Raw genomic sequence first — 576,716 nt, 5'->3', positions numbered from 1 at the left:
CTGCTGTTTTCTCAAGTGCATTAGCAGGAAGATGGATCAAAAACAGAGCAGCAAGGACTGAAAATGACGCTACAAAATAGGATGCAAGTATAGCAAATAACAGCTTAAACCACTGCTCCACAATATTTGCCCTCCAAAATTTTAGAACCCATTCACAAATGATATGTGACATTTACTTGGCTTATTTTGCTCAACATAAAGACCTCCCACTTCATCCATGTTGTTGTAATATGTCAGGATTTTACCTTTTTATGGCTAATTTTTTTGTGTATATGTATCACATTTTTTATATACCCACTCAATGGATGGAGACAGACCTACGTTGTTACTATTCTTAGCTGATGCTACAATGAATATGAGAGTAAATATTTATTTTGAACGCACACACACTCCTGGGAGTGGGATTAATGTATTACATGGTAGTTCTTTCATTTTTTAAAGAGATTTTCATACTGTTTTCTACAATAATTGAGTAGTTTACATCCCCATTTAAAGCATCCTTTTTTTTTTTTAACCACATCCTCACCAATACTTGCTGTCTTTATAATAATGACCAAACTCACTGAAATGAGGTGATACATCATTGTGGCTTTGACTTGTATTAGTAGCAGTTTGGAACACTTTCAAATATCACCCTAGGTCTTCAATCCATGTTCAGTTTATTTTTGTATATAACACATGCAAATCCAGTTTTATTCTTCTGCATGTGAATATTCTATTTTTCTAGCATCATATATTAAAAATACAAGCCAGGGAGCCACCTTTGTGTCACACTGCTTAAAAGTACTGCTTGTGTTCCTCCACATTGTTGCAGTAGTGCAGTTGAAATCCAGTCATGTTTCCTTCATTGTGAGCATGTATCGTGCATAGAGTCCAGCATCTTATTGTCCAGATAAATTCAACAGTTTCCTTGGGAGACCATCCCTGATCTGAAAGTAGAGCTGGCAGAATATCATCTCCTCCAATGAAAAGTCACAACAAAACATTGACAACAATTTACAACATTATGGAGTTAATTGACATGGTATTGAGTGATCAATATGTTAGAAAATGCAAGTTCTTAACCACATACTGTGACTACTTTATTGACATTTCAACTTAAGTTTATATACAACCGACTGCTATATACCTTAAAATGGTTATAAAGTACTATTCAGCTGTCTCGGTGGGAGGGCGTGGGAAGGGGTTGGGGGATTCCCAGAGCCTATGAAACTGTGTCATAATATGAAATTAAAAATAAAGTACTGCTTGTGATAATGCATCTCTGAACAGATCAGCAGGTTAAGCCCCGGCTGTTGCTTCTGATCCAGCTTCCAGCTAAAGTGCCTCTGGAAGGCAACAGAGGATGGCCCAGTTACCTGGTCCCTGCCATCCATGATGGGAGAACCAAAGGCAGTTCCAGGACTTTGCCTTTGACCTAGCCCAGCCCTAGCTGTTCTGGCCATTTGAGGAGTGAACTTGAAGACAGAAGATCTCTGTATCTCTCCACTCTCTGCCACTCTGCCTTTCAAATAAATAAAAGAAATATTTTAAAAAGTAATATTCTTTTCCCAATGCGCATTCATAACACTTTTGTCAAGCATGAGTTAGTTGTAAATGCGTGGAATTATTTATAGGATCTCTGTTCTCTTGTATTGGTCTGTTTGCCAGTTTTAAAGATAATACCATGTTGTTACAACCATAAGGCATCCTACTCTGCTTTCTTTTTTTTTGCTCAAGATTGCTTTAGCAATTCAAAATCTTTTATGTTTCCACACAGGTTTTAGTTATGATTTTAATTGTGTAAAAATGTCATTGAAAAATTGATAGATTACAATGAATCCATAAACAGCTTTGAGTTATATGCACATTTTAACAAAATTGATTCCTCCTATTGAGGAACAATAGGATACTTTGATATTTTGTGTCTAATTTCTTTCATCAATAATTTAAAATTTGTAAGATATTTTACCTCTTTGGCTAAATTTATTCCCGTTACTTCCTTCTAGCTACTGGAAATGGAATTGCTTTCTTGATTTCTTTTTCATATGATTAACTATTGATAATATCTGTGCATTCACATGTATCTTGCCACTTAAATAAGATTTTTTGCTACTTCTAATAGATTTCAGGGAGTTTTTGGGATTTTTCTATATAAAAGAACATATCATCTGCAAACAGGGACAATTTGACTTCCTTTTTTTTTCGATTTAGATGCTCTTTCTTTCTATTGCTTAAGTGCTCTAGCTGGGATTTCTAGTACTATATTGAATGAAACAGGTGATAATGTACATCTTTATTTTGTTCCAGCTCATCAGCAGAAAGCCTCTATCTTTTCCTCATTCAATATATTAGCAGTTGTCTTGTGAGATATTGTCTTTATTACATTGAAATATGGTCCTTCTGTACCTAATATAGTTAGAAGGGCTTTTTAATCATAAAGGGCTGATAAATTTTATCAGATACCTTTTCTGCATCTGTGATTTTGTGCATCATTCATTTGATATGGTATGCCATGTTTATTGGTGTACATGTGTAAGCTAGCCTTGCATTCTTGGACTAAATCCCCTTGATCATGGTGACTGAGTGTAATGTGCTGTTTGATTTTCTTTGCCAGTATTTTGTTGAGAATTTTTGCATTTCCATTCATCATAGATGAATATAAACATTTTTTGTGGTTGTTCTTTCTTTGTCCAATGTTGGTATCAAGATAATGCTGGTATCGTAAGGTGAATATGCAAGAATTCTTACCTCTTCTATTTTGCTTTTACTCTAACAAAACATTACTGTTAATCCTTTAAATGTTTTTTTGTGGGTAATACCATTGTTTACACACTATCATCATTTTTTTCCCCGTATCTGGGCTCCGGGGAGAAACAAAGGGAGAAGCCCCACCCAGCCTCCCACCCATCCCAGGTCCCTGATGTGAGGCACGTTCCGAGGGTCCTGCTCAAGTAGTTTTGATAGTTCAACAGGTCTGAATTGCTGCCAATTTCACCATTCCAATCACGATGAAACCTATTCAGAATCCACTGGCTGACACAGTCTCTTCATGGTTGGGGTTCAGAGATCAGCAGTTTGGTTGGAGGGATCTCCAAAGAAACTTCATCTGAAATTATCCCAAACCTGATTCTTGTGTGAGTTTGCCAGTAAAGGGTCTGGCACAGTCCATCGCCCCAATCAGCTTAAGCACATGCTGGTCGTTGCAATTGCTGGGTCTGTTCTGTTTCCAGACCTGTCTTCCACGTGAACCGATGGGTGCTGTAGTCTAGCCCGATCCTGTCCACTTCATACTCGGCCCCTCATGCAAACCAGTGGGAGCTGCAGCCTAGTTGGGGCAACTCCCCATAACACCCACCAGGCCTGCCCCTTACCCTGGTTTCCATGCTTGCCAGTATGTACCGCAGACTTGTTCAGTCTGTCCCACATCCCATTCAGCTCTCATACATGTCATTGGGCATTAAAGCCTAGTTCAACCCAACCAACCTACTATCCAGCCCACACATACTGGCGGGTGCCTTTCTGTCTATCTACCCCTGTCCCTGTCCTGGTTTTTGTGCTCTCCAGTGGGAGTGGTAACCCAAGAGGAATCTCCCTACTAGGCCACTCCAATTTCCGGATTGTGCGCTCTCCAGGTGGTTCTGGAATTGAATTTGATAGATTAAGCTCCCAGTGCCAGCCTTTGCCAGGTGTTCTGCAGCAAAGCCCCACCAACCTTCACCCACTCTAATTTTTGCTTGCACCAGTTGGAACAGTCAGCCCAACCTGGTCATTCCCTGATCTAGCTCACCTGAGGCCTACAGGTGTTGCAGCCCTGCCTGATCTGGTCTGGCCCTGTCCCCACTCACGCTTTCCAGTGGGAGTGGTTGTCCAGCAGGGGATCCCACATTGCCCCTGCCAGTTCTGCCCCTTATCTTGAGTAGTGCCTTGTTGAAAAAATTTTGAGTTACAGAGTTAGCCTTGCTAATTGGCATGTTACTGTATATTCTATTTCCTCATGATTGAAATTTGAAAATGTATGTTTAACCAACAGCTTGTCTGTGTCTTCCATGTTATCATATTTGTTGTCATAGAACTGCTTGTATCAATCTCTAACAATCTTTTGGGTTGTACTATTGTGTTTTAATGTTTCGATTTTTCCCCTGATTCTGTATATTTCAATCTTCTCTCCTTTTTCCTTGCTTGGTCTAGCTAAAGGTTTATCTACACTGTTTATCTTTTCTGAGAATTGGATTTAGTTGATATTTTCCATATTGTTTAAATCGCCTATATCATCTATTTGTGTCACAAGTTATATTGTTTCTTTCCCTCTATCAATTTTGGATCCACTTTTAAAATTTTATTTATTTATTTAAAAGGCAGAAAACAGAGAAAAGATGCATTCCCCAGCCCCTCAAGAACAAAACTGGGAGCTTCTTCTTGAAATCCTACACGGGATCAGGTGCCAAACACTTGAGCCACCTTCTATTGCCTTTCCATGTGCACTAGCAGAAAGATGAATCAAAATCAAAGTCAGACCAGCCAGGACTTGAATATACTGCTATATAGAATGCAATCATCACAAGCTGTGGCTTAACATGTTGCACCTCAGTGCCAGTCCTGATTTGTTCTTACTTTTTTGGTTCCTTGAGGTATAGCAATAAATTGCTTGATATCTTTGGTTTTATTCTGATACAAGAATCGGTTGTTATAAATTTCTCTCAATACATAGTACTGCTTTTCCCTTAGGTTTGTTGTGTTATATTTCCAATTTCACTCTTCAGAAATAATTTTTGTCTCAATTTCATATTTGATACCTTAAATAGTTCAGGAGTCAAGCTTGTTTTTTATTTATATGCATATATGCAAGTTCCATAAGTTTCTGATAATTATTGATTCCTACTTTTACTGAATTATAGTCAGCATAAATAATATACTTTGTGATGCGAAGTTGTTTTTGAGACTTAAGAAGTGACCTATGACCTTTTGAGAATGTGCGGCAGCTACAGGACCAAAAGCTCTGTAAATGACTATTAGGCCAAATTGAGTTAGGGTGATTTTTGAAAGTGGATGTCAACATCATGCCTTATTATTGTATTGGATTTATCTCCCTTTTTAAAACCATTAATTTTTGCTTTGTGTATTTGAGTGTGCCAATATTGGGTACATATATATTGTTAGGTATTATTTTCTCTTACCATGCTGAACTCTTGATCCTTATGTAATGACCACAATGGTCTTTTAATGTTTTTTTTTAAATTTATAACCTATTTATTGTGATGAAATGTGGCCAATCCTGCTTTCTTACAGTTTCAATTTGCATGCAATGTTCCATCAGTTCAGCTTTTGTCTACATGTGTCCTTAGAGGTGAAGTCTATTTTTATAAGCAGAAAATAGTTGGGTTCCGCTTTTATTTTTAATAGTTTAGTCACTCTATGTCTTTTAACTGGTGATTTTAGTCCTTTGATATTTAAAAGAATTATTGATAGGTAAGATTTAATACTGCCATTTCGATAGTTTTTTTTTAGTTTATTTGTAGTTTATTGCAGCTCAGTCCTTTCCCCTCTTAAAATTTTCATTTGTGGCTTAATGTTATTTTCTAGCAGTGTATTTTGCTCTCTTTATTACTATTTTGGTAAGATATTGCACAGGTTTTGCTCTTTGCGGTTACCACAAGGCTTACAAAAAGCAACTATGCAGCTTATAAAACTAACTTGACATGATAACAACTTAACATTAAAACTAGGAAAATGGTGGGTTGAACTACTGACTTATTTGCAGAATGCTATATAGAACCAGTTTGTGTCATGGCTACTACACTTCCAATCTAGCTCCCTGGTAATGTGACTGGTAAAGTAGAATGAGATGGTTCAAGTGCTTTAGTCCCTGCCACCCACATGGCAGATCCGGATGAAGCTCGTGGCTCTTGGCTTCAGTTTGACCCAGCCTTGGCCATTACAGCCATATAGGAAGTGAATTACCAGATGAGAAATATCTCTCTGTAGTTTTCCCTCTCTCTCTGTGTTTTTACCCTGCTCTCTCTGTCTCTCCTTGTCTCTGTGTACTCTGCATTTCAAATAAGTAAATAAAATAAAAACAGAAAAATGAAAAAGGAATCCTAATAAACCAATCTACATTTGTATTTCCATTCTCCACATTTTGAAATTTTGATGTTTCATTCGCCCTCATTCCATAAGTGTCGGTAGCACTTTTTTTTAAACCTTCCAACTACTAGTTACTTTCCAAGTGGCTGTAAATGCCGGAGCCGAACTGATCCAAAGCCAGGATCCTGGAGCTTTTTCCAGTTCTCCCATGTGGATGCAGGGTCCCAAGGCATTGGTCCATCCTCTACTGCTTTCCTAGGCCACAAGCAGGGAGCTGGACAGAAAGTGAAGCAGTCAGGATACTAATATGGGATCCTGGCAGATGTAAGGCAAGAATTTAGCCAGTAGGCTATCATGCTGGGCCCCTCATACCACTTTAGTAAGTATAATTTTCTAGTCCTCACAGAAAAATTAAATGGTTTGCACACCATATTTGCAGTATTAGAGCAATCTAAATTTGTGTCATTGCTCTTGACAATGAGGCTTCTAGATTTTGAAATGTGCTTCTTTTTTTATATTTTATTTTTTTTATTCATTGATTACATTGTATTATGTGATACAGTTTCACTGGAACTGGGAATCACCCCACTCCTCCCCCCGCCTTCCCCCCATGTGGAATATTCCACCCTGTTGCATATCCACTGATCAAGTATAGTTGAGATTCCCTCTTTGCAAGCATAAACTAAACATGGAGTCCAACATCTTATAGTCCAATCTAGTTCCTCAGCTTCCTGCAGAGACCCTGTCCGGCCCGAGGGGCAGAACCATCAGATAATGCTAAGGGAAATGAGCCAATCCCAAAAGGTCAGATACCACATGTTTGCGTTAATTTAAGAGGATATGATGTTATGTAAAACATGTTATTTTATGTATATTATGTTATATGTTGTGTATAAACTAAAACTGAATTGACAATGAGGTGATCACAGAAGATGGTTAAGAAATTGCAATTGTTTTTAACATATTGGTTGCTCAATGCTGTGACTATTAGTTACACAACGAAGTTAATTGTTGCTGAGGGTATGTTGGAGCCTTTAATTGAAATGTGCTTCTTACTTGTTAGAATCTATTTCACTTAGTTTGGAAAACTCCCTTTAGCATTACTTGTAACACAATTCTGATGATGTTAAACCCAGCTTTAGCTTGTCTGGAATGTCTATATCTCCCTCCTATCAGAAGGATACCTTTACTAAATGCACTTTCCTTGGCTGACAGGTTTTTCCTTTAGTCCTGTGAAAATTTCATCACACTCCATGCCAACCTGTAAAGTTTCTGCTAATAAACATGCAATCAGGCACATTTGGATCCCTTCATGTGTTTGTTTCTTTTTTCTTGCAGCTTGAGAATACTAACCTTGGAGAGATTTTTTATAACGTCTTGAATTAGACTTGGTTGGCCTGAATCTGATCAATGACATTTGACCCTCCCAGATCTGGATAGTAGCAGCTTTCTCTAAGTCTAGGAAGATTCTGTTATTATCTCTTTGAATATGCTTTTTACCGCTTCAGCATTAATGATGAAGACTTCTCAGCACTCTCAACAAGTAAACAACAGAATTTATCCAAACAATAGAAAAATTGGAATTGATATCCACAGAACCTTTCATCCTACAGAACAGAATATACTTTTTTTCGTGAGTGCATGGAACCTTCTCCAGGATTGATCACATTCATAGGCCACAAAACCTGCCTTAACAAATTTAAAAAAAAATTCAAAATCATGCCATGCATATTCTCAGAGCACCATGGAATGAAACAGGAGATCAGCACGTCAAAATATTCCCAGAAGATATGCAAATACTTGGAGACTGAACAACATGCTGCTAATTGAACAATGAATTATAGAAGAAATCAAAGAGGAAATCTAAAAACTGCTGGAAATGAATGAAAACACATCTCCAAACTTTGGGACAGTCAAGGCAATGTTAGGAGGAAAGTTCATTACAATTAGTGCCTATGTCAAGAAACTAGATAAGCATAGTAAATGGGCAAAACATACATCTGAGGGAGCTAGAAAATCAACAACAAAATAATCCCAAGTTTAGCAGAGAGAAAGAAATACTAAAAATAAGTGAGAAAAAAAAACACAGACCAAAAGAACCGTAAACAAGATCAACTAATCGAAGAGCTGCTTTTTTTGAGAAAATCAACAAAAGATACTCACCATTAACCTAACTAATCATAAAAAATGAGGAAGAAGATACAAATCAGCAGAATCAGTGAAGAAAAAAGGAAATATAACAACAGATGCCTCAAACTAGAGTAAAGAGGAACTATTACAAGCAACAACAAATTGGAAGAAATAGATTTTGGACACATAAAATTTATCAAAATGAATCATGAGTTATTTAAAAATCTAAATATACCTATAACCAGGATAGAGATAGACTCAAGAATTAAACCTTTCCCAGCTAATAAAATCCTAGGACCAAATGGTTTCACTGCTGAATTCTACCAAACGTTTCAAGAATAATTTACCCCAATCCTCCTCAAGATATTCAAAACAATAGAAAAGGGGGCAATTCTCCAAAACTCCTTCAATGAAGCCAAAATTACCCTAATATCAAAGTCTGATAGAGACATAACTAAAAAAGAAAGCTACAGACTAATGTCCTTAATGAACATAGATGCAAAAATCCTCAATAAAATGTTAGCCAACAGAATCCAACAATGCACTAGGCAGATCATTCACCTAGACCAGGTGGGATTTACCCCTAGCATGCAGGGATGGTTTAATATATGCAAATAAATAAATGTGATACACCACATCAACAAACTGAAGAATAAAAACCATATGATCATCCAATAGATGCAGAGAAGGCATTTAATAAAATCCAACACCACTTGATGTTAGAACTACTAAGCAAGATAAACATAGAAGGAACATTCTATAACATAATCAAAGCAACACACAAAAAAATGCCAGCATCATACTGAATGGGGAAAGACTGGAAGCTTTCCCACTAAAATCCAGAACCAGACAAAGATGTCCACTTTGATCGCTGTTGTTGAAGATAGCATTGCAAGTCCTTGCTATTAAGCAAGAAAAATAAATTAAAAGAACTCAAACTGGAAATGAGGAATTAAAATTATCCGTGTTCACAGACAACATGGTTCTGTGCTTGGAAAAGCCAAAAGATTCAATCAAGGAACTATTGGAATCCACAAGAGAGTTTGGCAGAGTAGCAGTGTGTAAACTTAATGAACATAAATTGATAACCCTATAATACACAAATAATTCCATGGCTGAGAAAGAACTTGTAAGTGAAGTCCACTTCTCAGAGATAATTGTCCTTTTATTTTGCATTTTTAGAAGTTAATTTTCACACAGTTACTGTTGAATAATGAAAGCTGGATTGAATGCATTTAAAATGGGACTGTTAAAATTATCCAGCTAGGTTAGATGCAAAGTATGAGGTTTCATCACCTTTAGATAGTCTTGAACTTCTTATTTGATTACTATATCTATCTTATTTTGCATATCATATAAGTATGGCTTATAAGATAAGTATATGCATATATATATAAGTATAGGTATATAAGTATATTAGATATGTATGTAAGTATGACTCAAACATGATAGATCCTACTGAATAAGGACAATGTTAGATTAAAATTTTCTTGAACAGACAAAATTTCTTAAAGAGACAAAATTAAAAACTAATTTTTATTTTTGTTTTTTCTAATTTGATGTAATATACAACCTGTTTTTCCTTAGCTTAGTATAACTAATGCAAGTAGTGTTAAATAAACGTAGCTGTGTTTTAGCCATACTTTTAGAATAACTAGATTTTGAAATAATTGTATTGGATACCAAACTACAAGAAGTATAAAGGCTAATCCTAGATGTCATACTTATTTGTAATTTAATAAACAAAAAGGCTTAAACATGAATACAATTTTTAAGAGTTTATGCTTTCAAAAGGGAGTTTGACAACTATGTTTTTCAATTTAGTAATATATTGGCAGGGGAGTAAACGAGAACTCACACAGCTAGCAATTGTCTGGCTTCAACTGTGTAATATTCATACTAGAGCAATACATATCAATTGAATATCAAATCCTGCCAAGTAGCATTTTTAGTCTTGTGTTGCAGATGTCTTGCTGTTCCTGATTCTGAAAGCTCCATATATGATTCAAGAGTATATTAGCATAAATTTCATAGGGCAGTTTTATTTGAAGGGGAGGTTTGGAAGAAATAGGTTTACAAAGTGTTGCCCTTTTTGGGTGATACAGTTTCATGAAATCTCAATCCTTCAAATCTTGATCTGCAGAGAGATTTCCAATTGTTCCACACATATTCAAAATTAATTACATTTCAATCATGAAGCCTGAATGAAGATCTTTAGATGCAACAAAATGATATCAAATCTCTACTTCCAATGGAACCCCCTTTGCAAAAAAATTTTCTTGGACATCATGCTCACAGAATAAGGTATAAAAAGAGAAACGATTCAAGCAGTTAGCATAAATGGGGCCCTGCATTGTAGCACAGTGGTTAAAATTAATGCCTACAGTACTAGTATCCCATTGGGTGCCAGCTTGAGCTCCAGCCTTTCTTTTAATCCAGTTTCCTGCTAATCACCTGGGAAAGCAGCACAAGTCAGTCCACATGCTTGGGTACCTGCAGAGACATGTGGAGGAAGATCCTGGCTCCTGGTGACTATTTGGGGAATGATTCTCTGTATCTCTGTAACTTCTTCAAATAAATAAATAAATCATAAGGCTAAGAGAAATGAAAAATTCAGAGTTTCTTGCATACACACACACATACACACACACATACCATGAGACAGTATCATACTATATATAACTAAAAAAGCTGAAATATGAAAGAATTTAGCACACATTAATCATATTCAACAATAAATTATATTTCTGCATGGATAAACTAATCAAATGTGTGGTCAAAAAGCGCTTGCATACACTGAAATAGAAAGCCAAGAGTATTGTAGCAAATTTTGTAGCTGATGTAAATAACGCTTTGTCTTTGATATACTATTAGAACTGTAAGTAGAAAGGAATACTATTTATTAGATATCTCTGCTGTTGACTCACATTAAGTAATATTAATTGAGCATCAGTACAGCATATAACACCCACAAGTGTAAACAAATATTAAGATAAATGCACATCCTGAGTGTTAATAAATTTGCAATCTAAGTAGAAAAAATTATGAAAGTATTTTCTCCAAATATTTTACATCTCCATTACAGATGTATTGTTTTGAATATTCAATCAAATCTGAGAAACCTGTATTTCATTAAGGCGTAACTTCTAAGTGAAGTTGAACGTCTCTTTCATTGTGTCATTGTCTTATAGCCCTTGCCTAATATCCTACTGAACTGTGATCATTTGACTTTTTATTAACCTATTTATTTAGTGGAGTTAGCATTAAGACTTTGATTACCTGGAAATAAAATAAATGGGGGTCAGTCTTGTGACAGGCAGGAGGCCGTGATCTACAATGCTGACACCAGCATTCCATTTAGATACCATTCATGTCACAGCTGCTCGGTTTCTGAACCAACTCCCTGCTAATGGCCTTGAAAAGCAGAGGAATGTGGTCTAAGTGGTTGAGACCTTGCCTACCACATGGAAGACTCAGATGAAGATCCTGACTCCTTGCTTTAGCCCATCCCAGTGCTAGCTGTTGTGGCCATCTGGAGAGTCAATCAGTGGATGAATGCTCTTGCTCGCTCTCTTTATAACTCTGCCTTTCAAATAAACAAGGGAATGATTTAAAAATGAATAAACATTAAGTTAAAATGTGTGTGTTTTATTGTACATTAAAGTATATATCAATGAACTTCAAAAGTCAGGTGTACCTAATTTATATTAAAATTATTTTAACTAAGTAGTTCCTTTGAGTTTCAACTACTCTTGTTTCTTACCATAAAACCCAAACACATGCCACTTAGGACATCTTCTTCCTGTATTGAGCACCTACTTTTAAGTTCCAGCTCTGCTTGCAATTCTAGCTTGCTGCCAACGTGCAGGCTGTGAGGCAGCAAGTGACTTCAAGCATTTGCATCCCTATTATCTGTATGGAAGATCAGGTTGAGTTCCTGACTCCTGGTTTCGACTGTCCCAATTATTTTTCTGCTTATGGCTAAAATTTTGTCTTTTTTCCTCATAACTAAATATTAGTAAATATGTTTTAACCAGATGGGACTATGTGGGTATTCTATTTTTTCCATAAAATAATTAGCTATCGCCTTTTCTAGTTAGTGTGAGTTTAAAGTTCATGCATTCACGCATTCATTTATAGCTGAAAAGCAGACACCTCCACACAAACACTTTTGGCATTTGAATCACTTTACCTTTATTATCTCATTGAATATTCAAAACAGTCCTGCAAAATAGAGCTGGTACGTATTATCATCTTTTCTATAGATGATGGAACTATTATAGAGAGCTAATATTTGACTGCAATCAAATAGCCATATCCATATTTCTGTGCTCTTTATAAGAGACCAGGACATTTTACATGATTTAAGAGTTTGATTTTGCAGATTACATACAGGTTATATGAAAGGGGCTGATGACTAAGATTCAGAAAACTCTAACTTCGTACCATACCCTGCTGAATCAGGGATTTGTGAACAAGAAGCAGCTCTGTGCTTCACTGGTAATTTTAAATCCTCCTTAACAATCCACTACTATTTCAGGGAGATGAAGCAGCTTTCAGCAAACCAGCTCTTCTCCCACTCTAATATCTCGTTAAACATGTATAATTATAATACAACTTGTGATTTGTCATTTTTTCAGATTGAATAACCCTTGATAAATTACATAGAAATCCTATAGACATAGGATAGATATTCCTATGTAGGATAATGACTGGATATGATAGATAATCAGTAAATATTCATTCTTTTCCACTGCATTTATTCACATTATATCCCAGATTATCTAGCTCACTATAAAAGGCAAATGGATACTGAATGGGTGGTTGACTGAGGAAAATAAAAACATGGAATTACTCAATAACCATGATTCAACAGATTCAAATTTTATGAATTCAATAAGTGAAAAAATCAAAGTAAAAAAAAACCCATTTCCCAGACTCTGATCATACGCTTTCAACCTTAAAGTTTTATATTACAACTTAAGGACAATGTGAAAATAGACACAGAATATAGATTAGAAAATAGATTATATGGATAATTTTTACAGGGTTTTACTGAAGCAAATGTTAAAAAAAATAGCACTTGTCTCAAAGTGTCTAGCATATCAAATATATCAGAGATATTGAGGGAATTTTTGTAAATACGTAGCATAATCTATACCTTATACATCCAACATAATAGCACTAGCAAAATGCAACTATTTAGCTATAAATTTAATTAGTTAAGTCAAAATGGGCAAAATAAAGAACTTCAAAATATATTTCCTAGCCTTCCTTACCACATTTCCAGTCCACAGTACCCACACGTGGCTGGAGGGTAACATAACAGTCAGGACAGATTTATAAGAATATTTCCACCACCACAGAAAGTTCTATTTAAAATCAGTAGCCAAGATTTAATCAACATTATACATTTGGGAGAACTATAAGCACTAGAGAGCACTAAAAATCTTTAAGAAACTCAAAGATCGGTGGAATAAATAATCAAGAAGTGTTACATTTTGTTATAAATGACCACTATATTAACTCCAATTAATAGAGTTAGAATCTTCTTGACTAATAATTCTTATTTTTCTGGAACAGATGAAGTGGTTGATCAAAGAAGCTCATTGAGGGCCCTGCATGGTAGCCTAGCAGCTAAAGTCTTAGCCTTGCATACACCAGGATCCCATATGGGCGCCGGTTCATATCCCAGTGGCACAGCTTCCCATCCAGCTCCCTGCTTGTGGCTTGGGAAGGCAGTCAAGGATGGCCCAAAGCTTTGGGACCCTGCACCCGCGTGGGAGACCCAGAAGCTCCTGGCTCCTGGCTTCAGATTGGCTAAGCTCCAACCATCGCAGGTGCTTGGGGAGTGAATCAACAGACAGAATACCTTCCTCTCTGTATATCTGACTTTCAAGTAAAAATGAAATAAATCTTCCAAACAAAAAAAAAAAAACAAAGAAACAAAAGAAGTTCATTGAATCCTTTCAGAAAATTGGTGAAAGCAATCACAATTTCTGTAAAGAAAATGAACATGACTAAATGAACTAGTTGTTTTAAGTAATTTGATTAAGGCAGGTAAAAATGGGTGTAATTCTTTCAAACTTTCAAAAACCTTTGATAAGTTTCCACACCAAAAATCTTTTAAAATTTAGATAAACATGGGGCTGGAGACAGGGTCTTTCATTGAATAGGTGATCTCTGAAATTCTCTGAGACTAACATTTGCTGCTGGACTTTCTCCAAACAAACCGCCACGTTGACAAGGGTAATCTTCATCGAGATCTGCCAAGGCTGAGTGAATGGGTTAGAGCTCACCAGATAAGCTTCAATGAACTAAATGTTATTTATTAGCAAATAGGCTTCAAAGAGTAACCTTGGCATTTCACATACGAGAACACAGAGTTGAAGGATGCTAAAACAAAACAAAATAAAAAACACAGGAGTGCCTTTGATGTTTCAAATACAAAAGAAGCTGAAGAAAATTTAAAATATGGTGTGTTGAAAAGGATACAAATATTATCATAGAAGCTGATCTATTATTTAGTCTGTTCTCCCACCTGAATATATTCCCTCTCGGGATATTTGCAATTTTGTGGTGAGTATCCCTTCACTAAAACTATCTAATTACTGCCTGCTTCAATTGTAAGAAACTAAGTGAAATACATTGAGCTGACATTTGTCTCCTTGTAATTGCCATCATCAGTTTTGGTTCTGCTTGCTACAACTACACAAAACAAAATACATTCTCTTTTGTATTTAGATGTCCCTCTCACACAAACTTAATGTACAGAAGTTACAGAATATTTTCTGTTTTTGTTAAGTAAGGAAGGGTTCAGTAGGAAGACAGACATTAAAATAATAACCAACACAAGTAGATGAAAGGACTAAATTCTTATGTTCTACATTCCAGAAGGCTCACTACAGTTAGCAGTAAACTATTACGCATGTTCTGATGAACTAGCAGAGAGGAGTTTGGAGTTCAAAGAAATGATAATTAGATGGAAATACTAACTACCCTGATTTGATTGGTATTCATTATATATTTGTACTGAAGTATTATACTGTGCATATCCCACAAAAAAAGTTCAATTAAAATTTTTTAAGAAGAGGGGCTAGCATGGTAGCACTTCATGCAAATTCTCCACCTTGTGGTGCTGGAATCACATATGGACTCCGGTTCCTGTTCCAGCTGCTCCACTTCCTATCCAACTCTGTTATGGCCTGGGAAAGCAGCAGAAGTTGGCTCAAGTCCTTGGGTACCTGTATCCATGTGGGTAGGAGACCCCCCCAAAAAAAGCTCCTGGCACCTAGCATCAGATTAACTAAACTCTGGCCATTGTGGCCATTTGGGAACCAGCAGATAGAAAACCTTCTCTCTTTATTTCCCCTTCTCTCTCTGTAAAACCTGCTTTTCAAATAAAAATAAATGTATCTTTTTTAAAAAGTGATATTGTAACTTTAAAAAATAAACACCCATATCTTGGAATGTTCCGAATAATGTTAAAGTAAGTACAGATACCTCTTTGACATAATTTCAATTTCAATTTCTTTGGATATCTACTAAGAAATGGGATTACTAGATCATTGTGATAATTCCATTCTAATTGTTTTCACGGGATTTTAATTCTTTTAAGCTTATTTACCTATTTTGCTTTTACTTGAAAGATTAGTTGAAACAGATTTTCCATCCATTTATTCAGCTCTCATATACTTAAAAGACTCAGAGCTTAGCCAGGTAATAGCTAGGGGCTAAAACTCAATCTGGGCCTCTCGTGTGGGTGGCAGGGACCCACAACTTGAACCAACATCTGCTACCTCCCAGAGTGCACACCAGTGGGAAGCTAGACCAGAAATGAACTGGCCTGAACTTAAATCAGGCACTCCGATACAGAGTGTAGTGTACAAAGCAGCCAGTTCGCTGGTATAACACACATTCACCCTTAATTTCAGTTTTTTAAGGTACCACCATAACAATTTTTAAAATGAATACCTAATTTATATTCTGACCAACAGAGTATAGGAGGGTTTCCTTTTCTACATATCTACACCCACATGAGCTATATTTTGTCTTTTTGTAGCGATCATTTTAACAGACATTCAAAATTATGCACAATAGCCAAGATATGGAAAGAATCAGTGTCCATCAGTGGGTGATTGGTTTTAAAAAAACCAACTCTCCTTTTCTTTCTTTCTTTACACACACAGAGAGAGAGAGAGTGAGAGAGAGAGAGAGAGAGAGAGAGAGAGAGAGAGAGAAATACTATACTTCCTTTTCAAAGAAGGAAAGTCATGGATGAAACTAGAAGCCACTATGATAATTAAAATAAGCCAAATACAGAAAGACAAACATTGTATGATCTCACATACATGAGGAATAAAAAGTGTTGAATAAATAAAATCAGATAGTAGAAATGTAGTTACCAGAGCTTGTTAGGAATGGGAGGGGGATTGGGGAGTGGAGACATGAAAAAAGGGCAAACATTCATCCAAGGGTATAGATTTTAAGACACACTGGAGAAATGACAGTCAGCAATCTATCGTACTGCTTGGTGACCATTAAATAATGTGATGAGTGTTGTAAGGCTGCTAAAATAATTTAAAACAATTAAGAATAATTTTAAACAATTACAAAACAGTGAGATGGAGAATGTGTTGAACATCCTCCTAGAACCTTTCTATAATGTATACATAGATCAAAACACTACATTACATTCCATAAACATACACAATTATTGTTAATTAAAAACAAATTTGAAAGATCAGGAAAAACAATAACCATTCAAGGGAGTATACAGTTGCAGAATGAAATTGTACAAATGGGGAAAACATTTTCCCGCAAACCTGTGTAACAAAGAAGTCTGACCTACACTCAACCATTATTTAATGGAGTTTTATCATTTTCCTTGGTTATCAGAGATAACAATATTTGTCTTCCCACATGCCCCACAAAAGAACTGGGGAGATAGGACATGTGCATCAAATGTTTATTTAAAATTCTTACTTTTTACTTTGAAATTATTTTGGACTTACAGAAAAGTTGCAGAAATAGTGCTATGAATTCCTGACCAGCATAAACACCTTATTTAACCGCAAAAGGCATATGATAAAAACAGGCAAATAGCAAAATATTAAAGATAGAACATGAACTTCACTATTTTTTCTTACTAATGTCATTTTTTTTTCTGCTCCTGAATTGCACGATGCATTTACTTGTTTCTCATTGTTTCTTTTCCAATTTGTTAGCAAATTCTCAGTCCTTTGCTTTTCATGATCTTAACCCTTTTGAGCAACACTTGTCAGTTATTTGTAGATGCCCTTTAACTGAGTTTGTCTGATATCTTCTCATAATTAAAGTTTATTTTTGGCAAGAATCAGAAACGATGATCCCTTCTTAGTATATTCTATGGGGGGGGGACACTAGATGTCAATATATTGTATTCTTAGTAATGCCAACCCTGATCATGTGGTTAAGGTGGTGACTGCAGATTGTTTTAAAATACGATTTCATTTATTGTGGTTTTTAATGAAATAAGCAAAATACTCTTCAAATGTTCTGAATGAATAATTGAAACAGTGAAAATTATTTTCCTAGTATGTTCCCCTAAGTGCATTCAGTGCCCCATTCCTTCTTCTCTAAATAGCAACCACTTTTAAAGTTTCTTATGTAATTCCTTTACGTGAATATATATATACATGCATATATATATACTATTTTATTATTATTATTTTCCATGACACAGTAGGCATAAGGATTCCCCTACACACATCTCCTTCCTCCCTCCCCATTGTCCTCCCTCCACCATTTTCCCTCAAATTTCTACAATAGTATAGGTCCTTAGCAACAGTCACATGTCCAACATTCTGTTACTTAAGCGTATCATTGCATTATAGATATAGACAATGGCAGAAAATATAGTATCATGTTGTCAAGGTATAGTTAGCAGTTTCATTGGGAGTCTTCAGAAGTATAGGTGCATACCGCAATGGATCTTCACTTTTTGGTATGCTAATCTCCATTATGCATTCATCTATGAGAAAATACTGTTTTCTATTCCTTGTTTTCCTAGTGAACATGTCTTGAAAAACTTTTTCTACAAGTACAGAGAGAAGTTTCTTCTTCTTTTGTAAAACTAAATGGCATTCTATTTTATGGATGTACAATAAATTATTTAACCAGGACTTCCTGATAGGTATTTACCTTCTTTCCAATCCTTTCCTATTACAATCAGTGCAGTGATAAAGTTGCAAGTATACTTGCGAGAACATATACAAGTTTGCACGTGTGAGAATGTGTCTGAGAGATGATATTTCTGAGTCAGATGATATATTATGCAGTCGTAATTGACAAACTATTTTACCACTCCTCACTTTCCTCCCAGCCTTGCTAATATAGCAGCTTCCCCTTATGTATGGTATAACTTTCTACAGTTTCAGTTACCACAGGTACACGGTAGTCCAAAAATATCAAGTGGAATATTCCAGAAATAAACAATTCAGATACTTTTAAATTTGCATCTTTATGCGTAGCCAGGTGAAATCTTGTGCTGCCCTGTTGCATCTAGACTCACACCGAAGTCAATCGTCCCTTCACCCAGCATATTCACACTGTATATTCTACCACCCACCCATTAGTCACACAGTAGCTGCTTTGTTATCAGATGAGCTATCATAGCATTGCAATGCTTGTGTTCAAGTGATTCTCATTTTACTTAACAATGATCGCAAACTGCAAAGTGAGGATGCACAGGAAGCCCCTTCAAAAATAAAATATAAAAGGATAGGTTAACTATGATAGTATGTTGTAAGGTATAAAAGATTTCTCATGTTTTCTTGGAGGAGATATATAATTTAAATTTTATATGAAAAAATAGTCCAATCCAAATTCACTTCAGTGTACAGAGTAAGACATGAGCTCTTATAACACCTAGGGGAATTTTTTTTAACACTGTAGGGTACAGCACTCTAGATTTTCCAATACAGTAGGTTTGGAGAAGGGCTTGACAATTTTCATTTCCACTAAGTTACCAGGCTGATGATCATTCTGCTAGTTTGAAAAACACTTTCAAAGCTACTGGTGTAAGACATAGATTGAATGTAACCCTTTTCTAGATGATCTCACTATAGCAACACTAATAACTTCATCTTTATTTAATGTTTGAAATCTTAATGTTTCGTCAGTATCTGAAATCTCCATTTTTCTGTGTTGGAATTTTGTCTATTAGTGCCTCAGTATCACACTTTTTGAAAATTAAGTCTTTATACTACTTTAATATCACATAAAACTAGTATTTTCTCATTAATCTTTTCTTCAGATTTTCATGATCAATTTACTTATTTTTCATATGAAATTAAGGATGTTTATCTGGTTAAAATAAATGTTATGTATCTATTTCACTTTTTTGAAATTGTGCTAATGCTATTGACTAATTGAAATAATTTCTACTATACAATTTTCATTTTTAGCATCCAAGACAATGTTAGATACTTCTAGTTCTTCAGTTCTTTTATGTTCACGGTTTTCAAATATTTTATCCATAATTCTTACATTATATTAAGTATATTATTAATAATTTGGCCCACTTGTGGCTATTATAAGTGAATAAATTCTATTATAATTGCTAAACTAGTTTTTCATAACTTGTAAACTACTTATCCTGCACACAATTTTGTTTGTTTCTCCATACATATGATTATACTACCCATAAATAATTATTGCTTCTGCTTTTTTTCCAGCTTGTTAACTCTAATCTATTTACCTCATTTAATTATATTGGCTGGTACCACAAGTGCTGTAGATAATGACGGTGAAGGAGACATCCTGTCTTGTCGCTTACTTTAGAATGATGATGTCTACGTTTTATAAGACTGGCTTTTCCTTTGTAAGAGACAAATTCTATGTCAAAAATAATTCACTCATTTCTGTTTTAATTTATTTTTAAGTGTTCTTAATTTTGAGAGGCAGAGAGAGCGAGAAAATGAGAGAGCTTTTCTACCTGTTGGTTCAGTCTCCAGATACAGAGAAGTGGGAAACTCAATTAGTCTCCCACAGTTGGTAGGAACCATCATTTACTGCCTTCAAGGTTGCACCTAAATAGGAAGCTGGAAAGGCAGGCAGAGCAGGGACTTGAACACAAGAAGTTTGATATGGGACGTGTGTATCTCTAGTGGCACCTTAACAGCAGCTTTTTTTTTTAGATTTATTTATTTTTATTGCAAAGTCAGATATATACAGAGAGGAGAGACAGAGAGAAATACCCTCCATCCGATGATTCACTCCCCAAGTGACTGCCCCGATCCGAAGCCAGAAGCCAGGAGCTCCTCCAGGTCTCACACATGGGTGAAGAGTCCCAAGGCTTTGGGCCATCCTCGACTGCTTTCCCAGGCCACCAGCAGGGAGCTGGATGGGAAGTGGGGCTGCCGGGATTAGAACTGGCACCCATATGGGATCCTGGCACGTTCAAGGTGGGGACTTTAGCCACTAGGCCACCACGGCACCAGGCCCCAATGCAGCTTTTTAATTGTTGTACCAAATGTCTGCCCCAATTGTTGTTATTACTTAATACGTCTTTTCCAACTCTTAATTTTGATAAACACCTTCTTAATACCCATGGAGACAATCATTTGATTTTCTCTATTTATTACTTTATCAATAAGTGTATAATTACATAGACTTATATTCCTAGAATACTGCTACTTAGTCATCATGAGTTATTTTTTTTATTAATTACATTGCATTATGTGACACAGATGTTTAATGAATAGTCAAATACTGTTTGCTGATACTTGTTCATTATTTTTATACATGTGCTCATTAATTTTGTCTATACTTTTGTCTTTAAATGTAGTATTTTCTTTAAGTTTCAATAGTAATGCCATATTTACCTCACTAAAATTTTGGAATCTCTTTTTTTAATGCCTTAAGACAATTTAAATATCAATGAGGTTCTTCAAACTAGTATGTGTACACACAATTGTGTATGTGGGTACAATTTTCTCTATTATTTATATGGAAATCTGTTTAAATTTGCTATCTTTGTAGGGAATTGTTATATTTTCCTAAAAAAAAAATTGAATTCACTCTTTTAAGTGTATCTCTGTAGAGGTGAACAAAGTTATCTCCTGTGACCTTTTTCCTCTTTTTCTGAATTATCCCCTCATCATTATCTTGCACCTTTAAGGAAAGCAAATAACATTTAATTTGAAATTTTGAAAAACACGAAAACAAGGAAACATTGAAATAAATCTGCAAAAAGCATTTATTCCCAGTTAAAGAAAAATGTGGTTAATATTGACAAATTTATTTCAATCATTTCTATATACTTTAGTAAAAAGGACACTGGTCATCCTTCAGTGTATTTTTTTTCCATATTCTTCACTTGATTGAATTGTGATTTAAAACGCCATTAGTGTGACACAAATTAGTTAAACTTCTATGAAAATCACCATAATTATACTAGTGGAATAGTCTCAAATAATTTGACCCTCCGCAGGTGTGGTGGTCCAATAGGTTGTTAAGCTGCCATGTGGTATTCCTACATTCCACATGGGTACTGATTCAAGCTCCCCTGCTTCTGACTCAGCTTCCTCCTAGTGTGTCCTGGGAGGAAGTAGGTGGTGGCCAACCTGCTTGGGTCCCTACCACTTTTGTCAGAGGCCTAGATGCGGTTCTGGAATCCTGGCTTTGGCCTGGCACTGCCTTAGCTGTTGCAAGTATTTGGGATGAAACAGCAGATAGAAAATCTTATTTTCCAAATTTGCTGCTGTGCAGTTCAGGCAGAAGAAGGGTAAATAAATTAACATTTTAAACAAATAGTTTGACCCTGAGTCAAATTATTTGTCCCTACAGGCATTCTGTTTCAGAATTTCCCCAGAGGTGGCTCTTCAAAACAGATCATAAACAATTATATGAAAGCGAGTCACTGCCATCTACTGGCACATATGGAGAACTTCGCCAAATGACATCCTCATAGGAAGAAAATTTACTGTTTATGAAACAATTTTATTTTCCAAAATGGTAGAAAATTTGAGAATCACCACCTTAACTAACATGGATAGAACAGGGATAAACAGACTGTTATATTATTATGTTATTAGTCAAAATATATTTTTTCTATTTTCAGTAGTATGAAAATAAAAAGTTAAATGATTCTTATTTTTTGAAACTTGTTAATAACTCTGCAACCACCTATTATGCTTATCATTTTCTAAATGCCACAAAGCCTAGGCATAACCATGTAAGTGCTAGTTAAGGTTCCAACTGCACGGGTTTATTAAAAAAATGTGTTGGTGTGTATTTTTTATTTACATAAGATTTGAGTTGAGAGAGTCTGAGTTAGAGAGATGATAAGCAGAAGGTGAGAAGCAACCAGGAGAGACATACTGGGAAGGAAAGCACATTTTATTTTCTGTCCTGTTACCAGCAATGTTTAAACTCTTCTGCCACCACATTTTCCTCCTTCTAAATTCTTCTCAGAATTATCACCTCACATTAATTTTTATGCTTTTCGGTGTACAGCTATCATCTTTTGTTACAAAAATGTTATCTCCGTGACAGGTAGAATTGTTCACTTGAGCAAGATGTCTCATGTTCTAAGTGTTTCACACGAAGTAGACTTCCAATCAATATTTTGAACGAATATTATGTGAATAAACGCAGTGCATACACACACCTTGCATACATACATGCATATATAAATCCTGTTCAGGCAAGTATTTACATGTATACTTCTTTTTCCTTCTATATGACTGAAGGAAAGAAGATAGAAGATAATTTGTTAATTTTTAAAATTTTATTCTTAATGTAATAGTGGAGAATCCAGGACTTTGCAATATCATACCCATCTCTTCAAAAGGAATGTGGGCAGTATCATGTCAGGGCCAAATAACGATGTGTTGAATTTTAGTTCCTTTTAACTTGTCGTAATGGCACTGGAAGTTCTCATCACCATAAGCCACTTTTTGGCCATTGTCTTTAACATCTCTCATCTGGACATTAATACTCACAAACACAGAAGAGAAGAGAAGATTTATCTCTTGAGTATAACATGAAGAAACACCTACACAAGGCTTTGTTTTTCATTTTACAGGCTAGAGAAGTGCTAATGACAGCTCTGATTTGGTAGGTGATTTGTTGCTGTGAATAATTACCCCAAGATGATTGACTTTTGCTTTTTGGAGGTTAGGTAACTTGCCTAAGGTTGCCCAACTCACAAATGTAACACCTGAAACTAGAAAAATACAAGAAGGAAATAAAGGGTAAACATCTCAAGACACTGGTATAGATGATGATTTTTCAGATAAAAAATTCCAAAACACAGACAAGAGAAGCATAACTAGACAAAAGAGATTATATCAAACTAAGATGCTTCTAAACTGCAAAGGAAATAATTAGCAGAGTGAAAGGACAACCAAACTAATGACTGAAAATATTTGAAAACTATTCAACTAACAAAGCATTAACATCTACAATATATAAGAAAGTAACAAAAATGCCTGGCAAGAAAAAACAATCAATCCAGTTAAGAAATGGGTAAATGGTTTAAATAAATATTTCTCAAATAAAAGAAATATAAATTGTCAACAAATACATGACAATATGCTCAATATTACTAACAGAAATGCAAATCAAAACCACAAAGAGATAGCACCTCAAGTCTGCGAAGAATAGCTATTAACCAAATGTAAAAATCAGTTTAGAGGTTCTTCAAAATCTAAAAACAGATCTATCTTGTCACCCTTATATTTCCACCTCTGAGGATTTCTCTGGGTAGTCCAGAGAAAATGCAATCAACACATAGAAGAGGCACTAGCACCAACCACCATGTTCATTGTAGCACTATTCAAGATCGCCAAGATAGGGAGTCAACCAGGTACCTATCACTGATTCCAAAGATAGTGACGTTAAAAAAAAAAAAGAAATTCTGACATTTTCAGCAAAATCAATGGACTAGAGGTCATGATGCTAAATGAAATAAGTTAGACATATAAAGACAAATTCTACTTAATATCTTTGTCTGAACTTAGACTAGCTCTTACTAGAAACTGGGAAGGGATGTGAGGGGGAAGGTGGAAGAGAGGGAGGTTAGGTATGGGTACCAAAACACAGCGAGATGGAAGTAATATGAATAAGTGTTACTGTTTCATAGCACAATGGGGTAAGTATAATTCACAATGTTTTATATATTTTTGAGGAGCTAGAAGGAGTAGGTTCCTTCGAAACACAAACAAATAGTAAGGAAGTAGCAAGGATAATAGTTTATGTTGTGTATATGCTGAAGTATTATGCCATAGAGATGCTGGCATGATGCATAATAACTTAATACTCTATCTGAGGCATCAGTATTCCATACGGGTGTGAGTTCATATCCCAGCTGCTCCACTTCCAATCCAGGTCGTTGTTAACACCCTGGGAAAGCAGTGGAAGACAGCCCAAGGTCTTGTGCCCCTGCATCCAAGTGGAAGACCCAGAAGTATCTGGCTGCTACCTTCAAACTGGCCCAGCTCTGACTGTTGTAGCTATTTGGGGAGTGAACCAGCACATGGAAGATCTCTCTCTGTCTCTCACTCTGTATAACTTTTTAAAGCAAAATAAACAAACCTTTAAAAATAGGAAAAAATGAAAAAAAGAAATATTGTATCATACAACATAAAATGCATAAATATATGCAATCAAAAATTCTAAAAATCAAAAATTCTAAAAATAAAATTTAAACAATGAATTTGTTTAACTTGAGACTTGAACACGAAATTTTAATGCACCCAATAAATTTATGTGTTACCAAATACATTGAATTTTTTTACTAATTCAGACTAAAAGGAAGTATCCATTAAAACACTAAGAAACAGGAAATCAACAGATTGCTTATGGCCAGTATTTTTGAAGGAAAGTTTCTAGAGTGCTGTCTCAGGAGCAAGCCCTCAGTGCCAAATTCAGGTTTTGAAACAGCAAAAAAAAAACAATTAGATTGATTTTGAAGACATATTTAAGGTGGGAAAATATTTAGTTGTCACAGCATGTATTACATTAATAGCACACTTTTATTTTCAAACTTTTTACATCATCAATTCATGTCTGACATTTTTTATGACGACCTTAGACAGAAAGTAATGTCTTTCGAGTGACTCCCTTGAATCAGGAATCCTGAATAATGAGAAAGTTTCTGCATGTGAGAAACACCCTTTTTTCAAAGAATATTTGCAAATCTTTTTTTCATAGGATATTTGCACTCTTGTGTGGGCAAAAAAAAAAATCTGGACTTTCTTATCCTAGTTTGAACTGAAGATTTGGTAGAAGATTTTTCCAAACATGAAACATGAAAATATTCGTTTGCTGTGAATCATAATTGTATGTTCATTACTATATTTCAGTAACATCCTTGAATCAAAGACAACAATAAAGTTTGAGTTAAATAATGCATTGATACTGTTATGAAAATATTCACAGATTACCTTTATGTTCTTTTTGGATGTATTCTTATCATACTAAACAGGCAGTAAAGGGCCTGGATATAACTAACTCACTATTCTACCTTTAAACAGATGTTGGCCTTTTGTCTGATAACTATAGCACAAGAACAGGAACATGCTAACCCTGATTTATGCCAGTTCTCATGTTTGTCTTTCTTGTAATCTGTAGCTTCAGTTTACGGATCTCAACGATGAGTACCTATTATTCTATCAATGTTCCTCAATATCAGCCAGTTCTGTATGATTTTCTTCAATTTTCCTTATTGGTGAGCATCAACATATAATACACATGATAATATAAAATAATTTATACATGTAGCAAAATAAAATCCACTGGAAGTGTTCATTCATTCACATACTCGCTCATGTGCTCAAGAATTTATTTACATTTTGTTCTGTGTCCTGTGCTTGTATAACACAATGCTGACAAAAGAAAGAAAAATACTGAATTCCTAAATGATCCTTGGCCTAGAACTCTATAAGAAAGTCATCTTTTTTTAATGTTAAATGAGGATTACTAATGAAATGCTACTGTTATTTTCAGTTCATTTGCATTTCATGTGCTTCATTTTCACGTTTTGCATTTTACACTAGAATCTAATCTCAGTTACTATTTTTATGTGTAAATTATTGATTTCCCAAGGGTGTGAAATACAGCTTTTATATAAACCAAAATAAATAATTTTCAATGAACGTGAAGACAGCAGTATAATTCATGATTTCACTAATCGATCTTTGCTGCTGTGCATATTAGTGTAAGATCATAATATATTTGCTTTCCATCAGTGCGTAAAAATGCATTCAGTCTCTTGAAGCAAATTAAACTATTGTTTTCTATATTTCATTTTGATTTACAGAAAGAAAAGATAGGGTCTGGAGTTGTGGCACAGTGTGTTAATGACGCCTGGATGCCAATTTGAGATCTGAATGCTCTACTTCTGATCCAACTCCCTGCTAATGCATCTTTGATGGCAACAGAAGATGGCCCAGGTGAGTGGCCATCCCTGTGGGAGACCCAGATGGGGTTCCTGGCTTATGGTTCCTGACTTGAGCCTGGCCCACCCCCAATCATGGTGACCGTTTGGGGAAAGAATCAAAAGATCTCTCCCTGTTTCTCCATAACTCTGCCTTTCAAATATGTAAATAACAAATTAAAAAAAATACAAAGACAAAATGCTGCAGAATAATATACCCTTTTCAGTTACAAAGATTTTCTTAGTCTTGATGAACACTTATATTTTTAATTTTTCTTAAATTTTTATTTTGAATTTTTGAATTTTGTGGTACAGTTTCATAGAAAATGAATTACTGAGCAATCATGGTAAAATGTTTTTTCTATTTTGCCATTTTTTGCATACTTTTCATATCTGGTTGTCTTTTTTTAAATACTTCTCTTATTTGAAGGGTAGAATTACTGAGAAAGAGAAATCTTTCACGTTCTGGTTCTTTTCCTGAAAAAGTTACAACAAGCACGACTGAGCCAGGCTGAAGCCGGGAACCTGGAACTCCATCTGGGTCTGCCATGTGGGTGGCAGGAGCCCAATCGCTTGATCCCTACTCCGCTGCCCTCCCATGTGTATTAGTATGATACAATATAATGTAAGAGGAGCAGTTAAGACTTGAATGAGCCCCCATATGCCATGCTGGTGTTACAGGGGATAGCTTAACCCACTTCACCACAATGCCAGCCGCTATCTGATTACCTTAAAATGTATTTCATGGGTCATCCCAAATAGACTACAGGACCTACCAGTGTGTGCAAGAGCTAGGCCTGGGAGTAAGATAGGCAAGGCTAGGTTAGAGCACTCACCGGTAGGTTTGAAAGCCAGAGATATGGGTGGGAACAGACAGGCAGCTGCTCCATTTGGCTCATACGTTGGTTGTTACAGAGGGCACAGTGAGCCAGACCTTGCACCGGCTGGCACACACAACAGCAAGGTCTGAAGAAACCCCCAAGTGAGGTTTATTAAAGGATCCCCAACTAGGCCACTGCACTCAATTCATGACCTCAAGGAAAATCACATAGACATATGGTCTAGTCCTGGAACGCATTTGCAGGACTGGGCCATGCCACCTCAGTTCAACCCTTAATGGAAAGCAAAAATGGAGAGCATATCCAGATGAGCATGAAAGACAAGATAACTAGTTTGTCTAAACCAACAGAAGACTTTGAGTACCTCAAAAAAAAAAAAAATAAGATGGAAAGAAGGAAAGGGTGAACAACACTCCAGACCAGGCTCTAAAACCTTCATCAGTGGGCACAGTGAGGTAGACAAGGGCAGCCAACAGGTCTAAAAAAGGAGCTGACACATTTTCTCCCTCATCCCACCCTCTCTACTATGGATGCATGAGTGAAAACAAACATTTATCTCACCCACTTTCCCCCAACCCTGGCCTTCTCCATCCTAATCAGAATCACAGGCCCATTTGGGACTGTAAACCTCTCACTTCTGTAATAAATATTAAAAGAAAAGAATAAAGGAGAAAATGCATTAATACAAAAGCTAAAACTTGAAAGTAGTTTACTTCATAAAATGCATTTTATGAAGTAAAATGATATGACAGGAATTCAATTATGTAAATATTCATAGAAGTATGATTTCTCATTTGTTTATAGAGATAATATGCATATATTAAATGACATTACATATTGAGAATGCGGCCATGGGGACCAGCATTTTGACACATTGAGTTAAGCCTCTGCCTGTGACACCAGTATCCCAAATGAATACTGGCTCCAGTCACCACTAATCTATTTCTGATCCAAGTGTTTGGGTCCATATGAGAAATGAAAATAGAATTCTAGGCTCCAGGCTCCTGGCTGCAGCCTGGCCCCTGGAGTGAGCCAGTGGATGGAAGATCTCTCTCTCTCTCCTTCTCTGTAATTCTACCTTTCTGCAAATAAATGTTTGCATAAGTAAAAGTTTTTTTTTTTTTAAAGTATACAATATCACAGTGGTTTGGAGATTCTTGCATTTTGTGCAGTGCTATTTGTGGTAGAGTGCTCAGTAACATTTAAAAATTTGACAATCACATTAGCAATTTCTAATGGGTAATCATTTAAGTTATGCTAGCATTTTGAAGTATTTAAAGACTAATTAATTAGATGTTATTTTCAATTATTACCTAGAATGATTTCCTGGATTTAGTAAATAGATAATTTAAAGCTTAGCTCATAATCTTTTCCTATTTTCAGTGAACTCTACTTAAAACATAATAAACTCAATAATTTGGAAAGTTTGGAATCATCATTGACAAATTTAAAATATGTGATTTTCTATCAAAATATTCTTTGTGGGGATGGTGTTGTTGAAAAGCAGCTTAAGCCACCATTTGTATTATCAACATCCTGTATGGGACTTCCAGTTCAGTTCCTGACTACTCTACTTCCAATTCAACGCCTACTGATGTATCTGGAAGGTACTAGAAGTTGGCCCAAGTACTTGGGACCTTTCCACCCACATGGAATCCCAGATGGCATCCCAAGCTCCTGGGTGTGGCCTAGCCCAGCCACTTCTCTCCATCTTGCCTTTTTTTTTTTTCTCTTTTCAAATAAATCTCAAAAAAATTCTTCCTTTTCAGTGAACACTTCCCCATATATGTTGTTCATGTTAAAGGTTTAATTTTTAAATTCTTTTTAAGTAATACTAGTATTTATGTCTATGCCCTTAAAATTTAAGTCTGTGCACCCTGATACAATTGATGCATATTTTTAATAATTATAGGTCATTCAATTATGTTACATTCTATGGAAATGACTCAACCATGTAAGTTTGACTTTAAAGGCAGATATATTATTTCAAAGTATTTATAAACAACCAAGAATAACCAACAATGGTGAATTATTTTCACTGGGCTAAACTGGGCATCACAATTTCCTACAAAGACTCACAAACTATATTGGGGTTTCAGTTGTTTGCTCAACCTAGAACAGTAACAATCTTAAATTCTATAGCCTTCATGCTTAATGTAAAAGTGGGATAAGAGTGAGGTGAAGAAAAGGTAACATCTAGTTTTATCTCCACACACTGAAATGCAATTTGTAAGTCAACTGGAGATCACTGTTGACAATTCAAGACCAAACTCAAGATCTGTTTACTATTTTCTGGCTCTGTGTATGCGTGAAATAACTGAATAAAATATACTGATGAATATGCATAAAAGCATTATTACTTTGGCAGAAACTTGATCTGACTTTAGCTTATATTTGTTAAATCCATATTTTTTTAGTCTTTTTTTCATAATACAATTCCACAGGCACAGGGATTTCTACTTCCAGCTCCACAATCTCCCCCCTACTGTTTTCCCCTATATTATTACAATAGTATAGTCCTTTTTAGCAACAGACACAACTCCATCATCCTGCTATGTAAATATATCATGACAGTACTTTAAAGGTACATTCAGAACATGGTGCATCTTGACATATCCTAAACAATTAAACTATAATTCGAAAGTCTACTAGTTCTCTACTATCCTGTTAAACTTGAATCCATTTCTCCTCTCTTATTCCCCAGAATTGGGGAAATAATGTAAAAGACTATATATATATAGATTGATAGAGGCATTTGAAGGTTTTTGTAGTTTCCGCAGTAGAGGAAAGTTTAGGAAACGGAAACAGCTTGGAAACAGCAGAAACAGAAGAAACAGTTTCCACATAAGAAGTATTCAGATACATGTAACAAAAAATACAGCTGGCACATAGATACAAAGTTAGAATGTGGAGAGAGTAACATAAATTAAACATAATGTAAATTTAGGTATTACAGTTGGCGTTCCTCATTAATTTTATCCCCAACTAGAACTTTATTGGCAGTAGGTAAAATAGACACACACACAGAGATGAGAAGATATGAAGTTCAACTTGGAGGTTTGAAAACTAAGTGGAGGTTGGGTGCAGAAGTTAACAAGAATAAGTGACACCTTAGAAAAGAACAGGTGACTCCTTCTTTGATTCTCTGGTTTTTGGTATTTATCTACAAATTGACATTACGTTAAGGCAAAAAAAAGTTATAGATTAGTTTAAAATCCTTCATACTGTTATGTAAGTACAATTTTAATTGTTTTGATTTAAGCATCTGATCACTGTCCTTTATTCACCAATCCTCTATCTTAATATTCTTCAGTGTTAAACTGCTTGGATGTTATCAAGAAATCTTACATATACAGAATTATCTGATGTTGAAACTCTTAAATGCCAATATAGGTTTTATTTCCTTAAACTATATATACCATAATTAGGCTTACTCTGGAAACGAATAAGCCATGACAAAAAGTGCTTATATGGTATCTTATTTGTGATTCATTTGATTTAAAGCATTCAAATGATTGCTATTGCTTCTAATACCTGTGATCTAATGTGACAACCAGAGAGTCAGAACTGCTCCCAGAGTGCAGTGAAATTAAGAAATCTCCACAAGTCTTTTGCAAAGGATTTCAGAGAAGAGATTTATGTCCTCTCTGAATTTGTATTTATACGTTTATATAAATACATATAAAATCACATGACCTAATCCCATGTCTACTTCATTTTCTCACCCTCTTTCAGTGATTGCCTTTCCCCTTAATAAATGTCTTAACTTTCTCAAAAACTGCCTTTGATATTTGTTTTAACTTGATTTTACCAGGAAACAAATGATGGGGAACAGAGTTAGAGAGCACTCCTGGTGTGATTGCCCGGGTGCTATCGCCCTAGGTTCAGCCTGTACATTACTGATATTAGAACCTGTCATCAACCATACTATAGTTGTGCAATTTGATCTTTTGATAACACTTCATTTTAGTGTTGCTGACTACTTCCTTAATCTTTCAAGGTTCTTTTTGTTTCTCCAAGACATTTCTCTTTTTGATACCTTCTGTAAACTTAGTTTATTTGACAAGTGAGTTTCAGTGTTTACCTGGCCTTGGTCAAGTTGAGGACTCAGATTATCATCAAAAGCATATGCAGGATTATGCTGAGGATTAAGCTGAGGTCGAAGTCCCAAGGCACTCGCTTGTTCTCTAGCACATTAAAAAGAAACACACACATGCAAACATGTAAAATACAGTTAGAATATAACATTTGTTCAATTGATTATACTTTTTTGTAAACTCTTTTTTGAACAATACAAAGATAGTGTTCTCATGTTGACTATACCCAAAGGAAAGCAACTATAAAGGCCACTATTTGTTGAATGGTTTCCATGTTCAAGATACTTTACTTAAAATTGTCTGACATTATCCAACATCTTATTATAAAAATTTTCAAACATATACAGAAATTTAAAAACCTCTATAGTGAATACTCATGTATGTACTACCTCAAATCTGCCATTAGCACTTTAATATATTTACTTTAATCAATTCGCTTTTTTAATACAATTTAAGTTAGTGAAGTCAGTATAGTTAACAAAAAAATTACATTTTATTTTTTGAATATTTACAAAAGCCTACAGGTAAACGTGAGTATCTTAATATTCATTTTGTGGATAAGAAAACAGAGGCTGAGAGATTTTAAGGAAATCTCCTTAGCCAGTGATTTCATGGGCTAGAGACTTGAGTTCTACTCTGTCTCCGGAGCCCATATTGTTTCATTATGCTGAGAAATTTTCTTCCAGAGCATTCTCAGAGTTCCCTTAACAATTTACAACTCAGAGAATGGCAGAGAGCAATTCGTGTTAATTAACTTTACACACATAACACATGGTACTATAAGGAATATGGAATTATAGGGCAAAAAAAAGGATCAGGATTTTTAAATTGAAAAATGTTGGAGACTTCCAGAGACGAACATCAAAACTGTCCAATTTGTCAATTTTATTAACAAATTTTATTTAGGGATCCATTCTTCAGAATATGAAGGCTCACTCTATAGCCAGCCACCTGCTTTGAAATAATAATTCCATCTACAGTCATATGCATAAAAAGTAATTTTATCTTGCCTTCGGGAAACGATACATTATACGATACTAATTAACTGATGTTATTTTATTCTACTGGTATTTACCGCTTGGATCTCTATCATTCAAAGGAAATACCATATATAAAGGGTACAGTTATCTTGCTTTTAGATTGCTTTTAAACAAAGAAGTGAAAGGAATACATTAGAGTATTCCAACTTGCAAAGCACTGTTTTATCTGATTAGATTCTATTACCATCAAATGAGCGTTAAGAATTTAGGCTTGGTATTCAGACTGCCTGGATACAGATTTAGCTGTATATTTAATCTCTTTGAGCTTCAATAATCTCATCAATATCTTTATCTTTTTCTGTTTCAATAATCTTATCAATTTTGGGGGATTGTTGTGAGGATTAAATGAGCTGACGGGTTTGAAACATTTGTAATTCAACCTGACACACTTATAAGCTCTCAATAAATGAGTGCTTCTAGAAACATTCCCATCATTTTTGTAAGGTAATACTTATTATTACCACCTCTATTTTATTGATAGGTAACTTAAAGTATGATAAAATGAAGAAACTCTCAAAACAAACTTTGCCATCAAGTCTATTGGAATTGTCTTTCCATTTCACCAACATTGTTGCTGGGATTAGAGATGAGGTGGTAAAATGGTACTTCACAGTAGCACTCTCTTTTCTCCCCAACACACTATTAGGACAGTGTATGTGGTACAAGGAGATTGCTTGGGTCAAAAGGAAAGCAGCAAAACAGGATGGTTATTTTGTGAAATGCATTTGGTTTTTTATCTGGGAACAGGACTTTCCAGTTTTTGGTCTATCTAAATCCTGAGAAAAATATGTCTGGTTTAGAAGTATTCATTTGTCTTTTCAAGTTCACTTGTATTAGTGATGAAGATGGAAGAGAATATACCAGCTAAGTGCATAATAAATTATGTTCACTATTTCTTGATTCACTTGCTGATTTCACAAGAAATTTCCCATTATCCTCAGTGATATTTAGAAATTTCTTACCGATAATCAGGTACATTCTTCTTTGATTTTTTTTTACAGTAGTGTATAATCTGGATTGTTACACCAACTATTAAAGCCAATCCTAGTCCAGGCAATACAGCCACTAAAATCAGGTCCAGGGTGCTCCAGAGTTGATCACATTTGGCTCCCATATACCAATAATTTTCCCACTGACCTCTGAAATTTGGACAGCTAAATAAAGATAAAGAAAGTTCACAAATTAGGAGAATACAAATTGTCTCCATTGAATGAATCAAACATATCATTTCACTGAACTATAAGGTTTCTCTTCAAAGCCTTCAAGAAGTTTACATTGTCCCATTTTTTATTTGAGCCAACACTTTAAAACCTACTAGTTTGAACACATTGAGTCAGCGTACAAAAGGCCATCAGAATTTCCCAACCAGGAGCTAGTGATGATTTGGTACACAGAAATGAAAAGAGACTCACCTAGAATAACTATCTCAAAACTGCCTTTGAAACGTCTGCACTTTGCCTAATACTCATACCTATACCCACTTTGACTACTCTTGCTAGTTCTAATGGTGCTATGAAAACAGTTTAAAGAAGCCTGTCCCTTCATTCTGTAACTGAATCCTGTGTGTTCCTCCCCAGCTTCTACTACAATAACAAATACAGGTTAACAGGATGAGTCTGCCACTCCACAGCAAATGCCAGAAGAAACATGAGAAGGCGAGAATGAACTAATTGCCAGCAAGATCTGCCTACCCTCATCTTTCCTATGACTGCATTTTTTCCTCCTCTGTGTTATAGAAATAAATGACTCATATATGAGCTTCTAGTGTTTCTCTAGAGCCTTGAGACGTTGCCAGATAGCATGACTATGATTCTCTGGTGCACAGACTGAAAACTGGTATGGCATATCCCTGAGAGAATGACTTCTCTCAGTCCTCCACGGGAGAGATTAATGGCACGGTTTGTTCACGCGGTGTCTTTAGAGATGGATTCACTGTCTCCTGCAGAAATGCTTTAAGGCAATCCAGTTGAACATTAAATGTCAGATTCTAATTAAACTCTTCCTCATTTATGTTGTTCCAAAATAAGAAGGAGCCCTGCCAAGGCTGAGATAGAGGGATTGATTAGGTGATTGCTGTAATATTTATGTCCTTCATAGTCAAGGGTTCTCCAAGAAGATGCATCCACCAGCTTCAAATACATAGTAACGTATCAAGTAGGACAGAATTTCAATATATGTATAACTGTAAATCATCTAAGGAGGCCAAAGTTTATTTTTCAAACATATATTATCTGTTGTCACAAATTTCTTCTTGGAAAATGACTTTTATAAGGGTATTTCTTGGGCCTGGCACAATGGCTCAATGAATAAATCCTCGCCTTCCAAGTATGGGGATGTCATATGGGCACCAGTTCATGCCCCAGCCTCTGTACTTCCTATCCAGCTCCCTGCCTGTGGCCTGTGAAAGCAGTAGAAGATGACCCAGAACCTTGGGACTCCGCACTCATGTGGGAGACCTGGAGGAAGTTCCTGGTTTCAGATCAGCTAAGCCGCAACCACTGCGGCTATTTGGGGAATGAACCAGAGTGTGCAAGATCTTTCTGTCCTCCTTTTCTGGGTAGGTCTGATCTGCCTTTACAGTTTTTTTTTTTTAAATAGTGTATTTGAGCTTCACAAAAGTATTTGACTGATGTAGAACGATTCCTGTGTGACTCCAAGGACCAGGCCACTGCACTAGTAGTGGAGAGCATACACGGATGCACACAGAGGACATGACTGCCAGCTCATCTAGAACAACAGAGGATGTACCACAGCAGAGCACGGAAAGTAGAACAGGTTTAGAAAATTCCTCTGGCCAAGCTTTGAAGGAAGTAAGTAGTGTGGTGTGTAGATGCACTAAGGTGGACTTAATCAACCAGTAGACCTTAGAAAGTGTTTCTCAACCTCGGAGCAGCAAAACTGACTCAAAACTATCAAAACCACTAAGGTAACACTGTTGGAACATTCTTCCCCACTTCATGATCTCTAAGGCATGATCAAACGACTGTCTCCAGGTGTTGATGTCATTTGACAGCAAGGAGTGAATTCCTCCCCTTTAGCCTCTCCACCCAACAGACATAGACAAAAAAGGAAAAAAAATGAAACATCTTTCCCACCCACTTTCCTCCATAACTTAACCCTCCCCTATCTAATCAGAGGTCCAAATGGGCATGTGCACCTCTCAAGTACATAAATATTAGAAATAAAATAATATTTAAAAGGGAGTTTCTTATTTAGCCTAGGAGTGAATTAAACAGCAAATTCCCATTATGTAATAATATTTAAGTAATTCAATAACATTTATTGAATACCTATTATATACAAAGTACTACCCCAGGCATCTGCAGCATGCCAATGACTAACAGATCCTTGACCTCAGGTGGCTTACAACAAATGAAATACTGATAGATAACTTAAAATAAACATAATAAAAATTACCTAAAATGTTTGTTTAGAAAAACATTTAGTTTTGTCATTTTAAAGGCAAAGTAACAAACAGAAATAAACAGAGATCACACATCTCCTGGTTCACTTCCCAAATGCCCACAACAGCAAGGGCTGAGCCAATAAAAGACAGGTATTAGGAATTCAATCTGGGACCCAGCTATTGTGGCCATAACTCGTGGCCCCAAAAGTTACTCAATAGCAGGAAGCTGGAATCAGAAACCAAGCCAGGACTCAAACCCAGGTACTCTGAATGCATTGCAGGCATCCCACTGCCATCTTAATGACTGAGTCTGCCTCTTAAATGATTAAATTTGGTAATTGCTATGGAATAAATAAAAGATAGAACAAGATAAAGTGATTGGTAATTGGCAGGGCAGGGTAGCAAGGCATATTGAAGTAATGTAACACAGAGTAATGAACAGGCCTCACTAAGAAGGGGCTGGTACAGTGCAATATCAGGTTAATCCTCTGCCTGTGGTGTTGGCAGTTCAAGCCCTGGCTGTTCTTTTTCACAGTTCCCTGTTAGTGGTCTGGGAATCAGCCAAGTCTGGCCCAATTTCTTGGGCCTCTGCACCCATGTTGGAGGCTTCAAAGAAGCTCCAGGCTCCTGGCTTCAGCCTGGCCCAGCCCTGGCTATTATAGCCATTTGAAAAGTGAACCAGCCAATGGAATAGTCTCTCTGTCTCTCTCCTCTCTGCAATTCTGCATTTCAAATAAAAATAAATAAGCATTTTAAGGTAACATTTTAAAAAAATAGAAGGTACCATTTGTGCAAAGACTAATTCCTTTAGTGGCACATTCCTCTCTCCCTATCCCTGGCCCTCCCTGGCAGACACAGGAAAGAAAACTGAAATATTTATCTTTCAAACCTCTTCATCATAATCAGAATCCAAAAGTCACATGGGTCTGTAGCCTCTCACCTTTGTAACAAATATTATAATATATATTTAGAAAGGACTAACTTCTTTGAGTTAGCCATAAAATAACTGGGGAGGGAAAACTGCAAGCAAAGGGAATAACAAAGTCAAAGGCTTTAAAACCAGATGAAGAGTGTCTGCAATTTGGAACATAAGGAATCCAGTTATGATGTATAATAGAAGGGAGTCCAAAGAGGTAGGGAGACAAGATCTCAAAAGATGTTGTGGATCATTGTATAGACTTTGGCTTTTACAATGAATGAAAAAAGGAACAACTACTTTGAGAATAGGAGTAATATGTTCTAGGTTGTTTCAAAAGGGTCTCTGCTTTGATCCATTTTTAGTTTGTTTTAGTAGGTGGTATGAAATAAGAATCCAATTTGTGGGTTCCAGTCTTCACAACACCATTTATTAAAGAGATTGTTCTTTCCCCGTTGTGTTCGTTGAAGCAGAATTGGCCATAAATGCACAGATTTAATTTTGGGCTCCCTATTTTGTTCTGTTGATCTATGTATCTGGTTTTTTTTATGGCAATACTGTACTATTTTGATTTCATAGCTTTATGGGATGTTTTGTCAGATACTGTGAAGTCTCTTGTTCCTTTTTGTTTAATATTGCTTTAGATTTGGACATGTGGAATATTTTGAGGTTCCACAAAAATTTTATAATTGTTTATTTCAGTGAAAAATTTGGTTGGAATTTTGTATTTAAAACAGACAAATGAGCTAAAATTAATCCCTAGAGAAAGCACAGTCTCTTCAACAAATAGTGGTGGGAAAGCTTGGATCTATACACACAGAGGTGTAAAACAAGAGGGTATACCTAAGAAGCCGTTGAACTTGACTGGACAATAAGATGCTGGACTCTATGTTTGGTATACGCTTGCAATGGGGGAATCTCAACTGAACTTGAGCTGTGGTTATGCAACAAGGTGGAGGAACCCACCATGGTGGGAGGGTTTGGGGAGGGGTGGGGAGAACCCAAGTATCTATGTAACTGTGTCACATAATACAATGTAATTAATGAAGTTAAATAATAAATAATTTTAAAAAAAGATAGAAACAGAAGAACAGACACCAGCCAATGTAAGTCACTTGACAAGAAGTGTCTAAACTGAAGCTCTTCTACATTCCAATCACAAATAAAATAATTAAAAATGGGAAAAAAATTAACTAAATGGATCACGGTTTACAATAGCTAACATATGAAATAAACCCAGATGTCCATCAGTAGATTCCTAGATAAAGAAAAGTTGCTATATACACACTATGACATACCACTCATTCATAACAAAGAATAAAATCCTGTCTTTTGCAAGTAAATTGATGTAACTGGAAAGCATTATTCCTATTGAAATAAGCCTGCTCCAAAAAGAGGAATTTCATATGTTCTCCCTTAACACAAACTGAATGTTCAAGGGCAAAAGGACCTAAGGATGACTTTAGAGTTTTGGGTGAAAGCAAATGGAACAATGAATATGCAATGATAAAATGAATAAACAGTAGGTTTACAGAGTCTGTGGTCAGAACACAGGTGTTCAGTTTTATCCATGGTGATTTGGGGTATCAGATACCCTAGCGGTGATAATGAGGAAGCATCCACAAATCTAAGCAGAAATTTTCTGATTTGGAAAATAACCAAGGATGACTATTTTTTCCACCTAAATATAAAAACAATGGCAACAACAGCAAAGTCAGGCAGGCTTTTACCTTTCTTAATTCTTTTTCTGACATGTTATTTCAGTCACCTACAACGTCAGAAAATGCTTGAAGTCTTTGACCAAAAGAGATGTTTTCTGTTCATTTTCCTATCTTTAATCAAAATCAGCATCAGTGAGAAGTGATCAATAGTAACAGTCTGAGGAAACCAAATTATCGATGCAGAATCACAGAAGATAACACATAATCCAAATCTCATCACAAGAAGACAAAAGACAAAGAAGCAAGCAAGCATCAAACAGGCAAACAGAGGAAAGTACCATATTATTCCCATTAACTTCAAAAGATAAGATTATTCGGAGATGAATTTATACCAAGTAAACTGAGCAGATGGTGATCAACTTTATTTAATACTACTGATGGGTAGAATATGAGTCTTTATTGGACTCAACATCAACAATTTGCCTTAGCATAGTGGAGGTAAGGAGAAGAAACGGACTTTCTGAAAGCACCATTCTGAAGGAGCTACAATGCTAGGAATTTTAAATATCTTTTCTTAATTCTCACAGCAATCATAGGAGATATGTAAAAATGGTTTGCTTATTATCAATATGAAATAAGTCATTTCTTTAAAAATACATTTATCTATTTTTCAAATGCAAGAGTTTAAGGTGACAGATAAATTTTTAACTGCTTATTGTGTACAATACAGTGTTTTGAAATATATATATATATAGTGGAATGGTTAATTATAGATGATTATCATATGCATTACTCATATAGTTATTTGTGTACTAAGAACACTTCATATATGCAGTGCTAACATTTTTAAAAAATATAATACACTGGCTTTATGGGCTAATTCACCCATATTAGGAGTAGTTTGTGCCCCAGTTGCTCCACTTCTGATCTAATGCACCTGGGAAGGCAGTGGAAGAAAACCCAAGTGTGTGGGCCCCTGTACCCTACATGGGAGACTGGTGGTGCTCCTGGGTATGACCTGGTTGGCCCAGCCCTAACTGTTGTGGTCATTTAGGAAGTGAATCAATGATTGGAAGATATCTCTGTCTCTCCATCTCTTTCTATGTAACTCTGCCTTTCAAATAAGTAAGTGCTTTAAAAATGCATTGTTATTAGCTTTGTCACCATGCTATACAATAGGTCTTTTGGACTGATACTTCTTATCTCCCCAAGTATGATTTGGCCAACAGCTCTCTGATGTAAGTTCACATTTTTACTCTTAATCAACAGTACGTATGTGAGAAATGTGGCCAATTGTTGAAAGATAGGTATATTAACTGTTCCAACTACATGTAAATATGGGGCTTAAATTCTTGGTTTGGAGTTTTATTATGTCGTCTTTTTCTATACACTGATATTTCCAATTTGGCTTTTGTTCATATATTATTGTGTGTGTGTGTGTGTGTGTGTGTGGCAGAGAGAGAGAGAGAAAGAAAAAGAGAAATGAGAGAAATATCTGTGTGTAGGGCAGTTCTTTCTGATGGTGCTATGTATAGCCTACAGCAATTTCAGCAATGCTTTTAAAATGCTGAAGATCTTTTTTTTTCTTTTTTTTTTAAATCTATTTTATTGTATTGTTGTTGACAATCTTTACATAGTTAATTACAGAAATGCTGAAGATCTTAAAAATAACAATCACTTAGCTTAATACATTCAACACTGATTTTTTGCTTCTATCTCTGATTAACAATGTTAAACTAAGTGACATCAATTGTATTCCAAAATATATTTTAAATACAAAACATCCCTTGTCATCAGGTATGCATCGAAAGAACAAGACAAGTAGATATACACAAGGGACACAAAGCCCAGAGCAATTATGCTCACATTGAAATTTGCCAGTAAAATAATTTGAAGGAGGGTGTTTGAATCAAACTGATGCATAAAAAAACTTCAAAACTGAGCTAATGTAAACATAATGTGGCAATTAAGAACTATAATGACATATAAAAATGAGGCAAAGAGCTGTAATAAGGGTTAGGAACACAGGTAAAGTTTAATTAGCTATTGGCAAAAAAAAAAATGTTGATTAAATGCCTCCAAAATTCCTTCAACTATAAGTTTACAAGTAGTTTTGAAATTTTCAATGACTTATATGTGTTTCTTCATTGTGATGTTGCATGTATTTCTCATTTCTTAGATGTGATTTTGCAGTTTGGCTTTCATCCCCCACATGAGTCATTTTAAAAATATTTTCTTATATATTTATTGAAAGAGTTACACTGAGAAGCAGAGAAACCACAGAAAAAGAGAACCTTCCAGCCACTGCCTCCACTTGTTCACTCTCCAGGTAGCCACAATGCCCAGGGCTAAACAGGCTAAAACCAGGAGCCAGAGCTTCATGCAGAATCAGCCAGGACTTGCACCGGTATCAGTGCCATCTGGGATGCTGGTATTGCAGGCGGCAGCTTAACTCACTGTCACAATGCCAGCGCCAGCCTACATCAATCTTATATTTGGATGGTTAACACCAATACCACTTAAGTGATAAATGCAGTGATTTTTAAATTCACTTTCGATCTTCTTCAATACTCTTCTAATAATCTTGCACTGTTGAGCGGGCAATCTCAGTGAAGGACTGATCCAAACATTCAATAAACTCTTAGAGAACCAATTCTGTCTAACAAGCATCATGTTATCTGCTAGAGATAAATAAGACTAAATTATAATTTTGTGGCACTCTTAAGGCAGAAACATATTTCCTGCAAAGAAATTGCAATACAGTGGTTTAAAGGATAGGTCAACCACATTTTCAAGCTTGTTCTTGAAATTCAATAGGCATTTGCCTCAGGAAAAAGTTATGTTAAGAGGGGGCAAAGGAGAAAGGGGAATAATAGGGATAAGTTGCAATGTAAGCAAACATACTTAAGGTGAGAGAGAAAATAGTGGGAAGGGAAAATAATGTCATTCAGTATTTTCAGGGAGTGGTGTGCAAACTACTTTTGCATTTCTCCAAATAAAAAACTATCTCAAACTTCAGTGCCTTTGACTCTTGTGGTCCTATTGCCTATAACCTGATCATGTTACTATTTTTTAATTGCAATTAGAGTAACATGGACTTTGGAAAATCTCCTTATTGGGCCCCCACCTGACCTCTCTCTTATTTATGCACTATTTCTTACTTTTCTAACATCTTTTTCCTTCAAACTCTTTCTCTCCTTTTTAATACACCCACTCTCACATAAAACAGGAAAGATGCCTGGTTTTTAACGGACAAATAATCTGGCTCAAGAAAAGTACTCTGATAACAGACAAACCTGAAAAGGAAGAGTGGACATCACAGTGCATTTAAAATACATCTTTATTTTTAAAATCCTTCATACATTACATGTCTGGATTGTGGTTATCTTATAACATGAGGCATACCTGATACTTTTCTTCTTCAGAACAATCTATTTATGAACATAACTAACTTGTTTTTAAAACTGTATCTAAGGAAAGCTAATCTCAGAAAGTTAATATAAGTAACCTAATTTAAAAAAAAAATCATACATGGTTTACAAAAAGAGTAAATTAACATATTTTAATAAGAACATAAATTACCATGTGCATAGAAACTATTTAAAATTAAATCATTATTTTAAGTCAACTATTGTATCATTGAATATAGCAAAAGATAGAAGTTAATTACTTAGAACATATTGTGTTTGCACTACTTTTATGACATTATGACCACTTACTTGCAAAAAGGCTTTCCATCTTTGCATGCACAGGGAATACTCTCTGGACAGAAATCTGTTACATTCCCTAGACATTCACCAAAGTCAATCACAGATGTACAGTTGGCTGTAAATAACAAAATCCAAAAATCCCTCAACAACACGGCATGAAAATTTCAAGCTCACATAACATACATGTGAAAAATTCTATATGTTAGAAAAAACTGCTAATTTTATTTTATTTTTAAAAGTTATTTTCATTACTTTTATTTTTCATCTTTTGAAAGTTTAGTATAATTCATAGATATAATTCTAAGAAGATGAAATAGGGGAATATGAGTGTGGTTTATTGATTTTAACAAATATATCACACTAATGTAAGATGTTAATAGTAGAGGAAGCTGAATTTTGAACATAGGGAAACTCGTTGTACTACTTTATAATTTCTATTTTATAAATTAAAAATTTGGAAATAAAAAAGTTTTTTTAAAAAAGCTGATAAATACCAAAATTCAGATAACTTCTTGGTATGCTTGGAGACTTCAAGTATATTATAAACCATGAGGCTTCAAAATGCAAAATAACCACCAAAACATGGAGTTTTTTTCCCCCATGCTTTTGTACCTGATGATTTTCACACCATAAATTTGAAATGTCTATACACAACATGATGACCCAAAGTACATCTAATATATGAAGGAAAGTTCTTTTGGACTAAAGTATCACACTCTGACTAAAAAGAAAAACATTAGACCCAAAGATATACATACTGGTTTGCTAGCACAGTTTCGGTTTACCCCTGCCACCCTGGTATAATTATTAATCATGTTACTTTCATTGCCAAAGTGCCCTTATTTAAGCAGATTAAATAGGCATTCTACAAACAGGCCACTGGGGATAGCAAGCACCAGAGCTCCAACTCTTAATTTTGCTTCCTCCTCCCAGCACCTCTCCTCTCACCTAGGCCACTGTGGATACTCATTCTGTAATGTGGCTGCAGGATGCCATACTATATCCTAACTGAGAAAGAAGTTTTCTGGAGTCTGAAAATCAGTGAGTAGGAAAGTTTCCTAGGGACACAGGACCTACAAACATGCACAGAAAGCGTATTTCCAAGAAAGATTGAACTGTTATGACCCTTTGCCAAGCTAAACACAGAAGAGACATGCACAAAGGGAAATTTTGTGTGGAATCCCAGGCCTCTAGGATCTGTTTTGGGTTGATGGTGGCAGGCCAGAAGGGAACCATCACCGATAAGATTGGGCCAATAAACTCTAAATGAAAGCTGCTTGCCTTTTGCAAAGCTTATTTTTTTTTCCTATTGCAAAGATGTGGCATGCTGAGTTTTCTAAATGCTAACAGGAATAAGAGGGCCATGTCAGAAAATATGATACTTTTAGATGAAAACACAAAATAGTACTTTAAAAGTTTCACTCTCAATCTTGAAAATGAAAACAACTTCAGCTGACCAGAATGTTCCACTGATCAACTGACTACTCAATGTCACAAAAATGTCTTACAAGAATCTGCAGATCACATCTGTTTTAAACAGGCAGCATTGTAAAAAAAAACTGCACTTCTCAGCTTGGCAAAGATTTTAGGCCTTATTTTATATACAAACATGATTTTATCATATATATATATGTCTTTATTTCTTTACTTTTCAGATTCAGATGGTTGTTTATATGTCAAATAATAGTATGTTTGTGCCAAACACATGGTAGATTGACATTCTTCTGAAAAATAAAGTGTATATTTTTCATCTGTGTATATTCCGAGAAACAAAGTGTTAAATAGAAGTGGCTAAAACAACCACTAATACCAACATGAGTCAAAATTTTAATTGCTAGCTAACAGAAGTTTCCATATTTCATGTTTGTTAGAGATCAGAGAGAAAAGTAAACTTCAAAAAAGAGAAAAGTATTTATCCTTTCTAAAAATAAACACCTTTTAAAAATCAGATTTATTCAAGCTTGCACATTTTTAACAATATAAATTTTACTTGTAATATCGTAATATTTGCCTTACCCACTGTCACATTAATTCCCCCTCTAATTAAAAATCCAATGAATTCTTTATATCTCTAAACTATAGAAGTAAAGCAAAGTTTTTCTTACGTTGCTCACAAAGTACAGTCAGAAAACAACAGGAGATGAACAGAATTGGAGTCAGTTTGATCATGCATTCCATCATCATGAGACGAAGGAAGAAATCTAAGCCGTTCTGATAACTGCGCTGAAAGAATACTGCAATTGAGAGACCGTCAGCAGAGACTGTGGGTAGCTTATATAGGAGATAAGTGAGAATGGAATTTGAACTTTTTCCTTTCAGCTTCTCTAAATTACTAGTTAACTTCAGTTGTTCACTTGTTGGTTCCCTTTATCTATACTTGCTATATAGAAAACATACATGACTTATAAATAAGCTAAATATTACTTGAGCTATTTGTTACTTTCCAGAAAGATTGCTCATCTTTGTTCTATATTTCATAACGTTTTATTATTTAGCCATGAAAAGCCACTGCTTAAAACATCCTACTACAAATGCGATTTTCACCTCTTTCTGCTCTTACAGCCATGGAAAACACTAAGCAAGAATCTGAGGATGCCAGTGGATAAACTTTGGTAAGAAAAGGCGACAAAGCAAAGGATTAGAAAAACAAACAGAAGTGGGAGAGGATAGAAGGAGAAACAGAAGAAAAGAGTTGTCAGAGAAAACAAAGAGAAGACCAAGTGTGTCATATAGGGTGACAATGACATGATCTACTGAAGACACAGGGATTTTATTTTAAGATTGATTCATTGTCTTTCTCCCTGACTGCCCTTTCTCCCTCTTTTCCTTTCCCACTCTCTGCCACTCACATCCACATTTGTCTGAATGTAAGTGCATTGTGCAATGACCCTATCTGTCCCATAATTTCCATCCAGGTCATTAAGATGGTGTCATTAAGTATGTACCCTCTGTGTATCTCAAAATCCATTATTTTGCCACCTGTTGGTAAATATATTTACTGCTATATACTGCTCAGAATTTATGTTACTATATATTGGTCTCAACTTCTTCCTAGCCACCAATGAAATGGCAGTTCATGAAGCTTCCAGACTGAACTTCCATGTCATCTGTTAATAGGTAGATCATATCTTTGTTTTATAATACCACTACAGTGAACTATGTACTGTGATGTTATGAAAATTCACCTGCCCATTTTTAAACATACATGGTTTTGTTTCTTCTATTGTGGTGACAGTCAACTTCTTATTTGAGTATTAGATAAGAAATAAGATACAAACGGTTATAAACCACAGATAGACTCTAATTCTCCATCTAATCGCTAGCTAAATTCTGCCAAAATTTGGCCTTTGAGACAAATTTGTTTCTCTTGATGTCATAATTAAAGTGCTCTGCGTAAACATTCTGGTGACAGATAACTCAGACCTTCTGAAAGCTCTGTGTCAGAAATACCCTCTCTTCAATGAAACCAAAATAGACTTTTTTGAAACTTTCAGCACATATGGAACAAATTCATTTTCACCCCCTTAGAAATTCCTGCCATATAATAAGACTTTACAGGACAATAGCACTAGAACTATCCGTCAGACAAGTTGTGAGAAGCAAATATTTTCAGTTCATATGCCTGATTTTCTATAAGTATAGTTAATACTTCTCTTATTGACCTATATATTTCATATTAAATGTAGCTATAAGTTGAAGTTCAGTATGAATTTCTGATGTTGAACTCACCATGATGTTTGACTATCTAACAGCCCAACAAACTCCTTTTTGATTCTGGAAGCACCAGTTTTTGCTCTCAGCTTTCATTGCAACCGGGAGTAGCTGGATGGCACAATCCTAATCAGTGACACAAAGAGGAAGTTTGCGTGGCTTCTCAGAAAGTTTTCTTCCCAGAAAAGAAGTAAAGAGATGCTTTCTTTGTATCCTTTTTTTTTTTTTTCTGGTTTGAATACAACTGTGTCAAGACTGGGTGCTTATAATGGTTGCTGTTAGCTTTTGATGATTCACTGAATAATAAGATAAATATTCTATTTACTAACACATTGAAAAGAATAGCTGCCAACTTGCTAAATTGAGGTATAAAACATGACACAAATCTGAGAAAGTTAACAATGTACCCCCAAATTTTAAAAGATGTCCTTATGTGTTTGAAGGGAAGAACATGAGAGAAAAAAGAGAGAGAGAGACTTTTTATTTGGTGGTTCATTTGTCAAACGGTTGCAAACACCAGGGTTTTCCAGGCTGTGGCCAGTGTCGGGAGCGGCTGACACCACATAGATTAGCGGCTTCAAGATGGCGGCTGGCCGAGTGCCAGGAGGCGGGACTTGTTCCCGCCAGGAGGCAGGCAGGAAGTCACAAGGATAGGCTAATTCTCCCTCGCTGCGATTGCTGGCGTATCAGCGCCCCGTGGACCACGTGCAGAAGTGATTGGTGGAAGAACTATATTTAAGCAGCCCGTTTTCGGCAATAAATCCCCCTTTTTGGTTCAGCAAAGTCTTTTTGGCTCGTGATATTCTGGTGGCTCTTACTTGGGGAATGGGGGAATACAGAAACGGGAAGAATTGGGAAGAAGGGTGGTGGAAAACGGGAGGAAGGGTGGCGAAGAAGCGGGTAGGAAAGCTTAGACAAACAGTGCAGGAGCAGCAAAGAAAGGTTTTAAATGCAGCCGCTTTTGCCAGTTTTTCCTGGACCTCCAAGAATATTCCTTGTCATTTAGTGTCGCTGCAGGGTGGCGACAGGCCAGGAATCAGGAACTCCTGGCATCAGTGGCATGGGATCAAGCATTTTGGCAATCTTCTGCTATGTTCCCTGGTGCACCGTTAGGATGCTCAGTGAGAAGTAGAGCACCAGGAACTGGAACTAGTGCTCTGACGTGGGATGAAGGCATCAAAGGCAACAGCTTAATCTGCTGTGCCAAAATGCCATCTCTGTATTCTAAGTTTTTAATAATTATATAATGAGAAATTCCATGCGGATTGCAATTAAGATATAATAGCATGCAAATAGACGGACAGACATAAAGAATTTAGTAAAATTAATGATAATAAACTGGAATTCATCTGGATGAATTAGGCTATATGAGCCTAAGAAAATGAAAAATAGAATAAAACCTTACAGCAGAAAACTAACAAAATACAAAGAAAAATGGTGAGAAACACAAAGAAACTAAGACTTTCCATGACCTCTTGGCTGTTTCCTTCCATGCTTCTTGCGCTTACCTGCAGGGTCTGTGTCCTGCCAAAAAGTTTCCCAGGCTCCTCCATCAGAACCCCTCCAAGTGCCAGATTTCCTGCATACCAGTGGGTCCATGAGCCAGCACTACTCAGTTCACTCCCTGTCCTAGCAGGAACAGTGGCTTTTCCTGACTGGCCTTCAACCCATTCTGGTTCTTGCTGTTGGATGTTTCAGCCCAGCCACGGCTCGTTCATACACTCATATAGCTCATATATGGCTCAGTAGGGGCTGAGACCTAGCCTAGTCCGTCCCACATCTACCCTGGTCCTCCAGAACACCAGAAGGTGTTGCAGTCTGGCCCGGCCTGGTGCGTCTTGTCCCAGTCCACACTTGTGCTACGGGAGACTACAACTGTATCCTGACCAGAACGCAGCCCCATTCCAGCTCGTGCGCCCCTTGGTGGGAACCTCCATGCAGCTAGGGTGTCCCCTTGGCTCCCCAACTGGGCCTGTTCACAGCCAGTGTTCATCATACCAGTGGTTGCTCTGACTCAGCTTGGCAAAGCCCGTCACTTGTCACGACCCCTGCCTTAGACACTGCAGCTCAGCATCTGTGGCTCACGCAGACCAGTTGGTGCAAAGAACCTAGCTGGGCATGTCCTGTGCTCCAACCTGGTTTCCAATCTTACTTGTGGGCTAAGGTTTGCTCAGTACTGCCCGGTGCACCCATTCCATTGCCTTTTCATACAATTACGAGTCGTTGGTGCTACTTTGCCCAGCCTGTCCGACCCCTAGGTCTGGACCACTTGTTCACCAGTGGGACAGACTGGGCTAGTCTGCCACACATACTGGCAAACCAGGGTAGGGAGCAAGCCTGGTGGGGGTTATTATGGGTCACTCCGACTAGACTGCAACTCCCACTGGTTTATGTGAAGGCCAAGTATGTGCTGGGCAGAACCAGGCTTGACTGCAAACACCCATTGTTTCCAGTGGAAGACAGGGATGGAAACAGAACCAACCCAGCAACTGCAACAACCAGCTGATCCGGGCAATGGACTATGCCAGGCCCTGGGCTTGCTAGTACATACAAGAATCTGGTCTGGGAACACCTCAGACAAAGTTTCTTTGGGGATTCCCCCAATCAAACTTTCAGACTCAGAACCCTAACCATAAAAAGACAGAGGACAGAACAAGTCAATCAACCACCTCAGCTGTATATTGTCAATGAAAATACTGGGCAAACGGAGACTATATGATGGACTATGTCATCCAGCGGATTCTCCAACGACTGCATCGTCGTTGGAGTGGTGAGAGTGGTAGCAATTCAGAACTGTTGAACTATCAAAACCACTTGAGCAGGACCCTCAGAACATGCCCCACATCTGGGACCTGAGGTTGGTGGGAGACTGTGTGGGGCTTCTCCCTTAAAATTCCCTTTTACATCAGATATATTAAAGAAACAATACTGGGCCCGGCGGCATGGCCTAGCAGCTAAAGTCCTCACCTTGAACACGCCGGGATCCCATATGGGCACCGGTTCTAATCCCGGCAGCTCCACTTCCCATCCAGCTCCCTGCTTGTGGCCTGGGAAAGCAGTTGAGGACGGCCCAATGCATTGGGACCCTGCACCCGTGTGGGAGACCTGGAAGAGGTTCCTGGTTCCCGGCATCGGATTGGCGTGCACCGGCCCGTTGCGGCTCACTTGGGAAGTGAAACGTTGGATGGAAGATCTTCCTCTCTGTCTCTCCTCCTCTCTCTGTATATCCGGCTTTTCAATAACAATTAATCTTTAAAAAAAAAAAAAAGAAACAATACGGAACTAATTGTCTTGCCCATCTTCCTGTAGTGCTTGAACCTTTTTACCCTAATTATGTCAAGATTGTCAAAAATAATAAAAAAAAGAAACTAAGACTGTAGAGAACAGTCTGTAAGCAATAAACAATATCATAGGCAATAATTCTTATGTATCAACATTGATCTTGATTGTAAATGAATTAAATTCCTTAGACAAAAGATCAAGGTTGGCCAATGAATGTAAAAAAGGCTCAATCTGGGCCCAATGCAGTAGCCAAGTGGTGAAAGTCCTCTCCTTGAACGCGCCCGGAATCCCATATGGGTGCCGGTTCTAATTCCAGCAGCCCCACTTCCATCCAGCTCCCTGCTTGTGGCCTGGGAAAGCAGTTGAGGACGGCCCAAAGCTTTCGGACCCTGTACCTGCGTGGGAGATCTGCAAGAAGCTTTTGGCTCTTGGCTTCCGATTGGCTCAGATCCAGCCTTTGCAGCCTTTGGGGAATGAATCATCAGACAGAAGATCTTCCTGTGTATTTGACTTTTCAATTATATATACATATTTTTTAATGGCTCAATTCTATGATGCCTACAAGAAACTTACTTCACAAGAAAAAATATAAATAGGCTGAGAATGAAGGGTTGGGAAAAGATACAAACTACAAGTAGAAACCCAAAAAGTACAGGAGTAGCTATACTTAGATCAAACACTTTAATTTTTTTAAAAGACACAAAGAAGGACAGCATATATTAATAATAAGATTTATGTAGCAAAAAGATATAACAATTACAAATATACATGCACTTAACGCAAGACAATCCCAATATAAAAAGAAAATACTATTAGACCTGAAAGGATAGACTCTAGCACGGTAGTAGAGGAGGACCTCAACACTGTACTGTCATCAATAGACAGATCATCCGGAGTGCAATCAGCAAACATACATGAGAGTTGAATATTACCATAGAGCAAATGGGCATAGCACACATTTAGAGAACATTGCACCCAGAGTATGGAATACACATTCCCACATTTCTCTAATTGATATATAAAATATTTTCTAGGCCCTACCATATATCAGGCCATTTTAATAACACATTTTTAACACATTTTAACACATTTTTAATAACTTACATCATTCCATGTATCTTCTCAAAGCACAAAGGAATAAAACTAGAAATCAGGGGTAGGGGGAGGATAGAAAAATAAAAAACACATGGAAATTGATGAACATGCTCTTGAGTAACCATTGGATCCTCAAAGAAATTCAAAAGGAAGTCAAAAATTTATTGAAACAAAATAAAATAATATATTTCATATAAAATTATGTTGGATACAAGCAAAACAGAATTAGATTAATAGTAATAAGTGAAAAAACAGAAAGATTGAGGCCAGCATTGTGATGGAACAAAGTTACTACCTGCAGTCCCACCTCAAATGAGTGCCAGTTCGAGTCTTGGCTACTCTTCTTCTGATCCAGCTCCCCAACTTGTGGTCTGGGAAAGCAGCAGAGAATGCTCGTGTCCTTGGGCTCCTGCACCTACACAGGAGACTTGGAAGAAGTCCCAGGCTCCTGGTATCAGATCAGCTCAGCTCTGACAGTTGCAGCCATTTAGGGAATGAGCCAGCAGATGGAAGATCTCTATCTGTCTCTTCTTTTCTCTGTAACTCTGTCTTTCTAATTAAAAAAAAAATAAACCTAATGAAGAGAAGAAAAATAGAGGTTACAATAATAATGCCTCCCTTATTGGTTTGTTATGAGGGTTTAATATTAACACAGGCAAGAAATAAGTGCTCAATAAGTGTCACTATTATTTATAGCTTTATGACAGAATGTAGCTCAATTAAAATCAAAATAAGAAAAAATAATAGTCATTTGGGTGAATAAGAGTGACATAATTGGGAACAGAGTTGTGGTGCAGCACATTAATCCACCAATTGCCACTTTGGTTTCCCTTATGGGTAGTGGTTAAAGGCCTGGCTGCTCCACTTCTGATACAGCTTCCTGCTAATGTGCCTGGGAAAGCAGCAGAAGATGGCCTGAGTACTTGGGCCCCTGCATTCACATGGAAGATCCAGTTGAAGTTCCTGGCTCCTGGCTTGAGCCTGGCCCAGCTCCAGCTGTTGTGGTCATCAGACAGTAAACCAGTGAATCCATCTCTATTTCTCTTTGCCTGTCTCTCTTTGTGTAACAAAAGTGAAAAGATATAATTTGAACTCCCATCAGTGAATACATCATAAAATATCTACATCAGGCAAGGAATTTTGTAGATCATTAATGAGACTGGAATGAATTGAGAAGTTGGTTGATTTAACTTGGAAAGTATACAATAAATAGGGATTACCTCTTGGAGGGTAGTGACTGAAGGTTGGTAAAAATGAATAATTAAATAAAGTGGTAAAAACAATGAGGTGCTAATAATACTCTAATTGACCATGATACTGGTTACATGGATGTCTTCATTTTGAAATAACCTGAGGAGTGGATGTTTTGTGCAGCAATGTCTACATCCCATATCAGAATACCTGTTTTCTAGTTCTGGCTCCACTTTCCATTTTGGCTCAAGCAGGTGGATCCCTTTCAGCCACACTGGAAACCCAAACTGACTTCTTGGTTCCTGGAGTCAGACTGGCACAGTCCTGGCTGTTGCAAACATTTGGTAAGTGAACAAGCAGATGGGAGATATTTCTCTCTCTCTCTCTCTCTTTCTATTTATACACACACACACACACACACACACACACACATATACCCATCTATCTCTTCTAAATGATTTTTTAAAATATAATGAATAGTTGTATTGGCATGTATATGCAGGAGTCAGGTCTGGGGTCACCCCAGATAAGTTTTCTTTGGGAATTCCCCCAAATGAACCACTGGAGCTCAAACCGTGGGGGAAATTGCAGGTTCTGTGGTCTGACCATGGGATGCATGTGTCAGAGCTGGGCCTCCTAGGTGGCTTAGACGGGGCATTGGACATCATGTCCATGCACATGGAGGATATGGTGATAACTGGAACCTGCAGTGGACACCTGGTACCATGGCAGAGGACGGACGACAGAACAAATCAACCAACTACTTCAGCAAAGACTTGGCAGTAAATGCCTGGGAGAATGGGAACTCTAATGTGGACTATGTCAGCCAGTGGAGTCTGCAGAGATTTCATTGTGATTGGAGAGATAGGCAGCAATACAGAACTGTTGAACTGTCAAAACCAGTTGAGCAGCGGCCTTGGAGCATGCCCCACATTGGGGATCCTGGGATTGTTGGGATACTGGGTGTGGCTTCTTCACTTATCTCTTCCCTCCTCACCAGATACAAGAAGGAATAAGGAAAATGTCAAAACAATGGCTTCAAACACTTTCCTTTGACCCTTGACTCTTTGCACCCTACTTAAATATGTAAAAATTATCTAAATAAAATGTATATAATTTTTAAAATAATAAATAAAAATAACATATAGTGAATAATTTATCTGACAGTGCACTTAAGACTTGTGCACTTTTCTGAATATAAAAATAAAGTATAAGTTGTTTTCAAAATAGGGTAGGAATTGCTCACAGAAAGACTGTAACAACTGCAATGTAAATTAAATTATTTTACCTTGAAAAGCATAACATGTTTTATTTTACTTATTTATAGAAAAGTGAAAGAGAATGAGCTAGAGAGAGAGGAAGAAATGGTGGAAGGATGGAGGAAGGATAGGTGGAATGAAGAACAGATTAAACAAGAATGACATTTATGAAAGTGGTGCTCCGGAGATTTATGGAGCTATGCCAAGATACAGTAATAAGCAACTAAGCTTAGTTAACCTTGAGCCCTTTATCAGGTTCTAAATGAGTTCTTTCCAAGAAGAGTCACAGAGTACTGTAGAGGGATCACGTGTATAAATGTCAGAGTCCAATACTTCATGTTCACATCTTGCTACCCAATCTACTAACTGTGTTTCTGTTTCCTAACCTTCAAAATTGGAATAAGAGTAGCACCTACCTCATTGAGTTGGTGTAATAATGAGATGAGATGATCTATCTATATTGTTTACAATAGTGCTTGATACATAGTAGGTGGTATGGAAGTATCAATCCTTGTCTCCTCTTCTTTTAAGAACTTCTCATATAGTGAAGCGCTCTTATGCCTTGACAGGGCTAAGACACCAGTCTGGGGGTTGGCACAATAGCCTACTAAGTCATTGCCTTACAGGCCCCGGGATTCCATGTGGGTGATGGTTAGTGTTCCCGCTGCTCCACTTTCCATCCAGCTCCCTGCTTGTGGGCTGGGAAAACAGTCCAGGATGGCCCAAGTCCTTAGGACCCTACACCTGTGTGGGAGACCTGGACAGGTCCTTGGCTGCTGGCTTTATTTCAACTAAGCTCAAGGCTATTGCAGCCAGTTGGGGAGTGAAGCAGTGGATATAAGATCTTTTTCTCTGTTTGTCTGCCTTTCAAATAAAAAAAAATAATTCTTTAAAAGATACTCCATTCTGGTCTCCAAACTATTTATCAAAGTGAAAGAGTGGTTGTAATGGTGGTTAGCAAGTCACTGGAAAGTACTATTTGAAACAGAAATAGATTCATGTGAAGCCAGCAAGCCAGAGGGCATCTGAACACTAAAATAAAAAGAATAACAGTGACATGGATAATTATGAAAGGTTTAAATGTTTTACTAATATATAATTGTTCAAATTTTGGGTACACTGAGATATTTTAATATTTGAACAAAGCTAAAGCACAAACTGACCAAACAGGGCCATGACCATTTCCAATTCCTTATCATTTATTTACATTTGCAGACTTTAAGCCCCTCTCTTCTAGCTCCTCATAAAATAGATAATGTGTTGCTGTGAGCCATAATCCTCTATCTCTGCTGTAAAAACCAGAGCTTATTCCTTCTATCCAACTACCTTCTATCTCCCTTCTTTCTGCCTTTCCCAGCTTTGAGTAATCGTTATTCTCCGCACGTATCAGCATTTTTTAGTTTTACATGTGAGAATATGCGGTCTGTCTTTCTGTGACTGACTTATTTCACTTCATCAAGGTATCTTCTAGTTTCACGTATTTTATTGAAAATGACAGGATTTTATTATTCTTATGACAGCATACACAGCCATTTGTTCACTCCCCATATGACCGTAATTACTGAGGCGGAGGCTTTGCCAGGCTGAGCCATGCTGAAGTCAGGAGCCAGGAGTTTCATGCAGGTATCCCTGATGGGTGCAGGGGCTCTAAAACTTGAAGTATCTTTTGTTGTTTCTAGGCCATTAACAAGGAGCTAGATGTAAAGTGGAACAGCTGGGGCACAAACTGGTCCCCACAGGACATGCCACCATTGCAGGCACTACTACTATACAGCACAACACCAGCCCAGTTATTTTTCATTTTTTTAAAAAAGTCTCCATACTTTATTTTACAGTGGCTCTATTATTTTCACCTGAAGATATTTTTAATCTCATATTCTCATGAAGTTTTCGAAGAATTCTCACATAAGAGTTCATCTTTCTCCACATCTCCACCAACATTTGGAAATTCTGGTCTTTTTAAATAACAACCATTCTAATTGGGATGAAGTGATGCTTCATTGTGGCTTTTTCATTTCCCTGATGGTTAGTGATGTAGAGCACTTATTCAAATCTTGTTTCCTGTTTGTATAGCTTTTTTGAGACATACTTATCCATATCATTTCCCCAATTTAAAATCATATTTTTGTTGGTGATTATTCTTTAATTTCTTATATAATCTGGATATTAGTTCCTAGTCATATAAACAGTTCATAAATACTTTTCCCATTATGTTGATTGTCTTCTCACTCTGTTGATTAATTCTTTCACTGGTCAGAGAGGCTTCTTAGAGTAATGTAATTCCATTTGCCTATTTTTACTTTTTTGTCCATGTCTTTGGGGTCTTATAAAAAATATCTTTGCTCATAAAAATATACGGAAATGCTTACCCTATATATTTTTCTGACACTTTCAAAGTTTAAGGTCCCGGGCCCAGCGCCATGGCCTAGTGGCTAAAGTCCTCACCTTGAACGCACTGGGATCCCATATGGACACCAGTTCATGTCCTGGCAGCCCCGCTTCCCATCCAGCTCCCTGCCTGTGGCCTGGGAAAGCAGTCTAAGACAGCCCAAAGCCTTGGGACCCTGCACCCGAGTGGGAGACCTGGAAGAGGCTCCTGGTTCCCGGCTTCGGATGGGTGTAGCACCAGCCGTTGCGCTCACTTGGGGAGTGAATCATCGGACGGAGGATCTTGCTCTCTGTCTCTCCTCCTCTCTGTATATCTGACTTAGAAATAAAAATAAATACATCTTTAAAAAAATAATAAAATAAAATAAATAAAACAAAGTTTAAGGTCTCACATTTAAAAGTTTGATTTAGTTTAAATTGATTTTGGGTATAATGAATTCTAGGGATATAATGTGATTTCTCAACATATACTTATTTATGCAAGCACCTTATTTTTTTAATTTCATTTCCATTATCATAAAACCTATTTGAATACACTTTGAAACAAGAGTACAACAAAATAGAATATACTTCAAATGTTGAATACACAAACTATTATAGTTCAAATCTGAACACTGGTACTTTTGCTCTTAAACATCAACTAAAAAATAAAAGAAGAAAAAGAAAAGTAGAAAAAGAAGGCGAAAAGGAGCAGAAAAGAGAGGGAGGAAGTAAGAAGAGGGAGAGAGAAACAGAGAAAGACAGAGAGAAAAGCTAGCTAGCTCCAGGTTTTAAAGCTACCTGACAAAAATTCATGCTGAGCCTGAACTTCCAAGTGATGCAAGCACCATATTTTTAAGAAAATTTACAGAAGATATACAAATAGCATTTGAAAGAAATGACCAATATAAATAATTATCACAGGTAAAAATCAAACTGCAATGTGACACCATCTCACCTCAAAATGATAGCTTTCAACCCCCCTTCCAAAAAAAAGCCATGAAGGGTACAGAGAAAGAGGAGCTCTTATGTCCTGTTGGTGGGGGATATAACCTAGTGCAGCCACTAGAAAACAGCATGGAATTTTTCAAAAAGCTAAGCAGAACTACCATGTGATCCAGCAGGCCCATTATGGATAAATATCCAAAGAAAGGAAATCAGTGTGTCAAGTTGGCATCTGTATTGCCAGGTTTATTATAGCACTATTCACAATAGCCATGACATAGGATCAACCTATACACTCATCAATGAATGAATGGAAAAAGAAAACATGAGATATATACATAAAAGAAGATTATTCAGCCACAGAAAAAAGTGAGATGCTGTCATTTCTGGCAATAAGGAGAAACCCAGAAGACATGAAAACAAATACTGCATGTTTTCACTCATGTGCTGGAATTTTAAAAAGTGGTTCTCATCGAAGTTCCCAGACACTAGAAGGATAAGTGGGAGGAAGAGATATAAAGAGTTTATTTATTAGTTACAAATTACAGTTGAGCAGGAGAAATGGCTTTTAAAGTTATATAGCACAAGGTGGAGATTATTGTTAAGATTAATCTACTGTATCTTTCAAAATAGCTAGAATTTTGAATGCTCCCAATAAGAAATCATAAATGTTTCAGGTAAGAGATATTATGATTATCTTTACTTAGTCATTACACACGGTAACATGTATTGAAAAATAGTACTGAACCATTAAATAAGTCTGAAACTCAGTCTTTAAGCCTGCTTCCAGTATCATATTGCCACCATGAACAGGGCTCAAATAAAATAATAATGGATGCAACTGAAAAAGATACAAAATACAGTTTATATTTGCAGAGTTTCCAGGGCACTGCATAAAGGAGACAAAACCATGGGCATTAGAGGAAAGTTTATTAACGCAATGACCACGGCAGACAATATACATCTAGCTCCTAGTCAAATACACAAAGCGTCATGCTTTTTACCTGATACATCATATGTCATTTTCAGTAAAAAATTTACAAGATGTTATCAATTGAACAAGACTTGGCTGTCCAAATTCACATGGATGTTTAAATTCCAAAGCCTATGCTAACAGTCAATGGATTTAGTTAAAGTATTTACAGTCTGACTAATACATAAGGCATGTTTAAAATGCAGGAGCAACTGGAGTTTGAAGAGATAAACCAGGAGTCAGAACCAGAATAATATATGGCAGTGATTTTGTAATTGTCAGACCAAGAATCTTTCGTAATCATGATTAATATCTTGGAATTTCCAAAGGAATAAATGGACTACATGCACAAAATGTGGGGAAATATTAGTAGAGAAATGAAAACCCTAACAAAAGAATCAAAGCATCATGATAGAACTAAAATAAAAGCCCTAGCAGGAATTAAGAATGTTTTTGGTAAAGTCATTAACAGACTGAACATGGCTGAGGAATTAATCTAATCTAGAAAATATGTGAACAGAAACTCTTGAAACTGAAATGTAAAGTAAAAACTAATAGGAAAAAATGGAACAGAATGTCCCCAGAACAGTAGGGTAAGTACAAAAGAAATGTCATGCACAAAAGGAATCCCAAAAGGAAACTGAAGAGTGAGAGGAACAGAAGAAATATTGGAAGCAATACTATTTACACTTGTACAAAGTTAATGACAGACATGAAACCACAGATCTAGGAACCTCAGAAAGCACAAATCATGATAAATATCAAATTTTCTATGCTATAAATACATATATAGAGAGAAATTTTATATATGGTATATATGATTATTTTTCAATATATACATACTATAATACTATATAATTTTCAATATATTATATAAAATGTATGGTATATATATTTTTCAATATATTATATATAAATATATACTCATATTTCAATATATAGTATATATACAATATATAGTATATATGGTGTGTGTATATATATAGTACATATGATTATTTTTCAATAATCAGAGAGAGGGAGAGAGGTAAGGATAAATGGTTTGGACTAGTGTAGTGTCAGTGAATAAAAGTGGTTAGATGTGGAGCATACTGTAATATACAAAGTTCACTGAATTTTGGGACAAACAGGAAATACAATGTGATAGTATAAGTGAAGAGCATGTCACCTTCATGGACCAAAACATCAGGATAGCAGGAATCTTTTTTTTTTTTCAGTGTGTGTTTATTTATTTGAAAGTCAGCGATACAGAAAGAAGGAGAAACAGAGAGTTTTGCATCCATTGATTCACTCGCCAAATGGCCACATGGCTAGGTTTCATCCAGGTCCAAGCTAGCGGTCTGGAGCTCCATCCAAGTCTCTCACGTGGGTACAGGGACTCAAACACCTGGGCCATCTGCCACTACCTTTCCCAAGCCAATAGCAAGAAACTGGATGGGTAGTGGAGCACCTTAGACAGTAACTGACATTGGCATGTCTATGGGATGCCAACACCATCAGCAGCAACCCTACCTGTTATGCCACAATACTAAGCTCTCAACAGACCCCACTCAGGCATTTATTCATTAACTTCATTTACTATTTCAAACCTTCACCACACAAAATAAAACTCCTACCAGATAAAATTTCAGTTAATTATGATATGAGAACTCTTTCACTTCCTGGCTATTTAGTGTTGTTTCGTGCTCACCTATCGGTTTCTCTGCACTGGCTTCCTAACTCTTTCATTCCCTTCTCAATGGAAAGATTTTATCCCATGTTAATAAATTCCATCCTTCCATCTGTGTTCCCTATCCCATTCTTTTCTGCTTTCCTATAGCCCATATCCCATCTATTATTCCCTCTCCTGAATATTCATCCTCTTCTTAATTGTTGGCTCTTTCCTTTCAATTTTAAGCATGTTCAAGTTCTTTCAGTATGAAAAAAATTTTTAAAAATCCATTTACCTCACTGCCTCTTCAGTTACCATTATTCCTCTCTTCATAGCATAGTGACATGAAAGAGTAATATTCACTCAATTGCCTCCACTCATTTTTGGTGAAAATAGTTTAATAAATGCTACAGTGAAAGATTACATGTACTAAGACCATGAATACACTTCAGTACACAGCATGAGTTCTGCAAAGGAAGTGAACTCCGGGGCTGCTGAAAAGGAACATCCTCAGATTCCCCTACTTCTCATTCATTCCTCAGCCTAGCACAGTTTGACTTAGTTTCCTTCATTTCACTGAAATTTAAACTATATTCATTAAAGTTATATATAACTTAATAATAGTCAAATCCAGTGGATATTTTTCTGTCTTTCTGTTGTATAAACTCATGTATCATTTGACACTGGTCACCCTTCTGGAAACTGTCTGCTTCTTAGGCTCCTGTGGCGTAACTATCATCCAAACTCTCCCCAGGCCTCTACAGACAACTCTTTTCAGTCTTCTTTGGGTTCTATTTAGCTCACAAACTACGGTACCTTTTTGGACTTTATCCTTGAAATTCTGATTTCATTATTCATAATTTATGCTGAGGAGCCTCACTTTGATTATGTCCTCATCTACCATCTCTCTCAAAGTATGCCTAAATCTGTCTCCAGCCCAGATATCCAATCATTTAATGAACATCCTTGCCTGGAAATTTCATATACCTAAAATAATAAATGAATGAAATGGAACACACAATCTTTCGTCCTTACCTGTTTATTCTCTTACATTCCATGTTTCATTAAATTGCACTCTCAGCTACCTATTCACTAAAGTCCCTAATCTAGAGGTCTTTTTATATCCTGCCAATTCACTCATCCCCAGCAACAGTCACAAGTCCATCATTCCACTATTTAAGTATATCATGGCATTGTGGATGTAGGCAAAGTTAGAAAGTCTAGTATCCTATTGTCAGGCATATTTAACAGTTTCATTGGGAGTCCTGCTTTCATTAGGGAGTAGAGATGGATGTTGCAACATATCTTCACTTCCTGATATGCTAGTCTCCATTATACAGTTTATCTATCAGAAAATATGTATATATATATATATATATATATATATATGTTTACCATTATATTTATTTATCTTGTATTTTGCATGAAGGTTGCCTTATATCAGAAATGACATGATACTTGTCCTTTTGGGATTAGTTTATTTTACTGAGCATAATGATCTCCAGTTGGGATCATTTTGTTGCAAATGGTAGAATTCCATTCTTCCTAATGGTTGAGTAATATTCCAAGGAGTTGATGTACCACAGTTTCTTTATCCATTGCTCTTTGGGTCATATGACAGATTGATTTTCAGTTGTCTTAGCAATCTCCTTACTGACTTCTATAGTGGCTGCACTAGCCTACAATCCAAGCAACAACTCCCCACATGCATGCCAGGAAGTGTTATTAGATTTCTGAATGTAAGTCAATCTCACTGGAATTCAGTGAAACCTCAATGTGGTTTTTCTTTGTTCCTCCTAATAAATGGGAAGCCTAAGCATTTTTTCATATGTCTGTTAACCATTTGAATTGATTCTTTTGAAAAATGCCTGCTCTTTTTCTTTGCACACTTCTAAACAGTGAACAAAAACCATATAATTATCTAAGTAAATGCAGAGAAAGCATTTGAAAAAATGCAACACCACTTCATGCTAAAAACTCTAAGCAAGATAAGCACAGAAGGAAAATCCCACAACACAATCAAAGCAATATATGAAAAACCCAATGCCAATGGGGAAAGAATGGAAGCATTTTCACTAAGATTTGGAACTAGACAACAATGTCCACTTTCACCATTGTTATTGCACATTCTTGCTAGAGCTATTAGACAAGAAAAAGAAAATAAAGGAATTCAAATGGGAAATGAAAAATTAAAGTTATCCCTGTTTACTGATTACATGAGAGAACACAAGACTCAATCAAGAGACTATTGAACCGGGCCTGGTACGATGGCCTAGCGGCTAAAGTCCTCACCTTGAATGCACTGGGATACCATATGAGCTCAGGTTCTAATTCCACAGCCCTGCTTCCCATCCAGCTCCCTGCTTGTGGCCTGGGAAAGCAGTGGAGGACGGCCCAAAGCCTTGGGACCCTGCACTCACGTGGGAGACCTGGAGGAAGTTCCTGGCTCCTGGCTCCAGGCTGGCTCAGCTTGAGCCATTGTGGTCACTTGGGGAGTGAATCACTGGACGGAAGATTTTTGTCTCTGTCTCTCCTCCTCTCTGTGTATCTGCCTTTGCAAGAAAAATAAACTAAGTCTTAAAAACAAAAGGAGACTATTGAACCATTATAAGAAAGTTTGGCAGGGTATAGGCTACGAAATCAATGAACATTAATCAACGGCCCTAGAATACACAAGTAACTGCATGACTGAGAAAAAACTTGTAACCCCATCAAACTAGCAAATAAGCTTAAATAACTTGGAATAAACCTAGCCAAAGATATGGAAGACTTCTATGATGAAAATTGAAAACATTAAAAAAATTGAAAGGTGGAGAAATATCACGTTGCTGGATTTGTAGAATCAACATTATCAAAATGTCCATATTACTAAAAGTAGCATACAGAATCAATGCAATCTCAATGAAAATCCCAACAGCATTCTTCTCAGAAATAGAAAAGATGATACAAAAATTCATGTGGAAACAGAAGAAACCATGAACAACCTAAGCTATCCTGAAGAATAAAAGTAAAGTGGAAGGAAACACATTTCCAGACCTCAAGACATACTACAGGGTAGTAGTCATCACAACAGTCTGGTACTTGTACAGAAACAGAGAAGCTCAATGGAACAGGATATAAACACCAGAAGGGAGCAAACACGTATACGGCCAACTAATCTTTGACAAGAGAACTCAAAATAATCCATATAAAAGAGATGGTCTCTTCAACAAATATTGTTGCAACAATTGGATAGCAGCCAGCAGAATTAAGAAGCAAGGCCCCTTATATAAAAATCTGCTCTAAGTGAACGTAGGGCATAAATCTGAACCCAAAAAACATTAAACTATCAGAGAAAAACATAGGAGGCACTCTACAAGATACAGGCATTGGTAAAGATAGAAAAGTCACCAAAAGCACAGGCAGTCAAAATAAACAAATGGGACTACATCATGCTAAGAAGCTTCTGCACAGCAAAGGAGTTTCTTCAAATTATGCAACAAATCACAACATAATGCCCAGGAATCTGAATCACTGAGTTCAATAACAGAAATGTAATTCACTTCTTTATTTTTATGCTCTCCTTTTTTTAAAAAAATTATTTTTTTATTGCAAAGTCAGATATAGACAGAGACGAGGAGAGACAGAAACATCTTCTGTCCAACGATTCACTCCCCAAGTGACCACAATGGCCGGTGCTGCGCCGATCCAAAGCCAGGAGCTCAGAGCCTCTTCCGGGTCTCCCAGGCAGGTGCAGGGTCCCAAGGCTTTGGGCTGTCCTTGACTGCTTTCCCAGGTCACAAGCAGGGAGCTGGATGGGAAGCTGGGCCGCCGAGATTAGAACCGGCATCCATATGGGATTCCAGTGCGTTCAAGATGAGGATTTTAGCCGCTAGGCCACGCCGCCGGGTCCTATGCTCTCCTTTTTAAAAATTGATTAAAGCACCAGTTGGGAACTGGCAATGTTATACAACATATTAAACCACAGGCTGTGACACTGGCATCCCATATGGATGCTGGTTTGGGTCCCAGTTGCTCCACTTTCAGTCAAGCTCCCTATTAATTTGCTTGAGAAAAGCAGCAGAAGATGGCCCATGTGCTTGGGCCCATGCCAACCATGCGGGTGACTCAGGAAAGCTCCTACCTCCCAGGTTCAGCCTGGCCCAGGGTTGGCTATTGCAGGCATTTAAAGAGTGAATCGGAGATTAAAAGATATTCTCTCTCTCTCTCTCTCTCTCTCTCTCTCTCACTGCCCCATTCTGTAAATTTTACTTCTAATAAAGAGAGAAATATTACAGGAAACAATTTATATGTTGGCACATTTGAGAAAGCTGACTAAGAAAGATAATCTCTGAGTCAGTTGTCCAACATTTCAAGATAACCTTGAACTTTGTTTCATGAGTCATTTTAAATTCAGTAATAAGTTGCTTATGATGTTTTATACCAGTTTATTGAAACAAGAATATGAAAGTAGTGATGGAAGGAATAAAGGCCATCGTTGGATAGTTCAACTCCTTGAGCTTGATTCAAGTCTTAGGCAGTTTATTAAATGCCTAAAGGGTTCTGAAATTAGATAACACAAAATTGCTACTTTTTAAGAATTTCACTTCATCATTGAACTGCCCCAATTTATAGGGTTAAAGCAATAACATACAAAGTACTAAAGTTATGCAGCTTCTAATTCCCAAGAAAGAGGATTATTATGACTAGAGCAGCCATAAGGGTCTCTCATCACATGGAGAATGGTAGCAGCAAGTGGTGATTGAAAGCATAGACTCTGGCACTAGACTGACTACATTTATTTATGCATTTTTTAAAATTTTTATTTATTTGAGGGAAGGGGAAAACAGAGAGCGAGAACCCCCATCTACTGATTCATTCTCTAAATACCCATAGTTGCTGGAGCAGGAGCTAGACCCAAAGGCAGGAGCTAGGAGCACGTGGGTGGCAGGATCCCAGTTACTGGGTCATCCTCCATTGCTTTCCATGGCATTAGCAGAAAACCAGAGTTAGCAGGAAGCAGAAGTCAAGAGCCACACCTGTGCATCAAATTCTGTTTCACCAACATGATACGCAAACATCTTAACTGGACTCTTAACCATGGGTTAAAGATTTGCCCCTTACTTAAATTTCAGTCCTAAATTTTAAAAAGCTTCTTGATCCTGGGCAAAAGAAAAAAAAATCTCTTCTGTTTCTTCAGGTCCTCATCTCCTCGTCTCTAAAATAAGGGAAATAATACAACCTATATCATTAGATTTATTAGTTGGAGTAAATGAACTAATATGTTTATAATGTTTAGAATAAATTGCAGGCACCTGATACTTTATATGTAAGTAAAAATTTCCTGACTGATGGGAAGGGTGTACTAGAGTTGGAAATGTTTGAAAACACTTGAATCTAAGGAAATCCATTGAGGAGCTTTTGTAGAAGGTCAGGTGAGGCAAGATGGAGTGGATGCAACAGATGTAACAGTCGAACCAAGGATGCGCTCCTTTGGTGTTGGATTGTAGATAATTAATGAAACAGAAATCATGCACTCTGTTTGGCTAGGAATTGATTCTGAGATTTATTCTTGAGACTCTGGGTCAGTTCTGGGACTTTTGACCTCATTTAGGATTTGCTTGGTCTATACTGAAACTATTGTTGACCCTGAAAAGACTTTCCAGATCAGGCCTACCAACGCGTTACAATGAGTCAAGGATACTTGAATCCTCAAGTTCCAGTGCTGGGCAGGCAATCCTTCCTTAACCCTGGTAGTTCACAAAGTACCCTGGTTTCAAATATTTAAAAAGAAAAATTAAGACAGTGCTTAGCAATGGACTGTATTTTGGTGAGGCCTTCAAAGAGATGATTCAAGAATAAACTGGTTGTATGCTGAAAAGATAGTTAAGTTTTATGAAATTTACACATTGTAAGAAAACAGATTGCTTATAAAAAGTTTTTTAAAAGATTTCTTTATTTTTGTTTGAAAGACAGATTTTACATTGAAAGAGACACATAGAGAGAGATCTACCACTCAATGGTTCACTCCCCAGATGGCACAAATAGCCAGAGCTAAGCTGATCCAAAGCCAGGTACTTATTCCAGGACTCCCACGTGAGTACAAGGGTCCAAGGACTTGAGCCATCCTCTGCTACTTTCCCAGGCCATACGCAGGATACTGGATGGGATGTGGAGCAACTGGGACATGAACCAACACCCACATGGGATACTGGTGCTTCAGACAAATGATTCACCTGCTACACCACTACACTAGCCCATGATAAAGATATTTTTTAAAGCACTTCAGCATTTAATCAAGGTTTTTGTAATATATACAGGTATTTGTGTGTGTGTGTGTGTGTGTGTGTGTGAGAGAGAGAGAGAGAGAGAGAGAGAGAGAGAAACACAGAGAGAGAGAGCAACAGAGAGAGAGACAAAGATATTTCATCTGAAATCTGCATACTGAATGCTACACAGTAGATGCTTGGCTAAGCAAAATCCTGTAGGTTTAGTTCATTACAGATTAGCTCTGAGATATGCACTTGGTGTGTTCAGAGTTCAGAAGAAATCTCTACCATCTGCATAAGGCCATGGGCAATGTGTCATTCCTTACTCCTTCTCTCCTCCTGAGTTTCTGCCTTCAAGTGGAAGGGAGAAAAGACATGCTTAAGATTAAAACAACACAATGTTCTTTCTGATTTTGCCCTCACATATTGTTCAACCAACAACATTACTTAGTTTAATCAGCTTTTTGGAGGCAGTTTATCCACCTTTTGATGAGAAAGCCGAAACAAATTAGGTATCTCTTTTACACTCTCACATAGCACCCCAATGTTCTTTTTTTTTTTTAAAGATTTATTTTATTTTTATTACAAAGCCAGATATACTGAGAGGAGGAGAGATAGAGAGGAAGTGGAGCTGCCGGGATTAGAACCAGCAGCCATATGGGATCAAGGCGAGGACCTTAGCCACTAGGCCACGCTGCCGAGCCTCCCAATGTTCTTTTACAGGGTACTTACTATATTTCTTTTCACTAGTTGGGTGGATAGTTCTAAGAAGTTGTCTGCTGCCCTCATTGATATTGCTAGCTCCATAATGTCAATCAAAATCCTGTTGCTTTTGTGTGTAAGTGTACCTTCAGTGCATAAAACTATCTGGCACATCCTTGGCTCACATAGCCTCTTCCCCTCTTCCTCCTATCTGTAGTTTTCAAAATAACTATAGAATATAATGGGACTTCTACATCGTGAAACAGCCTTGTTCCTGTCTGTCCCAACACACATAACATTTTGAGTTAAGGCAAAACTAACTAACAAAACCCAGAACAACCTTGATTCTGTTGCTCTCTCTTGGAAGCAAGATGTTTTGTAAATATCTGCCAAGTGTCTCTCATTAATCCTATGGTGTAAAGCCTAGGAGATTGCCTTTAGGGGTACAAGTGGAGCACATGTGTTCAAGATTTCATCCTTCTTGGATAGCCTTCTTGGGTCTTGAGGGATTGACTCAAAATGAAGCCTACACATCTGCACTCCCTTGCTGACTAATTGTGAGCAATAGATACACTTCATTTAGCCTGTTACACATGAGTTTCTTGTGTCATTGAATTCACACAATTGGTAACATTGCAGCCCAACAGAATTAGTAAATGACAGTACCAGATTTAAAATTGAATACTGTTTAGCTTCAATGCTAGTGTTTCTTCGCTCAATTTTTCCCATACAAACTGAACATGACTTGGTTATTGTGATGTGAAGAATATACCCTATAGCTATATTGGAAATTGACAAAAGAAGTAACTAAAGCAAATGCTCAAAGCTAAATAGAAAAAAAAAGCTAAATAGATCCCCATTAATCCCTGATATTGAAATATCACAGAAAAGGTTCGATTGTAAACAGCTATCCAAATGCATTTTTTGTAGACCAGCTAGGTTTGTAAATCATTGAGTCAATAACATAGCCCTTGACTTTTAAAGAATTATTTTTGGCAATTTCAAAAACTTCAAATGTAGACTCTTTCCTAAACTTTTCAAAGGCACATTAGTATACAAGGTCAAAACCGAAATCACTTACCCTCTCCTCACTCCTATTCTCCAGCTATAACAAGAGTTAACAGTTTGGTGCTTTGTGTACATGTCTTTTTTGTTTTTGGAAAAACAATCTATGACTTTGCATGTAAGACTTAGGAAATGAGAGTTTTCAACTGTGTGACAGCCAATTCTAGAGTAGGTAAATACCTTCCATTCAGTGTGAGCGTTCTTAAGGCATGTTACTTCCAAATCATCTGTAAGCAGGGTTCAAAGGCCATGAAGAAAAAATTTTCTATTCTGTTCATTTATACTTTTCATTCATGCATTCCAAGACAAATGAGAGGTAACCATGTGATAAGCACTGGGAATACAATAATGAGCAAGACAGGTGTACAATTTTAAGTCAGGATGATGAGTAGCCTGACAGAATGTGACTTTCTTTATAAAAGAGACGTATGTATTTATTTGAAAAGCAGAGGTGGAGGAAAGCAGAGAGAGAGAGACAGAGAGAGAGAGAGAGAGAGACCTTCTGCTTCCCTCCCCCAGATGACTACAATGACCAAAGTTGGGCCAGATAAAAAATATGAGCTAGGAACTCCATTTAGTCTCCCAGGTTAGGTGGGTCCCAAGTAACTGGATCACCTTCTACTGTTTTGCCATGACATTAGTAGGGAGCTGATTTAAACTGAAGCAGCCTAGATTGGATCCAGCACCCATTCAGGATTCAGGTAACACAGGTGATGGTTTAACCCACTGCACCACGATGCTGGCCACAGAATGTGGTTCTTAAACTTCAGCAAATGCTTCAGAATCATTTGGGATGCTTGTTAAATTTGCACCAAAATTCCTGAACTGGAACACCTACAGGGTGAATCCTGGTAACTTGCGTATTAATAAGCTCTGCAGGTCATTCTGATGTGGCTGTGTTCTTCTGGTAGTGTTCCAAGGAAGAATGGGGTGCAATGAGAAAGATATGAGAAGCAACATTGTTGAAAGTGGATTAAAGAAGATATATGCTGGAACAATGAATAACAATGAATGAGGCACTTGACGCTTGAAGGTTGGAATGTAGATAAGAATCTAACAGGAAGATAGACTCAGGATTGACTGTTTAGCCCAACAATGAAGATGTTCACATCCTGTATCAGAATGCCTGGCTCCTGACTTAGCGTTCTACTAATGCTGACTCTGGAAGGCAGCAATGATAGATCAATGATTTGATTCATGCCCCTCTTGTGGGAGACCCAAGTTAAGCCCCTCGCTGCTGGCTTGGGCCTGGCCCAACCCTTGTCATTGCAGACATTTCTAGAGTGAATCAGTAGCTGGGAGCTCGGTTTGTCACTGTTTTTGTTTTTGCTTTCCCTCTCAAGTAAATAAATAGGTAAATGAATGAGATTTTTTTTTTTTTTTTTTTTTTTTTTTTTTTTTTTGAAGCGAAATAGATCTCTTTATGTCTTTCGAATGATAGGTGAAACATGAGAACTCTCCGCTCCTGCCAGTGAGACACTGAAGAAAGCTCCCAGGGGCTGCAGCCAGTGCAAAACGCTTAATTAATACCCTGGAGTCTTCATATAGAAATCACTACTCTGTTTTCCAGCTTTTAAGGTCAAAATAATTGTTTAGGGGCAAACCAATTTTACAAACAAATTACGTGGAAACAAGAAGGAAGAGGAGAATGTTTGGTAGGGGGAATGAGTACACTGTAGTTATAATAATTTCAACCAGAACTGGAAAAAAAAATCTCTTGAGTACCAGAAGACAGAAAATTTGCAATTCCCCAGTGTAATGGAGCACGTTTATAGACTTCATTTTCGTTTGGGAATGAATTCTTCCGCAATGGAGATACTCTGATTAATTTAAGTTATAATTAAAAACAGCCCTAGCCTATATATTGATTTCATTACATTGTATTTCATTTCTGTTTGTTTCACATTTAATGAGTTAATAAAGGGGTCTTTTAATGTATTCCCTTAGACTTCTTACAAATCCAAACTACTTCTTGAACAGTAATCACATTTGTGCAACACATTTTTTCTCTCACTAAAGTAATGAGATTTTTTTTCAATTTACATTAAGTAATCAAAGAGCAGGCAGGACCCATGTAGGAGGAACTTACGTTTTCTCATTCTTTAGGGAGTATCAACTCTAGCCTCACTTGAAGGACAGAAGTCCTGAAACAGTCCTACTTAGCACTTCATGGATCTTGCTCTCTGTCTTTCCTCCTCTCTGTACATCTGCCTTTCCAATAAAAGTAGATAAATCTTTTTTTTTTTTTTTTTTTTTTTTTTTTTTATAATAAGAGGTAGTTTTATTCCACAGAATTCTAAGTAATATTTATTAATATCTATTAAATCCTTGCATTGATGTTTGGACATAAAAGCACCATAATTCCATATTTACAAAGAAATAATTAAACTAGAGATATAATGGCTTGTTGTGGGTCACTACCCTTGTAAACAGCAGTTCAGAAATATAAACACATCTATCAGTCTTGCAAACCTGTCTGGTTCCTGAAATGAATCTTTGATTTCTCACCAGTTATGAGACAAGCTTTGGTTTTAGAATAAGAGAAAGCATTTGAAAATCAAGTTGAAGTATTTTTTCTCCAATTACTCATGGTTGGTGTAATTTTAAATCCTAAAAAAGAGGAATGTAAGATATTCCATATTTTTAAATAACAACTGGATTTAAGAGGGAAAATTTTTCTGTTTTACTTGAAAGCTTTCAAAGCACTGAATTTCTCCAGTCTCTTATTTCTGGGAGCAATAATGAAGCATATTAAGCATTTTTTTCTATGAGAGGAAGAAGGTCTGTCCTCGGGAAGTAAAAGAAATTCAACACATTTATAGAGCAAGGCAGTTATTTTAAAAATCTATGCAGAGCTTTTTCATAATATTTATTTCCATGAACTTTCGAACATTCTTCATATATTCACAAACCTCAAAATGTTTTGCACCAGAATGAACTTATCTTTTCATTGCATTTTCCACAAATTTTTGAAGCATTGTTAAATGCTTCAATCAACTAACACCTCACACACAATTTTTCTTTTTAGCAATTTTCACATATACTGTATCTTATTATGAGTGATAGGACTGTACTGCATAATAGGGCTAAAAACCTATTCCTCCCACGTTACTTCTGTGTACTTTGTACCCTTTAATCAAACTTTTCCTTATCTCCCACCTCCAACCTATAGAGCTTAAGGTAAGTAGATGACATGCCCAACCCCCGCCATAGAGACTAGCTTGAGATTCTAACCAAAGCTGTTACCAAGGGATCACTAAGATTTAAGGGAGAGAGTGGATATTCAGCTTAGTGGGTAAGTATGTGAATTAAGATGCTGACTCCACATCAGAACATCTGTGTTTAAGATCCAGCACTGGCTTTAAAATATTATATATATATAATATATATATTTATTTCCTATATATATTTTATATGTATTTTATATATATTTATTTCCTATATATATTTTAAATATATATTTTATATATATATATGTGTGTATATATATATATATATGAAAATCAGATATAAAGAGAGAAGAGACAGAGGGGAAGATCCTCCGTCCGTTCACTCACCCCCCAAGTGGCTGCTATGCCCAGAGCTGAGCTAATCCGAAACCAGAAGCCTCTTCTGGGTCTCCCACACAGGTGCAGGGTCTCAAGGCTTTGGGTAGTCCTCAACTTCTTTCTCAGGCCACAAGCAGGGAGCTGAACAGGAAGCAGGGTTAGAACAGGCGCCCATATGGAATCCCGGGGAATGCAAGGTGAGGACTTTAGCCACTAAGCTACCACACCGGCCCGACACCAGCTCTTAATTTCAGATGTCCACTAACACAGGTGATTGAGTTCCTGTCAGCCACATAGATCTAGATTGAGTTTCCAGAAGCTGGCTTCAGCTCCTGGACAGCCCTGGCCACTGACAGCATCTTGGGAGAGTATGACTATACTCCCTCTCTCTCTTTTTGTCTCTCAAATAATTAATTTTGAAAAAATTAAGGGAGGGGCCCGGTGCCGTGGTATAGTGGCTAAAGTCCTCGCCTTGAACGCACCAGGATCCCATATGGGCCTTGGTTCCAATCCCGGCAGCCCCGCTTCCCATCCAGCTCCCTGCTTGTGGCCTGGGAAAGCAGTCGAGGACGGCCCAAAGCCTTGGGACACTGCACCCGCGTGGGAGACCCGGAAGAGGTTCCTGGTTCCCGGCTTCGGATCGGCGCAGCATCGGCCCGTTGCAGCTCACTTGGGGAATGAATCATCGGACGGAAGATCTTCCTCTCTGTCTCTCCTCCTCTCTGTATATCTGTAATAAAAAAATAAAATAAATCTTTTTAAAAAATTAAGGGAGGAGCTCAAGAACATTATGAAGGGCCATCCAATTATCTTCTGTCATATTCTTTGGTCAGTTAATTATTTCCTTTCATATATGTATATAACTGTTTTTCACATGTAACTATTTTGCACATGTAACTATTTCTTGAATTATACCAATAACCCTTTACACTTACACTTTTTTATCTATTTTTGCCAAGTGAGTGGATCCTCAGAATAAATATATGATGTAGGTTGGATAGGTAATATTTCCATGAGATGAAAAAACAGACTCATAAAGCTAAATTTCTTAGGGTCTTAGAATTTATAAGAAGTATATGGTTTGATTTCTTTTATTTATTTTATATTTATTTTCATTAGGAAGGCAGATTTACAGAGGGGGAGAGACAGAGAGAGGAAGATCTTCTGTCCACTTGCTCACTCCCCAAATGACCACAATGGCTTGAACTGAGCTGATATAAAGCCAGGAGCCAGGAACTTCTTCCGGGTCTCCCATGTGGGTGCAGGGTCCCAAGGCTTTGGGCCAACATCCACTGCCTTCCCAGGCCACAAGCAGGGAGCTGGATGGGAAATGGAGCAGCCAGGATACAAACTGGTGGCCATATGGGATGCCTGCACTTGGAGGTGGAGGATTAATTGGTTGAGCCATCACACTGGCCCTGCCCGTAACTGATTTTTTTAAACTAGGGTTTTGATATGTTTATTATCTTCTAGTTTTGGTTTTATGTCCAATTGAATGTTCGTCTAGTATCTCTTCCATCTTAAATTCATAGATTAACCTCCACGATTCCAGCCAACTGAAGGCCATTACAATGTTGAGAGAGTCACCAGAACACTAATGATCCCAGGGCCCTGGGGACAATTAAAGCAGGACCCACCTTTGCTTCCTCTTTGCTATGACAGACCAAATAGTGACATCCAGGCTGCAGGAGGAAAAGCACATTCCTTAGACTGTGTTGCAAAATGACTAGCATCTGGCGAGTACTTATTAACTAGGCATAATCGTCATGATAATAGCCTTTTCTATATTAGTCCAAGACATCACAAAAGATAGCTTATTGCTTTGATTGGTTTTCCAGTGCTAAAGTTCAGGTGAAGCAGAATTGTCTCAACAAATGCTGTTGATATCAATTCAATTTCTGGAAAGGCACTTCCTCTAACTTTACTTCCTCCTCTACTGTGTGTTTCTTTATAATCCCAAAGTGAACTGTATCCTCGATTTCATCAGTCTTATTTAGCTTGCCATCTTCATTCAGCCCCAAATTTTGTTCCTCTATAGAACTGTTATCGTCACTTCTCCCTTTCTCCTAGAAGACGGTTTTTTTGATTGGAGGGAGAGAAAGGCTGGCATTGTTACTCACTGGAGATGGGACTCCTTTAAAACTAAGGACACAGCAAACAAACGGTAAGAGGTGAGATGAGTGGGCACAAAAAGGGAAAGAGAATATGGATCTGTAAAGCCACAGCTGCACAGTCTGTCCCCTGCCCCATCTCAGCCACGTTTCAGAAAGGGCATGTCCCTGAGCAGTACAAGGACAGGGTTATTTGGAGATAGTAGAAAAGCAAGAGTATAGTAAGATTTACTTTGGTTACTGGGTAGCTTCAAAGGAAGACTATTTGAAAGAGGAAGAGCAGGATTTAAAGTATTTCCCTTTTGTAATACTAAGAATCATAGGAGGACAAGTTATTTCTTAAATATCTTCGGATTTATCCTTTTTCAGCAGTTGCATTTTTCCTATTACTTCTGCATGTACTAGATGTAGTGTTTCTCATTAAAAATAAGACATACAGTTATTTTCACTAGAACAAAATAGAGAAAAACTAGAAATGTTAAATATGAATTGCTAATAAAAGTGTCTAAGGCTCCTTTTAAAGATAGCTGTAATGTACCATTTTCTTCTGAATCTTCTGGAAATTATTTGAGGACTTAGAGTAAAACGATAGATAGATAGATAGATAGATAGATAGATAGATAGATAGATAGAAAGATTAATTTTAACATGAAAAGAATGTTGTGCTTGACATTCCCTGGGTACATGCCTAAACTTAGAGACTGACTAAGATGCTTTAGCTAAGCGTCCTAAATTAAATATCAAACACAACGCATTTAATCGTGTTTCCAAAAATGTTCATGTATTGATTTTCATCGATTTGAAATGTTGAGAAGAAAGAGAGGGAGTTTCTGTCTGCTGGTTCATTCCACAAATGCTCACAATTGGACAGGGTTAGCCCAAAGCCAGGAACCCAAAACTTAACTCAAGCACATGTGTAGCATGGGCTCAAGTATTTAAACCATCTTCTGCCATCTTCTGCCACCTCCCAGGATGTACTAGCCAAAGGGAGGCTAGAAGCAAGGCAGCCAGGCCTCAAAGCAACCCCCTGACCTGGGATGCGGGGATCTTCACCACCGGGCCATGACACTTAATCCTTATGCTAGCACTCTCGAGACAGCCTTTGGTTAGGTTTAAAAAACAATTTTTTTCTTCAGTCTCCAAGATCAGTAGGAAATGCTTAAAGAGATATGTATTTTGAAGTCTATTGCATAAATGTGTTCACCAGACTACTGCTTGTGACCACAAAATTGGAAAGAATTAAAGATGTGCTTCAACATGTCAAATATGCGATTGGTTTTCCACACGAAATCACATGCTTCAGCAGCGAAGGGCCTGAGCACCTGCCTCAGGGCAGTGACCTCTGCAGCCGCGCCAGCCTCGCCAGCCTCACCAGCCGCGCCAGCCTCGCCACCTGCGCCAGCTCTGTGGCTTTCTGGCTGTGTGCTTTCCTGCAGCTTCTCTTCGCCGAGCCTCAGTGTCCTTGACTGTGAAAGCCAGATCTTCACATTTATCTCACTATGAGCATGAACAGAGATTTTGTACAGGAAATATTTGTCATAATCCCTGGCGCTTGATCAGTGCTCAGCAGGGCCTAAGCTATTTGGCAGGTACTGAGGTTTAAAACACATGTGCTGTGTATGGTAAATAATGTTATATCTAAAACTTTTAAGATGATGACTAATTGTATGTATTATGTGTACAGACATGCTGTTTTGCTAAATATGTACATTGCTTTTTTTTAAAAGATTTTATTATTGTTATTGGAAAGCCGGATACACAGAGAGGAGGAGAGACAGAGAGGAAGATCCTCCATCCGATGTTTCACTCCCCAAGTGAGCCGCAACGGGCCGGTGCGCGCCCATCCGAAGCCGGGAACCAGGAACCTCTTCTGGGTCTCCCACGCGGGTGCAGTGTCCCAAGGCTTTGGGCCGTCCTTGACTGCTTTCCCAGGCCACAGGCAGGGAGCTGGATGGGAAGTGGAGCTGCCGGGATTAGAACCTGCACCCATATGGGATCCCGCGGCTTTCAAGGTGAGGACTTTAGCCGCTAGGCCACGCCGCCGGGCCCTGTACATTGCTTTTTAAACATATTGATAATTTAGTGACAGAACTTGTATATATTTACCAAACATAGCATGCTGTTTTGAAATATATACATACTATGACATCGGCAAATTAAGCAAATTAACTTACGCACTACCTCCCATATTTATATCTATCATTTTTTTTCCCCAGATGAGAACAGTTAAAATCTACTTAATGATTTTCAGGAACATAATACATTAGGGCTGTTGCGATGCAGCAAGTTAAGGCGCCACCTGTGACACCAGTGTTTTGAATAGAAGCACAGGTTCTAGTCCTGGCTGCTGCACTTCTCATCCAGCTTCCCACTAACACACCTGGAAAAGCAGTGGAAGACGGCCCAAGTGCTGGAGTTCCAGCAAACACATGGAAGAATTGGATGGAGTGTCAGGCTCCCGGCATTGGCCTGGCCTAGCACCAGCTTTTGCAGCCATTTGGGGAGTGATCTTTCCAGCAGATGGACAGATCTCTGTCTGTCTCTCCCTCTATTTCACTCTACCTGTCAAATAAATAAAATTGATATTTAAAAGAAGATGTCATTAATGAAAAACTATGTTGTCAAAGTTATTGAAAAATTTTTAGTATTTTCTTTTTTATTGCAAAGTCACATATACAGAGACGAGGAGATCTTCTGTCTGATGATTCACTACCCAAGCAGCTGCAAAGGCTGAAGCTGAGCCAATCCGAAGCCAGGAGCCAGGAGCTTCTTCCAGGTCTCCCACCTGCGTGCAGGGTCCCAAGGCTTTAGGGCTGTCCTCAACTGCTTCCCCAGGCTACAAGGAGGGACCTGGATGGGAAGCAGACAGAGCAGCTGGAATTAGAACCAGCGGCTATATTGGACCCTGGCACATGCAAGGCGAGGACTTTAGCTGCTAGGCTATCGTGCTGGGCCCAATTTATTGAAAATTTATCTAGCTAGGTTACCTAGCTACCCACTTACCTACCTACCTACTTATCTAGATCATGAAAAATGAAGGGAAAGATAGTCAAATACCATGTATCCCTGCCAGGGTCCGTGCAGTAGGTGTGGATGGCACAAAGGTGTGAAGAGAACAGCTCCCCTGCTTGGCAGGGCCCGGGGGAGCTTCCAGCTGTTTGGCAGGGCCCGGCGGATTTCTCTCTGACCACCTTGAAGCAGTCTCACCACCTTTTTGCATGGAAACTCAAGCACCCCACTAAGAATTCTGTGATCTATTGAGGCATCGTTTGCCCCTGTGGGATGGCTTTTGCCACCAACGTGAGCTTGAGAGTTAATGTCACTGATAATGTCTTGGTGAGTGGGCCTTTGACAATTTACACACGGGAGTACAATTAAGCCCATGCCATTTCTGGACACCTTATTGGGCACTTAACCATTGCCTCAGAATTTGGTCCAGACATGCAGCACTCCTTCTGGGAGGGGCTTGAAAATATCCTAAATATTAATGCGAGTGATGGGAGTGAGAGCTGAAATTGCTGTGGCAATAAATATAGTTACTGTTATCTTATAGGCTAGCCTGTTTTTGCAATTTTTTGGAGCATAGAAAATGTAGCTGTTTTAGCCACTTTTATAATTTTTAGCTAGAAGAATTAAGGATGCTTTTATTAAAGAAAAATGTTTTTGATTATTGTTTTATTTATGGGGTTGCAGGGTCTATAGTTGTAGAGGGATTTAATATTTGTAATTTTTGTTTTTAGAATTATATTTTTTCCCTTGTAAACTATTTTCCCATTAAATAATGGGCAAGATGTAGAAATAGAAATGTGGTAGGAATGTACTACTGATTAGCAGGTAATCGCATGTGCCTTGGCCTTGGAGTCCTGGCTGCCGCTCCATGGCTACTGTTAAAGAATGAATAATGGCTTGCTCTGAAGAATATGAATACAGTGTTTTAAAGAATTATCTCTGGGGACACCTGCTTAGCCCTGAAGTGCAGACAGAATGACCGAATGTCTGTACATGCCCCCTTAGTCATGAAGTAAAAAATAGAACAATTAGTTGCTTGTGCAGAAGCTTGTGAGGTGTCTGAGTAAATAAAAAGGACAGCTTTTTCTTGGGCTGTTGTGAGAACGCACCAAGTGTCAGTGTCTGTGTCTTTCTTTATCGCCGACTCCACGCACCCTTCCCGAGCTCCGAACTCTCGGCTGGAGCTGGACTCCGGCATATCCCCAGATAAGATTCTAAGCAATTTCACAGTTCCAGTTCATGCATTTCTTGAGAAACAAATCCTTCCAATCTTCATGAGCCACTTTACTCCTGCAATAGTGAAATGTCTTGAGTTCCCGTTGCAGGTAACGGCAGAATCCAGTCTCTTTACGCAGCCCTCCAGAGTAGCCTTATTCTTCTGTTGAAGCAGCTCAAGATGTAATTAGTCCTCCCAGTCTCTTGCAGCTCCCGTCCTCTCTTAGCATACCTGCCCCAAATCCCTCTACTTTCAGACCCCCCAAAAGCCACAGACACAAGGCTAGTATGGGGCAAGCACCTTGGAGAGCCTTGTGCTGGGAAGAAGGGGGGCATATTTCCACACAGCACCAAACAGGAAACAATTTGAGACCGAATACTGACATCTTCAAGAGAACCATTCACTGCCTGTTTTGTACCCTAAACCTCAGCATATCACTTTGGTTTTGGTCAGGTTCTGCTGCTCAAATCATGAACTCTTCCTTTCGATTTAACCTCCTTTCTTGGTTCGAGGCGTCCTTGGCCTCTTGTTCTAGACTGTTCACTGAAACAAAATCCAAGTTTTGCTTTTTATATGTGAAGCAAATTTATTCTCTGTCGCCACCTTAGCCTGTACTGCACATCCTTGTGTTTCATGGAAGGCTACCGATGGGGAATTTTTCCAAACAAAATCTGTGCCTGATCTGCAGCCTTCACTAAGCAAGGTGGCGGAATACACAGGGCCATGGATATTTCCTTTACTGGACATGTGTTGCTAATATATAATATCTGGAAAAAAAGAAAATTGAGATTTGGGGATGTGCCACTTTCCCATTGGAGCTAAGATAAAGGGAAGATTTTGTGGCTGCCTGTCCCAGATATTTTCCACACTCAGCATGTATTATGTCATAAAATAAAATATATCAAATATTAGTTTTCAAAGTAAATGCCGTTTATGGATGCATGTCTCCAATGAACTTTAAGTTTTGATTGAAAGAATCAGCCAGGTTGTCCACATTGTCCAGTCTGGGCCTCCGCCTTCAGACTCCTTCCCCTCTGACACTGCTTCCTCCTTCCCTCCCTCCCTTTCCTCTTTGCTTCCTCTTTGTATTTCACAGGTTTTTAGGCCTTTTTTTTTTTTTTTTTTTTACAAACAAACAGACCCTATCAATTTAAAGTGGAAGGGAAAATAGTAAAATACATTTGCTCTTGGCGTGGATTGGCTCATGCCTCGCTGGGTGGGACACAAAGATTAGTTACTCCTCACCATGGTGTTGAGGATTTTCCTGCACACCCCCCCCCAAAAAAAAAATGTTCTGCACCTTAATTGTCCACAAATGTCTTCTTAGATTTACAAGCCAGTCTAGATTACCCTAAAATCTGCCAAGATCAGCAAAATTATACTTCAACACAACAAATGGCTAAATACTAAAATGAAATAGACACGAGACAGCTGAATGGTACCTTATAGCCATTTTAAGGTATATAGCAGCCGGTCCTGTATATAAACTAAAATTGAAATGTCAATGAGCTAATCATAGGTTGTGGTTAAGAACTTGCTTCTTTTTTTTTTTTTTAACATACTGTTTACTCAAAACCATGTCAATTCCATAATATTGCAAATTGCTGTTGATGTTGTATTGGGACTCTTAATTGACTGGCATGATATTCTACCAGCTCTAACTTCAGACCAGAAATGGTCTCCCCAAGAAACTGTTCAACCCATCTGGACAATAAGTAGCTGGACTCTATGCTTGGTATATGTTTGCAAGGAAAGAATCTTGATTGAATTTGAACTGTAATACTGCATTAAGGTGGAGGAATCCACCAGGGGGGAGGGGCGTGGGAACGGGTGGGGGGATTCCCAGAACCTATGAAACTGTCACATAATGCAAAATAATTAATAAAAAAAAAATACATTTGCTCTGAGCTGTAGTGAGATTTCCCAGAAATTCAAGCTCTCCTCTTTATATATGAAAATCATACAAATGCCATTCCTACTTAGAAGCATTCATTTAAGATGAAATCCAAGCTGGAACTGGAATTCATAATACTGTACTGGATTTTTATCGAACATTTTCGAAAAGGTATCTTATCGTAGTTACTACATTTTAGATACATAAACATATAATCAAATTCATATCTACAGAACTATGGTGGTGGATGTATTTGGTATATTGATTCAAAAGAGTTGTCTAGAATGGACAAAATACATATTTTTTGAATATTTAGAAATACAGTTGGACAGATACTGGTTGACAAAACTCACAAGAGTTTTAATAAAATGGGTTGTTAAGACAAAATTAGATTTCATAAATGTTTTGAGAAAATATGTAAAGGAAGAAAATGTCAAATATTAAAAAAGATGTACACTTATGAAATCGAAACTGTGTCAGACTTTTCGATCCCTAAACTGGACAACACTGTCACCTTGTGGCAAAGGTTGAATACAGTGTGGTTTCTTTCTTTTTTTTTTTTTTTTAAGATTTATTATTATCGGAAAGCCGGATATACAGAGAGGAGGAGAGGCAGAGAGGAAGATCGTCCATCCGATGTTTCACTCCCCAAGTGAGCCGCAACGGCCGGTGCGCGCCAATCTGATGCCAGGAACCAGGAACCTCTTCCAGGTCTCCCACATGGGTGCAGGGTCCCAAAGCCTTGGGCCGTCCTCAACTGCCTTCCCAGGCCACAAACAGGGAGCTGGATGGGAGGTGGAGCTGCCAGGATTAGAACCGGAGCCCATATGGGATCCTGGGGCTTTCAAGGCGAGGACCTTAGCTGCTAGGCCACGCCGCCGGGCCCCAGCGTGGTTTCTTTTAAAAACGATTTTACCTAATGGTATTTGTACAGTAGATTTTTGAGTGGCTACAGCCTCCTACATGTGCTAATAAAAAACTGTGAGCAAGAATATATATTTTTGTGTGTGTTCCCTTAGAATAACAACTGCAAATGTTCAAATCCAATATTCGTTAAAATAAAACATGAAACAAAGCAGTCTTCAACTGATGTAAATTTTCATGAATCAAAAATAAAAGAAACTCATTAGCCAGTTGTAGATGGCCAAACTGAATTTTCCAATTTTATCCCTTGCTTAACATATCAACCCTTCCAGTATTAAAGTAAAAAACCGAATCAAACCAAAACAAATACCACCACAATAAAGATGAAAATTTTGGTTCCGGCACCCTAGCCTTGTGGCTAAAGTCCTAACCTCGAACATGCCAGGATCCTACGTGGTCACCGGTTCTAATCTCAGCAGCCCTGCTTCCTATCCAGCACCCTGCTTGTGGCCTGGGAAAGCAGTTGAGGACAGCCGAAAGCTTTGGGACCTGTACCTAAGTGGGAGACCTAGAAGAGGCTCTGGGCTCTTGGCCTCGGATCAGCACAGCTCTGGCCGTTGTGGTCATTTGGGGAGTGAATCATTGGACGGAAGATCTTCTCTGTGTCTCCTCCTCTCTGTGTATCTGATTTTTCAATAAAAAAATCAATAAAATATTTGGAAAAAAATGAAGATTTTATAATTTTTGTAAATCAAATGAAATTATTTCATCTCTTTCCTGATGTTTCAAAAAAAAGAGCAAATAACTGAGTTTTCTTTATTTTATTTGAAAATTCAGCAGTGTGACCTATGTCCAGTTACTTAACCTATCCGAATGTCAGTTTCTTCACCTGTGAAATATACTACTCCAAGAATTCAATGAGTTGATATACTGCTCCTTAGAACAATGTTCAACATGATAGGAAGCATAAATTATTAAAATAAAATTTAGCTCTTATTTTTATTAGAAGGTGGATCGAATCCCAGTACCTATGAAACTGTGTCACATAATACAATGTAATTAATGAATAAATTAAAAAATAATAAAAGAGAAAAAATAAAACAATGAATCTCCCTATAATTATTATTAGGCTTGGTAGAGTTTTTTTTTTTTAATTGGTTACATTGCATTATGTGACACCGTTTAATAGGCAGTGGGATTCCCCCCCCTTCCCAAACCCCCAGTCCCTCCCCATGGTGGACTCCTCCACCCTGTTGGGTTACCACAGTTCAAATTCAGTGGAGATTCTTTCATTGGAAGCATCTACCAGGCATAAAGTCCAGCATCTTATTGTCCAGATAAGTTCATCAGTTCCTTGGGGAGACCATCTCTGGTCTGAAGGTAGAGCTGGTAGAGTGTTTTTGACATTTCAAAGGATCTGGATTGCTGCCATTCTCACCACTCCAAGCACAATGCGATCTCTGGAGAATCCACTGATTGACATAGTCCATCACAGAGTCTCCATTTGCCCAGCACTTACATTGCCAACACACAGCTGAGGTAGTTGATCGACCTGCTCTGTCCTCCGTCAACTGATGGTTAGCGTTCTGAGTCTGAAAGCTCGACTGGGGAAATCCCCATAGAGCCTTTCTCCGAGATGTTCCCAGACCAAACTCCTGTATGTACCAGCAAGAACCGGGCCCGTCACAGCCCATCGCCCGGATCAGCTGGCGGGGCTGGTTCTGTCTTCAGCCCCACCTTCCACTGGAACCAATGGGTATCCGCAGTCCAGACTGGCTCTACCAAGCACATACTCGGCCCTCGCCCAAGCCAGTGGGGGCTGTCCAGTTGGAGCGACCCACAATAACCCCACCAGACCCGCCCCCTGCCCTGGTTTGCCAATATGTGTGTCCAGTCTATCCCACATCCCCTTCTGCTCTCATACATGTCAATGGGCATGAGAACCATGTCCCATCTAACCAGCTCAACTACCCAGCCCTCACGGATGTTGTTGGGTGGCTCTCTGTGTAGCCACCCCAATCCCTGCCCTAGCTTTCGTGCCTTCCCATGGCAGTGGTAACCCAAGAAGAGGAGCTCACTGTTTCCCTCCCAGGCCACTCCCCCTCCCGGATTATGCACTCTCCAGGTGGTTCTGTGGTTTAACTTGACAGAATTAGACCCCAGTGCCAGCTTCTGCCAGCTGATGCTGCGGCCAAGCCCCAACAACCCTCACCCACTCTTATTGTAGATTGCACCAGTAGGAACAATCAGCCCAGCCTGGTTCTTTCCTGATCTGGTCCACATGAGGCGCACAGGTGCAGTAGCCCTGCCTAGTCTGGTTCGCCTCCATCCCTGCTCACGTTCTTCAGTGGGAGTAACTGTCCAGCAAGGGGACCACCCCTAATTCCCCTGCCAGTTCTGCTCCCTCCCTTCCTGGCTCTCACATGTGCTGGTTGGGTGCTGCAGTCACGTCTGGCACAGGCAACCTCACCTTGGCATTCTGCATTGCGAACTGCTTTTGTCGCGACTGGACCTGGCTCAACCCACACTCTGTTCCAGTGTTCAGGTTGGCTTGGTAGAGTTTTGTGATGTGACCTGAGTTGCCTATCCAACTAAGACAATAGGCTCCCTAGGCCCCCTTAATATTTGGCATCAGTGTCATGATGATTGGGCTCTATAGTTTTATTTGAACCCTTTCATTCACGAAATGGGCTTGGAAATTTGTCTTCAGGCCCCGGCGCGATGGCTTAGCAGCTAAAATCCTAACTTTGAACACACCGGGATCCCATATGGGCGCCGGTTCTAATCCCGGCAGCTCCACCTCCCATCCAGCTCCCTGCTTGTGGCCTGGGAAAGCAGTCGAGGACGGCCCAATGCTTTGGAACCCTGCACTCATGTGGGAGACCTGGAAGAGGTTCCTGGTTCCCGGCTTCGGATGGGCGCAGCACCGGCCGTTGCGGTCACTTGGGGAGTGAAACATCGGACGGAAGATCTTCCTCTCTCTATCTCTCCTCCTTTCTGTATATCTGACTTAGTAATAAAAAAATAAATCTTAAAAAAAAAAAGAAACTTGTCTTCATTCCGTCGTTCATTAGACTTGGAAAAATTAGTTAATATTGCTAAGTTCCCATTTGTTGAAAAGATAGAAAATGTCTGTCTTATATAACGAAACCAGCATGGAAAGTGTGACTTCCACGTCGTTACTCAATACCATGTCAATTAATTCCATAATGTTGGAAATTGTCATTGATGTTATCTTGTGGCTTTAAATTGATCGGGATGATATTCTGCCAGCTCTACCTTCAGACCAAAGATGATCTCCCCAAGAAACCGTTGAATTTACCTGGACAGTAAGATGTTGGACTCTATGCTTGGTATACTATTGCAATGAAAGAATATCAACTGATTTTGAACTGTGGTAATGCAGCAAGATGGAGGAATCCACCATGGGGGGAGGGTACGGGGAGGGGTGGGGGAAATCCCAGAGCCTATGAAATTGTGTCACATAAAGCAATGTAATTAATAAAATATATATACATTATTAAAAATTGCAAAAAAATGTAAAAAAAAGAAAGTGTAACTTCAATAATCTAATCCATATTTTTTTGCACATCCCATGTGTTTTGATGTTTTTTATTTATTCCAAATAATTTCTTTTTTCTTGTCGAATTCAGCACTGACTCATGGATTACACGGTGGCATCATTTTTCCCAAGAGACTTTCGTGTTTCCTTTTTGTCACCCATGTGTTGGTTCCTCAGTGGTGCGTTTTTTCATGTAATTTGCTGTTGTTGTTGTGGCTGTTCTAACTCATACCGGTTGTTGACCTTGTTTCATGGCTTATCACTTACGATAATGTATAGTGATGGAGTACTGGGGTCTATCAGATACAGACGTGGGGATATAATGGAACATGCATCCCTGCTTCCAGACGAAAGATGGAATCCCAGTGAAACTGTTGGACATGTGTAGACAATGGGATGCTGGACTGTCTGACATTGTCTGTACCAACAATGTCGGGGTACGCTTAAGAGACTGATAGAATTACGATTCCTTATGAAGGACTGCATTATTGTAACAAAATGGGAAAAATCTGACGGGGGGTGGGAGATTGGGGGGAAATCCCAGTCTATACGAAATTGTACCACATAATCCTAAAAACCAAAATAATATATATATATATAAATAATAAAAATTTTAAAAGTATATAACCTGTTATCATAAGGCTTAGTACAGTCTCAACCAAGTCTTTGGTGAAATAACTTTGTTGCTTGATTTACAAAAATCAATTTTCAGCCTTGTTGTGATGATAGATGGATTTTTTGTGTGTGTGTGTGTTTTATTTTTGTTTTGCTTTGTTGCTGTTTTTTCCCCTTAATGCTGGAAGGGCTTGCTTGACTCCCTTTGTATCCCTCCTAAGAGCTAAGGTGAAGTCAGAACATATTCTTGGCACGCCTCTTAAATGCACCTGCTGTTTTTAATTAACCAATTCAGACACTTACCCTCATGCTCCTCCTTTCCCCCATTCCCCAATCCTTAAATAACTCAAAACTGACGGACTCATGATAGCCAACATATACCAGATCAGGTATATACCATCCCTTTACCCTTCCCCCCACGAAATTCCTTCTTCCATCATTGTATCTGCTGGCTCATTTTCTTCAAACTGTGTATTATGTAACTGGTACTAATGCTGTTGTAGACTGATTGCGGTTTAAAAAAAAAAAAAAAAAACATCAGAATGCAGTCCAGGGAGACCTGTCTTTCCCCTCTCTCACCACACGGGGGAGGGCTATGAAACTTAGACACCACCATTGTGATGTCACTAATGACGCAGTGACTGGGCTGCTGCTGAAAGCTGGGTTACACTGCCCCAGTTTCATTTTACTCCTGCCTCTACTTCCGGCCTGTTGGTAGGGAAGGCTGGGTGATAAGCACCCGGTCAAGCATCTGTGACCACCAGAATGTCACGCTGACACATTGGAGGTGTCAGTAACCTTCCTCTCTTTATCTGATTCCCATCTTGATAGAGAAGTAACTCGAAGTATGATTTAAGTTTAGAAAACCTGGAAACAGCCGGAAGCCTTCCACCACAGTACTGAAGCTAAGAGTTCCTATTACATCAAGACAATCATCAACCTGCCGGTCTTCTGCAAAAATCGGCCAACCAGTTTTTGACCAATCGGTCCCATAAATCAACCAGTCCTTGGCCAAGCCATCCTCAGTCAACCAGGCCCATCTGCATACCGACCAATAACACTGATTCAACATGAACAAACAAGGTACAAGCCGGGATGATAAGAATCAATTAAGCCTGAAACCAGGAAACCCAAGACAACCAGAATCAAACCTCCAAGAGACGAGGCAACTAAATACTAGCCTGTGGGTCCAACGCCACATGGGCTACAGAAATACTGAAAGCTGGCCACTAGCCGCATGCCTGCCAACTACAAGCCAGCCACTGAGACAACCAGCTGCAAGAGAAACAGTCCTGAATGAAGTAAACAAGTGGCCACCAAACACATGCCAAACAATTCCAAGCCAATCAGGCACAAGCCAATCTGAAACAAGCCAATCAAGTACCAGCGAATTAAGCACGAGGCAATCATACTATGCATACTACACATACTATTCATACTATTCATACTACAGTACAAGCGTATCAAGTAGCAGCCGATCAGATACGTTGCAACCAGTAAGGAGCCAATCAGGCTCTAGCCTAACAGTCCTGAGCCCACCAGCTGGCAATCAATTAGGCTTATGGAGATCAGGCTCACCGCAACCATACTGGGCTCAACCGGGCCCACATCAATCATATTGGGCTCGACAAGACCCACGTCAACCATACTGGGGCCAACCAGGCCCACCACAACTCTACTGGGGTCAACCGGGCCCAAATCAACCATTCTGGGGTCAACCAGCCCCAAATCAACCATTCTGGGGTCAACCAGCCCCAAATCAACCATTCTGGGGTCAACCAGGCCCAAATCAACCATTCTGGGGTCAACCAGGCCACAGTCAACCATTCTGGGGCCAACCAGGCCCAAGCCAACCAGTCTGGGGTCAGCCAGGCCCAAGCCAACCATTGCGAGGTCAGTTGGTTCCTAGTCAACCCAACCAGAGTCAACTGGGCCCAAGAGAACCACACTTGAGTCGGGAGCAACTGTTTCAATCTCTGTGGTGCCAAACCTGCCTGAGTCAACTACTCCAGATCAAACCAGGCAAGAGCCAATCAACTCCATGTCTAGCAGGTTCAACTCTAGTAGAACAGAGTCAAACAGAAAGGTTCTACTCAAAGTTGAATCAAGAGAGCATGCGGCCTCTTCAAATAAGACCTGCTGAAGCTCGAGATTGCCCCGAGATCATGCGCTTAATTAAAGTAAGTCTATCTCTCCCTATTGCAAGAATTTTCGTGGTCACTGTAGGGCTGAAAGACATGAAGGGAGGCATAGTCTGATGGCTCTGAATTATGACCTGTGTATGAAACCTTTCGGCAGTTACTTAACTTCTCTATTCTTCATTTTGTTTTCATGCATAGAATCAAGATTATAGTAATTTCTATGTATATATATAAATCAGCATCTTATTGTGCACTCAAAAATCATAGATAGTTAATTCACAGACATTTTTAAATTAAATGTGTTATTTATCCTGGAGAAATTTTAACTTTAAAGGAAAATCTTAGAGAAAAGGAACATGTAGCTCAAACAAATGATCTGCCAGGGACAGAACTTCAGCTCTTAATGGGTAAGATATTGGGAGTATTACATTTTAGAATCTGATGATTGCCAAGAAATAAAAATATCGGCACATATTTTCATTTAATTTGAGACATTTATCTGAAAAACGCATTCTTGGACAGCCCCCAGGAGTTCCAGGAGCTAAACTCACTTAAATGTGTACTTTAATGGCTTTCATAGAAATTATCCCAATGCAGTTAAGGGTCAATTTAATAGTCACGGTTACTCTGAGGAAGTTGTGCGCCACTGAAAGCAACCATTTATACGATGCACAATGTAAACGATGCTATATAGACCTGTACAAAAGCAACAGCTGTTTTTATTAGAGTAAACATACAACTGGAGCAAAGCACAGATGTTAGAGATGGAACCCTTGTAGGAGTTTTAGAATGGAAATGTTTCCATCTGCTTACCAATATAGCTAAATCCTGTCAAAAATCAGCTCAAGATTGTGTTGCATTTAATTGGATGTTATTTTATTGGCTAAAATAAACTACACAGGATGTTCTGGTGAAAGTCTTCTCTTGAAATATGTTGCTTAAGTCATTACAAATCTGTAAGGAATGACTTGTCTTTCTTCCAATATTTCTGTTTGATTATGTAGTCACAAGCACAAGTCACAAACAGCAATCAAAACACTGTACCCAACAGGTTAGTTATTAGAGATCCATTTTTTCCAGGTGTCAGAAAATGATTTAAAGGAGTCTTGTAGCTCTAGTATCTGACAGCTGGCAGACAACGGATACATTACTCATTGAACAACAGTGACTCTTTCTACCTAGAAAACACCTTCCAAATATTGCCTATTGCCTCCATCAGGAGAAAACTAGGAGGAGTATCTAATGCCGTGGAAATTTCATTTCATGGAAAATGTATTAAAAAGCTATGCATGGACTTTTTGTGAGAGAATAAATGTATCCTTCAATTTCATTTTCCATCAACATTTTAAACCAACCTCCTCATATGCCCATTTGATTTAACTCCTGTTAATTCCAAAAGTTGCAAAATAGTCTCTATTTCAAAGGAGTTTATTGGAGTTTGTCATCACAGTATTGTCTTGGCTGGATATATGGCAGGTTTTGTTGTACTGTCCAACTAGCAGGATTCTTTCAAGTATTGCCTGTATATACCTGTTTTAGCCTACTCTTAACCACATCATAGCGTTATCTGATGAGTCATTTCACAGTTGGTCAGCCATAACTTCTTGCTTGCCAGACTTTCTGTTTGTTAGAGATTTAGGTATTTTTATTGGAAAGGCAGATATACAGAGAGGAGGAGAGAGAGAGGGGAAGATCCTCTGTCCATAGGTTCACTTCCCAAACGGCCGCAATGGGCAGAAGCGAGTCAATCCAAAGCCAGGAGCCCGGAGTCTCTTCCAGGTCTCCCATGTGGGTACAGGGTCCCAAGGCTCTGGGTCGTCCTCGACTGCCTTTCCCAGACCACAAGCAGGGAGCTGGGTGGGAAGCAGGGCTACCAGGATCAGAACTGGTGTCCATTTGGGATCCTGGCATGTGCAAGGCTAGGGCTTTAGCTGCTAGGCTACCGCACCGGGCCCTTACCAGATTTTCTGAAGCCATTTATTGAGTTGGTTCTCAAAGTGTGATTTTAAATCTGTGGTGATCCACAGATGATCAATGAGTAGTATAGTTGCTTTAAATTTTAAGTTTTCAGATAACTGAATTAAGTCTGACTCACTTTGACCATTGGCCAAGTCATATGTTCATAAATATTCAGTAGAAACATCATAATGTTTATCATTTTAAGAATCGTCACTCCAATGTAATCTGAAAGCTTGCTCTGCTTTGACAGGAATTGGCTACCTGTGACAATAAACGAAGCGTAACGCACTTGACAATAGCAGGTAACTTTTTTGGGTATTTTTGATCAAGAAAAAGAAACATGTATGCACACACTTCTATCTGTACTTAAGTTGAAGCTGCTGAGCTTGGTAAAGATAATATTAACAACAGCTCTGTATACAGGATTGTTGTTTAGTGTTCCACTATATTATATTTCCCTATTTTTAGTGTGAAATTGATATATAACAGCCCTTACACCTTTACAGATACAATAGAATCAACAAGTTTTCAAACTGTAGAACAACTGCTTTTGGTCAAAAAATATGATTCCTCACACAGTGTTTTTGGTAGTAGCTTCAAAGGTTGGAATGTGCGCAAAGTGATTAAAATATTTTCAAAGTATTTATTATATTTTGATAGCCAGCAATATTAACAGGATTCGTTGGAGATCCATGATGTATTAGAATTTTTAAGGCAGTGAGTAGGAAGTCTAAGAGAAAAGATGATTAACATGTATAAAATTGCAAATGGGAAAGAAACCAGATACAGAGTGATATTTATTAAAACAAAAAGCAGTTTGAGCGTTTGGGTTTCTGATTCCAGTCTTTGGGGATATAGACAAAAAGTGGAATTGGCTGAATCTCATGATGATTTTTGAGAAGCATTCATAGTGGTTCGTGTAACAGTTGCATCATTTCACTTCCCTATGAGTAGCACAAAGATTCCAATTTCTCCACATTCTCACCAACATTTTATTGTTTAATTCCCATCCAGGGGCCAGCCTTAATGCTAGCACCCAATATATCCAGTTCCCTGCTAACCTACCTGGGAAAGCAGTGTAAGGTAGTTCAAGTTCTTGAGTACTTGCCATCCTCATAGGGAACCCAGAAAAAACTCTTGGCTCCTGGCTTATGACCTGGCCCATCCTTGGCTGTTAAAGCCATTTTCGGAGTGAACACGTGAATGTAAGATCTCCGTTTCTCCTAACTCTGGCTTTCAAATGATTTTTTTTTAAATTCCCATCCCTATGAGTATGAAGTGGCATCTAATTTTGACTTTGGTTTCCATTGTCCTAATGATTAGTGATGTTGAATATCGTTTCCTGAGTTCGCTTACCACTTGTCTATCTTCTTTGAGAAATACCTTATGCCCTTTGTTTAGGTGTTGGTTGAGTTACAAGAGCTTTTATATATTGTGGATATTAATATTTTTTAGATATGAGTTCTACATACTTACTCCCACTCCTGGAGAGTGCATTTTTAACTTTCTTAGCAGTGTCCTTTTATGCAAAAATGTTTTTACCTTTTATGAAGTCCAATTTATCTATTTCTTCTGTTGCTTATGTTTTTGGTATAATTGGTAATAAATCTGTCAAAATCAATGTCTTGAAGACTCTCCATATTTTCTTCCTAGTATTATAGAGCTTTAGTGCTTACACTGAGATTTTTGATCCATTTTAAGCTGAATTTTGTACATGGTACGAAGGGTCCAACTTCATTATTTTGCATGTAGATGCCCATTTATTCCAGCATTAATTGCTTAAAAGATAGTTCCCCCCACTCCCCAAGAATGGTGTTGGGACTCTTATCAAAAGTCAACTAACCAGATTTGTGAGTATTTATTTTTTGGATCTTCTGTCTCATCTCATTGGTCTATTACGTCTATTCTTTTGCAGTACCACGTGGTTTAATTCTTGAAGCTTTATAGTAGTATCAAAGTCAAGAAGTTGGAGTCATCCAACTGTATTCTTCATTTCCACGATTTTTTTTTCTTGGCTATTTGGGGTCCCATTGAATTCCACTAGAATTTCTGTGAGATAAGTGCTGGAAGTTGGGTAGAGATTGCATTTGAATTCAACATCACTCAGGGATCAGTCTGAGTTGAAAACTTAGTGTGTTCTCAAACCATTCCCAAGCCTATTTTTTGTTCTGATTACTAGTGGTGGCTTTATAAATCCCTCCATTTTTTTTTTTTTTTTTAGTATGTAAAAGTTTCAAATCCTTTACATCTCTTAGGAGTTACTTAGCTGGTTGGATTTAGGACAATGGCAGCCAGCTAACTGGTAAGCCTTTATCTCAGTGATAACAAGCAGCAACTCATGCTTTTTGTATTTTCAGGATTAGACCCTTACTGTCCACACAGGCTGCAGAAATATGGATTCCTACCCCCACTGCTGTCTGGCATGGAGAACTGTAGGGGTAAGGAATGGGCAGCCACCACTACACTGAGAGCTAAATTTTACCTACATTACCTTCCCATCAAGCTGTCTCCTGAAAATTCCAAGTGTTCAAATAAATTCTGGAGTTTAAAATATTCACTTCAATTTCTGCCAATACAGATGGAGAGGTGACTTCTGGTTACTTTCTTTCCTATACCTTCCCTCTCCCGTAAACTTTCTGACTACTGTATGTGATTTATTTCAGATTTGCTCAGAGACGGCTTTGGGGATAATCCTCTTTTCTACTGTCTGATTGCCGAAGTATATAATTCACGTAAGCCATCAGGTAAAGTTAATCTTCCTTCTCCCATTACATCTGGAATGCACTTTTCAAGTCCTAAGAACAAAATACTGTTGCATAGCATGTAGCCAAGATTTTTAAAGATGTGTTTATTTATTCAAAAGGCAAAGTAATAGAGGGCAAGAGGAAGAGAGAAGAGTGTTCTTCTGCTTCCCTCTCCAAATGGTTGCAGTGCCAGGACTGGACCAAGCCCAGGCCAAGAGCCTGGAATTCTATGGGGGTCTCTCACATGGTTGCAGGGGCTCCAGGGCTTGGGCCATCTTCGGTTGCTTTCTCAGGCCTGTCAGCAAGGAGCTGGATTGGAAGTGAAGAGCAGACCCTTGTTCATATGGGATGCTGGTGTCACAGGGAGTGATTTATCCAGCTATGCTGCAATTCCTGCCCTATATGTATCCTTGCTTTAAGCAGAGAAACCACATATAAGTGGTTTTACTTTGCTTAAAACAGGAAATGTGTAGTATGTATAATGTTTGCACATGAATTAACATAACTGTCCTTAAGGTTTTAGTTATTTATTTGAAGGGCAGAGATAAAGAGAGACAGAGGGATAGATCTTTCTTCTGCTTCACTCCTCAAATGACCTAAGTGATTGGGGCTAGGCCAAGCTGAATCCAGGAGCCAGGAGCTTCCTCTGTCTCTCGTGTGGGAACAGGAACCCAAGCACCAGGGTCATTTTCCACTGATTTCTCAGGCACATTAGCAGGCAGCTGGACCAGAAGTACAGCAATCAGAACACTGTGCCTATATAGCATGCTGGCATTGCAGGCGGTGACTTTACCTTCCCTGCCACATCATGGAGCCCATGTTAGCATACATTTTGGAAGTACACCTCCCTGTGGTTCTGTTGTTGCAGTGCAGCAGGTGAGCACCTGTTTGTCTGCTGAAGCATTTGGGGAAGCAATGGACATGGCCCAGGAGGTTGGGTATGAGAGACCTGGATAGAGTTCCAGGCTCCTTGCCTCAGCTTGGCCCTGCTTTGTCTATTGTGCCCATTTGAAGAGGGCACCAGTGGATGGAAGAACTCTCTCTTTCTGTAACTCCCTTTCAAATAAACAAACCTTTCACTTTCTGTATTATGCATTTCTGTATTGTTTGACATTTTGCAAAATGAGCACTTATCCCTTTAATATCTAAACTAATAAACACCAGATGTCCCATTTGGAGGGAAAGAACTTTCTGATATTCATAAAGTATTAACCTCTTTGTACGTCCCCTCATCCTAGGGAGAACAGCCGTTGGATTTGCCATCTATTACTTCAAGTACACTCTCTGGACTGGCAAGTTACTCTACCTAGAAGATTTTTATGTCATAAAAGCTTACCAAGGTAAAATTTCAAATACCACTTAGAAACTTAACAACTAAAAAATGTATATCAATTTCAGGAGTAAAGACATAGAGTATAAATATGGTGTTTGAGTTAATTTATGTAACTCACTGCTATTTCATGAACCTGGTTACTGTCCTAGTTATCATTGCATGCAGCTAAGTCTTAAGGACAGACTAGGAAAAAAAAACATTTCATTAGATCTTATCAAGGCTTGAATAAACTAACTTATCATAATTGTACTTTTATCTTTAAAAAATATCACTGCCTTCTAGGTTGGTTTGAGTAGAAATAGATAAGAAATGTACCCTGTTGTGAGACAATAGTGATTCATTCATTCTTCATCGATCTATAAAGTAATCCCAAATTCGTTTCCACTACTTTTAATATCACTTTCCAATTAAGAAAGAATGAAAATCCCTCCCAAGTTGCATTTCAACATAAGATATTATACATGTATAATAGGGGACAATGCTGTGGTGTAAAGCCGCTACCTGCAACATTGCCATCCCACATGGGCAATGGCTTATGTCCCACTGCTCCACTTCTGATCTGGGAAGACAGTAGAAGGTAACAAAAATCCTTGGGCTCCTGCGCCCACGTGGGAGACCTGGATGATGCTCTCAGCTTCAGCCTGGCTCAGTCATGGCCACTGTGGCCATTCAGGGAGGGAACCAGTATTTCTGCTTGTTTTTCAATTTAACTCCCACAATAAAAAGGAGATGTGATATTTGACATTTATTTTAAAAAGATATTTTTATTTTACTGCAAAGTCAGATATATATAGCAAAGGAGAGGCAGAGAGAAATATCTTGCATCCAATAATTCACTCCCCAAGTGACTGTAATGGCCGGTGCTGTGCTGATCCGACACCAGGAGCCAGAAATTTCCTCCAGGTCTCCCACGCAGGTGCAGGGTCCCAAGGCTTTGGGCTGTCCTCAACTGCTTTCCCAGGCCACAAGCAGGGAGCTGGATGGGAAGTGGGGCTGCCGGGATTAGATCCCATGTGGGATCCTGGTGCGTTTAAGGTGAAGACTTTAGCCCTAGGCCACGGCTTTGGGCCCGATATTTGATTTTCTGTGTTTGGTTTGTTTCATTCAGTTATATTCTTCAGCTGTGCCCATTTTGCTGCAAATGACAAAATTTCATCCCTCTTTATAGCTGAGTAACATTCCATTGTGTATATATACCAATTTTTTATCCATTCATCTGTGCATATCAGAACTGCTGCAAATATACTTTTGTGAAACTTTTATACTTTTGTCAAACCAGTGGTTAAGAATGCTATATACTGTCATCTTAATGATCTGATTATTTTAAAATTTACTGTATTTGGGTGAAACTGTCATTTTTCCATTCAATTATGGCTCATAGCTGTTGTCTATACTCCCACCAAACTAGGATCTTTTTTTTTGTTTTTACTTGCTAACTTATCTGGTGAAGCATGAAGCCTTTAAACTGTAATGTAAATTTAGAATGCTATCTGAAAAGAAATGGAGGAGGTATTCTGAGTGGGAAGCAGAGGGGAAGGGAGGAAGGAAGGAAATACCATGGTGTTACAATTGTTTCTTCAAATCATATTGAATCTATTAAAAACTAAAAATTAAAAAAAAAGATGTCCCTGCCTCTTTCAAATAAAAAAGTATTTTACAAAAAATATGCAATACCCAGGTACGAGATTTATATATATGTATATGTACAAACACATATGTATACATACGTATATGTAGATTAAAGCAAATATCTTGTTCAATGGAATTTTTCAACTTAGTTTTCAGTTTTCATTATCTGTTTCACAGGTCTAGGTATTGGAGATGAAATGCTCAAACGGTTAAGTCAGGTATGTATCACAATTCGTATTGACATTATATACATTATTGTTTCTTCAGCAAATGTTACTCAGCAGGATATGAAGCAGGTAATTGATCTCATCATTTGAACATAATCTCAAAATGCACTCCAAAATTTTGTACAAGTGAAAGTGGCATTTCAAATGAGATGTCCTCATAGGCTATATTATTAATTTAAAATTGATCCATCCTATATACTTTTTTTCTTTGTTACTACAAAGCAGAAGTTAATATAAGGGAAATTATAAGGCAAGCTTATCCATAAAACAGGTCCATAGTATATGAGAATAATATAAAATATTTTACAAAAATATGTAATACCTTTTGTTTTTTGAAAATATGTACGAGAACATTGTTCTTTTTGAGGATATTTTTCTTTGAAGATTTTACAAATCAGATTTGAGTTTTTAAGGAGACAGGTTTTAAAGTTCCTAGTGGTGGGTTTTTCTTTTTTAAATAGTTATACATTAATCCAAAAGACACTACTCTATCACTGTTTAATAATAGTATTTTGCACTTGGATCTTGCTTAGAGTAGACCTGCACAAAATGTCCTGAAGCTCCATTTCCTTCATTTTTTTTAAACAGATAGCCCTCAGAACCCAGTGTAAAGGCATGCATTTTCTTGTTGTCATCTGGAACCGGGCTTCTGCCGAGTACTACTGTCGTCGAGGAGCTTCCGACATTTCCTCCGAGGAGGGCCGTCATTTGTTCAAGTTTACGCATGCACAACTCACGGAGATTGCAAAGTAGTGATGGAAAAGGCCTTGAAATAAGTAGGTCCACTATGGGCTCCAACATCTGAATATCATCTTAGTCCAATGGCAGTTTGACTTTGAGTACTGTACAATAAAGCGATCATAGCACTTTTGGAGATCTTTTACTATGAAATATATTTTCTAGATTCCATCAACCATATAATCCAAACTACCAGTGCATACTAGCAGTGCTATAAGGAAGAAGTTAATTCCAAAAGCATTTATATGTGGCTTTGGACTATGTTCTTTTCACCTATCATATTGCAAATTTGATTTTTTTTTCACATTTTAACAGATGTGAAGTTGGGAGAAGTGTAAGCATCAATCAGTAGCACTATTTTTCCTTAAAGGATTGTTTTATATTTGGTAAAAAAAAAAAAATAGTGGTGGGAGTATAAGCAGAAGTGAGGCTTCAAAAATATTTATTTCTGGGGCTAGCATTGGGATTCACTGGGTCAAGTTGCCACTTGTGACACTGCAACCCACATGAGAATTGGTTCAAGGCCTGGTTGCTTTGCTTCCAATCCAACTCAGATAATATGCCTGGGAAAGCAGAAAATGATGTTCTGAGCACATGGGATCCTGCCAGACACTGGAAGACCCAGACGGGGTTCTGGTATTCTGGATTTGGCCATGGTCCAGTCCTGGCCACTGAAATCATTTCGGAAGTGAAGCAGTGGATGGAAGATTTCTCTAGCTCTGCCTCTTCAATAAAAATATTTTTTAAAAAATTATTTTTATTGCAAAGTCAGCTCTAAAGAGAGAAGGAGAGACAGAGAGAAGGATTTTCCATCCACTGGTTCACTCCCCAAGTGGTCATAATGGACAGAGCTGCCCTAATCTGAAGCCAGGAGCCAGGAGCCTCCTCCAGGTCTCCCGTGCAGGTGCAGGGTCCCAAAGTTCTGGGTGGTCCTCGACTGCTTTCCCAGGCCACAAGCAGGGAGCTGGATGGGAAGCGGGACCGCCAGGCCACGAACTGGCGCACATACAAGATTCTGGTGCATGCAGAGTGAGGACTTTAGTCACTAGGCTAACATGCTGGGACCTCAAATAAATGTTTTTAAAAATATAAAAGTTCATTTCAAATACTGGAAGTAAACTCTAAAGAGCTCACCTGTGAATAAGTGGCACATCCGGTGCCCCGCTGCCTGAACAGCTTGTCACTGCCTCCTTGACATCTTCCTGGAAGCATATTCCATCTCTGAACATCTACAGCTCTTTGACCGTGCTCAGCTTAGGGATGACACTACACTCACGACACACTGCATTGTATTTGTGTATGTCTCCCTCCTCCCTGTCAGTCTAAAGCCTTTACTGAATTATAATTATTTTAGATTCTCTATTGCAGCAAGCGCGGCAGTTTCCCCTATGTACCAAGAAGCTACAGGTATAAACATCACACTAAAATTCTTAGCTGTGCCCACAGAAGACTTACGCTGAGAAGACAGACAATATAACCAACTGTGTGGAGTGTCAGATCCAGAAACTGCAAGTGCAAGGGAGTGCAGCAAGGTGAGGGACATCTAAATGACACCTGGGAGACGGAGACAGGTGACACTGGAATTGGATTTGAAAAATGAGTAGGAATGTTTAGCATGTGGAGCAAAGTAAGACAGAAGAGAAGTCTAAGAAGAAAAACTGGCACAGGTAAAGGAAAATAAGTATGAAGAGTACAATGTGCTTAAGAAACAGGTCTATTATCGAGTCGGTTTAAGATACATTACATTGGCAGTAGGGTGGCTCTGGGGAGAAGGAAGCCAAATTACAAGGTAAGCTGGGGATAAGATGTGAATGTCCTTGTATGTCATCCTAAGGAGCTTTGATTTGATTCTATAGGCAGCTACAAGCCACAGGTTTCAAAAAGCCAACCAATCATAATAGCTGTCACAAAGACTACCACTCCATAATACTACAGATGCTGGGTTAGAAGAACTGGGTCACAGACACCAGGCGTGACCTCAAAGTCAACACTTGTTCTCAGTCGCTTATCACTCATCTTTCTCAATACAGGGAACAAAAAATATGATTTCCCCATCTTCGCTAAATGTGTGACTATAAGACAAGTTTGAGTTGGCATGCATACAGAAACCATCCAAGAAGATGCTAAGCAAGCACTGTACTTTTATGATAAAAGGCAACTGGAAGCAACTTGTGCACATTCTACCCTGCTCCGTCCAATTTCCAGTGTTTCCCGGGGGTATGGTAGTTATCTCGTGAGCACAAGTGGCAAACCAACAAGCTACAGAGAGCAGTGGAAAGTGAAAAAGTCCAGGTCCTTGATGGCACCAATGAGCCATTCTCCTGTGCTGCCTAATTCCAGGCTTTAAATGGATCCTTATGTTTAAGCCCTATTACCAGGTTTACTGTTATTTGTAAAGAACACTTTCTCAACTGGGAGACAGCAAGAGTAATAGTGTGCAGTGGCCAGGAGGCCACTGTGGTGTTCAGGAAAGTGTGATGCTGAAGGCACAAGAACAACGACAGGGTTAAAGAGGTAGAAGCAGTTTGACAAATAAGGAGAGGCAGACAGAGAGAACTTCAGGTTTCCATTTACTGACCCTGGGATATATAAGACACATTAGATGGACATAATTAATAAGTAATTAGAAGCATGAAGGCACTAAATATGAATCAGGATATAAATGGTAGCTGTAGCAAGCAAAATCTGTTGAACAAGAGAATGTTGGGAATGAGAAAACAAAGAGGCATAGCAGCAGATGAGGAGCCTTACATTTTACGAGCTCCAAAACACCAGAAGAATGAAGAATAACAGGAAAAGCAGGAACAACAGAAAGCAAAGGGAGGAGACAGTTTCAAGGAGGGAGTGGTGAAGATTCAGTAATTGCCTGAAACTTCAGGTAGGTTACAGAGGGCAGGCAGAATGTTGCCGGTTGGGAATGAAAAGTGTGTAAGGAAGAACAAGACATTAACCACTTTTTAGAGAAGAATGCCAATCAGGAAACAACTAAAGGAAAGAGACAGAGTGGGAGAAAAAAGGCTTTAGTGTTTGCTGCCTCTGTTACTGAGAATCTGAAGCAGTTCAGAGTTTAAGGAAAAGCCAGGAGGGAGAAGAGAAACCAAAGACTGAAAATTAAACAAGGTATACTAGGGGTTCTAGTTAAGGTGAAGAGGACGCATTGTTGAAAAGAGTTAAGCCTTGAAGAAGGTGAGCATGGCCATGTCTAATCGTTTGTTTTCTTTTCCTGTCCAAAACAGAAGACCTAGTCAGGTTTGGCAAGTCTGAGAGGCTTGAGAAGACTAGCAAGTTTGCATTAGCTTCTGGGGAACAGAACAGTAAATCATCAAGGAGCCAGCAGAAGGACTGCTAAGTAGCATTGGGGACATACGGTCCTCCAAAACAGATGGCAGTGTTTTCCGACAATTAACAGCAGTTAACATTAATAAAGTAGACAAAGCCAAAGCCCATGTGCCACAAAATATTGCTATTTTATTCCAGTGCTGGGAGATAAAAAACAGAACAGGTGAGAATACATCTCTCCACAAAGCGCTCTAATTTAACTGATACTAACTTAGAAAAGCTAGAGTAGACACACACGTATATAAATGCACGTACGGCTTTTCAGATTTTAGTTTCACTAGTGGTCATCTCTGCATTTGGTTTTGCTTCTTGATAAACACCTTTCAAAGTTATCAACTGTAGCCCAGCATCGTGGCTTGCTCATTGATCAACTGATACTGGGATTACACTCATGGTTTGTGTTTTCATCACTGATGTGACAAGCCAAACTGCATTTGAAGATCTAAGGGAATAACTTGATTTGTTTCTCTGGATGCGTCAGTTACACATGGCATGATTTTCATCATTCTTTGCACCATCACACTTCTGCTCATTCTCTCTGCAGTTTATTTCAGCTTCTAGTGCTGTACAGATCTACGTCTTCTGGATGGGACTGCCCGTGATCCATGAGTTTGGGGTCAGGCACAAACTGCGTAGCACCTGATAAAATATCAAAATGAAAAAAAAAAAAAAGCAGTGATTTAACAAATTTATCTTTGGCACTGGCAATACAGCAGTGAACAAAATAGACAAAAAATTCTCCAGTAACATGAATATAACAAACTGTGCGAGAGAGACAATAACGTAAGTAAAACATACATATTATATTAGGGATAAGTACTATGCAGAAAAATAAAGAAGGGAAGAGCACATAGGGTTCTTGGATGACTAGCAATTTCAAAGATTTATTTTTATTTTTATTGGAAAGTCAGGTCTACAGAGAGAAGGAGAGTCAGAGAGAAAGCTCTTCCACCCGTTGGTTCACTCCTCAAATGGCTGCAACGGTCGGAGCGAGCCAATCCAAAGCCAGGAGCCAGGAGCTTCTTCTGGGTCTCCCACATAGGTGCAGGGTTCCAAGGCTTTGGGCCATCCTTGACTGCTTTCTCAGGCCACAAGCAGGTGTTGGGTGAGAAGTGGAGCAGCCAGGATACCAACTGGCACCCATAAGGGACCCCAGCTGTTACAAGGTGAGGATTTAGCTACTTAGGCTATTGCACCAGGCCCATGAACAACAATTTTAAATAGGGTGACCAAGGAAAGTCTTCCAAAAAGGTGATGTTTGAGCAAAGTGACTGAGGAGACAGTGTGTATCCTGTAGGTATCGTGAGACATGCCTCTCAGCTTGAGTCAACAATGAGTCCAGTGAGCCCAAGGCATGTCTGAGGAGTCAATATAGCTGGAACACAGCATTCAAGATGTGATGCAAGGGCCAGTGTGTGGCATAGAGGGTTACATTTCATGCTGGCGTGCTGGTCTGAATCCTGGCTGCTCCACTGCCTGTCCAGTTGCCTGCTAATGTACCTGCAAAGGCAGTAGAACATGGCCCGTGTGCTTGGACCCTTCCACTCACATGGAAGATTCGAATGGAGTTCCTGACTCCTGGCTTCAGCCTGGTCCTGATCTGGCTATCGCTTGCCATTTGAGGAATAAAAGGAATAAAACAGAAGATCAATATCTCTTTCTCTGCCTCTGTATTACAAATAAATAATCTTTTAAGAAAGATATGGTGCACACATATGTGTGTGAGGGGGATGACGGAGGTCAGCAAGACAGTGAGAGAGATGCGATCAGACACCGGGAGGCAGGCTCACAGGGCCATAAAGACTTCGCCTCTCATCATAAGTGAGATAAAAGCCTACCAGACAATTCTGAGCGCAGTAGTGGCGTGATCTTTTTTTTTGAAAAAGATCACTGTTGGCTTTGGGCAAAAGAGACACTAGGAGAGCAAAGGCAGAAGCCAGGAGACCAATCAGGAAGCGCTTGCATTGCTCCAGGAGAGATGCTAAGGGCTTGGATTCAGTTGGTAGCACTGGAGATGCTGAAAAGGGGTCAGATGCTGAATAATTCTGAAGGCAGAATGAGCAGGCTCTTGGAAGTGGTTTGCGTATGTCCTGGGAGCGAGACTCTTTGAGAAACTGGAAGAACGGTGTTGACATTTACTCTGATGGGTAAATGTAGATAAAGCAGATCTGGGAGAAAGGAGAGGTGGTACTCAACTTTGGGTGTGTTGAACTCAAGCTTCTTTCGTAAATATCTAACTGCAAATAGTAAGGAGGCAGCTCGAACTGTGATGCTGTGGAGTTCGGAGGATGCTTGGGCTGGTTTATACATTGTGCAGTACTAAACCACATACTTCATTTATAGAATGATATGGACTCATCCAGAATCAGAGGAGAAGTCCAAGGAAGGAGTCCTTGGGATTGTTCAAAATTTCGAGGTTAAAAGATCAGAATACATCAAAGATGACTAAGGATGAAAATCAGTTGGTGGGAAAAGGAAGTCAAGAGCAAGTGACATCCCACAGGCCAAGTAAAAAGACTGCTTCAAGAAGGGCAACTAAAAGGGAATTGAGGGGGCCCAGTGCAGGAGCCTAGTGGCTAAAGTCCTCGCCTTGCACGTGCCAGGATCCCATATGGGTGCCAGTTCGAATCCTAGCTGCTCTACTTCCCATCCAGCTCCCTGCCTGTGGCCTGGGAAAGCAGTTGAGAATGGCTCAAAGCCTTGGGACCCTGCACCCGCATGGGAGACCCGGAAGAAGCAACTCTGGCTCCTGGCTTCGGACTGGCTCAGCTCCAGCCATTGTGGCCACTTGGGGAGTGAACCAGGAGATGAAAGATCTTTGTCTCTTCTTCTCTCTGTATATCCTTTCCAATAAAAGTAATAAATAAAGCTTAAAATACATAAGGGAATTGAGGCTTAGGACTGTGTAACACAGAGAGCAGAAATGCACTCCTGGATTGGCAGTGTGCAGCTCAGTGTTGATCCCGACAGCCAGCTTACCGTCTGCCCGGCACAATGCAAACTTATTTTCACACATCATCTTACAATGCCACCATGAGTAGATGCTCTCTTAATATCTTTGTTTCACACATAAGGAAATTTGAATCCAGAGATAACTAACGTCATTCAGTTGATAAGTGGTGCACTCAGGTCTGAACTTAAGCTTGTCCCAGCTTTACTCAGGCTCCCGAGTAAAACAGGGCTTAGTGTAGTCATTTCCTATAACTATTTGTAGTATTAAGTGTAACCCTATACATGCAGAGTTACACACAATGCTTGGAGAAAGGCAAACTAGTAAGAGACAACTATTTTTCCTGAGATTTGTTTTCATTTTAAATGATTTTTAAAATTGCATTTGTTTTGGGCCTGGCACAATGGCTCAACTGGTTAATCCTCCCCCTTCAAACACCAGGATCGCTTAAAGGTACCAATTCATGTCATGGCTGCTCCACTTCCCATCCAGCTCCCTGCTTGTGGCCTGGGAAAGCAGTTGAGGACAGCCCAAAGCCTTGGGACTCTGCACCCACGTGGGCGACCCAGAGGAGGCTCAGGGCTCCTGGCTTCGGATCGCCTCAGCTCTGGCCAGTGTAGCCATTTGGGGAGGAAGCCAATGGATGGAAGATCTTTTTTTCTGTCTCTCCTTCTCTCTGTGAATCTGCCTTTCTAATAAAAATAAATCAATCTTTGAACAAAGCACATTTACTTCAAACTGATGTTGTTATAAGTGGGAGACAATCTTTTCTAAATTTTTCTATGGAAATTAAATTAATTACATTCGTTTTCAACTTTAGAATGAAAAATAAAGAAAAACACATGAATGATTCATGTCTATTCAGAAACATGATATAAAGTGTGACATTGTATAATTATTGCCAAATGTAGCTTAAAAAAACATTAAGCAGATCACAGATATCCACTCCTCATAATAAGTCAGTTCTCCATAAGACAATGGTTTTTAACACGAGATGTTTGAGGAATCCATGTTATAATTCATGTGATTTCTTAACTAGAATGATAGAGATTTGTCTTTATATTTCAAAATATTTACATAAACTACTACATGAACATTATGGTATTTATTATACCTATCGTTAAATATTGTTGCTTAATATATTTAACGAAGCTCACGCATTATTATTTATTTTATTTATGAACATACGTTGATTTATTAAAACATCCTGGGAAGGGATCTTAGACCTGTGAACATGAGCCTGCACACCCGAAGGGAGGGTGGTTAATAATCTTTTAGTGGTTGTGTTATTCCCAGTTTCTTTACTCAAGTGTATCTTTACCGCCACCTGGTGGAAGCCAGTGCTCAATACATCTGAAAAATGTAAGAAATAGCTATTTTTATCAAGTAGACATAGTATCTATCTGACAAATAATTTTATATGCCTTTTTTTAAAAAAAATTTGTTTTAATTGGAAAGTCACATATATAGAGAGGAGGAGAGACAGAGAGGAAGATTTTCCATCTGATGATTCACTTCCCAAGTGACCGCAACGGCTGGAGCTGAGCCAATCTGAAACCAGGAGCCCAGTCTCCCACGCAGGAGCAAGGTCCCAAGGCTTCGGGCCATCCACGACTGCTTTCCCAGGCCACGAGCATGGAGCTAAATGGAACCAGGGCCTCCGGGATTAGAACTGGCAACCATAAGAACCCTGGCATGTGCAAGGTGAGGACTTCAGCCGCTAGGCCTCCATGCCAGGCCCAATTTTATGTCTTAATGTACAAAGCTTTTTTAAAAAAGCTGTTTAAAATATTCATGAACTAAGTCGTCTCTCGCACTTACAGTCCCTTTCTTAATTTATATTCGTGTCTAAAATTGATTAAAAAATTCTATTCACTCAAATTTCCTAGATTAGAAAGGTCTTTTGCCTTCAGATCTCCATTCCTAACACTTCATAAAAGACTACAAGATTTTAATTTGTCTCTACTTAGACCAGAGATCAGTAACTAGAGGAATATGCATTAGAATTGTCTGTGGTTTTTGAAAAATCCATTAGCTTTGGAGGTCTTGCCTCAGGAGATTCAGATTTACAATTATTGAACAGAGACTAAGTATGCAAATTTTGAAAAAAAAAACACAAAAAATTGCCAGTAAGTGAGATCTCTTTGGCTTAGAATCACTTTAGACTGGGTCTGTCTTCGATTTCTGTCCTTTCTTTTAAAAAACACACAAAGCTAGCTTCATTTCATATTCTTCAGAGTCATTAGGGATTATACCACACCTATCATCTTAGAAACTTCTTCACTGCTTGATCTAGGGATCTCCAATCCTCCCCAAAGATGAGCTACTGAGCCAGACACAATAGCCTAGCGGCTAAAGTCCTTGCCTTGAATGCCCTGGGATCCCATATGGGCGCTGGTTCTAATCCCGGCAGCTCCACTTCCCATCCAGCTCCCTGCTTGTGGCCTGGGAGGGCAGTCAAGGACAGGCCAAAGCCTTGGGACTCTGCACCCACGTGGGAGACCTGGAAGAAGCTCCTGGCTCCTGGCTTCAAATAGGCCCAGTTCCAACCATTGCAGCCATTTGAGGAGTGAACCAGTGGATGGAAGATCTTTCTGACTCCTTCTCTCTGTAAATCTTCCTTTTCGATAAAATAAATCAATCTTTAAAAGAAAGCTATGGTTCATCTACTCCATGGAATACTACTCAGCTATTAAAAAAAACAAAATGCAGTTCTTTGTGGCCAAATGGGCCAAACTGGAAACCATAATGCTAAGGGAAATGAGCCAATCCCAAAAGGTTAAATACCACATGTTTGCCTTAATTTAAGATGATATGATGTTATGTATAACATGTTATGTTTTGAATGTTATATGTTGTGTATAAACTAAAATTGAAGTATAGGTGAGGTGGTCACAGAAGGTGGCTGGGAACCCGCATTTACTTTTTTTTTTTTTTTTTTTTTTTTTTTTTATTGTTAATTATTTTGCATTATGTGACAGTTTCATAGGCTCTGGGAATCCCCCCCTCCCTCCCCCTCCCCTCCCCCCGGTGGATTCCTCCACCTTGATGCAGTATTACAGTTCAAATTCAATCAAGATTCTTTCATTGCAAACATATACCAAGCATAGAGTCCAGCTACTTATTGTCCAGATTGGTTGAACAGTTTCTTGGGGAGACCTTTTAACATATTGGTTACTCATTACTATGTCAATTAATTCCATAATGATGTAAATTTTTGCTGATGGTATGTTGGAGCTTTCAATTGACTGGGATGATACTCTGCTGGCTCTGTCATCAGACCAGAGAGGGTATACCTAAGAAGCCGTTGAACTTGACGGGACAATAAGATGCTGGACTCTATGTTTGGTATACGCTTGCAATGGGGAAATCTCAACTGAATTTGAGCTGTGGTTATGCAACAAGGTGGAGGAATCCACCATGGTGGGAGGGTTTGGGGAGGGGTGGGGAGAACCCAAGTATCTATGTAACTGTGTCACATAATACAATGTAATTACTGAAGTTAAATAATAAATAATTAAAAAAAAATTAAAATAAAAATAATTTAAAGATACTAAAAATAAAAAAAAATTTTGAATCTTAACAGCCTAACTATGATGATGGATTTTTCTTTGTACTTTTCATAGTTTTATCATCTCATAAAAATGTATTTTCTGCCTAAACTTCATTGGCAGATTTTCTGAAAAGCTGGTGTTAGAACAAATAGCAAACAAATATAAGAAAACAATAGATTATTGTCTCATCAGCTACTGAGTAGTATCTGTTACTGATACTTAGTTTGTACATCATCCCCCTGGTTTTTCAAGTAAGTCAGACAGAAAAGATGGCACAGATCACTAACGGATTGCTGAGTGAATTCAGGATTATTAGAAATTCTACTTCTGTGTGTTGTATATAAAATTAAGATGATATTTAGCATTTACCTTCAGAGTAATACACATTTAAGTGACATTAGCTATTGCAAAGTATGTTCTCACACTGCTCTACTCCTTCTATTCTTTCTGCACTTCAATTTGGTTACTTCTTTGTTTTTACTGATTTTCTGTGGAGGTCATTAATTCATTCTGTGTTGTCCTTTACACAGTCTGCTGTTAAACTTATCAAATGAGTCCTTAATTTCAGATACTGTGTTTTTCTTCTTTTTTTTTTTAAAGGAGATTTATTTACTTTTATTTGCGAGGCAGATTCACAGAGACAGAAGGAAAAACAGAAGAGGAAAAGAGAAGAGAACAAAGCCAGGGAGGGGAGGAGAGACCCTGTATCTACTGGTTCACTCCCCAAACAGCTGCGACAGCTGGAGCTGAGCGAACGGGAAGCCAGGAGGCAACCTTTCATTTGCTAGTTGACTGCTCAAATGGCCACACAACTAGGTCTGGGCTAGGAAACCAGGCGTCGGGAGCTTCACCCAGGGCTCCCACATGAGTGTAGGGACACAAGCACTCGGGCCACCATTGGCTGCTTTCCCAGGTACATCAGCAGGAAGGTGGAGGAGAAGCAGAGCAGCCAGGTCTTAAACTGGAGCCCATATGGGATGTAGCATCGCAGGCATCAGCTTTACATGCTACGCCACAAGCCTCGTCCCAATAATGGTATCTCCCAATACTGACTGAAAAGTTAGTGTCTACTAGACATTGCACACAGTGCTTTAAATGTATCCATTTAATCACCAAAAAACCACGTGAACTATTATTATCCCCCCTTTTATAGATAAGGAAACTGAGGTTTAAGTATTAGATAACATGCCTCAGGTATCAGTACTAGCAAGTTTTGAGTCTGGGATTAGATTCAAGTCTTCAAAATCCTGTACTTGTAATTAGTATTATTTCACATGTCATAGAAATAAAGACAAGGTGAATCCCAAAGCTAGGATATTAATTCTAGATGATACATGGTTGTAGATTGACTGCTTATGTCCATCAAAATTCCATATATTGAAAACATAGTTTCCAATGTGTTTGGTATTAGGATATAGAATTTTGGAAGATTATCAGCATTAGGAAAAGTGATGATAAAGACCTTGTCTTTTTAGAATGCTTTTGGTCACTCAAGAGAAGTAAGCAAAGGGCTCCATAATGCACATGACTAAAGGCAAGATACAACCTAGGAGGATCACAGTCCAACTCAAGCTGTAGTCCGCTCCATCTTCACAAAGAGAAAGGGGAACTGACATTTCGAAAACTGACCAGATATATTATGATCTTAGAGACCAAAATCTGTGTAACTTATCTTAAAAGAGAAATGATAGAAGAAAACAGTACAACTCTAATTGTTAAGTCAATGATAGTGTTTATAAGATAAAGAGGAAGAGAAGGAAGCTGAGAACAGAGGCCTAATACTAGTTTTAAATTAGATAACTTAGGTACAATTGAAAGAAGTCGAACTTTGGTGTCAAGAAAATCTAGGCTCTTAACACAGCATTGCTATTCACAAGGTACATGATTTGGGGCAAGTTACTTAAGCTCCTAGCATTTCAGTCCCTTCAGTATAAAATGGAAATAATTATCACTACACCACAGCTTGTTTTTTTTCCTCTTTGGATGAGAACTGAGTACCATGATACACTGAGGACAACAGAATAGTCTCTATACAGGGCAGATGGCACCATCACTCCTTAATTCCTAAGTTGGGCATATCTCCTTTGCAATAAGATAAAACAATGAACTGTATCACTCACATCATACAGATGGACGAACTTATGCAAATAAGTGATGTGAGTTTATATAAATATATTGGTGAAATGGTATAATTACTGTTGTGTTCCTTTTGATTGCAGAAACCATGGTAAGTATCTGCTTAGAAACCTTAAATTATCATGATGTGATCCTACAAATTGTTAATTACTAGTTAACTACTAGTTTCAAATATTAGAAAAGTTAATGTTATTACGATTGATGCTACTTGTACTATTTTTTCTAAAGATTTATTTATTTTATATAGGAAAGGCAGATATACAGAAAGGAAGAGATACAGAAAGGAAGAGAGACAGAGAGGAAGATCTTCTGTCCAATGATTCATTCCCCAAGCGGTCATAAAGGCCGGAGCTGAGCCGATCCAAAGCCAGGAGGCAGGAACTTCCTGCAGGTCTCGCATGCAAGGGCAGGGTCTCAAGGCTTTGGGCCGTCTGGGCCATCTTCCACTGCTTTCCCAGGCCTCAAGCAGGGAGCTGGATGGGAAGCGGGATGGCCATAGTTAGAACTGGTGCCTATATGGGATCCCAGCACATTCAAGGCGAGGACTTTAGCCGCCAGGCTACTGTGCTGGGCCCTATTTCTATTATTTGATGCTGAAAGTTCTCTGACAACTAAGCTGACTAAAACTATGGATGATGAAAACCAAGAGTGACAAGCCGAGTGACAGATAAAAAGCTTAAGAAGCGGAGGCTGAGATTCCCTTTGTAGATGTGACTCACACCTGTAAATTGATAGAACTCAGAAAGGCACATTTTCCTCTGCCTAACACAGTAGTTCACATTTATAAAGTGGTATTAAATGCTTCACTCCATCAACCTGTCACTGCTAATCTAAACGCCCACACAGAAAGCCCTGTATTATCAACTATGTGGTAAATTTAAAAATTGTACCTAAGCACTTCATAAACTTAACAGAAATATAAATTACAGATGTGAGAATGAGAAAACATTTATGTAGAAAACACATAAATAAGTTGAAACTACTAATCAGAATACAATCAAAGTACTTAAAAAGTGAATGAAATAGAACTTGAATTATTCCAAACAAACCTGAGGTGAAGTCTGTTTTGGTTTTGGTTTCAGAAGTAAGTTCTCCTGACAAAGGCACTGAGTGTTTCAGGACATGAGTTGTTTTTCCAGGTGCTTCTGTCTCGGCCGACCTTTCCAGCTGTTTCTAAGGGGGGGGGGGGGAAATTGCGTGAATAAGCAACTCATCATACTGAGAGAATAAAATCTCCTTAAAAATACGCAGACTAAACCATTACGATTTCTTCATCTCCTTGCATTCTATTCTTGACCAGTGCCAAGCAGCCCCATCACTAGCCAACCCCCATCCAAATCAAATGCAAAGTCTATCTTTTGGGGTCATTTAAACCCTACCTTAGCTTTTACTTTAGCTTCTGGCAATGACTCTTTTTTATCTGTTTTTGTCCACCATGTTTTAAGTGCTTCATAAAATTGCTGGCTTGTAGCATATGCCTTTTTCCCAGTTACCTATTTAAAGCAAAAAGGGAGTCAAGTAACACATATGTTCAAAAGTTAAGACACATTGAAAAACTAATCACTGCCTAGGAATACTCAAGTCAGAATCCCCAGTGAAGATTTAAATCTCTAAATCATATAACATAAAGCACCACTTTTGAATTTTGTATGATAAAATTAGGTGCCTAAAGAAAACACCTAAATAATTTGGATCACATCATAACATGCAAATTTTAAATTATAACCAGTGTTCTTAAAAGTTATTTTTCAACTGTAATAAGGCAGGATTGAAAATTGCAAAATCTTACAGATCTGAATCATGATGGTGGCTGAGTAAAAGGCTCTCTCTCTGCGGAGACAGAAAGATGAATGGCTGTACACACACCAAACCACCTCGCGAGCTTGATAGGCCCCAATGCTTAGACTTGCTTTAATAGTAAGAAAAGTCCCACTGAAGAAAACAGGAAAGAGTTGCCTGTGGTACCCCTCCCCCAGCTCCAAAGCGTGGGACAGGGAGAGGGAGACTGAAATACATTCCAGTGCCAAGGCTGGTATAGGAAAACACTCAGTTGGACTGAGGCCCCCTACCCTGGCTGCCAGGCCCACACCTATGGAGGGAAGATTTGGAGCTTTCACAGCCAGGTAGTCTCTGCCACCCTTTCATCATTTACAGAAAGCTGAACTCCAGCCCTGTGGAGAGGTCATGAGAGGGACTCTGGATAGTCCTTGCAATTCAGAACTGGGCCCAAAGTGCTGAAACCTAGCATCTGCACAAAGCCCATAGGCCTCCAGCCCCCACCTGATGCTCCTGGACGGAGCCTCAGGAAACCTGAGCTCAGGGTCAAGACTCATTTGGGCACCTGTCACTGCTGCCACCTAGCTAACTTGGTGGACACACCCAGGATGTTGTAAAGGCCCTCTGAATGTGGGAGTCAAGCGTGACCAGGCTGGGTTAGTCTAGGGGGTCACAGTGCCTTTATCACTCTGACATTAGACAGCAAAATGTCACAAAACCATGTCTTGGGATTAGGTACTAGGCTGTTAAAATCCAACCCTGGACTGATTCTAACAGACAGATTCAACCCTGGACAGATTCATTGTTGTGGACAGTCTGTGGCCACAGATAAGTGGCAGAAATGGGGAACCCATCTTCCATCTACTGGTTCACTCCCTAAATAGCTGCAATAGCTGGGGCTAGGCTGGTAGCCAGAAGCTTATTCCAAGTATCCCTCATGGGTGGCAGGGGCTGAATCATTTAGGCCATCCTCCATTACTTGCCCAGGAGCATTAGAAGAGAGCTGGAGTAAAAGTGGAGCAGCCGGGACAGGAGCCAGCACCACCATGGGAATCTAGCATCATAGATGGTATACGTAGTGTTGCAAGGATGAATCAGTATAAACCTAACAACAATGGACCTAGGCTAAATCACAACTTAGGGTGCTATCCAGTGTTGAAATAGTAGACATATCCATAGGTTCAGGGAATATAAACAGATTGCTTAGAATCTGTGCAATAGCCACAAATGAAGTCAAATTATTATAACTCATCCTTCACATTCAGACAATGTTGCACACCAACAATTAACAAATGCTTTCAGGGAAACACAGCCATACCTAAAGAGTTTTGTTTTTCTTAAAACAAAACAGTGCCAGGAAACAATAAGCTAGGGACTAAAATTTCCAAATGATCAAGATTTCAAAATAATCATTGTTAGAACATGCAACAAAAGTCAAGAGAACACAGCAAGCTGCTTATACATTGCAACAGATAAATTGAGAAAAAGATGGAAGTAATAAAATGAAATCAGCAGAAATCCTTCCACTGACTGAGAATACCAAGTGAAATTCAACACACAATAGAAGGCATGGGTAGAACAGATCAAGCAGGACAAAGAACCACTGGGCTTGCAGACAGGCTATTCAAAAATACACAATGGGGGAGAAAAAAGACTCAGGAGGAATGAAGAAGGCTTACAGGAAATACAGTAAACTATGAAAAAAGGAAAACGTTTTAGACATTGGGTTTAAAAATGTAATTGAAAATGCCAAAGGAGTAACAAACATATTCAGAAACATAATGATAGAAAACTTTACAAACATAGAAAATATTACATGTATTCAGGTTCAGGAAGGTCAAGGGTCACAAGTAAGATTCAACTCAACTGTCTATCCCAATATATATTATAATCAAACTTTTGAAGATGATAGAAAAAGACCAGATCCCCACAGCTGCAAAAAAACAAATAATAAAATTTCCTTAACTGCAGATTTTTTTTTAAAAAATTGTAGTCCAAAAGACTTTCACAGTACTTAAGAAGAAAAAGTCAACCGAAAAAACTGCTCCGGTAAACCTATCCTTCAGATAAGGAGAGAAAAAGATGTTTTTAGACTAACAAAAGTAAAGAGAACTTATCATCATCAGATCTGTAATCAAGAAATATGAAAGAAAATGATGTTAACAAGACAGAAGAAAATATAAGGTAGAAACCTTAATGGCAAAAATAACTATGTAAACAATTTCAGAATGCTTCAATATTATAAACATGGCATATAAACCAGTTGTATCTTTCTGTGAAAACAAAAATAATAACATTAAAATGTCAAGAGCAAGGTTATATTGAACTAGGTCAAATGTAAATTCAAAACTTCAAAAGGCAGGAAAGAACGGACCACAAATATAGCTATTATTAGGATTTTTATGCTTTTGTTTTTTTCTCTTTCCCTATCTTTAGTCAGAATTAAGATATGATTTATGGGCCTGGTGCAGTAGCCTAGTGTCTAAAGTCCTCGCCCTGCATGCACTGGAATCCCATATGGACACCAGATTGTATCTTGGATGCTCCACTTCCCTTCCAGCTCCTTGTTTGTGGCCTGGGAAGTCAGTCGAGGACAATCCAAAGCCTTGGGACCCGGTACCCACGTGGGAGACCTGGAGGAAGCTTCTGGCTCCTGGGTTTGGATCAGCTCAGCTCTGGCCGGATACGGCTACTTGGGGGAATGAACCAGCAAGATGGGAGATATTTCTGTCTCTCCTTCTCTCTGACTTTTCAATAAAAATAAATAAATCTTTAAAAATATATTAACATTTAAAATATTTGATTATGGACAAAAGAGGTCTTTTAAAAGTCTCATGGTAACCATAAAGCAATAACTGTGACGTGGCCCAGCCAGCTGTTGGTTAGCACCCTTTGACAGGTTAACTGACAGTGGACAGAGTTTCCAAACCTCACCCTTCTGACCTCCTCTTGTGCCATTCAACTTAATTGACAGCGTGGAAATGGCGCACACCTGCCCTCTCCTGCCTCCTATTGTGCTTGGTTAGCTAGTTAACCACATACAAGAAAACTTTGGGCTCCAGTAGCTCCCTTCCTGCCTCCTCCACTTAGTAATTGAATACATGGAAACTTTGTTCCGTACAGTTCTCAATCTGATTGGAAGATGAAAGCTTAAAAAGCCATGACTTCTGCTGAATGGCACAGTGGCTCCTGGAGTGCAGTGAGAGCTGCTGTCACCAAGTTTGGGAAATAAAGACTCCTCCTAATGTCCTTCAATTGGGTCTGGTGTGATCTCTCTTGCACTCTGCAACATAACCTATAATAGATTTCCCCAAAGTAGAAAGCAAGTAATCAAACCATACCACTAGAGAAAAATCAGAAACCACAAATCAAGAGAGGAAGAAAGGAAAAAGCAAGAACTATAATTAAAAAATGAAGCAGTTATCCAACTGGCAATAGTAAGATTCCACCTATCAATAATTACCTTAAGTGTTACAGTCTAAATTGTTCAGTTAAAAGACAAGGGGTGGTAGACTGGATAAAAAACAGAACTTAACTGCTGCTTATAGGAAGCCCTACTCACCACTCCCTCCAAATCTAAGATATTTGTAAACTTCATTAAACTCTAGATTTCAGAACATATCATTTCAACAGTCTTTTCACCCAGAAATGACATATATAAAATACTCAAATTTCTTTTAAATGCCCCTCATATATAAATGAGGTCAAAAGTATTTGCCTTTCTGTATTTAGTTTATTTCACTGATAACATCCTTCATGTTCATCTTTGACAGAACAGTAGTTTCCTTCTTTTCCTAGCAGAACAACATTCCTTTGTATATAGGCATTCATTTACCCATGATGAATACTTCGGTTGTTTCCCATCTTAGCTAATGTGAACAGTACTACAATGCACATGAGGGTACAACTATCTCAAGATGCTGATTTCCCTGAATAAAAGTGGAGAGTAAAACAGTGGTTACTAGGTGCTGGTGGTGATCAAATGAGGACAACATTAGCATAATAAGGACAAGTTGACTAAAGGGCACAAACGTAACTAACAAATTCTGCAATCTACTGTACAGCACAGGGGGTAGCGGCTGTTATTTGGATTGTGGTAATCTACACAATATATGCACATATCAGATCATCATGTTGTGTATGTTGAACACATCCAGTGTTTGCCAAGTATTTTTTAGTTTAATTTTTTTAAAAAAATTTATCTTATTTGAAAGACAAAGTTACAGAGAGATTGAGACAGGAAATTCTTCCATCTGCCAGTCCACTCCCCAATGGCTGCAATAGCCAGAGCTGCTCTAGTCCAAAGTCAAAAGCCAAGAACTTCATCCAGGTGTCCTGCAAGGGTACAAGGGTACAGCAACTAGGTCCATCTTGCACTGCCTGCCCAGACATATTAGCAGGCAGCTGGATCAGAAGTGGAGGAGCCGGGACTCACACCAGCATTTAAATAAGATGCCAGCGTCACAGGTGGTCCCTTATATGTTATTCGATGAAATTACTTCATTTGCTTATTTGAAAGGTAGAGAGACATCTTCCATCCACTGGTTCACTCCTCATAGACTTGCAACAGGCAATGCTGGGCCAGACCAAAGTCAGGAGCCCGGAACTCAATCTGGTGGTCTCTGGTGGCAAAGACCTGAGTACTTGAGCCATCTCCAATACTTCATAGGATGTGTATAAGCTGGGATTCAGAGCATTTCTGGAGGAGCTGGGACGCAAACCAAGCACTCCAATACGGAATGTGAACACCCCATGTACTATCTTAAGCCACCATAACAAACTTATGCTCCTTCTCAGCAAAGTTTAATAATTTTTTTAGAAACCAAGCCTTTTCAAAAGCAGAATATTTGTTATTCTTTATGTAATTTAATAGCAGAATTCCATGAGGAAAATTATAAAAAGCAAGGAGTATTTCCATTTTGAAGTACATTTTCAAAATCATGACTAACCAGAGTGGGACATTTATTTTTTACCTACAATGTCATGATACACTTAAGCAACAGGATGATGGACTTTTGAGCGTTGCTGAGTGACTACACTATTGTAATACTACGCGGGGGGGGGGAAGCAGTTGCTGGCAGAGGGGATGGTGAGGTGGAAGCGGAAATCCCTGAGCCTATGGAACTACATTATGAAAAATAAGAATTAAAAAAAAAGCTTTTGGACTATATAGAGTCTTAACCTTTCTTTTTGTATCAGATTCCGTGGAGAATTTCTTGAAACCAATGTGCCTTTTCCTTTTGTGTATCTCCCAAATGGGCTGGTATTTTGGGAGAGGAGGTTAAAACTACTGCCTTCAATTCTGGCATCCCCTGTGGACACCAGTTTGTGCAGTGGCTGCTCCACTTCCAATCCAGCTCCCAGCTAATGCACCTGGGCAAGCAGTGGAAGATGGTCCAAATGCTTGGACCCGAATTCTGACATGAGAGACTCAGAAGAATCGTCTGGCTCATGGCCTTGGTCTGGCCTAGTGCTAGCCTCTGCGACTGTTTAGGGAATGAATCAGCACATGGAAGATCTCTCTCTCTCTCTGTAACTCTGCCTTTCAAATAAACAAATGTTTTAAAAAAAAGAACTCCAAGTTTTAGAAAATATATAGACATATAGTACAAAATCTCTTATTTGACATCTATTTAAAAGTTTCCTGATTAAATAAATATTTTTTTAAATTATGATCACTAATGCTCAGAGTGCTCAACATTTATCATAGTAGGTATTCTTGAATACACCAAGGTACTCCTACTTTCACAAGTTAATTTGTCTTCTTACCAAAATAACTGCAAAGCCTCTATATCAGTTTTGCTTGTAATTAAATAATTTAAACATACAATAAAAACTATAATTGCTTCCAGGCAAATTAAATTACATGCCAAGTAAAGACTCAAAAGTCAATGGCTTAAAAAAAATGCTGTGTAATTAGAGGTAACCAAGATAACTGTGAAATATTGGGAGATATTTTAAAAGCTGAAAGGTTTTGTTTCTTATTAAGTGTTCAGGCTATGTTAAAGAAATCTAAATAGGAAATCATTGAAGATATATCACAATTATCCCTCACTGTAAGATATTTTGAGTCTTCCTATCAGAAGACCAATACATAAAAATCATAAAGCTAGAGTTAAGACTACACCTGATAGACTATTTTATTACAAAATACAGGGGACAATGCGGAGGTGGGTGGAAAGAAGGGAATGGGGAGGATGGAGGAAGCCCTATGCCTGCGAAATTGTAAAATGGAAACTAAGAATAAAAACAAAGAAAAGCTAAATACAGGAAGGTCAATAGAAATTTGTTTTAGTTTGGAATAAAATTTTGGACATACATTTTAAAATATGTATTTATATACATTTTTATATCACTTCCTACTTCAATGTTTTCAGTTGATTATTATTACCCTTGACGAGGTCAAATTAGAAGGTATCCACCAAATACACACATTTTTCATATAGTTTTAGATGGCAGAGCGGGTGAACACAGACTTTTCATCATTAATCTTGCGTTAAGAAACCATGTACTCTATATATTCTATTCGGCCAAATATTACACATGATATTCGTATACATAGTTTAAACAAAAGCGATGTTTTTAACATTAGAAACATAACAATTACTGTTTATCCTACAAGATATTTTTGGAATTAATTTTTTCTTAAAGTGCAATAATTCCTTTGTGGGCCTGACAGGATCGCTTAGTAGCTAAATCCTCACCTAGCACATGCCAGGATCCATATGGGTGCCACTTTGTGTCCTGGCAGCTCCACTTCCCATCCAGCTCCATGCTTGTGGCCTGGGAAAGCAGCAGAGGACGGCTCAAAGCCTTGGGACCCCATACTCATGTGGGAGACCTGGAAGAAGCCCCTGACTCCTGGCTTCAGTTCGGCTCAGCTCCAGTCATTGTGGCCACTTTGGGAGTGAACCAGCAGATAGAAGATTTTTCTCTCTGTCTCTCCTTCTCTCTGTAAGTCTGCCTTTCATTAAAAATAAACAAATCTTTTTTTAAAAAAAAAATCTTTGTTTTTCCTTTTGTTAAAGTAAAATCTTTTATTTCGAAAAATAAAATAATACTATGGCCTCATACTCATCTATTTAGTCAACCATTTTTTTTATCTTTACACATGAACAGAAACATGTCTAGAACATTCTAGCAAATATTGACTGATATTGTACAGATGAAGGTATTTTAGGTAGGTAGTTGCTTTTTTTCCCCCTCAACTTTTCTGTAATACTTATTTCAAAATAAGCAGGTATCATCATCTACTAAGAATTCTAACAAAGGGCAGGGAAGCAAGGAGCCAGATACGCCCTGGCAAGACTGTCACTGAAACTTCTCTGGGACACACTGTCCTATTTGCCAAATGAGAAAACATGGATGTGAATTGAAAATGGGCATAAAGTTTTGTTTGGGTACAAACCTCTTGTTAAATGGCTAACTCTTATGCAAATTGTTAAGAAACCATTTTTTAAAATTAGTTTATTATTTTATCTATCAACTCTCTCAATTATAACACGATTTAAAGAGTACTGTTCTCTTCCTTTGTTATAAGGTTCACACCTCCATCACTTAATAACCTACATAGTACACCATATCCTTGACATTCCCAAAATACTGTATAGGCAATTTTAGCTACATCAATAATTAAAGCGATGCAGTGATGACAATACAAGTACAGAAAGCTCTTCTAGCAACACTTTATACGGCTTTGAGTGTGAGAAGAAAATGTTAAATGTTGATAAGAGATTAAGAAAAGAGGGGAAAAGTGCATATCTCACAGTTCTCTTCCATGTTAATACATATGTGTTAAAAATGTTAGCAAAAACTGTTGAAGTCAGGATAATCTTTGGATTTGTAGGTAAGCTCACAAGAAAATAACAAAACAAGTATAACAAACATTTATGGTAGGTGTTTCTTTATTGCAGGTGGTTTCCAAATTGAGTTTGTATATGTGTGTGGATTATTTTATCTTCAAAAAGCTCTGTAATGTATCAACCCGGTGTTTCTTACGTTATGTTAATTTGCTGAACTGAACAGCTGCCAGCAGGTGCAATTCTCTCTTAATTAAAATTTGAATTTTATATAGCTCAACAATGGAGAAGTATTTCTCCCCATAAATTCTAATTCAGTGTCTCTGAACTTAATCCTCAAATCTGCATTTATATTGTTGTATTATATTTAAACAAATCATCCCATTTATTTGTGATGATCATGTAATTAAGAATGCATTTACCAGGCTGAGATGCTAATGTGATTATATCAGCATAAGAAATGATACCACCAACTATATGTCTCTGAAAATTAAATGTTGCAGATGCTGTGTGACATTTAAATATTGTCACACTGAAAGTTAAAACAAATATGGAAAGGTTGTTATAGTACAGAAAGAACTTACCTTTGCAATTATTACTGATTGAACTGGGTAGCAAACAGTTGCTCCTAAAGCGGTCATTCCCAATGGATAAGCAATTTTCTTAAATCTGGAACCTTATAAAATTCAAACAAATTATTAAATTCCAAACAGATGCCATGAAAGACCTGATGGGATTGCATGACAAGGTTTATCTTTGGCCCCAGTCCCACTTAAAGCCAACTCCCCAATTAAATTACTCTTTAGGTAATATTAATCAACATGCTAGCTAAAATACCCTTAAGGATCTTAACTCGATGAATTTCCTTTAGCCACCACATCCAATTTAAGAAAAGCGTTCTTCTTCTACTATTGATAACTACCTACACTGATAATTTTCTTCTTTTTTAAAGCTATATATTTTTTCCATGTCTAGGAAGTCCAAAATTGTAATCACATTTTTTAAAAGTATCTAATAAAGCATGGTGATATAGAGAATTTCTACTATCATGACATAATGTTAAAGTGAAATGGACTATCTCTTATGTGTCCTTTCTTGATTAAGTACTTGAAGGTGAATGACCCAACTAACTAATCAGCTAAAGACTTTTAAAAGTATATAATTCCTTCATGTCACTGATTTAGAATAATAAGGCAACAGTATCTGCCAAGTAAGCTGACATAATTAATACAGTTCTAAGAGTTCCTTAAGTAAGTACCTATGAGTCATTTTCATTTTTTTTTAGACAGCAAAATCTTTTCCAAAGAAAAGTTTTAAAATAGAATCTCACTAAGAACTTCATATTGGGCCCGGCACAGTAGCCTAGCAGCTAAACTCCTCGCCTTGAACACGCTGGGATCACATATTGGTGCCGGTTCTAGTCCTGGCAGCTCCACTTCCCATCCAGCTCCCTGCCTGTGGCCTGGGAAAGCAGTGGAGGACAGCCCAAAGCCTTGGGACCCTGCACCTGTGTGGGAGACCTGGAAGAGCTCCCGGCTCCTGGCTTTGGATTGGCTCAGCTCCAGCTGTTGCAGCCGCTTGGGGAGCAAACCATTGGACTTCAGATTTTCCTCTCTGTCTCTCCTCCTCTCCATGTATCTGCCTTTCCGATAAAAATAAATAAATCTTAAAAAAAAGGAACTTCGATATTATAAAATCAATAAAGTTGCACCTTCTCTGTTTTCTGGCTAGGAAGCTCAGTATTGAAGCCTGTTCATGTGGCTTTCCCTTAAAACCTTCATGGAATGCTACATTCTGAGTTGCAAATTCAGTCCTAGCTCAGATTCACTCAGTTCAAAATAAGAGGTATCCTGAATGCTTGTCTAGGTATCCTGGTCTTTGTGAACACAACCACAATAATTAGAAAGTGTATTTTTTCGAATTGGGGTAAGAATTTTGGTTATGCAAAAGAGCTTTTAAGATGCCTAACTTTGAAAGGAAATAGCCTATCTGGCATAATCTGCAAACAACTTTGTCACTTAGGGAAGGTAAAAATAAGACATATTTGTTTGTTTGCTCTTAGTATTAGTAAGCAGGCTTTCTATAATCATGTCCACTCTGGAGCCAGGTAGAGGGAGTTAAGCAGGCTGGGTCAACCTCAACTTTCCTTTAGATTTACACTCTTGTTTGTGTTCTGAGGGAAAAGAGTCTAGGCTTGTTAAAACATATCCTAAGTTGTTTCTATTTTCTAGTCCTGCTCACTGATAACCTACTGTCTATACTTTGGTTCTTGATTTTTCTAGTCCTAGTATCTCCTAATGTAGATTATTTAACTCCACCAAATTCCTAATTGTGCTGCTCCTAAACGTGGTAGGTGGCAAATTTCCCTTCATGCTATATGTACTCTTTTGCTGATAGGAGAAGCCAATTTGCAAGAAAATAAACTTCATTTGGGTTCATTAGCCCAATAACAATAATTAAGGAAAGATTCTAGACAAAGCCCGTTCCTTAGTAGCTATGTATTCAGTGCTATTAAGCCCGCAAGGGAACACCTTTCTCAAAACCTCCGCGGTATAAGAGGGAAGATGAAACTAAGATCTTTCAAACTTTTTGAACATGACTCGTATTACAGAATAAATTTTATGAAGATCTTTAAAAAGTTAATGGCAAACGTGCAACATCTTTTACATTTCATATTTCCCCCTCAAACTGAAGCCTCCATATACATTAAAATCTATAATACACATTCATCGAAACAAGATTTACAGAACAAGTATATATGTAAATACTTGCATTTTTTAAATAAAATATTTCCTGAGATCTGCTATGTTTATATCCCCACCTTATGGTAGGTTGAAGCCTGCAGTTTGAAAAACACTATGTTACATTATTCTAGTTCTGACATCTGGAACTTGGTGAATTACCTAAGGACCAACATTTTCTCTTACAAGAGGATCATAAGTTTCTTACTGAAAAATTAGGTAATGCATGCTACACATTTTCACTTAAAATTTAATTTTGAGTCTGCTGCACGGTAATCTTTGTTTCCAATTATTTCTTGCTGAACAATTTATAGAAAAAATACTGTTTTTGCTGCATCCTGTATGTTTTGCTGTTTTTGTTTTTATTTTCATTTCTTCCTAATTGTTTCTTTTCTCATGTTCAATTCATCACTGGATTATGGATTGCACAGTGACATCACTTTACCCAAGAGGCTTTTGTGTTTTCTTTCTTTCACCCATGCGTCAGTTATTCAGTGGCATGTTTTTTTGACTCCATGGTGCTGTAAATTTTTTGTTTTAACTTCATATCTGTTGTTGACTTTGTTTCGTGGCTTCTCATTTAAGAGGATGTATAGTGATGGCATAATAGAGACTATCATATTCAGATGTGAAGCTAAAATGCAGTATGCATCCCTACTTGCAAATCAAAAATGAACTCCCAGTGAAACTGTTGGACATATATAGACAACAGGATGCTGGATTATTGGACATTACCTGTACCAGCAATGTCAGGGCACATTAAATGATGGACTTATGGACTTATGATTGCTTATGAAGGACTGTACTATTGTAATGGTATAAGGAAAAACAGTTGGGGGTAGGAATTTGGGAAGGGAGTAGGGAAATCCAGTCCCTATGGAATTGTACCAAAATAAATAAATAAATTAACTATAAACATAAAAAGGCTACTGAAACTTACAATGCCATAAAGTTAAATAAATGCTACTGGATATTATAGTTCTTTTATACAGTTACTGTACATCCCTTAAATGAAGCCACAAAATAAAATCAATTACAGGTAAAAATAAGAAATTAATGCCATGAAGTTAAATAACGTGCTATTGAGTGACTAATGTGTAGCTAAAGAAGTAAAATTTCTATTTTTCTTTCTGTTGTTGATTTTGTATTGTGGCTTTTCATTTAAGGGGATGTATAGTAACTGTGAAATGGAGACTATCATATCCAGATATGAGGATACAATGCAGTATGCATCTCTACTTCTAGACCAAAGATGGACTCCCAATGAAACTGTTTGCTATATCTTGACAATAGGATGCTGGACTCTCTGCCATTGTCCATGCCTGCAATGATACACATATGACTGTGTATGAAGAACTGTACTATAGTAATAATATAAGTAAACTCAGTAAGGGGGGATGGAATTGGGGTGGGGTAAGGGAAATCCCAGTGCCTATGGAACTGTATCATGAAATGATAATAATAATAAGAATAAGAATAAGAAGTAGTATAATTTTTGAAAAGACTATTGGATAAAACAAAACAAATTCAATTAGATGTTGCTTATATTTTAGAATTAGGAATGGGAAACAGAAAGGTATTAATGCAAGTGGACTTTGAGCCATTCATGGGAAATTCACATTATTTTTATATGTGATTTTCCTTTAACTTTCTGAAACACCTAGGGGTAGACAATGGAGAGAGGAAGCATGGTTAGAGTGGGACACTGAAATGTTCTAATTACACAGAGGTTTTGGATCTAATCAAACATACTTGACACAAGGCTGCTTTTAGGACTACATCTGGACAATGTATCACAAAAGTTTCTGACCTCAGATTCTAGACTAGTTCAAAGTATCCTTCTCACCATATGTAATTTAATTTGAAGATAATGGCTAACAACTGGAATATGGACAGAACGAATAGGAGATGACCAGAAAGGCTACCAACTATAGAGCTATACAAACTTGGTAAGGGTTGGTCCAGGAGGGGAATCAGTATGGTCTACTAAGAGGGTTTTCCATTTTCAGAGGTAGGAGATGTCAAATGCAAAATTTACCATGTGCTTGATATACAAATATGAGGGTACTTTAGGAAATAGAGTTAAAACATAAGGTCACATTGGTACAAGAATTGTTGAAATCCATGCCCAGTTTTTTCATAATACACTTTTCCATGAATATTTTGAAAACTTCTGTATGTATATACTTTTTTACACCACAATCAATTTTATTTTTAATTCCATTTTCCAAGAAATTTTTTGAAATACCCTGTGATGTGCTTTTTCTTAAATCCTTGCTTCCATTCTAGAAGTCTGGAACTTTGGTAATGCTATATAGTATCTATGCAAATCAGCTTTCAATAACATCTTGATCACTCAGCTTCTAATGAGCTTGCCTCAATGACAACATCTTACATTAACACAACTCATTACTGCAAGTGTTGAGCACAATTTATACAATTCCACTAGGCAAAATTCTAGGAAGTTTGCATATGGTTTCCTCTAAACTTCACCCTATGTGCCTTCTCCCTTTACTGATTTTACTTAGCATCCATTCAGTGTAATAAACTTCACCCATGAGTATTACTAAACCTCATTGAAGTCTTCCTACCTAATCAATGAAACTGGAAGTATACTGAGTACCAGAAAGAAAGAATGGTAAATTTGACAAAGACAACAGGTACAAAGAGCAAAGAAACAAAAACATATGAAGTCTCTTGCTGAATTAACATAGTAAACTGAGTTTTCTACATTCACAAATTGCATTCCAACTTGGCTAATGACAGTCAACCAAGAGGTCTAGGATATCCTTATCTTTGTCTCAAACTCTCAATGCAGCCCCGGTATATGAGTGATCATGACTAGGAGAAGAATATTAGTGAGTCTTACTACATTTATCCACATTAGTATAAGGCTTTCAAGGCCTTTTGGTAGTTATAGACTATACCAGGTATAGCATCATATAACTACCACTGTAATCAGGATATAGAACAGTTACATCATTCCTAAAAAATAACTCATGGCATCCATTTGTAATTCCATTCCTTATTCCTAAAGCTGAAGCACAACTAACCTTGCTCCCGTTAGTTTTTTCTAGAAGGTTATCTAAAGTAAATCATATACAGACTTTTTTTTCCTGTCAGATTAATCAAGACAGCACATGAAAAGAGCATTATTTCTTTAAATGGATGTGTTAGTCTACTTCGGGGTGATTATCAAGAGCTACTGTAAACATTTGTACACTGGCTTCCCATTTCTCCAGAGTACAATACCCAGAAGTAGAATTACTAGGTTATATGGTACAATGTGTTTGTACAATGTGTAACTCTCAAACTATTTCCCAGACTGCTTGTCCCATTTCTCATTCTTACCTATACTGTGCATGAGAGTAAGCTGCTCTCTATTCCTGACTACAGTTGGTATGGTCAGCCTTCATAATTTTTTTCTTTTTATTTAAAGATTTTATTGTTATTGGAAAGCTGGATATACAGAGAGGAGGAGAGACAGAGAGGAAGATCTTCCATCCGATGTTTCACTCCCCAAGTGAGCTGCAACGGGCCGGTACGCGCCGATCCGATGCTGGGAACCAGGAACCTCTTCCAGGTCTCCCACATGGGTGCAGGGTCCCAAAGCCTTGGGCCGTCCTTGACTGCTTTCCCAGGCCACAAGCAGGGAGCTGGATGGGAAGTGGAGCTGCCGGGATTAGAACTGGCACCCATATGGGATCCCAGGGCTTTCAAGGCGAGGACTTTAGCCGCTAGGCCATGCCACCAGGTCCAGCCTTTATAATTTTAAACATTTCAATAGGTATGTCACTACATCTCACTGTAATTTTCATCTGCAGTTCTCTTATGACTAATAATGCTGAGAGTATAAAGTCTGTATAAAACCAGACCCAGCATACAACTGAATCTAAAACTTTCAGCGACTGCATGGCACAGCGGGTTAGGCTACCACTTTGCAATGTGGTCATTCCATATGGGCACCAGTTGATGTTTCAGCTGCACCACTTCCAAGGCAGCCCAAGTGCCAGAGGCCCTGCCACCCACGTGGGCGATTCAGATGGAGTTCCAGACTCCTGGATTCAGTCTGGCACAGGGCCAACTGCTGTAGCCACTTGGGAGTGACCCACTGGGTAGCAAATCTCACTCCCTCCCCCCTACTTCCCACTGTCTCTCACTGAACTCTTTCACACTTTTCAAATAAATTAACAAATTTTACAAAAGCTAAACAATTTACATGATCACTTATGTTGATAATACACAATGCGATTTTTTTCATGACAGCAAAATTCAAAAATGGCGCAAAAATGCAGAATACAGTTTTTAAAACACTACCTTTTCTTGCTGAAATCACGCCTGCCAATCCTGAAGCTGTAATCACTCCAATTTTTGGAAGAAAATCTCGGGGAGGATTCTTCAGATACACATATGCATCTTAAGAAATCAGTTTAAAATTAATATAAATGACAGATTACAACTGGGCATTCAGTATATCTATATCATAAAAACTTGAAGATATTTATTAAAATCATAGTAGATGACAGTTTAAAAGAGCAATGCAAAATTATCATTTTGAGTAACAAAAAGCTACCCACAATGCTTACTTATTACAAAATAAAATCTTCCTTCTATAGCTGATGTAATAATACTTGTTTTCTTAGTTACGTAGGTGAATAATACTTTTTAACAGAGATATATGATGCCAGAACACACAACTCAGTATGAATGACTACAAAGGTAGATTTCTGACTGTGTCTGTATTATAGCCATATAATGAACATCCCTCCACCCTTATCTGTTCAAACACCGGTAGGATTCAATATTGACATACTTTATTAAAGTTCATTGAACAACAGCTTAGAGATACACACACCTACTAGACCTTGCTTGTCAGTGTTCTCCAATAACCTCACAGCAGCATGGTTCTTGGTGTTAATCGTGATTAGCAGGAGAAGAGAGCCAGGACAAACAGAAGAATGGGCAAAACTCCAGATGCCTTGGCTTTATAAATATTTAAGTTGTTTTTGATTTCAAAAATAACAGTTTTCTATCCTAGGTGACTAGTTGTGGTAATCACATTTAATTCTATTCTTAAAGATTAATGAAGGGTATCATTTTGAAGTAATTCTTAATGCACTAAATAATGATAATTAAAATTCAGGTCATCAACATCAAGGAGACATTTAAAACTTTAGCTGATCTTTCTGTCCCTATTTTGACCTATTTAGAACCAGTACCAGACAAGAATATTAGTTAGCTATATTAGCAAGCGATACCTACTGCAGAAAACAACCAGCAAGCTAATGAGTCAAAAATTGCTTTTAATATTAGCTTAAATATTTTACAGTGATTGATTATATAATATCCTAGCAATTAATAGCGAAGTATATATTTTAACAAGTAATACCCACTTATATTAATAGGAATTGGAGATGATTTTTTGATTTATAAGCATATAATATGGATTTTATAGCCAAAATAGAACTTCTAATGTAGGCACTCGCATTTTCTAGTTATGTGGCCTTGGTAACCTACTTTAATCTTTCCAAACTTAGTTTCTTACCCTGTAAAATAGAAATAACTATAATATTAACACAAAGAATTGTTACAATAATTATTTAAATTATGTTAAGTATTTTGTTCAATGCCTTAGCATATAATAAATGGTCATTTAGCTAAATAAATGGTATATATTATTCCTGTTATCATTATCAATACTATTAATATATTACCAATAAACTACAATATGTAGTATCTTTTAAGTAGGAGAAAGTTTGATAATGGATAATATATCTTTCTCATATTTAAATAGTCCAACTTAAAGACACAACAGGAATTGTGATGATGACAACTAAGCTACCTACTGCAATACCAGCATCTCAAATCCCACTGGAGCTGGTTTGTGTCTCAGCTAATCCAGTCTGGATTCAGTCCCCCGATGATGCACCTGAGAAACCAGTGGAAGATGACCCAAGTGCTTAGGGCCCTGCACCCATGCGGGAACCATGGCAGAAGCTCCTGCTCCTGGCTTCAGCCTTGTCTTACCCTGGCTGTTGTGGACACTTGGAGAGTGAAATAGCAGATGGAAAGTTGATCTCTCTCTCTCTCTCTCTCTCTCTCTGTAGGCATGTGTGTGCGTGTGTGTGTGTGTGTAACTCTTTTAAACAAAACAATAAAAGACACAATATAACATTTCTAATTATGAATAATTTACTCACCTTTTCCAAATTGCACTGTATCTGTTATCCCATTTTTCACAAAGACATAAACACTCTAAGCAAAAGAGGGGGAAAGGAAAAAAAGGACATGTACATTCCTGAAGCAGTTTATAATAAGGTAAAACAGATATAAGTTTATAATAAGTTTATAATAAGTTTATAATAAGGTAAAACAGCCCACATCTGTCTGAGCTGACTTAGCATCAAACTCAAATGTAAATGCAGCTTGCGTATTTATTCACTATGAGGATACTTGTTTAACAGCTTCTGTTCATTTCTTCTTCATTCTGTTTAACATAGACAATGTGTTTACTCTTTTCGTCATATAAGTGGGTAATATCCACAAACTTATTAGAACAGTTCACAGAAAAGACAATAAAGTAATATACAGATTTATCATTTTATAATAGCTTCGAAAAATGAACGGAATTTAAATAAAACATGAAAGAATGAGTATTTCAACTTAGAAGTAATATGATTAATAAAGATGCAATGGCAACAATATACCGAGTTGTGGAGAAAGTAGAGATAAAAACAAAAGTCTAAAGGAAAGAGCTTCATCTTCCAACTTTTTTAGTGTGCATCAGGATGAAAAAAATACCCTAAATATAGCGTTGATCACAGGGTAGAAAGTATGCTACCCACACTAGTGTCCATTCTGCTGTTAAAAAAGTAATTAGAGAAAGACATCATTTTTACAGAATATATTATGGTTTTAGGGGAAAATTATAAAGGAAAACTTGTTTATACTGAAGACCAGATGCATGGGAAAGTGCTTTCTTCAACCTACTTCAGCATGTTAGCAGAATAAAATGTTCTTTCAGTACCCAGTTGTGCCATAGTTACAGCAGCAATTTAAAGCTCTCGCAGGAACAATTTCCTCACTGAAGACAAATGTGAAACTTCTATGGAAGATTAGGTCTCAGGAGACTCAAGTCTGAGTCATCCAGTTATTGATACATAGCCTGCAGGGCATGATTCAGACCATAATTACTTAAGACATTGCCCTCAGAGACCGAACTATTAGAGGTGTCTAGTACAAGCAGCACCATTACAAGTGTATGACAAACACAAATTTCAAAAACACCACCACATATTCATCAGATGTTTGAAATATCACCCAGAATGACGAGAGTTTGTCGATTTGGTATTTAACTTAACGATAAATTATTTCTCATAAGCTCATTGGAATTTTCTTTAACAGATTAGAACTAAAAAATGCAAGAGTTCATGCATGGATAGGTTGTAATTGGGGAAAAGTTACGAGGATAATGATGAAAACACTGGTACCAACATCATCATTGGAATGTCAGCAATGAAGATGCTAACACTTCTGCTTAGGTAATAATAAATTAACACCAGAGTTCTGCCAGCTTATTCCGCCGCTCTACTACTAGGTATTGCTACTTGAAGGCTAAGCATTAGAGTGAGGTGAATTTTACTTTGCCCAGTAGTTGACTACTGTCACAATGGTCTCATGAACTAAACCCAACAAGTGAATAACACTTTGCTCCACCAAAAACCAACAATTCAGCATTAATTTCTGAACTTTCTATGTGAAAGGGAGTGTAATTTTTTAGTGACAAAAATGTTTCCTGAACTGCTTTAATCCATGCAATGGTGATATAGAAGTTTAAATGTGGCTACCGATTCACTGCTGCTACTCTTATTGAAAAACAGAATCCAATTTGCCTCTTTTTAAAACTGAGCTTGTCACATTGATTAATTTAACCAAAAAAAGTTTACTTCTACAGTAAACTTATAGCACACATAAAACTGGTAAGAAGCTCGGCAAATTCTGCGTAGTACTTGTAACATCACTTCTAGGAACCCTAAGTTATTCGTGTAACTATCTGACGACCTCGGCTAGGTGATCTAGTCAACAATCCTAGCGGAGCGCGGCCTTCTGAACACTTTTGACAAGGTGCCAGAGATGAAAATAAACTGTCCTTGAGTTTCTAGATCAGTGCGTTTGGCAGATGAATAGCACCGAATGACCTCTGTCAGCATTACACGTAACAAAAGAATTGGTTGTCTGAACTCTAAGCAGATTTCCCACTCAAAAAAAAAAAAATCATGAGACACAATACAATAGTTGCTATTTTAAGCCACTAACTTTTGGGGTTATTTTCACACATTAACAGTATGATTACTACATGATTAATGAATAATTTTTAAGGAGCCTGGTATTTAATCACTACTAGAAATTGACTTACCTTGCACCAGCCAATGTAACGACCAGCTCTAGCACGGATGGATGCAAAGCCCATTTGTAAATGACCAGGCTGCTCTTCAACATATTTAGATTGGAGAGGTGGTGCAGCATATATAGGGAGCTAGAGGCAAAAGAAAAGTTCATGGAAAAAGAAATAAAATGTATAGACTGACTTTTCTAGTAAAATGGAAGAAATCTTCATTATGCGTCATACTAAAAGCAATTGGGAATTTTTTAAGATTTATTTATTATTTATTTTTATTACAAAGTCAGATATACAGAGAGGAGAAGAGAAAGAGAGGAAGATCTTCCATCCGATGACTCATTCCCCAAGTGAGCGCAACGGCCAGTGCTGTGGCGATCCAAAACCGGGAACCAGGAACCTCCTCCAGGTCTCCCACACGGGTGCAGGGTCCCAAAGCTTTGGGCCATCCTCGACTGCTTTCCCAGGCCACAAGCAGAGAGCTGGATGGGAAATGGAGCTGCCGGGATTAGAACCGGCACCCATATGGGATCCCAGCACGTTCAAGGCGAGGACTTTAGGGCTAGGCCACGCCGCCAGGCCCGCAATTGGGAATTCTAACAAAATAATTTTAAAAACCATCTGCAATGCAGGGATGATACAATAAATTTGTTCTAAGCATCATATAGAGACCAGAAATGAGAAGTAACATCATACAGCATATTATCCATTAATTCTAGTCTTAAATATATTTAGAAAAACAACTACTACTTAGAAATATATATATGTGTGTGTGTGTGTCCACTGGAGTACTTCAATTACAAAAATCTGGAAATAAGTAAAACTCCCATTAACAGTAGCAAAGGCAAGTAAATTGGGGTATAACCATAGGATAACATAAACTAGGGAAGTAAAACTAACAACTACATGAAAAAATTGGATAAACTACAGAAATTCAAGAAGAAAAACAGCATGCAGGACTGTTCACATTAATATATATAGTTCAACTGGGCCTGGCGCTATAGCCTAGTGGCTAATCTTCACCTTGCACGCCGGGATCCCATATAGGCGCTGGTTCTAACCCCGGTGGCCCTGCTTCCCATCCAGCTCCCTGCTTGTGGCCTGGGAAAGCAGTTGAAGACACCTCAAAGCCTTGGGACTCTGCACCCGCATGGGAGACCTGGAAGAGGCTCCAGACTCCTGGCTTGGAATTGGTTCAGCTCCAGCCATTACGGTTACGTGGGGAATGAATCACCAGAGAGATCTTCCTCTCTGTCTCTCCTCCTCTCTGTATATATTACTTTCCAATAAAAATAAATAAATCTTTAAAAAAAAAGAGGCAAGTGCAGGCATTTCAGTTAAGACACTGGCTTCTTGCATCCCATGAAAGAATGTCTAGATTCTGGGCCCAGTGCGGCAGCCTAGAGGCAAAGGCCTTTGCCTTGCACGTGCCAGGATCCTATATGGGTGTCAGTTCTAATCACGGCCCGTCCCCACTTCACATCCAGCTCCCTGCTTGTGGCCTGGGAAAGCAGTCGAGGACGGCCCAAAGCCTTGGGACTCTGCACCCATGTGGGAGACCTGGAGGAGGTTCCTGGCTCCTGCCTTTGGACTGGCTCAGTTCCAGGCGTTGCGGCTGCTTAGGGAGTGAACCATTGGATGGAATATCTTCCTCTCTGTATATCTGACTTTCCAATAAAAATAGACTAAAAAAAAAAAAAAAAAAGAAGAAGAAGAATGTCTGGGTTCAGGCCCAGTGCAATGGCTCGATTGGCTAATTCTCTCCCTTCAAGTGCAGTGATTCCATGCAGGTGCCACTTCATGTTCCAGCTGCTCAAATTTCCATGCAGCCCACTGCATGTGGCCTGGGAAAGAAAGCAACAGAGGGTGACCCAAAGCCTTGGAACCCTGCACCCGTGTAGGAGAGCCAGAAGAGGCTTAAGGCTCCTGGGGGCCACTTGAGCCAGTGTTTTGAAGATCTTTGGATAAGAAAGCTATGGTTCATCTACTCCATGGAATACTACTCAGCTATTAAAAAAAAACAAAATGCAGTTCTTTGTGGCCAAATTGGAAACCATAATGCTAAGGGAAATGAGCCAATCCCAAAAGGTTAAATACCACATGTTTGCCTTAATTTAAGATGATATGATGTTATGTATAACATGTTATGTTATGAATGTTATATGTTGTGTATAAACTAAAATTGAAATGTCAATGAGGTGGTCACAGAAGGTGGTTAAGAACTCGCATTTACTTTTAACATATTGGTTACTCATTACTATGTCAATTAATTCCATAATGATGTAAATTTTTGCTGATGGTATGTTGGAGCTTTTAATTGACTGGGATGATACTCTGCTGGCTCTGTCTTCAGACCAGAGAGGGTATACCTAAGAAGCCGTTGAACTTGACTGGACAATAAGATGCTGGACTCTATGTTTGGTATATGCTTACAATGGGGGAATCTCAACTGAACTTGAGCTGTGGTTATGCAACAAGGTGGAGGAATCCACCATGGTGGGAGGGTTTGGGGAGGGGAGGGGAGAATCCAAGTACCTATGAAACTGTGTCACATAATACAATGTAATTAATGAATTAAAAATAATAATTAAAAAAGGATAAAGTTTAAAAAAAAATCTTTGTGTCTCCCCTCTGTAAATCTGCATTTCAAATCAAAAGGAATAAATCTTTTTTTTTTTTTTTCAGAATGTCTGGGTTCAAATCCCAGCTCCATTCCCAATTCCAGCTTCCTGTTATCTGTGGACCTTTGGAAACCACAGGTAATGGCTAAGCATCCTGGGCTCTGCCAGCCATGGGAGAGACCTTGACAGAATTCCCAGGTCTCAGCTGGAGGCTTTCCCTGGGCCCTCTCTGTTATGGTGTGGATTTGGCAAGTGAACTAGGAGATGGGAGGTTTTTTTTCTCTTTCTCTCAAATAAATATATTTTTTAAAGGAAAGCAATTTTATTTTGCTGTCAGCTTAGTCAGAGGTATACATTTTTATATTAAACGTGCATTTTATACACCTTTGCATATATATATGTGTGTGTGTGTATGTATATATATATATGTGTGTGTGTATATATGTATATGTATATGCATATGTATATACAAAGTAGACTCTGTGCTCGTATGGAAATCTCACCTCTGTCCTAGAAAAGGAACTGTACATGGATACACTGCATTAGAGTAGGCAAAATTACTTACATCGTGTTTATTATGTCCCCATGCTCTTAATTCTTTACAGTCCCAAATTCAAGCTTGGTATTTGAGTGATCTTAGCCTATCCCCTATCCCCACATAAATCTGCTGGCTCTTAATTGATACCCTATTATACATTAGATCTACAGTTTAGAAGAGGTTCTTTATCTGCGGCCTATGAAAAATAAAATTTTGCATATGCAAATTTTAAAAGATTATTTATTTATTTATTTATACTGATAAAAGTCAGATTTACAGAGAGGAGGAGAGACAGAAAGATCTTCTACCCAATGGTTCACTCCCCAAGTGACCACAATGGCTGGAGCTAAGCCAATCCAAAGCCAGGAACCAGGAGCTTCTTCAAGGTCTCCCACCTGGGTACAGGGTTCCAAACCTTTGGGCCGCCCTCGACTGCTGACCCAGGCCACAAACAGGGAGCTGGATGGGAAGTGGAGCTGCCAGGATACCAACTGGCACCTATAAGGGACCCCAGCTGTTACAAGGCGAGGATTTAGCCACTTAGGCTATCGTGCTGGGCTCATGACTAGCAGGAAGCTGGATGGGAAGTGGGGCAGCCAGCACATGAACTGCCACGCATATGGGATCCTGGCGGCTGCAAGGCAAGGAATTTAGCTACTAGGCTATCACACTTGGCCCTTGTATATGCACTTTTTTAGGAAGAGCATAACAAAGTTTTCATCAAACTCTCAAAGGAATCAGAATGGTTAAGATTCAGCACTTTAACAAATTTTCCTTCTAAGTCATGGGTATTCAAGCATAGCTGGAAGGTTTATGATAAAAGGATTTCAACTATACTGTGAGATTTTTAAGCATCAACCAGTAAGACATTACTATAGTCTCCACTGAGAGGAGAGTCTGCTCACTATGGAATACAACTAATGTCCAGGACTCTCATGCATTCTATAATATAGTATAGAACACTGATTTTTTATTTTAAATTAAAAATATGTAAATTCTACTAGGGACAAATTCTGGTTACTTTCATACCTATATTTTGAGCTATCCAAATACAGGTGTATCAAAGAAGGTTTTAAAATATCATAGTTCTAAGACTAGTAAGAAGAAAGAGAAACAATACTAAGAGTTAGAAATTGTACAGGGAAATAAAACTACAGTTCTGAGGAAAACTAATAAAACTTCACTCAGTACTTAGAATAGTACTTTAGGATCCAACACTGTGGTACAGTGAATTAAGCCATCAATTGCAATGGTAGCCTACTGGAGTCTTGGTTTGAGCCTGGATTGTTCCACTTCTGACCCAGCCCCCTGCTACTGAGCCAGGTAAGGGACAGGAGAAATGTCCAAAGTACGTGGGCCCCTGCCATCTATGCAGGACACCAGGATGGAGTTTGTGGCTTGTAGCTTCAGCTTGGCCAGATCTGGCTATTGCAGGCATTTGGGGAGTGAACAGCAGAAGGAAAAACAAAATCCTTTCTCTTTCCTTCCTTCTGCCTTTCAAATAAATACAGAAGCCTTTACAAAAAGGATAGTACCTCACATATAAGAAGAGCGATAATTGAAGTGTTACCTTACCTTTACATATGTTAGCCTGTCAATATGTTAGATTTTTAAAATGCTTTCTGAGCTATAATTATGCTTCTAAAAATGTCTCCTAAGGAAATATAAATTTATATCAAGGTTTAGGTACAGGGTGTTTCAGTAAGCACTGATTGTAATAGCAAAGCAGTAATATGCTTAATTTCTTTTTTTTATTAATTATTTTGCATTATGTGACAGTTTCATAGGCTCTGGGAATCCCCCCACTCCTCTCCCTCCCCTCCCCCTGGTGGATTCCTCCACCTTGATGCAGTATTACAGTTCAAATTCAATCAAGATTCTTTCCTTGCAAACATATACCAAGCATAGAGTCCAGCTACTTATTGTCCAGATGGGTTGAACAGTTTCTTGGGGAGACCATTTCTGGTCCGAAGTTAGAGCTGGTAGAATATCATCACAGTCAATTAAGAGTCTCAATATAACATCAACAGCAGTTTGCAATATTATGGAATTGACATGGTTTTGAGTAAACAGTATGTTAAAAAAAAAAAGCAAGTCCTAACCACAACCTATGATTAGCTCATTGACATTTCAATTTTAGTTTATATGCTTAATTTCTAAAAATTTATAGAAAGCATACAATGGATGGTGGTACACTTACATGACAGAGTACTTACAACTGCATTAAGAATCCTTAACAATATCATACAGCTATTATGTAGAAGAGTCATGATTCAGATTTACACAGTCTGATTCAAAAACATATTATTAACAGATAAATCTTAGGAGGGACCTGAGGCCAGAACAAATAAATAGCACAATGGTGAATAGAATCTGAATCTTCACAACTGTAGCTCAGCAGGTTTACGTGTCAGGCAAGGTCAACAGCACAACATTTAAAAAGGCATAAATACACCTGCAATGGAGTCCAAAACGTCCCTAGTGTTTTTCAAAATTCATGAATTTTAAAGAATCACAAGTTCACTATACCACAGTCAAAGACTGGCTATAAGTATTTTTGATAGTGAGCACTCAAAAGAAAAATAAATACCCACACAGATGTGATCTTAGGCACATTAATAGGTATATAATAGGTAAGAGGTTAGAGTCTGAATCTAACTTCAAGACTCAAAACACTTAAAACTAAAGAAAATAATAACCATGCTGAAGGAAGCTAAAGTTATGACATATGAGGACTGACCAAAGAAATGAATATGCTTATCCAGGAAGTAAAATTACTGAAAGAACAGTTGACATTTTAAAGGTGGCTTCTTTGGAAAAGAGATAAGAATTTTTCTGACAACAGTGATGCACACGGTACAATACCGACGGGCAGAAGTTATGAGACAAACATCTGTTTGCTGTAAGGAAAGACTTCATGTTCAATGAGAAATGAAACACACTCCTTCGGTTCCTTTATCCGGTATTTTATCCATGTAAAAGATGAATGGCCTCGATTTGTGCCAACTGTGAAAGGGATTAGAGTATCACACAGGGGGCTGAATTAGAAAATACCTATGACCATTCCCCAAACTGAGATCTTAATGATCTCCCTGATCTGAGATTATGCAATATTGGTTGTACCTGCATAAAAACTTAAAAATACATATTTTCCTTTATGTATTCATTTTTTAAAGATTTATTTATTTTTATTGCAAAGTCAGATATACAGAGAGGAGGAGAGACAGAGAGGAAGGTCTTCCATCCAATGATTCACTCCCCAAGCAACCGCAACGGCCGGTGCTGCACCAATCCGAAGCCAGGATTCAGGAGCTTCTTCAAGGTCTCCCACACGGGTGTAGGGTCACAAGGCCTGGGCCATCTTCAACTGCTTTCCCAGGCCACAAGCAGGGAGCTGGATGGGAAATGGAGCTGCCGGGATTAGAACAGGTGCCCATATGGGATCCCAGCGTGTTCAAGGCGAGGACTTCAGCTGCTAGGCCACGCCGCAGGGCCCTATTTATTCATTTTTACTTGTTAGTTTTCATGTCATTGTGATATGAATACAAAGAAAACAAATTTAATGTAATTCATAGAAACAATTCTAATATAAAATGATATTCCCTCCCTCCTCTTTTTCTTTATTTTTGAGATAACATAATTCTAATTTACATTACAGCCAAAGGTTTAATGATTCACTAAGAGTTCAATAAGCAAAAAGCAAGAAGACCCTCAGTTCAGCAGGAATATGGGTGAGAGCTATAAACATAATCAAGTGAAAAGATGACCGTTTCACTCCTATTCAGTAAATTTTAAAATAACCATAGATCATTAAAACTACAAAGATAAACAACTACGTTTTTCAGAAATGTTGACACACAGAGACCTTTCTTTTGCTTTCTGCTTTTTTCTTTTTAAATTTTAACTTCCACATAACAAAGATCATATGATATTTGTCTGGCTTATTTTGTTCAATATCAGATGGCTTCCACAATCTAAGGCCCTATGCTATTGATTGATTTTGATAACATTAAGAAATAGCAACGACTATACTTCATTCCCAGTATCTATAAAACTGTGTCACATAATACAACGTAATTACTAAAAAAATTAGAATGAGATGTTTCAAGGGCCAATAATTAATCTAGCACACTGGATTCCAATCCAGGCTGCCTCACTTTCAAGTCAACTTGCAACTACTGTGCCTGGGAAAGGAGCAGAAAATAGCCCAATTACTTGGGCCCCTGCCATCCATGCGGGAGACCCACGTGGGGTTCCAGGTCCGTGGCTTTGGCCTCACACAGACCCAGCTGTTACACTCATGTAGATGGAAGACCCTTCTCTCCTTCTGTCTCTGCCATTCTGTCTTCCAAGCAAACAAATCCTTTTAAAAAAAAAAAAAAGATTTTTTAGATATTTGAATTATATATAACATATATTTTGAAATACCTTATGACTACTTCTCTCAACTTACAGAACGTATCTTATAAAGATCTCAAATGCGAGGTGCTGTGTTATGGCATCGGGAGTTAGACAAGTCACTGCTTGGGACACTTGCATCCCATATGGAGCATCTGGGACCGAGCCTCACTTTCAGATTTTTCAGCTTCTTGTTAATGTGCTTGGGAAGCAGCAGATGATGGCCCAACTACTTGGGTTTCTATCATCCACGTGAGATACCTACATGGAATTTCTGACTTCTGGCTTTAGGCTGGCTTAGCCCTGCCTACTACAGGCATTTGGAGAGTGAACCAGAGGGTAGAAGATATTCTCTCTCTTTCCCTCCCTCCCTCTCTCACTTTGTGTCACAATCTCACTGTCTCTCCTTTGCCACTCTACTTTTCAAGTAAATAAACCTTCAAAAAAGGATTTAAAAATATGTTTTGGGCCCAGTGCAAATAGCATAGTAGCTAAGGTCCTCGCCTTGAATGCGCCGGGATTCCATACAGGCACCGGGTCTAATCCCGGCAGCCCCACTTCCCATCCGGCTCCCTGCTTGTGGCCTGGGAAAGAAATCCAGGATGGCCCAAAGCCTTGGGACCCTGCACCTGCATGGCAGACCCAGAAGAGGATCTAAGCTCCTGGCTTTGGATCGGTGCAGCACCGGCCATTGTGGTCACTTGGGGAGTGAATCACTGGATGCAAGCTATTCCTCTCTGTCTCTCCTCCTCTCCGTATATCTGCCTTTCCAATAATAATAAAACCTTAAAAAAATATATCTGTTCCATCAACACAGGTAACGAAAAACACTTAGCTCTTATATTATGTAAACTTCAAAAACTTTTGTAGGCAAATTACCTGCTCCGGTCTCACTAGATGCTTTTTGGATTCCTCTTCTTTGGCTGCATGCACACTCACAGATGCATATATCAGACCCACAGGAGTAGCTGTAAGTTTTCCCATCTGAGCAAGATGCATAAAAAAAGATATTTTTAGTTAAAAAAGCATTCCATCTCCCATTTCTGATAAATCTCAGAAAACACTGTTATTTCTACTTAAATAAAATACTTAAGCCTCCCAACTACTTCATACATTTTTGAATTAGTTCCTAAAATCCTCTTCTCACACTTAAAGGCAACAAACTACTTTTAATTACTTGTTATCCACTTCATGCAAAAATACAGTAATTATCAGGAATCATATTACTGCATAATAGTAGAAGCACTTCAATAATTACCCAGATTGCAGGGATGAAGGGGGATTGTTCATGGTATTCAACACATAAATACTAACAAAAGCAAGAGCGTCTCAGAACTATCAAAACTATTCAAGCAATACTTTGGGACATTGTTCTCTGCATTGGGGTATCTAAGATGACATCCAGCAGACAGCCCCCATTCCCGGGTACTGATCTGATTTGGCATCCTCCATCCCCCCACCCCAGATACAGGAGAAAGGGTCATATAAAGAAACTTGGAAGCATTTGTCCCTTCCACCTTGACCCTCCCCACCCTAATCAGTGGTCCTCATGTGCGTGCATACTTGTCCACTATGTAAACATCATCAAAAATTAAAAACTAAAAAAATACATAAATACTGCCAGAGCACCTACTATGTACCAGATCCTGGCACATAAATTACTGTCCCAGTGTTAATCAAATACCAGAATAATTTCCACAGATTATCCATTCAACAAGGACGAAGGAAAAGCTTTCTAACGGGCAAGAATTTTGTGTGTGTGTGTGTGTGTGTGTGTGTGTGTGAGCCAAATGTTTATTTGTTCATTTCTTGCATTTGAAGTACTCCTCGATGACATCCTTGGCTCGGGACTCTGCCATAATCCTTAACGACTACACAACTGCAGCCAACCACTTAATGGGGTTTCCCCTGTGGGTCAGTTTTACAGAGGCCTACCCATTCCTCAAGTTTCTTGTTGTTATCAACCTCAATGAGGCTGATCTGGTGTTCGGCACACAGGACCTCCACCAACTTGACACATAGGCTCGTCACAGTTGGATGCAGGCACACAAAGGTAGGCTTGGCACCTGTCAAAGGCTTTGGCGGCTTCAGAGATGCCACACGCAAGGCCGTCGTGGATGAGGGTGGCCCTCGGCACCTCTTGTAGAGCAGTGTTCACGCCCATTACACCTCCAGCAGCGATGCCTTCCTTGGCCTTGGAGGTGGGTTACGAGCGAAGCTGAATCTTGAACGCCCTCGGGCCTTGCCTCCTTGCAGCTTGGCAGCAGCAGGGAAAGCCATGGAGCAATCATTTTAAAAGTCTGACTTTTGGGCCCGGTGCTGAGGCCTAGCAGTAGAGTCCTCGCTTTGAACACACCGGGATCCCATATGAGTACCGATTCTTATCCTGGAGGCTCTGCTTCCCATCCAACTCCCTGCTTGTGGCCTGGGAAAGAAGTCCAGGATGGCCCAAAGCCTTGGGACCCTGCACCTGCGTGGGAAACCTGGAGGAAGCTCCTGAATCCTGGCTTTGGATCGGTGCAGCACCGGCTGTTGTGGTCACTTGGGCAGTGAATCATTGGAAGGAAGATCTTCCTCTCTGTATATCTGGCTTTCCAATACAAATAAATAAATCTTAAAAAAAAATAGTCTGGTTTTTGAGACAGAAACAGGGATGCCAAAATTGTTAAAGGACATCCAATAGGAAGGGGTTTTTTTGGCTCACAAATGAAATTGTGAAAGTCCTGGAAACACATATTAACTATAGAATTCTAAATTTTCTTTGATAAATGGTGGTAATACCTACACTTTATTTCTGACACAATTTATACATTGTCTGGCCAGAGTAAGGAAAAATATACTGGCAGTAGTAAGGCAATTTCCTGTTTAGGCATGACTAGGAGATAGACTGAAGCTCCAGAAATACAGTATGAAATGAAGACTCAACACTATTAAGAGAAATTTTATTTTTCTTTCCTTCATGATTCTACCTAGTTCATGTGATAATGTTATAGAATGATCTTTCCAGGCTTGTATCACTAAAAAGACATCACTTTTTGATTTCTTTTATACCCAGCTGGTATTTACCAAAGAAGTAACAAGATTTTCGCTTCATTCTGCTATCAAATAACAATAAAAAATATTAAAACTGATGCTAGAAAGCATGTTCTTCCATAGATCTGAGAAACTGTTAATAAAAGCTCTTAAATTATTATTTTAAGGATGTCAATTCTTACAATATTTAAAAGCAATTTTTAAAATGTCTAACCAGATCTTACTCCTTCTGTGGCACTACTTCCTAGATACAAAGAAGCACCTTGAAGCATGCTAATATGTGAGAAACAAATTTCAGCATCTTAAATCTCTGAGAAGTCATGCAATTTTATATAATACAATAATAAAATATGTAGAATATGAAAATAACTCACAGGTACTGCTTGATCATTTGATCTAGTGCTTCAAATTGTGGACTGACTGAACTAGTGAACTAAAAAATTAAAATACCTTGAAAAGTGCTCGGGTGTCTTCCTTTGATTTCTGCGCAGCAGAGTAGGGTACACCCAATTTTTCTACTGATGTTCACAGAACTTGAACTTTTATTAATAAAGCAATAGGCAGATTGGAAAAATGATGAGCTGGCTTTGAATTACATTTGTGGAATTTCCTGCATAAGCCTGAATATGCCACTTAAGTTCTAAGAGTTGTGATCAGTGGTAACATATGCTTATTAAAATTGAAATTAAAACAAGTTTAAATTTAAAACTCTAGTAACATTAGCTTCATTTCAAGTGTTGAGCACACAGAATAAAGAGCAGAGATACCAAAAAATGCATTTTCAGAGAAAATTCTAGTCAACAGTATGACCTTAATCCTTAATTCTTAACAGAGAAAGCATCACTTATTGGTTATGATTAATTTTATTTTCATATTCTAAGTAGTGAATAAGGAAGTGACTGTACTTTACTCCCCATTTTTCATCTCACAAATATTATTTGATTTTTATCAGCCTCTAGTAAGAGCCACTGTAACAATAAGAAATATACAGCATACTTATTGTCTACAAACAAAATGGTCAAAATTTTTATCAAAAGAAATCACTACTATACTTCGATCATTATATATCACATACATGTATCAAATTATCAGTCTTCATAAATATGTACCACTAAGTAAAATTTATGAAAGCAGAAATCAGAGGTGGACTAGCATACTCAGGCCTTCTAGGCCCAGATCCTGTCAGTGAGACAGGCATCGCTATCTGAAGGGGGCAGCTGATAGTCTATCCTACCAAAACACTCAGATTATAACCTTACGGTGGTTCTAGCCTGAACCCTTACCTAAAAATGTTCTAAGAAAATTCAGAAAGTTCCTAGGAAGTCAATATTATCCTTTATTTTCGTTTTCATAAACTTTTTGAAGTCTCTCACATTTGCAGGTCTATAAAATGCAAAATGATTGAAAAATAAACAACATTGTTAATACAGACCTTATGTGTCCTGGAAAACCTAAAACATTTAATAAGTGGCCCTTCACAAGAAAAAAGAGAAGCTAACAATCCCTGACTTAGAAAATAAATGTAATATTTACAAAGTACTAGAGTATGAGGGTATCATAAAAACTTGTAGGTTCATAAAGCTGTCAGTAACAAAAAAGGATTAAAATAGAGCAGAGGTGATCTACTTCACACAAGAACGCTTTCACTTAAAATTATCATGTGTTTGCTGTGACCCTGAGAATCTTATGTATTAATAGATTACTTGAAAAAAAATATTTGTAATTTCACAATAATGTCTTGTCAAATTCAAATTAGTAAGATAAAAACCAGCTCCCATGGGGCTGCAGTTGTGGGCACAGCACAATAAGCCACGACCTGCAATGCCACAATCCCAAATGAGCATCAGTTTGAGTCCTGACTGCTCCACTAGTAATGTGTCAAAAAAGCATCAAAAGATGGAACAAATGTTCAGGTCCCTGCACCCAAAACATGGGAAATGTAGATGGAGTTCCAGTCTCCCAGCTTCATCCTGGCCCAACTCCAGCTGTTGTGGCCAATTGGGAAGTGAACCAGCAAGTAGAAGATTTCTCTCTCTCTCTCTCTCTCTCTCTCTCTCTCTCTCGTGCACGCACGCTCACTCTGCCTTTTGATTAAATCAATTTTAGAAATATTTGGCTTCCTGGAAAAAATTATAGGTCCCAGGACAGAATCCTCTCATAGAGAAGCAGACAAAGAGGTGCTGACATGTTGGCTCAACTATCTAACATACTGCCTACAAGAGCTGGCATCCCATATGGGCTGTGATTCATGTCCCGGCTGCCCATTACCCATCCAGCTCTCTGCTTGTGGCTTGAGAAAGCAGCAGAAGATGGCCCAAAGCTTGGGATCCTGCATCCATGTGGGAGACTCAGAGGAGGCTCCTGATTCCTGGCTCCAGATAGGGTCAGCTCTGGCTTCAGATAGGGTCAGCTCTGGCTGTTGTGGCCATGTGGGGAGTGTACCAGCAGATGGAAGATCTTTGTTTCTCCTTCTCTCTGTAAATCTGCCTTTCCAATAAAAATAAACCTAAAAGAAAAGACCCACCCCCCCCCAAAAAAAGGAATCCATCAAAAGCCATAGTAATTTAAGAGCAAGAGACAGGGAGCAGGGGTGACGGAAAACTCGAGCCTCCATTTGCTGGTTCACTCCTCAAATGGCTGGTATGGCTTTGAGCAAATGAGCATCTTGTGTTTCAGATATCATCTGTAACCTCACCTGTCTCACAGGAACTGGCATATAGAAAGGATTACTGCCACCACCATCATCATCACTGTTACTGTCAGTCTTCTCTCCATGGCTACCACTCCAGGCTCTTCTATTTCCAATCAACTGTGATTGCCACTGCCACCCCAAGGTCCTTCTTAATCAGACCACTGCTCTGATCAAGAAAATCAGCTAGGGACAGTGTCTGGCCCCACTGCTTTCCTTTTACTTCCTACTTCCAGTTTCCTACTAATGCTAATGGACAGCAGCAGTACAAGTTCAAGTACTAGAAACACTGCCAGTTTCAGACCCCGGCTCCTAGCTTTGACCAGGCCTAGCCCAGTCCTAGCTGTTATGGACTGCCTTTCAAATGAATTAATTTAAAAAAAAAAACTAGTCCTCTCTTTCCTAACATACTGCTTTAAAATATTTTATCCCCAGACTTTCCATAATCTATCTCCATCTATGTAATCTTGTTTCTCACTCCGTCCCCTACACACACTTATCCTGACATTCTTATTGCTCTAGTATTAGCATTTACTCATCGAGTAGAGTATTAACTCCTTGGGATCACGACATGTAATATATACATTTAAATTCATACAAATTGAATCTTCCAAAATTTCACAGATGGGGCCACTGTTGTGGCACTGTGCCCTAAACCACTGCTTGCAGTACCAGCATTCCATATGAACACTGGTTCAGCTTCCAACTGCTCCACCTGTGATCCAGTTCTCTACTGATGCATCTGGAAAGCAGACAAAAAAATGGCCCAAGTGCTTGGTGCCCTGAATCCACGGGGGAGACTGCAGAAGCTCCTGGCTCTTCACTTTGACCTGACCCAGCTCTAGTTGTTGTGGTTATATGAGGAGTGAACAAGTGGCTGTAAAATCTTTCTGTTTCTCCCTAACTCTGCCTTTCAAATCAATAAGATAAACAAATATTTCATGGAAAGCATGTACTATAAAAATCTTTGCATATTTTTAAATTACATTGAATTAAGTATATTTTAATTGTATTTTCCATGAAGCTTTTGAACTTTCCTCACATTTCTTGCCTGAGCAATTCGTTCTTTGGTATTAGTCAGACCCTTCGCTAGCTAGGGAAGTTCAAATGTCACATATGTGGACCTGAAGAGTCTGTTAGTTTACTGCTATCTGTCTTTTACCTCTGAAACACATTTGCTCATCAAAACACACTAATGGTTTTTTTTAAATTTATGTTTATAGTTATTATTATTTTCTGTGATACAGTTTTATAGACATAATTTTAAGAGATCTGTCTAAATGCGGTGAATGATGAAGAGTGGCGCTGCTGAATAAAACAATGTCTTTCCTCCTCCTAGTTACCAATTTGTTTAGCATTTTATATTGGCTTCTCAGCAGTGAGAGATGCAACATTTGACTTTTCATCAATACAGCTCATAACAACGACTGCGTTTTCCCCAGTGTACTTCAACAATGAGTAAGCCTGTTATGACACATGTACTGACAAACAGCAGCAGATTATGCAGCAAGTATCTCACATAAACATCAAAATGGGCCTTCAAATTTGAGACCTGTGGGCCTGACGCAATGGTTCAGGGGCTAAATCTTCACCTTACAAAGCGCCACGATCCTGTAGGGGCACCAGTTAGGGTCCCAGCTGATCCACTTTCCATCCAGCTCCCTGCTTGTGGCCTGGGAAACCAGTGGTGGATGGACAAAACACCTTGCATCTCTGCACCCACGAAACACCTGAAAGAGCTCCTGGCTCCTGGCTGCAGATTGGCTCAGCTCCAGCCATTGCTGCCACTTGGGGAGTGAATTAGTGGATGGAAGAGCTTTCTGTCTGTCTCCTTCTCTGTAAAGCTGACTTTCCAATAAAAATAAATGAATCTTCTAAAAGTTTTTGAGATCTATAAGAAAATTCAATTGTGCTTTTTAATACTGGAGGTAAAAATCGGTTTTAAATATTTGGTTCAGGATCTTGGTAAAGCTGTTCCTAGCACCTAATGACAAGCTGAAGTTAGTATCAAAATTTAGGCCAGGTACCGGCAGCTAAATAGAACACTAGGCACTGAAGTATCCTTGGACTTAGCTTGCCTGTGAAGCTCAGAGAGGTGACAGTGTTATCAGGGAAAGAACACAAGCCTGTGAAGTGAAAACCAGGGGCTCTAGTCATCTCCAATATGAACTGGGGCAACAGCTCCAACTGCCCACTTACTAAAGGTGGCAGCGCTACAAAGTATCCAGTTTTCTTCTGACGTTGACAATGCAGGAGCCTAAACTTCAGTTATTTTTCACTTATTTTAACACCTTTCCTTAAAAAAAAAAAAAAACTGTACTAGGTCCAGCGCAGTAACCCAGTTATTAAAATCCTTGCATTGCATGTGCCAGGATTCCATATGGGTGCTGGTTCATACCCCAGCTGCTCCATTTCCATACCAGCTCCCTGCTTGTGGTCTGGGAAAGCAGTTGATGATGGCCCAAAGCCTTGGGACCCTGCACCCATGTGGGAGACTCGGAAGAAGCTCCTGGCTCCTGGTTTCAGACTGGCTCAGCTCCGGCCATGGTGGCCACTTGAGAAGTGACCCAGTGGATGGGAGATCTTTCTCTCTGACTCCATAAATCTGCCTTCAAGCAAAAATAAATAAATCCTTTAAAAACTCTTTTTAAAGAAAGAATCAAGATGACAGAATAGGGTAAGAAAATTTTTAAACAGACAGAGAAATACTAGCCAAGGTGAAGTAGAGAGGGCACATTCCAGCAAATAGAGGAAATTGGGGAAGGGGGGGGCAAGGGAAATCTTAGACTATGGAACTGTTTAATAAAATAATTATAATAAATGAAAAGAATATATATATTTGGAAGAAAACCTACTGGTCCTCCTCTCACTCTCATTTCTGATAAAACTCACTCATTTCTGAGCTTCCTTTCTCTCTCACCACTTACTAGGATGCTACGGGAGTCCTTTCCTCTGGCTAACCTCAACTAAATGCTTGTCTGCATGTCACTGCTCCAAGGAATGCTTTCGCCATGAGAACCCTGCTCATTTTTCCAAATGACTACATACAGCATTCTTGAATTATTGTCTAATGAAATTGTCTAATGAAACTGTGTGTTAATTAATGAAATTGTCTAATGAAATTTGCTTTCTCACACTCCTTTGAATTCCAGTCTGCACTTTCATTGAAGTAAATGACTAAATATTAGCAGCTTTAGAATCAACCTTGGGACCCAGTGCATTCCCAAGCATCAGCATTCCGTATGGGTACCAGTTTGTCTCCTGGCTGCTCCACTTCCCATCCAGCTCCCTGCTTATGACCTAGGAAAGCAGTAGAGGACGGCCCAAAGACTTGGACCCTGCACCCGCGTGGGAGGCTGAGAAAAAGCTCCTGGCTCCTGGCTTTAGATCACCTCAGCTATGGCCATTGTGGCCATTTGGGGAATGAACCAGAAGACGGAAGATCTTTCTGTGTTTCTCCTTCTCTCTATAACGCTTTCAAATTAAAAAAAAAAAAACTTTCAAGGAAAACAAAAATAAAAACATATTAAAGTATAAAGCTTGTTACTTTTACTGTAAGCATAAGGTTGTCTGTTATAATTATCATCTGACATTTTCCTAAAATAACATTCATAAAATATTCAAACACAAATGTTATAACTTTTAGTCTAGTAACACTATGGAAACATTGTTAGTACAATCACAATATAAAATAAAGAGGAGGAAAAAAAAACCTTCTACAACAAAAGCTGGGTTTTTTTTTTTTCCTGAAACTGGCACTATGGTGTAGTAGACTAAGCCTCTACCTCTAGGGCTGGCATCCCATATGGGTACCAGCTCATGTTCTGATTGCTCCACTTCCCATCCAGCCCCCTGCTTATGGCCTGGGAAAGCAGCAGAGGATGACTCAAGTCCTTGGGACCCTACATTCACGTGGAAGACCCAGAAGAAGCTCCTAGCTTCAGATCAGATCAGCTTCAGTCACTGCAGCCATTTGGAGAGTAAGAGTAGGGAAGAACTTTCTCTCTGTTTCTCCTTCTTTCTGTAACTCTGCCTTCCAAATAGAAAAGAAATATTTTTCCTACATGACACTATTCTAACCCTGGTTCACTTCCAAAATGCTTGCAACAGGCAGGACCGAGCCAAATTAAACCCAAGATCTAGGAACTCAACCTGTTAGCTCCCACATGGTTAGCAGGACCCAACAGCCTCCAGGTATGCACTAGCAAGAAGCAAGAACAGCAAGTGCAGCTGGGACTAATGTGCAGGCACTTTGGTGTGGGATGTGGGCATCCTTCACACAAAACATTCCCATAAGCTACCATATTTATTTTTAATTTTTTAAAAAATTGATGTGTCAGAGTTTCTAAGATGGCCAACCGTGGAAGTCTGGTGTAGCTGAGAGCGAGCGGAGGGACTGGGATGGGATTCAGCGCAGCAGAGAACAGGAAGAAGAGAATTGCTGGGAAAGGGGTCCAAAGCTCCCGAGAGTCGGCAGGACCAAGGCAGGTGTCACGCAGGGGAAGAAAGCCACAAAGCATGCTCATGACCGTGATCTGTAGCCGGTATTGGTGAAAGCGGATGCCATCCGGGGCAAACAGGGACGTGGTTAAAAACTGGTGAGTCACAAATCGACACAGGGAAAACCTCAACAGAACTTTTTGCCTACCCTTAAGAGACAAAAGGAGGCAGAGGGACCCTTGGGGCAGGACACTGGTGAAAGAAAGCCAATCTGAGAAAGCCACAGACACAGACCCAGGTAGCCTCTGCCGGAGGAAGGGATGATATTGGCGAGAGGGTAAACGGAGAGTGAACCATATAAATCAGAGGCAGGCGGGGCGAAGTTGGAATCCACCAGCACCCAAGGGCTCTGATGCCTGAGTCTCTGAGAGAGACACCCGAATTACCTGAGAGGGTGACATGGAGTCCCTCAGGGGCAGAGGTTTCTGTTGGTCACAGAACAACATGAGTACGAATACCAGGAGTGAACAGGATCAGCATGCAGCCAGCCAGGCAGGAGCCATGGAGGCCACTGACAATGGCAAGTGCCGGGAGTGAACACAGCATTTGCCCATCGGAGGCGAGGTAGGGTGAGGTGCCTCAGAGCCAGGCAGTAAAGAGAGGAGATTGTGCCTACTGATTGCACACTGAAAAGCAGCAGGGATACTCTCATACCAGGTGATCACCCAGCGAGCAGAAGCCATGAAGGCACCGAGCAGCGAGGGTGCTTGCACATAGAGAGGAAGCTGGGAAGCACTTGCCCTGAGTAACAGCTCTGTGCAGAAGTGGCAGAATTATCTCCACCCAGGACTGGGAAAGGAGGGGACATTTAAGCGCCGAAAACAGTGAAAGTTCCGGTTGCCCACAAGGTGGCAGCAGCTGACAAACATTTTGGTTGCTCAGCTGGGATGGGCGCATGACAGTTTTAAAAGTATCCTCACAATCCACCTGCTACCCGAAGAAGGCAGGTCAAAGAGATACCCTCACACCACTCACAAGTGGGGTCACTGCATGTACATTTCTACCTTAGTAATCCACAGGTCATCAGATAGGCACAGTTGTCCCAGAAACCCCAGCAACACATCCACGAAATGGATAGGTTCCTAGACTCCAACCATCTACCAAAACTTAGCCAAGAAGCAATGGAAAACCTAAACAAACCTGTACCAGAGGCAGGGATTGAATCTATAAATAAAGCCCTCCCAACTAAGAAAGGCCCAGGCCCAAATGGTTTCACTGCTGAATTCTACAAAGCATTCCAAGCAGAGCTGACCTCAATTCTGTATAAACTCTTCAAAACAATAAAAGGGGAGGTAATTGTTCCAAACTCGTTCTATGTTCATTGCAGCAAATCAATAATCACAAAAACATAGAAACAACCTAAATGCCCATTAACAGTGCACTGGATAAAGAAACTGTGGTTCATCTACTCTATGGAATAGTACTTAGCTATTAAAAAGAAATGAAATACAATTGTGGCCAAATGGGCCAAGCTGGAGACCATTATGCTAAGGGAAATGAGCCAATCCCAAAAGGTCAGATATCATATGTTTGCTCTAATATAAGATAATATGATCTCAAATCTAAGGATTTTACACGTGAATTTTGCCTTACTGCACCTCTTAGTTATTTGTATCTTTCATAGTAAGATCTTGTGATGTAATGCATTAATCAGTCATCCATAAGAGACTGATTATAATCAACTAAGAGTGTCAATGTCCTTTTTATCATGTTATTGCTACTGCCCATAAGTAACGATGATCTAGTCCTTATTAGTAACAGACGGGACCCAAGCTCACATGTATTCCTACAGGAAGATGTAGGACACTACTATTTACCACCCTAGCGGCATATTAATACCTTTGTTATATGTTCGTCAACTTCATGGGAATGAAGTTTCACCATTTTTCCCCATAGTGGACTATACCTAATGGAAGTGCAGCAGAAATTAATATGTTCAAAGGTAGAAACAGAGAGAAGTAAGTCTTCATGCATTCTGTACAAGAATGGACTCACAGTGAAATGATTATCTCCTATGATGTTGGGAGACACCTAAGTGGCAGCATGATCGACTTGTGAAGATTCACGGAAGACATCTACTGTAAGACTGGAGGGGAGAACAGTGGGAAGGGGGGAGGACTTGGGGGAGAGAAGGAAGACCCAAGTGCCTATCAAACTGTGTCAAAAAGCAATTAAAATGCCCCCAAAATGATGTACCTATTAAGCAAATTGATTAACTTTCTTCAAAGTTTTATGTTATTTATTTGAAACACAGAATGACAAAGAGAGGGGGAGAAACAGATAAGAAAAGAGATCCTCAGTTTACTGGTTCACTTTCCCAAATGGCTGCAATGGCTAAAGCTGTGCCAAACCAAAACCAGGAGCCTGGAATGCCATCTAGGTCTCCTGGGTGGGTGGCAGAAGTGCAAGGATTTGGACCATCATCCATTCCTCCCAGGCACATTACCAGGAATTTGGATTGCAAGTACAGTAGCAGGGATTCAAACAGGCCCTCTGATACAGAATGCAAGGGCACTCCAAATGACTGGTTGTCTTATAGAAAGACAGGTTACAAATACAAACACCAAAAAGTAACAGCAGTAAAGAGGTAAGGCAGAAGCACACCATGGCTGGGAAAGGAACTAACTATACAGTTACCAACGGGAAACAAAACAGCTCTGTGATCTGGTAGTGTTAAGCCAACTGTATCGTTCCTTATCATAATGTCTGAAAATATAAGACATCTTTGAAAACAGTGTGTTCAGTGTTTGAGGAATTTTATTAAGTTCCAGGTGTTCTATATACATCAAGTCTTTTAAAATCTCCATAATATTATATAACAGTATGTATTATGTAGGATGCTGATGGCTGAAGTGTTGGATTGTCCAACTCAAACTAGTTTCAACAATGAAAAAATTTACTCTCCACACAACAGAACTCTAGAAGTAGTCTGAACTTGAGGATTTCTTGATTCAGTGACTTGGGTTCTTGCATCTCTCTGCTCTATTACTCACATTATAAATGAGAGTGTTTCTCACACAGCAGTTAAGATGTGGTTTGGGACACCTATGTTCCATATTAGAGTGCCTGCATTTGAGTTTCAGCTCCTCTACTTCTGATTTCAGCTTTGTGCTAAGGCACACTTCTAGTGGCACCAGATGATGGCTCAGGTACTTCAGTTTCTGGCACCTAAGTGGAAAATTAAGTTGGCATTTTGAACTCCTGGTTTTGGCCTGGGCCAGCCCTGGGTATTGTAGACATCTGGGAAGTGAACCAGGGAGGGGATGAAAGGTATGTGCCTCTGTTTTTCAAATCAGTTTTAAAAATGAATAAAAAATAGTGAATGTCACTTCAAAAGGTACAAAGTGTGAGGTATTAAACATTGAGGCCAGCGTGACAGCTCAACTACCTAATCTTATGTCTATCAGTGCCAGCATCCTACATGGTCATTGGTTTGTGTCCCAGCTGCTCTACTTCCATCCAGCTCCCTGCTTATGGCCTGGGAAAGCAACAGAGGATGGCCCAAAGCTTTGGGACCCTGCACCTACATAGGAGATGCAGAAGCTCCTGGCTTCTAGCTTCAGATCAGCTCAGCTCTGGTCATTGCAGACATTTGTGGAGTGAACCAATGGATGGAAGACCTTCTCACTGTCTCACTTTTTTTCTCTCTGCAAAATGTGGCTTTCAAGTAAAAATAAATGATTAAAAAAGAAAATTACAGATTAAGAAACAATAAGAGAAAGTGGTGACCACCAGAGTATCTTGAAACAAAATAATCTGAAGATGAATGTGTTGATGACATAAGCCTATTTTAATATTAGTAAGAGAGGTATAGGCAATTAACACTCATTGCATGCCTACAATACCTCAGAATGTATTTTAGCAGTGTAGAAGGCAGACAGAATATTCTGAATGGGGTGGGCAACTAAAAGGACACAAGTCATCTGCAGTGACCTTTAGAAGGCAGAAAAACACTTGGAAAAAGGCCGCCTTTGATTTACTAAGCATGTCACACTGCCCACAAAACTCAGAAACTATATTTATTTCATTTCCTGTTTATGGGGGAAAAGAGCAAATGACACCAGAAACCTTTTCAAAATTACCTTCTAAGGCTATTTCTGAGTTCAATATCAATTCAGGTTCAATATCTATATTTACATCTGCATGTTCAGAACAGTCAAAACATCTTACCACTGGCAAAACTAAAGACTTGAACACAATGAAGGATGAAGAAGAGATTTAGCTCTCTGGCTTAAGAACGATGGAAATTCACACTAAATGTAAGATTGGATTTTGTTCAAAATTACAGTTCTAGCATTTAAAAGGTCAATTGCAAGTTAACCAGAACAAATAACTACCCAGTTTTGTGTGACTGTATTATTAAATAATAAAACATTAATGTTGAAGTATTCCAAGTACTGAGTACTTTAATTATGATGCTGTATAAAACAATAAAATTACTTTGGAAGTTTTGAATTCTTATCATTCAATAATTGTGATTTAATTATTGCTAAGTAATACTTAAAGTATTTAAAGTTTATCTTAGGTAAATAAAAATCTGGGAAGCATAAAATGTATACAGGAAATACAGTTATTTTAATAAACATGTTCTTAAACCCTCCAGATTGGGGATGGCATAGTGGGTTAAGATACTATCTACAATGTTAGCATTCCATATGGATACTGATTCAAGTCTCGGCTCTTCTGCTTCTGATCCAGCTTCCTGCTAATGCACCTGGGAAAGCAGCAGAAGACGGCTCCAGTACTTGGTTCCCTGCACCAATGTGGAAAACCTAGAAGAAGCTCCTAACACCCGGCCTCAGGCTGGCCCAGCCCTGGCCACTGTGGCCATTTGGGAATCAACCAGTGAATAGAAGATTATTCTCTTTCCCTACCTCTCACTCTACCTTTCAAATAAATAAATAAATAATTTATTATTATTATTATTATTATTAATTATTTTGCATTATGTTACAGTTTCATAGGCTCTGGGAATCCCCCCCCACGCCCCTCCCCCCTGGTGGCTTCCTCCACCTTGATGCAGTATTACAGTTCAAATTCAATCAAGATTCTTTCCTTGTAAACATATACCAAGTATAAAGTCCAGCTATTTATTGTCCAGATGGGTTGAACAGTCTCTTGGGGAGACCATTTCTGGTCCGTTGTTCGAGCTGGCAGAATATCATCCCATTCAACCAAGAGTCCCGACATAACATCAACAGCAATTTGCAACATTATGGAATTGACATGGTTGTGAGTAACCAGTGTGTTACAAAAAAAAAAAAAAAAAAAAAAAAAAAAACAAGTTCTTTACCACAATCTATGATTAGCCCACTGACATTTCAGTTTTAGTTTTATATACAGAACCGACTGCTATATACCTTAAAATGGCTATAAGGTACCATTCAGCTGTCTCGTGTCTATTTCATTTTAGTGTTTAGCCATTTGTTGTGTTGAAGTATAATTTTGCTGATCTTGGCAGATTTTAGGGTAATCTAGACTGACTTGTAACTCTAACAAGACATTTGTCGACAATTAAGATGCTGAACATTTGTTTGTTTGTTTGTTTGCTTTTTGGGGGGGTGTGCAGGGAAATCCCCAACACCATGGTGAGGAGTGACTAATCTTTGTGTCCCACCCAGCGAGGCATGAGCCAATCCACGCCAGCTCTTTCCTGTCAGATTCCAGGCTCTACTTTTTGTTGTTTGTCTATTTTAAATAAATAATTTTTAAAAGATTCTACCAGAAATCATGCAACAAATTGGCATAATCCAACTTCAGTTTATGCTAATCAAGGCAAACACACTAAATGTCAACAAAATCAATAATTACAGTTTTAAAGAACACCTAACGGCCTATTGTCACACAAAGATACACACACACACACACACACACACACACACACACGTGAATATATGCATGCCATATTTAGGAAAAAATAATCATATATCTACCTTGTGGAGATATGAGAAAGGGATACTCAGAGTATTCTTCTTAAGAGACACTAATATTCTACTTGAACATATTTTCAGACTTGTCAGATTAGAATTAAGATGCTACACATTAGAACTACATATAATTTATCTTTATAAAGCATTTCTTTGTTCTCTCAACTCCACAAGCAATATTATTTCTATGTCCTTTCTTATGTCTTGCGACATAACCAAGTTGTCTTTTCTAGCTCCCAAACACATTAATTACATTCTTCCCTCATGCCCTCATTCATTCATTCCATCGTCCCCACTGCAATGACTTCCCCTTCTCCTAACACCAGCTGCTACACAGCAGGTACCCAGAAAAATCACTGCTGAAATAACACACTTAGATAAGCTCTGTCTTTCCCTGAAGGCCTAGTGCAAAGCTCACCATGCCACTCAACGCCAGGCATTCAAATCAATAGCTTTCATTTTATATGCAAATCCAGTAATAAATAAAGGTACTTTTTAAAAGCTCCTGAAAAATTAAGAGATCAATTTATTTTGGTGCAAAACAAATTTTTGAAATTGTATACATGAGGGGCCTTCAGAATACTCATGGAAATGTATATTTATTATGAAAAAATCTATGCATGTATTCCAGGAAAAAAATAAAGAATTATTTACTTTATTTGAAAAGCAGAGTCATAGAAAGGGGGGAAAAGAGAGTGAAGAGAGAGAAAGCTGATTTTTCATCAACTGCTGCACTATCCAGATGGCAGAAATACCCAGGGCTGTGCCAAACTGAAGGCTGGAGTCTGAAAGTCCATCCAGGTCTCCCACAAGGGTGGCAGGACCCAAGTACTTGGGCCATCCTCCACTGCTTGCCCAGACACATTAGCAGAGAGCTGCATATGAAGCAGAATAGTCAAGACTTGAACTAGCAGCACTCAAATGGGATCTCAGGCGGAGGCTTAATCAACTGTGCTACATGCCAGGCCTTCAAATTGTTTTAACCCAAATAAATTTCTTAATTCTATTTTATGCAAACTTTTTCAAGCACCTGCAGATAATGTTATATTACTGTTTATCTTTTTTTTAAAATATGCAGCCTACTTATCTGTTATCATGCAGATTCCATCTCAATAGTCTTATCATATCCAAAGGAATTACTAAACTACAGAACTCAAAACTAAGTAATAAAATGATCTACAGATTTAAATCAGGCTATATACATACAGAATCTAGTAAATTATTTTATGTAGCATTTATTGAATACCTCTTGTCCATACATAGCAAACAATTAAAGGTCTTAAGTATATCTAAAACTATAAGACTACTTCAGCTTTTTGAAACTCTAATGAAAACAATAAACTATCTTTTCCCAAAATGTACTGACTTTCAAAAATTTCTTGTAGGACCCCAGACTCCCTGAAGCATTAGATGACCTAATTAACCTAGCGCCATCACAAATGAAATTTATCACAAATGATCATATGTCAAATGTAACAAAATTTCTTAGTTAAAATAATGCAATTGTTGCCATTATGTTATATTAAATAAATAATGTAAGACATTAATCTTTGGGTCCAGTGCAGGAGCCCAGTGGTTAAAGTCCTCACTTTGCACATGCTGGGATCCCATCTGGGCACCAGTTAGTGTCCCGGTAGCCCTGCTTCCCATCTAGCTCCCTGTTTGTGGCCTGGGGAAGCAGTGGAGGACAGCCCAAAGACTTAGGACCCTGCACTTGCATGGGAGACCTGGAGGAGGTTCCAGGTTCCTGGCTTCAAATTGGCTCAGCTCAGCCATTGTGACCACTTGGGGAGTGAATCAGCGGACGCAAGACTTTCCTCTTTGTCTCTCCTTCTTTCTGTATATCTGACTTTCCAATAGAAATAAATAAATCTTTAAAAAAAGATATTAACTGATATGCTAGTTTCTCCTAGAGGAAATACTACTTTGTATATCAAATTTTTAAATACTTTTTTAAAGGTCTCATTTTGTGAAAGCCAAGAGATCAAGTAGTAGAGGGGGTTGGAAAGAGATGAATAGAAGTTTCCCTTGCAGAGTGGCATCAGCATTAGAGAAGCTGTTCATGGGAAGATCTCATCACCACAGGGCTATTTATAAACTCTGAGTCACTGCATTTGGGTAGGGAACAAAACGAAATTACAGTCTGCTACCTGTACTAAACAAGAAAGTAGCATGCACACGTCTCCAATTACTTCAATTTGTGTTTTCTTTTCACCTCTTTCCCTACCTTTTCATTATTTTGCCCACAACTATCTGTACCAAATTGTTTTTTCAGTCCTCATTTCCTGTTTTTTCATCTTTCTTCCCAGTAATTCACCTTACAGCCATACAGGGAAGACTGTGACTGACTACATCAGTATCATTCTTTATAGGGGATTTATTTTGTTTATACACCCTATATGCCCAAATGTGCAAATAGGAGAATACTGTTGAAGAAAACAAACACAGATGGCATAGCTATGCATCTCAAACATCAAGCACTAAATGAGAGAAACAGCAATGGGTGTGAAGATCAACTGCTTATTTTTAGTAAGTTAATGGTTATTAAACCTAACTTAAAAGGGTAAAAGTCAGACTGGTTTCAAGTTAAGGGCTGTGTATCAGGCTAGTATCAGAACTCAGCCTCAGGGACCAGAGTCTTGGTGTATGGATAAAGCCGCTGCCTGAGATGTATCAGCCCATATTGGTGGCAGTTTGTGTCCAAGCTGCTCCAATTTTTTTAAGGTCTATTATTTGTATTGGAAAGGCAGATTCAGAGAGGAGAGACAGAAAAATCTTCCATCCCCTGGTTCACTCCCCAAATGGCCTTAACAGCCAGGGCTGGGCCAGGCTGAATCCAAGAGCTTCATCTGGGTCTCGTGGATGGCAGGAGCCCAAACATGTGGACTGTTTTCTGCTGCTTTTACTTATGCCATTAATCAGCAGGGAGCTGAATCAGACATGGAACAGCTGGTGGGGCCCAGCACAATGGCTCAGTTGGCTAATCCTCCCCTTGTAAAGTACCAGGATCCCATCTGGACAATGGTTCATCTTCCAGCCACTCCACTTCTCATCCAGTTCCCTGCTTGTGGCCTGGGAAAGCAGTAGAGGACGGCCCAAAGCCTTGGGACCCTGCACCCGCGTGGGAGACCTGGAAGAGCTCCTGGCTCCTGGCTTTGGATAGGCTAAGTTCCGGCTATTGAGGTCATTTAGGGATCTCTCTCTCTCTCTCGTTCTCTAACTCTGCCTGTAACAATACATATAGGGACAAATGTTTAAAAATAGAATATTTGCCTCAGAAGGTAAAGGGGCCTTAAAGACTTTTACTCCTATGATATTAGAAATATCCTTTAAAACATGCGACCAACCGTCTCCTCACTCCTCCCCCAATTTATACATGGCTGTTTGGGTACCAGAAAAACTCTTCTCAGAGAGGATTCGCTTTTTCTTTACAGTTCTATGATACTGTAAGGAGTAACTTGAATGGTGGCCCCAAGAACTGATGAGACCCCACCATCCTGGTCACAGCATCACCTTAAATACCTGCTTACATGGCACTACCTTAAATCACCCAGGTCTAAATCCTCGTAAAAGTCTCCTAAGTTCTGTGCCATTTAGGCTTAAACTGTGTTTTCAGCTAATTCAATGTACTACCTGACAGCTCCACTCACCAATCCCGATACACTCATCCCTGGGGTCCACTTACAGCAGAACTGCCAATCCACAACCATACTCTGAACCCTCACCTTTAGGCTATAAAAATGCCCTTTGCCCTTCATTCTGGGCTGCCTGCCATCTCCCCTCTCCCTGATTCTGCTCTCCCCTGCTGCAACTCTCTGGAATAAAGACCTCCTATGGCTCCCTCATTGTGCCTGGTATCTTGGCTTAGTGGCGAAAAACTAACAAAGATCTGTAGAGTCAATTGAAATATATGTCTGCATAATTTTCATTGGTCCTGTTTCTACTTCTTTGGGTAATATAGAAAATATTCAAACATTCTCCCACAAAAACACATCTTAATTTCACTTGTCTGTACACTTCTAGATTATTCCCCAAGGATAATAAGGTTTCTGATAATAAATGCCACTAAACCCATTTTGTGCTTTATTGGAGATACTATTGCATTTTTCTTTTTCTTTTTTTTTTTTTTTTTGCTAAGACTGAAAGACTTTTTTTGGCTTCATTCTGGACCTACTGCCTAAGAGCTATTTCTTGATAGCAACATTCAAGTCTTCCACAACAGTACCCAGCTTCAGAGTAACCATCACAGAGGATTTGTATTTATCAGGGTGCTTATTTTATTCAGAAAATAATGAGGGAGTGAATCTATAAGAGAATAAACTATCATTAAATCTACTGAGAACAGCCATCTATCAACCTTGGTGTGATTTATTACACTAGGATATGAACAGCAGATAATTGGCTAAAAGAAGAAAATTTGTAAAACCTGCCTGCATTTTCTTACAAAATTCTTGAAAAACATTGAGGAACTGAAGAACAAATAACCCAACCACCAAAATCAAGCTACAAAAATGTACCATTCTGATTCAAGCTGCCCACGTCAGCACTTCAGTCTACTTCAAGGGATTGCAATGCTGAGATCTAAATGAAAGGACCTGTGGAAAAGCAATAGGTACAAAACAGCTACCAAACTATAAAGTACTAGAGACTGTATCATGCCTTCATTTACACCCTAATCAGTGGGCCTTCCCTAGATCAATGGGAATGCTACTTTCATTCTCATAAATACTAGAATTTTACTCTCTTCAATCTGGATTATTCTTAAAAGAAACCTTCCATAAGCCATGAAAACTATTTCACGCATCACAGCACAGGTTTTAAGTGAACAATCTGAGGATTAACCTCTGCATTCAAATTTCTAGCTCAGGGCTTCAATGATGAAGAAAAGATACCAACTTAATACATAACGGATATGGCAACCAAAGAAACACAGTCTGCTCTACAGTTTTAAAGATTATTTATGTTATGAAAAATATCATGAATAGCTAACCAGGAATCTAAAAAAGAAAGCAGAACAAGTTTAAGAACAAAGTATAAACAACCATTTAACAAAAATTGATGTACAATAGATTGCTATTGTACTTGTTTGAGATGTTCCCTGTCATGAGTAACAGGTTATGTTTACCGGCATGAAGGATGTGAGACTTCAAATGAGGTCTGAAGATGGGGCCCAGTACTCATGGCCTGGTGGTTGAATCCTTGCCTTGCACCTGTTGGGATCCCATGTGGGCACCGGTTCATGACCTGGCTACTCAGTTCTCATCTAGCTCCCTATTTGTGGCCTGGGAGAGCAGTGGAGGATCGTTTGGGGCCTTGGGACGCTGAACCCACACGGGGAGCCCAAAGGAGGCTCCTAGCTCCTGGATTCGGATTGGCTCAGCTCCAGTCGTTGTGGCCACTTTCGGGGATGGACGAGTAGACAGATGATCTTTCTCCCTGTCTCTCTTCTCCGTAAATCTGACTTTCCAATAAAAATAAATAAATCTTAAAGAAAAAATGAGATTTGAAGCATAGAGGAAATATGACATTAGCTGTTGAGAATATAAGGTTTCTTCCAAAACAAAATAACAGCAGCATCTAGCAGTTACTGGACATTTGTAATAGCCCTAGTATACCATTGTTTACATAATAATTCTATCCATATTTTCTAATATTCATACAAAACCCTGGAGAAAAACAGGTACTATTCTTATCTTAATCATTCAGATAAAACTAAGGTTTAGACAGATTAAATGATCTACGGAAAGCAATACAGCAGGAAACCTCTCACATGAGTCTAAGGAGACATGTGTGTGATTATTCATAACAGTACTGTTCATAACAGGAAAAACTACCAGGAGAAATTATAATATCCATTAAAAGACTGGAAAAATATTCTGTCTTCACACAACAAAATATTATACAGCAATGAAAAGGAAATTAACTACAGGTATAATTACAAAGCTGTATAAAAACAAATATCAACAATGGACAAAAACAAGTTGCAAAGAACTATAAACAGCATATTAAATGTACATAAAACTAAAATCTTAAAAAATAGTATATAAAATTTAGGGCTGTATGCATGTATAGTAAAAATCTAAAAACATGCAGAGCCACATTACAGAATAGTCAGGAGAACGGCTGAATGCAGTCAGGGCTGAAAGCGTACAGCAAAGGTTTTGATTGCATTTGAAGTGTTCACTGCATTGTTAATTCCTTTTTGTATGTTTGCACTATTTTGCATTAAGTTTTTAAAATCATAAATCATCTTGAGATTTGTTCCCATTGCCTTCAGAATGAATTCCCAACTTAGCATTCAAACACCACACCAATTTGCTTCGTTTCTAATGCAATCTTTTCTTCAAGCATGCTCAAATTAAAGTTTCTGATTCAGCCTGTCTAACTCCCTTTAGTTCCTGAAATGCAGCACAACAATTTGTTCTACCTAAAACCACTGATGGTAACCCAACTTCTTTGCTTGTTAAAATCTATACATTCTATACTCTAAAGAGTATAAACATTTATGAGAGCACCTACTATATAGATCACTTTTTGAGTTGTGAAGGACTTATATACTTATCATAATATTTAAATACATGCTATCTTATACTGTCATCCATTTCTTTGCCAACAAACCTCTAAGATCCTTTACAGCAGAAACAATATCATAGAATCCTTTCGGTGTTCATGCGTAATAAACATTTTTAAGCTGTTGAACAGAATTTGAGGCATTATATTCACCAAGATTCCTTAAATAATTCAGTATTAATGCAATAAAAAAATCACATAGAGAAGTAACAGAGATAACCAATAGAAGAAACATCACTGCATCCTATCTTAGAGTGATGTTAAAGATATAATCCTAAAGTATTAACTGCATGTCACAATTTGAAGACAGAGAAGCTGCAGAGTGAATATCATGATTAAAATACAGAATAGATCACAAAAGACTATTTCCTTTAACAGTACACGTTGGAGATTTTAGCATTAGGAGTTACTTTTTACTATAACAATAAGGAGTCTTCTAAATAAAAACCTAAAAGAAAAAGGAAGCCTTACTGGTTCAAAAGAAAGTGAGAGGTATAATTTACCAATTCTGTGTCAGAGCTGCCAAAGGTATTCTTTTTCATATACATTTAGCTTTTGTAGCTTCTACATACACTGTGATTCTCACCTCTACTCATCCTTAAACAGCCTTTTCCTGTGAATGTTCTCTAAATTTTTCTCTTGTTTTTCAGGAGTTTGCCAATGACTTGTATAGGAGAGTGGAAAGTGAAGTGTGTAAGGTATATGTGGTTTTTAGCCTAAGTGGTCTTGCTTTACTGGCATTACTGCATCCCCCATCACAGAGAAGCCTGAAATATAAAATGGTCTCATCGGAGGGTTTCCCTCCGTCCCAGGAAAAAGGAAGTACAGTGAGTCTGATCTCTGTTATAAATACCTGAACCTTCATCTCAGGATTCCCAGACTCCTCCAAGGCTTAGTCCAGCTGACCTTGTTGCTAGTGCTTCCCTTACCACCCCTGCCATGTCTGCCTTCACCACAATCTCCAGCGGTTTGCCACTGTGTGTCCTTTTAGTGTGTTATTGAATTCAGTTTAGTATTCTGTATCTATATTTGTCCCATAATGGGACTATTAATCCAGTTGATACTGTGTCATCTTTTTTTTTTCACTTGTAACTGGATGATTTCGAAAGCTTTACCTTCAAGTTCAGATTGGTTTGGTCTACTTGATTGAGTTTGTTGTTAAAGCTTCATAGCACATTTTTCATTCCATTTGCATTCATCACATTGTTTGGTTCTTTTTCTTTCTTTTCTCTCTTTTTTCATGCACTTATTTGAGAGGCAGAAAGACAGAGAGCTCACATCTGCTGGTTCACTCCCCAAAGGGCCACAACCAACAGCCCCTATATGGAAGCCTAAAGCAAGAGATGAGAATTCAATCTGGATCTCCCAAGTGGGTGGCAGAGACTCAAGTACTTGAACCATCACCTGCTGCTGCCTCCCTGGGAACACCTTAGCAGGAAGCTGGAGAAAGAACCAGATACGGGGCTCAAACTCAGGCACTCCTATAAGAGATGATGGAATGCACTTGCCCTCTTAGATAATGTCTCTGCTGACAAGCTCATTTTGTTCATTTATTGTTCTCCTGAGTTCACTGAGTTATCTATGTTCTCTTGTATCTTTCTAAGCTTTCTTAAAATAATTATTTCAAAAGCAAGAGAAACTACATGTTGTCTACAAGAAACTGACTCCATAAAGATATAGAAGGATTAAAGAAACATATATGTGCATTTGACATAATGGCTAAAAACACTGCTTATACTAGAGTGCTAGATTCAAGTCTGATTTCCATTTTCTGCTATTCGCACACAAGGAAGCAGAAAACACTGGCTTAGTTAGGCCCCTGCCACCCATTATGCAGACTCCAACTGAGTTTCTATCCCCTCACTTTGGTCTGACCCATTCCTAGCTATTAGAAGCATTTTGAGAGGTGAGCCAGAAGACATGAGATAACCCTCCATCTCTGCCTTTCAAACACAACAAAACAGGGTTAATAATAATAATTTAAAAGAATAAATGGATCCCAGATTCTATGTAATTACAACACAATGTAATTAATGAATAAATTTAATAAAAAAAGTAAAAATACAAAAAAAAGAATAAATGGCTAAAGAAAAAAATAATCATTTTGAATTGCTTTTCATGTAATCATAAATCTCTATTTCTTCCAAGTTACTCGCTGGATAATTATATTGTTCCTTTGGTGGTATCAAATTTCCTTATTTCTGGGTGCCTGTGCACAGGTTTCTGGTGGCCTTATGTTGATGTGAGTGCATGTGAGGGAGCAGTCATCTTTTATTACCTTCACAAACTCGGTTTAGTAGGAAAAGATGTTCTTTGGGTAGCTGGAGCAGCACAGCTAAATGGGGTATAGTGCCAACAGTCTTGCGAAGAGTACAGTGGCATGGTCTTTGTGCAGCTTTGTAAGCTGAAGCCAATGTTGTCAAAGATCACAGGAGTTGGGCCTGGCAGCGTGGCCTAGTGGCTAAGGTCCTCGCCAGGATCCCATATGGTCGCCGGTTCTAATCCCGGCAGCTCCACTTCCTCTCTGTCTCTCCTCCTCTCAGTATATCTGACTTTGTAATAAAAGTAAAAATGAAAATCTAAAATAAATAAATAAATAAATAAAAAGATTTAACTGTTTAAAAAAAAAAAAAGATCACAGGAGTCCTTGGAAGTCAATTCCATAGTTGTCTGCAGTGGTTATACTGGCCAAGAGCATTTGGAATCTTCGGTTTTGCTAGCTTCTTGGTTACTCTTGTTCTTTCTTTCCCCCCAGGAGTGGATGTTTTAGCAAGGTGACTCTCTCGGCACTCACAAAGTTACAGCAGTGCTGTGATCAACGGACTGCTTGCTAGCACTACGGTTTGAATGATGGCCTAAAATCATAGTGAAGAACCTGGCAGCCAAGATGCTCCTATGAAAATGAGGTGATGTCTTTCAAAAACGTTACTAGGGTATCAGGTCTTTGCTATCATGAATAGAATCTGTGCCTTTCTATCTTGTCCAATTTTTTATTATATTTTTGACAATCTTTACATAGCTAATTAGGGTAAAAAGGTTCAAGGCCTATAGGAAAGTTGGTAAGACTATTATTTCCATATTGTTTCCTTCATGTATCTGAGGTAAAGGGAGATATTAAGAGAGAAGCCCCATACAGTCTCCCACCCCAGGTCCCAAATGTGAGGCATGCTCCGAGATTCTTGCTCAAGTGGTTTGATATTGCTACCATTCTTGCCACTCCAAGCACAATAAGGTCATTGAAGAATCCACTGATTGACATAGTCCATCATAGAGTCTTCATTTGCTCAGTTTTTCACTGGGCAAGCTGAGGTGGTTGATTGACTTGTTCTGTCCCTCTGTCTTTTCATGGTTAGGGTTCTGAGTCCGGCAGTTCGATTGGGAAGATCCCCAAAGAAACTTTGTCTGAGGTGTTCCCAGACCAGATTCTTGTATGAACTAGCAAGTACAGGGGCCAGAACAGTTCATCGCCCCAATCAGCTGGTGGTTGCGCTCGCTGGGTTGGTTCTGTTTTCAGCCCCGACTTCCACTGGAAACCAATGCGTGTTGCAGTCCAGCCTGGTTCTGCCCAGCACATACTCAGCCCTCACATAAACAAGTGGGAGCTGCAGCCTTATCGTAGCGACCACAATAACCCCCACCAGGCCCACCCCTACCCTGGTTTGCCAGTCTGTGTAGCAAACTAGTCCAGTCTGTCCCACACCCCATGCAACTCTCATACACATCAATGGGTATTAAACTTAGTTCCATCTAACCAGCTCCACTATGCAGCCCACACAGATGCTGTTGGGTATCTGTCTAGCCACCCCAGCCCCTGTCCTAGTTTTCCTGCCCTCCAGTGGTAGTGGTAACCCAAGACGGAGGAGCCCACTATTTCCCTCCCAGGCCTCTCCCACTCCCAGATTATGCACTCTCCAGGTGGTTCTGTGGTTTGACTTGACAGAATTAGCCCCCAGTGCCAGCTTCTGCCAGCTGATGCCGCAGCTAACCCAAACAACCCTCACCCACTCTAATTTTGTTTGCACCAGTAGGAATAATCAGCCCAGCCTGGCTTTCCCTGATCTAGTCCACATGAGGCGCACAGGTGGTGTAGCCCTGCCTAGTCTGGTCTGCCCTTATCCCAGCTCATGCTCTCCAGTGGGAGTAGCTGTCCAGCAAGGGAACCACCCCATATTCCTCCGGCCAGCTCTGCCCCCTCCATTCCTGGTTCTCATGTGTGCTGGTTGGGCGCTGCTGTCACATCTGTTGCAGGTAACCTCACTTTGGCATTCTGTACTGTGTACTGGTTTTTGTCGTGACCAAACCTGGCTCGACCCACACTCTGTTCTAGTGCTCGGATTTGCCAGTGGATGACATGAACTGATTCAGCCTGGTCTGCCCCAACCCATGCCAAATGTAAGCCAGTGGGAAACTTTCCATGGCCTATTCTGGGCTGTTTCCTATCATGCTTCTTACACTTACCTGCCGGGTCTGTGTCCTGCCAGAGGAGTTGCCCAGACTCCTCCATCAGAACCTCTTCCAATGCCAGATTTTGCGCATACCAGAGGGTCCATGAGCCAGCCCTACTCAGTTCACCTCCTGTCCTAGCAGGAACAGTGGCTTTTCCTGACTGGCCTTCAACCCAAACTGGTCCTTGCTGTTGGATGTTTCAGCCCAGCCATGGCTCTTCCATATCCACATACGGCTCACACATGGCTCAGTAGGGGCTGAGATCTAACCTAGTCTTTCCACATCTACCCTGGTCCTCCAGAATACCAGAAGGTGTTGGAGTCTAGCCTGGCTTGGTGTGTCCAGTCCCAGTCCACACTTGTGCCAAGGGAGACTACAACTGTATCCTGATCAGAACGCAGCCCCCATTCCAGCCCACGCGCCCCTTGGTGGGAACCTCAACCCAGCTAGGGTGTCCCCTTAGGTCCCCAACCGGGCCTGTTCACAGCTGTAGATCACGCGCATGCCAGTGGTTGCTCTGACTCAGCTTGGCTCAACACCTCACCTGACCTGACCTGACCTCTGCCTTAGACACTGTGGCTTAGCATTCCTGGCTCATGCAGACCAGTAGGTGCAAGAGCCTAGCTCAGCATGACCTGTGCTCCATCCTGGTTTCTAGTTTTGCTTGTGGGCTAAGGTTTGCTCAGTCCTGCCCAGTACATCCCATTCCATTACCAATTCACATTGGCCAGCTGTTGACGCTACTTTGCCCAGTTTGTCCGACCCCCAGGTCTGGACCACTTGTTCACCAGTGGGAGCTATGACTAGCCAGGGGAGTTTCCCAAGTTCTTCTACTTGATCCACTCCCAGACTCAGTTCTCATGCATGCCATTGGGTTTTAGGCCAGGTCCCAGCAAAGTCTGGCCTTCCATTTGGCCTTGTATGAGCTGGTGAACATTACAGTCCGGCCCACCCCACACCCTATTCAGGATGCACATTTGGGTGCTAATGCCTTGACCAGTCCAGACTGATGGGAGGCTCCTTGGTCACAACTAGCTTAGTCCATCACCACCCCAACTCTTGAGCTAACCAGTGGGTCTAGAATTTCCACAGGGTTTGGCCCACATATCCCCCACGGAATCCACCCCCGAATATGGTTCTTTTGAGTGCTAGTTAATGTCATGGCCCTGCCAAATGTGATCCATCTCCTGATCCTTCATCATGTCAGGCAATAGGATATGATCCTGCTAGACAAGCCCCGAGCCTTAGCTTTTACATGGACTGGTGTTCGGTGGTCAGTATTGTTCAGTGATTACAAGTTCCTGAAGGGAGCAGCCCCTGGAGCCCAGGCAGGCCTAGGGACAGCTCACCACGTGCACATGGTGACTAGAGTCAGGGATCCGAGCATGGAGACACCTCGGCCTGGCACCCACCAGCAGCCAGTAGGCTGCTGGAAATTTCAACTGCCTTTCTAAGAGTTAAAAGTAGCATTCACACTACTTCCAAGTGAGGACTTGACAAGAAGACACCATCTTTGCAGAAGAAAGCCTCATCAGATACCTAATCTTTTGGCACCTGATCTTGGACTCCATAGCCTCCATAAACTATAACCAATAAATATAAGTGTTCATAAACTACTCAGCTTATGATAATTTGTTAAAGCTGCCCAAATGGACTAGCAGACGTAGTATTACTGCTTACAGTGCAGGCATTCAGAGCAACAGCAGATCTGGGAATATGTAGTTAGCGGTGCATGCAACTGTCACAGCACCTAGGAACAGAGACACAGACACATTTTCTGTGGCACTAGCCCTAGTGACTAATACTTGAACTTTATCTCATCTCTAGGGCAGGCCTCTGTTATACTGTGTCATTGCTAGATCTGTGCTTATTTTATATCACATACCCAGAAAGCAGAATTATCATATGCACCAGGTATGTGGCCCTACACTCTGTTAACAATCTACACAATTCTGCTTTCTGGGTATGTGATATTAAATCAGCACAGATCTATCAATGACAGAGTCTAACAGAGGCCTGGGCTCTGGAGATGGGATGCAGCTAACAGCACAGCCAACAGGGATAACAACATGCAGCTACAACTGAAAAATAAGAGAATGGAGGACATATCAGTTACAGTGTAATTTTTGCTATGACGTGGGCTGTAAAATACAGGGTCTACAGCAGTGGCAGTGTGATCCCAGTGATGGTAAGTCAAAACCTTGGTTCCAGATCCAGGAGCCAGAGAAGAAAGCTGTGGCAATGCTGATTCAGAACCTGAAGCAGGGTACAAAACAATGATTGGCCTAGCCAATCAAAACACTAACTACTCAGAGAATCAGCTAGATGGTAGAATGTGGTTCTCTTAGCACTAGTTTCCCAGTAGAAATACTAACAACTTCTAACATACCTTCAGAAGAACTAAAGAAATCTAGTAAGAGATCACACAGCCTCAGAATATACCACAGAATTAAGAAGAAATGCATTGAAGAGGGCAGGAAAGAAAATTTTTCTTTACCTGTATTACTCTTCTCCCATCCCCAGACAGCACAACATAGAGAAATATTCTCCACATGGGAAATACAAGAAGGAAGTCATGACCAGATTTTGCCTTGTTTCTAGCACGAGGCCTGCTTCAGTAAAGCTAAATTGTGTGCATGTCCAACTTCCCCAGCTTCCTGGGTCTACCCTAAGCTTCAGGCCTGTGCCCCCAATTCAGTCTCCAGGCAGTTCTATCCCCAAGCTGGCATTAATGGCCTTAAACTCTGGACTTCTCTCAGTGCCAGGTTAGTTCCAGCAGCCACTGGCTTGGGAATAGTCCCAGCATCAGGTTTGGACCCCTCAACAGGTTGCAGGTCTACATCAGCAGTAGGCTAACTGTTACAGTCAGTCATCAAGTTGGCCCCTGTGGATACAGGCTCCAGATACACCCAGCACCAAACTAGTGCCCTTAGCCCCAGACCCCAGATTAACCTGAGAACTGAGCCTCAAACCCAGACTAGCACCAGAAAAGGCCCAACAGACCCAGATTCCAGGTCTTATCTTGTGAACTCAGTCACCAGATCTCTTCCATTGCCCAACTGACATCTTCTGCCCTGGATTTCAAGTCTAGCACATTTCCAAACCATTGCTACAGAATTGGGGGTACAGTTCCACCCTAAGACCAGGCCAGTCTGAGCAGCTCTGGCCTTGACACCACTCCTAATCCCTGGCTGGTATCCATAGCCCAATCTTCTGGTTCTCTTTAGCATCACTCTGACCCCATTGAATCAGATACCAGGCCAGCCCCTGTACATACAGGCTCTAAACCTACCAGCATTGAGCCAATAACTTTAGCTCTGTGTTTCCAATCCACCACCACATCATGTGAGCTGTCCTAGTATATACCACCAGACCTCAGCACTAGAGCTCTCCGCAAGGATCCAGGCGCTAGGACGGCCCCTGGTTCCCAAGCTCCAGTCTAGTACCTAGGCTTCCCAAACCTAAGCCAGCTTTTGAGGGTATAGACTCCAGCAGAGCATCTATATACCAGGATCCAATTAGCACAAGCAGACTCAGGCTCCACATAGTATGCACAATCAAGGATCTAGGCACCAAACCAGGATCCATGTTTCCAGGTTCCAGACCAAATCCATTTAGAAACAAACTCCATGTCAGTCCCAGCAGAAGGACAGCCTCAGGTTTAGGCCGCACCTTAAGGTCCCATGTTACAGAAGACAGAGTCCAGCCCTGCTGTAACATATTTAGGATCCAATTTCACTCCAGAAGACCCCAGTCCCAGGCTATACACTACAGAACTGAGGCTCTGAGACAAAACCAACCCTGAGAACTCAGGCTCCAGAGCCACCCCAACTAGTCTCAAGTATCAGGCACACCCTAATGTCAGGCCAACTCCCATGGACTCATCTCCAGGCCCATCTAAGTAGGTCCAGGTAACAGGTTCCAAATGAGCAATCTAACATTTTACCTCAAGGAATTATAAAATTGAATAAGCAAAAAAACCTCAAAGTTAACAGAATGAAGAATATGAAAAAGACACAAGCAAATATAAATAAAACAAAGACTAGAGAAACAACAGAAAAGATCAGTAAAACTAAGAGTTAGGGGCCAGCATTGTGGTGCAGTGGGTTTCATCACTGCCTTCATCCTGTATGAGCAGAGATTTGAGTTCTCGCTCTTCTAGTTTAAATCAAGCTCCTGATAATGTGCCTGAGAAGGCAGTGGAAGATGGTCAAGTACTTGGGCCCCTGTGGCCACGGTAGGAAACCTGGATAGAGTCCCAATTTTCTGGCTCCTAGCTTCAACAGGGGTTGCAGAGACTTAAGGAGTGAACCAGCAGACTGAAGATCTGTCTGTCTGTCCCTCTCTGTAAAGCCTTCAAATAAATAAATCTTTAAAAGAAAATTTTTTTAAAAAAATGAGTTGGCTTTCTGAAAAGATGAGAAATACAAGTTTTAGCTAAACTAGGTAATAAAAAAGAAGACTCAAAAATGCAATGAGAAATGAGAGAAGAGATATTATAACCAATAACACAGAAACAAAAAGGATTATAAGAAACTACTACGAGAGGCAGGCAGTTGGTGAAGCAGTTAGACCTCCCTTGGGATGCCCAAATCCCAAATCTGAGTCCCTGATTCAAGTCTTGAATCCTCCACTTCAAATTCCAGCTACCAGCTAATGTGTACACTGGAAGGCAGCAGATGATACAAGTTAAGTACTTGAGTTCCTGCAATCCACATGAGAGACTGAGACTGAGTCCCAGGTTCCTCCCTTCAGCTGGTGAGGGTATCTGAGAAGTGAACCAGCACATGGAAGATCAAGTTCCCCTTGCTCTCGTCTTCACCCTCGCCCCTGCCCTCACCCTCTCCCTCTGTGTCTCTTCTCCTGCCTTTCAGAAAATATGAAATAACAAAAAATTTTAAAAGACTACTATGCATAGTAAGAGATAGCCTAGAAGAAATAAATTCCCCTAGATACATAGAACCTATTGCGACTGAATTATTTCACTTATATGTGAAATCTAAAAAAGTTGAATGCATATAAACAGAGAGTAGAATAATAAGTACTAGGAAAAGAAGGATGGGAGAAGGGGGAAAATGCTGGCCAAAGGGTACAATCTCAATTATGACATGAATAATTTCAGGAGGTCTAACATATAGCTTAGTGAAGTTACATGTGTAAACTCAATTTTGGTAGCCATTCACAAAATACAACAAATCATATTTTAACGCCTATATTTTATAGCCTATATTCCTACTGAACTACAATCCTTTTTTTTTTTGCTTTTTTTTATAGATTATTTATTTGAAAGTCAGAGTTATAGATACAGAGAAATCTTCCATTAGCTGATTCACTCCCTAGATGGTCAGAACAAGCAGGGTTGAGTCAGAAGCTCACCATGTGGTTGGTCAGAGGGGCTCCAGCACTTGAGCCACCTTCAGTTGCTTTTCTCAGGTCATTAGCACAGAGTTGGATTGGAAACGGAGCAGCTGAGGCTTAAACCAGCCCTCATATGCATGGAACACAAGCAGCAGTTTTACCTGATATACCACAATGCTGGCCCCAAATTTTATTTACTGAATCCCATTTAGTGAAGCATTAAAGCCGTTCACTATACTGTAAATTAAAAGTGTTAGCTCCAAAATTAAGGAAGAGAAAGGAAGGAAGGGAAGGCGGGGTGGGGGAAGAAGGAGGAAGGTAAGAAAGGCAGTATTACATTCTTAAAATTGTAATTTATAAACAACATGGAATCTATTCTCTTTGCAATAATTATCACATTAACATGAGAACTGTATTGTAGTAATCACCATGCATTTGCTGTGTTCCTGAGAATCTAATGTATTAATCATAAATTAATCAACAAATATCTTTTAAATTTTGCTAGAATACAATGTTGTTTCTCAGTTGGACCTCAATAAATTGGGAGGGGAGAGAGAAAAAAATTCCCAGAGTCACACACCTTCCCCCTCTACATGAAAACCCCAAATTTATCATTTACCCAAAAACTATTAATAGCTACAAATCATAAACTCAAGTGTCCTGCTAGCTTTTCAATACCTAAGCAAATATCTAACATAAGATACGTAGGAAAAAAAAGTTTATTTCAGCTCACAATTTTGGAAGTTCTCAATTTCACACAGGGCAGGGCCCCCTTGGTTCAGCCGCCCGATGAGGCCAAAGGGCAGCAACAGCAGACTATGTGTGGAGGATCTCAAGGCAAGTCAGGAAGCAGAAAGAACAACTAGCTCCAACTCAGGTTTTGGAACAACCCTCAGGAGGGAATTAACTATTGCGACCACACTCCCAGCAATCTCAGGATCTGCCATTACTCCACCTCCTTGATTATAACTGGATTAAGTTCTCCACTTTCTTAGCGAAATTTGCAGTTTGGGGATTTAATCATCTGCATGAGTTGAAGAACTAAAAGATATTTGAACTATAGTACTCAACAACTTCTTTTTCGTACTACCACCTATTATGGCAACGTAGATTCATTACTGATCTACTCCTGTTCTTGAGTTTGTTTGGCAGACCTACAGAGAGCGTTCACTCCCCCAAAGAGCTGCAACAGCTAAGGTTGAGCCTTAGCCAGGAGCCAGGAATTCCATCAGGCTATCCCATGTGGGAGGCAGCAAACTCAGCATTTCAGGTATCACTCACCGTCTTTCAGTGTGTATTAGCAGGAAGCTAGTTGGGAAGGGATGTGATTCAATCTCAGGCACTACACTACGGTATGCAGAATCCCAGGTAGCATCTTAACCTGCAGTGCCACTATAGCAGTCCCTAATCCTGATCATTGAGGGTATAAAATTACCTACATTAGAAGACTTTTTTCTGAGAATTAAATAAAACCCATCAGAAGTCTGACACAGTGCTCAATAAATAGTAGCCACATTTTTATATCAAGAATTGTATTATAAACAAATTTGCTCTCAGCCTGTGATACTAATGAAGAATGGCATTTGTCTGAAACACTCCACTCCTCCCAAACCTTTCAAATGAAGGTCAGTCCTCCCTCCAGCCATTCCACCCAATTCAAGCAGTCAGGAAAAGTGCTCAGTAGACTATATTAACTGTCTTTAGTTACCCAGCAAACTGCCTGACTCTCCTCTATCTTACTTCTCGCTAATACTTTCCGAGGCTTCAAAAATAACACAGAATGCTCTTTTCGTACCTTGGCCTCACAAAAGCCTTCTTACACCCCAAGTTCTCCAATAATCTTACCCACGTCTACCTCTCACCTCCAAGATACTAAAACTCCAAAATTTATCTGACTAAAAATTGAATGGGATTTTTTTTTCCTCTCTTACTTTAAATTTGCTCTTCTTTCTCACTTTCACACTATGCTCCTCAATCTCCAAGCAGGCAAGGCTATAACTTCTATCTTCCATCTCATTTTCCAGTCTGCACAACTATTTGGATAAACTCCCTGGCTCTTCTATCATTCCCACCAAGCACCCTCTAAGCTGTGGGCATTGCTAGAGAAACAATGGTGGATCCAGACCATATGGACCCTCATTTCTCAGCAATTTTTTTATTCAATGTCTATAGACCCTTACTGAATTTCCTACACTCCATTTCCATGCTGAAGTTCTTTTTTTTTTTTTAAGATTTACTTATTTTACCACAAAGTCAGATGTACAGAGAGGAGGAGAGACAGAAAGGAAGATCCTCTGTCCGATGATTCACTCCCCAAGTGAGCTGCAACAGCTGGTGCGCGCTGATCCGATGCCGGGAATCAGGAACCTCTTCCGGGTCTCCCACACAGGTGCAGGGTCCCAATGCATTGGGCCGTCCTCGACTGCTTTCCCAGGCCACAAGCAGGGAGCTGGATGGGAAGTGGAGCTGCCAGGATTAGAACCAGCGCCCATATGGCATCCCGGGGCATTCAAGGTGGACTTTTAGCCGCTAGGCCACGCCGCTGGGCCCATGCTGAAGTTCTTAGAGGCTCATCTACTTTTTTCCTTTTTTGGTAGACAACCTAATACTTAAAAGGCAAAGACATCCAAGTGAGCTCCCTTAATTCCCTTCCTTTGTTCTTCAGAATCTCTCTGTCTCCACCTTTCATCTCCACCAGTTCTGGCCTCGAAAGCTCAGGGCATCTCCTCTCTGCCAAAGATAATCCTCCTATTTTTCCTCTTGATTTTACTACTTCTTTATGAAATATGGTTCAGGGCCCAGCGGCGTGGCCTAGCGGCTAAAGTCCTCGCCTTGAATGCCCTGGGATCCCATATGGGCGCTGGTTCTAATCCCGGCAGCTCCACTTCCCATCCAGCTCCCTGCTTGTGGCCTGGGAAAGCAGTCGAGGACGGCCCAAAGCTTTGGGACCCTGCACCCGCGTGGGAAACCTGGAAGAGGTTCCTGGTTCCCGGCTTCGGATCGGCGTAGCAGTGGCCCGTTGCGGCTCACTTGGGGAGTGAAACATCAGATGGAAGATCTTCCTCTCTGTCTCTCCTCCTCTCTATATATCCAGCTTTCCAATAATAATAATAATAATAATAAAAAGAAATATGGTTCAAAGTCTAGGCTCTAAACTCAGACAATGTGATTTCAGATCTAGCTCTACCACTTGCTATGTGTTATACTATCTTTCTAAGCCTTGGTTTGCTTACTATAAAGATTAATTGCGGGGCTTGGCAGCGTGGCCTAGTGGCTAAGGTCCTCGCCTTGATCCCATGTGGCTGCTGGTTCTAATCCCGGCAGCTCCACTTCCTCTCTGTCTCTCCTCCTCTCAGTATATCTGACTTTGTAATAAAGATAAAATAAATCCTAAAAAAAAGAAAAGAAAAAAGATTAATTGCAATACCTACACATAATACTACTGTGAAACAGACAAAAAGGCAACATAAATCGCTTAGCAAAATGCACAGCACATAGTAAATGCTCAATAACAAAATAGCTATCATTGCTATTACCATCTTTTTAAAATATATATATATTCTTATCTGAAAGGCAGAATTACCAAAAGGAGAGTCAAAGAGAAAAATCTTTCATCAACTGGTGCACTCCCCAAATGACCACAACAGTTGGAGCTGAGCTGACCTGAAGCCACGAGCCAGCAGCATCTTCCAGATCTAACATGTAGGTGCAGGATCCCAAGGACTTCAGTCATCCTCCACTGCTTTTCCAGGCCATAACCAAGGATCTGGATTGGAAGTAGAGTAACCAAGACACAAACTGGTGCCCATATGGAATGCCGGCATTGAAAGGGGGAGATTGATCAACTGAGCAACTGCACTAGTATGAACCAGCAGATGGGAGCTCTCTGCCTGTACCTCTCTTCTCTAAATTAATTTTAAAAGAAACTTTTCTGGAATTTGCTACACATATTCCAAGATTTCTTTCTTTCTTTCTACCATCAAACTTCTCTAAGGAATAACATACATCCTCCTGCCTGAGGAAGCAAGTGGCAGAAAGACCATGGAGTCAAATATGCTTGTGTTTGAAACTGAATTTCTATTTAGCAGCTGCATAATCTAGAGCAAGCAGTTTCTCTGAGCATAACATTTTCCATCAGTGAAATGGGTATACTATCCATCCCTTAAGTTCACCAAGAGGACTAACTGAAAAAAAAAATATATATATATATATATATGTATATGTAAAGCAAATGAACAAAAGCAAGCACTAAACGAATGACAGTTCTCTATGCCTCATCCTCTCCTGAACCCCCTACAATCTGGCTCTCTCTTTATCAGAAAGTATTATATCTCCTTAGCTGTCTTCAGCTCTTACCACAACCAGCATCATTCACAACTTTGAGAAAATTATTTAATTTCTCAAAGCCTTAATTTTTCATCTGCAAAATGGCAGCAATAATATCTATCACATAAAGTCTTTACAAAAATAAATAAAGTGTAGAATTTTTTAGCCTAGTGCCTGACCTCTAGTAAACACTTAATAAATGGTGGTTGATGGCGAATTCATGGTCAAATCAAAGAACTGTTCAAGTTTCTCCTTCTCTAGGCTTCAGGCACAATGCACTATCCTGATCTGCCTTTGAACCCTGACTGTTCCTTCTGTCTTTGCACCTGCTCCATGAACTGCTTATGCTCTTCAAATCACATGTGAGTTCTTTCTCCTTTGAACCATAAGAGCACTTTGTACTTCTCTTGAGATAAGGCACCAGCCTTACTCTGTATCACAGTCCCTTGCATTATAAATTGTGTCTCTACTGCTTAATTTCATTTATTTTCATCTGCCAATTATTTGTTCATGTACGAATGACTGAGTGTCTAATATAAGGCACAGCTACGTGAGGTACTAAGTATACAAAACTTAATAATTATTTTTCCCAAGGCCTCTATGATTTAGGAAAGTAGAACAGGTGAGTAAATAGTTCATTTTTGCAGAATAGGAAATACTAAGGCTAAGGGAGCAATGTTGTGGTGCAGTACATTAAGCAGACTGTGACACGGGCATCCCACAGCCAAGTGCCATTTTGACTTTCGGCTGCTCTGTTTCCCATCCAGCTACCTGTTAATTGTATCTAGGAAGGCAGCAGAATATGGACCAACAATTGAGCCCCTGCTACCCATGTGGAAGACCCAAATGAAGTTCCTGGCTCCTGGCTTTGGCCTATCCCAGCACTCGATAGAACAGTCATTTGGGGAGTGAACTAGCAGATGGAATACATCTTTCTCTTTATTTCTCTCCCTGAAACTCTGCCTTTTAAATTTACAATAAATGAATAAATAAAGCTAAACACAAAAGAAATACTACAGTTAAGAGTAAGCCCAGGTTCTCTAAGAGCACCAAGGACTCCTTGAATTAGACTAGCGAAGAAAAGGCGTTTTGTGCTTACCAAAGGGGAGGCTGTACACAAATATGGCAAATGCATGGATGAACCATAAATAGGAAATAACTGAATAATGGTGGCTAGGAACATTTTAAGCCCAGAGAAGCACCAAGTAAAAAGTCATGGGTGGCGAGGTTATTCAATATTGATGTAAGGAGACTTTCTATCAAGAGATGAACTTGAAGCAATGAAACTGAGAAGCAAAGGGCAGGGCAGGGTGCTCTGAACAAAAATGGGGGTGACCTGGGCTAGGAAGCAGATGTTATAAGTTTTTTTTTTAATTAATCTATTTTTATGGTAAAATCAGACATACACAGCAGAGGAGAGACAGAGAAGAAGATCTTCTCTCCAATGATTCACTCCCCAAGTGGCCGCAATGGCTGGAGCTGAGCCAATCCAAAGCCAGGAGCCGGAGCCTCTTCAGGGTCTCCCATGTGAGTGCAGGGTCCCAAGGCTTTAGGGCTATCGTCTACTGCCTTCCCAGGCCACAAGCAGGGAGCTGGGATTAGAACCGGCGCTCTTATGGTATTCAAGCGCTTGCAAGGCAAGGACTCTAGCCACTAGGCTACCATGCTGGGCAAGATGTTAGAAGGTTTTAAACAGGAGAGACACAAACCAGATTTATATTTTAGTATAAATATTCTGGCAATTCAGGGGAAAATTCATCCTATGGGGAGTATATTACAGGTAGTCAAGTTAGGAGGGTATAACAATAATTCAGATAAATTATGTGAGAATCAAAAATTATGTGAGAATAATGAATCCAGATAGACATTAAGTCGCTATAAAATAAACTTCAACTGGACTTAATTATTGATACTTATATCTCCGGCACCTGGCAGAATATTTTACACTTAAAGTCCGATACGTCAATATTTATAAGACTACAGCTATTAAAGCCGAACATCTGCAAACAGCAGAGTCACTTCCTGTAATCTGATTCCGAAGTAAAGACCTTTTCCCCATTACAGACCTCAAAACAAACTTCGGTTATTCGAACCCAAAGACTATAAACCCTGCCACTGCGGATCTGTTTGACCCGTAAGTAATGTTTGAATAAAGTCCTTCGCAGGGGTCACGAAGCCCCGCCCCGTGCACAGAAACAAACAGTAAGAATTCTTTTCTCTTCCTCCCAGCTCCTGACCCAAACGCCGGCTGTGTGCCCCGCCGCGGTGCCAGGCATTTTCCCTCAGCCGTTCCCCAGTTTCCGGCAGGGGACAGAGGACAGAGAAGTGTCCCTGACCGAGACAGCTGTAATGAGCTTCAAACGTATCACGACTCCAGAATGCTCACTGTTGCTGTCTCTAGCCTGTCCGGTGCTGCAAGACTCCCTTCGGAAGGTAAGAGGATCCCTTCTGCAGATCCTGGGATGCTAGCGGGCACTCTGAGAAACTAAAGTTTGTTTTCACTTACCCTAACGACCGCCATATCTACGACCCTCTCCGTTCAGGTTTTCTTACGGAGAACGAAGAGGGACAAACTAGTTCCGCTCTCTTTCCCTCACCATAGCCCCGCCCTGTTCCGTCCTTCTATCTGCTTCCGCCCTTTGTGAGTCCTCCCAAAGCTGCTCCAGCGGCAGGTACAGTTAGCTGATTTGATGTTTCTAGTGTTTTTTTTTTTTTTTTTTATTGCAACCAACCCTCAAAGTTCACGATGAAAATCTTTCAGAATATTCTCCACCGTCTAGCTGAAAGTTCTCTTGGGTACACAACTTTTCATTACTTTTCTTTGTTTCTGGTATGTACAATTTGTATAGATAACGACGCAAAGCCCAACTTCAGCTGCCTTAGTGAATGACTGCAAGTAGATACAGTCACAGAGGAACAAGTGAGCAACTTCACTCATTATAAAACTCTCACGAAACGTCACAAGTGCAAAGTAAAATTGCTGTGGCTTCCGTTATCAAGCTTATGGTTTTTTTTATTTTGGTTTGTTTTAGTTTGTTTTGGGGTTTTGTTGTTGTTGTTGTTATTGTTTTCAGGAGAAAAGGAGGCATCGATGCTTATCACAGAGGACTCATTACTAGGAAGGAAAAGCAGATGCACTACACAGGGGAGAGGGTGTGAGGTTACTGATTTAAATAGGTAAGGGAAAACCCTGATAAAGTTGAGGAAAATCCGGGAGGAATTTAATGAAGAGTGTTCCACACAAGGACTAGCGTAGGGAAACACCAGAATGGCTGGAGTGGCCAATACAGGAGTAGTGAAATAGTTCACAGTGTAGGAGCTGTGTGTACCACCTCAAGGGATTCGGATTTTATTCTGAATACGATGGGAAGTCATTGGAAGGTTTTGAGCAGAGGCGTGACATCCTCTTAAGTTACATTTTAAGAGAATGATTTTGGCAATCTCGGGGGTGGATGCCATGAGAAGGTGCAACATTCTCCATAGGAGGAAAGTGTCCTTAGACTCCCTGTGAACAACTCTGGGGAAAGGAGAGAGATTCAGAGTGTACCCTCCCCATCCTCAGTATTAATTTACTTATTCACTCAGCAAATATTTAGTAAAGGCAGACTCACCAGGCATGAGTGACACATGAAAATTTTCTAAATCTGAAGTAGACCCTTCTTTTCCAGAATTCTCTATATGACAAAAAAGTGTTTTAAGAAATAACAATGAAATGTAACTAATAATAATGGGCACCAAAAAAGCAGAAGAAATGTTCATTTGTTGAAGTGTATATATGTGCATATATACTATGATGACAAAAGCAAAGCACAAACTAATGAAATAATAATAATGAAAAATAATGAAGCAATGTATTTTAATTGCATTAACACCTTTTTAAGGACAAAAAGTTTACACCCACGTATTGATTTACCACAGGAATAAATAATAATATTGCATTTTTAGTTTTGAGCCTTAACAACTATATGGTTTTCAATTACTTGATCAGAATCTAATGTCTAAAAAGGCTACTGCCTGCCTATTCAATAGATGTATATGTAGATTTATTAGTCTATTTCTGTTCTAGTTGATGAATAAACACTTTTTCTTCAAGTTTTTGTCAATTTTATTCAGTACAATTTCACCTGAAGCAACAGATACACAAATTCGGACTCTAAAATTATGATAAGCTTGGAAAATATTTGTAAAAAATACAATTACAGCTATTTGCTCTACAAACATATTTGGAAATGTAATATGGTCCATAAAGTTTTTATAAGATGCATAGAAATACTATGAAAAATTGCTCCCCAACAAAGGGTAGACTGGAAAATTGGGAACTTTATTGTATCCTTGAAGCTTTTAATTGATCATTTAATTTCATCCCCTCCCCCTTATTTCCTAGCTAATACAAAAACAAGCACTTCTTCCTTTCCTTTTCTGGTGAAAGCCTTAGAGACTACTTAGAGCCTGAACCAGCATACAAAGACTGGTGCCCTAGAGCCACAGGAAGGGGCCTAAGGTTACAGCTGCACCACACTGGCCAGAAGCCCTGAGGTGTGGAACTAGGTATGCACAAAGAATAAGCCTGCCTACTCGAATGAACTAATCAAGACCTCCAACACCTCTTCAAAAGGTAAAAAGGTTAATATAGCCTTTGCTTCTATATATTAAGGCTGTGGCACTTTAAGAAGATTATTTTTTTTTTTAGTTTTATATTTTTTATTGGAAACTCAGATTTACAGAAAAGAAGAGACAAAGATCTGCAACAGTGAGAGCTGAGCTGATCCAAAGCCAGGAGCCAGGAGCCTCTTCCAGGTCTCCCACGTGCATGCAGGGTCCCAAGGCTTTGGGCCGTATTCTACTGTTTTCCCCCTGGCCATAAGCAGGATGCTGGAAGGGACCTAGAGCAGTTGGGATACAAAGCAGCACCATATGGAATCCCAGTGCAGGCAAGGCAAGGATTTAGCCACTAGGCTACCAGGCTGGACCCTAAGCAGATGAGTTTTACCAGACTCTTCTCTTGATCCTCTCACAAAGCTACCATTGGATGTCACTGGAAGCTAGTCTTAAAACAAGAGACTATTACTTTAGGCAGTTTGGCCTACATTAAGGTCAACTTGTATAACAAATCCCTAAGTGTGTAAGCACTCTAAGTAATCATAGGCAACCCGCAGGCCTTAAAATAAATATTTGCCAGTCAGGTGATAGCAGGCAAGGGGCCTGACTCTTTAGTCTTAAGAAGGCCGCATTAGTAGCATGCCACAGCACTGGTCAAAAAGTGGCAGGTCGAGAGTGACAAACCTGGGTTCTAGACGGGGCTGAACTCATGGTGCACAGTCTGGCATGTCTGGGGTGGTAGGCCAGAGGCCTGATTCTGAGATCCTAGGCAGACCAGATCCAAGGTGTGTGTGCCAATGTGATGGTCTGGGAGTGGGTGGTCCAGGGGCCTCATGAGACTATACCCACTGTGCGCAACTGTCCTTGGGTGGGGGTTTGAGGCCAGGGTCCTGGGGATGGGGGACTTCTGAGAGTGGGCAGACCTGATGCTGGGATTCTGGTCAGGCTGCACCCTGGGTACACTAATGTGCTGGCCTGGAAGCCTACCAGCTACCAGGGGATTCTCACTGGGTCCTAGCAGTCCAGATTAACATGTTGGTCTTGAAATAGGCAGGAAAGGGACCTCAAAGGTCTAGGCAGGCTATGCCTGCAGTGCACCGAAGGACTGGTCTGGAAGCGGTAGATCAGGGGCCTGACTCTGGGGTCATATGCAGGCTGTACCAGTGGCACTGAGCTTGGCCAGGGGATTGAGGTCAGGGTCCTGCGGGCACGGGAGGGAGGGATCTAATGGCCTTAGACAGGTCAGGCACCTGACAGGTCCTGGACGGACTACATCCACTGCACAACAGTGCACAAGTCTGGGAAAAACAGGCCAGGTGCCTGAGGATTTGGTCACAACCAAGAGTCCCACTAATGTCCTTTGGTGTAGCTAAGAAACCTGGGCTTTCATGTTCCATTGGTTGTGGATGCAGCAGGATTCCAAGCTCAGGGACCAGAGACCAGGGGAGTGTGCCCTGACATCGAAGCACACAGTGCATGTTGTGTTGCCTCCTATTGCTGGCTCCTGTGCAGGGAAGAGGATCATGCCCAGATAACACAACTAATGAACCAGCCTGCTCCTCAGATGCTGCCTCAAAAGACAAAAAAAAAAAAAAAAAAAAAAAGGCTACAAACTTCTTGGAGTGGCGATGACAATGCAGGGAGCACAGCCATTGACACCAGCTAAACATTCTATGGCTAGTGAGATGGATCCATTAAATGAGGTAAGGAGAGATTTCCAAACCCTGGACATGCAAGCCCTACATGCCTAATCAGCAGGAAAGGGCTACAGAAGATGAGATGAATATACTTCTTTAGTAATCTCTAAGAAAAGGGATTGTAAATTTCAGGAGGGAATGATATGGGTCAGAGGTAGCAAACTTGGAGTCATGAATTGGAAGCCATTCTTCCCCCCACATTATGTCATACAGTTTACTTACTTATCAATCGTTGATCTCTTCCCCAGGTTGTACACCCTCTTACCTGGGACTTGGTGGTGGGATCCGGCTTACTAGAAGCCAGGCACCTGGGACGGGTGTCCTCTCTCTCCCCATGTACATAACAGCAAAGCAGAAACATCTCTCTCTCACCTTTCACTCTCTGTCCATTCTATCCCTGGAGGTGTTTCTGAGATTTCCTGACCTTTTAAAAAAATAAACTTTACACACACAGCTAAAGAACTTTTAGAGCAGAGATACAGTCCTTTAGGCTTTTTTGTTTTGTTTTGTTTTGTTTTTGAGAAACTCCCTTCTTTGGAATTTAATGACTAGGGTGAGAACATCAAATTGTTTTATCACCAAGAACACCAGTTTACTCTAAATCCTATTTTATTTTTTTTTTTCCTGAGGCTTTTTGAAAATGTTTGTTGAATTGTTAGGGACATGATAATGAGGCTATTACCCATTCTATGTTTTGTTTGAATATATATCACCAATTTCTGGCAATCTGTTTTCAGAGAAGAGTTTGGAGATAGTCAGAAAAGAGCTTTATGAACTGTTCCAGTTTCCCTGCACAATTCAAGATCTTTGTTTTGTTTTGTTTTTAAAGATTTGTTGATTTTTATTGAAAAGTCAGATATACAGAGAGGAGAAGAGACAGAGAGGAAGATCTTCCATCTGCTCATTCATTCCCCAAGTGGCCACAACAGCCAGAGCTGAGCCGATCCAAAGCCAGGAGCCAGGAGCTTCTTCCAGGTCTCCCATGCAGGTGCAGGATCCCAAGTCTTTGGTCCATCCTCCACTGCTTTCCCAGGCCTCAGGCAGGGAGCTGGATGGGAAGTGAAGCTGCTCAAATTAGAGCTGGAGCCCATATGGAATCCCAGCCTATGCAAGGTCAGGACTTTAGCCACTAGTCTACTGTGCAGAGCGCTTAAGATCTTTTAAGTTAACCTTAATAGTTTCTTTTTTAAAAAAAGATTTATTTATTTTTATCACAAAGTCAGATATACAGAGAGGAGAGACAGATAGGAAGATCTTCCGTCCGATGATTCACTCTCCAAGTGAGCCTTAATAGTTTCTTATTCTGTATTTTCCATTTAAAATTTTGAACCAAAGACTCAACCCCCCTAATATGTAAACTAATTGATGTTAATCTAGGAGCTCTGGAATACATTTTTGTTAATTACTATAGGTCCTTCTTGGGTTTTAGAGATTTTGTGACAATGGCTGCTAGTTCAAAGTAACGTTGCAACTTGAAATCAAGAGAAGAGCATTTTCTCTGTTCTGATGGTTGTTAAGATTTAGGAGATAATTGAGCTTTGGGAGCTTGGGACTGGTAAAATGAATGGGAAGGGAAGTAGATTGGAAGGAGAAATAAGGGCAAAGAGAAAAGAATAAGGATTGCAGAAGAACAATAACATAAACACCCTTACGTTAAGTAGTGGTTTGTGGGGAAGCTAAAGGAGAGATTGTTTTAAGTTTTCATTTTTTCTTTTGCTTGGTCTAAGGAGTGTTTTAAAGAATCAATTTTTGGATCTGATTTTTTTTAATATTTTTCCCAACCAATAAAAAGTGCAGATCATTGAATGCTCAAAATTCTATTTTCTTTTTTTAAGGCACCTCTGAAATATATCATTTAAATTCACATCCCGTATTTGAATGAATGAGTTTGATTGTGTTATATACTTTCTATGGATTTTGACAATTGTGTAATAACAGCAATCTACCATAAAGTATCACACAGACGAGCTGTAAGTGCCCTAAAAATCTGCTGTGCTCCATCTATTCATACCCCGCCATCCAAACCCCAGGAAAACAATCGTCTCTTTTCTGTTTCCATAGGTTTTGCATTTTCTAGAATGTCATGCAATTGGAATTATACTATATGTAGCCTTTCCAGATTGATTTCTTTCACTCAGTGGTACGCGTTTAAATATCCTCCATATCTCTTCACAGTTTGATATGTCATTTCTTTTTATTTTCTTTATATTATTAACTTCACAGTGTATGACTGAACCATAGTTTATCTTTCCATTCACCTAAAAGGGGACACTTTTGTTATTCCCGAGTTTTGTCAATTATGAATAAAATTACTATGAGCATCTGTCATCAAATTTTGTATATACATAAAATTTCAACACTTTTGAGTAAATATCAAGAGCCCAGTTGATCATATGTTAAAAAAACAAGTTTATTTCTGTAATAAAGTAGCAAATTGCCTTTATGGGTACACACTGTTATATTCCTACCAACAATGAATAAGACTTCTTGTTGTCCTACATTCTTGTCAGCATTTGGTGTCAGTGTTTTAGCTTTTGATATTCTGATTGATGTTAATGGTATCTTTTTGTTTTCATTTGTAGTTTCCTTTTACATATGCTGTTCAAGGTTGTTTCATTTGCATATTTTACATCTGCTTATATTGCTTAATGAGATGCCTGTATCATTTTTTAAACATTTATTTTTGTTTGATAGGCAAATTTACAAAGAGGAGATACAGAGAGAGGGAGACACACACACACACACACACACACACACAGAAAAAGGTCTTCCATCCACTGGTTCACTCCTCAAATAGCCACAAAGGCTAGAGCAGAGTCAATATGAAGCCAGGACCTTTCTCTGTGCCCCCGTCGTGGGTGCAGGGTCCCAACAGCATGATTCACCCTCTGTTGCTTTCTCAGTCCATAAGCAGATTGCTGGAGCCAGAAAATGGAGCTGTCTGAACAAGAACTGACACCCATATGGGATGCCAGTGTGGAGTTGGTTTTGCAAGGCGGAGATTTATTCTTAACAACAGTAGTGTTAAAAGGTTATTAGGGGTAAATAGTATATAACCACTGTACTTGACTTCTGTAATCATTGCTGCATAAAGAACAAGATCGATGCCATGATAGGCCCAAGGTCAGAGAGTAGGCCTAAGTTTAACTTCGCTCCAAAGTTTCATTTTCCTCTGAGTGACAGAATGGAGAGTGGGGAACAGACTTGGGAATTGGGCCAATCATGGGCATCCATACGTCCACAAGTGATGTGACTAAGATAAGAACTGCAAGAGACAAGCGGGGTCCTTGTCAAGACTCCACTGCATTGGATGAGACATGGATGCAGCTCGAACTAGCAATAAATTTCCTTTGCTTTTGCATTGTTGTGTGTGGTACCTGTCTGTCTGTGGTTCAGGGATCTTATGGACCTAACACTAGCACTGGCAAAATTAGCCTATTGAGCAACCACATTGACCCCAGTATGTATCATTTTTTAATCTGGTTGTTCAATTTCTTGTTGTTAAGCTTATTGAGAGGGTTTTTTTTTTTTAAGATTTATTGATTTTGGGCCCGGCGGCATGGCCTAGCGGCTAAAAGTCCTCGCCTTGAAAGCCCCGGGATCCCATATGGGCGCCGGTTCTAGTCCCGGCAGCTCCACTTCCCATCCAGCTCCCTGCTTGTGGCCTGGGAAAGCAGTTGAGGACGGCCCAAAGCTTTGGGACCCTGCACCCACGTGGGGGACCCGGAAGAGTTTCCTGGTTCCCGGCATCGGATCAACACGTACCGGCCCGTTGCGGCTCACTTGGGGAGTGAAACATCGGATGGAAGATCTTCCTCTCTGTCTCTCCTCCTCTCTGTATATCTGGCTGTAATAAAAATGAATAAAATCTTTAAAAAAAAGATTTATTGATTTTTATTGGAAAGTCAGATATGCAGAGAGCAGGAGACAGAGAGGAAGATCTTCTGTCTGATGCTTCACTCCCCAAGCTGCTGCAACAGCCAGAGCTGAGCCAGTCCGAAGCCAGGAGCCAGGAGCTTCTTCTGGGTCACCCATGCGGGTGCAGGGTCCCAAAGCTTTGGTCCATCTTCGACTGCTTTCCCAGGCTTCAAGCAGGGAGCTGGATGGGAAGTGAAGCTGCTCGGATTAGAACCGGTGCCCATATGGGATCCCGGGCGTTCAAGGAGAGGACCTTAACCACTACGTGATAGCGCCAGGCTCGAGAGTTATTTGAAAGGCAATTACAGAGGGAGGAGGTTTAAGAGAGAGGGAGAGAGAGATAGAGACTTCCACCTACTGGTTCCCTCCCCACATCGATTGTAGTGGCTGGAGGTGGCTAGGCTAAAGATATGACCCTAGAACTTCCTCTGGGTCTACTACATGTGTGCAGGGGGGCTAAACACTTGGGCCATCTTCCTCTGCTTTCCCAGGTATATTAGCAGGCAGCTAGATTGAAAGTAGAGCAGCTGAATTTTGAACCTTTGCCTATATGGGATGCCAGTATTCCAGCTAGAGGCTTAATTTACTATGCCACAACACTGGCTCCAGAGATTAGAACATTTTAATCACATGTGTATGCTGACCAGAGTGAACTAGACAAAAAGGAGAATAAAAAAATAAATAAATAAAGGCTGGTAAAAAATGAGAGAGCAACTATATGTAAAAAGAAGAGAACTAAACTGTGTGAGAGGCAGGACATTTTTTCCTTTGAAACTCAAAAGGAGATGAGTACAGGCGCCAATGCAATAAGTTTGTGAGTGGGAGTGTGAAAGATTGAGATAGTAAAAAACTGAAGTTTAATGCTTTCTGTGAAGTTCAGGATTTGTTGGATTTTGTTTGTTTTGTTTGTCTGTTTGTCATGATACCCATGGGTTAAAAGACGTGACGAGTATGATGATGATTCACAGTAGAGGTTTTACATCATGGTGGGCAGAAAACTTAGGGGAGGGCACTGGATGGTAGCGTAGTGGCTAAATCCTCGCTTTGCTCATGCTGGGATCCCATATGGGTGCTGGTTCATGTCCTGGCTGCTCCACTTCCCATCCAGCTCCATTCCTGTTAACGGGAAACAGTGGAGGATGGCCCAGAGCTTTGGGACCTTGTGCCAACGTGCCAACGTGCGAGACTCCAAAGCTCTTGGCTTTGAATCGGCTCAGCTCCAGTCATTGCTGAGCCTTACTTAGGAAGTAAGCCAGTGGATGGGAGATATTTCCTCTCTGTCTCTCCTTCTCTCTGTGAATCTGCCTTTCCTTTAAAAAATAAATGAATCTTTAAAAAAACACTTTACAAAGAAACTTCAGGGGAAAAGTGACGTATTATATCTTATATTTGACTTAAGGATTGATGTAATAAATTGTGAAAAACCAGGGATGTTCCAGGCCTAACAAAAATGCTTTGTTGGGCCCGGCGGCATGGCCTAGCGGCTAAAAAGTCCTCACCTTGAAAGCCCCGGGATCCCATATGGGCGCCGGTTCTAATCCCGGCTACCCCGCTTCCCATCCAGCTCCCTGCTTGTGGCCTGGGAAAGCAGTCAAGGACGGCCCAATGCTTTGGGACTCTGCACCCATGTGGGAGACCTGGAGGAGGTTCCAGGTTCCTGGCTACCGATCAGCGCGCACCGGCCCGTTGCGGCTCACTTGGGGAGTGAATCATCGGACGGAAGATCTTCCTCTCTGTCTCTCCTCCTCTCTGTATATCTGGCTGTAATAAAATGAATAAATCTTAAAAAATAAATAAATAAATAAATAAATAAAATGCTGAAACTTAAATCTTTCACACTAATCACCAACATGATTGTAACTCCTGAAAATTTACACTAGGTGTTCAACTAGAGCAGTTATTAAAAAAAACTGCGGTTATTAAATTTAAAAAAAAATGCTTTGTTTACCCTAATACACAAAATAGGAAATCTTTGCTCATATGTAATATCTGGAGTCCTGTAAATGAAAGGGAGACTAATAAATGTTAAAGAAGGGGTCAGCAATGTGCCTTAGTGGGTTAAGCCACTGCCCGCAACACTAGCATCCGATAAGGGCACTAGTTCTTGTCCCAGTTACTCCATTTCTCATCTAGCTCTCTGCCAATGCACCTAGGATAAGCAACAGAAGATTGTGCTTGGGGTCCTGCATCCATGTGAGAGACCTGGATGAAGTTTCGGGCTCTTGGCTTTGCCCTGGCCTATCCCCAACCATTGTAGCCACTGAAGGAGTGAATCAGTGCATTGGAACATCTGTCTCTTTCTCTCACTTTCTAGCTCTCCCTCTTTCTGTAACTCTGCCTTTCAAATACAGTTTTTAAAAATCTGAAAAGCAGAAATGTTCAAGGAGATTTCTACAATTCTTTAAATACTGTATTTTACTTCTAATTCTTCACAAAGTGAAGTGCAAAATAGTAGAGCCATTAAAGTGCATGAACGCTGGAGTAAGTGAAATATCCACATGCATCATTGGCCGTGGTGTTATACCAGTCCTTGAGAATTCCAACTCTTATGTTGGGCTGTGGATTAGGAAGCAGATCCTGAGATAGAATTACAAGTTTTTATTGTATCTATGGTATCTATTGTAAAATAAAATATAGAGTATTGCCCAGTAGATATCTATTGAATGAAGCTCTTAAGAAAAAAATGAGCACACCAGATTAGTAATGTGATGGACTATATGCATGTCAATTTGCAACTTTATTCTTTTTAAAATTATTTTTACTTTTAGTTTTATGTATCATGATGCAGTTCCTTAGGCTCAGGGATTTTCCCTTCTGCCTTCTCTATTCCGATCTCCCCCATAATTTGTGGGGAATAATATATTGATAATTCATGACTCAAATATATTAATATAAAGTCAAAGTATTGCATTGTGTAGAAAAAAAATAGACAATGAAGTTATCAGTATTTGACCTGAGAATTTCTTTTTTTTTTTTTTTAAAGTTTGTTTATTTTTGTTACAAGCTCAGATATACAGAGAGGAGGAGAGAGAGAGAGAGAGGAAGGTCTTCCATCCGATGATTCACTCCCCAAGTGACCACAACAGTCGGTGCTGAGCCAATCTGAAGCCGGGAACCAGGAACCTGTTCCGGGTTTCCCACGTGGGTGCAGGGTCCCAGAGCTTTGGATCATCCTAGACTGCTTTCCCAGGCCATAAGCAGGGAGCTGGATGGGAAGTGGAGATGCCGGGATTAGAACTGGCGCCCATATGGGATCCCAGTGCGTCCAAGGCGAGGAATTTGGCCGCTAAAGCCACAGCCCAAAGCCCTGCCCTGAGAATTTCTTAGCCCTTCTCTTATAAAATGAAAAAGTATTTTCTGTAAATGTTTCATATAATCTAATAATAAATATTCCAAAATACACATTAGTAAAACCAAAGAATTAGACTTTTGTTAATCAAACTTTTAGATGTTCTGCTCTGTCATTTCTTTCTCTTTTTAAATTGTGTTACCCCATGATACAAGTCCATAGGCTCCAGGATTTCCTTTCTCCCTTCCCAAAACCATGCGCTCCCACTAATTCCCCTCCCCAACTCTTTACAATACTATAGTCCTTCACATTAAGTCATAAGCCCATCATTCTGCAATTTAAGTGTATCCTGATATTGCAGTACAGATAATGGCAGAAAGTCCAGCATCCTATTGTCAAGATGTATTTAACATTTTCTTTGGGAGTCCATCTTTGATGTTGAAGTAGAGATGCATACCTCATTGTATATTCACATCTAGATGTGATAGTCTCTACTACACAGTTACTAAACATCCCCTTTAATAAAAAGCCATAGGGCCCAGCACAGTAGTCTAGTGGCTAAAGTCCTCACCTTGCACATGCCAGGATCCCATATGGGCACCGGTTCTAATCCCGGCAGCCCCACTTCCCATCCAGCTCCCTGCTTGTGGCCTGAGAAAGCAGTCGAGGACAGCCCAAAGCCTTGGGACCCTCAACCCGCATGGGAGACCTGGAGAGAGCTCCTGGCTCCTGGCCTCAGTTCAGCCCAGCTCTGGCCATTGCAGCTGCTTGGGGAGTGAATCAGTGGATGGAAGATCTTCCGCTCCCTCTTCTTTGTATATCTGCCTTTCCAATAAAAATAAATAAATCTTTAAAAAATGAAAGGCCATAAAACAAAATCAGCAGCAGAGAGAAAAATAGAACATTGACAACATTAAGTTAAATAGCATGTTACTGAATGACCAGTGTGTCACTGAAGAAATGAAAATCAAAGACCTTCCTCAAGCAAGCAATACTTTTTTGTGAGGAAATTAGTAAGAAAAAAAAACATTTTCTTAATGAGTGAAAATAAAACAAAAATAACCCCCTGAACTGTAGCAAAAGCAGTATTGAAAGGGTATTGATCTCATATTTTGCATGAAGGTTGCCTTACATCAAAGAGAACGCATGATATTTGTCATTTTGGGATTTACTTGTTTCATTTAGCATAATGGTCTCTAGTTGAGAACATTTTATTGCAAATGGTAGAATTTAATTCTTTTTAATGGCTGAATAATGTTCCATGGAGTCGATACCCCATAGTTTCTTTATCCACTCCTCTTTGGATGGGCATCTGGGATCTTTGCGTGTCTTTTTTTATTGTAGGTTGTGCTGCTGTAAATATAGGATTATAGATTCCTTTCTCATATATAGATTTCATTTCTTTTGGATATTTCCCCAGAAGTGAGATAGCTGAATCATACACCAGATCAATTTTCAGTTGTCTTAGCACCCTCCATACTGACTTCCATAGTGGTTGTACTAGCCTACACTCCCACCACCATATTTTAATACAGATAAAAGCAGAAATGTTCAAGATCATTTTCCTTGAGCAGGGTCTTCCTGATTAGTATTTTTTCAACAGAAATGCTGAGGTTTAAAATAACTGAAAGTTGTTCTATTGCATAAGTAGTGCATATTAACAGTTGAAACTTACTTAGATTGTAAATAAGTAAGGACAACAGAAGAGTTTTGAATTATTAACAACATAGGCAGTGCATATTTCTTATTATATTTTTGCATAAATGCCTTTCTACTGAGCAATAGATAAATTAAATGAAAATTTTAAAATTTTGGGAAAAATTACTGACAAAACCTTGAAAAACCTCACCCTTACTTTGTTAATATCATTCAATGAAATATATAAGACAACTCTGGGTTGTTTCCATGTCTTCACTATTGTGGCTTATGCTGTTATAAATTATAGGATTGCTAATCACTTTCTCATATGCAGATTTTACTTACTTTGTGTGTATGTCTAGGAGCAGGATAGCTGGGTCATATGGTAAATCAAGTTTCAGTTGTCTGAGCACTTTCCATACTGAATTCCATAGTGGCTTACACTAACCTACAGTTCTACCAGCGGTGAAGCAGAGTACCATTCTCCCCACATCCATACCAGCAGGTGTTGTTAGTAGTGGACCCGCACTGTGGTTTGCCTAATAGCTAGGGAGCCTAAGCATTGTTTCTTATGTCTATCAGCCATTTGAATCTGTTATTTTGAAAAATACATTCTTATTCCCTCTGTCCATTTCTTCACAGCATTGTTTGTTTTGCTTTTGTTGAGTTTCTGAAGCTCTTTGTAAATCCTGAATATTACTCCCCAATCTTTTGTGTAGTGTGCAAAGATTTTCTCCTGTTTGCCTCTCTGCTTTGTTGATAGTTTACTTTGCTGTACAGAGCTTCTTGGTTTTATGTAGTCCCATTTGTTTATGTTGGCTTTGGGTGCCTGTGACCTTTCTAAGAAGCCTTTGCCAATGCCTGTATCTTGTAATGTGCTTCCTATGTTTTCCTTTAATAGTTTGATGGTTTCTGGGTACAAATTTAGGTCCTTGATCCATTTAGAGCTGGTTTTTTATAAAGTGACAGGTGGGGGTCTTGCTTTTTACCTCTGCAGACTGCTATCAAAATGTCCCAACAGCATTTGTTGGAAAACAGGCTTTTTTACTTGAGTTATTTTCTGTTCTCTTGCCGAAGATCAGTTGGCTGTAGATATGCGACCTCACTAGTTTTGTCATATGTTACAGTTAGTGGGTCCCTAAATACACTTGTGTTTATCAGCTTGGTTCCAGGAAATTATAGGTGAAGCTCTTATTTGTGACTACTGATAGAAATTCCATTTGAGTTCCTTGAGTGATAGAATAGGGATTATTGTGGGAAAAGTCAAATGGAAACAATTCTGAGATTCTTTTTTTTTTTTTATCAAAATACTAAGCAAAGTCCTTAATACAACTTCTGCATGGTCATGTCAGTTATTACAGTAATCATCAAAGATTTGTGTTAATAATTTTTTTCAGTTCAGCCTTTGGGTAAAACTGATGGGATGCTACAATACAGCGACCTGAATCATGTGATGACTCTGATGATATTTTTCTATGTTGAATAGGGTTTTCTTTTTGAACAAAATAAATATAACTTCTTAAATTTAATATGCAGCTATTAATTTAGGCAATACATTTTTCTCTGCTCTTATTCACTAGGTTATCATATGAAGGAATTCATCTTAAAGTGGTTATATGGATACTCTCTGAAGGCCAGCCCAATTGTCTTGCTGTGACTCAGAAATTATTTTGTCAAGTTATTGACTCACATGAGAGCATTCACCATTATGCTCTCCTCCAAAGTGCCATATCACCTATTGTGCCCATAAAGATGATAGTGTGGTAATTGGTCATGGATAACTGGAAGTTGTAAAAATGCTGAATATCTTGGCATGCTATATGGATGTTGCTGGGAAATGAATGTTGAAAAAGATATTCTGACTTGCTCCATCAGTAAAAGCCTCTTTACTAGAGTGGTACTGTAGTCAAGGGATTTTTGTCCTGCATAACTGAAGACAAACAGCTGTACCTTGAGCTCCCTACTACTAAGAAGAAGATATAACAGCTGACAGATATGTTTAGATTTTGGTGGCAGCATGAACTTCACATGCATGTCTTTCTTCTGTTCAGTTACTGAATATTGTAGAAATGATTTGCTTTATGTGGAGACAGAAAAAAAAAAAAAAAAACAACTCTCAAACCCGCCCAGGGCAAGATACTTCCTTCTCCATGCATTACCTCTCATAATTTCACTGGTTCAATGATATTTGAGTGCCTATTGAAGACTGAGACAAAAGCAAGTTTTAGTTTGTGGTAAACTGAAATAAAAGAGTTTCAAAGGAGTCTAATTACATGCATTCTTTGGTTGATGTAGCAAAATGCCTGAGATTGGGTATCTTAGGAAGAAAAGATATTTATTAAGCTCGCAATTTTAGAGGCGGGAAATCCCATTGGTTTGACTTCTCATGTGAATCTTAGCTGTTTCACAACATAGCACAGAAGTGAGAAGGGACACAGCTACATGCAGAAAACCAACCCTCTGTTCAATGGGTTCCAAGTTATAGACAGGAGTAAGAAGCTCTCATGTTAGATTGCACAGTAGTGTGACTATTGATAATAGTAATTGTCTGTGTGTTTCTCTAAAACACACACCAAAAAAAATTAGGAGACATGAGTTTGAATGTTTTCACAATAAAGGAATGTTCGTTGCTTGAGTAGATGGATGTGTTCACTCTTATTAGACATTATACAGTCTATATGTATGTGTATCAACATTTACAAAGTACCCCCCTTAATGTTATACAATATCATCTTAAATTTTTTCTAAGATTTATTTTTATTTTATTTAAAAGTCAGAGAGAGAGAGAGAAACCTTCAATTTGCTATTTCACTCCCTAAATGACTGTAACAGCAGTGGTTGGGACAGGCTGAAACCAGGAGCCAGGAGATTTATCTGGTTGCAGCAGCTCAGTCACATTGGTCGTCTTCTACTGCATTCCCAGTGTTTTATCAGGGAGTTGGACAGGAAGTGAAATACATCAGCACACAAACCAGCAATTAACTGGAATTGAGGCACTACAGATGGCAGCTTAAACTACTGTGCCACATTGCTGTCCCTAAATTGTTTAAATTATCAAAACAAAACGAAACATCATGCTCTTGTGAAACTATCCAGGTTATAAAAGACCTGCCCTAATCACTTCTGAGGTGGCAATTACTTATCTACCACAAAATTAGAAAATTGGAGGGGCCAGCATGGGGATGTAATCCTCTGCCTGCTGGTACCTATATGGTCACCGGTTCAAGCCTTAGGTGCTACACTTACCAATCCAGCTCTCAGCTTACAACCTGGGAAAGCAACACAGGATGTTCCAAGTGCTTAGGCTCCTGCACCCATGTGTGAGACCTAGACAAAACTCCTGGCTTCCAGATTTGGACCAGCCCAGCTCTGGCTGTTGCAGCCATTTGGGGAGTAAACCAGCAGATGAAAGTTTGATTTTTCTGTCTCTTCCTCTATGTCCATAACTCTCAACTTTCCAAGTAAAATAAATGAATTTTTGAAAAATTTAGAACAGTGGAAATTCACAGCAGGAAATTAAGTAGAATAATATGAAACAGATTTATTCTCCTCGAACAAATATATAGTATTCAACAAAAAGCATGCCAAACAGGTTCTGGTTCATGTCCCAGCTGCTCTATTTCCAGTCCATCTCCTAGCTAATGACTTGGGAAAAGCAGTAGAGGACAGTCCAAGTACTTGTGCGCCTAAACTTATGTGGGAGATTCAGATGGCGTCCCAGTTTCTCTCCCTATAAATATATAGGATCCCCTATACCTACAAGACTGCATCATGATAAACAACAACTACACTTGAATAATTAAAAAAAAAATAAGAAACTTGGAGTGTTGATGTAAATACGTGATTTTAAATATATGTTGATAGATTTAGAAGTATACATGTATAGGTGTTTGTTTCTGTACAGTAAAAGAGACCACACATGTACAGTACTGATCTGCTTAAAACCTAGATCTGGGGTTGTAAATAGCAATATTCCCTAAAACAAATTAAAGTTCCTCGGAGAAATGATTGATTCTAGGTGTGTGGTAGGAGAAATACTGGACAACTCTGGAGCATCTTCGGCCAGCAAGCCATGCAGCACAAAGGAACAGTGAAGCATGTTGAAAGGATATCAGCCCTTTAGGTGGTCACAGGGACTATTATGGGAATAAAAATAAATAATAGTAATGGACTATAAATCAATGGATAAGATCACAAACTCTGCAGATATAAATAATTGATGGAAAAAATTGAATTTTTCATGAGGAACAGAATACTTAAGTGAAACAAATGGAAATTGTGTGTCATATGGTGAAATGCTAGAGGAAGAATACAACATCCTGCAGTATTCCTGAAGACGTGTAAACTAAATCTATGAGAAAACATCAGCAAAGTCCAAATCTAAAAACATTCTAAGAACAACAACAAAAATTGGACAACAATTTTTTGTATTCTTCAAACAGGCTAAGTTTATAAAACCCAAGGGGGAAGGCCAGGCATGGTGGCCTAGCAGCTAAAGTCCCTGCCTTGATCATGCCAGAACCCCAAAGGGGCACCGGTTCTAATCCCAGCAGCTCCACCTCCCATCCAGTTCCCCTCTTGTGGCCTGGGAAAGCAATCCAGGATGGCCCAAAGCCCTGGGACCCTGCACCTGCATGGGAGACCTGGAAGAGGTTCCTGGTTCCCGGCTTCAGATCAGCTCAGCATCTGCCGTTGCAGTCACTTGGGGAGTGAATCATCAGACAGAAGATCTTCCTCTCTGTCTCTCCTCTTCTCTGTATATCTGATTTTGCAATAAAAATAAACAAAATATAAAAAAAGAACATGGAGGAGACTGAGGAACTGCTCCAGGTTGAAAGAAACCAAGGGATCATGATTCTTGTGATACTGAACTGGCTCTTTATGCCATAAAGGCTAGTGTCAGGGCAATTGGCATAAGTTGATAGAGTCCTTCAATTGCCTGATCTTTATCACTGTGTTGTGGTTACATAGATAAGTGTGCTTTTTAATGGTAAATACATAGTAAATTATTTCAGGGCAATGATACATCAGATATGCCATTTATTTATTTAAATGTATACTTATTTTTTATTTGAAAACCAGAGTGACAGAAAGAGATTCTATCTGTCAGTTTGCTCCCCAGATGTCTACAAAGATAAGGCAGGTCCAGTCCAAAGCCCAGAACCTAAAACTCCATCTGCTTCTTCCACACTGGTGGCAGGAGTCCCAATAGTTGCACTATTCTTCACTGCTTTCCCAGGATTACTTGAAGGGAACTGGATCAGAAGTGTAGCATCTGAGACTTGAACTCGCACTCCAGTATGAGAGCTTGGCTTGGCAAATGACCCCACAGCACCAAACTCAGGTAAGCAACTTAGTGTTAAATGGTTCAGAAATAAAAATGTTCTCTCAGATATAGTGGGTTTGAGGGGGAGGAGCAGTATATGATAGTTTCAAAATGAAAATACAAATTCCTCTGTCACAATCCCAGAAATTTGTATTTAGTATTAGAGGTTAGTCTCAGAATTTGTCTTTTCAACTATTTTTTTCAAATTATTTTTTAAAATTACATAAAATCTGAGGGATCGGGGCCCGGCGGCGTGGCCTAGTGGCTAAAGTCCTCGCCTTGAACGCACCGGGATCCCATATGGGCGCCGGTTCTAATCCCGGCAGCTCCACTTCCCATCCAGCTCCCTGCTTGTGGCCTGGGAAAGTAGTTGAGGACGGCCCAAAGCTTTGGGACCCTGCACCCATGTGGGAGACCTGGAAGAGGTTCCGGGTTCCCGGCATCGGATTGGCATGCACCGGCCCATTGCGGCTCACTTGGGGAGTGAAACATCGGATGGAAGATCTTCCTCTCTGTCTCTCCTCCTCTCTGTATATCCGGCTTTCCAATAATAATAAATCTTTGAAAAAAAATCTGAGGTATCAAATTAGAGAAAACTGTCTTACTTTTTGCCATTGTTGAATTATGGTATGGCAGGTTATAGCAGAATTTGTTGTCTAGCATTTTGCTCCTTCATCTAGAGAAAATATTCTTCTAAAATCACTATACTTATGAATACCACTCAATAGCTACTTGATAGTATTTTGCACACAATAAAGAAGGATCTAAGCAGACTTCTTTGACTGCTTTAGTCACTGTTAGTGCTTTCTTACAAGAAAACTTGTCAATGATTGCATTATTGCCAGTGTAGCCTTTCATGACTATCCTAAATATTCAGCCTGTTTCCTGTACTATACTGTAAGCCCTGGGATGTCTGTGCAGATTTATTTTTTTCACTATTGTATCTCCTAATACTCTGCACAACACAGGCTACATAGTTGGTGCTCAGCTGCACACTGCTGAATGAATTTCCAACTCTTTCTGCAGAAAATCTTCAATGAAGTGCTGCTATTTATGATACAGATATTTGTGCATTCACTAGTTGGATTCATTTTGTCTAATATAAGTGTTTACCTATTTAAAACATAACCAGAAATGTTAGCCTAAAATTGGAACACAGCAATAATGAGTAATGGCTAATGTAATTTAACCTTACTAATCATATTTGTCTCATCAACGTATTACAGTGGGTAAAAACTCTAATATGTATTACATATAATACAAAGGGTTGTTATATGTAACAGATTCAGCGATGTTACTTAGAATTTAAAGTCATAGCATCAAACTTGTTTTGATAACTTTTATAATTATTATTTTTTAAAAAGATTTATTTATTCTTAATGGAAAGTTAGTTATACAGAGAGGAGGAGAGACAGAGAGGAAGATCTTTTGTCTGATGATTCACTCCCCAAGTGGCCACAACAGCCAGAGCTGAGCCAATCCTAAGCCAAGAGCCAGAAGCTTCTTCCAGGTCTTCAATGCGGGTGCAGGGTCCCAAGACTTGGGGCCATCCTCTACTGCTTTCCCAGGCCACAGGCAGGGAGCTGGATGGAAAGTGGAGCTGCCGGGATTAGAACTGGTGCCCATATGGGATCCTGGCATGTTCAAGGCAAGGACTTTAGCTGCTACGCTATCACGCTTGGTCCTATGATTATTTTTTTTTTGCATTTCTTACATCTTATTATTATTGCTATCATTTTATGATACAGTTCCATATTCCCTTATCCCCTCCCCAATTCCCTCCCCCCCACCTAGTTCCTCTATATCATTACCGACATATAGTCCTTCATACTCAGTCATATGTCCATCATTGCGGGCATGGACAATGGCAGAGAGTCCAGAATCCTATTGTCAAGATATAGTAAACAGTTTCGTTGTAATTCCATCTTTGTCTGGAAACAGAAATGCATACCACACGGCATCCTCACATCTGAATGCTAGTCTCCATTTCACAGCTACTATACATCCCCTTAAATGAAAAGTCATGATACAAAATCAACAATAGAAAGAAAAATAGAAATTTACAATGCCATGAATTTAAATGACATGTTACTAGATATGACAGTCTCCATTACACAACTACTGTACATCCCCTTAAATGAAAAGTCATGATACAAAATCAACAATAGAAATAAAAATACAAATTTACAATGCCCTGAAGTTAAAACAGTCTCCATTGCACAGCTACTATATATCCCCTTAAATGAAGAGCCACAAAACAAAATCAACATCAGGGAGAAAAAAGAAATTAACAGCACCATGAAGTTAAATAACATGCTACTAAATGACTAATGTGTAGCTGAAGCAATGAAAATAAAGAACCATGTTGCAGAAAATGATGCCACTGCATGATCTATGAGTCATTGAATGACTTAATCAGAAGAAAGTGTTTTGAAGAGATGAAACCAACAGAAAGCAACAAAACGCATGTGATATAGTTTCCGCTGATCTTTGTTGAAATGTGTCTCCTCCAGACAATAAACAGAAGGACTTTGTTTTTCAATCCGGTCTACTAATCTATGACGTTTGATTGAGCTTATGCCATTTACATACAGAGTTTAATATAGATGGGTGGTACTTTGGTCCTGTCATTTTAGGAATGGGTTGTTCATTGATTTAGTCTTCTGTTGTCATTTTACTGGGATGTTCTTCCCATTTGCCTTGGGGTTTGGTGGGTGCTATTCCTCTTCTCTGTCAAGAGAACATCTTGAAGTATCCTTTGCAGGGCAGGTTTTGAAGAGGCAAATTCTTTTAGCTTTTCTTTACTGTGGAAGAATGTTATTTCATTTTCAAAGACAAAAGAAAGCTTTGCTGGATATGTTATCCTGGGCTGACAATTTTTTTCTTTTAGAATCTGGAATATGTCACTCCATTCTTTTCTTGCCTGTAGAGTTTCCTGTGAGAGATCTCCTGTGAGCTTAATTGGCATTCCTTTATATGTCAATTGATTTTTTTCTCGTGCACATTTCAGGATCTTTTCCTTATGTTCAACTGAAGAGAGCTTGATAATCATATGTCGTGGTGAAGATCGCTTTTGATCAAGCCAGTTGGGAGTTCTGTGCCCCTCCTGGATCTTGTTTCCCAATTCTTTCTCCAGGTTAGGGAAATATTCCTTTATTATTTCATTAACTACATTTGCAAACTCAGCTTCTCTTTTTGCACCTCCGGGGACTCCCATAACTCTTAGATTTGGCCTCTTAAGAGTGTCTTTCAATTCTTGAATACTTTTTTGGCCTGATCCAGCTCTGCTTCCAGCTTTTTGTTTGCTTCCCCCTGGTGACAGGAAATATCTTCCAATTCTGAGATTCTTTCTTCTGCTTGCTTCATTCTATTTTGGAGACTCTCCACTATACTTTCAATTTGCTCTACAGTGTTCTTAATTTCTGATATATCAGCCTTGATTTGCTTTACTGCTTCCTTAAATTCTTTGAACTCTTGCATGAGCTTCTCATTGTTGATCAGAATCTTTAAAATGAGTCTTATGGATTCTGTGTGCCCCATTTTCTCGATGTCTTCCTCAGTTAACTGTGAGGTTGGCATAGGGTTTTGCTCCTTTGCAGGGGAGTTTTATATTCATTGTGCTTTTGTCTCATCTTTTGCTCTTGATCATTGTACTTCTGATTAGCAGAGTTTTCTCCTTGGGGCAGGTTTCTAAGCTGTGTCACCCACAGGTCTACAATGCGATTTTACTTATTGCAGTTGGTACACAACTGTTCTTGCAGCCACTTGTGCCACAACCTCCAGTGAGTTCCAGGTCTGGGTTCTTATATTAGATTTCCACCATGATCTCCACAGCCCCAGCTCTTGTCTCACCACTCTCCACCTCCTGTGATACCATACTGAGGCTGCACTGTTGTCTGTACAAGCTTGCTCCCACTTCCGGTTGGAGCAGGTCCCAGGATTAGAGACACCAGGTGTCCTTTATAATTAGGTTGTTGGTGGCTCTGATCTTGTCGGAACCTGTTGACTGTTAGGTCTGGGTGACACATGGACCTATTTTTACCAGTACAATGCCAAAGTCAGTATTATTTTCCTGTGGGACTAGTGCAATTCACGTACCTCAGTGAGTTCTCGCAAGCTCAGCACATGTGCAGTCACCGTTGTCCCCTGCAGTCCCAAAGCTATTGCCGCAGTGCGCAAAATGGCACCTGACATACCACTACTACAGTTCTTGATCTGCTGGCCATCAGATCTGAGGGCTACCCAGACCTGCCCCGGGTGGAACCCATAGAATGCCACGTTGCTACAGTTCACCGAGTCAGAAATGAGCTCACTCCCAGCTCAGCACATGCTCAGTCCTTTCCCTTGCCTTTGCCTTCTTACGCAAAATGGCACCCAATTCAGCTCTTGGGGGCTGACTGGGCTATGAAATCCACCCTGTTCTCGCACTGCCTGTCTGAGATCTGCTGCTCTGTCTCTGCTCCTGGTCAAATCAAACGGACCAGCAGGACGGACAGTTCTTTGTCTGGGTTCACCTCCCAAGCTCCTAGTGAAAGTCCCTTCCCACCTGGTTGCTGGTGGAGTTCTGGCTGCTGGTGGAGTTCAGATCGCTGTTAGCTGAATGCAGCTGGAGTATCAGTCACTGCAACACCACACCGTTGTTTTCGCTGCTTTCCTGTGTCTGTCAGTCTCCAGGTACCCCTCTGCTGTTGTTCTGTCCTCTCCTATTTCCTGGAATATGTCCTCTCTGCTTCATCCTGATTAAATGTTTTTCTGTCTGTTTAAACGTGTCGTTACCCTATTCTGCCATCTTGATTCTCCCCTATGATTATTTTTTAGCATGTTTAATTTTTCCTACTTGGAAAACAGAGTGAGAGGAAATGATTTTATTCATTAGTTCAGTCAAAAACTGGACCTGGATGAACCCTGGGGCCTGAGCTCTACCCATGTCTCTCCTACATGGATGACACTGTAACATTAATGAATCCTTATTCCTTCCTGTTTCACATCCTAGTTAACAAAAAATTTTAGCTATTGGATTGTCTGTTCATTTCAGCAGATAAATAATACTTGCTTGAAAATTCCAGAAACCAGGCCTGGCACAAAGGCTCAACTAACTAGTCCTCCCATTGAAAGTTGTCAGGATCCCATATGGATGCTAGTTCATGTCCCAGCTGCTCCACTTCCCATCCAGCTCCCTGCCTGTGGCCTGGGAAAGCAGTTGAGGATGGCCCCAAGCCTTGGGACCCTGCACCCATGTGGGAGACCCGGAGGAAGCTCCTGGCTCCTGGCTTCAGATCAGCTCAGCTCTGGCCGTTGCGGTCACTTGGGGAGTGAACCAGTAGACAGATTTTTCTCTTTGTCCTTTTCTCTATAAATCAGGCTTTCCAGTAAAAATAAATAAAAAAAGAAAAAGAAAATTCCAAAACCCAGCCTTAAGAAAACTGGCTGAAGCTGCAAAATAATCTGCCCCACAGCCGTCAGCCTGACCAGAGAATTGGGTTTATGGACCATAGAATGAAAGGAACTACTTTGACTCAAATCAACCCCTTAGCGCATGGCTTAAGGCCAACATGCAATTGCCCCATCCATAGTTCCAGTTCCCTTTGTTCCTGAATCTCCCTTTCACTCTCAGCTACTTTGAAAAATTTCTGTTGACTTGAAAATTGGGAAAAACACTTCTGAGATTAAAGGTGTGTGTCCCCTGTCCTCAAAATCTCTAACTTCTTGAATGGGATGGTTTTCCTCGTCGATTCTGTTTCTGGTGAATTGGCTGTCCAGCAAAAAATATCCAGTTCTAATATTAATGGCAGCAGCAGTGACTGAAGTATTGAACCATCACCTGCTGCCTCCCAGAGTGCACATTAACAAGAAGCTGGATCAAAAGTGGAGTGGCTTGGACATGAAAGACACTCTGAAATGAGAGGTGGGCATCCTAAGCAGTGGTTTAAATCACTATGTCACAACATTTGCCTTTGAAATAGGTGTTTTGTCGGGTATGGCTTAACTTTTCAAGCACTCAATTGCTTAACTCTATTAGTTGTTTATATTACAAATAGTGAAATTAAGGATGTTTATAGCATTAAGAAAAATGTTTCTAAAAGAAATAAAAATAGAAAACACAGTATTTGAATGCAGATTACACCATTTATTGAAATATAAACTTACAAACATTTTTAAAGCAAATGAAAAATTTGATTTTAGAAATACGTTACTTTCACGATTGGCCAAATACATATTTTCAGCAGATTGATGCATTAGAAAAAAGATAATTTTAAAACAATTTTGCAGTGCACCTTACACATCATTGTAATGCATTGAAAACTATGCCTAATGAGTACCACAAAGTGATATTTACCATCAATAATTTTATTAGACACAAAATATTAACAAGATAATCCTGCAGAAATATGACAGAACAAAATGTAATCAATTACAGTCAGTATCACAATTTGCTTAAAGAGAAGAAGGCAGAATAATAACTAACACTTGTATGTTATATAACCAAGAGCACAAGTTACAACATTGTACAAATACAAAATTGAAAATATTCAAGAGAAATATCATTATCCAGGTGTTGAAAATTGGTTTTCAAGATGTAAAAGGGAAGTAAATTAATTTTTTTATTTCTGTAGCATCAAACACAATTAGCTTTTTAGTTGATAAGCTTTCTAATCAAATTTGTGTTCTAGAGAAAAATTGACTTTCTGAATTAAAAGCTGAATTTTGATGAGATTTGTAGAGAAAATAAAATAGATGAAGCATAAAGAACAAATCACTATTTCCAATTTGGAATCCTGGAAGCTAGCTGTCCATTTGATTTTTGCTTCTAACTGATTAGGAAACAAAAGTCAATATTTGAATATTTGTTTTACTGCTTATCACCTTAGCAGGGCAAAGGTTAAGAATCACAGATTTATATTGTTAATTGCAGAGGAAGTGATATTGGGAATATTCAATTTGGGGAAAAATTAGTCTTTAGTAAAATATATGCTAGTCTTTTTAGGGTACTTAACAAAATGCAATGTGTTGTAAAAACTTGATGAATAAACTTAAATGGTGATAGTGTACGTATTTCTTTTGAAACCTCCTGTTTTCTGGGTCTCCCATAGAGTGCATGTGCACACGTATATTCACACATACTCACCCAGGAAGACACTAAAATCAAATTGCTTAAATCATGTGACTGCACTTGAACAAAAGCCTTTAGGAAATAGATGTAGCAGTTACATCAATAGTTGTAGAAGTAATTTTATTTTTTCTTTTAAAAACTCACTAAGTGTTGCTACAGAAATAAAATTAACTTAGTAATTTAAATTTAAAATAGTTATAACCCCTCTGTAAGATTATTTATTATAATTTTAAGGTAGCAAGATAGTAAAATTCCTTTTGTAAGCTTTGCAAGATTACATAGATTAAGCACCAGTTCTATATTCTAGTGCTGCGACAATTCAACCTCTGAATAAAGGAAAACATCACATCAATCCACATCACGCTTCATTTAAAGATACAATACACGCTCAGGTACACATATCACAAGTATATTACTATCACCTTAAATGGTACACTGTGTAAACATGGTAGACACTTGTTAAGTGAGACAGATATCTACAATGGCCAGCAACTAGTGGCAATGCATATTTTTTAAAAATCAAACACAGCATCAGTGTAAAATGAAAAATGTTTCACAATACCAGTGTTCTTTACTTACTATCCTTTTCTTCACAAAGCCAAGCTGTATCTCCCCTTTTCAAAAGGTGGAAATTTTAAAATCATGATTAGTACAGTCTTAAGCATCGCATCAACTCTTACTGATTTTTTCAACCAGAAAAGACCTTTTTTTTTTCAAGACAATTTTATTCTCTAGTCACTGGTGATAAATGTAGCAAAAGAGAAATGTAGTATCCCTTACTGGAAAAATTCCGGACATACTCACATAAAATTAAAATATTTGGTTTGAGAGTTTGAGAAGTTATAATGTGTAGAGGTGTGCTTACCAAATTTTTACAGTACTGGGTATTTCCAAATCAATAGTACTTTTAAATGAATTCTTCTTCACTGACTTTGAATCCCTCTAAATACTGCACATATTTAGTATTATATTGGCATTAATTCTAATTATCTAGTAGTGAAATGTTAGATTTATGGAATAAACTTTGTCATTATTATTCTTCAACTTTCCAATTCTAAAATGGTTGTATGTTTATTTTAAATGACTGTATACATTGAAAGAAGAATTATGGAAATATATGAATATCTTCATGGTGACCTTCATTCTGTTGAGGTTCTAGGGACAGATCAACAATATAAAATGTGGATGTTTCTAATATAGTTCAGTATTATGTAACTACTATATATGTCGCTGTGTTTTTAAAATGAGTTTTATTTTGAAGATTATCTTTGATTTTAATATGCTTATAAGAATAGAGAAATTGGCTTATATTGAATACCAGTTACATAAGGTGATGAAATATACTAAAGGTGAGTCAGTTTTAAAAATAAACTCTTGAAATATTCCTTTTTAATAGCAAAAATATGCTCTAAGTAAATTCATAAGGTACATATTTTAATTTTCATTAATATTTTACAATTTAGATGAAATAATTGGATGCATATCTGTTCATGTACTCAGAGTCTAAAATGAGTACTTCTTAAGGTGAGAGGCATTTTATAATATATGAAAGAAGGAAAAATTTGGATTTTTGAAATCAAAAATTAAAATAAAAAGGCTTGAAATCACATTTCATTTCTTTTCATAATTGAAAAACCAGTATTAATCAGCCTATTTTACCTACTAAAAATTTAATTAGGAGGGTCATGGTTTTCAGGTTGTGCCATTTTAACGTAATAATTTTTACTTGGCTCTTTTAATATCATGGTTGTTACAATTTGGGATACTGTGGTATATTCTGAAAAAATACAAATTTGAGTTTGTAATTTTTCTAGACCAATAAAGCATAAAACAGACATCCTTACTCTATTCATGACCTTCACGTTAGTCTTTACTCCAACCTGAGTTCTAGATGTCAAAATATTGGGCAAGTTTCTGATTACTGTTTGGGTGGAATTGAAGAGTTAAACATGTGGTGAGAGTTGAGACAGGAGAAGTAAAGAAGAATGTTGGACTAAGTCTCAGGACTAGGCTGAAAGTGTGGACACTGGGCATGGCATAGAGTGAGTAATGGAGATAGTATGGGATGAGATGGTGAGAGGAATATAGTGACTCATGCGGTCAGAATAAAGGATGGAGAAGATATCTGGAATGGGGTAACAGGTGGGAAAGTATTATGGGTCAAGTAGGTACGAGGTTTGTGGGTATGAAAAGAGGTCAAGCCTTTTATAGGGGGTGGCATTAGGTAAAGAACAGAGTAAAGTAAGGGTTGGGATAAAGGGTTGGAGTTAAGGGATCAAGGATCATGTAAATTTTAATGATATAAATGCAAAATGAAATCATTTTAAGACCTTTTTGTTCAGGTTAATAAATAAGATAGTATCAAAAGAGCAAAAAGTTCTTCAAAATACTAAAGAAAACATCATTGACTTTAAAAGCTATAGTTTTGGGCCCGGCGGCATGGCCTAACGGCTAAAGTCCTCGCCTTGAAAGCCCCGGGATCCCATATGGGCACCGGTTCTAATCCCGGCAGCTCCACTTCCCATCCAGCTCCCTGCTTGTGGCCTGGGAAAGCAGTTGAGGACGGCCCAATGCATTGGGACACTGCACCCACGTGGGAGACCTGGAGGAGGTTCCTGGTTCCCGGCTTCGGATTGGTGCGCACTGGCCCGTTGTGGCTCACTTGGGGAGTGAATCATCGGATGGAGGATCTTCCTCTCTGTCTCTCCTTCTCTGTGTATATCTGGCTGTAATAAAATGAATAAATCTTTAAAAAAAAAAAAAAAAAAAAAAAAAAAAAAAAAGCTATAGTTTTATTCTAATTCGACTTTGCTGTTCTTTTTTCCTCTCATTTTCCACAAGATTGTCACTCATCAGTGAGGCTCTCTGCTTGTAAAATGGTTGCTTAACAAGGCACATGATCTGGTAAAAGCACTTTGCTATGTTTTGAATTTTTGTCAAAAACATATTTAAAGTGTAGTAATTAAATGGAAATGTCACATGCAATTACTAGAGCTTTCTTGTGCGTTAATGGATTTTAGAGTAAATAACCACACTGTTTATACTGTCTCAGTCTTTAAAAAGAAATAGCATTGTACATTCAGTTACTATTAGATTAATGATGAAGAATTCCCTGCCACAGTTTTAAATACTTTTTTCTTTTTTCTGTAGTTGCACATGTTAATTTTATAATGGTTCTTGATACTGTGGTTTTCCACTACATGTATAAACCCTAATTCTTCATTTTACTTTCCAATTGCACACTGACTGTTTCAATTATTTGAAGACTCTTTCACAAACTATTAACTCCCCTTTACCACATAGGTTACGGTTATAACGTGGATTATTTTCCTACTCAGAATGCTTCCAAAATGTCTTGAAGTCAGTGAATGAAACATTTTGAGAACTATTTTTCTGATCTTATGCCTACTGAAATGAAGTGTAAGTGACATGATTAGATATCACAGGCTCTTAGGTGTTCTGTGATTGAATCAATTTTCCTTAGCTTTGAGGAAAACAGATTAGTTGCTTAATTTTTAAGGACATAAATAGAGATAATAAACATTTTTAGTAAGTAAAAAAATTTAAATTCTTCTGATAACAAGCTTATGAATTAGAAATCAATTGGATTTAGCTGGATTCACATTGTACAATTTAATTTAAATATAAAAATCATTTTAGTATAACCAGGGGATTGAATGTAAAATGATTTGTAATCTTAAATTGTATCTCTTAACAATGAGCAGGGCCCATTTTTCTAGAATATTACAAGGAAAGATTCAGGCTTATTACAATAGTTAAGTAGGAACTACTCATTATTTTCTGATCCACTGTTCTTTCTTCAATAGATTATGTGGAAAAATTTCAAAGTCTTTTCTCCTGTCTTATAACATCATAGATTTTAGCAAGTAACTTAAACCTATTTTTATTTGGTAAGAGCAAGAACATTAGAAAGGACCTATAATTTTTCTTCAATACTATCCTTGGACATTTTTAACAAAAACATCAGATTCAATTTATGTGAAATTGTGATGAAGTTTTTTATTCACTATATTCCATGCTACTTATTCTTTCTTCTGTAAAATTATGATGACTATTGAGGGATGCTAGATAATTTCCCTGAAACAAAAACCTTAACAAAACATGACACAGTCTTTGAAGATAATTACCTGTCACTGAATCCTCTGCATTGCTCAGTTTTGACCTGACAAAATTTAGCAGGATAAAACCAATGTTATAAGCAAAAGTTGTTTACGAAATCGAGAATCACCTTAAGCTATCTTCCTATTTGGTTTTTTTAAAAATAATTTCATTTAATTTCTTAAAATCTTACAAACAAAAAGCAGCTGGCCATTTTACATACAGTTTTTATTTTTAAATTTAAAGCCACTAAACACAATTTCCAAATATATACGCATGACAAAGCACGAGGAATTAAACTCACAGAGCAGGGTTTTGTCATTGGTGATGGTGTTGAAGTGACCATCTTCATTTGCACACCAGTATTATGTATAACTGATCCTAATTTTGATTATCATCTTTCTTTTCACTTGTTAGTTCTAAGTAAGTCATCTTTCAGTTTCCACCTTATGTTTGGCTTTTGTGCACACAAGGTGGTTCCTTTTGAAAGTTAGAATGTAATAGATATGTTTCACAAAGTCAGTGTGACAAGAAAGCATATAGTGTTGATTATCTGTTCAGCAAGGTGAACTGTTAGTGTTTTTTTTTTTTTTCCCATCAGGCATTGACAGTAACTGAAGTATATGACAGCTTTTATCCTACAACTTCTGTGGTTTTGTCACCCCATGAAAGATGCAGGTTACTCAAGTTTGAAATGGTGTCCCATCTTCTGGGATGGTAAGAAGTAGGAAACAGAAATCTCACTACCTTTTCTTTTCTTTTGAGGCCAGTGCCCTGGTTCAGCAAGTACACACTGAACCAAGGGGGAGAAAGAGAGTGAACAGAGGGAGACTAGCCAGCCTCAGAACCTCTTTCCTCAAAAATCAAACAGATCCTGTGAGTGGGCAGGACTTTGTCCTCAGACCACAGATTACTACCCCTGGCACAGTGTGACAATGCACATAAGGGGTTAGGTGGTATCCTATAATTTAAATTGCCCTTAGTTTTGTAAAAACAACAACTAACATTATTCAGGAAACTGGAAAATTCAAGTGTACAAATTGACTAGTGGCCCACATGCCCTAAAATTGTGAACAAAAGGTATAGAGTGTATGAATAGGAAGTAATGAGATTGCTTCTCCTATGTAGCCTAAGAATTAATCTCATTATCTTCCACTAAAACTGTAAACGATCTGTTGATAGATATGTGTTGAAAACCAAGTTGTATAGATAACTGTTGCTGTGTAGTTTGAATAATGTGCTGATCATCTGGGCCAATCAAAACTGGTCCTTGTCCCTCTGATAATGGTGTTCTAGTCAGTAATTTACTAAAAATGTGTCAATGATTTTCCCTCTGTCCTGTATCTTTTTATGACAAACTAATTTGGTAGTTGGGAAAATAAAAGTAATTTCAAAATAAAAATATTTTAGCATGCAATATTTTAGGCATCCTGTGGTGCTGTTAGTCTTATCCATATTATTTACATCACAACCACATATGCTATTTACAGTTCTACAGTTGTTTGTCTCCTTGTATTTTTAAGGCTTCCAGTAAATATTTACAATTTTGTCAGATACATGTCAGAAAAATAAATTTAAATAGTTAAATACTCTTGTAAGCAAGCTTTCTTCAATGGCCTTATCTGGATATCTCAGAGAAGCACTATAATCAAGAATCTTCTACCAAATTTCCTGATTCCTTAAATTTCAGTCAATACATTTCATGAGCATTCAGTTGGAATTATGCATATGACTGTTAATAACCAAGAGATTACTTTCATTTTCCCATCAAAATATCCAAGAAGACCTGAAGTTACTAGGAGTATGAGATGTGCAACATGTGGAGTTTAGTTGGTATTTTGTTTAGTGATAGATAAATCGTTCTCAAGTAAAAAGTTGAACTTGATCAAGTAAGCATCTGACTCCACTACAATTCACGCTCAACTCAAATCATATAAACAATTGATAACTACGATTAAGAACAACTAATACCTAAACTCCTATCCTGTACCAAAAAATCTGATTGTCAATACTCGTAAGAAGTGTATGACTAATTTAATTTGTTCATTCTGAAATCATTTGTCTTATTCATTATTCTCAGTTGTCTGATTTGGTGCATTTTCAATTTGATGGTTAAGTGTCATAGCAGGTTTCCTTACTGAGCAGATCTACTTTGTAAGGTGTCATCTTTTATAATTGGTGTTCACCTATCTTTAAGAGTTCAGTAAGTGGAGAGGAGACAATACGTCTGGATGTTCCAACCCTATTTCTGAAAGTTTCCACATTATATCCAGGAAATTCAGTGCCACTCCTCCTAGTAACTCCATCATTACCTCTGAAGACTTGAGAATTACCCAAAGAAACGCCACCATTGCCCCTAGGAACTCCAGGAAAATCTGTGGGGATCCCAACATTATTCACAGAAACTCCAATATTTCCCTTAGGAATTCCGACATTAACCATTGGGACACCAAAAGTATTGCTGGAAATTCCAGTACTGCCACTGTGAAGTCCAACTCTGTCTCCGCTAATTCCAATCTTATTGCACTTTGCAGAATTCTCAAAGCTTGGATTGACAGGAGGATGCTCGCTGGAACCTGACAAAATGCCCTTTTGCCAAGCTTCTTCAATGCTCTTCTTTTGCTTTGCATTTTCTAAAATAAAACAGCAAAAATTAATTTTTAAATGATGGAAGATTGATTTATGTATTGAAAAGAAATTGAATATGAATGATAAAGATGCCCAACTTTGATCCAATCAACCTCGATAATTTAGAATCACATGACAATAGCACCACAGTATGAAACCTTTGGTTTAGCAAACTAGCATCCAAAACTGTTTTAGGTGTAAAAGATGGACAGAGAGAAAATAAAGTTCTGACTGAACAGGTCCACACAGTGCCTAGGATTTGGAGGGAAAGCAAAATAGAGAAGTAGGGAAAAGATAGGGGAATAGAGGTGGAAAAGTTTATGGTGAGAGGAGTGCTGTGTGGGAGGATAGTAGCACATGAGAAATTACAGTGGAAGGTGGTCCAAGGGCTTTGTTAGGAACAAACAAGCTTAGTATTCATTTTTTTTCCTTTTGTGATATGAGAAACCAATGCAGTCAAGAATCCAGTGGAAGCATGAAACCATGAGAATGGGGGCACCCAGGAATTTGCAGAAATCTTGGATGTGAGATTGGGATTGAGCAAACTGTGTGAACATTTTAATGGATGATATGATCTGAGCAAACTGCGTTATGCTCAAATGCCATTCACTAATAAATAACTTCCCAGAACCAGAAATATGCATAGAAAGACAGACAAATCGCAATATGGTGAAATTATGACTTCCAGACAAAGCTGGGGTGAGATTTCACGTTTTTCTCTGAAACTACGTTCAGTTGCCTGATGGGGCTACTTCTCAACAGAGTTCCAGTTGATAATACTGAAAGAATTAGATTTTCAGGTAGTTATTTGGAAAATAAAAGTTACCGAGGAGAGTCAACTTCTCTGGAAAATTATGTCATTTACTGAAGTTGTATAGAATGCTCAAAATTCTTACCTCTTTTGAGCAAATTATGATCACTTGGGAAAAAGAAGCGTGTCTCCTGTGGATTCAGTGTTAACTCAGTTGTATTTCGGTTTCGGCTGCTGGCATCATAGTATCTTGGCAAACTTTGACTTCGCTGCCGCCGGAGCTTGGGCTGCTGGGGCAGCAATGGGAAAGGGCCTTCCAAAGCCCGGGAATGACGACCCCTGGGAGGAGTGGTTGCTTGACTCTTCTCTGCTGCTGGAAGATGAAGTTGACCATTCTCCCTGGCCTCTTCTGTGGAATTGGTTTGGAGAATATGGAGCCCTTCACTGTTCAGTGGTGCTTCTAAAAGCTCTGCCCAGGAACGCCGGAAGATGGATCTTTCTCTGAGAGGATACATGCTTCTTGCTACTTCTAGGTCATCACTTCCTGGGGATTCTGCATTTTCGGGAGATTCCAGCCACAGATTTCTTGGGGTTCCTGGGTTACTGTATTCTGAGGATGGTGAACATTTATTTATTAAAGCCTCCAGGTGTATAAACCCAGTGAAATTCAAAGTTGGAATTTCTGTATCATCTAGCTCCTCCTTGCCAGGCACACCAGCAACAAGCATTGCGGTGCCTTTCCCCCTTTCATCTGGACTGACAATTCCTGTAACGTCTAAGCGAAGAGATTCTAGGACCCCTGGAGATTTAATTGGAATTTTCTCTAGGCGAAGAAGCCCTGAAGTTTTTGGTCTTACAAGGGCAATGCACTCTAACTCCTTAGTGGGTGGGGTGGTGGTAACCATCACCACCTCTCTGATAATCCCCAGGTCCCTTGGAAGGATACCTTCACGAGCTTGTTGACTGGAGGCCTTAGCTGATTTCTGTTGTTTTTGTCTTCTGGCCTCTTCCCGAATGTCCGCATCAATAGGCCGAAAATAGATGAACTCATCAGACATGTTTTGAGCACGTCTGAATGGGAAGTTTGGATTGATAGAAACAATCTGAAAGAAAGTTCCAGTTCAAAGAAATCACATTACCTCAACACACGGAATACTTTAAACTCCAGTCTTCCAGCACACATTTCCAAATGCAAATACACCATCCAGAGTTCCTAACCCCCACCCACCTGCTTAATGAGATCTCACCTCCAGGCCAGAGCCCACCTGACTGAGCCTAAGGCCAGGTATTACACTATAAGAGACAGCCCCTAAATCCTAGAGCTCACTGAAGTTATTCAAACTGTACCAAATGGGTTTCTCCAGTCCAGTTGCCCCTTCCATATGTTGACCTTACCATATTCTTGTACAGAAATATGTAATAATAAAATAATAGACCATAATTAATATACTCAAATACTATAATCACCCTTCTAGACAGTACACTTCAACAGTTTTTCTTTTGTTTTGTTTGTGTATTCACAGTTTGAAAACTATTCCTGCTGTCTAATTCCAGAAAATTGTTATCACCCAGGAAAAAACCGGCAGGACACCAGCAAAAATGTTGGAGAAAGTAACCATGAACATTTTCGTCAGAGTAAAAGCAATGAGAAAACAGAAAACATAAGAAGTGATTTTCTTTTCAGAATTCTGATAATTAACAAAAGGCTTACAGCAATAGAGTCACTTTTTTAAGGAAAAAAAAAGCTGAATTTTGGAAAGAACAATGAGCTTTATTGCATTTTAATTTACTCTCTGCCCATCACCAGATTTCTCGCACACGCACTCAAACACCCAGTTCTATGATAGATTTGAAAACCGGCAGCCTGCAATCATGGCGAAAATAAGGAACCTGGTGGCCGAAGGTGAAGACAGAAGGGACTTTACTCCTTCAACGAATTATATCTGAACAAAGTGTCATCAATTGACCTGTTTGCTTTCCATCTCAATGGTTTTGCTTATTCTGGATACAGCATATAAATTATACAAATTTGTGGCCTTTTGATTCTGGCTTCTTTCACTTAACAGATGTTTCCAAAGTTCATCCACTTTATGGCATTTACCAACACTTCATCGCTTTTATGGACAAATAATATTCCAACACCACATTCTGTTGATTCACGTTATAGTTAGTTGATACACGTTTGGGTGGTTTCTATGTTTTTGCTATTAAGAATGATGCCAATATTCACACTCATGTTTTAAGTCTTTGTATGAATACATTTTCATCTCTTGGCTACATGCTTCAGAGTCTTCAAAGTGGAATTACTGCATTATGCTCTAACCATTTAACTATTTGTAGAACTTTTAGATCATTTCTCAAAGTGGTGACACTGTCTGATATTTCTTAGAAGTCTTTTAAACTTGTGTTTAACTTGGTTTTCTTCCAAATATATTTTAATAATAACAATTTTTAAAAAAAGCTTCATTCTATCCATTTGAAAGGCAGAGTTACAAACAGGGAGGGAAAGATACACAGAGAGAGAACCTCCCTCCACTGATCCTTTTCCTAAATGGTCACAATGGTCGGGTTTGGGCCCTGCTAAAGTCAGGAGTTTCTGCTGGGCCTTCAACGTGGATGCAGGGACCCAAGCACTTGAGTCATCATTTGATGCCTCCCATGGTGTATATTAGCAGAATTGTGGATCAGAAGTAGAACTGGATGTCTGATGGTAAGGTAATCCTCTGCCCTGTGGCACCAGCATCCTATTTGGGCACCCATTTGTGTCCCAGATGCTCTGCTTCTCATTCATCTCTATGCTTGTAGCTTGGGAAAGCAGTGGAGGATGGTCCAAGTCCTTGGAACCTTGCATCTGTATGAGAAACCAGAAACTCCTGGCTTCAGATGAGCTCAGCTGTGGCTGTTGCAACCATTTAAGGAGTGAGCCAGCAGATGGAAGACCTTCTGTATCTTTCCTTCTCTGTAAAATCTCTTTCAATAAATAAATAAATTTTTTTAAAAGGAGAAGTGGAATTGGGTTTCAAACTAGTCACTCAGATATGTGTCGTCGGCATCTCAAGGAGTATTTCAAATCCTATACCAAACACTTGCCCCAATTATACCAGTGTTGATCACCTCAGATACTGCAGCAGTATGAATGGGATATAAACTGTAATCCACATTCTTTTGTTATTTTTCCCTAATCTGTTTCCTGAAAATGATACTCAAATTCCACACTAGGAATGTTTATTTAGACACTGCTTTGTTCATGAATACACTTTTAAAAATTACTAAATGTGCTAGCAAACAATGGAAAATTTGCATAATCCTTTTTTTGGCTATCACGGATCAATGTTGATATGTTGACAATACTTACGGTAGCTGCTTCATAGCAATTGTTACACCAAATTATAGGAAACTCTCTTTTCAGGGCCAAAACACATTTCGCATAAATCATGGCACCAATATGCTGGTACTCTGTAAAACAAAAGAGAGCTCTGCTTTTGAAGAATCTATCCAAAGTTAACTTGCAGACTGGAAAACTCTAGAAGCCTTCAATGTATGTTAGAGCTTGAACAGAAGAAAAATACTTTCAAAAGGAATGTTTTATCCTTTTTTTTTCTTTTCTCCTCCTATCACATAGCATCTTAGCTGGTAATGATAATGGCTGTTATTTTTCAACTACTCTGGAAATTTTGGGTATGTAGGCAGTCCTACTGGTGCACATAGGATTTCATTAAATAATTATAAACTGAGATTACTTTTGGCAATCCAGTAACTATCAGTTTCAAGAACAGTAAAACTGAGTTCATCTATGGAAATAGTGAATATTGTAACATACATAGGCTGCATTTTTCCACTCTGTGTATGTGTGTGTGTTTCTGGGCAAAATAGTTCAGTAAACAGTTGCTAACATGAATATTTTTTAAAAGTAAAATTCTTCCATTTACTTATTCATACTTAGTAATAGGCTCCAATTTTACAAGTAAGTTACAGTGAAACTTGTTGTCAGTAAATATTGGAGTTTCAGAATCCGGTAACGCTTGCTTTTTCATGAATATGCGAATTAGTAAAAATGTGTATGTTTTGCTGCCTAAGCCTCTTTTGAAAGTCTTTTTCCACTACTTTGCAGATCAAATTACTTGCAAGATTTTAAAAAGCCTATTGGCAGCAGTAATGAATGCATGAGAATGTTTTCTACAATAAGAACTTTTGTTTCCTTGGTCTCAAAAATCAAAATCACTTTATAAATGACCCTTCTATCAGTGAAAGTATGAATTCATTAAGGGTACTGAAGAATTCTAGGGACTATATAAATTAAATTAATCCAAATCTGATTTATCATGTAGACAGAATTATATATATATATAATTTATAGGATTTGCAGTGTCTGGAGAATAGGTCAGAAATTTGTGCTTTGACTTATCCCAAGAGGCAGTCAGGAAACCCTAGGTATAGCATATTTAAAACATGCTTCCTATTTTAATAGATCAACTGTCTCCCCCAAAAGATTATATAAGATGTTGTGGGAAGCTAGGAGCCTTCCTTCTACCTGCCAAGTGCGTAGGTGTCCTTGAGGGGCATGGGGACTCAGGCTGGGGGATAGCGGAGCAGAGCCTAGTAACTCCCTTGTGTATTTGGGTCCCAGGCAGATGGCTGGGTGGGGGGGCTGGTTAGGGTCCCAAGCTGTGGTATGCTAGTGGACTGGGCTTGGGAACTCATTAACATGCTTGAGTCCCAACTGGGCAGAAGGTTGGAGTACCTGGTTGGCACATGTGCCAAAGGGCTATAAATGAAGTCCTGGGTGGGCAGAGCTCCAGGCCCGCACGCCACCCCACCAGAACCTCAGGCTATGGTGACCAAAATGCTTACGGTGCAGAGGCTGTGGATTGATCAGGGAAGGGGGTATAGGATGTGTGGGAGGGGACCACTGAGGGAGTATGTTACAGGTGAGGAATGACTTCTTTTGACAAGACCATTGTACTTGCAAGTAAGCAAGGGAGTTGAGGCCAAGCAGTTTGGAGGAGCGAAGCTAGAAGGCCTTTCTGGGTCAGACCAATGCCATTTGCCCACGTGGAAGACCTGAGCTGGACTAGTTAGAATTGACCACCACAGACCACCACCCACCGTTGCACACTAAAGATAGGACTGGGGACCTACCTGGCAGGGCTAGATCACAGTACCCACCAATGGGTGTCAGAACAGGGAATAAGAAACATTAGGACCATGATGTTAACCAGCACATGAGAGAACCAGGTCTGGGGGCATATGCGGTGGGGGATATATAGGATCAACCCTGCAGAACTTCAAAATTCTCTGGTTTGCTCAAGAGCTGGTGGTAATGATGGGTTGAGCTAGGCATGATCATAGAACCCCAAGACACTCATGCATACTGGGGTTAGGAATAGGCCAGACTGGTCCAGACTGTGGTAACTGTAGGCACATCAAGAATTCAGTGTGAGGTGGTCCAGGCTGGGCCACAACATCTACAAGCTCACACAAAGGCCAAGACAGAGGGGTCAAACTATGTCAGGTAAAGACCTAGCACCAACTGGCACAGGTGTGACCTGGGTCTGCAAGTGGGGCTGGTAGAGGAACTTGGGGAAACTCCCCTGTTGGGCCATAGCTCCGCCTAGTGAGCACATGATTCAGGGCCAGTTGTTAGTTGGGCTGGGCAAGGTTGCTCAAAGCTGCTCCACTTGATGGCAAGTGTGTGAGCTGGTTTGGGGGTTTGGTGGGGCGGACTGGGCAAGTCCCAACCAAACCATAGCACACTGGCATGTACAGGAGTCAGGATGGGATGTGGGCAATGCTGGGTTAGGCTATTACACCTACCCGTTTGCATGAAAGTCAGGGATGGGGGCAGACCAGACTGGGCCAGGCTGCAGCATGTGATGGCTAAGGACAAGATGGGAGTTGAGCTGTTGCCAGACTAGGTCAGAGTAAACCACCAACACATCGAGATCTGTGGCTTGGAGCAGGCCTGGTCAGGGAGCTAAGGTGACACCCCGGATGGGTTATGGTTCCCACTGGTGAGCATGAAAACTGGAATGGGGGGGTGTCAAAACAGGCTGGGTATGGCTGCAGTAACCTTGGAAAGAATGTGAACTGTGTCTGGGGTGTGCCAAACTGGGTTAGGCTCCAACACCCACTGGTTATAGCAGAAACCAGGGTGGGTATAGGATGGGCTGGGTAGATCTTGGCACCTGCAGAACCACATGAGAGCTGGGTCAAGGGGTGGGTCAGAAATGGCTGGGCTGTAGCAACCAGTAGTAAGAACTGGAATGGTTGTGGGCCAGTTGGGCAAAGCCACTGTACCTTCCAGGACAGGAGGTGGGCCATGTCGGCCTGGGCCAAAAACCCACCGGTGTGATGAAATCTACCACTGGGAGGAGACCTGATAGAGCAGCTTGGGGAACTCCTCTATCAGGATGCAGTCTCTGCATATAAGCACAAGAACCAAGGCAAGGAGCAGCCCAGACCAGGCCAGATTACAGTACCCACCAACATTCTTGTGGGTCATGTCTGGAGGCAGTCCAGGCTGGGACAGTTTATGACACCCAATGGCAGATATGAAGAGCAGAATGGGGTATAGGAGAGGCTAGGTTGGGCTGCAACACCAGCTGGTTCACATTAGGGCCAGGACTCAGGGCAGCTCAGACTGGGGGTAGGCTGTAGCACTCACCAGCATGAGCCAGGCCAAGCTACAGCATCTGCCAGCAAATGCCAAGGAGAGGCAGGCCATGCCAGACTGGGTCGCAGCACCCATCGGCACTTGTAAGACCCGAGAGGCAGGGAGTGAGCATGATGGAGGGGCAATGAGGATTGCACTGCTGGATCACTGCTCCCGCTGATGAGCATGAGACCTGCCACCAGGGACAGGCCAGGCTGGGTAGGGCTGCAATACCCATTGGCCTGCAAGTGAGCTGGGTTAAGGACAGAGCCAGGCTGGGATAAGCGACCATATCCACTGGTGCATGCATGAGCCAGAGTAAGTGCAGGCTGGTTAGGCTTTGCCACAGCATCAGCTGGCAAGTGCTGGGACTAGAGCAAGTCCTGTCAAGCTAGACTGCAGAACCACCTAGAAATGTGCAAGATCCAGGGCTGGGAATGGGCCTAGTAGGGAAAGTGTGGACATCCATCTGAGGGGCTTCAGCTCTCATCTGTGAGCATGGAAACCAGACCTGGGGATAGGCCTGGCTGGGCAGGAAGTAATACCTGCCAGCAGAAGTGAGAGCTGGATAGTGAGGTCCCTTGGACTGAGCTAGACTGAAGCACCCAATGTGTGTACAAAAACTGAATGGGATGCGGGACAGACCAGACTAGTCTGTTGCACATACTGGCATGTGCAGGAACCAGGGCTGGGGATAGGCCTGGTGGGAGTTATTGGGGTTTCTCTGACAAAGCTGTAGGTCCCACTGCTGTGCATGAGGGGCAAGTGTATGGTGGGCAGGGTTAGGCTGGGCTGTAGCATCCATTGGTTTGCATAATAGATGGGGCTGGAGAGAGAACTCACCCAGCAACTGTAGCCACTAATGTGTGTGTAGGTTGATGTAGGTGACATATTAAGCCCATACTGGCTGGCACTCACAGGAGTCATGTCTGGGGTCACCTCATTCATATTTTCTTTGGTTTCACCCTCCCCCCACCCAATTGAACCACTGAACTGAGAACTCCAACCACAAGGAAAATCACAGGGTCTGTGGTCTGAGCCTGGAGTGCATGTCAGTATTGAGCCTCGTCAGTTGCTGAGAACAGTGCAGTGGATGGTGTGCCCAGATGCACATTGGGGATACCGTAATTCATCGGGACCTACAGAGGACATCTAGTACCATAGCAGAGGATAGAGGGCAGAACAAATTGGACAACTCTCCTGCCAAGTGCTCACAGCAAGTATCTGGGCAAATGGAGACTCTAAGGTGGACTACGAGAGCCAGTGGACCTTGGAAACATTTCTTCATCCTTGGAGCAACAAAATCAACAGCATTTCAGAACTATTGAAACAACTTGAGTAGTACCCTTGGAGCATGCTCCACATTGGGGACTCGGATGAGATGACATCAGGTGGCCGCCCCCATTCCTAAGTACTGATGTGGTTAGGATACTGGGTGTGGCTTCGCCCCTTCTTTTCCCTCTTCCCCCAGATACAGGAAAAAGAAAAAGTAACTTGGAAATAATGGTCTCAGCCACTTTTCCCTATTCTCAATCCTTGTTACCCTAGTCAGTGGTCCACATGGGCCTGCATCCTTTGCAACTATGTAAACATCATCAAAAATACAATTAAAAAACTGTAAGAACTGAAAAAAAGACATTGTGCATTTTGATATCTGTTTGAACTCAATTTTAGAACTATTTCAGTACAATTAAGTAATATTTAACTAAATGCATTATAGTAAATCATCAGACAACCATTAGAATCTGTCATATATGGAAAGATTTGATCATAATGTTATTTATAATGGTCATTTTTTAAAAAATTGCACAGGTGTTTGAGACATTCAGGTCTTTACCTGCATTATCTGCTGAGTCTCCAAAGGAGGAACCATAGGCTAACTGTAACATTTGTCCAACCCAGCTGAAAAAAATCACGGAGAAAGAGTAACCATTAATATCAGACAATAATCACTGAGTGATCTACAAGGCACTTTCTCATTTAATAAATCAAGCATAAGAGGTAGCAGGTATCATGTTATTATTGCTCCCCTTTTAACATCACCTGTTAAAACAGAGGTTCAGGAAAATTAAATAATATGCCCGAGTTCACACATTTAGCAGGTGGCTTTGTTGTTAATCTGGACAGTCTAACCCCAGAGCTCATGATCTTTACCCATTAGAGCACAAGATCATCGTTCAAGATAGCCTTACCCCAGCAACATAACTTATTGTTTAAGATATCTTAAATTACAAAAGAATAAAAGCTAGACAGCAGATGCCAACAAGTTCCAAAAGCATTAATTTTCTTTAGAGATAAATTTATAATTACTGATACAGTTATAGTATACACCAGAATTAAGGCAAATGAAAATTGCATTTAAAGCTGCTACAAATTATACATGAAATTCCTTTAATTGTGAGATCAAATAAGACTACATCATGATGGTCAGACATCTTTGATGCTTTCCACATCACCAACATTAGAAAACTCAGTAGTAATATTTGTCAGTCTTCCTTGTTTATACTTTCAAGATGAATGAGGACTGCCCTGAAAGTATCTAGCAAGGCAAAGCTCAGTCATGATTATTTACTTTTATTAGGCATAGATTGTAGTGTTAGAAAGTATGCTAACTGTACAATGAATGTGTGCAATTTTATACTGGACATGTTCATTCACTTTTTTTTTTTTTGGCCAGGTGAAAGCTTTAGATACCTGGGCTAGAATTTTTTTCTCAAATCAGCTGCTTTATTCTGCTTCTTAAAAATGCTGAAAACAAACAAGACCATCTCTCCTTACCAATTCAAATACAAATTTTAACATTTCACAATTGATGTTGCTGACATTTAGCAAGATGGAAGTGACAAGTTTAAAGAAAAAAAAATCATTAAATGCTCTAACCAGAAATGCTATCACCATCCTGTTATAAACATCTTTCATTATCACAAAACATCCTGCTGAGATGTTATTGTCTAACCTCCAAGTCTTTCCTATTTTGTGGGCTTAAATTTCATTTAGAATCTGTGGTCTTTTGATGGAAGATTCTCTTTGTCTCTCTCTGTTTCTCCCTCTTGCTGTAACTCTATTTTTTTGCTAAATAAGTATTTATTTTTTAAAGAAAATTAATGATACAAAGAGAATAGATTCCATGTATTTCATAGGTACAGTTGAACTATACCTTCTTCTCCATTTGCCCCATATTTCACTGCCAACATATAGCTGAGATGGTTGATTGACCTGTTCTGTCTTCTGTCTTTTCATGGTTAGGGTTCTGAGTCCAGCATTTCGATTGGGGAGATCCCCAAAGAAACTTTGTCTGAGGTGTTCCCAGACCAGATTCTTGTATGTACTAGCAAGTACAGGGCCCGGCACAGTCCATCGCCCCAATCAGCTGGTGGTTGCGCTCGCTGGGTTGGTTCTGTTTTCAGCCCCGACTTCCACTGGAACCAATGCGTGTTGCAGTCCAGCCTGGTTCTGCCCAGCACATACTCAGCCCTCACATAAACAAGTGGGAGCTGCAGCCTAGTTGGAGCGACCACAATAACCCCCACCAGGCCCGCCCCCGACCCTGGTTTGCCAGTCTGTGTAGCAAACTAGTCCAGTCTGTCCCACACCCCATGCAACTCTCATACACATCAATGGGTATTAAACTTAGTTCCATCTAACCAGCTCCACTATGCAGCACACACAGATGCTGTTGGGTATCTGTCTAGTCACCCCAGCCCCTGTCCTAGTTTTCCTGCCCTCCAGTGGAAGCAGTAACCCAAGAGGGAGGAGCCAACTATTTCCCTCCCAGGCCTCTCCCACTCCCAGATTATGCACTCTCCAGGTTGTTTTGTGGTTTGACTTGGCAGGATTAGCCCCCAGTGCCAGCTTCTGCTAGCTGATGCTGTGGCTAAGCCCAAACAACCCTCACCCACTCTAATTTTGTTTGCACCAGTAGGAATAATCAGCCCAGCCTGGGTTTTCCCTGATCTGGTCCATATGAGGCACACAGGTGGTGTAGCCCTGCCTAGCCTGGTCTGCCCTTATCCCAGCTCACACTCTCCAGTGGGAGTAGCTGTCCAGCAAGGGTTCCACCCCATATTCCTCCTGCCGGCTCTGCCCCCTCCATTCCTGGTTCTCACGCGTGTACTGGTTGGGTGCTGCTGTCACATCCGGTACAGGCAACTTCACCTTGGCATTCCGTATTGTGCACTAGTTTTTGTTGCGACCGAACCTGGCTCGACCCACACTCTGTTCTAGTGCTCAGATTTGCCAGTGGATGACATGAACTGATTCAGCCTGGTCTTCCCCCAACCCATGCCAAATGTAAGCCAGTGGGAAACTTTCCATGGCCTGTTCTGGGCTGTTTCCTATCATGTTTCTTGTACTTACCTGCCGGGTCTGTGTCCTGCCAGAGGAGTTGCCCAGACTCCTCCATCAGAACCTCTCCCAATGCCAGATTTCATGCATACCAGAGGGTCCATGAGCCAGCCCTACTCAGTTCACCTCCTGTCCTAGCAGGAACAGTGGCTTTTCCTGACTGGCCTTCAACCCAAACTGGTCCTTGCTGTTGGATGTTTCAGCCCAGCCATGGCTCGTCCATACCCACATATGGTTCACACATGGCTCAGTAGAGGTTTAGACCTTGCCTAGTCCGTCCCACATCTACCCTGGTCCTCCAGGACACCAGAGGGTGTTGGAGTCTGACCCAGCTTGGTGCATCCAGTCCCAGTCCACACTTGTGTCAAGGGAGACTACAACCATTTCCTGATCAGAACGCAGCCCCTATTCCAGCATACGTGCCCCTTGGTGGGAACCTCAACCCAGCTAGGGTTGTCCCCTTAGCTCTCCAACCAGGCCTGTTCACAGCCATAGATCACGCGCATGCCAGTGGTTGCTCTGACTCAGCTTGGCTCAACACCTCACCTGACCTGACCTGACCTCTGCCTTAGACACTGTGGCTTAGCATTCCTGGCTCATGCAGACCAGTAGGTGCAAGAGCCTAGTTCAGCATGACCTGTGCTCCATCCTGGTCTCTAGTTTTGCTTGTGGGCTAAGGTTTGCTCAGTCCTGCCCAGTACATCCCATTCCATTACCAATTCACACATTGGCCAGCTGTTGGAGCTACGATGCCCAGTTTGTCCGACCCCACGTCTGGACCACATGTTCACCAGCAGGAGCTATGACTCGCCAGGGGAGTTTCCCAAGTTCCTCCACTTAATCCACTCCCAGACCCAGTTCTCATACATGCCATTGGGTTTAGACCAGTGGCTGGCGAAGTCTGGCCTTCCATTTGGCCTTGTATGAGTTGGTGAACATTACAGTCCGGCCCACCCCACACCCTATTCAAGATACACATTTTGGTGCTGCTGCCTTGACCAGTCCAGACTGTTGCGGGTTCCTTTACCTGTGATTGATGGCAGGCTTCTTAGTCACACCTCGCTTGTCCATCACCACCCCAACCCTCGAGCTAACCAGTTGGGCTAGAATTTCCACAGGGTATGGCCCACACATCCCTCACAGAATCTACCCCCAGTTATGGTTCTCGAGTGCTAGTTAATGTAATGGCCTTGCTTAATGTGACCCTTATCCTGATCCATCATCATGTCAGGTAACAGGTTATGATTCTGCTTTTCAAGCTGTGAGCCATACCTTTTGCATGGACTGGTATGTGGTTGTTAGTATTGTTCAGTGATTACAAGTTTTTCAAAGGAAGAGTTAGTATCATTGGGAATCTTTGCAATTGATTCACGTCCTAGAAGCTCAGTGGGTTCAACCTGGAGCTACTAAGCAGCGATTCAAAGAACCAAAACCCCAGAGCTGCCCGGCAGTACAGCCAGCAGGCGGAGCCTGGCACCAAATGGCATGCTGGCCGCCCAGGGACAGCTCACCACATGCACGTGGTGGCTGGCGTGTGGCATCCAGGCATGAGACGCCCCATCCTGAGACCCCAACTATACCTTCTTAAAGGTAACCATACTATCTTCTGTTTTCTCCCTCGCCCCTAGTTCCTCTTCTTCCCTCTCATGTTTTCATTAATTTTTAAAAAGACATCATAAGACTTAAAAAAGAGATGTCCTTATGTTGTAATGTTTCAACCTTCTATAAATATTAAGCATATACTTAACATAGCTCTCTCTTAAATCAATAATTCTTTAGTGCAATGACTAAAAAATTTATCCATATTTATGGTTACATCATGATGTAAATATTTCATGAAAATCGCTTGATAGCTTTAAAGCTAAAATATATTTTAAAATATTTGAAGATAAATTGTTCTATTAAAAGCTTTCATTAAAATGTATATAAAAACAGAATTCTCTCTCCCTCTTTCAAGTTCAAGTGTTCTCTGTGCTGCTTTATGTATTGGATTTTGCAGGTAAATACTTGCATCTTTACAAGACATACTAGACAGTCTTGCCCTAATACAGGGTAGTTAAGGATGCTTAGGGCCTAGTAACTTTGACAAAAGTGCTAAAACTTTTCATATATTTACTATTTTAATACATAATTTTTTTCAATTTCAAGAAATTAATGTTTTTAATCTTTACAAAATTATAGTCCTTCAACCTCTCCTTGAAAGAGTAAATTACAGATTAGATACTAAAATTAGCTTCTGTATTTTCAAGAATAAGTTGAAGAAAAAACTTTAGAAACTAGATTTTTAAAACTTAAGTGAGAAATTAGTGTATGTTACAAATTAGTGCATTCAATTAGAAATTAAACATTTTTTCCTGCTGTTCATTACATAGAGAATATCTGAACTTCATCAAAAAATGTAATGTCAATAGCATTGTCAGCATTCCAATAGTTTTTAAATCTGTGAGAACACAAGCAGAAATCAAGCACATGTTTCCCTGCTGCACATGCTGGTATTTTCTTTTTCTTAAAATGTTTAAACAAATGAGTTTAACTTTCTGAAAATTAAAGCTTTAAAATTATCATTAAACTACCAAAGTTAAAAAAGTATAAAATTTTTAAATTGTAAAGATGACAATAATCTGTTTATTACACAGATTAATCACTCCTGAATGTATAAATTCTTTTTTAAAAAATTATTTATTTTTATTGGAAAGGCAGAGAAGGAGAGACAGAGGGAGAGATTTTCCATCTCCTGATTCACTCCCCAAATGGCTGATTTGAAGCCAGGAGCCAGGAGCTTTTCCAGGACACCCATATGGGTGCCGCGTCCCAAGGCATTGGGCCATCTTCCACTGCTTTCCCAGTCCATAAGCAAGGAGCTGGATCATAATCAAGGAGCAAGTGCAGCAGCTGGGACATGAACTGGTGCCCATATGAGATGCAGGCACTTGCAGGCAGAGGGTTAACCAGTTGAGCTATCATGCCAGCCCCTAATGTGTAAGTTTTAATGGAAGAGATAGACTTCTTTATACACACAAGTATTTTCAGTAAGTAATTATTACCTTTATAACCAAATAGAGACACGCAATTAAAATTATTGGGATTTCTTTCTCCATCTTTCTGTACATCCCATGAGAGCATTTATCCTGGATTATTATTTCCAGGAGTTTTCAAGATTTGAAATAATTTAAGGTGTTTTTTTTTACAGATTGTATTTACTAAGCCTTACTTAATGAACCGTCTAATATTGTAAGCACAAAAGTGAAAAACATTATGCTTAATTGTTTGAAATGGTACTATTAAAATTCTTTTCATACTGAAAATATTTTAAAGTATTTCTTTTTTCATTTTCTTTTTCTTTGTCTATTTTTCTTTCTTTTAAAAAAATTTATTCATTTTTATTGGAAATTCAGATTAACAGAGAGAAGGAAAGAGAAAGATCTTCCATCCACTGGTTCACTCCCAAAATGGCCTCAGCAGTTGAAGCTTAGCTGACCAGCAGCCAGGAGCCAGAAGATTCTTCTGGGTCTCCCATGCATGTGCAGGGTCCCAAGGCATTGGGCCATCCTCCACTGCTTTCCCAGACCATAATCAGGGAGCTGGATGGGAAGTGGAGCAGCTGGGACATGAACCCATTAGCCAGTTGAGCCATCATGCCAGACCCAGCATTTATTACTTTATTTGAAAGGATGATAGAGAAAGATAGAGGGAGAGAGAGTGATAGGAAGACGGAAGGAGAGAGACAGAGAGAAAAAAAATGTTTACCACTCTTAAGACTCCTTAAATAACCACAACTCCATCAGGGTGTCCAACATGGGTGGCAGGAGCCCAAGTATTTGGGCCATCATCCATTGCTTTTGCAGCCACATTAGCAGGAAGCTGCATCAGAAGTGGAGCAGCTAAGACTGGAACCAATGCTCTGATATGTCACTCCCCCAGGTGGTGACTTAGATCCCTGTTCCACAACATAAGTCTCTACTTTTTAATTGTTAAAACAGCTTTATTGAGACATGGTTCTATAGCAAGCAGTCTTGGAAGATAAAAGTCCCTTAGGGGCAGACAGTAGATTTTTTTGTATTTCCTGACCAGACTAACAACTAGAGTTTGGGCAGGCTTGCTAGAAACTTTCCTTTAGGGCTGGAGGATTCCTAGGCTTGGGGTTGTGTGCCCATGGAACAGTCAGTGTGTGGCTATGATGCCTACCTGGTCTGCTCACCATCTTCATCTTGGAACTTCGGGGGCAAGGGGAACTGGCAACAGTGAATCTCAGGCTGCCTGTGGTGCCCTGGACATTGGAAAGCATGCAGACTTTCAACTAGTAGACATGTCCTGAGAAGACACATCCAAGCTAAATGATGGCAGACAAGAGTGGGCAAAATGGTGGGAGTTGGCGGGGCTGGAAATGTTGAAAGCTGGGGACAAAATATATTTTATTTGGTTACAATCGCTAACCCATTTCATTTTTGATCAGTTAAGTCCAGATGTCAAAATAGTGTGTATGGGTTAATATAAATTTTGATCAAAAACCAAACTGAGGACGCAGGTTCTTCAGTATAATAAAATAACCCTTAAATTGCTTTATAATCTGCACCCAGGCTTCCCCAACAAAATGTGCAGGGTTCTGCATTAAAATCTTTCCCAATGCTCTGTGGAACTGCTCCCCTCATTGTAAAGCCACGAACGCATTTTTCTTGCTTTGATTTCCAATCTCCAATCAATAAATGCTTTAGTGAACGCCGGATTAAAACTTGTGTTTTTGCCTTAGACTTCATTGTGCCTGTAATCCCTTCCATCCCCCCCCCCCCCCGCCCCAACTTCCACCTCCTCTACACACGCTGCAACTAAAGTTGTACAAAGTGACTAGATGGATGGGGAAACGTCGCCGCATAAAATAATGAAAAGAAAAACAATTGTTTGAATGACCACTTCACTTGCTTTTATTATCAGGTAACAGAAGTTTATTTTGCAATCACATGGCGTATTTCTGTGTCCATTCTCGAGCAATTCGCTCATACTTTCTCCTATCCTTCCGATAGATTTTAGCAATTTCTGGAACCAGAGGATCGTCTGGGTTGGGGTCGCACAGCATTGAGCAGATGGAAAGTAATACTTTAGAAATGGTCAATGCTGGCGACCACTCGGACCTAAGGATGTCCAGACAAATGGTTCCATTCCGGTTGATATTTGGGTGGTAAATTCGAGTAGTAAATGCCACCTTAGGTGGCTTGAAAGGATAATCCGAAGGAAACTGGATCGTCAGGAAGAACACGCCTCCCTGGTAGGGGCTGTCGTCTGGCCCCATGATGGTAGCTTGCCAGTCGAAGATGTCATCAGCCACCGGGCCCGCCGAGCACTGAGCCGGAGGGTCTCGGGTCAAATCAAGCAGCTCCTTCTGGATGCGTTTTAGCGCCATCCTCAGCATCTAAGCGCGGGATCCCCGGCCTGAAAAAAGGCAGAAAGCTGGGATCTGGGATGGGAGGGTCCGCGAGCTATGGGGCAGGCAGGTGTATGGGCTGAGATCCCCAGCAAGGTTCCCTGGGGACGTTCAAAGGAGGTTGACCGGGGTGGGGAGGGCCCCAGGGAAGGGTTAAAGACGGAGGCATCGGGTATTCCACTGCACCTGATGGATTTCGGGACAACTGTGGCTGGTGGCAGCAGCGGCGGCGGCACTAGCCGCCGCCGCGCTGGCCGGAAGCCAAGAGCTGGTCTCCGGATACCAGGCTATCCCGGGAATTCACAGCTGGGGTTCCGCAGCCTCCCGTTGCCTCTGCTCCAGGCCTGGCGAGCTGGTCCCGGCCGCTCACCGGTCTGGCAGCGTGAGCGCAGGGACCGGCAGGGATGTGCTGTGAAGTCATAGAGGCCGCGCTGACTAAGCCGTGCGCACCATCACCCGAGGGCGGGTCGCAGGGGGCGGCGCCGGTGGGGAGCAGGCGCGAGGGGCGGGGCTGAGGGCGCTCCGGCACGGGGAGGGCACCGTCTTGGCCCGCAGTTACCTGAACAGAGCTCGCGTCAATGACGTAGTCATCCTCACGTAGTTAACCCTCACGTAATAACCTCCTGTAAGCATTTTACCCCCATTGAGTTGCCCCCCCCCCGAATCTCTTCTGTGTCCCTCCCCTCATCTTTAGTGATCATTAGTAAAGTTAATACCGGCGCAGTACTTTAAAAGTAACTTTGGTAACGTTTCAGTAAAAGTATTCTCTGTAAAGATTAAAAACCTTAAAACATTCGGTTTAGGATAAACTCGCTTTAATTGAGGAAGAACTCTTGACAGGATATAATAGGACGAATGGGAGGGAGGAAGAGAAGCGAACCAGTTACACACGTGGTGTACACACACACACACACACACACACACACACACACTTTACCTATGGTTCTTTATAAAAGTAGCCCTTTTTGTTTGTAACCAATGCTTCCAACAACACTTGTAGTTGCAGAACAGAATTTCTTTTAATTTGCAGCATTCCAAAATAGATACTAATACCCATTAATCCCTCTTTATTTGCTTGGAAACGTCAAACAAATCAATCTACTTGCTGTATCAGTCCTTTGCACGATTTAGGCAACAACTCAGTGGATTTTGTTAACAAATTATATCATTTATGGTAATTCTCAGTTTATAAGATACCAGATAATCATCAATTCTAAAAAGTTGTTGCTGGATCCAGCACGGTAGCCTAGCGACTAGTGCCTTGAACGCACCGGGATCCCAAAAGGACACTGATTCTTTTTTTTTTTTTTTAAGATGAATAAATTTTTTTTAAAGATTTATTTTATTTTTATTACAAAGTCAGATATACTGAGAGGAGGAGAGATAGAGAGGAAGTGGAGCTGCAGGGATTAGAACCAGTGGTTATATGGGATCAAGGCGAGGACCTTAGTCACTAGGCCAAGCTGCCGAGCCTAGGACATTGATTCTAATCCCAGCAGCTCCACTTCCCATCCAGCTCCCTGCTTGTGGTCTGGGAAAGCAGTTGAGGATGGCCCAAAGCTTTGGGACTCTGCACCTGCGTGGGAGACCTGGAAAAGTTTCCTGGCCTCAGATGGGCTCAGCTCCAGCCATTGTGGCGGCTTGGAGAGTGAGTCATCAGATGGAAAATGTTCCTCTTTGTCTCTCCTCTCTGCATATCTGCCTTTCCAGTAAAAATAAATGCATCTTTTTTTTTTTTTAAAAAAGAAAAACTCTTGCTACAAAACTAGTTATCTAATATTCTTATTCAATTAACTTATGAAGGCAAATTTTTTTGATAGTACTTTAAAAGTAGGGAAATGCAGTTAGTTGTCTGTGGGCCTTCTAGTAAGAAAAAATGTCTAACTCTTTGGAAGGAGCATTTCCATGTTTCTGTATTATGTGGTATTAAAGAAACCCATGAGGTGTATGTGTGTGTGTGCCTATACACAACACGCGTGCTTCTGGACAAATTAAGTTACATATGTGACTGATGAATATCAAATTTAAAAACCTTCATTTACAACAACATTTTGTTAGAAGATTCAAAAGGAAAACCGGGACCAGCTCTTTATGGAGGAAGCATTCATAACACCACAAAAATTTAAGATAAACTTCCAAGTTATCTTGTTTTCCCTCATTTGAAAATTAGTTTTCAAGATCAGACACCATTAACATGAATCTTCTTGACGGGGTAGGCTACCAATAGGATCTAATCTTCTGCAAGTTGCTCATGATCCTCACATCCTCTCTGTGATGAAATTGTGGGGAATATGCCTTTTTCATCTATGTGCATGCCATCCCCAGTTGTAACTAGAATCATTTTAGGATGCAAATTCTTGTCAATAGACGCCAATAATAAGCTTTTACTGAGTGCTGGTGCTGCCATTCTTGCCACTTTCAAATCCATTTTCAGTGTTATCTTGTAGAATGATTTCTGCAGATGACTCAATTCTTGTCACAGCCTGTACTTGTTTTCAGTAGCTCTCCAACACCTGCAGGTTGAATTCTATGTTTCAAGACTGTCCTAGTAAGTTCCCCTAAGGAGATTGAAAATTCACTTTGTTGTACTATACAGAATTTTCTCTGTGCCTCTATAATTGCATGTACCATACTACGTTGTTATTATCTAAAATTCATCCTCTTAGCCAATCTGATAGCTCTTTTATGAGACAATTAGCCTTCATCATTATTGTTCTCTTATTCCCTAGTACATATTGAGTCCCTAATATTTTCTCGATGACTGTATGAATTCATTAAAGGGTGTGTGATATAATTTATATACAGATATAAAACAGGGTTTTGATTCTAATTTTTCAACCTAAGCTAATATTTAAGTCAGAAATATTATGATACAAGATACTAAACCACAAATACTCAGAAAGTAGTATTACAGAAATACATTGTGATAATCTTCATTTGACAAGGCCTAGATGTCAGTTCAAAGCTATTTTAACTTTATCTGATGCAATTTCATGTTTCCCATGCAGTTTAGTAATAAAGGCATGTTATTTTTGTCAGGTATGCTCACTATTACACTTTCATTATTGATAATGAGCTGTCAGACTTTTAGGAGTAAAAATGATACAAGCATATTTTCAATGTAATAGACTAGTGCAACACATATTTAATTTCCAAAAAAGCCTCATTCCAATGAGAAGGGCAAATTCTGTCAAATGCCAAGCTGGCTCCCTTTAATCTCCTTCATAGTTCACTCTAACCAATCACCATTCACAACTTATATTATCCAGGTTATCAATATGAGAGATAAAATAGATTAGTATCTATCAACTGTTCTTAATATTGTATCACTCTGTGTAGCTGAAGTGTTCTGTTTAAGTATCTAAGAAAAAAAATTACATCCCAGCACTTGATTTTTAAGTTTCCCCTGCTGATTTGTCTGTCTCTCCTTGGCAGAAGTCGACAAAAATACTTCTGTTTTTTTGTCAAGAAGTCATAAAAATTCACTATCAATTCAATGACATATTTATATCTAAAGCAGTGTTTCTCAAATTTCAGCTTGTATCACATCTTCTGGAGCGCTTGCTGAAGTTCATATTGCTGCACCCGATCCCCACTGCCAGAGTATAAAACTAAGTCTAGGATGGAGGTACCTTCATCTGTGTTTGTATTAAGTTCAAGGTGATACTGTGCTGCTGGCCTGAGGACCACACTGACAATCACTGATCTAAGCTAAAAATAACTCAAATGGCAGTGCAGATTAGAATTTTCTCTTTCTACAGAGAATCTTGAGTTCAAGGATATTTTATTGTATTGCAAACTGATTTCAAATCTAGCCAAACTCACTTTAAATCTAGCTAAACTCATTAATTATAGCAGATTTCATGTAGATTTTAACAGTGTTTCCAAATAGAGGAGCATAACATCTGCAAATGAAGGAAAATTTTACTTCTTCCTTTTCAATCTGTATCAGTTTTTCTTTCCTGATTGCACAAGATAAAACTCTAAGTCCAATACTGAATGTAAGTGATAAGGATGAACACCCCCACTGCTATCTTGAGCTTAGGGTGAAATAATTCAGTATTTCAAAATTCAGTATGATGTAAAATGTATTTTGTCTATTGGTGCAATTTATCAAATTAGAGAAGTTTTTAAAATTCCTAGTATGTCATTAGCATAAATATTTTTGTTATATTTTCTGCATCTGTTGAGATGTCTATACTTGTTCCTTTCTAAATGTATTAATATGATATGCCTACATTTACATTTATCATATCATTGTGAATTGGCCCATTCATCCTGACATAATGTCCTTTGTCTCTTTTACAAAATCCGTCTTGTCCAACAGAAGTGTGGCTAGTTCTGCTCTTATTTAGTCACCATTTACATGGGATACTTATTTCATTTCTGCTTGTGTGTGTCCTTATATTATAATAAGCTTATTATCGACAGAATATAACTATATCAGGTTTTAAAAATCTATTCAACCAACCTGATTTTAATCCATTTTCATTTACAGCAGTTATTTCTATGGGAACATTTAGTATTGGTATTTTTCAATTGTTTCTTCTATATCTCCTAGCTTCTCTTCTTCTCTGCCTTTCTTCTACTTCCTTCCTTTGTAGTTTTGTGGTTTTGTTGTTGTTGTTGTTGTTGTTGTGATATGACTGCTACTACTCATTTCACTGTGCAAATATTCTGTAGACATTTTCTTCATAACTATCATTGCAATTGCATATAACACCTTAATGGTATGACATTCTATTTTAAATTTATAGCAACTGGGCTTGGCAGCGTGGCCTAGTGGCTAAGGTCCTGGTACTTGCCTTGATCCCATATGGCTGCTGGTTCTAATCCCGGCAGGTCCACTTCCTCTCTATCTCTCCTCCTCTCAGTATATCTGACTTTGTAATAAAAATAAAATAAATCTTAAAAAAAAATTTATAGCAACTTAATTTTCAGCACATACCAAAGCTCTTTTCCTATACAGATTCATGCTAATCTCTTTGTTATGGATGCCATACATGACATCTTCATGTATTACACATTTATGGTTTTAAAATTTTTGTCATTTAAAATCTGTAGAATGCAAAGTGAGCTTTGCCCCCAAACTACGTTAATATCGATTGCTATATTTATCCCTGTATTTACCTTTACCTTTGTTTAACTTTACATTTTTTTAAAGATTTATTTTTATTGGAAAGTCAGATATACAAAGAGGAGGAGAGACAGAGAGGAAGATCTTCTCTCCGATGATTCACTCCCCAAGTGGCTGCAATAGCCGAAGCTGTGCCAATCCAAAACCTGAAGCCTGGAGCCTCTTCTCAGTCTCCCACACAGGTGCAGGGTCCCAAGGCTTTGGGCTTTCCTCAACTGCTTTCCCAGGCCACAAACAGGGAGCTGGATGGGAAGCAGGGCTGATGGGATTAGAACTGGCACCCATATGGAATCCTGGCACACGCAAGGTGAGGACTTTAGCTGCCCGGCTACCGTGCTGGGCCCTAACAATGCATTTTCTTGTGGGCTTATGATAAGTGCCCAATGTCACGTTCTCTCAATTTAAAGGACTACTTTTTAGTATTAATTGTGGGAATAAGCTTTGTCAGCTTTTGTCTATCTGGGCAAAGTGTCCGTTTCTTCTTCAGTTTTGAAGGATAGACTTGTCACATACAGAACTCTCGGTTCATAAGATTTACCAGCACTTTAAAGATATCATTCTACTCCCTTTTGGCCACCATGGTTTCTGCTGAGAAATCCCCTGCCAAAGTTATAGAAGGTTCTTTGTTAGTGAGGAATCACTTCTCTCTTGCTGCATAATTCTTCCGTTGGTTTGCTTCTTGACACTTTGATTGAGTATATTTCTGCATGAATGTCTCTTTTGATTTATCTTTGTTGTAGTTAGTGTGACTTCTTGATTCTATGTCTATTTCTTCCCTTGTTGTAGTTATTAAGACTTCTGAATTCTATATGTCTATTTGCTTCCTATCCCTCATATTTGGAATGTTTTCAGTTGTTACTTTTCCAAATATGCTTTCATCCCCTTTCTTTTTCTAGTTTCCTTTAAGGCTCCAATAATGAATATATTGATCTGATTGATAATTTTTAGATATTCCTTGGACTCCTCGCTTTTCTTCATTATTTTTTCACTTGCTTCTCTGACATTTTCTCTACTAATCCACCTTGAAATTCGCTGATATTTTTTTCTTCCTTGAATCTCTTCTGTTGAACCTTTATATTGAATTTTTCAGTTCACTTTTTGTATGCTTCAATTCCAGAAATTCTGCTTCATCCATTTTCATGCTTTCCAACTCTTTTTGGCATAGTCATTTTGTTAATGCATAATTTTCTTCGTTTTATTTAGTTTTGCATCGTTGGTTATCTCATTTAGTAATATATAAACATTATTTTAAATTATTTGTCAGGCAGACCTTAGATATGTGTTTTGTGGTATCAATTTCTGGTATTTAGTTTTTCTATTTGTGCCATGTTTCCTTATTTATTTGCATGCATTGATTTATGTGTTTCCACTTGGACATGTGAAAAACAAAGTAATCTTCACAGGGTACTAGAGAGTCCAAGCCTTCTCCTACCTTTCCTGTAGATACATCTTCTCTGATATTTCCTGCAGATATATATATATATATATATATATATATATATATATATATATATATACATTCTAACATATTAGTGCTCTCAGAGTCTCTAAGCAACTTGTTAATGATTTTTCTCAGAAGCCCAGAGTCTGTTTTACCACTCCTTCTGCTGCTGTGTAACTGTAACTTTAATGTGCTGTGTATTGTGGGTTTTGTGATGCTTACGTAGCTTGCAAATAAGGGCTGCTAATGTACACCAATGCCCTTGTCAGGCACAACCAATTCCAATCCCTTGGGAGGCTCTAAGAGTAAAAAGTATGCTAAATGCATGATTTACTCTTTTTTTTTTTCAACTGAGAGAGCATTCCATGAGTAAAATGTGTTTTTCTAGTTGTGCCACAATAGGTGGAATAGGGCAGGGACATGAACATACATGCAAAGTTTTGTGATTTCTTTTACCATTTCACTTGAATTGGTTTTCAGTTTTGCATTGATCTGGGTAATGTAATTTCTCAGTTAATCTCTCAGTTTTTGAACAAAGGTTCATGTATTATTAGTAAATCAGGATATTTGTTGCAGAGTAAGACCTTGAAGGTTCCTATTTCACCATCTTGCTGTTACCATTCTCATTGATTTTTTAAATATCCATCCAATATTCTAGTTGATCATGATATATTACTGCTTATATTCATATTCATGAATTAAATTTGGTACAATTTCATTAAGAGCTTTGATTTCTATGATCATAAATGGTAGCAAATTGAAAACCCAGAAATTAATCTACCTATATAATAGGCAACTGCTTTTTTGACAAAGGTGTCAAGAGCATACACTGCTGAAAGCATAGCCTTTTAAATAAATGAATCTTATACATAGCAGAATGAAATTAGTTAAGCCTAACCCCACGCCTCACCACATGCAAAATCAACACAAAATGGATAATGGACTTAAATGAAATACCTGAAACAGTGAAACTGCTAGAATAAAACATAGGGGAACCACTTGAAGATATTGGTATAGGTGATGACTTCTTTGATAATACTCCAAAAGTTAGCAACAGAAGCAACACTAGAAAAATGAGACTATGTCAAGCTCAGAGGCTTTTGCGCAGCAAATTAAAAATAATCAATAGAGTGAAGAGACATCTGATAGAATTGGAAACAATATTTTCCAGCTACTTACATGACAAAAGAATAGTATTCGAAATATATTATCAACTGAAAAAACTCAACAACAACAAAAATCACAAACAATCCAGTTAATAAATGGACCAATTACTTGAATAGGCACGTATCAATGATTGTAAATGGGTAAAAATATATGAAAAAGTACTCAATATCATTAGTCATTGGGGGAATGCAAATCAAGACCACAAATTGATATTACCGCCACTGTCAGATGACAAAGAGTAACAAATGCTGCTATGTATAAAAATGTGAAACTTTACTGCATAGTTGATGGGATTTAAATTAATGCAGTCAATGCGGAAGACAGTATGGAGGATTCTTTTTTTAAGAAAAACTAGAAATGAACCTGCTATAGAATTCAGCAATCCAACTCATGGGTATATATCTAAAAGACAAGAAGTTATTTTATCAAAAAGATCTCTGAACCACCATGTTATAGCAGTGCAGTTCACAATAACCAAAATCAAACAAGAGGCCCATTATCAGATGCATGGAAAAAAGAAAATGTGATGTGTACACATTTTAAAGGCAATGGAATATTACTCAGCTATAAAAAAGACTGATAGCTTGCTATTTGCAGAAAGATGGAAAGATGCAGACAAATGGAAGGCATTAGGTTTGGTGAAATAAGTCAGTCATATACAAATCTCACATGTTCTCTTTTATTTGTTGGAGCTAAAATGACAAAAATCATTATTAACACAAAATGTTGATTATGAAGGACTGGGAAAATAGGGAGATAAAAATATTTTGGATTAAAAAAGGGGGAAGTGAGTATTGTTTATTTGACAAGCATACGAATACAAAGTGTTAACAGAGGAAATAGTATCCACTCATTGTATACTATCTCATAATTGTGTTTTGTAAACTTAAATTAATAATAAAAAAGATTTTTGGCATCTCTGTTCATGTGGCAGAGTGCTCTGTTGTTCAGCTGTAATATCTGGATCTGATTTTGGCATCAAGGCAATGTTAGCCTCATAAATTTTTTGAAAGTTTCTTTAAAATGGATATTAGGTAAATGTTTAGAAGAAGAAACCAGAGAAGCCACTTAAATCTGGAAATTATTGCTGTAATGCTTTTTTTTCTCCCCTGCAAATTCCAGCTGTCTAATAGTTTTAGGGTTATTCAGAATTTCCACTGGTTTTTAAAAGAGCTTTTACAGTTTTTATATTTCAATTAGTCTTTAATTCTGTTATCTTATAGTGTTAAATATATCATAATTATAATTTAAACATTTTTAGAATATGTGGTGGTATTAATTTCTGATGGTGTTAATATGCGCCCTCACTTTTTTTTCACTAGCCACGTTTATTGATCTTTTTTAGAGAACCAAGTTTTAAATTTATTAATTGTTTTTGCTTCTATTTGGGTATATACTTCATTTATTTTTCACCTGCTGCTTATTATTTCCTTTTCGTATTTAATTTTTTACTTCCTCTTTCTGTCTCTCTCTCAATGGTGGAAACTAAGAGTTGATTAGACTTTCCTTCTTTTCTAATAGAAATTCATAGTTTGACCAAAGTACTTCTCTAATGGTATCACATAATTTTTTTCAAGATTTATTTTTTATTTTTATTGGAAAGGCGGATATACAGAGAGGAGAGACAGAGAGGAAGATCTTCTGCCCAAGGATTCACTCCCCAAGCGGCCGCAATGGCCGGAGCTGAGCCAATTCAAAGCCAGGAGCCTCTTCCGGGTCTCCCACGCGGGTGCAGGGTCCCAAAGCTTTGGGCTGTCCTCCACTGCTTTCCCAGACCACAAGCAGGGAGCTGGATGGGAAGCGGGGCTGCCGGGATTAGAACTGGGGCCCATATGGGTTCCTGGTCTGTGCAAGGCGAGGACCTTAACCACTATGCCATTGCGCCAGGCCCATAAATTTTTATATATTTTTATTTCATTCCATTCAAACACTTTCATAATTTTGCTTTTTCTTCTTTGGTCTAAGGGTAACTTATAACTTATTTAGTTTTGAAATATTTGACAATTTTTCCAAATATTTTTCTGCTATTTTTAAAAAATTATTTTCATTGTTTTTACAGAAAACTGTCATATGATTTGATTTTTAAAAATTCTGTGAGATTTGTTTTATTGCATACCATATTGTGATTTTGGTAAAAATTCTGTGTACATATGTAAAGAAATGTGCATATTGTACATTTTGAAATTTTGTTTTTTAAATACTTAAAGGTTTCGGACTATTGTGTCTTGTTGAATTTACTACTTATGACAACTTGATTTTTAAATGTTCCTTTTAATTTGTTTTATCATGATCCAGCCTATCATTTACTTTTAATCTAATCATGCATAAAGAATGTATCAATAACAACAAAGTAATTCATATAACCCAGTGAATAACTGGGCAAAGATTTGAGTAGACATTTCCCTGAAAGTCAAATTCATAATTGCTAGCCATAAGTAAAAAATGACATTATACACAAATAAACAGTAAAATATGATTCTTACTGAAGAGAAAAACGATCAAATCCAACCGAGATCTTTCACATCTTGAAATAAGTGGACCCAAATGTACAATGCCTGGAGGGAACTCTCTCTATATAAATGTGAGAAATCGCCACAAAGATCATGAAAAGTGTATGCTATGAAAGTGATTTAATTAACTGCTAAACAAAATCAAGCAACCAAAGCTATGTCTACATGCACCTATAATTCTATTTTTTAAATTAAACTTAGTATCAGATGGGTCAACAACTAATGTATTAAAGTGGTTTCTTGTGTGATTGATTCTTTTGTAATGATTTTATGTTAATCCATTATCAATTGTGATGTTTAAATAAATCGAACAGTATATTGACAGAGACAAACATAAATATTTCTGATTGCAAGAACTGAGGCAGAGCATCCTAAGCGTCATTCAATTATAAAACATGAATTATTTTATGATTATGAGAGTATGCCTTCATGCTTTTATTTAAAATAACATCGACTCTAATTATTCTGTGGTCTTATTTCTCAAGATGCTGTTTTTCTTTGACTTTGGCAGTTTATTTTATTCTAGATAATAGGTGATATAAGAGCTTTAATTTTTTATCTTATTTTATCATGTCCAGTTTTTCCTTTAGTGCCAGGGTTTTTTTTTATCATGTATTAATAACCAAAAAATCAAAGAAGATTAAGTTTTGATCCATTTTCTTGTTATTGCAAGTCTATAAGGAGAATTTTTAGCTTAGTAGACCCCAGTGATTAAATAAACTTCATTCAAAGGGGACAGCAGCTTGACCCTGAAGCTTCCAACCTACTTTCTGTCTTACTGAGAAGAAAATTATCATTGACTTTTCGAAGAGAAAAAAGCATGCAGACTTTCTATGACGGTTTTGTATAGCCAAATAAATCAATTCTTAAAATCAATTGTGACTGCTACAGTTGTTAAGCCTTTGTTAGTAATGCTACTCAGAAATCAAGTAGTTGTACTGATTTGATAATTTGAAATGATTTAATTCTCTTTTCATCTAATATCCACTTAAATTTGTTATATATATAACTTGTTTCAGATGTCCTACCAAGTAAACATGACTACCTAGTTCTCCACATGTTTGAATCTTTTTTCTATGTAAATAGCAGGATTAAAAATTGTGCACCATTTTACTAAAATTGTATACATGAAACAAAGTTATACAGAGCTTAAGTATTCTAATAGGGATTGCCATATATAGAGTATATGCTAATCTAGTTTCAAATTTCACATCTATTAAAATGAAGAGGAGCATAATAATTAATAGTCATATCTGAATACATATTATATTTTCTTTAGGTGAAAATAATTGATTATGGTTTGATTTTAAAGTTAGACACAGCTTGTTTTATAATCATTTTCTTTTTATTAGTCTAATTGTTAAAAATTTGCATCTTTAGTTCTTAATAGCCTTTTACTATTATTATTTTTATTATATGAGAGCTTAGTCCAAAGCAACTGTATTATTTTGCTGTCAGTTTGGTGATGAACTTTGAAACTCAGTGTAGCTTTGTTCATCAATTACTACTGTTTTCAAATTATTCTATTCCACTTTCAAAATGTAAAATGTAACAAATCAGTTTTTAATTATTTAATTTTCATTTTCCAATTGTGTACATAAAATCAATTATGATATTTCTTTGTAGATGAAGATTTATTTTAATTGAAACAACTCTGTAATGCTCTTCTTTCACTTGCTCAATGAATACTACTAACAGGACTTTTTTTCAGAGAAAAATGATATAGACTTACAGCTACCTATTTTTAACTGAGATGTGATCAACTTTTAAATTATATAAAATTCCTGTAAAAGGGTTAAGAAGAATTTTAGATTCTTGTTTTGTATTTCAAAACTTGAATATTTCAAATTCAATGAATAAAAATTTATCATAATAATTCTAATGTTCCTTCAACTAGAAAAAAATGATTTTTGATTGTGAGAACAAAACATCCATTAAGATTTCTTGAATTGATCATAATTTCACTACTGCCTTGCTGAAGAAAGAATGCATTCTCTTAGCCTGTTTGCCCACTGAAGATTAGATAGAATGAATGGATAATGTCGGCTAAACTGCTTTTACTTGGAACTGCTCATACTACATTATTTATTGCCAATAGCAAATGTCTCAGGATTAGTAGTTCTCTTATTCAAACTGCATGCAGTGACACATTTTAATTTTTATACCTATCATTTTAAAGCCTTTAATATATTTAAGTCTTTGGAGCACCTTGCCTCCTTGCACATGAAGAATATTAAAGAGACCAACGAAAATGCTCACTGTTAGCTCCTACCCCTTCTGCAAACTTGCCTGCATCCTAACATCAATCCACAGTTCTTGCACTCCTTCTAAAAAGCTAATTACTCATATGTGTGCTGATCTCGATCTCTTTACCTTTTGTACCACTTTACTTTTTCAACCGCATCCTTTATCACTGGGTCTTCCTCTTTGCTATTTCCTTCTTGTTAGCTTGTGAACGTATTCATGCCTTTTCCCATATGGAAAACAACACCATTCTACCTTTAATTCTCGTTTTCTCCCAGATGCTAAACAGTCTTTCCACTTTTCTTCTTGATAGAATAGAACACGTTTATTGTTTCCATGTCAGCGTGCCCTTCAATATTTTTTCCAGGAGGTTCATAACTACACTTATCATTATGCCCTTTTCTGGGAATATTCACATAGCCTTTTTGATATTGTCAGAATTTTATTTTCTTTTTCTAACAAGTTATTACTTTGCTGCTGTCAAGAAAGAAATTATTTTTTGCTCTAGACAGTAAGAATGCTGTTGTGCTTTGGTCTCAGAGGCATAAATTATAGACAGTAGCATTGTGACAAGATTAAATTCAACATAATTAAAATTGAGAATAGGCTATATAAACTCACTAAGGGAAGAAAAACCCTTCCTTCTGGCATTTTGAATACAAATGTAAGTAAGCAATTTTCTTTTTGAAATTATAGGTGTTTTAATTTAATTTTAATTTAAATTAAACATGAACATAAAATCCCATTATAGTCAATGGCTCATTTATGATGCTAGTCAACACACTTTAAAATCTGTTCAGTGTGCTGCAAAATATTAAAAAATCTTTTGGTTTCCCTAATTAGAATTAGTGTCTTACAGAGTAAACTCTCTTTTATGCACATATCATGTATTATTAATCATATAGAGTAGTTTTGCTACAAAAGGAAAATGTCTTACTTAACACAAAAACAAATAAAACATGATCTACTCAAAAAATGACAAGCTTTAAACTAGTGGCACACAACTGTAATCAGCTGAGAGCAGAATAATCAAGATAAAAAGAAGCAACTTGTCAATTTTCTTGCATTTGTTTTTAAAATTTGAGTCAATGTATGTAATCTAACCAGATAATACATATTTATTCATCATACAAAGCAATGATAGCCTGTAAAATACAGCCCAATACCTATTTCAATCAAGACAGTTAGTTTCAACAATTCTTTAAAGCTTTTCAGCAACACGAGACACTGGTATTAGAATACCTTCTAAATCATCCTGATGGTTTACTGGTCAACACCAAGTCAGTATGTTGAGTAAGGTGTCCAAAGTTATCATTAGTTTTAAATGGAGAAACTAAGCAAAATGGATATTAGCACTAACTAAAAATGATTCTTAAAATTTTAGACAAGAACACTTTACACTATGATATATGTTTATATAGACTTACATCCACAAATACTTACAAATATTCTGAAACCAGACACAATATCTCATCTGTAAATAAGTTGTAAGTATAAGAACAACTCTTCATTCATGAAGAGTAATGTATTTCTGTCCTTAATTACAAAGTACTGCATGCTGTTTGAACTTCAAAATGTTCATGGAAATATGGAATTAAAATACAAATTTATTTTTATGCAAAAATTCTTAAATCCTTGTATACTCTTCATCACATGTATTCTTACGATTTTTTAAGAAAAGATTTATTTATTTGAAAGATGGAATGCCAGGGGAAGAGACAGGGAGAGGTCTTCCATTTACTAGCTCACTCCCCAAGTAACAGTGAGAGTTGAGTCTGGACCACACTACAACCAAGAGCCAGAAACGCGCCCCCCCCCATCTAAGTCTCATGTGGGTGGCAAGGGCCCAAGTACTTGGACCATCTTCTGCTGCCTTCCTGGGTACATTGGCAGAAAGCTATATTGAAAATGCAGCAGCCAGCTCTTCAATATGCTGGTATTGCAGGAAGCAGGTCAACATGCTGTGCTGTTACACTGACAAATTTATTATGAATTTTTAAAAGATTTGTGAATTTAAAAAATATTTGTAGCATAATAAGTGTATCTTTTCATTACATTTTCTATAGAATTTTAAAAGATTAGCATGAGCATATCTGTACACTTTCATGTATCCAGCACAATATATACATACACAGCATAAACATATCATACCAAGCAATTAGCCCTTTGATTTTCTTATCACCCAGTGTGGTCCACAAATTTTTAAAGATACTGTCATAAATGCTGTGGAATTCTAGGAGCATATCAAATAATCATGCCACAGTATCACTGCAATTCTGCCCACTTCTCTGGATTTTGTTTATGTCTACTTTGCAGAGCCTACTTAGGCATTAAATGTCCTTCAGTGTTCTAATTCCTATGTCCTTTAGCTTGGACTGTGTTTTCAGAATTCTAGACACACTTACATCATCCAACACAATGAAAATCATTTTGCTCTTCAATCCAGAAGTGTAATAATCATCCCTGATACTTAACGTCCCTTAGTTCTTACACACAAGTGTGTTGGTTTTCTGTACAATGATATTTGAAATATGAACACTTATTTTTCACTCTTCCCACTCTAACCATCTTTTCACAACAATCTGATCCAGTTAGAAGCTGTTAGTTGCTTATTTTTGTTCTTAGAATAAACTCAAGTTTTGGCTCATGATTTACAAGGACTTCAAGTTCTGATTGACATTGCCTACATAGCCTAAACTTACAATATGTTATTCCTTTCCACATTCCAGCATACTGCTTACCTTTCAGCTAATTTTTGTCTTTCCAACTACACTAAGGTGCATTGAAACACTGTTTTTTTTAAAAGTCATTATCTTCTTTGGACCTAGTATGTTTCCTGTAAGGGATCATACAGGTAATATAACGAATGCTCAATTACCACATAATTAATGGATGTATGTATAGGAATGACTTACTAATTCATCTCATCTGAGTACTCAGCAGCAAAATAGAAATTCTTGACTTTTGCATGAGTGGCTTGAAATGTGCTAGAGGAAAAAAGAGAAAGCAAAGAATTCAATTTTCTTTTCAACAACCATTGAAACACTTCATAGCAACTATCTAGGACAATCTTTATTTTGTATATAAGTAAACTAAAATCCAGAGAGATTGACTTACTAAATGGAATATGTTAATGACAGGACAGAGATATAAATTAGATCTTGATTTGCAATCCATTTTCTGAGAATATCATGCTTATTTATTGGAAGATTAAGAGGTCTCTTGTTTTAAAATGAAACGTCAGCATGAATGGAATGAAATATGATGTTTAACAATAGCTGAATTTTCAATTGCATTACATTTCTACAGAACAATAAGGCTCATTTTCTTTCAAGTGATGGTATTTTTCAGTTTCAGTTGCCATCTGCACACATGGGTAAAAATGGCTGCTGTCCTTTATAGGCTTTTGTATTATCAAAGGCAAATGGAGTACCTATGCTTATAAAATCTATTCATCTCTCCATCTGTCATGCAGGTATCTATCATCCTTATCATGGAGAGAGAGGAACTGAATAGTATAAATATCATTCACTACAAATATAAGATGTGATCTAGTGGAAAAATCATAGTTTCATTTATTATGTATTTATGAAGATTTTATTTTCCTTAACTCACGCGAGTGAGATCAATAAACAATTGTAGATGAGCACAATCTCAGTGTCTTGCCTTCTACTTGCACACTAGGGATTCACACACTACAACTTCATTAGAATTAACAAATGCTCCATGTGGACCTTCAAATAATCAATGAATAATTTCCATGGGTTCAAATTTTCATAAATAAATAAGTACCAAGATTTTTTTTAAAGTTTTGATAAGAAAGGTACCTCCAAAGGGTTTCTATTTCAATGTAATTCATATACTAGACTTTAGCTTGTAATACTGCAAGTTGTTTTTGAAGATTGCATTTATTTCTGCTCAAAAGCTGAACATATACATAACTCCTTATATAATTTTTAAAAGTAAATACAGGGCCCAATGCAATAGCCCAGCGGCCAAAGTCCTTGGCTTGAATGCGCCGGGATCCCATATGGGCGCTGGTTCTAATCCTGGCAGCCCCGCTTCCCATCCAGCTCCCCGCTTGTGGCCTGGGAAAGCAGTCGAGGATGGCACAAAACCTTGAGACCCTGCACCCGTGTGGGAGACCTGGAAGAGGCTCCTGGCTCCTGGCTTTGGATTGACTCAGCACTGACCGTTGCAGACGCTTGGGGAGTGAACCATTGGACGTAAAATCTTCCTCTCTGTCTCTCCTCCTTTCTGTATATCTGACTTTCCAATAAAAATAAATAAATCTTTTTTAAAAAGTAAATACAGTGTTGCTTTTGATCATCTCCCTAATAGCTAAAGCTCTGAGTGGCTTTCCTGTGGATATTTATAAGCCACTTTCTAGAGTCCTTTTTCCATATAAGAGCAGTGTTTAAAATCTATAACTGCCTTGTTTCCTGTAGTTGCAAGTACTATAGAAAGGAAGGAGGATGCTGACACTGATTTTAAAAAACCAGAACATAATGTGAATTTCCTGTTAATTCAATATTTTCAATTCAATGCAGATTTGTTAAATGGACACTACACACGAGACACCAGGATTCCAACTGCCACCTACATGGGATGTCAGTAATGCAGGCTGTGGTTTTATTTACTATGACACAGTGTCATCCTCGAATACATACATTTTGAAGTCCCTGCGTAATGTGATGTAATAGCTCAAGCCTTGAAATCAATGAAACTGGAACTCAAATTCAGACTCCATCAATTACTAGCTGACTGACTATGAGCAAATTAATCTAGATGCCCAGCAATCCCATCTGTAAAAGTCCGAATATTCCCCACAAGGTTATGAAAGGTATTAAACGAAATAGTATATGAGTAGTGATTAGTACACAGTGGTTAGCATAGAGTCTGTTCTAATTAGGTAATATTAATCACAAAATTTTAGCAATCAGAATCTTCCACTAGTTTTTAAAGACAGAAATGTTGGATAAATGGCTGCGAATTTCAAAAGGTCTTAGAATATAATGCTGTAGAAATTGTCACTTTGGCTTAACATATTTAGTTTCTAGTTTTGATTGCAGTCAAAAAGGATGGATGAGACATTTTCCATAGTATTGCTTTAAGTGGGTAGAAATGTGCAGAAAAGTTTGTAGCTTTCTCTTATTAGTTCAGATATGTAATTCATTAATTCACATTAGTTTTCAAAGTATCAGTTACTGTTTATAATTCTTTGAAATGCTCATTTCAAAGATAACTGCTGTATATTTAAATTAGGTTATTAATTTTCCATTATAGAGGGAAAACTCGTTGAGGAAATACTAATCACTTTCCCTTTTTTATTTACCTAACTCTGTGGGGTTTCCCTCTTCTATTTATTTATTTTTTTAAGATTTATTAATTTTACTTAAGTTACAGAGGAGAGCGAGCGACATTTTCCATCTGCTGGCCAAAACAGCTAGAGCTGGCTGGTGGGAAGCTGGCAGTCAGTAGCTTCAGGAGCTTCTTTGGTTCTCCCTTGTAGGTGCAGGGTCCCAAGGTCTTGGGCCATCCTCCATCGCTTTCCCAGGCCATTAGCAGGTAGCTGGATCAAAAGTGGAGCATCCGGCACTCATATAGTGTTCATACGGCATGTTGGTGCCATAGGCAGAAGCTTAGCCTACCACAACGTGCACCATCCTATTCTATTTCTGAGTTTTCAGGAAATTAGAAGTAATTCTTATAAATGTTTGAATAGGGGTTCAGTACTGTGGCGTAGTTAGTAAAAGTGCAGTATGCAATGCAGGCATCCCATGTGGGTGTTGGTTGCAGTTCCAGTTGGCTCCACCTCAAATCTAGCTCTCTCTGCTAATGGCCTGGGAAAGCAAAAGATGGCCCAGTATTTGGGCTCCTTTCTCCACATGGGAGACCCAAATTGAGTCCTGGCTCCACTACTGGGAGGCTTCAGGAGATGACTCAAGTAATTGAGTTCCTGCCACCTCCATGGATACCTAAACTGAGTTCCTGGATCCTGACCTCAGTCTGGTTCAGCTTTGGTTATTGCAGGCAACAATAAAGAAATGAGGATATTGTTTATATAAATTGCCAATTAAAATAAACTAGAATCTTTGAAGCATATTTTCAATAGATGCATATGGTTTCTATACATTTCTGTCATATATTTTTCGCTAAAAATTACTTCAGACATTCTGGATAAAAATGCCAGTTATTATTTTTTTAAGCTGTTCTGAAACCAGGTACCAGGAACTTCTTCCAGGGCTCCAATGTTGGCAAAGCAGGGAGCAGGATTAAAAGTTGATGCGGAAAAACACGAGCTGGCGCGCATATGGGCTGCCATGCGGCACACGGACTCTTAGCCTGCAAGAGCACAGAGCCAGCCTTTGTCGTTAGCTTTCAAGCTCTACCATCTTGCCTCTCTCTGTTCTGCTGGCTCTTTAATCTCAGCCTCAGTTCCTATTTTTGGAACGAATTAGGATACCTGCTTAGCTTTCTCCAGAAAACCCCTTTATGCAAATAATAAACATTTTAATAGTATCCTGGTTTGCATGAGGGATGTCTTGACATTTAAACCAATTTCATGAGTGAATGGAGATTCATTCCGTCTCCATGAGGTGATCATAGTAAGAAACAATACTTAAAAAGGAAAGGTATAGTTCTAAACAAAATAATGCAGCACAGTACAAAAATTGATTTAATGAGTCCTGTAATGCTTTGATTTTCCCAATCAAAGTAATAGGTAACAAATGCTCTAAAAAAGTAATCTGATGGTATCCACTAGATGGCAGGGACCAACTTTTATTCCTGCACATAGAATGAAATGTTTTCAGGCTATGTATATTAACAATATGAATGGATTTTAAGTTGTTAAGAGATGTGATCCCTATGACAGTGTACTCTTTTCTCCATTTAATGAATCGCTCACAGTAGTCCAGGACCTGGTCCTGAGTAGCATATTTTTCTTCCATATGGAAGTAGGGATGATTGTCTCCCCTCATGTATTGCACTGGTAAATACATCAGTATTCTCCAACACATGCCAGGTGTGGAATAATTCTACTCTCCAAGGGCAACACTTGGCACACAGATAAAGCATTGTCTAGACTCACTTTCAAGTCCACAATAAAAAAATGTTACGCTATCTTACATTTGAAAGCTTCTACTTACTATTTGAATACTGAAGCCACTATGAAGTACTAAATGTTGGAAGTTATATCCTCTTTCTCAATAGTGAAGAACCTAAGTGTTTTCTGCTTTTGTGATTTCTGCCTTACTTGTTTGGCTGGGGGCTGTGTGAACTCCAGGCAGGACACCTGGCAGGACACCTGGCAGGTCACGTAGGCAGAGCACTCCTCAGGAAGGAGGCCCCTGGTGTTAGATAAGACGCATTGCTCTATAGCCCATTAGTCTGTACTTTTTGAAAGTTGCTTGCTTCAAACCCACCAATAGAAGCCTGCCAACTTGCTCTTCTTTAAAAAGTTAAAAGATAAACTGACCAATCATGACTGTGTAATTATATGGAATTGGCCTGAAATGTATAAAAACCCTGTGCTGTTGAACCTCAGTCTCTTTTTTTGGACCTTTGCCGCTGGGGCTACTGCTACTGCTCCTGCTCCCCCCTCCCGTCCTGCTGGGCTGGGAGCCTTAGGTTAGTTTTGAATGAACCGCCTTTATGCGTTGCATTGACTTCAGACTCCTGATGATGATTTTCTGGAGATCGCAAAATCCCGGCACAACAATAGCAAACAGGTCATCTTATAGATAGTTCAAGCTCTCTTGCTTCAACTTAAACACATATTCTTTCAATTTTCTTCTCCAATCCCCAACTATCTTTTCAGACTATTTTAAAAAAATGCTACATGTGAAAATTATATCACTTTGCCTACCACTAAACCACATCATTTTCTTTAAACTTTCTTCATGGAATATTTTTTTTTTTAAAGATTTATTTATTCTATCACAAAGTCAGACATACTGAGAGGAGGAGAGACAGAGAGGAAGCGGAGCCGCCGGGACCAGAACCAGCAGCCACATGGGATCAAGGCGAGGACCCCAGCCACCAGGCCACGCTGCCGAGCCCCATGGAATATATTTTTATATCCACTTGCTTGAGTTTATTTCCCTCATTCAGAACTTTCCAAATATCACTTCACCTGTTATTGTGATAAAAAGTTGCATAGCAGAAAGAACCCGACAAAGAACTGAAGTCCAGCATCTAGTAACTTATAGATACTTATGCTTTTAGTGTCTGTTGTGTATATGACATTTCTCTAATACCTTAGTTTTACGGTCCTGGTACATCCTAATTGTACAACTTTGACTTTTTTTTCTTCTTTCCTCTCTTCCTCTTTCCTTCCTTCCTTCCTTGTTTCTTTCCTTCCTTCCTTCTTTCTTTCCTTTTTGCAATTTCAATGGTGGTGATTTTTTTCCTTAAGATATTGGATAGAATTAATTTCTTAAAATGTTGATAGAATTGATAACCTAATTGCTCTAATTTATTCTAGAATATTAGCCAGAACAGAATCAGAAGCCATGTATTTTATTTCGATTCATTTCATGTTTTTCTGTAAGCCCTCAATTGATTGAACTAAGCTTACGTATGTGGTTTTTAAGTAAAAAAAGGGGGGGCGGGGGAAGAGGAAAGAACAACTTGATGCTGATTGATTCTCCTTCTCTTAAGCTTGCTGATTATTTTATATAGACATTTTTTCATTGTAGAAATCAGGCTACAGGAAGGACAAAGCATTATTTAGAGAGCATTATAAAATAATAGTCACTGTAATATATTTAGGAAGAGAAAGACTTGAAGAAAAATATTTTAATTCCTTGCCCCAAGGGAAAAAAACAGATATATTCAACAATTTATAGATAAAGTAAGGAAATATGAACTATGTGTGTATGTTGATGTGAAAATACTGGAATTATTGTGTCAGTCTTTTGAAATCTATTAGCCATGAACTCCAGACACAGCATATTATATTCTAAAGTACCAGAAATGTGACTATCGTAACAATTAAAAATTATCTGCCTTGAACTAGTTTTCTATTATATAGTGCTAATTTGGATCCTGAACTTAAGAATCTGAAACTACTTACTGGTTTCTTCTGCTATTAGGAGCCAGGTCAATTCGGAACTCAGGTAGATGGATAAAGCCATCTGCCTTGGTATCCTACAAAAGATGGAAAAAGGAAAAAAACGTAAGAGAATGTAAGGAAAAGGTTTAGCAGGTAGTTATTTTCTTGAAATGAAGAACAAGGCGATAATGAACAACATTTTTTCTGTATTGTTTGTTAGAAAATGCAGTTTGCTAACATGCCCTTAGAGTAGCTTTCCACAAAGCAAATGGACTGTGCATTGATTAAATCAGCAAAGATGACGTCAATCTTTTACATTGATGATTATACAGAGTTACTTCAAATAAGCAAGTAGCTTTCAGCATAATTAGGGCATTCAAAGCAGACAAACTATATAGCAACAAAGGCTAGCAAAGATAGCGGGTACAGCAACATTCAAGGCATTTGTAATTGTTAAATTGCCTTGTATAGAATGATGATAATAACAATTATTTTCAATTTCAAATTATCAAATAATGAAATTGCTAAGCATGAAGTTGATTAGCATATGATCATCAGAGAATACCATTTGAAATATGATCTGGTATTTACCAGCCTGTGGCTTTTTTGTCTTATTTCTCTTTCTCTTTCTCTCTCTCTCTCTCTCTCTCTCTCTCTCTCTCTCTCTCTCTCTCCCCCTCACTTTTCTCTCTCATTACATGCAGTCTATCAAATTTCTGAGAAAGTGTCATGATGTGACACAAGATTGAATATCTACGAACTTACTTATAGAGCTCTCTAAGGTCTGCTTATTATCATTCTACCAGTGCTTACCAAGTCACACTTTTTGAGTCACAATTTCTTTGAGGATAAATAAAAAATTGGAAAAGATTATTGATGTACTGTAATGTTTGTAGCATGCATTGTAATTCCCAAATGGATGGATTTTAGAAGTATTCAAGTTACATAAAAATAGAAACCTATCAATGACTAAATTGAACAACCCAAATTTCACACAATTAATAACATAGGACAAAGGGTCACTTGGAAAAACTACTAACAAAAATAAAATAATTAAAAACACCCCTGGAAGGTTTTTTTTCCTATTTGTATCAAGCTAATTCATTTTAAGAATATTGTGGAAAAATATTGTTAATGAAATGAAAACATAGTGACTAGAATTTACTCTTCTTTTGTTTAATTTGGACAGGTATAAATTAGCTGGCATACATATGAAGTTAGTTGATAGTTTTTAATTTCTCCCAGAACTTTCACATTTAAAATAAAACATTTTTTCACATTGGTAGGAAAAGAGGGATGATAAGACTGATAGGAAGCAATGTTTATTAAATACTTATTATGTGACAGGCACTATATAAAGAAACATTACATACTGGCTTATTTAATCATCATATCTGCGCATCAATTCAACCAAGATCTATTGAGCACATACAATATTACAGGTACTGGGGATAAATTGTTGAACTGGTGAAGATGAATACGTATTGATAAGAGTGTGACGGAAAGGGAGAGAGGCATGACAAGGGTTGTAGGGGGGCAGAGTACTTTGTGGAGAAAGATATCAATGTTAGAATCACAAAATAAAATGTAATATCATATGAATACTAAATGTCATGAAGGAGAAGTATATGACACTATGAGAGCTGGTGAGAATTGATAAGTTGGTTGGGGGTGGGGCAGGCAGGAAAGGCTTTACTAAAGCATTGATGTATTCAAGAGAAATCTAAAGGAAAACTAGGAACTAACTTGCTGAGGATGTAATACAGTGTCATAGAAATACGAAAGGGCATAGACAAAAATTTCAGTGGAAAGACAGAGCACAGTACATATGAAAAAGTAAAAGAATGCCAATGCACTTGAAATGTTAAAAATAGAAGAGTACATAACATAAGATGTGTTCACATTAAGGATTCTTTTAATGTAGTGGAGTAGTGGGAAGTTATGTTAGCTTCTAAAATGAAGATGGGAAAATTGCATAAGGTGAATTAGCTGTGATATGAACAAATTTACATTTTAAAGAAGTTCTCCGGAATGAGAATGGTAGAATGTGTGGAGACAGAAGAGATGCCACTGAAACTGTTCAAGCAAAAGATGATGGTAGTTTGGAGTAGAGTGGAGGTGGTGACAATGTAGAAAAAGCAGAAGGAATAATAGCAGCTGGACTTAATATGGATACCTATAGTTATCCTATTAAAGAGTAGAGGGCTTGAGAATAACACTTTATATAAAAGTCACAATAAGGAAACGCCATTTGAGAATAGCAAGATCATGAATTTTATTTTGTAATCATGATATTTCCCCTGTAATGTTAATTATGATGAATTTTATTTTGTACATATTGAATAGAGGAGTGCTATTGAAATGTCACAATGGAGTTATCAATTAAACTGATTGATACGCAATCTTCGAAGAGCTCTTGAATGTACAAATATAAAGATTTGTGCCCTCTATCTAGTAATTGAAACCATGGACACTAGTAAAATAATCTGGGAAAAAAGATGAATTCTAGAACTGATCCCTTAAGAAACCTAAATTTAAAAATCTGGGAGAGTAGGGCAATCCTGAAAAAGTGACAGAGCAGGAGTAGTAGGAGATACAGGAGGAAAACAAGAAGTCAGGCAAAGTAAGGTTTGAAATTTTCAATAGGATTTAGTCACATGGAGGCTTATGGTAAGCTTATAAAGTTATTCTAACGGAGTAGTGGTTATAGAAGAGAGGGTGGAGAGCATTCAAGAGGGAGATGTACAGAACAGTGTTAATTCTTGCTGTAAAAACACTTAAGGCAAAAGCTGGAGATTTCTTCCAAGCTCCAGACTTGCACTTTCCACTGGGGTAATTTGAAAAGAACCTTACATTTAACATGTACAAAACCAACTTCATAGCCTTGTTCCTTCTGCCCCACAAAACATGGAACTTTTCCTCATTCCTCCAACTTTCATTTAAATGGAAATACTTTAGCACATGTAAAAGTCTATGAGATGGAGCTGGCTGAGAAAGAGAGGATCAACACACAAGAAAAAGGGATGGATGAAAATACTTAGCAAGTGTTTTTGCTTGGCTAGAGAAAATGAAGAAAATGAGTTTCAGAGAGTTTAAGTAATTTGCCAATCTTGAGGCTAATAAGTAAAAGAGTCTGGATTACAAACCAATTTCTTTTTGGTTTTAAAATTATTAATTATAATGCCTTTTCTAAAAGTCTTTGGTTATCAAAAAGTAACATCAATGGCCAGTTCCTGAAATTACATATTATTAGAATCCCTTTACTTGTCAGTAATGTACTTAACACAAGGATTAAAGGCTATTCTGTCTCGGTGATGACAGACACTTTTTCCTTCTTGGAGCACTTACACTGAGGTGTGAGTACCAGTAGAGAGTTGATTGTTTCAATATAAACCAGTATCTTTTCCAATTAAAAAAGGAGATTCCTCTAGACTCTCTTTTTTCCAAAGCCATCCCTCGCATATCCCATGGCCCAGTTCAGTACATGCCACTGCACAAAACTGAGTTCTAGACCAAACATACTGGTCTTCCTCAGAGAAAAATGAGATCAAGACCCTTCTGAACATAGAAACTGCAAAAGCAAACATAGGCATAAATGTTAATTTGGATACAACAATGTAGACTTTAAATGATCATAAGATTTTCACAAGTTTACAATAACCCAAAAACCTGTTAAATCTTGAACACAACTTGTTTTCTCACAACAAATGGCAACATCTTTATATTTTGTTTGTAGCCACTTGTATTTCTTATTTTGTTAACTGTCTTCCAATCACTTTTTTTGCTTCATATTTGTTTAGTTTACCAATTTGTATATTAAGGATATTAAACTTTTGCCTGTCATATATATTGTAAATATTTTCTCCATTGTATCTTGCCCTTTAATTTTCTTTGTAGTATTTACATAAACATTTTTTTTGCTATTCAGCCATAGATATAGTTTATGTTTTCTGCTTTGAGTGTTAAAGGTGTTTAGTTATATTTTACACTAAAATAACTAATATGCATGCAATTTTAAAATATTTTATAGTGTGGCATACTTATATATTTTTAAAGTTCTGACAATAGTGTCAAACTGTTTTATTTTTTTCAAATTATGTTTGAATAACTCACATTTCCCCCACTGATTTGAAATCTTATATATTTGACTATTTCACTATTTAGCCTTTTTGTTTCATTAAAATATTCAGTGATTCTATTTCTGCCAATATGATAGTGTGTTATTATGCATTTATAATCTGTTTTGGGTATATTCACACCTAATTAACCGTATAATTTTTCTTGGATTTCTATCATAACCTATTTTTTTCCCCAAATGAAGGATTAGGGTCAATTCCAATCAAATCCTTTTAAAATTGTGTAGTATTTAAATTTAACTTGGAAGGCATTGCAGTTATCATATTCTTGTGAACTAAGCCAGAAACATGGCCATGTGATTTAGCATTTATCTACGATGACCTTCTTCTATAAACTTTTGTATTTTACCCCATGTGTGCCTTACACATTTCACATTAAGCTTATTTTATAGTTTTGTTATTTTATGAAGATTTCTGTCTTCTGTTGATAATTTTATTGTAGCTATATAATGAATGGTGTAGGTGAGTTTAACTGCAACAACTTAGGGATTTTTATTCTAAACAGGCTAAAATCATAAACATCCATCTAAAACATACATATGCTATGGTTAAACAAAAATAGCAAGTACCAGACACAAATCAACACTATTTGTGTCAAGGTGAACAGGATTTAAGAATGTGACTTAGGTAGACCCTGGATCTTCTTTTATCCCTTGAAAACATCTTAATACATAGATATGAGAATTTGCTCTCAAAACATTTATATGTGCTACATTTCTCTCCAATACATCTACTGCTTTTGTTTTAAAACCAAAGACAAATTGACGTAGACATTTTCTTTTAGAAATCAAACCTTATTATATTATATTAATTATACTTTTCTTGCTATCATAAATTTATAGCTGCCCCTGGAAAAACCTATCTTTTGGAGTTCAGCTTATATAATTATATAAATTACCAAATTATTATTGTTTTATTCTAGACTCTCACAGGGTTATACTATTATGAGAAAATTCTCCAGCAAGTTTTAATTAAATAGTTTCTCACATCAGGTTGCTTTTATTTTGGAAAAATTTTGTGCTCAAACTATAGGTCTGTTCACAAAGTCAAGCAAGCCATACATTTTTGCTATGGTCAGCTACCTTTTAATGACATATTAGTAAAGAAAATATTTTAACACAGAATACTTAAGTTCTGAGTGCAGTGAGTACTCTTTCTTTGTGTGGTTCCCTACCTATATAAATACGTGGGGAAAATGGAGCTTCTAAGATTGAGCAAATCCTGTGAAATTGCTGCCAAGTTAATTTCCTTATACAAGCAAAGATTTATTTTATAGATAAATCTATAGCACATTAGAATTATAGAATTTTTAATCCAAAACAGTTTATAAAAAATAATCTAGTTTAATCCTTCGTTTTGCTGACAGAGGAATAAGACTAACAACAGTCAAGTGATATTTGCAATGTCATTGTTAATTGACCATGAATTGTTAACTTATCCATGAAGCCAGATCTCCAATTAAACCAACTGCTTGTGTTTGCCCATTAGTCCCTGGTGAGATTGCTTAGCATCTCTTTAAGAGTTTATATTAGCATCATATTAAGTATGAATTGTCTAATCATTTATTAGAATGTCACTTTTGAAATACAGACCTTTTTCACTGAAGTTTGGTTGGGTAGAATTATCATGACAATAAAATCTGTCCACAATATAGGGAATAATCATAAGGTGAGCTTTTCTACAAGAATTAGTGTATCACGCACATGAAAAAAATAGAAAATAAAACTGGGCCCAGCAGCATGGCCTAGCAGCTAAAGTCCTTGCCTTGAATGCACTGGGATCCCATATGGTCACCGGTTCTAATCCCGGCGGCTCCACTTCCCATCCAGCTCCCTGCTTGTGGCCTGGAGAAGCAGTGGAGGACAGCCCAAAGCCTTGGGACCCTGCACCCACATGGGAGACCCGGAAGAGGTTTCTGGTTCCCGGCTTTGGATCGGTGCAGCACCGGCCATTGCAGTCACTTAGGGAATGAATCATCGGATGGAAGATCTTCCTCTCTGTCTCTCCTCCTCTCTGTATATCTGACTTTGTAATAAAAATAAATAAAAAAATAAAACTAATGTTTGATAAAGACTTCCATCTTAAATGGAGAAGGGAAAACAAAATGCATTCTCTGCTTGTGAATGATTGGTCTGTATTTTCCAGAAGATGCAAATGTAAAGAACTGTGAAAAAATAAGTTGTAGACTAGTAGATAGCATTGTTATGTCTTTGTTCATTGTTGTTTGATGAGTTTTAAAACTTAATTACCATCACATTATTTTACTCACTCTAACTGCTTGACTTAATTTATTTTTCCCACATAATTTACCCAAATTTCTAGTACGATTATCTGGTACACATGAAATATTCCAATGAGATCAAATCAGCTATCTGATGTTATCATTATAGATGTTTCACCCCACTCAGAAAGCATAGTAAAAGATTTAGAGAAATGAATAGTCATAACTAACAGTAATTGTTAATATAATATGGAAGTATTCATCTTCAATTCTAGTAAAATTGCATTATGGAAATGGGGTAGTTTGAAGAGTGACTGACAAAAGAATATACGTACTGAATTAAACTTTGAGTCATGTTCTCGTTTGGAGTGACTGGCTATCAGGAAATTTTCATGTGGCATGCACACATACATAAGTATATCCTCACATGATAATTCTTTTCCAAAAAATTTCTGACACAGGGTCAAGTGACAATGCTATATTTTAGCTCCTCAATAAAAACAACAGTTGAGAGAAAAACATTTATAGGAACATAAGGGAACAAAGCCAATGAATAAAAACTTACAATCGAGCCAGTTTTGGATTTTTGGCTTCATGAAAAAAACTTAAAAAAGCCTACAAAGAAAAGGACATGCAAATCAATCTGTCAGATTGAATGTTTCTAATAATTATGGTTCTATCTCAGATTATGCAAAAACACTTCAGCTTCACTTAAAATTATGGAGGTAATATGTAAAAATGAAAAACTAAAAATGTACATGAGTTGTTTTTATTTATAAAGTAAATGCTATGGGCCCGGTGGCGTGGCCTAGTGGCTAAAGTCCTCGCCTTGAATGCCCCGGGATCCCATATGGGCACCGGTTCTAATCCCGGCAGCTCCACTTCCCATCCAGCTCCCTGCTTGTGGCCTGGGAAAGCAGTCGAGGACGGCCCAGTGCATTGGGACACTGCACCCACGTGGGAGACTGGAAGAGGTTCCTGGTTCCCGGCTTTGGATCGGTGCGCACCGGCCCGTTGCGGCTCACTTGGGGAGTGAAACATCGGATGGAAGATCTTCCTCTCTGTCTCTCCTCCACTCTGTATATCTGGCTTTCCAATAATAATAAAATCTTAAAAAAATAAAAAGTAAATGCTATGAAATGTATTGACTAACTTTTCTACATCCATACAGTTACTAATACATGGATTTTTTTCCTTAACTTTAATATGATGGACTATATTAAAAGGCTTTCTTCCACTAAACTGTACTAGAATTTATAGAATAAATCATGCTTTGGCATGTTATGTTATTAATTTGTAACGACGCTTCTTGATACTTCCTTCTTTTGCTTTGACAGCAACATTATGTTTTTTTTTTCAGAAATGCTTCACATTAGAACAATCTACTGAAGAATTAAGAAGATAATACTAATAAAAACTTCTGTTCTGGCCTCCTTTCTAGGAGGTGATTCTGGGTAAATTTTAAATTAAGATAAGAGATCTATTATTTTTTTAAATATGCATTTTTTCAAAGGGTTTATTTGTTTTTATTGGAAAGGCAAATCAGATTTATCGAAAGAAGGTAAGACAGAGAGACATGTTGTATGTGATGATTTGCTCCCCAAATGGCCACAACGGTCAGAGCTGAGCTGATCTGAAGCCAGGAGCTTCTTCCATGTCTCCCTCGTGGGTGCAGGGTCCCAATGCATGGGGTTATCATCCGCTGCTTTTCCAAGCAGCTGGGACATGAACCAGTGTCCAAGTGGGATCCTGAAACTTGCAATGGGAGGATTTAGCCATTGAGTCATCTGATTTATTAACATTTTCTGATTTTTCTTGAGTCAATTTTGTTCTTTCATTTTTCCAATAAAATATTTCATTGTATCTATAAATTTAATTACAACAGGGATGAAATTATTTTTATTTAGCAAAACCTAAAATTATACTGGCATATACTCATTCCCAGCACCTCCACTTCACGCAAGTTAACACTATTAGTAGTTTCCACTTTTAGTTCTTTTATCTTGCTTTACCTTCTTCTTTTTTTAAAGATTTATTTATTTTTATTGCAAAGTCAGATACACAGAAAGTAAGAGAGACAGAGAGGAAGATCTTCCATCCGATGATTCACTTCCCAAGTGACTACAATGGCTGCAATACCTGGAGCTGAGCCAATCCAAAGCAGGAGCCAGGAGCCTCTTCTGGGTCTCCCACATGGGTGCAGGGTCCCAAGGCTTTGGGCCATCCTCGACTGCTTTTCCAGGTCACAAGCAGGGAGCTGGATGAGAAGCAGGGGCGCAGTGACACGAATCGGCACATTCAAGGTAAGGACATTAGCCGCTAGGCTTTTGCACTGGGCCCTTTCTTACCATGCAACATATTTTGCTTCTGACCTTGATTCATCAACTCCCAACAAGATTTATTGATTTTTTTTCTTGCTTCAAAAAAGGAGCATAGCACATTTTCATCACCTTGCCGCCATTCATTTCTCCTCCCGCAGCTTTTGTTAGCTATGTTACTATTTTAATTCTCCTCCAAAGGTTTTTTCTTTCTAAATACATTGACTGTTATTTCCTAACCTGAATTTCTTCAAAACTTTGATAAACTTGTTTCATGACTCCAACCATCTTAAAGAATAAAAGATTTACCATTAACATGAACATAATACAAATACACTTATAGTTCTAAACATTTGTTATACTAACTATAAATACATAAATCAGCAAGAGGTAGAGTTAACTTGCAACTTTCCACTGAAAACTTCATATATAATTTAATCATTCACAGCCTGAGCCACATGTCAAGTGACACATTCAGTCAACTGAATCAAGTACAGGCTCCGTTTCTAGATGTGACTTTAGATTGACCTGTCATTACAAAAATGAAGAGGATATTTGGCCATATTACTCATGATATTACACAAGCATTTGTTGGTATCAGAGTGAAGTTCTATCATTTTAAAGAACTTTAAGAGCATATCATTTTCTTAAAGAAGTGAAGGCAGCTTTCCGTCTAATGGTATATACTTCCCATTTCTCCAGATTTTTTGACATGCTTATGTCAACAGTGCCAAATTTTTTTTCTTCTTTTTGGAAGGAGACTACATTTAATTCTATGAATTTTTAATTTACCAGCTATTAAGTAATATTACTCACAAAATTTCTAAAGTACATAAAACATTTTCCTATTCATTGTCTTCTCTGATCACCCCAAAAATTTAATGTCATTCACAGATTATTACTGTTGTATGGATGAATCAAGAACACTGCAGTCATTGCTCCAAGATCACAGTTAGCTGTAAAACAGGAAGACCAGCTTGCTTCAGATCAATATTTGTTGACCTCTAGCCCAGGGACTGTTTTGCTTAGTGACTTTTCGATGTTAACATGTTATAGAACATCACATCCACCAATGCATCTTGTAATTAATGTTATTATTATCATTCAATGTTATAGCAGTTAATAATTAAAAGTAAACCAAAATATAGACAAATCACGATGGGAAGCTCAGACATGCATTTTAAATCACTATCAAGTTTTTAAACAACGTACATATATTTCAGTAAACCATTATTTTGGTATTTTTAGAGTTCTCAGACTAAGATGTAGCTCCTCAACTATCACTGATTGTCTTAAAGGAGATGTTTTATGCTGTGGTACTCATCTGTTGAAATTTATGAACCCGTTTTTTGGATAATAGTTTCAAATATGTGAAATAAAATGCAAAGAATAACAAAGGAATTGTATATTTTGAAAAATAGTTCTCCTAATACTGAAAATGTATAATTGAATGGTAAAATCTTGCTGCAGGTCTAATAACTACAGTAAGTGTGACATAGTTATGAAAATAAATTTTATTTTGAGATACTTGCAACAACTGTAGCGTGCTGTAAAAACTAGTGCTAACTACCTCGTGAATAGGTCAAAAGTATTACCAGCAATACTGTTATGATGTATTGTTTCTTTAATTCACAATTGAAAGGAGTACTAAAGTTCAGAGCTAGTACTGGGGGCAGGCCAGTCTGGGCTGGGTTGCCACACCTACTGGCACAAACAAGAGCCAGAATGGGTGAGGGCAAGCTGGGCCAGGCCACAGCACCTGCTGGCAAGTGCCAGACTGGGTGTAAGTCATGTCAGGCTGGACTACAGTACTCCCTGGCAGGCACAAGATCCAGGGCTGGAAACATGACTGGCAGGGAAACTATGGGTACTCTACTGCTAGATGGTATCTATTGCCGATCATCATGAAAAATAGGGCTGGGATGGGCCATGCTGGACAAGGTGGTAACACCTGGCAGCATATGTGATAGCTGGATCTGGCATAGGTTATACTGAGCTAAGCTTTAGCACCCATTAGTATTCCTGAGAGCTGGATGGGATGTGGGCTGGGCTAGGCTAGGCCACAGCAGAGTGTGGCACACACAAAAAACAGGGCTGGGAGTATGCCTGGAGTGGTTATTGGGAGTTGCACCAACTAGGTCATGTCCCCCAGGTACATCTGGGCATGCTGTTGACTGCATCATCTTCAGAAACAGAGGAGGCCCAGTACTGACACATGCTCCATGGTCAGAGCATAGATCCTGCTATTTCCCCCCTGGTTGGAGTTCTGAGTCCACTGGTTCAGTTGTGGGGGGGATCCCCAAGGAAGCCTCGTCTAAGGTGACCCCAAATCTGACTTCTGTGTATGCTAGCCAGTATGGGGTCTAGCTCAGTCTGTTACCTACATCAACCTACACACACATTAGTGGCTACAGTTGCTGGGTGAGTTCTCTCTCCAGCCCCATCTATTATGCAAACCAATGGATGCTATGGCCCAGCCTAACCCTGCCCACCATACACTTGCCCCTCATGCACAGCAGTGGGACCTACAGCTTTGTCAGAGAAACCCCAATAACTCCCACCAGGCCTATCCCCAGCCCTGGTTCCTGCACATGCCAGTATGTGCAACAGACTGGTCTGGTCTGTCCCGCATCCCATTCAGTTTTTGTACACACATTGGGTGCTTCAGTCTAGCTCAGTCCAAGGGACCTCACTATCCAGCTCTCACTTCTGCTGGCAGGTATTACTTCCTGCCCAGCCAGGCCTATCCCCAGGTCTGGTTTCCATGCTCACAGGTGAGAGCTGAAGCCCCTCAGATGGATGTCCACACTTTCCCTACTAGGCCCATTCCCAGCCCTGGATCTTGCACATTTCTAGGTGGTTCTGCAGTCTAGCTTGACAGGACTTGCTCTAGTCCCAGCACTTGCCAGTTGATGCTGTGGCAAAGCCTAACCAGCCTGCACTTACTCTGGCTCATGAATGCACCAGTGGATATGGTCGCTTATCCCAGCCTGGCTCTGCCCTTAACCCAGCTCACTTGCAGGCCAATGGGTATTGCAGCCCTGCCCAGCCTGGCCTGTCCCTGGTTGCAGGTCTCATGCTCATCAGCGGGAGCAGTGATCCAGCAGTGCAATCCTCACTGCCGCTCCATCATGCTCACTCCCTGCCTCTCGGGTCTTACAAGTGCCGATGGGTGCTGCGACCCCAGTCTGGCATGGCCTGCCTCTCCTTGGCATTTGCTGGCAGATGCTGTAGCCTTACCCTAACAGGTCTGTCTCCAGTTCCAGCTCATGCTGGTGAGTGTTACAGCCTATCCCAGCTGGTGTTGCTGCCTTCAGTCCTGACACCAGTATGAACTGGCTGGTGTTGTGACCCAACTCAGCTCTTCTATACCCCATTCTGCTCTTCATATCTGCCATTGGGTGTCATAAACTGTCCCAGCCTGGACTGCCTCCAGACGTGACCCACAGGAATGTTGGTGGGTACTGTAACCTGGCCTGGGCTAGGCTGCTCCCAGTCTTTATTTTTGCTCTCACCAGCAGGGATTTCATCCTGGCAAAGGAGTTCCCTAAGCTCCTTTATCAGGTCTCCTCCCAGTGGCAGATCTCAGACACACCAATGGGTTCCTGGCCCAGTCTGATATGACCCACATCCTGTTCTGGCAGGAACAGCATGTTGTATGGCACACAACCATTCCTGTTATTGTTGGGTGCTACAGACCATGCCTGGTCCACCCTCATACTTTACTCTTGCATAGTTCAGTATGTGCTGAAACATAGTCCAGCCCATCTTATACCCACATTGGATCTTGGGAGCACCAGTGGGTTTTGGAGCCTAGTACAGTCTGGTACACCCCAGACCCAGCCCACACCCATGCTGAGGTATACTGTAGTCATATCCAGCCCAGATCACCACTCCCATTTCGGTTTTCACACTCAACAACCCAGCCAGGGCGTCCTCTTACATCCCCAATCAGGCCTGCTCCCAGCCAAAGATCTCATTTGTGTTGGTGGTTGCTCTGACCCAGCCTGGCATAACCCATCCCTCTTCTTGTCTTTTGCCATCCGATGCTGCAGCTTGGCCTCACCTGTTCAGCCCCCAGTCCCAACTCTTGCTGAAGGGGGCTGCAGCCTCAGCCTGTCAGGTCTGCCCCCATCACTCGCTCATGCAAATTGGTAGGTGGGATAGCCTAGCTTAGCACGACCCGCTCTCCATCCATGTTCCTACAAATTTCAGTATGCTAAGGTTTGGTTTGGTTTGGCCCTGCCTGGTCCGTCCTCCTTTCTCCATCTCCCCTGACCCCAGAACCAGCCCACACACTTGCTGACAAGTGGAGCAGCCATGCCCAGCCTGACCTGCACCCAGCCCTGACTCACATGCTCATCACCAGGAGCTACAGCCCAACAGTGGAGTTCCCCAAGGTCCCCCATGATTTCACTAAAATGAAATCTGAGACAGAAATGTAAGCATAGACAATGTCCAGAAAACAGAGATGTAAAAAGATTTTTAAACCATGTTAAAATTTACATTGCATTCAAAGAATGCATGCTTCATCAATTGAGTAACTAATCAATTAATATTTTTTTCAGATTGACAATATGTACCAACTAGTTTTCTAGATGGTGGAGACACAGCAACAGAAAGCAGAGTCTCCACTGCTATACGCTGAAATTTATATTTTAAACGGAAAAGAGATAACAGGTAAGCAAAAGTGATAACTTTTCTGCCTGTTGCTCTCCTTCCTATGCCTCATAGTCCGGTGCTAACAGTTTTCAAATTGGGCTTTTCCAATGGAAAGCAATCATCTTATCAAAGTTTTCAAGAGCCCTTCACTCCTTTGTGATCAATACTAGAAATTATATTGCACCAGAAACACCATGTCCAGTGACTACCCCAAACTCTGATCTCCAAATTCCTCGCAGAAAAATATGACCAACTAGTTTAACCTCAGGTGTTGATGGTGGATATTGACTGCAGCGAGCCCTCCCAGAATTTTGGACATGTTCAAGTAATGCATTAACCTTATAAATAAAGGTTTGATGTGCTTGCTGTTCTTTTTCCATCCTCATCTTTTCTCTCTGGTTTTATTGGGACACATATTAAATGTAATCTTAAAAACCAGTTAGCCAAAGCCAGTTTGATAAGAATAAAACATGGAGACCTGCTATTTCTGGTTTCTAGTTTTAATTCTTTCAAGAAATAATTATTTGAGAAGCAGAAAGAGAGAGGGAGGGAGACAGACACACACACACACAGAGAAATGAATTTCCATTTGCTGGTTCTTTCCCTAAATGATCACAACAGCCAGAGTTTGGCCAGAGTGAAGCTGGGAGCCAGGAAGTCCATCCATGTTTCCCATATGGGAGACAAGTATCCATCAACTGATGTTTACTAGGGTGAAAATTAGCAGGAAGCTAGAATTGGGAGTGCAGCCGGGATTCAAACCCAGGTATTCTAATAGGCACCTTCCCAAGTAGCATCCTAACAATTGCATCAAATACCTGACTCTATTCTAACTTTTGTTGAATAGCTATGAATACCCATTCTAAGCTAGATGGTAATGAAAAGAAACACAAGCATGCCTGTAAGAATTGCAATACTTTCCTACTCCAAACTTTTACTTAGAAAATAACAGAGCAGTTTGAAATTTGTTTTAACCGATCAAACCGAATACCTCTCCATCTAAAATATTTGAAAAAATTTCTAATATTCTTAGAAGTGGTTTAACTCTCCAGAATTATTTATGAATCCTTAATTGAAACCAGCAGTTCCTGAAGAAACAGCATTAGCACAGTGCACCACACAGGTTCAATTCACAAGAAGAAAATTGATTGTTTGCCCTCAAATGTAAGGATCAATAAACACTTGCTTGGTAGAGCCCTTCTGACTCTCTCGTGAAAGCAGATAAGTGTTCACTTGTTTACTGGCTTCTCCTGAATTCTGGTGAGGGCTCTTTCGACAGTCAGATACTTTGTCTTAAGTGAAACATGATACATTCAAAAGAACACACTGAACTTTGTGTTGTATTCAAAAACAAATACTTTTAGGCAAAAAGGCACTTTCAGAAAGATTCCCAGTTATCAGTTTCTCAAAAGGGTAAAAGCAGGGACTGCTTGCAAATAGCATAATAAAGATATATAGCTCTAATTATTAATAGCATCTCGTAGTTCCTAATACTCCCTCCTTTGAAATTTACCTGGGTTATTCATGTTAATGAGGTATATTAAGAGTCAAAATAGAAAATGCATAAGGCAAACATGATCTTATTTTCCAGGCAGAGCCAGGTCACGTTTATCGAGTACATATACTGACATCAAATAAATTTTCCCCTTGTTTTTGATAACCAGATTTGTCATCATCAGCATTTAGTAGAGCTGTGAACATTTATGGATGGCAAATAATAAAAATAATTTCAATAGATGATTTAGTTTGAGTGTTTTACTGTCTCCCACAATTCACTTCATGCACTAAGTCTACAAATACTCATAATGTGGTGGCATTGTAGATCACTTGGTTAAGCCATGATTAGTGATTCTGGCATGCCAAATAAGCACCAGTTTGACTCTTGGCTGCTCTACTTCCAATCTGGCTCCCTGCTAATGTGCCTGGGAAAACAAATGAAAGATGACACAAGTGTGTGACTCCTGCATCCAAATGGGAGAACTGGATCAGAGTTCCCGGTTCTTGGTCTTGGCCTGGCCCAATCCCAGGCACTGGGACTATTTGGATAATGAATCAGTGTATGGAAGATCTCTCCCTCTCTCTGCCACTATTTATTTATTTAGATAGCTAGGACAGGTAGATTTACAGAGAGAAAGAGATATAGAAATAAAAATCTGTCTGCTGGATCACTCTCCAAGTGGCCATAACAAACAAAGCTGAGCCAATTTGAAGCCAGGATACAGGAGCCTCTTCTGGGTCTCCCATGCAGGTGCAGGGACCCAAGGCTTTGGGCCATCCTCAACTGCTGTCCCAGGTCACAAGCAGGGAGCTGGATTAGGAGTTGATCAGCCGGGAGAGGAACTGGCACCCATCTGGGATCTCAGCATGTGAAAGGTGAGGCTTTAGCCACTGAGCCATCATGCCAGGCCCCACTCTATCGAACAAATAAATGGAAGTTTTAAAAAGGGATTGGTATTACAAACTATTAATACGAGCAACAAGGACTATATCCCAACTGCCAAGGAGGCCACAGGGAATTGGATGCCCTCGGAGGCCGAGTACTCTGAGGTCACCCACCCCCAACCGGAGCTTCCGCAGGGGATGGAAGAAGTCCAAACACTACCGTGCAGAAACCAACGTCATCGGAAAGACAACCAGAAGCCCTGAGCGGTTCGCAGAAACAGAAGAACGATAAACGTCCTTCGGGACCAGGGAGGAGAGCTTTCTCTGGTCCGAGCCTGGCTCCACCTCTGGACCCCCACTCTCCCTCGCAATGACCATCGGGGTCGCTCCGAAAACCCCTCATAGCAAACAAACAATCATACAAACTAAAAAAAAACCTAAAATAAATAGACAAACAACAAAAAGAAGAGCTTGGAATCTGACAGGAAAGAGCTGGCGTGGATTGGCTCATGCCTCGCTGGGTGGGACACGAAGATTAGTCACTCCTCACCATGGTGTTGAGGATTTTCTTGCACACCCCCCCAAAAAAATGTTCTGCACCTTAATTGTCGACAAATGTCTTGTTAGAGTTACAAGCCAGTCTAGATTATCCTAAAATCTGCCAAGATCAGCAAAATTATACTTCAACACAACAAATGGCTAAATACTAAAATGAAATAGACACGAGACAGCTGAATGGTGCCTTATAGCCATTTTAAGGTATATAGCAGACGGTACTGCATATAAACTAAAATTGAAATGTCAATGAGCTAATCATAGGTTGTGGTTAACAACTTGCTTTATTTTTATTTATTTATTTTTTTAACATACTGGTTACTCAAAACCATGTCAATTCCATAACGTTACAAATTGCTGTTGATGGTATATTGGGACTGTTAATTGACTGGGATGATATTCTACCAGCTCTAACTTCGGACCAGAAATGGTCTCCCCAAGAAACTGTTCAACCCATCTGGACAATAAGTAGCTGGACTCTATGCTTGGTATATGTTTGCAAGGAAAGAATCTTGATTGAATTTGAACTGTAATACTGCATCAAGGTGGAGGAATGCACCAGGGGGGAGGGGCGTGGGGATGGGGGGGGGGATTCCCAAAGCCTATGAAACTGTCACATAATGCAAAATAATTAATAAAAAAAAAGGGATAGGTATTGTGGTGCGGTGAGTTAATCTGCTACTTCTCGTGTTGGCGTCTGATGTCGGAACACAGGTTCAAGTCCTGGGTGTTCTACTTCCAATCAGCTTCCTATTAATGAGCCTGGAAGATCATGTTATGGCCATCTGGGAACTGAATTGGCAAATGGAAGATTTCTGTCTTTCTGAAATCTTTGTAACCTTGACTTTCAAAGAAATGAGTAAACTAAAAAAAAAATAAATAAATACTGGCTTTCTAGCACAATGAGTTAAACAACATTCTACAAAGCCAGATCCAGTATCACAGCACTGATTGCAGTCCTGGCTACTCCACTTCAAATCAACTTCTCTGCTAATGTGCCTGGAAAATCAGAGGAAAATGGCTTAAATACTTGGGCCTTTGTACCCAGATGGGAAACCTGGATGGAGTTCTAGGCTACTGGCTGGGCCCTGGCTGGTTATAGCCATTCTGGAAGTAAAGCAGCAGTAGAATACTGACTCTCTCTCTCTGCCTCTCTCTCTCTCTCTCTCTCTCTCTCTCTCTCTCTCTGCCTCTCTCTCTCTCTGCCTCTCTCCCTCTCTCCCTCCCCCCCTACAGTGTGTGTGTGTGTGTGTGTGTGTGTGTGTAATGCTGTGCTTAAAATAAATGCATAGATGTTCTAATTCACAACTAAGGAAAGTTTTGGGGACCATTTCAGGCAAATGAAACAATGTTTTTTCCACCTCAAAAATGGCACCCACTTCCACTAAAATGCAAACAAAAGGATGATTTAGGCCATGTCTGATCATAGGATGTACGTGGTAGAATGAAAGAATAAAGGATAGTGCCTGTTGCACTAGTCATGGCAGAAGTGTAGGTGGTAGGGTATAAAAAAGACACAGCTGAGGAAGGGGCAGTTAAGGAATGGTGGTAATTATGTGAAAGAACAAGAAATTCTAAATGCTTCTTTTTTAAAGATTTATTCATTTTTATTGGAAAGGCAGATATATAGAGAGCAGGAAAGATAGAGAAGAAAATCTTCCATGTGCTGAATCACACCCCAAGTGACCGCAATGGTTGGAGCTGAGCCAATCCGAAACCAGGAGCCAGAAGTCTCTTTCAGGTCTCCCAAATGGATACAGGGTCCCAAGACTCTGGGCTGTCCTCAACTGCTTTTACAGGTCACAGGCAGGGAACTGGATAGGAAGTGGGGCAGCTGGGGTTAGAACTGCACCCATTTGGTATCCCATATCCGTGTAATGTGAGGACTTTAGCCACTAGGTTACCTCGCCAGGCCCTCTAATTGCTTAATGAATGGATATGTATCAGAAAGAAAAAGGGCATCAATTGTGATGAAAGGAAAACACCAAAAGAATGTAGGGAATAGAGCAAAGAAACAATGCATTGCTTTTCAATTTTAAGGCGATAATATTTATAACATCTTAAAACTATGTTTGAGGAGAATCAAGATGGTGAAATAGGGTGAGGAGAAACATTAACCAAGTTGAAGCAGAGACGGCACATTCCTGGAAATAGGAGAGAACAGACTGACAACAGAGGGCCACCTGGAGACTAACAGACATGGGAAAGCAGTGGAGACAACGGTGTGGTATTGCAGTGATCACATACCGCAGTATACAGTGAGTAGCTATCTGAACTGCACCAGCAGCCCAAATTCCATCAGCAACCAGGTGGGAAGGGACATTTATCGGGAGCTCGGGAGGTGAACCCAGACAAAGAACTGCCCGTCCTGCTGGTTTGTTTGATTTGAACAGGAACAGAAACAAAGCAGCAGATACCAAACAGGCGGTGTAGGAACAGGGTATATTTCACAGCTCAAACCCCCAGCAGAGTCCCATCTTGCATAGGGAGGCAAAGACTATGGGACATGCACTAAGCTGGAGTGAACTCATTTTGGGCTCAGTGAATTGCAACGATGTGACATTCTACAGGTTCCATCCAAAAAATAGGTCCATGTAGACCCCAGACCTAATGGCCATCAGATCGAGAATTCTATCAGCAGCACATCAGGCAACATTTTATACAGTATGGCAAAGGCTTTGAGAGTGCAGGGACAATAGTGAACTGCACATGCACTGAGATGGGAGTGAACTCACTGAACTCAGTGCATTGCACTGGTCCCATATTGAAAATGATACTGACTTTGGCATCTTACAACTCAATATAGGTCTATGTGGCCCTCAGGCCTAATGGTCAGCAGGTTCCTGCAAGATCAGCACCGCCAGCAACCCAGCTACTAAGGAACCTGGTGTCATCCTAAGCCTGGGAATTGCTTGAACCAGAAGTGGGAAAAAAGTTGTACAAACATTGGTGCAGCAACAGCATGGGATCACAGAAGGTGGAGACTGGTGAGCCAGGAGCTGGGGCTTTGGAGTTCATGGTGGAAGTCTAACCCAAGAGCCCAGGCCTGAAACTCACTGGAGGGAGTAGCACAAATAACTGTGAACAAAGAACCGTTTGCCAACCACAATAAGTAAAATCAAACTGCAGACCTGTGGGTGATACAGCTTGGAAACCTGCCTTAATGAGAAGAATCTACTAACCAGAAGTATAACAACCAAAAGCAAAAGAAGAGACAAAAGCACCATTAATACTATTGAAGATTGCCCTGCAAAGGAACAAATGCCTTTGCCAACCTTAGAAGTAACTGAGGAATACATTGAGTAAATGGGGACTACAGAATTCAGAAAACTCATTACACAGCTTCTTATCAACAACGAGAAGCACATACAGGAGTTCAAGAAATTTAAGGAGTATGTCACACAGGAAATAGCAACACTGAAACAAATTCAAGTTAAATTATTCGGAATGAAGGATGCAATAGAGCAAATTAAAAATTTAGTGGAAAGTCTCAATGATAGAATGAGTGAGGCAGAAGAAAGAATCTCAGAATTGCAAGATATTTCTTGTCACTATGGGAAAACAATCAAAAAGCTGGAAGTAGAGCCGGGTCAAGCTAAAAGAAGTATTCAATAATTAAGGGGGACTATTAAAAGGGCAAATATAAGATTTATGGAAGTTCCAGAAGGTGCAGAAAGAGAAGCTGGGTTTAAAAATGTATTTTTGAGAAGGTATTCTGAATACTAATTTAGTTCACAGTTTGGGGGATGAAGGTGATTTAAAACAAGCCACAGCATTTCCAGGGAATCTACAAAGTCTGAGGGAGATTTTAGGCCCTAATTTAAATACGTTTCACACTTAAATGCCTATTTATTTTCTCTGAAGACTTAGAAATTGATTTTTAAAGGGTTGTAAAATAGCTTTGTATGTTACAGAAATTTGAATGAATGTTAATTTTGTATTGTAATATGTTAATGAATATATTATGTCTCAGACTTGAATGTTAATTTTCCTGGTTTTTAAATTATACTATTAACTCTCAGTTTACATCAGCTGTTGAATTCCTTTCATTTTTCCTTCTTTTTTAAAGACTGATTTATTTTACTCAAGAGTCAGACTTACAGAAAAAGAGGAGAGACAGAGAAAAATTTTCTATCTACTTACTGCTTCAATCTCCAGTCTGAAGCCAGGAACCAGGAGCCTCTTTCAGTAGCCCCCATGTGGGTGCAGGTACCCCAGAACATAAAGCATCTTTCACTCCCCTCCCAGGCCATTAGCAGGGAGCTGGAGAGGAAGTGCAGCACTTGGGACACAAATCAGCATTTGTACAGGATGCCAACACCATAGGCAGAGGCTTAGCTTGCTCTGTCACTGTGTTGACCCCTTCACATTTATTTTTTTAAATGATTTTTATTAATTTCATTTGAAAAGTGAATTATCAGAAAGTGATACACATGGAGAGTAAGACAGAGATGTTTCATCTGCATGTTCACTCTCAAAATGTATGCAAATGCCAGGAATGTGCCAGACTGAAGCCAGGAACCAGGGTCTCCACTGGTGACAGGAATCCAACTTGGGCCATAGTCTGCTTTCTATATACTGCATTCACAGGAAGCTAAATTAAAAGCATGGTATAGCCCCCATTGAAAGCAAGCACTCTGATCAGGGATGTGGACATCCCAATTGGTGGCTTCATCCACAGTGCTCCAATGTCCATTTCTATTTTTTTTTTTTTTTAGCATTCCCAATGCTACATTGTAATCAGAATATTTGTGGATATTTGTGAGGATTGTTCTCAGATATTGCAAATTATCTGGCTGTTGAGATTTCAATACTCTAAATGCTTTGCAACATAGATTGTCTGTTCTGGTTATTCACTGAACAATAAATGTACTGAATATGCTGAGCTAAGGTTCATGTTCAAAGACATAATTCACTGAGTAAAAAGAAAAGTGTTTACAGTTCTTGAGAATCTTAGGAAGATCACACAGCCAGCTTGCAGGAGAAATACTAATGGTCAGTTGTAAATATAAAAATCTTCAAAAGCTTGCCTGGATGTTTCTTTATAGGTTTACCTCTTTCAAATCATCCGTATGCCTTATTGGAGGTGTAAAGAGTGAAATCCTGCTTGGAAAAGTAAAAGGACTTGTATTATTTTCGCTGGCTGGGAAATATTTGTGGATCTATGCTTGACATTAATATTTTTTTTAAAGATTTATTTTATTTTTATTACAAAGTCAGATATACTGAGAGGAGGAGAGATACAGAGGAAGTGGAGCTGCCAGGACTAGAACCAGCAGCCACATGGGATCAAGGCGAGGACCTTAGCCACCAGGCCACGCTGCCGAGCCTGACATTAATTTTTATTCACACAACAGTGATTTTAACTGAAGTAAGCAGTACTAAACAATCTGTTAGCCTATTCACACATAATCTATCTGAAGTTTTTATTATTAGACTGATGATCTTGACTAAGTTGCTGAGATTCAATTCAAACATAGTATCACCTTTCTCATGTCCAGTTCAATTTCTTGGAAGGGAAGAAACTGAAATAAATCATTCCTGTGGTTTTATTGAATGCTGTCAATCATTGTACACTTACAAAAATTCTTCTAAGAGATCAAAGTTACCAAAGAAAATTAATTCTTCAATTGCAACATGAAGCATATTTGAAATGTTAGGTATTATATTACATTGTCATAAGAAATCAGAGTGGTAAAGTGGTCACTGCTTAGAAGCATATGGTTATTATTATATAATTTACAGGGTAACATGTAGACATTAAATGTGGAGACAGACACAGTGTCACGTGAATGAGCATAGTTCATCAGATAAATGCACTTAAGTAAAGATATTATCAACTATTTTAGTTAAATAACAAAAGATGAAGCTTTGAAAAAGTATATTTTAGAGAGCAATATAGCACTATGTTATTGATGAATGAATTAAGTATTAGGCAAATCAAAAGAGAAAATGATAGTAAAATACAGGTCAAACAATGAAGTTAGTGAGGCAGAAATCAGGCCCAATGACTTTTCCAAATCCTATTACTAAAGAACAAAGTAATATGAAAAAATGTTAAGAGATAAAGTCCCACAGTACTAAGTATGAAAACAAATTCTGAGAAACTCCCAGAACACATACAAGAAGAGCTATAGTAAAATCATATTACATGAATGAGAATGAGATTCCTATCAGATATTCATCTGTGACGCTGGATGAATGATTGACAGTCTTCATACATTTCTGGATTGAATTTTGAATTTTATATCCAGCCAAATTATCATTCATATGACAGCAAAATAAAAAAAATATTCTGATCTAAACAATGTAGAACATTTATTACCCAAGATCTTCCCTAGCAAATTATGTGTGCCCATTAACATAAAAATGAAACAAAGAGGATAAAGGGAAGATTATGATACAAGAAAGCATGCTAAGCAAACAAAAGCAAAGTAAAACAAACCCCAAACCATAGAATCCAAACCAAATACTATGGGCTTGAAGTTTATGATCATTGTTAATCATGTTTTAATGATAATGAAATAATGTACAACCTCTAGTGACAAATTCAGAATAAATGTCCAGTGTTTCAGTGAAATGTGACAAGTAACTAGAGTTAATAGGGAAGAAAGGGCATGTTTGTGGAATGAGAATATTGATTAGAAAACAAACAGGTTAGCTGTGTTTTCACTGTAAGTCAGAAATCATGTGCACACTTTTCAAATCAACAAGGGGAGGAAAAAATCTGATCAATTCAAGGAAAGGAATAAGAAAACACAGATATAAGCAAGCCTATAAATGAATAAATAAAACAAAATACTATGAGTAAACTCAAACATCGGAAATACACGAAATGGATTTTATTCTTGTTTTCATATTTTATCTTGTCAAATTATCAAGTCCTTATGCAACTCTAATTTGTTCACACAGAATTAAAAATATTATTAAAGATAATAAAATGTGATAGTCTGCCTGTTTTGGTGAATATATTCTCTGAAAATATAAAGATGTTTTTCTTAGTATACACATCTGAAGATAGAGATATTACCTAAATTCAATGAATCAGAACATCTCCTAATTCCTTTTCTGTGTTAATGAAGGAGTTGTTCCTAAAATCTGAAAGATCACACAATTCAGTTTCCCTTAGGAGACATTACACAAGAAATTAGCTCTAAAGCAAACCTAAGCTCTTCTTGTTTTGAAAAAAAAAATTTATTGTTCATGATACTGTTCCTTAGGCCCAAGGATTTCCCCTTCCCCTTTATGCCCACTGTTTTCCTCTATATTGTAATAACAGTTCAGTCCCTCAGCAACAGTCAGAAGTTGATCATTTTTTCTATTTAAGTGTATCCTGACATTGTAGGCACAGAGAATGGTATAAAGTCCAGAATTCTATGGTAAAGACATATTGAAGTGTTTCATTGAACCTAAGCTCTTCTCTTTGCCCTCTGGTGCCTGGTGATTTTCCTGTCTACTCAAGTAAGTGAACATTATGATATCTTTCCAGTACTACTCTATTTATACATTCCTTTATATTTTATGAGTCTGTATCTTTGTCACACACTCTCTGTCTTCCTCTTTCCTCCTCTTTCCCTCCACTCTGCTGGATCTATATTTCAAAATGATTTTCTTTTTTAAAGATCTATTTATTTTTATTGGAAAGGCAGATTTACAGAAGGAAGGAGACACAAAGATAAAGATCTTCCACACTCTGGTTCACTCCTCACGTGGCATACAAGGAACAGTCCACAACATAATCAAAGCAATATATGAAAAACCCAAAGCCAGCATCATACTGAATGGAGAAAAATTGGAACCCTTCCCACTGAGACCTGGAATAAGACAAGGATGTCCTCTATCACCACTACTATTCAACATAGTATTAGAAGTACTCGCAGAGGCCATAAGACAAGAAAAAAAAAATCAAAGGGATTCAAATGGGAAATGAAGAAGTCAAGCTATCACTATTCGCAGATGACATGATCCTATACATAGAAGAACCAAGAGACTCAATACAGAGACTGTAGAACTTATAGGAGAGTTTGGTAGAGTGGCAGGGTACAAAATAAATGAACAAAAATCAACAGCCATAGTGTATGCAAACAGCCCCAAGGTGGAAAAAGATCTAAACAGCATGGTACCATTCAAGATAACAGAGAAGAAAATGAAGTATCTAGGACTGAATATAACTAAAAATGTAGCAGACCTCTTTAAAGAAAACTACAAAAAACTTTAAAAAGAAACTGAAGAAGACTTCAAAAAAATGGAGAAACATACCATGTTCCCGGATGGGTAAAATCAATATCATCAAAATGTCCAGACTACCAAAAGCAATACATACATTCAACACAATCCCAATCAAACTACCCAAAACATTCTTCACAGAACTGGAAAAAATGATTCAAGGGTTCATCTGGAAACACAAAAACTCATGAATAGTCAGAACCATCCTGAAGAATAGGAATCTAACAGGGGGGATCACAATTCCAGAACTCTTGACATACTATAGGGCGGTAGTTATTAAAACAGCCTGGTATTGGCACAAAGACAGAAAGGAGGATCAATGGAGTAGAATAGAAGCAGCAGAAGGGAACCCACACAGGTTCAGCCAAATAATCTTTGACAAAAAACAGATGACAAACCAGGGAAATTGGAGGGTCTCTTCAATAAATGCTATTGGGACAACTGGTTGATAGCCTGCAGAAACAAAAAGTTAGACCCACATCTTTCACCATACACTAAGAGCAACTCTAAATGGATAAAAGATCTTAACCTTCATCCCGAAACCTTCAAACTTTTTGAAGAAAATGTTGGAAACACCCGGTAAGATTTAGGTGTAGGCCCTGACTTCCTAAAAAAATCACCAAAAGCAATAGCAATCAAGACCAAAATAAACAAAAGGGACTACATCAAACTAAAAAGCTTCTGTACAGCAAAAGAAATAATCAACAAAGTAAAAAATCAACCCACAGAATGGGAGAAAATCTTTGCACACTACAAAGGAGAAAAGGGGCTAATCTCCAGAATATACAAAGATTTCCAGAAAAACCAAAACAACAAAACAAACCACTCAAGAAATGGGCACGGGAAATGGGCAGACACTTTACAAAGGAACAAATCCAAATGGCAAACAAACATATGAAGAAATGCTCAAGCTACCTGGTAATAAGGGAAATCCAAATTAAGACATCAATGAGTTGCCACCTAACACAAGAAAGAATGTTTCTTCCTGTTGTTGAATTTGTGTTGTGGCTTTTCATTGGAGGGTATGATATTCTGCCAGCTCTGCTTTCAGATCAAGGATGGTTTCCCAATGAAATTGTTGAATTTATCTGGACAATAAGATGCTGGATTCTCTGCATGGTCCATGCCCGAAATGATGGAATTATGACTGGTTATGAGCGGTACTGCTGTAATAATATGGAGGAAATCAATATTGGGCGGGCTAGGGGAGGGGTTGGGGGAATCCCAGAGCCTGTGGAACTGTGTCATAAAATAAAATAAAAATGAAGATTTATTTATTTATTTTTTTATTGGAAAGGCAGATTTACAGAAGGAACGAGACACAAAGATAAAGATCTTCCATACACTTGTTCATTCCCCAAGTGGCCACCATGTCTGGAGCTGAGCCGATCTGAAGGCAGGAGCCAGGAGCCTCTTCCAGGTCTCCTGCAGGGCCCGGTCTCCCAAGGGTTAACTCCACACCTTAGCTTGTTTTTCAAGGGGTAACAGGATGCTCAATCTTGGCCTGATACATTTAGCTCATGCCTTAACCACAGTTCCTGCTTCCCCTTTATCAAGATGCCCGTGGGGGTCTTAGGAGCTGCTTGAACGTTGGAAAAATACTGGGAGGAACCAGAGAGTATAAAAGGCAGGCTAGACTTCAATAAAGCGGCATTCTCCTGACAAGAATGGTCCACTGCGTGTAACCCTAGTCCCTCCGCTCAGCTCGGGGTATGCGGCGACACGGGCATTGCTGACAGTCTCCCACATGTGTGCATGTGGAGAAAGGCCTGGGCCATTCTCTGCCACCTTCCCTGGCCACAAACAGGGGAAGTGGAGCAGCCAGTTCCAGTAATCCCTGGTCCTCCTCCCCACTTCTAAGTGATTTTAACCACTGGTTCTTTGGACACAATCTCCATTTGTATGTTCTCACCAATATAGTTATACCATTTGTTTACAGACTCCCCCAACCTAGCAACTTTAAAAACTTGGGGAATTCATCCTTCCCATCCCTGCTTCTCTCATTCCCTGTATCCAGTTCATCACTGAATGTAGCTATTCCCATCCTTTAAAAAAATCTCTGTAATGTATCCATTATTGTTCATTTCCACCGCTTCTACCTTTAAAGGTGGATTACTCAGTACCATCCTATCACATCAAATTTGGCATCCCTCAACTTCAATTCTTTACTTGAGCCAAAGACATAATTTTAAGTGTTTTAAAATTTTTGAGATAATTGTTGATTCATATGAATGTTTAAGAAGTAATACTGAGAAATACAATGTATACTTTATCCAGTTTCCTCCACTGATATAATCTTTCACTAAAATACCAAAATCATGATGTTGGTATTGATACAATCAGGTAACTATTACTACAAGGAACCCTCTTATTGCATTTTTATAGTTGCACCCATTTCTTTTTCCTGTCTTACCTTTTCTCCACCTTAATCCATTCTTCTTTCCACTTCATAATTTTGCCTTTGTCGTATATGTAGATTGCAAATATGTTACACTACTCTGTGGTTCAGCTTTTCACTCTTTTCATAGAACCAGCTTTTCCATTTTAAGGATGTTTCCTTTATCATATGTTCCTTTTATGTACGGTGCCTTTTGGTCTCAAGTTTAAGAACTCTTTTTACGGCCCCAGAAACCAGTTATTTTTCTCATTTTCTTCTAAAAGTTTCATAATTTACATCTCAATATTTGATGAGATTTGAATTAATTTTTATATGAGGAATGAAATTTGGCTTAAGGTTCTTTGCTTTTGCTTGTGAATGTTTATTGAGAGGTTTTTCTTACACTACTGAATTGCTTTTACTTATGTTTTGCAGGTCTATTTTGAAGTTTTGGTTCTTTTCTAGTGGCCTATGTTACTGACTACTATCTCATGGTTAATATAGCTCTATATGACATGGGCTATGGTAATTGTTTCTATTTGTAATACTTTTTCAAAATTGTTTTAGTTATTCTGGTTCTTCTGTCTCTCCATACAAATTACAGAATGTTATTTATTTTTACAACTTTTTTTTTGCTGGGATTTTCACAGGTGTTAGATTAAACCATGTATTTGGGAAACATTTGGGGAGAATTTGCATAATTAGGTAGAGTCTCTCAGTACATGCACAGAATATGCTTTTCCATTAACTCAGCTTTTGGATTTCTTTCATGAGTGTTTTGTGGCTTTCATCATCTGAGTACTGTACTTTACAGGTTAGATTCACACCAAGCATTTCATATTTGAGCAGTTGTAAAAACTGTTGTATTTGTAAGTTTTGGCGTCCATGTGTTCAATACTAATTTATAGAAATAAAATTTATTTTTAAAATGTAATTTCTTTCCTGTAAACACGTTGAAGTCACTTAACAGCTCTAAGGGTTATTTGATTTTTATTTTTTTTAGCTTTATTGTGTTTGAGAGAATGTCCAGAGCTGTTTAAAACGTCATGAAACAGGCATTCTTCTATTATAGTGGGAAAGCACATGATCCATCGCCAGTAATAATAATGCTTTCTGTATAGATGTCGTTTATATGATTAAATGGATTTCTGGATAACTGCTTGTACGATTTTTAAAAATGTTAGGTACTGGATTTTTTCTTAACCGATTTTCAAGTCTAAAACAGCTTTGAATCCGTGAAATTCCGTCTAGATAATAGTTTTTATTTTAAAAAGATGTGTTGCTGAATTCTATTTGCTAAATTTTGTCCAATATTTTTGCATCTATATTGATTTATAGAAAGAATACTGGTCCTTGCACATCTTTTGGTCTGCATTTGCTATCGGAGTACTGTTTGTTTCATAGAATGAATAGAACTGCTGCTTCCTGTTCTACATTCCAGAAGAGATTGTACAAAGTCTCCTAGTGTTAATTTTCTTTTAAATTTTTGGTAAAGTTTTCCAGTGAAACAATCCAGCATTAAAGATGACTTTTATCATTTTAAATTATAGGTGAAATTTTTTGAAGTTGGTATAGAAGTATCTTATTGTGAGTGGTCTGTGGTATTTTGGATTTTATGAAAGATTTATTCATTTCATGTTGCTTGTTAAATTTATGCATGTTACTTATACTATTTTTTATCGTTTTGATGTCTTCCAGATACATAGTGATAACCCTATTTTATTCCAGAAAATGATTTTTTCTTCATTTTTTGTTAGGCAGTTTTGCTGCAGATTTTTCAATTTCATTGACTTGTAAAAACTCTGTTTTACTTGTTTAATCTGTTATTTTTCTGCTTTGAATTTCAGTTTCACTGATGTCTGCTTCCACCTTTGTTATTTTATTTTATTTTTTGTGGACATCTATTTTGGATTTACATTGCTCATCTTTTTATAGATTCTTGAGCTGAGCTTAGTCATTTAGAACTTTTTTTTCTCTTCCGATTTAGTGGTATAATTTTTCCTCTCAGCACTTGTTTGATCAGTGTACCACTCATTCTGATATGTCATATTTTCACTTACATTCATTTGTGCATTTTTTCATGTCTCTTGAGGTTTTCCTTTTGATCCGCAGGTTATTCAGACTACATACTTCCTATTTTTATAAATTATTTGAATAGAATGCATATTTCATTTTGGGGTAGTATGTTCCATAAAATAAGACAGATCACATTCTGTGCCATAAAACAAACCTTAAATAGTTTATCACAATGGAAAACATTCAGAATGTGTTCTCTAACACAGTGAAATCAAAATAGCAAACCAATGAGAAAATTATTAGAGAAAAATCTCCAAACACTTGAGCAGCATTCTTCTGAACAATAAATTGGCAAGAGACAAGGGAAGGGGCAGCACTTCTGTTTACTGCTGCCTTGACTTACAAGTCCAGACCCCTCCTTATCCTGCTTGACACTTGAAGGGAGGAGGTTCTTTGTTACTGTTGGGATGGGATTGGGAATGTCTGCTTCCATCATGACTGAGAGGGGTACAAGTATTCCCTTAGTGCTTCCTGACACAATGAGCACAAGGTGATCAGACCTAACCCTAGCAGTGAGAGAGTCAGAGGGCTCACTACTGCTGGGTAAGGTGTATGTCCAGGTTCTTTAAATGATCTCCACTGACTTGGAGCAGGGGATCATTACCACTCGGGAGAGCTGAAAGTCATGGTTTCCCTGTCCACCTTCTCTAACAGCAGGCGGACGGAGGTTTAAGGTGCCTCACCATAGCCTGGCCGGAGTGGAAATCTAGGGTCTCAACTTACAGGGCTTTTACTGGTAGAAGAAAATCTGGAATTTCAAACTTGTGCTTGGTTGGATTACTGCAATTATTATCTAAAGCTTCCTGTCATTTCTAGGTGCTTCTCTTTTAATTAGAAAAAGCAGATTTTTCTTGGGGCATATTTATTTATTCATCCATTCATTTATTTATTTTAAAGATTTGTTTATTTGAAGGACAGAGTTACAGAGAAAGAGGAAGTACACACAGATCTTCCATCCTCTGCTTTACTCCTTACAAGGCTGCAAAGACAGTGAAGGGGCCAGGCTTAAGGCAGGAGCCAGGATTTCCTCCGGAGTCACCCATGTGGGTACAGGGTACGAATCACTTGAGTCACTCTTTGCTTTTTTCCCATACATATTAGCAGGGAGGTAGATCTGAAATGGAACATCTGGGATTTGAACAGGTGCCCATACAGGATAGTGCATCACAGGCAGCAGCTTTATATGCTGTATCACAGTGCTGGCCTCTTAGGGGTTTATCTGACCCCACCTGTTGGCATTTCAAATTTCATGTGTCAGCAACATCTAGTCCAGCATGCACAAGGCAAAAGAGAACTCAGGGATCTCCTCAGTGTGTTTTCCTCAGGTCCCCAGATCCCTAATTAGTCTGTTTTATTCTCTGCACTTTTCAATATCTTGATATTATCTTACGTATATATTCTAGGCTGTAATTTGTAGTCAGTGAACAAAATAGGGAAAAAATACTTGAACTCAATCTTCTTGAGAGCAAGAGTGCAAGCAGATACTTTGAAAATGCATATATTGCATGTGAGAAGTTAATTATTTCACATAGCTCTTACAATGAGTATGAAAAGAGTTAAGGGAGACAGATCATTGTACTATTTGGCTATGTCCACTAATAGATTTCAACTTTTTGATTCTATTTCTCTCCATCCCAGTGCTTCTGACTAATTTGCATATCTTTGTCATGCCTGTTGTAGAATATGTGCACATGCCCTTCCCTCCACTGTAGATGTTTCATCCTCTTCTACCTATCCAACCTTTTAACTCTGCTACCTTGTTGGCTTCTGTAAATTCTTCTATTGCTTCCTAGATCATATCTTTCCTGTCATTCTCCCCTCCATTATCACCTCTGAGACATACTCAGAATTCTAGGTCAAGTTTTTCATATAAATGTATGAATGGGGAGAAGGCGGAAGGGGAAATCCCTGTGCCTATGGAACAGTATTATAAAAGATAAGAAATTAATCATATTATATATTTTGTAATATACATACATACATACAGACATGTAGCTTTAAAGAACTCAGCCCAGCTTAGGATTTCACACATTCATAGATATAATTTAAAATATCTATTATACTGCCTAAAATGTACATGATATCAAGGACTATGTTTGTTCTTCAACCTTTGTATCTCTACTTTTGGCAAAATATTTTTCCTTAGTGGCATACAAATGGTGACTCATTACGCTTAATCAACTAAAATAAAATAATTGGAATATAGGTCTCCTAATGCAGAGTCTTCTTGTGGAAAACTTGTAAAGAAGAACATTTCTTTGTCTTTAATGATCTCTGTGATCCATTACTTTTAATGATGAAGTACCCTTATGACATAGGAAATAGCACTTTATGGACCAAAGTTGTCAAAATGTTTAGCTGTCTATGTACCCCTTTCACCTGACATAATTCCACTTCTGTTTTAAAAATTTTCTCCATAAAAACCAATCTGACTTTTTTCCTCATAAAAACCTGTTCCTTCTAGTCTTTAGTCTAGGCTAGAAAAATTCATTTTGAGTTGAATTTGTGGTAATGATCGACTGAAAAATATTGGAACAGATTATTTTCTTCAACACTATTAAGTCATATTTGTAGTGGGAGTTTTTGGTTACAACATTAATGCTGAGTTTTCAGATTAGTGAAATCTGACTTGTGATTAATTATATACTTAATGTCATTCAATGACAAGTTTATATCAGAATGACTTAAGTTTATATCAGAATGTATTTCCATCCTTTAAAAGATTCAATATAATCTTACACATTAGCATTCTGTTAACACTAAGTCTATGTCTATGTAAAATGAATACTTTAAGAAGGAAGGAATTCTACTGTATGCTTCCGAAGGGAGCTCAGCTTATATAACTCACTGCATCAAATTCCTGCCTTCCCTTACCATTAATTTTGGTTTTAGGCCAGAATAAATGAGAGAATTGATATGTTTAGTTTAACTGCACTAAATTAGAAATGCTGAATGGTACAGAGCTATAACAAATAAAAATGGAAATACCCAGGAAAAAAAAACCCAGAAATTCTCATGAGACAATGATACCAAGAAATGCAGTGAAAAGCAGTATTTCTTTAGATTCCGTTGAAAGAGTCTAACATTTCTGAGTAACTTGGTGATGCTATTTTTTTCCTTTCATTCTTTGACAACGATGTATTAATTGTTCGCTCCCTGCTAAGTAATGATTCTAGTTTCACATTTTCTTTTATTTGAACAATTATTCCTGATTTTGTGCAGCTAAGAGGCATCCCCCAGATTCTTCTCTGCTACTAGTGACTCCAAGAAATGATTCAAGTCAACACAGCAAGTCCAGCCATAAGTTTTTTACACAGCCATGCTCTGGGAATTTAGCATTAGAGTATTAACTTCCTTCTTGGAATAATAAGAGAAAATATAATTGATTTGTCCCAATATTAGACTTTATGAAACAGATGTTGGATAATCTCTGTTTCAATGTAGTTACTTTTGCAGGAATTTCAAAATTTTTTACTTTCAAATAATAAATGCAACACAGGAATATAGTAATAGATTTATACAGAAGTACCAAAACAGTATAGTATATAGAATATTAAAATTTCAGTTCAGAAGCAAAAGCTGCGAATAGTGAATATTTTTTGTCTATACTCCTGATATCCTTAATCTAGTGTCTATCCTTCCAAAACTCTGTAAAAATAATTAGTCTTTTATAATTTTAGCATAAATATTGCTAATCAGCTAGAGAGAATAAAGTGATTGTATATGAACTGATGCAGAAGGACAACCTCAGCATCTTAATGGTGATGGCAAAAGTGACTTCCAGAACGGTAGAGAAAACATTTATGTAAAATTTACCTTTAAAATTGAGGATTCATTTTGATTTTCATCTTTACCAGCAGCAGACCTAGGGGATAAAACCAGAAAATAACCTTATGAACAGAATACAAATGTATACATATAAATCTAGTATACTCATTCATTCATAATTTTAAAGAACTCACTCTTCATTTTGCGTGAGCTATTTCGTGATGGCAAGGGAAAAGTTGTTATACATGTGTTTATAAAATAAACACTAGAACCAAACCTAGGAATTCTTCCATATGGTCAATTTCTTAAAATCAAATGAAAATAGAGATGGAGGCATAAAAACACACATTTTTGCCAAATTACTTTAAAAAGTGTGTGTGTGTGTATGTGTTTAATTGTATATCCAGGAAACAATACAGAAATTCTATTTTGTTGGTCATATAAACGTGGAATGAATGTCTTATTCTCAAGTTATAAGAGTACTAAAATTGATACTATAAAAATGAGTATACAATAGTTATTCATGGATATCTATGGTTGAGAGTGTACACCTTTTAAATTGTGTCTAACGTGAATTATAATGAAGTAAATTCTGTGTTTTCAATACAAATCAAGTCTTTCAAGTAGTAAGATAATATAGTCCAAAAAATGAAGGGGGGAAAAAAAACTAGTAATACCCACTGAGTTGTACATCAGTTGCAGGCAAATGTTTTGCTGGTGATTCATGTAATTTTTTTGCCTGTAATTCAAGTAATTATTTTGCCTATAATTAAGCAAGAGTATTTACAAAGTTTTCTTATGCTTACAAAACAGAAAAAAATATAATCACAAAATATTTAAGAATATTATGTGCTGTGATTATAGAGTTGCAATGATACTCAGGTATGACATATTTAAACTGATATACAATTTATCGTTGCAAGAAAATGTAAACATGATGAGAAGTAGAATTTACTAGCATAGTAAATTTTGTGATTCATCAAACGTTCCTTCTCTCTTTTTCAGAACAAGCATACACTTTTCTTCTCTAATAATGCTAGGATTAGCCATTGCAATAGAAAAAGAGTGGATTTTACCCAGCTGTAAGCCAACTGCCTAGGTTGTGTTGTACCTAGGCAAGTGTTACACTGCTGAGAGAAAAGTAGCTTATACCTGGCCAGCATCCTGGGCCTGGTTAATACCAAATTTGTGTTAACTATACCAGTGTGCCAACATAATTGCCTTTTCTTTTTAAAAATACTTTGTTGTTATTATTATTATCATTATCAGTATCATTTTATGATACAGTTTCATAGGCCCTGGGATTTCCCTTATCCCATCCCCATTCCTCCCCCCCCCCCATCGAGCTCCCCTATATCATTACTAAAGTATAGTTCTTCATACACAGTCATATGTCTATTATTGTGGGCATGGACAATGGCAGAGTCCAACATCCTATTGTCATATAGTAAACAGTTTCATTGGGAGTCCATCTTTAGTCTGGAAGTAGAGATGCATACTACATTGTATCCTCACATCTGGATATGATAATCTCCATTTCACAGTTACTGTACATCCCCTCAAATGAAAAGTCACAGTACAAAATCAACAATAGAAAGAAAAATAGAAATTTACAATGCCGTGAAGTTAAATAACATATTACTAGATATGACAGTCTCCATTACACAGCTACTATACATCCCCTTAAATGAAAAGCCACAAAACAAAACAATAACAGGAAGAAAAAAGAAATTAACAACACCATGAAGTTAAATAACATGCTACTGAATGACTAACGTGTAGCTGAAGAAATGAAAACGAAGATTAAGAACCTTCTTGCAGAAAATGATGCTTCTGCATGATCTATCAGTCATTGAAGAATTTGATCAGAAAAAAAGTGTTTTGAAGAGATGAAACTAACATCAACAAAAAATTAAAATCCATGAGATATAGCTTCTGCTGATTTTTGTTGGTGAAATGTGTCTTCTGTAGGCAACAAACAGATGGGTTTTGTTCTTTAATCCAGTCCACTAATCTATGACGTTTGATAGAGCTTAAGTCATTTACATTCAGGGTTAATATGTATGGGTGGTAATTTGATCCTGTCATTTTAGCAATGGGTTGTTCATTGATTTAGTCTTCTGTTGTCATTTTACTGGGATGTTCTTCCCATTTGCCTTTGGTTTTGTTTGGTGCTATTCCTATTCTCTGTGAAGAGAACATCTTGAAGTATCATTTGTAGGGCAGGTTTGGAAAAGGTAAATTAACTTTTCTTTACTGTGGAAGAATTTTATTTCATTTTCAAAGACGAAAGAAAGCTTTGCTGAATATGTTATCCTGGGCCGACATTTTTTTTGCTTTTAGAATCTGAAATATGTCACTACATTCTCTTCTTGCCTGTAGAGTTTCCTGTGAGAGGGCTCCTGTGAGTTTAATTGGCATTCCTTTGTATGTAAGTTGATTTTTTTCACGTACACATTTAAGGATCTATTTTTGTTTAAAAATATGTGGGGAGCAGATGCCTGCACATCAGCAGACAGAGTCCGGGGACCTGTGTGTGACTGTGCATGTGCGCTAGGTAAGCTTGCAGGGCCCTAGGTTGGCATAGCACACCACCAAAGGATCAGGCTTAGGAATCTGAGCACTAGTGGGCGAGGGGGTGTTGTGGATTGCTCAGGAAAGCAAGTCTGTTCATGTGTGAGAGGGAGGACTGCTGAGGAAAAAGTGACAGGTGAGGAGTGACTTCTGGGGGACTTCCAACAACCATATTACTATGCTTGTAGGTGAACAAGTGGGCTGAGACCAGGTAGTTTAGAGGAGGAAAACTGGAGGACCTTTTGAGGCCAAGCCAGTACACTTGCCCACATGGCACACCTGAGCTCAGGATTGTTGACATCAATCACTGCCTCCTGGTGCACATAAAAGTCATGTCTGGGGGCCCTGCCTGGCAGAGCTTGACCACAGTACCTGCCAGTGTCAGGGCAGAGTGTGGACCATGCTAGGCTGGACCATGACACTAACCAGGTCACAAGAGGACAGGGTCTGGCAGCAGATTTTGTGGGGAATTGTGGGCTCACCCCTATGAGGCTGCCATACCAGCTGGTTTGCTCAAGGGCTGGGAGTGGTGAAGGGCTGAGGTAGGCAGCACCATTGAACTCGACAACACTCATGGGCACTGGGGTTGGGAACAGGCTGGACTGGTTTAGGCCTAGGAGTGGGCCTGGTGGGGGAATGTGGGAAACTGCCCTGTTTAGCTGTAGCTCCCATTGGTGAGCATTTGAGTCAGGGTTGGGTGTTGGTGAGGCCAGGCAGGTCTGCTTCACTTGTCAGTATGTGTGTGGGTGGTAATGGAGCAGGCAGGGTCTGGCCAAACTATAGCACACTGGCATACACAGGAAAACCAGGATGGGTTGCGGACCATGCCAGGCTAGTCTAGGATATCACAATTATTGGTTTGCCTGAAAGCCAGAGATGGAGGCAGACTTGGCAGGGCTAAGCTATAGTATCTACCAGTGAGAGTTGGGATGGGATGGGGCAGGTTGCAGCATCACATGGCAAAGGCCAAGACGAAGTGATGGTCTATGCCAGGCTATGTCAGAGCAACCGTAAGCATGCTCAAATCTGTGGCTGGGAGTGAGCCTGGTCATGGAACTAGAGGGTTGACCTGGCTGGGCCACTGTTCCCACTGATGAGTGCAAGAGCCATAATGGGTCATCTCTAGTAAGGTTTCTTTGGGGAGCCCTCCAACTGGATCACTGGACTCAAAACTCCAACCATGGGGGAAATCAGATCATGGAGGGCATGTGTCACAATTGAGTCTCTACAGTTGCTGAGGCCTGTTCAGTGGATGGCATGTGCAGATGCTCATAGAGGACATGACAACCAGTTCATTGAGGCACATACAGGAAATCTAACACTACAGAGGGCAGAACAAATTGGACAGCTCTCCCAGCCAAGCTTTGACAGTGAACAGTTGGGTGAATCAAGACTCTAAGGTGGACTGTGTCAGCCAATGGACCTTGAAAGGATTTCGTCATCCTTGTAGCAATGAAATCAACAGCATTTCAGAACTATCGAAACAACCTAAACAGTATCCTTGGGACATGCTCCACATTGGGGACCCTGGAATAACATTGAGTGGTCTTCCCCCATTCCTGGGTACTGACGCAGTTGGACTACTGGAATCAACCCTCTCCCCACTCTCCCCACTTTCTCAAGATACAGGAAGAAAAAAAGGACCTTGAAGGCAGTTGTCTCATCCACTTTCTCCCATTTCTAGACCCTCCCCACCCTAATAGATGGTCCACATGGGCATGCATCCCTCTCAAGTATGTAAACACCATCAAAACTAAAATGAATCATTATTAAAAATAAACATTAAAAAAGAGTTGATTTTTTTTTCTGTGCTCCTATTGTTTTTTGTATGAATGAATCTATCCCTGCTAAGAGTTAGCTTCTTTTGCCTGGGTCCTGAAATGTGAATACTTACGGAGTAGACCTGACACTTGCAACCCGAATGTTAGCTGATACAATCTTGTGACTGAGAAATAATCATTTTGTTACAATTCACTGAGACTTTGGAATTTTAAATGTAACATTATCATAAGGAAAGTTTACCAGTGGGGTGGGTATTGTGGCACAATTGGTTAAGCCACCACTTAACCACATCCCATATTAAAGTGCTTAGAATTGAATCCCATCTCTGCTTTTGTTGCAGCTTTATGGTTATTTGCCTGGAGAGCAGCAGATAATGGCTTAAGTACTGGATTTCTGTTCCCCATATGAGAGACGTGGATGGCATTCCTGGCTCCTGGATTTCATCTCTCCCATCCCAGGTTATTGCAGGCAGGCATGCATATGGGGAGCGAATCAGAAGATGCAAGATTGACTATTCTCTGTCTGTGTCTGTATCTGCCCCACAGCTCCATCACTCTATCTTTCAAACAAATTAATAAAATTTTAAAATAAAAAGAATAAAATAACTGGATATATTTCCTGAAGCTATTGCACACCTCACTCCTGAAACAAAAGATATTTTTCTGTACTGTTTGTCTTATCACCAATATTAATTAATCACACCCTATTTTAAAAATTAGTTTCAACATTTTATACTAGTCAGCACACATGACTTACATGAACTATAAGAGACTGGCAAACAATGGGTTAATTAGGCTCTCTGTGATCTTATAAATGTCTGAAATACCAGAATTTGCTGATTCATAATGATTAATTACTGAGGTACATGTCTTGCATTTCAGATTAAGTGGGCTATATCAAAAGAAAACTGAAAGAGAACTATGTGTGTCAAACTGAGGAGCAAGAGCTCACATGAAAAGGCCTAAGCCTCAATTATAATTTGTACTTAAGGAATGCAAGTTAATATAGATTTGTAAAAAAGGCATGCATGCTGTACTTCATCTAGATTCAACAAGACAGTATTTCAAATAAACACATAAAAACAAACAAGAAATTCTGCTAGCAATATCCAGTGTATGAGTAAGAATGTCAAGCTATTGAGTCCCTAGCATGTGTCATGAAAAACTGAGGGAAATGGAACTCAAAGTTTCCAAGCTAACTGAGTAGAGCAGTTGTAAATTTAAAAGCTAATCATCTGTTTCAGATTAGAAGGTCAACTAAGGAGGTTAGAAAGTTCACATTGCATAAAATAATTAATTTTTGTAATTATTGTAACATTTGAATGAAAATGACCGAAGTCTTTTTAATACAGAAATTGAAAAAAATGGATACCTCAAAAGTTTGTGAAAATTAAGTTAAAATTCGTTTACTTCATGGTAAAATACTTTGAAATCTGTGCCTAGTTTTACATAATTTGGATTTTCTAGGAATTTTTGAAGATACCTCAATAGGTTACAAAATTAAGACCAGATAATAAGAATTTGTCAATAGTAAAAACTGGTCACTAAATAAGTAATGGTTTATATTTATTACACAGAGCACCATTAGGATAAAACTGAAGAAAGAGAAAAATATCTCACATAAATTACTATCAACACAGAGCATAAAGGAGTTTTATATATATAGGAGTTTATATATATAAAGAGTTTATATATATATAAAGGGTTGAAAGGGAAAAAAGACGGAAAAAAATTTTAAGTAAAATGAAATAGTGAGCTTTATTCTCCATGGTGTTGTCAAACTCGTAACAGGTGTATCAATGTGATGCTAGGGTGGCATAAAAGAGTGTCCAATATCTTTCTGTAGAAATATTGTGTTGATGCATAATTTTGCTGCTAAGTTCAGCAAAGCTATGCGTCAACACAATAAACTGCTAAATACTAAAATGAAAACAGACGCGAGACAGCTGAATAGTACCCTATAACCATTTTAAAGTGTATAGCAGCTGGTTCGGTGTACTAACAACAATTGAAGTGTCAATGAAGTAGTCACAGGATGTGGTTAAGAACTTGCATTATTTTAACATATTGACTACTCAATACCATGTCAATTAATTCCATAATGTTGTAAATTGTTGTTGATGTTGTGCTGGGGCTTCTAATTGATGGGGATGATACTCTGCCAGCTCTACCTTCAGACCAGAGATGGTCTCCTCAAGAAAATGTTGAATTTATCTGGACAATAAGATGCTGGACTCTATGCTTGGTATACTCTTGCAACAAAAGAATCTTGACTTAATTTGAACTGTAATACTGCAACAAGGTGGAGGAATCCACCATGGAGGGAGGGCACGGGGAGGGGTTGGGGGAATCCCAGAGCCTATGAAGCTGTGTCACATAATGCAATGTAATAAAAAAAAAAATAGGTTTGCAAAAAAAAAAAAAAGACATTATGAAAAAAAAGAAATTAATGCTAGCATATGACTGGTGTGGTTCAAATGGGAGTACAGTATTGACTAGGTCATTATTACCCATGGGTAGTAGTAATAACAGTAATAAGAGGGATATTATCAAACTCAGGTGATTATATGCAATCTGTCTCTCATTAATTATTGATTTATAGGTTATACCATAATATCTTATTGCCTGTAGTACTGGATAAGGAAACTATGGTTCATCTACTCTATGGAATACTACTCAGCTATTAAAAAAAATGAAATACATTTCATTGTGGCCAAATGGGCCCGACTGGAAACTATTATGCTAAAGGAAATGAGCCAATCCCAAAAGATCAGATATCATATGTTTGCCTTAATATAAGATAATATGAAGATAAATCTAAAAATAGTAAGTATAAATTATATACTATCTCAACTCCAAGCTGTTTGTATTTGGATTCTTAAAACCGTTACATAGGTAAGTCTCTTTCTTAGAATAATCTGGTGTGGGGCTAACACTGTGGTACAGCGAGCAGGTAATCTGCCTACGATGTTTTATAACAGTAATGATAAATTGAATAACACATAAAATATTAGGTAAAATCTGTCACAACAGATAAAAGAAAAGGTCATTATGTAATAATAAAGAGATCAAGTTTTACTAAGAACATAGCTATATTGTAAATATATATTCACCTGGCATTTGAGAATCTATATATATGAAGGAATTGTTAAAAGAACTAGAGATCAAAAATAGCTAGCAATATAATAGTTTTAGGTGACTTAATCGTATGCTTTTAAGAATAGACATATCATCCAGACAGAAACTCAATAAGACATAATTCAACAACACCGTAGAGCAAGTGGATTCAAAAACATATACTGTTTCAGCTAACAGTAATAGAATACACATCCTTCATAACAGCATGTGGAAAATTCTTCAAGACACATAATGTATTAGGCAACAAAAATGGTCTTAAAAGTTTAAAGAATATTGAAATAGTGTCAAGCATCTTTTCCAATTACAATGGTACAAGATTAGAAATTAATAAGAGGAAATTTCTTGAAAAAAAAATCCACAGATATGGGCCTGGTGCAGTGGCCAGCTGCTAAAGCCCTTGCCTTGAATGTGTCAGGATCCCATATGGGCGCTGGTTCTAATCCTAGTGGCCCTGCTTCCCATCCAGATCCCAGCTCGTAGCCTGAGAAAGCAGTCGAGGATGGCCCAAAGCCTTGAGATCCAGAAGAGGCTCCAGGCTCCTGGCTTCGGATCAGCTCAGGTCTTTCCATTGTGGTTACCTGGGGAATGAGTCAGCAGAAGGAAGATCTTCCTCTGTCTCTCTTCCTGTCTGTATATCTGCCTTTCCAATTAAAATAAATAAATCTTTTAAAAAAGAAAAAATCCACAGATACGTGGGAATGAAACAATATAACTCTGGTAGAACAAAAGAGAAAGAAAATGCAAAAATAAATTCTGGGAGGGGCCTTCTAGTAGGGACCTGAACTCGAAATGTGATGTCTGCGCTGAGCAGAAATTTGGGACACAAGGGATACAAAGTCAAGATAAACCAGTGCAGACTCCATTGATTTTTTTCTGCAGCAACTTACACCAATTTTTTGCAAAGCAAACAGGATGGTAAAAATCACTAGTTAACTAAACAATAGCATACAAGCTGCTCCAAACAATAGCATATAAGCTGCTCTAGCAATAGATCACAAGGATTTGGAAAACAACCGCCAGGTCTCAGGCAATAGAATAAGCAAACATGAGTTACAGGAACCAATACCAGTAAACAAACAGATCTAATTAGAAAAGGAATCTAGTAGAACTTTGTACTCAGATATATTCAGGCTACAATAGGAAGAGGAAGATGATAATGAAGACGCTTAGCACCTATCCAGGCACGCTTTGTCAACCAGGTGACCAGCAATCTCAACAGGAAGTCTGCGATTCTTTTGCGAGAACGTTTGAGATTCGGGGTCCTCGGACATTTAGTGGTCTGCCTTTTTTGGGGAGGTGCCCTTCAACAATAAATATCTTCAGATTAAATAAAGGAAAAAAAAATCCTTGCTTTTTCAAGGATGCATCAAAACTGCTAATGAGGACGTTAAGACCAATGAGCCCACACACAGAAAAAAATCTCAAGCTACATAAACAAACATCTCAAAGAACTACAAAGCTAAGCTCAAAGTTAATCAAAGGAAAAGAATGAGAAGCATCAGGATAGAAATAAAGTACAATAGATTGGCAACTGAGGTTCAGAGGTTTTCCAATTTTTAATTTTTTTATTGCTTACATAGTTAAAAGGGATGCATGCCCCTGCAAACCTCTGATTAAGAGATTTTTAAAAATGAAAATTAAAAATTAATGTATGTTCAAGAAAAAGAGTGAGGACCCAAATACAATTCTAAATAAAATTTGGAAACATTGCAATTGATAGCATAGAAATATGGAAGGGTCATAACAGACTACTTTGAAAAAATTATATGCTTACAAATTGCATAATCTAGTAAAAATGGATTACTTTATAGAAACCAAGACTGAATTATGAAGAAAAAGAAAATGTGAATGGACCGATACTGAGTAAATAAATTTAAACAGAAATATTAAAAGCCTGCCAGGACCATGTGAATTTATGGGTGAATTCTACCAAGCATTTAAAGAGGAGTTAATGTCAATCCTTCTTAAACTCTTTTTTTTTTTTAAAGATTTATTTTATTTTTATTACAAAGTCAGATATATTGAGAGGAGGTGAGACAGAGAGGAAGTGGAGCTGCCGGGATTAGAACCAGCAGCCATATGGGATCAAGGCAAGGACCTTAGCCACTAGGCCACGCTGCTGAGCCCCTTCTTAAACTCTTAAAAAATAAAAATTTTTGTACCGAGATCGGTGGAAGTAGAAATGATAACACAGAGATTGACCATTATCTGCTATTGCATTCACTAAATGCCTACAGCAGCCAGGATTGGACCAGGATGAAGGCAGAAACCAAGAACTCCATGCAGGTATTCCTTGTGGGTGGCAGAGACAACTTAACACAATATCTGCTGCCCTGCGGGGTGTGCATTAAGAGGCAGTTGGGCCAGAGCAGAGGCAGAGTTCAGTCTCAGTCACTCACATAAGGCATGTGGGTATTCCAAACTACAGTTTAACCCAATGTGCCAAAAGCTTGCCTGTGATCAAAATATTTTAAAAAGTTGCACCAGTCCTGCTTACACCCTACCAGGTAAGTGAAAACGAGGGGGAACATGTTTTCACTCATTCTATGAAGTCATCGTTTTCCTGGCATTAAAACTTAGATTTTAAAACTATAGCTCAATGCCATTTATGAATATTAATCCAAAAAATTTTCTGGACAATACTATCAAACAGAACTCAGCAGCACATTAAAAGTCTGTACGACATGATTTAGATTTTCTCAGTAAAAGAATGATTAAAGATATAATATCCATCAATGTAATGAGCTGTGTTGAGCTGAATGGAGGAAAACAGCTACAGAATTGTAACTGATGCAGAAAATCATTTGACAAAGTTCAATATCTTTTCATGAGCAAAACACTCAATCAAACTAGGAAGAAAGGAAATTACCTCAATACAGTAAAAGCCATACATGAGAAATCCACAGCTAACATTACACTCAATAGTGACAGATAGAGCTTTCCCATTATCAGGAACAAGACAAGTGCTCACTTTCACCATTTCTATTTAACATAGTATGGAAAGTTCCAGACAGAAAAATTATACAAGAAAAAGTGATAAAATAAATCTGAATTCAAAAGGAGAAATGAAATGTTTTGCATTTTACTATGGTATGATTTCATGTATAGATATTTCTAAATAATTTGTAAGAACTGTTAGAACTGTTACATTAAATAACGCTGTATGATTCAGAATCAACATCCACAAGTCAACTGTATTCCTCTACAGTAACAATTAGAAGTGACAATTATTGAAATAATTTTGTTTATAATGTCACTAAAGAAAATACATAAGGATAAAGTAAACAAAGGAAATTAAAAGTCTGTATAATGAAGACTACATAATTTTGGAAAAAGAAATTGAAGACATAGGTAAATAAAAAGACTTAATGCATTGTAAGAATTAATGTTGTTCAGCTGTCTTACTGAGACTGGCTTATTTCACCAAATATAATGGTTTTCAGTTGCCTCCATTTTGTTGTAAAACACAAGATTTCATTATTATATGGATGATTAATATTCCATAGTGTATATATATAAATTTAAGAATGTGCCACCTCTTGCCCAGGCTTACTAACAATTCTTAAAGATCTGCAACACAGAGAAACAGAGCATGATATCAATATGAAAGAATGTGAAGGCAGAAAATCTAGTAAAAGTATGAAGCAAATCCAAATTAAGCAATAGAAATTTTCATGGGAAAATGGTAGGATGAAGTTGTACTTATCAATAATAATGTTGAGTATAAATGGTCTAAATTATTCAATTAAGATGCACACCGGTTGAATGGATTAGAAAACAAGGCCAATCTATTTTCTATCTTCAAGTAGCACACTTTATCACCAAAGATACACACAGACTGAAAATGAAAGGATAAACAAAGATATTCCACGCTAATTCAAAGGAAAAACAGGCAGGTGTCACCATGCTAATGTCAGGCAAAGTAAACTTTAAAGCAAAAACCGAAAACACTTAAAGAAGGGCATTATGTAATGATTTTAAGGGTCAATTAAATAGCAAGAATATAGCAAATGTATATGCACCTAACTCACTAAGAGACTGCTGTAGAGACAGAGAATCATAAAGTTAAGTCTGCACCTCCATTAAGGATGACTGCAGAGATCACAGTTGTTTCATAATTGGTGAGTATCAACCCAGTATAACTTACTTGTCACAGCACATTTTAATCGTATGTAGGGTTCCCCCCCAAAAAAGAAACCCTGTACAAGGAGTCTGAAAGCAACCTTTATAAGGAACAAATAGCACTGTTCTGTTATTTGAAGTTGTGTAAATAGGAGAGATGTCATCATTTTTCTGTAAATAAAGAGAATTAGTGAGTTTGGTTCTGGTATATTTTTCAGTCCTTCAGGAAAAAAAGTTTTTCAGAAAGTAATTCAGCATAAATTTTATTCTAAATTGATGGGATTTTTGGTCTATCCTCTAACAGACTCAAAATGCCAATATCAAAAAATGACAGAAAAGTAAATGCTTCTAAGAAATGTTTTAGTGTTAGTTTATATTTTATAAGTCTTCGTTGCGATATCATAAGGAAGTATTAATATGTAATCTTGGGCACTTTGGAACAAGTATTTTCTTTTTTTGTTGTAATAAGTCTATGAATTAAACACCAATTCCAAAGTAGTAAAGCAAATATGTCTTGCAATGTATGTTTTAGTAAAATACTATATATGGAGTATAATCATATCAAGGAAAACTTTAAAGATACCTGGCATTTTTGGTGAATCTGAAATTTTATTGTATTATTTAAGTGAAAATATTATTATATGAATTATTTGGAGGGTGATTAAACATTGTCACTTAAATTGTAGGTACAGTCTTTTTTTTCTACTGTTTTACCATTTTATCAATGGATATTGCTGCTTCTTAAATATTGAAAATGGCAATAAAGTGTGTTGCATCAAATTACGTCTTGTATTACATTTTGAAATGGAGTATTGCAAAGTGTGGCACAGAAGCCTAAGGCAAAAACACAAAATTACACTTATTTAAGTTTTTTTTTTAACTAAGAGGAGATTCTATTAAAATGACAATATATAAGATTTTTTTCTTTAAGTTCTTGAGTAGCTGCATGGTGTTTTTATATTAACACTTGGTGACAAGTGTATGCATATGGCATATGATCTTACTTTAAAGATATGATATACATCAAACCTGTTAGAGGGAAGTGTACATTTAAAAAAAAACCTTACTTCTTAGATTGCTTTGATGATTTAGACACTTCTTCATCGTATCCTTCTGCTGATTTCACTGTAAGCCCCACTGCAGCTCCCAGAATGACTTCTTGCAGGGGAGGTCTCCTTGCCAGTCCCACAACAAATCCCGCATGTCTCCTTGCAGGACTCACAGTCTGGTGCCTCGCTTGTCTTCCTCTTGGAGGGCTCACAGCTCGGGCCCTGATGGGACTCACTGTACTTGCCCTAGCCGACATCTGAGCACGTCCTGTTGCAGGAGTGCTAGCAGGTTTTCCAGCAGGATTCACGCTATGGCCTTGTGAATGATTCTTAGTCACGGCATTTTCTCTTTTACGTCCCCTTGACTGTCTCTCAGCCTGTCCTGCAGGACTCACAGCACGGCCTGGTGAGGGGCTCACAGCAATTCTCCTCAAAGGACTTATGAGACGGCCTCTTGCGTGTCTGTCAGCTTGTCTTCTTTCGGGACTCACAGCTCGGCCCCTTATGGGTCTCACAGGAAGTCCTCCTTCAGGTCTTCGAGTAGGTGGATCTGCTGATCTCCAGACACGTCCCTCAGAAATTCTTCCATTTTTTTCTTCCATGGGTCTTGCCAGAGATTCCCTGTCAGTTCTCAAACCACCACGGTTGTTTTCAAGCGACTGTAGAAAACAAAAACAAGAGAACAAATGAACAAATTCTAAAAGACGCATGTTGAGATCAGTATGGAATCTGAGAAAAAATGGGAATGACACGTTAAACCGTTTACATTACTTTAGAGAATTTTTTAATCATATTTTAACCAAAGGGTAGTACAAAGACAATGAAGACAGATTCACACATGACTTGATTTTTTTGCATGAGGAAACAACATTAAAAACAAAACAAAACAGAAAACAGCTGTTAGGCATTTAGTACAAGTTAAAAATTTTGAAATTGGAAATTTTATATCACGGTCTATTTTGAAACAGCTTTCAAACTGCAGAAATCTTCAAAAAAGAATTTGCATGTTATGTCTTTCCTTATATTCATATAAGAGAAATTGAGGAATCCACAACTAGACATTAAATAACGGATACTTCCAGTAGGTGATGCATGGTAATAAAATGCAGGTAATAAGGATGAAATTGACACACTATGGGTAAATCTCCTTCGTATAATTGTGACTTTGACAACTACACACACAGTTTAAACATTCAAAAATATAATTAAAATATAGCAAAAAAATAAAACCTTAAGGTAGAATACAAACTAGCATAAAGAACCTATTGTCTATCATGTTAAAAACATACAAAATTAATAATTTGAGTGATTTGATTACTTGTACTATAATTACACATTCTAAGTTGGATACATATTATGACATTATAAAGGACTATATCAAGTACAACAGGTGCTTTGGACCAATTTCCACCCCACTGGATAATTTCAGATCCAGCTTTTTGCTAATGTGCACCCTGGGGACAAGTTCATGTATTTAAATTTCTGTTTCTAAATTTCATTCCACAGGAATAGGGGCCTTGGCTGTTAGGGACAATGGCTAATACCGAGTCTGAAATAGAAAAAGAACAAGCCGATCCTAGAACACCTTGTTTTATTAAAAAGAGGAAAGTGGCGATAGGTTAATAAGACATGTAATAATGAAAAAAGAGCTAGTTTGAAGAAGGACCCAGCATCAAGTTTAAAAAAAAAAATTGGAACACTAAAAAAAAAAAAAAAAAAAAGGAAAAAGAAAAAAGAAAAGAAAGAAAAAGGTGTTAATGAACACTGATACATTTGCTAAAATATGAGTCCAAAAGTTTTTAGTCACATTCCAAAAAGGGAAAGGGGGAAAGGGAACTCTTCTTAATAGGTATAGTGCTAGCCAGCACATGAAACTTTGAAAGACACAATTCCCAATGTAATATACATTGTGTTAGGATTGTCAGTGGATGCCAATACCATTGGGTGAAATGTTGAACACTGGCATGAAATACCACCTCATTGATTATTTATTAATGACAAAGAATAAAGTATATTTCTTCCTGCATCTCTTAACTAAAATGATCAAAACAATAACAGAACAAATCAACACGATGCGTTTCCTGCTTTGATACAATAGGGAATACGTAGTATCAAACACATAGCATTCTTGATAAAGATATTTAGCTAAAGCCACTCATGAGGAAACAATAGAGAATCCCAGATTATTGGACAGTTTACAAGGCAAATGATCCAAATCTTTTGAAAAGGTCAATGTCATGAAACACCAAGTCAGAGGTTCCGTATTAGAAAAGACTAATGAGCACAACAAGAAAAATGTTCCACTCTTTGATCAGTTATTTAAGTAAAAACAGTAACAAATGATATTTTTGGGAAGAATTAAAGAAATCAAAGTAATTATATGTTTGAAAATCATCATTGTTATATTCTTTTGTGAATAATAACAGCTTTGTGGGTTATGTGAAAGGATACCCTAGACCTTAGAACGTATGTATGTTCTGAAATATTTAAGAGAATTGTCTAACAATTACTTTTGAAAGAGTCAGAGTAGAAAAGAAATTTGTAGAGGGAGGAACAAATCAAGTGGCAAAGGACAAGAGGATGATTCAATCATTCATGAACAAACAGTAACAGCTTCCTTTCATAGCACTTCTAGCATGAATTATGACTCTCATCCCACATACATCCAACTATCTGAATCAGATTATTCATGATTTGGATAAAGCAATTAGAGGGTAGAGTTTAATTAAATTTAATTTTATGAATTTCTAAAATTGGATACTTTTACATGTTTACATATGCTAAATTCATCAAATCTAGTGATTGCAAATTCTGTTGATTTTTAAAACAAAAAAACAAAAGCATATTGAGTAACAGAATTAGGCAAAGGAGAGCAAATTTTGACACATTTTTTTGTCATCATGCATCTCTTTTTCCTTGCAGCAACTGAAGAAAATATTCATAGCTGAAGAAAAAAAAAAATAGAATGTGCTAGAGAGAAAACTGCTATCTGCCGGGCTACTTTTAATGGATCAATTTATCAAACATAAATTTAAGTATCCACTGTGGAAACATCAACTTGGAAAAACAGTACTTGAGCAGCAGGCATTTATGTGAAATGTTTATCTGTAAAAGTCACTTTAGTCACACAGAGTATGCTTCGCTGTGGTTTTAACTGCCTAATGTGAAAATCTGACTGCTCTTTCTCAGTCACACAGTGACTAACAGATTACTGTTTTACTGTGGGGATAAGGTATTTCCCAACATGTTTCTATATGCTTGAGAACAGCGTAACCATGGATTTAGGAGTTTTACCGTAGCTTCACCTAAGGGTCATTGTGCAAAAGAGCACAGTACGTCAATAACACAATTACTATTTTCCTGGATGTTAGCCTCTATGCAATTAATTGTAGCAAGGAACTCCACTAAAACTTTGGCATAGATTCAATGGAAGAAAACAAAAGCAAAGTTGTGACAGAATGAGACATTAGCACAATTTTGAAGGTGATGAGAATATATGAGCAGACCCTAATGGCATGTTGATGGGAGGGACATGAACAGCTAGGAAACAGCCCAATAAGATTGAATAGCTATTGGGGGGGGGGGGCTTTTGTGGAATGTCTAAACGGAAGAAAGTTGAGTCTTTAAAAAAATATGTTCTATGAAACATGGATGGTTTTCATGCTTTTAGTTATTTAATATGTAACAGAGGAGATCATTTGTTTACCACAGACCTAATGTATTTACCAACTCTTCCTGATGAAGTACATCTTTTGTGTCTGATGAGTTATGATTGTCTTCTAATCTTTTTTATTAGTTTGACTACAATGTACCCAGGTGTTTTTCCTTTGTATTTATCTTGTTTGAGGTTTGCTGGGCTTCCCGCATTTTGTATGTCTATGGTTTTCCTGATTTGAGAATATTTTGCCTATTTAAAAAACCGAGTTTTTTTCTGTCATGGTTTTCTTTTTTGGCATTTAACTCCAATTACATACATTTTGTATTGTGCTACAGGTTTCTGAAACTATTCTCTTTTTTTGAAATATTCCTTTTTCTTCTATTATATAAGTTGAATAGTTTTTTTAAAAATGACATTCATTTAAAAGGGTGAATGACATAGAGAAGGAAGAGAGAGAGAGAATCTTCTGTTTGCTGCTTCACTCCAGACAGATGACCACAACAGCATAATGTCTGGGACTCAAGAGGCTGAAACCAGGAATCGGGAATTCTTTCTGGATCTCCTTCATGAGCTGAATGGAATGGAGTACTTGGCCATCTTCTAGTGCCTTCCTAGATAAAATAGCAAGGAGCTGAGTAAGAAGCAGAGCAGCCAGGATTTAAGTAGTTCTCTTCCCAATAAGTTATTCAATGCTAGTTATTGCGTTTCTCAAATTCTGTAATTTATTTTTAAAAGCTATTTCATATATATATATATATATGTATATATATATATATTGTTTTTAACTGATACAAAAACTTTGTACGTATTTCTGTGGTATGTGTGATGTTTTGGTAGAAGTGTATACATTGTCTAATTTTTATAGTTTTCATTTCTCTGATAGTATTATTATCTGCTCACAGAGTTTCCTTTTTTTTTAAGGAAAAATGTTTATTTGTATTTAAAAGGCAAGGTCACAGAGAGGGAAAGAGAGACACAGAGAGAGAGAGAGAGAGAGAGAGATCTCCACTCCGTTGTTTCATTACCCAAATTTCCATAATGGCCAGTTGTGAGCTGATCTGAAGCTAGGAGCCAGGGGCTTCTTCCAGGTCTCTTACGTGAATTCAGAGTTCCAAAAACTTCGTCTATCCTATGCTGCATTCCCAGTCCATAAGCAGACAGCTGGATGGGAAGTGAAGCAGGCAGGACATGACCCAGCACCCATATCGGATGCCAGAGCCACACAGTCGAAGAATAGTCTGATATGCCATTTGAAAATCTGGCAAAGATTTTCCTTTTTTTAAGAGTTAGTTTTTTAATTGGAAAGTCAGATATACAGAGAGGAGGAGAGACAGAGAGCAAGATCTTCTCTCCGATGATTCACTCCCCAAGTGGCTGCATCGACCGGTGCTGCGCCAATCTAAAGGCCAGGAGCCTGGAGCCTCTTCCAGTTCTCCCACGCAGCTGCAGGATCCCAAGTATTTGGGCCATCCTGGACTGCTTTTCCAGGCCACAAGCAGGGATCTGGATGGGAAGTGGGCTGCCAGGATTAAAACTGTCACCCATATGGGATCCCAGCACATGTAAGGTGAGGACTTTAGCTACTAGTCTACTTCGCTGGGCCCTCACAGATTTTGCTTTAACTTTTGATTCACTTATCACATCTATACTTTAAATTCTTTCCTACTGAATATAGAAAGCCATATTCTACACTTATAATATCCATCTCACAAACAGGAATTTAGGAGAGGCAACTCTACCACCAGTTGCCAAAAGAATCTGGGATTCCCTTTAAGCATTGTTCTCATCTTGTTCCATTAAACTCTAAAATCTGTAAACTCTGATCTCAGATCGTCGTGGCTGCTATGTACTGTACTGCCCATGGCTCACTGTACTCCTGATAGAAAATTGTCCCCAGGCAGAGAGCTGGAAATAATGGGTTTACTCTACAAGTTTCCTCCATCTAAGAATCAGTCATGCATTATCTGATGTTCACTGATCAAACAAAGTTTTTCATTTGTGTCCTTTTGTTGTATAACCCTCTACAGTGGAAGGGTTAGTTTGGTACTATTTACTCCATTATGGGTGGGAGAAGATAAAGTGTGAATAGTTTGTCTAGGATAAACATTGTATAATATCCTAAGTGTAAGATGGATAGACATATTTTCTTCTGAGTTTTCTTGGTATCAAGAGAGAGGACAATTGGAAAGAAAGACTAGATAACATGTAACCTGTAGTAAGTGTTTGATACAGGCCTGTTACTAAGTGCTCTAAACATAGGGACTCATTTGATACTTACTCTTACCCTGTAAACTAGATGTAACTACTATTGTCTTATTGCAGAAAAGGAAAATAGTGAAAGAATAGTGCCTTAGACCACTTGGCCATCCTGACACCATAGTGAAAGAATAGTGAAGTAACTTGTCCAAAGACATGAGTTATTAAGAGCTTGAGCCAGGATTCAAACCCCACCAGATTGATTCCAATATTTCTAGCCAATGTTATAAGCCGAAGTAGTAAAGCAAAAAGTAAAAATAACCACTGTAAGCGGGTTGGCTATCCCATTCTAACTTGCATTGAAGAGCAATGCTGCATGGTTAAGATTACTTTAAGAAGGGGTTCTTAAAAGAGGTAATTTTTATCTATATAATTGTATATAACATTGGTACAAATTTCTAAAACTATTTATTCCTACATATCACTGCCAAGTAAATGCCACATAAGTATTTCCACAGTCTATGCATATTTAACTGCTTTTCCTGTTGCTGTCAAGACTAATTAAATATTTAACATCCTTTTGTGCAGGTCCCATGCAGGAAAATACTAAGATTAAAATGCCCCTAAAATATAATCACTCAGTCAGGATATCAAAAGCATTGTCAGAGCACCCAAGCGGGTGTCAGCTGTGCGTAGCTACCATTCTCACACGTTCTGTCAAGAAGCACTCACCAACGGATCTCAATTAATAGCACTGCTCTTATGATACATTGCTAGAATTTTAATAAGATGACGCAATTTATCACATTTTAAAAATGAAGTGATGCAAAGTGTGGCACAAATGACTAAGCCGAAAACACAAAATTATCAGTTTTCAGAGTATAAGGTCAAAAGTGCAGCAAATTTGAAAATGTAATCAATTACTCTTATTAAAATGTGATTAAGGGAAATGACTCAGGAAGTTTGCATAACTTCTCCTAGTGGTCAAACACCTTGTGTTAATGGAAATCCTCAGCCCTGAAGTCACATTTCATAATGGAATCTATTAATCCCTCCTGGATTTGAAATAGGTTATTGAAACTGAGGAGTAAGCCTGATTAAAATAAAAATAATACAGAGAAAAATTATTATAGTATTCAAATTTTTTGAGAGCTAACTGCTTTCTATTAACTGCTGTGCTGGAGTTAGGTTACAATGATGTGAAACCTGTCCTATTATCATTATTCACTTACTGACATTCCCAGCATTTCATATTTTAATGTACTCCATTTTGTCAGTTCAGTCATAAATTGAACAGCTAATCTTGTAAAGCAAGAGCAATATAATGGCAGTTTTCTATCAGAATAGTGATGAGTTATATAAAACCTCAGCAGATATGTATTACCCTTGGAGGTGATCACATTACTAATAGTTATGTTGCAAAATGATAGCTACAATGTTAAGGAATAGGGTGACTTTGAAAACAGGGCATTACAACCAGCGGATATCAGCCACATCTGACAGTGGGAAAGAGGGGTACATGCTTATACTATCTTTAGTGGTGAAAAATTAAATACCATCATACTTAACTCCAAAAAAATTGGATGTTATGTTTGCATTCTAATCACTTCAGAATGAATAAAGAAAATTCTTTTTCCTATCATTGAAAAGTCAAAATTGAGTCTAGTTTGATCAATAAATATATTTTATTTCATAGAGTACTAAATGGAGCTTTAAAAAGCAAAATTTTATATAGCTCTCATTTTAGGTGAAGGAAAATAAGAAACAAAGAGATAAATTAACTTTTTCAAGGTCTTGATATTTTCTTGACAATGTCAAGACAAACTAAAATTGCTCACAATCTCATGCTCGCTTCATCATAACAACCTATATTGCTTTTATGCATCTAAAACAATGCCATGTAGAGGATATTTGGAAACCAATTCACTGACTCATAAGAAGGAATTTAAATTAGATTTTAAGTCCAATTTTTGTGTTTAAAGTCATATTGTAATTAGCAGTTTCAAATTTGGGAAGTTGCTTTCAAATGGTTTTTCCTCTTGTGGTTGTTTGTTCACCATGAATCTATTTAGAAACAAAAAAATATTGGAATAAAATCAATACAACAGCATTCAATTCAATACATGCTTGATTTATCACGAATTATTAATTGCTTCGATGTGAATTACTGAGGAACATTCATGCAAGAGTTTAAGCCAAACATCACCAAAAATGAATAGGTATCATGGTTTGCATATTGTTGGTTTATAAAAATGCTTGCTGCAACAATTTGTTTGAAAAGGGGTAATCAAACTATGCCAGTTTCTAAAGGTTCTTAGTCTAGATTTTCTCTTTTAAAAACTTACATCAGTCTTAAATTCCATAAACTGGAGCATTTTAAGTCATGTTAGGTGATGACAAATGTATTTGTGGTGGTCCTGTATTTATGAGCAGTTTATTTAGAATTGGAATTCATACAATGCTTAGAGCTGAATGAAATACAAATCATCATACAACACAATATTATGTAAAACAACACAATACATAGTCTGCTCTCTGTTATTGCCTAAATATTTCAAACAGAACATTCATATAAATATTTGTATTTCTTGCAAAGTTTAAGAAGTCTCCAGTTCACTCATAGCTTTTCTATATGATATAGGTATAAACAGATCTTTTGAAGTTTGACACCATCTTGATCAGTTAATTTCCATGCTGCCACTCTCTCTTGATATGAACATTTCCCACATATTTTGTTTTCAACAAGGAGATTTGTTTTTCCACTGCATGTCTAAAGAACCATTCTTCTCAATTACATCTGCTGGCGTGTCAACAGTAGTTTTCAATGATAAGAGAAATAACTAAATCTTCCTTCTGTATAAAGAAAATGTGAACACAGAGCCTTTGAGAATTGCTTTCTGTTAGTAAGGCTGCTTTGTGAATTGCACAGTAGCAAGCATCATGTCCTTGAGTATGATCACAGTGACTGGTTCCAGTTGCAATTCCTGTTTTAAAGGAAAGTCTTGTGAAGTCCTTTTTCTAACGGCTAAAAATAATTATGTCTTAGCCTAAAAAATGTATTTATAAAAGAGAATTATTTTTGCAACCAATTTTGTGTCAAAATGCTAATTCTATAGTATTTGAATGTTTATTTATCCATGTTTTATGTTCTAGAGATAAATTTATCCTTGGCCAAAGGAGTGTTCATATAGTTCAAACAGAATACTCACGTAACTGGAAATAAAGTCATACTGATAAAATTCCTGAAACCTCCTCTCTTGATTTACTATTCACAATGAAGCAGGCAAAAATAAAGGGACTGAAACCTGAGGAACACCAATTCTATGAGTGCAAGATTATTTATTCCTTCTCCTGAAATATCATTGCTAAAAGCCATGTTTAGGGCTATGACATTCATTTACTAATACTGGTATACATACTATCTCCTACATGTCTGTTCTGCTATACATGATTGCCTAAATCAGATGTATTTATAATGTTGCCGAACAAGTTGTTTTTCTCTTCAAAAATTACCAACTAGTATAACCATATACTTTAGAACTAATAATGTCTTGCAATCATCACATGTTTAACAGCTTTGTTTAGTTGTATTATCATGAAACCCATTTTTCATACTTAAGTGCCCAATTCTATTTTTGATTTTTCCATTTGCATAATAGTAACAAAACAATTAAGATAGTGCACACATTTCATCACCAGCAAAATATCTTTTGCTAATGTCACCTTTTTTCCTCTCCTATTGACTCCATCTTCAGAAATACTGATTTGCTTTCTGTTTCAGTAGGTTGTTTATATTTTTTAATGATTTTGTTTAAGCAGAGTATAGCAGTATGTGTTTAGTGCTTTCTTCTTTCACTTAGCATAATTATTTTAAGCTTTCTTCACGCATTCTGTGTACCAAAATTCCATTTCCTTTTGTTGATGGGTAGTATGTCATTCATCGATTTATCTGTGAATACTTGAATTGTCTCCAATTTTTGGCTACTACATCTTTTTGCATGAACACATGCTTTCATTTCTTTCAGGTAAATACTAATGAATAGTATGACTGAATCCTAGGATAGATTGTATGTGTAACTTTTTAAAATGTAAGTCAAAATTTATTCCAAAGTGACTGCATTTTAATCACTAGCGCATGAGACTTGTAGTTTCTCCACATCTTTGTCAGCTCCAAGGTAAAGTCAGTTTAAATCAAAATGTATAGGGAGCGAGTCTATCTTGTCAAAGGTTTAGGATGAGAATATGTATTTATTATGATTTAGGAAGGTTAAATTTTTAGAAGCTTGTCATAAGTTCACACAATTTTAGTCTTGTCAGGAATGTTCTTTTTCCAGATATGTTGTCCATGATTTACTCAATCCTGTTCTATCCTCTACTCAAAAGCCACCACATCAGACAGACTTTCTGTGACCACTCTCAAAAAACATCAGACTCTTTTCCACTATTTTGCTTTAAGTTTGTGGAACTTAGAACTAACATGAGAAGTTATCTTGTTTATTGTTGTTTATCTTGTTTATCCATACAGTTGAAGCATCATCATATCTAAAGTAGATCTGTGAGGGATGTTGTGGTAAATTAAGATGCTGCCTGCAGAGCCAGAATCCCACATTCTGTGACTTTTGCCTAGCCCAGCCTTGGCTGTTGGCAGGTATTTGTAGAATGAACCAGTAAGTAGAAAATCTCTCTGTGTGTGTCTCTCCTGATGGAAAACAAAACAAAGTTGAATATCTGCTCTGTCACAGTTGTTCTATAGGAATGGTATGTTTTCTTCAGTGAAAGGGTAGGGTAGGGCAGGAAGAATGATTCTGACTGTAGACCAAACTGTGGGCCACATGAATCAGACTTAACTAGTGCTTCTTAACACACATATCCTTTGACCTAAAAACCAAGGAATTCAGAATCTTTGAGAAGAGAGGGTGGACATGAAGGATGTCCAGTTTTATAAAGATCCTTAGGACTTGTTCTCCATTAGAGTTTAAGAAACTCTGGTAGAGAAATTATTAGAAGAGGCCTGCAAGTCTCATACAAGCTATACAAGCCTCGTTCAGGGCACAGATGATACAGGAACATGAAAATGGTCCTCTTCTTGGGTGAAGTGCTCTTTCAGTAGACTCAAATCTGCTTCACACCTGCTCCCTGAGCATGTGCAAGTAATTGAGTTCCTTTGAGTCTTTGTTCCCATAGCCGTTAAAGTAGAAAAATTTAGCCAATTTCCAGAATAACCATGAGAATTAAATGAACTATTTGGCATGGAAAACATTTTACGAACTGTAAAACATTTTTTGCAGCTGCAGTTTACAAGAAAAACAAAGGAAGGACCATGTTTCCAGGGAACTTACTGACAAATTTTCAGTGTAGAACCGATGAAGCAGAAATTCTAGGGGACAGTGAGGAAAGAGGACAGATATGTCTGTATTATGCTGTGCTGCACATGCAAATGTCTGCCAGCAGTTACCATCTTCCAAAGCCAAAGTAGGAAGAAGTTGTCAGGTGCCCACCACTGGCAGCTTCAGCTGAGGGGGGAGGGGGAATTCGACAGTACTCCACTGACTTTAACTTCAGCGTGGAAAGATCACCAAATTTTGAGTGACTGTTTGGCTATAAGAAGGGAAGACATGTTGCCTCCCTGTTAAACACATAGTTTCTTCAACAAATCGTGCTGGGAAAATTGCATGCAGAAGTATGAAACCAGATCCCTATCTTACAACGTATACAAAAATCAATTCACAATAGATGAGAGATCTAAATCTAAGACCAGAAACCATCAAACAGGAAATTATAGGGGAAGCACTGCAAAAATATAGTCATAGGCAAAGATATCTTTGATAAGTCCTCAGAAGCACAGGCAATAAAGACAAAAATAGACAAATGGAATTACATCAAGAAAGGAAGTTTCTATGCTACAATGGAATCACTCAACAAAGTAAACAGGCAGCTGATAGGATGGAAGGAAACACTTGCAAATTCTACATCTGATAAAGGATAAAGGATTAATATCCAGAACATCTTAGGGAGCTCAAGAAACCCAACAACAACAAAAAAGTACAAGCCAGTTAAGAAATAGGATAAGTATACAAACAGGCATTTTTCAAAAAATGAAATTCAAACAATCGGCATAACATGAAAAGATGCTCAGAAGTACTAGCCATGAGGGAAATGCAAATACAAATCTCAGCGAGGTTTCAGCTTACTCTGGTAAGAATGGCTATCATCCAAAACTAATAATTAAAAAAAAAAGACAAATTATGGTGAGAATGTGTAGAATAAAGTACCCTAATCCACTGTTGGTGGGAATGCAAATTGGTACACTTATGGACATTTCTCAGAATTCTGAAAATAGATCTCCCCTCTCCTGGGGATTTACTCAAAGGAAATGAAATCAGCATATAAAAGAGTAATCCGTACCTTCATGTTTATAGGAGCTCAACTCACAATAACTGATATGGAATCATCCCATACATCTATGGACTCATACTAGATAATACGATTATGATATATATGGTATACATCTGGTTGTGAAAGCTACACAGCCTTAAAAAGAATGAAATCCTATCTTTGTATCAAAATGGATGTAACTGGAGATCATTATATTTTTTGAAATAGACCAGTCCAAAAAATATATAGTATTTTCCCTGATTTTGGCAACTAATATAGAGTATAAAAAATGTAACATGTAATTGTGTCCTAAAGGCTGTTGCATGAAGCCAAAATATTTCTGAGAAATGCTTTTACTTTGAAACATATATATGACTTGTCTCCAGCATTCCCCACTCATTTTAAAGACAACTCCTGATAGAACTGTTTTATCTCATGAATTGTTTATGTGTAATGCGTAATAATTATTAATGATTAAATATGTAATCTCTTTTTTTGTTCTCCAGTGGGAATACTGCATGGAATTTTAAGTAAGAACATTACATTAATTCAATAATTCTCAAGACAATTTAAATGTTTCCTTAAATTAAACATAAAAACTTACAAAAGAAAACCTGACATGGACAAATCCTTCATTTCTCCACAGTTTTAGATTTAAGAAACTAAATACAGAAAGAAATATGTGGTAGAGACACACAATCAAGAGCGGCCGAGTGTGATGGTCTAGTGGCTAAATCTTTGCCTTGCAAGCACCAGGATCCCATATGGACGCTAGTTTGTGTCCAAGCTGCTCTGCTTCCCATCCAACTCCCAGCTTGTGGCCTGGGAAAGCAGTAGAGGATGGTCCAAAGCAATGGGACTCAGCACCCGCGTGGGAGACCTGGAAGAATGTCCTGGCTGCTGGCTTTGCATCAGCTCATCTCTGGCTGTTGCAGCTATTTGGCTGGTGAATCTATAGATGGAAGATCTTTCTGTCTCTTTCTTTCTGTATAGATGCCTTTCCAATCAAAAGAAATCTTAAAATTCAATCAAGAGACATTTGTGACTAATGTTTTATTAATTAGCTTCCCCTTTGGAGTAGCAGTTCCTATCCTTTTGCATTTTGAACCTAAAATTAAGATGACAATTAACACTGGCTAATTAAGTCAATTAGGAATGTTTGGAGAGCAGGCAGTATTATGCACTTCAGAAGGGTGGACAGGATGAATCAGAATCCTAGGGAGAGTGCGTATGAATGATATTATGTCCCCATGTGATATGCTCCCCACACTGACAGTAACTGCTATGAAGCAATGAATGTTATTATCATTTGATTAAACAGGTGTTATTGAGCCCTATTTCTGAAAAGAATACCAATAACTTAGTTACTTGAATAGCTTTGATGATGGTATAGCTGTAGTTTTCATGAAAACTTTTAGGAAATTTTCAAATGAGGGCTTACCCCACTTGTTAGATTTACATGATCTATGTATCAATCACCTGTTATTATTTTTTGCACTTATAATTTTGTACTTCAATTTTTAGTCAGTACTTTGATTTACAATTTTGGCTCTTTTCTCCAAATGTCAGAGACCCTGTTCCTGTAACACTCGTATGTTATGAGCTATTATGTGCTGGGACTGCATTCTTGAATGACTCTGTGACTCTATACGGTCACCTCAATGGCCTTTAAGTTTCTGGCAATTTGTTCATGGAAAATCCTCTTTAGGAATCAATGTGCATGATTTCTGGGTGACTCTGTCAGTTCATCTGCCAAAAAATAAACTCAGATGGTGATATATGAGAAATCAAATTCTGTTCGGAGTGTTGGGTGTTTCTGTTTCCCAGACAACCCTGTTGATTGTGAGAAGAGCCCAGGGTAATCTTTAAAATCTTTGGTGGGTGTGCAGAGAAATCATCAATACCCCCGAGGAGTAATTAATCTTTGTGTCCCACTGACCGTTTTCTGTTTTTAAGCTTTCCTTGTTGTTCTCTGTCTATTCTAGTTTGTTTGTTATTTGTTTGATTGTTTGGAGGGGTTTCTGGAGCGATCCTGATGGTCATTACGAGAGGGGATGGGGACCCAAAGTTGGAACCAGGCAAGGACCAGAGAAAGTTCCTCTCCCTAGTCCCGAAGGAAGTTTACTGTTCTTCTGTTTCTGCGGACCACTCAGTGCTCCTGGTTGTTGTTCCGATGACCTTGGATCCTGCAAGGCAAGACTTGGGCTTCTTCCATCCCATGTGGTAGATTCAAATGGGGGTGGGTGACCTCAGAGTTCTTGGCCTCCAAAGGTACTCCAATTCCTTATGATCTCCTTGGTAGTGCGCCATTTGGCGCTAGGCTCCACCTGCTGCCTGCCCGGCCGGGGAGCTCTGGGATTTTGGTTCTTTGATTTGCTGCTTAGGTAGCTCCATGCTGAACCCACAGTGCTTTGGGGACATGAATCAATCCTAAAGATTGCAATAGTGGTGCTTTTTATTCTTATTCAATTGAAGTATATTAAATATTAGATTTTATCTTAAGTGAGTTTGGGACACCATTAACTGGTTGTTATTCAGGAATCCATCTCCACCTCAATTTACCACAGACCCACATTATCATCTCCACAAGCATGCTTTTTTCCCTTTTCATTATTCATTTTACTGCATTATTATTATTTACAATATGGCTCCATAGGCTCTGGGGTTTCCCTTCCCCTGTCCCCAAGTCCCCCCCCCCACTTCACTGATTTTCCCCATATTATTGCAGCAATATATTTCTTCATAAACACTCACATGTCCATCGTTCAGCTATTTAAGTGTAAACTGTTCCTCAGTTGACTTTAGTTAATGGCACAGTTTCCATTATCTAAGTCAGAAAGCTGGGAATAATCCTAAACTTATATATATATATATATATATATATATATATATATATATATATATACTTATTTTTCTAAAAAACATAATCACACCACAACAATTACTCTGCTAAAAATGTTTTAAAGATCATTAATCACTTCTGCAATGATATCTAAATTTCCTCCTGTGGCAGGCAAGATTACTGCTGTCCTTTCCTATCTTACTTCCTATCACTGCCCCATCTGCACAGCGTTATTGATGTGTGACAAACTATGATTGGTTCCCCAAATGTGTAAAGATCTCTTTCAGTCCACCTGAAGAACAGAAACTCGAGAATGGAAAGATTAATATTACCTGTAGATGTCTGAGTTTTTAAAAGTTAAATAAGTGTAGGAAGGTACCAGAAAGAACATGGTGCTTATATACACAACTATATCAAGGCATGGACAAAGTGGGAAGATTTACTCAGATGATTTATCAAATTCAAGGGGTGGATAATTGTGTAGGTTTTACAGAAAGGTTTGGCAGGTAATCACGACTTGATTGCTTATGCATCCTATAGTCCTCAAAGTGTTTCTGACAAATATTAGTCATTAAAATGTGCTTTTTAAAGGGCATATGGAATGCTAACTATTGTTCCCAACTGCAAAGAATGGAAATTCAATTTTCCTTTAGTTATTTCACTTCAGTTGTTTTGCCGCGTACTATTAAAACTATTTCATTTATGCCTATAATGTCAGGATACAGTTAAATCTCAGAATGATGGACTTATGACTGATTGTAAACGACTATACAATTTTAATGATATGGTGGAAATTAGTGGGGGAAGGGGGGCTTGGATTGGGGCTAAGGGAAGGGAAATCCAGGAACCTGTGGAGCTGAATCATGGAATAATAAAATACATTTTTTTTTTGAAGAACAAGACTGTCATTTAGAGGCTGGCATGGCTGCATTGTAAGCTATCCCTCTGCCTACTGGCATCCCATAAGGGCACTAGTTTCTGTCCTGGCTGCTTTACTTTTGATCCAGCTCCTGTTTATGCCTGGAAAAGCACTGAAGGATGGTGCAATGACCGGGACCCTGTACCCATGTGGGAGACTCAGAAGCTTCTGGTTTCTGATGGGTCCAGCTCTGGCCGAGACAGACATTTAGGGAATGATCTAATTAATGGAAGATCTCTCTCAGTATCTCTCTTTAAAGAAATCTTAAGAACAAAAGCCAATGGATCCCCACCCTCTCTTGCAATGACCACCAGGGTGGCTCTGGAGTCCCCCCTTCCCCCCCAAAATTAGATTAGATAGACAGAGAAAACAAGGAAAGCTCAGAAACAGACAGGAAATGGTCAGCGTGAATTCAGCTATACCTTACCAGGTAGGACACAAAGATTTTTTATTCCTCACTAAGGTATTGAAGATTTCTCAGCACACTCCTCCTAAAACTGTTCTGTGCCTCAACTGTTGACATATGCCTTGTTAGAGTTATAAGCCCGTTTGGACTATCTTAAATCCATCAAGTTCAGTAAAAATTATGCTTCAACACTATAAACTGCTAAATACTAAAATGAAAATAGACACGAGACAGCTGAATAATACCCCATAACCATTTTAAGGTGTATAGCAGCCGGTTGTATATAAACTAAAATTGAAATGTCAATGAAGTAATCACAGGATTTGGTTAGGAATTTACATTTTCTAACATATTGGTCACTCAATACCATGTCAATTAACTCCATAATCTTGTTAATTGTTGTTGATATTATGTTGTGGCTTTTCAATGATCGGGATGATATTCTGCCAGCTCTGCTTTCAGACCAGAAATGGTCTCCCCAAGAAACTGTTGAATATATCTGGACAATAAGATGCTGGACTGTATGCATGGTACATGCTTGCAATGAAAGAATCTTAACTGAATTTGAACTGTAATACTGCAACAATGTGGAAGAATCCACCATGGGGGAAGGGCATGGGGAGGGGTTAGGGGAATCCCAGAGCCTATGAAATTGTGTCATAAAATGAAATGAAAATTTAAAAAAGCCAAAACAACAACAAATATCTACACTATTTGTTGACTTTAAACCTGGGATTTCCAAAGGTAGTTTCCTTAAACCCATTTATCTATAAAACTTTTTAGTAATGGACATATGCTAGCAGTTCTCACTGGTCAACCAGGCTGAATGAGATAACTAGCAAGTTAAGCACACACTACACCATACTGATGCATCTCATCTGTTTTAATTTTAAATACCATGCCCATAAGACAATAACAAACAGCATTAACAGTCAAATGGTTGCTTATTATGAGTGATTTTAAATCTGTAGTGGCCATCATTAAATTAAATGTATATTTCTGGAGTCCGAGAATTAATGACAAAAATTTCTGACTGAAAAATCTGACTACATTTTGGGTTGTTAATTTCAGATTTTTTTATATGATTGGTAGAAAAGACAACAGTGTGTCTTTTCCTAATTTCAGAGTCTTTTGGTAACAAATCAGATATATGGGGGCAATTTCACATTGTAGCTTGATGAAACATTGGTGGCCTCAACAGACAAGAAAAACACTGTTATCTAATGGGAAGTGGACATGGGGGTTAACACATAATAAACATTGCTCAGGAATCGCTGCCATTTTTGAAGTTATTTTCTCATATCCTCAAAGACTTCTTGGTTGTGCCTTTGTCTTTTCCATTTCAATGTATTCTTTTCATTAATCAAGGGCCAAGGTTTTCTCTGCTACCTGTCTGGAGGTTGAGCTGTAATAGGATAAAAAGAAACTGGGGAGTTAAAAGGGGCAACAAAAGCAAAAATACGTTTTTATTCTTAGAATACTTTGAAATAATTATTTAGCAGAAATATTGGATAAAATGACCATTGAGATTTTTGTAACTCTCACTCAAGAAACTACTATGATTATCTTAAAATTACAGGGATAATGCTACTTCTTAAAATACTAAGATTAAATCACAGTAATGCTCATTTTGTGATATAGGTAACAATAATAATAGATACCGAGGCCTTCAAAAGATTTATAGAAAAACCACATTATCTTTTAATCCCATTTTGAAATACTTATATAATATTTAATATACTTGACCTCTATAGTTATATACTATTTTTAATATATAAATTTTTTTAGATAATTATAAGCTCTGATTCGCTACCACTTTATAGCTGTTTGATCATAAAAGTTTACTTTGTGCAGGCTTCTTGTAAAAAAAATAATAAGGCTAAATTTCCAAAGTCATCATGAAGTAGTAAGTGGTTTGAGAACAGCTTTGTAACTTCCGGAATGGAATATACAGACTGGGTACAAAGAGTGACCTCAGGGTAGGAAAGAGACAAGATACCAAATAACAACACTTATTACTTATGTTTTTGATATTTGTAACTTTGAAAACTCTGCATCTTCAACTGTACACAAGTGTATGTGTGGGGTGGCTGTGTGTGTAAGTGTGAAGTGTTGAGAAAGGAGCAGCTCAAGGAATTGAAAGGATAATGAATAAAAAAAATACATATATTATAAATGGCCTTATATGAGCCAGAATATATTGAGATTCAATGACATGATAAAAATAAACAAACAAACAAACAAAAATAATAGCAGAACAGTGCCGTGGCATAGTGGGCTGAGCTTCTGTCTGTGGCACTAGCATCCCTTGTGGTTTGAGCTCTAGCTGATCCATTTTCTATGAATCTCTCTGCTTGTAGCCTAGGAAAACAGTAGAGGATGACTCAAGTGTTTGGGTCTCTGCAGAGACTCAGGAGGAGCTCCTGGTTCCTGGCTTTGGATTGGGTCAGCTCTGGTCATTGAGGGAATGAAGTAAGGAAGATTTATCTCTGTCTCTCTTTGTGTATGTGTCCCTCTCTTGCTCTGCAACTCTGCCTTTCAAATAAAATAAATATTAAAAAGTAAATATTATAGTAGTCATACTTATTATTCCACAATTTTCTTTCTCCAAATAATATTACTTACATTTTTTCACCTGAAAAGTACTGCTTTATTACTGCTACATTTTTACCTCCACTTTTCATTTGAAAAAAATGTGTTGTGTCAACATTACTTATCCATTAAACATCGCAGTTAACAAATCCAAGTATTTTTAGTAGGATATAGGTTGACATGGCTTATGAGTCAAAAACTTTAATAATATGGTTTTTAATAACTCCACACACACTTTGATACTCAATATATCCAAAGTCTAACTTAATAATTTTGAAAGATATAATCTACTACTTGCCATTGTAAGCATAGAAAATGTTATATTCAGATATAGATGTTTCAGGTTATCAAATCTGACAAATACATATATACATTATGTAGCTACAGAATGCACCATGTCCACATTTGTATCAATACAGCAAGAATTCTGGACTTTATAATTGTAGCGAGTTATTCTCTGATGAAAGAAAATGCCAATTCAGTCAATTATGTAAGATATATGATATTGACTCACAGTACTAAAATTACCCTGATTTAGTCTTGATGAATTTCTGAACTACAGTTGGCATGATCTGCTTTTCTCTACTGACTAGATATATCACTGATCCTTTTGCTAAAATTGTGGTGACTTGGTTGAGGAACCTGCAGCCACCATCGTAAATTTTTCGGAAAAAAATTTTTTGAAGTTCCTACATAAAGAAAGTCAGTGGCACAGATTTTCTGTAACAGGATCAGGAAAAATGATGGCCTTTGAACCTAGGATAACTCTCCTTTGGAGGATTCACTGGGGTCTTTGTAGGTTTGTATTTGGCTCAAAGAAACCAAAGATGGAGTAGATAAAGGAGATGCCTGCATTCAGTCTGAGACATTGATTTTTTTTAAAACCAGATGCACAACTGTTTTCTCTCAAATTAATCTGAGAAGTATAAACAGGTCACATTGTTGAAAGACGAAAATTTCTGAGATGTTCAATATGCATGTAATTCAATGTAAGGTATTTAACTTTTACCGAAAGGAAAATCTAACTTATTAGACTGTATCAACTCAGCACTTGGTAGAATCTATCATATTTGAAAAAGAATCCAGCAATAGAAGAGCATGGAAGAATCTGAGTACCCTGAATATAGTAAACGTGATATAAGAAAGGGATTGTGGGAAGGATTAGTAGGCAGATGGCACCAAAGCAGTTTAAACAATTAACAGACCTTGAGCATGTTGCCTTTATCTTTAGATAGCATGTAGTTTTTTCAGATCTTAGATGAAAAACCCCTACAGAACAGATCTTCCACTGTAAGAAAACACACCGTACTTCTAAAAAGCTAAGAATGGAAAATATTATTTCTATATACGCATAAAATATTTACTCATAAATCTATTTGGCAGGATGTTGCCTTGATTATTTGGAACTATAGTTACCTCTCTAGAGGAAATTCTTAACTGAGATTTGTTTTAATGAACACTGCAGTGAAAGACTGAACTTAATAATGTATTCCCACGATTATATGATCAGGAAGGAAATGCTATACTTTAAAATCAAATTTCAAATTTAAAATCAAATTTCAACAACTTTTAGCCAGTTTAGCCAATACTCTTTTTGAAGATACAGTATTATAATGTTAACCTCTCTTGAACTAAGTTTTACTTACATGATTGCTCAAATATTAAATTAAAAATAAAAGCATGTATTCTGTTTAATATTTGAAGCGATTATTAGAGGTGCTAATTTAAGAGAAATCTGGAGCAGAAATCCGGACACATTTTACTGGTACATGTTAAGATAATTTTCAATTATAATTCCACATTTATAAACTATGGATGTAATAGATTATTTAGGGTAGTATCTTTTTCCTCAGAACGATTACTGAATCATTCTTGTTATCTAAAATATCTACAATAGGGGCCGGCACCATAGTTCAACAGGATAATCCTCTACCTTCAAACACTGACATTCCTTTATGGGCACCGGTTTGTGTCTTGATGGCTTCATTAAAAAAAATTATTTATTTTTATTGGAAAAGCAGATATACAGAGAGAAGGAGAGACATAGAGAAAGATCTTCCATACAATGATTCACTCCCCAAGCGGTCTCCCACGTGGGTGCAGGGACCCAATGCTTTGGGTGGTCCTCAACTGCTTTCCCAGGACACAAACAGGGAACTGGATGGGAAGCAGGGCTGCTGGGATTAGAACTGGCGACCATATGGGATCCCGAGGCATGCAAGGCAAGGACATTAGTCACTAGGCTACCACGCTGGGCCCACGGCTTTTCAATCCAACTCCCTGTTATGGCCTGAGAAAACAGCGGAGGATGGCCCAAAGCCTTAGGATCCTACACTCACTTGGGAGACCAGGAAGAAGGTCCTGGCTCCTTTCTTTGAATTGGCTCAACTCTGGCTATTACATCCATTTGGAGATTGAACCAGGGGATGGAAGATCTTTCCTTCTCTGTCTCTCCTCTCTGTAAATTTGCCTATATATAAAGATACATCATAAATTAGAAATGAGCACTTCTTTAAATGATGCCAATTTTTGTCTAATCTTTTAAGAAATGAAACCAATGATAACACTGAATCATTTTATTTATAAATAAAAGCCTTAGTATTTGTCTCTTGAAGGAATTATACCATTTAACATAAGTCAAATAACTTTTGGATGACTTATTAAATGACACTAGATGCTGAGTAATGTAGTTTTAATACCACCACCCATAAAGGTTAGTATTAACCTTTGCAAAAAGAAAAAATAATTTTCGGAGTTAGAAATGTATTTGGTTATTCCTGACAAGTATAACAGTGATAAACAACATATCTGACACACACACACACACATACGCACACATATTTCCAACTGTTTTAAACACTCTACTAACATGCTGTGATACGAACATCTAAAATGTTTTTCAGTGTCAAGAATATTGCCTAATGGTTAATGCACCAGTTAAAATGCCTATGTCCACATCAGAATTCCTATATTTGATACTTGGCTGTGGCTCCGGAATCTAGTTTCCTATTAAAACTAATTCTGGAATGTAGTGGCGATGGTTCAGGTGCCTGGGCTCCTGTTGCCCTCCTAGAGACCAGAATTGAATATCCAATTATCAAATTCAGTTCCAGCCCAGATCCTATTGCGAGCATTTAGAGAAGAAACTCAGGTGGGAGCGCTCTCTCCTTTCCCTTCTCTCCACTTCTCATTTTTTTTTAAACTTCAATAATGTTTACAAAATACATACATAAATATTTCTAAACATTTTGGAAACTCAGTGAGGTAACATTTCCTTTGTTTTCATATAGCTTTTACCCAAAATAGACATTCATTTTCTTTTAAGTAGCCTATGAATTCTTTAGGGGATGGAAATTGTGTTCTTAACAATTCTAACATGTATCAATAAAATGGTTTAACCTTCTCCATTTTCTATTAAATACTCATGGAAAGAATGATTGAAAACAGAACAAATAGTATGATTATGCATTATGATGCATTATGATGTTAAGTTGATTATTTGGGTCACTTAGTGGTTCGCAGGGATTTTTATTCTCTTTAAAATGAGCTTCTCTTGCTTGTAAAATTTTGTAAATGGATATCACTTCTATTCTCTCCGTCACAGTTACTAGTGATGAATATATACTAAATGAGTAAAATAATGAAATACTAAATTTCTAAAGGAAGGTAATCATCTACGCCTCCATCAAAAGTTTTGTTAGTGAGGAAATACAAAATTCATGTTTTTTCAAGATATTCATGAATTTATTCTCAAGTTCTATCCATTGAAAATGAAACTAATGTGGAGAGTAGTTGAATATATTTCCATTACTTAAGCTCACTATAAAACCTGGAACATATGTATCTAGGGCATGTTGTTTATTTGATCAGATATTCTGTTGAGGTAAATTTTATGGGCTAAAAGCCTTCCATGTGCAATATCTGTATTGCATGTGACAGCAATACAATCAGCATAATGCCTTACACACCCCTGGTTAGAAAACAAAATTCCTGGATGCTTTGATTAGAACTGCAAAATGATATGTACACTTTGTAAAGACTAATATGCTAAAATTTATCATAGCCACATTTTCCTTCAGTAAAAGGCATGAAAGCTGTAAAATAAAGCATATTGAAATTATTTCATACTGCTACAAAGTTTTATTTGTAAGGCACAACCTGGAAATATTTCTTCTTTCTAATATTAAAGCTTTATTTGAGCAGTATTAGTGTTGTTACTTGTCATCGGCCAACATTAACCTTAAGTTTACATAAGGAAACACTGTAAGCTCATATAGGTAGGTACAACTGTTTCCAAAAAGGTGTATTCTCTTGGTTAAAAAAAATGTTCTCTATTAAAGAAAACATTACCGATTTCATTTTTGTACTTTCAGTTTGGTTACAATAATATGTTTCATTCTAAATGAGCAGCTACATTAAATTACACATGCTAGCTGAAGACAAAGTGATTATTTCAAGATTCACACACACAGACACAACAATCCAAATTAACTATCTGTTTATCATGACTAATGAAGTGTAACAAGGCTAAAGTCAATACCTTCCAACTTAATTACACCACAATGACAATACATAGCTAAAATGTCATCAGAAAGAACATTATTTAACTGCTGTCAAAAATAGTTTCTCAAATAATTAGAAATCTTAATTTATGTATGCAATTCAGAGTGCCAGAAGAAAACATTTGATAAAGATTTATTACTCATAAAATATTTTCTGATATTTTGAGAGAAATAATATGAAGAGCACACTTAAATTCCAAAGAAGTTCTTTGCTCTCTCATATCATTCTACCAAAGTAAACTCTGATTCTGTTTTTAAGTGAGAGATTAGAATATCATAACTATTTCAGATTCCTTAATAAAATGTGATTTAAAGAGATTATCATTTAAGATGGTTTGATCCATGGTATTTCAGGTTTATTTGGTTTTATTTTCTTCACACAGAACAAAAAAAAATCAACATTAGGCCATGTATGCAGGAGAAGGTAGGAAAAAATTCGCTAGGTTGTCTGACTAGCACTACCTTTATGATCTATGTAACACTTGACTGAGTGCTAGACCAAACACCCAAAGTACAACCATTCTGCTTTGTTATTATGCAGCTGTATAGGCTTATCTTGCAAATGGAAAATCATACTATTTGATTTAGGGTTCAAATGACAAATGGTAATAGTGGATACTTTATCTTCTGTGTTCCATAGCTTTCCTGTCTAAGTAAGTATGACAATTTTCAGGCTTAATTCAATGATCTAAATACTGAATTATAGGAAATGGAGAAGAAACTGAAAATCTAAATTTATAAAAACTTACCTTAAAAAGATTCACAGCACCTGATGGCATGGCAAACTTCACAACATCTGCTGATTCAGCGTCCACTATAAAGTCAAAACTAGGGAGTCGAAAATTCAGAATGGCATGAATCTTTAAAATGGTAAGATCCTTGATACCAGTGGAATTCTGGATCTCAGAGATATCTGTAAAAATGCCAGATTCCTTGGCATCAAGGACAACTTTGGATCTAGCGGTATGCTTAAAGCTAGCAGAATCCATGGAACCAACTGAGTGTCTCGGTTGAGCACAAAATTTGTGGTCAACAAAAATTGTGTAATTTGATGTATCAGGAAATTGAAAGATTGTGAAAGTATTGGAGGTGGAAGCATAGTTAGTGGTAGTGCAAAAGGTATGAGAGTTTGCCTCAAAAAAAATAGAAATAGAGGAACTACAGTTGATTTCTAAATTGGTTGTATCAGTAAAAGTATAAGCATTATGAGTATTTATATCATTATAATTGTTGATGACAAAGATGAAGAAAATGAAATGAGTGTATTTATGTATATGGTTAGTGTCTATAGCATAAATCGCAGCATCACTATGGATAAAAGCACCACTGTAACTAGTGGTGTTGCTGGTGTTAGCGGCATCAGCATTGACAGCTGTGAAACTCAAATTATTTCTAGAAATATAGATCTGGTTGAAGACATAGCTAGAACCTACTGCTTGTGTAGATTCTGGGACATAGTCAACATCTGAGTTAGAGTCCAGGACAACTGCCCTCTTGTGGCCAACAGCATTGGTGGGTCTTGTGCCATCTTTGAAGTCAGGATTGATGATATAATAAAAGTCAGGATTGATGCTATGGTTAACGACACTACTATTAGCAGCATTATGAAACCAAGCATTATAGTTAGAGTCAAGGTCTTTTTGGGGGCCAGGGCTGTTATTGGAGCCAACGCCAGCGTTGCTGGGATCAAGGCTATTGAGAATAAATCTGAAATTCTGGGACCAAGAGCCAATAATGCAAAAAAATTCACTGGCTGTCAAAGTGCTAGGGCCAGTATTACTGTTGAGATAGGGAGAGCAGTCCTTGTCAGTTCCATTTTGAGGTCCAAAGGAGCACTTTGGATTAGTGCCATCATTACAGTTGGCAGTACCATCATGATCAATTACATTATTTAGGCCACAGTCAAGATCTGAATTGGTGTTTCTGTCCTCTTCAGCATCAGTGCTATATTTGGAGTTACCATTATTATTGCCGGTATTATCAATGTTAGAATCAGATTCGTTATCGGGATCAGTTCCATTGTTAGGGTCACCATCACTGCTGGAATCAGATTCATGTGTAGGGCCAGCATCATCCCTGGAATCAGATCCACCGTTGGTATCATTTCCACCATCCCTATCTTTGGGATCTGAGTTATCAGGATCAGACTTATCTTTGGGATCCTTCTTATTTTCATCATTGTCTTCATTTTCAGGATCTGTTTCTTCTTCCTCCTCTGTCTTATTCTCAGAGTCTGTATCATCATCATGCTCTGTCTGACTTTTGGAAGCAGATTTCCTTTTGGTATTATCCTTATCTTTGAGGTTTTCATCACTGACAAGTTTACTATCATCAGGAATGGACTCATTTGGGGATTTTCCAGCAAGGTTAGACTTGCCCTCATTTTCAAGGCCTATCATACTGCCAGTATTGATGATACTGTCTAGATCAGGAATATTACGGCAGTCCATGGTATCTGGGCGGTTCATGTGAGACAGCTGGATAATGGCAGAGCTCATGAGGTTTTGTGTAGCTGAGACACTTTCAGAATGGAAACGAGAAGTTAAATCCAGAGAATACATATAATCTCCCTCTTGTAGAGAACAGAAAAAGTCCACAGGAAGCTCAGGATCTGGAGGTGGTGATACAGGGCTGTTGCAATGTAAATGACGGTCAGAATTGTCATCATCAGAATCCATAAGGCACTTATGGTAAGAGTCACTGATTTCCATGTAACATCTGAGACATATTTGAGTGCTCATACCCAAAGACTTCATGTTATTTCTTTCAGTTGTGGATTGTAAAACAGACCTAGGGCTTATGGACATTGAATGACATTCAGGCATTGCAATATCAGAAGTATAAGCTTCAGTACTTAAAAGAGGAATAGTATTCAATGAAGAAGCAGAACTCTGAAAAATGTGTGTGTATCTATCGTCCTTACAGTTGCTCTTAAAGACGGAAATTTTGCAGCTGGCATTTCCGTGATGTGTGGTATCCTTCAATGTTAATGGATCTGGATAAGGGATGTGACTTTGCTGAGGGTTTTGTTCTTTTTGTTTGTCATTAACAGTTGGAGAAGTTTCTTTGGCCCTCGTGATTTTTTCACCACTCAGGTAGCTCACAAGTTGACTTCTGGAAACTAATAGAAAAAGAAGAATTAAAAAATGGTGAGCAAGAGTAAACAGATACATAGTAAAGCATGACTTTGATGCTCACAATACATTACAAAAATATAATACAGCTTGGAATTCACTCGAAAAAACTTGCAAGTCATACAATTTTTGAGTTAAAATGAGATCAGTGGTTGAGGAAAATTAGTGCATAATTTCTCATACAATAAAGATGTAATTCTCAAATAAGCAAGTTTACATGTTGGTATTTAGAAAGTGGCTAACATTTAAAAAACTATGTTGTATCAACTGGGTTTGCCCTTCATTTTAGGGGATAGCTTGTAACAGTAGTGACTATTCTTTATTGAGTTACATATGTACAAATTGAAGCTGTAAATTGTGAACACTGGAAAGCATCATTGTGACATAGCGTATGAAGACACAGAAAATGAAACAAGTCATTTATCTCAGATGTTTTCACTTTACAGATTGTTCACTCTTTAGAAAGAACATTTTTATAGGAATTCATTGGAATTATTTGGCTGAAATAAAATTTTGTTCTACACGGCCTGGTTACTACAGACATCTATTATTTTCTGATTTTTAAAAGAAATTTATTCTTTTCTTGAGATACAGTGTCTATGACTTATGAAGTCTCCCTGTTTGAAGATAAAGCTTTCCTGGACTTGATATGACAAAAAAGCAAAATGTTCTTATGTAAAATTTAATATGAAAGATTAATATCTATAGATATGAAGGACTTGTTAATATGTGATTTTATAAATTTTGGTACTTATTAATATGTTAGCTTTACTGTCATTATGAGATAACCTTATATAACATTTTTCAGGAAAAGAGGCAGAATAAAATACAACTGAACATGACTTAATTTTTAAAACGAAAAATTACTTCTGCCACTCTTTTTAACTCCTAAGAATACCTTTTCATGCTGGTATCAAACATAAAATGTATGTGGTGCCAAAGCAGTTGTTTTCATTGGTAGCTAAAAATGGCTTGGGCGCTGAACTTCTCTCTGCATGTGGAGTTCTTAGCGCCTTGAGTGAGAAGCTACATCCTTGTTTGTGTGCTTGATTTCGTTACTGAGGCCTCAATGGGCATAGGACGAGTAGGGACAAAACAGGGTTTCCGGGATAGCTGTTAATAAAGCTGATGGTATGTGAAGTTAATGACCGAAATGGAATAGTTTTGGCACTGGAAGACCTGTGCTGCTCCTTCGGGTCAATGCTATTCACCACAAACTGAGTTCCCTAGGTGTCACACACCCAATTCAGCACTACGTGGTGCCAGAGCAGTTGTTTCAATGGTAGCTGAAAATGGCTTGGGCGCTGAACTTCTCTCTGCACGCGGAATTCTTAACACCTTGAGTGAGAATCTACATCTTCTACATGGTAGAAGAAAGTATAGAGATTTCTTTAAAAACTAGAAGTAATCTTGCATAAAAACTAGCCATCCAACTTTTGGGCACATGCTCAAAATACTTGAAAAATTTGTAGCAGAGATATTTTGCAGCACCATATTTATAACCAATATAACTGTTCACAGTAACCAAAATATGGAACAACCAAAGTGTCTATCACTGGATTAAGGAATAATCAAATACATACACAATAGATTATAATCCAGCTATATAAAGAATGAAATTATTACTATTTTCTTTTTTTTATTTGAAAGACAGATAGAGAGGAGGACAGACAGACAGGAGGATTTTCCAGTCTAACAAGCTGCACCCCAACTGGCTGCAATGGCTGGAGTAGAGTTGATCTGAAGCAAGGTTTCCCATGTGGATGCAGGGTCCCTAGGCTTTGGACCATCCACAAATGCTTTCCCAGGCCACAAGCAGGGAGCTGAATGGGAAATAGGGCTACTGGGATTACAACCGGTGCCAAAATGGGATCCCAGCACATGCAGGGTGAGGGCGTTAGCCACTAGGCTACTGCACCTGATTTGGAAATTTAGTACCATTTTCAACAAGATTGGTGAAACTGCAGCATATCATGTTGACTGAAACAAACTGCACATAGAAAGACAAATACCAAGTGTTTTCCTTCATATATGGCAGGCTAACATTAAAAAAAAATCAGAAACAGAGAAAAAAGAAATGCCTTTATTAACATTGCTTTGAATATGGTTATGTCAATTTCTGCCTTATACTCTGGTAAACCAATGGTTAAGAATGTTGTATTACTATCATTTTAATGATCTGTGATTACTTTAAAATTAGTGTTTATGTTTGAAATGGCCATCTTTCCACTTGATTGTTTATAGCCCTTGCCTATATTCCAATTAAACTACGGTCCTTTTGCTTTTTACTTGTTAAACTTTTTATTTGTTAAAGCATTAAGCTCTTAACTGTAATGTAAATTAATATATACATATACATATATATAGTAGCTAAAATTAAGAAGTGAAGGAAGGGAAAAAGGGAAAGGAGGAAAGAACAAAAGAAAGGAAAGAAGGAAGGAGAAAAGATAGGAAGGAAGAAAGGAACAATGAAAGAATTTAGGATGGCTCAATAAAGGAAAAACATGTTTGAGATTAATGAGCTACTACAAAAACGACCAAACATACATGTCTAAGGAGTTCCTGAATATGTGGAGAGAAGAATACCTATTCAATCAAACAACAGCAGGAAATTTCCCTTATTTGAGGAGCATGGAGTATCCATGTATAGGAAGCATATACAAGTCAAACTAGACATCAAAACAGATCTTCACCACAACACATAATAGCCAGTGTTTAAAATAGCCAAGGTTTAAAAGTAAAACATAAAGAAAAAGTTCTGAAATGTGTATCATAGAAACACCCGATTAATCTTCAAATCACTGCCAAATAGACTGCCATGCGGTTTGTCATAGAAACTCTACTATAGGTTAGGAGAGAATGGAGATGCTCTACGTCCTAAAAGAAAAAAAAATACCATGCCAAGCAAAGCTCTCATTTATGAAGGAAGGTGTAAGCAAAAATAAATACCTTAAAAAAAAAAAAAAAGGAATCGAAAGAATTTGTCACATAATCGAATTTGTCACAATGTCCTGCCTTAAAAATGATACATATGTGCTACAAATAAAAACAGAGAAAGCATAATGAAAGAATTTGAAGGCAGAACATATCTTCATAAAATTTACTTATAAATTATAAGCTTGAATGTAAATGTCCTAAATTTTCCAATTAAAAAAATACAGACTGATTGAATGCATTAGCAAACATTATTGATCTATTTGATCCCTACAAGAAACACACTTTGCTAACAAAAATATACAGACTGAAAGTGAAATGATAGAAAAGATATTCTATGCTCACAGAAAGCTAAATCAAAGCAGGAATACATATCCTAATATCAGGCAAAACAGACTTTAACACAGATACTGTGAAAAGAGACAGAGAAAGGCAGTATGTAAAGATTAAGGATTCAATTCAACAGAAAGTCTGCAGTAAATATATATGTATGCAAGATTAGGGAACTTAACTAATTAAAACAAATGTTAATGTATCCAAAGGGAGACACAAATTTCAATACAATAATAATTGGGAACTTTTACAACCCACTTTTATGAATAGGCAGATCAAGTAAACAAAAAAAAAATCAACAAAGAAACAACAGGGCTAATCCACACTACAGAACAAGCAGATCTAATTGCAATCTAAAGAAAATTTCATTCCACAGCCACATAATTGATGTTCTTTTCATCAGTGCATGGAACTCTCTGGGACAGGCCATAATACAGGGCATAAAGCAAATCTCAACACATTAAAAAACATGAAATAATACCATATATCTTTTCTGAAAACAGTGGGATGAATTTGGAGACTGACAACTTAAAATTCTAGAAAATATGCATGTACAAATACATGGATAATGAATAATATGCATCTAATTAAATAGTGGGTCACAAAACTGATTAAAAGAGAAATAAAACCTTCCTCAAAATGAATAAAGATGACAAATAAAACATGACAAATCAAAATTTGTGATACCACAAATGCAGTGTTAAGAGGAAAGTTCACACAAATTAGTGCCTACATCAAGAAATTAAATAGGCATAAATAATCTAAGAATGCTTCTCAAGGACCTAGAATAACAAGAGTCAACAAAACCCAAAATTAGTAGGAGAAAATACATAATAAAAACTAGAGAAGAAATAATAAAAATTGAAAAAATTATGAAAATCAGGAAAACAAAGAGCTGTTTTATTTAGGAAAACAAGCAAAAAGCAATGTATCAACACCATTGCTCCAACTAACTTAAAAAGTAGCAGGGAATCAAATCAATAAAATCAGAGATGAAAAGGGAGATGTAACCAATACTACAGAAAGAAAAAGAATTATCAGGAATTACCACAAATAGCTAATATGCCAATAAATTGCAAAGTCTAGAAGAAATTGGTAGCTTTTTGGACACATACAATGTACCAAAATTGAATCATGAAGACAGAAAACCTAAATAGACCAATAATCAAGATATAAACCAAATCAGTAATAAGGACCAAGCCATCAAAGAAAAGTCCAGGCCCAACTGCTTTCTTTCCAATTTTTCTCAAACCATTTGAAACAATAGAGGAAAGAGTAATAGAAAAAAGAGAACAGAAAAAAGAGAGGAACATCATTAAAACTTATTCTATGAGGCCACTATCATCTGACTTTCAAAACCAAAAAAAGATACAATGAAGAGAATTACAGATAAATACCACAGATAATATACAAATAAAAAAACCTCAACAAAGTAATAGTTGAACTAATCTATCACTCACCAAGATTGAGTGGAACTTGGATTCCTGATATGTAGAGATAGTTCAACATAGGCAAATGGATGTGATACATCACATTAAAAAATTGAAGAATAAAAACCATATGATTATCTCAGTCAATACAAGAAAGCAGTTGATAAAATAAAACATACTTTTATAATAAAAATCATAAGACAATAGGGTTATATGAGGAACATACCTTACTTGACACAATTCACAAAATATGATAAGCCCACAGCCAGCATCAGACTGAATAAAGAAAAGCTGAAGTATTTCCACTTAGAGCCAGAACCCTAAGTTCTCTACTCTCACCACTACCATTAACCAGAGTCATTAAGATAAGAAAAATAAATGTAAGGGTTACAAATAGAAAAGGAGGAAGTCAAATTATACCTGTTTTCACATTATATGTTTATGTACATTAGGGAACCTAAAGATTCCACTAAGAGACATTTGCAACTCTAAAGAGTTAAGCAAAGTTGCAGGATATAAAATCAACACACACAAATTAATAGCCTTCAGACACATAAACAATGTCATTGCCAAGAAAGACTTGTAAGATGAATCCCATTCAAGGCAGCTACAAAAAAGTCTAAATACATTGGCATGAATGAATACTAAAAAGCATTAAGGATATAAATAGAAAATAATAGAAGTGGAAAACCTTGCATGTTCATGGATGGGAACAATATCATAAAAAGTCTGTACTATTCAAAGCAATTTACAGATTGAAGGCCCTAACAATCAACTATCCAAACTGACGGAGCAGTACAATCAGCCCTACAAGATTCTCACTAGGCCAGGGAACTGGCCTACAGGAAATAGCTTCCTCTTACCCTACCAAGGCAACTGCAGGCAGAACTCCAAATACAATAAATCTGTAGAAGACTAATTTTTGAGCTGATAATTTTGTATGGCTTACAAATGATGATATAAATATCCAAATAGTCCTCCACAGAAGAAGGGTTCTCCACCCTTACGTGATTTCCTGGCAAAGGTCTATGTAATTACAACACAATGTAATTAATGAATAAATTTAATTAAAAAAAAGAATAAATAAGTGGAAAAAAAAGGTCAATAAGTAACTTCCACCTGCATGTAGTCCCCAGACTGATGAACATCCACACTGCTGTCATAGAAACTCCCTGGAGAGCATGCAAGTGCAGACTAGCTAGCAGTTCAAACATAAAGTGAACAGATGACTTAGACCAAACCACTGTTACTCCAATTAGCTCCTCACAGAATAGCTTGAGGCCTGCATTCAGCTGTATGTATGCTTTCTTTATCTTATTCCTGAGTTTCCCAACCTTGTGCCCTCCTTAAATATTCCAAAGGCTCTCATTCAGCAGGGCAATAACTCTTGAGATAGAAGTCTCCCAACTCTTCATCTGTTGATACACTGAGCTTTCTGTTTTCTCCACCCTCAAACTTCATCCTTGCCATTGTGATTTGGCATAAGGAAAAAGGACTGAGGTCTTCTTAACAAGCGTATCACAAGATAACTCCTCCAGCAACTATTTGACAGATCTTATTCTGAAACCCCTCGGGAGAGGTATCACTAGTGTTGATTTGTGTTCTACTCTCCGAATTAGTTACAATTTCCAACAAAGAACTGAAAGCTTGACTTCCTTAACATTTCTCCTGACACTCTCATCTTAACATAGAAATTGGATATAAGTGCAAGCATTAACTTGTTCAAAGATAAATGATCATGGTAAAAAAAAACCAGCAGAACATTATGTAAAATAATGTTAAAATTTTTTATTTGTCCTGCTGAATTCCTGTTTGTCTGGCTAAGTTGAATAAAAATATATGGGTTAATAAAAACCAGTTTTTATCCTTTGTAGATGACCCATCAAGGCAAAGGTCTGGGTGACAGTAGGGAATAACTGAGAATGAAATACAAATATTACAAAACAGCTCACAATATTCTAAAAACAATGAGGAAAAACAAAAATAAATACCAACAACTGTGAGGTATGACTGTCTGGGGAGACCATTAATGATTTTTGTTTTAAAAATGGTCTCTGATTTACATGCACATAAGTTGGGTTATAATTACAAAATAAGGTATTGAATACAATTTTGGCTAATTAAACTTCCAGTTTTACTGCATTGATTTTGAATAAAAAATACATCTACTTTTTTGTAACTTTGAAATGTCAAGAAAGAAATCTAAACATCATTATTCAAGTCATTAGGCTTCTCTCAGGGAAAGGCTATTATTAGATAGAATTCACATTCATTGAAGATGTGATCAATCCACAATAAGTACACATCACAGATTCAGAAAGACCAGAGTCGGCACAAAAAGATAGAAGGATCTGACCATGTGGATGAAGACAGGGAAACATACACAAAGCATGTGTATGTGAATTGGAGTTCACATGCTACTGTGACAACTTAGAAAACTATTACAATTACATAGGGCACCATGGTTATAGAATAGCATCAAAAACAAAGATTCTTCACGTGGGTGCAAATTAGCTGATTTAAAAATTTGAAGCATTTCTTAATTTGATGTGAATTTGAATATATTACGACAGAAAATCAACTCTGACACAGTAATGATACACAATCTATAAGTTTACATTAAAAATGGTTTTTAAATGTTGAGGCTTATTCTTGATGCTTAATAGGCAATACATTTACTAAATATTATATTATTCTTCTAATCAACTGGATTTGAAGTGATTTTCTTTTTTTTTTTTTAATTATTTATTATTTAACTTCAGTAATTACATTGTATTATGTGACACAGTTACATAGATACTTGGGTTCTCCCCACCCCTCCCCAAACCCTCCCACCATGGTGGATTCCTCCACCTTGTTGCATAACCACAGCTCAAGTTCAGTTGAGATTTCCCCATTGCAAGCGTATACCAAACATAGAGTCCAGCATCTTATTGTCCCGTCAAGTTCAACGGCTTCTTAGGTATACCCTCTCTGGTCTGATGACAGAGCCAGCAGAGTATCATCCCAGTCAATTGAAAGCTCCAACATACCATCAGCAAAAATTTACATCATTATGGAATTAATTGACATAGTAATGAGTAACCAATATGTTAAAAGTAAATGCGGGTTCCCAGCCACCTTCTGTGACCACCTCACCTATACTTCAATCATATCATCTTAAATTAAAGCAAACATGTGGTATTTAACCTTTTGGGATTGGCTCATTTCCCTTAGCATTATGGTTTCCAGTTTGGCCCATTTGGCCACAAAGAACTGCATTTTGTTATGCTTTTGCCCCTCAATAAATGTTAAATGATAATGACAAGAAAAAAAAATTTTTTAACTAGAGGAATTAAGGATGCTTTTATTAAAGAAAAATGTTTTTGATTATTGTTTTATTTATGGGGTTGCAGGGTCTATAGTTGTAGAGGGACTTAATATTTGTAATTTTTGTTTTTAGATTTATATTTTTTCCCTTGTAAACTATTTCCCCATTGAATAATGGGCAAGTTGTAGAAATAGAAATGTGGTAGGAATGTACTACTGATTAGCAGGTAATCTCGCATGTGCCTTGGCCTTGGAGTCCTGGCTGCCGCTCCATGGCTACTGTTGAAGAATGAATAATGGCTTGCTTTGAAGAATATGAATACAGTGTTTTAAAGAATTATCTCTGGGGACACCTGCTTAGCCTTGAAGTGCGGACAGAGTGACCAAATGTCTGTACATGCCCCCTTAGTCTTGAAGTAAAAATAGAATAATTAGTTGCTTGTGCAAAAGCTTGTGAGGTTTTGAGTAAATAAAAAGGACAGCTTTTTCTAGGGCTGTTGTGAGAACGCAAAAAAAAAAAAAAAAAAAAATGGTCTCTGAAAGATTTTCCTCTTTCATGAAGGGAACTCCCCATGCTGACTTTCCAAGCTGCTGTGATTTCCTTGGATTCAAATTGTTTTGCTGAAGCTAAAATCACACCTGACAAGACTAATGATGAGACAGCAGGAGGTGGCCCTAGATTTTGTACTTTCCACACAAAAACAATTCCAGTTATCACCTTTTCTACCTTAGGAGGACATTTTGGTGTCACGGACAAGCAAAATCATTTGGAACTGACACCCTTTCAGCAATCATTCTGAAATGAAGAACTGGAGTGAACCAAGAGAAGTAGATTTAAAATCCCTAAGGCGGGGCCCAGCACACTGGCCTAGCAGCTAAAGTCCTTATCTTGTGCGCACCAGGATCTCAAATGGGTGCCGGTTCTAAATCCCAGCATCCCTGTTTCCCATCCAGCTCCCTGCTTGTGGCCTGGGAAAGCAGCTGAGGACAGCCTTTGGGACCCTGCACCTGTGTGGGAGACTGAAAGAAGCTTCGGGTTCCTTGCTTCGAATGAGCGCAGCTCTGGCCATTGTGGCCGTTTGGGGAGTGAATCTTTGGGTGGAAGATCTTCCTCTCTGTCTCTCCTCCTATCTGTATACCCATCTTTCCAATAAAAATAAATAAATCTTTAAAATCCCTAAGGCAGAAGACCTCATGGTACAAGTCCACCCATGGAATTCTGTTAACTCGTATTATCTGAGTTATGTACACCCTGTTTAGGATGTGTTTCCAATATAATCCATGCATCCTTTAGCATTACACTTCTTAATTGTGCACTCTGTTATGTACTATGTCTTCCTGCAAGGCTCCAAGTTTGTCACAACTTAGTAACTATAGATATGCTATGCCTAAACCGATGCCTTGGGCCAGGTTAATAAAAATAATGCAAAAAACCCATGATAGATACTGTCTCAATACATTGACTTTTAAGATAGAACTTTCTGATAAAAAGTTTTGCTTTATTTATTTGTTGTTGTTGTTGTTGTTTAGAAACTGACTGTTAAAGTCTAAAGGGCATACACTTAAAACACATTAACTTAGCTAAAGGTCAGGGAGGGAGGCTGTAGACAGGGGTTAACACAGAACAGCCAGCTTGCAAGGTTGACCTTTGGATGTCTAGCGCCTTAGATTTGGGAAGAATTGGGGGTTCAGTCCTTGAGGTTGGGGGCAACTGCAGCTCCCTGCAGTGTGGTGGCTGTGGGGGGTGCCCCTGCTGGGTCGGACCCAATGCTCGGGTCTCACGCCAAAGACACCACCGAAAGGCAGTGAACGAGTCCTCGGCTTCCCCCAAGACCCCAAGAGAGCTCTTCCATCAGGGTAAATCAGCCATGAGGGAACTTGGGAACTGGGTTAAAATTCCTAGCTCTGCCCTGACGCTAAGATCTTGGGGCTGGGCGAGTTTGGGAGGGGTTCGGACCTTGGGGTTGGGGGCAACTGCAGCTCCCTGCAATGTGGTGGCTGTAGGGGGTACCCCTGCCGGGTCGGACTCAATGCTGGGGACTCACGCCAAAGACACCACTGGAAGGCAGTGAGTAAGTCCTTGGCTTTGGGCGGCCAGTGCACCAAGTGCTACACGGCTTTGACTGCTGGCCACCCGGTGGCAAACTCTGGGGTTTTTAAAATATGTAGTTGCTGCCTGTGGACACCCATGACTAAGGCCAGTTTCAGTGTAGGTGAGAAGTTAATTTTGGGTGATTCCCAGTGACAGGGTCATGAAAGTTTCAGGAATGCGTGGGGACTGAGACCTGGTGGTTTGGAGGGAAGTATCCATAAGATAATCTGGATTAGACAGATTCACCAGCCCAATTAGGAATCCAGAGATAGGCTGTTAGCATAGAACATCACTGATGGCCACACACCAGCCCACACCAAAGCAATGGATGGGGGCCTCTTTGGCAGTGTTAGGCACCATTACCCGACTGGGTGGTGGAGTGGTGGAGTGGTCACATTTGGCAGGGTCAAGACACTATCCAGCACGCGAGAGACTTGGTCTGGGGAAAGACTCTGTGGCGTTGTGTGAGCCCATCCCCATGGAAATACAAATCCCCCTGGTTAGCTTGCAGGCTGGGGTTGCGGTGGACTAGCTAGGTGTGACCATGCACCTGCCATCACTCCCAAGTAAAGGAACCCACAACAGTCAGGGCAGGTCAAGGCAGCAGCACCTGAATGTGCATCCTAAAACAGGATGTGGGGTGGGCCGGGCTGCAACTGGAAGGGGGAAGAATGAGCAGGGCTGAACAAATCTTAACTCACAAGAAACAACAGAAATCAGGTTGGAGCACAGGTCATGCCAAGTAGGTCCTTGTACCTACTGATCGGCGTGAGACAGGGACGCTAAGCCACAGCATCTAAGGGGCCAGGAGAAGTGAGGGGCTGAGCCAAGCTGAGTCAGAGCAACCACTGGCCTGCATGTGATCTAAGGCTGGGAATAGGCCTGGTTGGGGAACTAATGGGACACCCTAGCTGGGTTGAGTTTCCCACCAAGGAGTGCATGGGCTGGAATTGGGGCTGCGTTCTGATCAGGATACGATTGTAATCTCACTTGGCACAAGTGTGGGCTGGGACTGGAAGCACCAAGCCGGGCCAGACTCCAACACCATCTGGTGCTCTGGAGGACCAGGGGAGATGTGTGACAGACTAGGCTAGGTCTTAGCCCTTACTGAACCATGTGTGAGCTGTATGGGGGTATGGAAGAGCAGTGGCTGGGTTGAAACATCCAACAGTAAGATCCAGATTGGGTTGAAGGCCAGTCAGGAAAAGCCACTGTTCCTGCTAGGACAGGAGGTGAACTGAGTAGGGCTGGCTCATGGACCCACTGGTATGTGCGAAATCTGGCACTGGGAGAGTTTCTGATGGAGAGCCTGGGCACTCCTCTGGCAGGACACAGACCTGGCAGGTAAGCACAAGAAGCACAATAGGAAACAGCCCAGAATAGGCAATGGAAATTATCCCACTGGCATACACATGGCATGGGTTGGGGGCAGACCGGGTTGGGGGCAGACCAAGTTGAACCTGTTCACATCACCCGCTGGCGAATCCGAGCACCAGAACAGAGTGTGGGTCAAGTCAGGTTAGGTTGTGACACATACCGGTACACATTAAGGAATGCCAAGGTGAGATGAGCCATATCAGATGTGGTTGCAGCGCCCAAACAGCACACGTGATAATCAGGGGGAGGCAAAGCCAACAGGGGAATGTGGGCTCCCCTGCTGGACATCTACTTCCATTGGAAAGCGTGAGTCGGGATGGAGGCAGATCAGACTAGGCAGGGCTATAACACCTGTGGGCCTCATGTGAGCTAGATAAGAGAAGGGCCACAGTGGGCTGACTGTTCTGACTGGTGCAAGCCAAAATTAGAGTGGGTGAGGGTTGGTTGGGCTTAGCCACTGCATCAGCTGGCAGAGGCTGGCACTGGGAGACCTTCTGTCAAGTCAAATGCCAGAACCACCTGGAGAGTGCATAATCTGGGAGTGGGTGTGGCCTAGAAGGGAAACAGTGGGCACCTCCCTCAGGGTTACCATGCTCACTGGACAGCACGAAAACCAGGAGGGGGCAGGGGTGGCTAGACAGAAAGGCACCTGCCACTAGGTGTATGGGCTGGATAGTAGGTTGGTTGGGTTGAACTAGGCTTCAGTGCCCACTGACATGTGTGAGAGCTAAATGGGAGGTGGGAAAGACTGGACAAGCCTGCGGTACATACTGGCAAGCATGGGAACCAGGGTAGGGGGCAGACCTGGTGGGGGTTATGGGGAGTCGCCCCAACTAGGCTGCAGCTCCAACTGGTTTGTGTGAGGACCAAGTATGAAGTGGGCAGGATCGAGCTGGACTACAACACCCGTTGGTTCACAAGGAAGATAGGGCTGGAAACAGAACGGACCCAGCAATCGCAACGACCAGCATGTGCTTAAGCTGATCGGTGTGATGGACGGTGTTGGAGCCTGTACTAGCAAACTCACGCAAGAATCAGGTCTGGGATCATCTCAGATGAAGTTTCTTTGGAGATCCCTCCAACTGAACTGCTGATCTTAGAACCCCAACCGTGAAGAGACTGTCAGCCAATGGACTCTGAATAGGTTTCATTGCGATTGGAACTGAGAGATTGGCAGCATTCCAGCACTGATGAACTATCAAAACTGTTTGAGCAGAACCCTCGGAGCGCGCCTCCCGTTGGGGATCTGGAATGGGTGGGAGGTTGGGTGCGGCTTTTCCCTTTGTTACTTCCCTAACCTCAGATACAGGGAAAATGATAATATTAGTGTGGAAACAATGGTATTATCCACTTTCACCCTGTAGCCCTTGACCCTTTGTACCTTAATCAACTAAATAAGATTATTAAAAAATAATTTAAAAAAAGATTTGGGAAGAATTCTTCACATTTTCAGAATGCATAAGACGGGCTCATTATATGTAAAGTGTTTATTTTTTTAAAAAAGTCATTTATATGAAGCATAATCTTTTCTTCTTAAGGTCTAGAGTTTTGGTCTATCTTACACAGGGGGAGCCTACATAAACAGCAAATTTTAAAAATGGCACTGGTGGGGCCCGGCGGCATGGCCTAGCAGCTAAAGTCCTCGCCTTGAACGCCCCGGGATCCCCTATGGGCGCCGGTTCTAATGCCAGCAGCTCCACTTCCCATCCAGCTCCCTGCTTGTGGCCTGGGAAAGCAGTCGAGGACCCTGCACCCACGTGGGAGACCCGGAAGAGGCTCCTGGCTTCGGACTGTCTCAGCTACAGCTATTGTGGCCACTTGGGGAGTGAATCATCAGACGGAAGATCTTCCTCTCTGTTTCTCCTCGTCTCTGTATATCTGACTTTGTAATAAAACTAAATAAATCTTTAAAAAAATGGCACTGGGGATACTGAGTTAAGGCATGACACTGTGAGGTGATCCATGGACCCCCCCTCCTCAATGAGATTTGTGAAAAATTACTTTGAAATATCACTATAATATTGTTTTTGAGAATGATCCAAGAGGTATGTAACAGATACAAATCTATTAGTAAAATCTATTAAAATTCAGTAATAAAAGAGTCCATTGTGGTTGAAATAGGACTTGTTCTTCCCTTACACTCCGAATTCAGTATGATGTGAACTTCATTTCAGAAAGACACAGTCAAGAGCACAATGCTCCCTTTATTCCAAACTTTCAGTTGGAAGATTTTCTTCTTTAAAGTAGTAGCGTATCAGTATTTCTCAACCTGTCTTCACCTAACTGTTGCCAAGGCTGTTGCAGGAGAGTGTAACCAAAAAAAAAAAAAAAAAAAAAATTCCTTCTCCTGCTAGTACCTCATTCATTGAATGGGGAATTCAACTTGAGTAAGGGAACACAGACATCCCAATGGGCTTTGTTGAAGCTCATAAGGTAGCAATTCCATGTCAGGAGAGGTAAACCAGAGACCTAAAACCACTCTTATCTCCACAGAGTACTCTGTTCCTAAAGCAGGAATGTCATTACTCAGAGAAAAACTTACCATCGTCCTCATCACTGGTTCTAGGGAGTTTTCTTAGAGATTTTGCCGGGGCATGAATGTGCTACAAAACAGATACTTTCTATTTTTTTAAGACTTACTTATTTTTATTGGAGAAAGGGAGATCAAATTATGGAAAGAAGGAGAGACAGAGAGAAGGATCATGCATCCACTGGCTTATTCCCTAAACTTGGGCTGTAACAGCCAAATCTGAGTCACTGTGAAACCAGGATCCAGATTCTTCCAGGTCTCCCAAATGGGTGCAGGGCCCCAAGGTTTTGGGCATTCTCCACTACTCTCCCAGGCCATAAGCAGGGAGCTAGATCATGAACCAGTGCCAAAATGAGATTCCATGGCTTGCAAGGTGAAGATTTATCCACTGAGCCATCGCACTAGGCCCAGTTTCTAATCTCCTCCCAAAATAATTGACTTTATTTGCAACACAGAACAACGTTTCAATCTAAAGGCACTATTATGTTTTGATTTCATGTGTGTGTGTGTGTGTGTGTGTGTGTCTTTTAAATTTCTTGTTGAAATACAATTACTAATGCAACTGAATTAAGGGATGTGATCTTAAAAAGGTGATCAGGCTGCAACAGCTCTGCCTAGGTGGATGGGATTAACAACATTACAAAGTGTGGGAGAGAAATGACTAGGCTCCTTTTGTTCCTTTCCACCTCCTTTTATATGAAGCCACAGCATTCATGTGTTCTATAGGAAGCAATATTGACATGTCATTTTGGAAAATAGTCACAAGCCTCCAATAGACACTAAACCTGCCAATGCCTTAATTTTAGAATTCTCAAACTTTGTAACTGAGCAATAAATGTCTGTGGGTTATAAATAACCAATTTTAAGCTATCTTTTCCTAGCGGCAGGAATGGACACGGGTACTCTCAAAGAAAGCAATGACTGTGGTAAATAGCAATTGAGAGTAGATTAGTAGAGTTAACGAAAATAAAGGCTAAAGTACAGACAGATAATACGAGAGAATCAATGCTAGAGATTTCTTGGAATTATTAAACATCAAATATTGACCACATGACCAATTCCTCAAAAGCAGGTTAAATTCAAATCTCATGATATGCTTCAGAGCATTGTTGAAGACAGTTGTGCAATCATTAATCAATTAATGGACCTTAACAATGACACAAGCCTGGGAAAGAGATATTGAGAAACCTGAAAAAACTATTGTCATTGCAAGGTGACTACAAGTAAGCCAAAGCTGTGCTCCCTGAGGAGCCACAGCAGAAGCTTGAAACTCTTGAAGAAAAAATGGCTATCGTTAAAACAATGCAACATGCATTCCTGCTTCCAAACAAAAGATGGACATGGACTCCCAATGAAACTGTTGGAAATGTGTAGATAATGGGAAGCCCGACTCTGACAGTGTACCAGCAATGTCGGGGCACACTTAAATAAGAGACTGATGGAATTATGACTCCTTATGAAGGACTATACTACTGTAGCAATGTGGGGAAAATCTGCCAGGAGTGGGAGTTTGGGAGGTAATCCTAAATAAAAATAAAATAAAATAAAAAAATTAAGCCACCCAATCACTAAACAAATTAGCATGCAGATAAAAAGCCTCCAAGGGGGAGACTAGATACATTAATAAATACAATGTAATCTAGAATACCAGAGAAGAAAGAATGGAAAAAAATAAACAAAACTTCAGAGAACTGTGGGACACTGTTAAGTACACCTACACACGCACAATGGAAATGCTAAAAGGAGGGGAGAAATGAAAGTAGACAAAATACTTGAATAACGTTTGAAAACTCTCAAAACTTACTGAAAAACACTGATTTCTCAAGCAAGAAGTTCAGTGAATTCCAAGTAGGATAAACAAAATAAAAGCACAAATGAAGCCAAAATCAAAAAGAATTTCTTTAAAGCAGCAAGAAAAAAATTATCCCTTTCAAGGTAACTCAATGAGATTAACAAATAACGTCTCAGGAGAAAAAGTAAAGGAAAGCAAAAGCTGGAAGGTAGCAGAATGATGTAATCAAAGTTCTCAAAGGAGAAAAGAAAAGTGAGCAAGAATCTGATACAAAGAGAAGCTACCTTTCAAAAAAGACCATGGTAGAGAGATATTCCAATATAAATCTAGATGATTAGTTGCTAGTAAACCCACTTGATAAGAAATAATAAAGGGGGAGTTTTTAGATGGGAAGCTAGTTACTCTAGAAACAAATGCATTAATAAATTAAGTATATAACTATGTAAGGAACATATATATTTTAATCTTATTTGATAAAAGTAATTTTATAGGCTAATACAATTTTTAAAAAAGATTCATTTATTTTTATTGCAAAGTTATATGTACAGAGGAGGAGAGACAGAGAGGAAGATCTATTCAATGATTCACTTCCTAAGTAGTCGCAATGGCCAAAGCTGAGCCACTCCGAAGCCAGGATCCAGGAGCTCTTCCAGGTCTCCCTCGTGGGTGCAGGGTCCCAAAGCTTTGGGCCGTCCTCAACTGTTTTCCCAAGCCACAAGCAGGCAGCTGGATGGGAAGCAGGACTGCCAGGATTAGAACCGGTGTCCATATAGGATCCTGGCGCATTCAAGGCAAGGACTTTAGCTGCTAGGTCACTGCGCTGAGCCAAGATAATATAATTTTAATATATTATGGGATCTATGAAAGATACGGATGTAATGTGATTGTCAATATCAATATAGGAGATAAGTGGGAACAATGTTAAATTGCGCTAAGGGAAATGACGTCAATTGATAAATGTAGAAAAGCAAAATAAGTGTATAATAAATAGTAGGAAAGCTAATATAATAATAGCTATGATCATCCTTGATTTTTTCTTTTGTAAAATCTTCAAATTATTTAAAATTATATAGAGTAATATCTATAGCAATGTGTGGATGGCTTTTACATTAATACACAGTAATTCCATAATGGTAAAAGAACAGAACAATATCAGAGTAATATTTTCATATCTCACATGATTTTAGTAGCACAAATCTGAAGGAGATTTTAACACAGTAAGATGTGTATGGTAAGCCTTAGGTCAATCATTGAGGGAACAGTAAAGACATGTAGAAACAGTCATGATTAAAATTACACACTCATTACAAAATATTGACTTAATGAAAAATAAAGCAATAAAGAAGGAATAAAGAACAAAACAGATTTGAGAAACAGAGAAAATGAAAATCAAAAGCCACACATTAATTTTACTCTAAAAATAATCACACTAAAGATAACAGATTAAACCATAAAGCAGGAATTATCAGGAGTGGGCAACTGCAGAACTTAAGACACTTCTGGGGTTACCCACATGTCATATTGGAGTGCTGGGGTTCAAATGCTGGTTCCATTCCCAATTTCAACTTCTTGCTAATGTGTACTCTGGGTGGGAAAAGGGGATGGTTCAAATAGTTGGGTCCCTGCAACTCATGTGGAAGACCTGGATGTAGTTCCTAGCTTCTAACTCCCACATGGCAGAGCTCTGACTGCTACTGATATTTGGGGGGCACGAACCAGTGGATGGGGGATCTCTCTCTCTCTCTCTGCCCCTCCTTTAAATAAATAAATAAAATCAGACAATTATCAGACTAAATAACAAAATAAGATGCAACACCATATTTCAACACTTTCTATTTCAAGACACAAAAAAGAATTAAAGCTGTGGCTAACATTGTGGTGCAGCAGATTCAGTCATTTCTGAGGAAGTGCACATTTCTATCAGAATGCTAGTCCTGGCTATTTCACTTCTCGTCCAGCTTCCTACTAATGGGTCCTGTAAGGCAGAAGAAGAAGGTTCAAGCACTTGTGCACTTTTCCCCATGTGACAGACTTAGAGTTTCTGGTTCCTGTCTTGGGCTTTTCTCAGTCCTCACCATTGTAGTTATTTGGGGAGTTGAGTAGCGGATGGAATATTTCTCTTTCTCCCTTTTTTCCTTCTCTCTCCCTGTTATTCTGCCTTTCAAATAAATGAATGAATAAAATTTTATAAATATTGAACTGAAAGAATAAAAATGTAATTCTAAGATATAAATCACATGAATAGTAGCAGAAAGCCGAAGTGGCTAAATTAATATCAGGTAAAAGACATCTTAAACAGGGCCCGGCGCAATAGCCAAGTGCCTAAAATCCTCGCCTTGAATGCACTAGGATCCCATATGGGCGCCAGTTCTAATCCCAGCAGCCCTGCTTCCCATCCAGCTCCCTGCTTGTGTCCTGCGAAAGCAGTGGAGGACGGCCCAAACCCTTGGGTCCCTGCACCCGTGTGGGAGACCTGGAAGAGGCTCCAGGTTCCTGGCTTCAGACTGGCTCAGCTCTGGCCATTGCAGCCACCTGGGGAATGAGCCATCAGATGGAAGATCTTCCTCTCTGTTTCTTCTCCTTTCTATATATCTGACTTTCCAATAAAAATAAATAAATCTTAAAAAAACACATCTAAAATAAATTCTACTATTAGGGATAGGGAGGCATATTTTATAAATAAACTGGCAATCCATCCAGCAGATAACACAATTAAATATATATTTACATAAGTAAATATAGATATATATACACATAGATTCACCTAGTAGCACAGTAGCAAAATATATGAGAAAACCTTGAAGAAAAGACTGAAGTAGATAATGCAGTAATAATAGACACTTAAGTGTTCTATATTTTGCAATAGAACTAGGCAAATGATCAGTGAAATAACTAAAAACTTGAACAACCACAAACTAGACTTACAGACATCAATAAAACATTCAAATGAAAAATAAAGCAAAATTCATTATTTTCCAATGCATATGGAAAATTCTTCAGTGTTCCTATGGGTTAAGTGTTGTGGCTTGGATGAGGGTTTAGTGTGTCCCCTACAGATCCATGAGCTGGAAGCTCAGTCTAAATAGGAGACAGTTACCTTTCATGGTTCTCAAAATTTCCTCTCAATGGCGCTGTTTTAAAAATACCCCAGCATCTGGTATACAATTCTCCACATGTGTTATTGCTTATTGTATCTGGATGAATTAAGTGAATCCGTGTGGCTGCACTGGAGTAAGACTTAATCTTATTTCTGGCCTGTTTGATTTTACTCCATATGCTTTTTCTCTCTGCTGATTTTCTCTTTGTAGTGAAATCATGGCTTTGAGTATTATTATATATTGAGTCTAGTGAGTCCTCCGGATATTGTATTGGGTAGCCCTTGAAACAACAGGTTATATAACTGAATTTTTCCAAATATTAACAAAGAATAGTATGAAATTCTTGCACAATTTCTATTCAATTTGCTCACCTTTGCTATCCGTTCGTTGCACAGAGCGATCTTCAGCTTCCTTTCTAGGTCTGCATGAAAGAGGAATGGAAATAGGTCTCCAAAATCCTAGGAAACATATCAATTTGATTCAATTATTTTAATCCCTGATAAAATAATGCTTCTGAAAGGAAAAACTTGCACTCTATGGTTCTGCAGTGAAAACACTTTTCTTATTGTACTATTTTCTTTCACATATACTTGTTGGTAATGGTAATCCTGTTCCAAATTTTCATAATGCTTATAAATAAACAATATTGAAAACTAAATTAAAAAACAATCCAGACATGGTAGGAGTTTAAATTTTGTGGATAGTACCCTGGTTAGCATGTGCACACCCACATCAGAACATCAGATTGCCCAGGTTGAACTCCCAGTCGTGAGCTTTCCTGCTAATACACACCCTGGGAGTCAGCAGTAAGGACTGCAGTGGATGAGTTCTTCCCATTTTGACATGGGTCAAAATTCTGGCTCTCACTTTTGGCTTGGTGCAGTCCCAGCGTCATGGGCACTTGGAGAGTGAGGCAGTGAATGGAAACTCTGTCACTCTCTTACTCTCAATAATGATAATGAATGCAGATAATACGTAAAAATCCAATCTGTGTAGCATAATGCTTAACACAAAAGCAGCAATCAATAGTAGCTGTTATTATTGCTGCTGCATTATAGATTTTGAAAGGTTATAAGGTGCTACCTAAATTTAATGTATTATATTTGTATATATTTATTATGAAATATGTTTAACACATAGCACGTATTCAATCTATATTTTAGAAAACACTGCATTATCAATGCAGTTAGCTTGTAAGAGTCTAGCCCTGAGCCGTAATATCCCATTTTGCTGAATATTTATCAAATAACATTTGAAAATATTTATCAAAACTGAAGTTGGATGAGGAATTTAAATTTTCTACCCTTTCTACTGATTAATGAAACTCTCAAGGGACTGCTAATGTTTTCCTATCAGAACAGATAGACATTAGATTAGGGGAGAATTAACATAGTGTTTCTTAGTTCATATGCAATGAAGCATTGTTTTAAGACATATTCTTTTCCTTATAAAAAGTAAACAACATTTGTCACTACAACACTTAAAGCACTTTGTGGGAGGATCTCACAAATTAATTCACTATGCTACTTGAAGATTCGCAATACAATCACACTTAGAAGTAGAGGTCAAAGAATTTTTCTAAGGGAATTTAAATTCAGGGGAATATTTTCCTGCAACTAGGAAGTCAAAATATATCATGTATAGGGCTGGCACAACGGCTCAACAAGCTAATCCTCCACCTGCAAGTGCTGGTATCCCATACAGGCACCAGTTCATGTGATGGCTGCTCCACTTCCCATCCAGCTCCCTGTTATTGGCCTAGGAGGGCAGTAAAGGATGGCCCAAAGCCTTGAGATCCGGCAACCGCATCCACATAGGAGACCCAGAGTTCATTCCTGGCTCCTGGCTCCTGGCTTCAGATTGGTTGAGCTCTGGCCGTTGCAGCCACTTGGTTTACTAACCAGCAGATAGAAGAACTTTCTGTCTCTCCTTCTCGCTACAAATTTGGCTTTCCAATGAAAATAAGTAAACCTTTAAAATATATTTCATGTGCTCAAATTTATACGTATTACATATCATTACATTCAGTTACTATTTTAAAGCTTATAACAAAATTGAAAAATCATTATTATGACTGATATTCCATATGGTATATACAAAATTGAATTAAAAGGTTATTTTTGATGCAATAAGATGAAATATACACACAGATTTTTTTTACTATGCATTTTTAGGGAATCTGGAAAATCTATTCATCTATTTCTGTGCATTCGAGACAATGAGACAGATGATCTGTCTTTTTTTAAAATTATTATTCTCCAAAGGATACACTGGCTGGAGCTGGACTAAGTTGAAGCCAGAAGCTGGGAATCAGGTCTCACGTGGGTGGCAAGGACCCAACTGAAGACATTACTTGCTGTCCCATAGTGTATGAATTGGGAAAAAACTGGGATGGAGTGGAATCAGGACTCACACCCAGGCACTCTGATGACAGAACATATACCAAGAGATGTCTTGACTGCTAGGCCAAATGACCTCATTCCGTGAATTTTGTGAAATACCTTCCCTTGGTATTTAGGATAAATTCAAGACTCAATATGGCGAAACAGCGGGAAACACTGATCATACATTAAATGCATATTCTTTTACTTTTTTCTTTTTATTTGTTATTGTTATTACTATTATGTTCCAAGATACAGTTTTGTGAGTATGGAGATTCTTCCATTCATCTCCCCTTTGTCCCTCCTGGTTCTCCCCCCATCATTTTTACCCATATTTTCACAGTAATATAGTCCTTTAGTAACAGTTACAAGCTTAACTTGTACTATCTATGTGTTTTAAGGCATTGTAGGTATAGGCAAAGGTAGGGCATTCTAGCTTCATACTGCTGACGTATTTTTAACTGTATCATTGGGAGTCCTTTTATTCAGGAGTAGAGATGCATACTGCAATGTATCTTCACCGCCCAGTATACTAGTTTCCATTATACACTTAATCTATGAGAATACATGCATATACTTGATTGAGTGTATATCTAAGTATGCACAATTCATCTATCATTAGATGAATTGCACTTTGTAAACTTCAAATACCCTGTTTTTGAGAAGACACAGGAATTTATTACAGCATAATTTCAGAGTTCAGAAGGAAAGGTAACACATATTTAAGCTTACCTTCAGGACGATTATCCTTTTTGCGAGCACCAAGACGGTGCGCTTCATTTTCTGAGTCAAGGTGGTCTCTTTCACTGAGAGTTGCAGCAGTGCACTCTTTTTCACTGTCAGATTCTGTGGAAGGGCTTTCTTCCTCTTGAATAGTTTCAAGTCGTGTTCTTTGAAATTGCAGATGCCACGGTTCTTTCTGCACCGCCATCAGGTGTTGTTCACTTTCAGACTTCTTCTGAGGTCCTTTTATTTCAGAATCTGCTCGCTGTTTTTTGGAATGAGAGTCTGCTGGATGGCCTTCAAAGCTATCTAGATGTTTTTGAATGTCATCCTGACATCTTCCAGCGCTATCCTCGGGTCTTGCAGACTTATGCTGTAGTGTTCCGAAGCTGCCACTGTCAACGAGCAGGGGTTCTGTTTCACAGTCCATCCAATATCTTTCAGATTCATATCTGAGGTCCCGGGAGAATTCGTCAAAACCTGAGATCTTCTGGAAATCTTCTTCCTTTATTATGTCCTTCACAATATCAGAGGCTATCTTTTGGCTTCGAGTTTCTAATTCCATTGAACTTCCTTCAGACCCGTTATCGATCCAGAGTCCCTCACTCTCTGTGCTCAATTCATATGTTTTAGTATCCAGGAGACATTTCACAGCTGTTGAGGTTAGACCAAAGTTTTCTGAGCCTGTTCTATGGGGCACAGAGTCAGAGCCCATCATGTATCTATTAGATACAGTCTGTTGATCTTTTTCTTCAGTTGTGCATTGTATTCCAGAATCAGAAGCTGAATCCATTCTTTCTGTGTCTATCACATATCTCTCAGAATCGGGGATATTCCAGATATTAACGGTCTCTACCAATTTGCTTTCAGATTCAATCATGCGTTTTATAGAATCTGAGGCCATTTGGCGTTTTTCTGCCTTTGTTGAGTGTTTCACAAACGCCAAGGCCATGGGATTTTTTTCTGAGTTAGACTCCGTTTCAGGTCTTTCATTATCCGAGTTCATTAGATATCTGTCAGAGTCAGAGTCTTCTAAGCCTTTATCTGAATCTGAGTCTCCCCAATATTTCAGAGAGTCAGAGTCCCCTTGACATTGCTCAACTCTCACAAGGTATTGTTTCAACTCTACAACTTGTTCAGCAGAGCCTGAAGCTGTCTGGGGTTTTTCTCCTTCTGGAAGCTGCTTGACAGAGTCTGAGACACTCAGACATTTTCTAATGCCTTCACTCATTCCCCATATTATTGAGTTCAACTCTTTCGAGTATTGTTCTAAGCCAGAGTCTGAATCAATGCCTCTATCGGAGTCAGAATCAATGAAACATTTTTCAGAGCCAGAGTCCATAGGTGGGGTGTCACTTTCAATAATTGTTAGGTCTTGGAGACTTTTAAATTCAAAGGAACTAGCTGAAATTTTAGAACCTTTTGTATGAGAAACTTCTGTTTCAGATTTATTTTCATCATCATGCTGTAGCTCAAGTTTTCTTTTATTACTTGAAGAAAAGACAAACAGGAATATTTGTTAAAATGTTCACCAAATATTAGCAAATTTCTTCACTATTCTTAGTGCTCTATCTAAAAGTATCATATATTACACACTTTCAGTTGTTAGAACAGAGCAAGCAAGATATCATACTAAGCTTCTTGTGAGAAAATTGGAAAAATTTTGTCCTATGCAGATTTCACATTCATTCCACCTTCCCTCACATTAACCATTTCCAACACACCTGAAAATAATTGCTTGATTAAGTACCTTCCTCAAGATATACCCCCCCTTTTTCCTGGTCTTTATACATCAGTGATCTTTATTTTTGGAACTGAATGTCATAGTTAAACTGTATTGTAAAAATAAATAAAACATGTTCTTCTGTAAGTTAAGATTATATTTATATAGACCTAATTACCAGTGAGGCTCACCTTGGAGTGCTGAGTCTTTCTAAAGAGAGAAACTCAGATCTTTCAGATGCTCTCTCATTTTGAAGGTACATATCTTGAAAGGTAAATGTAAGTTCTCTTGATGAACTAGTTGTAGCTATTACCTGCAAAGAAAAATTTAATACAAAGTTGTAATTTTCAGCTGCATTTAACATGAAACACAGTATATACAAGTTATTAAACAAAGGAAAAAAATTCTGCTTTACTTGTTGCACTTGTGTTTGACCTAATAATGGCAATGAGAATCTCTTTCAAAGTGAAATTTCAAAATTGGTATTTAATATAAAAGCAGGCATGGTGGACAATTGTGTGGTATCTTCCTAGATTATGCATTTCCAAGAGCTAAAAGCCACTCTCAAATTCCACATTGTTGGCACCTAGTCCCTTGGTTGGGCAGGTAAGCAGCATTTAACCTGAATGTGATTTACTCACCCATGTATTAGTGTTGAAACAGTAAGCCATGTAAAGGTTAGACCTGGTTATTCCATGGGAGCTGGACCCTTATAAATGGATTAATGTTGGTCTGGCAGAATCGGTTATCCTAAATGAGTGGGTTATTATGGAAGAATGAGGCCAACCCCTGCTCCCCAGTCACTTGTTTAAATTCCCTTACAAGTGACCTTTGTGCAAGTAGCCAGGTCCGTTTCCTACTTCTATACCACGTTGTAATACCACTAGGGATTTCTTGCCAGGGTGATGGCACCATGTTTTCTGGAATTTCCAACCATATGAACTGTGAGTCAAATACACTACTTTTCTTGGGTATAGTCTGCCAATTATTCAACCAGATCAATGTTTCTTAAACTGAGCTGTACTTACTTACGAAAGCCTGTTGAAAATAGCTGGAATATGTGATTTTTTTCTTTGTTGGTAAATTATAAATAGGCACTATTTGTAATGACACTTTTCTACTTTTCCAAAGCAAACCTTTAAGGAAAGATACAATATACTATCATGGGGATGGCATATAGGAAATTGAATAGTGAAGTTCAGTGAGATATGAGTTTTATTTCCTCTGGAAAGGAAGTCAATTTTAAAAAGCTTAATTTTTCAGTGGACCAAAACCAATTCACCACCTGCTTTTGCATGATTCAAGAGCAAAGGATGCAATTTTCACATTTTCATAAAAGTTAAAAAAATTGTATCAGATCAGCATTGAGAAAAGTTACTTCAAGAAATTAGGACATCTTTACCTAGCATAAAAAGTCCAAAATATATACTGATCCTTTACAGAAATTTGTCAACCTCTCAAATGGACCATCTCTAAGGACTTTCCTAATTATAAGCCAATGAGTCTATGCCTTTATGCAAGACAAAAATACCTATAAGCATCCTGAGATGACTTTTTCTTATAAGAAATGACCAATCTGCTTAAACTGCTGATAATGTGCATGCTTTTTTGTATTTTCAAAAACTATTTCATCAATATGCAAAACTTGGACATTGTTATGAAACCATCAGATATTTTAATTTCTATACTATATGTATATATTATACCCTACATGCATATGCTATATACATAATACTATATGTATATGTTACCCTATGACAGCACAAACTGAAAAAAAAAAAGACTGAACAGTGTCAAATTTAAAAGGTAGTTTCCTTTAGAAATAATCTACAACTTGTATTATGTGGCAAGGGAATTTACAAGTTTTCATAAGAAGTGTTCGCTCAGGATCCTGTCATTTGGACTGAAGAAAATGATCAAATTTACTCATAATGATGGGATCAAGCTTTCAACATAAGTAAATAATATACTATTTCATTAGAAAGAGTGAGAGAGAGAGAGAGAGAGAGAGAGAGAGAGAGAAACACACTTCTATTTGCTGTTTTACTTCCCACATACAGGCAATAAATAGCCTGGGCTTGGCTAGGTCCAAGATGGAGCAGACAGTTTTCTCAGATCTCCCGTGTGTGTCATGGAATCAACTACCCTTATCTGCTGCCTCCCAGTATGTGCATTAGACTAAAGCTGGAATCAGGGTCAGAGCTGGATAGGAATCCTGACACTAAAATCTGAGATGAAGGTTTCTCAGTCATCAAGCCAAATACCTTCCCCTACATCAAACTTTTAAAGAAGAAATATGATCAATTCTGCACATTTCTTTCAGAAAACATTAAGAGTAATACCATGTTTCGAATTGTTTAGCAAGGCTATTATTACTCCAACAAAAACCAGAAAAAGAAGCAAAATTATATACGGACAGAATATTCATGATAAATTCACATATAACAATTATTAATGTTCTCAGTGTTGTGGTGTGGTGGATTAAGCCACCGATTGTCACATTAGTATTTCCTATCAGAGTGATAATTTCATTCTTGACTGCTGTGCTTCTGATCCAGCTTCTTGTGAATCCATCTGGGAAGGCAGAAGAAGATGGTCCAAGTACTTAGGCCTCTGTCAGGGTGGATTTTCAGGCTCTTGGCGTTAGCCTGGCTCAGACCTGGCTATTATGGCCATTTAGAGAGTTAATCAGTGGATGGAAAATGTTTTTGTTTCTTCCCTCACAATTTTCCTCCCTGCCTCCATCTTACAGCCACTTTGGAAGATAGTATGGCAGTTTTTACAAAGCTAAACCTTTTAGTTTTTTACAAAGCTAAACCATATTATTCTAGCAGTCACGATTCTTTAGATTTCCCTAAATGAATTAAAAGCTTATTTACATACAAAAACCTCCTCAGAAATATCTGTATCAGCTGTATTTATAATTTCCACAAGCTGGGAATTTCATTTATATAGGTGGATTCATATAGATGTGACTTAGAAATCAGTCTGTGCATGTCCTCAGGTAGTCATCAGCCGAGAAAGTACTCTAGCATCACAACCTGATATTTAAGAAATAATATTCCTCACAGAGTAAAGTAATTCCACATTAGACTTTTTATATGGTACATGAAGTGACTGTGGATACTCAGGAATTCTCACAATATTCCTTAAATGCTAGGGTTTTCCTGCATCTTTCTGCTTTCACAACATAGACTTCAGTGATTAAGCATTAGCCAATCTGACTTTTAAAAAATTTATTTATTATTTTTAATTCATTAATTACATTGTATTATGTGACACAGTTTCATAGGTACTTGGATTCTCTCCACCCCTCCCCAAACCCTCCCACCATGGTGGATTCCTCCACCTTGTTGCATAACCACAGTTCAAGTTCAGTTGAGATTCCCCCATTGCAAGCATATACCAAACATAGAGTCCAGCATCTTTTTGTCCAGTCAAGTTCAACTAGCCAATCTGACTTTTATAGCTGCCAACATTTTTATTTTGCCTTTTTGAATCTCTGACAAAACCTCCTGTTTTCCATAGTGATTGTAAAACAAAAATTAATATTAACATGTTCAGCACGAACGAGATAAATATTTATTAACTGATATCTCTTGGAATACTGATGATGTTGATGACAAACAGTAATCATAAAAACAGAAATACTGAGCTGAGAAATCAGAGTCACAAAAAATTAGGTTACCATTTCTCCAGTTGTCTGTTCATGCCACATCATATTTTTAATAATCTTCTAGGTTAACAGAATTTAACACAATTATTGGACATAAAAAGCAGGGAACAATCACAAAATATATCATCAGCATTATAATTGTCATTGTGAATTTTATAAGTGCTATTGTGATTTTTTTCTTGGAAGTATACTTTGAGATAAAGTTAACTTCTTCAAAGTTTTAATTAAGGTCAACTATCACTAAAGATATTACTACTTACTCATGGAGAGGAAATTACTATAGGGCTTGGCATGGTAACCTAGTGGCTAAATCCTCGCCTTGCATGCACTAGGATGCCATATAGGAGCCGGTTTGCATCCCAGCTGCTCCATTTCCCATCCAGTTCCCTGCTTTTAGTCTGGGAAAGCAGTGGAGGATGGCCCAAAGCCTGGGGACCCTGCACCTGTGTGGTAGACCTGGAAGAAACTCCTGGCTTTGGATCAGCTCAGCTTGGCCATTGCGGCCACATGGGGAGTAACCCAGGGGATGGAGGATTTTTTTTTTCTGTATATCTACCCAAAAAAATCTTAAAAAAGAAGTCACTATAAATCAAAACTGCGGTTATAAAAAATGACAACATAGAATTCCCCAAAATGAGTTCTCCCTTATATATCTGAATAATGTACTCAAGTTTGTATAATAAAGAAAGCATTCCTTTCAAAAAGGAGCCTAGAGTACAGGTTGAGCATTCCTTATGTAAAATGCATTAGACCAAAACTGCTTCAGATTCCAGATTTTTTTCAAATTTTGGAATTTTTAATATACAATATTGATATCTTAGGGTGGTACTCAAGTCGAAACACTAAATTCATTTGTGTTTTTTATATACATTTGCACATAGTCTGAAGGTGGTTTAATACGTTATTTTTAGTACCTATGTTTTGTGTGCTTCACATGAAACTCAAATATAGAATTTTTTATTTGTGGTATCATGGTGATGATGCTTAAAATATTTTATACGTTAGAGCATTTAGGACTCAAGATTTTCAAAGTAGAATTATTGATCTATATGTTTTTCAATGATTAGAATAGCAAGCATAAATTTTTCATGAGCTATATCTAGGTAGTGCAGGTAAGAAATGACACAGTAAATGTCATACAAAATTTCCATCAATGCAAATATTATTTCTTAGTAAGAAAATAATTCAAACTTGAAATCTTGCATATATGCATTTAGGATGGGATTATAAATAAAATAACTTTTAAGAATGAGAGATTTTGAGAAATGATAGTGATAGTTTTGCTAGAGAATAGATGTTACAATTTAAAACTAACTTGACTGGGTAATTTTATTTTGTGCTATTGCTGACTGGACATGATCTCTGAGTCTCTTTTTTTTGCATAAAGAGTAAAGGCAAATTTGAAATCTATAGTGGGAAATAAAGAATGATAACATATCAAATAATAGTTACATAAGAGGTAAATCAATAAAACATCACATTTAAAAACTATTTTCTATAAATAATTATAATTAACAGCTGCTAATTCTCACTGAAGTTCATTTAGAGCACTATAAAGAAACATGTCAGGAAAATTTTTAGGGGTAGTAGAAATTTTAAGGGAGGTAGAACACAATCGTATTTTTTTTCATTTAAAGGGCAAAGAAAATAGTATTAGCTATAAACAGAAGCACGGTAGCAGAACAAAAGAAAACTTCTGGCAAAAGAGGAACATCATTCATTGATTATTAACCTTAGAAATTATCAAAGAAAAGTTGAATGAAGTCTATGAATTCCTTGGGATTTTCTTTTAAATTCTAACCTGATTTATCAAAAGACTTACATATCAAAAGAGAAATAAAAAGTTTAATAGGAAATTCTCTAGGGATACTTCATATCAGGAAGCACATCTGACAGAAAAAGAAAACTTGTTTTCTGATTTCCTCCCTTTGATTTTCAAGTGAAGACAGAAGTAGAAAATGATCTAAGAAACTAACAGGAGATCTGGGAACTATGGTTAGTCTCAGGCTAGTCTTGGTTAGACCAGGCTTGCCTATGTGCTAAAGATGCCCCTTGAATGGTTTCTTGTCTTCAAAACAGCATCTCATTTATCCTCAGAGAATGCTACTAGCTACCCCCACTATAATTTGGGAAGTGGGGTTGCTTCTCAATTAAGCAACATGGGCAACGATAAGGATAAGAAAAGAAATTATTAAATTTAATTAGTTGGGTTTAAATTATTTTTCATGAATGATAAAACAACTAGTTTGACTTTAGCCATATATTTAAATTTTTAACTGCCTTACAAACAATTCTTCCAAGCCCAACGCAGTGGCTCAAGGGTTAAATCCTCTCCTTGCATGCTCTGGGATCCCATAAAGGTGCCAGTTCATTTCCCAACTGCTCCACTTCCCATCCAGCTCCCTGTCTGTGGCCTGGGAATGCAGTGGAGGATGGCCCAAAGCCTTGGGACTTTACACCCATGTGGGAAACCCGGAGGAGGTTAGTGGCTCCTGGCTTAGTTTCAGCTCAGCTGCGGCCATTGTGGCTGCTCAAGGAATAAACCAGTGGATGGAACATCATTCTGTCTCTCCTCTCTGTGAATCTGCCTTTCCAATAAAAATAAATAAATCTTAACAGACATAACATCTTAAGAAACTGAACAAAGGAGCAACAGTTAAATTGCACCTTAAATCAGAGGCAGTGTTGTATTGTAGCAGGTAGAGCTGCCTCCTACAATGCTGACATTCCATATGGGCACTGATTCTTGTCCCAGATTCTTGCCAAGAGTGACATAGTCATAGCCTGGTACCAGGTGGAAGGTAGGGTCGAGGTGGGATGGTGCTGGTGGAGCTTGCACGTCAAAGCTCTTTTAAAAATTTGCTACAAGACCAGTGCTCTAACCCCTGAGCTATGAAAAAATGCTCAAGTTCCCTGGCAATAAGGGAAATCCAAATTAAAACATCAATGAGGTACCACCTAACGCCAGTAAGACTGGCCCACATGAATAAAAGCACCAACAACACTTGTTGGCGAGGTTGCGGGGAAAAGGGATCCCTATTCCACCTCTGGTGGGGCTGCAGGCTGGTACAGCCTCTATGGAAATCAGTATGGAGAATATTCAAACAACTCAAATTCAACATACCGTATGATCCAGCAATAGCACTCCTAGGAATATATCCAGAACACTTGTTTTATGAGAAATCAACATGCACTCCTATGTTCATAGCAGCACAATCAGTAATTGCAAAAACATGGAAACAACCAAAATGCCCATCAACAGAGGATTGGATAAGAAAGCTATGGTTCATCTACTCCATGGAATACTACTCAGCTATTAAAAAAAGCAAAATGCAGTTCTTTGTGGCCAAATGGGCCAAACTGGAAACCATAATGCTAAGGGAAATGAGCCAATCCCAAAAGGTTAAATACCACATGTTTGCCTTAATTTGAGATGATATGATGTTATGTATAACATGTTATGTTTTGAATGTTATATGATGTGTATAAACTAAAATTGAAGTATAGGTGAGGTGGTCACAGAAGGTGGCTAGGAACTCGCATTTACTTTTAACATATTGGTTACTCATTACTATGTCAATTAATTCCATAATGATGTAAATTTTTGCTGATGGTATGTTGGAGCTTTTAATTGACAGGGATGATACTCTGCTGGCTCTGTCTTCAGACCAGAACGGGTATACCTAAGAAGCCGTTGAACTTGACTGGACAATAAGATGCTGGACTCTATGTTTGGTATATGCTTGCAATGGGGGAATCTCAACTGAACTTGAACTGTGGTTATGCAACAAGGTGGAGGAATCCACCATGGTGGGAGGGTTTGGGGAGGGGTGGGGAGAACCCAAGTACCTATGAAACTGTGTCACATAATACAATGTAATTAATGAATTAAAAATCATAAATAATTAAAAAAAATTTGCTACAGCCATTTTGACCATTTGGGTAAGTAAACCAGTGGATGGAAGTTCTTACTCTGTATCTCCTCTCTGTAAATCTGCCTTTCTATTAAAAATAAGTAAATCTTCTTTCAAAAAACAATTCCTCCTGGGAAAATACCAGCTCTATTTATTTCAAACTGTTTCCTTTTCTTTGCATTTTTTCTTACAGAGTTTCAATTTTATAATCACTGAAATCAATTGAGTGTTATGGTCTTCATTTTCTCCTCTCATACAGATTTGTTTCTCTTTGTATAAAATGACATTGAACTCAAAACTCAAAGTAGGTCTAAAAACAGAAAACCAGTACCAATAAATCTTTCCCTACATTAATGCAGTCAAACTGTTTAACTAAATCATAGTATAGTATATGGTCAGCACTGCGTGTGTGTGTAGTTTTTTTTTCCCAGCAAATATAAACTTGTCTCCTTTATTTTTCTAATATAAACTTTGATGTGTTTTCTGTAAGACCCATATAAGATATCCCCTTTTACTTCCCTCTTCCATTACAGCATTAAAAATTAAGTTAGCAATAAAAAAGTTGTCTGGTAACTTCAATCTGCTATAAAACTTGTAGGAAAGTTTTGTTAACTGATTTCACAAAATGTATAGTTTAATAGCCACTGTATAGAATTAAGTTTTTTGGTTAAAAACCTGCAAATTTCCACAAAATAATTGTCAATTTCAATGATCTGCTCATATGTATCTGAGCTATGAAGTAGACCCAAGTGAAAATATTTAAGAAAATATGCTAAGATATTTCCAAGATTTCAATAATAATAAAAATATACTCAAGTTAATCTATTGATATAAGAAATAAAAAAACCAAGGAAATGAAAGAATGCTGATATTTCAATTTAATTCACATAAAGGTTGCTTAGCAAGATCACTTTCCCAACTCTAGTAAATGATGGATGTTGGATTAAGAGTTCAACTTGCTTATTAAGCAGGATTCAGGCACAAATATCTGGGATTGGAATGAGCTAGTCTGGCAACTGATGTCACTCAACACCACATTTCTCAAAAAAAATGACAATAAAATATGAATACATAATGTAATAAGTGTAATAAAAATGTACCCAATGTTATTAGATGATACACTAGTTTCTTGATAACAGTGGCTCTTACAGATGATGTGGAAAATTATGTCTTCCAATTCTCACATCTCCGACATTTTTTCCACTTATGAGATAGTATACATGTAATTTTGGAAAAGAAATCATATATAAACAACCCATCACAGTTGTAGAGTGCTTTAACAGTATGCTAATCACTGCCACTTAATACATACTTACCTAAATATCGGAAGGGAATATTTAATTGTGTTCACTTATTAACAAATAAGGAAAATTATCCAGTCTAGTTTTTTATGTTTTCTTTATGGGCATGACTAATAAGAATCCATAATTTCTCCATAAATGATGATTTCATATTTCTTTTTTTCTTCATTATGTGAATGTGCTGTGCTTCATTTTTTTGTTTTATAATTTCTTTCTTTTATGGTACAATTCCATAGGCTCAGGGATTTTCCCTCCCCCCTCCCCCAACTGACTTCCCCCATATTATTACAACAGTATAGTTCTTCAAACACAATCACAAGTACATCATTCTGCTGTTCAAGTGTGTCCCGATGCAACTGTTAAATACACATTGACAATAAGATGATGGATTTTCTGAGTTGTCTATGTCTATCCCATATTTCTCAAGACTCTCAGTAATTAGATCACACAATACAGACTAAAGCACTTCTCTCTTTGAAGAGAGCAACATTAAAGCATTCTCAAACAGAAAATATTAGTATGGATAATATGATGTCTTCCTATGTAAACGAGCTTCAAGCAAAACAGAACCTTTACAGGTTGCAACTTTAAAAACAAAGCTCTTTCTTTGATGTCTCGAGTTAATAAATCTGATTAACCATTAGTGGAATGTGAGCTTTGAATGATTTTCAAAAATGAAGATCCATTTACCCTGAGCTATTTTTATTTTTAACTGCTACTTTCTGAAACTAATTAAAAGTACTTGGATGATGTACCATCTATTGTCATAATACAATGTGACAGCAGCTGACCCATTTTTTTAAAAAGGATGTGGGGAATTCACTGTGTTGGAAATTTTCATTTGTTTCATTATAAATTTAAAATAATTTGGAATTGCTAAGATCTGACTCTAGCCAATGAAAAGGTAGGCATTTGCTTTGTGATGCAGAATAAGATGAAAAGAAACAGCAACAACAGAAAAAGAAACAGAGAAGTATTGCTTTAGAAACAATCCAAATGAAAAATCATTCACTGCAATTTCTAGTCACATTTTCATCAAAATCACTAATACTACAATATACTTCACATTTCTGTTAGTGGATTGTTGGAAGAGTTTGAAGTGTGAATAGGTGCACCTGTGAATCAATCTGTCTTTAGATAGCATTGTGCTAACCTCAAAGGACCAGAAGAAGCTACTTAGAATCACCAGTGTTTCTACGGACCGTTCAGGGCTCCTGGCTGTTGTTCTGATGACTTTGGATCCTGCGAGGAAGGATTTGGGCTTCTTCCATCCCATGTGGTAGATCCAAACAGGGGTGGGTGACCTCAGAGTTCTCGGCCTCCCTCCGAAGGCACACAACAGCCAGGAGCCCTGAGCGGTCCTCAGAAACAGAACAGTAAACTTCCTTCAGGACTAGGTAGAGGAGCTTTCTCTGGTCATTACTCAGTTCCAACTTTGGATCCCCACCCTCTCTTGCAATGACCATCAGGGTCACTCTGGAGAATCCCCCACCCCCCAAAAAGCAAACAAAAAAATTAGAATAGATAGACAGAGAACAACAAGGAAAGCTCAGAAATAGACAGGAAATGGTCAGCGTGAATTCATCTATTCCTTACTAGGCAGGACACAAAGATTAGTTACTCCTCACTAAAGTATAAGATTTCTCTGCACATCCCTCCTAAACATGCTCACCTAAACTGTTGACATATACTTTGTTACAGTTATAAGTCAGTTTAGACTATCCTAAACTGCTAAATACTAAAATGAAAATAGACACAAGATAGCTGAATAGTACCCTATAGCCATTTTAAGGTGTATAGCAGCCGGTTCTGTATATAAACTAAAATTGAAATGTCCATGAAGTAGTCACAGGATGTGGTTAAGAACTTGCATTTTTTAACATATTGGTTACTCAATACCATGTCAATTAATTCCATAATGTTGAAAAATTGTCGTTGATGTTATGTTGTGGCTTTTCATTGATCAGGATGATATTCTGCCAACTACTACCTTCTGACCAGAGATGGTCTCCCCAAGAAACCGTTGAATTTATCTGGACAAAAAGATGCTGGACTCTATGCTAGGTACATGTTTGCGAAGAAAGAATCTTGACTGAATTTGAAATGTAATACTGCAATAAGGTGGAGGAATCCACCATGGGGGGAGGTGTTGGGGGAAATCACAGAGCCTATGAAATTGTATCACATAATGCAATGTAATTAATAATAAAAAAGAAAGATGCAAAAAAAAAAAAGAATCACCAGTGTACCCACAAGTCCTTTCTTTCCTGAATCCTTGTCATTCTGAAGCCTTCTAAGAAGGGTGGTTGGTATAAATTTCAAGATTTGATAGCAGTTTTTTGGGGTAGTGTGAATATTTCTACTATGGTTGAAAAGAGGTGCAAACAAACTATCATGAGTAAGTTTTAATTAGCTCCAGTGCAATCCTGAGTCTTCCAGGGTGTGTATAGATCATGTTTTGAAAGCCATACTATATCCTTAAAGATATTTGTTTCAATTACTTTCCAAGCTAAACCAATAATTACCACATAAGAAGATTTTTATTGAGATAGAATTCACTGGCTACAAAATTAAATTAAAATGTAAAGTCCAGTGCTTTTCATATAGTTGTTAGTTACCATATAATTTTATAACACTCAACGTATCATAAAGAAATATAGTAACTCACAGTAGTCATTCTCTTTTCACCCCAACCCTTGCCAACTACTAATATATTCTACATTTAAAATTATTTTTATTTTTCTTATTATTTCCTCACTCCCTCCTTTTTTAAGAATATTTTTATTAGAAAAGCAGATTTACAGAGAGAAGGAAAGAGAGAGATCTGTCTGCTTATTCACTCCCCAAGTGGCCACTATGCCCAAAGCTAATATGATCTGAAGCCAGGAGCCACACTAGCCTCCTCCAGGTCTCCCATGTGGATGCAGGGTTCCAAGGCTTTGGATCATTCTCTACTGCTTTCCCAGGCCACAAGTAGGGAGCTGGATGGGAAGCAGGCTGCAAGGATTTGAACCGGCACCTTTATAGGATCCCAACGCGTGCAAGGTGAGGATTTAGCGGCCGGGCCATTGTGCGATCACTCACTCCCCATTTTTTACAAAGTATTTATTTAAAAGAGTGAGAGAGAGAGAGAGAGACAGAGAGGTAGAGGGAGAGAGACTGATATAGGAAAAGATCTTCTACCTGTCAGTTCACACCTAGATGGTTACAATGGCCTGTGCTGGGCCAGGTCTAATCCAAAAGCCAGGAGCTTCATCTGGATCTCATATTTGGGTGGCATGTTTCCAAACACGTGAACCTTCATCTGGTGCTTTTCCCAGGCCATTAGTAGTGATCTGGATTAGAAGTGGAGCAGTCAGGACACTTAACCAGTACCCATGTGGGATACTGGCATCAGACAGAAGCTTTACTTGCTATACTACAAAGGAAGCCTCTGGGACACTTAGTATAAATTCAGCCTGTTTGTGGATATTTTTTGTGCTGATTGTTTCATTTAACGTAGTATTTTCAAGACCTACCCACATTGTAGCATATACCAACACTTCCAATTACTGACTAAATAGTATCTCATTGCATAAGTATACTGCATATTGTTTATTCATCTGTCAGGTAGTAGATATTTGAGTTCCTTCCCCCGTTTTGGTTATTGTGAATCATGCTGCTATAACCATTAGTGTGCAAGTTACTGTGGAGGGGTCAGACAAAGGTTAAATTTTGCTCTGTAAACTGTCCAAAAATTAGGGAACTGTACACAATGTACTTAGATAGGTTTTAGTTAACACAATTTAAAGAAAAATCTTTATGCCCCCCCCCAAATGTAAGTAGAAATGTATACTGGAATACTCAAATTTACATCAGCTGAGCACTTTCTTTCCTGAAAATTCTGGAGAGACAAGACGTTACAAATTAAGAATTAGTATCTGATTTTGAGGGTTCAATAATCTAGCTGCAAGGATAAGGCACTATATTGAAAGCTGATGAAGTTATACACTATGTATTTAATAATAGTATACTTTAAATTTTTGTATATAGTGTAATTATAGGGAAAAAGCATTAGAAAACTCCATAAACTAAAACCATTGCATTATTTCTTTGATGAAGTCTTTTTTATTCAGGAATTGCGAAGGCTAAATTTTGACTGTAAGGATGTTCAAATGTAGAATTTGTTGCAATACAGAAGTAGAATAAAAAAGTAATCATGGGATTGGTTGTTTAACACATCAGTTAATATGGCATTTAGAATGTCCACTCCCATGTCAGGAAGCAGGTCTCTACTTTGGATCCCAGCTTCTTAACATTGTGTACTCTGAGAGGCAGTAGCAAATGATTCAAATAGTTGGGTCTTTTAAAACCACATGGGAGATGTGGACTGAACTCCCAGCCCCTAGTTTTGACTTCGGTGCAGCCCCACTCATTGCAGGTAATGAACCAGTAGATATGACCCATCTCTGTCTCCTTTTCTCTGCCTCTAAAATGAATGAACAAAAAAGGGAAATCCAGAGACCTCATGAAGCTGTCATTCTTTGTATACTGTGGTTACTTGCCAGTCTGTCATTTTCTCATCATCTTTTAATCTTTCAATACTCATTCTTTATATATATTATAACATCCAGTTTACATTTAGTGGCATTCTGCTTCCCAGTGTACTGTTATATATTGTAAAATGTCTTAAAACAAGTACCAGGATAACATATAGTTGCCAGCTCATGTCTCAGCTGCTCCACAACCCTTCCAACTCCCTGCTCGTGGCCTGAAAAAGCAGCAGAGAATCTACAAGACCTTGGCACCCTGCACCCATGTGGGAGACCCAGAAGAAGCTCCTGGCTCCTGGCTCCTGGCTGCAGATCAGCTAGGTTCTGGCTGCTGCAGTCATTTGGGGAGTGAATCCGTAAATGGAAGACCTTTCTCTCTGTCTCTTCTCTTTGTAAATCTGCCTTTCCAATAAAAATAGATGAATCTTAATAAAAACATAAAATTGAGGAACACAGCAGTTCTTTAATTCAGGGACATAGTTCTTGATGGAACAATGTTTGATATTCCAATAGCTTCAACCTGTCTAATGATTTTTCAGCCAACTGCATGCCAGAAACGTGATCTCATTTTTATATCTGTGTTCTTGATCTCTGACTTGGACATCTTTTTTTTATTATTCATTGATTACATTGTATTATGTGATACAGTTTCGTTGGGACTGGGAATCACCCCACCCCTCCCCCCGCCCTCCCCCCATGTGGAATATTCCACCTTGTTGCATATCCACTGATCAAGTACAGTTGAGATTCCCTCTTTGCAAGCATAAACTAAACATAGAGTCCAACATCTTATAGTGACTTGGACATCTTAACTCTGGATTGTCAGTAGGAAGATCTAGACACCTCCGGAGAATTTATGTAAATACGGAAGACACAGGCAACATGGAGCACTCTCTCTTTGTTTCCTTTGAACTTTCACATGTCATTTCTTAGTTCAAAGATTGGGCAAACAGAAGATAAACATTTCATACAAAGAGAGCTAAGTGTTCTTCGTCTCTGTGTAGGGAACAAATTCCTCTTTGATTCTAAGAAACACAAAATGTATTCATAAGGTAGGAAAAAAAAACCTAATTTGAACCCACAATAAAAATATTTTTGGCAGATGTCAGTGCCTTATTATTTATACACACAAAAATGAATTACTTGGTCTTTTTCAAAAGGAAAATTCAACTCTTACAAATAAGTTGTGTTGGGATTACTCTATTCAAAATAAACAAAATTAATTAAACATCATATCCATAAGTAAAAGAATTTTTGTAAAGTTATTTGTTGCGGGTCCAAATCTTTGACACATCTGAAAACTGGATTTGGAATACATACTACTCATTCTCATGTCATAAAGTAATAAAATATAATGAGTTATTTCCCCACATTTTCCAGGGATCTAGAGTTCAGAAATGTGAAGTTAATTGAAGCTAAATGGTATTCTAAACATTTTCTGTATAAAAGTGAAACTTTAGCCTTGGTTATCTCCAACTTTAAAGATGAACAAATACAGCACAATAGTGTCCCTTTTGTTACTATTGAATCATTTCATACATTTACTTCCTCTTGTATTATAGAGTCTTATGTCATGCTTGTTTACTTTGAGGTGTCTCTCAGGTTTCAGAGTAGCTCACTGGAATATTGACAACCAACCTTTAAATATGCATTTTCACAGGAAATTTCCGTAAGTAATTTATCAAATTCTCAAGGGAGAAATGCCTCAGCACATCCAAACTTAATTTTAAAACCTGAATGACTAAAAAAAATGACTTAAGAGAATCTCAGTCCACCCCAGGCAGTTAATGTTTTGATACAAAAGAATCTGTATCACAAAGTAATTAAGAAACTAAGCATTACATCTGCTCTATGTGACCATGTTGCTGCCCAGTCTCCTGTTTTTGAAATCTAACTCAAGTCAATATTTTTAAACTGAAAACCTGACATTTCCCTAATTAAAATATTTCAATGACAATCCCTCTTAAAAAAAACTACACATTTTAAAACATGAAACAGAAGACTTGATAATCTTGCTCTTTCCAGCCTTCTCCTTAAAATTCACCTATATCCCTACTGAATCCAATGTCATATCAGTTTCTGCCTGGATAATGCTTAGTTACAGATATCATCTTGAACATTATTTCTTCCTCAAGATAGTTTCCTCTAGCCCCACCAAACAAGCTCTCCACGTACACTTTCATATGAACATGCTCTTGTCTGTCACATCACTTATAATTGCAAATGTTTATTGTCAATCACTGTCTATGAAAATAAACTTCCCATTGTGGTAGATTTCATCTTGTTCACAGAAGTACCCCTCTGAAAGTATTCTAGTGCCTACACATAGTAGGTGCTCAAAAAAACATGTGCTGCAGCCCTACTAAAGTACTTTGTTTTCCATAGGAAAAATAGGTAAATAAACATATGAAACATACGAAAAAATGCTCAAGTTCCCTGGCAATAAGGGAAATCCAAATTAAAACATCAATGAGGTACCACCTAACGCCAGTAAGACTGGCCCACATGAATAAAAGCACCAACAACACTTGTTGGCGAGGTTGCGGGGAAAAGGGATCCCTACTCCACTGCTGGTGGGGCTGCAGGCTGGTACAGCCTCTATGGAAATCAGTATGGAGAATATTCAAACAACTCAAAATCAACATACCGTATGATCCAGCAATAGCACTCCTAGGAATATATCCAGAACACTTGTTTTACGAGAAACCAACATGCACTCCTATGTTCATAGCAGCACAATCAGTAATTGCAAAAACATGGAAACAACCAAAATGCCCATCAACAGAGGATTGGATAAGAAAGCTATGGTTCATCTACTCCATGGAATACTACTCAGCTATTAAAAAAAGCAAAATGCAGTTCTTTGTGGCCAAATGGGCCAAACTGGAAACCATAATGCTAAGGGAAATGAGCCAATCCCAAAAGGTTAAATACCACATGTTTGCCTTAACTTGAGATGATATGATGTTATGTATAACATGTTATGTTATGAATGTTATATGTTGCGTATAAACTAAAATTGAAGTATAGGTGAGGTGGTCACAGAAGGTGGCTAGGAACTCGCATTTACTTTTAACATATTGGTTACTCATTACTATGTCAATTAATTCCATAATGATGTAAATTTTTGCTGATGGTATGTTGGAGCTTTTAATTGACAGGGATGATACTCTGCTGGCTCTGTCTTCAGACCAGAACGGGTATACCTAAGAAGCCGTTGAACTTGACTGGACAATAAGATGCTGGACTCTATGTTTGGTATATGCTTGCAATGGGGGAATCTCAACTGAACTTGAACTGTGGTTATGCAACAAGGTGGAGGAATCCACCATGGTGGGAGGGTTTGGGGAGGGGTGGAGAGAATCCAAGTACCTATGAAACTGTGTCACATAATACAATGTAATTAATGAATTAAAAATAATAAAAGAAACATGTGCTGCAGCCCTACTAAAGTACTTTGTTTTCCATAGGATTCTCTCTCCACATACTGTCTGGTTTGTTACTCATTTTTCAATACAGGAATCTGACTATCACCTTTATTTCAGAAACTTCCCATTTCATCATAAATGTCTTTTTCTTTAATAGCTAGCAACTGCAAAAAACCTGAATAGTTATTAAGAATTTTAAATTGAAAAATCACATTGGTGACAATATAAAACTTGTTAAAATGTGCAGTAGTAGCAATAATGATAACCCCATTATTTATACATTAGATTCTGTGAAACAAGATCACATTTTGCAGTATTAATGTGATGAGTGATTAAGAACTTATGCTTTAGAATCTGAATGCCTAAATTAAAACAGATACTGTGTCTGTCATATGTGAATTTAGATATTTTTGTGCTGTTAGTTACATTAAAACAAATACTAAAAGCACTTGTCCTTAGGATTTTCATAATTATTGATTAAATATCTGTAGTGATTAAAACAGTGTCTGAATATAGTAAGCATAGTATTGCTTTGTGCCAAATAAATTACCTTCTTAGAAAGAAATAGGCCAGCTTGAAAGCTATAGGGAAACATTAACAAGATTCTGGAAAAGCCAAAATATATTTTGTAGAAATGGTGGAATGTTATTAGGAACTAGAAAAAAAATCACAAGTTCTTAGCCAAAAATTTGAATTCACCAACCATTGGAACTCATTTTAGAGTCACAATGAAATTCTCCAATTATAAAGCAAATAAAGCTACAGGCATAATGCAAAAAAATGTTAATAAGTATAAATATTATCAGTTTCCCCCTCATATTCCTTTCATAGCTTTCCTGACTCATGTTCTTCTAACTTTAACAAAATCTTGTTCTGGTATCCCCTTTCCCTATTTATACCACAGTCAAATATCCAGAATTGACAGAGTATGCAGTCTTCTTTCATTAACCATAAACAACTGTTTTATGCACTGTTTTCTTGAAGGTATATTTAAATTTGTGAGAATGGTAGATTTATCTGCCTCTTCTCACATTTGATGTAGCTTCTTTAATGAAATGACCAGATCTTTACAAGGTCAAATAATGATGTTTCGAAATTAGAAGCATTAGGGCATTCTGTGAATACATGTGAGCAAGGTGGGAAGTTTCAAATGATATTGTGCAAGTGACTTTTACTGTAAGCCATACTGTTGTGTTATGGGAAGAATATGGATCTGGGAAACAATCAGCCCTTACTGAGTTAGAATCCAACTGCATCTGTCATGACCTATATGATATTAGCTAAGTAATATTCTTTGTGCCTTAGGGCCTGGCTTGATAGCCTAATGGTTAAGGTCCTCGCCTTGAATGCGCCAGGATACCATATGAGCGCCGGTTCTAATCCTGGCAGCTCAACTTTCCATCCAGCTCCCTGCTTATGGCCTGGGAAAAGCAGTTGAGGACGGCCCAATGCCTGGGGACACTGCACCCGCGTGGGAGACCCGGAAAGAAGTTCCTGGCTTCTGGCTTCAGATTGGCACAGCACTGTCCGTTGCGGCCACTTGGGGAGTGAATCATCAGAGGGAAGATCTTTCTCTCTCTTTCCTCCTCTTTGTGCATCTGCCTTTCCAATAAAATAAATAAATATTTAAAACAATATTCTTTGTGCCTTAATCGCTTTGTCTGTAATAATACTTCTATCTCAGAATATTGTAATGAGAATATTATCTGGCTCACATTACACATTTAATAAATTTCAGTTTCTTTTACTTTTAATCTTTTTTATTATTTTATTTATTTTTATTACAAAGTCAGATATACAACTTAGGAACCTGTGATTGTACTTTTATTCAAAAACGTTTTTTTGACTGGCAGAATATTTTTTTCCATTTAGGTATGTCTGTGCTTTCTGTTGCTTTCATTTCCAAATCATTTCTAATTTTTATAATCTGGTCAGCCTCAAGCATTTAAGGTAACTTCCTGGGTCTTGAAGTTGTATGAGCATTATCCATAGGTACAAGTTTTATAATTATTTGTGGAATGTAAGTTTCTAATAAGAAAAAAGCCTATAATATTTATTCTTGACTTTTTAAAAACAATGGTTTTAACAATAAAGAACTCAAAGGAAGTACTTCCATATGTAGCTATTGAATTCTGGGGTGATTACATAAATTAAAACAAAGATAAAATAAATAGGAGAATTTCTACTATTTTCAATTTTATTGATTTCACTCAAAATCCATATGCATAAAAACTCTAAGTGAAAAAATAAAAATGCTTTCTGCAGAACAATTAAATGATGTATATAAACTCAGTATCACTGTTTTGTGAAGCTTACACTGTGATTTTCCCCTGATGTCTTGGTAATTACTGATTACATAAGAAGATACTGAACTGCAACTGGCAAGTGATTTTACTTTGCTAATGGAATTGCCAGCATTATAAGGATAGTATTGATTTATGCCTACTAACAAATTTAGAAGGCAGTAACGAGACAATATTCATGGCTTGTAAATGCAGCAAAATCCTGGATTAAACACCAAATCTTTGTTTTACTCTTTTCTTACTGGTTATAGCTAAAACTTAGTTACAACATTGGAAAAGCATTCTAGAATAGGTACCGAATAGGCTAAAAAAATTCCTATCATTTGTTTTTTAAATGCCCAAGAATGAACACAAATATATGTTATTTTTGCCTTAGATGTCAATTTACTTTCATAAGTTTGAAAATTAATGAATTAAACACGAAACTAGTTCAAAATCTTCCAAATATAAAACTCAGGGGACTCTAAAGTAAGAAGAGTAATACATTGCAATTCAGAGAATGAAAAATTTCCACAGAGAAGCTGAAATGCTTAAGTATCAATTTGGGAAGAACTAGAAATACCAAATAGCTAGCTATGAATATTCTTTAAAAGAGTGTGAAAATGGTTATGTTACACTTTGCACCTGTCTAATATATAATATATGAATGAAAATCACATTTTCCTGTGAAAAGGGAAAGATATTTCTCAAATATTCATAAATAGTCATTGTGATAGGCAGCTTCTAAAATGATTACAGATAATCCTTAATTCCCTGTATTTACATCTGTGGATAATACTCGTACTCTGACTCATGATAAATGAAACATGACAAAAACTAAAGGATTCCACATCCTCAGCTGGTTTCTAAAAAGACTACAATTTCCATCCTGTTTGTCCTAATTTCCTTTCTTGTATGATCACTCTGATGGAAGCTACCTAGCATGTTGTGAAGTAACCCTGAGGAGAAGTTCTCATGGCTAACTGAGAGAGGCCTCCGGCCAGCAATCAGAAAAGAATTGAAACTCTATACTAAATAAACCCAAAGCTCCAAAGTGTCTACAGGAATTGAAAAATTATGGAGCATTATACTTAACAATTTCAGAATGCACACTTTCATCAAGCACATCTGGAAATTTCACTGATATGCCATAATATGCTGGGCCTTATAATGAAGTTCAATCAGTTACAAAATGTTGAACTATCAATCAGTTACAAAATGTTGAACTATCTTGGCAAACAGAATTAACATGGAAAACAAAAACAGCAAAATAGCCAAAAGAATTTCCAAATATTTGCAAACTATGTAACTCATCTAAGTAGTCCATATGTCAGTGAAGAAATCATTTGGCATATTACAAAATATTTTAAGTGAATGACAGATAAAACAGAACATACCAGGAATTTATTATAGTCAAACCAGTAGAGGGGGAAATTTACAGCTTTAAATACTTGGAAAAGAAGAAATTCTAATGCCAATCACTCATTTCTTTTTCTCCCATCCAAGTACTAACCAGGCCCGACCCTGCTTAGCTTCTGAGATCAGACGAGATTGAGCGCATTCAGGGTGGTATGGCTGTAGACTCATTTCTTTTTCTAATATGCTATGAAAAAAGACAGCAATTTTGAACTTAAATGGTAAAAAGGAATAACATAAAAGTTCAATGGATGTGAATGGACATCTCATCAGAGAAAATATAAAATAACAAAAAGCATATGAAAAGATTCTTGGCTTAATATGTCACTAAGGAGCTTCAAATTAAAACAATATACCACTCCACATCTGTTAGAATGGCCAAAAATCCAAACCACTGACAATGCTGAATTATGATGAGCAAATGGGGCAACAGGATTGCTCAATCACAGTCTGTCGAAGTTCATAACAGTAGAGACACACTGGAAGAAACTACACCAGTTTCTTAGAAAACTAAGTAAATGCATATTATAATATGATCCATGAATTATACTACTTGACAAATACCTAAATGATCTGCATACAGAAATTCTCACATAGAGATTTGTAGAGGTTTCAATTGCTTTTACCAAAAGGCAGAAGCAATTAAGACGTCCTTCGCTAAGTTAATGGGTAAATAAACTTGCTACAAACAGACCTACAGAATACTATTCAGGGTTAAAAGGAGATGTGCTCTTGAACTATGGTTATGCAACAAGGTGGAGGAACCCACCATGGGGGGAGGGTGGGAGGGAGAATCCCAGATTCTACGTAATTACAACACAATGTAATTAATGAATAAATTTAATAAAAAAAAAAAAGGAGATGCGCCATCAAGGTCACAAAAAGAAATGGGACAAAAGTTAAATTTCCGTTACTATGTGGAAGAGGTCAACTTCAAAGTACCAACTATATTCTATATGATAAACAATAAAACTGAAAAGAGTAAAAAAATTATACTTGAAATAGGGATTCAAAAGAAATTCACTGTGACCAGTTGAAAACCTTCAAGAATCATTTGAAAATAGACTGGAGTGAGCCTCTGAGCCACCTTATGTTTTCTATGAAGATGTCATTCATATGTGAACTTTCATCAAGCAGAACATTTTACTTCTCATGTTCCATCACTGGTATACATCTCAAGGACATAAACCATCCAGATAATCAAAACATGTCTGCTCATCCAATTCTGGTGTATACTATACTGACAATAGACTAACTTATGAAGAGTTTGAGGTTCAGTGTAACTCAGAGACATTCTAAAATAATTGTCTCTTATTGTACTATGTAGCTAAAGTGAGTATCTATAAAATAACTGGACATTCACAGAGAATACTCTCTGTTGGTTGAAATGCTATTAAGTTTGTTCAATGTTTATCATTCAATATGCTTTACTCTAGGTTCTTCCTAAAATTAAGTTTACTAAGTGTTTTCTAGTCATTTCATTGGATATTGATTTTTTAAAATATACTATGGAATTTCAAAGTAAAATTTCCCCTAATTGAGCTTTAGAAATGAAAACAACACATCAGAATGTTCACCTTCTACTTGCAGTTTATGTAACTTAATAAAGAATTCTGCAAATTGCTATTAATATGTTAATAACTATGACCGTCTCAAGTCATTCAAGACTTAATCAATTTATACTACAAAACATTTAACTGATTAGTTGGATTGTGGGTAAAATGTTGTAGAACTTCATGGAAGTCTAGTATATGGTCATGCCTTTTTTGCTTTCCAATCAATAGTAGGCAAATAAAAAATGTATAATTCCATTTCAGTATTGCCACTCTAAGAAAAGTTTGGCTTATGATGCACAAAACATATGCTAATATTCACAAGCACTTTTTTGCCTACTAAAATATATGATTTTCATCACAGGAATCATACATCCATCTCATTATCTGTGACATTTATATAATATGTTCATTTTTTTCTAATTGTTTTCACATAAGTAAGCACCTGTAATCTTAACTCTGAGACTATGAGACAAATTATTACTATCATCATGTCATGGAAGAGGCATTTGAGGGGGAAATTAATCAAATAATCTTTTTAAAAAAAACATTAAATAGTGTGCTAATTTGTAACTGAATCAGGATCAAGATCCCATTCTCTTAACTCTGAGTAGACCACTTCTTCCACTGTAACACCTGAAACTGTCTTTAAAACACTAGTGAATGAACTGAACAACATTTTTAGCATGTTCCTGAAACTTTTTTTTGTCAAAATATAAGCCAAGTCCTTCTTTTCAGGAAATTAAATGTGGTAACAAAGTAGTATCTCCACATGAAAGTGAAATAGCAATACAGGAGACAAAGTTTTTAAGACAAAGTTTCATGACATTTTATAAGAAATAGAATAGCCAAAAAATAACTTATGGAGAAGCCAGGGATCAGCATTGAATAAAGAGTAGTATTCAGGCTATCAGAAAGAAGAAATATATTGAGCATGGGCAAAAGCTGGGAATTCATATAGTAAACTGTGAAGAGAATATGAAATTGATTGTGGAAGGAGAAACAAAACAAAACAAGCAAAACCAAAGCTATTATCGGGATGTTGAGAGAAGCAGTATTATTAGTTCAGTGAATTTTTTGTTTATTTTCAAGGAAAGGCATTTGGAAGTAATTTTCAGTTCATGGAGAGCTTTGAGGGTTTTTGATTAAGGTAATGACACTGTACCACAAAACAATGTTTGCAGAAAAAAGGTGATGCCTAGAGTGGATCATTAATTTAGAAGTTATACAGAGTTCTACTAAATGATCAATATTGATAAAGAGAAGCATGTTAAAAATCTGTGGAAATGATTTTGAAACTTTAAATTTACAAACTACTTCAGGACATTGCCAGAATATGTATTTTCCAAATAATGTACAAAATCATTTGGAAATGTTGAATGTGTTGTGTAATAGAAAAACAACACTTGGCTTTATAAGAAAACATGATTCACTCAAGGGAAAACATATTTTGGAAACTTAAATTTCAGATGGATTAGCTGAGAAGAGGAAAGAGGATGCACTCCTGGACAATAGTAGAGGGCAGGCGTAAGGCAGAGGGACACCTGGAGAACTGTGGACAAAGGGAAGCAGATATAGCGCTGAGTAGTGCTGCAAGAACAGATACCCCAGTGGTGATTGGAGTTTCACCAGAGATCTGGTGGGAAGCGAAAATCACCAGGAATCCAGGAGGTGAATCCAGTCAGAATTGCAGGTCCTGCTGATTTTTAAAAATCTGATCAGGCATGGAAATAGAGCGGCAGAATCCTATTGGAACGATGTGGAACTGGGGTGGAATTCATGGCTCTGAACCCCACAAGTGCCACGTTAGATGCTATTTTGAGGCACCACAATGAGCTACATACAGGTTGATCCAGGGAAGAACTCACTTCTGGCTCAGTATATTGCACTGGTTCAACTGGGAAAATAATACCTACTTGGCATCCCACAGGTTCCATGCAAAACTGGTCCAAATTCCCCTCAACCTAACTGCCAGCAGTCCCTGCGAACTAGGATAAAGTCACAGCTGGTGTCTCACTAATCCTGAGTTCTGTGCCACAATACGTGATCACATGGGACGGACAGTGGAGACCTGCCAGCAATGGCTGTAGAGGCGGTGACAGAAGAATAACACAAGAGACCAGGATTGAAACTTGCTGGAGGGAGTGCCGCAATTGATGCAAGTGGAGAACCGGGAAATGAATGGGATTAGTAATATAAAACTGTAGATCTGTGGATCACACAGATTAAAAATTGGCCCCCCAAAAAGGATTCCTCTAATCAGAGTTGCAACGGCCAAGATCAAAAGAAGAGGGAGAGGCAAAATGAATGAGGTCACTGAGGTTCTCCAGCAAAGGAGCAAAAGAACTATTTTAATGTCAGAACTAAATGAGGAAGACATCGAAGAACTTTCAGATTAAAAAAAAAAAGTTATAAAGCTCCTTAAAAACAATGAGAAACACGCATAGGAGTACAAAGAATTTAAGGCATACATTACACCGGAAATAGCAAACTGAATTATTAGAAATGAAGAATGTAATATACCAAATTAAAAATTCAATGGAAAGCTTCAATAATAGAATGCGTGAGGCAGAAAAATAGAACCTCAGAAGTGGAAAACACCTCCTGTGAAAATGCTGGAATAGTCAGAAAGCTGGAGGAGGAATTAATAAAGCTAAGAAAAGCATCCAAAAATTCAGGGACACAATCAAAAGGCTGAGCGTAAGAGTTATGGGAGATCCTGAAGGCAAGGAAAGAGAAACTAGGTTAAAAGACAATTCAATGAAATAATAATTGAGAACTCTCTTAACATGAAGAAAATAGTTGGGAATCAAATACATGAAGGGCACAGAACCCCAAATAGGCTCAACCAGAAGTGATCCTTTGCATGACACATCATAATCAGTTCTCTTTGTTTGAGCATAAAGAAGATACTTAATATACATGTGAAAACATTGATTAACTTGTAGAACAAACCCACTCAGAGTCACAGCTGACTTTTCAGAGGAAATCCTACAGGCCAGAAGAGAATGGAGTGACATATTTAAGTCCCTAAAAGAAAAATGGTTAGCCCAGAATAACATATCCAAGAAAGCTTTCATTTGTATTTTAAAATGCAATTAAAAAATACTTCCAAAGCAAACAAAAACTGACTTTGCCTCTACAATACCTGTCATACAAATATTTCTTAAAGTTACACTACAAAGAAAAGCAATAGTACCTACCAAATTCAAAAGCAAATATGGAGAACAATCTTAATAAAACCACAAAAGCAACCTAAATCAAGCAATGAACAAGTCAATGCTACAATGCAAGGACCAAATCACTACCTGTCAATATTAACCCTGAATATAAATGGATTAAGCTCATCAATCAAAAGACATAGATTAACAAATTGGATCAGGTAATCGGACCCACCTATCTGTTTCCTACAGAAAACACACCTCACCAACAAAGATATGTAGAAACTGAAAGAAAAAGGATGAACAAAGATATTCCAGAGTAAGGGAAAGGAAAAACGAGCTTGGGTAGCCATTCTTATATCAGATAATAAAGATGTCAATGTGAAAAGCATTAAAGGAGGAAGAGAAGGACAGCACATGATGATGAAGGGATCCATTCAGCAAGAAGAAATCATGATAATAAATGTATACTCACCAAATACCAGAGCACCTAGCTATGTAAAACAAACCCTAATGTATTTAAAGAGAGAAATAGACCCCAATACAGTAATAATGAGAGACCTTAGCACCCCACTTGTGGGGAGCCATGCAGTTGGGTCGGATGGCATGGGTGTGTGATGAGCACTGCTCCTCGGTTAGCAAGGCTACGAGGAGTTTCTAGCAGCGAGGCAAGGCCCGGCGGAATGTCTCTGGTCACCTCATTGCTGCCTCACCCCGTTGTATGGACACTCAACTACCTCTCTGATGTTTCATAGAATTCTCCTGAGGGTGTTGTTGTTGTTTTTCTGCTAATGGGAAGTGATTCCTGTAACTAGTATGACACCTCAAATTGATCAATCATGTTATAATAAAAACATCTTTAGCGACGTAAGGCTATGACATACAGCTAAAAGTATACAATAGTACAATTGAGCCCACAATGTCTCCAAACATCCTGTTATGTGCCCACTTTTGTCCTGGAATTTGCCCTAGTATAAGTAATGTTTTCCTTAAGAAATGGCTTGATAATATCTTGCAACTGATGGCAATAATGGAGGTACAAAGAGTTTGTTTACCATGCGCCTCAAACTGTTACAACACATGATATGACGTATTCTAGTTTCTCACCACAGAAAGCAAAAGTATATGTGGCATCTTCTAAAGGGAAACAAATGTGAACCCCCTCAAAATGGCTTAAAATCTCAATCTTATATAGGCACTTATGTTTAGGGAAAGAAAACAGTTTATATAGATAAAAGGAAGTTTCTTGTAAAGGCCCTCTGTAGATTGGCTGTGCTGCCTTGCTCCCTTTCACTGCCCTTTAACAAAAGAACAAAAAACAATTGAATCAGCACTAGGTGAAGGTGACAGTAATTAATGCATGACTTGATTATAAGATTTAGCAAAGAACCTATGTTATATGCTTTTATAAGATCCTTTCATTTATAATCTTTTAATTCTGTACTCTTAATATTTTAATCAATCTTAGTTTGTGTTTAGTAGAAATTGATTTTGAGTATAAGACTAATTTTGAGTATAAGTAAACTACTTCTCACTATGTAACTGCATGTGCTGCCAACCGTGGAATTCCTGGCTTTAGCCAGGTCACTGCAGATTTCAATGAGTAATGGTTTGCCAAAAATGTTTTCTTTAAAGTAAATAATATGTTAGGATTGTTTTTTGCATTTTCTTAACCATGATGTAAAAATGAAACAATTGGATATTGTGCAAAAGTTTGTGATGATTTGTGTATAAATAAAGAAGGCAACTTTTCTGAGTTGTCCATTATGAGCATCAAGCCATAGTGGTCCGTGTCTTATCTTTTCCTCTTACAGTCTCGCCGATCCACGCATCCTTTGCAAGCTCTCAGTCAGCTGGAGCTGGTCTCCGGCACCCACTAGCCTCAATGGACATGTTGACAAGATGGACACCCAGCAAGGAACCCAAAGAACTCAGCCAGACAGTGGAACAAATGGATTTCACTGATACCCACAGAATCTTTCACCCTTGAACACAGAATGAACTTGTTTTTCATCAGTACATGGAACCTTCTCCAGGACCACAAAATATGCCTCAGCAAATTAAAAAACAAATTAAAATCATATACATCTTCTCCGACCATCAATGGATTGAAACTGGAGACAAACAAATCAAAATACTCCAGAACATACGCAAATACTTGGAAAGGACACCCACCTGTCACTTCGTACAAAAATTCAGCTCTAAATGTATTAAGTACCTAAATCTGCACCCAGAAACCATCAAGCTATTATGGAAAAACGTAAGAAGCATTCTCTAAGACATAAACATTGTTAAAGCACAGGCAGTCAAAGCCAAAGGAAACAAATGAGACTCCATCAAACTAACAGGCATCCACATAGCAAAGGAAACAATCAACAAAGTGATGAAGCATCCTCCAACAGAATGGGCAAAATCTTTGGATACTACACAACAGACAGGGGACTAACATCCAGAATTTACAATGAGCTTTAGAAATTCAACAACAGCAAAACAAATGATCTTCTGAAGAAATGGGCAAAGGGTTTAAGAAAGCATTTTTCAAAAGAACAAATTAAAATGGTAGATAGATAAAACAATGTTCAGGCTCCCTCTATATTAGAAACATACAAATAAAAAACACATTGAATTTCTGCTGAACTGCAGTGGCACTGGTCTATATTTGGAAGTTTACTAATAACACCAGCCAGGACTGAGTCAGGCTGAAACTAGAAGACAGGAGTTTTCACTATGTCTACCACATGGGTGGCCAGGATGCTTTGATCATTTCTCACTGGTCTTCCCAGTTCATGAACAGGGAACTGGATCAGAATTACAGCATCTGGGACATGAATCAGTGCCCATATGGGATGCCGGCATTGTAGCAGGCAGCTAGCTGTACCTGCCACACCACAAGACCATCCCTGATCTAGGATGCAATTTAACTGTAGTTCCTTTGTTGAATTTGTTTAGATATTATGTCCATTTTTTAAAAAGGTTTATTGTTATTGGAAAAGTAGATTTACAGAGAGGAGAGACAGAAAGTTCTTTCGTCTGCTGGTTCAATTCTCACATGGCTGTAACACCCAGAGCTGAGCCAAGCAAAGTCAAGAGCCAAGACCTTCTTCCTGGTCTCCCATGTGGGTTCAGTCCCAAGGTTCTGGACCATCTTCTACTGCTTTCCCAGGTCACAAGCAGAAGCTGGAAGGGAAGTGGAGCAGCTAGGGTATGAACCGGTGCCCATATGGGATCCAGGCAAATGCAAACAAGGACTTAGCTATTGAGCCATTGTGCCAGGGTCTCCAATTTTTTTTTGAGAGGGGTGGGATAAAACAAATGATCTTGAAGCTTAACAATTTAACACTAATTATAATCAGAAGAAGCCTTTCAGAGCTCTTGAACTTCATTTGTGTATAGTCTGGTGTCTTTGCAGGGAGGTAATCAACAGAACCTCTTACTCATTGTCCCTCTTGGTTTCTTCTTGGATGGTAATATATTCCTTTTGGTCCTGGGCATTCAATTTTAAAAGTGAGTAAGCTACATTTTCCCTTTTTAATGTGGTAGCTTGTTTTTAGCAGCTAATTATTCTAGTTAGCAAATTTAGGATTTCCTTCTACATTTCAAATATTTTCCGACAACACTAATAATTTGTGGTTCCTGTATAATCATAATCAAGAGTTATCAATTAATATCATAAAATTATATAATGAGAAGATTGTTGATATATGTGAACCTTAAAGACTGAGTTGGCTAGACAGCATAATTTATTATTACTTAGTATGTTACCTTCTGGCTCATATTAGTTAACTGGGAATGGAAGTAAGAAGTTTGTAGATATTAACCATATACATTTTCTATAATACAGCTAAAAATTGGATCTGGTATGGTGGCATATCAGGCTAAGGCTCTGCCTGTAGTGCTGGCATCCCATATGGATTTCAGTTATTACACCAGTTGCTCCATTTGCAATCTAATTCCCTGCTTATGGCCCATGAAAGCAGCAGATGATGGTTCAAGTCCTTAGGCTCCTGTACTCACACAGGAGCCCCAGACAAAGCTCCTGGCTCTTGGCTTTGGATTGCCTCAACTTTAGTTATTGTGGCCTCCTCTCTCTGCAACTCTGCCTTTCAAATAAAGATATAGGATCTTGGCAAATGAGTAAGTATGTCATTGTAAGGAATTATTTTTTAGTGTGGGAGGGGACATTGAGGAAATCTAATTACACATTACACATTCTAATATGCTGGAATTAGGAACAGTCTAAGAAACAGTTTCTGTGCATTTTTATCCTAGAAGAGCATATCATTCTTTCTCATTAAACCTGGCCTGTGAGGCCTCCTCCTTTGTGTGCAAACCAGAAATTGCTGAAAAAAGAGAATACATCAGAATCTACTGTGTTTATAAGTACTTGGTTGGAATTTTGTTACCCTGTTCACCAAACCTACTAGATCAAATACTGCCTTGGTTTACCTATAATGTTTCATGATTTTCTGGCCTGGATTACTTTGAAATGTTGGTTTTGCATCCATTCATCCATCCATTCAACAAATATTATATTCCTACCGTGTCCAAGGTGCTATCATATTTGCCAAAATTATGAACATTAAGAAAACAGCACAGATCGGCCATAATACATTGTGATGAGTTGTTTGAGAGTAGTATTTACAAAGTGTCACATTATAATAAGGAGGAAACGTTTATTTTAATTGAGGGTTAAAGGCAATACTTTACAAGAGAAGTGACATTTGGTCTGAATAATGAATAGTAAGTAAAATTATTCATGTAGAGAAAGAAGGGGAATCTAAACACAGCAAAAAGATGAGAGGCACAAAGAGTGAGAATGTGTGTAGTATTTGCAAACTTAGGATTAGCCATAGCTAGTAGAATCTAGCAGTTTTGAAGATGAGGTTGGAAATAAGGAATAAGAACCAGAGGAGCTGGAACAAATGTTACACAAAATGTAGGATGTTTCAAAAAGGGGGCGGCAAATATTGAAGATGGTGGAAGAAAATAAACAGTACAGACAGTTATGGATAGTACTTAAACTATTAAACAAATTATTGAATAATTAATTATTTAATCTTGGGTGATTCTTCGGAGATCTTAACTTTAGTCTATGCTATTATATTTCTGTGTCTACATAACATTGCCTGGAACCAAATTGTACCTAAGTGCTTAAATGAAAGCTGCATGTGGAACATTTCTTTTTTTAAAGATTTATTTATTTACTTGAATGGCAGAGTGGCTGAAAAGGAAAGACAAAGAGAAGAAAGATCTCCCATCCACTGGTTCACTCCCAAAAGGCCAGGTGTAGTCCTTGGTGAAACAAAGATCCAGAACTCAATCTGCATATCCCCCATTGGTGATAAGAGAACAAATTACTTGGGAATTTTGCTGCCTTCCTAGGTGCACTGGTAGGAAGCCAGATTGGAAGTGGAACAGCAAGACTTGAACTAGCATTCTGTAATGGGATTCTGAGTTGCAAGTAGTGGCTTATCACACAGTGCCATAATGTCATCCCCTGTGGAACATTTCTTACTTGGGAAGTTTATGTGTCTCTCCCCCCCTCCCAAATGAACTTCTCAATGCTTACAAATGTGCTAATTCAATTCACTCACCATTGATGAATGCTGAGTTGGTGGCGTATTATCTGGTTCAGGTTGCACTGGAAAACTCATCACTTCAGGTTTAACTGTAACTGGCTGAAAACAGAAATGAAAAAAAAATCCTGTTAAATATTGAGCCTGATGCATTATAAAAGGAAAGTATGATTATTTGTAAAAGGTTTAGGCATTACAATTATCCTGTCAACATTTTCATGCAAAAAATGTCATGAATTGTGCATGTATAGAATAGTGATTTCTTACACAGCATTTATTGAATTCTTCCTAAATGTCAGTCTTTAAGAGTTTGAGCAACCTCCTTTATTCCTGCAATAGCCTTATGAGGTAGGCGCTATTAGTATTCACATGAGAAAACCCAGACATGTAGAAATAAATTAATTGGCCAAGATCACAGGCGTAATGGCATTTGAAGCCAAGGACTCTGGTGCTGGAGGCCACACATTCAGTTACTAACCTAGTCTAACAACTAAGGCAGTCTAAATTTAAACGTGCTATGAAGATTTTCATTTATTTAATAATTAATATCTAGCAATGCTATATTCTAGACTTTTATTTTAGTGTCTTATAGATATTAACTCACAAAATATGGCTTAGTGTTTTGCTAATATTAGTTTACTTTACATAAATTTTTGAAGAATTACATTATAGAAAAATGTACTGAATCATGTTATATCTCCTATTTTTTCCTGAAAAAAAATATAAAGAAGTGATAAAATGGGGGAACCAGGTTTCTTTGCATGCACACATGTGTATACAGACAGATTAGAATACTTTTGTTATCATTTTAAGGCTAAATTTAAGATATGAATATATAGGATTACATGAAAAAATTAACTTTAATGCAATTTGGGTAGATCAGGTCGTATCAGAATTACATTAGGATAAGATTATGATGCAGATAATGTTTGCATCCAGCCCTTTCCAAATACATTTTCTATTTATTTTTTCCAGTATTTCCTATTTCTTGTAACCTTCCTTGACCTTGATTTTCAATACAAGTGTGACTGCTTTCATGTAAAGAAATGTGATCTGTGATCTGATACATTCATAATAATGTTACTATATCTTCTTGGATCATCTTTCACATGTTATGTCTTCTAGGATCATGCTTCACATGTATTTTCTTTTTAATAGGCATAAAGTTGTATATATTTGTGGGACAAAATATGGTAATTTGAAATATGTATACATTTTACCACAATTAGATCAGATTTACATATCCAGCATCTGATACTTTGGCCATTTTTGCAGTGAAAATATTAAAACCAATTAGCACATTTCAAAGATATGATCATTATTAATTGTAATTGCTATATCATACCATACTCTACAATAGATCGCTATAGCATTTTAAAAGGAGGATTTTCTATGCGGAATACTGCACTTTTTTTTTTGAAAATAAATATATGTTAATATTTTACATATTATACAGCATGGAAGGTACTTCAGTTGAGTTATTCATTGCTCTTACAATTAAGGTTAATTTAAGCAGCAGAAGCTGTACCATGCTATACCATGTGAATCACCCTTCTACAGTCTGAACAGCAGTTAGTGTAATATAGTGGTTCAAAGCACAGAATTTAGACCCATTTTGAATCCTGGCTCCATTATTTACATGCTGTGTACTTTTGGGTAGACCAAACTCTGTTACTTTTTTCCAAAACAGAGATGCTATTAAGTACCTTCCTCACATGGCTGTTGCATGAATTGAATATGATAATATGAATAACCTGTTTGAACATAAGTATAACAAACTGATACTTACATGTATTTATTCTGTCTTTAGAAAATGAAAAATACCACCAAGTTGGTTAATTTATATACTAATTATGAAGGACATATTTTTTTTTTTAGAAAAGCCCTTAAAGATTGTGTGGGGTGCCAGGACACAGAGGTTGGTATAGTTCCTATTATGAAAAGTGAAGTGTAAAATTCAGATATGCTTCTGAGCCTTCACTGATCTTATTTAGTGCGAACAGTAAGAGTGTCATTTCGTGAAGACGAACATAGCTTAATACATGCATAAGATATAATTAATAAATTTGTTGATTCTTCCTTATTATGGACATTTGTATTGTGCTGTCTTTCAGCCCAGTTACAAAAGCTACCCTCAACCTTTTAGTACAACGACAGTTAAATTCAATGACTTTTTTTTTACATTCTTAATAGGACTTCTCCCAAATGTTGACTGATTAGATACATTGGCAGTTAAAAATAAGCTTCAGACAGCTGAAATACAATTGATTCATTGAAAAAAATCTCATAAAGAGATTTCAGTGACTTTTATTACATTGTAAAAAAGTGAAGCCACGCATTAATTCACTACAATGTAGTTAAGCAACTGAAAAGACAAATTTGTAATCTTTACTATCTTGAAAGTTGAGAATTTCAAATAGTGCAAGAAAGACTGACCTTTAAAGATGCAGGCAGATGCAAAAAAAAAAAAAAGAATGATAACTTTAAATATTAGAATGGAGTACATTTTATCTTACATCATCTTTGTATAACAGTCTTTTTGCCCTTTCATTCTTTCTAACTTATCCCATATTGAAAGCAATAACATGGTTTGAAGTTAAATGTCAATTCTGTGTATAGCATGGAAAAAAAAAAACAGGAAAGATATCCATTAAATGGTTAATGGTGTTTACCTCAGGAGAAACAGGCTTTTAAATTATTATATTTTTTCACACAAATTTAAAACTGTTGAAGTAAACCGAATCAATAAACCATTTTAAAATTAGCACTAAAGTCAACTCTATTTGATACTGAAAAAATAGTTCATATTCAGTTTAGAAATAAGACATTTTTCAAACTTTCTTATTGTTCCATGTGAAATATGTAATAGTGCATTATAACGCATTTTCTTATATATTTTAAAACATCACATAGCAAATAATAAACTATTATAATGTTGTTTATTTTATATTTTTCTTAAGAACTACATCATGTAATATATAACAGATTTATAATCAGAAAAAATAGGCAGATACTTTTTTTCATTTTATATCTTCAATTTTTATTTTTATTTCTGAAATTTTGCTACATATCATTGTAGGCTGGTGTTTAGCACATTTCTGGCTTTCCTTCTTAAAATGTATAACTATAAAAATAATTTTTCCTATTATACTGTTAAATAATATATTTGCTATCAGACAACAGAATTCAGTCATGTTTTTTCTTACTAGTTTATTAAAAGTTTAGTTTCTTAATCTTTACTGACATGTCTGCTACCAAAACATAGTTACAAAGGATACTTTGAAAATGTATTTATATTTAATATTTATCATAAATTAAGAGACATGTAAATATTTATAAGAGGAAAATGATTTTTTTTCTACACGAAGCATGAGTTTGGTTTCCTCAAATCAACTGTTAAATGGATTGTCAGCACCTCAAGGAAAGACTTCCTAGTGTTTTCCCTTACTCCTTATTCATCACTCGTGACAAGGGTTCCATTAATGTTTGTTGAACCAAATTGAACAATGAAGTCAAAGAATAGAAGAAGCACTGATGTAAAAAAATGTATCATAATTCTAGAAATGTTGCAGGAAACTTTAATAATGAAATATGGGAAAATAATTTTTACCAAGAAAATTGCCATTTGGATTCACATATCGAATGGCCCACAGAAAGTACCAAATGATAACATATATTAATAGGAGCATGCGATCTTAAATTTAAGAGCTGAAAGACACTAAGATGACCAACTGAAACTTTTGGTATATAAGAACGTTAAGACTGAGAAACAGTAAGCAAATCACTCAATGTAACTGTTAAGGATATTCCAGAAATCGAAACTTCATCACATTTCAGGACCAAATAAGACACATGGTTTAACAAAGATCAAATGCACATTGCAAAAACAAAACAAAACAAAACAAAACAAAACAAAACAAAACCGAATATGATGAATATTATGAGGAGAATTGATATGTATGATGGGAATTAAGATCAAAATCAAGATTAGTCCTTTTCAGAAAAGTATTCTGGCATAGCAATTAGGAACAATTATTCTGAGAAAAAACTGCTAATGCCAAATTTCATTCAATTTCTATGTAACCTTGAATCACTTATTCTGTACATCAAGCTTCTCATCTTAAAATGCAACTAATAAAAACACACACTAAGAGTTGAACTAGTTAACATGTGACAAGTGCTTAGAGAAATTCTTTATCTATGTAAAGATAGCCTATTTGCAGCTGGCCTTGTGGTACAGCAGTTTGAACTGCAACTTACGATGCCATCATCCAATATCTGAGTGGCAGCTCTGTTCTTGGTGGTTTCATTTCCAATCCAGCTTCCTGATAATGCACCTGGGAAAGCAGTAGCAAATGATCCAACTGCTTGGGCCCCTGCCACCCACATGAGAGACCAAGATGGAATTCTTGGCTCCTGGCTTGGGACTTGGACCAGCTGTGGGTGCTGTGGCCATTTTGGGAATAAATCAGCACGTGGAATCTCTCTCTTTATCTTGTTCTCTCTCCCTGCTTTCTCTCTCCATCTTATTTTCTCTCTCTCTCTGAATCTCTCCATGTCACTCTTTTTTAAGTAAACAAGTCATTTAAAAAGCCGGTTCTGCAAGGCATTTTTCTTTTTTATAAATTAGCACATGCGAAATGGAAAAGGGGGTATTATTACACCATACTTTGAAGTTGTTGCAAAATTTTGTCTAGTATATTATTGTTGTGAAGTGATCAGCAGTAAGGTTTACCACACTTTAAAAGAAAGCTTTAAACAAATAAATGAAGTGCTAAAATTCACATAAATTTGTTTAGTTCCTTTAAAAGTGCTACCTTATTTAATGCCTGTAGTGGTTTCTGAGCCCAATAAACTTTCCTTTATGTTAAAAGATAATGGAAACAGAAAATGATACTTTCTCTTGTATTATTAGCAACACAAGTTCCTCTTATATAGTATGTTTAATACGAACAAATGCTTATTAAATGTAAACGTCTTCAAAGGTTAACATCCTGAAAGGAGGAAGTGTTCAATATTAGTTGCTGCATATCAGAGAAAATGTAAACTTGTCTTTAGGACTGGCTTTTAAAACTAAACATAATGGTTTCCAGTTGCACTTATTTTGTTGCAGCTAATATGTAATCTAAAAAATGTATAGGACAAAGGCTATTAAAGATGACCTGGCTGGCTATAGATTGTATGTTAGTAAAGATTAATTTATTTATATTGTTGAGATTAAGATTATGAAGTTCCAAAGATTTTACTGGTCTGTCCCAACATTAGGTTTCCTATATTTTTACCATTTTGTGTGAGCTTGTTGTAGAACACAATCTTGTTTTGCTGTTTAAAGCAACACATGTAGGGGCTCAGCACAACAGCCTAGTAGCTAAAGTCCTCGCCTCACACACACCAGGATCTCCCATGGGTACCGGTTCTAATTCCGACAGCCCGCTTCCCATCCAGCTCCCTGTTTGTGGAAACCAGTCGAGGATGGCCCAAAGCCTTGGGACCCTGCACCCGCGAGGGAGACCCCAACAGGTTCCTGAGTCCTGGTTTCAGATTGGCTCAGCTCTGGCCGTTCTGGTGGCTTGGGGAGTGAATCATCAGATGGATCTCCCTGTCTGTCTCTCCTCCTCTCTGTGAATCCAACTTTGCAATAAAAATAAATCGATCTTTAAAGCAACACATGTGGTAGAAAAGCAAAGTACAGATTTTCAATAATGTTAATTTTTTTTGGTAAGGATTGGTTAATAAAGACTTCTTCAAGAATATTATCAACAAATATTAAAAAAATGGTAAGAAATTTGAAGTAGAATTTGCCAAGAAGTATTTCATGGGGACAGAACAGCATGAGGCAGAAATGGCAGTAGTGTATGAAGGATGATGAATTGATTTGAATTGCCTGTTGGGAAACACAATTATGAAACATATTAGAAATGTAAGTCACAGAATATATGATGGAAAATTAAATTAGTTTTGGAGCTCTAAAGAACAAAATGTTCCGAGGTAGGTATTTATTATACTTTAGTTCCAGGCAAGTTGGTTGAACTATTAACTCTAATACTTTTTAATCATATGAAGTCTGTTTGAATTCAAGACTGTAAAAGTCAGGAGCTTCATTCATCCCAAAGCCATGTTTTATCTGGGTCTGCTCTGTGGGTGGTGGGATCCAAGCACTTGGGCCATCTTCTGCTGCTTTTCCTAGACCAAAAGCTTAAAGTGGAAATGAAGATATGCATATGCAGTGTACCTACTTCTGAATAAAAGGAGGACTCTCAATGAAACAGATAAATATACCTTGACAAAACTGTAACATGGAAAATAATGTAAATATGGCTTTAAAGAGTAAAACAGCGGCACCCACATGTGATACCAGTATCTTAAGTGGTGGTGACTTAATTTACTACACCACTACTCTAGCCCCAAGAATAGTTTTTAAAGCAACTATAAAATAAGTCTATAATATACAGTTTTTCTACTTCCATGTAATGATATTTTATGATTCTCTGGAAGTGTGTTATTAAGATTAAAATTATGTAATAGGAGATTCCGGTGTGGAATAGTGAAACTGGAGTCTCTATTACAGACTGTTTTGACTGGATGTAAGGGAATTACAAACGCACCAGTGAAGACCCATCCTCGCGTTAGTAAAAGGAATTTAAGGATTCAGCTTTCCTGTTTGTCTAGGAAGACATATGGACATAATTTTTCATTAAATATAACAAATATACATAAATGAGTAATTAAATTAAAAGCCATTGAGGCCTGTGTGATGGCTCAATTGAGTAATCCTCCATCTTCAATTGCCGGCAATCCATATGGGCACTGGTTTCTGTCCTGGCTGCTCCAATTCCCATGCACCTTGCTGCTAGTGGCCTGGGAAAGTAATGCAAGATGGCCCAATCCCTTGGGCTACTGCTCCACTCCTGAGTCATCTATCTTCTTATGTGACCAGGAAAGCAACTGACGATGGCCTGAGTGCTTGGCTCTGTGTCACCTACACTGGGAGACCCAGATGGAATTCCATGCTCCCAGCTTCTGCCCTGCTCAGTCCTGGTCATTGTATCTCTCTGTCTTTCTCTCACCCAATTCCCTGAAACTCTACCTTTCAAGAAAATAAGTAAATATTTAATACAAAACAAACCAGTACAGTGCCTGATTCACAGTTAATTTCTATGTTAGCTTCTCCCTCCTTCCCTCAAACCTTGATTCAATAAAAAGCCTCATGGGGGCAAATGTTGTGTAACAGAGATTAGTGCCATAGCTTGGTACACCTGCACCCCATATGGGAGTTCTTGGTTTGAGTTCACTTACTTTGCACTTGTGTGCCAGATGTACCTAGGAGGCAGCAGATTAATAATGGCCCAAGTATTAGAGTTCCTGCTCCTCACCTGGAAGATCCTTACATTGTTCCTGGCTCTGGGCTTTGCCCTGGTCTAGTCCTGGTTGCTGTGGGCATTTGGAAAGTGAATTAGTCAATGAAAGCGCTCTCTTTTCCAACCCCTCCCCCCAAATCACTGATCTATTAAAATAAATAATCATTGTTTCCAAAAAGCTTCTGATTTGGTTTCCTATCCCTCAGTCTTTATTATGTGATCCATCTGGTTACATCTTCCTCACTACTTGGGTCATTAATTTCCTTGTACAATAACCTTGTATGATCTAATTGTCTAAAGATACAGATATATCTTATACTAACAAATCCCCTAGCTTCATCAAAATCTACATTTCCACTCTATTTCTAATTATTATCAAATATAAGCTTTTTCCTCTAGGTTGTCACATAAACCAAAACATATTGTTATTGAAAATCCCCAGGGACTTTTCTCCAAATGACTTTTCTTCCATAATGTCAGTTCAAATTTTACTATTTATTCCAGGTCTAAATCCCTACTCAATTGCTTCAAACAAAATGGCCATGAAGCAAAACAAACAAACAAACATGACTTAAAATTCCTGATTCTATTTCCAAGTTTACTTTGATATAGATAGATTAGCATCAGATACTTATTGGTGAATTAGTTTCTTTAAGATCCAAGGACTCTGATTCCTTCATGAGTAATTATTAAGATAAGCAAAATACACTATGTATAAAAAAAATCATATAATTGGGGATAGGGGTTTGGCTGCAGCTGTAGCTTGCTTCTTGGGGTGACTGGATCTCCAATTGGAGTCCAAGTTGCATCTCTACCTGATTCCAGCTTCTGTATACAGACACTCTGGAAGCAAGCAAATTATAGCCTAAGTCTTTGCCATCCACATGGGAGACCTGAACTTGCTTCGTGGCTCCTGGCTTTGACATGACCTGGTCCTGTCTGTGGCAGACAACTGGGAAGCAAACAGCAGATGGGAGAGTTCTCCTGATTCTCCTCCTCCTCTGTCTTTTTCTCTTCTCTCTCCCCAAAATAAATTAAAATTGGAAAAAACATCTAGTTTATATCAAAGCTTTTATTTTTCAAACGTGCCGCTTGTTTTACAAAAATAAACAACCATCCCTGCAAGCAATTTTGTGGTTCTGGTATGTTAAAATCCAACAAACATTTAAAAAAGCATGTCTAACTTAAGAGTAATGTTTTCAACCAGTATTGTTCTTTGACTCTGGGGATATCTGACACGTTTTTGATTATCACAGCAGAGGAAGTAGTACTTGCATCTAGTAGATAGAGGCCACAAGTTCTGATAAACATTCTATGTTTACAGGTCCTTCTCCGAAACAAGTGTTAATTAAAGCAAAAAATGGCATTTTTTTGCATTGAAAAACCCTATTCTAGCATCAGAAAATATATTTTGTATCTTATTTTGTTAGAAAACTTGGAAATGAACATATCTATGTACAAAACCTCCTTTACTTGCTGAATTGTGTTGAATAAAGTTGTCTCAAACTTTTTCATCTGAAAAATGGGAACCAGGATACCTCTGCCACCTTCTTCATTAAGTTGGCACAAAATTAATGACATCAGTTAAAAATGCAGAAATGTGAAAAATATAAAACATTTTGTGAATATAAAAAATATAAAAAAATGTTAAAAAAAAGAAAAACCCACGTGTTAGGAATATCGGAGAGTGAACACTTAAGCTATGCCTGTCCAAAAAATAGCTTGGAGAAGATGAACCTCCAAAGCACAAAGACAGAAAAAGGTTTCTGAACCAGAAGAAGCAATTGACCAAATGGAAGAAAGTGAAAATGAAGGACTGGGTCAGGCTTCCATCAGGTTATAGCTTTATAACAAGGCAAAACTAAGAACAAAAAAACATAAACACTGTTCAGGGAGCCTCTAAAAATCATGTTTTAAGACACCCGAGGATAAAGAAAAGCACTTATTTTAGTGATAAGGAAGGACTTAGTGATTAAAATTACATTTATTATGGAAATATCCTTAAAATAAAAGTATTGGCAAACAGAGTTCAGCTGAAGACTAGGATTACTTAAATTTTAGTGTAAAAACACAGAATATCAAATAGTATTTTTATTTGAAAGTGGTTCATAAGAAATTTAAAAATATACATACAATATTTCTATCTTGCCTTAGCACAGTACAGGTTGAGCATCTCTAATCTGAAACCCAAATTAGCAGAAAATCTAATACATTTTGAATGCCAACACAAAGTTTTTAAGTTCATGGCTGAAGTGTTTCATAACAATATTGTTTTACATACTGTGCAGAATTACCTTCACTCTATGTATGTAAAGTTTATACGAAATGTAAAGGAAACTCTAAGTGCACTCAGTTCCCATTTCCAAGATTCATTATGTATGTTCAACTACTCCAAAATCCAAAAATCTTGGAATCCAGAGTGCTCCTGGGACCAAGTATTCCAGATACATAGCCAGGATTAAAAGTCAGAATTCACTTGTAACAATCTTAAAAAGAGGTAATTTTAATAAAACTAAGAAAATACTGCTGCCATTCCACAAGAAAATGATATTTTTGATGTACAACATAAAACTTTACCGTGTCTCCTTGGTTTACATAAATTTTGAAATTTAAACTTGAAAATAAAAGTTTGTTAAATGTTAAGAAAGCTTTTTAAAAAGCTTTGTCTTAAAAAAAAAAGCTAAAATGAAGCTTTACTTTATCCCACAGGTTCCCCAGTATAGAGTTATTTATTACAAAATTCATACAAGTTCAATATCTATTTTAATAATATATGTAATTCATTGTGCTATTGACATAATCAAGTACTAACAATGTATCTTTTGGTTTTCTGAATATCAAAATATGAAAAATCAGTTTACTTAGCATCCAATACTATTGTAAATGCTCTATGTATTTAATTAAGAAGAAAAAACCCAGTAACTGTATTTTCCATAAGCACCTAGAGAATGTGTTTAGAAAATGAAATAAGCACTAATTATTTTGGGCGAGGGTAAATTCAATAATCCGAAGGGGTTTTCTTAAATTATACAATATGTAGAGGCAATCGCTTATAAGACCAGGAGAACAAAGGGAAAATTCATTCATTCTATGAATAAGCACCTGCATATGACTAAAATGTGGGTTCTAAGGATTTTGGGGACAATGCAAGATGGTCAATAATTTCTAAAAATATTTATTTACCTATTTTGAAGGCAGAGTTACAGAGAGAGGATACAGAGAGAGGTCTTCATTTCCTTGCCTCACTCCCCAAATGGCTACAATGGCTGGCGATCAAAGCCAGAAGCCAGGCATTTCATGCAGGTCTTTATCGTGTATGGGAGCCCAAATATTTGGACAATCTACTGTTGGTTTCCCAGGTATCTGGGAGCTAGATCTGAAGTGGAGTAGTCATAATGTGAACAGGAGGTCCAAATGGAATGCTGGCAGAAGTCAGTTTTTGTTGACTTCTTCATGTGGAACAATTCTTAACAAAATGTGTGTATTTAATTTATGATGAATAAATAATTAATACAGAGAAACACTATAGTCCTTCTAGTTTCACATGGGGAAACATACATCAAAATCACTAGAAGGCAGCATTAACCAAATGCAGATGCAGATGGTTTTCATGAAAATCTAGAACAAGGATTTTTTTTTTTTCTGGCAGCTGCAAAAAGGAAGGAACCAAGTCTGTTCACTAGTAAATACATTAAACAGAAAAGAATTTCAAAAAGTAGTTTCAACAGGAAAATACTCTTTAACTTAGTTAAAAGCAGAGAAAAATCTGATGAGCAATATTATCAAACTTGCACATGTGTATAATCATAAAACTGTATTATTTTTTATACACACGGTTTAATGAAAAATAGCTATATTAAAGGGAATATTCTTTCGTAAACAAAAGTAAACATTCTGAGAGATAGATAAACATTATTTAACTTAGACATTTATGCATTAGATAAAACCTTTCTTGTGATTTTATCTTTGTATCTGAAGAACTCTTACACTCCCAGAAAAGCTTTGGAAAATGATTTTCTTTGTGGCCTTTAAAATTATTCTTACCATTATTGAGCTACAAACATCTGTATTCATTTCAGCAGTAGTTACATATCCAAATGCACTTCACCTTTTTGAATCAGAATTCTTTGCATATTACAAGGGGATTTTTAGGGTGGTATATAAATAATTTCGGATATCAGCTGCTATAGGATTTATCGGGCACCTGCTATGAGCTGGATAATTAATTCAATAATACATTTAATTTTTATTTCTCAGTAAATCTGTTGTCAAGTTAAATGACTTAATTAACCAAAATCTGTGAGCAGTCGATGAGAATAAAGTACTACCAACTTACTAAACTCTGCTTAAAAGGGTAATTCCACTATTAACAAAACATTGGCTATTACTGAATCAAAACACATGCCAAAAAAAAGCACATGCATATTTGTTTTCAGATGGTTCATTCAGTTGAGAAATTTCACTAAATTATTGAACTAGGGATCTCTAAATACTTAAATACAAGAGAGTAAGGTAAAAATTACAGTATTATCAGTGCTAATTAAGTAGCAGTGGATTGTAATATACGGATTGCTAAAAGTTACCATAATAGGGGTTGAGTGGCAATGTGCAGCAAATTTAGCTGCAGTTTGCAACATCAACATCCCATATTGGAAGGCCAGTTCCAGCCACTGTGCTTCTGACCCACTCTGCTAATGCAGAAGGGAAGGCAGTGGATGATGCCCCAGGGCCATGGATGTAGGAGATCTGGATCGAGTTCCTGGCTCCAGGCTTACACATGGCAGTGCTCTGCCTCTTGCAACCACTGGGGGAAAAAACCAATGAGCAGGATAGCATTCGTTCTCTCTTTCTCACTGTCTGCTGTCTTTCCTCTTTCTGCATAGATTTTCACTTCAAAGATATAAGTCATTTAGAAAACTTAAGTGTTGATGCCAGGGTTCTGCATGTGGATATGTATGTGTGTGTATATATATTATAATATATATTATATATTATTATATATAATATATATAATTATATATTAATTATATATATATAATTATTTATATATATATAATAAAATACTACTCAGCTATAAAAAGAATGAAATCCCATCTTTTGCATAAAATAGATGCAACTGAAGAACATAACACTCAGGTAAATAAATCAGACCTAAAAAGGCAAATATTGTGTTTTCTAATTTGCAGTAAATATAGAGTACAAAAATAACATATATGAGTGGATATGACATATTGACATTCGAATATTTTTTTGTAGTCACTGTCTATATACCTAAGGAATAGTGGTCTTTCTGTTTACTAGTTATCAAATTCCTTATTTATTTGGAGAAACCCTGCAATCATAAATTAATCTAATTGAATTTAATTTGGTTATTGTGCTGCAGGAAAATTAAATAAGCAGAGGACTTTCACTAGAGCAGTCAGTATAGATACTTGATTTCTGTGGACTGAGAAGTGAATGAGAGACAAGGGATTTGTAATATTAACTGTCCCTTTGTAAATCTTGACTTAGAAATGAAGAAAAAAGACAAAATGTTTAAAGAAGATGCAGAATCAAGGACTATTTTATTTATGAAGATAGGAGAGAATTGAGCTTATCTATAGTTACACGGGAACAGCCACTGAAAAAGTGTCAAGAGATAAGAAAAAATGAAATAAATAACATGCTGGAGAACATGAAAGTATAAAAATACCATACTTAGAAAAGAGGAGAAACAATCTCTTCTATACCAGGAAAGGAAGAATTAATATCTGTGAGATGAGAATTATTTTGTAATTTTGTAGATGCATAGGTTAGCAAATTTGCCTTTATTTTGAGGTTTTAATTATTCACATACAAGCTTAAACTGTATTATATTTCTGGTAAAGTTAAAATATTATCTTATAAAGCATACCTCTAATTAATTTTCGCCTTAAAATCTAGTTAGTTTTTACCAGCTTTCTTTTAGCAATTACTTTCATATTTTATTTTCAAACATTGCATGTTTATATTTTAAGTGTCTTGTGTAAGTAGCCTCTAGTTGCTTTTGTCATACATAGTATGATTGTTTTAAAATTTTAGCATTTAATTTTTAATGCTGTTGCTAAAATATATGTACTTAAATCACTTTACTATTCCATTTCCACATCTTGCCCATTTGTTTTCATTTTTCTTATTTCTGAACTGTAAAATGATACTTTTACATCATTTCATTATTCTTTTAGTGGCTATCATAAGCACACAAGGATTATAAAAGTAATTTTTCAGTTCTTGGATGATGCAAGGGCTTTAGAACATTTTAACTCCATTTGCATTCTTCTCTCATTTGCCTCCATAGTAATGAGTTTAAGTTCTGTATTGTTTTAATCCCATACCATTTTTATTTCCACTTCTATTTTGCACAGTCAATAATCATTTAGATTTGCATACATATTTACCATTTTGTTGCTCTTCTTTCCTTTCTGTCTTCATCCTCAGGCTTCAATGTGGAATCTTTTTCTTCTGCAGAAAAACTTTAGATGCGCTGGCTGGTCAGATTTTTGCCTTTGTTTTGTCCAGTCTTTATTTCACTTTCATTTTTGAAGAATATTTTTATAGGAAAGAGAATTCCAATTTGACCATTATTTTTCTTCTTTTCATATCACTTTTTTCTTACAGTCCGAGTTTCCTTTTTCCCGACCTTGGCATGATATTTTTTCACCATCTATTAGCTCCGCATAGCTTTTAAAGATTTTTAAAAAATTGGTCAGTCTCTTTTGCTAGCTTTCAGTTGGAAAGTTGGCACAGAACATCAAGTCCAATGGTACTGGAGGTACTCTCAAAAAGTTTGTATAGGATTGGCTCAAGATTTTTTTTTGATGAGAGTGGTAAGGCCATAAATTCAGGTTAAGAGGGGTCTGGAGTTGTATAGGGGGGCGTTTTTGTAGAGCTGAAAGTTTTGCATTAACTTCTGAGAAAAAACAGTTGACCATAGACGATTAAATGAATAAATAAGTGATACTGACAATCCAAATGAACTTGATAGATAGTAGTGACAAACAGGATAAAGGGGGTACAATGTAACTGGATCTCAGTTTCTTAACTTTTAAAACGGCTATGATAATGGCTTTGTGCTGTCACAGTTATTTTAAGGATCAAATTAAATCAAGGTATGCACTTAAAATGATGCATGTGAAAGTGAACTATGAGATGGAACAAGCATTGGTTCTTTACGCTCATGCAGATTTTCAGACCTTGAATGAAGACATGAAATGATCTTCTTTCATTAAAAGCAAAACGTACAAAGTTGTGTTTTCCAAAGCCTACTATAATGGTTCCTGAATATTCCTTAAATTTTCATTCATAGAATCAGAATTCACTGCCACATTCTCACAGCACTACATTTAATACACATGCAAGAAAGGCTGTGTGCAAACAAGTATCTGATTACATTACACTTGGAGTGAATTGGGAGACCATGGAAGGAAGAAGAGAAACTGAGTGGGGGAAAGAATGAGAGCAAAAGAAAATGTCAGGTGCTCTAAGTTCCAAAATTTTACTTCTTTTTAAAAATATAAGTCACTTTAAACCATCTTCTAATGATTACAGGTACTATTTCTCCCAGACTAGCTATACTGTTGACTGTATATCAGTCATTGGATAAAGGGTTACTTCACAAATGAGAACAGGGGAAACCTAGTGTCTAATTGTGGCTCCTGGTTCGTTTCCTGGGTCTTGTAACTTGAATGGAAACAAAATATCAGCAAATAGTTTCTAAGTTTTTCCTTTTGAGTAGAAATGGATCATTGGGGTTTGACAATTTTGTAAAATAATTCATTGTTTTCCACTGCCATATGGAAACAGAATTGAAACCTGGTTTCTAAAAGCAGAAGGACAGCTACTTTTTGGAGTGGAAGCATAGATTTCCAAGTAATGTGCTGTATATATTTTGAGGACAAAGTTCCTTTTAGATGATTCATCTTTACAATGAAAACACTTTATAGCTAACAAACAGTTTGTATTTGTTTCCTAATATTTCTTCTACTACTACTATGGGTTTATTTGAAAATAGAGAATGATAGATTAACCTACTCATTTTTTAAATGTTAAAAACTACTGGGGAAAAACAACAAAACAAAAAAACTACAGAGAGTGGCTTAAGAAGTTTGGGTCCCTGCCACCTACATGATAAACCTTAATTTATGTTTTCATTTCCTGGCACTGGCCACAGCCCAGTTCTTGCACTGTAGACATTTCAGCAGTGAACCAGTGAATAGGAGCTTTCTGTCTATCTTCATAAACTTGTACTAATTAGATAAATAAAATTGTTTAATTTCTCCATTACTAGTTCACTATAGCTGTTTTTTTTTTACCATCCAATCATTTCTTCTATTTGTAGCCCATTTTATCAACAAAACATACTGACTTTTACCCACATGTATTGTTTTGAATGATACATACTAAATTCAAAAGATACCATTAAATTTTGTGTCTTTGAATTTTGTTTGGACTGTTAATGCTGATAACCACGTGTTGGCATAGGCATTTCCTTGGAACATGATAATTTTTATGTCATCATAACCTACTCAGAGCACTACTATTGAAGGACACTGATTTTAAATAATTGACAAAAAATCAAACGAAATGGTGCTAAAAATTTCATAGTGTACAATACAAACCTCAACTGTTCAGCAAATATGGATTATTAAAATTAAAACATAATCACTTCTTTACAACCTTTGATCAAATCAACAGTGATAATAATCCACACATGCAGTACACAAAAAGCACACAGGGCTGCACATCTTAGATGAAAGATGACTATGACAAGATGTTGATGATGTAATTAATTGTGCCAGTGCATTTCCCTGGATATGAAATAATGGTCCCAGATACTAAACTTCTTAGGTTTTCTAACTGTGGATGAGATAAGCTCATATTTGTGCACAGGTGTTTTTATCCATGTAAATGAAAGTACTTCCTACTCTTTCCATCACCACCCCAAAACCTTTCCCTGACAACATGGCTGCAACTTTGTGATCAACATTGAATGAGATACAGCAAGAAAAACTCAGTTACGATGGAGGAAAGCATACTGGCTTAGTATTTTTTTCTGACACAAAAGCCATTTATACGGTATTTACTTTTGGACTTCCAATGCTGTTTTCTTCTTTCATGTTACTTGCATCCATGGGGTTAGAAAACTGTTAAAGAGAAGGAGTGGAGCCAGAGGGAAGAATGCGCAAGAACAAACATGTTTAACATCAGAGATGAATTTACCATGAAGCCAACAAAGCTGAAGTTTAGAGCCTCTCTCTTGTACAAGCCCCTTCCAAGGTCCTCTTAGTAGCTGTTTGTAGTATTTCTCAGCTTTATAACATTTACAAGTTGTTGTCGTTTTTCCCATTGTAGTTATTTAACTTGTATGTCCTTTTATATCCACAATTTCGCAATCTTTCAGAAATATTTTTTTCAGTTATCCTGAACTGCATGATAATCATACTCTTGAAAATCTGGATCCCCTGTTAGTGTGACTGACCTATGATCGAAAAAGTTTGATTTGATAGACTTCTAACTCCTACAATACTTTCTCCTTGCCCCAGTATAGCAGAACCTATAGCTATGGAAGAAACATTTTGAAGAAAAGAAGTAAACTCAATCCATTTACATGTTAGGAATTAACTAACCACTGCTCAAAAGATACGCATTAATCAATCATTCTCTGAGAGACCCCTATGGAAAGAAAGGCAAGCAGATTTGTTAAAGTATTTTAGATTCAGAAAACTGTAAGTGACCTCAGTTGTTACCCAACTACGACATTTTATGTATGAGAAAACTGATGATCAAGGATTACTTGTGAACATTCACATCTAAATAAAGATAAAATAGAGATTTAAAGAAAAATCAGCGTATATATTCTTACATTTTTTTTCTGATTTCTTTGTCTGCATTTGTAAAGTTTACTGCCTAACATGCTTTGGGCTGCTATATTTTGTATAATATGATCAAAATTCAAACCGATTAAAACCCCAAATTATTATTTGGTGTTTTAAATTATTACTTGTGTACCACAGTGTTCACAAAGGCAAATAATGTCATTCTGTTTGCACAGCTTACAGTTTAGCAACAGCCAGATCCAAATGAACAGTAAGAGAGCAATTATTATGTTAAAAGTCTATTATTTTTGCAGACCATGATTTTTTATCACCGAAAACAATGCTATAGTAAAAATGTCTACCCCTTGTCCTACCTTAAGTCATTATGTTAAAGTAAGGGTTCCACAGAACTGTAATACTTGTATTATGCAAATACAGAAAATAACAAAGTAAGATTTCGTGTTAGATTAATATTTTTTCTGAAAATACTAACATGGTATTTGGAAGGTTACTTTGGATTATGGCCCAAAAAATTTACATGAAATCGTGCTTTTTTCTGCAGTAAATATTGACGGTTATTATCTCTGCATTTAGGCAGGTATAAGTTATAATGACATTATTCTAAAGTTGTAGAAACTCATATAAATAGAAAAATTCAATCACATTGTAACTGGATTACAATAGTGCCCTTAAATTCCAGCTCTCTTTACCAAAATTAAATTTTTATTTCTTATCTTTGCCTTTAAAAATATTTTAATTCAAAGTATTGTGAAAAATATTTATAGTAAATTTTGTAAATGTAAGTAATGTAATAATACATACAAATTATGATTAAGGCTACACTGGTTAAAAGAACAAGGGTTATGAACAAGTAATTCAGCCAGAAAGAAATAAAAATACCTAATAAAAATTGAAAAAAACATATCATTAATTATAAGAAAATTATATGATTAGGATAATGATTAGGATTATTTTTCAGTTAATAATGCTATGTCTTTAAATAGTAAAACTATTACCTGTTGGTTTTGTATACACAGTGCTGATAGAAATATTTATTGATAAAACCTTCAAGGAAAACAATTTTTCATTATATTTTAGAAGGTTTGCAAATGTTCATAACCCTTGGATCAATAATTGTATTCCTAAGAGGCTAATCCTGAAAAACAGTTCCTTATTTACGAAAATGTACACGTATGTATATTAAAGCACTATTAACTCTGGTGATACAGCGAAGAATTTAAAATAACTGGTATGCCAACAATAAAGAAACTACTGAATAAATTACACAGTGACAACACAAAAATGTCAAACACACGTAAAATACAAAGAGAAGAATGACTGGAAGAAAACATATAAGTAGCTTTAATAGTTAAAAGCAATTAAAATGCTCATCCATAGCTTTTGCATTTTACATAATGAATAGCTAACACCTTCAAATTATAAAAATTAATTTTTATAATGAAGCTATAAAATTGAAGTATAGAAACATCTATAGTATACAAGAAAAATGACTAGGTAACTAGAACAATTTGAAGTTTACTACAAATGATTCCAAAACAAACAGGAAACTATTCAAATCCTAATGTCAGAAAGAACACAGTTTATGCAATTGTTCTGACAGGTAATTTTGAAGTACAAAGAATTTTAAAATAATTGTACACTTTTCAAAGTAATCGAAGTCTTATGAAAATATTTAAGGAAATTATTCAAATAGTTAAAGTTAAAATCATTATTCAAACATATAAAAATATAACCTTTAATTTTAATACCTGAAAACTTGTATTCATCTGAAAACATTATTATTGTTGAGTTATTAAATAAATTCACTTCCATAAATTCACTGCTGTATCATCCATGCACTTAACATAATGACTACAAGGAAAATGTAGTTATATCACCTTACCCATTATGCACGTTGAAACATATTGGAAGAAAAGAGAAAACAATAAATGATCTCTGTATTAGAGATGATTGAGATATATTTTAGAAATTTATGAATGGTTTACATTATTGATAAATCTCTTGTTAAAACTGCTTACCACTTGCACCTTAGGTGGCCTCTCTTCAGTGGCAGCAAAGTCTCGAAGTTCTGTTTCTGGTCTTGGAATATCAGGCGGCAAAGCAATTATGTATTGACAGATTTTGGTTATACTCTTGCACTGGAAAAGTAAAGAGGAAGATGCATGAAATTGATATTAAAGTCATTAATTCAAGGGTGATACGTAATTTTTATTTTTAAATTTTACAAAATTACTATGTAAGGAGAGTAACAAAATCAAAAACAGGATAAAAAAAATTGGTCAACAAAGAGAAGTTTCTAGAATCAGCCAAGTATATAGTATCAAAAAATAACACTCTGCTTAATTTTGTAAGTCATCTGTGTAACGGCATCGACAAAATTCAGAACAGCAAGAAAAGAAGAAAATGATTTTAAATGTTCACTTGTGTTGTAGTGTGAGTTTTTTATGGAAATTTTTGAAAAACCAGGGCTAAGAACAAATGATCACTACCCGGAGTCCCACCCACAGGCAAATACGGTGAGTATTAAGTGCACTTGGCATGACATATTGATACGTATTGACTGATACGTATTGACTGTAGCTTTATTAATAAAAGGCATTTTGGTAGTGATTTTGTACATTCTTATTATTATGCCTTCAGGGATCATGCTGTCATATCCTTTAAATGCAATAAACTCTTAAACAAATTTGAACTGTGGAAATTTTAAGCTTTTGATGTAATACTTTATGTGGAATTTAAGATATCTGTAATGGTTAAGAAGAGATTTCAAAGCTTTCAGTAAAAGAGTTAACAAATAATGCCCAGGAAGGCACCTACTTGTCTATCAGTAATTATAAGGGTGGAATATACATAACCATGGCTTATAAATAACACTGAATTCCCGTCACTTCGTTAAATTCCCATCGCATAGTCGAAATACATCAATATTTATCACTGATGAATATTTTGGCATAAAACCAATTCTCAAACATTTTCAAGGAATGTGTAGAGAGTAAGTCTTTATTTTCAGGCATCATTAGAAAACACTATGATTTAAATGACTGAAGAGCCATTGTACTACAACTACCTGCCATTACCTGCACTACCACTCAGCCATTAAAATGAAATTTTATCATTTGCAGTGAATTACTCAAAAGTAAAGATTGTTATACTCAGTGAAATAAGCCAATCTCCAGAAGACAAATATCATATGTTCTCTCTGATACAAGGTAAAACTTCGTGCAAAATACAAAAAAAGTATGTCTATAGGTAGACATGTATATACATATATTCTCACAGATGAACTGTGGAATTGAGACCAGCATACAGGGAAGTAAAGATACATTGCTGTATGCATTTTTAATCTCGAATAAAAGGAGGGCTCTCAATGAAGCTGCCAAATGGTCTTGATAATAGGATACAAGACTTTCTATCATAGTTTATACTGACAATGCCATGATTGTTTAAATAGCAGAATGCTGGTCTTCTTACTGATATAAGGACTAGGAGGTAGGCATGGTAGGTGGAATCCCTACACCTAGGGCAGAGTATCATGAAAAAATAAACTAAATTAAAAAAAAAAAAACCCATTGGTATAGTGAGCCACATTTTTGAATGAACAGAGTAAAATCAAGTTACCAGCTGAGCCAAAACTCAGTGTCAGAAGCAGGTTTTCTTTAGCAATGCAATTTCAGTCTTGCTATGCTGACATTTTTGTACATCGCCAATGTCCTAATGGGACTCCCCTCTAAGCAATTTAGCAAAATTTACCTGAAACAAGCCTTCGATAGTATGAAACACATAAATACCTTTTCTCTAGTACCTAAGTGGCTAAAGAGACAAGTGGAGCAGGTAGACAGCACTTAGGACAGGAATCAACCCTCTATGGAAGAGAATAATTTTATTCACAATTAACATTTTTTTGAAGAGCTTAATCTGGGACAATGCAGGGAGTGTTAACACTGTGAAAATGGTCAGGCACTGCAATATGCCTGATTTTTCAGTTCTTAAATTTTTCATATTTGTAGAAGTTGGACACATTTTGTGTATTTCTATGTACCTATTTAGAATAGTGACATTTCTCACCCTACGTTGCCAACCATGCACACTCCCACCTTCCTTCTTCTTACCTTTAAAAAAAGTTTTTCAACATTTTTACAATGGTATAATGTGAGTTTGCTTTATTATTACAGACAAGCCATGCAACAGGTAAAGGATTCTAAAAATAGTAAGTAGAAAAAAAATCACTGCCTGACATTAAGACTTAATGTAGTTCCCCGAGAACATTAATTATGAACCATAAAATGGATAGGATACTGAATCTTCTTTTTTTTTAATGGATTGCATCACAAGGTCTTATTATAAAAGGCATAAATAATTAAGAAGTTCAATAGGTATAATTCATAGTAAAACTCCTTATATTTGACATCATATTGTCTTATATTAGGGCAAACGTATTTTATGTGACTTTTTGGGATTGGCTAATTTCCCTTAGCATAATGGTCTCCAGTTCGGCCCATTTGGTTATAAACAATCATATTTAATTTTTTAACTAGCTGAGTAGTATTCCATACAGTAGATTAACTACAGTTTCTTTATCAGTCCTCTGTTGATATGTATTTATGTTGTTTCCATGTTTTCCTGATTATTGATTGTGCTGCGATTACATTAGAAATGCACGTTGCTTTCTCATGTAACAAGTTTCTTGGATATATTCCTAGAAATGGTACTGCTGGGTCATAAGGTAGATAGATTTTTAGTTAACTGAGTATTCTCCATACTGACTTCCACAGTGGTTGCACCAGCCTCCAATCCCACCTGCAAACCCACCAGGAGTAGGGTTGCTTTTTGCCCAAAACCTAGCCAGCTGGTATTTCTGTATGTGGGCACTCTTTCTGGAGTTAAGTGGAACCTCAGTGTTGTTCTTATTTGAATTTCCTGAATTGCCAGGGAGCTTGAGCAATTTTTCATATGCCTGTTAGCCATTTGGATTTGTTCCTTTGAAAAATGTCTGCCCTTGGGCCCGGCGCCGTGGCCTAGTGGCTAAAGTCCTCGCCTTGAAAGCCCCGGGATCCCATATGGGCGCCAGTTCTAATCCGGGCAGCTCCACTTCCCATCCAGCTCCCTGCTTGTGGCCTGGGAAAAGCAGTTGAGGACGGCCCAATGCACTGGGACACTGCACCCGCGTGGGAGACCTGGAAGAGGTTCCAGGTTCCCAGCTTCGGATCGGCGCGCATTGGTCCGTTGCGGCTCACTTGGGGAGTGAACCATCGGACGGAAGATCTTCCTCTCTGTCTCTCCTCCTCTGTGTATATCTGGCTGTAATAAGAAAATGAATAAATCTAAAAAAAAAAAAAGAAAAAAAAAAAGAAAAATGTCTGCCCATTTCCCCCTGCCCGTTTCTTAACTGGTTTATTTTTGTTGTTATGGTTGTTCTGCAGTTCTTTGCATATTCTGGAAATTAGCCCCTTGTCTCCTGTGTAGTGTGCAAAGATCTTCTCCCATTCTATTGGTTGCTTTTTTACTTTATTGATTGTTTCCTTTGCTGTGCAGAAGCTTCTTAGCTTAACGTAGTCCAATTTCTTTATTTGATCTTGACTTCTTTTGCTTTTGATCCTTTTTCTAGGAAGTCAGTGTCTGCACCTATATCATATTTAGAGTGTCTCCAGCTTTTGTTTCCAAACATTTGATGGTTTCTGGGTGTGAGTTTAAGTCTTTTATCCATTTAGATTTGATTTTTTTGTACGGTGAAAGGTGAGGTTCTTGCTTCTGATTTCTGCGGGTTTCTAATCAGTTGTCCAGCAGCATTTATTGAAGAGACCTTCCTTTTTCCCTGGATCGTATTCTGCAAGTACTCTCTGAACTCACTGGAGTACAATGGTCCCACAGGGAAATAATACCGACTACGGCATTGTACGGGTCAAAATAGGTCTGTGTGGCCCTGAGACCTAACGGCCAACAACAACCTAGCTACATAGGACACCTGGTGCCTCCCGAATCCTGGGACCTGCACCAACCAGAAGTGGGAGAAAGGTTGTACAGACAGTGGTGCAGCCTCACCACGATATCACAGGAGGTGGAGGCTGGTGAGCGAGGAGCTGGGGTACGAAGACCATGGTGCAAATTTAACATAAGAACTTGCTGGAGGAAGTGGCACAAATAACTGCAAACAGAGAGCCATGTACCAACTACAACATGTAAAATCGAACTGCAGACCTGTGGATGACACAGCTTAGAAACCTGCCCCAAGGAGAAGAATCTGATAACCAGAAGTACAATGACCGAGAGCAAAAGAAGAAACAACAGCACAGTGAATATTACTGAAAACTCCCCTGCAAAAGAGCAAAACCCTTTGCCAACCTCAGAGGTAACTGAGGAAGACACTGAAAAAATGGGGGATATAGAATTCAAAGCACTTTTTATAAAACTTATCAACAACGAGAAGCAAGTAAAGCAGGCATTCAAGGAATTTAAAGAATAGGTCACCCTGCAAATGAATCAAATGAAAGCTGCTATATCAGAAATAAAGAATACACTGGAGCAAATTAAAAGTACAGTGGAGAGTCTTCAGAATAGAATGAAGGAGGCAGAAGAAAGAATCTCAAAATTAGAAGATATTTCCTGTCACCAAGGGGAAACAAACAAAATGCTGGAAGCAGAGCTGGAAGAGGCAAAAAAAAAAAAAAGTATTGAAGAATTGAAAGACACTATGAAAAGGCCAAACGTAAGAGTTATGGGAGTCAAAAAAAAAAAAAAAAAAGAGTTATGGGAGTCCCAGTAGGTGTAGAAAAAGAAGCTGGTTTTACAAATGTATTTAATGAAATAATAAGGGAAAATTGCCCTAATCTTAAGAATTGGGGAACAACATCCAGGAGGGGCACAGAACTCCCAACAGGGTTGACCAAAAGCCATCTTCACCACGACACATGATAATCAAGCTCTCTTCAATTGAACATAAGGAAAAAATCCTTCACTGTGCATGTGAAAAAAATCAACTGACATACAAAGGAATGCCAATTAAACTCACAGGAGACCTCTCACAGGAAACCCTACAGGCGAGAAGAGAATGGAGCGACACATTCCAGATTCTAAAAGCAAAATATTGTTGTCCCAGGATAACGTACCCAGGAAAACTTTCCTTTATCTTTGAAAATGAAATAAAATTCTTCCACAGTAAGGAAAAGTGAAAAAAACATGCCTCTTCCAAACCTGCCCCACAAAGAATGCTTGACAGCGAAGAGGAATAGCACCCACCAAAACCAAAGGCAAATGGGAAGAACATCCCAGTAAAGTAACAACAGAAGACCAAATCAACAAACAACCCATTGCTAAAATGACAGGACCAAATTGTCACCCATTCATATTAACCCTGAAAGTAAATGGCTTAAACATATCAATCAAACATCATAGATTAGTAGACTGGTTTAAAAAACAAAACCCATCTATTTATTGCCTACAGGAGATACATTTCATCAACAAAGATCAGCAGCAACTGCATCTCATGGATTTTGATTTGTTCGTTTCACCTCTTCAAAACACTTTCTTCTCATTAACTTCTTCAGTGACTCATAGATAACAGAGTAACATCATTTTCTTCAAGAAGGTCTTGATTTTTTTTTCATTTCTTCAGCAACACATTAGTCATTCAGTAGCATGTTACTTAACTTCATGGTGTTCTAAATTTATTTTTTTTTCTTCTGGTTGTTGATTTTGTTTTGTGGCTTTTTATTTAAGAGGATGTATAGTAGCTGTGTAATGGACACTATCATATCTAGCAGCATATTATTTAACTTCATAGCATTGTAAATTTCTATTTGTTCTTCCTGTTGTTGATTTTCCATTATAGTTTTTCATTTAAGGAGATGTACAGTAACTGTGTAATGGAGACTGTCATATCCAAATGTGAGGATACAATGCAGTATGCATCTCTACTTCCAGACAAAGATGGACTCCCAATGAAACTGTTTACTATATCTTGACAATAGGGTGCTGGACTCTCTGCCATTGTCCATGCCCACAATGATACACATATGACTGTATATGGCAGAACTATACTATAGTAATGCTATAGGTGAACTCGGCGGGGGGGAGGGCCTTAGGGAGGGGATAAGGGAAATCTCAGGGCCTATGGAACTCTATCATAAATGATACGAATAAAAAGAAGTAAAAAAAGTTCCATAACACTATTGTTAATTTATCTCACAAATGTTAGGAAAAAATTAGAAGCCATTAATAAAAGAATCAAAAAGATCACTATAGAAAGCTCACACAATAAAATATTATAAACCAGTAAATACAAAGTAACAAACTACATGAAATATGATATATGAACCTTTAAATATAATGTTGAGAATATAGGAAGTATCAAAACACTTCACATAGTTTAATACCATTTTCTAGCTACAACACAAGCAATACTAAACAATATTTTGTGTAAACATACATACTTGAATGACAAAATTATTTATGAAAAACACATATTTAGGAAGAGGGAAGAATGTGATAAGCAAAACATTCCTGTTTCCCGGTTGTAGGTTGAGGGTTCATGCATATTACTGCTTTGCTATTTATAAACTTTTTTTATGAGAATGAATTATGAAAAGGTTTAGGATATAAAATAAACATACAAAAGGCAGTGGCACTTCCATATGCAAATTATGATCAAAATGAAAAAGAAATTGAGAAAACATTCCATTTATGAAATGTAAAAATATTTTAGAATAAATTTAATTAAGTAGGTAAAATTATCAGTATATTGAAAACTGTAAAATATTGTTGAGAGAAGTAGAATTCAGAAACTAATAGAAAACTATTCCACAGTCAGTGATTAGAAGAATGAGTGTTGTTAAAATACTCATGCTTATACTACTGAGATTAATATGTTGATTCAGTACAATTCCTATCAAAATTCCAATGGTCTTCTTCATAGGAATAAAAGAAAACCAAAATCTCATTATGTGCATAATACCACAAAAACATTCCTAGAAGTAAAAGAAACCTTGAGAAAAAAGTTGGAGGTATAGCATTTCATGATATAGTAGCACATAAACAGATACAGAGATTTGTATAATAAAATAAAGTCCATAAGTGAATCCAAGCATACACAGTCAATTAGTTTTTGACAAGAAAGCAGAAAGACACAATGGGGAAAGGACAGTCTATTCAATAAATGGTGCTTGGAAACTGGACTTCCATATAAACAAATTAAAATGGACCCTTATTTGACACCACACAAAAATCAATTCCAAATGGGAAAATGATCTAACTGTAATACCTGAAACCATAAAATGCATAAAAGAAAACACAGTGAAAAAGTTCCTTGACATTGACAGTGGCAGTGATTTTTTAGATACTACGTGAAAAGTTTAGGCTACAAAAGGAAAAATAAATGCATGTGGTTAAAACAAACTAAAAGATTTCTACAAAGGAAACTAAATGATCAATATAATGAAAAGTTAGCCTACAGAGATTATACAACTGAATTATGACAAAATTTATAACCTTGGTAAATAGCAGGCAGCCCATTTGAGCAAATAGTGGGGAAAAATGATTTTAAGATTCCGAACAAACATTAAAAGGTGCTCAATGTCACAAAGCATCAGAAAAACGCAAACTGAAAGCACTATGGGATGCCACCTGACACTTGTTAGGAAAGACAACAGATATATTTCTACTTCGGAATAAAAGATGGACTCTCAATGAAACTGTTTAATATATCTTGACAAGAGAAAGCTGGACTTTAAACCTTTCTCTATACCTACAATGTCAAGAACACTTAAATAATAGAATCATGGACTTGTGAGTGTTGAAGAGGCACGAAACTATTATTTGATAATAAGAGGGAAAACAGTACAGGGGAAGGTGAGGGAGTGGGCGGGAGGGAAAATACCTGAGCCTAAGAAACTGCACCATGAAAAAGAACTTAGTTTCAAAAGTTACAACTAATGAGTAAAAAAAAAAAAAAACAAAGAAAAACAAAACAAAAAAATGACAAGAGATAACAAATATTGACAAGGATTTGGAACAAAGGGAGCCCTTGTGCACTATGGTGAGAATACTGATTGGTGTAGTCTGTAGGCCAAATAGTATGGATTTTCCTAAATGAATTAAAAATAGAACTATCCTATGACAGTGCAAGCCCACTTCTGGATATATACCCAAAGGAAATCACCACCAAAAAGACATTTAAACGTCTATGTTCGTCATAGCACTTTCCACAAAACACAAACTATGGAAAAAAAAAAAAAAAACCACAGATGTCCTCAATGGAAAATGGATACAGAAACTGATAAATAAAGAGATCCTCAAAAAATTAGTGGAAAATATTCACAGTGGAAGAAAAGCTATGCATGGCTTTCAAAAATGTTTTTTCCAACAAAATAAATGTATCTTTTAGTTCTGGTTTTCATGAATTTGTGATATGCTACATGGAATGTTATTCTACCTTTAAAGAGTAGAGGAGCTGGTATTGCTGCTCCACTTTTGATCCATTTCCCTGTAAACGTAGTTGGGAAAACAGCAGAAGCTGGCCCAAATTTGCATATATGTGGGATACCCAGAAGAAGCTCCTGGTTCCTGGCTCCTAGCTTCTATCTGGACAGCCATCGACACTGTGACCATTTGGAAAATGAACCAGTGAATTAAAGATTTTCTCCTTCTAATCTCTCTCTCTCTCTGTCTCTCTCTCTCTCTGTATGTGTGTGCATGTGTGAGTATGTGTGTATGTCTCTACACAACCTTCATGCAAGACACCAGATAACAGATATGTTACGCAAACATGTATATACATATATTCTCATAGAGGAACTCTATAATGGAGACTAGCATACTTGGAAGTGAAGACATGTTGCAGTATACATCTCTACTCCTTTATAAAAAGAGGAGTTTCAATGAAACTGTTTAACATCTTGAAAATAGGATGCTGGACTTATTACCATTGTCTATATCTACAATGTAATGATACATTTAAATAGAATGATGTGCTTGTGACAGCAGTTCAGTGACTATAATATTGTAACTATATAGAGAAACAGTGGGAAGTGTAAAGGAGAAATTCCTGCACCTGTGGAGCCATATCATGAAAAATAAAATTGAAAAAAAATTAAAAGTGAATAACTAACTGAATAAATAAATAGTGGAGCTTCTTCTACTATGACATAAACTGATTGAGAATATACATGAAATAAGCCAGACAGAAAAAAAATATTGCATGATATCACACACATGTGGAATTTTTAAAAAACAGGTCAAGTATGCAGTTAGGAAGAATAATTATCAGGGTTGGGCTCAGGGTGGGGAGATGAAGAGATGCAGAGCAAAAGGATAAAATATAGGAAATATGTAGGACAAACATTTTGAAAGAGCTAATGTACAACATGAAGACTGCAGTTAATACTGTAGCATATTCAGGATTTTTGATAAAGGAATATACTAAAACTGAATAGACTATAGCTGCACCTACTACAGGTAAGGTAAAATGGGTGATAATGTGAAATTGATACGGGGTAATTAGTTTAGCACTATGAAACTAAGAGTCACAAGCCTCAAACTCCCTCTCCATGTAATTTTATTCTATTTGTCCATCAAATTATCCCTTCCCAGGACACATCTTCTTTACCTGGGCCTAGGAGGAGGGGAAGTTGGAGGGGAGGTACCATGTATACAGTCACTTCCCTGCTGACCTCATAAAAGAGTCCCTCCACTGGAATGGGTTTTCCTCCTCTCTGCTGATGAGGATGGGAGGGGTTGTTGGCATCTCTGCTTCCCTCTTCCACTGTGATTCTCCTCTGGTCCACACCCCACAAATGCCCGTGTATTTGTATGTGTATTCACTCTCACCTTCCAAATAAAATTTATCTTATATATGCCAGCATCAAAAATTTTGTTTATTGCATGTCAAGGACCTGTAATAAAAATCAACCACATTCTTTCCACTTCAAGATGATACATATTTTACTTTATTCCACAATAGTAACCATTTTGCTACATATATAATCTAAAACCATCACCATCACATTGTATAACATACCTATATAAAATAGAGGCTGATGCCTTGGTGTAGCAGGCTAAGCCATTGTCTGTGATGCCAGCATTCCACGTAGTTGCTAATTTAAGGCCCAACAACTTCACTTCCCATCCAGCTACCTGATAATGCTTTGGGGAGGATCCAAGTCCTTGGGCTCCTGTACCCACATGGGAGACCAGAAAGAAGTTCCAGGCCCTTGGTTTTCCACTGGTCCAGCTCAAAACTTTGCTGCCATTTGGGGAGTGAACCAGTGGACAAAAGGTAGCTCTCTTTCTTTGTCTCTTCTCTCTGTACCTCTTTCAAATAGAATGATCTAGCTCTGGCAGATACGGCCATTTGAATATTGAACCAGGGGATAGAAGGTCTCTCTCTCTCTCTCTCTCTCTCTCTCTCTCCGAATCTTTCCCCTCTGTCTAAATAACTGCATTTAAATCAGTGAAATGAATATTAAGAAAGAAATACAGAATAGATGGAATTATTTCCTACTAATGATGAAGAAAAAAGGAAAGAAAGGTCTTATCAACACTTCATATTAAAGGTTCTAGCCAGAGCAATTAGGTAAGAAAAATGAATAAAATGCATTCAGAAAAGAAAGGAAGAACTTAAATTATCTGTTTGAAAATTACGGTAACAGTGGATAAAGCTGCCTCCTTGCAATGTCTGTTTGTGTCCTGTCTGCTCTACTTCTGCTACAACTCCCTGCTAATGACTTGAGAAAAGTAGTATAAGATAGACCAAGTGTTTGCACTACAGCAATACACATGGATGACTTGGAAGAAGCTCTGGGCTCTTGGCTTCAGCCTGATTTAGCCCTGGCTGCTGTGACCATTTGGGGAGTCAGCCAGCAGATGGAAGACTGACTTGTAGATGAATTTTTATCTAGTCATGTTGCAGAAGGGGATAGTATATTCAATCAGAAGGACAGAATTCTAATTTTCTCCAAGAGTAAGACTTTGCAAAATAAATAAATGATGTAAATTCAAAGCAATGAGAGCAGTCAAGAAAGCTCTTTTCTGCAAGTTGTACTGAAACACTTCCGTATTCAGATTCAGGAGCCAACTCAAAATATTTTGTATGTTTAATGAACTCTGAAAGCATACAAAATATTTTGAGTTGGCTCCTGAATATGAATGTAAATACTAAAATTATAAAGTAACTAAATGAAAACATAAAACTGTCACATCCGAGACAAAATTTTGTCAGCCAGTAAGTAATTCTTTTATAGTACTAGCATCTAAATGAAAATACAGACTCTTCACAACTTAGGCTATGTAAAACTTTACCAGGTATTACATAGCAAATTATAATCAATACAAAAAGTGACATATTAAGCTTCATCAAAATTAAAAACTGCTGCATATAAAAAGTTCACTGAGAAGGTGAATAAGTAATCTCTGCATTAGACTAAAATATTCATAGATATATATCTGACAAAGTACTGGTATTCACAATACACAAAAATACATGCAACAAGTTTTTAAATGACTTGAAATTTTGAACACTACATACAGACAAAAAGATGTATGAAAGCGCAAAAGGTACATTTAACAATAACTGAACACCAAAATACAAATTAAAATACCATTACCTTACTGGCAGCACAATTTTAGTGAGGATATGTAGTGAGAGGAATTTCTATACAATTTTGACAATTTCATATAGTGTGCTATTACTGCTTTGGATATTTTTCAGAAAAATAAATATGCATCTTCTTTAACAATGTCATTTTAATCATTTCAAAAGATAAATGAAAGTGCAAATCCACAAAAAGCCATTGCAAATATAATCATAGTAATTATAGTAACTTTAACTTCAAAAAACAGGAATATGAATAAGAATATGGAGAAACTGTGGTATATTCATAAAATTGAATACCACATAATCACATAAACAAAAAGAAGTGTGAAAACTGATGTAAAAAATTATATAAAACATGCATAAAACAATTACTAAGCAACAAATGTAATACAAAAGCTTAAGCAAAAATCTTTAAAACAACTATAATCATCAACGTTTGAACCTATTAAAATTTCTGTCTTCATTTAAAAAGGAAATAATATATTAGATTATTTTTTACTGCTTTGGTTCATTTTAAAATATCAGGTAATATTTAGATCTAGAGAATAAAATCCAACTTATTTTCCTAAACAAAGAGGAAACATAAATATGCAAGTCAAGAGATACAGTCCCGCTTTCTTTTGATGGAACTGAGGAAAACTATTTTCCCAATTATGGTATTTTTAATTATGGCATTTTTATGAAGATGAATTTTTGTGGCAAAATTTGCAGTAAATAATTTCAAGAATTATGACTTACAAAGTGTGATGTTGGCTAGTAAAATCCATAAAAGTTGGATACACTCTCTGCTAAAAGAAAGTTTCATAGAGAAAAATTTTTTCTTAAGTGATGAGAAAAGAAGCAGAAATGTGAGTTAAGAAAATGGTTTTTTTTCACAACATGCTGAGAAAAATGATTATATCATTTGCATACTGAAGTCATGATGTTTTAACTTGATTAATGGATTATTTCTTATATTCAGTAATTAATGCTTTTTCTATAAGAACTATCTAATTTTTCATCCAATTTCATTTCTGTGAAAAAAAGTAAACCAAATGTTTTATGCATTTCACATAATTGTATTTTTATTTTATAGTTAAAAACAATAGATATTATTTTAATATTCAAAATAATTTAGAGCATACATTTTATTTTTATACTCATTTTACTTTATGAAACAAAATCTTAGAATGCCACTTACCACATCTATCATTTCAGATTCCATCTCATTGCTAAGATCAGACTGCAAGAAAAAGGAAAAAATAGTGCCTAATTATTAACAAATTCTGTTATTTTTTACATTATGTCTCAAAATTACTGTTATGTACTAATGTGTTTCAAATAATCAGTTTATTTCTGTGTTATGGAATCTGAAAGCCAACCCGTCTTTGTCTTGTAACAAATAGTTTTTATTCACTTACAATTATGTTATTTTAAAATATCCAAATTTATTTTATCATCTTTATTACTTGTATTGTCTTTGTTTGTCTTTGAAGTCCCTCATTCTTCATTTTTTTATTTCCTCTGGTTATCTTACATTTGCTTTATATACCTTCAACACAAAATTTTCCATGTCTTCTGTGTCTTCTCATTTATTACATTTCTTTATACCATATTTTATTCTTTCTATGGATAATATAAAGTAGGTTTTTAAAAGGTGTTTTGGAAAACAACTCTACTTATTAAATTTTGCTTAGTTTTAGAATACATTTTAACAGGATTTGTGTTAACATACATTGTAATTATTATAGCATCTAAACAAATTAATAAATACTTCTAAAATTTGGATAGTGTAGTATGTGAACTATTAATAGATTTAACTAATATAAAAAGACACTTTCGGTGCAAAATATTTTTAAGAGATTAAACAGCTCCTGAGATTAAAGGGACAATTTATACTAAAGATAATGTATGCACATTAAATTGGTAATTCTACCAATTCTAAGCAATCATTTGCATTTTACAAACAGTTGAGTCTGGGGTTGGTATGGTGGAGCAGAAAGCTAATCCTCTGCCTGCAGTGCCAGCCTCCAATTTGGGCACAAATTCATGTACTGACTGCTCCACTTTCAATACAGATCACTATCACTATGTCAGTTTATATCTTCACTTATGAAATGAAAAAAAAAAGAGGGAGGGATGGAAGGAGGAGGAAAGAAGGAAGGAATGAATTTAAAAGGCTGACTCATGCTAGAACATATTACAAATGTTCTGACTAAATACAATTAGTGGAATTCCAAGTTCACAAAGAACTATGAAGAAATCTTCAATTTAGATTTGTTATTGATAGTGGCATGGATGCTCTAATCCTAAACTATATTAGTACATTGTAAAAGAAAGCAAATAGAGACAGCCATTGTGGTACAGCATGTAAAGTCATAACCTGTGACACAAGCAACCTATGTAGGTGCTGTTTTCTGATTCAGCTGTTTTACTTCCAATCCAGCTTTCTGCTAATAGTCTGGGAAAAGTAGAAGACAGCCTGAAAAAAGCAGCAGAACATGCACCAAATGTTTGTGTGAGACTTGGATGAAGCTCCTGGATCCTGGCTTTAGTCTGGCCCAGCTCTGGATGTTGGGGTCATCTGGAGAATGAATTAATGAATGGAAATTCTTTCTCTCACTATCCCTATCTTTCTCTCTGCAACACTCAATTCCAAATAAATAAATAAATATTTAAAATGAAAAAAGTATTAATGCTACTGGGTATCATATTTTTCACAAAGAGTACAATGATAAAAGTGTAGGATGAAGCAGCATAGTTGCAAGGATCAGTTTGAAGACATGATTTTAAAAATGTCTACAGTCTCCTTCATATAATTCCCCTGTCCTTAGATACATCCAATAAAAATACCTAGAAGCAATGACACACCACTACCAAGGAACAAACCTAATGACAGATTTTTTCTAATGTCAATCCAACTAAAATGAAACTTAAATCTTTAAAAAATGGATTGTTCCATTTATGGAAATGGGGGATGAGCCTGTAAAGTACTTTTGTGGCAGAAACCAAAAAGTTTTAAGAAATTAATATGACCATGCCAAAAAGACAAAAGAGGTGGCTTGCAATGGCATATATTGAAAAAAATTGGGATAATTTGAACATTTAAAATAACAATGTAGCAATGATTTGTAATATATTTAACAGACAAAAGTATCAGGTTCTAGATCCAGATAAAATGGAGTAAGGATTTTGGTCTCTGTCTTGGTCCAACAAATGAAACAATTCATCTGGAAAATAACTAGACCAACTGTTTCAGGACTCTGAAAAATATGTAATATGTGAATTGGAAAATAAGGCAAATCTTATTAAACCAAAGAATTGATGGTGAGTATACATGTTTTTCTTTAGTCATATTACCTACTCTTATATGTTTACTGATTCACAATCCACTTTTAATTTTTAGAACCAAGATTCTCATACATATATAGTAATTAGAAACTCATTTTTATGACTGCTAGGTTTCTGATTTCTTCACTGGCCTTCCAGGTATAGCCCCAGGCAGACAGCAGGCTTCTCCACTTATGGAAAGGGTTTTTCTGGCTCTGATGTCATGGATAGGACTGTTTTTTTTTTTTTTTCTGAAACTTACAAGTGCCTGAGTCCTCAGGTTTCCTTTTACCACATGCATTAAAATCCCATACACCTTTCACCAATTACTATATCAATATCAGTTTCTGTTAACCCTAGGGCCTATTTCCCCTTTTAGCTCCAAGTAATGTTTGTAGATTTGAATTTCTTAATCTTGAGGAATTTGTCTTTTATTTTCAATTTTGGCTACATGTTAAACATATACTTACTACATTTTATTTAGCATTTCTAAATGGTTTGAAAGAGAATCATATTTTAGATGTTAACCTAATTATTCATATTTATCAGAAGTCTTCTGTCCTTTACCTAATAAACATAAAGGTCTAAAAGGTGAAAATAACAGGTTATTATTATAAATAAATTATTATAAGTTTTATAAAGAAGACAATACACATCACAGAGTGATGCTCTTAAATATTCTGACTTCAAACCATACAGCCACATTGATTTTTGTAGCCTAAATATTAATTATATTCAGGTAACAGTAAATCACTACGAATGTACACCTAAATAAATTGTGGCTGTTACTTGTGAGATTTCAGGCTATATGGTTCAAATTAGGTACTAGTTTCAGAACAGTGTCTCTATGTTACAATTAACAGTCATAGATCTTCCCTAATCAAAAAGGTATCTATATGTATATCATCAGTCACATGTCATAACATGTGATAAGTAAAAATATATTTCATTTTCTCTTCATTTAATTGAGGTACAATTAATAAATAAAAATTTTATATATATGGTACACAGAATGTTTTCATATATCTATAGTGTGTTATGAGTACCACAATGAAAGTAGCTAACATCCATCATCACACAGTTACTGCCGTGTGCATGTGTGTTATGGGGAACAGTGAGAGCATTTAAGATTTTCTTAATGAGTAAGTTGCAAGTAAGTATTTAGCCAATCTCAAACAAAGTATCCTTCACTTTAATTACCAAAATGCTTCAAAAAGCCTTTTGGGGACATTAAGTTCAATACTGGGATAAAGTTTAATTTTTCTTTTACTCACATATCAACCCCTCTAGCACACATAATGTAACGTTTCACGGAATTACATAAACACCATTCTTGTACAAAACATAGTTGTCTCCATCTCTGAAACATTATGGAATCCATTTCCTCTGAAGTGCAATAACTGTATCTACTTTTTTCAATATTCACATCCCTTCCTGCCATTAAATATCTATTTAAAACACACATTGTTTCTGAGCTTTTCTGAGCAGATCTTCAGGTCTGCCCCCTTGAGGATTGAATATAAACATTCTTTTTATTGGAAATTCAGAAATAGCAGAGAGGAGAGAGAGGAAGATGTTCTGTCTGCCTATTCACTCCCCAAGTGGCTGCAACGGCTGGAGCTGTGCCACCAAAATTAGAACCGGTGCCCATACGGGATCCCAGAGAGTGCAAAGTGGTGAAAAATAGTTATGGACCTCTATCAGTAGTCCAAAAATACTTTTACAGTATTAGTTGTGATCTAGTGCAAGATTTGCTTCCCTACCAACACACACAGATGTTTTCATTTGTTCCATTTATCTGCTAAGCAGTTTAGCCGCTAGGCTACTGCACCAGGCCCTGAATATATACTTTCATATAATTATACTTAATCATGGTCTTTCAGAAAAAATTTAATCATATGCATTTGTGAATCTGACTCTCCTATTTTAAGTCATCAAGGCAAGGACAAATTCATGCTTCATATTTATTTTACTGAGTACTCAGTATAGTATGGTATGTATTCTGAAGTAGCAAATAATTGTTTAATATAAATTTCAGAAAATAAATCCTGAAAGCTTTTGGTGAATCATCAGTAGATTATTTTCTATCTACCTATATGATAAAGAAGAAGAAGGTAAAATTTACAATTTATTTGCTAGAAAACAAAGAATGAATACCACTTAGATGGAAAGATTTAACATTTTACCGCTTAAATGGTTCCTATGCCTTTTAGCCATTCTATATAATTGTTAATAAAAATGGGCTTCTGGTTAAAACTTGTTTGGCTCATATCCAATTTCAATCAGACTTCCATTACAATGTAAGTAAATTGGGAAATAGAATCCAGTAACATGTAAACACTTCAAGTATTTATTGCTACTCCTTCTGGAAACTTACCACGTTTTATTCTAAAATTCAGTTTCTTACAAACAGAAGAACAATTTTCTATGCTGAAAAGTATTTGTATATATAGATACACAGAAAATGTGTAAATGTTGAAAATTACTTAGATGAGCTACAGAAACATATCTTTGTGTATATAAATAGCTACATTGACATTTTTTCTGTGTGATAAATTATCAGCTTATAAAGAGGTAAATATGAAGAGTGTATCATCTATTAAAAATACAGTCAAACTGAATATTCTGCCCTAACATTTGAAGATGGAATAATTGCAACAGTCTAAAAATCTATATACATATACCAAGTGCTGCTTGAAGATTCTATTAAAGAAAATATTGTGATAAAATTAGTTACTGTTTACAAAGGCTTCAAGATACTCTTATACTTAGATTAATTTAATAATGGTATAGAATGTACAATAACTTTCACTTATCCAGTTTTCAATTACTGTCACATAAAATAATAGCAAAACAAGTTTGGAATGATTCCTCTAAAGATCAGAGCTTCAAGTTTCTTTGCTCTGTGTTGCATATAGAAAGTAATAATCGTGTAATTTGCTTCATGGTTTCAAAAAATAGGTTGTTTTTGCTTCCTTATAGACACATACTAGGAACAATACCTGCAGGTTTTCTAGGACTGCTATTTAGACCCTTTATTGCCTCAATATCACATTGTTCCCAACGATTTCATCTGAGTAGAACTTTGAAAAATTTCAGATGGAGGATATTGTCAGCTAACCAAATCAAAGCTACATCTACTAGCAATATCTAAAAATGTTCTTTTTCATTTTAACGTGATCTTACATCTATTCACTTTATCAATATGATATTCAGAACCATGTTCTTATGTAGTAAGCCATATTGATGGATATAAAATGTGACATCAGAATAAAAACCGCATTAACCACAAAAAGAACAGATAAAATATGAGTAACACTGAGTCATTTAGTGTGGGTCAAAGATTGTATTATCACTCTTGTAGTGTAGCTCAATAACTTGGGTTTCAACTTGATGACGAAATGATAAAGAAAGCAGCTATATTGTGAGGCCTTGTAGAGAAAATCTGTTTATAAGAGATGACTCTGATCAATCTGTAATACTAGAGTATGTAATGATAAAGAACTGACAAAGAAGTAATTATATGCATAAAAGACACCTAGATCTCTGAGAAAGGAATTTTGAAATTAGAACAAAATTTATAAGGCCAACTGCTTAGCAGATAAATGGAACAAATGAAAAACATCAATGTGTGTTGGTAGGGAAGCAAATGTTGCACTAGATCATAACTAATACTGTAAAAGTATTTTTGGACTACTGATAGAGGTCCATAACTATTTTTCAGAAATATATTTGGTATTCACGGTGGGTGAGTGGTTACTAAAAAGAAGTATTTAAAGTAAAATAAGCTCAGTACTATGTTGTAATTGATTTCCATGATAAATATGTTAAAACTGAATTTAGGGTTCAAGATAATTAAAACATTGCTAAAATCTCACTATCACCTCAGAGCACCAAAAATGAATAATTGGCCAAGAGTAACATAATAAATATGGCATTAATATTCATATTTTTCAAAGAATGACACTGAATGGCAGTAAACAACGACGCACAGCATCCCAAGGACAGATTATATTCCTATCTAATTCAGAAAACAATGGTGTCATTGGGAATGTCAAATCTGAGTGATAAAATTGCTGGTATATTTTTTAGATGGTTCAATATAAACATCAAATACTCAAAAACAGCAAGACAAAACCATTTAAAAAGAAGTAAAGGAGCGAATAGACATTTATCTTAAAAATATGAAGAGTGAATAATCATGTGAAAATATGACAAACATTGTTAGTTGTTAGAGCAAGAAAAATTAACACCATTTTAAAATATTATACACCAGATTCACCATGGCAGTTACAATGAAAAAAATGTAAAGCAACAGGTATTGTTGAAATTTCAGAGTAACTGAGAATGTGTGGCAATGAAAACTAGTGCAACTGGAACATTTCCAGTTTTGGATCAAGCATGTAAGTAGCTCTGAAGTCATTTCTACTACTCCATATTAAGAGAAAAGCTGAACAAATGGAAAAGCAAAAATTAGGAGCACATGAAAAATAATTCTCTAAAAATTGGAGAGCTAAATGAACAGAGTGAATCAAAATGTGTCATCACACTTTATTGAGAGCAGAATTGCAGAAGCAGAAGGTCCAGTTATAATCAATATTTGTAAGAATACATTAATTGATGAAGTGTTAGAGACTTAATCTGAGTTAACTTGATCTAAAACTTCCAATGTGTGGTCCTGTAAATACATTATGTTTATCACTAAATTCAATGTTTTTATCATACAGGTTTGGAAGGGAAATGTAAAAATGTTCCCCTTTTTGCAAATGACATGAGAAGCTATGTAGAAAATCCAAAAACATCAACAAAAAAGTTGTGTTAGCAGGACACATGGTTTCTATACCAATTTTGATTTCATATCTACATACCAAGAATGAGCTAGTGGATTTTCAAATTAGAAACACAATGCTACTTATATCAGCACCACTTAAAATAACACTTAGACAGAAATCTAACAAAATACATGCAAACTCTATATAAGAAAAACACATAATTGTGATGAAAGAAATAAAGAATAAATAAATAGAGAAATATCCCAGATTCACAGTTAGGAATACTCAATATTATCAAGAAGTTAGTCATTCTCGATGTGACCTACAGATTCAATACTACAATTAAAACATCAACAAATTATTTTGTTGCTATAAACAAATTGATTCTAAAATTTACTTGGTAAGGTAGAAGACCCAAAAAGTCAATGCAGCATTGAAGGAGAAAAATAGTTATTAGAGGATTGATACACCTAAATTTCAGACTTTAAGCATTTATAAATACACAAATGCATACAGAATGGACTGCTAGTCAGAATTTGAATAAACCTCACAAAATCTGTTCTTTTGGAAACACATGAAAAAGCCTGGAAGAAATGATAATAATTAAAATATGCCAGGCACAAACATATAAAGACTAAATCAGCTCACTTATGTGTGAAATCTGAAACATTGAATTCACAAAAGTAGAGAATAAAACAAATATCAGAGACTAGAAGAGTGGGTGGGCAATAAGGTAATCATGACCAAAGGGTACAGTATTTAAGTCAGATGAGGACAATATCTTTGCTGTATATTGCACATATATGCTTCAAAACTGATAGATTTCTGTTTTGACTACAAAAATGATAAATATGTGAGGTGATGTGAATTGTCTTGGTATAAGCATTAGTCCATATTTACATACATCAAAACATGACATAATACCCCATATAAACATACACATAATTATTTGTCAATTAATGATTAAGATTCTAAAAGTTACTAAGAAGTGTGCTATAGGTAAGGGAATAAACAATCAGGTCAGTGGAATGGAATACAAACTCCACAATAGATACAGAAAAAAAATCAACTTTTCACTGACAAAACAGTAAAGGTAGTCAGGGAGAGTATAGACTTCTCACCAAATGGTGCTGGAAGAAACAAAATCACACAGACAAAAAACACTGAATCTTGACACTGCAGCACAAGCTTTCACAAAAACTGGCTCAAGTAGATCATAATGTCAACTCCAAGTTACAAAACTTATCAGATATTGGGGGCCTAGCGCGGTGACCTCCAGATTAATACTCCACCCTGTGGTGCTGGTTCATGTTCAAGCCCCTCCACTTTTGATCCAGCTCTCTGTTTATGGCCTGGGCAAGCAGAGGAGGATGACCCAAGTCCTTGCGATCCATACCCACATGGAAGACCTGGAAGAAGCTCCTGGATTATGTTGCAGATAAACAGCTTCAGCAGTTGAGGCCATTTGGGGAGTGAACCAGCAGATGGAAGACCTTCCTTATCTCTCCTTCTCTCTGTAAAAACTACCTTTCCAATAAAAACAAATAAATCTTGGAAAAAATATTAGAAGATACCGTCAGAGAAAAAGGGGGATGACTTGGAGTTTGGTCACAAATTTATGCCTAGAAGAACAAATAAATGTTTGTTTTGAAATATATAGGTTTGTATTTCAATAAAATGAAAAACCATGCTACTCAGAAATGGGGCAGGAGAGTAGAGAAACCTTCCAGCTCCTTAGAATGCGTGAGGAAGACGTGAAGTATAACCTATCAGGAATATAACAGGTAACTTATAGACAACAGATTCAAATTAGCAATAGACAGTAGTAAAACTACAAAGACATATAGGGGGAATCAAGAGCGATCCTGACAACCTCTTAACAGGAGGTCATATGCACAGAGGAGCGGGGGGGACTCCAGAGTGGAGCAGGTGGACAGGAGGAGGCTTGTATCCCAACCCTGGAGACTCCTGGATCCTCACCAAGGACTATCAGTATGGGCACCAAGGACTACATCCCAACTGCCAAAGAGACCATGGGGAACTGGAGAGCCTTTGTAGGCCGAGAAATCTGAGGTCATCTACCACACAGGATGGAAGCAGTCCAAATCCTTCCTCACAGGCTCCCAGGTCATCAGAACAACAGCCAGGAACCCTGGGCGGTCCGCAGAAACAGAACAGTCAACTTCTTTCAGGACTAGGGAGAGGAGCTTTCTCAGGTCCTTACTGAGTTCCTAATTTGGATCCCCACCCTCTCTTGCAATGACCATCAGGGTCGCTCTGGAGAATACCCCCCCCCCAACACACACACACACACACACACACACACACACACACACACGGATAGATAGAGAACAACAAGGAAAGCTCAGAAACAGACAGGAAACAGTCAGCATGGACTCACACATACTTGACTAGGTAGGACACAAAGATTAGTTACTCCTCACTAAGCTATTGAAGATTTCTCTGCACATCCCTCCTAAAACCGTTCTGCACCTCAATTGTTGACATATGCCTGGTTAGAGTTATAAGCCAGTTTAGACTATCCTTAAATCTGAAAAGTTCAGCAAAATTATGCTTCAACACTATAAACTGCTAAATACTACAATGAAAATAGACACGAAGCAGATGAATAGTACTCTATAGCCATTTTAAGATGTATAGCAGCTAGTTCTGTGTAGAAATTAAGATTGAAATGTCAAAGAAGTAGTCACAGGATGTGGTTAAGAACTTGCATTTTTTTAACATATTGGTTACTCAATACCATGTCAATTAATTCCATAATGTTTTAAATTGTCATTGATGTTATGTTGGGGCTTTAAATTGATCGGGATGATATTCTGCCAGCTCTGCCTTCAGACCAGAGTTGGTCTCCCCAAGAAACTGTTGAATTTATCTGGACAATAAGATGCTGGACTCTATGCTTGGTATACGCTTGGTATACACTTGCAATGAAAGAAACTTGACTGAATTTGAAATGTAAATACAGCAACAAGGTGGAGGAATCCGCCACGGGGGGGCGGGGTGTACGGGTAGTGGTTGGGGAAATCCCAGAGCCTATGAAACTGTGTCACATAATGCAATGTAATTAATAAAAAAATATATATTATTTAAAAAACCCATATGTTCTGAGAAAGAAACTACTAAGATAACAATAAAGACAAACCATATCATGATACATTTACATACCAGAATGTTAAGCTTGTATCGGTGAAATGAATGACTATGCTTTATAACATCCTGGGTACTAATTATAGTAGGTGATCATATGGTGGAAGCAGGACATAGGGGAGGGAGGAACGTATGCTTATTAGTCTGTTATCACAGAAAAAGGCTAAATAACAAATCCATAACTTGGTAGAAAATATTTACAAAGTACACAAAGGTCAATTAAAAACAGATAAAAGAACTGAGCAGATACCTTATAAAAAACAACCAAGTGGCTGGAGAAGGTCAATATTATGTCATTGGATGACTGCAAATTAGGAAAAAAGTGAGATACTACTGCACATTTTTTGGAATGACTAAAATGAGAAAGTGACACCATCAGTGCTGGTGAAAAGGTTGAGACAGGCATTCATTTATTGCTGGTGGGACTGAAAAATGGTTTGAACAATTTGGAAAACAATTTCAAATTATCTAATCAAATTAAACATTAACTGATTGAGCAATAATAATTTTAGTTATTTACCCAAATGATTGGAAATTTGTAAGGACAATAAACCTGTGTCCTTGGAACAAATTTGCTCATAACCTGAACAATTGGAAACAGCCAAAATGTTCAACAACAGATCAATATATAAACTCTTGTACATCCATACAATGAAAAATTTCTGATCAGTAAATAAAACATTTGAACTATGAACTTAAAATTTGCACATAGCATAGGCTGCTCAAAAAAAAATTTCCATAAGCTATGTCTTAGAACATCACAAATGTGCTGAATTTCAAAATCTGTACCCCTGGAGTCTGGTAAATAATCTTTTATTAACAAAAACATTGGCTCAAAAAATTTAATAATTCCAACTTTGTAGTGCTATTCATAAGATTAGAATTAAGCATAGAAAGTAATCAGCACAGTGTGTGACATATCATTATTATTTAATTTTCTGGTTTATTTGGATAAAGTAACATATCATTTAATGAACTCGAACTCCCAACACATAAATAATATTCAAATTCTGTAAACATGACAAAACATTTTTACAAAACTGAACTCATACATCAATGTATGTGTGTTTATACACTAATTCATAGATGTTTTTGGATACATATACCAGTGGAGCCTACATATAGTAACAACTGGTTCAGTAACTTAAATAATTTTAATCTTTCATAAAATTAACTTTATATACTGGCTGAGGAGAATCTTCTCCAATTGCTACCACTGTAAGGTATATTACTTAAAACTTTAGGGTACTTACGCTCTAATTTTAGTCTGTATCAATTATTCAGAGACCCTGATGGGCTCTATTCCTAGAGTGTCTGATTCATTTGTTCTTAGGCAAAGCCAGGCAACTTTCATTTCTAACAATTTCCCAGTTGATATTAATGAGAAATACTGTCTCAGAGTATCATTGTTGAGATCATAATCACAAGAACAAGCATATCATTCACGGAAAACACATGCTGTGTATGTTTCCACATGTTGTTAAAGCGAAGATTTTATTCACTAATATCGCCAATATATTTATGGAAGATTCCCTTCTAACTACTTTGAAATCAAATAACCAAATTCACTGAAGTTGTTACTTAAAACAGTACTTCTCTCCTAAAGAATTAGTTGAAATTATTTTCCAAGTCAGTCACACTGAACATCATTTTTCCAGTTAACAGCTTTTTGCTAATGACTGAAAATGCAAAACATTGGCTACCTGGATGAATGGTAAAATTTCTTCCAGATACTGCATGACCACTATAATCAAATAAGTTTCATTCTTCAAGCAAAGCAATCAATTGCACTTTTTAAATAATACTACAAATTCTGTGTTCACTTCTGTAAACGTGTGTTAAATTTCTACATTCCAAGTAAATGTTATTTTTTTCAACTGTACATTTCTTATTCCACCTTTTAAGCATCTAGACTTTGTACATTCCTATTCTTATGTGAAAAATATACATTAAAAGAATTTTGATTGTAAATTTTCCTGCAGTAGAACTCAGTGGCACATAGGTTTGAATTGGATCTCCATGGCAGGTTTTCTGTGTATTAAGCATTTTGCGACACTAGATTATACATGATGTTACAATATGATGCGAATTATGCAAAGTAACAAAGAAGTTCAGGTTTTCATAAACAAGTGTATTATACAAGAACTAGACAGGAGAAAATACATGATTATGGTGATATTTATAATCTCCTGATTGATTTCCCAAAAGCAAGAGCTGGCTGCCCCTGGGGGCTAATTCTGTCAAGTTAAACCACAGAACCACCTGGAAAGTGCATGATCTGGAAGTGGGCCCAGTAAGGAAATACTGGTCACAGTCCTCTTAGGTTATCACTCCCACTCGAAAGCATGAAAACCAGGACTGGGGCAGACGTGGTTGGACAGAATGGCACCCACTAGTACCTGTGTGGGCTGGATGGTGGGGCTGGTTGGGTTGAACTAGACTTGAATGCCCACTGATATGTATGAGAGCTAAATGGGATGTGGGACAGACTGGAAAAGTCTACGGTACATATGGGCAAGCACGGGACCCAGTGCAGGGGGTAGAACTGGTGGGGGTTATGACAGGTCGCTCCAACTAGGCTGCAGTTCCCACTGGTGTGTGTGAGGGCCGAGTGTTTGTTGGGCAGAATCACGCTGGACTGCAACAACCATTGGTTCATGTGGAAGACAGGCTGGAAACAGAACTGAACCAGCAATTGCAACCACCAGCTGATTGGGGCGATGGACTCTGCCGGACCCTGTACTGGCAAGAGCACACAAGAATCTGGGGATCACCTAAAAGTTTCTTTGGGAATCTCCCTAGTCGAACTCCTGGACTCAGAACCCCAACCATGAAGAGAAGTGCAGGCTCCAGGGTCTGACCATGGAATGCAAATGTTAAAGCTGAGCCTCCTGAGAGGCTCAGATGGAGCAGTGGACAGCATACCCGAGTGCACATGGAGGCAGTCCATCAGAACCTGCAGAGAACACCTAGTACCTCAACAGAGCACAGAGGACAGAACAAATCAATTAACTACCCCAGGCACATGTTGGCAGTGGAAATCTGGGCAAACGAAGGCTCTAAGCTGGAGTATGTCAACCAGTGGATTCTGCAGCGATTTCATAGTGCGAGATTGGCAGCAATTCATAACTGTTGAATCATCAAAACCACTTGAGCAGGACCCTCAGAGCATACCCCATATCAGGGACCTGAGATAGGTGGGAGACTGGGAGGAGCTTTTCCCTTTATCTCTGCCTTTCCCCCAGATACAGGAAAAAAAAAAAACAATAACGTGGAAACAATAGTCTTACCCACTTTCCAGTAGCCCTTGACCCTTTGTGCTCTAATCAACTATGTAAATATTGTTGAAATAAAGCAATTTCCAAAAACAAAAAATGCAAATTCAGAAAAAAAATAGAATTTCTGATGCCTGACTTTATTTGTGTTTCTTTTCATCATTACGAGAACTAGGAGTTACAGTGAATGATAATTTCATGTTTGAAAGTCACAAATTACAAAGCATTTAGGAATATCTTGATTAGAATAGCAGATTTGTGACATGTTGGAAATACAATTTGCCGAACTTTATATTGCAAAATGTAGTCAATATATGGGACACTTACTTAATTTTTTCTAAATAATTATTGTTGGGAGCACTGACAATGCCCTGCCCTAAGATGGCGCCTGGACCCTACTTCCTCTTGGAGACAGGTTTCAGGAAGTGCCCTGTGATTGGCCCTTCACCTCTTGCCTCAGGCATGTAAGCTGATTGGAGGATTGAGAGATAGCCAGGGACCTTGGGGGAGGGGTGAGGAGGTTCTCTGTGTAATGGAAATAACGGAATTAACTGACTTAACTGAAGGCTTCTGGGTAACGGATTTAACGGATAGGAGGGATATATAAGCCAGGGGCTTCTGCCCCAAAGAAGGAACTGAAGGTTGGAATAAAAGTGCCTCTGAAACGCTCTCCAGTATCGGGTGATTTCTTCCGCAGGACGGGAGACACAGATAATTTATCTCACAGAATAAAGAGAGGGAGTTGGAGAGAAAAAGATCTTTTACTTGCTGGGTCAGTCATTGAATACTTGCAGCAGCTGGAGCTGGGCCAGGCTAAAGGCATAAGGCATAAGCCCAAAAATCCAACCAGGTCTACCTTGAAGGTGGCAATACCCAAATACTTGGGCATGAAACCAGGCAACCCTTATCGGAGGAGGGGACACCTTTGAGGAGAGGGAAACCAGGGCGTGGACCATATGAGACAGAGACATGTGGGGTGGGTCTGAACCCACCTGCAACCAAAAGCTCTGAAGTCTAAGCCTCCAAGAGAGACAGCAGAATCATACAAAAGGAAGACACAGAATCTGGGAGTGAACAAAATGATGGCAACACGCTCTAGCCACCACATATCCATCAGGGAGTGAGGGAAGGCTTGGAGCCTCTGGAGCCAGGCAGTGATGGCAGAGAGTGTACCTGCTGCACCTGAGGTGCTGAGCTGCCAGAATGTGGTTCCCAAAAGTGAACAACAGCAGTGACTGAGGCAAACTCCCGCCACTGCTTACCCATTGGAGGCAAGGGAGGGCAGGGCACCTCTGGAGTCAGGGAGCAAATAACAAAGAGTACACCTACTACTGTATGTGTACAGAGCAGTGGTTGGAACGCACTCACACTGAGTGGCTTCCCTACAGACAGAGGACACAGAATCATTCTTGCTGCCTACCTGCCGGGGACAGGAGCAGCCGAGGGCCTTCAGGCAGTGAGGGAAGTGAACGCACCTGTAGCCCACAAAGTGGCAGCAGCTGGTAATCATTCAGGTTGCTTACCCAAATAGCAAGTGTGGTTTGAACAGCATTCCCACGACCCATCCACTGCCTGAAGGAGGCAGGTCAGAGAAACCCTCACATTCACTCACAAGCAGGGACACAGTGTGTATATCTCTGGCTTGGCAACCCCCAGGTCATCAGACAGGCACAGTTGTCGCAGAAGCCTCCAGCAACAAATCAGAGATTAAAGACTCAGTGTCAAGAAAGTACACAGAGATGGAGAGAGGCACCACAAAATAAATAATTCAGATGAAGCCAGCACATCCCCAAAAATGATCAAATGATCTCCTCAGTCTGAGTTACAAGATGAAGACATTGAGGAACTGCGAGATGAGGAAGACAAAAAATCATCATAAAACTCTTCAGAGACAAGGACAAACGTTGGGAATAACTCAAGGAATTCAAGAATAACATCATCACAGAAATAAAACAGGTTCGAAATGAAATACTAAGGCTAAAGAACACAGTAGAAAGCCTGACCAATAGAATGAATGCTGCAGAAAAAAGAATATCAGAAATAGAAGATAACCATCACAGAAATAAAACAGGTTTGGAATGAAATACTAAGGCTAAAGAACACAGTAGAAAGCCTGACCAATAGAATGAATGCTGCAGAAAATGAGTATCAGAAATAGAAGATAACCAATACAAGCACACACAATTAATTGAACATCTTGAAGAAAATCTGAACAAAGCCAAGAAATCTATCCAAGAAATGAACGACACCATCAAAACGTCGAATATCAGATTTATAGGAATTCAAGGTGTGGAAAAAGAAGCAGGAGTGCAGGAGGTATTCAATGAAATTATAAGGAGATCTTCCCAAAAATAAGGGCAAGTCAAATTCAGGAAGGACTGAGAACTCCAAACAGATTATAGGAAAAAAGTCCAAAACCCAGACATGTCATTATAAAGTTCCCATCAAATAAATATAAAGAAAGAATAAAACCAACCAGAATCACTGATGACTTCTCAGAAGAGACCCTTAAAACAAGAAGAGAATGGAATAACAATATTTCAGATCCTAAAACAGAATAACTGTCCACCAAGGATAATATATTCAGCAAAGCTTTCATTTGTATTTGAAAATTAAGTAAAATACTTTCATAGTACAGAGAAGTTAGAATATGTTAACACTAAGCCAACCTTAGAAATGCTTCTCAGTAATGTGCTGAAGTCAGAAAGAAAGGAAGTAAATCATAATCAAAGATGGCAAAAGGGAAGATCTTCTCATTAATGCCCACACAAGAAAACAAAATTAACAGAGACAGAAACACACACAGATAGACAGACACACACACATGCGCGTGCACGTGACAGGGCCAAATCTCAATACTAACTCTGAACACAAAAGGCCTAAAGACATAAATCAAAAGACATAGACTAATAGATCAAAATGCAGGAACCAACTATCTGTTGCCTACAAGAGACGCATCTGATCAATGAAGATGTAAAGAAGCTGAAAGTGAGAGGCTGGAAAAGGACATTTCATGCCAGTGGAAAGGAAAAAAAGAGCTGGTTTAGCTGTTCTAATCTCAGATGATACAGACTTCACCTGAAAAATATTAAAAGAGATAAAGACGGACACTACATAATGATAAAGGGAGTCATCCACCAAGAACAAATAACAATATAAATATCTACATGCCAAACACAAGAACATCTATATGAAACAATTATTGACAAACTGAAGGGAAGACATGGATGCTAACACAATGATAGTAGGGTTCCTTAACACCCCATTAACACCAATAGATAGATCGATGAGGCAGAATCTCAGCAAAGAAACAACAGAACTCACACATGCAATAGATATGGAATATACATTGTTTTTCAGCTACATGGCACCTTTTCCAGGATTGACTACATGATACGGCACAAAACAAGTCTCACTGACTTAAAAAAAAATGGAAATCATATCACAATCTTATCAGATCACCATGGAGTAACATTAGAGATGAATAAATAAAAATACCATGGGAAATGTGTAAACTCTTGGAAGATGAACAACATGCTCCAGAACAAGCAATGGGTCAGAGAAGAAATTAAAGAAGAAATCAAAAAATTTGTTGAAACCAATGAAAACTCAAACACAACATACCAAAATATGTGGGATACCGCTAAGGCAATGTTAAGAGGGAGATTTATTGCAGCTGGTACTTACATCAACAAACAAGAAAGAAACTAGATAAGCAAGCTAAGTATACACCTGAAGGAACTAGAAAAACAACAGTAAAATAATCCCAAACATCAGAAAACAAGAAATAATCAAAATAAGAAAATAAATAAACCAAATAGAGATCAAAAGAGCAATACACAAAATCAATGAATCAAAAAGTCAGCTCTTTGAAAAAATTACACAAAATAGACACCCCACTGGCACAACTGACATAAGAAAGTGGGAGGAAACAAGAATTAACAGTATCAAAGATGAAGAGGAGAACATAACAAGAGATACCACAACCATAAAGAGAATAAATAGAAATTACTACAAAGAGGTATATGCCAACAAATCAGAAGACCTCCATGAAATGGATAGGTTCCTGGATTCTCACCATCTACCAAAAGTTAGTCACAAGGCAACAGAAAACCTAAAGAAACCTATAATGGCGGCAGAGATCAAATTAGTAATTAAAGCCCTCCCAACGAAGAAAAGCTAGAGGCTCAGATGATTTCACTGCTGAACTTTACAAAGCATTCCAAGCAGAGCTGACCCCAACTCTCCATAAACTTTTTAAAACAATAGAAGGGATGTAAGTGAGGTGGTCACAGGAGGGGGCTAGGAACTAGCATTTACTTTTAACATATTGGTTACTCATTACTATGTCAATTAATTCCATAATGATGTAAATTTTTGCTGATGGTATGTTGGAGCTTTCAATTGACTGGGATGATACTCTGCTGGCTCTGTCTTCAGACCAGAACGGGTATACCTAAGAAGCCGTTGAACTTGACTGGACAATAAGATGCTGGACTCTATGTTTGGTATTACGCTTGCAATGGGGGAATCTCAACTGAACTTGAGCTGTGGTTATGCAACAAGGTGGAGGAATCCACCATGGTGGGAGGGTTTGGGGAGGGGTGGGGAGAACCCAAGTACCTATGAAACTGTGTCACATAATACAATGTAACTAATGAATTAAAAATAATAAATAAAAAAAAAAACAAACAAAAACAATAGAAGGGGAGGCAACTCTTCCAAACTCATTCTATGAGGCCAACATCATCTTAATACCAAAACCAGATAGAGAATCAACAGAGAAAGAAAACTACAGACCAATATCTTTGATGAATATCAATGCTAAGATCTTCAGCAAAATACTAGCCTACAAAATAAAAAAATACATCAGAAATACATCAGACAGACTATTCATCTGGAACAGGTGAGATTCATTCAGGAATGCAGGGATGGTTCAACATTCGCAAACCTATAAGCTTGATACGTAATATAAAAACACTGAAGAACAAGAATTATATGATAGTTTGAAAAGATGCAGAAAAAACTTTTGATAAAATCCAACATCACTTCATGCTAAAAACTCTAAATAAGGTTGGCATAGAAGGGACAATTCACAACATAATCAAAGCAATATATGAAAAGCCCAATATCAGCATCATACTTAATGGAGGAAGATTGGAAACCCTCCTGGTAAAATATGAAACTAGACAAGGATGTCCACTATCACCATTGCTATTTAATATAGTACTGGAAATACCTTTAAATGCTATTAGACAAGAAAAAGAAATCAAAGAAATTCAAATTGGAAACAAGGAAGTCAAGCTATCTCTACGTGCAGATGACATGATTTTATACATAGGAGAACCAAGAGACCCAATAAAGCGACTGCCAGAACTAATATGAGAGTTTGGTAAACTGCCAGGATGCAAACTAAACAAACAGAAATTAACAACCATACCATGTTCCTGGATGGGTAGAGTCAATATCATATCAAAATGTTCATATTTCCAAAAGCAATATATACATTCAATGCAACTCTAATTAAAATACCCAGAGCATTCTTCACAGAGGTGGAAAAAATGATACAAAGGTTCATCTGGAAACATAGAAGAGCACGGATAGCCAGAACCGTCCTCAAGAATAAGAACTTAGCAGAAGGGATCACAATCCCAGACCTCCAAACATATTATAGGGTGGTAGTTATCAAAACAGCCGGGTACTTACAGAGAGACAGAGAAGAAGACCAATGGAGTAGAACAGAAACATCACAAGGGAACCCACACATGTACAGTCATCTAATCTTCTAGAAGAAAACAGAATACAATCCAGGAAAAAGAGAAGGTCTCTTCAATAAATGCTGCTGTGACAATTGGTTAGAAACCCGCAGAAATCAGAAGCAAGAACCTCACCTTTCACCGTACACAAACATCAAATCTAAATGGATAAAAGACTTAAACTTACACCCAGAAACCATCAAATGTTTGGAAACAAAAGCTGGAGACACTCTAAATATGATATAGGTGCAGACACTGACTTCCTAGAAAAAGGATCAAAAGCAAAAGAAGTCAAGATCAAATAAAGAAATTGGACTACGTTAAGCTAAGAAGCTTCTGCACAGCAAAGGAAACAATCAATAAAGTAAAAAAGCAACCAATAGAATGGGAGAAGATCTTTGCACACTACACAGGAGACAAGGGGCTAATTTCCAGAATATGCAAAGAACTGCAGAACAACCATAACAACAAAATAAACCGGTCAAGAAACGGGCAGGGGGAAATGGGCAGACATTTTTCAAAGGAACAAATCCAAATGGCTAACAGGCATATGAAAAAAAGCTCAAGCTTCCTAGCAATAAGGGAAATTCAAATAAGAACAACACTAAGGTTCCACTTAACTCCAGAAAGAATGGCCCACATACAAAAATCTGTCAACACCACCTGCTGGCTAGGTTGTGGGCAAAAAGGAACCCTTCTCCACTGCTGGTGGGATTGCAGGCTGGTGCAGCCACTATGGAATTCAGCATGGAGAATACTCAGTCAACTGAAAATCCACCTGCCATATGGGCCAGCAATTCCACTTCTAGGAATATGCCAAACGACTTGTTACATGAGAAATCAACCTGCACCCCTATGTTGACTGCAGCACAATGAATAATTGCAAAAACATGGAAGCAACATAAATACCCATCAACAGAAGACTGATAAAGAAACTGTAGTTAATCTACTGTATGGAATACTACTCAGCTATTTTAAAAATGAAATATGATTGTTAATAACCAAATGGGCTGAACTGGAGACCATTATGCTAAGGGAAATGAGCCAATCTCAAAAGGTCAGATATCATATGTTTGCTCTAATATAACAGCCATTAAAAATACAAAGCAACAACACAACAACAATGAAGAAGGGGAACAAACACATATAATCCCACAATCAAAGGATGTAACAGAGGGCAGAAATCTAGGAATCAAAGAAAATCAACGGAGTGCACTTCTGCAAAGAATGCCAGGTAGACATATATCTAATATATATAATTGTAAGAGATTGTGCCTTGATGAGGCTCAATGCTAGTATGGCTAGCAGAAGTTTTCACAGCATTTGAGGAAGTGGCTCTTTCTCAATTTACAGTAAAACAATGTTAAATCTAAGGATTTTACCTGTAAATTTTACCTTTTGGTACTTTCTACTTATTTGTTATTTGTACCTGTTGTAATAAGATCTTGTGATGCAATAAAACTGATTGTAATCACTCGAAATGGTTAATGTTCCTTTTATCACTGTTACTGCTTCTGCCTATATGTAATGAAGATCTAATCCTTATTGTACTTTCATTAGTGTCACATGGGATACACGCAGATATCTATTTTTACATGAAGGTTGTTGACACTCTCCACCCTGATACCTTTGTTACATATTTATTAACTTCATGTATACGAAGGTTCACTACTTTTTTTCTCCCCATGGTGAACTGTGTATGCTGGCTCTGTATTTAAAGCAATGCATAATGTAAGTATAGCAGAAATTGATACATTCATAAGGTAGAAACAGAGAGAAGTATGTCTCCATGAATGCAGTACATGGATAGACTCACAGCAAAATGGCTGATAATGACCTATTGGTTGGATGTGGGATTCTCTGATATTGGCCAAGCCTACATTGTTGGGAGACACCTCAGTGGAAGCATAATGGACTTGTGAAAGCTCACAAAAGACACCCATTGTAAAACTGGAGGGAAGATCAGCGGGGAAGGGTGGGAACTTGAGGACTGGGTGGGGAGACCCCAGTGCCTATTAAACTGTGTCATAAAAACGAAATAGTAATAATATAAAAATTTTTGAAAATTTAAAAATGTCTCAAAGACGTAAATTTTACACTATGGACTATGACGTTGCTAGAAGAAAATGTAGGAGAACCATGAAAACTGTGGCACAGGTGATGACTTCTTGTGTGAGATCTGAAGGCTTTGGCAACAAAAGCAAAACTAGCCATAAATAGGTTTATAAAAAAAAAAAATTCAGAAGTTTCTGTACTGCAATGGAAACAATACTTAGAGTTAAACATCCAACAGAATGGCTAAAAAAAAGCTATCTATCTGGCAAGGACTAACATCCAGAATATATCAGCAATACCCCCCCCCTCCCAAAAACCAACTAGTCCGGTTAAAAAACAGGCGAAGAACTCTAATGGTTCTCAAAAAGAATACAAATGGCCAGCCAACATCACTAATCCTCAGAGAAATTTTAAAATCAAAACCACACAGTAATAATACTTAAGGATTGAAATCTAACACTAATGAAACAGAACCTCTAAGGTCAGAAGCAAGCTATAGTAGTACCCTAGGTGATAAATTCACACTACAGTTTCAGGACTACTGCTAACTTTTGTGGGGGGGTATATTTTTTCTATTTATATTATTTTCCATGATATGGTTTTACAGGTACAGGGATTCTCCCCTATGCCTCTCCTTCCTTCCTCCACAATCTCCCCCCACCACCCTATTTTCTCCCATATTATTACAATAGTATAGTCTTTGCCCCTTACTGAAGATTGATATAACCATTTCCTATTTGACTTTTTACAAGCTGCAGAATTTCCTCTGAAGCTGCTATGAGGACTAAGCTTATTAGTATAGGCAGAAAGTTGATTCCGTTGGTATGTCTGAAATGACTATCACCAGATCTCATCAACCTATCTCTTCTTTTTGCTTTGAAAACTGATTTTCATTCTGCAGTTTTTTCCCACCTGGAAGATTCAAGGAATGCTTAACATTTACTTGTTTCTGTGTAACAGCTTTATTTTAAAAAAGATTTTTTTAATTGTAAAGGTAGATTTACAGAGAGAAAGGGATACAGAAAGCTTTTTAAAACCAATTTTTAATTTAACCTTGGAACAATCTGCAATAATAGATTTGTGCCTAGAGAAAAATGGTCTATAGCTATTTCACTGTTTAAATTAAAATTTTATACTGAGGTAGAAGCAAAAAATGAATGGAAATGAAAATGGGAAATTATAGAGTCAACACTTTCTAGTATTGAGCACAAAGTCTTCATCAGGAGCAAGCTCCAGCAAGTTATTTTCTACTATTTATAAAACTTTAATATAAGCTAAAATAACAAGATCTTACAACATACTCCTGTTCTAAATTTTTTTATCTATCTGTTATTTTGGAATCCTAAACTATAGTTGTTTGAAGGCATCACACTAAAACAGATATGTAATGCCACGTGATCTTCAGGTAATTTACCAGATGTTATAGCTTAAATTTAATGTAATGACAGAAGGGTGATAAAAGTGTAAAGTTCATTTTCATAGCTATCATCCTAGTTGGGGGATTATATGAATAAATTGAGAAAGAGGAAAAAAGTGAAGCACATTGACACAGTAAGACTAGCACTTTCTTTCTTTCTTTCTTTTCTTTCTTTCTTTTTCTCTCTCTCTCTTTCTTTCTTTCTTTCTTAATTTTTAAAAATCATCAAGCTGGGGGCCAGCATGATGGCTCAATAGACTAATCTTTCATCTGCTAATGCTAGCATTCCATAGTGGTACCAGTGATAGTCCTGTGCTTTGGATTGGTTGAGCTCTGGCCATTGTGGCCATTTGGAGAGTGAACCAATGGATAGGAGATATCTCTCTCTGTGTCTCTTTCTCTCTGTAAATCTGTCTATCCAAGTAAAAATAAACAAATCTTTGACAAAATAATCAACCCTGGGCAGAGGTAAAATCTTTATAATATAACATCTGTCTCTCTCTCTCTTACTCTCTCTCTTCCCCTCTCCCTCTCACTGTTTTTTATTTCAATGACAATGAAAACAGAAGTTTCCCACAGGGATGAAAAGGATACAGAATGAGAAAATATTAACTTGGCAGATTATCTTCTAGGCTGATATTTTTCCTGCCTATCTTCATCTCTCAAAAACATGTAAGCTTGGAAGAGAAAAGAATACAGAAAGCAAAGTATATCTAAGTTTTGATACTGCTGTATAGTATATGAAGTGGGAGTGGTGAAAATGTAATTAAAGAATCATATCAGAACATTCTGCTATGCATGATAAAGTTGAAGCTAAGACTAAGTAATATAAATCAGGAAGGGTTGTGAGATTAAAATTATTCCTACATATTGAAGAGTATTATGTTACTGTTAAAGAAATCACATTCAGTAGATTTAATAAAGCCTATGAAAAGTCTTTTTCCAAATCAAGGTATTAAATTTTTATTTTTATTTTTTTTAAAGATTTATTCATTTTATTACAGCCAGATATACACAGAGGAGGAGAGACAGAGAGGAAGATCTTCCGTCCGATGATTCACTCCCCAAGTGAGCCGCAACGGGCCGGTGCGCGCCAATCCGAAGCCGGGAACCTGGAACCTCTTGCAGGTCTCCCACGCGGATGCAGTGTCCCAATGCATTGGGCCGTCCTCGACTGCTTTCCCAGGCCACAAGCAGGGAGCCGGATGGGAAGTGGAGCTGCCGGGATTAGAACCGGCGCTCATATGGGATTCCGGGGCTTTCAAGGCGAGGACTTTAGCCGCTAGGCCACGCCGCCGGGCCCAAGGTATTAAATTTTTAAAAAGACACAATATAATTGGAAACATTTAACAAAGAAGACAAATAACATCTAACTGAATATTTGCATGTATATCCAATAATCAAACAGTAATATTTTCGAGTAGTTAGCCATCAAGATCAGAATTTGAAAACACAGATTAACTAATGGCTAAGAGATCAGACATCAGTGACATTACTTTCAGTCACAGAAAATTTTTGTTACACAGTGAAAATCCGGCAGTGTTTGGAGACATTCTGAGTACCGCACAGTGTAAAGATAGTTCATTTGAGGGAAAGAAAAAGTTACTCTTGAAATGTCAGTAGTACCCAGATGAGAAATCCTACCCGAACAGATTTGATACTCATTAAATTTTTTAATTTCACAAGTAAGCAACCATCAAATTTTTAAAAAAAATTTAAAAAGCCAGTGTCTTTATTGTTGTTTTGATTTTTAAAAATTTATTTATGCTAACTTGAAAAGAATTTTTGCAGAGGGGAGAGACAAAGATTCTGCAACGGGTCGGGAGAGCAGAGAAATCTTCCACCTTCTTAGAGTGTGTGAGAAAGATATTAAGTATAACCTATCAAAGTTGTAACAGGTAACTTATAGACAGCAGACTCGAACATGCATTAGTCATTAGCAAAATCTATAAAGACATACAGTGAGATCCAAGAGCAATCCTGACAGCCTCTTATCAGGAGGTCATATGCACAGAGCAGGTAGGGGGGACCACAGAATGGAACAGGAGGACAGGAGGAGGCTTGTTTCCCAACCCTGGAGACTCCCGGATCCTCACCAAGGACTATCAGTATGAGCACAAAGGGCTATATCCCAAGCGCCAAGGAGATCACAGGGAATTGGAGTGCCCTTGTAGGCCGAGAAATCTGAGGTCAACCATTCCTTATCAGATCTCCCACACGGGATGGGAGAAGCCCAGAACCCTCCTCATAGGGTCTGATGACATTGGAACAACAGCCAGGAACCCTGAGCGGTCCGCAGAAACAGAACAGTCAACTTCCTTCAGGACTCAGGAGAGGAGCCTTCTCTGGTCCTTACTTAGCTCCAACGTTGGCTCCCCACCCTCTCTTGCAATCACCATCAGGGTCAATCCGGAGCCCCCAAAATTAGATCAGACAGACACAGAGAGACCAACAAGGAAAGCTTAGAACAGACAAGAAAAAGCTTGGACTCCCATATCCCTTACTAGGTAGGACAGAAAGATCAGTTACTCCTCACTAAGGCATTGACGATTTCTCTGCACACCCCTCCTAAAACTGTTTTGCTCCTCAATCGTTAACCTACGGCTTGTTAGAGTTATGGGCCTATTTGGACTATCCTAAAAATCATGAAGCTCAGTAAAAATCATGCTTGAATACTATAAGTTGCTAAATATAAATATGAAAAAAGAAAAGACACAAGACAGCTGAACAGTACCCTATAACCATTTTAAGGTTTATAGCAGTCAGTTACATATAAACTAAAATTGAGATGTAAATGAAGTAGTTACAGGATGTGGTTAAGAACTTGCATTTTCTAACATATTGGTCACTCAATACCATGTCAATTAACTTCATGATGTTGTAAATTTCCATGTGTCTTCCTATTGCTGAATTTGTGTTGTGGCTTTTCATTGGAGGGTATGATATTCTGCCAGCTCTGCTTTCAGATCAATTTACCAATGAAATTGTTGAGTTTATCTGGACAATAAGATGCTGGATTCCCTGCATGATCCATGCCCGAACTGATGGAATTATGACTGGTTATGAGCTGTACTGCGATAATAATAAGGAGGAAATCAATTTGGTGGGAGGGCTAGGGAATGGGTTGGGGGAATCCCAGAGCCTATGAAATTGTGTCATAAAATGAAATTTTAAAAAAATTAAAAGCTAGTGTCTGTCGTTGTTTTGATTTTTAAAAATTATTTATGGTAACTTGAAGAGAATTTTTGCAAAGAGGAGAGACAAAGATCTTCCATCCACTGGTTCAATCCGCCAATGACCACAATAGCTGGAGCTGAACTGATCGAAGCCAAGAGTCAAGAGCTTCCTCTAGGTCTCCATGCGGGTGCAGGGTCCCAAACCTCGGGCCATCCTCTAATGCCTTCCCAAGCCACAAGCAGGGACCTGGATGGTAAGTGGAGCAGCCAGTATAAGAACTAGTGCCCATATAGGATCCCAGCAGATGCAAGATGAGGATTTAGCCACTGGACCATTTGGGCCAGACCCAATCTTATTTCAGAATTTTAAAAAGTCAAATTAAACTTTGCCACAACTAATCCATAAATCTGCTGTGCCTTAAGAAATATCTGGATATCAGTATTTTTCCTGTAACAAAAATTCATGAAACTAGTTACCATGAAATTCATCATTAATAAAACTCACTGTTTAACACTGCTGGTTCAAAAACATGATAGATTCAACTGCTTTCTGTGGAACACATTATATTTTATATTTTAATAAAATGATTGTACACATAAGTGGGCTACATAATGACATTTCAGTGTATCTATGTGATTATCAAATCATTTGTAATAGTGCCACAAACGTACTGACAGTTTTTAAAATTTACATGCTTGAAAAAAAATTGCATGCTTGAAAGTTTTGTAAATTTGTCTAATCATTTTTCTGTTCATTTTTACCATTATGATTTCTAAAATTCCAGACTCTGTTTCAGATTTACTCAATTAGTATTTTATCAAGTTCTTGAATCTATTCTTGCTTATACTTGCTCTAGCCTGTTCATATCAAATAATTCTTCAGTCACCTCATTCTCATTCTCCCTGAATAAACAACTGTTAAGTTTTTTGCATCTATTAACAGCTCATCAGCAGCCAATCACAAGTACTTGAAACCATTACTCTTATTTTTAAATTTAATATTGACTTTGCTTCCATTGTCCTTAGCTCATTATTCAACTATTCTTGATCAAAGGATAATAGTCTTAAGGTTTTTCTTTTCTTCAGATGCATTGCTTTCAATGCTACAATCAAAAATAAGATAATTAAGATAATTAACTCCACAACCGGTTTCCTTGCCTGGTTAACAAATGAGCTATTTGGAAACTTATCTTGTCATAGTCTTATTTTATTTTTTTTATTTTTTATTTTTTTATTCATTAATTACATTTTATTAGTTTCATAGGTACTGGGATTTCCGCCACCCCTCCCTACACCCTCCCCCCATGGTGGATTGCTCCACTTTGTTACATGACCACAGTTTAAGTTAAGTTGAGATTCCCTCACTGCAAGCATATACCAAACATAGAGTACAGCATCTTACTGTCCAGCCTAGTTCAACGGCTTCTTAGGGAGACCCTTCCAATATACCATCAGCAAAAATTTACATCGTTATGGAATTAATTGACATAGCAATGAGCAACCAATATGTTAAAAATAAATGCGAGTTCTTAACCACATTCTGTGACCACCTCACTGACATTTCAATTTTAGTTTATGCATAACATATAACATAATATTCATAAAATAACATGTTTTACATTACATCATATCCTCTTAAATTAAGGCAAACATGTGGTATCTAACCTTTTGGGATTGGCTCATTTCCCTTAGCATTATGGTTTCCAGTTTGGCCCATTTGGCCACAAAGAACTACTTGGAAACTTATCTTGTCATAGTTTTATTTTAAAAATAATTTTGGGGGAAGAATGTGTTGTTATGAAATGCTCTGATTTAAACTACTGAGTTTTGGCGACTGTTGCGATAACTCAACAGTTAAATCCTCTACCTCCAAGTGCCTGGATCCAGTATGGGCGCTGGTTTGTGTCCCTGCTGCCCACTTACCATCCAGCTCTCTGTGGCCTGGGAAGGCAGCAGAGAATGGTCCAAAGCCTTAGGATCCTGCACCTACATAGGAGACCCAGAGGAAACTCATGGCTCCTGGCTTTGGATCAGTTCAACTCCAGCTGTTGTGGCCATTTGGGGAATGAACCAGCGTAGGGAAGATCTTTGTCTCTCCTCTCTGCAAATCTTCCCTTTAAGTTACAATAAATAAATAAATAAACAATAACAGTAAAAATAATAAAACAGCAACCAAAAAAACTCAGTTCCGGCTGTTGTGCTTCCTTGGGGAATAAACCAGAAATGGAAGAATTTTTTTCTCTCTGTCTCTCCTTCTCTCTGTGTATTGGACTATCCAATATAAAGAAATAAGTATTTTTAAAAAGCACATATAGAAAATGTTATTTTCATGGCCACAGATAAAGAACCTCTTCTAATCTGTGAATCTAATGTATAGTAGCGTGTAAATTAAGAGCCAGCAAGTTTATACGTAAATCTCTCTGTATATCTGCTTGAATTATAATTAAAGTCAGGTTGCTCCATTCATTCTCAGCACTGCCAAAAATTCAAACAAGAAGTGGACTCTTCTTTACCACATAAATTTGTATGCAGTAGATATTTTCTGTACCCAAACTACTGCCCGCATGTTTTACAGACCTTGATGCAAGTGTAAAGAAAATTTAAACGTTTCAAAAATCAAATTAACTATATAATTACTTAATTTCCATTTAAACTTTAATTGAAAGTGGTTAATTTGCAGTTTAATTTTATGTTAAAATGAATTCTGGAGAAAATATAATTGAAATACAGAAATTTCTTTCCAATGATTAATATGCTGATTAAATCATTGACCTTTGGATTAATATCAGTATTTGGTAGCACTTGTCTGTATGAAAACACATTTTCAAAGATGAAATAAGTAAACGCTCATTAAATGTCAGCATTAGCACACATTGTTTGCCATAAATTTTTATAATAAAGATCACTAACTTTATATCCCATTTAGGTGAAATGATATCCCCTTAAAAAGAATTAAATTTTGTTTCGGCACAATATTGTGGCACAACACAATGTGACGTAGGCAATCCATACTGGAAAACCTGTACCAATCCCACATCCAATACAGTTCCTTGCTAATGTGTTTGGGAAGGCAATGGAAGGTGGCCCACTTGATTGGGTCTTGGCCTGACCGACCCTAACTGTTGCGTCAACTTGGATCAGTAGGTGAAACAGTCTTCCTACACTTGTCTGTCTCTCTTTGTGTCACTTCTCATTTAAAATAAACAAAAATAAATCTTTTAAACTTATGTTTTTCTAATAACCTGTAGCACAAAATGCTATACTTAATTTTTCTAATATTATCAATAAAATAATGAGAATTTCTTCTTTTTTACTTAAGTACCTGAATAATAATATAAACATCACCTTTTGGCTCAAAAATCCTAAAGTATTTGTTTGTAATTCACTGCTTACAGGAGAAATTTCCTGATGTTTGCCCTAAGCCGCTTTCAAACTTTGTGTTCATTAGTGTACCATAACTTAGCTATGTCCCAGGTAATAGTAAAAGACATAAGAGGTGAATAGAAGAAGGTTGAAACCATGAGTGCTAATTCCTTTCAAAAATAGTAATCTTAAGGTGCTGTTAGGTCACTCATGTGAAGGACTGTCACACAAACAATAAATCTTGGAGGCATGCTTAATGATAATTTTCTTAATTGCAATTGTTGCCACTAATTACATAAATTAAAGTAACTTGATTTTGAATGAAATAGGCACTTTCAAGGACTTCCAGATGTATAGTTTTAATGTGAATCAGTTTATCTGAATGTAAGTTAGAGAAGCAAAGAATAGAACATTATTTTAGTATAAGGAATACAACAAACTGTATGCACTTCACTTCATTTAAAATTTTGCTTAGATTATTTATATCTAAAATACTATTGGAGAAAAATATCCTTAAAAGAGGAGCCCAATTCTCATATTCCCCATGATCACCTCAGCATGCAGCCAGTGTTTCTTGAAGAGATGAATAAATTAAGGCAACAAATAAGTTTACTTCCCTGAAGTCAAATATAATGAACTTAAAAAATCAGAAATCTTCAAGAAGGGCCTGGTGCAATAGCCTTGCAGCTAAACTCCTCACCATATGTCAGGATCCCATATGGCTACCGGTTCTAATCCCAGCAGCCCACCGTCCATCCAGCTCCCTGCTTGTGGCCTGCGAAAGGCAACTGAGAATGGTCCAAAGCCTTGGGACCCTGCACCTGCGTGACAGACCTGGAAGCTCATGGCTCCTGGCTTTGGATTGGTGCAGCTCTGGTCGTTGCGGCCATAGGAGTGAACCGAAAGATGGAAGTTCTTCCTCTTTGTCTTTCCTCCTCTCTGTATACCTGACTTTGCAATAAAAATAACAAAACTTTAAAAAATCTGCAAACAAGAGTACTTAAGTGGCTGTCTCTTGATTAGATTTTTAACAGAGGAAACAGAGAGAATTTATTTGTGTATTATTTACACTGAGCTGTTCTGACGTTTGCCAAGAACTACATTTAAATAGCCTTTTCACTATTAACCTCAATATAATGGAATGTTATTTGACACAATATATTGTTCAGAAATCATAATGCTGCTTTATGGCAACATTTCTCAGAAAAATGTACATCAAATCTGAGAATTTGATGTTCATATATAATATCTTCAATGATTTCATTACTACCTTATAAAAGAAGCTCTAAGCTTTTTTCATATTAGTGTTCCATTGATAGTGCAACTGCACTTCAGTTACTGTGCTCTGGGAATTTGCTCTGAGAATTTTATCATAATATTATAGTCAGCATGTTAACAAACTGCAAAATATTAAGATCCGATTGAAGATATATGTCACCTGTTCTCTTTTGTTCCATATTTCAGAACGTTACACAAATATGTCACACAAAGACTGGTAGCAAGCCATACAGTAGAGATGATATTTAGAAAAAGCAATTCCTTTCTTGGTATAAACCAGACTGCTGTTTCACTTTCAGAGTTCTCAAAAGGATTATTTCAAATGACAAATTTAGAGAGTATGGGAAACGAAATGGGATATTAGGCACAGAAAAAGACTTTTGAGACTGTAAAAAGTCCTAGTGCCCAAAGTCATACTATTAGCCTCCACCTACCGCTACGAACTACAAAATTGCATTCAGACTCTGATGACATTGGTTACAGCTGAAAGAATTAGATTCTTTCATTCAGAAGCAACAACTGTGATAACCTAGAACCAAAGCCAAATCAACTTAGCAACTGACAGTCCACATTCCATCTGAACAAAAGTGATTTACAACAAAAGCTACTCCATAAAGAAGCAGCAAGTGTTACACCACATGTGCAGATATCAATGTAGAGACACAGAATACAAGAAGCAAAGAAACATGAGATCTCCAAAAAATACAACGTATCTTCAGAAATAGATCCTAGTTTGAATGAAATCTATGAAATATATAAAAGAATTCAAAATGATATTCCTCAGAAAAACTCAATGAGATGCAGGATGATAGATAATTCAAAGAAATTAGTAACACATGGCATTAATGAGAAGTTCAACAGAGATAGAAATTACTCACATTAGTGTCCAGAAAGAAATACAGTCTGTATGTATGTCCAATTGATTTTGAATAGAAGCAAAACAGTTCAACAGATAAAGCAGTCTTTTAAATAAATGGTGTCAAAATAACAGGGCATCTGTGTACAATGAATAATGCTGAAGTCCTACCAAACAACATGAAAATTGAACACAAAATAGATCCTTACCTAAATATAAGAGCAACAGCTACAACAGTTAATAGAGGCACAAGTGACAAAGTAAATTAAATAAATAAAAATTTAACTTCATCAGAATAAAAATGACCGTGCTTCAAACCACACTATCACAAAGTACAAAGAATGATCAGAATTATAGTATAGTGGTTTAAACTGCCGCAATGCCAGAATTTCACACCGGGGTGCTGGAGTTTAAGTCCTGTATGTTTTGCCTCTGATCAAGCTTTCTGCTAATGTACCTGGGAAAGCAGCAGAAGATGGCTTAAATATTTGGATCCTTGCCACCCACGGGGAAGAGTCAGATAAAATTCCAGGCTTCTGGCTTCAACCTTTCTTCAGCCTGTCACAGCCCTAGCATTTGCAGCCATTTGGGGGTGGGAACAGCAGATGGTGAATAATATTTCTCTCTCTCTCTCTCTCTCTCTCTCTCTGTCTCTCCATCTCCCTAACTCTTCCTGATAAATAAATAAATGGATGGATGGATGGATGAACAAATAAATGAGAGAATGAATGAATAAAACTCTTGTTAAAAGGAGGGATGATTCTTTAGGTTTGCATTAAGAAACCCAGTAATCAAATGGAGTGTCTGGATTCAATACCCCACTCTAGCACCTGACTTCAATTTGTTATTAATTCAGGTTCTACACAGGTAATGGTCTAACAAATTGGGTTCCTACCATTAATAAACCAACTTTGAGATCTGGATTAAGTTCCCTGCCCCTGTTTTCAGTCAGTTCCAACCCAGGCGCTTGTGAAAATTTCAGTAGAAAATCAACACATGGAGCTCTCTTTGACTCTTAAATAAATATGTAAAAGGAAAATCTATAAAATGGTAGAAAAGTTTTGCAAATCATCAACTAATTTTAATGAAGTTGTATCTAGAATATATGAAAAGCCCTTGTAACTCTAGTAAAAACACATAATCTAACTAAAATAAACAAAATATGTGATGTGATCAGACATTTCTCCAAGAAATATACAGAAGTTTAAAAATACAATTGTTATTACAAATATGAATTCAATTACAAAAATACCTTAATGAGCTTGCAGTACTTCCAGGGGTGTTAACAATGTTCTGACATTGATTACACTGGTGGATGTTGAATTCTTTGATACTAACAGGCAGTGAACTGTTTTGTTAAAATAGGTGAGTTGCATATTATGTAAATTGTATTTCAATAACACTTTTAAAAATCTCATTTTTAAATAATGAGAATAGTTTAAAATATCATTGGCAAGGGACTCTGATTCTCCATTAAGTGAGAATGATGCCATATGTGATAATATTGACATTAGAAACACTTGAAAATTAGTAAAGTTCTTGCTATATCCTAATATAGTGAAAAGAAAACTCCATCTAATTAAAGAATGAGATGAAAGAAGAGTAAAATAGAGATTCTCAAAATGCGAAAATTAATCTACCATATTACCTAGCCATCTGACTCAGGAATTTATCCAAGGGAAATGAAATCAGAATACAAAAGCATTATTTGTAGCTCAATTCACAATAGCGAAGGCATGGAATCAACTTAGATGCCCACCACCTGATGTCTGGATAAAGAAAATGTGGTGTATAAATATAATAGAATATTACTCATCCATAAAAGAACAAAATTCTGCCTTGAGCACAAAATGGGTGCAATTTGAGGATATCATGTTGTATGAAACTGAAGAAAAAGTCAAATACCACGTTCCCCCTTATAAGTGGAAGCAAAAATTAAAAGAAAATAAAAAAGAAATGCCTGCATCAGCCCTGTTGTAAACAGAAGATTTTTTGTACCTTTTTAAAATTAATGACTATGATGCTATAGTATAGTATTAATGATTTGTGAATATTTTCAACTTTATTGTGTATAATTAAATAGCAATTTTCCATCTGATTATTGGTTATATTCCATTTCAATATTTCCCCTAAGCTAGGCTATTTTGCTTTTTACTTACTGAACTGTTTGTTTTTTTGAGTATTAAGCACTTGACTCTCAAGAGTTAAAGAGAAAGAGAAAAGGACTACAGGAGGAGATGGGAGAAAGGACAAAAATATTCTTACATTCTTAGAATTGTATCCAAGAACTACATAGAACCCGCTAAAAACTAAAAAAAAAAAAAAAAAAAAAAACCCACAAAGAAAAATAGTGAAAATGTGGTCTATATAAATCATGAAATACTACTCAGACACAAAAATAGTGAAATCCTATACATTACAAAAAATTAATGCAACTAGAGACCACTGTATTTAGTGAAATAAACCGGCCCACAAAACATAAGTATCACAAACTTTCTCTGATCTGTGATACTTAATGGAGTACTCAGATGACCCTGAATGTATGACAGTGAAATCGACAGCTTATGTCTTGACAACTATTGATTGCCCTTGCCTGCACTCGCTTGGAACAATGCTCTATGTTTTGCTGGTGGAACTAAGATGAACTTTAAGTCTGTGGTTGTAAAATGAATTAAGAGTACTTTGTCACAAACATTAAAAGAAAAAAAGAAATCAAGAAAAAGGCAGGGAGAGAGATGTTATGTTCTTAGAACTTTATCTGTGGAGCACTTGAAATCTATTCTTTCTGTAGTAACAACAATAATAAAAATTAAATCTCTGAGAATGAAATCACGTAAGGAAATTTCTCTTTCCTCTCTCTCCCTTTCATCCATCAAAGGTAACTTGAAATCCCAACAAACCACAGTGCACAAGTGTCACATAAAGCCAAATGTACTTAATACTTTATTTATTTTTGATTTTTAAAGATGTATTTATTTTTATTGATGGGCAGATTTAAAGAGAGAAGGAGATACAGAGGGATCTTCCAACTGCTGGTTCATTCCCTAAGTGGCTGAAATGGCAGTTGCTGAGCCAATCAGAAGCCAGCAGCCAAGAGTTTCTTCTGGGTCTCCCATGCGAGAGCAGGATCCTAAGGCCTTGGGCCATCCTCCACTGCCCTCCCAGACCACAAGCAAGAAGCTGGATGGAAAGTGGAGCAGTGGGTACTCAAACTGACACCCACATGGGATCCCAGTATGTGCAAGCAAGGATTTAGCTACTAGGCTATCACATTAGCTCGCAAGCTGGGGTGGCTATGGGCTAAGCTAGGAGTGACCATGGCACCTGCCATCACTTACGGGTAAAGGAACCGATGGCAATCTGGGCAAGTCAAGGCAGCACCACACAAAGCTGCATTCTAAAATAGAATGTGGGGTGGGCTGAGCTGCAACTGTAAGGGGGTGGACCGGGCAGGACTAAGCAAACTTCAACTTACAAAAAAAGAATAGAAATCAGGATGGAGCACATGTCATTCCAACCTAGCCTCTTAGCCAATTAGTCTGCATGAGGCAGGGATACTATGCCACAGCACCAAAGGCAAAGGCTGAGACAGGTGAGGGGCTAAGGCAACTGGGTCAGAGCATCCACTGGCACACGCGCAATCTAGGGCTGGGAATAGACTCGGTTGGGGAGCTGTGAGAGTACACCCTTGCTGGGTTGGGATTCCCACGGGAGGGTGTAGGAGCTGCGTTCTGGTCTGGATATGGCTGCAATCTCCCTTGGCACAAGTGTGGAATGGGGCTGGGCACACCAAGCTGGGCTAGACGCCTTCACCATCTGGCGCTCTGGAGAACCTGGGTAGATGCAGGACGGACTAAGCTGGGTCTCAGCCACTACTGAGCCATATGTGAACAGTGTCTGGGTATGGACAAGCTTTGGCTGGGGTGAAACAGCCAACAGCAAGAACACTTTTGAATAAGAGATATAGAAATAAGGTTCCCTAAAACTGTATACACATTTGGGCTAGTAGTTAAGATGCTGCTTCAATATCAAATCCCACATTTCGGAACCTGTGTTCTAGTCCCAGCTCTGCTTCCCCATGGTGGGAAGACTGTTACTCAGATGGAGCCCTTTAGAAAGTTCCAGATTCCTGACTCTTACGTGGCTCAGCCCCACGTAAACTAGCAGATGGGACATATTTGGTATTTCTCTTTCAAATAAATAAGTAGATAAATAAATATGCATCTTTATTTTCACAAAAGAATGAAGAAACAAAGCTTTTTGGTAAATTTCCACTTATCCATTCTCTAAAGCTGTTCCTTTCTCTATGTGCATCTGAGTAGTCATCACACTAGGTAGCTAGAATAGGACTCACTTGGGGATTTTCTTGCACTCAGCTGTATAAAACTAATGAAACCTTGAGCTGACTTTTCATTATCCAGTTTATATAGCTATTCAGCTTCTTGATTACCATAAAGATCTAAAAGATGAAAGCAATGCCAGATGTGAGGTTCACTATTACTAAATTAAAATTCCCTTCCTTAAGGGATACGAGACTCTAAAATCCATCTTGCCTGTCTTTGACTCCCTAAGACATAAGAATTTATTTTATTTTGCTTTTTGTAGATTTTTATTTTCTTAATGGAATGACTGAATCAGTAAGAATATGGAGTAGGGACCTCCGAAACTTAGCTTATCCTCCACCTGCTGCACTAGGATCCCTTATGGATGCTTTGGGCCCCTACATCTACTTGGGAGACCAGAAAGAATTTTCTGGCTTCCATCTTCAGGCACACCCAGCTCTGGACGTTGGCCGTTGGGACAGTGAGCCAGCAGATGGACCATCTCTCTTTGTTTCTCCCTCTCTTTCTCTTTGTAAATCTGTCAAGTAAAATAAATCTTTTTTTTTTTTTTTAAGAATCTGGAGTAAACGTGCTAAAAATAGCAACCTAATTTTGAGGATTTTGATGATACATAAAATTTCCTACGGCCATTTTTGTCAAAGTACAAGAACTGATAGCAATAAAGTTGAGAAGAAGCTCTCCAAAACAATGAACCACATCATACTACATAGAAAATAGACTTTGGCTATGTTTATTGTTCCTGAATTTCCCTTATATTCATCCTCACTAAAACAAAGAAATTTCAGCCAATAAACAAACTGAATGAGGACCTGAAGAATTGAAGGTTAAGAGTTGCTATTATATCCAAGCTTTAACAATGCTTGGCAATTAGTAAATACTAAGTAAGTATTCGCATACATTGAATATCCCCACATGTAACCAAGCTTTGAACTAATATCCAAAAAGTAAATACAGTTCATGTGGGTATGAAATCAGTGACAATGAATGCTGCTTCAAGCTTTTCTGGTATGTTTTGGTAAAACTGAATCTTATTAGATCATTTATGATGTACAAATGTTATGTTGAACAATATTAGTAGAAAATGAAATATATTTAACATAAAAACAAAATTAAAAGCTAAGCATTATTCACTTACATGTCCTTTTATTCCAAATTTTAACTTGCATCTGCTTTATAAAGCCTAATACATGTATGTGCAGAAGGGAGATACCCAGTACAAACCAATGTGGGCTTGTATTATGAAATCAAAACAAACCTACATATGCAAAATTATATGTAATACCAACTAAATACAAAGAGGAGTGACTTCTTTACTGGTGGTGGGTATACATAAGTATGAAATAATGAATTACTCAAATATTTCCTAAAGACAATGTTTAGATAAGGAGACTATTCATGGTTGTACATTGTAAGTCAAGTAAACAGTATTATGAAAAAACAGAAATTGAAATATACATGAAACATTTAAGGATTACTGGAATAAGATCTATTTTTAATGTTTATTCTTATATAATCAACAGGCAGACTGAGAGAAACAGGGAGAGAAGTAGGAATAGGGGGATAGAGAGGGAGAGGAATAAGGAGGGATAGAAAAAAAAACCTTTTTCCACCTAATTGCATCACCAAATGTGCGTCACAGCCAGGGAAGGGGCAGACAGGCAGAAGCCAGGAGTCTGGAACTACATCCATGTATCTCACATACGGGAAGTGGCCCACTGTGTCACAACACTACCCTCCTTACAGTAAGACATCTTAATGGTACTTCAGAGGTAATGTAAAATGGAAGGATGATATAATAGATTATTATAGGTTAGGCAAGACCTTGGATACTAATTTATCAAACATAGACAAATTCATGAGAGATAGTGACCATTTGAAGATTTGTAATCAGTTTGTTACTTCAGAAAAATTCAGGAATGGTGGTCAATTCTAATAAAATAGGAAAGAAATTTGAGATTTTGTGGCTATACCAGTATTCTAACTATGTATTTAAAATGTGGACCTAAGTTTCAGTGTTGGCCCTGGAAAGGCAAGGAAGAGACAGATTACACAGATGCAACTGAAGACAAATTTACAGGACTGGATGAATAAATGCATATGAGGATGGAGAACAGCACAACAAAATGATGTCTTACCTGTTCAGTGAAATGTTTCAATAATTTGTTATGTTTAATGAGATGATTTTTCAGACGTGAAAATTCTGACACACAATCAAATGGAAGCCTGCCAGGGAAGGATGACAAGATTTTTCATCAATCTGAGTTTCAATTAGTAATATATTTTTCATATCTCAGGAAACCTAAAATTACAAGTCATGCTATATAGAGTTTTATATCAAAACTAGAATCAAAGTATCAAAACTAGCAGAAATCTTATGTAGAAAGTGGTAGGTGCTGATGATATTTCTTATGGCCCCAGTAAAAAGGACAGCTAAGAGTACAACTTGTGTTAACTATTTCTGTTTTCAAACTGCTATATAATTTGAAAAGCAGAATAGGTATCTTTCTGTATTGTTCCCTTTTTCTTAACTATCACATAAATGATTATATGAAAATAAGGAAGACGGAAGAATACGAAATATCTACATAATCCACAACGGGTTTATTTATACCTTGATAAAACAGATTGCCTGTATTTGGAAATTCATTGTATTTGTTATTAATGGGAAAAGGTGTTTCATGTAGGATACTATGGCTAATTTCAAATATGGAGTTGTATATTTTTGTATCTAGTATGGATCTTAGACTTCAGTGATTACAAGCAGAAATTTAAATTAGGTGATAGAATTTACACAACTATGCTGGAAACTTATCAGTTAATCTATATTAAGGATATTCTAAACACGGAGAAAATTTCAGAATATCATTGGTAAAGCAAAATTACAAGTGTTGAATCCATATTCTCTCCCAAAAAGGAAACAAAGTTTTATTTTTAAGATTTAGCAGGAGGGCCCAGCGCGATAGCATAGTCGCTAAAGTCCTTGGCTTGAATGCGCCGAGATTCCATATGGGCGCCGGTTCTAATCCCAGCAGCCCCACTTCCCATTCAGCTCCCTGCTTGTGGCCTGGGAAAGCAGTCAGGAACGGCCCAAAGCTTTGGGACCCTGCACCCGCGTGGGAGACCTGGAAGAGTTCCTGGCTCTTGACTCCTGGCTTCGGATTGGCTCAGCTCCAGCCGTTGCGGCCGCTTGGGGAGTGAACCATCGGATGGAAGATCTTCCTCTCTGTCTCTCCTCCTCTCTGTATATCCGCCTTTCCAATAAAAATAAATAAATCTTTTTTTTAAAAAAAGAAAAGATTTAGCAGGAAAAAATAATTGTAAAGTCCCTTCACCAAAACAAATTCAAGAAAGATTACAGCCCTTAGCATCTGCATGAAATTGTCATTTTTTTTCTAGGGATCTATTTATAATGTATATAGCATGCATGAGCAATGATTCAAATTATTTTTTATAATTAAGTTTACAAATTTAGGTGGTAAAATTAGTCTTTATAACTCTAGGAAAATTCCCTGGACAAATTTTCTCTTTCATATATTTAAAAACCAAAAGAAAAATTATGAGCACATAGGTAACAAAGGTATCACTTGCCTTTTAAACACATACACACACACACGCATATGCACATGCGTGCACAAATATGAGAGACAGAATACTAGAGATACTGGAGACAAACAGATAAATCTCCTATCGTAGGTTCACTCTGCAAATGCTAGAGAAGCGGGAACTAAATTAAGGTCTCCCATGTGTCACTCAGAACTCAAGTACTTGAATTATAATCTCTGACTGCCAGAGTGCGTATAAGAAGGAAGCTGGAACCAGAAATGCAGCCAGGACTCAAATCCAGGCATCCTGACACAGGATGTGACCGTCTTAACTGCCTGTATCAAATGCCCATCTCTGTCTTTCACATTTCATTTAAAAAGCAGAATCTATCCACCTCTTCCAAGTCTCTTAATGTTCAACATAATACATGCTCAATTTAGGCTTGCTTTTGAGTATAATCCTGGCTAGTTATGTTTAGATGGCAATGAAATACTTTATTACTCCAGGAAGTTTGTCAGAAATTCTAATTCAAGTTAGTAAACCTCTTAGAATTTTATCTTTTATAATCTCAGGTCTTACACTGTAAACTTTGAAATATGCCATATGTTATTAATAAAACAATGCTAAAATAAAATTTTATCATGCATATGTAAGTGTAAAGTGCACGTGAAGTCAATCTTTTGTATAGTGCAGGCTAGTTTCAAAAAGCTCAACTAATTCAGCATGAAGATTAAAAAAATTAGGAATATTAAAAAAAAGAAAGGAAACTTTTCACAGGAGAAGTTCAGAAACCAAATTCTTCCTTAGTTTGTTATTATGCCCTAAATTAAGCTAGTGAGTAAGGCTCAATTCTCAAAAGCAGTTATTACCTATGTTGTAAAATGTGTACACAATATGCTGTTATTTTTAATTGTTCAATACTTCTCATTTTTGTAGAAACTGCCATGCCTTGATTATACATTCACAAGCTGATGGATATTTGGATTCTTCTGATTTTTATTATTAATAATAAAATTACCACGAATAACTGTAAAAAATTATTACTTTATTATACAGATTACTAGACTTATATACACTTAGGATAAATTTGAAATATATTTTAGGCCTGAAGTTTGATTGGTCAAAAACCAGCTGCTCTGGTTTAAATAATAGCTGGAATTATAATTTGAGAAAAATTTAATAGTAGGATTAATACGGGAAATTTTACTTTAATAGTATCTTTACCATATTTTGTATTAGAAACACAGAGTTGAGGTCATTTTAAAGATAAATTAAGAAAATAAATTTCCTCAGTAAAGTAATAATTCAACTTCAGAAAGAGTGAGGAATTTCTCTGACAGTCTCATCAGATATTTGATAAATGGCAAATTAATTGTTACATAGAAAATTCAGTTTGATTCTTGTTAACCATTCTTAAAATTCGTACTGTCCCTTTCCTACAGATAAGCTGAAAAATTAAGAAAGTTTTTAAAAAATGGATATTCTCAGAAATTCATCTTAAATTCAGAAGTGACTAAAGCTGAGAAATCCAAGTGTACTGATGTGTTTAATATCAAAGCACATCCATCAAGACATAATATTATGATTTTTTATGTGTTTCATTAATTATGCTTTTCGTCGCAAGGTGATATATAGAATGCTCAGTGAGTCTTCAGCTTAATAAAAGTGTTATTCAAGTTAAATAATTTTTTTAACAGTTATTACCTTTTCAGCAAGGACTATGTCAGCATGTAATACTTTAAATAAAAAATTTAAAATCTTCAAAGAGAACACAAGATGCTAATATGGTCATTAAATTTTCTATATTTGAATGTTACTTTATGAGTTCATTTTTGTATAGCTTGTTTAATTTCTGAAAGAGGAATCTGTCTCAAGGACTACTTACTATAAAACACCACAGAAGCAATATTATTTCCCTTTAATTTTACTCGATTCCTCTTATAATAGCAAAGACAGCTGTAAATTGAGGAATTTAGTGAAACTGCGAAATACTTAACATTGATATTCTCGTGAATTTTACAATGAAACTACTTTGATAAAATGAGAAAATCAAATATGAAACTTCAAAAAGTCAATGAAAATGCAACTAAACTTTTATGTGAAATTTATACAAACTGTTTTCATAACATGCATTTCCATGAACTTCTTTCCTTGAAAACTCCTTGTACTGTTAATTAGCAACTGTCATTGAAGTATATACATTTGGGGCACTATATAAACTGTAGTCTTTTTGGCAGTCCTTTTTGTTGTCAATTTTCAGTCCCATGGCAGTCTTTGCTGTGTGTCCTGTATCTCTGTCTTTCTCTTTTAACTTGGTTTATTTCAAAGATCCAAATTATTTACTTTCTGGCTGTGGTCTCTGGCTTTTTTTAAAGCTTGTGCCTGATAGACGTTTGTGATCATTTCAATGATCTCAGAAAGGAGCAGAGAAACTGCTTAATTTGTTAAATTTCCTCTTTTACTAGCAATGTCTTTGGTCAAGTAGTTTAAATCACAATTTCTTTTGTACGTGTAAGCAAATGGATTTGCCAATCAAGTATTAACTTCAATATAAAGGTAACAATGGACCAATACAAAGGAAGTTAGAGCTGCGGGGAAAAGTAACATGACTTCCCTTTCCTGTATTTCTCTTATTGTGCATACTGCACATAAAACAATGTTTCTCTTACTGTCTAACCTCTCATATCTTTGGGATTCAATATTTACACGAGTAAAAAAGCAGGAATATGTATCTATATAATGTTTTGCTTTTGTGGAGAATTACGTGTTTGTTATATTTTTTGATAAACAATTGGTAAATTGAAATTTTAATGTTATTTACAATTCAGTATGAAAGCAAGATTTGAGATCATTAGCCTTTGATTTCTGTAGCGTTCCTTAGTAGTACAGTATCTTAAAATCTGTTAAAATGTTTAAAATTTGTTGGCAGATATTGTGGTACATTGGGTTAATTAAGCTGCCTACTGCGACAACAGTATCCTCTTTTGGAGAATCAGCTTGTGTCCTGGATGCTCTGCTTCTGATCCAGCTCTCCGCAAATGGCCTGGAAAAACAGTGGAAGATGACACAAGTGCTTAGGACTCTGCTACCCACATGGGAGACTAGAAGGAATTCCTTGCTCCTGACTTCGGCCTTACCGAATCCTGGCTGCTGTGGCCAAATGAATAGTGAAGCAGAGAATGAAGATCTCTCTTGTTTTCTCTCTTTCTCTCTCAATTAAAAATTTTTTAGATAGTTTAAAAATAACACATATTTTTTAACTTGAAGCCTTAATCCCAAAGTTAGTTAACATAAAAGAGAAAAAAGGAGACATCCAGAGTCCAGATTTGGTATTTAGAATTTTGGTGAGGCTTTCATGCTTTCCTGAAGGCCTGTAGAAAAACAAGTGCTGTTCAAATGTAACAGTGGATTTTAATCTGTAAATAAAAACCAAAGTGAATCCTTCATAAAACAAACACTAATTTTATAAAATACATTTTTCCATTCAAAACAAATGATAAAATAATGTTTCATTTAAAGAGACTTGTGTAGCTATGTTTCACATTCTAAGGAAAGCTTGGAGCATCAATAAGATCTCTGCAAACATTTTTTCAATTTAAAAAATTGTAATATAAAGAGAATAGATTTCAAGTATTTCATGGACACAATTCTAAGGACTTTAAAGATCAGATATTGGGAATTACCTTTCCAGAATGTTTAGTATCATCTTGACCATATTAATCAGTTCAAGAGTAGCTGTATTAATGCTATGAGCTGGTTGTTCATTAATGCCATGTAGACTACGCGCCCTTCTTCTTTCCGATATCATGACTAGAACACGGTCAATAGCATGCTCAAGATCTTCACTCTGTTTTCTGAATCTGGTAGACATCTTTTTGTTATTCTGAAATTAAAGTGGGAGTTTGGGGGAAATAAATGAGGCAGCGCTTATCTAACACACTATAAATATGGAATAGGTTAAACACTACTACCAGTAACCAAAGTAATGATAGAGGGATGCAAACTTACTATAAAGAAATTTTTTGTTATTATTAATGCATTGTTTCTAATATATCACTCACGGTAATTATTGAAAAAGGGAATGAAAGGAATAATGTTCAACCATGGGAATACTAGTTTGTGTAATTTTAGAATGTGACAATAACCATTTGCCTATAATTGGGATATCTTAAATATGTCATAATAGTACATTTATCTCATTTCTTTTCTAGAATATTTTTTGAGAAAATTCATTTTATTTTGCTTTTTGCACAAGGATGTTTGTAGAACTTAGAGGTATGAAATGAGATTCTTCCTCTACATTTAGCTCAGAGTTCTGGAAGCTAGGTATAGGCCTCTCTGAGAGCTGACAATTAAACAATTCATGAGCTGAAAGATTCTTAATTGGATACTGATAATTAAATACACAATTTAAATGTAATTGGAGATTCTCATTTAGTTGTTTTCCCTTGCCATGAGTGTATGTACAAACACTCTTAATTCTGATATATTTTGTTCCGGGATTCATGAAATGGTTGGCAGAAACAACCACAGAATTGTAATGACTCCACAAGGCCTCTTTAGAAAGTTATTCTAATTTCCCTATGGAGCAATCGAGAAATAAACCGTTTTTCATTAAGTAGTAAGACCATTTGTAAAAAGAACCTGTCCCATTAGCTTCTGAACACCTAGAATAGTGTTATTTTTGTCAAGAAAAAAGAGAATAGAAATCTATGTAAAATTATACTATGGACATTTTACCAATTATCACCTATTTCTAACATAAAGCACATTATGTGATATGCTCAAACTAACTCTAAGCAAGCCACTTTAAATATCACATATTAATCAAACTAAAATTTTTTTTCCACAATTCCACTGTTTTGGCTATATCCACCTCATACAAATGGGAATGCTTGGTGTGATGACTGGTTCAGTAAAATGTATATTTGGGAATATTCCTTTCAAAAGGATCTAAAATATTAAAAAGGCAAGTAATGCAAAATGAAGGAATCTACTTTTTCTGATTTATAGATACCAGAATAAAATTATTAACATCAACATTTAAGATGTAAGTATTCGCATTTATTTCATGCTACCTTTTGCTTCCCCACATTCTCTGTTACAGTCTATGCTTTTATGTATAAAGTATCATAATTAACATTAATACGTTAATTAAGCTTTTAAGTTTTTCGAAATATTATGTTAAATTTATAATTATATAATCATAGATTTTTTTCATAAATTGGATTTTATAGTTTCATTGCTAATTGCCAGTTGTTTTATCCTACAACTGCCCTATTGTTATCTATTTTTATTCAACTCTTGGTCAGCTGAAATATATCTCCATTAATATTAAAGGATAAAATATTTTCTGACCTTTGTACTCCTACTTGCAACTGACATCAATGGTTTCCCTAGGTCACATGACAATGTATTAGTACTTAATATCCTGGGAAAAGCAGCCTCATACTCAGTGCTATTTCTCTCACATGATCAAATATGTTTTTTCCTAGAGGACTAAGAAAAATTTGTACTTTTCATTCTAGGGTATTGAATTTCTGGTGAAAAGATTCTAAATTTGGTGTGAAAATAAGTTTCTTTAAATCAAACACCTCAGAGCCATGGAATTGTTTTAAACTTCTAACATGTATCTACTAATGCACAATTAATCATAAGATTCTTACAGATGTAAAATATTTAACAAATTTGATTTATTATTTTATGCTTATAAAATCCATGTTATAAAGATCACAATATTACAGGAATTCTTACACATCATATTATAAATATTGGACAATGTCTTTATACTGTCAGGTAAATTTCAAAGAAATTAAACATCAGTTCCCTGTGATATGCTAAGTAAATCTGAATTGATTTCTTCAAAGTAGTTTAAAAGTATTATATTACAATTAAACAATTGATAATACTGTTTTAGGATGAAATATTGCAAGATCTTCTTTGAGGAGTTTAAAATCATACACATGTCTCTATTTTTAAAATAACTTTTCAAACAGCAAAACATTTTTTCAGTGAATTTGAAACATTTAGTTCAAGTGACTTTGAATGATGATCAGAATTTGGAAATGAAAGCCCATGAATGGCATAATGGCAATTCATTTCATGAGGTCAACAAGATACACATAATGCCATTTAAATTGTAGAACACAAGATCCTGTTAATATTTTAACAGTCAAATATATTCACATACTAATATGAAGTTAGTATTTATTAGTTATATTTAGGAATAAAGTTGATGAAGATGTCCAACTGAAGTGTTTCTCAAATGGAAGTGCTTGTAGAACTAATCATAAAGTTCCAGGCAGTTTTCAAAATGCAAGTGGGAGTGGTACACTGGAGCAAATGATACGAGGTGAAGAAGGCACTACAGAAAATATTGGTATAATTATGAAAATTATTGAAAATGAGAAGAGATATTAAAATAACACATAGAGGATATATAGAACAAGAGAGAAATCAAGTGGATAAGAATGTTTGCTCAGCCTAGTCTTAACAGAGATATTAGGAAATAGGAACTCACTGCATATTAGAAATCTCTGCAATTAGATATAGAAATGTTTTATTTTAGGAGTGAACTATTAAGATGATAATGTCATTTAATAAATGTCAACTGAAAATGTGTACTTAAAATAAATGTGGCAAGGAAAGGAGCAGAGGTCTAAGCAAAAGAAATGACTTTTCCAACCATCAAGAAAGATGTTTCTGAGAGTCTAGAATTGCTTTAACTTAATAACTTAAAAAAAAATGACATTGGGCCCAGGGACCCTGCACCCGCATGGGAGACCTGCAGGAAGCAGGAAGCTCCTGGCTCCTGGCATTGGATTGGCTCAGCTCCAGCAGTTGCGGTCACTTGGGGAGTGAACCATCGGATGGAAGATCTTCCTCTCTGTCTCTCCTCCTCTCTGTATATCTGCTTTTCCAATAAAAATAAATCTTTTAAAAATGACAGTGATTTTTTAAATTTATTAATATAAAGAGAATACGTTTCACGTGTTATGTAAGTGCAGTTCCAAGAAGACAACCACATTTCTCTTCTACCCTCTCCTACCTCTCTAAATTGTTTTTTGCAAAAAAAAAAAAAAAAAAAAGAAAACCAAATAAGTAACAATCCACTCTATAGTCACAGGCTTTTAATATATCACTAACCGCAATATTCAGTAAGAAAAAACTAGGAAGGCCATCCACAGGAATATTAAAAAAAAGACACTGATTTGGGGGAGACTAAACTTATTTTAAAAGCTGTACCTTAACAGATATTTTTAAAAATGGCTTCTCAGTTCTATTTCAAAAATAATCATTATGTTCTTAGAATTGTATCTATAATCTGCATCAAATCTGTTAAAAGCTAATTAAAATTAAAATTAAAAATTTTTTAAAGGAACATAAAGCAGAAAAATTAATCAATGGAGGATTCCAAAGATTAAATTTTACAGATAATACAGGAAATTAGATTTAATTTTGGTAGTGTTGGGCATTTGGCACAATAGAAAAATGTGGCTTCACACAGCTACATCCCATATCATAGTACCTGAGTTTGAGTTCCAGCTCTACTTCAATTCTAACTTCCTGCTTAGGAGCACTCTGGGAGACAGCTGGTGACTGCTGAAGTACTTGAGTCTCTGCTACCCACTGGTTGGGATCATAGCTATGGTCTGGCCAAACCTCTACTACTGTGGGCATTTGGGGATGAATTAGTGAATGAAAAATCTCAAACTCTCTCTGCCTCTCTCTTATGAAGTTCTACGCCATAGTATGCTTCAAAATGTTTCAGCATTCATACTACTTCTGTGATGTTTGCTAATGGAAACAGATGTAAATAATGAATTGCTGAACTTAAGCAACCCCAGGACTTATGCTATGCAGGGCTTTCCAAAGTGCTAAAATAACGTCTGTTTTCAGAAGTGTGAGACTGAATTACACTGAATAGAGACCAACAGTTTGTAGTAATACTTAGGGGAAAGATAAGGCTCTAATTTAGTATCTAAAAATAAGTGATAAAGATGGGATCAATATTCCATTGCTTCTTTTTTTTTAATAGTAAAGGCTGTGAGTATATTGACTTTTTTTTCTTTTTTTTATTAATTATTTTGCATTATGTGACAGTTTCATAGGCTCTGGGAATCCCCCCACCCCTCCCCCTCCCCTCCCCCCCTGGTGGATTCCTCCACCTTGATGCAGTATTACAGTTCAAATTCAATCAAGATTCTTTCCTTGCAAACATATACCAAACATAGAGTCCAGCTACTTATTGTCCAGATGGGTTGAACAGTTTCTTGGGGAGACCATCTCTGGTCCGAAGTTAGAGCTGGTAGAATATCATCCTAGTCAATTAAGAGTCCCAATATAACATCAACAGCAATTTGCAACATTATGGAATTGACATGCTTTTGAGTAACCAGTATGTTAAAAAAAAAAAAAAAAAGAAGCAAGTTCTTAACCACAACCTATGATTTGCTCATTGACATTTCAATTTTAGTTTATATACAGGACCGGCTGCTATATACCTTAAAATGGCTATAAGGTACCATTCAGCTGTCTCGTGTCTATTTCATTTTAGTATTTAGCCATTTGTTGTGTTGAAGTATAATTTTGCTGATCTTGGCAGATTTTAGGATAATCTAGACTGGCTTGTAACTCTAACAAGACATTTGTCGACAATTAAGGTGCAGAACACATTTTTTTGGGGGGGTGGTGTGCAGGAAAATCCTCAACACCATGGTGACGAGTAACTAATCTTTGTGTCCCACCCAGCGAGGCATGAGCCAATCCACACCAGCTCTTTCCTGTCAGATTCCAAACTCTACTTTTTGTTGTTTGTCTATTTATTTTAGGTTTTTTTTTTTAGTTTGTATGATTGTTTGTTTGCTATGAGGGGTTTTCGGAGCGACCCCGATGGTCATTGCGAGGGAGGGTGGGGGTCCAGAGGTGGAGCCAGGCTCGGACCAGAGAAAGCTCTCCTCCCTGGTCCCAAAGGACATTTATTGTTCTTCTGTTTCTGCGGACCGCTCAGGACTTCTGGTTGTCTTTCCAATGACGTTGGTTTCTGCACGCTATGTTAATCCGTGATGGGGAGGGAGTGCAGGGAAGTCTTTCAGAACCATAAAAAGAGTGAGGAAAAAGTACAATATAGCTTATCAAGATCAAATCTGGTAATTCATAGACAACAGACTCAAAGCGGCACTAAACAATAGTAAAACTACTATACCAATGCATGAGGGGGGAATCGGGTGCGATCCTGACAACCTCTTAACAGGAGGTCATGTGCGTGGAGCAGGGGTGCACTCCAGAGTGGAGCAGGTGGTAAGGAGGAAGCTTGGATCCCAACCATGAAGACTCTCAGACCTTCACCACAAACTATTAATACGAGCAACAAGGACTATATCTCAACTGCCAAGGAGGCCACAGGGAATTGGATGCCCTCGGAGGCCGAGTACTCTGAGGTCACCCACCCCCAACCGGAGCTTCCGCAGGGGATGGAAGAAGTCCATTGCTTCTTAATGTCTATACAATTAATGGTTAAAATCACACAGACATAACAAAGCTAAGATTTATAGAATACACATTTTAACAATTCATGCACACATAATTTTAATATAAATACTGAGATGGTAAATTAGTAGACTATGTTGCATTCACAAACCAACAATACACATGTATGTATATTTATAAATGTACATGTATAAATACAAATTACATGCACATATGGAAATAGGTAAAAATGCATATACTACATACATTACATATATAGTGTATAAAACTACATAGTATACTTAAAATTGCATATACAAAAGTACCTTAAAAAGTTTATATAAAGTCAAAAGATAAGTTCATTTTGGTTTAAATATTTTTAGCAATCCATGTAGTTTTCGTAACATGATTTTTCCACATTTAGAAATCTTATCATGTTGTGTTGACATGTGCAAATATTAGATATAAAATGGAGAAATCACAAAAATGTTTCAAAAATAACTGAATATGTTTGAAATTATTTCAATACTTATTGGGCCAGATGAATTATTTTAAGGTGTTATGATTTAATAATCTATGACCATACCTATCTTTTTCCTGTATCGCAACTTCTGTATTCTTCTATGTTATGCCAAATATTGGGATGAAAATTAAAGGGGAGGTGAACTATAATACATTTAAATGGTAAATACCAACACATACTTCACATAATTTAGCTAGTCTTATGAATTATATTTCTTCACTACTCTATGCATCGGAAATCAGTATGTCTTGTAAAATTAATCAATGGCTTGTGAAATCAAACGATCTATTTTTTCCGAGTCAACAGTTTGACCTGAAGCTATAAAAATTGTTCAAATTTATATACAGCATATTTCATTTAGAAATGACAAGCTCCCATGATATTCAAAGGGATATTATTCTGACCCCAAGCTGCTATCTTTTTAAAAGGGATAGTATTAACTCTGGTGAGTAAAGACAGAGAGACTGGTCTATTACAACTGTATGTCTGATCAATGGAACAGATTAGAAACGTCAGAAGGGAGCCCACACATGTATAGACAGCCAATCTTTGACAAAAAAAAAAAAGGAAACAAAGAAAACAATCCAGGGAAAAAGCCTGGTCTATTCAACAAATGCTGTTGGGACAACTGGATAGCAGCTTGCAGAATGAAGAAGCAGGACCCACACCTGTCACAGTATACAAAACTCAGCTCTGAATGGATCAAGGACCTAAATCCACACACAGAAACCATCAAACTATTAAAGGAAAACATAGGAAGCACTCTGCAAGATACAGGAACAGGGAAAGAATTCTTAGAAAAGACACCAAAAGCAAAGGCAATCAAAGCCTAAATGAACAAATGGGACTACATCAAACTAAAAAGCTTCTGTACAGCAAAGGAAACAATTAACAAAGTGAAGAGGCAAGCAACAGAATGGGAGAAAATTTTTGCACACTACACAAGTGATAAGGGGCTAATATCCAGGGTTTACTAAGACCTTCAGAAACCCAGGGAAAGTAAAAACAAAAACAAAAACAAAAACAAAAACAAAAACCTGGGGTGGGGAACCCTGTGAAAAAATGGGCAATGGAAATGAACAGACTTCTTCAAAAGAACAGATGCAAATGGCTAACAGACATATGAAAAGATGCTCAGGTTCCCTGGACATCAGGGAGATACAAATAAAAATCACATTGAGGTACCACCTAAATCCAGTGGGACTGGCCTACATTCAGAACTCCACTAGCAACACCTGCTGGTGTGAATGTGGGGAGAAAGGTACCCTCCTTCACTGCTGGTGGGAGTGTAGACTAGTACGACCACTATGGAAATCAGTATGGAGAGTGCTTAGAGAATTGCAAATAAACCTGCCATATAATCCAGTTATCCCACTCCTAGGAATATACACAAAAGAAACTAAACATGAGAAGGGGATCTGTAATCCTATATTTACAGCAGCACAATCTACAATAGTACAGACATGGAAACAACCCAGACGCCCATCCAGAGAAGAGTGGCTAAAGAAACTGCTACATCTTCTCCATATATTATTCAGCCATTAAAAGAATGAAATTATGTAATTTGCAACTAGATGGTCCTAACTAGAGACCACCATGCTCAGTGAAATAAGTCAATCACAAAAAGAGAAATACCGTATGTTTTCTCTAATATAAGGAATCTATTATCATGCAACTTGGAATGTATAGTGGTGGAGTAATGAAGACTCCCATATCCAGGAGCGAAGACACAATGCAACATGCATCTCTGCTCCCAAACAAAATATGGACTCCCAACAAAAATGCTGGACATATCTAGACAATGGGATGATGGACTGTCTGACATTGTCTGTACCAGTATTGCCGAAGCACACTTACATAGCAGACTGATGGAATTGTAACTCCTTATGAAAAGTGTGACATTATGGGAAAAAACAATTGGGGGTTGGAAAACGGGGGGTAGGGGAACCCCAGACTATACAGAATTGTATGATAAATTTCAAGAATTTATATATATATATATATATATATATATATGTACAAAAAAAAATAACTATCTGGCCACTCAACAGATTTTGAGGTCCAGCTACTGTTTAATACTGTAATATGCTTGACACAATGACTTCTGACTGATAACATTCTTGACAGAATGGTTTTAGCTTACTTCTAAATAGAGGAAACAGCCACTATAGGAAAAACCAATAATGAAGTATATCATGATAATTAAAAAAAAACAGAACTATATTTATATAGTCTTCTTTCAATAGGTTCCCTTGAATGCTTATCACAAAGCACAATTCTACATTAAAACATTGTCTAATTCTACTTATTTGGAGAAGTACTGTAGAATCAATACACACACTTTCACGTTGACTGCTTTTTTCCCACATCACAGTTGACAGTTAAAAAAAATTTCCCACAGCCTAAAATAACACTAACTTTCCATTCAGAGAAAAGGACTGAGATCAAGGAAATTTTCCTATAAGGCTGTTAGGCACTATTCATAGAGCTGAAGGGATTATGTTTTGCTGAAAGCTATATCTTTATTAAATTATTTTTAATTTGCCAAAATGTGGATGGCTGTGTCCCTCAAATTTTATATGTTGGAATCTTAATGCTCAACATAATAATTTTAAGAGGTCACGAGGGAGGAGTTCTCATTAATGGGACCAGTGCCCTTAAAAAAAAGTTCAGTGGACAGTTTCCTTTCTCTTTCTACATGGTGAAGGCACTGCAAAGGGACGGAGAAAAGGAGGAAGGGAGGGGAAAGGGAGGAAGCAGGAAAGGGAGAAGGGGGAGTGAGAGGAAGGGAAAGGACAGCAAGAAGAAGAGGGAGAAGGAGGAAGAAGAAAAGAAGAAGTAAAAGAAATGCTAATAATTGGATTTCTGAAAATATCCTGAAAATATCCTCAGAGAATATGCTTATTTCATGCTTGCTTAGCCTTCCACTTCAAATGATAATTGCTTAAACAAATCATTCTATTTCAACTCAAATTCTTGGATATATTATATTGTATATCTTGACCTGACTTCCTAGTTTGAAAGGACAAATCTTTGAAAGAAAATAAATTTACTAAATAATGGTAGGTTTCACAAAGTAATTCATCTCAATATAGAAGCCTTTTTCAGAATAATATACTAAAATTATACATGATGGGTTTTTTTTTACATTAAGCTTGGTACCCAACCATGAAGACTCCCAGACCTTCACCACAAACTATTAATACGAGCAACAAGGACTATATCCCAACTGCCAAGGAGGCCACAGGGAATTGGATGCCCTCAGAGGCCGAGTACTCTGAGGTCACCCACCCCCAACCGGAACTTCCGCAGGGGATGGAAGAAGTCCAAACACTACCGTGCAGAAACCAACGTCATTGGAAAGACAACCAGAAGCCCTGAGCGGTCCGCAGAAACAGAAGAACAATAAACGTCCTTCGGGACCAGGGAGGAGAGCTTTCTCTGGTCCGAGCCTGGCTCCACCTCTGGACCCCCACCCTCCCTCGCAATGACCATCGGGGTCGCTCCGAAAACCCCTCATAGCAAACAAACAATCATACAAACTAAAAAAAAACTAAAATAAATAGACAAACAACAAAAAGTAGAGTTTGGAATCTGACAGGAAAGAACTGGCGTGGATTGGCTCATGCCTCGCTGGGTGGGACACAAAGATTAGTTACTCGTCACCATGGTGTTGAGGATTTTCCTGCACACCACCCCCCCAAAAAGAGAAGAAAAAAAATGTTCTGCACCTTAATTGTTGACAAATGTCTTGTTAGAGTTACAAGCCAGTCTAGATTATCCTAAAATCTGCCAAGATCAGCAAAATTATACTTCAACACAACAAATGGCTAAATACTAAAATGAAATAGACACGAGACAGCTGAATGGTACCTTATAGCCATTTTAAGGTATATAGCAGCCGGTCCTGTATATAAACTAAAATTGAAATGTCAATGAGCAAATCATAGGTTGTGGTTAAGAACTTGCTTCTTTTTTTTTTTTTTTAACATACTGGTTACTCAAAAGCATGTCAATTCCATAATGTTGCAAATTGCTGTTGATGTTATATTGGGACTCTTAATTGACTAGGATGATATTCTACCAGCTCTAACTTCGGACCAGAGATGGTCTCCCCAAGAAACTGTTCAACCCATCTGGACAATAAGTAGCTGGACTCTATGTTTGGTATATGTTTGCAAGGAAAGAATCTTGATTGAATTTGAACTGTAATACTGCATCAAGGTGGAGGAATCCACCAGGGGGGAGGGGAGGGGGAGGGATGGGAGGATTTCCAGAGCCTATGAAACTGTCAGATAATGCAAAATAATTAATAAAAAAAAGATCAAATAAACTACCCTAGTAATGATGCTTGTTCATTTAAAAAATTATCTTTTAAAGAATGAACGTATTTTTCTTTGCAAAAGAATACTAAAACTACCAATATTAATGAATTTTATTAAAAATCATAGCAGTGTAGCAAAAACACTAATAATAGCTATATGCATCTGAACAATAACTTTATTACTATTCAACCTTGCAAAGGAACACTAAAACTACTAATATTAATGAATTTTATTAAAAATCACAGCAGTTTAGCAAAAAGACTAAATAGCTACATGCATCTGAAAAATAACTTTATTAATGTTTAACATAGCTAACAGAATGACATATTTTTCAGTACATTTATATATTTATTTCTTAATTCTGTAGTGGAGATGGGGGATATTATATTCAAAAACATAGCACACATAAAAATATATGCAAGGATAACCAATATTGTTTAAAATGTGATAGTTCACATCTGTATTTCTTGAGGTATATTCTACTATATTTTTCTTCCAATGATTTATCATCTATACTGTATCTTTTCTATGCACTATTAAAAATCTCCATTGTTTACAAAAATTGCTAAATTGACTATAAAACTTCTAATTGTCCTTCTAAAGATATGCTATGAAATTGACAAAAACAGAAGATAGAAGGCACTGGAAATATTTGTCTATTGACAATACAGCCTTCACAACTGTCAGAACATTAGTTATCATGGAAATGTTGAGCTGCCAACTACTAAACTATTCTAAATGCAGTGATACATTTCTGTCTTCAAATAATACAGAGCATGAGAAAACTATTTAACAATAAAGTAATATGCGTCTGAATGATACAAAAGCCCCCTTTCCTTCATTATGGGCATAGAGAAAGAAGAGCAATATTTTTTTCCATCCTTACAACTGATAAATTACAGAAAGCAATTAACACTAATGTGAAAACTTCACCGATTTCAACAATCCTTATCACAGCATGTGTAAAATGGTCAGAACATTGGGAGACAACAGTCCTGAAGTATTTGAGGGAGAGAGAAAAAAAACTGACCTGATATAGACAGCAATCTTTGGATGTTAAAAGTCTGCTTATGACTGGGTGTTTTTTGGCAGTTGTTTATGGAAAAAGGTTGACATATGGTCACAAATTGGCTCCCAGTAAAACTTAATAACACAGTTATGATATGGTAAACCAGTAATTTAAGGGATATTTTTCTTTACTTAATAATAACCCATATTATTGGGTAATAAGTTATTGAATATTAGATCGATGGTGTGTGCAGTTCTACATGATTACCTACAGTCTGCTGCCTCCATCTCATGGTCTAACAGACGGAAACATGATTTTGCAAGACTGGTAAATCCATTTGTCTGTTTTAATGCTTGGCCCCTGGCGAGAAATTAATGGAGAAGGCATGAGGTGCCTTAACTAAAAGCCATATAAATGCTTTTTGACAATGGGTTTATGTCACAATAAGCGCAATATAAACTAAAAATCATACATGAAAAATGCATTTAATATACCTAACTTGCTTAACACAGCTTGCCCTAGCCTAAATGTGCTCGGAACACTTACATTAGCTTACAGCTGAACAAAATCATTTAATACAACTATATCTTATAATAAAATATTAATTATCTCATGTAACTTAATGCAGTATGCTGTCAGTATAATGTTAATTGTCTGCCATTACGGCTACTTGGCTGAATGAGAGATAAGGCTTACTACTACTGCCCAGAATTTTGAAAGTATTGTGCTATGTATCACTGCCCAGGAAAAAAAAAAAGGAAAATTGGAAGTTTAAAATGCAGTTTCTACTAAATACATGTAACTTTCAGAACATTATAATGTGCTGTCTGTATTCTTTCTGATAGTCACTGCTAACCTCATATAGGATAGAAACACTGGCAAGGGTAATGAATAAGTAGGGAGATAGGAAAAAATTAAAAATCATCAGCAGTTGGATGGATTTCAACTTAATAAGGAGTCCAAGAACACAAAGGGGAAAAGTGCCTAGAAGAGCTTTTGATGTAAAATTAGCTTTAAATGTTGAAAACAAAATTACCATTACATTAAAATAAAAGTTTTGAGGATACTTGATGACAAGTTAAAAAAATCTAAGATATAGAACAAAAGAGAACACCAGTATTTTCTATAATATGCAAAATGCCATCACTATACAGCAGAAAAAATTTAGCAGATTTATTTATGTAATAAAAATAATCACATACTCCAAAGGTTCAGGAACAAGCCTGAATAAGATATGTAGATCATGTTATCTAATTTTTAAAATGAGGTAACATTAATAGGTCACACCTTCTCATAGTAATTTTTCTATCAAAAGCAACTTACTCTGACTTTATGACAATCTAAACTTGTAATATTACAAAACTCAGTTCCTATAAACTCTGAGCATGGTTCAAGACAAAATTTGCAATCTTATTTGTAAAAAGCCAGTATTCTTTACTTTGTTCTTTAGGATCAGTTAACAACATGACCTCAGCAGCTGCCAAATTTTGAGGATGCCAGAACATTAAAAAAGAACTTTTTAAATGCCAGCAAATTTTTAAAAAGAGAGGAAGACTGGATGGGGCTAATGATAATGATCACTATCATAAAAATTAACACTGTATTATTTTTTAGTCCAGTGACCTGTTTTAAATTAACTCACCTAATCTTCATAACTGTGATAAACCATTATTAACCTCCAGAAAAGGAAATTGAGGCAAAAAAACAAGGAAATTTAAAAATAACTCCTGTAAATTACTTTGTAGTGGGCTTGATATATAGAAGTAACTGAAAAGGGTAGACTAAAATAATTATTACTTCCACGGATCACAAGAAACAAATGATTAGAAGCAGTCAACAACATTTAGCTTATTTTGGGAGGCTGTACATTGAGCATTACACTGCACATTAGAAAAAGACATTATTAGAAATGAAAAATTACACTTCAATTATTTTATCTTTTTTTATTATTAATTATTATGCATTATGTGACAGTTTCATAGGCTCTGGAAATCCCCCCACCCCTCCCCACACCCACCCCCCCCCCGGTGAATTCCTCCACCTTGGTGCAGTATTACAGTTCAAATTCAATCAAGATTCTTTCCTTGCAAACATATACCAAACATAGAGTCCAGCTACTTATTGTCCGGATGGGTTGAACAGTTTCTTGGGGAGACCATTTCTGGTCCGAAGTTAGAGCTGGTAGAATATCATCCCAGTCAATTAAGAGTCCCAATATAACATCAACAGCAATTTGTAACATTATGGAATTGACATGGTTTTGCGTAACCAGTATGTTAAAAGAAAAAAAAAAACAAGTTCTTAACCACAACCTATGATTTGCTCATTGACATTTCAATTTTAGTTTATATACAGGACCGGCTGCTATATACCTTAAAATGGCTATAAGGTACCATTCAGCTGTCTCGTGTCTATTTCATTTTAGTATTTAGCCATTTGTTGTGTTGAAGTATAATTTTGCTGATCTTGGCAGATTTTAGGATAATCTAGACTGGCTTGTAACTCTAACAAGACATTTGTCAACAATTAAGGTGCAGAACATTTTTTTTGGGGGGGTGGTGTGCAGGAAAGTCCCCAACACCACGGTGAAGAGTGACTAATCTTTGTGTCCCACCCAGCGAGGCATCAGCAAATCCATGCCAGCTTTTTCCTGTCAGATTCCAAGCTCTACTTTTTGTTGTTTGTCTATTTATTTTAGGTTTTTTTTAGTTTGTATGATTGTTTGTTTGCTATGAGGGGTTTTCGGAGCGACCCCGATGGTCATTGCGAGGGAGGGTGGGGGTCCAGAGGTGGAGCCAGGCTCGGACCAGAGAAAGCTCTCCTCCCTGGTCCCGAAGGACGTTTATTGTTCTTCTGTTTCTGCGGACCGCTCAGGGCTTCTGGTTGTCTTTCCGATGATGTTGGTTTCTGCACGGTAGTGTTTGGACTTCTTCCATCCCCTGCGGAAGTTCCGGTTGGGGGTGGGTGATCTCAGAGTACTCGGCCTCCGAGGGCATCCAATTCCCTGTGGCCTCCTTGGCAGTTGGGATATAGTCCTTGTTGCTCGTATAAAGGACTGACACAGGGATACACGCGACAGAATGTCCCACAGTAACAAAGTAATGGAGAGAAGTTTCACAGATGTGACTATGTATTATACAAAGAAACGTTACTGTCCCCTTTAAGCCTCCAAATGTTAGTACAAATAAAGCTCAAATGTTAGATTGCTTCTGATAAAGCAATGAGAATTCTTTAAATCTTTAGAACTAAACAATGATATGGATGAATACAAACTTTCATCCCATTTACTTTTCTTACAACTGCTTTTAGTCTAAAAAAAGCTAAAGAAAGAAATGTGGTGAAATTTGTCCTTCTTTCTATATTGTCAAGCAAAATTCAGACACTTTAATGCCTGTTTCTTGCCACTAAAAATATGATCAATCTAACACCATGTTTTTAAAATCACTGTTGATGAACACTACCACTCCTTTTGATAATCGTCTCACTTTCTGGAATTGTCATCTAACTCAAAGGATCTTGCTGTTTCCTAGCCTATCTGATTTTCTTGTTTTCCATCTGTTCTTTAATCATTAACGTCTACAGCCACAACTTGAACTGCATTAATAAAAATGGAAAAGATGGCTTCAAGCAAACCATTAAGGAAAAAAACAATAAGGCTTGGTAATAAGACGAACGGGGAATATACAATTATTAGGCACTTGAACAGCCAAAGGTAATACAAAATTCCACATGGCTAAATAGCTAAACATATCATAATGCAAATATGACTTTGTTCAAAGAAAACCCCTTATTATCTATTACTAACCAATACAAAGCTTTTCATAGCAGCTGCAAAGACATATTAATTTTATCCTTACAATCCTTACAGTCACAGTCTTCCATAAATATGTACAGCATGCCAGAACTTTATTCACACTCCTTTCTGATTGTGAACTTTTCTTCTGCTCCTCACGTAAATAAGTCTTGCTTTTCTGGTCACCTGTACATATTTCTCATCTTTTCATTTCTTGTCATGAAGACAAGAGCCTAGATCCAGCCAATGTCTGCCCCACAATATAAACCTGAATAAGACTTGACCAGCTTTTACTGGCTTTGAAGATGAATGAGGTGATCTGTTAAGGTAAAGGATGTGCTTCAAAGTAGAGCATGACCTTCAGCTGGTGGGTGGCAAGCAAACAGTAACTTGTTCTTACAACTTGAGAAACAAAACAAAACAGAACAGAAAACTTATTTCCTCAAGTAACATTTATGGACAAGGAAATAGTTTTCTCCCTAGAACATGAAGAAAATAATTTTTCCAGATACTTTGAATTTAGCTCACTGATACTCAAGCTTTTCATCTATGTAACTGTAAAACAGTAAATCAGTATAATGAGTCACTAAGTTTGTGGTAGGTTTTAAAGGCACCAACAGCAAACTAACAGAGATACTTACTCCAGTGCTACTGCTGTGAGAAAGATGCCTTTTGCTACTTATCCCCGTGTCCCAATCCCTTTCACTCCAGACTGTATTTCTTTCCATTTATTATCATGCTGACCTTCCCTACTTCTTTAATATTTTACATTGTATTCCTTGCTGAAAAATTTATTGAAAGTTTCACAAAGAAAGATACAATGCCACAACAATCAATATTAAATAAACCATTCAATGTACAGATTTTTGCCTTCAGGCAAGAGAATAAGTAGTAATCATTTTAACTGCTACTTTCCTAAATTGAGTTATTCTGAATGCTTAATTATATTCAATGCCTAATGATGTCATATTCCTAATGAAATCCATGACCACTTTCAGATTCTTAATGAATCAATGAAATTAGTTACTTTCTAGTAGTGTACTAAAGGAAGTTATTGGCTTGTTAGAGGAAGATGTCACAAATTTTGAAATTTATTTGTTAAATAGCTATTTTTTAAACACCCCACACACACGCGCACGCTTATACACACCACATACATGCACACACACACACACACACACACACACACACAAACTGTTAAGGATCCAGTGTAAGGGTCTAGTGGCTAAATCCTTGCCTTGCACCTTCCAGGAACTCATATGAGTGCCGATTCATACCTCAATGTTCCATTTACCATTCAGTTCCCTGCTTGCGGCCTGAGAAAATAGTACAAGATGGCCCAAGCCTTGGGACCCTGCACCCATGTGGGAGATCCAGCAGATGCTCCTAGCTCCTGGCTTCAGATAAGCTCAACTCTGCCCATAGCGGTACTTGGGAAGTGAAGCAGTGACTAGAAGTTCATTATTTCTGTTTTTCCTCTGTATATCTGCCTTTCGAATAAAATTTTTAAAATGTTTAAAAAGAGGCAGTTTGTTTAAAAACTGCAATTACACAAATTATATTAAAACAAATATAACAGTGTTGGGCATCTGACATAGCAGTAAAATCACCAGTTGGAATGATCTCATATCAGTGCCAGTATTTAACTCCCAACTCGGCTACTGATTCCAGTTTCCTGCTAATGAACATCTTGAGAGGCAGCAGGTGATCATTGTAGTTGAGTCCCCTTCACCCACATAGGAGGCCAGGGTTGATTTTTCAGCTCCTGGCTATGTCTACCTCAGCCCTGAATATTGCAGGCATTTGGCATTGGGGTGGGAAGCAAGGGAGAGTTGAACCTGGGGATAGAAGAACTGTATCTCAGACACAGCTTTAAAAATGTTAAAAGAAGTGTACAAAACCTGCTGTGTCCTTATTACTTTATCACATTCAGCTATTAGCTACACCCTTGAGCCATTCATTTCTACTGCATTTGTCTGGTGATTTATTACTCTGTATTTCTTCTCACGTTCATCACCTTGCTAGCATGAATTCAGTTATAATGAGAATATTGAAACCACAGATATTGACAAACACTATAATTAAGTATTAGATTATTTCATTGATTATCTAGATTTACGAAAATAAAGAAATATAATGTTAACTAAACTAGGAAATTTGATTTTGCTCTCTTTTTAGCTATTGTACTGTGAATACCACAAAAAGTCAAAGAAATCTTTTGATTTTTTTGAGAACTATCATCTCATTTAATGAGAAAGTAACTCACTATTGATGAATTAGTGTATTTCAAGCACACATAATCATCTTCCACTTTTGTTTTACTGATTAATGTCAACAAAATACTATTAAACATTCTTGGTTAAAGTATGTTTTGATGTTTATTTACTGCAACCACAGTTAGCAGCAACATGCTTGAAAAAAATTAATGACAGACTTTCAAAAGTATAACTTCTTTCTTCCTTTGCTGCTTTCCCAAAGGCACAGGGTGTTGCAAACCTTAAAAGGTACCTCCAGTAATGGAAGTAGATTAAAGATTAAAAACAAAAAATATTGAGATAATTCCATAGTATTCAATTGCCTATATGAGATTTACAATATAGAATAGTATATATTGCATTATTTATATGTTATGTGATGGATACATAATATCAGTAAAATTTATGAATATTCTCATTCATAAATGTCTACATATGTCATGTATGGTTTTGCAGATACCAATTGTTAAACATTTCCTATCACAACCTCCTTTCATTTCACTCATTTTCATTTATCTTAACTTAAAAAATTAGCAATTACAAAGTTCATATCAACTAACTAAGTAATACCGTCCTAGAGTAGCACCAAACCTCAGGGTTCTGACATGTGACAAAAAGCAAAGATAATGTTTTTCTGTATTTTGGGAGGTGTCACAAAGCTAAAACATATGGAGACAGGAAGTTAGCAAAAAATATGGGCATAACGTTCACAGTAGTCCCTTTGACCTCATGATTCAAAGGCTTAGGACCCTATATTAGAATTCCCTTTCTCTGCAACTTCTACTTAATAAAGTTCCAAAGCATTACATCCACATTAATTTTCCAGCTAATTTTTTCAATACTATAGGAACGACTGTATCTCAAAAACTTGTTTTGTGTATTCCCATCTCTTTCCCTTCGCTCAAACTAATAAACCCCTAATTCACCTATTTAGTACATTTATAAAAATTTGACCATTAGTCCCAAATCCACTAATTGTCTTTTTATAGGAAAATTTCTGAAACTCTCTTATTTCCTGTGCCTGCCTTAACATCTAAAAATGTAAAAGTTACATATGTGTGCTGGCTCACACAGCAAAACTCTTATCCCTTGTGTGGGTGAGAAAAACACCAGATAGGAAATTACCCAAAAGGCATTCTGTAAGCCTGAAATTATATGTATGTGTGTGTGTGCGATGAATTACATTGAAATATGATCTTATGTACTTATATATAAGGGTTCTGTAAATAATAATGTTTTATATACTTGCAAGCTGTTAATATTATTGCTTTTATTATTACTATTGTAAATTCTCAAAATGGTTTTGCTTGCCTCCTTTCCTTTTCATTCCTACCACCTGTTGTTTTTGCCCAGCAATAGCAAGAGGATTTGATTGCTTGAAATGAAGTAGGAAAGACAAGAATGTGAAAAAACAAATTGTAGAGCTAACTAGCATTTGGGATATGTACTAAATTCAGGAAGAGTCTTTAAGCATATCTTTAGCAGTCTGATTTTTCATCTATTGGGACACAAAAGAGTTATTCTAATGGAATATTATTATAAAAATAATTTCAAAGAAATATTATTCTGACAGAAATAGCGTGCTCTGGTGCAAAGAACAAGGAAACAATGAGACACAGCTCTTGAATAATAATTGTAATAATAATAACGAGGAGGAGGAGGACAGGAGGAAGAATTATGATAAGGAAGAGGTAGCAGTTTTGGAAAAAGAAAAAGAAGAGGGAGAGAAATGGATGCTGTAGTTAACATTTAATCACTTTTGTGTGCCACAAAACAACATTAATTTTGTCAGGCAGTATTTACAACAATTTTTAGCATTGTTATTATTTCCACATCGCAGGTAGAGCACCATAAACTCTGACGCACATTTCTACAAAATATCATATAGCTATTATTTCCTCGAGTGTGAACCCAAGCAGCCTAATTCCAAAGGCAATACTCTGAACAATTTCATGGAATAATTTAAAAATGTGATTTCTTTAAAGTTGTCTTACAAAAAAGATATTTCCTACAGCATACTTGAATTAAAAACAAGTAAACAAAGAGTGTACAAAAACCAAACGCATCTGTGGATAAACTGACACGATTTTTTCCAAATGAAGTTAGTTTAATAAAGTACTTCGGTAAAATTTCACTTGGCAAAACTCAATTATTTATAAAGTTGCAATATATTTGTAGTTTGCTACTGAAAATTAATATGGATGCTAATATATATATATGTATATATATAACGTAACAGTAAGTTGAAAGTGATTAAAACCACAAAATAGGTAAAACTCCAAGTGTCAAACTTCAGAAAAGTGTTAATCCTCATAGGTGACTAAACAGAGAAATTCTTCATAATCTGGGCTAGATTGAATATACTGATCTTATTTACTCATACAAATACATCTTTATATTTTATAACTGAGCATTTATATATCCCATAAAAATCCAACATGACATTTTTAAAATTCTTATATTGTGAAACCATAATAGATATAGCAAGTTGAATGCCTACCAGGCAATTAATTGCAAATGAAATCTCTAAGTTAGCTTTCCATATCTACCTTGGCTGAGCATAGTTAATGATGCTTTTCTGTTAACTACTTCACTAAAAATGGATAAATCAATATTCCTTTGATGAAATAAACCCATATTCTAATACTCCCTCTAGATGTTTATTTGCAAAGTGAATTTTTAGTAAAATGGTAACCTAATGGTAAGCCATTTTATGGAAAACAAATATACTTCCTACTGCAAAAATACAATGTCCATTATTTGGAAACTATTTGATCCTGTAGCAAAAAACACAAAATGGGAATAAGTTTATAAATTACATCAAATATACACCCATACACACACATGCATACACAAAGCTTAGACAGTATGTAAGAGAAGGGATGTGACAATGTATCCAACCACCATAACATTCAAAGGCTTGAGGCCAAAAAGAGATCAGGTGCTAGAAAGTTTATAGAAGCAGCATTAAAAGGTCCCCATGCAAAGTGAACCAATTAGTCATCCATATGTCTCCATCTGGATATTTGGCATACTGGAAAGAATCTTTTTGACTCACTTTTCTCCACATAACAGGCAGCTGTTAATAGGAATTACCAATAAATTTAACTATATATTAAACCATAAAAAGTATACTAAAGTTGAGCATACTCATCTCATCATACTTAGGTACTTAGTGTTATTATAATTTTGATTCTCCATAAAAATTTTTGCTGTTGTTTCTGTTGTTTCTTACCTGACCTTCTTCTTGTGTAGTATGTTCTTCAATTTTGTTCTAAAGGGAATAAAAAATATGACTTATGAAGAAAATATAGCCAAGGAAGAAAAGAAATGGAATTTTAAAATAAGAGATGAAAAACAAAGATTATCTGTGCATTTAAGTTCTATACAGTGTATTTCAATACTATTTCTGTGAGAATTAAGTTTCATACATTAATATTATTTTAGTGCATTTATCCAATCATCTACAAATCTGTGTGCTATATTTGCATCCAACCAGTATTTCTATAGCTTATACATTATTTATACTTCAAAAAATTTATAGAGCAGATCCTCCAAGCTTCTGGCATCTTTCCTATTTAAGGCTACTAGTTCTGCTTCTGAAATACTGTGATTTTTAGTTCCCACCCCCATATCTAGAGTCAAAATTCACCTGAGTCTGGAGACTTGAACTGTGGCAATTTCATTTCTCAGAAAAGGAAAAACATGATAAGAAAAAATTCTCTGGTCCAAATTTTGACAATAACTGTTCTGAAGTGATAGAAGCCTTGGCAGAGAGTTACCACGTTATCTTATAGTTAGTAAGTAGTAGTGAAGGGAATGGTAGGCATAGGCAGACACATGTCTTGCTATTAATAGAATGACATTTCCAGCAGCTGTCCAAATAGTTCAAATCCCCCATCACAACTGTAACTTACCTCAGAGTCAATATAAAAATTAAGCAGCTACCAATAATGAAATTTAAATGACTATTAATGAATTTGAGGAACTTCCTGCTCTATAGACTAGGTGAATGATAAATCATCTAGTGAGATAGTAGCATAATTTCTCTAACTCTGCATCTACTATGCCAGCTACCACTGTGGAAGCAGAGAGATAGTCAAGCAGTTGGTCAGGCATTAGTTTTTGGTGTCACGCATCTACAGGCCTTGGATTTAACTTCGATCTTTATTAACAGGACTAGAAAATGAGATTGTTGAAGACAGAGCAAAAGTACAGGGTTAGTTGAATTTCAGGGCATTATAAATTTTAAAGATTTTTTTCTCCTAAAATACTGATCAACAGAAGCATAGGAATATGTACTTAATCTACAAACATATTCAGACAGTAAGAAATAACAAAAATCGTAAAAGTCCACAGATATTGAAAATGTGTTGCTCTTGGTAAGAAAGCTGAAATATACAAGAACTGAGAGGTTAAATCAATTTTAATTAAACGATGTGTAAAGAATAAAGGAACATAGAGAAAGTGATACGGGTAATATTTTAGAATGTGCAGTTAGTCATAACTATGATATAACAGACGACATAGTAAGGCTACATCCAATTTACATTCATAAGCCACATGAAACTATAATGCCCACTTTCCCATTACCATACTGCAGAATATTTGTTTTTATATCTGGCTACTTTTCTTTCCCCATACACTATTTTATTCATTATAATTAGGATTCCTTGCGCCATTAATCAATGCATTCTTCTAGGGAACTAAGTAAATAATAAACTGAGGGCTTTTTCGTGTGGTAATCCCTTTACAGCTGCTAAAACCTAACTCCATTTTACCAAGAAAAAAAGAATGAAAGCCATTTTAATGAAAAAAATCAGCACATGTCAGAAAGATTTCTGTGCCTGTGGTGGGGAAAAAAAAAAAATCCAGAGTTTTTTTTCTTACATAGTGTTCTAAACGTTCAGTGCAGGTAAATTAGTTTGAATCAGTTGAATCTTGAAACCAAGGAATCACTTACTGATATTTTCTTTCAAATGTTGTACAATAAACCATCTGCTTTGCTATCATTTAAATCACATTCCATTCTTGTAGGATAGTTATAACTCAAAACCATTTGTTTTTTTTTAAAAGCTTTTTTTTTAGATTAATTTTATTTTTATTACAAAGTCAGATATACTGAGAGGAGGAGAGATAGAGAGGAAGTGGAGATGCCAGGATTAGAACCAGCAGCCATATGGGATCAAGGCGAGGACCTTAGCCACTAGGCCACGCTGCCAAGCCCCAAAACCATTTGTTAAAAGGAGTTGTATGGTAATCTCTATGTTTCTTTGGGTTGATAGAAGAAACAATAGTCTGTTTATCTGAACATACTCCTTGACTGACTTCACTGGAAATTTTTAGCATGCATTATGAAATAGTTCCACTATCAAAGTAAAGGTAGGAATAGGTAGGCTTTTTTTTTTTTTACAACTGTACACTCATTATTTCAAGAGCAGCAATAAGAGAAAGTGAACTTTCACAATTTCTATTCCAAATTTAAAGTTTAGGAAATATTATACAAAACTGAGAAAAGGTGACAAAATGGAAACAACATAAATTTTGCTTTATTATTTTCTGAATTCCTGCAAGTCAGAAAAGAACCGGTAAAATAAACTATTAACTCATACTTTTATGGTATGTTCTATAAAAAGGTCATTAAACAAGTTTTAAAAATACTTATTTAACTGAAAGAGAGCTACTGAGAGGGGAAGAGACAGAAAGATCTATTCATTGGTTAATTCCCGCAGAATGACCAGAATTGCTGTGGTGGGGTCAAGCAGTCAGGAGCTTATTTCAGGTAACCCACATGGGTGCATTGGCCCAAACACTTGGACCTTCTTCTATTGCTTTTCCAGCCACATTAGCAGGGAGCCAGATTCAAGTGCAGCAGACAGGATAAAAACCAACACTCATTTGGGATGTTGGTGTCTTAGGTAGAAGCTTGATCTACTATGCCACAATACTGGTTGCTGTGCCACACGTTTAAACATGAGTTAGGTTTGGGCGCAAATTCAGAAAAGAGTACAAAAATGATTTCCTCATAATGAAATTTGTATGTACAAGTTTTACTTCTAACATGGATTTTTGAAATAAGATTTTTTTGTTCCTCCTAAACTTCTATTCCTCAAAAAATTTTTTTCTATTATTTGTTTTTCAACTTGTGTTTTTATTACATGATCAGCTCTACATCCTTGCAAAGAGTCCCACACACTCTGCATGGCACTAACAGCAATTGTGGTGATCCGTGATACTAAGGGGAAAATAGTGCAATTAACGTTCAATTAATGCTTATTATTTCATTTCAGAAAAAGAAACTTCCCAAATCCTCTAAGAGAAAATAAGTCCTTGCTGTGCCATAATTGAATTTCTACTTATGATATTAATTTTAGACTTGTGAATAATTATCTTCGCAGAATTTAAGCTTCAATTACATGAAACATATTGACCCCTACAAACATCAATATATGTCTATAATTATGCATAAAGAAATGAATATAATGTGTTCATACGGTTTAAATGCATATGAATACATCTGTATGAAACTGATAAAAAAATAACCTGCTGTTTCATTTAATGTCATTCTTATCTAGTGTTGTTTCTTGTGACTAACTCAAAAAGAACAGAAAAACTAGTAGTAAAAATCATAAATTCACCAAAATCTAAAGTTCATGTTTTGTTAATAAATGCATTTGATATTTCTTTACTGCTGGGGCTATAACGATTTTAATGAGTAATTATAGATCAGTATCTGTCAGTAAATGATTCTCCATTTTTCAAGAAGAAACTTTCTGCAAAGGAAACAATTGTCCTGCTAATATTATTGTTTTCTAAAGATTTGTTTGCTTGTTTATTTATTTGCACAAAGAGAGAGACAAAGAGAGAGAGAAAAAACAGAGACATATCTTCCATCTGCTGGTTCACTTCCCAGATGGCCACGATGGAGCCAAGCCAAAGACAGGAACCATGATCTTTATCCGGTTCTGCTAAATGGGTGGCCTGGGCATAAACGCTCAGGACATCATCCACTGTTTTGCCAGGTATGTTAGCATAGAGCTGGATCAGAAACAGACAGCCGAGACTTGAACCAGTGTTCCTATTTATGGAAGCCTAGTATTGTAACTTGGCAAAACCCACCAGTCGCCCAACTAAGATATTTGTTAGTGTGTGATACTACATTCTTCACCATAAAAGATGAATATGTATCAGAATGCTCAACAATTCATATCCATTGTTTAGCTCATTTGAAACACACATAGTAGTGATAATGCGTAAGTAAATTATGTATTCAAGAAAGAAACAACAAATAGTAAGATAAGTTTTTATAGTTGATTGATATTTCATATTTCTTTTTAAAATTCATACACAATGAGTAGATTTCACATTTTTTAAGATACAGATTTAAAAAGCACAGGGGTTCCCCCTACCTCCTCCTTATAACCATGTCTTACTATATTTCCCAAGTTATACAAAAAAAACGAAGAACCTATGTTCACTTTGATCTGCAAAAACTAATACAAGGAACACATAAAATGCTTCATTTTCAATGCAGCAAATATTTTGTCTCAAAATCTGCAGTCCAAAAGTTTGTGATATAATTTTTCCCACTAAGCCATATTTGATCTTGCTGACAAAACTGACACATCTCTCCTAATTTCTAGTGATTTCCTGGTCTCTCTGATAGCCTCTAGAATCTTCTCATTCATCCTCTCACTTCTCACTCTTTTTCTGTTTTCTGATTTTATTATGCCTTAAGAGGATCAGTGTTCTTGACCCTATGCCATAGCAAACAAAGATTAAGGCAGTTTCTTCATTTATAATTAAATAAAGGTTATAACTTTGGTGCAGATGCCTGGTGTAGTAAGTTAAGCTCCCAGCTTGAGGCCTGGGAAAGTAGCAGAAGACAGCACAAGTGCTTAGCCTCATGAACACACATGATAGACCTACAAGACGTTCTCAGCTCCTAGCTTCATCTTAGCTCTTCCTCACCATTGCACCCATTTGGGGAGTAAACCAGCGGATGGTGAATCTCTCACACATTTCGTAATTATATACATGTTTGTAGGGAACAACTACTTGAGCTGTTGATACAACCAATAGGAAAATTTCCATGTAAAATCAAGTGCTTACACAACCTAGGTGAGTATTGTTATAACTGAGGCATACGTGACTGGCAAAGTCATTTATTCAGGCAATGTGCAAGGATTCTCACGATGCTTGTCATAGTTGAATACCTAACTAAGTAAGAACACCATTAACAAATACACATATTTTTCAGCCTTGTAAAACCCAACAAGAAAATAAAAGGAAATGAGAAGATACATATAAAATTTCTTTTTAAAGGGTGCAACATCCTTCCAGCAAAGGTGGAGGGGTAAAATTAATCCAAAAGAGATATGGCACATTGAAATATTGAAAAATATATGTCATAGAAATTATTTAAAGTCTTCAAGTGAAAATGTGGAGAGTGAAACAACAAGCACAGTTATCCATGGTATTCTGTGAATCACTAAGCAAATTAAAGGTTGCCAATAAATATCTGTAGAATGGATGGATGGATTCTAGCATAGTCACAGTCTTAAAATATGCTTTGCTGGATAGTTTTAGGTAACCATACAGAATTTCTTATTGAGTTCTGCTTTAACTTGGTCATAAATTAAAGTGATAACTTTTATTTTAGCTGCAGAAATACCTGTCTAAAATATTGTCTAACCTTGATATTTCCATTGTCCTTCTTTCACTTTTTCAATCTCAGAAGATAAAGCAGTTCTCTCACCCTCTTTATTTTATATAGGACTTTATAAGTGCATTATGTAGAATATCCAGCCCTGACATTCATTGTTTTTAGAAAAAGTGATTCAGGAAGAGTAGCAATAGGTTTTTCAAAAATTATGGTATATACATTATTGCCAAGGTAGATAAAGAAATGGCAAAGGTCTCACACATAATTAAGATTCAAATATTGCAATGAAAGGAATCCACATATAGCAAGCGGAGACCATATCTGTCACAAATACCTGTAAATTAGAAAGATGAAAAACTGCCATTTGTTTTAAACCATGTTTCATGCAAGGCACACATGCTTATTTTTTATTAATTAAAAAGATGGGGAACACAGAAACACACCCTTTTACTCACCTTTTCACAAAGAGAAGCAACTGCTTCTAATATTATATTCTTGTCGTCAGTCTGGACTATTCCAATTTCATGAAGATTTTTTTCAGTAATGTTGAAAAGTCTCTCCCCATTGATTCTTGCTCTTTCAAACTTTTCTCCGTATTCCTGAAAACTGTGATTCAATCCTGAGAAAGAAATAAAAAAGATGTAGGTGTCAAAGAAAAGAGAGACTATACATTATTATAAAAATAACTACACCGTTCTAACGGCATAGGATTACTTATGACTCTTTTGCCATCATCATTGAACCACTTTGTCTTGAATTCACCTAGAGTGAGGAAGACTAAGCAGGAGAAAATTTTGAACATCACTACAGAAATAATTAAATATGAAATATGAAATGTAAATAACAAAAGAAATTGTTAAATATGCAAGTGCAGATATTACAAATGAATGCAGATTTACAAGATATTATAATAATATCTACAAATTAATCAAACTGAGAAAACATGTCTTCCAATTTGCTAAGAATCCAGATTGTAATTCATCATATACATTACTTCATATTTCTGAAATGTACATATATTTTGCAACATCACTCTGTACATGATAAACACATACAATTTTGTCGATTTTAAATAAATTTCCCAAAATCAACAATATTAAGAAATACATATATAGTATGTATCTTAAGACATACGTATATAGTTAATAATTGCAAATCATCTGGAGAAAGCAGAGTCTCTTAGGTAAACTGCTACAAGATTGTAAGCATACAACACACCAAATTCCTCAGGTACATATTTTAGTGAATTGCTGCTCTGACATTTTAGATTTATTTAGAGTGAAGTAATTAAGTGATCCATTAATAAGAGATTATTATATGATGGACAAAAATTTAACACTGGAAGTGAAATATTGCTAAGGTTTGAGTCAGTGGAAGGATCAGAAAACTAAATAAATCCTGGAATTATACACCCCTAGTTATCCAAATTAATAGGAGTGTTGTGGAGATAGTCCACAATCAGCCTTTAATTCACTTGAAATTTGTTGTAGAGCTGCTCAGCGAAAAGAATATATGAAAAAGTTAATGTAAAATACAGTTATATGTTTATTTTGCTTCAAAAATATTTAAAAAACAATACCAAGTTTTTTCATGGTACACATGTTTCATGAACTTTATGATAACATATACATCTAATATTCTGGGAAGTAACAACATGAACTGATTAATGCAAATTCTATTTTTCTTTTTTAAAAAAGATTTATTGACTGATTTTGAATGTCAAAGTTATATAGAGGGAGAGACAAGAGTTAATTCTTGCACTGGTTCAGCCTCCAGATGATCTCAAAGGCTGGGCCAAGTTCATCTTGGTCTCCAATATGGGTGTCAAGGGCCCAAGTACTTAATCATCTTCCACTGCTTTTTCCAGGCCAAATGAGCTGGATCAGGACTGGAGCATCAGAAAAGCAACTGTCACCCATTTGGAATATGGTGTTGCAGGCAACACGTTGACCCACAGCACTTCAGTGCTTGTCGCCTTTATTTTTATTTTTAGAGTATTTTTAATTTTATTAAAGTATGTCTATTTTAAGGAGTGTAGTGCAACACTGGCAAGGATTGAGAAAAGGGAACACTTAGCAATGGTGAAAATGCAAATCAGTGCATTAATTATGAAGAACATTATGGTAACTTCAAATACAAGAATGGATCTACCATATAATCCAAGTATCCCATTTGTGGATATGTATCTGAAAGAAATGAAATGGGCATATGGGGCCCAGCGGCGTGGCCTAGCGGCTAAAGTCCTTGCGCTGAATGCGCCGGGATCCCACATGGGCGACCGTTCTAATCACAGCAGCCCCACTTCCCACCCAGCTCCCTACTTGTGGCCTGGGAAAGCAGTCGGGGACAGCCCAAAGCCTTGGGACCCTGCACCCGCATGGGAGACCCGGAAGAACTCCTGGCTCCTGGTTTTGGATTGGCGCAGCACTGGTCGTTGCGGTCACTTGGGAAGTGAACCATCGGATGGAAGATCTTCCTCTCTGTCTCTCCTCCTCTATGTATATCTGACTTTGCAATAAAAATAAATAAATCTTTTTAAAAAATTAAATGGGCCTATGAAAGAAACATCTGCATTAATATTTTCATTGCAGTATAACTCAAACTAGCCATGATCTGGAGTCAGTCTGAAGTGTTAACTAACGAATGAATGAAGAAAATTTGGTACATATACAAAATAGATAAAACTGTAGAGCATTATGTCAAATTAAATAAACCAGACATAGAAAAATACTGCATGCCTCTCATATGGAAATGCTATAAAAATGAATTTGCCTTTAAAAAAAATAAGTCAAGCTAATGATTATGCTTACACCATCTGTAAAGATGCTTGTTTTGTTAATTGGAAAGTATGAGTAAAATTTCACGTGAGAAGATTTAAACTCCTTTTTAAATACTATCAACTACAAGTAAGTTTCATTGAACTGATATTGATAATTATGTTCATACTTTTGTATACTTTATCAAGACCTCTTTTTGACCTGTGCTGGCTTCCTTAGTCAGCTGTGTTTGCAGTAAAATGTGTACTTTCAGGTTTTAAAAATGAAGTGGGTACTGTGGAACAACAACTTAATCCCCATGTGGGACTACTACATCCCATATTAAAGTGCAATTCCAGCTTTCTGTTGACACACCCTTGGAGGAAACAGATGATGGCAAAAGCACTTGAGTTCCTCCAACCCACGTGGAAGACCTGGCTGGAGACCTACGGTACAGCCTTCTGCCTGGTCGATCACTGACTGTTGCAGGTATTTTGAAGGTGAACCATTTATCGAAGATTCTCTGTCCCTCTCTGTTTCCCTACTTCCCTCCCTCCCTCTCTCTCTCCTTATCTCTCTATCTTCCCTTCCCCTTCTCGCCTCCTCCTTCCTCTCCTTATCTCTTCCTCTCCCTGTATTACTATTCTAAAAAAATCAAAATTAAATAAACAAAAAGCTTTAACAGATGCATAAAACTATATTTTTATTTATTCTTTTTATAATTCACAATTGGAACATACTTAGACTGGTCCTAGTCTTTATTAGTCTTAAAGTAATAAAGGTTTGCACAATATTTTCAATTACTGAATGATGCTAACAAAAGTAATTCACTTTGCAAAATTTTTTCCTACTAGAGTTCCATTGTGCAAAAAATTCTCTGCTTCATGATAAAAGATGATCAGCAATAATATTCATATAGTTGCAAGAAACCTATCTAGACATGAGAGTTCTTGGCTTATGTTTCCAATTTATTAGATCCTGTCATTAAGGAAAGATAGGTACTTGATTTTGAAGGCTAAGTGTAACATGGATGGTTAAAATCAATCAGGAATAATGAAGAAGAAGCTGTAAAACTAAGTCAAAAGAAGTTTGAAAGCTACATATCTAAAAGTAGTCTTCCTACTGTTTTATAGATGACTTTGTAACACTTCATCTCAAAGACAGGAAAAAATTGTATGGCTCAGTTAGGATATTAGCCATTGGTTAGGGAAAATCATACAACCTATAATTATGTCAAAAAGAATAAAATATACATCATTATGGCTGATGCTCATGTATACTAAATTTTCAATTAATGACTTATCAAACAGGGGTTTTGCTTTGTTTTGCTTTGTTTTGTTTTGCTTTGTTTTATTCTTCATGAACATATAAAGAGAAAATGTCAAAAATAGAGAAGAGATTTGAATTTGAACCTGCTAAATGTTTCAAACTCCCAACATTCTGCATTTTGTTTATGTTTGCAAAAGATTATTATCTGTAGCCTTTGTCTTTACTACTGAGGAATAGTAGGCTGTTTTTCTTTTGGACTTACTATGTATTGGCATCTTAATGGAGTGTTAGGCCTGTGATTGCAAAGTGAAACAAAACTGAATGCCATCGTAAAATGGGGGGGGGATAAGGAAGGAGGAGAGTGGGTGGGGAATGCAGGCAAGAGGGAGGTTAGGGTGGGAAATATCGTTATGCTCCTAAATCCATACCATGAAATATATTAAGTTTGTTCACTGTATACATTTTTTTAGAAAAATAATCCATTCTGATTAGGCTGTGTGCTTTGTGTATAAATAAAAGCAAGTGGAGGTGTTTCTTCAAGAAGTAGCAAATTCTCTGCCACAGTAACTAACACCAGTCCTATTCTAAACACTGTTCATATGTTATCACAGTTGCTGCTTCATGTTATCACAGCTGTGTGATGTAGGGACTACTATCTCTACTTTTCAAATGTAAAAACAAAGTCACTAAGATGTAAATTATTCACTTAAAGACACACTCATTATTAAGTACCCAAGCCAGGATTTAAACAGAAACAATCTGACCTCAGATTTCATATTGTTAAGCACAGTGCTTTTCTACTTAGAGTAACTGAGATGGCCTGAGGCAGGAAAGGTCTTCCATAATGTGCACAAAACAAATTCTAGAAGTGTGTGCTTGAGGTTGAGATAATATTACATTTTACAGGTACTATTTTTCATATTGACATCATTTCATCTTAAATTAATGCAAACATGTGATATCTAACCTTTTGGGATTGGCTCATTTCCCTTAGCATTATGATTTCCAGTTGGGCCCATTTGGCCACAAAGAACTGCATTTTGCCTTTTTTTAATAGCTTAGTTGTATTCCATGGAGTAGATGAACCATAGCTTTCTTATCCAGTCTTCTGCTGATGGGCATTTTGGCTGCTTCCATGTTTTTGCAATTACTGATTGTGCTGCTATGAACATAGGGGTTCATGTTGGTTTCTCGTGCAACAGGTGTTTTGGATATATTCCCAGGAGTGCTATTGCTGGATCATATGGTTTGCAGATTTTCAGTTGTTTGAGTGTTCTCCATACTGATTTCCATAGAGGCTGTACCAACCTGCAGTCCCACCAGCAGTGAAGTAGGGTTCCCTTTTCCCCGCATCCTCGCCAACAAGTGTTGTTGGTGTTGTTTTTTTTATGTGGGCCAATCTTACTGGCGTTAGGTGCTACCTCATTGATGTCTTAATTTGGATTTCCCTTATTGCCAGGGAACTTGAGAATTTTTTCATGTGTTTGTTTACCATTTGTGTTTGTTCCTTTGTGAAATGTCTGCCCATTTCCGGTGCCCATTTCTTGTGGGGCGTACTTGTTTTGGTATTTTGGTTGTTTTGTAGTTCTTTGTATATTCTGGAGATTAGCCCTCTATCACCTAGGTAGTGCACAAAGATCTTCTTCCATTCTGTGGGTTGCTTTTTTACTTTGTTGATTGTTTCCCTTGCTGTACAGAAGCTTCTTAGTTTGATGAGGTCCCATTCGTTTATTCTGGTCTTCATTGCTATTGCTTTTGGTGTCCTTTTTAGGAAGTCAGAGCCTACCCCTAGATCTTGCAGGGTATTTCCAAATGTAATATTATCTCAACCTCAAACAGCCTATATCACATGCATTAAGATATTGTAAAATAACCAATGAACCATCAATCAATGTAAGTCAGAATGCTTATGATCTACATCAAAGAACTGTAAAACCTAATATACTTTTAATACCCTATGTTATTCCATAATGGAGCGGGAGAGCAGAGGAATCTTCCATCTCCCTAGAATGAGTGAGGTAGACGTGAAATACAACCTACCAGGATCATAACTGGTAACTCATAGACAACAGGCTCGAATCAGAATTAGACAATAGTTAAACTACAAAGACATATAGGGGGAATCAAGAGCGATCCTGACAACCTCTTAACAGGAGGTCATATGCAAAGAGCGGGGGGGGGGGGGATCCCAGAGTGGAGCAGGGGGACAGGAGGAGGCTTGTATCCCAACCCTGAAGACTCCCGGATCCTCAACAAGGACTATCAGTATGAGCACCAAGGACTACATCCCAACTACCAAGGACACCTCAGGGATTTGGAGTGCCCTCGGAGGCCAAGAACTCTGCGGTCATCCACTCCCACTTGAATCTACCACATGGGATGGAAGAAGTCCAAATCCTTCCTCACAGGATCTAAGAGCATAAGAACAACAGCCAAGAGCTCTGAGCAGTCCGCAGAAACAGAACAGTAAACCTCCTTTGGGACTAGGGAGGGGAGCTCTCTCTGGTCCTCGCTTGGCTCCAACTTTGGGTCCACCCCCTCTCTGGCAATGACCATCATCATCGCTCCGGAAACCCCTCAAAACAAATAACCAAACAAACAATCTAGAATAGATAGAGAACAACAAGGAAACCCTAGAATCAGACAGGAAATGGTTAGCGTGGACTCACACATACCTTACTAGGTGGGACACAAAGATTAGTTACTCCTCACTAGGGCATTGAAGATTTTTCTGCACACCCCTCCTTAAATCTGTTCTGCACCTAAACTGTTGACATATGTCTTGTTAGAGTTACAAGCCAGTCTAGACTTCCCGAAAAAAAAGCCAGGTTCAGCAAAATTATGCTTCAACACTATAAACTGCTAAATACTAAAATGAAAATAGACACGAGACAGCTGAATTGTAATCTATAGCCATTTTAAGGTGTATAGAACCTGGTTGTATATAAATTAAAATTGAAATGTCAATGAAGAAGTCACAGGATGTGGTTAAGAGCTTGCATTTTTTTTTAAACACTGGTTACTCCATACTATGTCCACTAATTCCATAACATTATAAATTGTGGCTGATATTATGTGAGGGCTTTTAATTGATCAGGATGATACTCTGCCAGCTCTACCTTCAGACCAGAGACGGTCTCCCCAAGAAGCCGTTGAACTTATCTGGACAAAAAGATACTGGATGCTATGCTTGGTATATGCTTGCAATGAAAGAATCTCAACTGAACTTGAACTGTGGCAATGCAGCAAGGTGGAGGAATCCACCATGGGGGGAGGGTTTGGGAAGGGTTGGGGGCGGAATGCCAGTACCTATAAAACTGTGTCACATAATGCAATGTAATTAATAAAAAAAAAAAGAGCGAAGCACAAACCAAAAAAAATAAAATAAAATAAAATAAAATAAAATAAAAAAGAAGAAGAAATGTGTGCTTAAAATCCCAAGACATCAACCACAGTCTCAGAGCAACTATCCACAGCTGAACTTTTGGGACGAGCATATTCTGTTTATACCACTCACTTCAATCACTTATTGCGCAAAGCTTGTCCTTGATGTTTTTACATTTTTCTTTTGCCATTAAAGGCTGTCAGTTGTAGTATTACACACCACCATACAATACTGCAGCCCACACCTGTCCATACACCAACTATTTGAAGGCTTAACATGTATTCAATGTATTTTTCTGTCACCATTTCCCATAAAAACAGATCACTATAAAATATTTGTATAATCCCTTCTACTTAAAAAGAGAAAAAGTAATAAACTAGCAGAGTGAAAATGAACATAAATGGAAGTCTGCCAACCGAATCATTTTACTTACTAAAACAAAGCTTCCTTGCAGACTAATAGTATTTAAACAAAGAAAAATATTTACACCTATTCTGACAATGTAGATGACAAACTTCTAAAGAAGAATCAACAACAGCAAAAAATACTCTTAGAGTTATTATGGTAAAAATAATGTGTGAGGATGCACTATCTGAAAGGATTATGAATTATACAAAATGAGTGAATATCAGAGAAGAAAACCACTTTCTCTTGTTTAGAGATATTCAAAGTGAGGCTTATTTGTTGTCTTTATTATATCTGAAATTAATTTAGTTATACTGAGTTAAACGTTTCTATAGATTTATGCCAAGTAACTGTACATAAATTAAAAACTTCATAATCAATGCCAACTTTTAAAGCATTGCAAAAAAGACAAAAAAAAACCCCACAGGAAAAAATAAAGTTGTATCAGCAGGTTAAACCATCAATTGGGAATCCCATATTCCATACCAGAACGTCTGGGATTGAGTGCCACTTCTATTTCCAAACCAGCTTCCTGCTAATGAATACTCTTGAGGTAGCAAATGATACTTCAGTAACTTAGGTTCCTGTCACCCAGGTGGTAGACCCAAAAGGAGATCTTGGCTCCTGACACTTGTGGGAATTAAATCTGGCCCTTGTGGGCATTTGAGGAGTAACTAGTAAATGGAAGCTCTAGTCTTTAAATTTAACACATATTAAAGAAAATCATGGTTCTTGTATAAACTCTGGAGATATTACTACAGAATGGGATTGTAAGCAGCTTCATTTTTTACTTTATCATTTCAAATATTCAATTGAGTACACTTGGGTTTTGTTTCTTAAGGATATCAAGTAAGATAAACACTTTTTGAAAATAATTAACATGATACTGAAGCTTTTGAGAAGACAGAGACCAAAACTTTGGATCATAATGTAATCCATGCAAAAAAAGGCATACATGCATTTAAGAGTAAGAACACTAAAATCAGTCGATCACAGTTCAAACCCAGGTCAAGACATCTACTAGCTGCAGTATTTAAGTAAAATCACTTCATCTTTCCAAACTCAAACTTCCTAATGCTTTAAAATTTAAAAAAGAAATCAGCACCTTAATTGAATTAAATACAACAAACGTACAATGGTTATTAGCATTATACTGCAAAATTAGCAAGCAATAATGTGAAATAGTAATTCAACAGTACTGATACTACACCATATAGGTGTGAAGAAGATATATGTGGCCTATATTACTCCACAAATAGCTCAAGTGACACATCAATAAATAGAAGGAATAGAATTAAGTATTCATTACTCAATTCATTAATGACTAGTTCTTTCAGTAAAAATTAAGAGATTAGAAGTCAACAATGCTAGAGGTTTGAAAAATAAGGACTCTAAAATCAACAGACCTTGCAATTCATCCTCAATATTCCTTGTTATGTCCTGTTATTTTATTTACATTTGTTATCTGCAACTGCAAGTTTTGTGTGCGTAAGAGGAGACTAAATCATAGGTGCCACGTATTTTTGTGATGATTACTGGGAATCTTTTATTCTAGCATAGGATTTCCTTCAGTATTTAATTTAGGGATGAGTTGATGGTGATGAATTTCTTCAGATTTTATTTGGAAAATGCTTCATTTCTCCTTCACTTTTAAAGGATGCCTTTGCTGTATGTAGTATTCCTGATTGGAAATTTTATTTTTTCTTTCAAGATCTAGAATGTATCTCATTCTTTACCCCTTTTGGATTGCAGAGTTTATACTGACAAGTCTGCTGTTAGTTTTCTTGTTTCTTTCTTTGTTTTAAAATTCATTTATTTATTTGAAAGGCAAAACTACAAAGAAATAAAGAGGTGGAAAAAGATCTTCCTATCTGCCCACTCATTCCCAAATGGCTGCAATGGTCAGGGTGTAGCAGGACAAACTCAGGAGCCTGGAACTTTCTCTGTGTCTTATTTCAGTATTAGAGGCCCCAAAAACTGAAGCATCCTCTGCTGTCCTCCACGGTGCACCAGCAGGAAACCGGACTGAAAGTAGAGCAGCCAAGGCTTGAACCAGATTCCAGCCCAGCTCCCTGTTGGATTTTGATTGGAGCTGTGTTGAATCTGTTTATCAAATTTGGAAAAACTAACATTTTTGCCATAGTGAGTGTTCCTGATTTAATTCACTGTAGTTATTACTTAGTAAAATATTATTTCATTTATTAAAATGTAGCTTAAAATGTGGAAAATCAGATATAGTTAAAACTTTACTGATGTTTCCAAAGCCCAGTATTTTCTTCTGAAGCATTTCCCGAACATAAAAAAAAAAAAAAAAAAAAAAAAAAAACCTTTAGGTACTAGTCTTTATGAATCAGAGTATCTGCCTTATTGCTATGCCATCTAAAAAGTGATAGGCATGATCTTTATCATTTTCATACTTAGTGTAATGCTTAATCAACTTGCATTAACTCATTTCAGGTTCTCCTCACCAAACCGCCAATTCTTCCCACATCTTTAAGATTGTTTCCCTTTTGACTTCACCTAATCCATACTTCTATTCTTCTTTTTTTTTTTTTTTTTTTTTTTAAGATTTATTTTATTTCCATTACAAAGTCAGATATACTGAGAGGAGGAGAGATAGAGAGGAAGTGGAGCTGCCGGGATCAGAACCAGCGGCCATATGGGATCAAGGCGAGAACCTCAGCCACTAGGCCACACCGCCAAGCCCACTTCTATTCTTCTTTAGGTGATTCCTCATTATATTAATTTCTTTAAAATTTTATCTCAACATTACATCAACCACAAATTTTTTAAGTCAAATACATGATCAAAAATATCTTTTTATTTTTTTATTATGAAGATTTTCAAGATGTTTCATGGATGAAACGACCATCATAGCTCTTAGCAAAATAACATGAAAGTTGATGCTGTGTTTTATTTATTTTCTCTATCCTTTTATAGGACCGTATATACTGGAAATCATAGGATTTTTCTTCTTTTATGTATGTCAGACATTCAGAGGAAAAGAGCCTGATTCCAACAAAATGAAGTCATGTATGTTGTACTCCTTTACAGTAAAATTCTTACGTTCTATTAAAAAGAAAATGCTTTATTCCAAAAGACTGAGTAGGATTTAACTTTCAAAATGGAATTCTAGCTGATTGAGTTAAAAACTGCATGTTCCTAAAATATATATCTTCTAGTTCTACAACATTCAATTTTGCATTAGATTTGCCTATTCTGGGTCCTCAGCTCTATTTTCCTGATATAATCAAACTGATTTTAGCAGTCTCAGAGTAATTAAATGCATTTTTAATTAAATGTTTATAGAACTTTTATTTCTGACATTTCAAAACAGGATTATGCAAAAGTGTTCATAATTTTAAGCAAAATACTGATGAATCATATGTAATCCTTGACTTTTCTCCTTATTGTTATAAAATAGGTTCCATGATTCAGAAAGGTATCAGTGTTTCATTTCATATTCTAAACAAAGGACTATCTTACAAAACACAGCCATTCTTAGATCTGAGTATTTTTAATAAAATTTTACAAAATAGCCTTATTTCTACATAACTACAGCATATATCATACTACCTCTTTGTGATAACTATCCTAGCTTTGTCAGAGATATTTGAAGCGAGTGAAAATTCAGTATTATACAACCTACTTGAAATTTGGCGATACCATAAAAAACAAACAAGAAACAAAATAGAAGGTTAACAGAAAATGAATAGGAAAGGATAAACAACAAAACTGTAGAAACTGAAAATGAGAATTAGAACCAAGCAAGGGACAGCACAATGGCTCAATTGTCTAATCCTCTACGTGTAAGCCACAGCCTCCCATAGGGCACCAGTTCATGTTCCGGCTGCTCCAGTTCCCATCCAGCTCCCTACTTACAGCCTGGAAAGCAGCAGAGGATGGCCCAAAGCATTGAGACACTATACCTGTGTGGGACACTTGGGAGGCGCTCCTGGCTGCCAGGACTGGATCATATTAGTTCCAGCCACTGCAGTCATTTGAAGGAATAAACCAGTGGATCTTTCCAAAAAATTTGGCTTTCCAATAAAAATAAACATTTTTTAAAAGAGATCTCACTATAGTAAATTAGTAACTGATACAACTTTGAAATAAGCATACATTGGAAAATCCATGGTGTTGGAAAAACTGCATACCAATGTACAAAATATTGAATTTTACTACCCTTCACATTTAGTTTTATTCAAAAATCAACCTAAAATAGATTAAAATCTAAGCATAAAATCTTAAGCAATGAAAATGACAGAATAAGCATAAATATTTGAAATTACTGAAATAGTAACAATTTATTAAAGACTTCAAAAGCACGGGCAACATAGCAAAATGTGATTATATGAAATTCAAAAGCTCCTACCCAGCAAAAGACGCAATAAAAAGAGTGAAGTCAAGTGACAGAATAGTTAAAACATGTACAAGCTATACAGTACTTAATAAAAAATAATTTTAGAATATATAACGGCATAAGAAACTCAACAAAGACAAAACAAATAATTCAGCCAAGAAATTGATATTGGATCAGAATAAACATGTTTTAGAAGAATCACAAATTGCCATCAAATATATTAAAGGATATTCAATATCAATAGCTACAGGGGAATTAAAATAAAACCCAAAAAACATAAAACATCATCTCACTAGAGTTACAAGTGTGAAATTTGTTCACTTGATGTGAATATAGTAATTTTTAAAAGGTTATTATCAAAAGGAAAATATGGAGTAAATCAAGATGGTTGAGTAGAAAAGAAATTCATTCTTCCAATGCACACACACACACACACACACAGAAGAATAGAAGGACCAGGCCCAGCACAATAGCTTAACTGGCTAATCCTCCCCTTGCAAGCTCTAGGATCCCTTATCTGTGCCAGTTTGTGTCCTGGCTGCTCCAATTCCCATCTAACTCCCTGTTCATCACCTGGGAAACCTGAAGCAGATGGATCAGATTCTTGGGACCCTGCATCCACGTGGGAGACCCAGAGGAGGCTCCTGGCTCTTGGTTTCTCCAGCAGTTGAGACCATTTGGGGAGTGAATCAGCAGATGGAAGATTTCTCTCTCTCTCTCTCTCTGAAATCTGACTTCCCAATTAAAATAAATAAATCCTTTTCTTTTTTTCAAAAAAGATAGAAGGACCACATTTCTAGAAGATTGAGGGAAAACTCCAGTGAAGAAATGACAATTATTTACAAAAATGAACACAGAATGCTAAACTCAACAGCCATCAATGGCGATCACTGAGAAAAACTTATAAGCTCAGTCACATTCACAATAGCTACCAAAACTGTAAATAACTTGGAATAAATATAAACAAGAATATACAACATCTCTACAATAAGGATTACAAAATATTAAAGAAAGGAATAGAAGACACAACAAAACATAAAAAGTTTCCATGTTCACAGACTGGAAAAATCAGTATTGTCAAAACGTGCATACTATTCACGGTAATTTATAGATTCAATGTGGTTCTAATTAAAACACTAACGATGTTCTTCCCGGATCTGGGAACAATGTCTCTAAAATTCATATGGAAAAACAAATATCCTGGATAGCTAAAACAATAATACACACAGAAATGAAGCTGGAGGCATCACGACAATAGACTAAAAATACTGGGCAGCAATAATCAAAACAGCTTGACACTGGCACAAGAACAGATTTGTGGAGAAATGGAAAGGAATAGCAATCCCAGAAACAATCCACACATCTACAACCAACTCATCTTTCACAAACAAGCTAAAATCAAGTCCTAAAGAAAACAGTCTCTTCAACAAATGGTATTAAGTATGAAACAATGGGCCTGGCGCGATAGCGTAGTGGTTAAAGTCCTCACCTTGCATGTGCCAGGATTCCATATGGGCGCAGGTTCTAATCCCAGCAGCCCTGCTTCCCATTTAGCTCCCTGCTTGTGTCCAGCGAAATCAGTGGAGGACGGCCCAAAACCTTGGGTCCCTGCACCCGTGTGGGAGACCCAGAAGAGGCTCCGGGTTCCTGGCTTTAGACTGGCTCAGCTCTGGCCATTGCGGTCACTTGGGGAGTGAACCATCGGATGGAAGATCTTCCTCTCTGTCTCTCCTCTCTGTGTATCTGCCTTTCCAATAAAAATAAATAAATCTTTTTTAAAAAGTCTGAAACAAGACCTGTACCTTACACTCTGCTAAAAAGCAAATAAACAAACAAAAACAAATCCTCAGTGTGTCAGGGATCTAAATCTCAGAACAAAAATCACCAAATTATTAGAGGGAGATAGAAGGCGAATCACAGCACATTAGCACAGGCAGAGGTTATTTCGCTAAGACCCCAGAAGCACAGGCAATAAAATAAAATAAACAAATGAGATTATATCACGCTTAGAAACTTCTGCATGACAAAGGAAATGCTCAACAAAGAGGCAACCCACAGAACAGGAAAATGTATTTGCAAACTATATATCCAATAAAGGATATATAAGAATATATAAGGAGCTCAAGAAACTGAACAAAAACAAAACAAGCAATCCAGTGGTTGAGAATATGAACAAGAATTTTTCAAAAGATGAAATACAAATGATAAAAAACAAAATGTTCAGCATCACTAGTCATCAGGGAACTGAAAATAAAACCACGATGAGGTTTCACCACACTAAAGTTAGAATGGCTATCATCTAAAAACAGTAACAACAATAATAATAGTAGCAAATGCTCGCGTGAAGATGTGGGGTGTAAAAGTACCATAACACAATGTTGGTCAGAATATAAACTAGCGCAATCATTATGAAAGACAGTATAGAGTTACTCAGAAATCTGAAAATAAATCTATCAGTCTCCTGGGAATTCACCTAAATGAAATGAAATCAGTATTAATTGATTGTGATTCATTATTAAGCTGCAATTGGGTAACTCATGTAGAGTACCAGTCTGTATAATGGGATTATGTTCTGCTATTGTATTCTGCCATGTTGCACAATGCGAATCATGTGTTTGGTGCCTTCCACCCAATAGAAGATGCCCAGTTCTGGGTTCCTGGCTTCAGGTTGGCCCATCCTTGGAGGTTATAGGTATTTGGGGAATAACCTAGCACTTAGAAGCATGTTCTCTCTTTCTCTCCCCCTACACCAGTGTGTGTGTGTCTCACTCTGCCAATGAAATGAGTAAATTTAAAATTCAAAATAACCAAAAAACTAGAATTTTAAAATATAGTGCATTATAATACTTAATTTAAATCCCAACAAAATATACACAAATGATTAAGTAAAAAAGAAAACTGTAGCCAATACCACATTATTATATTTTAAGAAAATAAATTATCATTCTTTACACAGTAAGGATTTTTTCACAGACAGAAGATACACTTATGTACCCACATTCTTTTATATAAGTGTACTTCAAACAATTCATGAGAAAATCAAAGATTAGTGCATTTTGGTGAAAAATGTTTCTAAATCCATGGAGCTTTTCCACGAACTTTTTGCAGACTACTTGCATGTGGACTTCAAATATTTTTGGCACCAAAAATTATCTTCTAATCTCATTTTCAATAAAATTTTGACATATACTCATATGTTTGTTATATTAGTACTCACTTCCATAACCCAGACATAATTCAAATAGAGTAAATGAAAATATCTATACCTAGAAATTTAAGAAAAGCCATATTGAGGTTAGTGAAAAGCTTGCTGAGTTAAGCAATAATACTGTCACTTTTCTTCTCCACAATCAGTACATCTGATACGTTCTCTATGGACTCATTTGCCATAATGCAAAATTGATACATCAGCATTATTTTCAACCGGTTAGTATACATAACCCTGCTATCAACATATGAAAAGTAGTTGACCTAAACCATTGCCAGCAAGGGAATCTAATCATAATTCATCTAGATAGTCTGACATCTCTCTGAAAATACCATTTAGAGTATACTTACTCACCAACTTCTGATTGGATTTTAAAAATATCTTACCAAATATCATAAATTTCAACACTATGCAATCATTTTCTAAATATTATTTTTAACACACAAATAAATTTTATGATAGCAATTTTTCTATAATAATTATAACTAGAGTAAAATTCAGCTTCAGTACCTTAGGAAAAACATAAACTCCATAAAACTTATTTTATGTCATTCTTCATCAAATCTTAATATAAAATTATTTTGCTTTGTGAACATATGAAAGAGAACTACATGTTTTTCATTATATTTTCATAAATAGAATTCTTTCTTGAATGTCATTAACCACAATACTCTACGAAACTGAAAAAGAGGACCGACACTGTAACTTATACATTAAGTTGATATGTCTAAAGCCCACATTCCATGTCAGAGTGCAGGTTTAAGTCACAACTAATCTGCTTCAAGTTCAGCTTCCTGCTATGACACCTGGGAGGGTAATGGATGATGGCCTAAGAGTTTGGGTCCCAGCCAAACACAAGAAATCAGACTGAAGTTCTAGCTCCTGGCTTCAGCTTGTTACAGACCTGATTGTTGTGACCATCTGAGAAGTAAAACAGCAGCTGAAAGATTGTGTGTGTGTGTGTGTGTGTGTGTGTGTCCTCTTTTTCTGTCACTTTTACTTTCAAATATTTTAAAAAGTATTACATTAAGTATTTCCCACAACCACATAACTAACAGAGACAATTAACACCTGATATACGATTTGTTCATTTAATTAAGGGCATAGTTAATTGCTTCTTATTTTGCTAAGTTGGAATTGATTCTTGTATTTCCAGTAAGATATTTTCATCATTATGCAGATTGCCTTCCATTTTTCAAACACTTTCCATTATAGAACACCATTACAGCACCACTTTTCACTTTAATTTCAGCCAGCAATAAGAAAAAACATGTTTCATATTAAACACTGTGGTAGCTGAGTATCATTTGGCTGTACTTTATGACAGTGAAAAGCATTAAAATGGTGAATTATGCATTTTCAAGGGTGAAGAGGTAAGGTTTCTACAAATTTAATCAATCAAATACGTACTTAGTGATGACTTCTTGTGTGTACAGTACTGAATAGTCACATAGGGAATACAAAAATATAAATAATACTCTCTTTTCCCAGAGAATTTACAATGAAGTTGTGGAGACTAATGCAACAGATCCCCATCAGCTGAAAATCACTGCAGCAAATATTAGGAATGATGTTCTTGGTGGTTGGTCTGGTGTATGCCTGAACTGAATAATCAAGCAAGAACATTATTAATTTGGAGGGATTTATAGTGTGACAGAGAATCTTTAGCAAAAGTAAATCACTCTGAGGGAAACAGAATGATGTAACCTTATCACCAATGATTTTTTTCTAAGTTATAAGCTTTGATCTCAGTTTTTCCCTCCACTCTCTAAAATATGTCAAATTCACAGATAAACAAGGCTAAAATATTCATGTAATGTTTCATTTTCAATAAATTTAACAATGACTATAGGATAATGATCTGGAGAAAGCTATAGTCTCATACTAAGTTGATCTGTGGATATTGTTTGCTCCTGATACTTATTAAATTATATAGTATACAAATACCATCCCCAAAATATGTCTAAGAATATGTCTATCACTTACTTAAAAGATAGTGACTCACAAACATAATCAATTGATTTTCAGTTTAAATAATGTTTCCCCATTTTAGAAGCCTAGGGGATTTGCGATAGTTTTTTTTTTAACTTGAGGGAATAATAAATTGGGATGTTTAAGATTTATTTCTTCATGTGACAGTCTAACAGACATACACAGAGATATTCCATCTATTAGTTCCTAAATTTCCACAATTGCAAGGACTAGAATTCCAATTAGTGCAGTGTAGAGACCGACACCTCACGTCATGGTTGGGAACGGGAGAGAAAATGTAGATCAGACCTTGAATTTGAAATTGAAAACTGAGATTTCCAAAGTGATAAGCAATGATGTAGGGTGCCCTGTATCCCGTGACCCTAGATTTAAGCTTGAAGACTGAATCTTCGGATGTTCCAAAGCCAAACGGAATGTATCTAACACCCCTCCCCCAAACTCCAGCAGACACTGGCAAGGAAGAAACTTTGCTTTGCATATTATAAGTAATAAATCCAATAAAGCCAAAAACTTCTACCTCCACACCATTACTTGCATACAGAGATTCCAGAGCTGCTCTCATACCAGGCAGAGATCTGCATGTTAGTGGAATATACTGATTTTTGTGTGTATCACTACCAACCTCACTTGGGCATAGCACACATTCTTGAGTGTGCAAGACCTGGCATGTAAGAGACTCAACTGTCCTCTAGCTTAATCACAACCTAAGTAGTGAAGGAGCTGACTTTATCACCCCTCACCCAAACTTGGGCAACCAACAAAGAACTGCAGAGCTCTTCCTTGGTATTCAGTGCCAAGTTGGTAAAAAAAAAAAATGCAGTGCTAGAAAGATACTAATTAACCCTTCCTCAGATCCAGTGATGGCAGACAGAGCCTCTGAACTTGCCATAATACCAAGAGGACTCTTGCAGCCCCTTTTGATCAAAAAACTCACACAGCATGATCTATGTTTGTGTCAAGTGGTTTTAGGCTCTGAGTACAACTCCTCAGCAGAAAGCCCATAGAAGTTTGTGTTTTGAATCTATTTTATTGCGTCATTTGCCTCTGGGTGCATTGAGTTTTGCAGCACCAATAGCCATAGAACAGGGTACCTAAACACACTTCAGCTCTGGGAAGATGGATATAGGAATTGATTACCCCATCTAGAGACTTCCCTGATTCACTCAGAATAAAACATCATATGAGGATTTGGGACAAATCTAAGTTTGAGGGGTTTTCTAGACTAAAACAGAGAAAAGCAACCAACAATGGACTTTAAACAAATCTCAAATTATGATAACACCTAGTGCTGAAATAACAGAAGTATCCCTAGGCTCAGAAAAACAAGGCTACTTAAGAATTTCTGGAAGGACAAACAAATTCTAGTCTAGTGTCTAGTTTCTACACAATAAAGATTAGGGGGAAAATTCTTTATAAGTGCTGTCAAATTACAACTAACGTCAAAAAGTTTCAGGGAGCCATGACAACACCTTAAGAATAAAATAAGCTGGGCTTGGCAGCGTGGCCTAGTGGCTAAGGTCCTCGCCTTGATCCCGTATGGCTGCTGGTTCTAATCCCGGCAGCTCCACTTCCTCTCTATCTCTCCTCCTCTCAGTATATCTGACTTTGTAATAAAAATAAAATAAATCTTAAAAAAAAAAGAATAAAATAAGCTGCAGAAATTAACCAGAAAAAATACACTGCTTTAGCAATCAGATAAATAACTTAGAATCATTGCTTTAAGAAAACTCGGAAAATTTCAAGAGAACACAGAGAAATGATTTAATATTACAATGCAAAGACATGACAGAAAGATCTAAAAAAATCTAAAAAATCAAAATGAAATCATTCAAATGAAAAATACAAGAACTACAGAGTTAAAAACACAACACATGGTACCAACAATAGACTAACAAACAGAAGAAAGAATTAGTGAGCTCAGGAATGAACTCTTCGAAAATATGCAAACAGAGGAGAAAAAAAAGAAAACAAGGGAAATAAAGAACAGTGTACATAAACCTTAGTGCAGCTTAAGAAAAATAAATGTCTCCTGTGCTTAAGAGGGATTGTAGAAGGTAAAAGTGATGGAAAGCACATTTAGAGATAACATTTCAACTCAATGGCAAAACAAATAGAAAAGCAAATAATCAAGTTTAAAAATGAGTGGATGATCCAAACAGGAATTTCAGAAGGAATGATATAAAAATGGCCAATAATTCAAGGGAAAAATATCCAGCACCATTAAGCATTAGGGAAAACTTCCCAAACCATGACAAATATACAAATATCTAGGTACAAGACGACACATCACTATTCAGATTCTACCAACTCAAATCTAACTCAACATATATCATAATGACACCTCCCAAGATTAAAGATAGAGACAACATTCTCAAACCTTCAAAAGAACACCTACATCTTCATCATCTGCAAATACAGAAATTATTTTTTAACTTCCTTTCTGAATCAGTCCCAAATCATTTCTGTTTCAGTACTATCACGCTGAACCACACACATTGGTTGTCATTTTTGATTAAAGAGTGATGTCAGCCCGATCAGCAATTACTACTCAATAAGACAGTGTCTCCATAAGAGCAAACAGAACTATAAATTTAAAATTATCAGTTCCCTAGTCTTATTAATAAGCAGATCTGGTATGTTACTTTCAAATAAGATATCAATTTTCCTTACGTCATACTGCCATTACTCGCCTTTTTTGTCACTTTTAAGTTTTTCAGATTCTATAGCAACCAAGACATGCAGACATACAGGATGGCACTTGCCAACTTCTGTCTGTAATGGTTTTAACAGCTAACAAGAGAAACTGTATTATAGTATTTTGAGTTTTAAGTAACAGTAAAAACATAATACTGCATCATGTTTAACAAAACTGGCCAAATTATTTTTCCCTCTTCTATTTGCATAAAATCACCAAGATACTGTTTCTCTCTACTTAAATCCAATATGTTTTACATTAGCGTATAAACATGATTTTGTTTGAGAATGCACTGCTATTTGAACAAAATTTGGCTCCCAAACCCGTAAAGGTGTCTAAGCCCCAAAGTCATAAATTAATGGTACTAACATGGTGAAAATTTAGTTCAATTATGCTGTTTACAAAGTCTGCCTACTGGGATAAGTGTAGGTAACTGAAGCCCTGCCTTTGGAGGTAATTCTCACAAGGGGGGTTAATTATAAAGTACTCTCTCTGTTTCTTGACTTTCTTGGTGATCCTTTCTCTTTATGTATTGCATCGTTGCCATACGCCACCCTGAGCATAGCCCAAAACGAATGAGGGAGTCTGATCTTGAACTTGAACCTCCAAAATTGTGAGCAAAATAAATCATAAACAAAAATTATAATGGAAAACTAAAGAAAGAAATAGGGAGGTAATTCATATTTTAAAAAAACTTTGAGAGGCATGTCAACCAATGTCAATATACAGATCTTAGTTGGATCCATTTTTAAACAAATCAGCTGCAAAAACTTATAAAAATAATTGGTAAAATGTGAATAATACTGTTTATCTTAAACTAGTAAAATAATCTGCAATTTTATGTATGGCAACTTTTTAATTTTACTATTTACTATAATTACTTTATTATGTTAATATAATTATATTTTGGAGTCTTCATTCTTTAGAAACATAGGTTGAATTTCTCTTATCCAAATATGTGGAACAAATGTTTCAGGTTTCTGAACTACACTGATTTTTGGATCATGTGCATACATTTTATCTGGCTGAGAATGCTAAATCTTTAAGTCTGAAAAACAAAATGGTTCAATATTAACTTGTTTTTTTTTTATTTTGGAGAGTTTTTGATTTTCAGATTAGATATACTTGACCTGTACATTGCAAGAAATTTAGAGCTGAAGTGTTGTGATAACTGGAGTTCCCTCCAAAGAATACAAGATAGGGGAAAAACTTACAGAAGCTCTTGTAAAACAATTTCAGCCATATATTAATAATTATTAAAACTGAATGATGCATGCATCAATGATCATTATGTAAGTTTCTCAACTTTGCATGCATTTGAAATTCTGAATGTTAAAGTCTAGCAACAATTGATTAGGGCTTTAAAATAACTATATAAGTTCAAAGATGCAAAATTTGCCAATTCTGAGCATCCTTCAGAAATAGATTTGTTCTGAAATTATATGTTGAAAGTATTTTTTCAACTGTTAAGTGTTTTTAAAATAACATAACTGTTGAATGCTTTGTAGCATGTAACTTATTAGTTTTTTTAAAGTTTTGATAAATTACCTCAAGTGAAAAAATGTACCAAACTCATACTTTCTACCACCACAAAAATGATCTTCATGAAATTCAGCATGCATGTTCTACTAATATAATCATCATTCATTTATAGAATAAGCAAAAGAAGCCTGTATCTGAAACTCCCCGCATACATATCTTCCCACACATTCTCTTCTCCTCAATTTCTACTTTGAAATGAAAAATAGCACTGTGAGTCAGTCTCCTTTGGAGTTCAAAACTTACCCAGAATCCGTTGTTTATCACTTTGAATGTCAAAAGGAAAATCTATAACTAACTATCTTTGATACAATTTTTCTTATACTTTATGTAAACATTTATGCAGTAAATGATACTATATTGCTTTCTGGTCTGCATCATCAATCCAAACATTCAAAGACTCTAACATCGCCTTGGAAAAGCAATGGTATGATTCCTTACTGAGAACAGTATTTAAAGAAATTCGATTTTTCATCCTGAACTTCTGTATTTTCTCACTGTTACTGCTCTTCTCCTTTACCGAATTCTTTCTCTAACCTTCATAATTTGCTAGATAATTTCCTGTTACCTAAATATTTTCTTTAGCATTACAAATAGAAGACCAGGATAATATTTTCATCCTGTAAACAATTTCAAATGCTTTAAACCACCTGTTACTCTCCTACCCACATTTTATACTGTCCTCATCCGTGTCTGAGTTTCACAGATAGATTGTATAAACCATGAGCAGAATGATATATTCAAATTAATAGACAGTATATCTATGTCTTTCTTTCAATCCCCAAAGCAGAAATTCCTACATGTGACCTTTTTACATTTAACACACATCACTTATACATGAATGTGGTAAGATGAATAATGATTACCAAAATATTTACATCTTAGAACCCACAGAACTTGGAATGAACGGCAAAAAGGGGCTTTGTACATCTATTTAAGTATTCTAAGATGAGGATGATTCTGGAATATTTAGATTAAGCCTAAATACAATAAAGTTTTTGCATAAGATTGGGGCAGAGAGACATGGCTTTGGAAATTTGTAGGAAATGTGACAATTAGAGGTTAGAATGATACATTCCAAGGAAGTTAGGACACCTCTACAAGGTAAAAAAAAAGGTGGTAGACAGTTCTCTAGTACAGTCTCCAGAAAAAAGTAAGTAAATAAAGCCTATTTGGATTAGTGAAACTGACTTCAGATGGCAAGATAATAAAATGTTACTTTTGTCCACCAAGTCTATGTCAATTTTGTTACAACAAATATTGGAAATTAACAAAACAAGTCTATAAAACTATATGTTGAATTATTTCTTAAATGTGTTTATTTTATTATGTTATGAGACAGTTTCTTAGGCTCTGGGATTTTCCTTCCTCCCTCTTCCAAACTCTCACCCCATAAATGATTTCCCCTATATCATTACAATAGTATAGTCCTTCATAAACAGTCAGAAGTCCATCATTCTGCCATTTAAGTGTATCCTGCCATTATAAGTATAGACAATGGCAGAGAGCCCAGCATCCTATTGTTAAGATACATTTAATTGTATCTTTAGTGCAGTGTTAAGCTTGTGGTTCTAAACAAATCAAGCCTGGCTCAATAGCCTGGTAGCTAAATCCTCACTGGGTACGTGCCAGGATTCCATATGGGCACCAGTTTGTGTTCCAGTTGCTAAGCTTCCCATCCAGCTCCCTGCTTGTGGCCTGGGAAAGCAGTAGATGGCCCAAAGCCTTGGGATCCTGCACCAATGCGGGAGACCCAGAAGAAGATCCTGGCTACTAGCTTCAGATCGGCTTAGCTCCAGCTGTAGCGGCTACTTGGGGAATGAACCATTGGACAGAAATCTTTGTCTTTGTCTTTCTCTCTGGAAATCTGTCTTTCCAATAAAAAAAAAAAACTTTAAAAAGAAAGAAAATAAAAATTATAATGTAAAAATTATAAGAAAAATAAGAAAAGGTCAAATAATAACCTGAGCCAGGCACTTGCTACAGCATACGTGTCTGGTGCAAGATATGATGGACCTCTATCCATCTTTCTCAAAATAGAAAGCCACTGTATGCTAAATGTTCTTTTCTGGATAAAGAATTATATAATTTCATTAATTCCAGATGTATTACCAATTATGCCACAAAACGACTAGCCTCCAATCTTTGATAGTTTCACACTGGCTACACGTCTAAGTTCTGATATCATATGCAAATGTGCATATAATGTGTAAGTGTCCCATCTCCTACTTTTCTTATCAGTTGCTACCACTTCTCAGCAATGAAAATAATACTTGAAGGTTACCTTGATACTTATTTAAGTGGATTATTAGCACAGGATAGAGGAAAATGTTTGAAGTTTAAAAAACTATAATATTTCATAAAGTTCATTAAGTATGAGACTTTATAAATTATTTCATAATACCATAGTAAAATCTGAAATGATCAATGATCAGTTTTTTTTTTCTTTAATTGTGATAAGAATTTCGCAGAGGATTAATGTCAAGATCTTTCTGATTTAAATTTCCTTGGTAATTCATCCTTAATACCTGAGTCCATTTTGCTGTCTTGAATAAAATATAATTATTCTAACTGAACACCTATTTGATAACAAAAATAATGTAAGTCTTTTCAGGCATTGTTCTGAAAATATAAAGAAAACATGCATAATAGCTCTCATGGTATGAAATTGAGCTAGATGTGTATCAACTTTAAGACAATCCTGGGGCAGGTAAAGTGGCAACAAGCTAATCCTCTGCCTGTGGTGATGGCATGCTATATGCTTGCCATTTGCATCTTAGCTGCTCTACTTCCTATCCAGCTCTTTGACAATGACCGGCAGAAACAGTGAAGGATGGGCCAAGACCTTGGGTCCCTTCACTCAGATGGGAGAATTAGAAGATACTCCTATCTCCCAGCTGTGAACAAGTCCATCTCTGGCCTTTGGGGCCATTTGGGGAGTGAACCAAAAGACTGAGGATCTTTCAACTAAAATAAATAAATCTTAAAAACAAACAAACCAAAAAACCTTTAGGACAATCCCAAAGGTGGTTTTCTCAATGTAGTTGATGTCCACAAATATGTGTGTATTACTTTCTAATACAAATCACGTACACTAAAATATTGCAAGTTATCGTACCTAGTTAATTGAAATTTTATGACAAAATTATATATGCTTCCAGGGTATCATAACAAAATAGTATAGATTAGGTGGCTTAAACATCAGAAAATTTATTTTCTAACATTTCTAGAAACTAAGTACAAAAACAACAGGCCAGCATGTTCAAGTTCAGTAAGAAATTTCTTCCTGGCTTGCAGTTGGCAATTATCTTGCTGTATCCTCACCTGACAGATATAAAGCACACTATATCCTCTCATTTTAAAATATTTGCCAATTTATTATTCTTTTAAAAATATGAATTTTTATTGGAAATACCAATCAGATTTACAGACAGAAAGATCTTCCAACAGCTGGTATATTCCCCATATGGCCACAATGACTAGAACTGAGCTGATCCAAAACCACCAGCCAGGAACTTCTTCCAAGTCCTGAACGTGAGATCAGGGTCCCAAGGCTTTGGGCCGTCCTCAACTGCTTTCCAAGAAAACAAGCAGGGAGCTGGATGGCAAGTAGAGCAACCGGAACATGAACTGGTGCCCATATGGGATTCCAATGGATCCAAGGTGAAGATTTAGTCATTGAACCACTTCATCAGGCCCCTAATTTATTCTTTACGTGACCAAGGGTCTGGGCCCTGCCACCCATATGAGAGACCCAAATGGTGATTCAGGCTCCTGGATTCAGTCTGACATAGCCACAGACAAATTGTGGCCATTCGAGGAATGAACCAGTAGACTAAAGATATCCTCTCTCTCTTTCTCTCTCTCTCTCACTCTGTGTGTGTATGTGTAATCCTGCCTCTGAAACAAACAAATATTTACAAAGATTGAATTCTTACAGAAGGCAAGGAAAAAACTTCAAAGGATAAAATCCTAAGAGTATGGTGTTGGAAAGTACACTCAGCATCTCATGAGACCATTCACACCCCTGGCATGTGCTATCAAAAGTCAAATGTATCAAGAAAAATAAGTATTATCATAAAATTGAAAATGTTTCACCAAGTATACTGCATTTTGTCTAAATAACTCAGTAATTAAGTAATTATTATTTGTTGGTTTTTATCAGCAAGGAACAGTTGCTGGTCTGTCCTCATTATGTGTGCTATTTAAATTATAGGAAAAATAAAAAGGAATAAAGAAATTTAGAAATAGACTTTAGCTTCTGTCACTGCTTTACCAAGACATAACACATTTATTTTTCTTGAAAATGTTAGTGAATCTACACTCCCAAAGAGAGACACTTTCTTCAGTTTTGTAAAGGCTATATGATGTTCTGAGAGATCAAGGTTTTACATCTTCTTCTCTGTCCCGTCAGCTGACTTTCAGATGACAAAAAACATTTTATTCCAAATGTTTTGTTATGATTAAAATACACTGGTTGCTCACTTGCTTAGGAGAAGCAGACGTTATCATAAATAAGCATAGGTTTTCTTTTTAACTGTTAAGACAAGCTACATGATATCCTATAGTAATCAAGACAAATTAACTTGCAAAGTTGTTTGGAATGTGTAATATCACTCCTTATTTTCTGATATCAGACAGTGGGGTCCATAAGTGTCAGTGTCTGCCTATTTACTGACTTACAAAAGATGGTACTGTTTTTACTTAATGAAGGTGTCCCCACATGTCTTCAGCTATGACAGAAGCTTACGATGAAAAGCTGAAACTCATAGATGAACATGAAGACTTTGTTATTATGTGATGAATAGTGTAACTAATGAATAACAGTGAGGATAGCTCCTCCCCTTTCTAGATAAAAATGTGAGAGCTATTACAAGAAGAAGTGCAGTGTTATGCAGGCAAATTTCATGCCCTTAGGTCCTGATTTTCCAAAAAGAAGTCTCCACATATCCATTATAAAAAAAAAAAAGGAGACCTTGTAACTGGGAATCCATTGGAAGTTCAGGAGATCCAGCAAGACCATATGTCAGAAATTCATGTTAGAGGCAGAAGAGGGATAGGATAATCACCTTGCATTTGCAACAACAACAAAAATTCACATTGGGCCTGTCGCAGTGGCCAAGTGGCTAAAGTCCTCGCCTGGCACGTGCTGGGATCCCACATGGGCACAGGTTTGTGTCCCAGTTGCTCCACTTCCCTTCCAGCTCCGTTTGTGACTGCTAAAGCAGTCGAGGACGGCCCAAAGCCTTGGGACCCTGCACCTGCATGGGAGACCTGGAAGAAGCTCCTGGCTCCAGGCTTCAAATCAGTTCAGCTCCAGCCACTGCAGCCACTTGGGGAGTGACCCAGAAGATGGAAGATTTTTCTGTTTCCTCTTTGTAAATCTGACTTTTCCATTAAAAAAATCTTTTAAAAGAAGTTCACATTACAGGAATTATTCTCATTTATAGACTTACCTGTGGACTTCACCTAGAAGTAATAGCAATTTCTGAACTCTAGTCAGATTTAAATAAAAATGTCATGTCGAACATTTGATTATGAAATTGCAGGTGATTTGAGAAATGGATCAAAGAGAATTTCTAGTTTGTGGAGTTCTATGGGAAAGTTAAGCTTGTTAACTGTGAAGCAAATAAATATACAATTGTGATAATTAGGCCAAAAAAGTGGTAAAGGGGACAAAGGGAGGGAGGAGGAAGTGGAGGTGACAGGGAGCAAACCCTATGTTCCTACATCTGTATCATGAACAATGTGCAATCTACTGCTTTTATGTAAATTTTTAAATTAAATGCAAAGGAAAAAATAGCAAACTAAAATACTTGAAAAAATGTAGCACATAAATTATACAGAGTCTGACTGAAGGTAGAAAGTGTTTTGAAATTCCAATTTGTATGGAAAATAGCTTAATTGTTCAATTTTACACTTTGTAAAATTAAGTACTGAAGTTAAATTTTCAGATAATCACTAAAGGAATGAAGGATGGGGTCAGGCATTGATGTACCAGTCAGTACTCCACCTGGAATATCTGCATCCCAACTCAAAGTGTCCTGGTTTTAGTCCCAGTTTATTTCTGATTCCAGTTTCTTGCTAATAAATACCCTGCGAGTCAGCAAAAGATGGTTCAAGTACTTAGGTTCCTGGTACTTACCAGGAAACACTGAGTTTGAACCTTTTTCACTTTCACCTGGCCCAACTCTGGCTATTGTGTGTATATCAGGAATGAACTAGCAGACAAGGGATCTCTCTCTTTTTCTCTCTCATTTGCCTCGCTTTACCTCTATCCCTCCCCTTCTCTCTTTCTCTCTCTCTCCTTGCATCCCAAATAAGTAAATAAAAATTTTAAAATATTTTGTAAAGTTTAGTCTTTGCTGCATTTCTACAAACCCTTATTTCATAGACTGCAATGTAATGTATGAGAATGATTTTTATCATTGCTTTCCAATTTATCTTTTTCTTGTTTTTAGCAGCTGAGCATTCCAGCTTGACTAACTGCAAAAGTCTTTCTAGTTTATTACCTACATATACAAAAGTCTTTGCTGATTATCACCTAGCACATTCAATGTAGAAGGTAAATACAGCTGAATATTAACCCAAACCATCTCTATGTACTTTTCCCATCCTCTTGTAAGCTGTTATTACAACCAAACTGTGAAGGACATAAATTTCTCCTGTACTATATGATCATTTAGAAACAAGAATGAAATGAACAGCGTATAAGAAACCTCTCATTACAAAGTACAGTACAGGTTAGAACAATGAAAAATAAAACATGAATACGAATACTGTGTCTTTGTATAAACGGTGACTTAGACGGATGGCCAAATAAAAGCTCGTCTGAAATCTTTGTAAGGTGACTTCTTTGTTATTTAATTGTCCTATCAGTCTCCTAGTCCATCACATGCTATAGTGAGCTAGAACTAATGCCTAGGTGTTGTTACAGTCATCACCAAGAGCAGTTAGTTGGCTCCAGAAGTATTATCTCTAATTTTAGTGCCAGTTTCTCCATTTTCTAAATAACATACTTGATACAAAATGTTCAATATTTAACCAAGAAATGAAAGATGACTGTTAGCCCATAAACTAAAACATCTTATTGATGTTTGAATATTTAAAACAGTACTGCTCTAAGAAAACTCTTCCTCATTTGAATTGCCAGATTTAAAATGAGGTGGACAAAACAAGGGTGCATGTTGCCTCAGGCATCCTTGAATTTCCCTTAGTGTCAAGCATCATGCTTTGTATATAGTTCATGCTAGAGAAATGTGTATTTAATGATTTAATTAGCATATAATGGATTGTAACAATATATCTATTTTGTACATACAATTCCCAAAAGGGACTTGGTACCTATTTCATGAGAGAGTTAATGTAAAACATCTCTCTATACACTTCACCCAACTCAAAAAAAAATAACCTTTACTTCTTTACAGTCACTGGTAATACCAAATCACATGCTTATCATTACACATCAATACAATGCCTAAAGTCCTAAAAAGTGCACATTGATCATTCAGTATTGTAAATGGAAAAAAAGTATTTGTTATGCATATGAAACTGTTTAGAGCATGACTTGTATTTGTTTCCAAGACTCCATGTATAGAAAGTTAATCCACACTGTGAAATGCTAAGATGGTCAAAACTCAATTATGTTGTTTAAAGGCTAGGCTTTTTGGAAATAACTATGATTAAAGTCATTGGAGTGGAGTTCCTGATTTAATCCTGGTGGCTTTATAAAACGAGGAGAGGTACACACATATAGATATAATATACCTGCTTGTTATTATGTGATGCTCTATACCACCTCTGGAATCTCGTTGCAACAACTTTATCACAAGATGAGGCCCCTAAAATTCTTACCTATAATGAAACTAAACCCCTTTATAAAATAGCCTATCCCGGGTATTTTCTTTTCTTTTTTTTTTTTTTTAGTTTTTTTTCTTTCTTTTTTTATTTTTCTTTTTTTTTAAAGATTTATTCATTTTATTACAGCCAGATATACACAGAGGAGGAGGGGAGACAGAGAGGAAGATCTTCCGTGCGATGATTCACTCCCCAAGTGAGCCGCAACGGGCTGGTGCGCGCTGATCCGAAGCCGGGAACCTGGAACCTCTTCCGGGTCTCCCACGCGGGTGCAGGGTCCCAAAGCTTTGGGCCGTCCTCGACTGCTTTCCCAGGCCACAAGCAGGGAACTGGATGGGAAGTGGAGCAGACGGGATTAGAACGGGCGCCCATATGGGATCCTGATGCGTTCCAGAGGAGGACTTTAGCCGCTAGGCCATGCCGCCAGGCCCTCAAGTTACTTTTGGTATTGAAGATATTTGTAATTCGGATTCATGTAGGCTCCATCATACATCCAAAGTTCATCTGGAAGCAGTGCTTTCTAAAAATAATCCTTTCAGGATAATTAATTTGGACTAAATTCTGACAGGACACATATATTTGATAAATATCAGTGTATTGAATATGCAGATAATAGAGTGCATAATTAAGAAAATGAGAAAGAAAATATTATGACAGGGTACATCATTTATAGTTTTGTAGTTCAGTTTACCAAAGCTGACTATCCCTGCATATGCTTTGTATTAGCTTTCATTATTATAATGAAATACCCGGGGGCCCGGCGGCTAAAGTCCTCGTCTTGAAAGCCCCGGGATCCCATATGGGTGCCGGTTCTAATCCCGGCAGCTCCACTTCCCATCCAGCTCCCTGCTTGTGGCCTGGGAAAGCAGTCGAGGATGGCCCAAAGCCTTGAGACTCTGCACCCGCCTGGGAGACCTGGAAGAAGTTCCTGGCTCCTGGCTTCAGATTGGCTCCGCTCCAGCTGTTGATGCCGCTTGGGGAGTGAATCATCAGAGGGAAGATCTTTCTCTCTGTCTCTCCTCCTCTCTGTATATTTGACTTTGTAATAAATAAATCTTAAAAAAAAACATAACTTGAAAGGCAATATATTTTGACAAGCATCACTTCCACTGAATTCAAGTTAGTGTTCTATTGTGCTACTGGACTGTCAGCCATATAGCTGCAGAGTGTTTGGTGGGGTCCTGCTTAGAAATATCAGTAGTCAAATTTTCATATGTAGCTTAAGTCTACTCTGATATGCCACCAGGAAAAAACTGAATCTTCTGTTTATTTCTGTCTCTTCCAGAATATTTAATATCTAACATGCTATTTTCCCCTGGTATGAAAGTTACCAAATAAAAAAGACTGCCAAAGGACTAGTATCAACAGTTTAATACATTGGGTGGAATCACAGCTAATGCTAAACAGTCATAAAACAGGTAGAGATCGTATAAAAGCAAAAAGATTCAAAAGGTTTGCAGCAGCTTTTTGACAAGAATACTGAAGTACTCAACTAATGCCAGCAGCCTTTTCCTATCCAGGTCTTGGCCACCTTCCTCCCACTATCCCTCAAGCTTATCTGAGATGAAAGAATTACACAATAAGTAAAACCTTTTGACCTAAAGCTATATTTATTCCAAAATGAGAGCAATAATTCTGAATTATCTCTTAATTTTGCATGTATATTTATCATCTACTAAGGATGAATATTTGTTCTCTCTGCTGAAAGATTCCTTTAGGTACTGAAATCATTCTTTCTACAGCTTATTCTGTAGAATATTCATGTATGTCACTCATAACAGATATAAACCTTCCTTGATGCTTTGCTGAAAATCATGGTTTAGTGGTGGCATGATTCAGAGGTGGCATTCATGATTTAGACATATGTGGATTTTTATCAATTTGCTGTGCTCTGTATACTAACTCAGAGTATAATCACTCAGATAAAATAGAAGTATCAGAATCATAAACATGTCTCACCTGCACAAAATCACCTGGGAAATAAAAAAATGATTTTCAAACATCTTAGGATTTAGTGCTAGATGTTGTCCTTCTCAGAGAATAAGAATAAATGCTATTCCTTCCAATTTCAGGCAACAAAAAAACTATCTGAGTCTTGTATTTCATATTCAAACATTTCATCTGATTATAAGAAAAAAGGAATGTGACCACAAGCTATCCAGCATCCCAAAAGGAATTATAGTATCAGTTCTGTTCATGTGTGACAGCACTTGACTACTTAAAATTGCATTAAGAGCCTGACACAATGGTTCAATGGCTAAATCCTCAACTGACAAGCACCAGAATCCCATATGGGTGCCAGTTCGTGTTCCAGCTGCTCCATTTGTCATCTAGTTCCCTGCTTATTGCCTGGAAAGCGGTAGAGGATGGCCCAAAGCCTTGGGAAAATGCACCTGAATGTAAGACCTGGAACAAGCTCCTGGCTGGTGGTTTTGGATAGGCTCAGCTCCAGCCTTTGTGACCACTCGGGGAGTGAATCAGCAGATGGAAACTCTTTCTTTCTCTCTTTCTCTCTGTAAATCTGATCTGTTTTTCCTAGACAACCAGAAGCCCTGAGCGGTCCGCAGAAACAGAAGAACAATAAATGTCCTTCGGGACCAGGGAGGAGAGCTTTCTCTGGTCCGAGCCTGGCTCCACCTCTAGACCCCCACCCTCCCTCGCAATGACCATCTGGACTGCTTCGAAAACCCCTCACAGCAAACAAACAATCATACAAACTAAAAAAAACCTAAAATAAATAGACAAACAACAGAAAGTAGAGTTTGAAATCTGACAGGAAAGAGCTGGCATGGATTGGCTCATGCCTTGCTGGGTGGGACACAAAGATTAGTTACTCCTCACCATGGTGTTGAGGATTTTCCTGCACACCACCCCCAAAAAATGTGTTCTGCACATTAAATGTCGACAAATATCTTGTTAGAGTTACAAGCCAGTCTAGATTATCCTAAAATCTGCCAAGATCAGCAAAATTATACTTCAACACAACAAATGGCTAAATACTAAAATGAAATAGACACGAGACAGCTGAATGGTACCTTATAGCCAATTTAAGGTATATAGCAGCCGGTCCTGAATATAAACTAAAATTGAAATGTCAATGAGCAAATCATAGGTTGTGGTTAGGACTTGCTTCTTTTTTTTTTTTTTAACATACTGGTTACTCAAAACCATGTCAATTCCATAATGTTGCAAATTGCTGTTGATGTTATATTGGGACTCTTAATTGACTGGGATGATATTCTACCAGCTCTAACTTCGGACCAGAGATGGTCTCCCCAAGAAACTGTTCAACCCATCTGGACAATAAGATGCTGGACTCTATGCTTGGTATACGTTTGCAAGGAAAGAATCTTGATTGAATTTGAACTGTAATACTGCATCAAGGTGGAGGAATGCACCAGGGGGGATGGGCGTGGGGAGGGGTGGGGGGATTCCCAGAGCCTATGAAACTGTCACATAATGCAAAATAATTAATAATAAAAAAAAGAAAATAGAAAAAAATCTGATCTGTTTTTCCAATAAAAGTTAATAAACCTTAAATAAAATAAAAATAAAATTGCACTAAACGTATTCGGCATACTATTGTTGCATTAAATGTAAAAACCCAGATATATGAAGATGTCCAGGTCCCTATCCTCTGTGTGTGTTTAATTTGCAAGTTGCCACTCCAACCTAACAAAAAAGTAAAAAATTGAAAAAAAAAACTGAAAAAAGAAATAGCTGTTCTTAGTTAATCACATAAATGAGGTCACATGGCACAACACTGCCCCCAACATTAAAACTCAGAGAATCACTACTTACTACAGCAAAAATCCATAAACAAAGCTTTAGTAGGAATCAGTGTAAGGAAAGCTACATCCAAAGGGAGCCTACAAAATGTCTGTAATTCTTATCTTCAGGAGCTCTATACCAGACTCCCACAAATAACACGAAAGAAAAATGCTCTCATTTCTCCACAGGAGAAAGAGGAAGCATACATCAGATCATATGAAAGAAAAAAAAACAACAAAACACAGCTCATTCTATTTTTAGCAAATACTGCCCTCACCAAAGGAAAAACAACAACAACAACAAAAAAACACGACTTCACTATAGTCTAACTGTGGTGGTTTGGATACTGCCTCCCCTCAGAAATCCCTGTTGGTGTTTAATTACCGCAGAGATAGCATTAAGAGATGGTACCTTTAACAAATAAGTCAAGAGTGTGTGCCCTGATGAATGGATTAACGCTGTTGTGGGAGTGGCTGAGTTACTGGTGGAGTTTGATTCTGATAAAGGGATCCATTTGGCATCCTTTCTCTCTCAGTCACATCTGCTCCTTTGCCATTCTGTCATCTATCACGGGATGACACAGACCAAAGGATGGTAAAAGATAATAGTATAATATTCTTGGACTCTCGCCCCCAGAATTCTGAACCATATGAACTTCTATTGCTTATAAATTAAACAGTTGCAAATACTCTGGTACAGTAGCAAGCGGAGAACAGACTAAGATGCCAACCTAATGGAGTTTTTTTTTTTTTTTGTAATTTTTATTTACTTTTTATTGGAAAGGCTGATTTACAGAGAGAAGAACAGAAAGATCTTCTATCCACTGACTTATACTTCAAGTGGCCGCAACAGCCAGAGCTGAAACAATCCAAATCCAAGAGCTTCTTCTGGGTCTCCCATGTGAGTGCAGGGTTCCAAGGCTTTGGGCCTTCTTTTACCACTTTCTCGGGTCACAAGCACGGAGGCAGATGGGAAGTTAAGCAACCAGGACAAAAACTGCAGCCCATGTGGGATCCCAGTATTTGCCAGGTGAGGACTTAAGCCTCTTGGCTACTAGAGTGCTGTGGCATAGCATGTTTATCCATTGCCTGTAGTCCCACCATCCCACATGGGTGTCCGTCTGATTCCCAGATGCTCCACTTTTGAACCAGATCCATGCTAAGACACCTGGGAAAGCGGTGGAAGATGGCACAAGTGCTTGGATGCCTGCATCCATGTGGGAGACCCGGCAGAAGCTTCAAGCTCCTGGTTTCAGCCTGCCCCTGCCCCAGCTATTGTGGCCATTTGAGGATTAGCCATCAGATAGAAGATCGCTTTCTCCCACTCTCTCCCCCTCCTTCCCTTTCTTTCAGTTTGCTTTTCAAATAAATTAAGAGATCTTTTGAAAAAGTAATGGAAATATCCAAGTGCAGCATTCAAGGTGGGGGAAGAGAAACACTGAACTTCAGCCCCTTATACTCATACTGCCCTCAGGTAAAAGAATTAAAAGCCAAAAAGAGGTGTAAAGGTCACAGTATATGAGCAAAGGCTCATCAAAATATAATCATAGGTCTATAATGCAGCCCCTTCATTCCAACCTCCCTCCCACATTTCTGCAAGAGATCCATTTGCCAAGAACATCATATTCACTTCTCCAAAAAAAAAAAATTACAGAACAAACTAAAAAAGGAAAATTAACACAATTGGAAGAGGCAGAGCAAGTATCAGAACCTAGATTCAGATTATGTTATAATGTTGGAGTTATCATTCTATAAGTTCACAACAACTGGGGTCATTATTCTAAATATTCTAATGGAAAAAGTAAACAACACGTAAGAACAGATGAGTCAGGAAACTGAATAGATATAAATGTATAAAGAATCAAATTTTACAGGTATAAAACACTGTTACAAATGAAGAATGAATTTGATGGATTCATTAGTAGACAAAAAGGCTGAGGAAAGAATTTGTAATCCTGGGGTTATGTAAATACAGACTTCCAAAACTAAATAAAATCAAATACATATGTACTTTAAAAACATAATGAAATTCCAAGAACAATGGGGTAATTATAAAAGGTACAACTTTTTCATAGTGGAAATATAAGAAAGTGAAACAAAAGCACAAGGAAAGCAGCAATTATTGAAAAATTTTCCACATTAATGCTGGACACTAAACATTTTTAAAAGCTCAGAAATAATCATCAGGACAAATGCCTAAATGAAAATCAAAGTAAACCTGGGTGTAGCATAAACTTCAGAAAACTAAAGGAGATAGAAAAATCTTTAGAGATGCCAAAAGAAAAGATAACAATTAATCCATGTAAAAGAAAACAGAAATTACATCTGTTTTCTCTTCAGAAATGATGCAAGCAGAATGAGAGTGAAGTTAGATATTTAAAGATTTTAGGCAAAATAATAGCATAAACCTGAAGGACTTTTTATCCTGTAAAATCATCTTGCAAAAAAAAAGGGAAATAAAAACTCAATCCTAATTGATAGTATATCTCTGTTTAAACAAATAGGATGTTCTTCAGAAAAAGGAACATCATACAGATCATAAATGTTAATCTATAAAAAGTAAAAGCATTGGAGAAGGAAAAAAGTGATAGTAAATTTTTTCTTAATCTTAATTGATCACAGAGATGATATTTTGCTAAAAATAATCACAGCAAAGATGTACTAAATAGATATACTTATATGTAATAGAAATGAAAGACAGCAATGACATCAGGGTTACATGAGAATCATTAGGAATATTGTGTTTTCATAAGCTATTCCAATCACCTGTGAAGAAAGATTAGAACTCCTGAAATTAGGCTCAATTATTTCTAAATTCATATGCCAAATAACCTGTAGTAATCACTATAATAAACATTATAAAAAGCACAGAAATAAAAAGTAGTGTTATGAATAGGCTAAAATGAAAATTAAAGCTTATAAAAGCTTCAATTAAAACCACAAAATAATATAAACATTGGAAATTGGGGGGGGGGGGAGACAGCAGAGTTAAAAATAAGGTAGATAGGGCCCTGCGGCGTGGCCTAGTAGCTAAGGTCCTCGCCTTGAATGCGCCGGGATCCCATATGGGCGCCGGTTCTAATCCCGGCAGCTCCACTTCCCATCCAGCTCCCTGCTTGTGGCCTGGAAAAGCAGTCAAGGATGGCCCAATGCCTTGGGACCCTGCACCGGAGTGGGAGACCCGGAAAGAAGTTCCTGGTTCCCGGCTTCGGATTGGCGCAGCACCAGCCCGTTGCGGCTCACTTGGGGAGTGAATCATCAGACGGAAGATCTTCCTCTCTGTCTCTCTTCCTCTCTGTATATCTGACTTTGTAACAAAATAAATAAATCTTTAAAAAAAAAATAAGGTAGATATCAGCACAACTGAACCAGTGATGGCTCCATATGTAAATAAAACTAAATACATATAAATATATGTAAATAAAATATACAGATTCTCAAAGTGGCTCAAAAAATAAGACTCAAGTTGTTGCCCGGCGCAATATTGTAGCCGCTAAAGTCCTTGCACTGCATGCGCCAGGTTCCCATATGGGTGTTGGTTCGTGTCCCAGTGACCCTGCTTCTCATCCAGCTCCCTGCTTGTGGCCTGGGAAAGCAGTCGAGGATGGCCCAAAGCCTTGGGCCCCTGCACCCACGTGGGAGACCTGGAAGAGCTCCTGGCTCCTGGTTTCAGAACAGCTCAGCTCCAGCCATTGCGGCCGCTTGGGGAGTGAACCATCGGAGGGAAGATCCTCCTCTCTGTATAACTGCCTTTCCAATAAAAAATAAATCTTTTAAAAAATACATATATATACATATGAAAGTCATACAGAGATTAAAAAAATTTAGATAGATGGGGCAACACGCATTGGGCTCATTGGGTTAAAATACACTTGCAGTGCCAGTATCCTGTATCAGGGTACTGGGTCAAGGCCCAACTGATTTGCTACTGCGTCTGGGAAGACAGTACAAGATGGCTCTAAACACTTGGGCTCCCGCCATCCATATCAAAACCTCAGATGGTGTTCTTGACTCGTGGCTGTATTATGGTCCCACCCTAACCATTGTAGCCATGTGGGGAGAAAGTCAGCAGGTAAAAGATCGCTCTTTCTGTCTTTCTGCTTCCATCACTTTTTCAAATAAAAAAGAAGTCTCTTTCTAAAAAACTAATTCATGGGCCTGGAGCGATAGCATAGCCGCTAAAGTCCTCGCATTGAACGCACCAAGATCCCATATGGGTGCCGGTTCTAATCTCAGTGACCCGGCTTCCCATCCAGCTCCCTGCTTGTGGCCTGAGACAGCAGTCAGGGACGGCCCAAAGCCTGGGGACCCTACACCCGCATGGGAGACCTGTCTCCTGGCTCCGGATCAGCTCAGCTCCAGCCGTTGCAGCCACTTAAGGAGTGAACCATCGGACGGAAGATCTTCCTCTCTGTCTCTCCTCCTCTCTGTATATCTACCTTTCCAATAAACATAAATAAATCTTAAAAAAAAAAACTAATTCATAGGAATAGACAGAGAGTGCTCCAAGCTGCTGGTTTATTCCTCACATATTAAGTGCCTAACACTAGGCTGGGGCCAAAGCCAGGAGCCAGAAATTCAATCCAAGACCTCCGCATTATTGACAGGAAGTTGATCACTTAAGTTGTCTCTCTTGTCTCTGTATTAGCAGGAACCTGAAATGAGTAATCAGAACTAGAAATTTATTCCAGGTATTCCGATATAGAACACAAATGTCTAAACCAGCGTCTTCACTCCTAGCTAAGCTAAACAGATATCCAAAAAAAAAAAAAAACAATTATAAATATAAGGACACATAGATTAAGAAGATGCATAAAGATATACTATGCTACAACAATCAAAATAATATGTACTTAGCTATATTAATTTCCTATGAAGCTCTTTAGATCAGGAAAAATTATCAGACATAATAAATCAATGATAAATGGATCAATTATGCACGAAGACATAGCAATTCTTAATATGCATGTGTTTAAAATAGGGCAGAAAAATATGTGATACAAAACATGATAGATAACAGGACGTAAGAGAATCTTTAATGGGCTGAAATGTCAACAAAAATGTATCCTGTATCAAAAATGAATAGATCACACAGAAAACCAAGTGGCTAAAGTCCTCGCCTTGGATGCACGGGGATCCCGTATGGGTGCCGGTTCGTGTCCCGGTGACCCTGCTTCCCATCCAGCTCCCTGCTTGTGGCCTGGGAAAGCAGAAGAGGACGGCCCAAAGCCTTGGGATCTTGCAGAAGATCCAGAAGAAGCTCCTGGCTCCTGGCTTCAGATCAGCTCAGCTCTTTCTGTTGCAGCTATTTAGAGGATGAACCTGTGGACAGAACATCTTTCTCTCTGTCGCTCCTTCTTTCTGTATATCTGCCTTTCCAATACAAATAAATAAATCTTTAAAAATATGGTAAATAAATCCAATATCTTTAGTTAACATCCATAGACAAGGTTGACCAAGAAAAGAGTATCCATTCTTCTCAAGCTCACAGGAAATATTTGCTAGGATATGGCACATCTGGGGACATAACACACACATTAACTAATTAAAAAAAAACTAAAGTCATAAAATAACTGTAGCCAAACTACAATGGGACTAAATAAAAAATCAAAAATGGAAAAAAAAGATAGAAAATATTTGGAGGCTAAACCATATACTTTCAAATAACACAGAGGTCAAAGAAATGCCAAAGAATAAAAATCTTTTGAGCTAAAGAGTAATTATAATGAAACTGTCAAATTCTAAGGACGTGGTGAAAGTAGGGCCCAATAGAAAACATGTAGCATTAAATATACATTATTAGAAAGAAAAACACCTAAAATCAATCATTTCATTTTTCACCTTAGAAAACCTGAAAAGCGGGAGCAAACTGAGTTCAAAATAAGCAAAAAATAGTGTTAGGAAACTAGTTACAAATATGGAAATGAAGAAAACCAAAAGCACAGGGGATTCCCTGTGCCTATGGAGCCATACCATGATAAATTTAAAAATAATAATAATAAAGAAAACTATAAAGTAAACCAATATTTTTGACCAGAGTCAATAAAATTACAAGCTTCTAAACAGGCTCACAGGAAAATAAAGCTATAACTATCAGAAATAAATGAAATAATTTATATAACTTTATTACTTCTCTCTGTATCTCTCCTCTCTGTAAACTGAGCTTATCGATTAAAAAATAAATCCTCTTCTGCACAGTCTCATTATTAACTGACAACTATTACATATTCTATTAAATAAAACAGTTTTATCAGTATATCTAGTTATAGCATTCAATATATAATCTGAAAATAATTTACTGTGGGGCCCTGCGGCGTGGCCTAGCGGCTGAAGTCCTTGCCTTGAACGGCCCGGGATCCCATATGGGCGCTGGTTCTAATCCCGGCAGCTCCACTTTCCATCCAGCTCCCTGCTTGTGGCCTGGGAAAGCAGTGGAGGACGGCCCAATGCACTGGGACACTGCACCCAAGTGGGAGACCTGGAAGAGGTTCCTGGTTCCCAGCTTTGGTTCGGCGCGCACCAGCCCGTTGCGGCTCACTTGGGGAGTGAATCATCGGACGGAAGATCTTCCTCTCTGTCTCTCCTCCTCTCTGTATATCTGACTTTGTAATAAAATAAATAAATCTTTAAAAAAATAATAATTTACTGTGGCATGTCTGGTTTAGGCTGTCCGTAAGTTGCCAAACATTTAAGACTGGCTTTATTTTACTGTTAAGCAATCAAGCAATAACACTTCAAATAAAAATACAGTGCTATCTACTTAAATAAAAGGGCTGTATCTGGAAAAATAATCTTATTCTTACATTTTGCTTGTATACACTGAACTTCATTATAAAATGTTGCATCATCATAATTATATCTCACAATATTCTTCCTTGCAGAAGGAAAATACATTAGGTATATATGCTTTATAAACTTTGTAAAACAATTATCTATTATTTAAATGCTTACTCATTCATTTTGCTTTATTTGAAGGGCAAAGCAACAGAATGAAAGAGACAGAGAAGAGAGAGACAATCTTATCAAATGATTCACTCTTCAAAAGCCTGAATGCTTCCTCTTAGGATGTGCATTAGCAGGAAGCTGGAACTCAAATCAGGCATTCTGACTTGGGATTAAACTATACTAATTCTAGCTAATATGAGAGTAAGAATTGAGAAAGCAGAAGTGTATATGGCAAAACAATTAAGGGGGTAAAAAGAAAACAAAAGTATCCAGAGAAAGTCATCTGCTTCCTAATATGGATATTAATTTTCATCTGAAAATTTTAACATAAATTTTAACACATCCAAAATCAACACAAATATGAACTGAAATTATATAAATATAAGCTAATACAATTATAAGTACAATATTTTCACATAAAGTACTTTGTGAGTATATGGCATAAGCTAATTAGCTCAGCTGACTTGTCCTACATTCTACAAACATCAAAGGTAAATTTCTAAATTGATTATTACTCTAGCAAGTCTGGGAGAGAGTAAACAAGAGTTTCTTTGAGCTTTAATGGAGCTGTTAACATTTAAATTATAGTGTATGGTATAATGGAAAAAAAGAAACACAATTAATATTAGATATCTCCAGCCTTATGTTTTATTGATTTGCTGAGATATTAGAATTGAGCTAAAATCATGCTGTGGTGAGGACACCAGACAAAGTCAAAAGAACAGTTTGACCCAGCTGTGCCACATACTGTGACCGGAGTTTGGGCTAACTGACCTCACTTACTCTTTGTCATTACATCTAAAATGGGAATAATAATATAAGAATTAGTTGATTTTAAAAATTAGTAAAAAGAACAGACCATTAAATAAGCACCAAGTAAACAATTCAGTATTATTAATTAGAGTCACCATGCCGCATGTTAGATTCCCAGAGCTTACTCATCACTGAAAAATTGGACCCTTTGAACAGCCTTTTTCACTTCACCCCCTCCTATTCTTTTGCTTTGCTTGTGTGATTTCAATTCCTCTTAGATTCTGCAAGTGAGTTCATGCCGTATCTCTCTTTCTGTACCTGGTTTATTTCACTTAGCATGACATTTTCTAGATACACACATAATCATAACAGACAGGATTTCCTTATTTTGTGACTGAATAACATTCCTGTGTGTATCACACTTTCTTTATGCATTAACCTACTGACAAACACATAGCTCATTTACATATCCTGGCTATTATGAATAATGCTTCAGGAATCTTTCTGATATGTTTATCTCCCTTGGATATGCATACACATAAGTGGGTTTGATGGATCACATGGTAGTTCTATTTTTTAATTTTTCACACACACATAACCACAAATGACAAATAAATGTAGTGATTAATGTGTTAATTCATGGTAATCATTTCAGAATTCACACATATGTTAAATCATTATATTGTATATTGTTAATATATATAATTTTGTCCGTTTAATGTAAATCGTGTTAGGATAGATATTAAGGATTATGCTCATTCAGAATAGGCTGTAGCACTGATAAAACTTTGATCTCTTCATGAGAGTACTCACCTTCCGTACTGTTAACATGAACAGTCTAAGTAGAGGGAATTGGTACTAAGCAGTCAGGAATAACTTCAAGGAGGGACAACTTCAATCATGATGACATTATCTTTTCTTCCCAGAGATAATATATCAGATAAAGCTTCATTTAAGTGTATTGTTGCCTCACCCTAACCATTATCTGTGTCTTAAGCATTACAGATTTCTGGTAGTAGATATGCTTGACACTGTTCAATAATATTCACAAAGCCCTTCCTTAATAAGCATATTTAGAAGCTGCTATGGCTTACAAGCCAGATTTTTTAATGTTCTGAGAAAGGCACAGAAGAGTCTAGGTTTGTAGAGAAAACATCTAAGTTGAAAAGGTTTATTAGAATGGGCCCGGCGGCGTGGCCTAGCGGCTAAAGTCCTCGTCTTGAAAGCCCCGGGATCCCATATGGGCGCCGGTTCTAATCCCGGCAGCTCTACTTCCCATCCAGCTCCCTGCTTGTGGCCTGGGAAAGCAGTTGAGGACGGCCCAATGCATTGGGACCCTGCACCCGCGTGGGAGACCTGGAAGAGGTTCCAGGTTCCCGGCTTCGGATCGGCGCGCATCGGCCCGTTGCGGCTCACTTGGGGAGTGAAACATCGGACGGAAGATCTTCCTCTCTGTCTCTCCTCCTCTGTGTATATCTGGCTGTAATAAAATTGAATAAAATCTTTAAAAAAAAAAAAAGAAAAGGTTTATTAGAAAAATGGAAACAAAACTGCCTATTCTAACTGAAAAATGTTGAAAGCCATACATACTTTGTTTTCTGTGTGTGTTTCATTATTTTCCATAATATCATTTTGTAAGTATAAGGATTTCCCCCTACCTCCCTTTTCTCTCTCCCCATTCTCCCCCTGTCACCATTTTCTCCATATTATTGCAACAGCAGAGTCCTTCAGCAACAAGTTACAAGTCCAAGATTCTGCTATTTTAAGTGTGTTGTGGCATTGTAGGTATAGTACACGGTTTTCCATGAACATTTTTAGAAAACGTCCTTATTTGGGCCTTCTTTTACTAGGGAAGGTGTCTTTTTCTTCTTGTAAAAATAGGTGCTAAATATTGTTTCAAAGCACAGATTTTTAAAACAATTTTCATTCTAACCTTTGCATACAGCAGAAACATCAGTGTTTCTTAAATTCTATAATATTAACAAAAGTATAAATCAGATTATAGGCATATTATTTTCATAATTAGAGGGCTTTGGGAGATTTATTCTTTAATAAAGGATTTTGTAGCCAAGTTATACTTAAAAATGAAATATATTAAACTGATTTAAATGAGGTATGTATAAGAACAGTATAAATGTGCCTGAAAAAAACTGCAACTTCAGTTGACATGTTTACTTAATCTTCTAAGTAAATTTCATGAGTTCTATGCTATGTTTATATTAGAGCTCAAACATAACTAAATATGCATAGCATGAAATTAAGTAATGTTAATATATTTGTCTCTACTTTAAAGAGAAGACAGTATTAAATACAGAAACATCCTGTTCTAAGTTCATTTTTCAACAGCTATTTCTTTACCTTAAAGTTCCATGTGAATCTCACATCCCTTATACTTCACCTTCTCACTCGTATCAGTGCTCTACTCTAAATAGCATCTTATACAGCTTTCAAAGCCCTGGAGGATATAATCTGGTATTACATTACTGGGACCAAATACGCGTAAAGCTTGAATGTGGACAGAAAGCAAAATAACAACAAAAAATTAAAGTGGCATTCTTGTGGCAACCATCATAGCTTAGCAGGTAAAACCATCACCTGTAGTTCTAGCATCACATACGGGTTTCAGTTTGAGTTCCATCTACTCCACCTCCAATCCAGTTCCTACTAAGGTACCTGGGAAAGCCAGGTAGAGGATAACACAAGTCCTTGTGTCTCTGCATTCACAGGGGAGACTTGAAAGTACATGGTCCTGTACTCTTTTTGAGAGACCCAGTATAAGTATCTGGCAGGTGCACCCATATATGTACTGCACACTAACTTATTGTGCACCCATACGGGAGACCAAGAAAAAGCTCCTAACTTAGAAACAGCTCAGCTCTGGCAGTTACAAGCATTTGGGGAGTGAACTAGCAAATGCAAGATTTGTCCCTTCCTCCATCTCTCTGTTTCTTTGTAACTCGGCCTGTCAAATAAATAAATATATTTTTCTTTAAGCAACACTTTTTTTCCCCCTTTTTGGGCATGTCTATGTTTGTACTGTTACTCCTTCTTTATATGTATGAAGACAACACACCCAGTCATTATTAAATGTGTCATTTTAAATAGTCCCAATCTCCTTTTAATGCATCAAATTTCAGAACTAGTGGTTTTTTATTAATGTGTCCTAAGATCTTACATTATTTCAAGGAACAGGATATATTGAATGGGGTCACTTTACTATTTTAATATTTACCATTCTTAATTAAATTTTTATATTTACGTTTTTGTTTTAATTTTTATTAATTAACAGTATGATCAAACTAATTTATTTCTTGTTGATACGTGTTTGGCATATGCTTATATTGTGAAGTGATTGAGTCAAAGTAATTAACATGTGTGTCATCTCATGTGTCATTTTTGCAGTCAAAACATTAAAAACCAACTCTAGCAATTTTGAATTGAAAAATACACTGCTATGGACTACAATTAGTATAATGCAAACCGGATCATTATGTCATGAAAAATATGTAAGAATTTCAATTTTTTAATTGAAATCCATGTACTTTTAAATTTGATTTTTCATAAACATTTTCAGGTATACAATACTTAGGCCTATATGAATGTATTAAGTAGAGGTTAAGTGACCATTTTCATTATTCCTAATTCCTAATTTTTAAAATTTGTAAGCTCCCAAAATATTTCTGAAAAGTATCCCGTATTGACCTAAAGATGGGATCCTGCATCTTCATGCAAGACCCAGAAGAAGCTCCTAATTCCTGGCTGCCAGCTTGATATCAGCTCAGCTCCAGCCACTGCAGCCATTTGGGGAGTGAACCAGCAGATCGAAGAGCTTTCTGTTTCCCCTTCTCTCTGTAAACCGTCCTTTCCAATAAAAATAAAGAAATCTTTTTTAAAAAAATAAAAAAGAAATGAAACATATTCCCTAATTAATGTTTTCTCAGCTAAGGGACACATACTGGTTTATATAATAAAAATCCGTATACAAAGTGTTAATAATTTTCCAAATCTGCAAGACCTAAGAAAGTCCATAAAGAATAATATGTTGATGCTAATAGGATAACTTTCCACACCAGACTTTAAACTGCCAACAAAATAATAGTTTAGTTCACAATGCTATAAAAATAAGTAAAATAATAATAGATTGCGTCACGCATTCATTTTGTGCTTTCGTTATTATTGATTTTTAATTAGTCAGTTATTTGAAAGGCGAAGAAAGAGACACCTCTTCTCTATGGCTAATTCCTCAAATGCTTGCAGGACTAGGAACTGCTAAAGCTGGGAGCAAGAAATACAACCCAGTTCTTACACAAAGGTACCAGAAAACCGGCTACTTTAGCATCACTGCTGGCTCCCGGGGTTTGCATTAGCAGAAAACTGGTGTTGGGTGCCAGAGAAAGGTATCAAACAGATAACGCAATGTGGGACCAGGGCATCTTCATTAGGAACTTCACCACGCTGAATGCTGCGCCTGCTCCCCAGCCGTGGTTTTACATGTTTACAAAAATGTAGTTCTCAGAAATATACACCTGTATTGACAATTTGAGAAGTAAATAAGCTTGAATCTGAAATTTAGATTAAGTGAATTGTTTCATGCCGCAATGGGCGTTAGCTGTAATGATCAAGCCCATAACTGAGGTCTCCAAATACTCTGCCTATGTTCTTTCAACAGATTCATGCCATTCTACCTTTAAATCATGGTTTCTATTCTCTTGCAAAATATAAAAAGTCTTCTACTATATAGGAAATCAAAAATGATGACAAGATTTTTATAAACAGCAGTCTCACATTGTAGAGCATTTTTCTAAAACTATTAATCTCAAAATTCTCCCCAAATTCAGCAGACAATACTATAAATGTAATAATCCCAGACTAACTTGCTTTAACATGATAATATTCTGGATATGCTAAAACAACAGATACTTATGAACCTTTAAGCATTTTAATTCTAAATATTGCTAGCCTATTCTGGCTTGTTCTACGTTAATTGTGGTAAAGTATCTTGCATAACTCAAACCTGCTTTTCCTTCAAATTACAGAATCTTCCCAATTTTGTTGTAATTTGATAGCTTACTGTGAACCAAATACTAAATAAATTCTAGGAAAGAAGAAAAGCATCCTTAACCTTAAATATGGTCAGAAAAATTAAAAGCATTTAAATCAGATGCCTGCAATTCATGACCTGCTTTCTACACTTTTGTTCATAATTATTGTTATAAAATATGATCATGTGACCAAATTTAACTAAACAAGATAACTTAAATCTAATCATTTTATAATAAATCCTCGTATATAATGATGTGCTAAATAGCTAAATGTATATATAATTTCACATTAATGTGAGAAAATATTACATTGAAGTTAACTGCGGATTTAAAACTTAAAAATATTATCATTCTATAACAACAAGGTATTATTTCTATGATGCAGTGACTAATCCATTTACTGCACATAGGAGAATATGACAAATTATTTTTGTTATATATTGTTATGTGAAGAAATCACAGCAACAACACAAAACTTTACATTGATTGTTACCTATAAAATAATTTCCATACTAAAAAAAAAAAAAAAAACCTGAAGAACACTCAATCTTTCCCAAAGCACGTTTTGGTTTGATGCTGCCAAAAAAATTCTGATGAAGAAGGCTTCAGATTCTCCTTTATCAAATCAGCAAACATATTATTTAAATGAGCATCTATTAATGAGACAGTAAATGATACAGGGAGTCACAGTCTTTGTTCTTAAAAATCAGTATGAAACATAATAAGCTTTAATCAGTAAAAATTAAGTTTATTATACTTAATTTCTCCTTTCATTGCAGCTAATGCTCTATATGGTTCACTCTCCTCAGTTGGTACTGGAATTTCAGTAGAATGCAAATTATGCTTTAGTGGGTTTCAATGTTCTACTATAACTACTGCAGAATATTTGGTTGTGTCCAATAACCATATATTAACTCTATTTAGATTAAGTCCAAACACAACATGCTACTTATGTTTATGAAAATTTAGTTATAAATTATAAAATCTACTTAAATAAGTTATTTTAATTAATTATGTTAATTACAATATACATACAAGGAAACTACTTAATTGAATGGAATGTGTTAATTAAAATATAATGTTTTGGCATTAATGTTGCAGAAATCATGTGGAAATCTTCAATACTGAAAAATCTCTTGCTATACAACAACAGGCTTTTACATATGGATTGTCTGCAAACTCGGTATGAAATATGAAATGCAGAGACAAGACTACAAATATTACAGAATACTTTACCTTCTATCCACAAGCGAACTTCTCTGGGAGAGGATGTCACAGTAGGAGGTTTTCGGTGGAAAAGCTGAAATGATTGTTCCATCTAAGAACGAACAGAGAAAATCTGTTAGTATATGAGACCTAGATAATCTGAGTATTTAAGTGTCAAATAATAGAACTTCATGTGATCCCATTCTCATCTATCCGTGAAGACTGAATATTTTAGCATATGTTGTAATGGCGTGGGAATTTTCAAGGAAATATTTTATTATTAATTAATAATATTTATTGAGAGTATCTTTAGTAAAATAGAAAATTCAAGCACAGATCTGACATAACTTCCATCCCACAGGAATTGTGACTCTACTAAGGATAGAAAAGACGTCAACTATATCCATAACTAAGGAAAGTTCCATGCAAAGAAAATGCTCTGAGATTTCCCTTCTCCCCCTACTAATTTCCCCTATTTTATTACAATAATACAGTTCAGAAAAGTTATCAGTCCATAGTTCTGACATTGTAGGTATGGAGACTGGCAGAATCTACCATCATATTTTCAAGATAATCTCAGAGTCTTTGAAATTGTATTATAAAATGCATAAATTAATTTAAAAAAAGAAAATGCTGAGGAGTTCATGCTTAACTGCAAGGAAGAAAGATCACTTTGTGCAGCAGGTGGCATCTGAGTCAAGCCAAAAAAGGAAAGATTAAACGTAAAGGAACATTAAAGGGAAAAAACAATACAATCTGCTCCATCTACATTAGGAACATCTTGTCTATGTCAGGAGCATCTTGTTGAGACCCAAACAGAGAAAAAAAAATGAGACAGTAAATATATTCTAAAATATAAAACTTTCGTTACTAAAATATGAATCATTATTTGTCCTGATGGTTTTTGAAGCTCCAACTTGTTGCAGCCTGCAGTGTCCGTGCATGTATTACTCAGCTCTTAAAATCTGTATTAGGGAATATATAAATGACATTAACAAGAAATTTAAAAATAAGACTGCAACAGAGCAAATGCTCCCAAAATCAACTATTTTCCTTTCCATTTGCCAACTTTTATCTAATTTTTTTAGCATATTACTTAAAAATGTTTTACAAAAATTTAACTCATTCGTGTTGCTCTTAAAGGATTAAAATCAGTGTGCTACTTTGCTCCCAACCCTCACCTTCTCATCTAGTCCAATTCCCTCAGACCCTGACTTGCACAAGACTGCTTGAACTAATTATGCAGGGCATTTTACATTGACTCTATCTCGCCTCTAAAGAAAACTGCATTTGAATCTGAAACATCGAGGAGTTGATAAACTTTGTACAATAGCACTGTCTGAGATAGAACTTTATGTGATGTCAAAATACTCATAATTTGTACTATTTCACACTGTAGCCAATTGCCAAATACCTGTTAGTAGGTAAAATGACCTAGTGGAAATCGGTAACCAAATTTTCAAGTGAGCTGAATTTTTAATAAATACCCACTTTTGGCTAGTGATTACTACAATTGAAGAACCCATTTTCTAGGGCTTCCTATAAATTATTAGTGTCATCTATTTGGTGGACAATCTTAAGTTGAAAATGAAGGCTTACAAGGCGAACAGAAAATCTGAAACAATCTCAATGCTTACTGTCAGCTTGTCTGATGATTTAGGATGCATGGCAAAAGCAGCAAAGAACCACCCAGCAGCAGCAGCAATTTTCAAACCTCTCGTAAGAGGCTACATAGAAAGGGCAGGGAGGGTGTTGAAGAAAAGATGTTTGGATGGATGCTGGACTCCAATGCTGGACTAAGGAGTCTTCTCTGTTAATCTAGAAAAAAATAATAAAGTTAGTAAGAAACAATTATCGAAATCTGGCATTCAACCCAAAATTCATAACAATAAAGATCAAAACATTTCATTGCATTTAAGCACATTCAACAAATGCTATTGCGCCAAGTCTAGGAAATTTCATTACTTTAAAAAAATGTAGTAATGCTTTCTATGATTATTTTAATATTTTCATTTCAAGGAAAAAGTTTTTTTGGTATGCCATGGGGGCAATTTTCTCTATTCCTTTTGCTATTTCACACGTACATTAGTTCTCTTATCTCTTATCCTTTCCACCTTCCACTGCTTTCTTTTTTTTTTTAACTTCAGAAAAGAGGATTGTGGCCAGTTTTGTTCTCTTGAAAATCCATATGTCATAAAAACACTTGCCACAAATTTTTACCTTGGCTCTTAAGAGCCAAATCAAGGAAAGGAAAGCAACAAACACTGACATAATAAAAAAAACAATTAATAACAACAATAATCTGCCAGTGACTCAAAACGCCGGAAAATCTCCAGCTTCCAAATGTGCCTGAAGTCTTTGAAAAAGTTTCCTTCCTATTTGCTCTCTTCCTATAAAGCCTTGAGTCTATAGTCCATAATTCTATAGAGTAGGTAGATAAACGGAAAGCTAGTTTCTAATTTAGAGAATTGTAGTTAAGCTTAATGAGTTCAAAACACACAACAAAAGCGGCACTGACCACATCCACAGAGATACGCTGCTAAAATTTAAAACAAACCAGAAAAAAAATCTACTATCTGCAGACTTAAACCTGGCAAATATGTATTTTCTTAAGAGCATTATATAAATAATGCTGTTGAATCATAAAAAGAGAATCACAGACTCAGAGGATTACCAAAAAAAAAAAAAAAAGTAGAAGGTGATATCAACTCAGAACGCCAATCACTCAATGGTCACAATGGCCGCCACAAACATGTCCGAGGGCTGCATGGTGGCGTTCGAAGAGAAGTAAAATTCTGTCACCTTAGAACTACCTTCACCTCCACTCCCCAGCCCAGTTCCCTCCATTTTCCTCCTCCTGCCTCATACTATCCCCTTACACAAGGTTCTCCAGTCTTTCACCTCAGGAAGAGCCGTTGGAACTAGGACGCCAAGCCGCCATTTACTCGTCGCCCTCCTTCTCCCCGAGCCGCACACCTCGGCGTTGCTCCCCCGCTCCCCCCGCTCCCCCGCCACCGCCCCTTTCCCTGGCCCGCTTTCTCGTCAAACACTCGCCCCCTCACCAGTCCTCCCGGGAGAGTCAGGGCGATTCCACAGGCTCGCTACCCCTCCTCCCTTTCTGCCCGGCGACTGGGCAATCCCCTGAAGCTCCCGACCTGCCCAGGTTCCCTGTGGCTGGATGGCATCGAGGGTTGGGCCTTTCAAACCAACGCTACCGAAAACTCAAAAGGCTTCCTGGCCTCCCATTCCTGCTTCACGGCCTCACCGCCTCACCCTCTCACCGCCTCACCCTCTCACTGCCTCACCACCTCACCGCCTCACCGATGGTGGGCCACGGCCGGCGACGTCCTCTTGGCCTTGCCCCTGTTCCCCCACCCCCAGGACGGACGACGCGGGGCGTCCCGGTCCGTTGGTACCTGAGGGGCGGGTCCCGGTCTGACGGCACCTTCTCAGCGTTCTCCCGGATGCCCCGCGAGAAGTGCCAAGGGGTCAAGGGCCACGAGTGACGTAGTCATAGCCCGGCACGAGGCGCAAGAAGGGGGGCAGCGTGGGCGGTGCCAGTAGAACTGGCGCTTCCAAGCTATTTTAAAAATTTGATCTGGGCATTTTGGGGCAGGGAACCAGCAGATGGAAGATCTTTCCCTCTATCTCCCCTTTTTCAGTAAATCTGCGTTTCCAATAAAAATAAATGTTTAAGAAAATGTTCCTTTTCCGTGAGGAAATGAAAAATTTGTGGGCATGCCGTAGGGATTCTCACGAAATGGTTGAACACACCCCTTCCCCCCACCAACACACACACTCAGACAGAGTGAATTGAGGGGAAGACAAAAGGGAAAGGATAAGCAACAAGGAATCACAGATTTCTGAATAAAAAGGTCCAATATGGAAGTGTAGCCAGACTCTTCTCTTGTGACTGTGGGAAATTCACATTCCCCCTCTCTCCCTTTATTAATCTAACTTTTATAGACTGTAAGCTTGAGGCCCAAACTTGAAGTTCACGGTGAGCTGTGAGAGTCTAGAAGTTGGTTCTTTTAAAGCCACTGTTATCCCCCTCTATCCGCCCCTAACAATGAGCTCAAGTAGCTTCCATGTTAATGTGGTGGATTCGCATAACACTGGTTCGAAGCGGACCCACACTAGCACCTATTGTTTACAATGAAGATAAAGATACTTAAATTGAATCACATGATCATCACAACATTTGATCTTTTGACTCTCTGATTTTCTGAAATTTAAAAATAAAGCTGGGCCGGGCGCGATAGCCTAGTGGTTACATCCTTGCCTTGCATGTGCCAGGATCCCATATGGGCGCCGGTTCTAATCCTGACAGCTCCACTTCCCATCCAGCTCCCTGCTTGTGGCCTGGGAAAGCAGTCGAGGATGGCCCAAAGCCTTGGGACCCTGCACCCGCCTGGGAGGCCTGGAGGAAGTTCCTGGCTCCTGGCTTCAGATCAGAGCAGCACCGGCCATTGCAGTCACTTGGGGAGTGAACCATCAGACACAGGATCTTTTTTTTTTTTTTTTTAAGATTTATCTTATTTTTATCGCAGAGTCAGATACACATAGAGGAGGAGAGACAGACAGAAATATCTTCCATCCGATGATTCACTTCCCAAATGACCGCAATGGCCGGTGCCATGCCGATTCAAAACCAGGAGCCAGGAGCTCACAGGTCTCACTTTTTCCTGCACCAGTGAGAAGAGTTGTGTACACCAGACATTGTACCACATAAAAGTGAGCACGTTTATCTGGAGTAAACCAAAATTTAGCTAACTCGATTCACTGGAAAACAGTTGCCTCAGGAGAGCCATAGCCTGAAAGGAGATTATCTGTCCATAAAGAGTATTAATTAATGCTGAATGTAGTCAAAATGGAATTGAAGAACAATTTCATCTATTTTTTTCCCTTTTGCAGATGAGAATATTGAAGCCCAGAAAGAAGAAAACTGTTCAGATAACACTTTGGTGTATTTATAGTACTAGAAAACAAGACCCTAGTGTTTGTACCGCAATGTAGTGCTCCTTTCACCAAACCCCATACATACCAGAAGCAAGCAGCAGCTCAGGCCAACGCAGAAACTTTTGTGAAGGAGTTCCATATACGTTTATTTCTGTCTCTCGGGATCTAGACATAAGAAGGAGTAGGGGAAGAAAACAAAGCAAAACAAAACACCCAAACACTCCTGGTGAGACTGAAAAGCAGGTGATGACGAGTGGGAAGAGGCAGAAGCAACACAGAAAACAGTGTTTTACATGTGTGCACGGATAATGAATCACTTCAGACAACAAGGAATGATTAGAGCCGGTTGGCAAGCAAGGTAAAAGATGCTGCTACATATCCATTTTAACAAAATTAGGCTTTTGTCATCTTAAACAGCTGCTTCAAAGCAGCTTCCTGCCTGTTTGCTCGATCTCTGCATATATACTACACAAATTTAATTTGTTGCTGTTACTTTTTACATAATTTTGGGATTCCTGCGGCCAAAACTACCTTACTTTCAGTTATTTGAGTACATCGTTCAACAGCCTATGTATTCACAGAAGCTACTTGAGAGCTGGCACATTCACACCGTGGAAATCTTAATTTTATTATTTAATTAATGGGCTACTCTCTTTGGAAGGCGGGGGAGTAATACTTTATTTGTTGTTACTCACCAGGGCTTCGTCTTCCTACATGTTAAGCTGATAAACTAATCTGTGCTAATGTGTTAATAATTGTTGCCAACCTCCCTCTTAAGATGTTTGTGATTCAGTAGTAGCTTTGTGTACTGAATGGTAATCAAGAAGACCTGCAAAGGTTTATTTATTCCTCAAACCCCCTTTTTTTAATCCCTTAAAATTAAATGTGTGTGTTTGTGTGTGTATGGGTGTACATATGCTTATGTGCGTATGCACAAGAAAGCTAAGCATTAAAAACACAGTAGTACAGTTTATAAATATCACATCACAAATTTCATAGGACCTTAACATGTATGTTCTCATTTCCTTTAATTAATAATGTGTCATATGCCAGGAGAAAAAAAAAAGACTAAATTCTTATGAGTACAGAGCCACTGCTACATTTTCTTAACAAAGCCAGTTAAGTTGATGACTTGATAACAAGCATTAACCAAAACTTAATAAAAGTCGATAACTCATTTTGTTAAATATCACAAGTACATAGCATCCGATGAGTTTCAACTTATTAGAGGTGGTATTTACAACAAATCTCCAACAAAATCTCCACAACAGCAATCATACCATATATCAGAATAGAAATGTTTGGCTTACCAAAGCTATTCAGATACATTATGAATTTGCCATATTGAAGATAATTATCTCAAAAACAGAATATCTTGCTTTTTTTTCCTTTCCCAACCTAACCTTTCTGGTCTCGTTTACTTTCTAGCAAAATTGTACCATGTAACACAACAGAGGTAAAAGTACTATTGCATATTTCCAATTTTATTAAAATACAATTGAAATCATGAGCCCAGTTTAACTGTGGAATTATACTAGGTTTGTATTTCCCATTTTCTTCTTTGCAGGACGCAAGTATCTCAGACAAGACAGACCTCTGATTTGTATAAACAGGAAAAGCTCCATTAGAAACTCTTAGTTAACCCAACATACAGAATGCTGACTACAATTAATAATATCTTGAATGCTTGAATTTTGCTAACAGAGTAAAACATTTCAGAGACATTTTAGTGTTCTGACTACAATAAAAGTAACCATGTAAGGTGATGGAAATGCAAATTAGTTTGGCTGTGATACATTAACAATGCATATGTATATCAAAGCATCACATTGTACACCTTAAATATACACAATTTATATTGGTCAATTATACCTTAATAAGCAAGGAAAAAAAAAAACAGGTTTAAAAAACCCCATTTCCCAAACATTTAGCTGTGAATTTAGCCTGTTCAAGAAAACACAATTCTCCACATTACAGAGCCATAAATATTCCTTTGAGGACTTAATAGAACATGCCATTAGTGCCCTTTAACTTTGACTCCCAAAGTATCTATTTTTCATCTTCAAAATAGTAGCTAATAAAAAGCAGCAGCAAGAAAAGCTCTCCAATTTTTTTTTATTTTGTTCATTGATCTCCCATACAAATCAGGCACATTTTCTGATCACTATAAAAACTATAAATATATGTAAGAAATAGTGACTCACCTATGAAAAAGCAGCAGGTTGTCACGCTCAGGATGGAATTCAAACAACACTGACTCTTTTGAGTGAGTGATCTTACCACTAGGACTGTACTCTGAGAAATGCTTCCCAAATCTAACCTACTCCCCTAAGCAACAGCTTTCATCCATCTACTGGTCATCGCTCTCCCTGACGTTAGTTGCTGTACTGTAGTAGCATCCAGTCACATGGCAGCTGCATAACAGGGAATATGTAACAAGTACCTAACAAATCATCCCTTGCCTCTGTGTGATGCCATGTGAGCTGCAAAGCAGTTCTACGTATATTCTATCATTTGAAACCCATAGCAAAGTTCTGAAAACGGCTGATAGAAGAGACTGTTTTATTCATCAGAATATGAAGAAACTGAAATTTGAGGGGGGACGTTAAATGACATACCGAATGTAGCAATTCTAGTTAGATTAAAGGGAACAATGTTATTTAACCTATACCATTCCTAAACTATAAATATCAGATATTTTAAATGCTATTTTGCACTTTTCATTGTAATTATTTCAACTTCCCCTTCTGACATTAATCAACAATTAGCACATAAACAGAGGATTTGGCTTACTGGACAGTGTATTTTCCTAGCACCAATCTCACTTCTCCAGAAATTCCTTCCCCTTTTCCTTCAATCTTATTTTGTCTCATACTTTAACACATATAAATGCCTATTTATTGCTCTAATTTTCTTTACTTACTGGATTTAAATTATTGGTGGACATAAGTGTTCCCCAAACGCCTGCTTTGCAGGCGTCCTGCTCCACATCGATTTTTTCAACTCAAATAACCTGTCAAAATTAGTCCTTTTGACTGTGTTTTTGCTAGCAGCTGCACAATTTCTCCTCAAAAAGAAAAACTAACTACATATATTAAATACATTTATGTATTACAAATAGAGTATTTCATTCTTACAATTCTATAATGCACTCTTATTCCCACTTTGTAGGTGAAAAACTGGTGATGTGTTTAATATAGCACAACTTGTAAATATCAGAAATGGGGTTGAACTATTTCTGCAAAGTTTGCCACATGTATGTTTTTAAAATTTGAACAATGATACAAAGACAAGGGACAGAGCTAAAATATGAGCAATTGATAGAGAGAATATTTAATAGAAAAACATTATAGTTGAGAATAATTATAGACTTGAGCTAGAGGAAAGGGAGAAATCAGAAATAGAATAAAGAAAAAGTAGATTGCTAAAAGAAGAAGGTAGAATTAAATGGAAAAAAGTAATATGCATTTACAAGAGAGAGAAAGGAAGGTGAACATATGGGGAAATATTGAGATATATTGAAAATCAGTAGAAGCAAGCAGGGCATCAATCTTGAGACTGAGAAGTACAGGGGCTGGGAAAAGTGCTTTAATAGCTTTAATTAAAAGAAGGTGGTAGAAGGAGATAATAATCAGCTAATGAACTCTCAGAATATATCAGACACTATTATAAGTTGTTTTCTTGGTTTGCCACACATTAACTGAAAAAAAAAATCTGAAAGGAATTAATGCTATCCCCATTTTACAGATAGACAATGAGTTTAATCATAGGCTACTTTCAGAGCAATTAAAAGGACTAGAGTGATGGAAAAGGTAAAGGAGCTACAAGCATGCTTAATTGACTAGGGCCATACAGTGTAAATACATTGATTGATTGATTTTAAAGGCATAACTACATAGAGAGCAAGAGTGAAAGAGAGAGAATCTTCCATCCACTGGGTCACTCCCCAAATGGTTACAATGGTCAGAGTTGGGACAGTCCAAAGTCAGAAGCTATGAGTTTCTTCCAGGTCTGCAACCTGGATGCATGGGGCCCAAGACCTTGGGGCCCACTTCTTCCCCAGGCATATTAGCATGGAGCTGCATGGAAAGTGGAGCAAACCAGGACCTGAGCCAGAGCTCTTATGGGATGCCAGCACCTCAGGTGGAGGTCTTATCTACTGTGCCACAATGCTGGTCCCATGATAAATACTTTAAGTTACTCTTATCCATCTTAATTATTCTGAAAACATGTTGCTATTATAAATAAGTTAAGACAAGGCAAACATACATAAGTGAAACTCTCATCTTTTGTTATGGAAAATTACTTACTAAAATTGGTTTTAAATAGTTGAGACTTGGGAGTACACATGGGTGCACACACACACACACATACACATACAACAACATTATGAGAACAGAAGTTGAGAGGAAATTTATGTAGAAATTTATAGCAATCCAAAAACTAAATGCATGTACTTGAATTGTGTTTGTGTGTGTGTGTCTGTGTCTGTGTGTGTGTTCATGTGTTTGAGAGAGAGTGAGAGAGAGACAGACAGAAACTGACTAGTTAAGGTGGGAAATAAATATAAAAGCAAGCCACTAACATTCAATTTCCTATACACAGATGGTATGGAAGTGTTTATCACAAGAGAATGAGATGTCAAAACACATAATAGATATACTGCCAGAATGGTGTATGGGTGACTTGGAAGATGGATAGATATAAACAGGACTGAATTCAATGTAATTAAAAACTTGGAAAGGAGAGAGCAGAGAGAGTGGGTAAACTGTTTAGTAGAAATTCTGATGTATTTGAAAGATGGCTTTGAACTCAGGCAGAGTCCTGAATTGGAGGCTAAGTATGGCACTTACTATTTGTGTAATAGTAAACACAAGGAATGTGTGAATTATCCCAGTGAGAACCATTCTGCATGTCTATAGGCTACTACCTCTATTATTCATTATTATGTAACTAACTATAGAGACACTTCCTAATTTCGAATAAAAAACAGCATTAATTTGAGCTACATATACCATTTCCTCTACATGACATTTACACTCTTACTTTTAAACTCTTTGCTAGAATTTGCAGCACACTTGCAGGCAGTGGCCATCTCTGTATCTTGTGTTTTATGAGGGCCGTGGAAAACATGTTGTCCTTCAAATTTCCTAGCAGTTGTCACAATGGGTGACATTTTCCACTCCTTCCTATAACCTAGTATCCAAATCTGAAGGTCTAGAGAAAGTTAAACCTTATTTGTGCTCTTCAGGAACTTAGTGGTGAGTTATCAATTCTTTCTCCAAGAGACTGAGACAGAGGACTAAGTTTTAATGTGGTAAGGGAAAATACATCACGAAAATATACATGGCTACATACACTACTCAGGTGGAAGAGTGGGAAGCTGAGACTTAGACGCACTTGCTCTAATACCGAGTTTGGCCAAAGGATGAGTTGCGTTCGTCAACACTGTCATTGATCAGTTTTTGCTCTTTTAAATCACATTGCAATTTCTTCCAAAGGAAAGTTTGGAGTTTGCAAGGGCTCCTTTCCTAAGTAAATCTGCTCTACTTTCAAACAGACATTCTAAAAGAATACACTGCAAATGACATCAGCACTAATGTCAAAATAGCAATCACTAAAACTAGATCATGAAAACTACCTGGAAGGAGATACTTATTATAGGATTGTTGAACACTTATTCTATTTTATCAGTTTAAATCCTACAAAAATACTCCAACATCTATTTTCCAAATATGTTTCCCAATTTTAATGACTTTATGTCATGAGAATATAGTGTTACCTGATAGAAAATCAAGTAGCATTTAAGGGAAAACTGACTGTGCTCTCAATATTTATTGCTCATTAAAGAAATATATATATATATATAAAACTTATTCTATGTGTTATATGTACATATATACAGCTTAGAATAATAGTATATGTTAATTTAAGGTATATATGTTAAGTTAATAGCATATATGTTAACTTAAGGTACCCTGAAGATGTATGGTTAAAGAAAGTGGATTTTCTTTAGGTTCTCAATGCTGGCACTTATTTCTGTCTTGAAGGAATGACCAAGAATGTGCTTTCAGAACAAACCTGTTGTCATTATACTGATTTCAAAATTTACTGCAAAGTTACAGTAATTAAAACAGCATGGTGCAGGGTCCTAAGGCTATGGGCCATCCTCCACTGCTTTCCCAGGCCACAAGCAGGGAGGTGGATGGGAAGTGGGGCTTCCGGGATTAGAACCGGTGCCCATATGGGATCCCGGTGCATTGAGGCGAGGACAGCAAGGTTCTATCACAAAACAAGCAATGATCAATGCAATAAAGAAGCAATTAGTTCAAGATACCTGTTGTAAAACATGGTGACTATAAAAGTATCTTTGATAACTACCATGAGAATCTTAGATATTCTTACTATAAAAATGGATGGATTACAGAAGGATAAAAGTCAATTTTTTTTAAAACATCAAGAAATTGAGGTAAATATTTTTTGTGTCAAGATAGGTGGGGAGTATTTAACACAAATTGTTACTGAAGAAGATAGTGTGATGGCAAAAAGTTTTAAATCTTCTATGATTCAAAATGACAAATAATACTAAAAATAAAAGTTAAATATTTTCAAATTATTATATAAATGTTCTAAAACTACAAAATACACAAAGAAAAAGAAATCAGAAAGAAAAATAAGAGAACGATTATTATACAAAGCAATTAAGGCTAAGTATAGAAGTTATTAGTAATAAAACAATGAGTGGTGGTTTTTCTTTCTTTTTTATTTTCAACTGACCAGCACAAATATATGTATATTCATACAGCCACATTAAGTGGGACATGAAATAATATTTCCATACTCTTATAGTAAGTGGTACAATCTTCTTAGAAAATTAGTTGATGACAAATAAAAAAATCTTTATAATTACTGACACCTATGGACCAAATTTTCTAATTCTTGAAAAAAGGGGCAAAAAATTTGAGATACATGGTTACTGCAAAAAGCTATGAGAAATGAAATTAAAAGATAACTTCAAAAAGATAACTTCAACTTGGTACAAAAATTCAAATCCATACACACAATGGTTGTTCAAAAAATTCATGGAAAATGTTATACCAAAGCTAACTTAATTTTAGTTTCATTTTCCCATGATTTTTAATCACTTTCATATAGCAGTGCCTATAAATATACACAATCAATTAAATGTATGTAGAAACAAACCAATAGCCAATAGCTATTAGTATCTCTGGAGAGATGAGTTTTGAATTCCTCATTTGCTTCCATAGTCTTTAATGGAAGAATGCATATTAATCAGCTAAATGTAATCATTGCACAATGTGCATGTACCTCAAGACAACTGCATCCATAAATTAAAAATAATACTTAAAAATTTATTCTCCTAGAAATAGATGTTCAACCATTTTGAATCAGAACCACCAAACCACAAACATAAGACTCATGCTTCAGTTACATCAGACACATGTACAACACTAGCTCCTCCACTGTTAGGACAATCTAGTTAAGCTGCTTAATCTCTCAATGTTATTCTTCTTCAAGTCCATTCAGTTTTGTTTTTAGTGAAAATTAATAGAATTAAACTAAAAGTCATTAAGATGAGGGAATTTCAAAATTGACATAATATGTAAATAAATTATAATGAACAAAGCAGATATAATCATTATAATGATTAAAGAGCAGACAGAACTCGTATTTAGGAAGTTTAAATTCTATGGTCAGTTGCTTGATTTTATGGATCTTATAGTTATCAAAGGTTAAATGAGAAGGAATTAATTGATCCATAATGTTTATCCCAATTCTATAATTGAATCAGTATATTGTGAAGCACCTGGAATAGCTTCTTTTCTGTCAGTACCTCCAACCAAATCACCTATATACTCACGAGGAGAAAAAAATAATATACTTGAGATTTAGTTTTTGAAGTATTTGGTTCTTTTTAATCATTTAATAAAGAAGAGCATATATGCTCAATTTCATGTTACTCTGAGACAATCAATGCTTTAAGTTATAAAAGATCTGTAAAATTCTGTTAAGTTTTATTAATCCTTTAGCTAGGGAAAGATGCAATGATACCATATCATTATATAATTCCCTATGAGTCTAATATTATAACTCATGCTTTGTTAGGGAAAAGAATTCTATTGCAATCAATTGAATCTGACAAGGGAAAATGCATAATTAAGTAACCTGTAGATTTTGAAGTACTCTAAATTGATATTTCTATCTTCTCCCACAGCTTCAACATAAAGAGACATTTCCACGTTTATTTTTTATGCTTAAATTCTTTGTATTTATTTGATTATTGTTAAGTTTATTGGAATAACTGTCATGATATGCCTTAAAAGAACAAGTACATAATTAAGTTTAATAAGAAAATTATTAGTAAAAATTCCAAGGGGAAATTTTTAGTAGACGCTGAAGGCAAGGTCTGGTTTAAAAATTCAACCTCAGTGAACAACAGTGTTGGTGATATAGTGGTGAGCATAGCTGCCTTCTGAACTCAGTGAAAGGTAATATCTGAATTTAGTCACACATAGCAGTAATACTAAGACAAAATTTCCAACCCCACCCTCCCTTAATACTTTTCTTTCATTTCTTCAAATATTCTTTCTATCTTTCAATATAGATGAGCCTTAATCAGGAAAATGAATTTCCAATAAACTCTCAAGCTGATGATTGAGGCATTTTTCTGACCGTGGAATATCCAAAATTCATTGAGAGAGTCCCAGACATAGATTTGTTCAAGGTCTAAGCAATGTAATCTTTCATGGAATAATTCTAAGTAACTCTTACACATACACAATTCACTCCATATAGTCTCTTTATTGAAGCTGATTTTGTGACAGCACGATGATCAGACAGCATTAAAACTATTATTCTTCAAAAGCAAAGGTAGATACGTCAATGCTGCTGTCGTATGTTAGTAAATGGCACACAGATTTTTTAAAAAGCAAATAGATGTTAAGATCAAGGCACAGCACTCTAGTACATTTTAGAAATTTTGACTTAACAATATTCTCCAATTAAACTACGTCAAAAGATAGCAGGCCATTATCTGCAACTATCTAATTAGTGCTGGTCTCAGAATCATCCAGGAACAAGAAAGGTCACTCTATTTGTACTGACAGAATTAAAAGGAAGGTATTTTGTTTGTTTAAATAGCAAGTATGAACATTTCAAGTTTTCTTTGTACCTCTCAGCAAAATTATAAAGGACATTTAATTATTTCTCTTAATTACCGACTGCCCAAGAGTAAACAACTTTAGAGTAACAGGAAAAATTAACATACAAAATAGAAAATATTACTACCAAAGATATTGAAAATCTGTACCAACATAGTAATGAAACGTTAGCAGAGTAATTTGGGTGTAATTTTAAAAATAGATTTATTATGTTAATCTTCACTTTGTTTTTACACACCAAGAAAATTCCCACATTAGTCAAAAATAAACCTTCTCCCTTCAGATTTGTCATTAAAATTAAACATTCATTTCAAACTGCTAAATTATTAAAGTATTTAATAAACAATTTCAGAGGACTCATTGTCTATTCATTCACAATCATCTAAAATTCTCCCTCCTCTCTTATTTTCTCTTTCAGCTGTTTCTCTAAGGCACCCAATTGCTGGATTTGTAACTGCATCTAGAGTGTGTGTAGATCAGCAAAAGCTACACTTTAGTTAACCTACAATCACTAAGTGAGTTCACAGTCCTACTGATTTAATTATTTTTGTCACAAAGGGGACTTCCTGCTGTAGAAGAGAGCAATAATGCTGTTATTATTTTATTGTGTATATATTAATTAGATTGGCAAAGCTTTCACTTAATTGTTGAAATGGCTGTTCCTGTCAGAAATGCTGTTATTGACTAGTAAAAGAAACCAAAGCATGAAACAACCTAAAAATATTTAGAATGATCAGAAGTGGTCTCAGAGTTGGCACACGAATTCTCACAAAGGCTAAACATAGAAAGGTGATGCAAAGACTGTGAAACCTCCACTGTCATAGGTTAGATTCAATCTCTCATTCTAAGGAAACAGCCTCTTTACTCAAGAAGCAGGCATGACAAATGGGTTCATTCACCACATCCAAAATGTATTTGGAGGGCAAGTCACACAAATAGACGACTACATAAGAAAAGAAGAATTACATCTGTGTGCACTTCTCCCTCCTCCATTTCCTCCCCCCCCCCCCCCCCGCCAACTACCACTATTGTCTGCTTAAGGACTCTAGAATTTCCTTGGCTAACATAAACCTGGGAAATTAATCCTGCTTTCTGTGACTGCAGTGCATATTTTATATATGTATAAAACCTCACACACTTAAAAACTCAGGTCATTTATGTGCTTTCCGTATATTAAATTTACGGCCTGTGGGGATATCTGCAGAAGCAACAAATATAAAAAAGAAAAAGATATATTTTTCAATATTTATTCAACAAAATATCAAACAAAACCTTGAAATGAACAGTTAAATCTCAGTGAACTACACATGGATTCCCACCACTTCTTTAGAAAATTTGAACCTGCTTTTTCCTGCCCTCTGTCTTTTCTCCTCTCCTAAGCCTAATCTAATATGCAATTAGCTGCCTAAATAGGCATACTTCATTTCAAAAAGAATTCTATAATAAAATATAAACCAAATTTTGATAGAGCATTAATATTTTTCAAATATCCATATCACTCTGAAACTCATTCATGCAAATATTCAATAATTACGTATATTTTAATAGTTATTCCTAAGATGCCACTCAGTAGAGTGTGAGACATTTTAAAAGAGGAATTCCCCACTATCCTCTAGTATCTCTCCATATCAATGATACGTCCACAGACCTGCTGTACTCTTACTGTTTCCTTTATTTATATATATTTATATATATTATTTATATTTATATCATATATAAACTAACGCGCTCTCTCTACATATACAAATATACAGGTATATGTATATATAAAAAGCTAGGTAATGTTTAATCAGAGGGAGCACAAATAATGTTATCTGGAAATCTCCTTAATATTCTATTTACTGAATATACCAGGGACTCCATTATAAATAGTAGTGTCTAGTTTATTGATACCCCAGTAAATTTCCTCGCTACTTTTAATCTGACCATATTCCAAGCCCTTGTTTTAGTTGCAAAATCCAACCGGTACTTCATATGGTGCCAAAATTCTCTATGTTCTCCATTATTCTCAATTTTCTCAGTTATTAAAGGTCTAATCATTTTGAAATTAGAAAAGAATATTATTGCCTCCTTTGATGTAACTAGTGTATACTTAGGTTATATTTTGATTTTGTAATTGACTTCTAATTAGCCATGATACCAGTGCATTGTGTACAGATAGCATGGATAATTGAAATCAGCCCACAGATAATCAAAAACATCTATATCAACTTCTTCTCCCATTAAATCTTGTCCCGTGGGAAATAACAAGTAGAAAAACAGAATGTATAAAGTCCTGTCTAGGTTTCAGGGAGTTAAAAACAAAAACAGGAGGAAAAAGAACACAGGGAAAGCAATAATTTAGATAATCAAGAAACTATAATCAATCTCTAATCTCAATTGAATGTTGTGCGCAGCATTTAAAAAAAAATCCTGTAGCTACTTATTAAATGTATTTCCTTTTTATAACAGGTACATTATGAGCAGTATGTAAAAATTGCCATGAGCACATATAGGCAATGCTTCTCTGAGTAAATGCACTTTTTAATAGGCTTAACATTTAGCTTCAGCCTTTACTTGAACGATTAATTAACAATTGAAGAGAATATAACACATGCGGGTTTGCTCTACTTTCCTGCATGTACCTGGCACGCAGTAAACACTTAATAAATACCTGGTGATTTGTTCAGTTGTCATTGTGCATTAGCAATGAAACATGATGTAGTCTGCTAAAACCTTTCAGATCAGCCATCCTTAATGAAGTGCCTTCTCATCACTATAGGTCCCGGTTCCCAAGGAAAATCTTGACATCATTATACAGGAATATATCTAGCTAAGATGCTGGTCAAATAGTCTTAATCCCCTAAATGATTCCTATATCCAAATTATAATTTTATTCATAGAAAATTAAGAACAGGAATCCTATCATTATCACTGCTGGAACAACTTGGTTTTAAAAAATCAAATATCTGACTGAATGCCAGAGTTCACAAGTCTTAAACTCAGCACTGCATTTCTTATTACATATCTATGACATTCTAGAAATGGCTTTTTGCAGTTGTATCCTAGATCTTAAATAAATACATTTAACCCAAAGGAGAAGCTGGAATATATCAGGGCCAATAAACAAGGGTTTCTAATCAGTGTTCGGCATTGCAATATATTTTAAAAATGCATCCCAGCCAGTGGATGAGTGTGAAGCAATTCCTACGGAGCTAGTGGATATATCTCTTGACTATCAGTAATACTCTAGAGCTTCATCTTGATTAGTAATGAAATAGCCATCTGCCGAATGCAGGCAGTAAAGTGGCACTAATCAGGAAAATGGCAAGAAAGTTACTTCTGAACTATGTGTCCTTCTGCTAAATGAAAAACTATGGCACCACGATACTGCTTAAGCCTTAATTGCATTGCTTAGACTAAAAATGTACTGTGCAGGCTTAGCAACATAAAACATAAATACTTTAAACCATAGTTTTCTCACATTGTTATGTTCAGAAAATATATCTTGGGCTACGTGTAGAGCCAGGAGTCTGAGATAGTTAAGGTTCTCAAATGAAGAATATTATTGTATTAAAAGTACTTACAGTGTGTGTTTTCACCCATATTTACAAACTTTCTGGATTACAGTAAGATTAATCTCAAATTATGTTTTGTAAGAAAAGATCTTTAGTGGATATGGCCAAGCACTGAAAAATCCAGGAGTTAGACTTCTAGCCATTATTTCTATTATTACTATTAATAAAATTTACAACTGAAGAACAGTAGGATGAATAGTCTAACTGTATATTAGAAAAACAAACATGTATTATATAGGTTTGGCAAGCTGAACACTGACAGAAATATACAGATGGTTCATAATAACAGACAAATGTATCAGCCAAGAGTTAATTGAATTTGTTGTAAACGTGACAGTGCATGATCAAAAAATGTAGCAAAGGTGGCAGTCATTTACTTCAGTGGTGAAGATGGTGCTTGGGACAGCCACATTCCATATAGGAATGCCTGGGTTCAAGTCCCAGCTCCACATGATCAATTTCAACTACTTAGTAATGTACACCTGGAAGGCAACAGGTGATGCCTTAAGTACTTGTGTCACTGCCACACATGTGGGAGAACCAGATGGAGTTCCTGGCTCCTGACTTCTCCCTGATCTATCCCTGGATAATTGTGTGTATTTGACGAGTGGACCAGCAGACAAAAGATTAACTCTCCTTTTTCTCTCTGCCTTTGGAAGAAATAATACGTTTAAAAAAAAAAAAAAGAATAGTGCCAACAAGTATTATTTACCAACTGGATTTTATTACTTAGGCTATGTCTCCACTTTACTCTCACCTTAACATCTCTTTTTGCTCATTCTCTTATGCAAGTTTGAAAATGACAGATATTGACATTTTTTAGCATTTGACAAATCTCATCTTTTGACGGACAGATGTCAAGGTATGTACACACACGTATCTATCTTCCAAGTAATCACATCAGAAGTGATCTTGGATAAACTATCTGGGTAATTAACATTTCCACTATTCTGAGTTGACAGACACAGCACTCTGGAAACAAACCACAACATTTCCATTTCTTGATGTAAGATTATACTTGATAAGTTGTATCTATCTCTGTGCTCATATTTCATCAAACTAAACAAACTAGCATTAAAATGACTGATTTTTTATTGTTTTGTGATTTATGAAGTCACAATCTCTCTGAGTCAGCTGAATTTTTCTCTTCCACAATGTGCAAATACAACAGGTATGTTAACAGTCCATTCTTGCCCCATTTCTAAAAGCAAATAACATGACTCTCCACAGAAGAAATAAGAAATATATTTTAATTACCTGAGAACATTATAAAAATCATGCAGAATAAAGTAAATTCTTCTTCAATTTCATTTTGGGGTCTAATTTTCAAATACTTATTTCACTCAGTTCTAGCAAGACAGTGTAAACATTTTGCCCACTTTAAAATGCGTGCATCCAATGCATTTGCGTATAAAAGGAAAATATTTTCTGCTTTCCCATATGTATTATGAGCAGCAGAGATACAGACAGATAACGGTTTCTAAGTTTTCCTAGTGAGTTTCCCTAGTGACAGTGTACTTACAGAAAAAAGCACCCTCTGTTATTTTTTGTTTCAATTCCTATTGAACTCAGACCACTTTCCCCCTTACTAATGATTGTCCTAAAACATAAGCATTTCCAAAACAAATACACCCTAAACAAAGGAGAAGCTGGGCAATGAACTAGGGTCACTGACATTCGCAAGATCTTTTATTCCAGACCTCATCACCATTCCCAGGATCCTGACTGAAACTCTCCACAAGTGCTGCTTGCATGCGTGCATGATTTTCAACCAGACAACATCATCTCATTTTAAAGGGAAAGAAAAACATCTAATCTGAGAGACTGAAAACCACACAAACAGAAAACCAATATATTATCCAGCACATAAAGAAGTATATAGACTTGCCTGTAATTGTCTACTGAAGCATTCAATTCTAACCGCACCTCTTGCTAAGCAGATTCCGGCAGCGTGCTCGCTGTGAAGCTCAATCAGCCTCGTTTAATCAGGCTTAAGGGAAACTACTGTATCACATAGCTTATGAATACATTCAAAGTGAACTCACAAGTGACTAAAACCAACAGGATCCACCAACCCCACCAATAAACCAAATCAGAAAATTACATTTGAAGCAAAAAATGCAAGCAAAATACGTAGAAAACGTCACCTTTTTTTCCCAAGATATGCTGAAGTGTCTTGCTTTTCTAACAGTTTTGGTGCCAATACATTCTTACTGCTATGCTACTAAAGAAGAAGGGAAAGTACAGAATAGGATTGGAGCATACACTAAAGGAAAAAGAGAGGAGAGGGGAGGGGAAGAGAGGAGAGAAGAGGAATAGTTCCCTCTTCCAGAATGACAGGGGACTGCTGTAGCAGTTCACAATGTACCCTCACAAATAGCCATGATCTCGTGTGCATGTGTGTGTGTGTGTGAGTGAGTGAGAGAGAGAGAGAGAGAGAGAAGAAAGAAAATTGTTTTTGTACCAAATCAACAGCGTACACAATTAGCCTACTGGTTATCTATCACACTTCTCTTGCTACATAATTCCTTCAATCAACATAGAACAATATTTTAATTAGAAACAAATTATATATATATGTATATATATATATATATATAGTCTTACAATTAGTTTATATTTCAAGATCTACTGATTAGACTCCTAGAAATACCAAAGTATAGTTACCTTGGAACAATCGAGGGCTATGGGTGTGTATGCTCAAGTTGTCTGAAGCATCTTCATTCCATCCCATTTCAGGAAGCGTCTCTCCAGTATAGAAGAAAATGGCAAAGTCATAATTTGTTAATTCGCTTATGTTTGCTAGCCACATTCAAATTTAAGGAGTACACAAACACAATTTGTAATGTAAAATGAATTGATACCAAATATATTTAATATCAATATAAATATATAAAACGGCTTAACTGAAATCAACCATGATTCTGGACAGTTCAATCTTCATAAATAAAAAAATCATGAAGATTAGAATTTATGACCTTAACTAGAAGTTGTGGTTTAGATTCAGAGTAAAAGCATTCCGTTCAAAAAATAATTATCTTACTAGTGTTGAAAAAATGTTATTCTCCCTCAAAATTCTTCATTGCACTTTAGCTCTGCGTGGAAGTTTTCATTTCTTTCCCAAAAGAAGTAATTACATATTTTAATGAATTTATACGCAAATACTGAACGTATTTGTATTTCTTATCCTCACATTATTGGCCACAGGTGGATATGGTGTCTTCTAAGAATAGCAGGAACAAAAATGAAATAGCACAGCCTTACCTGCCTTTGTTAGGTTAAAGAATAAAAGGGGTTTTATTATATATTACTTTGTAATTCTTTGGAAAAATTATATATTTTAAAAACAAATTATGTTTTGTATTTATAATATACACATTTATATACAATTTAGGAAGGAAATATTGATTCCAGGAATGTGTTTGGTGTTTCTTTGCACCTTTGCAGTCGTGATACCAAACATTGTCTTTTGCTCAAAGGGATTTGCAGCAAGCTGAGCGTTTGTTATCTCATTGCCTAAAGTGCTCTGCGATGTTACCATGCCCAGAAAGGCATTAATCGAGGACCACTTTAGCAGATATATCACTGTAGGCAATTTTCTCCCTGTGATGGCCAAGTTAGAGAAAAATCACTCATGCTGACTAATTTGCTATGTAACTGCAGTAAACTTTAGCTATGTAGAACCTTTGGGAATGAGTCATTCTAATCAGCAGTTTCCCAGATAACTAAAGTTTATTTCTTAAGCATCAGCTCTTCTAAAAAATAAAGTATTATTGCCTCTTTCATTTTGAATGTGGCTAATTTCTATTGAGGTTAAAAATAAACCACAATATTTTAAAAAATCTAATAAGTGTCTATTTCTTATTTTCACATTTTAGATAGGTTAAAATTAAGTACTCAAGAGTGTTGTTGCTCCTTGGGATATTAAACACTTTTTAAACACTGAACAAAATCTCCAAGTTTTTTTTTTCTTTAGTATTTTAATGAATTAAGAGACCTCATTCAGAACTGAAGAACATACTGTCATTGTGCAATGATGCCCTTGGGGCCTGCTTCCTTCTATCCTAAAATGTTTGAGATTGCTGTTCTTTATGAGTTCTTGCTTATGAGCTTTTTTGTTTTTCTGTCTTCTTCACATTTCTGTGAAGCTGTCAGCTGTCAGTTGGCTGTCAGTGTACTTGCCACTTGTACTTCTCTTCTCACTCGTAATTTGCTGAGGATTTGAGCACCAAGATAATCGGTTTCCTTAGAAGTGAGGAGAAAGAATAAAACCACTAGCTTTTAATAATCATTTTTATTGCTCCGAAACATTTTTAAATTGTCTTATTTCCAAATGCATTCTAAAAAGACGAGGTTGCTGAATTGTTACATTGGACTAAACAAAGGTAAAATAGGTAACTATGGACACACTTGTCTAGGAGGCATGTCCATTTAAACATCTCCATCTACTTTTTATACAGCTTGCATAAAGTTAATGAAAGGAAAATATCTTCACAATGTATGTATTAAGTAACTTCCCTGAGATGATCACACAGCTTTTGGAAGTATAGCATCTGTTATAATAGTGAGTAGATGAGATCTATTGGTCTATGAGACATATAGGGAATTTGGTACTCAGAAAAAATACTTGAAGAAAGTGACAGTTCCATCTTTTTAAAACTAATGAAGATAAATCAGCTTAAAAAGTAATGAAGCTACAAGTGATGCAATTTTAAGTGGAACTTTTTCCCAACACATAGCCATATTAGAGTAATTCATCTTTCTGCATGGTTACCATGGATTAGGAGTCAGGAGATCTGGGTTCTCATCTTGGTTCTGCCACTGATATGTTGCATGCCATTAGCAAGCCATTTGACCTCTACATGCTGTGTTCAAGTTTCTTAGACCTTTGTATATTAAAGGAAAATTAGAAGGATAATATGAGATTATGTTCATGGGAGCCCTTATATTTAAAAGGTAAAATGCCTGTACAAATGTGAGATATTATTTTCATTGTCAGATTGATTGGATAGGAAAAGTAAGCCAATATAATATTGATCATAAATACTAAAAACTATACATGATCCAAGATACTCTCTCATTTACACGCAGGAGAAACTGAGACCCAGGATTTAGAGCTGACTTTCCTACAGTTACATGTTTAATAATGAAACAGTAAGAAATAAAGCAAGATATCAACTCTGATGATTTTTGTCTCTTTCTCTATTTAGTCAGTGCAGAACAGAACACAACTGTGGGCAGCTAAACAGTATGCAGAAAAGCCAAATTGAACGGACCTGTGAAAAGCTGTTATGTAGGCTCATTTATATCAAGTCATGAGATATAGTTAATTGCTTCTTACAGAGAAAACCACGCAGATGATGGACCAGTTCAAAGAATTTATCTTCCATCGTGAAGTCACTGCCTGAGATTGAGCCTAAATCGTCTAAGTAAACATTTTAATTAGCCTCTAGTTCAGCAGGAGTCTGTGCAAAAATCATTGGAAAACTCAGACCTTTGGGGAAGCTTGCGAGTCTCACAGAACTGGCACCAACTGGGAAGTCAAAAGAGGATGGAAGGTGATTTGTAAATGAGCTGTCGCTAAGGTTTCTGAGCTAATCTATGTCATATCTGTAGAGGAGCCCTGGAAAGGTGAAGGGAGTTGATTGTGGAAATGGGAGAAACACAGACGCAGGAAAGGAAGAAAGAGGAGAGTAAATGGAAAAGGTTCAGCTCTTTTATAAATAATCTATACATCATTGGATTTATATCTCTAGATTATGAAATATTATTATCTATTTTAGAGATAGCATAATAGGAACTCTCATGTATTAGGCACTAGGATTAGAACACATGCTGTTAATACTCATGAAAGTCCTGATATCATAGTAACAATTTTATGTTGTTATATATTTTTTTAAATATTGTTATTCCATTACTGCATATGATTATTTCCATTTTATAGAAGAAGAAACAATCTGAGATGTATTGCCTCAACTTCCAAGAAACATAATCAAAGCAATACAGCTAGAAAGTAGTGGCGTGGGTTCAAATCAAGGTTTGAATTCAAATCCCAGCTCATAAACCATGATGTGTTTTAAGCTAATTTTATAAGAAAATATTATAAATAGCTGTACCTGGAGTTTAGCAGGATTTGGGACAGAGTCTTTCTTGATAGCAATGTGGGAAAAAATAGAGAAGCATAGATTGACATTGTAATTAGCTGGATTAATTATGATCTGTGTCACAAAATGAAATAAATGTAGTTTTTAAAAATGTGATCAGGCAGTCAGTCCAAAATAAGTCAGTAAAGTATTGTGGTTTTTTCAAATACTTGTGGACTCACACACTCTTTAAAAACAGATTTGTTGAGATGAAATAGAAAAGATACATTTTTATTCATTTGGACAAGTATATACACTGATGGCACCATCACTACAGTTAAGGTAGTAAATATCCATCACCTGCAGGTTCTGATATAGTGGTGAAACAGGCTAACCTGCCACCAGCAGAATGCACATTGCTTATCAGTGGCCAGTTCATACCCCAGATGTTCCACTTCTGATTCAGTTCCTTAGTAATGCATCTGGAAAAGAAGTGTAAGATGGCTCAGATGCTTGGGCCCTTCTCACCCCATGTGGGAGACCCAGATAGTGTTTCTGGCTCTTCAGTGCAGTTCAACTCAGCCTCATCTGTTGCAGCCATTTGGGGAGTGAATCAGCAAATGAGAGAATCTCTCTCCCTCCCTCCCTCCCTTAAAAAAATCTTTCAATATTTCCAAAATTCCCACACATCAGACATCACTTTTTTGTGGTAAGAACACTTGACATAACATCCATATTTTTAATCAACTTAAACTGCTAATCATGGACACTATGCTGTACAATGAATCTCCATCATAATTTATTCATTTTGTATAACTGGACACTTATACCCATTTAACAACAGCTTTCAATAAAAATGTAATACCCTGAACAAAGTACATAAATAATTGATGAATGATAAAGTGAAGAAATTTAACAAAAATTAAGAACTTTTCACTCATTATATCCAATATTTAAGAATGTCTATCAAGTAAAAACTGTGTGGGAACAGTACTGTTTTGAATATCAATTTTACCACTTATTTGCTGTACTAACTTGATTTAGTTAATTTAAGGCATCTTTATGAAAACTTTTGCATAAAAGTTAGAGGCTCATATTTGCTCACCAGAGACAAGCTCATATTCTTCTCTCTGAAACAAAAATAATACAGATAATGGGAGCTGGAACAGAAGCATACAATGGATAGAATAAAGAGAAGTTTCCATAGGTTTGAGGAAAAGAATGATAGTAAACCTATCTTGAGCACTGTGTCCCATCCCCTCTCTAAATAAAATGTGCGTTTTATCTCCATCAATCCCCACCACAATCTCAAAGTAGATAATAGTATTATTATCAGTTTATACTATGAGGTAACTGAGGTTCATAAAGTGAAAACCGGGTAAATATTAATTTCTGTTATCACTAGAAAGAGCAATGAGTGAAACAGATTACAATGTGTGATTTAATTTTTAAATTGAGCAATAACTTAGACTTACATTGTTGAAAGTAGGAAAGTGTCACCCTCAACAGCACTAGGAACAATAAATTGTCCCCCATTCGTCAGCTTTGGTTTCAAATGTTTTTGACTCAGAGTGATCTGAGTCAGACTCATGTTCCTAACTGCGGGAGGGAGCTTTAAAATCCTTTAAAGAAAAGTATTCTGTGTACTTGTACATTGGTCATTATTGGCCGGTTTCCAGGGCAACCACTAACCCAAGTAATAGGTTGTATTCCAATTCCCATTCTGAAACTAAATTTGGCCTTTTCTTCCCCCTTACTTGACCCTACCACAAGCCCCTTCCTGGAACCCAGCTAGCCAGTGCTTAATAGATGAGCTCACTGAAGACTAACTTTGATGTTCTTGAACATTGGTTTTGGTGTTCTCATGACTGAAGCTGTAAATAGTGGAACATGAAGCTATAGAATTGACAGCTGCTTATACCACTCCAATGAAGAATTATGCATGAACATATTAGCTAATTAAGATCATACAATATTCATATGTACTTTGTTGTATGCATATTCTCTTCCAAGAATCAAACCATGGCTTGGAATTTTTCCTTTAGATTTTTTAAGGTGACAATGGATATAATATGGTAAAGTAGAATAAAATGTTGGCTAATTATAATTGACTTCCTTTGGTTGCTCATTACATGCAAGGAACTATTGTAAGCACCTGCCTATTTTCTGGCAATAAGGTGTTTCTGTAATCCCTATTCGGTAAAAACGTCAACCAAAGCCCGGAGAGGTTTGTCACTAGAATAAGGTTACATAACCAAGAAAGGGAAAATTTGAGATTGCATATTCAGGTATTTGACTTCAAGCCCACAGTCCTAATCATCATTCAACTCTATTTCTCAATCATAGACTATTGTTTAAGTTTTGAGAAAAGCTAAATTCTAATCATCGTTTTGCTACTTCCTACTTATATGACTTTGGTTAAATCATTACAATTCTTTGTGTTTCAATTTCTTCATCTTCAAAATGATGTGGTTGGATTAAATATTCTCAAATCTTCTTTTTGGTTTTAATATTCCTTGATTATGTGCACACACGTGCACACACAAAGGTTTCCTGTAGAGTAGTCCTTCATTTGCATAGTAATTATCACAAGCCCAAAGATAAGTACTGGCATTGCTTTCTCATAATTAAATCCTATATGAGTACCTATACATCATCCTACCACCCAACTCATTTTAAAGGGACAAGTAAACAAGAGGGGATTGTAACCCACTGTGTCCTATTTCTATTTGTATTATTTTGAGAACCCTTCTGATAGAAATCATGATAGTTCAATGACAGCTCTTATTTTGGGTTATTTACACTGCTACATCTAATATATCCTATTACTTTCAAAGGCACAAATATTTGTACTACCTTGAACAAGGCAGAAAATTATTTCATGACCTCCTGTTATAGGTTTCCCCTTATTTTTGTTTTAATATCTAGTTCCAGCTGCTTCTATCTATTTGCCTTTCTTTTCCAGGAAAGTGGGTAAAGACAAAGGAACACAATAATCATTGTAATCCCCTGGGAGCCTATATCTTTCTAAAGGGACACTTGGTGACTAGCCAACGACAGTTTGTTTCCTCTTTTGCAAAAAATTTTATTGGTTTATTCTTGTCTTTACTATGGAATTTTTTATTTTGAATTTTATGGTACAATTTCATAGGGTATAGGCTTCCTTCCCCTCACAAATTCCAACCCCCTGACTGATTTTCCCCTTATTATTACAATAACATAGTCCTTCATTTGGAGTCATGATTCCATCAGTCTGTTATTTAAGTATGAGGGCTAGTTGAATCAATGAGTATTCCAGAACATCAGTTTGAGAAAGGAGACATTGAAGCTTGTTCCTGACAAATGAGCTTGAACTGACATCTATCACACCATAAGAATTGTGTTTGTGCATATGTGTGTGTGTGTGTGTGTGAGAGAGAGAGACAGAGACAGAGACAGAGACAGATAATACGTAGGAAAATACAGTTGATTTCTAGTGACTTAGTTCCCAGTACAAATTATGTCAGTTTTATACCCATTTAGTGGGATCTGGTACATTGAACAAACCATTTATTTGCAAGAAACAGTAGATTGGAAACATTTTCAAAAAGAAAGCTGTAAGTAAATGTAAGAAATCTTCATAAATAAAACATTTTCATTACAGATGTTTGCAATGTGTCTTCCTTTGGTTTACAATCAATTTTAAAGCTACATCTGTATAAAATTTCTGTATAAAGGTGTATTTCTTTTTTATGAGTTTATGGCTATGAAAACACCAGCTATTTTGTTACAGCTGGCTGTTTTTATAAGTGTATCACAATTTTCTTTATGCAGAAATGTTCTGATTAGGAGTGGTTATTGACTGTAACTACACAATTAAAATTGTTTGTATGGTATGAAAAAAAAAGAAGGTTTTAATTTAGTGAATTTCTGGCATTTAAAAACCAAATGATGATGTACAAGGCATGGAGAAGAGAAAGTAATTTTGTAGGTTAATTTTCACTTTAGTTTCAATTAGAACAGATTCTGTATGATTTATAGATACACTTCTTTTTTTTTAATTATTTTGCATTATGTGACAGTTTCATAGGCTCTGGGAATCTCCCCACCCCTCCCCACGCCCATCCCCCCTGGTGCACTCCTCCACCTTGATGCAGTATTACAGTTCAAATTAAGTCGAGATTCTTTCGTTGCAAACATATACCAAGCATAGAGTCCAGCATCTTATTGTCCAGATGGGTTGAACAGTTTCTTGGGGAGACCATTTCTGGTCCGAAGTTAGAGCTGGTAGAATATCATCCCAGTCAATTAAGAGTCCCAATATAACATCAACAGCAATTTGCAGCATTATGGAATTGACATGGTTTTGAGTAACCAGTATGTTAAAAAAAAAAAAAGAAGCAAGTTCTTAACCACAACCTCTGATTAGCTCACTGACATTTCAATTTTAGTTTATATACAGGACCGGCTGCTATATACCTTAACATGGCTATAAGGTACCATTCAGCTGTCTCGCGTCTATTTCATTTTAGTATTTAGCCATTTGTTGTGTTGAAGTATAATTTTGCTGATCTTGGCAGATTTTAGGATAATCTAGACTGGCTTGTAACTCTAACAAGACATTTGTCAACAATTAAGGTGCAGAACATTTTTTGGGGGGGTGGTGTGCAGGAAAATCCTCAACACCATGGTGAGGAACGACTAATCTTTGTGTCCCACCCAGCGAGGCATGAGCCAATCCACGCCAGCTCTTTCCTGTCAGATTCTAAGCTCTACTTTTTGTTGTTTGTCTATTTATTTTAGGTTTTTTTAGTTTGTATGATTGTTTGCTATGAGGGGTTTTCGGAGCGACCCCGATGGTCATTGCGAGGGAGGGTGGGGGTCCAGAGTTGGAGCCAGGCTCGGACCAGAGAAAGCTCTCCCTGGTCCCGAAGGACGTTTAATTTATAGATACACTTCTAAGAACATGATGGTTGTCTCTTCTTCCCTCCTTTCTCCCTGCTTTCATGTTCCTTCCATGCTCCTTCGTTTGCCTTTTCCCTAATTTTCTTTTGATTTTTTTCAGGTAATACATGTGAAATTTACAGTACAGTAAAATATTAATTAATAGAGGAAATGAAAGATAGAAATAAATGTGTGTAAATAATGCACAATATTCATAACATTGTAATTTACTATCTATAGGAGTTAACTAAATATCTTTACATTTCTGGTTTCAAATTTCCAATGATAGAAGTTTATTTTCCATGGGCCTAGGGAATCAATATGAAAAGAGTGAAATAAATAAATAAATAAATGAATAAATAAATAAATAAATATGAATTTAAATGTAAAGTGTAACAAAGTTGATTGAACTGTGAAAAGTTATGTGCTTTAAATAAGTTTGCGTGCATCTTAAGATGATTAGACATTTTGTTGATGGCTGGCATTGTGGCATGGTGGGTAAAGCCACCACCTTTATCAAAGCATCCCATATGGACACCAGTTCAAGACTTGCTTGCTCCACTTTCCATCCATCTCTGGGTTCCTGGCTTTGGTCTGGATCAGTTCTGGCCATTGTAGCCATTTGAGGAGTGAATTGGAGGGTGGAAGATGTGTGTGTGTGTGTGTGTGTGTGTGTGTGTGTGTGTGTGTATTTGTGTATGTTCCTCTCTCTCTCTCTTGGTTACTCTGCCTTTCAAATAAACATACATCTTTTTAAAAAGCAGTGTTTTGTAGGATTTCCAGTCATGTTATGTATGGATGGATGGATATGTACATTAGATAAATGAAAAATAGATGTTATGTGTAGATCCCATTTTATGTACACACAAATAAATCCTACAAGGTTGTCAATAACATTTCCATTTATAATGGACTAAACCAAGGTTTTAGACAGATTAAGCAGTCTTTTACTAGATCACACAATTTATGAGGAATTATTCACCGATGACTTAATACCAAAATCTAAGGAGTTAGTAACAAAAAGGGATTGGAAGTGTGCTGAGAAACTTGAGATATATAAAAATACTAAACTGTGAATCTAAAATTCCAAAAATTATATAAAAAATAATCTCTACGTGTATCCAATCCTATTCTTCAGTTAGAGTCACTGTCTTGGCCAGACATAATATCAAGGTTATTAATAAACTATACTCTAGGGTACAATAACAAACTTGTCAATACTGAAAAATGAATTATCCCTCAAAACAATCTTAATTCCTCCTTTACTCTTAGCAACTCAGTCTTTTTGTTCATTTGTTATGTTTTTTTAAAATTTATTTATTTGTATTAATTACATTGTATTATGTGGCACTTTTTTATATGCACTAGGATTCCCCCCACCCCTCCCCAGACCCTCCCCACACGGTGGATTGCTCCACCTCATTGCATTTCCATAGTTCAAATTCAGTTGAGATTCTTTCATTGGAGGTATTTACCAAGCATACAGTCCAGCATCTTATTGTCCTGGTAATTTCAATAGTTTCTTGGTGAGACCATCTCTGGTCTGAAGGTAAAGCCAGCAGAGTATCATCCCAATCAATTAAAAGCCCCAACATAATATTTACAACCACTTACAACATTATGGCATTAATTGACATGGTATTGAGTAACCAATATGTTAACAGGAAAATGCAGGTTCTCAACCACAACCTGTGACTTCTTCATAGACATTTCCATTTTGGTTTATATTCAGCCGTGTTCTATACACCTTAAAATGACTATTGATTACAATTCAGCTGTCTCATGTCCATTTTAGTTTTAGTATTCAGCAGTTTATAGCATTGAAGCATGGTTTCTCTGAACCTGGCTGTTTTTTGGGTAATCTAACTCTATAACAAGACATATGTCAACAGTTTAGGTGAACAGTTATAGGAGGGGTGTGCAGAGAAATCTTCAATACCCCAGTGAGGAGTAACTAATCTTTGTGTCCCACCCAGTGAGTTATAAGTGCATCCCTGCTGACCATTTCCTGTCTGTTTCTAAGCTTTCCTTGTTATTCTCTGTCTATCTATTCTAGTTTGTTTGTTTGTTTGTTTTGAGGGGTTTCTGGAGTGATCCTGATGGTCATTATGAAAGAGGGTGGGGACCCAAAGTTGGAAGCAGGCAAGGACCTGAGAAAGCTCCTCTCCCTACTCCCGAAGGAAGTTTACTGTTCTTCTGTTTCTGTGGACCGCTCAGGGGTCCTGGTTGTCGTTCCGATGACCTTGGATCCTGCAAGGCAGGAATTGGGCTTCTTCCATCCGATGTGGTAGATCCAAATGGGGGTGGGTGACCTCAGAGTTCTTGGCCTCCGAAGGCACTCCATTTCCCCGTGGTCTCCTTGGCAGTAGGAATGTAGTCCTTGGTGCTCGTACTGATAGTCCTTGATGAAGATCTGGGAGTCTTCAGGGTTGGTCTACAAGCCTCCTCCTGTCCCCCTGCTCCACTCTGGGGTCCCCCTTGCTCTATGCGTATGACCTCCTGTTAAGAGGTTATTAGGATTGCTCCTGATTCCCCCTATATGCCTTTGTAGTTTTACTATTGTCTAATGCTGATTCGAGTCTGAGCAATTCAGTCTTAACAGGCAAGTTTCTAGTTCTACATCGGTTTCCTTCATTAGTAGGAAATGGAAAGCATGACCCAGATGGAGGATATAAGAAACCAGAAAGTGATTCATAAATTCTGATGCAGATTTCAGATCTGACACTGGTACATAAACATTTGGGGACAAATCAATATTTTACTTAACTTGGATAAAATAAATTGCTTTTCCCAGAGCCAGAACTTAGACTTGCCAACTACTCAATATTTGTTAATAATCTGCAAAGACTTTTGATCTTCAGACCGAAGAGTACCTCAGTCAAGTAATTAAAGCGATTGCTTCTACTTCCTCCATTTTTCTGTGTTATCTTTTACCCAACAAATGTGCCTTTCTCCATTCAGATATCTATCTACTTAACCTTCTCAACAAATACTGTTTTCCATGTCAAATCAGTCACTAAGGAATTTCTTTCAGATACATCTGCTTTCTAAGTTACACAAAACAGGGTATGGAAGGGTCTGGCATCTATAAGAAAAAATTAAGTGATAAGGATAGGTGGACACGTGGAAGATCTTACTGGAACCTTTCAAACATTAAGTTTTCTATCTTTGGGTTCCCTGCTATGACAACACACATTTATTATTGAATCTGACTCCATCATCTTGAAAAATAACCTATGTCTGGTTTCCTGAACAAATGAAGAGGTAGAAACATTTTGATTTGTTTCTTTACTATTTATCAACCTAACTTGAAAGTATCCAGAAATGAGTATTAATAAATTAATTCTTAATACTACTTTTCCCAAGATTTTATTACCAACAGTGTCATAGACACTCACTATGGCTTTATTTGTATATTGACTATATGCAGTACTTGTTTTATAAAAAAAGAATTCACAAATGCATTCTTGCATCATTTAGATTAAAGATGCCAAAACATTTGAGGGCAATGCTAGGGCCAAAATTTTTTCATGCATAGTGTCTCAACTATATCTAGCCATCACATGGAAGCTCTACCCTGTGAAATTATTAAATTTGTCCAGAAAACCCATATTACTTACATCTAATGATCTGGACTTTCCTAATTTCTCATTTCTTTTTGCATCACTAAAAAAGAATTTAAAATTCTAATGATTGAATAAAATTCTATTCAGAACTTCCTGAATAGTACAGATAAAAGTGTTAAAATATTAGTTTAAATCAAATTTCTGTTTTAGCAAAAGGTCACAGACATCATGGTCATTATTGGATCTCTACCATCTAAAATTGCACATAATCCCTTATTCTTTTTTTATTTTGCACCCCTAGAAGCAATATTTAAATTTATATGAAGACTGAATAATCTTCAAAATTTTGTATTTTCTTTCTGTGTACATACTCTACATGTACATATATATGATTTTTTCTCAAAAATAGTAATATTATTGTCATATAATGTGGAATTCATGACTGCATAAAGTGAGAAAAAGTGCATATTTTTATGCAGATGGAATAATTCAGTTAGAAATAATTATCTGTATATGAAATTGTATGCATTTATATATATATATATATATACACTTCTAAAATGAAAGAAAACAAGTTTTATGTGTCTACAGATGGCTGGTTTGTTCACTTAGCATAATAACCTAAGGTTTCATTCGCTTTACTATAAATGTCAGTGCTTCATTTTTATGTCATCAAATGTTCCATCATATATATGCCATATTTTTTTCATCTAGCTGCAACTAATGCACATTTAGATTGATTCCATATCTCTACTATCATGAATTTTGATACTATAAGCATGTGAGTACAGATATCACTTTCATATGTTGTCTTCATACTCTTTGGAAGCATTCCCAGAAATGGAATAGTTATGTCAAAGTATAGATCCATTTTTAGTTTTTTGAGGAATCTTCATGCTGTTTTCCATAATGATTTTACTAGTTTACATTCCTACTAACAGTGTATCAGTGTATCATTTTCTCCATAAACTCACCAGCATTTGTCACTTTATGATATTTTGATCTCAGTAAATCTAACTGAAGTGAGATGTAGCTTTTTATTTGATTTTTTCTGATACCTAGTAATTCTGTGCATTTCTTCCCGTGTCTGTTACCCATTTTTAGCACTCTCAAAATTACCTATCCTTGTCCCTTTTTTTCCTTTTGTTGATTAGATTGTTTTGTTTTGGTGATGTTTCTAGGGCTTCTTCTGTATTCTGAGATTTAGGCTTTATTAGATGTGCACTTTGTAAATATTTCCTTCCATTCTGTTGACTATGCACTTTGTTCCTTGTTTCCTTTTCTGTGAAGAAGCATCTTAGCTTGATGTAATTCCATTTGTCTATTTTACTTTTATTACCTGTACTTTCGGTGTCTTATCCAAAAATGTCTTTGCCTAAGCCAGTGTTTTTCAGGATTTTCCTTAGAATTTCTTCAAGTAATCTGACATTTTCAGGTCTGAAGTTTAGAATGCTGTTAAATCTAGAGCTGATTTTGTATAAAGGTGAAAGGGTCTTTTTCCCCCATATTTCTGATCACTTTTCTGCATTTCTGTGTATAGTGCATGCTTATGTATTGTTTGTAAGGCTGGCCAGGTGGTGATGAATTCTTTCCATTTTTCCATTTTTGCTTGTTTGGGAAGGTCTTTATCTAATACCTTCATTTTCAAAGAAATAATCAATCAAGAAAACAAGATTTTTTTTTTCTGTGTCCCATCTCGCAGAAACTCTACCACCCAGAGATTCTATAAAGTCTACATGATGTTAGTGAAACAGTGGCATCCACTCTACTGGTCAAAGTGATGCTTCCTTAAATTTTCTATTAGTAAAACTCTGTAGTGTGAGCCTCTCATATTTGTCTCATTGAAAATTCTCCTTTATGGGGCCCGGCGACGTGGCCTAGCGGCTGAAGTCCTCACCTTGAATGCCCCGGGATCCCATATGGGTGCCGGTTCTAATCCCGGCAGCTCCACTTCCCATCCAGCTCCCTGCTTGTGGCCTGGGAAAGCAGTCTAGGATGGCCCAAGGACTTGGGACACTGCATCCGCGTGGGAGACCTGGAGGAGGTTCCAGGTTCCCAGCTTCGGATCGGCGCGCACCAGCCGTTGCGGCTCACTTGGGGAGTGAATCATCGGAGGGAAGATCTTCCTCTCTGTCTCTCCTCCTCTGTGTATATCTGACTGTAATAAAGTGAATAAGTCTTTAAAAAAAAAAAAAAAGAAAATTCTCCTTTAGATCTCTGATGCAAGAAAACTGGTTGTGTGTACAATACCAATTTTGAAGCGTGGTTCACGAACACGGTCCCTCCATTTAGAACACAGAAGCACTGTACAGCTATTTTTAGCTGTTTACTAAAAGGTTATCAGAAGTTTATTTTAAAAGTAACTGTATGGATATTTGGAGTAGCAGTTAAGATGGTGGTTCAGATTTCCATATTCCATACCAGAGAACCTAGGCTCAATTTCCACTCCCATCTCCAGCTATAGCTCCTTGTCAAATCAAACCCTAGAGAGCAGCATGTGATGATTAAAGTAGTCTTTCATGATAAATGGGTACACTTTTAAAGAGCAAGTTTTTGTAATGTTCATTTGAGGTTTGTAACATGTTATGAGATGCAGAAAATAAAATTATTGCCATAGTGAAATATTAATACATTCATTATCTCACAGATTTTTTTAATCGAATCAGCTAAAGATCTGATTTCAAAAAGTTTGTTTGCAAAGATTTCAAACAATTTTCCACAAAAAGAGAGTAAAATTTTACATTCCCTCTTTTACTTCTCAAACGGCCACAATAGCAAGTGCTGAGACATGCCAAAGCCAGAAGCCTGGAACTCCATCTCAGTCTCCCACATGGGTGGTAAGAGACAAAAACTTAGACTGTCTGCTGTTGCTTTCCCAGACACATTATCCAGATGCTGGATGAGAATGGAGCAGCAAGAATTCAAACAGGTAATCTATATATAATGAGAGAATTACAAGTTGTAAATTTACCGATTGGTGCTATAACACTGGCCCCATTTTTGAGGAACAATTCGAAGTACCATTGTATAATATTATTTCCGTCAATTTTATTGTTGTTGGTGGTGGTGGTAGTGGTGGTAGTAAATTTTGTTCTCTTCGTTTGCATTTTAGCTGTATTTACAGATGTTGATACCTCAGGTGTTTGTTGATACCTGGCCAAGTTTTCTCCAGAATGCTATTTCTTGAGTCTCTAATTTAAGGAATCATCACACTTTACCAAAGGATCACAACTTTAATGATTCATATTTGTATGTTCCTGAGTAAAGCAATAACTGCTATGGACCCTAGTTATATGTGTAAGGAAGACACAGAGTGTCATGTTTATTCAAGGGACCATATGATTTTGTAAAGATTCATTTATTTACTTTAGAGTCAGAGTTACAGATAGAGGAAGAGACAGAATGAAAGAGAGAAATTTTCCAACAGTTTACTTCGAAATGGTCACAACAGACAGGGCTTCTCCAGGCCAAAAACCAGAGCCGGGAGCTTCTTCTGGGTCTCTCACTTTGGTGACAATGGCCAAAAAACGTGGGCCATCTTCCTCTGCTTTCCCTGGCACATTATCAGGGACCTGTATCAGAAGCAGAGAAACTGGGATATGATCCTGTGCGCATGTGGGATATCGGCATCAGAGGCAGTGACTTTCCCAATGGTGATGCAAGGCCAATAACTTCTAGATGCCATGAAATCAGTGAAGGAGATATCTGGAAATTATCAGCCTATTTGTCCTTAAGTAGATTTCCACAAAAGGAAGGTGTCAGTTTTTTCTGAGCTTAGCTGGTTTCTCTCTCTCTCTCTTTTTAATCTTAAACATTTGTAACTCTTCATTAATTTATCTTAAAAAGAGTTAATGTAGCCTATCACTTACTTGAGAAATATCAGAACTGTTTGTATTCATCCAACTATTTCTGTGTACAATCTATTGGATATATTCCCTTCAATGATTGCATATGCTCTTTTTCTTCCTTTATGTTAAATTATCTATTTTGAAACTCCATTGAGGTTTTCTTGATGATTTCTTATTTTTGAAAGATAATGATCTTTTGTTGATCTTTTGTTACAACGAGGAAAGGGATCCAAAGAAATCTGTAGCTTCTTTCTAGTATTTTTATTGTAGTCCTTCTCACAAGATCTGTAATTTTACTTACACTTGGCTACATTTCCCTTCCGTTTTCTATGTTTTAGGAAGAAATAGAGCTCAGAACAAATTCTTGTAAGGATTTCTGGATCCTTTGATACTGTAATAAGACAATTACTCCCTTTCTCTGTCATCTTTACTCCACTCCTCCATTGGCAGTCACCTTTAGCTAAAAGGTTAGATGGTACATTGTAAAATGATGGTGTCATTGTAAAAATTTGCATTCAATTCCACTTTCTATCAAGTTTTTGTTTAAACCTGTATTTATCTATTTGAAAGTCACCGTTAAGAGAGGGAGGAGCATGCACACAACACACAAACATGCACAGACCCAGGAAGAGAGAGAGAGAGAGAGAGAGAGAAAGAATCTTTTATCAGATGATTTACTCTCTAAACGTCTGCAACAGTTAAGGTTGGGCCAGAACAAAGCAAGGAGACAGGAGTTTCTTGTAGATGCCTGTGTGGGTCTAGGTGCTCCGAAACCTAGGCCATCTTCTGGTGCTGAAAGCTGAAATGGAAGTGGAATAGCTGGGACTAAAATCATCACTCATGTGGGATGCCAGCACTGCAGATGGTTGCCTTACTCCCACGCAACAAACCTAGATCCTCCTATAAAGCTCTTTTTTAAATATTTATTTTTTATTAGAAAAGAAGTTTTATAGAGAGGAGAGAGACAAAGAGAAAGATTCTTTCATCCACTGGTTCAAACCCCAAATGACCACAATGGCCCAGGGAAGTGGTTTTACCTATCTCATAGTTTGTGTAATCTTTGGGGGCCTGGCTCTGTGGCCTAGTGGCTAGGGTCCTTGCCTTGTGTGTGACAGGATTTCATATGGGAGCCAGTTCTAATTCTGCTGAGCCTTTTCCCATCCAGCTCCCTGTTAGTGGCCTGGGAAAGCAGTGGAGGATGGTCCTGCACCCATGTGGGGGAACCAGAGGGAACTCTTGGCTCCTGGCTTCGGATTGGCTCGGCTCTGGCCATTGCAGCCACTTGGGGAGTGAATCAACGGATGAAAGATCTTCCTATCTGTCTCTCCTCCTTGCTGAATATCTGACTTTGAAATAAAAATAAACAAAACTTAAAAAAATTCTGGACAACTAGTGTATTGATGAAGAAAATTTTCACCGAAGTTTCATTCATAAGACTTCCCATACCAATTAAAGAATAATTTTATTTCTGTTTTGTTGTTCTCCTCTCAAGTTAACAATTTTTCCCACATAAAAAATTAACCCAAATGGACACTATGCTTTCCAAATCTCCATGTTAAATTGTGCCAGTTAGAAACATATACACAAGCATTAGTGTTATAGTGAGAAAGCATAAAGGAAGCAGATACTTGGCCTGAAGGAAGCACTGTGGATTGAAACAGAGAGCTCTCAAGAACAACATTTTTATGAGAAAGATGCTTGTGTGGCCTGGGATCACCAAAACATGGTCCAGGACAAGTCAATGAAACCAATATGGGGCCACACACACACAAAAAAATTCTGGGCAGATGAAATGAGTATAACCATCTCTGTCTCTCAAATAGGACTTCAGAAGGTTTTGAAGTAATGGTTGGGGGTAGGGGTGAAAATTTTATCCAAAGAATGTATATCTGAAAAGAAACCTAAATTTCTCAGTCTCTAGGCTCTTATGAGAATAGCAAGTAACTGAGTATACACTAGAACATTTGAGAAATATTGCCTTTGTGGACTTTGTAGATTCAGGAGGAAGTAGGAGCCTTCTCTTTTTATCATAAGCTTGTTTCATAGCTTTTCATTTTTGAAACTCCAATATTAATTTCAAAAATAATTTTGAAATTAGACAGCACTGTTGAAGGTACAGATGTCCTGAATCTGCAGAACAAAATGGTGCAAGTATCCCTAGGAAAATTAAAAACAATTAGCATAATGACATACCCTGGTGAAATTACTGATGTTTTCCTTGAACTCACCTCAGATTTCATTGAAACAACGACTGAAGTCAGAAATTATTTGAGCCAGATCTGCAAAGCTTTCAGGGAAAGAATATGTGATGCCAAAACAACAATAAGCCAGTTTATCAGGTTGAACCGTACTAAATCCTTTGTAGAAAACATCAACACAATAAATGCATCAACCATGAACTTTATCTAAACATTTATAATAATGTTAATGTTAAGTCAATCTCTTCAGAAGATTGATTATTAACATTTGATAGAATCCAAAAGAAATGATAGAATTTAAAAGAAAAATGAATTTAAAATAAAATTGCAAAGAAAGAAATGAAGAATTTGTTGAACAAAGGATACCGGCAGGAATGCATTCATTTACTCATAGAAGTAATAATAGACAATCATGAGAATTATGACTACAAAGGAAATATAGGCATTATAAACTACAAACACGATAAGATTAACTATACCAAATTAGGAAAGGAGAAAACAAAAAAAAGGCATTTTAAATTTAAGATTTGATTAGTGCTTAGAGATTAAGATTTGATTAGTGCCAGATTATCTATACTCTAGAACAGTGGTTTTAATACTTAATAAAAAGTATTGATTTCCTCATCTTTCAGTGCAGGTAGTACATAGTTGGTTTCAAAATTGATTAATAAATTTCCATAATTAAATATAACATAAAAAGAACAATTCAACATCAATATTTTATTAGTACTTGATAAAGAATACCAAGGGATTTAAGTGAAATATATTCCCTTATGGAAAACGTTTACCTAAATTAACAAATCTCATTCAGTTTTCTTTTCCCTGCACCCGCATGGGAAACCCCGAAGAGGTTCCTGATTCCCGGCTTCGGATCGGCGCAGCACCGGCCCATTGTGGCTCACTTGGGGAGTGAATCATCGGACGGAAGATCTTCCTCTCTGTCTCTCCTCCTCTCTGTATATCTGGCTGTAATAAAATGAATAAATCTTTAAAAAAAAAAGCAATTGCTGTGAATTCTCTGAACTTGTTTTGATTCTGAAGATTTCCCATTTTATATATGATCTTTACTCTAATAAAATGCTATATTTTGAAAAAGAAGAAAAGTGAATTGTTTACCCTCTTGCAATCACCCTTACAAATAACTGCCAAAAATTTATGCCATGCTAACAACTGTCTTTACCCTTAAGCAAACAAAACCAAAGGAAAGAATGAGATTTGCCTTAAAATATTTGAAGGGCTGTCATGTGGAAAAGAAAGAATTGTTTTATGTTTATCTTTTGTAGTGCAACCAAAACAACAGATGGAATTGTAAGATGATAGATTTTACTTCAACATTTAAAAACATTTTAAGACTAAAACTGTCGAAAAGTGATACATTCTAGCCAGGTGCCGTGGCCTAGCAGCTAAAGTCCTTGCCTTGAATGTGCCCCGGGATCCCATATGAACGCCGGTTCTAATACTGGCAGCTCCACTTCCCATGCAGCTCCCTGCTTGTGGCCTGGGAAAGCAGTAGTGGATGTCCCAAAGCCTTGGGACCCTGCACCCGCGTGGAAGACCTGAAGAGGCTCTAGGCTCCTGGCTTCAGATCAGCCGCAGCACCGACCGTTGCGGTCACTTTGGGAGTGAATCATTGGACGGAAGATCTTTCTCTCTGTCTCTCCTCCTTTCTGTATATCTGACTTTCCAATTAAAATAAATCTTTAAAAAAGTGATACATTCAATCTTATGAGGCAAAGAACTCACATAATTGAGAATATTCAAGCAGAGCGTTGATGGTCATCTTTAAGAAAGTTATTAATGGGAATTTTTGGTTTTTGTTTGGATTTTGTAATGATAAATAGGTTATTGGACTGAAATACTTTTAAATCTGAGATTCAATTGACTGGCTTCCTCCAAAAATAACTGACTTCAAATAATGCTAAAAGGCAAGCTTGAGCGAAAATGTTCACAAGCTATATATTGAAAAAGTGACTATACTTAATAAGCCATAAACATCACTCATAAAAGAAAATGTCCTTTAGTATGAAAACTGAATTCACAAAAGAAGAAATAAAGATGGCCAATAAGCATCAGATAGCATGTTTACCACTCTAATAAAGAAATATAAGTCATAGTAACAAAATTTTTTTGTTATAAAAATTTTAAAAAGGCTGATGAACTTAGTGTTGAGAATTAAATTGGAAATAAGCATCATAATTAAATGTCATCAAAGCAATTAACAACTGAAATACATTTTTAATAATTGACAATACTTTTTAGGTATTTACCTTGTGCCAAGTAATCTTTAACAGTTTTTATGAACTGACTCATTAGAAAGGTAGCTATTATATTCATTATACAGATAATAAAAACCAAGATTTAGGAAGTTTGACTATCTGCCAAAAAACAGATTTGCTGATTGGTAGAGTCAGCATTCAAAGATATGTTTTATTTCAATGACAAAGTACTTAAAACACTCCAGTATTTCCCCCATATCCTACTCCTATCTCTCTGTTTTAAACTCTGACACAGCACATCCCTTAGTCATGTCAAATGTGCTAATGTGCTACCATTTCCTGAATATGTTTTGCATATTTAAAATATTCCAATATAATTTGATATTCTATAGTTGATTTCATAAAATATAATTTAACATTACCATATTTGCATACATGTAAGTACAATAATATTACCCTCTCTCTTTGATCTATTTGAGCCTTCCTAGCTCAACACTGAACTTTTAACAACTAAATTGTATTTTTAAATATAATTCTTCTATTCTATCCTAGTAGTTTTTTCTTTAGAAAAATAATTAATAATTTTAAACTTTATCATACTTTTAGATTTACAGGAAAGTAGAAAACAGAAAGTTCTATATAACTGGAACCCAGTTTCCACCATTGTTAACATTGTTATGTTATGTCAGTTGTAACTAAGAACCAATATTTATATATTGTTATCTAATGCCCATAGTTCATTCACATTTTCTTAATTATTACTTAATAGTCAGTTTTTATGCCAGGATCCCACCTTGGAAACTGTGTTACCTGAATTGTCATGATTCATGAGGTTCTGCTCAGATATGATGATTTCTCAATTTAATTCAAATAAATGTTAAAATGAATTGTTCCTTGTTGGAGCATATGACATATTTATTTGGAGAAACTGTATTTTATCTACTAGTTTAATTTTATATATTTCCAGCAGGTACAGAACTTACTCCAAAATTGTGAGAATAGTTTATTGTTTAAGCCACCTAGATTAGCAAACTTCGTTAAAGCAATTTGAGCTGAGATAATCTGAGGTATTGTAATTATCATAATAAATATTTTTATCATTCTTCAAATATATATATATATATATATATATATATATATATATATATATATATATATACATTTCTGATTAGAAACAATCCCTCTATTTGATGCAACAAAGTTGTAAAATGTTTTTTGGGAGTTACAGAAAACTATTCTTGAATTTGAATATTTTTTATTAATAAGCTTATTTTTTATTCCAGACTTTCCATTAATAATTTGAAGCCCTTTTATATCTCCATATGATCACCAGAATCAATTATTTCTTTCTAAAATTATTTTCCTAATATCTTGTTTTAGAATTTCATTACATTGTGCATATGAATCACATTTTCTTTATTCAGCTAATGATAAGAACCTTGGTTTATTTCATATCTTAGCTACTGTAACAGTGCCACAATAAACATGGTGGAGCTGGTATTTATTTGGTATAAAGAGTGCATGTGTTTATATATATATATGTTAAGAAACTGCTGTGTATATATATGTATGTATGTGTGTATGTGTATATACATATAGCTATGTACATATAAAATGCATATGTGTATATATGTGTATGCGTATACGTATATATACACATGCACAGAGCACTTTCTTAAATCTGGATTCTGTTTTTCATAGTGACTATAGCAGTTTATATTCCCATCAACAACATATAAATGTTCCCCTTTCCTCATATGCAAACCTTTGTTGCTTTATGTCTTTTAAAAATAGTAGCCTTTCTATCAGGAGTAATTTGATATCTCATTGTTTTTGATTTGCATTTCTATATGTCTGAGTATGTTCTCATATATTTGATATTTGTATTTCATTCTTTTTTGATAACTTTTTAAGTCATTTGCCAATTTGTTAACAGAATTTGCTTTCTTGTTCTCATTGCTAGTTTTTTGTTTGTTTGTTTTTTTAATTCGCAGTTTAGTCTGGGTAATTATCCTGTAAGCATCACAATACCTGATTTCAAAGCATACAACAAAGGAATCATAATTAAGACAGCGTGGTTATGTCATTAAAAACTACCACGGTGATAATTGGAACAGAATATATTGTGCGACATTAATCCATGCATTTACAGTTAACTATTTTTTAAAGATTTGTTTTTGTTGTATTTGAGAGAATACTCAGGGAGAGAGAGAGAAAAAAAGAGAGAGAGAGAGAAAGTCTTATATTTACTTGTTCAATCCCCAAATTGGCCCCAAATGGCCACAATAGACAGGTCCAGTCCAAGCCAAAGCAAGAAGCCAAGAACTTCATCTGTGTCTCCTACACGAATGCAGGCGCCCAAGTAATTGAGCCATCCTCCACTGCTTCTATAGGCACATTAGCAGTGAGCAGGATGAGAACTGATGCAGCCAACACTAAAAGTAGCACCCATACAGGATGCCTGCAGCACATGCAGTGGCCTAACTGCTATGCCACAGTGCCTAAGTCAACTTATTTTGACAAACATGCCAAGGACATGCATTGGAGAAAGAAATGTCTTTTAAATAAATAGTGCTGACAACAATGGATAGACATCTGTAGAATAAGATTAGATCACTTCCTGTCATCTTATACCAAAATCCACTCAAGATGAATCAAAGAATTAAATATGAGACTTGAAACTGTGAAATTATCAGAATAAAAACTTCAAGGGAAACACTTCAAGACATTGAGGTAGGCAAGGATTTGGTTGGAGAAAACTCCTAAAGCACAGGCCAAATGAGGCAAAGCACAGGCCACATGAGGCAAATAGCAAATCAAACTCAGAAACTTTAGTAGAGCAAAGGAAGCAATTGTTAGAGTGAAAAGACACATGATAGAATGGGAGAGAATACTTCTAGGATACAAATAAACATTTTGAATTGGGATGAAATGCTATAAAGTAGCCTAAAGGGAAGAAAATGAAGCTTGATTTGTGGCCAGTTAAGGCCCGCATTGAGTTGACAGGATGAAGAAAACATGGTGTATAATATACTATAGAGTGCTTTTCAGCCGTAAAAACAAACATAAAAAGCAGTACATCTGGAGGGGATGTCTTTTTACACTGACTAAAAACATGAGCTTGAAAATCACTTTAAGAGCTTTTAAATAACATTGTTATTATAATGCTTAAGATAAAGCAGAATTTATTCAAATCCCAGTTCTCACATTAACTGTTACCTTACCTAAACTATCTTCATTAACAACTCCTCAGAAATAAAGTTACTGATGAAAATAATGACTACTGTGGTAAATATTGCCAGCATTTCCTTCAGATCTAGTTCTTTATCTACTTATGGCTAAAAGAAATATTACATATCCCTGTCCCAATTAACTTATCTATGATTACAGAAGTAGTTACAAACAGTGAAAGGAGAGAAGAAACATTTAATCACCTTGACACATACTGTCTCTTCTTTTTACATAGTAAACACTAATGTCTCACTTTGAAATAGTGTCATAGCAAGAAGCTGGATTCTTTGATGGTGAGGGTCCCTGAGTAAGGAAAATAAAAGCAAAACAATCCTTCCCATACAGACACACACACACACTCCTTGCTGACCCAAAATATCCATGTAGCATGGAATAGGTGTAATCTTTTGTTATAAATCATTGAAATTTTTGAGGTCATTTTCCTAATCTACCAGATATGTCCATATAACATATTTGTCTGCTGGATGTTAAAAAGAACATATAAATCAGTGCAATACCTAACCTGAAGTGATATTTGCAATTCTTTGTAGCTCTCCAGTATCTTAAATATCTGCTTAAACTTTGACAATTCTTTACTTTATTAGGCACATTCCAATTCCTACTATCAAATCTCAAGAAAACTAGATATTCCCTTTGCCAGCTGCCCTTATAAATAGGGCATGAAATAACTTAGCCTTTGTTGATCAGAATCCCCCAAGCCAAATTCTGAGTGGAAGCTAGTCATGTGAGGACATAAGGATCATCCAAAAATGACTCTAGTGGTGAACAGTAATAAGTAGTGACTACATCCAATTATTGAAGACAGTAGTGATATAAGTTCTTGTGGCAATTTCCGGTGTTAGCGAAAAAGCATAAGAACCTAATAAGCATTCATGTTTAGTTCGCTGATCCCATTAGATTTAGTGTATAGACTACACTTTCACACTTAATTTGACCACAGTTGGTTTCTGTTTCTTGAAGCTAAGAACTCTGATACATATGCTAAATCAACAATATTTGCTTACTGTTGTTCTCTACTAGATAAGATATAACACTACTCTCCGTGAAACAAAGTCAGAGGTTTTTTTAAAAAAGATTATTTATTTTTATTGGAAAGTCAGATTTTTTACAGAGAGAAGCAGAGACAGAAAGATCTGAGCAGATCTAAATTCAGGAGCCAGGATCTTCTTCCGGGTTTCCCAAGCGGGTGCAGGGTCCCAAGGCTTTGGGACATCCACTACTGCTTTCCCAGGCCACAAGCAGGGAGCTGCATGGGAAGTGCAGCAGCAGTTGGGATATGAACCTGCGCACATAGTGGATCCCAGCACATGCAAGGTGAAGAGTCTAGACAGTAGGCTACCTCGCTGAGCCCCAAAGTCAGAGGTCTTATTCATGTTTATCTCCACAGAATCTAACACAACATCAGTCATAGAGTAGGTGGTCAAAGGATCAATGTGAAATTTTATAAGTCATAGTACAAAAGCTTTTTGTAAATTTAATAGATATCTTCATACTCCGACCTCAATTCTAATGTTATTTGACTTTCCTGATTATCTTCTATCCAGAAACACCTTTGCAATGCAACATGAAGGTTAGTACTGATTCTAAAATTTGCCACTCACCTATGTTCAGTGTATGACTGTTTCTAGACATTACAGCATGGTTTGGGGCAGTCACTTTTAATATTAGGAGAATGGTAGACTGATTAAAAGAAACTTTTGCTCTGATCATTCCAAGCCTATTTTTTATCTACTCAACCAGGTTAATTTCTGTCTGATGAGACAGCTTTGCTGCATTTCCCCATGTGAAATTTTTTTTTAATATTACACTCTGCACTATTTCCTCATAGTCTGAAAACAAGCCACTGTTTTCCTATCTATCACTTTGCACCAATCTCCCTTACTCCATGAACATGTCAATTTAGAGTCATTAGCATAATATTTTATACAAAGTAGAAACTAGATACAGGTTGTGGAATGGCCCTTTGTCATTTCACCCCCACTGTACTTCATTTACATTGTATGTCCAGGGTAGACGCACACAGAAATAGTTCAGCTTTGCTGATGGAAAATCACTATGGTGCTTTGCTTTCCATTCTCATTTGGTGTTATTTGTTTTTCAGAGAAGCTTCTGGGAAATGTCCTGAATTTCGCAAATAAATCAATGTTTGCAGTTTTGAATCACTACACAGATAATGGTCCAATAGCAATAAAGGTACTTATGTGCACACTTCTCATTATATGTGAAATACAGTAGCATAATATAAGTATTTCCATATACATGTAGTTGTTTCCTCATGAAAGAAATTTAATAGGCTCTTTTTCAATAACAAGATGCTAACATGTTATGATATAGTCAGCTATAATTTGTCAACAAATATAAAAAGTCTTAAAATAGACAAGTCATTTCATCTAGCAACTCATCTTCTAGGGATTTACATTCAGGAAATAATCACAGATAAATCCATAGATTAATATATGAAACTTCCATCATGATATTATTTATATAAATAATAAATTAGAAGCAATCGACATGTTACACCATGGAAACTTGTTTAAGAAAATTATGATAAGTCCATAAGGAAGTTAAGGTATATTGCCAACAAAAATAACATTAACTAAGAATATAAATTGATACCAAAAAAATAGTCACATCTGTTGTTCAGTTAAATAAAGACTTTAAAGCATGGTATAGGAGATGACTCAATGGCTCAGATGACTAATCCTTTACCTCCAAGCACTGGCATCCCATATGGGTGCCTGTTTGTGTCCCAGCTGCTCTGCTTCCTATTCAGCTCCTTGCCTATGGCCTGGGAAAGCAGTGCAGAATGACCCAAAGCCTTGGGATCCTGCATCCATGTGAGAGACCCAAAAGAAGCTCCTGGCTCCTGTTTTCAGGTCAATTAGCTCGACTCTGGCTGTCACGGTCATTTGGGGAGTGAACCAATGCACGCAATATCTTTCTCTCTGTGTCTCTCCTTCTCTCCGTAAAAAAAAAAAAAATCACCTTTTTAATAAGTAAATCTTAAAAAAAAAGCATGACATTGTTTCTCCTTTGGGAGTACTTATAGGAATATAGCTAGAAATGTAGCTGGAAACAGTGGGGGAGATTGGGGAAGGGAGCGTAGATGGGAAAATCCCTGAGCCCAAGAAACTGTATCTTGAAAAATAAAAAAAAGAAATATAAGTAGATAAGGTAGATAGATACACATAATTTGGATTGTTGTATGATTTCTATCTTATTAATTTTCTGCATTGGGCATGCTTTTAATATTATGATTAGAACATAAAGGTGTTTTCTTTTTTTTTTTTTTCTTAGATTTTATTATTATTGGAAAGCCAGATATACAGAGAGGAGGAGAAACAGAGAGGAAGATCTTCCATCTGATGTTTTCACTCCCCACGTGAGCCGCAACGGGCCAGTGCGCGCCGATCCGATGCCGGGAACCCGGAACCTCTTCCAGGTCTCCCACGCGGGTGCAGTGTCCCAAAGCGGGTGAGGGTCCCAATGCATTGGGCCGTCCTCAACTGCTTTCCCAGGCCACAAGCAGGGAGCTGGATGGGAAGTGGAGCTGCCGGGATCAGAATCGGCGCCCATATGGGATCCCGGGGCTTTCAAGGCGAGGACTTTAGCCGCTAGGCCACGCCGCTGGGCCCCATAAAGGTGTTTTCTATGTTGCAATAAATCATGCGATTTTTACATTGTCCACTAAAAAATGAGGCAGCTCTTTTGAAAGTGCTATTTCAATATAATGTCCATTGATTGGCTGTATGGAGTCAATTTGTAATGTATTGGACAATGAAGGGAGCCATATGTGTTATTTACACTGAAACTGAAACTAATTCCTGGAGGTGGAATAAACAAGGCAGATGCAATGTTGTCAACACTCAGCTCTGCTACTTCTATTTTGCCTGCATTTTTATATTCACAGATTGTGAACTTTTACAAATAGACAGTGTCTCAGTGATAAAGGGGGTTGAGTTTTCCCTTAGAAATTCTCTGAAAATCAGACCTAAATGTAAGCTGCATATCTTACTTTTGTATCTCTTAGAGATACAAAATAGGTTCCAGGGTCACTGACTATGTGTATCCATAGCTGCAGGGAGAATCAGCTCAGGAGTTGATTAGAATTAGAGCCAGAGCGAGGCTTAGGGACAGAATTGTGAAAAAAAAAGCCTGTTTTTCACAGTGCAATCAGATCGAAGGCACATGTTGCCTAGACAATTGGAAGACGAGGCTTGTGGCGTCATAGTATACGTAGTTTAAAAGACACACATGATGAGGTCCATGCTTTCAGCAATTTATAGCCTTAATTAAATACACAGGAAATGATGGTTCGACTTGTGACAGTTTCTTCAACCGTGAACAGCAAATTAGATAAAAATACAAACTGGATACGTGTTCTTCTGCTATAAATTATTGTAGTTTTTCAAAATGAATCAATTTTGAAAATAAAAAAAATCTGTTTAAGACATCAATAATGATGTAGAAGCCTTTTGAATTATATATATACATATATAATCAAGCATCAAAAGACTGAGTCTTACACAAACAGGATTTTCAACTCACTATTAAATGAAATGCATCATTCTCTAATCTGCTATTTCTGTTGGAATTTATCATTTAACTCTGCAAGTGACTTTAGTTTACCTTCTCTATCGCTTTTTCTTCTACTGTTGTAACTCTCATTTGTTTAGAAGGTGACCAAATATTAAAAGTGATAAACTAAGTAAACCTCTCTTCTACTGAAGAAATGTACAACAGGTATAACTACTCAGATTGATTCCTGTATCTGAAAAACACTGTCTGTACTTCAGAGTGATATTGGCAGCTGTGGTAGTTTCCACTGTTAAGGAAACAATCTATGGTTACTCGAATTTCAAAAGCCAAAGGGAACAAAAATGGATCTAATCACTGAGCTATTTGAGTGTCTATGGTAGGGAGGAAGGCACACTGGTGAAGGCTGTATAAATAAGAATCTGCTTAATACTTTCTGTTGTATCTGTAATGCCAGACTTCTAAATATTTTCAGTAGTTGGAGGAGAAGTTGCATTTTATTAGCTGTTTGTTAGATATTAGTGAAAGGTTGAGTTCTCTGATGAAACCACTTAAGAAATACATCCAAGACCCAGAGAAAGCTTTTTGTCAAAGCCGTATAAAGAGACTGTCCATATGTTCATTCATTTCTTTGTATTTTTAACAATGGCAGTTCTCGCGTGCAGCTCTGAGCACCTGGTGCTCTTTAAAAAGAAAGCGGATTTTCAAATGCATTATGGAACTTCTCAATCTGCTTCAAGTTGTTCAGAAAAATCACACAAAACATCCTCTTGCAGGCTTTGTAAAAACAGTCTTCTCCTGTGAGCGGCAACCAATAGCAATAATGGCTACCTTGCAAACAAGTAACTGAACAAACAAACAAAAAAGCCATAGTAAAATAAAATCATGAAACATTTTAAGGAATAATTTGGGTTTTTTTGTGAGATCGCTGTTGGCAGTGCTTTAAAATGACCAATTTTGGCACTACAAAGAATCTGTTAGTGAACTTGTAAGACACTACTGGAAAATTTGTACAGACTTGCCTCCAATGGGTAGACATGACACAGTTTCAAAAGCAACAATAAAATGCAGATCCATTATAAACGCAAAAATATTTTTTTTCTTTAGCTAGAAATCAAATTTTGTAACTTGGCTTCTCTGCTGTATCATATCCTCTCTCACAGAAAAAGTGTGAAAAACAGATAAATATTATCTCAATTTGTGTAATGTTTATATTGAAATTAATATACATTGTTTTTTCTGTGTTCCTGTAGAACACTGTGTCTTATTAGCATTTCTTACGTTATTGTAATTAAAACATGCTCCTATCATATTGCTGTGGTAATAATCAAAGAAAATAAAATATATATTCCATGGCACAAAGTTGACTTTGAACAACAGTATTTCATCAAATTGATGCAGTGAACCGCTGTACAAATAATTTAAGAGGATCTTTAAAAAGCTCCGTATTCTTCAAAATGTTTCACTCACAAACCCTTCATTAATGCCTGGAATAACACTTTCACTTGATTTTTTCCCTTTGTTTCTCTTTTCTTCTTTTTTTGCTTTCTTCATTTTCATATTCTGTAAAAATACCATTCTATTTTTAATTGTTTTATTCATTCATGAGAGAGAGAGAGCAAATCCTCCCATCTGCTAGTTTACTCACCAAATGACAACAACAGCCAGAGCTAAGCCAGGCTGAAACCAGGCATCAGTAACTATATCCTTTTCCCCAACAGGAATGTCAAAACATGTGGGCCATCATCTACTGCCTTCTCAGGTGCATTATCAGCCGGCTGGATTTGAAGCACAGCAGCCTGAACTCAAACTGGCATTCCCATGTACCATGTGGTATCATAAGCAGTGGTGTATTGTGCTGTTCCACAACACTTGCGCCCCAAATACTACATTTTTTTTGTGAATATTATTTGCTTTATGTTCTCTTTCTTTCCTCACTAAGACTTTCATCTTCCTGATGATAAGCTGCCAACTAAAAACACCTTAAGTTTTCAATTCCATTGTTGTTGTGTTAAAAATTATTCTTTTGGGCCCAGCATGATGGTTTGGTAGTTAAATCCTCACCTTGTATGCTCCGGGATCCCATTAACGCACAAGTTCATGTCCCAGTGGCTCTACTTCCAATCTAGCTCCCTGCTTGTGGCCTAGGAAAGAAGTCGAGGTTGTCCCAAAGCTTGGGACCCTGCACCCACATGGGAGACCCAGAAGAAGCTCCTGGCTCCTGGCTTCTGGCTTTGGATTGGCTTAGCTCTAGCAGTTGTGACCATTTGCAGAACTTTCTCTCTGCATTGCTTCTTTGTATAACTATGCCTTTCCCGTGAATAATAAATAAATCTTAAAGTAATTATAAAATAAAACTTATGTGTAGCTGATAAACATTATTGAGGTCGATGAGGTATATGAAGAAGTCTCTGGAGAGGATATCTCCTTCTGATTTAAAAGATGAGATTTTGTAAGTAAATCCTTCATCATTTTGTCCCCTTAAACACACACACACACACACGCACACGCACACACACACACACCTTTCCTCTACTAAGTCCTCAGTTGTGAGGCTATCTCATAAGCATGAGATAATAAACATTAAGAGCAAATATCTATCTTGTTAACAACAGAAAATAAGGTTTCTTTCTACCCACAGTAGAGTGTGTTCTTAACTGAAACAACAACCTTCCTAATTAGGATAATAGATTACCAAAATTTTCCAAGGGTTTTTTTTTTTTTTCAATCAATTGAACTATGAAACTCCACAATGGTTTTTATTAAAGTGAGGGTGAAGGGACAATCTTAGAGAATATTTTAGGCCAGACAGGTTTAGAAGTATACTAGGTGTCAACATGAATGTACTTGGTACCTACTAAAGGAAAAAAGATGTTTCATTTCAGGAAAATGATCAAGATTACAGGTTCTGGCCACCTAACAATTTCTTCAGGGGGCAAGGGTTTAGCACTACAAAACTATTGAGGATTTGGGATAGCACGTTGTACTGTGACTTCTGGTCCAGTTTTATAACTGTTTTCATAGCATATTTGTTGGAGTAAAGCCAACAGAAATTACAATTTTATGTAGTAGCCAAAGGATCTAATTGTTGTACCTATCTGTCTGGGATTAGTCTCAATTTTGATTTTTTTTCTTTTTACATGGGCTAATATGTTTTTCTTTATTTGTTACAGCAAAAAATTAAAAAAGCTTTTTTTTTTCTCAAAGGATGTATAGAAAAAGCCATTTTAACCATTAAAGTGCTTAAGTAATGTGGCCCAATTTTATATCGGTTATGACTTCTAAAATGCAAGTTACTGATCAGTTAACCTTGCTCCAAATAGACAACACAATTGAAATGGAATAATCTAGTGTAAATAAGAGCTATTTTTACAGGTGTTAAAGTAATCTCACTCTTTAATTGGAGAGGAAAACACTAGAAAGAGGTATCCCACACTTTTTTCCTATGATACAAACCTTAGAGTTTAGTTTGAATTCAAGGTTGTGAAGGAGGCTATTTGGCATGCATGAGTAGCGACAGCCAGGCACTCATTTATCTGTGTTGGCATCAGCTGGGACATAGTTTATTTCTATGTCTTTATTCACAATTCCAAAGTTCAAAAAAAGGACAGCGTTAGCTCAGCAATGTTTATTCTTTTTGGGCATGCTGGGGGCCGCCATTAAGTTGTATCAGACCTAAGACTGTGTGTAAGCATATTGATAAATTATTGCTACATCAGACTTTCCTGTCTTCCTGAGTTCTACCAAGAAAGAGAGAAATTGGTTTCCTCTTCATTCAAACTCCTTGTTTTACCCCACTCTTGCTGGCTGATTTATAAACAGCAGAAATTTTATCGTCAATTCTGAAAGATGAGAAATCTCTAGCAGATTCATTGTCTGGTAAGGACTTTTTCCTCATGAATGATGCTTTCTATGTTTCTTCTCATGGTAAAAGCGACTAAAAAGCTCTTCAATCTTTTTAATAAAAAAAAAAATAGTCTCACTTAAGACCCTCTCATCTCCTAAAAGACGCTCCTCTTAGTACTGTCACAATGAAGATTGGGATTCAACCTATAAATTTCTGGAGAAACGTTTAGGTAACAGCATACACCTAAACAATTCAAGATAGTTGTTTTTCTTTCACCTTCTCATTCACAGATTTTTCTCTGGAAGGCAGACGGGTCATATTTTTAGTAAACAGGTTCATCCACTATTGTCCAATTGCTCTTAAAAAATGTTTGTAAAGGGCCTGGCGGCGTGGCCTAGTGGCTAAAGTCCTTACCTTGAACGTACCAGGATCCCATATGGGCGCCGGTTCTAATCCTGGCAGCTCCACTTCCCTTCCTGCTCCCTGCTTGTGGCCTGGGAAAGTTTGTGGCCTGGGAAAGGATAGCCCAAAGCTTTGGGACCCTGCACCAGCGTGGGAGACCAGGAAGAGGTTCCTGGTTCCCGGCTTCGGTTCGGCGCAGCACCGGCTGCTGTGGTCACAGATCTTCCTCTCTGTCTCTCCTCCTCTCTGTATATCTGACTTTGCAATAAAAAAAATTAAAAAATCTTTTGAAAAAGTTTGTTAATAGTATTGACATAGTAGGAAAATGAGTAAAATAACAAACCTCTTCATTATTGCATGTGTATATTAAGCAAGTAAATATTGTATTCCATAATGAATATTCCTCCAAACATGAATTTTCATTTTGTGAAACTAAAAATCCACATAAAGTCTATAAATACTTGAATTTTACTACTTTATAAGAGATTCTTCAGGAACAAGTATTTCCCATATCTGCCAAAAATATAATTTCATTTTTCTTCTTATGAAAAGCAAAATGTTTCTTTTAGTTACCATATATAATGCAAAGTAATTTTTAAATTATTTATTATTTTGATTATACATGTTTATTGGGTGTTATGTACTGTTTCTTTAAAAGGACACATCTCTGAATATTCATTTAGGATAAATGTATTTATCCTTTCATAGGCATAATTCATTACAAGAAAACATACCAAATCCTGTCTGTTGTTATTTTCAACAGAGAGATACTGTTTTTGTTTTTTTTTCAACAGAGATATAGAGAATAGTTTCTATAGTCTCTCTATGGAGCAGTAGAACTGCAGAATTTTTGAATTCTGTCTGCCACCTTTGTCCAAGATCAGATATATATGTGGGTTTATTTCTAGGGTGTCTTTTCTATTCCATTGGCACATGGATCTGTTGTTAATGCAAATGATATGCCATTTTAATTGCTTTAGCTTTGTATTTTAAAATCAGGTATAATACCCTTTGATTTGATCTTTTTTTCTCTTATTTTCCCGAGAATGCTTTGACTAGTCAGGAGTTTTTGAGGTTCCATACAATTTTTTTTTAGTCCTGAGAAAAATGTCATTGGGATTTTGGTAGAGATTAAATTGAATCTGTAAATCACGTTGAATAGTATGCACATTTTAATATCGATCCCTCTGATAAATGAACCCACAATATCTTTCCATTTCTTTGTGTCTTATTAAATTAATTTCATCTGTGATATGTAGTTTTCATTGTAAAAATCCTTCATCTCTTTACTAACTTTTAAATCAATGTATTTTTATATTTTTGTAACTGTTGTAAATGAGATTGCTTTCTTGATTCCTTTTTCAGACAATTCACTATTGATGTATCAAAAGATTACTCACATTTGTATATTGACTGATTCCCACTACATTGAGGAGCTTCTTCTTCAGTTTTAACAGGTTGTTTTGTGGGGTTTTTAAGATTTTCTATGTGTAAGACCAACCCATTTAAGAAATGAATTCTTCTTTTCAGTATTATGCCCTTTGTTTCTTTCTCTTGTCTAATTATTAAACCTAGGATTTAAATTATGATGTCAGTAAAAATCATTGACGTGGTCATCCTTGTCTTGTTGCAGATTTTAGAGAAAGGCATCAAGTTTTGCTCATTCGACATGATGTTAGCTATTGGTTTGTTATATATCATATTATTATATTGAGATGTGATGCTCCTATTCTTAACTTTATCAAAACTTTTATCATGAAGAGATGTTTAATTTATCAAATGACCTTTCTGCACATTTTGAAGTGATCATGGAATTTTTGTTCAATCTGTTGATGTGGTATTTGTGTATGGTGTACCATCTTTTCATCCCTTGGATATGTCTCACTTACTATGGTGAATAATTTGCTTAATGTACTGTGAATTTAACTTGTTAGTTTTTGTTGAGAATATTTGCAACCTATGTTCAGCAAATATGATGATTTGTAATGCTTTTTTAAGTATCCTTCTCTGGTTTTGGTGTCAAGATAATGTCCTCATAGGATGAGTTTAAAAAAATTCTCACATCTTATATTTTTGAAATAATTGAAGTATAATTGTTATTACTTATTTTTTAATGCTATGCACAGTTCAGTCAAAATTCCATCTGGTCCAGGCCATTTTTTCTTTTACTTATTCAATAAGAACATTTAGCATTAATCTCTTTAGATATTCTATTTACTCATACTTCAATGTAATAAAATTTATGTGTCCAAGACTATTTTGTTTCCTCTAGGCTAATTAATTTCTTGACATGTAATTATTGATAGTAATCTCTAACAACTTAGATTTCTGGGATGTTTGTCTTATTTTTATCTCTAGCTCTATAAATTTTTCTTGGTTAGTGTCATTGATGATTTATCAATTTTGCTTATTTTATGAAGCTCCAAAAATGTACTTTTGTCTTATTTGTATCTGTCATTTATTTGTGTTTTCAGCATTATTTTTCTCCTTCTACAAAGTTGTATCTAATTTGCTTGTTTTTCTAGTTAAACGACATATAGAGATAACTTGCTTATTTGAAATCTTTTTTGATTTTGATACAGGCATTGACTGATTTAAAAATCCCTCATTGTGTTATGTTTGCTGTATTTCGCATGTTTTGGCATGTTGTTTTTTTATTTTTAATCATTCAGTATTTTTTTAAATTCTTCATAATCAAGTTAAAAACTCAGAATACATCAACAATTTAAAGATGTTTCAACAATCTGAATTCTTGAGGTAGGTGCATAATACTTTAATAAAATCAAGTTGAAATAAATTAAGCATGATTTATAAGAGAAAACTGCAACAGCCCATAACCATAATGAATGTATCTGAATATATTCAGAAATACCTTTTCAGAAGTGATCATGCCTTTATTGAATTGAGAATTATTTGGAAAGGTAATCCCATGAAAACTATAATATTCTCTAATTTGTGGCAGGTTAGAAAAATTGAATCAGTCGGTTGGTATATGTAAGGGGAGGGAATTTATGAAGGTGCCAAATGTTATGGAAATTGAATCTTTGTAAGAGCATATACTAAATTTGCTTGTATGGATGTTTTTCAAAAACATCATTCTTTCACTCTTACTAAAATCTCTATACATTTGTGACACGTGATTGAAGTTTACAATGATAATTTTTTGTGTCTTTATATCATATCTGATATATAAATTAGGAGATAATTAATTTCAAACTGATTTTTATAGCATTTCTAGACTAGGTAGTACATATTTATCAAGGATCCAATTAAGACACATTTAACCAATTCAACAACAGTGAATTCAGAGTTCTGGGGGGAAAAAAATGAAACAACTAATAGCCAACAAAAAAAAATTCTGAATTCATGCAGTGAGAATAAAAATAGGTATCTCAATAGTTAGCCACTTCCTTACCAAAAATTTTAAACAGCACAGATTTAAAAGGTTTTTAAACTATGTTTATTTGTAAGGCAGAGGGGCTAGAGGAGGGAAGTAAAGAGAGGCCTTTCAACTGCTGATTTACTCTCCAAATGTCTGCGACATTTGGCACAGGGTCAGGCCAAAGTCAGAAGCCAGAAATTCCATCTGGGTATCCCAAGTGGGTTGCAGGGACCCAATTACTTGAGCCATTATCTTTTGCCTCCTAGGGATGTACATGAGCAGGAAGCTGGATCTGAAGTGAAGGCAGCAAACCAGTGTGAAAAAACTAGATATTCATGTGCAAAACAATAGAGTTGAATTACTATTTATACCATCAGGAACAACAAACTCAAAATGAAATAAAAACTTAACCATAGAATTGGAACTTTATCTCAAAAAAATTAAGGAAGGATGTTTGACATTGATCTTAGTAATAACTTTGGTATGACGCAAGTAACACAGGCAACAAAACAAAAATAGATCAGTGAGAGTATACCAAGCTAAAAGGTTTCTGGACAGCAAATCAAATCAACAGAGTGAAAGTGCAACCTGCAAAGTGAGAGGAAATATTTGAAAATTATTTATCTGCTAAAAGATTAATTTCAAAATATTTAGGAAATTCTAAGGCTTGGTGCAATGGCCTAGTGGCTGAATCCTCATCTTGCAACTGCCTGGGTCCCATATGGGCACCGGTTTGTGTGCCAGCTGCTTCACTTCCAGTCTAGCTCCCTGCTTATGGCCTGGGAAAGCAGTGGAGGATGGTCCAAGGCCTTGGGACCCTACACTCACATCGGAGACCTGGAAGAAGCTCCTGGCTCCTGGCTCAGGTAGGCTCAGCTCTCACCATTGTGGCTGCTTGGGGGAGTGAACCAGTAATGGAGGATCTTTCTCTCTGTGTCTCCTTCTTTCTGCAAATAAGCCTTTCCAATAAAAATAAATAAACCTTTTTTAAAAAAAGAAATTCTAAAACCCAGCATAATATGATCAAAAATGGGCAAAGGACTTGAATAGATACTTATCCAAAGAAGACATAAAATCCAGCATTAGGTATATAAAGGATCTCAAAATACTCAATCATAAAAACAGTAAAAATCAAAACTACAATGAGATATCACCTCACACTTTTTATATGAACAATATGCAAACCAAAATGTTGGGGAAGATGTGGAGAAATTAAAACACCTTCACTTTGTTGATAGGAAAGTAAAATGTTGTTGCCACTCTGAAAAACAGTATGGAAGTTGCTTAAGAGATTAAAA

At 37.2% G+C, this 576,716-nt stretch overlaps 4 protein-coding genes and 1 pseudogene across 4 annotated transcripts; 1 reads left to right on the top strand and 4 right to left on the bottom strand.

Annotated features, from left to right (window-relative positions):
- Positions 1–85,069: 85,069 nt before the first annotated feature.
- Positions 85,070–94,477, top strand: SATL1 (spermidine/spermine N1-acetyl transferase like 1). The gene is made up of 6 exons (XM_012929133.2): positions 85,070–85,774; positions 87,945–87,996; positions 90,358–90,438; positions 91,677–91,778; positions 93,578–93,618; positions 94,216–94,477. Exons 1-6 carry the CDS (start codon positions 85,709–85,711, stop codon positions 94,378–94,380), a joined length of 507 nt encoding a protein of 168 aa, XP_012784587.2. The 5' UTR covers positions 85,070–85,708; the 3' UTR covers positions 94,381–94,477.
- Positions 94,478–97,813: 3,336 nt separating this feature from the next.
- On the bottom strand, positions 97,814–174,056 carry APOOL (apolipoprotein O like). The gene is made up of 9 exons (XM_058658645.1): positions 173,971–174,056; positions 135,495–135,599; positions 127,077–127,196; positions 124,861–124,915; positions 122,978–123,076; positions 116,504–116,595; positions 107,724–107,837; positions 107,394–107,511; positions 97,814–98,343 (listed from the first exon to the last, which is right to left on the bottom strand). The coding sequence occupies exons 1-9, from the start codon at positions 173,983–173,985 to the stop codon at positions 98,255–98,257; spliced, it is 807 nt and encodes a 268-aa protein (XP_058514628.1). The 5' UTR covers positions 173,986–174,056; the 3' UTR covers positions 97,814–98,254.
- Positions 136,418–136,837, bottom strand: LOC101531036 (small ribosomal subunit protein eS12-like; annotated as a pseudogene).
- A 31,274-nt stretch (positions 174,057–205,330) lies between the features above and the next one.
- LOC101530799 (uncharacterized) lies at positions 205,331–521,241 on the bottom strand. Its single transcript, XM_058659130.1, is given in 26 exon segments — positions 205,331–205,794; positions 206,686–207,643; positions 209,896–209,996; positions 215,030–215,094; positions 238,367–238,438; positions 244,531–244,604; positions 247,858–247,952; positions 247,955–248,080; positions 251,432–251,470; positions 277,317–277,327; positions 289,913–290,553; positions 307,662–307,695; positions 310,088–310,170; positions 314,194–316,565; positions 335,845–335,931; positions 338,587–340,067; positions 340,492–340,613; positions 371,158–371,241; positions 390,370–390,489; positions 403,114–403,155; positions 440,837–440,924; positions 445,928–446,127; positions 466,853–466,891; positions 472,738–472,901; positions 519,498–519,579; positions 521,105–521,241. Coding segments are annotated over 26 exon segments (7,674 nt in total). The 5' UTR covers positions 521,135–521,241.
- Positions 222,450–222,957, bottom strand: LOC101517840 (ubiquitin-conjugating enzyme E2 D2-like). Its single transcript, XM_036497819.2, has one exon. The coding sequence runs from the start codon at positions 222,938–222,940 to the stop codon at positions 222,488–222,490; it is 453 nt and encodes a 150-aa protein (XP_036353712.2). The 5' UTR covers positions 222,941–222,957; the 3' UTR covers positions 222,450–222,487.
- Positions 521,242–576,716: the final 55,475 nt, after the last annotated feature.

Source organism: Ochotona princeps, chromosome X (assembly GCF_030435755.1).
Source record: "Ochotona princeps isolate mOchPri1 chromosome X, mOchPri1.hap1, whole genome shotgun sequence".
In the NCBI taxonomy this organism is placed as follows: domain Eukaryota; kingdom Metazoa; phylum Chordata; class Mammalia; order Lagomorpha; family Ochotonidae; genus Ochotona; species Ochotona princeps.
This window is presented reverse-complemented; position numbering and strand designations above follow the sequence as displayed.

What these genes read in the sequence shown, in the direction of transcription:
- SATL1 (XM_012929133.2), top strand. Translation starts at nt 85,709, where the DNA reads ATGCGGCCTCTTCAAATAAGACCTGCTGAAGCTCGAGATTGCCCCGAG. An exon ending in TAATTCACGTAAGCCATCAG is followed by an intron (nt 90,439 to 91,676) that starts GTAAAGTTAATC and finishes CCCTCATCCTAG; the next exon opens with GGAGAACAGCCGTTGGATTT. An exon ending in TGTCATAAAAGCTTACCAAG is followed by an intron (nt 91,779 to 93,577) that starts GTAAAATTTCAA and finishes TCTGTTTCACAG; the next exon opens with GTCTAGGTATTGGAGATGAA.
- APOOL (XM_058658645.1), bottom strand. An exon ending in GTTACATTGGCTGGTGCAAG is followed by an intron (nt 124,916 to 127,076) that starts GTAAGTCAATTT and finishes TCTTTTGCTTAG; the next exon opens with AGTGTTTATGTCTTTGTGAA. An exon ending in CGTGATTTCAGCAAGAAAAG is followed by an intron (nt 116,596 to 122,977) that starts GTAGTGTTTTAA and finishes GAATTTTATAAG; the next exon opens with GTTCCAGATTTAAGAAAATT.
- LOC101517840 (XM_036497819.2), bottom strand. Translation starts at nt 222,940, where the DNA reads ATGCTGAGGATGGCGCTAAAACGCATCCAGAAGGAGCTGCTTGATTTG.